At 42.3% G+C, this 576716-nt stretch overlaps 7 protein-coding genes and 1 long non-coding RNA gene across 11 annotated transcripts; 4 read left to right on the top strand and 4 right to left on the bottom strand.

Annotated features, from left to right (window-relative positions):
- Positions 1-218792: 218792 nt before the first annotated feature.
- Positions 218793-230739, bottom strand: LOC127049268 (uncharacterized). Of its 2 annotated transcripts, none has more exons than XM_050949876.1 (2): positions 229731-230739; positions 218793-219070 (listed from the first exon to the last, which is right to left on the bottom strand). In XM_050949876.1, exon 1 carries the CDS (start codon positions 230709-230711, stop codon positions 229869-229871), a length of 843 nt encoding a protein of 280 aa, XP_050805833.1. In that variant the 5' UTR covers positions 230712-230739; the 3' UTR covers positions 218793-219070; positions 229731-229868. The 2 variants fall into 2 exon arrangements, with proteins under 2 accessions (XP_050805833.1, XP_050805834.1); XM_050949877.1 differs by lacking the exon at positions 229731-230739 and adding an exon at positions 223614-224610 and having other exon boundaries at positions 219015-219070.
- Positions 230740-242068: 11329 nt separating this feature from the next.
- Positions 242069-251354, bottom strand: LOC127049358 (uncharacterized). The gene is made up of 3 exons (XR_007773958.1): positions 251241-251354; positions 244452-244555; positions 242069-242927 (listed from the first exon to the last, which is right to left on the bottom strand). It is a non-coding gene; the product is annotated as an uncharacterized LOC127049358 (long non-coding RNA).
- A 77-nt stretch (positions 251355-251431) lies between these two features.
- Positions 251432-291041, top strand: HSF2 (heat shock transcription factor 2). The gene is made up of 13 exons (XM_050949683.1): positions 251432-251635; positions 268025-268133; positions 268287-268414; positions 269290-269414; positions 275770-275845; positions 278900-278961; positions 279120-279204; positions 279849-280015; positions 281999-282268; positions 286728-286833; positions 289341-289394; positions 290043-290121; positions 290562-291041. Exons 1-13 carry the CDS (start codon positions 251525-251527, stop codon positions 290849-290851), a joined length of 1662 nt encoding a protein of 553 aa, XP_050805640.1. The 5' UTR covers positions 251432-251524; the 3' UTR covers positions 290852-291041.
- CCDC185 (coiled-coil domain containing 185) lies at positions 253207-564305 on the bottom strand. The gene is made up of 2 exons (XM_050949629.1): positions 559916-564305; positions 253207-253251 (listed from the first exon to the last, which is right to left on the bottom strand). The coding sequence occupies exon 1, from the start codon at positions 564303-564305 to the stop codon at positions 562368-562370; it is 1938 nt and encodes a 645-aa protein (XP_050805586.1). The 3' UTR covers positions 253207-253251; positions 559916-562367.
- On the bottom strand, positions 301681-320392 carry SERINC1 (serine incorporator 1). The gene is made up of 10 exons (XM_050949755.1): positions 320224-320392; positions 314689-314850; positions 313325-313518; positions 308728-308807; positions 308410-308547; positions 306408-306577; positions 306173-306263; positions 304388-304529; positions 304049-304276; positions 301681-303283 (listed from the first exon to the last, which is right to left on the bottom strand). Exons 1-10 carry the CDS (start codon positions 320260-320262, stop codon positions 303145-303147), a joined length of 1383 nt encoding a protein of 460 aa, XP_050805712.1. The 5' UTR covers positions 320263-320392; the 3' UTR covers positions 301681-303144.
- On the top strand, positions 320655-458439 carry PKIB (cAMP-dependent protein kinase inhibitor beta). Of its 3 annotated transcripts, XM_050949974.1 has the most exons (5): positions 320655-320879; positions 357314-357398; positions 448336-448400; positions 450857-451037; positions 457454-458439. In XM_050949974.1, the coding sequence occupies exons 4-5, from the start codon at positions 450884-450886 to the stop codon at positions 457537-457539; spliced, it is 240 nt and encodes a 79-aa protein (XP_050805931.1). In that variant the 5' UTR covers positions 320655-320879; positions 357314-357398; positions 448336-448400; positions 450857-450883; the 3' UTR covers positions 457540-458439. The 3 variants fall into 3 exon arrangements, with proteins under 3 accessions (XP_050805931.1, XP_050805932.1, XP_050805933.1); XM_050949975.1 differs by lacking the exons at positions 320655-320879; positions 357314-357398 and adding an exon at positions 370806-370972; XM_050949976.1 differs by lacking the exons at positions 320655-320879; positions 357314-357398 and adding an exon at positions 371406-371543.
- On the top strand, positions 484686-491133 carry FABP7 (fatty acid binding protein 7). The gene is made up of 4 exons (XM_050949965.1): positions 484686-484912; positions 485917-486089; positions 486722-486823; positions 490757-491133. Exons 1-4 carry the CDS (start codon positions 484840-484842, stop codon positions 490805-490807), a joined length of 399 nt encoding a protein of 132 aa, XP_050805922.1. The 5' UTR covers positions 484686-484839; the 3' UTR covers positions 490808-491133.
- On the top strand, positions 497651-518970 carry SMPDL3A (sphingomyelin phosphodiesterase acid like 3A). The gene is made up of 8 exons (XM_050949758.1): positions 497651-497762; positions 500914-501127; positions 504449-504593; positions 508298-508394; positions 510055-510233; positions 511619-511799; positions 515181-515305; positions 516250-518970. The coding sequence occupies exons 1-8, from the start codon at positions 497654-497656 to the stop codon at positions 516547-516549; spliced, it is 1350 nt and encodes a 449-aa protein (XP_050805715.1). The 5' UTR covers positions 497651-497653; the 3' UTR covers positions 516550-518970.
- Positions 564306-576716: the final 12411 nt, after the last annotated feature.

Genomic DNA, 576716 nt, shown 5'->3' with positions numbered 1-576716 from the left:
AACTATGGGCATCACTACCAGTCCCATCTATAATGACAATGCCGGGGTGATCAAAAGCAGAACTAAATACAGTCCATGGGGTGCGGTTCGTCTCCTATATTTTGATAGATAGGAACACCCTGTGTAAACTAATGATTCTGTCAGATCAGAGACCACGCGTTCTCCCTCTCTGAATAGGCAAGGAAGTTGTTTTTGAGGCTGAAGTTGTAGTCTTTAGTTGAGCCGCTTTTGGTAAATTCAACTATTAATTAAATTCTATTACATTTTTAAGGGAGATTTAAGTACAAGCAGATCTTATGGTTGCATGCACTTATATCCACTGTATATACAAATTAGGGGCCTGATCCAAAGCTCATCAAAGTTAGTAGGAATCTTTCCATTGACTTCAGTGGGGTTTAGATCAGACACTAGATGAAACTTCCAGCAAATTACTAATGGGGCCCTTGTGAAACTGAGCATCTGGAACTAATGCAATATTAGTGTATCCCCACACACCTCCGATCTACACTCCAACACATTTCCTCACAAATATTACTTCATTCCAATCGCCAACACACAAAGACATACCTTGAGTATTCATTTCCAGTACTAAGCAAATTGAGACATACCTGAACCTTTAAGAGTAGGCCATCCAGGGGAAACACAGCTACAGGAATATAGCTATTAAAAGTACATCAGTGGATTACTTAATACTTAATTCAATTTCTACTTGTTCTCATGCAAGCAAATTTATTAAGGTTAGCAATTAATCAAGCTGGTAGGGGACAACTTTAGGATTCTCCAAAGACTTTTGCATTATAATATTGTATCATTAGATTTAGAGCTTTTCTAGATGTTGACATCCGTTTGCTAAAATGAAAAGAACCTCTGCTATGCACTGTCAGTCACACTGCCTGCCAACTCTCCCAGGACTGGCTGTAAAACACTGGTGTTTGGAGCTCTCCCACAGGAAGACAGCCTCCTGATAAATCTATGAAACATCTCCCTGTCAGCATGGAGCTGTATATTTCTCAATATCTATAACCAAAAGAGAGTCCCAAAGAATGGCGTCCAGGCACCATTTACCAACTTTAAAAAATGAGTCAACTTTCAAACTAGGATTCAGGGTTCAAAGTAAAAAAAAAAAAGAACATAAGTCTAATAAGTGCATCTACCACCCCACACCCAACCCTCTTGCTCCCTTCCTGAATGCTTTGTCCTTAATCCTCTCCTCTCTCTCTGTCTGTGTGTGTTTTATCCCTTGGCAACCTCAGCTAACCACATGGCTTCAGCTGCTAGTTCTATACTGATGACTCACAGATCGACCTTTCCAGTCAGTCTTATATCTGTCTGCTTCTCTGACAGCACTTTCAACTACCCAGTCCTCCATCTTGAACTCAGCATTGCAAAACCTGAAATCTTCATCATCCCTCCCAAACTCACCTCTCCTTCCCTTCTCTGGGAATCACTGGCAACTAACATCCTCCCTGTCCCAGTCCAGCTGGCATTTTTGGTGTCATTTTGTCTCCTCTCTCTGCTTCTCCCCACAATGCCATCGTTAAATCTTGCTGCTTTGTCCTCTAAAATACCTTCAAAGTCCATCTATGCCTCTTCATTCACAGTGCTATAGCCCTGTCAAGGCCCAGAGCATCTCTTGCTTCAGCTACTTCAAACTCCCCTTCACTGGCCTCCCTGACTCTTGTCTCACCACCCTCCTCCATCCATATTGCCAAAAAGTCATCTCTGTTTTCTAATACTACTTCAACCTTACTGTATTCTTTTATTTACAATATTTGATATCTTCTCTTTCAATAACTATATAAGAAAATAACCTGCATAGCCAACAATTCTGTTCTGCTTAATAAAAGGTTAGTAACTAACTCTCATCCACCTAGCTTGTGACTCCAGCTTTGTCCAGCACATATCCAAATCCCTTCATTGTGTTCCTGTCACCTCAGAGGCAATATTCTTGGGTGAGAACCTGAGTCCCACTGAAATCAATAGCACAACTACCATTGACTTTAATGGGGTCTGGATTTCACCCCTTGTCTTTGCTATTAAGGTATTCCACTATTAAGTTTAAGCTTTCCTTCTGCTCTCATCTCTTACTATTCTCTTCTGACCCATCCTGTTCCACCAAGCTCACATAGCTAGCCAACCTCTACATTCCTTCTTTCATTCCTGTCTCCTTGACTTCTTCTGTAGCCCCCTTCTGCCTGGTACTCCTTTAATACTCTAGTCTACCATTTCACCTCACTTTTACCTCATTAAAACACATTTCTTCTGTGATGCCTATAAAAACCCTAGCCAAAGATTTGTTTAAAACAGCCTAAACATCCTCCAGACAGAAAACAGGTAACCAACAAGTTACACATTAAACATCATGCCTTCAGTCATTTTGTTTCTGCTGCAACGAATCCCCCGTCTCTCCACTGCCTGTATCCTTTATATGCTCTTGGGTGCAAGGACCTGGCCTTTATATTTGTCTGGAAAACACTCAGCACACTCTGGTTATCTACCTGTACATAATGTATCAGTGGGTGTAGTTCAGGCAGGAAACTGAGGCCTTGTAGGGGAAGAAGATACTGTGAAATGATGGGACAATTACTTTTAAAGCATTGGGTTTAAAATTTGGGAACTTTTATTGTAACAAAGTGCTCTGGGCAGAAAAGGGAGTCAGAAAGTGATGAGGATAACATGAATACATATTGCTGGAAAAGACACTAGGCTTTGAGGCAGACACAGGCTTCTGTCACCCCCTTACAAACTGCAGGGTGCCCATCGTGCGGTGGGCATCCCTTCAGCTGAGAAGAGCATGCAGGGTCTGAGATATAAAACTGTATTTTTTAGCAAAATGGATTGAATCAATGAATTAGAGAGTTGGATGTGCTGTGATAATTTCCAGATAAGGAGAGAGACTTTATTTCCAAAGTTAGGCCTGTCCGTTGAGCCTTCTAGAAGCTTCAAAAATTTAAAAAGTCACCTATGCATGATTGTGTGAATGTTATATCTGAAGATCACTCAGGAACTTCAAAATCAGCATGGAAAAGGTAAAACTCGTTTCCTGCTGTGCCAGAACTGAGGTGATTAATTTATAGAAAAAGGAATTAGAAATGAAAAAATTACTTGAGACCAATTTTGGAATTTCTTTCTAATATTTTGTGTTTTAGCTCTGGCCACTCAAACAAATAAGTCCAGATTATTGAATGTGGCTTACCTGTGTTGTATGTGTTTAGTTTTGCATGATTCAGGTGTGGTTGTCTTAACTCTCAAGCCAGTTAATATATATATCTATAGATATAGATATAGATATATATTCCCCCAGTTCTTTGCCCATTGACAGAAGTGTGTGAAATTGGTGAAAAAATAACATTTTTGACAAAAAAAAATTAAACATTTTCACTTTAAGGGGTTTGTTTGATGGTTGGTTTGTTTCAACCACCTCTACGGATCATTAAAGCAACAATGTGGCTGAATGGAAAAGTCATTTGTAATATAAGGCCTCTGGAGTAATATTCTTTTCAGGCTTCTAAAGGAAGACAGATTCTGCAGAGGAAACTTTAAAAATGAATCCTGGATGTCATATAATTTAGCCCTACATTTTGTTAAATGGAAAATAATATCTTCTTGATTATTCATTTAGACTAATTTCACTTACTTCTTTTTCAATAAGCTGTACTGTAAGTCACGAATCTAAGAGGACAATATCTGGTGTTGGCAATAGGTACATTTTAGAAATTTCCATAGGTCATTAATTCCTTCTTATCTTTGGAATTTGTCAACTGTAATTTCTACTGCCAGTGTAAATCAATCAAGAGTTGTTAGTATACACCAAATAGGGGTATACTCCAAAGGCAAATGTACAGTAATGGGAAAGATAAAAAAACATTAACATTTCACTGGTATTACAACAGTCCCTGATTGTTACCTAATGAGCTGGGCCACCGCCAGTAAAGCTGCAACAGTGATGTGCATCACTTTGATTGGCCTGTAATTCTTTCTCCTTGAGATGTCGCAAAGCTTTTTGAAGTAATTTTGACAAATGAAAAAGTGGGATGGTGGCCAACTTGGAAGCTGTACAGAAGTAAATCCTTGCTACCTTGCTTTAAGTCACCTGATAAATGTGAACCAAAGATAAAGGCTCATATTAGCCTAGATTTATAGCACATGTAACATTTTGTGTTAAACCAAAAAGTGGCCATGTGGCTTTCCCGTTTCATGTGGCATGTGAACAAAATATATGCCATTATTGCCTGACTATTGTTTTTATTATCACAGAACCTAGGAGTCCAAGTTATAAATCAGTACCCCATTGTGCTAGGAGCTGCACAAAATCAGAACAAAAAGACAATCACTGCCTGTAATGGTGAGACGGTCATCCCACCCCCTCTGGGTCAGAGGCAGGCCATACCACCTCACTATACAGTCGGGATCTCTGTCTAGTATCAGGGGGAATTAGCACACAAGTGTTAGCATCCCGAACAGTCTAATGGGACAGAACCCCAAATAGCCAACAGGGTCCAGCCCTTATGCTGGAACAGGGCCTTGTAGGAGTCCACATGCTCTAGTCCTTAGGCCAGGGCAGAGCAGCCAACAATCTATAGTCCCTGGGCCCTTTAAGCAGGGGCCAAAGCAGACACCACAGCCTATAAGCTCTGGGCCCTTTAAGCAGGGGCAGGCCAAACACAGTATCAATTAGCTCCAAGTCCTTTAATCAGGGGCAGGACAAACCCAATAGTCAATTAGCTCTGAGCCCTATAGTCAGGGGCAGAGCAAACCCAGCTCTGAGCCCTTCAGGCAGGGAAAGAGCGAAAACCCAAGGGTTGGGTGTCTTAGCTCTGGCAGATGGCTGACAAACGCAGGCCTCTTGACCTGTCCAGGAGAGGCTGCCACTCCAGGGGTGGGGTGGCAAGGAGGGCCTAGACCCACCCTACTCCACCAGGCCCCAACCCAGGGCCCTAACAGTGGAGTACCTGGATCAATGGGAAATCCTCTGTCTCTTATGGGTAGGTGGCCAGCGGCAGGTCCGCGGCAGACACAGGTTTTCCAGTGATCTTGGCGTCATTGGGCTCGTCAGCAGCCTGGAGCGAGCAGGATACATGTGCCTCCCTCGGTGACCCACCACCAACTGAGCTAGAGGTCCTGCCTTTTATACTTATGGTTCTGCTTACCCATTTCTGGTGGGAGGGGCAAGGCAGGTCTGGTTCTACCCACCTTGGCACAGAGGGTGGTTCCTCCCCCTCTGGGATGGAGGGAGGCCACACCACCTCAGTACACTGCCCCAAAGAGTTCACAGTCTAAGAGTATGCTTACACTACAGTTAAGCATCTGCAATAAGTTTAGTGGAAGGTCTGAGAGAGAAACTTTCAGAGCAATTCTTTCAGGCTGCCTTGAGCTTAAGGAAGATCACCACATTTGGAAGGTTTTATCTGAAACCAGGAGGACTAGAAATGTAGTATTAAAAAAACAAAAGTGAAGAGTTTAGAAAATCTGGATATGCCACACAGGCCTCAAAAAATATGAAATGGGCCATATCACTCTCTGGGTTAGGGACAGCAGACAGTCTGAGAAGAGTCTTTAAACTGCATGAATGATGTGTCTCCAGCTACCGAAACTATGTTATCTGAGGAACCCAGTTTCCTTCTTTAACAGGATTACTGACCTACTGGATAGGGGTAAGCAGTAGATGTGATACATCTTAATTTTAGTAAGGCTTTTGATAGAGTCCCACTTGAAATTCTCATAAGCAAACTAGGAAAATGTGGTCTAAATGAAATTACTCTAAGGAGGATGAATAACTGATTGAAACACTATACTCAAAAAGTAATTTGCTCAATGGTTGGCTGTTAAACTTGGAGGTCGTATCTAGTGAATTCCTGCAGTGGTCAAGTCTGTGTCTGGTACTATTCAATATTTTCATTAATGAGTTGGATAATGGAGTGGAGAGTATGCTTATAAAATTTGCAGATTACACCCAGCTGTGAGGGAGCTTTATGCGCTTTGGAGGACAAGATTAGAATTCAGAAAGATCTTGATAAATTGGAGAATTGGTCTGAAATCAACAAGATAAAATTAAATAAATATGCAAAGTACTTCATTTAGGAAGGAAAAAACCAAATACACAACTGGCTGGGTAGTAGCACTGCTCACAAGAATCTGGGGTTTCTAGTGGATCACAAATTGAATATGAGTCAACAATGTTGTGAAAAAGGCTAATATAATTTTGGGGTTTATTAACAGTTGTGTCACATGTAAGACATGGGAGATAACTGTCCCACTCTAGTCAGACCTGGTGGGACCTCAGCAGGAGTACTGTATCCAATTCTAGACACCACACTTAAGGACTTCTCAAACTGGAAGAGTCTAGAGGACAGCAGAAAAAATGATAAGAGGTTTAGAAAACCTGACCTATCAAGAAAGGTTAAAAAAACTGAGCATGTTTAGTCTTGAGAAAAGAAGACTGAAAGGGGCCTGATTACAGTCTTCAAATATGTTAAGGGCTGTTACAAAGAGGATGGTGATAAATTGTTCTCCATGTCCACTGAAGGTAAACCAAGAGATAATGGGCAGACTTTGCAGCAAGGGAGACTTAGGTTAGATATTAGGAAAAACTTTCTAACTATAAAGGTAATGATACTCTGGAATAGGATTCCAAGGGAGGTTATGGAATCTCCATCATATCATTGGAGGATTTTAAGAACAGGTTGGACGAACACCTGTCAGGGATGGTCAGGATTTACTTGAACCTGCCTCAGCACAGGGGGGCCTGGACTAGATGACCTCTCAAGGACGCCTCCAACTCTACAATTCTATGATTCTGTGATATGTATTCCTGGGCCAGGGAACTTTGCAAGTAGTCTAGTTGAGAGTCTGACAAAGAGCTAATAATGTACTGATCACTAACAATAAACAGTGTCTGCTTCTTCTTTACCCAAGAATCCACATTAATACATTATACTAATTAAACCTGGAATTGCCTCAGAGTGATTTTTCACTGCACCTCCCTATATTTCTCAGGTAACACTGGTCTACAATTTTTGAGAAGTCGTCTGCTTCAGAAATAAAATGTGATATTTATGATGTATTTTGATGTGCTGAATTCAAATATGGCAATTAAAACAACTGATTGGCTACTGTTTCTAAGATATTTAAGTTTTTACATTTTATGTCTATGTATATTGTGTAGATAGTAGAGTTTTAATCATAAATTGTAAACCTAGGTCTTTTCATGTGTTTATGGTTGCTTTACATGATAATATTTCACCTGTCCTGTTTATATAACACTTTAAAAATCAGCAAAAGGGTTATATAAATAAAATTTATTATGAAACAAAAGGCAAAAAACTATTATGTACATAGTTTAGTCCTATTCAGTGTCTACTCGGCTTCTTGGCTTCTCTCTTGTATTCATTAAATGGAGCATCTCTTGTCACTGTCCAGCAATAGTCTGCAAGCATTGATGGGCTCCATTTGCCCTGATAGCCTGCCAGGAGATTCCACTGCTGTAGTCTGGAGCCCAACAGCTCTGCCTTACTCTTGAGTAGTTCCAAATCCCTGACAAGGTCATTCAGTTCACCTTGTGTTATGAGGTGTGGTTCAGACGAGGAGGATGGGAGAAAATGTGGGTCCTGTAACATTGATGGTTGAGGACCAGAAGTTTCATCCTCTTCCTCTCCCTTGTCTGACTCAAGTGAGAATGATTCTGGTGCATCAAGAACCGGCAGTCCTTCTCCGTGGGGTACTGGGCGTATAGCTGATGGAATGTTTGGATAATGCACAATCCACTTTTTCTTCTTTGACACACCTTTCCCAATTGGAGGCACCATGCAGAAGTAACAATTGCTTGTATGATCTATTGGCTCTCTCCAAATCATTGGCACTGCAAAAGGCATAGATTTCCTTTTCCTGTTCAACCACTGGCCAAGATTTGTTGCACAAGTGTTGCAGCATATGTGTGGGGCCCACCTCTTATCCTGATCTCCAATTTTGCAGCCAAAATAAAAGGTGATAGGCTTTCTTAACCAGAGCGGTTATACTGCGCTTTTGTGATGCAAAAGTCACTTCACCACAAACATAGCAGAAGTTATCTGCACTGTTCACACAAGTATGAGGCATCTCTGCTCACTTTGGCTAAACAGAAATGTGTTCCTTTGCAAAATTAAACACTGACAAATAAGAGAGCACAACACTGTATGATTTCTAGAGCTGATATAGGGCAATTTGTTCAGCAGAGTGATGTAAGCTTCGTTATGATTGCATCATCCATGACTTCTAGGAATAACATGATGCAATTCATATCATGTATGGCGCAATACCAGCTTCAGATTGCATCATTCATTGTTTTGCCTAAAAAGCAAGTACTGTCCAAACCCAGTCATAGATTTATTCATAGATCCAGTCAGAGATGTATTTTAGTCATTTCTGGTTTAAATTGAGATCCCTTCCCTTTATAACTCACTTATCCTCCGCCATTCCCAAGTCAAGGGTCATATATACTGACCCAATAGCATATCTTGAAAACTAGAGCCAATCAATAATTTTAAGCATCATTTTCGTTCTCAGTGACCCAGAATGAGTACAGTTGGACTACATTTATTTCAGAAGCATTTTGGCTGTAGAGCAGTGTAATGAAAAAGTGTACTCATTGTTAGGGACAGAAAATTAATTTTTTTAAATGCACAGGAACAGCTGCAAGCAAGTTGGTTATATTCATAAGTGCAAGACAGACTATTGTCCAGAACTGTCTGTTACTGAGGGCAGGTCTACACTCCGGGGTTAAGTCAACCTAAGTTATGCAAGAGTCAACATAGCTTTGGTTGACTTATTATGGTGCCTACATCACGCTAGGTCAATGGGCGAAACTCTCCTGTTGACTTACTTTACAAGTCTCATTCTGGTGGAGTACTGGAGTCAACAGGAGAGCGATCTATGTTCGATTTAGCAGGTCTTCACTAGACTCGCTAAATCATCCCCTGGTGGATCGATCACCAGTGTTGATCCATGTTAATTGTAGACATAGCTCCAGTTAAAATTTACTCCTCTCAGGGGAAGATTTGGGCTCGTCTTCTGCAAGGTGCTGTTCATTGTCCACATGTGAGATGTTATGAGAGAGATATAACCCTTTGGCTAGGTGGTGTCAGCTGCAACAAGGTCTGAGTTCAGATAGCAAGGGGTCCCTTTTAACTAATTAACACCACTGGCTCAAGATTTCTGGCATCACTAAATATCTTCTCTGGGGGGCCATTAATAGGCAATACTTGCTCACATGCAGGCAGTGAGCCTGTGTATGTATTAAACAAGGATCATTTTATTAGGGAGAAAGGACCACAGAATCTACTTGTAAGAAACACAGCAAAAATATATTTAAAGATGATCAAAACTCAAAATTCCCTTTCATCCTGATTTGGAATGAAAAACCAAAATTTCCCTCGAAGCAAAATTTCTGACATTTTTCATTTAGTAAATATCAAAATGACCTTATTGAAATATTTCATTTCACTAAGTTCAAAGAGCTTTTTTTCAATAAGCCAAAGTGCTTTTTTCTCCTTGACCATTTTGACTTTATCAAAATGAAATTGATAATATTTTGTCAAAAAAATGATTAAGCAGATATTTGCTGTGAAACATTGAGTTTTATTTTTTTATCAGCATTTCCCAACAGAAAACTGTTCCATCAGAAAACAATTGACCAACTCCAGTCTATATGAATGTTACTCATGGGGGCATCATAATCATCATCTGAATGTTAAGTAAAATACTCCTCCATGATAACTTTGATAATAGTCCATTCGCTATGTTCCCCACCCACCACTGAGATCATCCTATAGACAAACATCCCTTTACCATGTTACTTCACCCTTCCCCATCTTGTAAGTCGCTTTCATGGTTTGGTGTCAGTAGTTATACAGAGTCCTGAGGTACACTTGGGCAGGTATGTTTCCAATCTGTTGGGAAGTGTTGCCCGGTCCTGTCCAGGGGCTCTACCACTTAACTTTGCTATAGTGATTTCAGCTTTATTTAAAGGCTGGGTAGGAGGGGCCTCAGCATAGTCCTCAGCAGCTTCAGCAAAGAGTCCCCTCTGCACTGCACCCCATCAAAGAGCTGGTTCTCATAGTCTCTGCCAAAAAGCTGCCTCCTCATTGCCTTCTACTGAAGATTCTTACCAACAGGACAGGATCCTCAGTGAACTGGAACCAGTAGCATACAGAACCCACAAGTAGAGTCCTTGCCACAGAGTAGAAGCTCTTTTTTCCTTTCTCCTCAGTTTAGTTCCACTACCTAACCAATTCTGCTTTTGGGAGCCACCATAACTATGCACAAAGTCTCACTATAGCAACTCTGAGTAAAGAGTTTATGCAAATGAAGCTATTTCTGTAGCAGTACTTCCTTCTGTTCATCATTAGATGAGGAGAGAGAGATACTTTCTCTGGAACTTCTGTCCATCTGGAGTTCTGGGTAAATAGTTTATGCCAACACTGTTCTTTCCCCTGTTCACCAAGAGATGGGAGTGGAGAGTTCCTTACTTTCAGGCTACAGAGCTTACACAGATATTTAGGGTGGAAACATAACACTTTATGAACACTCGCACATGCCCATATCTTGAGTCATTCACTGCTGGAGCTAGGCTTTGGTCTTGGTTTGCTTGACTAGTGTATGGTCTAGCTTTTGTTGACTGGTGACCTGTTTCTGAGAGGATAGCTGTGATTCAGATGATGAGGCTGTCCAGTGTGTACAACTTGCAATGTTTTGGAAGCAAGTTAAGATCATTATTACTATTTAATCAGATATCAGATCAGAACCACAGCAATAAAACTAAATTCCTTGTATTAAACCTAATAGAACATCTACCTGTCTAACTTTGTTATTAGATTTGCCCTTCTCTCCAAATTTCTCAAATATAATAAATCACAAATGTTTCTCTACAAGCTATATACAACTTCCAAAAAATTATTAAAAATGTAGTTTTTATAATATAAAATGACTCTTTATGGTACTTCTATGCACTTCATGCCCACTGACATTCTTAGCCTTTTTAATCTGTTTTAAATTAATGATGAATAAAATTTATATAAAACCAAATCTCTCTCTTTTGGTCTTTTTAAGAGTAAACAGTATGAAAAGCATGTGCATCAACTCATAGGGTTATATCTTTGAATGTATTAGAATTCAGTACATGTAGTCCAGTGAGCAAGTGCCAGAAGAGGGTACAGAGATGCTGCATTATTAGGAATATAAATTAGAAAGAAAAGATATTTGGTCACATCCAAAGTGTTGGTTACATCCAAAGTGTTGCAGATCATGTGTGTGCATGATCTGGAAATTGACAAAGCAGCAGCATTTGTTACTTGTTTACAATTTTTTAACAGAGAGCAATTTAAGAAGTTCTAGAAGAGATCTAAGGATTCCCCATTACAACAGAAAGTTGCTTGTGAAAACCGGTTTTGATGTCAGTGCCAAACTGCTACTGGAGGGTCAGTATAGATGGGAAACTCGGCTTGTCAATAAGGCTTTGTCTACAATACAAAATGCCACTACTGATTCAGCCCCATTTGTGACATCAACAATGGAAGCAATAGCTGAGTATTTTGACCACTGTTTTCCTAACACTATGAGTATACACATAATCCCTGGCCACTTGAGGCTTTAAAGAAGAACACAAATGCAATCACTGCTATCCTCCTGAGTTGTCAAGGAAAAATTTAAATGGGTTAAATATGTTCACTAGTAGCATGCAAAACAGCCATCTTAAGTTCTTAAATAACAAGTAAGTTTTTATGAGCACTGTCTCGAGACCTGCTCTCTACTCCTTGGAATAGATGAAGAATAAGAAATACTGAGAGGGTTTCTGCCATACAGGAATTAACAGCTGTCAAATCTGATTTCATCTGAGGAGGTAACATGAACAAATAAGAGGGAAAACTGACTAAATGTATTAGCTATTCTGAAAGTTTTCTAGAATATTGTAATGGCAAAAGTGTTTTAAAAAATAGAGCTGACATTTTATTTCAATGAAATAGCTGCAACATGAACTTAACTGTGAAATATGAAATGGATGAAGATAGCTATTGAAACTGCACAGCCCAATCATCAAAAGTACTTTTGGTGGAGTACTTATATTCATTGTACACGGAAACCTATATTTTGCAAATAAGTGGCTTTTTAATGTCACTGACTTCATTTGGCTAAGTCTCCAGACAGCCTGCCACCTGGCTGAGATAATGAGTATAAAACAAGCTAGGAAAATCTTTAAAAGTGCTCGGTCTCTTCACCCTTCTATCATCCCAACAAAGAATTAACCCACTATAGAACCTTCTTTGACTGCTCAGAAGTTGAGACATCTCTGTACACTAAGGCCTGATCTATACTACAGAGTTAGGTCAATGCAAGGCAACTTATGTCAACCTAAATATTTAACTATCTACACTAAAATTTTCACTCCCAACAATGTTACTGCCCCACTATAATGGCTGAAAACTCCATCTCCATGAGAGGCAAATAGTCAATGTCAAAGTAGTTAGGTTGATGCAGCATCAGCATAGACATTCTGTTGGTTATATCGGCTCTTACTGGCTTTCAGAAGCCATCCTGCAATGCCCCACACTGACAGTACATTCGATACAAGCACTTCTGGGAAGGATGTGCACAGCTGACACAAGGAACAAAGTGTAGATACGCTCAAGCGATGTAATTACTGCAGCAGCTTATGTTGGCATAAGTTAGCCAGACTTAATTTTGTAGTGTAGATATGCCCTAAGTTATTCAAATACTGTCTTTCACCTCCTGTATAGACAGCTCTTTCAAAGAGCAAGGTCACAGCTAGAATCGCATTCAGTTTCTATATATCTTCCAGTCAGAGCTTTATTCTCCAGTTCTCACAAGAATGCAGGTCTAGTATTTCTAGCTGAGAATACATCTGCTATTGTGGGACAATGGAAAACAGCTATGGTCCTCTTCAGTTCAAAGATGCCCACTACCCAAGGGTAATTTAACTACTCTAGTTGACTGCAGGGCTTTTAAAAGCAGCACTTTGCATGATTGTTTACTGAATATAATTCTAAAGTGTGTATACAGAAATATAATTAAATAGCAGCAATTACAGGTGCTAAAGGTGCTTCATTTCTTGTTGACATGAAAGTAACATCATGCTTGAAGACAGAGTTGGTTGGGAGTTTTTAGACCACTTCTGTTTTGGTTAGAAAATACCGATTTGTCAAAACTGAAGCTTTTTGTATAAATGTATTGGTGACAACTAAACTTTTGTAGGGACAGTTTCTCCAGTTCAGGATGGAATTTCTGGTCAAAAGCAGAGAGTCCCTCTAGAATGGCCAATAGCCTGGTGGTTAGGGCTCTCAGCTAGAAAGTGGGAGACCTGTTTCAAGTCTCTGCCCTGCCCAATTTGGAGTGTCCCAATCCCCAGGCTATCAAGTCAGTGTCTCTTTGGCCCAACAAATATCTAATTTACACAAAGTTGAACAGCTCCAACAGGGAAGATTGAGACAGACAGAAAAAACAACTCCTGTTTTTTAGAGCATTCACCCAAGAGGCCCAGGTCTAAGTCCTTGCTCCAAATCAGACAGATGAGGAACTTGAACTTGGGTCTCCCACCTCTCTAGCCAAGTACCCTATCCACTAGACAACTGTCTATTCTGCAGGACTAGCTTCTGTTTTTTCTAGACAAATTTTGAAAGTTCTCATCTTTGTTCTGATGAACAAAAATTTCAAAACCTCAATTTTTTTCTTGAAACAGAATTCTTCTTGTGCTGTCAGCCCTATTTGAAGGCATCTAAATGACAGCCTGGAACGTTAAATGAATTTGCTATTTTTTTTAAAAAAATGTGGCAGTAGGAAAAACTCTAAGACAATCCTATGGGAAATAATAATACAATAAAAAGACATTAACTACAACACAAGAGACTTGCATTGTCAAATTTGATATAATGATTCTGTGCTTTTCCAGAAACCAATTTCAACACGGCCTTCCCTCAGTGTTTTAGAAAATGCAAGAACACGTTGAGGCCATGTATTCACTCCAAGAGTATTCCCACATGTGGACTTTAAATGAGTGCTATGCAATCCAAATTGCTCCAGGACTGGCAAATACAACAGTCTGCTGAGCATTCCTATGGTTTGGGAATGGATCAGAACAACTCTTGCCTAATGTAGTTCTCACTAAGCATTAGACTTGTTTTGTATCAATATGATTCCTAGATATTTTGGCAGTTATTTTATCACACTTTGATATTTAACCATTTACAAAGCATTTGCCTTAGGCAAACCCTCATCTAGGGTAATATGCAGTTTCTGTGGAGAAAAAGACCTTGGGGTTTCAACACATGCCCTCACATCGTGAGGCAGGGATTGATCTAACTCTTGCCCAGCCCTCTTTTTGCAGTTTCATGATCCCAGAGAATAGTTTGTGTTTACACAAAGGTACCTCCAACTCTAGTCTAGTTGATCCATATCTTGTCAGTCACTTTTCCCAAACATGGGAGTGGTTAAGGTTAACTTGGCTTGCTGTTTTCAGCAGATGCCTTTAGAACAATGCCACATTACAAATAAAACCTGGACTTTGTACCTCATGTGCACAAAACTGGGAAACTTTTCACAAGAAAATACAACCTCCATTTTCCCCATGTGACTGTCAGTAGCGGGGACAGGATTATCTTTAGACCTCTTAATAATGAATGAAACCACACAATCCTTTTTGCTTTTCATGGAATCTAGGCAACATGCAAGAAAAATGGGAAGTTGCAAAGATATCATAGTAGAAACAACTGCTAACTTCTAAAAATAAAGACAAGTCTGCAGCATCCTTGGGTCATTTTCATTTCTAAGCTTTTCTACTGCTAAGTGACTCAAACACACCATGTGTTTTTTGCACTGTAAACTGGCAGCAGCTCCAACTGAAGTTTGAGAAGTCAAACATGCAAAGGAAGAGCTTTTTCTGCCAGAAAATTTAAAGTTAGAGGTATCAAACTAATTGCTTTATAGAAATCAAAGAAAGTCCAGTGAATCTAGACTAAAACAGTCCTAAAAGAGCCTGTTTAATAGGCATTCTGCCTTTGCTTAAACTCTAGGTTCTTTAGCGTGCTAGTGCTAATCTCCAGTCCTTTCTCCTAAGAAGATAGCAAAGAGCCTTTTTATAAAACAAACTGATTGACAGAAGGCTTAGAGGATCTTAATTCAGCACAAGCCTGGATACTTCTCCCTTTAATCGGGAGCCATTTCCCTAGCATCATTCCAACTGTGCTCCAGTATGGGAAACAGAAGGGAGGAGTATGGAAATTAATCCCTTGTATGCTGGCTGGTATGTGGTCATCCACACCCTATCATCAATATGTACACCTATTATTATTGCCTCCCTTGCCACTGGGATGGTGCAAGGTTTTGAGGGTATGGCTGGGGTCACATGAGGGAAGCCATTCTCTGTGGCACTGTATCCTGCAGACCCTCCAAATTTCTGCATGGAAATTTAGCTGGGAGTTAAAACAGCGCAGAGATATATTTGCTTCCAGCAAGTGCCCTCTAAGGCTGCTACTTATGGGAGGTTCAGATAGACACAACTAATGTCAGCGCATGTGGGAACTATGCTGTGAAGGGCAAAGGGGACCAGTAGAACAGTGTGGAGAGGCAACCATCTTTGCAGATGTTTTTTGCCTCCATAAATCTGAGTGACCCTTCCCATGGAATCTCCAGGATCTGCGATATATATAGGTTGCCCTCTATAAACTTTGTGGTACCCCATCTATTTGAGGGGACATTATAAAGGAACCTCCTGAAGAGGAACCTTATTGAATACTGCTGCTTCTCTGGCCCCCCAACATAGTTTTGTCCATATGGAAGGTTATAGGGGGAAACTCTACAGTGAAGAAAAGAGAGAATCTCTTCAGAGTGATACTGTTTTACTTGTTCTAATAAAGTTCCCTAGTCAGTGTTAGACAAAAGCAACTCTGTAATGCTTTACCATTGTCACAAGACAAAGGCAGCATGGGCCTTCATTCTTGAATGCATAGCAAGTGTGCCTATTTAAAAGGAGAAGTTCCAAAGTGCTCCAAAAGGTACTGTCCAAAAGTAGTGTGACGCAGCCTGTGCTGACTGGGTGACAAGGTGTTTCTTGTTATACCCACAGACAGCTCCTAATCAATCCTCCCAAAGGGAGAGAACCCCATCAGAGAATGTTTGGGAGTAGTGCTTTCTCCCTGCCTTTAGGAAAATGTAACTGGCACTCAGGGGCGGCTCCAGGCACCAGCACACCAAGCATGTGCCTGGGGCGGCAAGCTGCGGGGGGTCCGTGAGGGCAGCAGGCAGGCTGCCTTCGGCGGCATGCCTGCGGAGGGTCCGCTGGTTCTGCGGTTTCGGCGGACCTCCCACAGGCGTGCTGCCAAATCCGCAGAACTGGGGACCTCCTGCAGGCAAGCCGCCGAAGGCAGCCTGCCTGCCATGTTGGGGCAGCAAAATACCTAAATACCAAAATACACTGCTTTGAAACAGCAGCAGTGGCTGGGACACTGCCTCTGTGTCCTCTTGCGGAATTAATCAGTTGTGGTTTCTGAACTTGTGCCTGTGTTGTTATTCTGGGGACTCAGCCTACTTTTACTAACCTACCAATAAGTGGGCTGCAAGGTCACATAACAGTATAATTTATTTCAGTCATAGGTCCCTATTTTCTCCCCAAGTATCTCAGTTTATATCTTTCAAATTGTGATAGATATGAAGAGACAGTTTTTTGTAGAAAGGTCATTTCTGCTTTTGAAAAGGAACATATGGACATGGAATTTTGAATCAGACCTGTTGTCTAACAAATCTAGTATCCTCCATCTGGGTCTGGCCAGTGTTTCCTCTTTGAAATGCAAGCAAGCAAAACAAAACCAGAAAGCACCTAGCAAGTTGTGCAATATTGTTTATGATTCTTGCTGCAATCAGCTTATGCCCTGGGGCATGATATTTAACTATCCTTATTTTAGCATTTGTCGCTACAGCTGTTATTGTTAAGTAATATGATTATCCAGCCCTTTTTAAAATCCAGCCACAATATTTGACTGGAGGAGTTTCCTGTGGTGGTGAATTCCACGAGTGAATTCTACCCTCTGCAAAGAAGCAGCATTTCCTTTAATTTGTTCTAAATGTACCAGCCATCAATAGAACTGAGTGATTCCTTTTCATCTCCTGAGTCTGGGTTATACAATGTTGGTTTGGTTCCATGATACCTCAAAGTGCTGAGAAACAGATGAACTTTGCAGCAAGCCATTTCAGTGCTTGTTCTGCACTTTACTCTTTCAACTTGGGGGAAAAAAGCCAGAACACATGAGGGAAAAAAAATCAGAATACAATTATAAAATTCCAGGAAGTACATTTGGTAAATATTGCATAACTTTTGACAAAGCAGGCCATGCAGGAATGTAAACAATCAAGGCAGAGGGGATTTTTTTAATCAAGGAAAAGTTCATAAAGAGACTGATTTGATGGCTCTGAGTGAAAATAGAAACACAATCTGTACTTAGATCCAGATTAAATTGACTAACTGAATCTGCTGAACTGATATAAAGTTTGAAATACATGGTACTTTGAGCTGAGAGTTATACCTGCCTTTATGTTTTGAAAAGCCTTCATATAGGGAATAGAAGAAAAAGTTCTGTCTACTGAATGGCTGTTTTCTTAACTGTACTTTGTAGATGTGGAGCACACATCTAGCAGAAACCAACACCAGAATGCAATGGCCAACATATTGAAATCGTTTTGAAAGGTGCTGAGCATTTGCAGCACCCATGGACTTCAGTGCCATACGTGGGCCCTGTGCAGCTCGGAAAATCTATTCAGGTGCCTAAACATTTGCAAGCCTAACTTTAGACACTTAAGCTTTGAAAGTCATGACCCAAATGAATTTGCCTTATTTAAAGATTTACAGAACAAAACAAGAAAGCAATGTCTTTGGTACGGCAAATGTAATGGAACATTCTGAGGGGGTTGTAGAGAACCCAAGGAGGAAGATATTGTTGTCTACAGTTAGGTATATCCATAAGTATACATAGGAGTGCCACCAGCTTTTTTGGCGCCCTAGGCGACGGAAGGTTCCACCCCCGAAACGGCGCCCCCCACAGAGGCGGCAAAAGGTCCCGCCCCCGAAATACCGCCGACGACCAGGGTGGCCGAAGATCCAGCCGCTGTGGTCGCCGCCCCCCAAATGTTAGTGCCCTAGAGGACCGCCTAGGTCGCCTAATGGGTTGCGCTGGCCCTGTGTATACAGATATAGATGTCTACAGTTAGGCAAACCCATATATAGGCACCTGATAAATGGCCGGCTTTTCAGAGATGCTATACATCCAGAATAGTTTTTGTAGCTCCCATTGAGTGAACAGGACAGTCAGTAGCTATATATTTCTATGTTAGAACAGATGATATCATAAGCACTTAACAATACACACATGCCATAGAGTTTACAGAAATGTTCCAAAGCAGATAAGGTGTATAACCACATTGTAACAGTTTTAAAAGGGGGGAAAGTGACAAAAGAGAACACAAAAAATAATGGGAACCAGCTTTACTGGTAGGATCCTGGCGTATTAAAAATGTAATCTTTTTTCTTATATGGGATCAGGAATGCCATTGTGTCTGCCTATGTCTTGTTCATGGTTTAGTTACCAATAAGGAATCATATCAGTTGCATGTCAAATATTAGACAGATATAGCATAAGTAACTACCCCAAAGTCACAGTGGAATAAAGCACAGGAGCCCTGATTTTTGTCAGACAAGATAGATTTAAGATGTAAGCCATGTAAACCATAGAAATGTAGAGCTGGAAGGGACCTTAAGAGATTACCTAGTACATCTCCCTGCCTCAGGCGGATTAAGTATACCTAGAACATACCTGACAAGTGTTTGTCTAGTCTGTTCTCATAAACTCCTCCAGTGATGGGCAATCCATAACCTCCCTAGATAACCTATTCAAGTGCTTAACTATCCTTATAGTTACAATTTTCCTAATATCTAACCTAAATTTTCCTTGCTGCAAACTAAGCCGATTACTTCTTGTCCTACACTTGGTATTCATGGAGAACAATTCATCACCAACCTCTTTAGAGCAACCTTTTATAAATTTAAGAATTGTTTATCATGTCCTGTCTCAGACTTCTGTTCTCTAGACTAAACATTCTTTCAACCTTTCCTCATAAGTCATGTTTTCTAAAACTCTGATTTTTTGTTGCTCTCTATTATGTTCAGGGCTTGTAAACAGAGAAGTTAGATAAAAACAGAAAGTATTCTTTGTGGAAGGTTGCAATATAACACTACTTTATTTCTTAAAATCCAGAGCCCTAACACACAATAACTTAAAAAACAATGAGTGAGAAAACAGGCTGCTCCCTAAAGCAAGGAGGCACAACTCACCCTACCTTGTCCTAGGCAGTCTCTTTGCAGACTGACTGCGGAAAACAGATTTCACATTACCCTCCAGAGCAAGCAGGAAAACCTCTTACCCCGAAAGTGATAATTTGTCATTTTAACAGTTTTCAACATACCACACTCTACTCTAGAGTCGCTTCAATTTGTCTATATCTTTCTTAAAGTGAGGTGCCTAAAACAGTGAACAGCACTCCAGCTGAGGCCTCACCAGTGCAGAGTAGGGCAGGACAATTATCTCCCATCTTTAATATAACACCCCTGTTAATTTACCCCTGAAGGACATTTGTCTTTTTCACAATAGCATCACACTGGTGACATATTCAATTTGTGATCCATCTTAACCTCCACATCCTTTTCTTCGTACTGCTGCCTAGGCAATTATTCTTCATTTTGTATTTGTGCATTTAATTTTTCCTTCCTAAGCATAGTACTTTGCTCTTCTCTTTATTGAATTTCATTTTATTGCTTTCAGACCAATTTGCCAATTTATCATGATCATTTTGAATTCTAATCCTGTCCTCCAAAGTGCATGCAACATCTCCCAGCTTTTAATCATCTGCAAATTTTATAAGTGTACTGCACTAGTCTAATCTCTAGGTAAGAAAGGCATATATGATAGTCACAAGGTCTATATCTTAAAGTAATGGTCATAACCTTCTGATTATACAAAATTTGTCCTCACTTTTTCTGCTGCCTGTAACAGTAATAGACAGGGGTGTCTTTAGACTGTAAAACCAAACAATCATAGGGGCTATATTCTCTGGTTACTTCTTCCAACTAATCAACTTCACCTTGCTCTTATGGTCTTAAGATTCCTTAAGACATAGCTGGACTTCATCCATGCATCATTTTCACCCAAAACAAAGGGCAATGCAATATTCTATTTCTAAGATGTATCCTTTTCTTTCTTTTCAGACAGACAATATCCCAGTTAGGACCAGAGTACTTGTGGCACCTTAGAGACTAACAAATTTATTTAAGCATAAGCTTTCATGGGCTACAGCCCTGTAACCCATGAAAGCTTATGCTCATATAAATTTGTTAGTCTCTAAGGTGCCACAAGTACTCCTGTTCTTTTTGCAGATACAGACTAATACATTTGCTACTCTGAAACCAATTAGAAGTGTCATTATCTCTAATCTTAATTACTGAAGCCCCTTCTCTAGCCTTCCTAGCATCCATGTTATTTTCCTGTGGTCCATACAAAATGCATCTGCTAAAATGTCTATCATTCAGACATCACCCCCTCTTTTAGCTCTCCCACTTTTACTGCATCAAACTTCTTTGTTCTTTGCCCTGGTGCGAGAATGTGTGTTGAAGTGCGAAGATACAGTTTCAACAGGTCATCCATGTTTTTCAGCTCTGTACAGTGTGTTTGTGTAGCCACAACCACTGTGCTTTGATCCAATGTGGTTTGATCATGAATATAAATGCATGCTATAGCACAGTGTAATAGCAATATTACATTGCAGTGTGCAACATTTTTCATATTTTTAGTTGCAGTGGCTGTTTTAGTTCGTTTTAATGGCTGTTTCCTACAAAATGGCATCATATGGCCAAAGTGAGCTGTTTCCATTATTTAAGTAGATAATATTTTTGTATGAATTAGGTGTTCATTCAAGTGAAGAACTATTAATTCTGGCACAGTCAAATTATATATGAATATATATGAATAAATAATTAAAGCTATGCACTTTGAGCCGTATAATGCCCTTTTGTGGGGAAAAAGCACAGAAGGATTATACATATATTTTTCTATAAACCTGAGGCTCATTCATGTCAGGAACTATTAGTTCTGGCACAGTCAAGTCTCTCAAATATTTTTTTAAAAAATATTTTCCATTGTGGCCTCACTATTCAATGTTCACTAATTGTTGTCCTCAGCATTCTTGAACCCTGCACAAAAAATGTACTTCTCCAAGTGTTTTTACAAGCATGTCCAGTTCAGGGCAAGCAATCACATCTGTTCAGGGAAGTCATCATCGCAGCTCGCTGTGAAGACCAAGGAAAATATAAGCCTCTCCAAAATGTACAATAGGTGTTCAATAATAGCTCTAAGTTATCTTCTCATAACAATCATCATATTCAGTCATGTCCATCTCCATTAATTTAATAAAGATCTACAAGAACTCTCTACACTTAAAAGAAACTATATACTGAAGCACCTAGATCTCCTTGCAGGAAGGATGAGTTGTTGAAATGCAACACTTTGCATCACATCATTGCTTACTGTATCTCTCACGGATCTGGAATCTACTTTGTTATTTTCACCTTACAAGATTCCTCCTTTTTAAAACCGACATTACAAAGTATAAGTAAAGTAGTGAATATAGACTTCAGCCCACTGCTTCCTTCTGATGCACGTCAAACCTGTCATCTGCATACATCACTCCATCTCAACTCAGTTGTCAGCTTCAGAGACCTACAACAGAGATTTCCTATAAAGTGCACATGGAGATCCACAATCCGCCTGCATGTGATCTATGCTACTTCCTCCTTGGCATGTCCCAACTGTGTTTTTTAAGCTTTTTGGCCCTCATACGTCCATATACAGTGCTTTATGATTGGGCATAAGAAGAATAAAGATCCCGTGATTGGTATTGTCTTAGCATTACCCTATAATTTCCTTACAAGGTTAGCCTTGTAAAAATAAAGGCAAATGGGGACATTAAAATAAAGGAGAACAAATAAGAATCCCAGTAAAATTACAGAACAGGAATGTCATGTCTTGCTTTAAATGGACTAGTGGAAGATAAATATATTTAATGTATCATTAAAATACAGCTGGTGCTATATGGAAAGGTTTGAAAAACATTCTGTTGAGAAACAACACTGCCAATGAATGTCCTGTATCTTTCCCCATTCTTTAATATCATCCCCAGTTTTTGAGAAGTTGAGATGAGCCAACACTAGAACTTGGAATCTGAACTCTCTCAGCAGTGTGAGGCTGTCAGGTCTGATTCTGTATTTAAGCTGAATTATAGCTCTGGTTCCAAACTGGATTAAAAACTGGGAGTGTCCTATTTTCTCACAAGTGCTGGGATTTCCGTGCTGTCAAGGCAACACCAGAACCTAAAACCTAGACCTCATCAAATCCCAAATCCTATTTTAAATCTAATCCAGATCTGAACTCCACCTCTTTGGCCCATATCTACTTACAACAGGATATTTTATTTCTCATATGGTCATCTGCTCTAACTACATATGCACACCTGAAGTCACTCATAAGAGGTTTCTTTTTAGCACCTAGAACCTGTGGTCATGGAATGAAATGCATGGATATATAAAGAATGATGGATGAATCAAAATCTCTATTTAACAAATATTTAACAAATATCCCTAAATCTCTAACCTTACCGTAAAGAACATAGTATGCAACAGCAAATGAAAAGTGTATGTACAAATGTAAATAAATATATTTAATTGCAAATTGTACCCTAGGACATTCAGCTATTTTGTTCAACTAACTACACATGCATTCAGCATGTTGTTACACATCAGACACATGTAATTGATTGCAACAAACATGTAGCTAATGTATTGCTAGCACAGGTGAAAATAAAAACTGCAGTATACTTAGAGATGCAATTCTGTGCTGATTTACAGTTAGTGTGACTCTAGTGTAGTCAATGGGCATATACAGGGAGGAATCAGCATAGAATTCAAACCAGTGCACAAAGTTATTTACTCTTAAACTTCAGAGTTCCTATTTCTCAACCTTATGTCAATACTTTTATTCACAATGCCACTGTAAGGTAGGTAACATCATTATCCAACCATTCCGCAGCCTACCACAAAAGGACATGTTTTCAGCTGTCCATAACTAGGCATGAAAATGTGGAACACTGGACAGCTTGTGTGCATATTTGCACACACAAATATGCAAATGCATGTGTTATTAACACATTTTCCTATTTGTCTGCAAAAATGTGTTACTTCTATGCACACGTGTACAAATAGTGTCAGTGATCATATTTGAAAAATCTGACCTCAGAAGTTTAAATTTTCCCAGCCTAAATCTAATTGTCTACCTCCATGAAGTCCAAGGGAAAAATGAATCTGGGAACAGATAAAGAAATGGGAACTGAGAAAACAAAAGGCATGATATGTCATATTAATAAAATGAGACAAGCAGGATTTCAAAATATCTGGCTTTACTTTAAAAATATTTGTAAGTGAATGTAGTGCTCATAAAAGGTATACACCAACATCTCTGTGTTATGCGTGTGAACTCTAGTGATCACATGGGTAATGCTGACCACAAAATCTAGTGTCAGATTGATAATGTTGGAAACTGACATGATATCTTTATCCACAGAAGCAGCACAGCACAGGAAGAAGCAGTGCAAGCTTCCCCCACAATAGCCTGTCAATGTATCACCAGACTACTCTGAAGAAATCAATTATAGGGGTCAAAGGGTAGTCTTCAAGCCATTCAGTTCTTCTTTGTCCCATTGGGGCTGCCAACAAGACTACATTTCTAACCTTTGTTTTGAAGCAAAAAATCCTTTCTAAGAGTTGCACTGTAAATTAGAAAGGAAATATGAAATCCTTGGATTTTCAAAGGTGAGGGGAGAAAATTTTGTAGGTTTGGCAAAATTGTCCATTTAACTGCAATCACATTAACTTGCTGTTTACTGTATTTTATTTTGTTTGTGTTTGTTTTCTGCAATACACTGAACTTTCCTCCAGCATGTTCTTTCTGCTACCTACTCTTATGTGTTCCCTTGGCATTATTCAGTGAATGGTTACTATAACGGCTCAAGGAAGGCACAAGAGAAGAATTGCTAGATGGAATTGGTGCATAGAGGGAGAAGGTCTTGTTCAGCCATTTATACTCTTACTGCAACCTAGGACAGTTGGGGGTGTGGTTGTACCATAACTTTTGTTTCCTCTATTTCCACCAGCATATGTTTTCCCCTGATTTTTTCCCCTTTAGCCTTTAAAAATACGGTTTTGTTCTTTGTAAGCTTCCCAGCTGAGTTCCCCCTTTGTTCCTTCCCAAAGTCTCTGTTAGGAGAGGGAGCTCTAGTGATCACATGAGGAACACTGAAACCAAAAGCTAATGACACTGCAAAAGCTGGAGCTCAGCTTTGACACCCAGCTCCTCTTCCACTATTTTAATACACGCACAAGCTTCCTTTTGCTATCCAAAAACAAATCCATATTCACTAAGGATGAAACCGCCACAGATAAAAGAGTGGATTGTATCCCTTTGTAGAAAATTCTCTGAAAAAGCAAAATTCACCTAAAATTGCACTTCATATCTTCAGCTCCCTTCAAAATGAGACCAGCTGGAAGTAGGTCTTTACTTGACAAAAATAAAGATATAAAATATTTTATATTTGTCATTAGAGCTGGAACTCACTCTCTCGCACACTATAATAAACACTGTAAAATGTTCTGGATTTTCCTTTTTGGTCAATTGAGAAAAATCATCCCATCCCATATTTAAAATGCCATGAGGAACATTGTTTATTTCCCTCATTGCTTTCATTTAAGTTCATTGCTTAAGTGACAGAGTTAATAAATCTTCTTTTCATTTCACGTACTTGCCCTGTTGTTCAGTATCCAGGAAGTAGCACAAAGACTGATTTTGCCAAGTCACAGTGCTCTAACATCATGTGAGTGGAAGAGTTTCCTGGGGAGAAGGATAAGTAACACTGCATTATTAGATCTCCCAAACTTTAAGCTTAGCAACAGCTTTGTCCCCAAATAAACTTATTTGGCCTGAGCTTCCCTAATGAATAATGCAGGAGGGACTTGAAGTACCAGAACAATCTTCTAGCATTTATGGATGCTAAGTTACATGAGACAAAGAGCAAGATGCTAATTTCTGTAAACAGCTATTCTTTGGTAAACATTCTGGAATGCTTTCTTTTTTTCACCCATAAGCAAAAGAAATCTTCATTATGCCTGAAAAAAATAAATCAGCCTTATCCAAAACTTCTAATTAACTGAGTAGAAAGTTTGTGGCAAGTGCCTCCAAAACAAAGAGCCAGAAAATCTTTGAGATGCCTATGAGGATCTTAAATCTTGAATCTGAAATGATATGAACTTTTGTTTCCATGACAGTGCTCTACCAACATCCAAAATCCTTTTCATAGCATTCCTGTTATAGTTGTGCTAAGTTGTACAAGAGACAATATCAGTGAGGGGGACCGCAAATCTCAACATTAATGTGTGCTGAAGTGAATCAGAAATGCTCACATAAGGCCATCCTTCTTTAAATATGGCTGATATCTTATTTATGGAAAATGTTTCATGGGGGAACACATCCTGAAAACATAACTCTTTTCTTGTTGTTTTTTCAGTCAGCATGAAAACTGAAAGCAGCCCAACCAGCTTGACAATAGGAACCCAAAGAAAGTAAGAACGTGTGATTGAGGAAAAGACATTCACCCTTCTCTGAGAGAACCGAGGTCATTTCAAGTTTACCTTCAAAAGAGGACACATTATGTAAGTCACGTTTTATTGATGAAGGACCCTATTTAAGGAGAAATTTAATTCTGACTATTGAATACAGTGCAGTGAAGGGGCCTCCCTCTGTTTAGTATCCACTGTGTCTAATCCTGAATTACATGATTCACTTTGAGGAGCTCTCGTACTGAAGGCATGCCTATACCAGAATAGTATGCACCACTTGTATAGAATTGGCAGCCAAAATTAGAAAAGCAATGCCAACATTCCAAGTGTAGACAAAGCCTGAGACATCGAATGGCTCACACTGAATAACAAACACACATACCTGTGGGAACATTTTCACAGGTTAGATCTCTTACTCCCAGCTTTGGTTATACTACTACAATTGCAGGGAGTATGCGGACAAGATTCCTCTTATGCCCATATATATCATGTGGAAAAATGAGCAAAGAAGGATTAGTCTGAAGAGCCAGAGGTTAGGCTAACAATAATGTTCCCTCACACATTAGTCCACTATTCTGATGCAAAGTATAATTTTAATCTGAAAAGCTATACTAGAACAATTGTATTTTGAATGTATTCAGAACTACCTGAGCTGTCAGTAGAGGGCATGGGCAATAGAATATTCTGATGTGGGTCTCCCTTTGTCTCTCCTATTGAAGTTGTGCCATTTTAATTAAATAATTGACAAATTAAATATTAACTAGGCCAGAGAGAGTTAGATTGACTCTATAACCCAGTGGATGCCTCATCGAGCAAAGGGTGGACATGAACGGGTCATTTCTCACATCCTGGGCAAGTTCTCTAACCACTCGGCTAAAGATTATAAGGGAGGTCCTCCCCCTCCACTAGTCATTTTGTGTGCAGTTAGGCAGCCTTTCAGGATGCCTAATGGATCAGACCATACATGTGAGTGACATGGAGGAGTGTCTGTCTTCCCCTGGTTCATGAATTGCTGTGGGGTTTAGGAGGGAGATAAACATCTGGATGTGTAAAGGGAGGCAGAAGCTTGCATGCACAGAGGCAGACAGATAAGTGCCTAGAGTACTTTTATTGCAAAAACTTAGGTGCCTAAAGGGTTAGGTAACAGCTGAGCAAGAGTTGTGTATATTACAGTGATTCGTACAAATGGGATGTTGCCTAAAATGCCTACATATTTTTGTGAATCTCACCCTTATGTTCATAAGGGTTCAGATACTACAGTCATAGACGTGGCATAAGAACCTGTATAGACTATACTAGACAGGGCCATCCTTAGGATTTATGGGGCCCTATGCAGTATTATTAAACTGGTGCCCCTATGCTCCACTGAAGGCGGTCCCCAGCCAGCGCTGCTGACTCCAGTGTCTCGAGGAGGCACAGACACCACCCCTGCCCGCGGACCCTCAGTACCCACCCCCATTGCTGACACACACGAAGCTTTGTACACAGCAGACACAGTGGCTCAAGGCAGGCTTTGTGCTGTCACATGGGGGCAGCATCTTTCCAGAGCCCCTGGCCCTCCTGCAGCCCCTAGCCACTCCTGGCTCACCATGAGCATTTTGACAGGAAGTACCAAGCAGTAATAACAACAATAATATAAGTGTGTGTGCATGTGTGTGTGTATGTGTGTGTGAGAGAGAGAGCCAGTGCATGTGAGAGAGACAGAGAGAGCGCCAGTGTGTGTGACTGTGTATTGGGGAGTGTGAGACTGTGTGTGTGTGTGTGACAATCTGTATTGGGGGACTGTGACTTGTGAAAGGCAGAGTGTATGTGTGTATGTGTTAGGGAAGTGTGCTTCTGAGGGCTGGAGCAGCAGAGCTGGAGGCCAGAACCCTTAGCCAGCCGGCTGAAGAGCGAGTAAGGGTCGGGATGGGGAGATGCCTGCCAGCCCAGAGCAGGAGAGGGGCCAGAGAAGAGATAATTCCAGCCGTGGCTAGTGAGGGGAATGGTGCCCCAAATTTTCGGGTGTTCTACACAGCCACATATACTGCATATACCTAAGGACAGCCCTGGTACTAGACTATATTTAACAATAGATCAACTGTAGTACTTGCTGTGGTAGTGAATACTTCCCTATGCTATAACATATATATGAATTGCTGCTCCTTGGAAGTGGACTCAAGCAATGTGGAAAAATAATCCATTGACTGGGCCAAAAGACAAGATCAGTTTTCCTGTCTAGGCTTTGGTCTGTTTTCTGAGACTGACAACAATGTGTCTATTAGTGCCCACCTGCTGGTGGCTTCCAGTTTGTGATATGAACTGGATGGAGACCAATTTATTTCACATTTGCCAAAGGACTTGCATCAGATGTGTGTGCACCCACAACCTCCTATCTCAGAAAATACCTATAGTTTACGGTACATTGTAAAAGGAAACTCCAGTTGTTCTCTCCATACATAGAACCGAATCCTAGCCAATCTGACCACATTACAATCTTGTTCAAGAAGATATCAAAAAACACTCAAAGAAACAGTGGATTGGATAACTGGGGGAGCAACTGGGTAAGTAATGCATATCTGGGAGCATAACCATGGTTAAAATTAATTTCATACAGGTGTTGAAATATGGGTTGTACTGTACTTCACAGTTCTTAGAGATTTAAATATCTCTAAAACTGTACAGTCACAATCAGCCATTCTCCTAGCTGATGATCTGTGAGAAATAAACATTGCTGGACCATAAATGGATGTCCTTAAACCATTAAAGAAAAAAGACCATTGTCCTTTTTCCCCATTATTTCAGTTAAACCAAGCAGGATTACACATTTTCACATTATGTTTGAAAGTATTTGTCCACAGGTCAAGGATTCTTGTGGATGACAGAGAAGGGCCATTCACTGACCAAACACCAAGGGCCATCAGGAAGGCACAGAGCACCTATCTCCCCTCATGAGGGTTGTAGCGAGGCGGTGGGATACCCTACAGCCCCAGTGAGGGACCAGCTTCCCCTAGCACCAACATGGGCAGAGCCAGTGGGTCCTTCGCCCGCCCCCCAGAGGTCACGGCTCAGGACAGGAAGTAGAAAAGCCCTGCTGCAAAGCTCATTTGAAGGCCAACTGCCGGAGAGGCCAGATGTCTGTGGCCTAGCTCTGGGTTGGGGAACGCCGGCAGGCTGCAGCCTACCCGAGGACTGGTTGGGCCAGCCAAGCCTACCCCTTGCCAGCTACCCCGAGGAGGAGCTGCACCTACCCCTCGCCAGCTACCCTGAGGAGGAGCCGCGCCAACCCCTTGCCAGCTACCCCGAGGAGGAAAAAAGCATACCCCTCGCCAGCTACCCTGAGGAGCAGCCTAGCCTACCCTGCACTAGTTACCTGGAGGAACCGATGGTGCTGTAAACCACCGAGGACGCCAGCCAAACCCAGGTACCTTACAAGGGGGAGTCTGGAAGTAGCCCGGGGGCAGCCAACCCTGGCCCGGCTGCAGCCAGAACCAATGTCAGTGTGTTGTGGTCAGGATCCCCACTGACGCAGCAGCGAGTTTTCTGCCGCTGCTAGGGCCCCGGGCTGGGACACAGTGGATCAGGTGAGCCTGCATCCCCCCTGCCACCCCACTCACTGGTGGCAGTCTCCCCCTCACACCAAATGCTCAGAAGCCTGAGCTCCTGACTGTGTGTTTGCTGCCCCGCCTTGACCTAGGGCCGGGGCTCCTATTGAACTATTGGCTCAGCCCCTGCTTAAGGGCCTTGAGCTCCTGACTGTTTGTTTACCGGCCAGCCCTGACCCAGGGCTTCGGCCCAGAGCAAACTACTGCGAGGCGGTGGGATACCCCACAGCCCCACTGAGGGATGAGCCTCGGCCGAGCCCCTCCACGAGAGGACTGATCCAAATGGTGTCTTTCCATTGATTTCAGTGAGCTTTCAATCATGCCCTAGGTCAGCAGGAGGGAGGATGCAGTCCATCATCTGTTGCATCCAGCTGTGTGGTCACATAGGGGGAGTTAGCATCACACAATCCCCAATAGCTATGGAATCTGTACACCAAATAAATGAAGCACTATAATCCCTACAGGATTTCAGTCCAAATTCAGTTTTGGCATTCTCTGTCGTATTTTGGAAAAAATGCTGGGTCCATAACCGCATAATGACGGGGAAAAATTAAAAAAAACTAACATGTCTTTCAAAATCAGTTTATAATTTAATCTGGGACCATAAACACTAAAATGCCTGAACACAGTCATATGGTTATTGCATGGTGTCACTACAGGGCAGAGTAAGGTTTTTTGCCTACCTTATTTGTGCATTTCCATATAATACCATGTTTGGATTTCTTTTAAGTGTAACGTCCTGGTTACAATGCTGTGTCCTCTGAGAATTACACCTTGTAATGTATCTGATCCTAAATTATTGATATGTGCTCTCATTCTTAACTCCATGTCAATGTAGTTTGTGCATGGGAATATACTTCTAGTTCAAACCAGCTGCATTTCTGTAAGACAAATAAAGACTTTCAGGGAAGCAAGAATTTGGATAAGAGGTGATCCAAGGGAGTAGGTTTTGAAGAAACAATTATTTTGCAAAAAAAAATTAAAGTACAAGAATGCAGATTTGTAGCCATGTAGGTCCTAGGATATTAGAGAGACAAGCTGGGTAAGATAATATATTTTATTAGACTAACTTCTGCTGGTAAGAGGGACAAGCTTTTAAATTTGTGCCGAGTTTTTCCTTTCTGTCTCTCTCACCAACAGAGGAAATTAATAATTCCATCTTCAGAGCTGGATTTGACTAGTGTGCAGTAAATAAGTCCTGGTGCCACAGTTTGAACAATGAGAAATAAAAACAAAATATTAAATAGCTGCTCGTTTAGGGAGCACCATCTACCTACATGCTGAAAGAGGCAGGAAAAATAGTATGTGATCATGTAATTAAAAAAACAATATCACAGGTAAGGAGTGCAGGCTCAAGCTAATAACAAATGGCTTCCAAGACACAGGAGCACCTTTACATGTAAGCAAACATACAAGTGAGCAGTCATACTCAATCAACAATCTGAATAAAGAAATTGTGCCAGATTCTCCACTGACATAAATCATTGTAGATCTGTTTAGTTCAGGGGTAGGCAAACTATGGCACGGGTGCCGGAGGCGGCACATGAGCTGATTTTCAGTGGCACTCACACTGCCCAGGTCCTGGCCACCGGTCTGGGGGCGCTGCATTTTAATTTAATTTTAAATGAAGCTTCTTAACCATTTTAAAAACCTTATTTACTTTACATACAACAATAGTGTAGTTATATATTATAGATTTATAGAAAGACCTTCTAAAAACATTCAAATGTATTACTGGCACGAGGGTTGGCTTTAGGAAGGGTGGGGCCCAATTCGAACAGTTTCGACAGGGCCCCAGCAGGGATGACTTTAAAACAAAAAGCAAAAAAAAACACATGTAAAAAAACACGTGGGGCTTGTACTCACTGGGCAGTGCTCCAAGTCTTCGGCAGCACTTCGGCGGTGGGTCCTACGCTCGCTCCGGGTCTTCAGTGGCACTGAAGGGCCCGCCGCTGAAGTGCCGCCGAAGACCCGGAGCGCCGCTAGGTGAGTAAAAATTAAAAAGGCGCCTCTAGCCAGGGAAGGGATTCTCACTGGGTGCAGGGCCCTCTTAGGCGTGGGGCCCGATTCGGGGGAATTGGTGGAATAGGCCTAAAGCCATCCCTGACCCACGCAAAACCTTAAATCAGGGTGAATAAATGAAGACTCGGCACACCACTTCTGAAAGGTTGCCGGCCCCTGGTTTAGTTCAATCTAATCCACTGAAACAACATGTATAGTTGACCAATTGGAAAAGATTACACAAGTTTTATCTCAGCCATCGCCCAAATTCTATCAAATCATAAAACCAACTATATCCATTCAAGGGTAAACCACATGCAATGTACCTTTCAATCACGTTGCATTGTTCTGACTTATCCTTCTCAGAAATCTATGCTATGCTTTAGCCTCATTTAATTTTATAAAAGCGATATTACAGGTTGATTTCATGCTGGTTGTTTCCTTTTGATATTAGTCACAGTAAAAGGCATTTTTGTTTGTTTTCCTCTAGCTTTTATTTTAGAAATGCCATATTTTACTGTCTTTTCTGACTTTTTCTGGAAAATCACTGGCAACTATGGGACAAAATGTGGTAGCTACATTTCCTGAGGATTATGAATCTAAAGAGCTTGTCGAGGGGCTCAGCATCTAAGTCTGACCGTGTTGCCCACCGGTGAGAGTCTATGGCCATGTTGCCCACCAGCAGGAGTCTACGGTCATGTCATCTACCAGCAAGAGTCTACAGTGGGCAGTAGGGGAACCTGCATCCTCCCTGCTCCAGCAAGTTCTAACCCAGAGTCCTGTGATTTGCTGGTTGGATATGCGGCCTGTGGGGACAGGGGCCCCTGCTCCCTGGGTCATTTTCTACTATATCCTCAGCCCCCTACAAAGTCACAAGAAGGGTCAACCTATTCACTCATGGGGTGGGACCGTGGGGGGGGGGTTCTTACTGTCAGTGATCTGAAGACTTCTCTTTCACTCATGGGCCTCTGTTCCTAGTCTCCGTGGGGGCCTTCAGCAGCTCTGCAGTGAGGTCTGGTCCAGGCAGTGTCCCCTGCGGAGTCTCTGCAGGAGCTATCAGCATAGGTCTGCTTCTTTATGCTGTCTGCCTTGACTGAGCTGGGCCACTCCTGTTTGAGTTCTGCCTTCATTGTGAGCATGCCCAGAGTGACAATACCCACTTGTTGGTGAGACGAACCATCAAAGATGCTAAGCTTTGTAACCAGTGTAGAAGTGACTAGCCATAGACCATTGGTAGTGCCAACTGCCTGACTCAGCCAAACTAGTGTAAATGCCCAGTAGCCAGGTGGCACTTGTACTTCATATACAGTCACCCCTTAACCCCTAATCTAGTGATGTATTTCTTTTGTAACTGTAATGGTTATAAATATTAATAGTCCATGATTATAGGCACACAGTAATCCAAATAAATACTATTATTACTTAAAAATAATAACAATGATAGTAATAATTATTGTTATAGGTATCAGCTAAGGGACATAACTTGCATTTTATTTTTTTCTGCAAGTTGTGCATAAGATCTTTGGATCAAAATTTTCAAAAGTGGCCAATAAATTTGGATGCCTCACTTGAGAAACCTGGGGCCTGCTTTTTTGGTGAGGTTGAACACTTGTATCTCCCATTAACCTTGGATAGAGTTGTGGGTACTCAGCACTTTCTGACAATCAGGCCCATGTGTTTCAAATTTGGGTACCCAATCAACAAGGCACCTGAAATCAGAGGTCACCTATGATAACTTGAGCCTTAATTGACTCAGTCAAACAAGGACATTACTAGGGCTCTGCAAAAAAATCACACAAACCCTAAAACTATCCAGAATCAGTGTGCCTTCCATTTTCTATTAGCTTATACAAATCTCACCCCATGTTCTGGAAAGGGTCTCAAGCCTGACCCCTTCTCCTCACATGCCTCTCTTCAGGTAACTCCCAGCAACTCTCTCCTCCAATCACTGGGCACTCTTAAAATGTATCTGATCTCATTGAGGGCAGGGAGCATGGGGATTGGAGGACACAGAAAGGAAGTGGTGTTGCTTCCACTTCATAAATGATGTATGAGGCACAGGGAGATTAAGGGCCAGATCCCCAGTGGTATTTAGACTCACTCAGAAGGCTGGTGGCCATACTATACCACGGAAATGGGATATTAGGGGCTAGGGGACAACCAGAACTGTAGCAGGGATATACTGGAAGCCATAAAACTAATTGGTAATATCCTGAGCACAAGCTAAAAGATTTCTTAGTGCTTCCTGCGCTCAATTTTACATATCAAACGTCAGTTTCTGCTAAAGAAAGTTCAGATTTCCAAATGTGAAAACTTTACACAAGGTCTGTTTGCAAACTCAAAGTTTCCAAAAAGATGTTTTTGGACTTACAATTATGATCCAAGGTCACAGGATGTAATTGCTGGTCTTTGATGAGAAACACATGATCAGGAATTTTTTCTGACAAGAACAGATTTGTTTTTTCTCTCCATCACAGATGAGTCTGAAAACAACAGAAAGAAAGAACAAAAGAAAAAAAAAGAAATTCTTGTCATTTCTTGTCAAATGTCAAAAGCTGATAAGCAGCAAAAGTTCAGAAGTAATAAAATAAAGTTTTGTTTTGAAATAGCTAGAAATGAAAAGAGGTGAGTCGGTAATATTGTGCAAAGGACATCAAGGACGATTATTGGAAATAACAAAAGAGAATCAGTACTAAGTACTGTAAAGATAATGTCTTCTTAAGGTATTAACTATGGGGTTTCTCCCAGTACTCACTGATATCTATTTGTGAATTGGGGATGTCAGTAATTAGCTATTATCCAGTGTGCCATTAGAGGTCATGATCCTGCAAGCTCCTCACAGATAGAAACCTTTTAGATGTCGACAGAAATAACGTCGAGTACATGGACAAAATTGGACCCTAAATTTGGTCAGTTTCATACATTGTATATTACTGACCATAGTGCATTGACTTAATGAAGAGATGATGCCTGCCCCACCTGGACACTTGGTATATTTGGACCCAGCAATGAAAGAGACAGACACGAGAGGAGCTGATTTAAACACTACTCTCTGCTGTGGTCCCTTTATTGTAACAAACAGGAAGAAATGAAAGTGAGTCTGTACTCTAAGTAGAGTTCTCAACCACTGAAAACGGCAGGACACCATTTTCCTCCACCCTAATTTAAAATACTTTCCCAATATATGTACATTATCATGTACATGGCTAACATAAAATACCATTTAACCTAGCTAAAATTTGGGGGTGGACTAATGCACACTTTCAAATTGTCAGGGATTATCCTGCCCTGGAATAGCAACTCACTAGAAAAATAAGTTCAGGCACACAACAGGTTTTCACACTCTCATGGGTGATGGTGATGTGGCATTGTTCTGAACCACAGGAACAGTAAGTGGTAAGGAATCATCTGGATCTGGTTCCAAATTTCCTTCCAAAAAGTCGCCAAAATTAGGGAGCTGTAACTAGAGGAGGTTCAATCAGAGGACGAGAAAATCCTGTTGGAACATTCCCAGACTCTGGTACTTGTCAAGGCTGCAACTGGTCCATGTGTCATTTCCATAAAGAACTGTTGGATTGTTTAAGCATGAATGAAACTGGTCTGATGCATTTTACAAGTTCTCCAAGTACCCATTTCACTCCACAATCATAGTTGTGAGTCCACACTACATCTCCTACATGAAAACAACAATGACAAATCTCACAAAGTGACCAATTTGCAGATCTGGGATTTGGCTACTAGTAAACAAATTGATCACACAGAGCAGGGGTGGCCAACATGAGCCTCAGGAGTCAGAATTTACCAATGTACATTGCCAAAGAGCCAGAGTAATATGTAATTATTATATATATATATATATATAATCACATAATAATTATATACATTGATAATGTATATTTATTATACATTTCTAACATATAGTTAAAATAATAACAACTTAGTGGGACTTCTGGCAATCTTTGCTTTCAGCAATTCCCTTGAAGTTTGGTTTGTGTTCAGTTGTGCTTATACGTAGCAGTTCTCTTAAGTGGCTGTCTGTCAAAATGGATTGATGCTTGGATTTCACATGCTTGAGTGCTGAGAAAACAGACTCACAAAGATAGGTCGAGGCAAACATTGAGATTAATTTTAGGGCTGCACCTCTGATGTTGGGTTATTTATCCTTTGGTACAGATTTCCAGAAAGTTAGGATCCCCTCTGGCTTCTTAACAGATTTCAATGTCATCTTCCAAAAGTTCTATTATTTCCATCTGGGATGTTGCTTCTTCAGTGACTAAAGGGGGCTTCAGACAATTGGCTTCAGCACTAAAAGGGTCAATCAGAAATCTGATTTGAGGTCCTTTCTGCTGCAAATCTTGGAATTTTTCCTCAAAACTGTCCTTAAGATCTTTAATCATGCTTGCATACCAAGTTGTGCTCCGTTTTAGGGGTTCTGCTGCATCTTCTTTTGATGTGGCTGGAAGTTGTGACATTAAGGGAAAGTGTGTCAGCTCTCCCTCAAGCATTTGTCTGTGAAACAACTGCAGTTTGTTCATGAACGCAAATACGCCTTGCACTAGATCAGACAGCAACTGGAATTTTCCTTGTAAGTCCACATTAAGTTTATCCAAATGCCGCAGCATGTCTGCAAGAAATGCTAAATCTAGAACCCATCCAGGTTCTGTAAGCTTGGGGTGTATTCTGTGCTTCTCCCCCACAAACAATTTTACTGGTTCCAAGAGCTTGGAAAAAATGGGAAATAACATTACCTCTTGAGAGCCATCAAACTGCACAATGAAATGGCAAATCGGCAGGGAAGTCATCTTCATCCAGTTCTTCAATTAGATTTTGAAAAGGTCTGTGATTGAGTGCATTTGAAAAAATGAATTTCACAATATGCAAGACAGGTTTCATGACATGATCAAATTTGAGCTTTTTAGATACCAGTTGCTCCCGATGAATTATACAGTGAAACGTCCAAAATTCAGGAAAGCTCTCATCCGACTTACAAAGCCCTACTAAACCATTCGCAGATCTCCACATGGACAGAGTTTATCAGTTGCAATGGCAGTGAGCTTCTGTAAAGGCAAGTGGCTTTTAGCAACTATCAACATCAACGCCTCCTTCAGATCTCGTCCACAAGTTCTGTCCTTTAGTCAGGGCCGGCTCTAGCCATTTCGCCGCCCCAAGCATGGCGGCACACCGCGGGGGGCCCTCTGCTGCTTGCCAGTCCTGCAGTTCCAGTGGACCTCCCGCAGGTGTGCCTGCAGATGCTCCACCGAAGCCGCAGGACCAGTGGACCCTCCGCAGGGATGCCTGCGGGAGGTCCACCGGAGCCGTGGGACCAGCGGACCCTCCGTAGGCATGCCTGCGGGAGGTCCACCAGAGCCGCCTGCCTCCCTCCCGGCAACCGGCAGAGTGCCCCCCGCGGCATGCCGCCCCAAGCACACGCTTGGCGCGCTGGGGCCTGGAGCTGGCCCTGCCTTTAGTGATACAATATTGAAGAGTTCTTCCCTTACAACACAGTCATCAGACACAGTGTGGATAAATACCGATAATAAGGTTTATCCTGTGCATGGCATGACTCGTCCCATGTGATGCTCAAATACTCACACTGCTGAAGTTGTGAGTGCAGTTGCGATTCCATGTCACTGTTCAGGTCAAAGATTCTGAGTTCTGTTGTGTGGCATGAAAGCTGCAGGCCAGAAATTTTCTTCTGTAGATTCTCTTTCTCTGGTAACAGGATTGAAATCACATCAGTGAGGCACGTTTTTATAGGCTCTCCTTCAGAGTAGGGCTTTTTCGCACGGGCTATGTGCCAGGCCACATAATAGGAGGCTAATGTTACAGTCTGTGATCGGTTGGGAAATCTGGTGAAGACCTGGGATTGTACATCTGTTTGTTTTTTAAAAGTTTTCAGTTTTGAAGTGCAGAGTTCAGAATCTTGTGGTAATTCTTGATCCATATGTGCATGGCTGGAAGCAAAATGATGCTGCAAGTTTGAAGATTTGAACTGAGAGACACTCGTCTGGCAAAGAAGACCTTGGCCTTACCATTATGTTCAGTGAAAGAGTACTTATTCTCCCACTCCTGTTGGAAGCCTCGATTTTCATCTGTGTATTTTCTTTCCTGTTGGCACTTGCCTTCCATTGTTAGATGGTGTAAGAAAAATGTTGATTAAAAATTTCCACACCAGCTAGTCATTGTGTGCTTTATTCCAGGAGACACTGGTGCCAGCCATTGGGTGCTGGACTCCTGGCTCTGTCCCAGGCCCCATCCTCACTCCACCTCTTTCCCCAAGTCCCCATCCCGCCTCTTCCCACCCTGTCCCCTGAGCGAGCCATGTCCTTGCTCCTCCTCCACCCCCATGAACCTCCTGCACCTTGCAAAACAGCTGACTGCGGCGGGCAGAGGCACAGAGAGGGAGGAGGAGGCGGTGGCACTGGGGGAGGGAGGGCTGAGGCTGTGCACCACATGCTTGCTTCTCCCTCTGCCCCCCAAAGCCTCCTCAATGCCACGAAACAGCTGATCACAGCAGGTGGAAGACACTAGGGGAAGATGGGGAGCTGTACGCTAAGTCTTCACTCCCCCGCCCTTCCCCCATAGAGTCTCCTGAACGCCACAAAAGCACTGATTGCAATGGGCAAGAGGCATGTGAAAGGAGGAGACGGTGCTGATTGGGAGGCCCGCCAGTGGGCAGGAGGCACTGGGGGAGGAAGGGGGGGTGTCATAAACAGATAGCTAAGGGTTAATGTCTCTTTCACCTGAAGCACCTGACCAGAGGACCAATCAGGAAACCGGATTTTTTCAACTTTGGGTGGAGGGATTTGAGTGTCTAAGGTCTTTGTTTTCTGTCTGCCTGCCTTCTCTGAGCTTTGGAGAAGTAGTTCTATTTTCTAGTCTTCTGTTTCCAAGTGTAAGGACAAAGAGATCAGATAGTAAGTTATATGGTTTCTTTTCTTTGGTATTTGCATGAATATAAGTGCTGGAGTGCTTTGATTTGTATTCTTTTGGAATAAGGCTGTTTATTCAATATTCTTTTAAGCAATTGACCCTGTGTTGTATCATCTAAATACAGAGAGAACATTTGTACTTATTTTTCTTTCTTTTTATATAAAGCTTTCTTTTAAGACCTGTTGGAGTTTTTCTTTACTGCAGGGAAATTGAGTCTGTACTCACCAGGGAATTGGTGGGAGGAAGAAATCAGGGGAGATTTGTGTGTTGGATTGCTAGCCTGACTTTGCATTCCCTCTGGGGGAATAGGAAAGTACTTTTTGTTTTCAGGATTGGGAACAGAGAGGGGGAGTCTCTCTGTGTAGTTTCACAGAGCTTGTGTCTGTGTATCTCTCCAGGAGCACCTGGAGGGGGGAAGGGAAAAAGGATTATTTCCCTTTGTTGTGAGACTCAAGGGATTTGGGTCTTGGGGTCCCCAGGAAAGGTTTTTCAGGGGGACCAGAGTGCCCCAAAACACTCTAATTTTTTGGGTGGTGGCAGCAGGTACCAGGTCCAAGCTGGTAACTAAGCTTGGAGGTTTTCATGCTAACCCCCATATTTTGGACGCTAAGGTCCAAATCTGGGACTAAGGTTATTACATGGTGTGCAGCTGGTGGGACTAGAATCCAGAAGCCAGTAGGAATATTATATTTTTCTTTTCTCTGCTAAGGGCTTTTTAGCAGAGAGGAACAGTTTGGTTTTAAAAGGGAACCAGAGAGAAATTTTTTTTTCTGCTCTCTCTGGCAGTTTGTGGCTTGCATGTTAAGTAGAAGTCGTTAAGGACTATTAACAGTCTTTTGTCACACAATAGCACTCCCATTGAGAGTCGTACCAGCACTTATATGCATGCAAATAAAGTGGTTTTTCTGGTTTCCCTTCATTGAACATTAGCTAGAGAGAGAAAAGGAAAATTAGCTAAAGGCACTGTTGCTAGGCAGACTTCAGGAGGCAACAGAGAACCTGCAGTTCAGAAGATAAACACCGGAGGGCACCCCAACACCAGAAAACAGGAATCATGACTTCTAAGGCAAAAATTGCGGCCGAAGAACAAATCAAAGAAACTGAACACAGGCGACAGATGGAGATGAAAGAAAGAGAAGAACAAATCAAAGAGGCAGCACACAAAAGAAAACTAGAAGAAGAAGAGGTGGCCCACCGCCGAGAAATGGAAAAGCACCGCCGAGAAATGGAAAAGCACCAAAAAGAAATGGAAAAACAACAAAAAGAGAATGAAGAGAAGGAAAAACAGAGAAAACATGAACTGGAATTGGCAAAAGCTGGGCTGCATGTGCCAGCCAACCCTAACAACCCGGCGCCAAATATTGCTCCACAGCACAGGAAATTTCCCACCTACAAGGCAGGTGATGACACCGAGGCCTTCTTGGAAAATTTTGAAAGAGCCTGTCTTGGGTACAGCATTCCCGAAGACCAGTACATGGTAGAATTGAGGTCACAGCTCAGTGGACCTTTAGCAGAGGTGGCAGCTGAAATGCCTAAGCACCAAATGAATGACTATAAACTTTTTCAAACCAAGGCCAGATACAGGATGGGGATAACCCCAGATCATGCCCGTCGGCGTTTCAGAAACCAAAAGTGGAAACCAGAGGAGTCATTTCCCAAACACGCCTACTACATTGCAAAAAACTATGAGGCCTGGCTAACAGGAAACAACATTCAAACCTTGGAAGAACTGAACCTCCTCATACAAATGGAGCAGTTCTTGGATGGTGTTCCTGAAGACATCACACGGTACATACAAGATGGACACCCCAAGAATATCGTTGAGGCGGGGGAGATTGGAGCCAAATGGATGGAACTGGCAAAAAGCAAAAAAGCTACTGTCAAGGGGAACGATTACCCCAGGGGGCACACAGACCATAAACCCTACCACCGAGGACAGCCAAAGACCCCACATACCACCCAAGTAAAGCCACAGATACCCTACCCTTCAACCTCACCAGTCTCCAGTAACTCACCTCGGCCCAGTGACCCATCAGATGGAAGATGCTTTAAGTGTAATGAACTGGGACATATCAAGGCCAAGTGTCCCAAGAACACCATGCGAGTGCAATTCATTACACCACCATCACACCAAAGATCCCCAGGCCCGGATGCCTCTCAAATACCCTTGGAGCGAAGGGAAAATTTGAGAGTGGGCGGAAAGAAGGTTACTGCGTGGAGAGACACGGGGGCACAAGTGTCAGCTATCCACCAATCCTTCGTTGACCCCAAATTCATCAACCCAAAGGCCAAAGTTACAATTTACCCCTTCATGTCACAAGCTGTAGACTTGCCTACAGCTCAACTGCCTGTCCAGTACAAAGGCTGGTCAGGAATGTGGACTTTTGCAGTCTATGACAATTATCCTATCCCCATGCTACTGGGGGAAGACTTGGCCAACCAGGTGAGGCGGGCCAAGAGAGTGGGAATGGTTACACGTAGCCAAACCAGGCAAGCTTCCAGACCCATTCCTGTTCCTGAGCCGTCCACAAAGGCCCCGTCTGTGTTACCAGAGACCCAGACAGAGGTAGTGGACCCGGATTCCATGCCTACCACTGAACCAGCCACAGCATCTCCAGTCCCAGGCCCGGAACTGGAACAGCAACCAGCACCAACAAGTGCAACTACATCTTCAAACTCAACGCCAGAGGGCGCCAGCGAGCCAAAACTGGCAGAAGCCACAGACAGCCATACCCAAAAGGCTCGGCCAGAGCCTGAAATACCCTCAGGTGCACCAGCGGAGAGCGGTTCACCAGCAACGGAAACAACCCCATCACCTACATCGCTTCCAGAGGGACCAAGCCCAAGTCCACAGTCTGAGAAAGAACTGGTGACCCCAGCCTCAAGGGAACAGTTCCAGGCTGAGCAGGAAGCGGATGACAGCCTTCAGAAAGCTTGGGCAGCGGCACGGAGCACCCCACCGCCTCTCAGCTCTTCTAATCGATCCCGGTTTGTTATAGACCAAGGACTTTTGTACAAGGAAATTCTTTCTGGTGGACACCGGGAAGAATGGCAGCCGCAAAAAACAGTTGGTGGTTCCAACTAAGTACCGGGGGAAGCTCTTAAGCTTAGCCCATGATCATCCCAGTGGCCATGCTGGGGTGAACAGAACCAAGGACCGGTTGGGGAAGTCCTTCCACTGGGAGTGGATGGGCAAGGATGTTGCCAAGTATGTCCGGTCTTGTGAGGTATGCCAAAGAGTGGGAAAGCCTCAAGACCAGGTCAAGGCCCCTCTCCAGCCACTCCCCATAATTGAGGTCCCGTTTCAGCGAGTAGCTGTGGATATTCTGGGCCCTTTCCCAAAAAAGACGCCCAGAGGAAAGCAGTACGTACTGACTTTAGTGGACTTTGCTACCCGATGGCCAGAAGCAGTCACTCTAGGCAACACCAGGGCTAACACTGTGTGCCTGGCCCTAACAGACATCTTTGCCAGGGTAGGTTGGCCCTCTGACATCCTTACAGATTCAGGGTCTAATTTCCTGGCAGGGACCATGGAAAAACTGTGGGAAACTCATGGGGTGAATCACTTGGTTGCCACCCCGTACCACCATCAAACCAATGGCCTGGTGGAAAGGTTCAATGGAACTTTGGGGGCCATGATACGAAAATTCATCACCAAATTCTCCAATAATTGGGACCTAGTGTTGCAGCAGTTGCTGTTTGCCTACAGGGCTGTACCACATCCCAGTTTAGGGTTTTCACCATTTGAACTTGTGTATGGTCACGAGGTTAAGGGGCCATTACAGTTGGTAAAGCAGCAATGGGAGGGGTTTACGCCTTCTCCAGGAACTAACATTCTGGACTTTGTAAGCAACCTACAAAGCACCCTCCGACACTCTTTAGCCCTTGCTAGAGAGAATCTAAAGGATGCTCAGGAAGAGCAAAAGGCCTGGTATGACAGACATGCCAGAGATCGGTCCTTCAAGGTAGGAGACCAGGTTATGGTCTTGAAGGCGCAACAGGCCCATAAGATGGAAGCATCATGGGAAGGGCCCTTCACGGTCCAAGAGCGCCTGGGAGCTGTAAACTACCTCATAGCATTTCCCAATTCCTCACTAAAGCCTAAAGTGTACCATGTTAATTCTCTCAAGCCTTTCTATTCCAAAGACTTACAGGTTTGTCAGTTTACAGTCCAGGGAGATGATGCTGAGTGGCCTGACGGTGTCTACTACGAGGGGAAAAAAGACGGTGGCGTGGAAGAGGTGAACCTCTCAACCACCCTGGAACGTCTGCAGCGGCAACAAATCAAGGAGCTGTGCACTAGCTTCGCCCCATTGTTCTCAGCCACCCCAGGACGGACTGAACGGGCATACCACTCCATTGATACAGGTAATGCTCACCCAATCAGAACCCCACCCTACCGAGTGTCTCCTCATGCCCAAGCTGCTATAGAACGGGAGATCCAGAACATGCTACAGATGGGTATAATCCGCTCATCTACCAGTGCATGGGCATCTCCAGTGGTTCTGGTACCCAAACCAGATGGGGAAATACGCTTTTGCGTGGACTACCGTAAGCTCAATGCTGTAACTCGTCCGGACAACTATCCAATGCCACGTACCGATGAGCTATTGGAAAAGTTGGGACGTGCCCAGTTCATCTCTACAATAGACTTAACCAAGGGGTACTGGCAAGTACCGCTAAATGAACCTGCCAAGGAGAGGTCAGCATTCGTCACCCATGCGGGGGTGTATGAATTCAATGTCCTTCCTTTCGGCCTTCGAAATGCACCCGCCACCTTCCAGAGGCTGGTAGATGGTCTACTAGCTGGACTGGAAGAATTTGCAGTTGCCTACCTCGATGATGTGGCCATTTTTTCAGACTCCTGGCCCGAACACCTACTACACCTGGAAAAGGTCTTTCAGTGCATCAGGCAGGCAGGACTAACTGTTAAGGCCAAAAAGTGTCAAATAGGCCAAAACAGAGTGACTTACCTGGGGCACCAGGTGGGTCGAGGAACCATAAACCCCCTACAGGCCAAGGTGGATGCTATCCAAAAGTGGCCTGTCCCAAAGTCAAAGAAGCAGGTCCAATCCTTCTTAGGCTTGGCCGGATACTACAGCCAAATCGCTGCCCCACTGACCGACCTGACCAAAAAGACCCAGCCAAATGCAGTTAAGTGGACTGATGAGTGTCAAAAGGCCTTTACCCAACTTAAGGCAACGCTCATGTCTGACCCTGTGCTCAGGGCCCCGGATTTTGACAAGCCATTCCTAGTAACCACGGATGCATCTGAGCGTGGTATAGGAGCAGTGCTCATGCAGGAAGCAACAGATCACAACTTCCATCCTGTCGTGTTTCTCAGCAAGAAACTGTCTGAGAGGGAAAGTCACTGGTCAGTCAGTGAAAAGGAATGCTATGCCATTGTGTACGCCCTGGAAAAGCTACGCCCATATGTTTGGGGACGGCGGTTCCAACTACAAACTGACCATGCTGCACTAAAGTGGCTTCATACTGCCAAGGGGAACAACAAAAAACTTCTTCGTTGAAGTTTAGCTCTCCAAGATTTTAATTTTGAAATTCAACACATCACAGGAGCTTCTAATAAAGTTGCTGATGCACTCTCCCGTGAGAGTTTCCCAAAATTCAGTAGTTAAAAAGTGTTCTTAAAATGTAAAAGTCGGTTAGTTATATACTTAGGAGTATATGTAAAGGTGTATGTGTTGTATTAATCTGTTTATTTTCAAGTTCTAGAAGGAAATCGCCGCCAGTGAGCTTCCCCACTGTCTGCAATTTGGGGGGCGTGTCATAAACAGATAGCTAAGGGTTAATGTCTCTTTCACCTGAAGCACCTGACCAGAGGACCAATCAGGAAACCGGATTTTTTCAACTTTGGGTGGAGGGATTTGAGTGTCTAAGGTCTTTGTTTTCTGTCTGCCTGCCTTCTCTAAGCTGGGGCTTAAAGGGCTTCTGGTGGGTGCTGAGCACCCACCCTTTTCCTCCCAGAGTCAGTTCCTAGCAGGAGCCACATATTATCTTCTGAAGAGCCACATGTGGCTCCAAAGCCACAGGTTGGCCACTCTGACACAGGGCTGCCCAGAGGATTGAGGGGGCCTGGGGCAAAGCAATTTCAGGGGCCCATTCCATAAAAAAAGTTGCAATACTATAGAATACTATATTCTTGTGGGGGCCCTGTGGGGCCCAGGGCAAATTGCCCCATTTGCCCCTCCCTCTGGGCGGCCCTGCCCTAACACAGGGCATCACTTAATGTTTGCTTTGAGGGCTGCCTTCGCGCAGCAACAAAGCGTGCTATTGACTCTCCAAATCCCTGATGTTGCTGGTGGAACTAATACCATTCTGCTAACACTGATGCGATAGGAGAGAACTATTCCTGCATTTCAGCAGTAATTGTAGCTTATATGACATTTCTGGGCATTGCTGCGGACAATAGATCATGCATCAAACTATATGTCTTTGGACCCATCACTGTTAACAAGGTTGAAACTAGTCTGTCTGGAATGGACAGGTTAAAAATTGCTCCAAATGTTTAAGATATTCACGGTTTTCATTGAATTCACCTACATTGCCAACAAAAATTGCCCTTTCACTTCTCTTCTGTTGAACTTTGCATCCTCTTGGACATCTTCTTTTCCATAGGGAAACTCCCCCCAGCCCCTTTTTCCTCTGGTATTGCAGCTGTTTTCTGAAGATTGCACTTTTTTTTAACCATATACTGTCTGGCTTAATCATCCTCTGCTGGTTGTGTGCTTACACCACAAGCTGCAGAATCCCTCCTTTGGCTGTACTTGGGCTCCCTCTGCTGACTGTAGATGGTCAGTGCAGGCTACAAGCTGTGTTTCTAGCTTGCAGAAGGCCAAGATGGCTGCTTCTCCCTTGTTACTCCATCTGTAGTAGTTCAAACAGCAAATGTAACTACCTCCTCCTGTGTTTTATTTTAATTTGCCTACTCGCCCTCTCCAGCTGGCTGGCCCTCAGCAGCAAAAGCAGCAGTCTGCCACCTTGTGTTTCCATGTGAACTTTTCTTTATTATTAATTATTATTATTTTGATATTATTTGCTTACTATTTCTTCTTCTTGGTACGGCAATGGTAGCACTGGACATTTGTGAGATGGAAGATCCTCATTGCCGATGTAATATCCAGACTGAGCAATGAAGGCGATAGACAAAGGCGGAGCTGGTTTAAATAGTTATCTGCTGTGATGACTTTATTGTTCTAGCAACAAACAGAAACTAACAGAAATGAGGCTGTACTCTGAGTATAGAGTTCCCAATCATTTAGAGAGTCAGGACATCACACATAGGTTCCTGAATTTGCAAACAGCCTTCAGAGATGTCATAGGGTGCTACTGTAGAAGCTGCTGAGGTCTCCTTCTGCACAGGAGGTAGAGAGCAACTTGCAGAGGGTCCCTTAACCATACAGACTCTAGGGATATATCTAGACTGTAATGCAAGCCCAGGGTAATGCAAGCCCAGGACTCAGATGACCATGGGTTAGAGAACCAAAAGCTTGAGCATTTACACTGATTGTCAACCCTAGGTTCAGAGTTTTCTAACCTGTGCCCAAACCTGGGGCTCCAGCGTTCACACTGCAGTACTCAACCTGAGTCCATTCCAGACTTCCTAATGCCCTCCTGAAATGTGGCCACTCTAGCATTTTGTTCATGGTGCATTGAGGAACTTGACTGTCCACCCCACATGTTACGGGAAGCTTGAACAGCCCACCAACACATCTTGCTGAGCATCATTTTGGTCTGTACCCTCTCACCTACCAAAGCCAGCAGCATGGAGGAGGCACCATTTGAAGACATTCTCTTGGTTGCACTTTCACTCCTGTTTCAGGAAACAGGCAGAGCTTCCGTGAGATGTTGGTGGACATTTTGGTGGCATTTTCTGACCCACTAAAGCAGAGGTTCTCAAACTGGGGGTTGGGACCCCTCAGGGAGTCATGAGATTATTACATGGGAGGTCACGAGCTGTCTGCCTCCACCCCAAACCCTGCTTTGCCTCCTGCATTTATAATAGCGTTAAATATATAAACAAGTGTTTTTAATGTATAAGGGGGGTCACACTCAGAGGCTTGGTATGTGAAAGGGGTCACCAGTACAAAAATCTGAGAACCCCTGCACTAAAGGCACCAGAGAGACCAGCAGGAGGGCACAGACATGGAAGATTCAAACCAGCTAATACTGCTCATGCCACTCAATACTGCTGCTGAGGCCCACTTAGGTAGACCAGTACTTCTGGAACAGGGCCACAAGTCCAGACCACATTGTCATGCAGACCTGGGAGGATCAACAGTGGGTCCAGAACTTTTGCATGAAGAAAACATTTCTGGAGCTTTGTGAGCAATTTGCTCTGACTCTCCAGTTTAAAGACACATGCATGAGGGTGGCCATGCTGGTCCATAAGTGGGTTTCTATAACCAGCTGGAAGCTGGCTACCCCTGACTAATATAAATCAGTTGCCAACCAGTTTCATGTTGGAAAGTTGACTGTGGGTAAAGTGGTGGAGGAAGTGTCTGAGGCAATCAGGCATGTGGTTTACTCCAAGGTGGTAGACATAAAAGATATTCCTGAAGTAATGTCTGGCTTTAAGAGAATGGGGTTTCCAAACTGTGCCAGGGCCATTGATGGGTTTTATGTGCCCATAGTTTGCCTTCCTCAAAGAGCACAGGAGTAGATAAACCACACAGGGTATAACTCCATTCTTATGCACGCTCTCATGGACCAGAGAAGCCAATTTATGAACATCAGTGTGGGCTGCACTAGAAAAGTTCATGTTGCCAGGGTTTTCAGCTGATTGGGAGTCTACATTCATGGGTGGACTGGGGCACTATTTTCATGAAATGACTTTGCCATAAATGCACTTACTGTCCCCACAATTATTCTGGGGGACCCCATGTACTTTGTTTTGCCTTGTCTTATGAAATCATACCCTGATATCAGAGGATCTAGCAAAAAAGACTCTCAGCAGGTGTAGAATAGTTGTTGAATGTGTGTTGCCACATTGAAATCCCATTAGAGATGTTTACAGAACCTTTTGGGTTCCAGGGTCATCACTGTGGCTTGCTGTGCTCTTCATAATCCTTGTAAAACCAAAGATGAGCCATTATCCCCTGAATGGACCTATGATAGCAAGGGGCTGCTGAACTCAGCCGGAAAGTGCACCTACCATAGCTGGAGCTGGCTTGACCCACATTATGGACTTGCAAGAGCCAACAGAAGAGGGAGAATACTATCTTTGTGAATGTGCTTGGGGGGGAAGCGGGATTAATGCGCCTGTGAGGGAGGTTCAGTGCTTGTAAAAGGAGGCATTAATTGTCATGTGAGATACTTATGAATGACCTGACCACTTATCAAATGGGAAGTAAGGGGATAGATTCCTGGTATGGACTGACATAAGGAAGTGAATGATGTATGGATTGATGTAGCTAACTGTATTGAGATGTAGTGTTTGCATACAAATTCCCAATTGTCCCTGATCATGGCTTTACCTTTATTATTTGAAATACACATTATGTTATATGATGCAGTGCAGGCAGTGTGAAAGAACTGCCGAGACAACAGTAAGTTAAAAACCACACCTGCTGGGGTGGTTATTTTCCTAAAAATTGCAAAACAATTGGGCTTTGCTGGGGAGTTTAGAGATTGTGCTACCAAAGGTTTCTCCATCATTTCAGGCATTCCACTTTTGGCAGAATGCTGCATTAGTTTCCACATGACTTAACCTGTTGAGACTGCATGCAAAAACATAGAACTCTACAGCCATCCTCCTGGTTCCCTGCACCCTGGCATGCTCATGGACAAAATTTCAAATCCTACTCATATCAGAAACAAATGATTTGTCATCTATGGACCACATGGATAACATTTAACTGAAATGGACTAATTTGTAACTGGAACACATTTCCACGCTCTCTCCCCTCCGCCTCCCCCTCCTCTTGCTCCAGTTCACTGTTTTCAGGCAGCTCATTACACTGTTGAGTGGTTACAGAGTGGCGTACATATAGGGATGGCAATGTAAGGTTGTTATTTTAACCAACAGGAATGGCCCAACAAAACAACGAGCACCTGTCCAGTAAAAATTAACTTTTTAAATGCAGTTTTTACTATTTGTATTTCCTATTTGCCATTTTGAATTCCACATAGTGGGTGAGCAGGAGGATGCCAAGGTGCTGGCATACAATTCACTATTAGCAGATACACGCTGCTCCCCAGGGCTTATAATAACTTTTGTATTAGTTCATGAAATGGAAATCCCTCCTATTTCTATATTAATAAACATTCAAATAGAGCCAGAAACATACCAGGTGTATGTGGTTATTCCTAGTACTCGCACTAAAATCCACTATTTTGCTGGCCTTGTACCAGAGATTAACCAAAATTTGGCAGCGGACCACCAGGAACTGAGTCTGGGGGTGGAGGAGAGGGCTGCACCTACATTGCCAATGTCAGTGTCTGTTTCTGGCCTAGAACGCTATGCCTGCTTGTAATCAGCCAAATATGCCTCAAGCTTTTTGTGATCTAGGAGTGAAGTTCAGATGTTCCAAACATGAAGTTACTTTATTCTCATGGACACAGCAAACATCTCCCTGGGATGCTTCACACCCTGCCCCACAGCATTCTCTCTCTTTGAAGAGAAAGCTCCACACCCTCCTGCCCAGGCATGCCGTCTCTTTGGATGGTGGCTCCACTATGCTGAATCATGGGCCAGCTGCTGCACCTTTTAAATTTTGCATTCTGCTGTGCTGATGCCTTGGATTGCACAGGTACCCTGGAAAGCCAAGAACGTGAGAGATCTGGGCTGCCAAGGTTGTTATACTGAGATATCGCTACAGGCAACCAGCCTTCATTGCCCCCTTGTTACATTTTCCAAACAAGTGCCTTTGTGCTTTCTCCCACGCTGCCCTAGGTGAGAGAAGCTCCCTGTAAATATCTGCACAGACCTCATCATCCCCCTTCTTAAAACTCTCCTTTGGCAAAATGCCTACAATGGTTAGGCAACTGGGATAGTCAGACCACTGCCTATCAAGCTGATGGATATTGTCTCATTGTTTCCTTGTGTTCCCTTGTCTGTCTGTCTTTATCCACCTGTTGATTCTTGTCTTATACTTACATTCTAAGCTACTTGGGACAGGAACTATCTTTTCTTTCTGTATCTGTACAGCATCAGCACACTGGGGTCCTTGTCCATGACTGGGCCCTTGCATGCCACCACAGTAAAATAAAATAAATAGCAACAGACCAGCTCCCACCATCAAAAGGTGAGGGATTAGGGGAGAGTCAACCAAACTTTCCTGAATCCCAAAAGGGATCCATTTTGGTTTCATCTGAGGAATCGGTAAATGTTTGGCCCATGGTGATTTTAACCAGCACTAACACTAGCTCACCCATATTTAATTACACTTACATAATCATCCTAAATAAATGCAGAAAGAGGAGAGCACATGCCATAATGTACTTTGAAAGCTCTGAGGTGCTTGCAAGGAAAGGATGAAAGGCAAGAATATAAGATAGTGAAGTGGCTGAGAACAGCAGATGAAGACGCACATAAAATGCAATAGATAATTTTCTGAGAGTCCAAAAGAATCACTGGGGAGGCACTGGATATGATAATAGAACAGAGAGTTGTTTAAAGCAATACCAGATATGCTTCATACCCATTCTGCGTAACTAATTGCTATTTGCCATTCTCAGTGAAGGGATGATAGTGTATCATTCTTGGTTACCAGACCAAATGGAAAAGAATGAGAGAGAAGGGATGTGAGGAGGTAGAATGAATCTACAGTTAAGGCAGTATCTCAAGATGAAACTGCCTAGACACTCTGGGCCTCATTCTCATTAACACTAAGGCCCGTTACATCAATCTGGCAGAGCAATGGGTCCTTAGAATGGGTGTAATTTACATTGACAGTTAGGGTATGTCTATACTGCAATCAGAAGTGTGACTGCAGCATATGCAGAAAAACTCAAGCTAGCTTTGATCTAGCTAGTTCAAATAGCAATAGGAGTGAAGCTGGGGCAGCAGCACAGGCTAGATGTTGGACTATGGACCCAGAGTCCCAGGCGGGGCTGTACAGCTCAGGCTGTGGCAGATTCACTGTTATTGTTATTCAAGTTAGCTGGTGTCATAAATATAAAGGGAAGGATAACCACCTTTCTGTATACAGTACTATAAAATCCCTCCTGGCCAGAGGCACAAAATCCTTTCACCTGTAAAGGGCTTAGAAGCTCAGGTAACCTAGCTGGCACCTGACCAAAAGGACCAATAAGGGGACAAGATACTTTCAAATCTGGGGAAGGGGGGAAAAGGATTTGTTTTGTCTATTCTTTGTCTGTCTGTTCTGTGTGCTTGCTGGAGACAGATCAAGAAGGCAAGCAATCCAACTCAATTAGAATTAGTAAGTAATAATAAGGGAATGCGTTAGCTTACTTGTATTTTGGCTTGTGATTTTCCTTGTCTAGAGGAAGGTTTATCCCTGGATTTGTAACTTTAAGGTTTTGGCTAGATGGGAGATCCTCTATGTTCTTGAGTCTTTTGTTATTCTGTAAAGTACTTACCATCCTGATTTTACAGAGGTAATTCTTTTACCTTTTTTTTTTTTAATTAAAATTCTTCTTTTAAGACCCTGATTGATTTTTCATCATTTTAAGATCCAAGGGTTGGGTCTGTGTTCACCTGTACCAATCTGTGAGGACATTATTCTCAAGCCTCCCCAGGAAAGGGAGTGTAGGGACTTGAGGGATTATTCTCAAGCCTGACCAGGAAAAGGGGTGTAGGGTCTTGGCAGGATATTTGGGGGAAGTAGGACTCCAAGTGGCTATTCCTAAATGTTTGTTTAAATCACTTGCTGGTGGCAGCGTTACCTAATCCAGGGTACAAGGAAGGATCTCTGCCTTGGGGAGTTTTTATCCTAAGCTGGTAAAAATAATCTTAGGGGGTCTTTCATGCAGGTCCCCACGTCTGTACCCTAGAGTTCAGAGTGGGAACGGAACCCTGACAGCTAGATCAAAGCCAGCTCAGATATGTCTACATGTGCTGCAGTCACACCTCTGATTACAGTGTAGATATATACCCTGACCTTTACATTCACTTTAAGCCTCTTTCCATTGCCACAGTGATGTAAAGAAGCCTTTGTGTAAATGACTTTTTTTTTTTACTGCTTTATTGTAAAATAATGTAATTACAGGATGAATGAACATTTACATGTGAAAACTCACCTCAAATCTTCTTCAGAAGGAAGTATTAGGTGATATGGTCCTTTACTTGCTGGATTTACAACCTGCACAAATTATATCTCTTGTCTTATCCTGAATTCTTTGCCTTTATTTGTCTTGAAAGGAAATGGAGCCACTCATGTGAGTGGCTTTCCATGAATTGCAAGATGCAGCTGACAAAAATCCTTTTAAAACCCACTTTCCCCTGAATACACAGTCTAGTGGAGAAGATTCTAAAGAGCTATGCATACAAGAAGTAGAAAATAAATATAGTTTCATTGTATTTTACAAGGCACGTATCACTGGACAACTGCTCTGTACTTACATGACAAAGACCATATAATAAATACTCAGTAATTACATGGTCCATGGATTATGAGGTGGTAATTATATCTGAAGCTACCAACTGGTTCAAGAAGTGATTACTATGCAACTTGCAATGTTTAGATTATAAGGATTCCCTTTAAAAGCAGAAATATTTACTTAATTACCCTGTTCTTGTGTGATCAGCGGGCACCATATAATTACTGTTTATTTAGTATAATCCTACTGAAAGGATACTCTTGTTGAATCAGGTTTGCAGCCTTCTAACCAATTTAATCTTTTAATGTGTGTTCATTGGAAAGTGTGTGTGGTGGTCATATTATTAGTACCTTGAAAGGACCGAATGACCTTGGATCTCACTGCCTGCTGGATTAAATACAGGAGTGTTTCTTTGGCATAGTTTACCACCAGAACCACAGAATTTAAAAAACAAAACAAAACCTCTAAATGTGCACATACTTCCATAATATTTCTATCATAAGAAGGAACAACAGAGAACTAAAGATGGATCACGCTACCTATGAAGTGATACCTCTGTAAGACATTCAGATATTATGGTTATTGTTCTTTCTTTGTTCTTCTTATGGCAATTTTTATTACAATAATCGCTAGAATTTTTTGTTCAAGCATACAGGCTACATTGTGCCAAGCATTTTCAAACAATAAAGACAGTCCTTGTCCCAGATGAGTGTGGTACAAAATTAGGTCATTTATTATATTTTAGTACGTTTTTTATTTGTCAGATCTGTTTGCTATTGCAATGTAACAGAATTGTATTTGTAATGGGTTTACTCCTTGTGACAAGGATACAGAGTTCCTGAGTTAGCAGTGTCAAACTTCCTTCAAGTTAATTCCTTCATAAATTCTCCTGTTGCCTATGCTGAAGCAGATGGAGAGGGGAGGAGAGGACCCTGATTGATGGGTCAAAATAGCACCAAGCCCAGAGAACTTTACATAGCAGAATGAGGGAAATAGACAGAAGGACAGAGGTAAGCACTGGGCAAGCTAATTAAGGACTTTTCCCACACATAAAAGATGTACCCGGATAACTATATGGGTACAGTTAAAGCAATGTAGCCCCTAACATGGGTAGAATCATATTAGTCTATAAGTGCTTTGTAACAGTGTAGCTATTCCTGTATGGGAAGGAGAATTAGCTTTTCAGGTATAATGCACCTTTATACCAATAACTATATCCCCACTAGTGTTTGTATCAGTAGAACTATTTCAGTGAAATATAACATCTCTATCTGAAATAGTTATATGGGTACAAAAATGGTGGTTAGACGAGGTTTATGTTCCTTTATGGGAGGGCAAATTTCCAAAGTTGGGGAACCAGCTATTTATGATGATAATTCTGACTGGACCTTTCTCTTTTAGAAATTATTTTATTTTAGGATCCTTGACATTAAAAGCCTCTGAGAAGGCTCTCCCAGTGCAAGATTCAATTAGGGTGAAATTCACACAAGTGTAAGGAGGGCTGCACAAGGCCCTAATCACTGGCTGTAAGATGACAATGGTGTAAAAACACTATCCAAATAAGCATTAGTGTGTCGTCTCAGCAGAATGGACATGGGCTAAATGGGAACAGAGACTGAACTGCCCTTTCATCCATTTCTTACTTTCTTCTTAGAAGATGAACAAAAATTTAACTGATTTATACTAGGAATAGATGTCCAGTTCAGATAAAGTAAGAAATAGAGCTTAAAATATCATTCTGCCTCTAAGTTAATTACATTTTTAACTCTCTATTTATTGTTTGTATTGTTATTATTTATTTTTTCATTACAAACTGAAATCATTCAAAACAGAGCTCTAAGGCAGTGCTAATGAACATTTACATATATTGGGCAAAATCCTCAGCTGCTGTAAATCACTGTAACTCATTGTTTTCAACCTACACCAATGCAGACTGTAAATTTATTCCTACTATGTACCATTTGGACAACACACCTAAGTGACTTGGAGCCTAAATCCCATTGCCTTTCAATGGGATTTAGGCTCCTAAGTCATTTAGGTGCTTTTGAAAATTTTTCCCACTGACATTGTAGGAATGCATTTGAATACTCCAGCATTAGAGGAGTTTTGATTTTTCCTTTCTTTTTTGATTTATTTGCTTAATTTTCTTTTTTCATGCTCCTGAATTTTGTAGTACTGAACAGGCATAGTCCTGACAAGTATCCTTCTTCTGACCTCAAGTGGAAGTGTTGAAATACCATGATTGGTCTGGAAATATTGCAAGATCAGCCTCAATCTAAAACAGAAGTACTAAGAATCTCATTGGAAAGCTGCTTTTTCAAGATTCACAGCTCAGTTCTGAAGACTCAACAGATTTGAAGACTTCAGCTGAGCATTTAGACAGCTTGATGTTCATCTGAGCCAAAGTAAACCTCTAGATGACTAGATAGTGCAAGTGCAATTTCAATACACACTAAAGAATTTGATAAGAGTGAAGCTATTCAAAATTCAGGCTAAAACTGTGTGGTTATATCCCTCCTTTTAATATACATGCCATAATCTAAAACTAGGATGCCACAGGTTCTGAAACATTTATAGAATTACAATATTTTCCACCTATACATATACAATATTTTCCTTCATTTTTATTTTAAACTCTAACTTTTATATAGACAGTATGGATGTATTATCAAAAGCACACATCTAAGACATGGATCCTCAACTGGGGGAAAGCAGTATAGCGCAACTGAAAAGTCTAGAACCAATATAATGAGATCATAATCAGGCCCTGATTTACAATAGCATCATTCTTCCTGGGAGTTTTCCTTGTTTTGAAGAAGCCTTTTTCTTCTTCTCCAGGTCAAAGACACTCAAGAAGAGCCACTGCAAACCTTATTTATAAAAAAGAAACCAGCCAAGCACATGAACAACAGACATTTGCCCAACAAAAGAAACATAATTAATTACAGGTGGACTGGATTAAACCATAGTGTATCTGTGATGTTATCTGATCAAAATATAACCATATAGATCATTGTTGCAACCGCTGTTACATTTTTGCAACAAATCTCCTACAAAGATTGTCAAGTAAGGTGTCTATGGAAAGGTTATGATTTGCTGAATATGATTATATTTGTATGCACATATCATTTTTGTATTTGAAGTTATGCTTATTCGCTCTATATCTGGATTTCAAATGTTTGTTCCTGGGGTAATACTCACCAGGTAGTTAGCCAGCACATCTTGTAGGGACTATTCAAATTGAGTGGCCCATCAAAAGAACATTTAACTCACAATAGTAGATGCCCACGTAGCCCAAAGGGACGTTCCTGTGAACATGCTGTTTGAGGTATAGGTAATGGCTTTCTACTGCGTCTAAGTGGAATCATGCTTGGACATGTGACTTGTCCATTTGACTCCAAACACTATCTTGTCACCTGTGATTTTCCACTAGCTGTGCTGAGGACTTTGTTTGAAACAATGGGTTTCCTTCCACATGGCAAAAGCCATAAAAGGTCCTGGAAATACCTCCATTTTGCCTCTTTCCTGCTCAAACCTCTGGACTATGGACTTATACTAATGGGAGCATTCTAAGCAAGGGACTGAGGACCTTCCAATGATTTGGAAATAACCAGAGACTTGGCTTAAACCAGCAGTTTATTCTATCACTGCTACAAGCCTGAACTAAGAACTTTGCAATTACTGTATGTATTTGATTCATTTAACCAATTTTAACTCAGCTTTCTTTCTCTCTCTTTTTATGAATAAACCTTTAGATTTTCGATACTAAAGGATTGGCAAGAGAGTGATTTTGGGGTAAGATCTGAGTTGTATAGTGACCAGGGTATAGGGTGACCAGATGTCCCGATTTTTAAGGGACAGTCCTGATATTCAGGGCTTTGTCTTATATAGGGTCCTATTATCCCCGCCCCCACCCCAATCCTGATCTTTCACACTTGCTCTCTGGTCACCCTACCTGGGTGTGTGGCTGGTCATTTGGGATCAGAAGAACCTTTTATTTGAGGAAATTGGTTTTAAATAACCACTCATCTCTAAGTCTAGGGTTTTTGGTGGTGATAGAAGAACTGGAAAGCCTAAGGAAACTGCTGTTCTGACTTCTTGCTAGCCATTGTGGTGAAATAGACATTTACTTTTGTTGCTGGTTTGGTATATCTCATGGGAGAATAACCATGAGTTTTGGGGTGTATCTACCCTATTTCTCAGCAGTTTGTCCTGAATTTTGTTTTCTCAGTTGTGACCCACAAAGGCACAGTTACAGTAACACCATTGTTTTCAATGAAATTAAACCAGTGAAGAAACTGTCCCCGGGGGTGTCCTGGGGGTTACTCAGAGACAGAAACATGAAGGATCTTGCCCAAACATATAGGCATTGGGATTCCTTTCATTTTGATTTAGGACAGTTTTGTTTTTAAAATTAATTGTTTTATCCACAAGAACATAAAAATGGCCATACTGGGTCAGACCAAAGGTCCATCTAGCCCAGTATCTTGTCTTCCAACAGTGGCCAATGCCAGGTGCCCCAGAGGGAATAAACAGAACAGGTAATCATCGAGTGATCCATCCTGTCACCCATTCCCAGCTTCTGGCAAATAGAGGCTAAGGACACCATCCCTGACCATCCTGGCTAATAGGCTAGTTCTTTTTTTAACCCTGTTATAGTCTTGGCCTTCACAACATCCTCTGGCAGGGAGTTCTACAGGTTGACTGTGCATTGTGTGAAAAAATACAGTAACTCCTCACTTAAAGTCATCCCAGTTAACATTGTTTCATTGTTACGTTGCTGATCAATTAGAGAACATGCTCGTTTAAAGTTGCGCAATGCTCCCTTATAACATCATTTGGCAGCCACCTGCTTTGTCCATCACTTGCAGAAAAAGCAGTCCATTGCAGCTGGCTGGTGAAGGCTTGGAACCAGGGTCGACCAGCAGCCCCCCTATCAGCTCCCAGTTCCCCTAAGTTACCTGTGTGGCAGCCACCCAGCAGGCTATCAATTGCCAGCAGTTCAGCTGTCCCTCCCTCCACTGCCACGTGCTGCTCCCGCCTTCTGACTTGGAGCTGTTCTCCTGAGCCTTCTGCTTGCTGTGCGGGGGGCAAGAGGGAGGCTAATGTCAGGGATCCCCCACCTCCCTGCTCCTGCACCCTGCTTACCCCATTTCCAAAGAGTGGGAGGGGGGACGACACAACAGGGCTCAGGATGGAGGGAGCTTGCTGGCAGGAGCTGCTCTCTCAACTTGCTAGTCTACTTAAAAACGCAATGTACTTACAGTGGGGTCAGCGTACTTAAAGGGGCAATGTGCCTTTCTCTCACGCACACACATGGTGTGTCTCTCTGTCTCTCCTCCTTCTATTTGTGATGCCTTGTAGAGTGTGAGGCTACATTAACAATGTGTTAACCCTTGAGGGCTCAGCCAAGTGCTAGTCCATCATTTAGCAGTAAGGCATTTCCTGGGAAATATCCCACCCTCTGACTTCATCGCCTCAACCAAGCTTCACAATCATCATCTTTGTATACCAGTATTAAATTGTTTGTTTAAAACTTATAGTGTGTGTGTGTGTATATATCTATATCAGTCTTTTGTATTGTGAAAAAAAGATTCCCTGGAACCTAACCCCATTTACATTAATTCTTATGGGGAAATTGGATTCGCTTAACATAGTTTTGCTTAAAGTCACATTTTTCAGGAACATAACTACAACATTAAGCGAAGAGTTACTGTACTTCCTTTTGTTTGTTTTAAACCTGCTGCCTATTAATTTCATTCGGTGATCTCTAGTTCTTGTGTTATGAGAAGGAGTAAATAACACTTCCTTATTTACTTTCTCCACACCAGTCATGATTTTATAGACCTCTATCATATCCCCCATTAGTCACCTTTTTTCCAAGCTGAAAAGTCGCAGTGTTATTAATCTAGCCTCATATGACAGACCCTCCATGACCCTAATCATTTTTGTTGCTTATTTCTGAACCTTTTCCAATTCTAATATGTCTTTTTTGAGATGAGGCGGCCACATCTGCATGCAGTATTCAAGATGTGGGCATACCATAGATTTTTACAGAGGCAATATGATTTTGTCTTATTATCTATCCCTTTCTTAATTATTCCCAACATTCTGTTCACTTTTTTTGACTGCTGCTGTAATTGAGTGGATGTTTTCAGAGAACTATCCACAATGATTCCAAGTTCTCTTTCTTGAGTGGTAGCAGCTGATTTAGATCCCATCATTTTATATGTATAGTTGGGATTATGTGTTCCAATGTGCATTATTTGGCATTTATCAACACTGAATTTCATCTACCATTTTGTTGCCCATTTTGGGAGATCCTTTTGTAGCTCTTCGCAGTCTGCCTAGGACTGAACTATCTTGAGTAGTTTGTGTCATCTGCAAATTTTGCCACTTCACTGTTTACCCATTTTTCCCCATCATTTATGAATATGTTGAATAGGACTGGGTCCAATACAGATCCCTGGGGGACACCACTATTTACTTCTTTCCATTCTGAAGAATGACCATTTAGTCCTACTCTTTGTTTCCTATCCTTTAACCAGTTACCAATCCATTGGAGGACCTTACCTCTTATCTCATGACTGCTTAGTTTGCTTAATAGCCTTTGGTGAGGAACCATGTCAATCTGAATATCTAAATACACTACATCCACTGGGTCCCCTTTGTCCACATGCTTGTTGACCCCCTCAAAGAATTCTAGTAGATTGGTGAGGCATGATTTCCCTTTGCAAAAACTATGTTGTCTCTTCCCCAACAAATTATGTTCATCTATGTGTCTGACAATTTTGTTCTTTACTATAGTTTCAACCAGTTTGGGCGGCACTGAAGTCAGGCTTACCAGCCTTTAATTGCCATGGTCACTTAAAAATTGGCATCACATTAGCTATCCTCTAGTCATTTGGACTCATACCCCTCTCTAAAATTCAAGGTTGTTTCAAATATGAACATCCTGCTGGAGGCAGAAGGAGACAGAATAGTGTCTTTTACAACATGCTGCACAGGAGAGAAAATAGGCTTTCAATAATATTAAACAATCTTCCTCTGGAAGACACAAAGGCCCTGATCTCTATTTTAAATGTTCTTTGTTGCTAGAAATCCCTTTTGCAGTTTTAATATTCAGTGAACAGGAAATCTCAAACAGCTCTTTATCCATCTCATAAATCTGATCTGATAGCAGAGATCAGTCAGTAATGGACCCCAAGCAAGGTTTGTCAAAAGCCAGTGTCAATGGATCCTGCTAAATTGCACAACAAGAAACTCATTCACATGCAAACAAAAACGGCCAAGTAATATTAATAGCCTGGATTAATTCAACACAAACAACATGAAAATTCACTTTCCCTCCTTATGCAGCACAGAAAGGAGATGAGGTTGCCTAAGGTTCTGAGGCTATGGCTACACTACAGAGCTTGCAGCAGCAGAGCTGCACCAATGCAGCACTCTAAGCTGACAGGAGAGAGATCTCTCATCAATTTAATTACTCCAGCCCCTGTGACAGTAACTATGTTGGCAGGAGAAGAGCACTGTCCACACCGGTGCTTAGGTCAGTATCTCTCACATTGCTCAGTGGGGTGGCTTATTCACACCCCGAAGTGACAATTTATACCAACAGAAATTGTCATGTAGACATAGCTTGAGACGCCCTAGTTAAATATTTTAACAGCAGTAGCAACAGATAAGCATAATGGAAAGGATTAAGATTTCAATCTTAACTCTAAACTTCTGACTTTTAAGACACAGGAAGGAAGAGAAAATTCTGTTAGTTTTTCTACTATTTTACTTAGAATTGCCCTGATTAACTTGCAATTAACAAAAATTAGAGACATTTAAACAAGAAAGAAATGAGAATGCCGGATGTAATAAGAATAAAAATATTTAATAATCAGTATAATACAGTACAGTGAAACAGAATGCTTACGCATATAATCTGATCTTGGACTAGAAAGTAAGGATTTACTAATAGTCACAGCTTTCATTTTGTTAGGCCTCCTCTTTAAGATTGAAAGATTGTGTCATCTGAAGCCCTGGAGAATACCCAAAAGTTTTTTAAGTCTGAAGAAAAAGGAGGGAAGAGAGAATTCTGGCTGAGGGAACCATCACCTTCCCAAACTGCTTGCAATTTTATTTTTCATTTCACAGAGGCCCAGTGCATTTGTTAATTAACTCCCAACATTCCCATTCACTTCACTGGGCGTTCCAAGTGCATAAACAGGCCAAAACCTTTGTTTTGGGACAAATTCATCCCTGATGTAGTTCTGTGAAATTTGGACATTTGTATCTTTAGTATATGTTATTCATTAACATGTTGCATAGAGATCTGAGCGATCAGAAGAGTTGTTTTGTAAATATTATTCCAGTTACAAAATGAATTTTGATTTGATTTATGTTTGTTTTGAACATTCATGTATTAGATTTTTTTGCACAAATATTCATGAACAGTGAATATCTACCAAAAGCAAATTTTATATTATGTATAAAATGTGTATATTATGTATGGCTGTAGTAGTCAAAATTCACAATTTTCACTACATTGGACTCAATCCAACTCTGACTGAAATTAATAGAAAGACTCTTGTTGATTTCAACGGGAGTTGGATTGGATCCATTTTGTTGGTTAGACATATAAATCACATGGTATCGTTTCTGACTCCTGATTGCATGACATATGCAACTAACTAATACACAGCAAATCGCTTCCCTCCACGTGAATATACAATTCAGAATTCACGTTGTGTTGGTTAGTAACCAAACCTCAAAAGGAGACATGTGTCATGTGGCTTCAAAATCTGTGATTCAATCTTTGCATAAAAATGCATATGGCACAAACACTGCACTTTAAATCCAAAATGTCAGACCACACAATAAATACACTTACTATTAATAAAATCTGAGGAACTAACTATCACAATCCAAACAGGAATTAAGCCTCACAACACCCCTGTGGAGTACATACAGTATAATGTAGCTATATAAGATAATGCTTAATTTAAGTAGAAAATAAGCAGGTGTAATGATTTGGAGGAAGAATGAGGAAAAGAAGAGTAAAAACTAAGAGTAAAATACAGTCCCATTGATTTCAATGGGAGTTTTGCCATTGACTTCAGTGAAGCCAGGATTTCATCCTGACCATTAAACACAATTCCAGTTCTATTATTCTCGTGACAAAATTATTCAAAGTAACGACGCCAGTCTCTTACAAATCTTAGAAGTGAAAACTCTGATACTTAGCTGGTCCCAAAGTGTTCATGCCCCAATTCTTTTTCCTTCCAATCATATTTTGAAAACTTGGTCCTGATTTCTGATGTAACAAAATGCCATGTGGTTCAAATCTGACAGCAACCTCCAAAATGGAAACAGGGCCTTCCCAGGGAATCCTTATGGAATACATACTTAGCAGAAGCCTAAGGTAGCTTCTGAATGCTGTTGCTGCAATTCGATTGAGTGTGTGTTTACCACGCAATAGAAAGTAAAATAAATCAATACAAACTCAACTCTAAAAAAGACAGTTTGAGTGTCAATGTTTTGAACCATTTGCTGCCTCGTCAATTTTGGTCAGGAAAGTAGGCATATGGGGCATGTTATAAAACTGTCTGAGAACATAAGTATGCAGTGAAATGGTAAGCTGTGTGTCATAAGGAAATACATGATCCATTCAGTAGGAATATCTTGAGATCCCCCCACCCCCGCCATGTGTAGGGAAATTTTGGCAGCAGTTTTACAAGTGGCTTGATCCAGCTACTAAGATGTAGGTCATTCTGTCTGCTTAGATCTCCTCCACACCAAAGGAAAGGGAAAAGGAACATAAATCACAGGATCAAGCTGCAAAAGTTTTACAGATAAAATTTGTTTAAGTATAAAGTTATGAGAAAAAAAATCTATTGCACAAGGGGGCAGAGGGCTGCATGGTTCAGGAAATATATTTATAGAGTCCAAGGCCAGAAAGGACCATTGTGATTATATAGTCAAATACTTCTATATAAGTCCACTTTCTAACAACAGGTCACATTTATAGTGGTGTCTGATGGCACTCCGTTAGTTACAGATCTGCCATTGTTTTTATTAGAATATATGCATAAATTGCAAGGCAAGGATAGATCATTATTCACCATGTCAAAATAGAACTCCAAAGAAATCAGAAGCCATTCAGCCATCCTGAAAAAGGCTTCAGGTACAAAGGCGACTGGTAGAATTCTTCTGATTTATGAATATCCTGTTCTGCAGATGGGAACTTTCATCAGGAGGCGTATCAATATTAAAGACTTTCCGGAGTTGTAGGACAGATTATCAAAGACTTAGTTTGTTCATGCATGTTGGGGAACCGGGTGCCTACTGTAAATGAATCTAAAGCAGAACCCCAGATCTGAATAGGTCCACAGGTAGGGAAGTTTAATTCCAGATCTGAGCTTCAGAGCTGGCCAGTACTGCTTGTTAGGGGACTGGAGAGTCCCCCATACAGGCTGCATCTTGAGAAGCTCCTGTGTTCCTGGGGTGAGGCACCTTTACACTTTCTTGTTTTTAATGTTTATCTTTTTAGTATATGTTTTACATTTTCCAGCAGTAGGGGAGCCATGGCTGGAGCATGTCTGGACATGCTGTGTATGGGTACTTGCATAGCCTAGAGTATATACAAGTGTGTTAAGAGCTTCTCTGGTTGATGAATGGTGCAGTGGTGACAAACTCTAGATAGAGACACAGATTCATCCATAGGTGCTAGAACTAGGGGTGCTGCAACACCCCCCAGCTTGAAGTGGTTTCCATCATGTACAGGGTTTATGGTTTGGTTCAATGGCTCTCAGCACCCTCACTATACAAATTGTTCCAGCACCCCTGGATTCATCTGACAGCAGGACCGCTCAGCAGGGAGTGAGATTTTACTTAGCTGCTATATTTAGGATTGCCAACACTCCAGGATTGTTTTGGAGTCTCTAGGAATTAAAGATTAATCTTTAATTAAAGAATAGGTCATGTGATGAAACCTCCAGGAATACATCCAATCAAAATTGGCAACCCTAGCTATAATTGTAGCCTAGGATCATATATTTAGATCTCAATGTACTTTTCAATAAATTGTTAAAACCCCTGGTCTCTCTTGAACTTGACTGAATTGCTCTAGGGGAAGGGCAGTTCGTAACATGCTGTAATGGGCCAAATCAAATCCTGGATCTTTTCAGTCTTTAGGGAAATTAAATATCTAGATTTGCTTTTGAAATTTGTGGCATGGACTGATCTCCAACGAGCTATTTATTTGTGTAGTTACCAGATTTGTGTTCAAATTGGGAATTCACACACTTTTGCAGGAATAACCATTGTACTAGTCTTTGACATTTTGTTCTTGTACGCTTAGAGATACAAGTATAATACAATATTTAATTAGCTGTTACCCAATAACAGAAAAGTCACAAATCTATCCATCCTGAAATTTAATTTGCAGAGCAATCTTAAATCTCTTTATGTGTCTCTGACTTCTCTTCTTAGGTGAGCTGCCACCATCTTAAGCTACGTATCCGTAAATCCAAACACAGGATTAGACAGGGTCTCAACCCAGAACCACAGGCCTAACCAGCCCTCAAGTTTCAGGAAGGGGAAGAGGGGCTTTCCAACTCAAATACCCAAATTTGGATCTAAAATTCATGATTAAGGCCTCTCTCTCCAAAAGTATTGAGAAACATCCTAAACCTGATCAGCAATTAAGTACAATAGAAGTAAGAGGTGTCTTAGAAATACCTTAAATGAGAGTCAGACAGATAGATCATCCCTAGACTGTGGGGGAGATTTCTGACCTTAACCTGGATCCAAATTTTGCAGTTGAGAACCATGTCAGCTTCATCAGCTCTTGATCCTTCCTCCTAAACTTTTCCTGTTTATTTCTACCTGTTTATAATAACCCCAGCATCCTGTCTCTTAATGATAATTCCAGCCTTAGTGTAGTCCTTCTCTGCTTCCTTTCCTCACCTCTCACATTTAAACCCTCTCCAAATTCTGTCATTACGTTTTCTCTGACATCTTTAAAATGCATCTTCTTTTCTCCAACCCTACTATCCTCAGTACAGTACATTAGACCCACCTCCAGTAATCTTTCATGGTGATCATTGCTACTGTGTTTTACCCAATTTTCACCATAAAAAGCTTTCCACAAGTCCATCACTGCCTACATCTTGCTCTCCCAGCCTGCATTCCAACCTCTACCTCATGCTCTTCCCTCTACACTGCTTTCTTTCTTCTTTCTCGGCTTTGAAATTTTCATTCACACTACTCAATGTAGGTAAAATACCCGCCTTTGCTATTAAAATACACCTAGTTCCCTCCACCTTCTCCTTCCAGAAACTTCTGAGAACCCATTTACTCCATGAAGCACTCAAACTAGAATGACCACAGCCCTCTGTTTGTTTTGTGTTGTCTTGTACTGTTTTGTCTTCACTTGTAATAACTTTGTCCCGAATGTGTTATATTTTAAAGGTACACTTTTAGTACTGTTGTCCTATTGTATAGCACTATATTATTTTATAATACTACATAGAAAATCTCTCTCACACACTATGTTTAATGGAAATTATTACGGTTGCAAAGTCAAACACACAAAAGTTAGGAAATACCAGAATATAAATTGCCTGAGTAACCTTAATTTGGACTCCTTGTGCCTGATGCCCCTTTTCCATTCTGATACAGTCTGTAATCACATGATCACATAGTATTTTTTCACCAGTGCACAGGAGAAAGGTATAAAAAAGTATCCACATGAACTGGGGAAGAGACAGACATTATTGTGCCCTCAATATGAAAGCATGTATTTTGCCATGTGGTTTGGCACCATTAAGAAAGAAACACTGCTGGAATCTTGCTCAGTAATTAAGACTAAGATATGCAGCCAGTTCAGCAGCAGGGACCAGTTTAGTTCAAAGCCATTGGGTTAGAATTTGGATGAAAATGTTAACATGTATCCTTGGTTTGAAATAAGATGTTATTTAGTAGCTTAGAAGAACCAGACACTGACTCCTTTAAAGTTCATCATCTCTCTCTCATGTTTCAGAAATGCTATTATTACAATAACCACATTGGCTGGTAAAATATCAGCCTTTTGCCCATATCACCAGCTGTTTTATGTCTGTTTACCTGTTTACAGTAGGTTGTCATGACATCATTAAACACTGTACAGTAATTGCTGGGTTTGAAATCATTTTCTTTAGGACAATTGTTGTCTGTGTATTGTATCAAAAGTGTCAGTATTTTTTTTTAATCACTACATATTAAAAGCTCAGTTAGAAGTGGCAGCTTTCATGTGGAAATTAAGCCCCCTCTTCGAACACGTCTTGGAGAATTGATTCCAAGAATAAGTGAAGGGGGAAAAAAAGACGTCTGTTAGTTGCCTACAAGACACTGCTGTTTTGAAATTCCAAATCCTTTCATGTATCACAATGTTTTCAAAGAAAAACAGTCTCAGCTGAAGAAAAATTCGACTTTCCTATGTTCATCATTTGATCTATCTGGAAGAAAGTTACAAATATTCTTAAAGTAATAGGGAAGTTATTACTTGTTAAATAGGAACATTTCATGCCAGAGGTTTTTAAATTCTCCTCACAATATAGCTGAACTCCATTTTAACTCCATTTCTTGGGGGCAGGGGAGAATCAGACACTTACAAAACTCAGGTTGCCTCTACTTACCCTTGCCACAGGAAAACATGATAATGAATCATATTTTGGGGGAGGAATGAGTGATAACAAGGTGTGAGTAAAAATAAGGAGCCCAGTTTATATCTAAAGCTGCTACTTATGAACTAATTTAGTTCACAGGCATTGTTTCACTGCTTACATTGTCCTCCCCACATTTCATTTGTTTTATCCATCTGTTGTTCTAGCCACTGTAAGCTCTCTGGGGCAAGGATTGTCCTTTTATTATATGTGTGTATGATGCCAAGAAAAAGGCCTTGATCAGGGCCTCTAGGTGCAACTCCAATGTAACAAAATTATGGGTAGTAATAGCTTATACATATACTGCAGCCTCCATCTGAGGATCTCAAAGCACTTTACAAGCATTATTATCCACATTACATCACTGGGGAAACAGTCTCATAAGAACTGAATAAAAGAGGGTTATCTGAGGTTAGTTATACAAAAAGCTCAGAACAAAAACATCAGGGAGAGCACTATTTTCAATTTACGAGGGTTGTTTGAAAGGGAAGGAGAATTCTTTGAATTTATATATTCTATGGACATTCTCTTGTATACGTCCAACATATCAAGCATTAGATACACGCAGTGATATAGCTGCTGTGGCAAAGTACCTTCCTATCCTCAGCAGGCTCAGTCCTTTTTAGCCTTGGAGACACAGGCTTGAGCAAGGCAAATCCTTAACGGTAGTACAGGGTCCAGCTAGTCCTTTCCCCAGTCCATCATCTTGTGCTTGTTTTCCTTCCTGGGAGGGTTCAGGATCTTGCAACAACCAGCCTACTGGCAGCTTCCCTGCTTCTCTCACACTCCCCACTTCCATGCAAGGGAGGGTTTTAAAAGGTCACAAGCAGTTGGAGCCAGCTGAACCTAATTAGTTCCCTGGTAACCCCTGTTCCAGCTGTACCTTATTTCCTCCTGGTTCTCTCTCCTCAGTGGATTGGGGGAGGCCTTTTAACCCCCTGGGACTAATTACTAGCCCCCCCCCTTGTAGCTGTTTGTCCTGGGTTTACCACACTGCATGCTAGTTACAGTGACCTTTACTAAGTTGGATTGAAAGGTGTGATGTTAAGTCAAGTTACCTTCTAAAATTCATCAAGACAGAGCAATTTTTCTTAGCACATCCTAAACTAACCAAGTTAAACCCTAGATAGGTGCATAGGCTATAACAACTATACCTACTAAAACTGAGTTAAAGGAGTTAAATTGTGCCTACACTAGTTTCAAATGAGGTTTTCAATTGAGTTAAACTCATGCACTGGGTTAACTCAATTGAAAAAACAAAACAAAACCAAAACACCTTTTTTCCCCTGGTCTAGAAAAGGGCCACAAGGCCAGTGTGTGATTTAAATACATCTTTGACATTTAATTTGCTTAGCAATTAATAAGAAGTGCATAAATATAAAATAAAACTTACTGATGGCTTCATTCACAGGATCTGCAATATGCTAAATATACTTCACTGATGGTTCTATGCTTCCACTTAAAGCAGAGATAAATCTCTGCAAGAATCTTTTCAAAAATAGATTACCATCTTCAGAGTCCTTTCCAGCACACTGAAGGAATTACAAAAACTCTTCTCACTGCTTTCCTGGTATTTTGCATATCATACTAAAGAACCCTTCCAATAAGTAATCCCTTGTTTTAAGTCCCTATTTAAATATATTCCGAGGCTTCCAGTAAAGTTTTGCTTGACCTGTAGTTAAAGACCAATTGTGCTGGTTACACAAGGTATGTTTACACTGTAATAAAATACCCGCGGCATCGAGTGTCAGAGCCTGGGCCAGCTGATTCAGGGCTTGTGGCTCTCAGGCTTTGTGGCTAAAAATCGCAGTGTAGATGCTTGGGCTTGGGCTTGGGCTTGGCCACGGACACATGCTCTGAGATCTTCCCCCTTCATGGGATCTCAAAGCCCAGGCACCAGCCTGAGCCTGAACGTCTACACTGCAATGTTATAGCCTCACAGCTCAAGCCCTGCAAGCCTGAGTCAGCTGACCTGGACCAGACACAGCCACAGCCACACCACAGATCTTTTATTGCAGTGTAGATATACAATGAAAATTGTCAGAGGTATTTTCTCTTTTAGGCTCTAGCAATGGTGCTAAAACTAATGAGATATTAGGGAAGCTGTCATCTGAAAGGTACAAGGATTTTTGGTGTGTCAGCCAAAAATTTTGAAGTATTTTATGACATACATACAGGTCTGGTATTTCATTTCTTCATCTCTTTTACAAAAGAAAACCAAACCAAAGTTGACAGTCTTAACTCAGTATTAAAAGAATTTCTGAAAAGTAAATATTGCATTACCATTTTGGAAGTAGCCACCATCTTTCTGCCCCGCATCACAAGTGGGTTGCTTTTTGGAACCTGTATTTAATCCTCTTATCTTTAACAGTAACTCAACTTGCTTCAAGGGAAAAGGTTTCCCATGTTTAATAAACAGAAAACAATAATACAAAAGACATTTTTGAGCTTGCTCCCTCTGGGCCTCATAGAAGGAAAGCCACTAACACGCTTGAGTCTTTGGCATCACCTTTAGAAAAGCTGACTTTGAAAGTAAGAGAAATTCAGAAAGCATTCAGCAATTATTTAGAGACTATTAATGATGGTTTCAGAAGAATTTTAGGTAATATCAAATAATGCACCTTAAATGGTGGGAAGCCCCTACAGACAATGATTCAGCACTTTTTGTGCTAAAGTATCAAGAAAATAACACTGCTTGCTAAATTCTATGACTTAGTCAGCAGTGGTAGCAGAGCAAATTGACCCTTTATGAGTGTACCGAGAGATGCAGTAATGCCAGACCATATACAATTTGTGCAGCCATTCTTAAGATCCAACTTGGAGGTACTCATTATCCAGCAAGCACATAGGTTTTTGGTCTTAAAAGCCAAGTGGTGATTATAGAGCAAAAATTAGAACAACAAAGTTCCTGAATTTTTAGGGTAAGATCCAAGCCCACAGAACTGATTAGGGCCAAGTCATGAGAACATTTTATTTTTATTTTTAATGGCTCTTTAATAAAGCTTTTTGGCAACCACATCACTTCATTATAAGTCATAAAGGCTTGCAAGAAAAAAGTGAATTTCTTTCTTTTTCTTTTTTTTTCTTTTGAGCTCAATCTTGTTGGTTGATTGTGTGGTGACTAGTTTGAGTAAGTAAAATAAAAACAGATGGTAATGGACGGTCTTTAACACTTCTTAATTGCATTGCAGCTATGATACAAACTTCTGTGTGGCACACACTCATCTCAAAATTCCCTCTCTCCACTTATCTACAACACATAATTCAGACAGTAACATGCAACTGGAACACCAAATGAAATGTAACCAATAAGAGAGGGCAAACTGTTAGCCAGAGCTGATTGCCAGACAATATGCTAACACTCTGAAATGAAAAAATACATAATATAAGAATACTGGGCCAGATCCTCAGTTGGTGCAAAGTAGTGTAACCTTATTAACATCAACAAACCCTTGCTGATTTATGTCAGCTGAGGATTTAGCCCATTAGTTGAAAAATGTTTCCACACATTGAGAATTATTACAAATGGTCAATCAAATTCCCACACATTCCATTGTCAGCCATGGATCTACTAAGGGTGAGCAGCCCCTGAGCCGAGAAACTCCCTCTCCTCCTTGCATAGCTGCACAGGAGCTGCTCACAATAGCAATCATTGAACTCTATGTTGGGAGGGCAAGACCAGGGACACAACCTAGCTATCTTTGTATAAGCCTAGGAAACTGGGCCAACACACCAAGAGAGGCATTCTATACTAGTCTACCTGCACAGAGAGAAGTGCCATTAGAATTTGTGCTTTTCCGAGGCTTAATCTCTCCAATGCTCCTCCTCAAGTGATGCAATTCAGCAATGCTCCTTACTCAGGGCTGTAGAGTTAAAGCAATAACCTGGCTCTAACTGTCACTTATCAACACTAGTCTTCTCTGCTTCTGCCTCACTGGCTTTGCAGATTCCCACGCTTGGTCTTCAGCAGCAGGAACAAATTACCCATAGGCACACGCACACACACAAGCTTCCTGTATAGTTTCTTATATTTACATCTCATACTTCTAAACTTTGAATTGTGCAGCCAACTAAACTGAATTCCTAGAGCCTATTTTAAGAATGTTAACAAACTGTTTAATGCCAAAGATTTTTTTTTCCTTCCCACTGCTATCAGTTATTTCTATCATCCCTGGGCAGAAGGGAGATCAGCAAGAACAGCCCATGCAATAATCAAAATCCTTTTTAATTACTGAGTCAGCTATACTTTTCAAACTTCAGTCCAACTTGTCATCCTTCTAGTCCCTTACAAGAGCAGTTTCTTGAACACTGTGGCACTGAAATTTATCCTTTCCAATTTTTTCTTTGGTTTAATATTTTCTCTCTCTCTCTGTGACTGTAACTGATTAGAACCCAGTTACTTCAGGGACTGAAACGATTTTAAATTAATTAATTAAATTTACTATCTTCCAAGGAAAAAGCTGGACTTGGGTACAGAACTCTCTGCAGCCGCTTGACTCAAGTGATCTGAGGGTTTTTAGTAATACTTCCACAGATGGCTCTGAACAAGGAAATGAGGTGCTGAAGAGGTTTTAAATTTGCTTAGCCTGAATCAATGGTTCAGCATTGAGGATAAGATATGAATTGAAAACAAAGGACAAAACTTCACTTAATGATTGGTAGGGTGACCAGATGTCCTGATTTTATAGGGACAGTCCTGATTTTTGGGGTTTTTTCTTATATAGGCACCTATTATCCCCCCCACCCCATCCCGATTTTTTACTCTTGCTATGTGGTCACCCTAATGATTGGCCAGGCCCATAAGCTTCATCCCCTGGCCTGTAGGGTCTCTTGGGGAGTGCTGCAGAATGGTAATGTCCCACGCATATAATGAAGTCAAGTAGCGATTCCCATTGATAAGCTTGCTCAGCATATACAGCACAATGTACATTAAATGAACCAGTCAGAATGGCAAGTATGAAAAAAGTTCAAGAGTAAAACTGAAGAGGATGAAATAGGATCTGAGATGTTGTTTTGTTTTACAGCTTCATAGATGTCAAGGCCAGAAGGGATTACTGTGGTCATGTAGTTTGACCTCCAGCATAACACAGGCTTAGACCTTCCCCAAAAATAAAGTCCACACAACTTCACTCTCACAGAGGCAAGCCATTCATCAGGTTTTAAGCCAGACAGTCCTATTTTTTAAGGCTTGTCTCCTGTCTGGTACGAGTATAAAAACATACATGGTTTTGTCAGGCACTGAGGATGCCATTTTGAAAAGTGTGCCGCTCTGCCCCTGCTGGCGTGACCTCACATGCACCAAGGAAGATGTGGCATGTTCTTCAAAATGGCATCCTGCAGGCAGCAGTACCTCACATACAACGTCTGGTATTCTGGGGATGCATGAGTGCCCACCCTATTCTCTGCTGTGTGATGGAGAGAAGGGAACATGGGGTCCCCAGAAAGAAAATTTAAAGAGCAAAGGTGACCAAAAAATTTCTCTGTCTCCATCATAGCCAACCGGTCAGTTCCTGAGAAAGAGGCTTTCTATAATTGAATGTTTGCAAGTTTTATTAAGTTTATCTTTCTTTGTCTCCAGTACTAAGTTTTCCAATACCACAAACAATATCTAAGACTGGTTTTAGCAATGTGGTTTCTAAATATTTACTTTTATTTCATGCTTACTCTGCTCTCTGCTTTTTGACTTATAAATAGTGTTAGTAAACTATAGAAATTATCATTCTCTCTGACAGCCTCCAATGGGGAGCTCCACCCTCTCAGAGAGCCTCTCAAAGACACTTTACCCATATGAAAATCAGTCCATTATGGACTGAGTTGTGCTGACACCATTAAGTGGGGCAGACTAGAGAAGATTTAAGTCAGAAAGCTAAGAGAAAACACTGTCTCATTCCAAGATAAGCCAATGAGATTGTACCACAGAGTATAACCTTTCAGGTCCCTAAGAGCTTCAAGCTGTATCAGAAAGGATGAGCCGTAAGAAAACTGAGGAACCTAGAAGTGCAGGCTGACAAACACACACAAGTGCTGGTGTTGTAGGGCACTTGAAGCAAGTAGCTCCCAAGAGCACTAAAATGAAACGTCTACTTGTGGGTGTTAATATGTTGAGTTAGATCCTTAACTGCTGTAAATCATCACAGGGCCATTAACTTCTATGGAGCCACATTGAGCTAGGCTGAGGATCTGACCCACTGTGTTTGTTTCAGGCATCTGGTATCTTTTATGTTCACATGATCGTTAATATTTAAGATAGCCTTACTAAGCAAACTTCTTTCCATTGTTAAGAATGTTCTTTGTGCTGCTTTTTCCTGCCCACAGAATCATGTTACTTACCACCACACTGACATACACTTTTTCAAGTAGCAGAGGGGTAGCCGTGTTAGTCTGGATCTGTAAAAGCAGCAAAAAATCCTGTGGCACCTTATAGACTAACAGACGTTTTGGAGCATGAGCTTTCGTGGGTGAATACCCACTTCGTCAGATGCATCCGACAAAGTGGGTATTCACCCACGAAAGCTCATGCTCCAAAACGTCTGTTAGTCTATAAAGTGCCACAGGATTCTTTGCTGCTTTTACGCTTTTTCAAGTAAGCCTTTTGTAATACAACAATATCTCCAACCTTATTTCATCATCTCTGATTTTGCTCTTTAATTTTCTTCCTCCACACTCTCCACTCCTCACCTGTGATGGATATAAATTGCTATGATGCAACACTAATAAATAGTGTGTGTATACATATGGATATATACAGGGCCTGATGCACTGTTACCCTACATATCATGTAATTGCTCACACTAGTGCAAAGCAGAGGTCAAATAATACCAAAAGTAGAAGAGTGACATGTTTTACATCCACTGGTATAGAGCAATGGTGAAATGGACACATACTTTATGGATATTGTAAGCGAGACTCACCGGGGCTCGACCCTCCCGGATGAGGAGGGGAGCCACACCGGCCTCGACTTGTCATCTGCGGGCCTCGGTTCTCAGGACTGTCACCCACCGCGCGGGCAGTCGGTCCCTGTGGATAGGACTGGGCAGTGGCACAGTCAACGGGGGCCCGGCCCTTGGTTCGGGCGGGCACCAATACACAGTTAATTAGGAGCTCAGGCCGCCAGCTGCAAGGCTGAGCAACAATATACAGTTAGTTCAGGGCTCAGACCCTCTGCTGCGGGGCTGAGTAACAATACACAGTTATCCCAGCTCTGGCCTCTTGGTTCAGGGCGGGCTGGCAGGAGTGTGGGTTGCTCGAGCCCTTTGGGACAGGGCCGAGCAGTGGCACAGGCAAAGGGGGCCTGGCCCTTGGTTCAGGCAGGGCACCAGTTACACAGTTATAGCAGCTCTGGCCCTTTGGAGCAGGGCAGAGCAGTGGCAAAGTCAGAGGGGGCCCAGCCCTTGGCTCGGGCGGGGCACCAAACACAGTTATAACAGCTCTAGCCTCTTCGGCAGGGAAGAGGGTGAATCTGCCACCTGGGTACGAGTGGCAGGGGGAACGCAGGCCCACCCACTCCTCTGCGTTCCAGCCCGGGGCCCTGGTAGCGGTGATCACCGCTGCAGGCGGTCAGTGGGGATCCTGACTGCAACACACTGCCATCGGCAAGGTTAGCTCTACAGCCTGACTGGCGTCAGGCTCCCCCGGGCTACTTCCTGTATCCCCCTCCAAGCCTACCTGGTTCGTGGGATCAGCTTCAGGGACGTCCCACCACTTCGGCTCCTCACGGCCAGGGCTGGGCGGCAGGTCCGGTAGCTCTTCTGGGAAGTCCGGCCAGGCCTGTTCCGGGGAGTCCTCAGGGCCGCAACAGGGGCGGGGCGGGGCGGCTCCGGCAGCTCCTCGTCGTAGCGGGCGCGGGGCAGCTCCGGCAGCTCCTCGTTGTAGCGGGCGCGGGGCAGCTCCGGCAGCTCCTCGTCATAGTGGGGAGGTTCTGGCCAGTCCGGACACCGGCCTGCGGCCTCAGCCGCTTCCCAGTCAGGAGATCCCATGGACAGGTCTGCTCCTGATGGTGGCTGGGCTCCAACTGAGGGCTGAGGGCCGGCTTTTATTCTTCCAGGTAGCCGCTTGACCCTTTGGGGGGCAGGACTTTCGCTTAGAGTCCCTGCCCCTAGGGATGATTGACGGGGCTCGACCCTCCCGGATGAGGAGGGGAGCCACACCACCTCATTACAATATATAGCTAGCTAGATGCAAATGCAAACGCAAACGCAAAGATGACATGTTTGCCAGCCCTCAGTTGTACCAATAATGATATCATTCACAACTTATTTAATCAAAAGGACCCAGATGGAATTTGAATTTTTCTCCTTTTTGTCCATTCTTGCTAATTTGTTTCCATTTTTACTTTTTGCGTGCTATTAAAAAATATGAGAAATTACATTAAAAGAGGGGAAATTAAGTTAAACAAAAGGAAATTAAATTATATAAAACTGTTACAATGATGTTAAGTATTTGACTTAAACCAGCCTTTGGAAACAAACTTCTGACATTCACTGGAATAATCACAGGTATCAATGAGCCATTTTGATGTCCAGAGAAGTTTTAATCATTAAAGACCAGGAATACTCTCAGACCAGTCACTTCTGTGTCTCTGCTTCAAATTCAGTGCAGATAACTAGTGACTGAAACTCATTACCATCTGACATTTATTTGGCGGCCAACGAGAAATGAATTGGTAGTCTCAGGCTGTGTCCTCATAGATTAATGACCGCACCATCATAACTGGCATCAATTTACACCCTGGAGGAATGTAGGCCAGGAAATGATGGAGTATAAAAACAAAAGTTGAAAAGTCTGAGCAAAGACTCGTGTGTCAGACCACTTTGCTCAGGATCAATTTTCAGTAAGTTACAGGGCTAAAGAGCACTGGGGTAGATCCTCAGCTTGTGTACATTGTGATAGTCAATGGAATTATGACCAGTTATACCAGCAGAGGATCTGAGCAGCTAATTTTAGGAGGGGCTGTGGTATATTTCCCCAAAATATTTAAGTGGCATAATTTTAAATTATGTATATTTGGAAGGGCAAACTGCTTTTTTAAAAAAAATTGTAAATAAACATCCTGGATTGAGAAATGATGCTTGTCAGCATAAGAAAGCCAGCCTGGATTTCAGAAGATACTATAATTCATAGATTTTAAGCATAGAAGGGATCATTATGGTCATATAGTCTGGCCTGCATAATACAGCCTATAGAAATTCATAAAATTTCAACCAATAATTTCTGCGTGTAGCCCCTATAGCGTAGTTCAGGTGTTCTCAAACTTCTTTTCCCCCTGAGGCCACCCCAAACATGCTATAAAAACTCCAAGGCCCACCTTTGCCAGAACAACTGTTTTTCTGCATATCCAGTAGATTAAAAGCCAGGGCCAGCATTAGGGGGTAGTAAGCAGGGCAGTTGCCCAGGGCCTTAAGCCATAAGGAGCCCTGCGAACTTAAGTTGCTTGTCCTCTGGCTTCAGCCCCAGGTGGCAGGGCATGGGCTTCAGCCTTCTGCCCTGGGTCCCAGTGAGTCTAATATTGGCCCTGCTCTCTGGTTTATTTTGAGGACTCCATGAAACCTGCTCATGACCCCACAGGGGACCCAAGTCCCCCTGGTTAAGAACCACTGCTGTAGCTGAGCTAGAACATTCTTTTTTAGAAAGACACCCAATTTTGATTTAAATGTCTACACGCTAAAGAATGTTTTTATACACTTTGGTGGGGTTGTGACAGTTTTTGGAGTACCCAGGACTGTGGCAGATCTCCTCTGGGTTATGTCAGCCTCATCTTTGCCTTGCAGGTTAACAAGAGGTGCACCCCAGTTCCCGAGTGCCCTTGAAGCATTTCCCTGTGATATCCAGCCTCTGACATTAGCTACTCACAGAAATCTCAAATCCTCTTTCCCCAAAGGAGAAGTGTACCCCGGTTTTATCTTGAGCCACTGCTCCTGTGCACAGAGCTTGTAATAAAACAAGAGGTTTATTTAATAAAGAATACAAATTCTAGTGGAAGCAAGACAGAGTGATGGAAACAAATAGTTACAATACCAAACAAAATAATAAAATGTGAACTAGGGCCCACACTTATTAATAGTTATCTTTCTTATCTAACAAAGTAGGAGTTCCCTTCAAAGCTCAATCTGTTGCAGAGCCGACTGGCTTCACAAGAACCAAGATTCAAATTTTCAGGAAAAACATACCCCACTCTACAAGATGTTTCCTTAGTGAATAGATACAGAGTACCTCTCCTTACCCTGTGTAATACTGAAACAACCTTTTGTCTTTATTCATAGATAGGGCAATCCCCTGTCTGTTGTAATGTCCCTTTTTACCTCCGAGTGGTTTCAATTGTTTGCAGTTGTCTCTGATTGTTTTCCATTAAAAATCTTGGGATGGAGCAAGGCTAGACAATCGAGGCATGCATTACATCACTGGCTAACCAGGGTGGAATGACAACTCCCTCCTACTTGAAAAGGCCATCACCAAGGCATACTATACCAGGGTAACCAACTTTTACATACAAGAGCATAAAACATTCATAATAGTTACATAATTCCTTAACTATTACCTGTACTCGCATCTCACAAAGGATATGAGTACACAAGTCACAAGCTTTCTGTAGATACCTTACATGTTCTCTTTATGGATAAATACCCTGTAAGACACATGATTGGTGTAGTGAGTTTGTCAGGTCTGAGACAAGAGTTGTTTGCAAATAACAGGTAACCTTTTGCCAAGAGGTCTCTGTGTCACAGGGTGTCTAGACACAGTGATGTCAAAAAAGAATTGAGGCAGTGTCAAGAAACCCTCATACCACTGCCATACCAGATCTGTGCAGAAACGGAGATCTTAGATTTAAAGGGTTCCTGATTTGAAAACAAACAAAAGGAAGTATTTCTTCACACAATGCACAGTCAAGCTGCGGAACTCTTTGCAAGAGAATGTTGTGAGGGCCCAGACTATAACAGGGTTAAAAAAAGAACTAGATAAGTTCATGGAGGATAATTCCATCAATGGCTATTATCCAAGATGGGCAGGGAAGGTCTCCCTAGCCTCTTTTTACCAGAAGCTGGGAATAGGTGACAGGGGTAAGGATCACTTGATGATTACTTGTTCCATCCCTCTGAGGCACTTGGCATTGGCCACTGTCAGAAGATAGGATACTGGGCTAGATGGACATTTGGTCTTACCTAGTATGGCTGTTCTAATGATACCTTTCACTCACACTCAACTCATTTAGGGTGAGAAATAGAATGATATATATAAGACTGATGGTGAATAGAAAACAGACAAAAGGGAGAAAAAGATGAGATTTTTAAATCTAAAAGGAAAAAACTCAGGGATCCAGAGCAAAAGAGTGAATGACTGAGTGAGTGAGTGAGAGACAGAGAGAGAGAGAAAGTAGTAGAGAGGAAGATAAAACTTGGAGGCCATTGACTTGTCTTGCCTTTCAGTGCTTCCACACTCTAAGCTGACAGTGGTGGTTTGAGATACAATGTGCAACTCTGTAAAGTGGGAGTAAAGTTCTGATTACCCCTAGGAAGTTTATCAAGAAAGCTGTTTAGGTCAGCACATGGATACTTGGATTTTTGGTGTGCAAAGTGTTTTCCAAGGCATAAAATGACAAGGTAACCTTGCAAATGTCTGTTAGCCAAGGTTTAATTTTCCCTTTTCATTCTTGCGGACAAGGAGAGGCCAAACTTTCACGGTTGAGCACAGCAAAATCTGTTGATCTAGGACTTGAAAGAAAAATATACAACACTTCTGGCATTGTCCTTACTCCCTGCAACAAAGGATTGCAAAGTTTGTTCATAATTTAATGGAAGTCATTACATCTTATTATTTAATAAACTAGCTTTAAACCGATTGCATTGATTGCATTAGGGATTTTGATAATTAGATTGTTTAAAGCTCAGTATTACTAGCATCTAGCCAGCATGAACTTTTAAATGTTGTCTATTCTATGTGTGTGTGTGAGAGAGAGATTTTAGTGGTTGAGAGATACTATTATCAGAGAGGCGAAAGCATGTAAAATCATATGCTGGCATCTTTACTTTCTGTAACAGGATGTATATGGTAATAATCAGGGGAAGGGCTCCGTGAACCCTACCTTTGTGATTTCAATTAAAGAGAGGGGGAAAAACACAAAAAACAAAAAAGAAATCTGTTGATCTGTTGAATAATACAATTTTTCTCCAAATGATTTTTCCACATTTGTTGCCAAAGCAAACACATGGTACATGTTAGTCAGCCGGGTCTACATCAATTCATCAGCTGTATGAACTGCACTGATTCATGTGCCAAACCTGTTGCACTAAATCCCACTGTTTTTAAAACCTAACTCCAAACATCCTTTTGGTCTTGCGGAGAGTTTTAACTGAAGTTTAAATATACAGTATTTCTAAAATTACCTTTTTCTCCCTCCCCCTCCTCCATATCTATTTAAAGTCTTCCTCCTAAGCGGAGGCCAGAATCGCCAACCTGTCAAAGATAGTTTCTAATTTCATTCCAACCTTATAACATATGGTTTCAAATACGGTAACTCTCATTTGTATCCGAGAAAGAGAAAATGTGGCAAACTGCTTTGCTTTGCTTCTAATATGTAAACATTCAAAAGAGCAAATTTGTCTGTGGCATATTGTATTCATGGGATTTTATTACTTTTTAAGGTAAGACACCGACCTTAAAGTGAGCTACTAACACTCCACTATACTCTTATTTGTCATTCTCTAAATATACCCTCATTTCTGTTACGACTTCTGCGTCATATAGACCAAAAGGCATTTCCTATAATAAGTAACACTATCATTAAAACCACTGCTAGAAGGCATTCAGAACACAATTGATGAAATTCAGGAGAAGGTTTATGTAGGATGCAAGTCATGCATCTATTTTGAGCTAACCCTCTACACAGAGAAGAATTTCACTCTTTAAGCCGATAGGTGGTGGAAGCAAATAAATTGTACAATTCAATTCTTTTTTATTGCTGTTGGTGGTGAATCAAGCCTAGCCTGATGTCTTCATGTGTAATCAATTCTCAAACACACCGGTCAAAAATTCTTAGCGTGTGGATTGTTAGTGACAGGTCACTTTAGCTATTTTCTATTTCCTGTCTGTGGCATGTGAGTCATATGGCAATGTTTCTGTGTCCTGATTGGATAGATGAAACTTTCAAAGTAGAATAATAAAGAATAACAAACAATTATTATTCCCTATTCAGGCAAGAATAATAGTTTACTGCCTATCCTGAAGTCTTTTGGAAAGATCAGGGATGTTAACTCCCAATCAAATCATTCTAACAGTTTGTTTCATTCTGCTTAACTAAATTGCCCTTGTAGTTTCAAATGAAGAAGTTATCCTTCACATATCCTCCTAAAAACTATTTGCACAGATTTGTTCAACACAACAGGATATGAAGCTCAATAAATCTTCCCTTCGAAGACTTCACTTGTGCTCATATTAAAACCATAAAGTAAAGCAGCCTGGATGTTTTAGGGGATTGGTATTAGGATTATATAGATTGTTACCTATAGGTCACTTTCAAAAGCAGCTGAGATCAGTGGTGACCTGAGTCAGTACTTACATCTTACAGCAGTGAAAGCAGCTTACATTATATGTAACTCTATTTTTCACTGTAGCGTTTGTTATTGTGGGCATGAATTAGTGCTGGCAAAAGGTACTGTAAAGCCCAGGAGAATGAATAAATTAATACAAAAAACAATAAATCAGCTCTAGTCTACTCAACAGAGTAGGTATGAAGTGGGCAATAGCTGCACAAACTTCCCCAAACACGGCATAATGTGCATCAGACCTTGCCCGGAGGAATTACCATGAGAGATGAGAGACTAAACACATGTTTTTGTCTACTCATTACTGGCCTCACTTGTGACACAGGTGACAATTAATGCCCACTGTGGTGGCTCAGCAAGCACATATGAATTTACGGTACCATTATTTATTCTTTAGGAACCACCAGAAACAATTAAATCTTTTAATGTAAGTCACCATAAGCCATCCAATAGTAAAAATTGCTTACTATTCCCCTGGACTGGATTTCTGTAAGTACCCTTGAACTCTGAAAAGCCCAGTATCCTATTGTGAGACCCCCAAAATGACTTCCCCATAGTGAAGGATTTCTACAATGAATTCTGACAGTTTGCTATGAATGAAATAACATATTTAGAAGAAAGCAGTTGCCCTTCTTAATATATCCTCTTCCATATTTACATCACTATAGGACAGACTATATGGTAGGGGGGAAAGGTATCAGATCTTCTCTGTTTCTTTTTTAATTGGTACTGTTTTAAAAACCTGACTGTTCCCCGAATGACAAAGGTTCACAGTTCCAATTTAGTTGAGCTATATCCGTTCCACCTGCAGTATGAATTTTAGACTCTAGAACTGCTGTACAAGCAATTCTACTTTCTAGAAGTTTGGTTCCCATCACGTTGGGTGGTCTCCTCAACTTAAATGATTATCAGATGGCTTAGAGGCAGAAGAAAAAAATACCCTTCAAAATTTCTCATAGATCCTGCATATATTGTTTATACCTTTTGTGATTAATTATGACCACAAAAGAAATTCCTTGCTGGTAAATGACAGAGTGGATTATAAATAAATAAAAATATTCAGTGGAATGTTAGAAATTCAGAATCAGAGATAAACAGCATGTGGAGTGGAAAGATCCACTGGGGGTGAAACAGTAGAAGGGCATCAAATAGAATTTGTGCTGAGGATAATTAAATGTGAACACTATTCATTGAGTCTCCATCTTTGGATTTGGCACTCAAACAAGGTGAAATCTTTAAAAGCAAGGTGAAATCTTGGCTCCCCTGAACTCAACAGCACAACTCCCATTGACTTCAGTGAGCACAGGATTTCACGTAGAGTATACTGGAGAGCAGGGCCAGCTGTTTGTTGTTCACAGTAAGGTGACTGGAGCTATATCATATCATAGTCCACTCTCTCTAACTGACACTCAGTTCTGACCTACAGGATTTGTCCAACCTTTGGATTGTTTAAGAGCCAGTGTATTCATTTGAGATCCATGTGGTAATCTGTGATATTACAGAACATTCCAGTATCCAAAGCATGCAAGATGTGCTTACTACATAAAAAGTCAATTGTAGTGCTGTTGTAGCCATGTTGGTCCCAGGTGATGAGAGAGACAAGGTAGATGAGGTCATATCTGTTAGTGGATTAACTTTTGTTGGTGGAAGGGACAAGCTTTTGAGCTTCACAGAGCTCTTCTTTAGGTCTGCAGAAGGTAACCAGAGTGTCTGAGCTAAATACAAGGTGGAACAGATTGTTTAGCATAAAGGGACCACACATGGTGTAGGCAACCAGTTAAAATAAAGCTGTAATTAAGTGTTAGCAGACAGTAGGATGCATTACAGATTGTTGTAATGACCCATAGAACCAATGTCTCTGTTAAGTTATAATAATAAATAATATATATGGGATATATCTAGCTCATGGAGCTGGAAGGACCTCAAAAGGTCATTGAATCTAGCCCTCTGCCTTCACTAGCAGGACCAAATACTGATTTTGCCCCAGATCCCTAAGTAGTCCCCTCAAGAACTGAACTCACAACCCTAGGGTTAGCAGGCTAATGCTCAGAACACTGAACTATCATGGCTTTTAGTGGCCTACTTGATACTAAAAGCCAAGGACTGAGTTGGTCCATTATGAGATATTTCCTCACCTACCTTCTCCCTCTCATTGTCATTGACTTGTCTGTGAATGCAGAGCCATTGGCCATTATCTCTGAAAACTCATGGCGAACGGGGGAGGTCCCAGATGAATGGAAAAAGGCTAATGTAGTGCCCATCTTTAAAAAAGGGAAGGAGGAGGATCCAGGGAACTACAGGCCAGTCAGCCTCACCTCAGTCCCTGGAAAAATCATGGAGCAAGTCCTCAAGGAATCAATTCTGAAGCACTTAGAGGAGAGGAAAGTGATCAGGAACAGTCAGCATGGATTCACCAAGGGCAACTCATGCCTGATTAAAGTAATTGCCTGCTATGAGGAGATAACTGAGTCTGTGGATGAGGGGAAAGCAGCGGATGTGTTATTCCTTGACTTTAGCAAAGCTTTCATACGGTCTCCCACAGTATTCTTGCCAGCAAGTTAAAGACGTATGGGCTGGATGAATGGACTATAAGGTGGACAGAAAGCTGGCTAGATACTCAACGGGTAGTGATCAACGGCTCGATGTCTCGTTGGCAGCCGGTTTCAAGCAGAGTGCCCCAAGATACGGTCCTGGGGCTGATTTTGTTCAATATCTTCATTAATGATCTGGAGGATGGCATGGACTGCACTCTCAGCTAGTTTGCAGATGACACTAAACTGGGAGAAGTTGTAGATACGCTGGAGAGTAGGGATAGGATAGAGAGGGACCTAGACAAATTAGAGGATTGGGCAAAAAGAAACCTGATGAGGTTCAACAAGGACAAGTGCAGAGTCCTGCACTTAGGATGGAAGAATCCCATTCACTGTTACAGACTGGGAGTTCTGCAGAAAAGGACCTAGGGGTTACAGTGGACAAGAAGCTGGATATGAGTCAACAGTGTGCCCTTGTTGCCAAGAAGGCTAACAGTATTTTGGGCTGTATAAGTAGGGACATTTCCAGCAGATCGAGGGATGTGATCATTCCCCTCTATTTGACATTGGTGAGGCCTCATCTGGAGTACTGTGTTCAGTTTTGGGCCCCATACTACAAGAAGGATGTGGAAAAATTGGAAAGAGTCCAGCGGAGGGCAACAAAAATGCTAAGGGGGCTGAAGCACATGACTTATGAGGAGACGCTGAGGGAACTGGAATTGTTTAGTCTGCGGAAGAGAAGAATGAAGGGGGATTTGATAGCTGTTTTCAACTACCTGAAAGGGGGCTCCAAAGAGAATTGATCTAGACTGTTCTTAGAGGTACCAGATGACAGAACAAAGAGTAATGGTCTCGTGTTGCAGTGGGAGAGGTTTAGGTTGGATATTAGGAAAAACTTTTTCACTAGGAGGGTGGTGAAGCACTGGAATGAGTTACCTGAGGAGTGGTGGACTCTCCTTCCTTAGAGGTTTTTAAGGTCAGGGTTGACAAAGTCCTGGCTGGGATGATTTAGTTGGGAATTGGTCCTGCTTTGAGCAGGGGGTTAGACTAGATGACCTCCTAAGGTCGCTTCGAACCCTGATATTCTATGATTCTAAGAGTTAGGGCATCACTGAGTGCTTTTGAAAATCCCAGTTTGTATATGAAATTAGCCTTTTGAGAATCAACAGGGTACACAGGTACAACAGGAAAAAGCAATTCCTCAACAGGTATTCCTGTTTTATTCAATAGAATTCAAGGTAGGCCAAAAAAGAACACCTTTACCTTACCATCCCAACAAAGACACACAAACATTATTCTGTCAGATAAAATAGAATCCAAATCTAAACCACCTCTGCCTTACAAAAACACCCCCTTAACCTGTCTTTGATATGTGGGAAGCTACTAGATCAATGTAGAAAACATTCGATTTCTGATACCTGGAGGATGAAGGGTGGATTTAATAAGAACAAATCATGCCAAACCAGCTTGATTTCCTTCTTTGATAGGGCAACTGGTTTGGTGGATAGGGGGAATGCAGTGGACATAATTTACCTGCACTTCAGCAAGGCTTAGTTTTGACACAGTCCCGCATGAAGTTCTGATAGGTAAACGAGAAAAGTGGGCTTGGTGGAACTACTATTAAATGGATACATAATTGGCTAAACAACCACAAACAAAGAGTAACTATTAATTGAACAATGTCAGAGTGGAGGGAGGTCTCAAGTGGGGTTCCACAGGGATCTGTTCTGGGTCCAGTGTTGTTTAACATCTTTATTAATGACCTGGATGTAGGAATGGAGAGCATACTGATCAAATTTGCAGATGACACAAAGAAGCAGGGCTTGCCAATACTTTGGAGGATAAAGCTAAAATTCAAAGGTATCTTGATAAATTGGAGAACTGGGCTATAGACAACAAAATGAAATTTAACAAAGACAAATGTAAGGGAAGAAAAATCAAATAAACAACTACAGAATAGGGGATAACTGGCTTGGCAGCAGAACTGCTCAAAACAATCTGGGAGTTGTTGTGGATCACAACCTCAACACGAATCAGCAATGTGATGCTGTTGCTAAACAAGCAAATGCAATTTTAGATTGCATTAACAGAGGTATAGAATGCAAGTCATGGGAGGTGATAGTACCACTCTAATCGGCACTCTAATCAGCATCAGCTTGAGCACTGTATTCAATTTTGGTCACTAATGTATAGAAAGGAGGTGAAGAAAATGGAAAGAATCCAGAGGTGAGTGCCAAAGATGATCAAAGGGGTGGAATGACAACCATATGAGCAAAGGCAAAGGCTGAAGGAACTGGGAATGTTTAGTTTGGAAAAGAGGCAATGAAGTGGGGACATGATAGCGGTCTTCAAATACTTGAAAGGCTGCCATAGAAAAGATGGGAAAAGTTGTTCTCTTTTGCCCCAGAGGGCAGGACAAGAGGCAATGGGTTCAAATTACAGCACAGCAGATTTACATTAAACCTCAGGAAAAAACTTCCTGACTGTAAGAACAGTAGGACCATGGGACAGACTGCCTAGGGAGGTTGTGGGAGCTCCTTCACTGAAGGTTTTCAAAAGGAGGCTGGATAGCTATCTATCTTGCATGGTTTAGACACCAAAAATCCTGCATTTTGGCAAGGGGTTAAACTAGATGACCCTTGTGGTCCCTTCTAACCTATGGTTCTATGATTTTAAGTAAAACAGAATTTGGTTCTCTCTAGTGCTTTTATCCCGCAAAGTTTTCATCCTGGTCCCACAATCATGGCTAAAATTTACCTCAGTGCTGATAGCCAGCATAAGGCCTGTGCACCACTTACATCCAATGGACCCAACTTTCCATTGCCTAGAATTTTGTGTAATCATTTATAATTTTGCACAGCAGGTTTAAAACACTGCCATTCTGATTTGATAGAAGTTTACACTCACTTTGCACTAGCATAAATGGCTAGCTAAGGTCAAGGCTGGATTAACCCATCACTGGGCCCCTCTATTGGCCAGCTAAACTCCCAAGATATACGTGCATTTATAGTAACCCTGTCCTGATCAATACAACTGCACTAGTGATCTACTAACCCAAGCATATCCAGCTCCCTGCATGAGCTTCTGCCACACAGATATTGCTTACCTAACCCTCTCCTTTCCTGGTCAGGGAGTGACTGTCTCCTGCTGCATGGACACTGCCCTGTTAACGCATTTTGTCTGCTGACCGTCTCCGGACCAGCTACCCCATGCAGGTATTTACTGAAGCTCCCCATACATGTAGTAGGTGTAGAGACTGTCTCTGAGCAAGTTCTGTGTGCAGAGCTGAGGGGACATGGGCTTACGGAAGTGGGCTGAAGCCAGGCAGACCCCTAGGGGAGCCCAGGTATAGGAGTTAGCCCTGCAACATCAACAAGGAGGAGCAGCACTTACCAGCCCATTGCCCACTCAGTTTGACCCAGCCATGACAGAGGGGCAACAGGGCCAAATTTCAGTGAGTTGCATTGCAACCTGTTGCATGGGGTTGCAGCACCACTCGGTTTGGAACCACATCGCGTGCCTAGTTTTCCCATGCATTGATCTGGCCCCGCCTAAGGTGCAAGGCAATGGTGAATTAAGCTCTTTGGATTTGAGTGTGGGGTTTAAGTGAGGCACAGGGTGTTTGTTGTTCCTCCGTACAAGGGAGAATTTGGCCCTCGTATAAAAGACGGTTACTCACCTTTGTAACTGTTGTTCTTTGAGATGTGTTGCTCATATCCATTCCAGTTAGGTGTGCGCGCTGCGCGTGCACGTTCGTAGGAAGATTTTTACCCTAGCAACTCCGGTGGGTCGGCAGGTCGCCCCCTGGAATGGCGCCGCTATGCCGCCTGATATATACCCCTGCTGGCCCGTCCGCTCCTCAGTTCCTTCTTGCCGGCTACTCCAACAGTGGGGATGGAGGGCGGGTGTGGAATGGATATGAGCAACACATCTTGAAGAACAACAGTTACAAAGGTGAGTAACTGTCTTTTCTTCTTCGAGTGATTGCTCATATCCATTCCAGTTAGGTGATTCCCAAGCCTTACCTAGGCGGTGGAGTTGGAGAGAGATGTTGCAGAGTGCAACACAGCAGAGCCGAAGGCTGCATCATCCCTAGATTGCTGAACCAGGGCATAGTGGGAAGCGAAGGTATGGACAGAAGACCAGGTTGCTGCCCAGCAGATTTCCTGAATGGGCACGTAAGCAAGAAAAGCAGCCAATTAGGCTTGAGCCCTGGTGGAGTGCGCAGTCACGTGGCCCGGGGGGGCGTGTGCCAAGTCATAACAGGCGCGGATGCAGGACATTACCCACGAGGAAATCCTCTGTGAGGAGACGGGTAACCCCTTGACACGTTCAGCCACTGCAACAAAGAGTTGGGGGGGGGGGGGTTGCGGAATGACTTAGTTCGCTCTATGTAAAAGGCGAGCGCCCTACAGACGTCCAGTGAGTGTAGCTGCTGCTTCCTGAAAGTCGAATGGTGTTTTGGGAAGAAGACAGGTAGGAAGATCTCCTGGTTAACATGGAAAACCGATACCACCTTGGGGAGAAAGGCTGGTTGCGGTCTCAGCTGCACCTTGTCCCTGTGGAACACAGTATACGGGGATCTACCGTGAGGGCCCGAAGCTCCGAGACCCGTCTCACTGATGTGATGGCCACCAGGAAAGCGGTTTTCCATGAGAGGTAGAGAAGGGAGCAAGTCGCTAATGGTTCAAATGGAGGGGACATGAGCCAGGTCAGAACCAGGTTAAGGTCCCAGGTAGGGGCAGGGTGGCGAACCTGGGGGTAGAGACGCTCCAAGCCCTTAAGGAATCTAGTCACCATAGGGTGAGAGAACACCGAGCGGCCATCCCCCCCGGGTGAAAGGTGGAGATGGCCGCCAGGTGAACCCGGAGGGATGATATCGCTAGGCCCTGTTTCTTGAGGGACCAGATGTAGTCTAAGATATTAGCAATGGAGACCTCGGTGGGAAGGAAGTTCCGTTCCACGCACCAGCAGGTGAAACGCTTCCATTTGGCCGAATACGTCGCTCTAGTGGAAGGCTTCCTGCTGCCCAGGAGCACCTACCGCACTGGGGTAGAGCAACAGAGCTCAGACCGGGTCAGCCACTCAGGAGCCACGCCGTGAGGTGGAGCAATTGAAGGTCCGGGTGACGGAGCTTGCCGTGGTCCTGAGTGATCAGGTCCACATGAAGGGGCAGAGGGACAGGGTCGGCTATGGAAAGGTCCAGCAGCATGGAGTACCAGTCCGGGCGAAGAGACCATTCGTGGGAAAGGAAGGACCTGCTGAGATGATCCGCCAGTGTGTTCCGAACCCCCGGGAGAAAGGACGCGATGAAATGAATAGAATGGGCTATACAGAAGTCCCAGAGCCGTAAGGTCTCTTGACACAGGGGAGAGGATCTCGTGCCATCCTGCTTGTTTATATAATACATGGTCGTCGTGTTGTTGGTGAATACTGAGACACAACGGCCCTGCAGATGCTGACGGAATGCCTGACAAGCAAGGCGGACCGCTCTCAACTCCGGGACGTTGATGTGGAGGGCTAGCTCGTGAGGTGACCACAGGCCTTGGGTTTGCAGGAGCCCGAGGTGAGCCCCCCAACCCAGGGAGGAGGCATCTGTTGTCAGGGACACCGAGGGTTGGGGCAGATGGAACGGGAGCCCCGCACACACCACGGAAGGGTCCAGCCACCACTGGAGGGAGTCTAAGACGTCCTGGGGAATGGTGACAATCATGTTGATAGAATCTCTGGCCGGACGATATTGTGCATTGAGCCAGGACTGGAGGGGACTTAGGCGGAGTCTTGCGTAGTTCGTTACGAACGTGCAGACCGCCATGTGGCCCAGGAGGGTAAGGCAGGTGCGCACCGAGGGTAGGGGCACTGCTTGCAGTCTCCGTATGATGGCTGCCATAGTTTGGAACCTCGACAGAGGCAGAGAGGCTTTGGCAAGAGCAGAGTCCAGGGTGGCGCCGATAAACTCTATCCTCTGTGTGGGGATTAGCATCGATTTCTCCACATTGATCATTAGACCTAGGCTTAAGAAAAGGTTCTTGACAATGCGGATGTGACTGAGACCAGTTAGTTTAACTTCTGTGCCAGGGAAGATAATGGAGCAGATAATTAAAGAAATCATCTGCAAACACTTGGAAGGTGGTAAGGTGATAGGGAATAGCCAGCATGGATTTGTAAAGAACAAATCGTGTCAAACTAATCTGATAGCATTCTTTGATAGGATAACGAGCCTTGTGGATAAGGGAGAAGCGGTGGATGTGATATACCTAGACTTTAGTAAGGCATTTGATACGGTCTCGCATGATATACTTATAGATAAATTAGGAAAGTACAATTTAGATGGGGCTACTATAAGGTGGGTGCATAACTGGCTGGATAACCGTACTCAGAGAGTAGTTATTAATGGCTCCCAATCCTGCTGGAAAGGTATAACAAGCGGGGTTCCACAGGGGTCTGTTTTGGGACCGGCTCTGTTCAATATCTTCATCAACGATTTAGATGTTGGCATAGAAAGTACGCTTATTAAGTTTGCGGACGATACCAAACTGGGAGGGATTGCAACTGCTTTGGAGGACAGGGTCAAAATTCAAAACGATCTGGACAAATTGGAGAAATGGTCTGAGGTAAACAGGATGAAGTTCAATAAAGATAAATGCAAAGTGCTCCACTTAGGAAGGAACAATCAGTTTCACACATACAGAATGGGAGGAGACTGTCTAGGAAGGAGTATGGCAGAAAGAGATCTAGAGGTCATAGTGGACCACAAGCTTAATATGAGTCAACAGTGTGATACTGTTGCAAAAAAAGCAAATGTGATTCTGGGATGCATTAACAGATGTGTTGTAAACAAGACACGAGAAGTCATTCTTCCGCTTTACTCTGCACTGGTTAGGCCTCAACTGGAGTATTGTGTCCAGTTCTGGGCACCGCATTTCAAGAAAGATGTGGAGAAACTGGAGAGGGTCCAGAGAAGAGCAACAAGAATGATTAAAGGTCTTGAGAACATGACCTATGAAGGATGGCTGAAGGAATTGGGTTTGTTTAGTTTGGAAAAGAGAAGACTGAGAGGGGACATGATAGCAGTTTTCAGGTATCTAAAAGGGTGTCATCAGGAGGAGGGAGAAAACTTGTTCACCTTAGCCTCCAATGATAGAACAAGAAGCAATGGGCTTAAACTGCAGCAAGGGAGATTTAGGTTGGACATTAGGAAAAAGTTCCTAACTGTCAGGGTAGTTAAACACTGGAATAGATTGCCTAGGGAGGTTGTGGAATCTCCATCTCTGGAGATATTTAAGAGTAGGTTAGATAAATGTCTATTAGGGATGATCTAGACAGTATTTGGTCCTGCCATGAGGGCAGGGGACTGGACTCGATGACCTCTCGAGGTCCCTTCCAGTCCTAGAGTCTATGAGTCTATGAGGACTTGCGCCTCGGAAGTCCCCCGGATAAGCCAGTCGTCTAGGTATGGGAATACGTGTATATGACCGTGGCGAAGGTGGGCGACGACTACAGCCATACTCTTGGTGAACACGCTTGGGGCTGTAGATAGACCGAACGGGAGGACCACGAATTGGAAATGTTGCCGGTTGACCACAAACCGGAGGAACCTCATGTGGGGTGGGAAGATGGCTATATGGAAGTAGGCATCTTGTATGTCGAGGGTGGCGTACCAGTCTCCAGGATCCATGGATGGGATAATGGTCCCTAGGGATACCATACGGAACTTCAACTTTACTAGGTATCTGTTGAGTTCCCTCAGATTGAGAATAGGTCTGAGACCTCCCTTCGCCTTGGGGATTAGAAAGTAGCGGGAATAAAACCCCTTGCCCCACTCGAGCTCGGGAACCTCCTCTATGGCTCGTTTGGCGAGGAGCACTTGCACCTCCTGTAGGAGGAGTTGCTCATGAGAGGGGTCCCTGAAGAGGGACGAGGGAGGTTTGAAACAAATTGCAGGTGGTATCCAAGTTCCAACGTGCGTAAGACCCAGCAGTCCGATGTTAGCTGGGACCACGCAGGGAGGAAAAGGGAAAGGCGGTTGGAAAAAGGAGGGGATGGATCCATCAACGAAACTGGTACAACGCCCTTGGGTGCACCTTCAAAAGGAAGGTTTCGGCCCGGAAGAAGGCTTGGAGGGGTTCTGGTTCTGGCCTCCTTGGTTGCCGGATTGTCTGCGGCGACCATTCCTGCTTCACCATCTGGCGAAGCATTGCCTCTGCCGGGGTTGAGGGTAAGGCCGGTGTTGTTGCTGTGGCCGGAAGGGTCTGCCCTGGGTTACGGGAGTATGCATCCCTAAGGAGTGCATAATGACCCTATTGTCTTTTAGGCTTTGCAGCCTAGGGTCATTTTTGTTGGAAAACAGGCCTTGGCCTTCAAATGGGAGGTCTTGAATGGTATGCTGGAGTTCCGGGGGGAGGCCGGAGACCTGCAACCACGAGATACGGCGCATAGTAACGCCAGATGCCAGAGTACATCAGCTGAGTCCACGGCGTCTAGAGAAGCCTGCAGGGAAGTTCTCCTGACCTTTTTGCCCTCGTCGAGGATCGCAGAGAACTCCTGACGTGCTTCCTGAGGGAGCAGCTCCTTAAGTTTGTCCACTGCAGCCCAGATGTTATAGCTGTAGTGGCTAAGGAGGGCCTGCTGATTGGAGACGCGGAGCTGGAGGGCCCCCGCAGAGTAGACCTTTCGGCCGAGTAAGTCCATGCGTCTCGCCTCCTTGGATTTTGGGGCCGGGGCCTGCTGACCATGTCCCTCCCTCTCGTTCACAGATTGGATGACGAAGGAACAAGGGAGAGGGTGGACATACAAGTATTCGTACCCCTTTGAGAGGACCATGTATTTACATTCCACCCCTCGCACAGCGGGGGGAACAGAAGCCGGAGACTGCTTCTGTGGTGTTAACTTGAATGGTTTTAATAAACGGAAGGGCAACCCTAGTGGGGGCATCCGCTGACAATATATCCACCACTGGATCTTGTATCTCTGAGACCTCCTCGGCCTGCAGGTTCATGTTCTGTGCAACACGCCTGAGGAGGTCCTGGTGTGCCCTAAGGTCAAGCGGAGGCGGGCTGGTAGATGATGTTCCAGCCACAGCCTCATCCGGGGAGGATGAAGAGGAGAGACCTGGGAGGAGCGGGTCTGTGGAGGGCTCTGCCTGAAGAACTGCATCCGACTCCACAGGGGGTTTGGGGTCCTGAGGCTGGGACAACCCTTCCTCTGTGGGAGGGGGAGGAAGACGGGAAATCATGGCCTCAGGAACCCTGTGCTCTGAGATATTGGAACATGAGGGACCCGGCTGAAGGCCTTGGGCTTGATGGTACGCCCAAGGCGTCCAGAACCCCCACTGCTGCGGTCCATGCTCTTGAGGCTGGGGTTCGTGGAACAAGGTAGCAAGCACGTCCATTTCCACGGCATATAGGCTATCCACCTGAGAGGACACAGACGGCTGGCGGGACGGCCGGGGGGGGCCGAACGAGGCTGGTGTGGGTCCCTCGCCCCCGTTGGTGGAGACCTCCTCGGTGCCGGAGACTGGTACCGGGAATCATGATGGTGCCGAGATCGCGACCGGGACCTGCCACCAGCTCGGTGCCGGGTGGTTGACCGGGATCGGGAACGCCGATGGCGCGAGCGGCTGCGGGAGTCTCGGTGCCGGTAGTGATGTCTAGAACCAGAGCGGTGCCGAGAGTACCGGGAGGTGGATCTGCGCCGCGAGTATGACCAGTACCACCATGGTGAGCGGTGCCGGGACTGCAAGCAGTGCCTCGATCGAGATCTTCCACGGGACCTGGAGCGGTGCCGGGACCTAAGTGGCGATCGGTGCCGGCCCGCCGACTCCAGGGACGGATGTCTCATGGCTGCAGGCTTGCCTCTAGACTGAAGAACCCGCACCGGCGGTGCCAAGGGTTGAGGCAGAGCAGACTCGGTCATTGCAATAAGGTCCCTGGCCGAAGAGAATGTTTCTGGCGTAGAGGGACCATCAGCTCAACCACGGGTCTCACCGGGGAGCTCTCCAAGACTGGACTTGACGGACCTCTTGGGGCCGGAGTCGACGGTATCACTGGTGTCGGGGCCGTGGCAGGAGTCGGTGCCAGGCGGTCCGCACGAGCCTGCTTCGCAGGAGTAGAGGAAGCCGATGTTCTTCAGGCGGGACCCTGCGCCGGGGGAAGGCCGGTGCCGAGGCGTCTTCGTGGTGCCAGCGCGGTCTGGTGAACAAGGAGAAGCTAGGTACGTGGAGGACAGCTATGCTGTGCTCCACAGTTCCAACGACCGACACGGCAGTAAGAAGGAACTGAGGAGTGGACGGGCCGGCAGGGGTATATATCAGGCGCCATAGCGGCGGCACTCCAGGGGACGACCTGCCGACCCACCAGAGTTGCTAGGGTAAAAATCTTCCGACGAACGTGCACGTACGGCACGCACACCTAACTGGAATGGATATGAGCAATCACTCGAAGAAGAACTAAATCTTACTCACTTGCATGAGTAGAGAGAGACCCTTAGATTTTACTCTATCCTTTTACTCCAGTCAAGGTACTTTTTTCCTTCTTTAAATATATATTTCTTCAAGCCCAAAATGGTCCAGATGGATATCAGAAATTGCCTGTCAGTCAGTTGTAAGGAGGCAGAGATGTGGGCATGTCAGGAGGTCCAATCAGAAAGAGTCAGATCACTGTAATGCCATTGGGTTAAAGTAAGAGACAGGTGTTTACTAGTAATTTGTTTATGTAACATCCCTGGAACTTTCTGAACATTTTCAGTTGTTCAGTAGTATTAATAATGAAAGTCTGTGTCATATATTACTTTTCCGAACTTACTTTTGGTCTACAGGATAGCTTGACATGACGGTACATGTTGGGGCCTTGAAAAGACTCAAAATACTGTTCCCTTTTACCCAGGTTTCTTCTCATGATTAAACCAAAGAACCTGGAGACCATAGCCCTGGGATGGTAGTATTACCCTGTTGCTGGAAAATGTAGAACTGATTATTCATATAAAGAGCCAGGCCCAGGATTATGGACAATGTTCCTGACTTGTCTTTAAACAGGAAAGGGAAATATTAAGGCTATGTATGAATGGCTTCATTTTTTTCTAGAAACCAGGAAAAGCCCAAGAGGCTGTCCAGTGACCATTCTTATCCAGCAAAAATGGATTAGATGGCCTGGAGGAACAACTTGCCAAGGAGATTTTGTTTTAAAAAGAGATACCAGGCCAAAATCCAAGCTTCCAACAGAAAAGGAACCCGGGAGTCCAGCATTTTGTAATCTTGCTATATTAACTAGATATGGATTGGTTAAATTGTCCAGATTTAGTACCGGTGACCTTTCCAACTCATTTGCTCACTATTATCTTAAATCACTTGGCTTAGAACTGACAGAGAAGCCTACTAAGGAAAGGATCATCAAGGTACAAATACACAACGTCATATGGCATGCTGAAGGATTTATAACTCTTCTCATTTTGCCCTGCTCAAATACAAATCTGCTTGTTTAAAATGGACTGAGCTCTTATGTGCTGAGTTGTATGAAAAAGTACTCATTTGAATTAAGACCTGTTTGTGGGCTGCATTACAATTCCATTACTTTTCATAAAAGAAATCTGGCTGGTGAAATATATTGATCCTGAGGTGATGCTGTGTATATTGGTTTAATAAGCATGGATGTTAAGGATAGGTGTAAATGGATATGCACAAGTATGTCCTGAGCTGGGAAGATATCTATGAGCTTGAACAAAATCAGTGTCTTTGGTCAACCTAGATAAGTTTGGAATTATAAGTGAGAGAAACACAATACACTATTGAGAGGTTTTGCGGTTGAAGCAGTGGACTAGGTATCAGATTTGATTCTATTCCATACCCTGCCACAGAATCCCTTCCACACCTTGGACAGCGGCTTAACCTCTCTGTGTCTCAGTTTCCCTATCTATAAATTGTGAATATTACCTACTTCACTATCTCTCTGGGATGTTGTGAGGATAAATTGATTATTAGTGAGACTCTCAGACACTGCTGTGATCAGCTCCAGAGAAAAGTTGATAAAAAAAATAGCGTTCAGGGGTTCAGATTCTGCTCTCAGTTATACCTGTACAACTCTGAGGACAGATCTGGACCTAACTAGCAATTAATTAGCCATATTTTGTTTCAGAGGCCACTAAGTAAAAGTGCCCATTTCCTCTGAAGAGCACACAGATCTATGGTAACCATAAAGATCTTCATATCTAACCCAGATGAATTCTTACCAATCCTATGATGTGACAAGAATCCCTAAGTCAAAGGCTCCTGTGGAAAACTGGAGGTCCTTGGAGCAATTTCTCATGGTCTGTGAGAAGCTGGCAAGTCAGACAGGGCCAGATTTATCTCCCGCTGACTTCAATGGCAGTTGCTTAAAGCCATGGCTCTGGCTCTCTTCCGTGCTTCCGCCTATTCAATTTCATTAAAAAAACAAAAGCACAAGATGCACATAGTCTCTCCTAAGATAACTTTTCTAAGCAAACAATTGTGACAGCAATATTTATATAATCACAAATACAAAGGAAGGTGATGCACAAGACATTCTCTTAAACTGTAATCTACACTATGGAAAAGTTGGTAACTCCTGGTCTAGGTTGCGCTAATCTGATCAGCTAAATGAATACACAGACTGTCAGTGAAACACCTTTTTCATCCAATCCTGTTATCAATAAAAATGGATTGTGTGATCTAAGATCTAGCAAAAGAAATATGGGTGTCCTGCACACGTTTGTGTGTTTCACTGACTATTTAAAGATGAGAAATCTATTCACAACAAACCATCTATTCTTCACATTCTGCCCATTGTATGTTCAAATTGGTCACAACTTCCAGGAACTAATTTTTCTGGACAGGTTTTATGTACATCTCAGCCAATGGATGGTTGAACTATAAGCATTGTGGTGACTATTCAACATGCCCAACTCAAAATGTGCACTATTCAGACTGGACACATAGATCACCTGATTCTGTTTCTGTTCATTAATTAATATAATTCTTAGGATCAGATTTCTGATGTAAATACTTGTGATTATGAATTCAGAATTCACCTTCCCTGAATATCCTGCAATATTTGCTTAAAACTCATAATGTCAGTGAATACATGTTCTTCCTAGTACACTTGTTTCCTAGAATATTCACAGGCAGAAACACAAAATGGCTGTGAAGAAGCTGGAGCAAATTAATAAAAAAAATCCCGGTAATTTCATGTGAATGTTTTGCAGTATTCACCCAGCTGTATTGAATATGAGTATGGCAAACCCAAAATCATTCTGGAGGGAAGATTAAAATAAAATTAATAGTTATATTTTTATTGTCATTTTAAAAATTGAACTTAGTCTTTGTGAAAGGAGCCAGGCTGAAGGCATTGGAAACTGAAGTCCTTTGTTTAAACACAGTACAGACACAGCATATGCAGTGGCAGTGCAAGGTTCACCATCCTGCCTAATCTGTGTACCTTGAGAACCGTTCTTCATGGTGAGAGTTTCTTTATGAATTCAGTCTCCAGACTCTTTCAGTGTCTTCTGAGATTGCCAACAGAGGTGCCAGTCAGTGCCCATTGAGAGGGTTTGTGGTTGACGTTGTTGCGATGTAAACATTTGTCTTCCAGCAACTGGAATGAAGCCATGAATGCATTTCACACTAAGCCATCATCCAATGGTAACAACTTTTGATTAGTTTTGCAACAAAAAAACTTCAAAAACAGACTTCAAAGAGAGACTGCTGAACTCGAATTAATATGCAAAATAGACACAATTAACTCAGACCTTAACAGAGACTGGGAATGGCTGGGTCATTACACTAATTGAATCTATTTCCCTATGTTAAGTTCTCCTCACACCTTCTATGGGTCATCTTAATTATCACTTCAAAAGTTTTTTTCCCTTGCTGACGATAGCTTATCTCAATTGATTAGACTCTTCCTATTGGTATGCCTACTTCCATCTTTTCATGTTCTCTGTATGTATAAATATCTCCTGTCTGTGTGTTCCATTCTGTGCATCTGAAGAAGTGAGCTGTAGCTCACGAAAGCTCATGCTGAAATAAATTTGTTAGTCTCTAAGGTGCCACAAGTACTCTTAAACTTTTGATTAGTGTTTCTTGTGCTTCTAATGTCAAATAATAGAAGCATAGAATATCAGGGTTGGAAGGGACCTCGGAAGATCATCTAGTCCAACCCCCTGCTTAAAGCAGGACCAATCCCTGACAGATTTTTGCCCCAGATCCCTAAATGGCCTCCTCAAGGATTGAACGCACAACTCTGGGTTTAGCAGGCCAATGCCAATGCTCAAACTACTGAGCTATCCCTCCTCCTTTCTCTTTTTTGGCGGGGTGAAATTCTGAGCTGATCTTAAATGCCAAATTTTTGTGGCAAACTAAAAAATCTGACAAAGAAAAGCTATGGAAAGGCAGACTGTTTGCTTGCAGCTGCAGTAGGGGTGGCAATGCTACAAGAATGGAACAACTCGGGTTTGCAATTCAAGAGAAATTATTTATTTTTTGTTTCTTCCATTTGTATATTTCCAAAACAAATGTTGAGTGAAACCAATGCACTTTTATAAAAAATGAAAGACTATCACCAAAATCAACCAGGAAGTGTGGTCTGTGCCTTTTGTAAGGGCAGAAATATGTTTTACACACAGGAAAGGAATTTTTACTTTATTGAATAGGCAAATGTTCCCTTCCAGAATGAGGAATTCATTCCTTTTCCATTACAATGGAAAACACATACTTGTTTATCAAACAGACCAAGCTGACTAAACAATAACATTTTCTTCCAGACAGATATAAACTACTGCAAAGCACCTCATATCCATGTGCATTTTCCATGTACAGTAATAGCAAAGCTATGTAAGCATTTATTTCCACTGCATAAATCACCTTTTTATTGAAAACCATAACTTTTTAAAACTAGATCAATTGGTATTTCTTTAAATGGCATTACTAGACTTGGACTCATTTTCATATATGGGAATATCATACAGTGATACTCTTGTAAACATATGACATTTGAGATTTAAGCCTACAAAAACCAGGAAATGTGTGTAATTAGATTTCTAATGACAACAATAGCTCCACCCTCTTGTTCAGAAAATTTATTATGATAAGATCTTTCACATTACATAACATTGGGCAAAGTGACAAATTGTTTGTGTAAATTCTGTATTATACAGAATTTATTTGTCTAGGAATGTTCCCTAGAAGTTGTAATTTATCATCTGGTACGTATATGCATTACTGCCCTCTCCTGGATGTAATCAGAACTTCTTAACTGCTTGTAATAAATCCTAACACTGCTACAACTGTTTGTTGCCACCATATTTTACGTATTTCTATATGGGTGTATCCTGTAGTCAGCAGCTCTGCATTTATTAAATTATTCTAGTTTGAGAGATTCAGACCGTTAACACATTTTTACTTGGATGTGCCACAAAGTTCCATAAAGAGCTGCAACACAATCAACAACACAGCATTTCTACCAAGATCCAAATGCCTACAGAGTCAGTTAGAATTTGTATTAGCACTATTTTATGACCATCAACATTAGAACAGTGAAGGAAATTATCCTTGGCTGAAATTAGCAGGAGCCTGTGCTTTTAGAGAAGAAGGATAGGAGTTCTAGCCAGGTTGTCATGTGAAGTTCTGAGAGGTCAAACTGTGCAATGTAGTGATGAGTGTGGAGCCCTATGTGGCCATTAGTCTGTTGTAATCTCTTCTTCAGATGGATTCAAGTCACTTATTCCTGAATTATCAAAAATATTGGGCACCTGGTACAATTTTCAAAAGCACTTCAGTGCCTAACTCATATTGAAATCAATGGAGTTCGGGGCCTAGGCAGTCTGAAGATCCCACTGTTGCTTATATGCATCTTTAGACACTTAAATACCTTTTGACCCTTGGCCATCCCTAAAGAAAGAGGCAAGTAGGGCTAGGCCATAATTTAGTAAAGTACTTTAGCAGGTGCCTAATTTCCGTTGATTTTAAGGCCACAAAGGACCAGTATAATGATGTAGTCTAACCTCTTAGAGAACACAGGCCATTACACACTTGCCCAGTAATCTCTGCATCAAGCTTGTAAATTCTGTTTGAGATATCCAATCCTGATTTCAAGTGCTAGAGAACCTCCCACATCCCTGGGGAAATTATTCCAGTGATTAGCTATCATAGAAATGTGTGTCATATTTCTAGTCAGAATTTGTCAGCAACCACTGGGACTCATAAGCTTTTTTCTGCTAAATTAAAGAGATGTCTGTCATCAGAAATCTCTTCCCAGGTAGGTAGTTCTAGACTGTAATCAAGTCCCTTCTTAATTTTCTCTTGGAAAAACCAAATAGATTGAACTTCTTAAGTCTATCACTAAGTTTTCCAGACTTCAAATCATTCTTGGAAATCTTTGCTGAATACTTTCCTGTTTTCAGCATCCTTTTTGAAATGTGAACACCAGAACTTGACACAGTATACCAGTAATGGTCTAGTAATGCCATACACAGAGGTCATACTACATCCCTACTTCTATCTGATATTCCCTTGCTAATAAATCCAAGCATCATGTTCCACTTATTAGCTACAGCAACACCATGGGATCTCCTGTTACCTACAGTAACTGTTTAAGTCATTTTCAGTGTCACTGAATTCCAGGATACTGTCTTGTAAGATAACATCTTGTAAGTGTGACTTACATTCTTTGTTTCTAGATGTTCCTTGCATTTGGCGGTGTTAAAATGTATTTTGTTCAAATTAGCCCATTTTATCAAGTGATCAAGATCACTCTGTACATTTGACCTGTCCCCACCATTATTTCCCATTCCAGCAACTTTTGTGTCATTTGTAAAGTTTACCATGATTTTACTTTGATAAAGATATTGAATAGTATTGGGCTGAGAAGAGCTGACAGTAGGCCCCCATTAGGAAAACCCTGACAGAATGGTGATTCCCCATTTTTTGAGATCTAGCAGTTAAGTAAATTTTAATCCATTTATCATGAGCCTTGTTAATTTTGTATAAAAGCTAATTTTTTGTCAAAACGTCATCCAGCACTAAGTCATATCCCTTAACAGAAGTCTAAGTATATTAGTTCAACAGCTAGCTATATTTATCAACCAAACTTGTAATCTCATTACTTAAAATGTCAAAATATATATGCAAGACCCATTTTTTTGTAAAACCATGTAGATTGACTGATTATATTACTATCTTTTAATTCTTTACAGATTGTGTCCCTATCAGCATTTCAACTGTTTTGCCAAGGATCAATGTCATGCCAACTGGCCTATAGTTCTCCAGGTTATCCCATTTCCTTTTTTAAAAAATCATGTCACAATATTAGCTTTAAATACACGAGACGGGTCAACAGTAATGCTCAGGTACTTAAAGTTAGGAACATGCTTAAGCAACTTGCTGAAATGGGGCTTTAGTCCATGAGTCTTTCACCTGCTCATAGTTTTGGTCACAAATAGAAAGGTATCTATATGCAGTATGTTCAAAGGTGAGTCTGGTTTAAATTTACTTTGGGCTGAACTAAAAATCCCTCCATTTTCTGATCTGAATCAGCAAATTCATCTGGATTTTTCTTCTTATAGGGTGTGTAAACATTCTTTCAGTACAATTCTTACAGCACCCTATATTTAGGCGCAAAGAAAGATGGTCACATAAGAAGATAGTGATAAAATACTGGGTGGGAAAATTAATGTTTCAGAACACCACCTTGGGAAATGCTAATCAATTTCAGAGTTGTTCTATATTCTAAACTCTTGAAAGCTGAGAGCAGACAGAAATCAGCATGACATTTGAGTATGTAATTATTTGCTAAACAGCAGTGTTGAGAAGTGCTTATAGACACTGAGTCAAATTCTCCTTTCATTTCTACCAACGTCATTGTGGCCACTTTGGTTTATCTTACATATTCCATTAATATAGTCATCCAACTTATTTTCAAAAGGAGGCAAAGGGAATTAGACACCTAAATCTGACTGAAATTCAAGGTATTTGGGCACCTAACTTCAGTGGAGACCTTTGAAAATCCCAGCCCCGATGAATATAGCTTTTCTTATTCTAAAAACAATTCAGCCATAAAACAAAAATATTAAATTGAGTGGAAATTTTTACTGTATTCAACAGGCAAAAATGTTTTATTGAGCGGATTAATGTTAATTGACACAGTTCCATTTTTCTAATTTATTTTTGCTACAAATGAGGAAAATGATTTGATATGCTACAATACTTAGCCTGCAATTAAATAAAACGCAAGGCAATAAAAAGTGTAATAGACTATTTTTGACTGGTTCCTGAAAAAGCATTAAAAGATCACTTCATTATTCCAAGAAATATTTTACAGTAAAAAGAAATGACAAGCAAATTGCAATGAGGATAGGCTGGAAGTGTCAATTTGGGCATTTGCTGGGCACCATAAAACTTTGAAAGACATTTTTCATGATTTTAAACCCAGGGACCCCTAAACTATAAACAGCAGCTATCAGACTTTAACCTTTTCTGTCTGACCATAGCACTTATCTTTATTGTCATCAGATTTTATTAAATGACTTGTAATACCAAAGATCGGTAACTCAACTCTTCCTGCTTTCTGCTTTGTCTCCATACCCATAAAAGAGTGAATATTTTGGTCCCAATACAGTAAGTGAAACCAGACCATTATTTATTAACAACATCCAGCTGGGGAGCACTTTGATGGCAGAAAGCAAACCCTTTTAAATGTGTGAAGGGCCAGACTCTTTTCACATTAATTGAGACTGACTGCTCTTCTCCAAGGCTCCCCTACAGCATGGCAATAAAACGCATTTCTCATTTAGCAGCTTGACGTGCCAACATGTCTTTGAGCACACTTCAGCAAACTCTCAACACACAGCAGTTTTGATTGAAGTCACACAACTTGCACTGAAAACTGAACAGCAACCTTTTGTTGTTGGGGTTTAAGAAGTAAGAAGCTGGCACAAGTATTCATTGCTTGCCAGGTCTTTATCTGATAGATAAAGAGGATCGCCAAATATTGCCCATCTATGAGTTTTGTGAAGTGTCAGATAATAATCCTCATCCCAAGGACTATAGGCATACTAGACACATATTTGCAATCCATGATTTTTTCCCCTTTAATCTCATTTTTGAAATTGAAGTGACCTCAGGACAAATATCACATACCCTGACTTCAGTTTGCCTTCCAGCTCTGCAGATTTCCTTTTCCTCAGAAATACTCAGGAGAAAGATTTGCTGTTTGTCAGAGCAATTACTAAAATCTATTTTCTTGAATAGAGGAATCTGAATACTGCTCTTCCTCATTTCCACATTGCTTACTGAATCCTGAAAATTCATTCAGTCCTTTGGTGTCCTCTCCCATGTAAATATTTCAAGTCAGAGTTGATAGATTTTACAGGCTGTGTTATCTTTTCGTTAGAGAAATATTCTTTGGGTCCAATTCTGCATTACACTGCAGTTCCTTTATATGTCTACAGTGGTGTAAGGGGGCCAGAAGGCTAGTGGAACTGGCTCCTGGGCAATATACTGAAGACTAGTTTAAGACCTGGTCACAATGGACCCATGCCTAGGGCCCTAGTTCCTAGATTAATGCGTTAGGTCAGAATATCAGCTTTAATTTTTAAAAAAGTAGGTTTCTAGACCTCATAGTTGCAGAAATAAGGTTGAGAACATGACCTGAACAGTACTGATGTCTAACTGAGTCAGCAGAGAGCCTGAAAAATAGCTCTGAGAGGTGTGAACTGCCTCATGCATCTCCTTGGAATGTTAGTTTTAAGACCCACTACTCTGGGGTTTCCTGCCAACATCCCCCCTTTGTAGCAGGAGAGTCCAGCAGAACTGGGTCATCCTCCAGTTGTGTCTACTCTAATGTATGCCAAAACGGCAGGAGGGTATCTAGCCAGATTTATCTTTCATGGAAGCACCATTGTGGTTACATATGGTAACATCACACACTAAATGTGGGGCCCTATTTTCCTCAGAGGGTTCATTTGCTCCGGGAGACCAGAGGGTTATATTCTTTGGACCCTCTGTAACAAACCACATAGCTGGGTAACTGTGTTTTCCACTATCATTGATCATGGAAGCACCCAGGGAGTACCATGCAATATTCCCTGATAAATTTGATATTCTCCACTGGGTTGGGATTTCCCCATCTAATTCATAAACCATGTACCGACATTGCCAAATTCCTGTTGGAGTATTAGTGGCACATTTTTCTATGGGGAGATTCTCATAGTTGTCATTATCTTTATTACCACAGGTTGCATGTGTAACCGTCCATGTGTTTCCTCCTTTTGACACTTCACATCGAGGGATTTGAATAGAATTTGTAAATGTGACAATTGTGGTTAGGACTAGTAATTGTTCCAGGACCAGGGAATTTTCATCCTTTTCGATTTAACCTGTAATACACACACAAAATTTACATGTCCCCTTTTCCAATCCCCTGTTTATACCTTTTTATTTGCGTGCACTGAACCCACTCCCATCCTCCATTCTCTGTACCCAATAATAGCAGACTGGGCCCTAGCTGGTCAAGGACAAGATAGGGGCCCTTCCATTTAGGAGCTGGGAATGGATGGTGTTGACCTGGAATTTTGTACATCACTAGGTCTCCAACCATGGGTAAATTACGCTCCCTGGCCAGGTTATACCATGCTTTGACTTTGCTGCTCCTTGCTCATCTAGGGAGGCCACTTCCTGCTGCACCTGTTTTACATGGTCGATTAGAGTTAAAATCCATTCTTGTGTTAAGCCGTGTGTAGTGACTTCCCCAGGTACTGGGGTAAGTAGATTTTTCCACCATTCCATGAGAGCCTCGTATGGAGAAAATCCTGTGCCCTTTGATTCTTGGGCCCTTATTCTCATTAAGACAAAGGGCAGTAACTGTGACCAGTTTTTTCCTCCCATTTCCACTCCCTTTCTTAGCTCACTTTTAATGGTGCGATTCATGCGTTCCACCTGCCCCACAGCCTGAGGGTGATAAGCAATATGGAACAATTGTGTGATTTCAGTGAGGGCTGAGAGCTTCCCTAACAGATCTGACCGGAAAGCAGCTTCCTGGTCTGAGTCAATCACCTTTGGGACCCCCAGCGAGTGAATACCTTATTTACCAGTATTGCAGCAGTTACCCAGGCAGTTTGATACTTCTTGGGGAAAGCTTCCACCCACCCGCTGAAAGCATCCACTACCACCAACATGAACTGTTTTTTTCTGTGATCTGGTGGTAGTGGTCCTTTGTAATTAATTTGTATCCTTTCCCAAGGTCCTCTTGGGGCTTGTCTCATTAATTCTCCCCTTGGCACCTTGTGAGGTGGGTTGTGCCTGGCACAATTCAACAATGTTCCAGATGTGATTTTAAATCAGCTGCCATTCCTGGCCACCAGCACAACCTTTTTAAAGTTCCCAGTGCCTCCTCAAACCCAGGGTGTCCCCCTGCCAAGCTTTCATGCACCCAGCTTAAGAAAGCCGTCCGACTTCCCTGGGGGCTCAGCATTACTGGTCCCTCAGCTGTCAAGACACACCAAATCCCTTCCATTAGTTCCACCTTTGGCATATGTCTGTCCTCAAGTTTTATGATATCTGCCAGTCCTGGGTCAGATTCTTGCAACTTCCAAATTCGCCCTCCCCAATCTGTATCCACCCCACTTCTTGTTATCACTGCTACAGGCACACTCTCTTCTGGCTCCCAGGGCCATGGAGGTGCCTCTGTTGCAGCCCACTTGGCCTTTGCATTGACCAGATTATTCCCTTTGCTTAGGGGTCCTGTTTTCTTGTGTGCCTTTACCTTCACCACATTGATCCATGTAAAATAGTGACTGAGCTCCTCTACTCGCTTCCACCAGTTAGCATGCTTGATTGTGGAGCCATGTGTTGCCCTGAAATGATTATTTGCCCACCATCTCAGCATTAATGTGGCCCCACAAAATACATAATCTGAATCCACCACCCCCCAACATTCTGACTTAAATTTGGGATCCACTTCATTTAAAGCTGTTAGCAAGGCTGCCAGTTCTGCCTCATGAGCTGATCTTGCTTCCAGTGAGAAACCAATGGTGCTGACTGTCTAATTTCCTCTGATTCCCACAACAGCTAAACCTGCAGTTTTCTGTCCCCCCGATACCTACAACTTCCATCCAAAAGCCATACCAGTGTCCCCTCCTTTACCTGATTGGGGTTAGCTGCCCGAAACACCCGAAGTTGGGTTTTACCTGGGCTGGGCTGGGCTTCACATTGGTGTAGGGTGCCAGCCAGATGTAATCCAGCTACCCAGACTATGGGTTCCTTTAACACTTCTGCTTTAATGTTTTCTGCCTGTAGAGCCAGCAACCATTTGGCAATACGCTGCCCATTCACTTGTCCTTGTAAGATAGTTTGCATGTTTAACAGCCGCAGGAGGTCACCATGAGATCGGACTATTAGTTTCTGCATCCCTGTGAAGTATATGAATTTCCCTACCACCAAGTAGGTACACAACAGCACCTTTTCACACCATCCAGACTTTAGTTCCACAGCACTCAAAAGTCGAGAGGCAAAGGCCACAGGTCGGTCCTTTGCTCCATACTCCTGTGTTAATGCACAGCCAATGGTATTGTCAGATACCAAAGGGTACAAATAAAAGAGTTTCTCCCCATCTGAGGAGGCCAGCACCAGAGCACTGGCCAGGTTTTCCTTTAGCACTCTCACTGCCTCAGTACACTGTTCTGACCATTCCCAAGTTGAGGCTCAGGTTACGTCAAATAGAGGCTGGGCTATTTCTGCATAATTGGCCAAAAAATCCCTGCAAAATCCAGTTAGACCCAGAAAACTTTGCAAGCTTTTAACATCCGTAGGCAGTGGTAGGGACTGGATCAGTTGCAGCTGTCCCTTATAGATTTCCCTTCCCATTTGGGACACTTCCACTCCTAAGTAGGTTACTCTTGTCTATCCCATCTGAGCCTTTTTCCCATTGACCTTTAGCCCTGCTCTTGCCAAAGCTTGCAGGACCTGCTCGGTTAGTTCCCTGTCTCTCTCCTCTGTCTTTGACATTAGCAACAGGTCATCTACATATTGTATGCATCTTGCTGAATCCGCCCCCTCCAGAGCCTGTCTCATGTATCTATGAAAAATTGCAGGGGAGTCCCAATATCCCTGGGGTAGGATTGTCCAGCAGAATTGTCTGCCCTCCCGTGTGAATGAAGAGGTAGCTAGTGGCAGAGACCAAAACCCATTAGCTATGTCCAACATAGCGAAAATTTGGAATCGGGGTCCAATGCAGGCTAGCATTTCAGGGTATGCTGCCACTACTGAGGCTGGTGAATTGGCCAGAGCATTTAGTGCCCTGTAATCCACAGTGAGGCACCAGGTGCCGTTTGACTTTCTCACTGGCCACACAGCAGCATTACAAGGGGATGCAACCGCTCTAATCAGTCCCCTCTGTTCCAATTCCCCAGTAGTTGCCCCCACTTCTGCCAATGCTTCCCGAGGAATAGGATATTGTTTCTGTGGGGGAGGGTCCCCTCCCGCTAGCAGTACCTTCATGCTGCCCCTACCACAATCTAGGTTATCTGTGGCCCACACAGGGACGTGTTCCCACCCAGCCGGGGGTGGTGGGAGGGCATGTGCTGCTTTAAAATGGTCATAGAAGCTATCCCCATAGGAATAGTATAGCCCTGACCGTCCTGCATCTGCCCCAGTAAACACACCCAATTGGCTAAGTCCGGTACAAGTCCCAGCTTGTGTAAATCTCCTGCCCTCAACAGATTTAGCACCTCATTACAACCGCACATAATCTCCTCTTCCCTCCAGACTCCTTTGATCTGTCCCTGCCTCAGGATTAACTGTGTCTCCCCTCCCATTGCCCCTACAATTGTCACAGTTCCTTCTGAGGGCCTCCCCTGCCCCCATGTGATTAAGCTGATGGCTGCTCCAGTGTCTATCAAAAAATCCCTCATGAGACTCCCTTCGATCGCCCCCTGGAGCGTGGGGCAACCAGATGCATCCCGTCCTAAACTGAGAACATGGACAGGATGCCTCCCAGGGCACCCCTAAATCATAGCACCCACTTCTGCCCTCCCACTGGTTCACAGGGGGGGCAGGGGACGTGGCACCGAAGACATTCCTGTCTTCAAGCAAAATTGTGTGTCTGGCATTTCAGGCAGTCCCTGTCCCCTGGCCTCTGGGGCCACGTTCCTCCTGATCTGGTAAGATCCTGGGTAGTCAGTCTAGCCTGTAGTGTCTGGATCTGTTGCTCTATAGCTGCCCGCTCGTCCCTGACTACCCCCACAAAGCCACAACCTCGCCGTCTACCTCCTCCCCTCCGGGCTGACCCACCACCCCTTTCTACCTTGTACTGATCCCCTTCAGTAACAACATGGACTGGCTTTCCCCCCTGATGCATCTGCCTCCACACATCTGCCTGTTCCAGAAACTGGGGTGGCTGACTGGGAGCAAGTTCAGGATGCTGCGACCTTAAATGTCCCACGAACTGAGGATCGCTCAGCTCCACCCATTTTTCCAGCAATTCCACACCCCGACCATGCTCCACACCCCCACCAGGTCCTGGTGCCCCTGTCTAGGGTATCACCCATGGACCATCTAGGGGATCCACCCAGCACCGTGCCCATGCCTGTATGCGATTAAATGCATCTCGCCCTGTTTCCCCAGGGATTCGCTTCATCTTATTCATCCCCGCAGTACGAGAGTACCCCCCCAAACAACTGTTTTGCCACCTGTCCACGGATTAGAAATGGGTGTGCCACTCCTGCTACATCAATTCCCAAGGTGCCCCGTCCCAAAAGACTACAGCATATGATCACCTGGTCATCACGAGTTAGACCCTCCATCTCCCTGCCCACCTCCACTAGCCACAGCACAAACTGATCCCAGTCCTTTCCCAAACAGCCCAGTACTGCCTCCCAGTCCTTCAGGGACAAGGGGCGGATTTCTGCCTGTTCTACTACTTGTGGGGCATGATCCCCCCACTCTGTAACTGGGGACACTATTCCTGCTTCCTGTAGTTCCTCCCAGGTAGCCTCTCTCACAGGGGCTGTAACAGTGGACCGCCGGCTTACAAGGTCCACTGGCAGTGGTGGGTACAATGTTTTTTCAGGATAGGGTGATGGAGGTGTCTCCTTCAGCTCCATTAGTGAGGCGGATGGTCTGGGGTCCCCAAGTCCATTGCCCCCATGTTTACGTTGATAAAATTCCTCCTCTAAGTCTCCTACTCTCCCCAGCAGTTCATACCTCTCTCTCCGGATTTCCTCACAAGACTCCTCTGTCCGTGTAGCATCCCATGCCTTCAAATCTGCCACCTCTACTGCTAGCACAGATTTTTCTGTTAAAATCCGCTGCTGATCCACAATCCCCTCCAAATCCTTAATGTGTTGGAGGAGATCGGCTTTCCTTTTTACCCAGTATGCCATCCCAACACATAAACCTTGTAATACCATTCCCTTTTTCCTACATGCCTTTCCCTTGGGGTCTCCCAAAACCTCCCCCATCTCCTTCTCAATCTCATCCCAGGTGGATCCCTGCACCTGGTATGGGCCCTGGTTCTTCCTTATCCATTTGTTCAAAAAATCCATTACCTCAGCTTGCCAGAACCCACAACTACCATCAGGAGAGTTCGCCATACCCCCTCCAAGCAGCTGCGCGGACTCTTGGAGAGGGGGACTCACAGGCTGCCACTCACCTATCCAATGCGATGCATCCGAGTCACTGGCACCAAGATGTTAGAGAACTTATTCCTTCACTCTCACCCTTCCCTGGTCCTTCTCACATGAACAGAGAGCAACAATATCAGAAGTTCGACGGTGCAAACAATTCAATGTTTATTGGGGTGAACTTCCAGCAAGCTTAAATTCAAGTTCCTTTTCCTTATTTTCGAATCCCAACTTACTTCCTGTTTTCCTAATTTATATAGTAATATTTTCAGCTATACCTTAACCAATCATTCTACTAAAATTTACCTAACCAATCCTAACGTATTGTAACATGATTAGCTAACCAATTATATCCCACCACCTTAATTAGTTTACACCTAGCAAAATTATACAGCAGACAGAAACAATCACAGAACCAGACAGAGACCATGCAAATACACATACAAAACAATACAGAAGTGAGGATTTCACAACTACATCTATACAGACATAAGGGTTCTCCAGCTGTGTCTATTGATAAGTGAGTTCTTACCAGACAGAAAACTATCAAACTAAATTTCTAGGCTCTTTCCTTTCTCTGGAGGTGATAGATCGAATCACCTTCCTGACAGCCCCAGATTGCGTTATTTTAATATGACTAGTTTGGAATGTGAGGACGTGACCATACATTTCCCAGTTTATGGCTGCTAAAGAACCAGGCCTCAGACTGTCACAGTAAGAGAAGGCCACTATACAGACAGTGATTTTTTATTCTTTCTTTTATATCTCTATAACTAGCTAAGTGATAAGAATACACCTAAATTCTTGAAGTATAGGCCTTTGCAGACAGGCCTGAATATCTATATCCTAACAGAGGGTATCTAGCCAGACCCAGAATACGGGAAACACAGAAGTGGCTTCAGACATCTTTGCTTGTCTCTTCATCTTCCATTCCTGTGCCAACCAGAGCTCAGGAAGAGCATAGAATTGGACCTTGAATTCCCAGTTCTGCCATTAACTAATTGTGCTTCCTTGATAAAGCTACTGAACAACCTTTTTGTGCTTTGGTTTACCCAGTTGTTAAATAAGCCCCAATAATATCTATTTCAGAAGAAGTGGACTAATTAATGAATGAAATGAAATCTCTGCTATCAAAAAAAGGGAAGCTGCTATAGAAACCTAAAGGGTAATCCTTATGTGAGTGCAAAGTTGCCATCCCTTGTGTGCTGACACTAGGTCATATTCTGTCCTGATTTAAGGACTGATCTAGTTCTCAATGAAGGCAATGGGAAGGGAGTCTTTCTGTAGACCTCACTGGGAATTGGATTGGGCATTTATACCCCATGAAACCTGACTGCTATCAGTGGTGCTGCCTCAGGTGTAAACCAGGGCAGGATTTGACCTAATCTCTCTTCTCTTCAGTATCCAGCCTTCAACACTGATAGATATAAACCTATGTACCATTACAGGGACTGCTTCAAAAAGTTAATCAAAAATCCCTGTGCAGAACTGCAGGCTGTCTGGCAATGGAATATCCACTGCAACTTCAAATAGGTGTGAGATCTTTTTCTCCATTTTTTTTTTTTAATAAACAAAGCACATCTCAAAAACAGACACCCTCTTTGACTTAATAACTACTCACTGATTCAAGAATTGCTGGCTTCTGTTTTTGGAATTCAACAGACCTATTTGCCTGGCATTGTGGTGCGAATCAATGCCCTCATTTCAGCCAAATAGTGTGCAGTGCAGCCCAGCATCCAGTCCATTTTCAACCCCCTCACACTGTATGCACATATGTGGGAGCTTTATGAACCCCACCTCCCACCTCTGAAGGACCCCAGGGATATTAAGCTTCCACAGAAATGCAGAGCTTACATAAAAATAAATAAATAGAAATCAACTACAAATGTTCTGAATACCAAAACAAGAGAAAAATGTGCTTTCAAGATCTATTTTCCTTTTTAATGCTCTGAACATTTGTAGTTGATTTGTATTACTTTATTTAGTGTATACTTTTAATTTGTTTGTCTTACAGTTAACTATTTTTCCATTGTTGTCTCTTGCTGCTTTTTCTTTTGTCCAAATTCAGAGCAAACCATGAAGCTTGCTCCATTGTTTCCGATACAGCTTATTATTATAGCCTCTACAAGTCAGCTCTGTTAGGTGCTGAACTGCTTTAAGGACAGATGAAGATTTGGCAAAATAAATGAAATAATCTCTGACTCTGTTTAAAAAGATCTAATCCCCCGAGCACATTCCTATTACAGCTACACAAATGTACACATTTTTATGCTAGACTTCAATGCTATTGTGTGAAGTGTAACCTTGCAGTCAAATAATGAAATTGAGCACAAGATAGAGCACAATAGTATAATGTTTGTAAGGACACAAGTTTGGGATGACTGTACTCATTAGTGGCAAAGCTAACTTATCACAGAATATACTCTAGGTGAGAAGATCAATGATAAACAGAAAAAAACATGTTCTATGCTTTGTGTGAGTACAAAAATCTGCTGGTACAATGCCCCCGCTTATTCCATTGAGACCCCCTGTGGGCACAATAGTCCATCCACACAAATCTGATTGCAAACTATGGTCCTGATGCTTCAAAGTCCTTTGCTATCTTTTGATAAGAAAAATATCTTTAGCAGGACATCAGCAGCAAGGCAGGTCCTTCAAACAGACCACTTGGCCCCTCCACAGGGCTGGTGGCAAAGTCCATCAAAAAAAAAATCACAATAAAGCTAAACAAACCAAAAAATGTCCCCTCTCTGGGACTCCTTCCTCCCTAGCCATCCCTGTGGGAAACTGGTTCCAGACAGCCCAAACAGTCCTCTAGAGTCTGGAGGCATAGTACCGAGTGCGTGCATCCTGCCTGGTTCAAGAAGAAACCAGTAACATCTACTGTTCCCTCCACAGTCTCTCAAATGCTGTCTTCTTTCTCAGAACTTGTCCTGGCTGATTGACTGAAAGGGGAATGTTTTCCTGCCCACACTTCAAAGCTCCAGTTCTGGGCCATAAAGGGAGTAGCAGTCCAGGGGGTTTTCTGACTGCCAACTGTCATACCAGGACCATTTCTGTTTCCTCAGCAGTTGCCTCTGTCATTCCCTGGGTCTTGATCTGCAACAAAACTTCTGAAATGGAGTGGCTTCGGCCCTGAGAATTCTTACTCTGGCCTTAAAGGGCCAGAATACACAGTCACAGTATCATTATCTACATAGTTTTACTTCCATTTCTTTAGATTCCATATTTCTTTCATTTGTTTACTTTTTATCTATAAATACAAGTCAATTATTCAGATTACTGATTGGGTAATAAGTATTTTATTTGTTGTAATAGGCCTTTATGATACCTCACAACAAACTCGAGATCAAGTAAGCAAACCCCGCAAAAATATGGATAATCCAAAGAGAAGAAAATATAGGTGTCTGTAGGGTTCTATTATATAACCTGACTCTGAACTGCACTGTAAGAATTTCATTTAAAAAACAATGGAAATATAGGAAGAGATTGGCATCTGTACTCAATATGACCTTTTAGAAGTCTGCTGGGCTATGGTTTTTGGAAAGACTCCCAGAGTTACCTTTTCCTTGGAAAAAGTACAGAATTCTACCAATTTTTGCACAAAGGGGCACTAATGAGCTTGGATAGCTTCCTGGAGCAGTGAGAACCTTAGCTAAAGTACAGTTCTGTAGCATTCTATACTATACCCAAAGTTCTTAACAGTTACCCACAGAAAAGGATGAACCTGAAAGCAACACCATTTTGTCTGAAAAACTAGAGTCCTGCTCTATTTTATTTCTTAAATTTGGAATGTTCAATCAAATATCTTTTATATTATCATGAACTTCTATTCTTTTTATTTTCCCATTGACACCTGTAAGGTGTTTACATGGGAATGGTCACTCATATACATTCACAAAACTACCAAGTTACACCTTGGAAATTTTACAGTGGCAAACGATAGCACAGCTCCTCTTTGTCCTGACTTAATACTGTGGTCCAATAACATAGCTTACTACCATGTACTTAATACCATGGTCCAATAATATAGCTACAAGTTTGGCTTTAATGTAGACTTTACTTACAGGTAACACTCCCCTTGCAGTGATGGGCCCGTGGGCAGTTTTGCCTAATGATCAGGGCAGCACGCTGGCTTAATGGTTGGAACAGACATAGCCAGGTCTAGTGGCCAAATCAGAAGCTGAGTTATCAAATCCAGGGAGTGACCTGAGAGCCAGAAACTTGGATCCTAGGGTCAGAATATTAATACTAAGTCCAGAAAGCAAGCCGGGAATCAGTAGTTAGGGATCAGAGCCAGAATATCAGCCAGAGCAGGGGCAGGATCCAAGAGAAGAAATCAGGAGCAGGAAGCAAGTCAAAGAACCAGGGACAAGGAGCAGGAAGCAGGAGTGGAGGTCTGGAGCAGGGGCTAGGAGCAAGAAGGTTGCTGAGAGCAGGAACAGGAAGCAGGACCAGAAAAAAACAGCTGCAGGCATGGAATGCTATTGAGCAGCCAGAGAACCAGGGTTGCTGCAGGGGTTAAGCCTGTGCCTGCTAGAGTCTTCAGCCAATCAGGAGATCGGGTGCATTAGCTGAGGGCAGTAAGCAGAGTCTGGGTTCAGCTGTGGGTCCCTGCCACCCCTGGTCCATACAGTTTTCCAGACTGAATGTCTAATTGAAGCATGTTAAATGATACACTGCAATTCCTTGCTAGCTCAGCAGGTGATGTGTGACTACAGCATCTGAAGGCAATTCAATCTGTGGGAGTTTAGGAAGCTTTAATGTGAGAGTTTTTAATGGGTGCATTGCAATAAAGTGTTATCCTATTGCCATCTGATTTTATTTTGCTCTACTCGGCTATTTCATATTTCAGTTTAGCCTTCCAACTGACTTACTGTAGTTGAGTTTTTCTAGTTATTCTGTAACTTCCTTAGTGAGGACTAACTTCATTAGTCCTGTTATCTGTCTGTGCCATAGCTTACTTATCTGAAAGAAAAAGAAGCTATGCTAAGAAATCATTAGCTTCTCTTCATCCTCTTTAAATCCCGCCCCCCCAACTCTGTTGTTATAGAAGGTCCACAAACACAGTTCACTCCAAAGGTTGATGTAGAAGTTGAATGTAAAAGGCTGTGATGACATGCTGACAGATAGATAAAAGGACAGCTCCATGTGAAAAAGTCGGATCTACAGGCGCTAGTGAGTGGATATGAATTTCATGATAAAGATAGATTTTGCAGGGCTCAATTATTAAACAAAATTATAATGAATTAATGAAAAACTGTTGCTTACAGAGATAGTAGGAGTCAATACCTCATTGAGGTGAATGTCAAAACTCCTATTGACTTAGATGAGGCCAGGATTCACCACTGCATTTTGTTCCTAGCTATGCCACTCACCTGTTCTATAACCCATGGCAAATCACCTCACATCTCTTTGCCCCTCTTTCCATATGTGTAAGTGCAGATAGAGAATCTTATCTTCCTTGAAGAAATATGGAAGCAAAGCCATATGTAAGAGCCAAGTATTATTACTGTGCCATACTACACAGATACTATGGTGATGGGCACCAGCATAAGAAAATTTTATACACATTTAAAATGGAAAGGAGGAATTACTTTTTTTGCATGGGGTATAACCTATGTGTCTCTTTGCCTGATGATTTCATTGAAGTGAAGAACTTAGTAGGGTTGAAAAAAAGGATAATAGATAATAGATACCTATGGATAAAGGGAGCATCCACTGTTACATTAGGCAGAAAACAACAATAATAACAATTTTAGAAGGAATATAAACCCTCATGATTCAAAGCTTAAGCCAATTATTAACTGATTGGGAGCTAAGCAGAAACTTCCTTTCTGGGCAGGTTATTACATCATTGCATTCTTGCACCTTCCTCTGAGCAGCTGATACTATCCACTGCTAAAAAAGATTCTGAACTTGATGGACTGCTGTTGCTATGGCAATTTTTATGTTCTATAGATTAGGGGTTCTCAAACTTCATTGCACCATGACTCTCTTCTGACAATAAAAATTACTCACAACCCCAGGATGGGGGGACCACAGCTTGAGCCCATCCAAGCTTCACCGCCCCTGTTGGGGGTAGGGAGGGCATAAACCAAAGCCTAAGCCCAACCTCCTCAGGAAGGGAGAACCAAAGCTGAAGCCCAAAGGCTTCAGTCCCGGGGGGGCTGTGACCTGAGCCCCACAACCCAGGGCTGAAGCCCTTTGGATTTGGCCTTGGATGGTGGGGCTTGGGCTTCAGCTTCAGCCCCAGGCCCCAGCAAGTCTAACGCCAGCCATGGTAACCCCATTAAAATGGGGTTGCGACCCATTTTGGGGTCCTAACCCACAGTTTGAGAACTGCTGCTATAGATATTATGATCTAGTGGTCATAATTAAAACTAAACTGGGTTTTTCCATGAATTGGAATGTACGCATATGCCAAAAATATTTACAAGGTCAGTAAACTTTTATTCAATAATGAACAGTATGGTGGTAAAATTCTTTGGGTAAGGAAACAAAGCACGAAAAACAAAAGGGAAAGTATCCTGGGTGTGATAATTTGGGGAATCTGGCTATGTACACATTATGAATTCTGTTTGACACTGGGGGCTGCTTATGTGTATCTGTGTAAAACTGTAAACTCCATTTTGAATGTGGAGCTTGATACCCTCTCTGTTGTCCTTTGACCTTCCTATTGGACTGAAATTCTCAGATATGGTGACATATGGCTAACAACAGAGCATCATTAAACCTTGATGGTCCTCTATTCAGATAGAAGCACTCTTGGACAAAAGTTTGGCTGCAGTCCAAAAGAACCAGTCTTCTCAGATAGGCTGGTAACTAAGTAATGGATCACCTAAAGAGAGACTTTGTTCACATGAAGAGACTGAACTAAGGGTTCGCAACAGACACAAGATTATAAAAGTGAAGGAGAGTCTCTTTGAGAATACACCAAAAGCATAGGAAGATCTGGCAGGAGAGCAGAAGGTTACTAACTATAGAAGGCAAGAAGAAACTGGAGTCCTCATTCTATCCTAAACCCAGAGATCTTTCTAGAGTGGTGAGTAAACTCATAAGTGTGTTATCTGGACCTGTGTATTTCTCATTCTATCTAAGTAAAGAGTAGTCATGTTTAGAATTCTGTGGAGCATCTGTCTGTGTGCTTATTTGCTTTCAGTGTCATATGCCCCTCAAGGGTTAAACTAAACCCAAATGACCCACAAGGTGGGATTCTGGAAAAGGGTAAGTTTAAGCTAGGGAACATATTAGGAGTCAGCACTACTCCCAGGGACTGGGCAGCTGGACTGTGGGATCTCAGCTTTCAAGAGGGGTTGCTAGCGAGATAATTTTCACCTTGAGAGTGTGCCTAGAGACCCCAGCCAGGGGCAGTGCATGGATTCTTTTCAGACTCAGAAGGTTTAAAGAGCACACAGGGCCCAGTGAGGTGGGCCCCAACCACAACAGCTTGAGGAGTGTCCAACCAGGGGGAGCTCTACCGCGACTGTGTGTATGTGTGACAACAGGAATCTGCTGTATATTAATGACCATGACTGGTCCAAATCTCAAAGTATTCCAAACCATAGAATATTGTACTCCTAAGGGATGTTAAATACACTGGGGCAAGGAAAAGGAAATACATCCAAATATGTATCATCCAAGTATTTTCTAGATTATGGAGAAGACAATTAGAAAGAGAAACCAAAGAGATTATCTAACCAAAGCAGAAGCCATCCTGGCATCCTTATTAGAAGTAAGAAAATGACTGGAAATGAGAGAATGACTGGGAAGCTCAGTCTCAGAGATCACAAAGTACCTAAATTCACCATTATGGAGTATACGTTGACAGAACACAGCAGCACAATGGTGCTAGATTTGGGCACGTAAATTTTAACTTCAGGAGAGCTAGGATTTCACCCCAAAGAGGGAGAGGAATTAGTCAGCATGGTACAGCAGCGTATGACTAAGGGCTGGTCCACACTACAGGGGGGAAATCGATCTTAGATACGCAACTTCAGCAACGTGAATAACGTAGCTGAAGTCGAATATCTAAGATCGGATTACTCACCCGTCCACACTGCGCGGGATCGATGTTTGCGGCTCTCCCTGTCGATTCTGGAACTCCGTTGGGGTTGATGGAGTTCCGGAATCGATATAAGCGCGCTCGGGGATCGATATATCGCGTCTAGATTAGACGCGATATATCGATCCCTGAGCAATCGATTTTAACCCGCCGATACGGCGGGTAGTCTGGACGTGGCCTAAGAGTAAGGATGAAAATACTGCTATATTTGTGAAAAGGTAGGGATAAAACCAAAGAAACTTTATTAAGCTGGCAATCTCCCAAGGAAAGTGTGGGAAACCTTTTTGCTTGGGACATTTAAAACTAAACTGGATATTGTACTAGTAGATGTGCTAAAGGGAACACTTCATCCTTGGCAGGGTTATGTAGATGAATAAGACTTTTCCATTTCTAATTTTTACTGTGTTATGTTGTCTATATGGATGTCCAATAGAGACTAGATACCATCTACTACAATCACCTTTTTTTAAAACTGTGGAAAGATGGGTAAGGAAGAAAGACCAGATGTTTCTAATCACCCCAGGTTGTCTCGTGGGTGTAGTTAGAACATAATCCAACACCTGTGAATTCCACAAACAAATTATCTACATTTGTGTAAAAGTACCATCAAGAAACTAAGCAAATATGCAGAGGAGTAAGAGAAAGTTTAGTGGAAGGGAAAAGAAAACTGAAATCTGAGATTTTGTTTCTTTTCTGGTCCACAGACTCTAGGAAACTGGCATTCTGCAACAGTGATTTACATGTCCTAAAACCTTTCACCTTCCTGGCAATACCTATTAAGAGGTGCCACATAAATGCATTTACACCCTTAGATGTTTAGTGTTCCTTAAAGTTTCCCATTCTGTCTTCTCTCTTTCCTGGAGAGCTAGATTAGATTCACAAAAGCAAGATTTAAATCTGTCCTTTCTAGGGTGTCTAAATCATGAATGTAAAAAGTGAAATTGAAACCTTCTTTGATAATTAGATACATTCTTATTCTGTGTAGGTGAGGGTGGTATGGTCCAAATGCCATTGGTTCTTCCAAGAACATGTTGATGACTAATGATCAGGTCTAAAAAAAACACAGTAATCAAATATAAAGTGTCTAAGATCAGCACATCATTGTTCTTTCATTTCTTTAAACTCTACTGCCACTCATTTTTACTTCTGCATGAACAGGTTCCCATTAGAGTAGTGTGTGTCTCTCTGCACATAAAATTAAACAAGAACATTGATACCTCCTGTTTGATGGGGTTTTTTTTCAGTAGTTGTGGGAGGATTCACAGAAATTGAAGGTCAGAAGAGATCATTGTGATCATCAGGTCTGACCACCTGCATAAGACAGGCCACAGTATTTCACCCAGATAAATATATTTAATATATGCCACTAAACAATCGTTATCACCACAAACTGATGAGAGTTGAAAGGTTACATTTCCTAATCCCAGTCCTTAGGTGCCAGAAGTACCCCTCCCAGCTATCACCTTCCAGCTACCCCACTGACAACCTCTACAATAGTTATGCGTTGTCCAAGCAACTATCTACAGAATATTAAAACCTGAAAACATGAGACAGCACAAAATAAACTGAATTTATTATCTAAATAAATACCATGAGGACAGGGGTTACTTTGTCTTTATATTATTAATCAAACTAATTTTTTTGACTAAGTTGTGGCAGAATATTGTGCCTCAAAATACACAACAAACAATTCCAGGTTTAGAGCATGATCTAAAGCCCGCTGGTATCAATGGAAAAACAGATAAGGCCCATAGCAAAATTCCAGTTACAGTGCAGTGATATTGAACTGTGGGGGCACCTGAGAGGACTTCATCTTAAAATGGTTTCATGTAATTACCTTCATTTTTCAACACAGATAAGATAATGTGACAAATAAAAAGTAGGCTGTCCTGAAGAAAGACCACCTTTTTCAATCACTCTTCCTTGTTTTATACTTGTCCTTAACTGAGTTTCCTACTGCAGCAGAAAGAGCAAAGTGGAATTGAGAAGTGGGTAAGAAATCCAGATATGGATGATGTTTTGTTTTTGTTTTCACAGATTCTTACTTTATCTTTCCTCTGAAACACAAACTTTAAAGTATTTCAGGAATGCCCTGACTATATTTTGAACAGGGGGTGATAAGTCAGATGCACAAAGGAAAAAAACTAAGCACTTAAATATGCTTTTTGGCCTATGGCTCAAAGTGTTCTTTTCTGATTATCCTTACTGGTACTGGTTAAACAAAACAGGGGCTGACCACAGAAAGCTAACATGTTTACTTGTCTACCCTCCTGTTTAAAACATGTTGACTAATATGTTTTTAAACATTGTCTATTTTCTTAATATAGCAATGGCCTCAAAGAAAAAAACCTCTATAACTATGCTTGTCACTTGAGAAATAAAATATGATTTTCAAAGTGTAACAGGAGAATTGTAATTTAAATAAAGGCCATTGTCTTTCAACCCAGAGGTTCATTTTAGTTTTTCAGGTAAGGAGAAGTAGACATTTTCCTAAGGCTATGTCTACATAACTGCCAGGATCGACACTCTGAGATCGATTTAGCAGGTCTAGTGAAGATCCCTGTACTCTGCCCCTGTCAAGAAGAGTAAGGTAAGTTGACGGGAGAGTTTCTCCCGTCGACCTCACACGGTGTAGATCCTGTGGTGACTCGACCTAAGGTACGTCGACTCCAGCTATGTTATTTACATAAGTGTCACAATCATTCAGGATAGGATAAAGCTTCTCATGGTACTTTCCATTTAATAAAATGAAAAATGTAAGGAATTGCCTACATACAGCACATGATCATCACACCTTTTTAACAAAAGCCCAAAACATATACACAATTACAACAACTGAGTGTGACTACCGGTCTTGATGCTTGGAACAACCCTAAAACTGATCTTGCAAGTTGGTTTACATCTGTTAATATTTAGTTGTCCTTAGTTCAAATATTTTGACTTTTTTAATGATAAATTTGAAAATATCTTGTCAGTTTAGAAAGGGAATGTTTGTCTTGCTACAAGTTTTCCAGTTATATTGAGTTTGATGTCATTTGTAGCAACTCTGTTATGTTACGAGAAGTTGACTAATATGAGCAGTTATCCAATCCATGGTTTCTTTCCACGTGGCAAACTTTTAGACTAAAGCAGAACACCAACTGCATTCAAACGCATTGCTGTTATGTTAAAAACACAGCTATTTTAACGTAAGGCTCACTCTGTGCCCTCTTTGAAAAATAATTTCCCCCTCATCCATTTTGTAATGCATATCTTTTGCACATTAATAGCTCTAGCTAGCTGGTCATTAGTAAGCAGCTACTGCTAGAAAGTCCTTGTAAACATGGTGATTTATCTCTGGGCTACTGCTGCCAAGCCCTTGGTCATAATCGCTTTCAGGGGGCAGACAAGGAAAGATGTGCAAAGCGGCATTTATTTAATCTTTCCAAGGAGCACAGTGTGAACCAAACAAAAGAACCGGGTCATCCATAAAAGATGTCTACAAGAAGGGAGCAGGAGGGGGAGCCTGTTATCCTTGGAAAGGCAAAAGTGATAAAGGTCAACAAACACCTGCATAATAGTAAACAAAACCACAGCAATTGCTATTAAAAAAAAAATCAGCATTTACCAACTGTGAGTTAAGAAGTGAATCAATTTAACATTTAGCAAAACCATAACTGTAATAGAACTGCCACAATGTGCACAGCAAACACTTGAGTAATCCTTGTTCTTCTTCATCCCAGCTCCCCGTCTTGTTTGATACTCTCACTTTTGGCATTACCCATTTGAGTCAGTGAAAAGTGGCCACTGTCATGTGACAAGGTTATTAAATCTGTAATCCTGCCAAAGGTCAAGAGACTGGGAGAGGGGGAATAAAGTTCAGTTATTTCTTACCAGTGCTCATCTGTCTTGTACTTCTATTATAATACCTCAGGTGTGATAGTCAAATGTTTGGAGGAGGTGGCATGTTTTTGGTTTTGTTCTGTAAAGCACCAGGCACCTGATTGAAAACTCACGGAAGTAAACAGGAGCCTTTCCATTGACTGTGATATGCTTTGGATCAGGCCCTCAATCCACTTTTAGGAGTGTTTAAATAACACTAAGAATAGTCACCACACTAGTATCTGAGATACGGTAGTATTTTCCTACTTTCTAAACAGGAAATAACTATAGTACATCAGAAACCACACAGCAAATCTCTTGGTAAATAATGACTGTTCATGGCCTACACTGAGAAAGTTAGAAAGAGAAAGTTATTGAATCAATAACATAGATTGTACTATGGCTTGAATATTCCAGCACAACTTTTAATTATAAAATTTGTAGAAAACAAATTGTCACCTACATGCAAACTATGGCCTTTACATACTATCCTGAAGCCACTGCTAATTTTTTGTTCAAGTTTATTAATAGCACATGGCCTTTGGCCAATGCACAAAAAACAAATATATTACAATCAAATTTCAAACTAAATCTACAACTATAAAATATTAAGATTCTTAACCTTTATTTTTATGCAAGGACATAAGCCATTAAACCATACATGATCATCGTGCCACTTTCCATTTCCTTATTTTAGTGCTTGGCTGTCCATGCAAACAGGGCAACTGTTCAGATCATGGATACACTGTCAGTTCCTAAGCAGTATTATTCTATTTTCTGAAAAATCAGAGAAAACGGCATATGGGACAAAACTACAGAAAGCCATTTTGACTTCAAGTGGCAATACAAATTACAATCTAATAAATAAAGAGGAAGGTCTTCCACCTGTCTTGAGCCATGTGGATAAAGGCAACTATAATTCTCAATACCAGTATATCAACCTTCTAAGTAAACTGTCTGCATGGATTAAAAACGAAGAGCTGTAAAGCCCCTTTTTAGCAAATGATTGCACAAATGGTCTACTCTGCTAAACACAAGGTTTTTTAAACAACTGGGAACCAAGAAGACATACTGAAAAAAATTGCCATATCCAGTTGCTTATTAATATTTTCTATTTTCAACTTGATTAGGGATTTCACATTTTTAAACTTAAATCTAAGAATTCCAATTCTGAGAAACCTAGAGAAAGAGTTTGAATATGCTCTAAGCAAGCAAATTGACAAGTGAAAGTCCTGCTGAGCTCTTCCTCTAAACATAGCTTTGGCAAACACTGTGGGTGCATACTATAAATGCACAGCCAAAAATTAATACTACAGAGTTGCACTGTCAACAGACTAGAGTTCAAGCTTGTCTCATTGCTGAGAAGAGCAGCTGGTGCATTATGTGGGAGACCAGGAATCTTCCTAAGAAATTTGTTTTGAATCACATTCACTTCCAATCCCTTGGGAGCCTTCCATCCCCATATTTCTGCACCATACAGAATTTGAGCACATACCTGGGTCTCAAACACTCTAACAACGGGTGCAATTAAGTGGCTCCCATAAGTCCAGGTAAAACTTCACACAGCTTGCATTGATTTTTAAGATCTTCTCTTTTGGTATCTGAATATGCTTATTCCACAAACCATTTTGCAAGTACCTGATACCAGATAGGGGAAAGAGTTCAAAATATTGCTCATCGATTTTCCATTTATGCATCCTCTGGCTTTGGAAGAATTTATTGAGGCCTTCCCAGTGACAGTATGAACAAAACACATTTAATAAACACTTCATTCCCAATGGCGTTTGTGATAATAAAACAGCCACAGGATGATCTACAATTTTAAGGGAGAAAATATTGATCCCCTTTTACCTCTTAAACAATATCATTAATATAAACGTTAAAAAGGAAAGGGGCTAGTAAACTTTTTGTTCTTCAGCAAAAAAATTCTGTTTTCTGCTCAATCCTCTAGTTTCCCCAAAAGATATCTAGGATAAATTTTTCATACAACATCCAATAAGCATATTGTGAGGTAATTCACTGGGTCTTTCCTATGCCCTTTTTTATTAAGTGCAGTAATAATACTGGTAGCCCAATCTGAGGGAAAAATCTCTGTATTATTTATATTTGAGAAGAGTTTAGCCAAAACATGTGTCCACCAGTCAATGTTCTCCTTAAATACTTCCACATAGATAAAGTCCTTCCCTGGCACTTTACTACTGCATTGTTAAGTGATTCGACTTTTAATTTCCTTAGTGGATACTGCAGGCTATTCTGGAAGGAAACAGGGAATCGAGGCTACCTGATCTGAATGTACCAGAAGAATGATGCATGGCATATGGTTACAAACTACAGAAAAATATTTCTCCCAAGTGCTTTGGGATTAGAGCTTCAGTATTACTCAATCTTCTTGGAATCCATTGCAATTTCCAAAAATATACAGAATTTTTCATTTTGGCAACAAATTCAAATTCCTTCCACAATGCCGTCTGATCCAACTTTTTCCTTTCCAGCTATATTTTATAAAGCTTTCTACAACTGGAATCCTATGAGCTATCTTTCCTAATCTTCCTAGCCATAACCTGTGATTGGTTTTTTATGATGGAAGTAATCTATATCAAACCAAATTCTTTTATCTTTCAATGGGAAAAATAACCTTTTTTCGTAGTTAAATTTGGTAGTAATTTTTGTAAAATGTCATTAAATGCATTAAGGGATAGACTTCTATCACTAAGATCTAAAAACTGCTTTTTTTTCTCCCTACCAAATAACTTGAGGACAGAGTCTTTTTAATATAATCAATGGATTCCACTTAATTTTCCTCATATTTAAGTCTTCAACATTACAAATGTAATACTGTCCAACAGGGAACAACAAACGTAATGGGGTTCGGGAACGAAAACTAAGTTGGAGGTGTTAATGGTCACTATCAGATTTAAAGACCACTGAAAAATTAGGGAGGAAAAAAGGCCAACTTTAAATTGGGACTACAATATAGTCAGCCACGGTCCCCCCTCTAAGAGAAGTGTAGATGAAGTGGCCTGCCATATCCTCACTGCCCTTACTGTTTAGAACTCCCAGGGTAAGTCTATCACTTAATTTCCAAACTGCTGCATTTATAATTTATCTTTGCCCTTCCCTTAAGAAATTCTAAACAACCCATCATTAATGTACTATTTGATAGATTTAACATTTCCTCATCTTCCCCACCCAATCGACCATTAAACTAACCTAAAAAAAAACAAAAACATTTTCTGATGGATAATATCCAGTCAGCATCTCAATAAAAGATTCTAGCTCTGTCCATATGGTCATTATAATAGGAGAACCCCGAGGGCGGCAAATAAACATTCAATTCAAGGCAACTAAAACAATATTACCTGGGAGAGTAATACTATAAGCTTGAATATAGGGGCTGTCCAAAGCTAGTACCTTAACTGTGTCATTTAAATTTGATAGAGATAAAAAGGGCCAGAACACTAACTGGTCTTCCCTTCTTATCATATTCAACAGTTTCTTCAAAACAAAATTCATAGCCATAAAGATTCATCTTTGGTAAGCCAGGTTTCTTGTTTAAAAAAAAAAATCAAATTGTCCCAAATAATTCTTAAATTCTAAATTGTGGGGCTTACTTTCTAAGCCATTGCTATTTCATGATATAATTTTCATAAAAACTCTAACAGATTCAGAGAGCACCATCTAGTTAAGTCATTTCTATATCAATCAATAAATAAGCAGTACAAATTGCCCTATTAGATTTATGTTTATGGTTGGATCTCCCAGTCCTTTTCTCTTCAGTCCTTTGAATTCCTAACTCCTGTGTATTAGAATTTAGGGCCAACCTGGCTGTTTGTGCCTGTATTCCTGGAATCATCACATAACATTATTCTTTAATTTAAAAATAATATTTAATTCTCTGAGAGTCCAGGACAATCCTAGAGGCTGGCAACCTTAGGCAATATGAGGGTAAAGGATTAGAATAACTCTTCGGGGAGAGCCAGTTTCAGTGTTATTAACCAATCCTCCAACCTCAGAGCCCCTGCACTCACTGTGTGCAGCAGTGGGATCAAACCTACCAGAAAGGTATGTAAACAGAAAGGTCTGTAAATATTTTACCAATAAGCTTTCCCAACAATAGACATTGTCACAACCAGGACAACATCTGATATTACTGTTTTTATAGAAGAATAATTATAACAACTTTTCACTATTAATTGGGAGCTCTCCTTTTGCAGATTTGCATTTTGGGGAGCATGTTTTTCAATTTTGCTGCCTTACATCTCTCAAGCCCACCAATGGACAGATGAATGAATCGGTTCCCAGCATCCTGCAAAAATTAGCTCTATATTTATAACTCCAAATGTGCATCTGTCATAGTATAACCCCCACTCTGAACCTTAGCGTCCAAAAGATGGGGTACCAGCATGAATCCCCCTAAGCTTAATTACCAGCTTAGATCTTGTAGTGCTGCCACCAACCAGGACTTGCAGTGCCTGGTACACTCTGGTCCCCCCAAAACCTTCCCAGGGGACCCCAAGACCCAGACCCCCTGCATCTGACACAAGGAAAGTAAACCCTTTCCCCCACCGTTGCCTCTCCCAGGCTTTCCCTCCCTGGGTTACCCTGGAAGATCACTGTGATTCAAACTCCTTGAATCTTAAAACAGAGAGAGATGCACCTTCCTCCCTCCTCTTTTCCCCTTCCCAAGAGGTAATACAGATTCAAGCTCCGTGAATCTAAAACAGAGGAATTATACCTTCCCCCCCTCCCTTCTCTCTCCCTGTCTCCCACCAATTCCCTGGCGAGTACAGACAATTCCCTTGAGCCTCAACAAGGGGAAAAAATCAATCAGGTTTTTAAAAAGAAAAGCTTTTAATAAAAGAAAGAAAAAAGTAAAAGTTGTCTCTGTAATTTAGATGGTAAATGTTACAGGGTCTTTCAGCTTATAGGCACTAGACAGAAGCCTTCCCCCCAGCACAAATACAAATTAAAATCCTTCCAGCAAAATACACATTTGCAAATAAAGAAAACAATCAAAAAGACTAAACCGCCCTTCTACTTGTACTTACTATGTGAACAGAAAATTAGAGAGCCTGTAGGTATGTCTGGTTACTCTCAGAACCCAGAGAGAACAACAGACAAACAAACAACACAAAACAAAGACTTCCCTCCACCGAGATTTGAAAGTATCTTGTCTTCTGATTGGTCCTCTGGTCAGGTGGTCTAGGTTCACTGCTTGTAACCCTTTACAGGCAAAAGAGACATTAACCTTTAACTATCTGTTTATGACAGCATCTAATTTTACATGCACTCTTACTTGCATTCTTTTCACATGAAATGGGAATGAGACATGTAGCTGAGTGACTCCATCACAACAGGAGCTTGCTATGAGATAACAGATATGATTAAATAAGTCATTTACTATTAGCTCATGATGGAAGATAATTCTTTTCAGTGTTATGAAGTTTATATTACTACAGAACAGCCTCAAAAAGGACTTGATCCAAAGCCCATTAAAGAAAATATGAGCCTTCCTATTGACTTCAATGGACTCTGAATCAGGCCCCAAAGAAGCAGCTACTCCTTGAGTTAAAGGAAATGTGAAGTGAGCGGTGCCAGTGGTAAGCAGTATTGACCCAAATGATCTGGCCAAATTCCCATCTGATTAATTAGATTTGCCTACCTAAACTTCTCATACAGTTTCAATATTGCCTTTCCAAACTGAACTCTTTTCAAGTTTGCTGTACACTGTTCAACAGCTGCCAGATTCTTCCTCAAAGATAGCTGCACTTCAGTGATGAATTAAGTGACTCCTATATATATGTATTTTATAGGATAACACAAGATTTTAATCAGAGTTGACTTCAGTGAGAGCCGGGGTTGGCCAACCCTGAGTGTTTATTAAAAACCCACCTTTGTGATTATTTTCTGTCTTACATCGGTGTATTTTGAGATATCCTTTGAAGAACAAGCAGACTTTTAATTACATATATCATTAAGACTTGACTTGAAGTCCAATGGACTTTTTTTTCATTGACTTCACTGTGCTTTAGATTAACCCACAGAAAAAGAATTCCCAATATAAAAAAATCAAACTCCTCAACCAATATTAATCTATGATAACATCAGACTGATTTACTTTTTTCAGATATTCTGAGGCCTGCATAAATAACTTTTAACTTTTATATGACAACAAGAACTTTTCTCTCTTGATCAGATGATCCCCACTCGCCTCCCTCATTCTGTTTCTATAAAGGTCACCTTTGTTTCTCTGAAACCATTTGGCTAATCCTGCATCACTCCTCATCTAACAAGGAGATCAACAAAAGGAGGAGATAGAGACAGACAGAAACTCTTCAAAAAACTCAGAAGCAAGAAATACAAGAGACAAAGTTGACAGACTGTGTACATCAGAGCACATGGTGAAAAGGAAAGATGGATGGGTGAACCTTTAGCAACAGTTTAAACTCAGATCACTTACAGTTCAACAAGGTTCATCAGTTTGAAATTACTTGCAGGCATATTTTTTGTCATATGATGTCTGGGAGTTTTATGTGGTCCCAACATTATGCAGAAATTTCCTGTGGGCATCTGAGGCCCAGTCATCTAGGGAATTATGTGCAAACGTTACCTGAGATGATCAGTCTTAAATTGTGTAAATTTGAGAAGCTGTGAGAGTTTTGGATGGGGTTCCAGAGGTTTTTGTTACAAACCATTAGCACCAGGTTTGGTTTTAAAAGGCTCAGCCAGTTTACATCCTTAAAAATAACAATGAAATTGTTTGCTTTGAATGAGAAGGGGGTGACAAGCTCATGTTAATGGCAAATAGCTTTGAGAGTACCCCAGAGACAGGATATCAGAGCTATAACCCCCTTAAATTACTTAGATATAGTAAAATCCCTGCACTTTTTGGCTTAACTAAGCTATAGTTCCATTAGTTTGGGTTCCAGATTAAATTTAGCATATATACCAGTTATAGTTTTAAATGTTTTAGGAAACCTGAGATAATGAAACTGTGCTATATACCCGGTTAAAATTCCTTAATATTGTATATACATTTTCCCATTAAGTCTTAGAACCATATATCCATCAAAAATTTCCAAATATGCACTTAGTTTAGGTCATACATTTTTCATATACAAAAGTTCATGGCATAGGAGTACCGTGTGGACTTTTCTAAATTTTATATGTAAAGTACTTATATGGGCCCCACCATCACAACTGAGTACCTAGTAATCCTTGATGTATTTTTTTCTCACAACACCTCTGTGGGATAAGTATTTTACAGATGGGGATAATTCTACAGATAGGGAACTGAGGCATAGACAAACTAGATGACTTGCCCAGAATCACACAGGAAATCTGTGGCACAACAGGGAACTGAACCCAAGACCTAGAGTAGTGCCCACACCACTGGGCCAACCTTCCTCTCTCTTATCACAATATTCACTCAGGTCTGTGAAGCTTTCTGCTAAACCAAAATTTCGAGTGAATGTGGGCTAAACTTTGAATGAATGTGAGCAAACTGATGGTTTTCACTACCAACCCTGTACTGCTCATGCACCATTTCAACTCAGACTTTACTGGGTTTCACTGTGAGGTTTTGGGTTTGTCTGCCTCTGAAACTAGTCTAAGGGAAGAGCACTCACATGAAACAAAACTGGAAAAACTCCTGAGAACTGAAACCACTGAGATTCATGAACTTGTGCTTCCTGTATTGGGAACAAGAGTAATTCCACTTCTAGAGTCCAAGGTATTACTACATACAGTGTCAAATTATCTCACACATCTGGGCAAGTTTATTTTCTTTACATAATTATCGGTATTGCTATAGAATTCAAGAGCCTAGTGTTAGGCCAGGATCCGACTGTGCTAGGCACAGTACAAATACAGAACAAAAAGACAGTCACTACCCCCAAAGAATTTATAATCTAAGTAATTAGGTGCTTTTTGCTCTGCATGTGATATTTTTCTGAAAGAACACATTGAAACTTGGAAGTAGTTCAGAGACAGAACTTTCCTCTCTAGCATACTGAATTATTTGTACTATCTGTCTCAATGATCAACGGTTCTTCTTTTAGTCCTCAATACAGCTATAACATATACAGTAAATTGCCACAAACAGGATGGAAATTCTTTATATTAGAAGTGTTTTACAAAGATTCAGTGGCAAATATAATGATGAAACTTTTTCTTTCTGGTCTTTTGAAATCATTAATTTGTTGTTTTTTTTTTCGCTCCTGTTAAAATATTTCACTTTATGAAAATCCAAAGAATATGCCTTTTTCTTCTGTTGGCATTGCCAATGTTTGAACGTACACAGGAGGCTCATTATATAAGCACATACTGTTCTTAAAACAACTATCAGTCTTGTAGATTATGCACATTAAAGCACTTATTGGCTGGCATTCCCCTTTTCCAAACTTAATTAAACCAGCACCATGCTACTGTGGGAAGCTAAATATTATATACCTATATAACATAATGATACTAAATAAACCAACATTAATCACGGAGACTAACTGTACTACTGACTCCACAAAGGGACACACCTCTCCATATTTTTACAAAACAACTGAACAACCCTTTGCAAGTTCTCCGTTGAAGTCTAAGGAAGACTTTTCACATAGGAATTCAATTTTCATCAAGGTTTTTACTTTTAAAAAGTTCAGTCTAACCTAGCCTGTGAAATAAACCAAGCTGCTTGCAGCATCATGATGCCTGCACTATATTTAAACATTAGACATAACAATGTGGATCCAGAACCTACACTAGTGATAGCTATAAATAGCTGGATTCTCCACTGCACTCAAGTAGCGCTCAGACGTAGTAAATAGTTAGTTAGAGCTGATCACGGCTCCCTGATTCCCAGCTGTCCTGCCCTAATATAAGTTTCCGATCTCTAAGCTACCAATGCTAACTGTCTAGGTGATCTTCTTCTGCTATTCTTGCCCCCAAGTTATTGCTTTAAATTGGAGTAATAAAGCTCAGCTGGCCTGACGTTCTCTCTTTACTTTCAGTTTTTACTGCTCAGTGACCACTGCACAAAGCGGAGGAGGGATCTTCAATGGTCAAGTGCACTGATTCTCCTAAATTCTTCTCCTCCCTACCCCTCAAAGGGAGCTCTTGGAAAGGAGGAGGGGCAGACTTCTTTATTTGTTTTCAGAAATAATCTTGCTCATATTGACTAGATAATGGAGTTACCACATGCTCTGAGTGATTCAGGGTGGCACATCATTGCACTGCCCAAGAGCATAATATTATGGAACAAATCAGAAAGTCACAGTTTAGTTCTTGGTTTTCCCTCCCTGTCAGCTCAGCTGTGCTGCCTGCTGGGCAAATTGTGGGGGGCTCGGGGTGGAGGTTACCAGGGTGGAGTCAGAACTCTGCTCACTTCCAGCACATCTACAACCTGCTGACGTGCCCCAGAGGCTACTCTCCCCACTGCATTGGCATGTATAATAACAACCAGCCTCTACATAGCACTTTTCATCCATAGATCCCAAAGAGCTTTACAAAGGAAATCAGTATCACTATCCCCATTTTACTGGCACCGAAGCACAGAGCAATGAAGTGTTCTTACACAAGCTCATCTGATGGGCCAGTGGCCGAGCCAGGAACAGAATCCAGGTCTTCTGAGTCCCAGTTCAGTGCTCTATCCACTAGGCCATTCTGCCTCTGTGACAGTAGTCCCATGCGGGTTGAGCCATGCAGATAATTAAAAGGGCACTTCATTCTCCTTACTTGCCTGCATAGGTGGGTAGCACAGGTCACAATTTGTCCCACTATAACTATTGTGATTTTATACAGTATTAAGTTCACTATAGGATTGGGGGAGGGTTGTTACCCATTCACATAAAATGTAGGGGGGGGTTAAATTAAATTTGCATAAACACATTACAGTTGCTCTCTCCTCCTTTATTGCCACTAAAGCCAATTATAAAATCTTGACATGGTAAAGATATTTTAGTCCATCTACTCCTCCTCTCTCCTGAGGCAAGACTGTTCCCTGTTTTACCCTTCCTCATGTTTTCTCTAGTCTACTTTTCATGGTTCTCCCATCACTTCTTTTGGGAAATTATCCCATAGTTTAATAAATCTCACTGTCGAGTTTTTCACAATATTTAACCTAAAATTTTCTCTTTTTATTTAATCCCACTAGGCTTTTCTGCACTATAGAACAGAACCATCTGTAACTAAACTGTTTGTATTGTCCCAGTTATAAGCACAAATGTTTCACACATGATCCATGCTGAATTAAGAACCATTACAGGTCTGCCCAGCATCGACACTAGAAATGACCTGAACTATTTCAGTTACAATGCCTTCTAGGAACCCTACCATTCAGCTCCTGGCATAGCTTTAGAAGTAGTGCATTCCAGGACATCCCAAAAGGCCACTTGCACAATGAGGAATAGTAATGGACAGACTAGCTGGATTGTTTCAGTTAATGAAAGTTTATATGGGGGCTAAAATGTTTCAGGCTTAAATGGTTCAGACCAAAATGGTGTTTAGACCTGCTGAAGCACAGTCTAAGGCTCTGACTACACTAGTGAGCTTACAGTGGCACAGCTGTACCGCTGTAAGATCTCCCGTGTAGCTTCTCAATGCTGATGGGAGAGAGCGCTCCCATCAATGTAATTAAACCACTCGCAATGAGCGGCGGTAGATATGTCGGCAGGAGACACTCTCTGGTCACACCAATGCTTCTGTTGGTGTAACTTATGTTGCTCAGGGAGTGTTTTTTCTTATATCGACAACAGTGCTAGTGTAGACATGGCCTTTCCCATGTGGTTTTCAGTGTGGATGTGAAATGTCTGGAGCACTTTTGTATGTGGACATGCGACATGTACAATACTTGGAGGAGGGAACAAAGGGAGGGTACTTACCACAGTAAATTCTCTAGTGTACACAAGACTCTAATGATCCCTTTTTATTATACTAAATAATCCATCTCCCTGCTTGGTGTTTGCATATTTCAAATATTTATAGACTACTATCCCCTCCCTTAGTAGTCACTGAGTCAAATATAATTATTTAACTCTTAATCCTTCCTCCTGAGTCATTCCCTTCATTACACAAGCCCAGGGTTTCACAATGTGTGGGGCTTGTCTTTTTGAGGGGTGGGAAGGGTGAAGGCTTAGCTGGGTGGAGGAGTGTGGATAGGCTGCTCAATTCTTCTCCAGAATCTCAGATTTCATTTCTTTAAAAGTCAGTCTTTAGCTGTTATGGTTGCAAAAAAACCCTTGAAAACAGAACCAGAGTGTAAGCCATGAAGTAATGTCTGTCTGAGTTTGCAGAGAGTGTGAAGCAAGGCTGTAAGACGTGAACTGCCTCATTCATTGCATCTGCCATGAAGATATTTTAAATGTCAACACTGTTAACTATTTCATCTCACAAAGCATGTAAGAAAGACGAATATGATGAAGTGCTAAAAGTCTGCTCTGAGCGATCATTCACTTTGGATAACCCTTTAGCAACACCTAACAGGGCTGATAGCGGCATGGTCACTTCTATTTTCCTGAAGGGGGCTCAGCTTTCCAAAGTTTGAGAACTGCTGCCTGTCCCAGGTTGGCTGGAAATTTAAGGGCACTTGGGCTCAGCAACACCAGTGCCAGATTAGCTACCCTTCCCCCCACCCCACCCCCATGTCATCCTGATCAGTTGGGTGATTTCTTTAAGGTTATGTCTACACAGTAGCTGGGAGGTGCAATTTCCAGCTCAGCTAGACATATGTGTGTGAGCTCTGCTTGAACTAGCATGTTAAAAATTGCAGCATGGCTTCAGAGGCACAGGCAGCAACTCACACTAGCCGCCCAAGCACATAGCCGGGGGTTCAGGTGAGACTGTATTTGGGTGGCTAACCCAAGGTGCCAAGACTACACTGCAATTTTTAGCATGCTAAGCTGGGCAGAGCTAGCACGCGCCCATCTGCGTGAGCTGGGAATCTCACCTCCCAGCAGCTGTGCAGACATATCCTAAAAGGGGAGAGAGAACTCAGTTTGAGAGAGAGGACCCATAAGGAGCAAGTTGGGTTCCTGTGCCAGGCCCTGAAATAGGGTCTGGAAGGACTCCAGGGAAGAAACCTGGCAGCCAGCATTCCATCCCAGAACACAGAAGAGAGAAAGGTAGCCCAGAGGAGCGGACACTGCGCGAGGACTCCAAGGAAATAGCCTTAGAGTCAGTCCTCTATCCCAGAGCACAGAAGATTAAAAGTAGCCCAGAAAGGTTTGGGAACTAAACTCAAAGGGTGGACTGAGGAGTTCAAGAAGGGTGAAAGAACTTCTCGTTTGTCTGGACTTTTGTTGCCCCAAAAGCAGGCTGGGCTTTGAGCGTGACATAGCCAGAAGGCTGAGCTATGCTTGACCAGCAGTGGGTATTAAAGTTCAGCCATGCCCTGTGACACTGCCCTAACCATTTTTACTTTTTTTTCCTGAACTCCCTCCAATTATGTTTGTCTCTCTGGGAAGGATATGCCATAAGCTTATATAGCATTACCTGTGCTAACTTCATTTTGCAAACAAAGATTTTACTTTTCTCTACCATCAGAAAGTGAGGTTGTGTTGCTGTTTTTTAATAATAGTTTTTGCTCAATTAGAGGTTTGAGCATTAACATTTTTTCCCATTTTATGTTTCACTGCTGGAGTATAAGTGGGGGTTGATTAAGGCCGCTATAACTTCTCTAATATTTTACTCATAACTTCTGTGCATATAGTCTTGCCAAGATAAGCACTTGTAAAAGTCTTTTTAAGGTAGCTACATTATTGCACCTGAGGCCAAAATTGCTACTACTGGGATATTAAAATAATAGCCAAAGTTTGAGCCAAGAAAAGGTATAATTTGGTTCTGGTTTTAATATGCAATCCAACTACAAGCACTTTTTATTTCTAATCTTCCTGTTAAATGTATGCCTTGTGCTTACCTAGTTTCATACATTCATTTGTTGTGGAAACATCAAACACTCTCACGTTCACCCCAAAACAAATGACAGTTCTACTAAATACACAAGGAGTTTGTATGGCTGTGCTAACAATAATGACGATAACATGTACACATGCCAGCACCGAGAGCACTGTATAATACATCAGGAAAAATTGAACATTGTACCTCCAGGAGTTCCGTGGGCTGTCAAAAACTACTGAGATAATGAACCAGGGAGTCAAACTCTGTTAATGTACATCATTCCTACATGAAACTACAAAAACCTTGTGCCAACATCAGTAGTGAAACAATGGTTTTGCTTGTGCAAAAGAACGTGCATATGAAAACACCAGCGGTGCAAAGCCTGGCCAGACTAATTCACTACTCAATGAAAAAGGAGGTCTAAATAGCTGCCCAGTTTATAAAGAAACATGCCCCTCCAGCAGGTTATATAGTGGCTTTGTAGCAGTAGCTGCTCATTTTTTATGCCCAATTACAACTAAAATTTGATGTCCCAATGAATTTTTTAACTGGGGGGAGAGGTCTGCTTAGCACTTTTGAATATATTGTTATTACACTTAACTTTGCAGATTGAGTGTTTTACAACTTAATGGCTACATGCCAGAGTAGCAATTACTGTAAATGTGTTTGTTAAAAAGTACAGGGACAGTCCCATATGCTGCTCTGTAAAGAAGCTATTTGAACTCTTCCTGATCAAGGTTTAAAATGATTCACTCTATAGTTCAGCAACATTGCAACATGAAGACTGTGGCTGGAAAACTAAGATGGCCTTTCCTGGATTACCTAATACCTCTTATAATTTTCCCCCAAGCTATCCACATGCTCCCCAATCTACTGAGAACAATGGCGCAGATCATCAAAAGTGTTCATGTGCCTGATTCCCACTGATTTTAGTGGAAGTAAGGCACCTAAATATCTTTAATGACCTGAGCCTGTGTCCCCAGAATTATCTCATTCCTCAAAGCACCATGTTACCACTGGAAGAATATGCTTTGGGGAACAGTGTCTCTTACATACACACCTTTAGTCAATCAGTTTTTCCCCTGCATGCTGAAATCATGCTTGGAAACACTATTTTTGGCGCCAGTACATCAGAAAACGAAGAGCCACAAATCCAGAGACACATATGTCTTAACTCTCACTCCTTCAAAGAAGCTCAAGGTTTTACTCTGACAGCCTTGCCTCACACATTCTGAGCCAGTATTAGATCCTGTCTGTGAAGTACAGTAGGACACAGCCTTGGCTGGAACTAGTTTTGGCACTAGTATCCAAGTATGCTAGTAATTAGAGCTTCTCTACATAATGTTAGCTGCAAAATCATTAGTACTTGTTAACACTCAGCAACACAGTATGGTCTTTTTAACCATTCAGTCCACAAAAGAGCACGTGCACCCTGGCTTTCATTTAACAGTGTCACACATTATTCATGTTGGTAGTCATTACTCAGCCCTGGTCTACACTACAAACTTATGTCCATATAACCAGTAGCGTAGCTAGGGGGGAGTAGGGTGAGCGGCCGCTCCCACTGAGCACATTCCCCAGAAGTGGTGCCTTTTTAATTTTTACACTCAGGAGCACTTCCCAGCAGGGGCGGCATGTCCAGATCTTCAGCGGCAATTTGGCGGTGGGTTATTCGGTGGCAGGTTCTTCAGTCTTTGGCGGCAAGACTTGGGTTTTTCTTTTTTTTTCCCTTTGCTGCTTCGCGGCGAGTAGCACCTTTTTTTATGTGTTCACTCACTCTGCTGTTAGAACCTGGCTACTCCTCTGCATATAACTATGTTGCTAAGGGATATGGATCCCTGAGCGACATAGTTATACTGATCTAGTCCCCAGTGTAGACTTAGCTACCCCCTCTTGGGGAGGAGGAATACCTACACTGAGGGGGGCAACTCTGTTGTTTTCTACCTGACAAATGCACAATCAATTCTAAAAATTCAAAAGGGATCAGATTTTTTGTTTTCTTTAAAAGATAACTATACCTCATAGATTCATAGAGTTATAGACTTTAAGGTCAGAAGGGACCATTATAATAATCTAGTCTGACCTCCTGCGCAATGCAGACCACAGAATCTCACCAACCCACTCCTGTAACAAACCCCTAACCTATGTCTGAGTTATTGAAGTCCTCAAATCGTGGTTTAAAGACCTCGGGTGCCATACAGCATAGTTTATTAACTATGGCTCCAATAGGCCCATTGTCCAGATAAGTTAATAATACATTATTCCTCCACATACCATTTTGTAATTCAAAGTAAAGCTCAGTTTATTATTAGCATTGTTAAAATACACACATATTATTTTGTTGTTGTTCTTTGGTGACTGACATATTCAGCAGGCACATTTTCCATAACTGTAGAGTTAATAGTGGCTGCCATGGTAGACTTCCAGCTTACTTTGTTAAGTTTTCACACTACTGCTAAGTTTTTTCAGTTGTTTCTCCTTGTGTTTTGAAGATTATAGTTTCTCTTTTTGAGGTACCTCCACATTTTTAAGTTCATTTCTTCATTGTCTGTTGTTCTCTCTTTTGTTTTCTTAGCTGTGGTTTATTATATTTTTTTCCTTTTTCTAAAGATTCCCTCTGCACCTTCTGCAAACAGTCCTTCTGCATATTTAGAAACTTGATCAACTGGTATTTGAGTTTCAGATTTTATAAAATGTCGAGCTCTTTTTCGTGCTTTTTTCTTTCTAACAAAAGCCATTTCTTCAAGTTCCAATAACTTTGAAAAATAATATCAGTAAAGAGCAGGCTTTTCTGTTCCGCTATAGTGCATATTATTTATGTTTTGTATTGTGTAAGTACCAAGTGGCCCCCTGGTGTCCTATCATGTTACGCACTGTACAAAAATAATGAAAATATGATCCCTGCCTCAAAAAGTTTACAATCAAAGTTTATGACAAGTAATAAATAGCGGACAAAACAAAAAAACAGTGGGACCACCGGGTAATTATAGTTAGTATAAGTAAGGTCACAACACTTCAGCTCCCTAGACCAATGGTTTTCAATGTGTGGTCCACGGAATCCTGGGGGTCCGCAGACTATGTCTAAGGGGTCCGTGAAAGGTTGTAGTTACCATAGAATAGTGGTTTTGAAACTGTGATCTGTGGATCCCCGGGGGTCCACAGACCACGTCTAAGATTTTCAAAGAGCTCAGCACCTCCATCCAAAAATGTTTAAGGGTCTGCAAATGAAAAAAGGTTGAACATCACTGTCCTAGACATTGTCCAGTGCTGTGTAGGCATCACAACACAGAGCAGTTTTAAGGTTAGATTTGAAGGACGGTAAGGTAGAGGCTTGGGTGAAATTCTGGCTCTACTGAAGTGAATAAGAATTTTGCCCTTGACTTCAATGAGACCATTGTGTGAGGGGCTTTTCCCATGTTTAAGGAGCAGCATGAGAGAAAAGCACAAAGGTGTTGAAGGGGAAATTGAATTAATGAACAAGAAAGGCTGGCATAATTGGCATACAAATGGGGGAGTCATATAACTATCAATGTTAAGTAATAAAGGGCACAGCCCTGTAAGCAAGTGGGAACAGAGTGTCCTCAGCATCTCACAGAAAGTGCTCAAAGTCCTGGTGGATTGGGTGCAAATTATTTGTGTATTACAGCCCAATTCTGTCCCACTGAAATCAATGGCAATACTTCCAGCCATTTCAGTGGTGCAGGACTTGGGCCTGAGCTACACAGGTTTTTAACTACACATCCAAAGAATCAAAATAATGTATGACTATCAGTTAGGTTCCAAATTAAAGCTAGCCGAAATTTTTCATTCAAAACTTTTTTTCTATGATAAATTGCCCTTTAAAAAAAGCTTGGGGTGGGGGGGGTTGAAATTTTCATTTTTAATCAAAATTAAAAATTTGAAATTTTCAAAATTTTGGTTTTGTTTTCCCCTATATTTCCTTTTTGCCAATGAACATAATAGATAAAATATCTAGGATTACACACACACTTACTATTTTCTTCCTTTTTTCTTTCTTCCACTTTGTAACTTGTCAAACCTCCCTTAGCTTTTCCAAAGTTAAAGTGGCAAAAGGAAAGACAAAAAGCAGTGAAAAAGAGGGGGGGCTCCTGGATAGCAGTCATTCTACTGCATTAGGTGCCAAAAAGGAAGAAAAAATAAGGGAAAAGTCATAGTGAACAGTTCCAGTAATGTCATGTTTATCCCAACCAAGAGGATTTGGATTTTTTTTTAACAAAACACATTTTAGGAAAGCTAACTTTCCTATTAAATATTTTCAATAAATATTACTTTACTAATGTTGGCTCCATTTCACGTTGATACTTTGCACCCCCAGTGTTTACAGTGAAATGATTTGCTGCTGTGTCGAATGTCCTTCCTTTATAGCTGTGTTTTCTAGGACTTATGTATGTCCTGCAGCAATCTTTTCAACCATAAAAGCAGCAAAGAGTCCTGTGGCACCTTACAGACTAACAGACGTATTGGAGGATGAGCTTTCGTGGGTGAATACCCACTTCGTCAGATGCCTGTCAACCATGGCACTTCCGCTATTATTGCAAAGCCTACTCCAACACATTTGATTTGTAACTGTGCTATTGTCAGTGGGTTGGATACAGTCTGATTGTATCTTTGAGCCGGAGTTCTAGTTCTTTCTTAGTAGGTCTGATTTTTTTAAAACATCAGTTCCAAATACTGTTGATTGAACACCGAGTTATTCTACACAGTTTAAGTCTTGCCCTGTTTATCTGTCTTCATTCATCTTATTTATTTTATGTGAGCCGTATGCATCAGACTTTTGCAAAAGTACTCCTTGCATGTGGTGAGGGAATATAAAAATCAACTGCTGTTGTCCTTGTAATTGCAGAGTTTCACTGAATGCTGAGAAACACGGATTGCTGCTGTTAAGCTATGCATTTATCAGCTCATACCATGACTTCCTTCAGAAAAAACTCTTGGGAGCTCCAAAATTAGGTGAAAATGATCTCCAGGCTACAAAGTCTTGCTATAAAGTAGGCTGGAGCATGGTTTGGCCTCCCACACAGCAGGCAGGGGACTTGGTCCTTCTAACCCTTATTATCCTGAGATATTTGAGAAGTTCCATGGAGTGTTTGGAGCTGTGGGTATTTATGTGGAAGCCCAGAATTTCCATGTTATTTCTTAGGCTCCCTCAAGAGCTTAGAGAGTTTTGGTTGCAAGAATTGCTGGGTATTGTGCAAGGAACATCTCATGTGGACAGTTTGAGTCTCTTCCTATGGAAATGTTCAACATGAACTGTGGTAGTATAAAAGACTCCCTTCTCTCATCTCCAACACTTAAACTATCCTGTCCCCCAAGAAAGAGCACGCTACTCCTTAAAAAAGGGATGTGAGACAGTTACAAACACTGCCTGCAGACATTTTATTACATTTCAAAACCATTACTCGCTAGTTTAACTATTTCTACCCAGAGTATTAGTAGTCTTTTGCATATGGATTCATGCTAATGGGGCAGTCACATAACTGGACTAGGGCTTGAGCTACAAAGGCCTGAAAGCTAAGACTTCCTCAGTGCTTAAGGGTATTGTGACGAGGGGGGACCAGCAGACCTAGACTGGGAGAGCAAAGGTGGAGCAGCGGGTCTATAGAATTCCTTTTCTCTTTCTGCCCAATCCTGCAAAACGCCTCAGGCCCACATCCATGCCGGTGAGGCTCTCTAAGTTTAGAAAGGAGTGAAGGCAGCTGTACTTCCCAGCCTGTTGATCTCTGAGCCAGATGGACATCCTCATGGGATCTAATGCTGCAACCCCAAGGCTTCAGTGAGACTTTTGTCTGTGTAATGACTACTGAACCACAACTTTGAAACTATAATTTTCCTTTTGAAGCATCATGAACTATTTCCACAGCAATACCTGTAATACCCCAGAGTTTATTATAGCTGCAGATGGGGAAGCAGCAGTTCTGTAGAATAAAAGATAGTGTGTTCACATGACCATAGTCATTTGTAATAAGGAACAAAAAGGAAAAGAACATGTGAAAACCAGAGGAAAAAAAATTTTTTTTTTAAAAAGGAAAATATTAAAAGACCATCCATTTTTTCCTAAATATTTGTAATGAGACATCAGCAGTGCTCTTTACGTTAATGGGGTTTCTGCTATATTCATATTATTATTTCTGGGATGATGTATATTTCCCTTTTCATATGCGGAAACCTGAAAAAGAATCACAGCATTTCTGGAAGGGCTGAAACCATTGTTGTGTAGTTAATAGGAAAACCCATAACATTCGCTTCAGTGGAATATGCTATTTTATTTAACCACCCTGATGAATACTGTAGTTATAGGGTATGAGGAGCCATTATCTTAGAATAATATTGTAGAAAATAAGAGGCAATATTCCTTAGGAATGAGGAGGCCCAGTTCTCTTACACCATCCTGGTGTCTGGTTATCTGTGCCACAGTTTCCTCTGGTCTCTCAGATGAATTCACATACCTGTATGTTCTGAGTAACACCTCTGCTACAGGGGCCTGGTTTATTAAGATACAACACAATATAAAAATGTTCCTTTGACTCTCTCAGGCATGAGCAGTCCTCCCTAGGGCTGCAGGGTTTCTCCATTAGTGCATCATGTCTACCGCTTCAGGCTTAGTCCTTTCTGTTCTTTGGTGCAGGGTTGTCCATTTACCAACTCCAAGAAGCACAGATGACCGTGTAGGGACCTTGGTCTCTTCCTTTGTCTCAGGGATCAGTCCTGAGACCTTAACAAGTAGAGTGATTGTCTGCTCCAGCCTCAAGCATCTGCATCACTATTCCCTCAGAGCTATGTCCTATTCTGATCAGTTGTCCTTCTTCATGTCTCCTTCACTACTCCCTCCTAGATCTTCCTTAGGCCACTTCACATTAACCCTTCATAGGCTCCATTCCCAGGCTTCTTCCCTAATTGCTTTGGAAAGCCTAACCATTATCACCCCCCATGTCTTGTGTTAGCCCCAGCCTCTCTCCTACTGAGAGAAAGCTGCTTCTTTTGTAGCATGTAGCCAAAGATAGGACATAGAGGTGAGCTACAGGTATTGATTAATGTTATAGCAACAAAACCTACAGAGTTTATGGAAAATATATATTACAATGTGCCACTTAGAATATTTTGGGGATTTTTGCAGACACAGGGTGTTAGCAATGTGCTAACCACAAGTTGTTATGGCAATTGAGTGACATAAAAGTTAATGACTATAAGAGGAACTAACAAGTTAGCCTAAGAAAAAGAAAGCACCCTAAATTGAGGGTGGGGTGGACATACAGATAAGAGAAAGGGGCTGAAACTTTCGTGAATAGGTCTGATCCAGTGGGTTTCAGCCTGGGGAGATGCCAGGGTGACAACCACTAAGGATGATGAAGATAATGACTGACACTCCAGGTTCCCCAGCAGGAAATAAGATGGCACTCATAGGGATAAACACTTTGTACTATCGCTCTGTCTGTTGTATTTCAGTCTTTGTGGGATTGTTTATCTGCTCAGTGTTTTTGTTATTATAGGGACTTGAGATAAATTGCAATTATTTTCTCATCTGATCCTCGGATCTCTCATTCTAATGACATTGGTAATAACCCTCCTGATGCTGTAGCCGCTCAGGAGACCAAACGCTTATCGATCACTGCGGCCTAAAAGATCAATCATAATCAATATACCAATCCATTAATTAGGCTACAAGCAGGTCTCACTTTCAACCTGCAGGCACATGACACTCTCAATCACATGCTCCACCTGGATACTACAAACACCCCAAACATCAGCCTTAAAGGAACTACATCCCCATAGGTAACATGCCAGTTAAGAACCAGTTCCTTGTAACAGATGGATGTATAGATTTTAGGGCCAGAAGATATCAGTAAATGACCATAATGTTACCTCCTACATAACAAGGACCATACACCCCCACCCAGTGACTCCTGCATGCTACCGAATAACTTTTGGTTGAGCAAGAGCATATATTTTAGAAGCATTGGAGCTGCCTTTTGTAACTGCATCCTCCCCTTTCTGCACAGACTTTCTGCTGCTGGGACCCTGCACAGGAATCTGGATCATACATACATGTAGAAAACTCACTAGTCTAATTTTGAAGGAAAGAAATCCAGAATTTTTTAAAATGACAGTGAAATCATGGTTCTGTAGGAGACAAAGGCCCCAATTCTTTTCTTCAACTACACCTGCTTTACATTTGTGTCACTCTGACTGCAGTGGACTTATTCCTGTAACAGTGAGGAGAACTTGGTCTACTACTGAAATTATGATTGAGATCCTTCAGGATGAAAGAGGCTTTATAAATGTAGGGCAGTAGAATCTTGACTATCCAAACTGTGTGGCTATATACCACGAAGAATAGATGAATTGGGATGCAAAGCAAATTAATGCCACTGCATGATTCATTCAGCATGCCGCAGCAAATTTCAAATCTACCCTTTTCTGTTCTGAAGATGCACGTAGTTTAAACTGGCATTTTTCAATAAGAGAAAGAATGTCTTTTGATTTTGTCAAGAAAGAGAGTGGCAGTTAGCCAGGGAACTACCCATTCCTGAATAAGTCTCTTATTCATTTTAGCTGAGCAAACTGTTTTATACCAAAAGTCGTCTTCATTCTCTCTTTCCCTAAAGTTTAATTCTTTGATCTTATCCACATGTATAATCTACCTGGAACAAGGGCAGCAGATATCACATATGAAGTACCGAGCACAATTTTGGGAGCAGCATTAGAAGATGGATCATGAAGGACTAGCACTGGTAGAACACCAGAAAATTAGATTAAGATCAGAGGAAACAGCTCCCAATCTTGTATGATGAATATTAGATCTTTACAAAATATTTGATCATTACTATGTCACTCAGTAATAACTGCATTCAAGGTCAGTTCATTAAAAACAATATCAAAATGAATCTGAGTGACTACAGTCATATGGGCAGATTAAGAAAACTATATTTGTGCTGATTAGAACAAAGGGAATTAAGGCCCTGGTGCTGCAATGAGAGACAAATGCCTCCAATAGTATAGAGCTCATTGCAGGATCAAGGAGTGTCCTTACAGAGAGCAAGTCAAGTATAGAATAAGCTGTCAAAGATCGCAGCTCAGGCTGTGATTATGCATATATTCAAGAAAGGAGTTGAAGAGGTACTTAGAGGAAACAACAACAACAACAAAAAGACAGATTACAGACACTACACACTGGTAAGTAGGTGGCAAGACCGGAATGGGCTACAGGGCTCTTCTCCTACAATCTAGGGTATGTCTATACTGCACACTCCTTTCAGAAGTGTGTAGAGTACATACAATATGCACATCCCTTGCTCAGGTATAAATAGCAGACAGACAGTGAGGCACTGCTTAGGCCACGTCTACACTACAACATAAAATCGAAATTATTAAAACCGGTTTTATAAAACTGGTTTTATAAAATCGATTTTACGCGTCCACACTAGGGCACATTAATTCGGTGGTGTGCGTCCATGGTCCTAGGCTACCATCGATTTCCGGAGCGGTGCACTCTGGGTAGCTCAGTAAAAGAATGAGACCAATAACTTTGATTTCCGTCCACATTAACCCTAAATCGATATAGTAATATCGATTTTAGGGTACTCCTCTCGTTGGGGAGGAGTACAGAAATCGATTTTAAGAGCCCTTAAAATCGATTTAAAGTGCCTTGTAGTGTGGACGGTTACAGGGTTAAATCGATTTAATGCTGTTTAAATCGATTTAATGCTGTAGTGTGGACCAGGCCTTAGATGCATACAGTAAGCCTGTGGGTATGTTCCTGGCTAGGTACTCTCCACAGTTCTCTACCCGACTTAAGCAGTGCCTCTATGTCAACTCTGCTGTTCTTAGCAGTGTAGTGTCCCACTGAGCTACCTGCTGCTGGCGTCTTTCCCCACCACAGGAAAAACCGCCTGTAGCATGGAACTACTGGCCAGCAGCAGGGAGCTCCTTCCACTCCAAGTGGCAGGGAAAGACTCCAAATGTGGGGAAGGGTCCCCACTGCCTCCCCTCGGGCAGAGCCTTTCACTGACACACCTAGCTACACAGCACAGTGTGGGTGCAGCCTGCTTTTCACTGCTACATGTACCCTACACACTGCCACAAGAAGTGTGCCGTGTAGAAGTAGACATAGTGTGAAGAGGCAATTCACATCAAGACTTACAGATATTCATTGATTGTCAGTAGCAGCATTATGAAGAGCACATCTCTACAGAGAAAATAGTCACAGAGATAAAGAGATTGTGAAAGGCCTCTCTAGAACTTTTGTTTAGAAGAGGTGAGGGAAACACCCTGCCTTGACACAAACCCATAGGCTTTTCATTTCCTAAGTAGACCCTTGTGAGGTTCTAGTGGTGCTGATAACATTAACCATAGTCAGAAACTCCACAGGAGAAATCAGGCTAGGGTGGCGAGTGAGAGTATATCTACACTATAAGTGCTACAGTGGTACAGAGAATATGTATCTAAAATATAGTTAGCCTTCAATAATGAACATAAATACATGAGAAATAACAGAAACTGAAAAAGAAATGGTATTTATTTTAATGTAGCCGAGTGTACGGTCAGATTGTGTTACTCCAACGTGAATTAGAAATCTCTCAGGAAGAGATATATTCCTCAAATTTTAGCTAGGAAGTGTATTTCTGAGGGCACCTGGAGCTCCTCTGAAATCCCCCCATCATAAACAGATAGTTAAGGGTTAATGTCTCTTTTACCTGTAAAGGGTTAACAAGCTCAGTGAACCTGTCTGACACCTGACCAAAGGACCAATCGGGGGACAAGATACTTTCAAATCTTGGTGGAGGGAAGTCTTTGTTTGTGCTTGTTGGGTTGTTCTTTGTTCCCTCTTGGAGTTAAGAGGGGCCAGACATGCAACCAGGTTTCTCCGAACTTTCTGAAACAGTCTATCATGTTCCAGATAGTAAGTACTAGATAGAAGGCGGATTAGTCTTTATGTTTGTTTTCTTTATTTGCAAATGTGTATTTTGCTGGAAGGATATTTTTTCCTCTGTTGCTGTACTTGTATCTTAGGCTAGGGGGAGGGATTCCCTCTAGTCTATATAAGCTGAAGACCCTGTAAACATTTTCCATCTTGGTTTTACAGAGATAGTTTTTTACTTTTCCTTCCTTTAATTAAAAGCTTTCTTTTTAAGAACCTGATTGATTTTTTCCTTCTGTAAAACTCAAGGGGATTGGGTCTGAACTCACCAGGGAGTGGTGGGGGGAGAGAAGGGAGGGGAGAGGTTAATTCCTCTCTGTTTTAGGATCCAAGGAGTTTGGATTAGTGTATCTCTCAGGAAAAGTCTGGGAGGGGGAAAGGAGGGGGAATGGTTTATTTCTCTCTGTTTTAAAACCCAAGGGATTTGAGTCTTGGGTTCCCCAAGGAAGGTTTCTGGGGGACAGAAAGTGTACCAAAACACTATATTTTTGGTTGGTGGCAGCGTTATCAGATCTAAGCTAGGAATTAAGCTTAGAAGGGTACATGCAGGTCCCCACTTTTTGGACACTAAAGTTCAAAGTGGGAAAAATACCTTGGCACCCCTCCTCTCCTAAAGATCATTATTAGAATGCCTGGAAAAGATGACCAGTAAATCCTTATGTTTCACCACAGACAGCACTTTCTTATATTTTCTGAATTCTTGCAAACAATGTAAATAACTATATGGTGCATATAATCAAGTGCTAGGTTTCATTCACCAGTCTGTTTCACCATTTTAACACAAGTGTAACTCTGCTGACGTCAGTGGTGTCACACCCGTATAAAACTGGCATAACAAAGTGGTGAATCAGATCTATACTTTCTACCAATAAAAGAATGAGAAAGGAATTACTACCATCTGATATGATTGTAGGTTCTAGACTGCAAGGAAATCATTTTTTGTTTTGTTTTAACTTCACATCAGTTTTCCTAATCACTACAAGGGCTAACTGTATCCAACAGCCATCAGGCAATCCTTGTATTTGGAGGCCCTCAAGCGGGTTGGGTTTTTTGGTTTCCCAAATCAGAAGTGACAAGTGGGGTGGGAGGGGCTCATGGGGTCACATGCCCCTCCACCCCAGATTTTTGTCTTCTGTTTAGGACAGAAATTCTCAAACTGTGTGGGGCATTGCCTACTGCCAGAAGCCAGCAGATCAGAAGCTTGGTGGGAGCTGCTTGGCCCACTCAGGCCCCTGGCTCTCCATATTGGGGAGCGAGGTGCTGACTGGTTGCTCAGCATCACTACCTGCCCTGCTCCCTGAGCCAGGCCACCTCTGCACGTCTGGGCACTCTCCAAGCAGAGCAGGCGGCATAGCTCTGAGCTATGTCTGATGTGCTCTTGCCTCTCCCCTGAAGGAGCCCTGCACCAGTTGGCAACACCCCCTGGAGCTGGGCCTTTGCTATTTAGCCTGGCTGCCATGAGATGTTCCCTAAGGCGCTGGTTCACTGCTGCCCTGGAACTCCTGGCTCTGCTGCTGCTTCTCAGCCCAGAAGTTACACATGGGGAAGTCACATGACCCACCAGAGCCTTTACATTGTGCCACCCCCATTAAGAGTTATGCATCATCTCTGTCCCAAATTATAGTACCACTCAGCTGAATCACAGATTCCTACCCCACAAATATGGATTCATAGATTCAAAGAACTCATGGGCAGAAGGGGCCATTAGATCATCTAGTCCGACTTCCTGTATATCACAGGCCATTAATTTTAACCCAGTTACACCTGTGTGGAGCCCAGTAACATGTGTTTGACTAAAGTAAAACTTCCAGAAACGCACCCAGACTTCATTTGAAGACATCAAGAGATGAAGAATCCACCATTTCCTTGACAGTTTAACCGTTGGAACAATCACCTTTAAAAGAATCCTTCAAAGAACATCAATAGTCTATTTCTAAGGTAAAGTTGAGAAATTATATCTGCATCCCAGACAGTACTGTTACAACTGACATTAACAGGCATCTTTGTTGGCTGTCTCAGAGGTTAAGGTCCCTTCAGTTCAGGATTGAGGCACATTGACAGGGTAGCAGAGGGATGCTTGCAGTGCTGCAAGAAATATTAGATGAGCCAATATTATAATACAATTCACTCTCCCTGAAGCAACTTCTGGCTTCTGAGTGGTTAATTCTCTGCAGCTGCTCTGCCTTCACTGCACCAACTTGTAGTTTTGTGCTCCCAGAACTGAACAGCATGCTGCAGCTGCTGTCAGTCATTCACACAAATAACTAGTGCATAGAGGCATTAAGTCTCCAAGGCTGACAATCCAGCATCCTTCACCAACATTAAAATTCACTTGAAGAAAAAAGTCTGGTTTTTTACATTATTTGACTCATTTGTTCTTGAAAATTCATGTTCGCAACACCATTAAGGCTCTCTGTTCCCCTCTATCAATCTGAAAAATATTATTGTTCCCATTGTACAATGATCGTTGTGCTGTTTATCTTAATGGCCTCTGTTGGAATACTCTGAGCTGACTCCAGATGGTACAGAACTGCAGCTAAAGACAGAAAGATTATTTGATCATTGAAATGTGTCCGTTGGCTGACAGATCATTTTTTGTCTTGACTGAAAGATTTCCTATTAGAATACAAGACTTTATGAAGTTCTGTGCCTACATAATTGAGGGGATTGTTTACCCTTCATAAAACTTGAAGTATGGAAGCTGGATAGCTACTGGTGCCAAAGAATGCACATGAGAGAGAGAGGCATCTCTACTCTCTACTCACCTGTCCTTACTGCAAGCTCTGAAGCAAGGTAGTCACAAGATAATTATAAGATAAATGCAGTTAGGTCTATCCGATTAGGCTCAAATTTAATCTTCATCATGTAGACGTACCCCTCTCTCTGTGTTCTAATTTACTTACACATTTTTGAAAATCCTACCTCTTATGTTCTGCATATATAACGTTTTATTAGCAGTAGTGATGGTATCAATACTACTCTACTATATTTTTATTACTATGTAATTCTCTTTATTATAAACTAGGTAAGTCATCTGCAAAACTCCTTAAGATAGATTTTTCAGAGAAATCTAAGGGATTTATACAACCAATTCTCATCGAATTTCAGAGAAATTTAGACACCAGATTACCTTGGGATATGTCAATACTTAAATTGCTACAGCACTTCAGTGTAGACACTCACTGCAGCAATCAGAGGGATTCTCTCATCATTGTAGTTAATCCACCTCCCAAGAGGCAGTAGCAAGGTCAACAGAAGAATTCTTCTTCTATCGACCTAGTGCTGCCTATACTGGAGGTTAGGTCCGCATAGCTATGTCTCTCAGAGGTGTGGATTTATGTATGCCAATGTAAGTTTTCTGTGTAGAGGAGCCTTTAAGCTCCTTAAAAGAAAAAAAAAAGGAGCCTAAACCTACGTGTCTGCACTTGAAGTCTGTGCCAAATATTTGAGGAGAGGCATGTTGTTAATGTGGTGGATAAAGCCCACAAAGCTGGAAAAAGTCACTGTTTAACAAAGCTGCACAAACGTTGAACATAAGTGGAATCCTAGTAAAGAGATGAAAGGTATGCACCCTGACCCAGCCTGAAGAAATGAATCAGAAATTGAGAGATAAGTCTCTCTCCTTTAGTATGAGCTCTATTGTCAGTCAATTTGGACAGGGCATTTTCTAGTTCAAATTTCTGGCAGCAGATGGGAAAGGAAATGCCAAAGAGCCTTATCTTCACATGCACCCCAATGAGCACAGCATCCTTCACAGACTCTCCAAATTCCTCTTATGTAGCTTGGCACCTCTCCAGTCAAAACATCTTACTAAAGAGTGCAGTCAAGAATCTAAGCTTTACCAAGCACAGTCACCTTTCGTTTGCAAAAGGCAGTATGTACTTAGTTACATGTACTTAGTTCTTGATAGTCATATGAGATTTCTTTACCCATCAGGTCCTCTCAGCCATGCATGTGATACATACTAATACACCTTTTTAACTCTTGATTTTCCTCTTATTTTCTCTCATTCATTTTATTCCAGAAGGCTGGAGAATTTTGAAACTTATGAAAATGATATTGATAGCAGTTATGACAGATGTGTTGATTTGGACGCATGGAATATTCAAAGACTACTATATCAACGTTATGGTTTATATATCTATACGTATCTTTATGGGCTGGCTAGTGATTGTATTCCTGGCTCAGCAACATTTCCTGCAATTAATGCAAATCCCAAACGTTGAAACAAAGCAAATAACATGTTTGCAAAAAGCTTCACCCCCTCAGGAAATAGCATACATTGGTTAAATCTGGTTCAAGAGGCCCAGCAGACAAAAAACTGAAACCTATAAAAAGTTACTGCCCTGACATAGGGAGATGAGTCATTTTCACTCTATCCAAGAATGACATGAAACCATGACCAGGAGAAATAAGCCCTGTGGAGGACCAAATATATTTTGGACTCTGCCAGGGGCTCCATGTGGAAGATGGCTGAGTGACTGCCTGGTAAGCTAGGCTTATGTATAAGCTGTTTCTTGTTTTTAAGCGATGCTTTTGTTCTGAATAAAGAGTACTTTGCTTTATGAAAGCAGGCCAGTCGCTGGTTAACCCCATAATTGCTGAACTAAACTTTCTGAGATAAGCACATTGTATTGCAGGGATCTGCAGCAGAAGTCCCCAGTTCAGAGGCAATGAACTTCAGGATCCCATCTCAAGAAAGGTAACAATTAGAGGCCTAAGACCTAAGTGTGGTGCCCTCAAGGAGTCCATGACAGGGGCAGAGGTACAGTTAGCTCAGGAACTGTGGCTAAAAATTGCTGAGTAGGCTTTTTCACTCTAATCTTGGTTCTATTCCAGGCTCTGACAATTACTTGGTGTGTAAATTTGGGCAAGTCTCTTAACTTCTCTGTGACTCAAGTTTCCCCTCAAAATAGAGATAATGATACTTAAAACACCATTTGAAAGCATTTTGAAATCAATGGGGAAAAAGCACTACATAAACACTGTGTATTATTCATGATTAAGATCAACTGGACATTGTTGCAGAATCCTTGGAAAAAGGCGTTTCCAGCCTAATCGCTAATCTTCTCTGGATGCCATTTATTGCCTTTCTCATCTATTGAAAGTAGCAATAATTAATCTAGCCCTATGTGAAATCAATATAGTTTACAGAGCACTCCCAATATGTTTTGTGATGTCTGGTTTGGAGAAGCCTGTGGAACTGGCAAGATTTGAAGACAGCAGGGACCAACTGAGACCCTTGATATTAATCACAGAAAAAGGGCCCTAACTGGGAGGACCTGGAGTTGGAGTTTGGGAGAGGGGATAAAAGGAGGAGAAATAGATCTTAAAGCTTTGGATAAGTTTGGAATTTAAATAGCCAAACTTTGGGGAGTTTAGACTGCCTGTGCTTTCTAGGTTTCCAATTCAGGAGTCCGCCTTGTTTTACATAAAAGCTATAGTATTATGGGGGTTCCTATGATTACATGGTTTTGCTCAGTAAAAGATAAGTTCAGATAGAGATCCTGGCAAGAGAGAACCTTGTGAAAAGCAGTAGACAGGTAAATAAGTTTGTGCTAATACCTGTGATATGTTATACTTTATGCCGGAGATGAAAAAGAAACCACAGATAGGGTTTTGCTACCATCCACATTCCAGTCAGTGGCATGTGCAGTATCAATTCACAGCATGATCTAAAGATGAATGTTTTTAGGGTCACAGGGCGTGATGAACCCAAGAACACATGCAGGTGTTTTCATGAAAACTGACACTGTATAGTGAACAGATGAAAGAGCAAATACATATTATTGTAAATGCTAAAAGCCTTGTATTTTGAAGTTACTCAGCAAGTATTGAAAGATCCAGCATGGATTTCAAAGTTAGCACACATCAAAAAGCAAGCGGTGTTCATTACAGCCCTGTTTTATGCTGTTTTTCCCCCTATGCTATGTAAGCAGCAGGATTTTCTTCTCATTCATTAAAAATCATCACAAAGTGAGAAAATCCACCTCAGTTTGTGGATTCTTGACCTATTCTTCTATGATCATGTCCAGAACAGAAACAACTCATTTTAAGATCCCTCTGACCCAACAGATAGTGCTCACCATTCAAAAGTATGACGGCACAATAACGGTGACCATTAATTTAACATTTTCCTATGGCATACTCATTTAATATAAAAAGAACGAGGAGTACTTGTGGCACCTTAGAGACTAACAAATTTATTTGAGCATAAGCTTTCATGGGTTTTAGCCTACAAAATCTTATGCTCAAGTAAATTTGTTAGTCTCTAAGGTGCCACAAGTACTCGTTGTTCTTTCTGCTGATACAGACTAACACGGCTACCACTCTGAAACCTGTCATTTCATATAATTCACAGAGAAACAGGAAAGAAATATCCACACTTACATGTCATAGCATTCCAAAGGTAATACTTTCCAGAGTAGATTAATAGATTCCAAGGCCAGAAGGGACCATGCTGATCATCTAGTCTGATCTCCTGTATAACACAAGCCATAGAACTTCCTTCCAAATAATTCCTCTTGAACTAGAGAATATCTTTTTTTTAATCTGCGTCTCCTTTTCTGAATGTAAAAAAATAGTTTTGAGAGGTCTAGAACTGTGATGTTATGACTAAATTGTTCCTGTGATTTGATACTTATGATAGCATATGATAGCTTATGATACGATAGATGCTCAAAAACTAAATCACCCATCTGAGCTTTTGGCAAAAGAATATATTTACTCTTTAAAATGTTGCTGTCGTTTTTCCTACTTTTCTAGAAAAATAAATGGTCTCTGAGGGTTTGATAATTGATAATTTCTGCCAGTTCTGCCCCATTCAAATAGTCTAACAGACCTCCAAAAGCTACATATGCAAAACTTTCACATATATGCTACATAAATTGTATAATTGCACAACTATCTGCCCAATTTGCATTTGCTAATGCTTGTTTCTTGGTTTTCTATACATGTGTGTACCTGGAATAAATCTGGGTGATCAGTTTCAGACATCAGTTTGACTATTTGTCCTATTGGATAACCCACCTGCCCTCCATTCCATCCCTTATATTATTGCTAAGGCACTGAAGATATTTGATGTCTTATTTAAGACTTAGACAGCCCTACTTGTAAATAAGCACACAAGGAGGAGAAAATGAATTTTCAAATATTAAGAAATATCCACTGCACTTCATTTTCTTTAAGTGCTGTCAAAGTGCTAAACATGCATAGTTTAAGCACAATTCAGTCCTTTGTTACAAGGAAAACCATTTTACAATACGTCTTTGGAATTTATAGATTTTCCATACACACATACACAAAAAAATTAAGTTGTAAAACTTAAAATAATTAGGAATTGGATGCCTAAGAGAAAATCTTCTTTGAAAGCACACTCAGGACAGAGAGTCTGATTTTATTTCACTTTCTCTTGGATATTTGCTATTTGGAATTGTTTGATGCCAGAATTACAGACATGAAAACAGGAAACATCAGCTCTGCAAAAAGCAGCATAGGATTATTACTTCCAGTACCACCTTCATATGACTTAGGCATTCATACAGTGAAAGCTGATCCACCAATTAGATTCAGCACAGAAATAACTTTGTGTTTTATCTGAATTAAAGTGTATTGCCACCATCAAGCACATCTCCAGAAACTTACACAGCAAATGAGATGCATGAAGCTTTAAATATTGACAAAGAACAATATAGAAATGAATTGATTATTTACATTGCTCAGGATGGATAGTAAGTGTGTTTGTGATAAACTATGGTGGCATATAGGGTTTAGCAAATATACATACCAGATGAGGCTCCCCATAGGAACATGTGAAGAATAGCAGAAGTATGACAGGCAGCTAAGCTGGTGTTACTTGGATGGGAGGCGAGGGGTAGAAAGAGAGCAAAGGAGGAGAAAAATACTATGATCAATATTTTCCATCTGGTAACAACTTGGTTAATGTTTATAAAGCACTTTGAATGAGGAAAGCAATAAATAAATGCTAAGTGTTTATTAATTATTATTATTGTATACAGTAATACTTTGCATTTTCATAGCACCTTTCAGTCAAAGATCTCAAAGAGTTAAACATTAAGCAATTAATTAAGGTGAAAAGTAAGGTCAATGACAGGGAAACTGAGGCATGCAGTGGATATGTAACTTATCCAAAATCACGCAATGACTCAGTGACATGTGGAAATAAAGTTCAGGAGTTTCGATTCCTACCCCCCTGCTCTAACCACTGTAACTTAACTTCTTTACATACAACTTCTGCTACAACATATGGACATTTTGGCAGAAGTTGAGGGGGTTAATAGAGCAAAGTAGCACATTTTGCTAGGATTTTAAAAATGCATTTACCCTCCTTCCCCATCTTTTCTTAAGGAAAAGAAGATCCTAAAAATACCCCCGGTAGTTTTAGCTGGCTGACTGTATTCAAAGCAGTCCATTGACATGTTATAACATGAGCAGACAAACCAGATCTGGCAAAGTAACAACCAATACAAACCTTCATTCATCCTATGAACTCAACCTGATTTTTGTTGTTGTTGCTGGGTTTGAAGTCAATTTAATTTAATTACCCACTCTGTTGTCTCTCCTTTAATTATCTCCTGCTGCTCCACCCTTTAGGTCTCATCTACACTGGGGGTGGCATGTAGGGTATATGTAGCTACGGAGTGAAAAGCAGGCTGTTCCACACTGAGGTGTGCTGCTACATATAATAGAGAAAGGCTCTGGCAGGAGCTGGCAGCAGGGAAAGGGTCCAACACAGGGGGGCTGTCAGAGCCTTTCCTTGCTGCCAGAGCCCTTCCCTACCGCGAGAAAAGGCTCTAGAAGCAGAGTACTACATTGCTAAAACTAGCAGTGGAGACAGAAGAGGCACTGCACAGGTATGTAGAGAGCTGTGTAGGGTATGTACGTACAGGATTCAGGCTTGTCTTTACTCGCCTAAGCAGTGCCTCACCATCTACACTTCTATTTATACCTGTGCTGGGAGGCCACGTTGTGTGTCTGTATTCTACACAGTGCCATAAATGAAGAAATAGCCTTAGTTCCATGCCAGGGTGTACACTGCATTTTAGAAACCTTCAAGTCAAAGTTGTGCAGACCGAGGCTTCTGATGTATGACATGGCCACCACAAATGTTATAGTTCACCTAAGCAGCAACAGAGAAGGTACTCAGCAAAACAAGAGCTAGCAATTGCTGCTGACTCCTGTTGATTGGAAGCAGGTGACCATATAGTCACCCCCCACCCCAACGACTTGCAGACACTGGTAGGGAGGGAGCCAAAGATAAGCATCTGGAAGGAAAACCTCAAAATGTTCTGCATCTCAATTAAGGTTCAGATACTCACAGAGACTCCTTGATGATTAACTGAACCAAATCAGTCTCCAAACCTTCTGTAGTTTGTCCATCACCTTTTTCACCTGTTCCATGATTATTCTGTAAAAATTCTCTGTTAGAAAAACCCATCCCATTATGAGGGAACAAGCCTGCGCCACTTACTGTAGGGCTTGTCTACACTTACCAAGGATCAACACTGCTGCAATCAATACACCGGGGGTTGATTTAGCAGGTCTAGTGAAGACCCGCTAAATCGACCACAAATTGCTCTCCCATTGATGCTGGTACTCCACCAGAATGAGAAGAGTCAGGTAAGTCAATGGAAGAGTGTCTCCCATTGATGTAGTGTGGTGTACACACCGTAGTAAGTTGACATAAGCTACTTCGACTCCAGCTACATTATTCACATAGCTGGAGTTGCATAACTTTGGTCAATTTACCCTGGTAGTGTAGACAGAGCCTATGAAAGCATATTTAGCAGATTGAATCCAATGTCAGTTTTGCACTGGTGTCCCAAGGCTTTCCCTTCTCAAACCATTCAAAATAACTTATACGCATAAGTGACTGTCTTTTGTTCTTTGTATATTACAAGTGCAATAGAAGCTGCAATGAAAGCCTTAAGAAATCCATTACCAAAACACTCCAAATAATTGTGTTAGATAATAGCAGGTATTTTACTCAACATTTTCATGAAAGAGTTCATTATCTCTGTGACTACGGCTTGGTAGTTATTGGCTAGATGAGCATGGGGTCATTGTGATAGATAATGCTGTCTACTACAATGTCCACATTTAGGATTCTGTCTTAAAATATAGTTACATGTATGCTTCTGTAGCAATCAGCTACAACAGGGCGTGCATTAAGAGGGGTATATTGGGAGCATTCATGCCTTCTGCCACCTTTGAAGCGTGTCAGCAGCATACAAATTCACACCCTAATATGGCTTATTGCTATTAGGATATGACTCGTGTATGTAACACATGCTAAACCATCTTCTTAAAATATTTTGACCTCTACAGAAGAAAATGCTTGTGATTCTTCAGTGCACAACAGCACTGCTTTGCGCCTATTAGAATATTATCTGTTGTCATTTGCTTAACTAGGGATCATGTTGATAAAAGCTGAAAGAGAAGCTGCAGTAGATGGTTCAGCAGCAGTGACAGGCCTTTAGAGTAAGACACTAATTCTCCCACATGTTTAAAAGCATCCTGACAACGAATTCTGATTTTACCCTGGTGTAAACTCAGGTAAGGCTATGTCTACATTGGCAAGTGAAAGACAAAATTTTTGTCCTTCAGAGGTGTTAAAACACACACACACCCCAAAAGACAAAAGTTTTGTCCACAACAAGCACCAGTGTGAACAGCGCTTTGTTGGCAGGAGTGCTCTCTTGCCAACAACATTAACACCGCTCTTTGGGGGTGGAAGTTTTTTGTCGCCGTGAGAGCCGACAAACAGTGGCTACAATGTGCGCCTTTTAGCAGCATGGCTGTAGCGGCATAGCCATGTCACTAAAAGCTGCATAATGTAGATATAGGTGGTAGGGTGACCAGACAGCAAATGTTTAAAAAAAAAAAAAAAAGGACAAGGGTTGGGGGGTAATAAAAGCCTATATGAGAAAAAGACCCAAAAATCTAGACTGTCCCTATAAAATGGGGACATCTGATCACCCTAATAGGTGGTGTCCTTCTGTCTAAGGCTAACTCAAGTAAATAAATTTATTTCAGTCTGAAGACAGTGTGAGATCAGTATTAGATCCATTTAATAAAGCTGATCTTCCACTGGTGTAAATTGTCACAGCTCCACTGAAGCGATATGAGGCAAAGTAAATGTCATTTGAGGATCTGTGTCTAGCTGTGCATGTAAATGCAGTTGTATTTATTCAGATGAGCTATAAGAAAAAACATGACACACTCATACCCTTCATTTCCCCTCTGTTACTTATTAGGGTCTAGGTTGTGTAATGCCTGCACTGGTGAGCACTTAAATCACATGAGTCGCCCCTGTGACTTCCATGCTCGCCAGTGTAATTGTGTGTTGCGCAATCTAGCCAAAAGATGATCGAATGCTTATAAACAAATGTGTCTGCCTCATCCCTTCTCTCACATGAACTTTCAAATCATAATGATGGAGCTTTGCACAGTCAAGAATATTTACTGGGATTTGTCATCTCTTCAAACTTATGAACAAGGTGTTCTACTTCACAAAAATATTTAGTTAGCTGGATCATTGCCTCGACAGCAAACGGAGAAAAAGATGTCAGAAAGTAGGACAAGCAACATCATCATTTGGAAAACTGATCTGAACAGCTAAGAAGATGACATTTGAGAGGTCAGAGCCACAATATATTTTTCAGTTTCTTTTCTTTTGAACTCAAATCCTGAAGCACAAGTTTTATGGGACCAGCCTTATAAGAGTGGGTCAGGTCAGAACACATATTCATTTAAACCACCCTCCCACCTAAACTAAAGGATAAAAGAGCAGAGACATTTATTTAAACAACAGAATCCTGTAACATATTTCTATGCTACAAGTGCTAACTTGATGTTTATTTATATTGCAATAGCACCTAAAGGCCTCCTCAGCCAACATCAGCACCTCATTGCGTCATGCACTGTACAAACAGAGAGACAGTCCCTGCCTGAGCTTACAATCTAGATAGACAAGACAGACCATTTTACAGATGGGGAATTAAGGCACAGAGAGATTAAGCAATTTGCCTACAGTCACACAGATACTCTGTAGCAGATCCAGGTTGGACTAGATGACCTGCTGAGGTCCTTTCCAACCTTGACATTCTATGATTCTATGATTCCATGAAGTGAAGGAGGATCTCCACAGCCCCAGTCCAGTCCCTTAATTAGAAGACAATCTTTCCTCACAGGTCTTTGTAAAGAAAATAATGCTTTATTGTATAATAAATGGTTATGAGATAACAGCATCCATGCCAACCTTCTTCTCCTTTTCTGACTTATATAAAATATGAGTAATTCAGCAACAACAGCCTCAAATTTGTCCACAATGTGATAACACTGAGCTTCCAGAGAATCTCCTGTTTGTGAAACTGCGAGCAGTTATATAGTCTGGGCCAGTCCCCATGATACCACAATAAAGTATGCAGTAGAATGATCCACAGATAGACGAAAAGTAGAGGAGCAAATTTATTGGGTTGCGGCATTGGAGAATCCAGAAAAATCATACTGCAGGCAAGTTATAAGTCACTGCAGTTAGGAAAATTGTGTAATAGTATTCTCTCCACATTGAAATCAGGATAACAAGGTATTCCATGATTCTGCGCTTTTATTTTTTTTGACTGCACAGTTCAGAACTTTTAGTGACCTCTGGACAAAGATCAGCAACATCAGACTGAGATTTCTAGAGGAGTAGATTTTATACTAAAAACTCCCAGTTCTGAAAAACAAGTACAGAATGCACTTTTGCTTGCTTAGCTAAAAGTACATCTAATGTAGTCAGCCCAAACTATAATAACGACATCAGGATTCAAGCTGCAACCAGAGCAAAATGAGATCCAAACTTTATATGGCAATATTAAAGAATGTTACTGCCACCTACAGATCAAAATGAGTATTTACATAAGCATTAGTCAAGTTCTATGAAGAGAAATTCAAACTGCATGAGCTACAAAATGGGATTTCACAAAGAAGCAGTTGTAGCACATAGTTACAGGGTTTTCAGTTTATATCAATACATTTGTCTTTGAGATCAGAATAAATAAAGTCAGAATAAATTATAACTGATTTCTTCTGGACTTCAGATCTATCATTCTAGAATATTAATACTGTATTGTATGGTGCTTTTTATCCAGGTGGCTCATAAAATGTTTAAAAAACAGTAGATAGGTACAGAATAGTTTTGCACAGCACTGAAAAACAGCTCTATGTGGGTTGAGATACAAGTGAAACCTCAGGAGGAATTTTAGGTAGATAGAATGTAGTCATTCTAATTGGAATTTGGCCAGCACACTGAGGTTGGCATCTCTTGCTCATACAGAGAGCGTTATGGGGTTTTAATACCTGTGGCCTACGTCAGAGAGTCCAGGCAAGGGGAAAAACAGCATTTTATCTGAATTATACCATAGAAAGAGGGTGGGCAGGGCTCTTTTCCATCCTCACCTTCAAGAGCCCACCTGCAAACTCCATGGATTCCCCTAAGATGTATGCAAATCTAGGGGATCATTGGAAGCCCAGGGCCAGCCAGGAGGAAGCCCTGAGGTTAGAGCCCCCTGCAACTTCTTGCTGTCCCCCAACTCCTTGGCAGTAATGCTCCATCACAGTAAATGCCCATGAAACCACAGTACAAGGGGTTCTCACAACTTGCAGAGGCTCTGTAGCAAAGTTAACCCAGACTCAAACTATATTAACATTCTTAAGTATTCCAACAACCTTGAACTGTCACCATACACTCCTCACAAGGGGAACGGGACCCTGCAGAGCAGTCTCACTGGGGTCTCAAGAAGGGAGAGGGGAATGGTGCCACAAAGATGGCTGACAAACAAAAAGGAATGCCGAGAAACATCCATCTACAGAGGTCTCTTCTGTGTACAGTTCTATGGGGGGAATGATTGGATACAATGTGTCATCGGGACTTCAGTATCCACAAGATTGTTTTGGTACCTATGTCACAAGAAAGTGCACCCTAAGACTCTGCCATCAACTCAATCCAGAACACCACTTCCTGCAAGGCCTTGGGATTCATTGTTTAGTTTCTTAGATGTGATAAGATCACAGGCCAAGATATTATGACTACAGTATAGGGAATAATCTACATGTTCTCAAACAGCATAACAAAACCCTATTTGCTAAATCCTTTGTGAATGTCATAAACCCATTAATAGTATTACATTTAAAGCTTTAAAATCAAACAAACTATTTGAACTTGAAGATTTTTCTAAAATGTAATGTTTCTTGTTAGCAGGGATTGGTGTTTTTTTTTAATATGATTACAACTTGTTTTCAGACTTTGCATACGTTGAAAAAAATTTGAGTTATAAAGATTAGCCTGCATGAAAGTCTGCACTAGTCATTTTATGCACAAGAACACATCAAAGCGCTTCAAGGGGTTTAATAATGGAGCTATGACAGCCTGAAGAACAAACAGAATCTGAGTGGACAGATGCTCAGGACTTAGAGCTTAATCTAACAGTCTGTTACTTGCTGAAAGGAGCAAATATTAAAGTAATTACGCATTTAAAACCATTATTATTTATTCTTCAAAGAGACATGGCTCAAGTTAAGTTACTCATTTTAAATTATTTCTGGTAATTGCATTGCATCCCTAAATTATATGTCTGCATGCTCTTTGAGCTGGGCTTTCAAAAAAAATAAATTGTACTTTTGTTTAAAGACTACCCAGTGTTTTGAAAATACTTCCTCTCTAGCATATCATTTCACTTAAGTGTAACATAGGTTATTAAGCTTAAGTAAATACCACTAATTTTAGTTTCTGCATCTAGGTCAGTGATCAGTTCAATTAAGAATGATTTAAAATGCCCAGATTGTTCATTTACGATTGATCTTCATGTTCTGGAAAATGCTGTAAACATGTCAATGCATTTCTGTTAAAAATGTGGTAATAGACCAACTTGCAACAGCACTTAGCCAGAATGACTGAACTGAAGTCAAATTTACAAAGAACAAGCTGGTGAAATGCATATAATTGAAAATACTTTTTGGTCCATGTGCCCGTTTATAGTGTAAACAAGGAAAGGAATGAACAAATAATTGAAAACAGCAATGGAAAAGACCTAATAATTTATCTGGTATGTGCAGAATTTGTTCCTTGCAAAATATTTCCTAGTATTTTGTCCATCCTGTTTTAAAATAGTTCCAAAGTAGTGCACCCTTTCTCTTGGAAGACTGTTCTATAACTTACATGTACTGCTGCCAGAGGTGAGAACTCAGCAGCATGTACACTGTATGCCCCTGGTGGACTAGCTGTGTAATGCCTTTTCTCCAAAGGCTGGGTAACACAGCTGACTGTCAATCTGAGGTACAAGCTGCCTTTTCAGGACCACACTTGCTCTCACTGGACAGACTGGGCAATTCCAGGTGAGATGACTTGGTTTGCTACAGACGTGACACTGCTTGTCCCCATTCTTCTTAGGGTCCATCAGGGATGGTTTCCCTCCTGCTGAAGTACATCTTCTCCCCTGGCTTTGTGCCTCTGATTGGGCCTGGTCCATTCCTCTTCTCCTTCCTATTGGCCCCAGGACTACTGTCTAAGGGTATGTCTACACTACGGGATTATTCCGATTTTACATAAACCGGTTTTATAAAACAGATTGTATAAAGTCGAGTCCACGTGGCCACACTAAGCACATTAATTCGGCGGTGTGCGTCCATGGTCCGAGGCTAGCGTCGATTTCCGGAGTGTTGCACTGTGGGTAGCTATTCCGTAGCTATCCCATAGTTCCCGCAGTCTCCCCTGCCCCTTAGAATTCTCGGTTGAAAGCCCAGTGGCTGATGGGGCAAAAATCATTGTCACGAATGGTTCTGGGTAAATGTCGTCAGTCATTCCTTCCTCCGGGAAAGCAATGACAGACAATCATTTCGCTCCCTTTTTCCCTGGATTGCCCTGGCAGATGCCATAGCACGGCAACCATGGAGCCCATTCAGCTTTTTTTTTTTTTTATGGTCACCGTTTGTGTACTGGATGCCGTGGACAGAGGCAATACTCCAGCGCTACACAGCAGCATTCATTTGCTTTTGCATGATAGCAGAGACAGTTATCAGTCGTTCTGTACCATCTGCTGCTGGTGTAAATTGGCAATGAGATGACGGTTATCTGTCCTTCTGTGCTGTCTGCTGCTATCATGGGTGCCCCTGGCTGAGATTGGCCTGGGGCGCAAAGGCAAAACTGGGAATGACTGCCCGAGTCAATCCCTCCTTTATGGTTTCTAAAAATAGAGTCAGTCCTGCCTAGAATATGGGGCAAGTGTACTAGAGAACCAGTGTATCAGAGAGCACAGCTGCTCTGTGTCAGATCCCGCAGAAATGATGAGCTATGTGCCATTCACGAAGGGTGCCTCTGCAACTACCCCATCCATTGCTTCCCTGCTCCCCCAACCTTCCTGGGCTACCATAGCAGTGTCCCCCCGCATTTGTGTGATGAAGTAATAAAGAATGCAGGAATAAGAAACACTGACTTGTTAGTGAGATAAAATGAGGGGGAGGCAGCCTTCCAGTGCTATGACAGTCCAGGCAGGACATTAAGCGGTGCAGAAGAGGAGCCCAGCATGCCGCTGCTATGATGGTCCAGGCAGGACAAAATCTTTTCTTTACACAGGAAAGGGAGGGGGCTGATGGAGCTCAGCCCCCAGTTGCTATGATGAGGATGGTTACCAGCCGTTCTGTACCATCTACTGGGAATGACCGAGAATCATTCCTATTTTCACCCAGGCCCCCCGGGCCAGCCTCACCTGAAGCCAGCCAGGAGCACTCACGGATTGCTAATAAGGACGGTTACCAGTCTGCCACCGGGCAGGGGAGAGGAGTGGATACTGCTCTTCACTGCTGCAGCATCGTGTCTACCAGCAGCATTCAGTAGACATAGGGTGACATTGAAAGAAGTCAAGAAACTATTTCTTTCCCTTTTCTTTCATGTTGGGGGGGAGTAAATTGACGATCTATTCCCTGAACCACACTGGACAATGTGTTTGAACCTACAGGCATTGGGAGCTCAGCCAAGAATGCAAATACTTTTCAGAGACTGCTGGTGACTGTGGGATAGCTGGAGTCCTCAGTACCCCCTCCGTCCCTCCATGAGCATCCATTTGAGTCTCTGGCTTCCCGTTATGCTTGTCACGCAGCACTGTGTAGCCTGGAGATTTTTTTTTCAAACGCTTTGGCATTTCGTCTTCTGTAACGGAGCTTTGATAGAACAGATTTGTTTCCCCATATAGCGATCAGATGCAGTATCTCCCGTACGGTCCATGCTGGAGCTCTTTTTGGATTTGGAACTGCATTGCCACCCGTGCTGATCAGAACTCCACGCTGGACAAACAGGAAATGAAAATCAAAATTTCGCGGGGCTTTTCCTGTTTACCTGGCCACTGCATCTGAGTTCAGATTGCTATCCAGAGTGGTCACAGTGGGATACTGCCCGGAGGCCAATACCGTCGATTTGCGGCCACACTAACCCTAATCCAATATGGTAATACCAATTTTAGCGCTACTCCTCTCGTCGGGGAGGAGTACAGAAACCGATTTAAAGAGCCCTTTATATCGATATAAAGTGCCTCGTAGTGTGGACGGGTACAGCGTTAAATCGGTTTAACGCTGCTAAAATCGGTTTAAACGCGTAGTGTAGACCAGGTCTAAGTATTCATCAGCCAGTTTACTGGCTGTGTTCATATCTTGGGCTTTTGGTCTATTAATCAGGATTTTAAGTCATATGGGCATAAGGTATGAAACTGCTCGAGTTCCAGTAGCTCACAGGCATCTTCAAAAGCTGTCACATCCCAATAAGAACCCATTTACTTATAGAATACCCTAATTTAGACTGTAACTTCAGAATAATTCATGTCACTTTTTTTTCTGAATTCCCTGAAATTTTCTTCTGTATGTTTCAGATCCCAACTCAAGTTTGCAAAGAAAGGCAAGTTTAAAATTGCACATATCTTCTTTAGACCTCATCAGCCTGTGGACATCTAAGGGCTTCCCTGTCAGTGAGGGAGACAGCTACCACATCATATCTCCAATTTAATTTACACCTCCTCTCAGAAGTTTTTAGATGTATCTCAATGTCAACTCCATCCTTATATTGAGATAACAAGCTATAATATATGTTGCTTGAGGAGTTAGATGCACAGTGCCTGTTTCCATTTAATGAATTGGTATGATGCTGACTGCGTAGTTGTTCCATCTCTATATCATATTGTTCTTTTTCTCAATCAGCTCTGTCCCTTTCTCAGTCAGCTACCCGCTGTCTCTCCAACTCCAGTTTCTCTCTCACTCCAGACTCTGCTAGATCAGAAATCTTGGTTTGGATGGGGTCTGGTTAGCCCTCCAGCCATTGTGTACATTCCAGGCATACTCATCAGCGCTGCTGTCTTGAATCCTGTCCTTAGGATCTCCCAGTCCTCCTGTTCCATTCAAGCTTCTGTCTCCCATAATGCTTACAGGATTTGCTGATGAACTAGGTTCTCCTCTCAAGTCTGTGGTTTGTTCTGAATACCATCTCTTTTCCAATCATCCAAGTACTGCCAGCCAACCAACTGTATCTTGGTAAATTCTTTAGATTTCAGATTCCCTTCTCCACACAACTTGTCTATCTAATCTTTCCTGAGCTGTTTACAATTCATTTTTCCCTGTCTTTCCTTATTCTCGTCCTGAAAAGAGGCAAGAAAAACAAAGACTATTTTCTCTTGCTTTGTTTACCAACAATACTTGTTTTTCCTACTGTTGTCACTTACAGGAAATTCTTCATTGTCACAATTCACACAAGCTGCCACCAATATGTCACATTTATGATTATTCTGGGATGAAAGCATGTGGGGATATTGTGGTTAGAAAGATACCACTGCATACGCAGTGCTGGGTGTCCTAGCCTCTCCTTGGCAGTGGCTAAATATAGCTGAGATACGAATATTGTGCTTTTACTTAGTACCATTTCATCGCTGTGATTTTATAGTCAGCATATCCATTCGGAAAGGTTAAACTGCACTTCAGTTTTGTAATGAGGGAGAATTGTGTGAGGAGATAAATCTCATGTACCATGGGGATGCAGAGAGTTTGGGAGGTGTATTAATTTCCCCCACACATAACCAAGGAACTATACTAGCCAATTGTGCTGCTTCTATAGCCCTTCCCACTCCTTCCAGCACAGCGTGCAAAAGACCTGAATCTGATGCTTCGTCTTCACTGCTAAAAAAAAAGTGTGGGGTTTTATAGCAAGATAATTCATGTGTGATAGTTATCTTGTAAAATCCTAGAGACAAGGCAGCTGCAATTTGTACTATGAGATACCTAGGCAAGGTCACCATTATACTCCAATTCATGGTTGACCTCACCCAGTTTACCTTGCAGTAGAGTGCCTTGTCTACACCAGGATTTCCCAGCAGGATAGCTAACATGCCTTAATTACCCTGCAGTAAAAAAACCCACCACACTTTTTTTTGGCAGTGACGACAAAGCCTGAGTTTTTCAGGTACATGCATGACTAGTAGAATGGACTGGCTCAGGGTGCAGTGTGTGCAAAGATGCAGCCAAATTTGTTTCAAGCATGTATTAGCTCAATGTTAAATCGATGAGTGGGATCATCAAAGCAAGGCTTGGCTCCAATATTTAAGTTATTTATCCACTATTATTTATTAAAAACACAATGAATTGTGACAACATGGATAGCTCAGATTGTGACACCAAATTCCCACCCTTAAATCTATGGCAGAAGAAGCAGTGCAGTTTTGCTACACATAGGTGGGGATTGCATTTTGGGAACTGTGTAAAGGGCATGCATCCTTTGCTAGTACACCAAACCTCTCCATGCCAGCTCCCAGGCAGCATGGGATCCTAAAACAATCCAAATACAGAAACCCTCAGACCTAACAATACCAACTGAGCAGCAGGGTTCAGTTCTTACATATGAACTGAGAACTCTACAGAAAGAAAATGTAAGCAATAAATAAATTAGCCTGGACTCTCTAAAAATAACTGACAATTTTAAGATATATTTTAAAAGAGAAGAGATTTTTTAATAGTGAGAAATGAGAATTCCTTTTTAAATATTCTTCTTGCTCAAACTCACTTCATATTTACTTACTAATCATTTTTATTGAATGTAAACAGAACTGTTGACAGTGTAAGATACTTACGTACATTAAAGATAAGTAAATACAGCACAGCCAGGGGTTAGGCAAAAAATTGTTTATAAAAATGATTTCCCCCCCCCCCCAAAGATGTCTTGTGAATGAATCAAATTTTAACATAATCAATCAGTTTAAAAGTTAATTTTAGGATGGTGGCACTTTTGTAAGCATTTGTGTGACACTAGCAACAAAATGTAAATTTTTATCACAACTTGCATCATGTGATGACTTCAAAAGTGGAACTGAGTGATATTAGAAAGACAGCTTGGGAACAGCTGGTTCTGCTGTGATTTTGCTGCGATGAGTGTGTGTGAAGATTTGAAAGTTTTAACTTCTGTCTGAATGTACGAAGTGATGAAAATCATTCTCTGGTTGTATCTACACCTGATGGAGATAAGAATAGTGTGATTTTCTTAGTACAGTTTCATCCCTGGTATTTTGTAGCTGGTAGGGTATCCCTTAAAACAAGTTATACTCATCACTAATTTTCAGCTTTTGATTGAGGGAGCACTGGGAGAGGTGATAAACCTCAAGCACCAGAGAGGCACAGAGGGCAGGGGCAAGAGACTATGGGACATATTTATTCCCCCTCATACCTTACCACTAGCTGAACCTGACCATGTTACTTTTGTAGCCCTTCCCACTCCTTTTAGCCAGAGAACTGCAGAGCACAGAGGAAACTTGAACCTAGCTTGATTTCTCAAGTTATAGTGCAAGGCATCACTACAACTAGTTGAGCGGGCTGGCTCTGGACACTGTGTTGGGATACAGCCAACCTTGTTTGAGTGCAGATTAGCACTAACCACTAAGATAGAAATTTGCATTGAAGTTTTTCTGGTTTCTGTCATTCGTCCAGATTTTTGTTGCTTTGACTAACAGGCTGGCTGGCCCAGAAACAGCAAGTGTAACTCATGCTGCGAGAAGAGGGATTTTCTTTTCATTACTTGAGTTGTTATACCAGCAACTGTCCTACCAGCCCTCGGTTTTATTAAGGCAGCAAAAGGCCTTGAGCTCGTTCTAATATTCCAGTAGAAGTGTAACAAAAGGTTCCTGGGGCCTTGAGTGTTATCACACGCTGTGCTCATTGCCATGTCTAATGGAGTCCTGAGTTGAACAGAAGGCTTAGCCTAAAATCGGGGTTCTGTGTTTCCTCACACATCATAATGGGTGAATTTCATGGTTACAGAATAGCTGCATCTGACCCCTATCTAGTCTGTGAGTGCATCTCTTCACGTCTTGGGCCTTTGCCCTTATTCAGTGTGGAATCTTGTGATTCTTCTACTCTTAGACTATATCTACACATGGAGCTGGAGGTGAGGTTCCCAGCTCGCGTAGATATACTTGTGCTAGCTTGCATCAAGCTGGACTCCATGTGCATTCTAGCATTTTCTCTTAACAACCCTTATACATAAGTGATTAAGTAACTATGAGAAAGGCCTTCCGCTAGATACGCACGCTTTGCTACTCAGTCAGACCCGTAGGATGAAATATCCATTCAAATATATGGTACAGTAATACCTTGCCAGTAACAGTTCTAGATACACTATTAATAATGATTAAAGAACATCCCTATATTAGTCACAGTGAAAATATTGTTACTTCTGTCTCTCATAAGGTACATTTCTTTCATCCTCTATGGAGACCCACACGCACCCGCCCCCTGAGAAGGTGGGGACCCAGGCTTCACTGATGCTTTTTCCAAAGTTCATACCAATGGGACTGTGTTCATAGCCAGCTGAGCTTGGAACTAGAAATACAAACAGGTGCGTGGCTAATATCACCTCCCTTTTCACCCCTCTGGACATGTTCCACCTCTGCAAATGCAACTTCAGTGCTGAGTCTAGTGTTGGAATCCCTTGTTAAACTCACTCTGATTTAGTTCCCAAGTTTAATGACCATGTGGCCCTATTTACCAATGTCCTAAATCTAGTGCAGTAATTTACAGTCATGCAAAGTGGGTACACTTATATTGTACTAATCACAAACGACACAAGGAGTAGAGAATTGAGACACTGGGTCCCTGGAAAGCACTAGACTGTATTACTTAATTAAATATTCAAATAATATAATTATGTAATCAATTAATTTATTACAGAACTGACTACAAATGTTGTCTTTGGTGAGAGATCTAGGGTGCTATTGAACAGGGGCAAGTGACTAGTCCTTTGGGACTGGAAGTAATCTGAATACTGTTTTGATCTTTGGTGTAAGTGATCATCTAACACAAAGTCAAGCTTGCCTGGGAGGCAAGTTAGACCTAAGTACCCCAGGGGACGGTCTGTGACTCTGTTTTAAGGTAGTCATAGTGCTTGAGGAGTTCACACTTGCTACTTGACTGGTGAAATCTAAGTATAGAACATACAAACTGTTTGGGTTTAATAAAGTCAGCTTTTCTTCACAGTTTTCTGAAAAAAATGAAGGTTTTTCCCCAGAAAAATCTACTGCAGAGGAGATCCATTTTAAAATAACTAGTTTAAGGCTAACTTCAGCAAGATCTCCCATCTCTAAACCATTGTGTAACATGTGGTCTTCAGTAACAGGGTATTACATTATAAAAACAAAGCTTGATGTGATGACTTCATGGGTGGAAGAAAGCGACATCACACTGGCACCCCACTCTCATGAGTTTAGTTTTGCAGGAGTGGGGTGGGATTCTTCCTGGGTGAAAAACTTGCTCTGAAGTCATTTTCTGTCATTTTTCCAATCTTATCCCATTTGTCCAACTAACCTGTAGGGTTCAAAGCAGCAAATGAAATGAGGCTGAAGTGAGAGCTATTTCCCATTTGTAACTTGACTTGTAGTTATACTGGAAATTTCCCTAAACCTCTTGTGTTACTGATGAGGCAGAAAGTCTGATATGGGCCTTATAGCATTACCACGCAGTGTAAAAATGGGCTCTTTGAGAGCAGGACTCTTAGTACATTGCAGTGCCTCCTAACTCCATATCATGAGCAAATAACATTAGCACATTACTACTTTTTGTGCCAATGTCATTAACAAAAATATTGACTACAAAAGATTGGTCCCCAGGACCGATTCTTGAGGAATTGCACTCCCTCTAGGCTGCCAATTCATCTTTCAGCACAACTTGTTTCCTTCCCCCGGTGATGGGGTGTGCCAACCCCACACTGTGGAGGTGAGGGTTAAAGAGCTGCTTGGATCCCAAGAGCCCACAACCCCTCTCCTCTGCAGAGTATGTTCCCAGGGGAGAGAGTATTGAAAAGGAAGCGACTCAGCTTGGTCTGGGCTGACCAAGGAGAAGAGCAGTTGAGTGCAGCAGCCTCCCACTGGGAAGCCACCAGAAGACTGAGCCTCATAACCAAGCTGCTGGAAGCCTGTTGACAGTGGAAGAGACTCCAGAGATGGATCAGAGGGGAACAGGGCCGTCCCTAGCTATTCTGGGGCCTACGCAGCTCCTGTCATAAACAGATAGCTAAGGGTTAATGTCTCTTACACCTGGAAAGGAGTAACCTGAAACACCTGACCAGAGGACCAATCAGGAAACAAGACTTTTTCAAATGTGGGTGGAGGGAAGTTTGTGTCTGAGTCCTGTGTTCTTTGTCTTGTATCTGTCCCTCTCGGCTATGGGAAGGATTTTTCCATTTCCTGCTTTTAAATCTTCTGTTTCCAAGTTGTGAGTACAGAGATCATAAAACAATAGGGGTTATTGTTTTTTTTTCTTTTGTATTTACATGTGTATAGTTGCTGGAATGTTTTGAATTGTATTCTTTTTAAATAAGGCTGTTTATTCATATTTCTTTTAAGCAATTGACCCTGTATTTGTCACCTTAATACAGAGAGACCATTTTTATGCATTTTTCTTTCTTTTTACATAAAGCTTTCTTTTAAGACCTGTTGGAGTTTTTCTTTAGTGGGGAACTCCAGGGAATTGAGTCTGTGCTCACCAGGGAATTGGTGGGAAGAAGTCAGGGGGAAATCTGTGTGTGTTAGATTTACTAGCCTGACTTTGCATTCCCTCTGGGTGAAGAGGGAAGCACTTCTGTTTCCAGGACTGGAAATAGGGAGGGAACACCTGGAGGGGGGAAGGGAAATGGTTTATTCCCCTTTGTTGTGAGACTCAAGGGATTTGGGTCTTGGGGTCCCCAGGGAAGGTTTTTGGGGGGACCAAAGTGCCCCAAAACACTCTAATTTTTTGGGTGGTGGCAGCTTTACCAGGTCCAAGCTGGTAACTAAGCTTGGAGGTTTTCATGCTAAGCCTCATATTTTGGACACTAAGGTCCAAATCTGGGAATAGGTTATGACAGCTCCCCCGCGGGGAGGGAGGATGTGGGGACCTAGGCCTCTGTGAGGAGTAGTTGGGAGGCTGGCCCAAGGCCTCTGCAGGGGGGATATCAGGGGCGCAGACCCCCGGCCTCCACAGGGGGGCAGGGCTGGCTTGGAAGGCGGGGGGGGAGGGAGAGTACCCTTAGCACTCACCAGTGGCGCAGCTGGGGCTGGGTCGCTGTACTTCTGGCACCAGTGAGTGCAGTCCCCACTCAGGGGAGTGGGGGCAAGGCTGGGCAGGGAAGGGGTGGGGCAGGGGCGGAGCAGGGGCAGGGGCCCTGGGGAAGAGCCAGAGCAGGGGCTGGAGCAGCATGCAGCTGTGCAGGGCACCAGGAAATTCGGTGCCCCAAATTTCCTGGTGCCTTACACAGCTGCATACTTTGCGCCTGGGTAAGGACGGCCCTGGAGGGGAACACAGAAGGGACCCCCAAGTCCAACCTGTGACAACATTGGAAGTATTGGAACAAGGGTAGGAAGTGCCCCATGGAGCATGCTTAGGGATACGCAAGGGCCATTGCAAGGGCCATTGTTTTGAAGGGCCCTGGACTGGAACATGGTGGAGTAGGGTAGGCCTGGGTTCCTCTACACTCCTCCACTCTTGCAGGTGGCAAACACTACCCCAAACTATAATTGCAAGGTAAATTGACCACTGGACTCTCACAGTTAGGAGTTACACTCATTAGGCAGTACTGCTGGCCCAAAGCATACAGCCAGCCCCCAACATCCCCTGTTAGCCAATTCTTTATCCACATTACAATGCCTGTACTGATCCCCATCTTCCTTAATTTCTCAGGGAGGAGTTTGTGGACTTCCTGTCCCTGTAGCCTCCAGTTACTCCCTGGGCAAGGCGAGTTAGAAGGCTGGCAAGCCCCAGAGAAGTGGGTAGTGCTAGATCAGTGGTTCTCAAAGCCGGTCAGCCGCTTGTTCAGGGAAAGCCCCTGGAGGGTCGGGTCAGTTTGTTTACCTGCCGCGTCCACAGGTTTGGCTGATCGCGGCTCCCACTGGCCGCGGTTCACCGCTCCACGTCAATGAGGGCTGCTGAAAGCAGCGTGGGCCGAGGGATATGCTGGCCACCGCTTTCCGCCTCCCCCATTGGCCTGGAGCGGCGAACCGCAGCCAGTGGGAACCACGATTGTCCGAACCTGAGGACATGGCAGGTAAACAAACTGGCCCAGCCCGCCAGGGGCTTTCCCTGAACGAGCAGCGGACTGGCTTTGAGAACCACTGTGCTAGATTGTAGGAGAGGGCTCAGGGAAAGGTAGTAAGGTCTAAAAGGGAGCAGAATTGATGGCTGGCTAGAGGGTCCCTGAGCTGGAGCCCAGAGTAGAGGGCTGCCCTGGGTAGCCACTGAGGAAGTGGCACAGAGCCAGTGAATGGGAAGGCTGCCTAGGACTGGTGAGAGAAGATTATGGTACCCCGGAAGGGGTAAAAAATACATACAGTGACCTGGCTGGAGGGCCAAGACACAAAGAGGAGGCAACGGTTAATGGAGTGAGGCAGGCTGCAGACCCAGATAGACTGGTAGAGAGACAGCATAAAACCACAGGAAGGGGTGTTGACCTTGTGAGCTATTCCCCAGAATGACCAGGAGGTGGCGCCATTCTAGAGGGTGCTCTACTCACCATGTCACAGGCCCTCTAGAAGACTGATGAAGAAAGTTGGTAAATGGAAAGGCAATAGTATCAGAGGGGTAGCCGTGTTAGTCTGGATCTGTAAAAGCAGCAAAGAATCCTGTGGCATCTTATAGACTAACAGATGTTTTGGAGCATGAGCTTCCGTGGGTGAATACCCACTTCCTCAGAAAGGCAATACTATACCTTTTGTCCCACTCCTCCTGATACAATCTATCTTTGAGAGTGTCACCTCAATGCTGAACCTAAAGTTTCAGCCTTACCTGATGAAAGTCAGGGTTCAAATTTCAGGAACTGGGCTTTCTCATAAAATTACCTCTTAACATAGGGGCGCTTAGCAACAAGAGGAGACATTCCCAGCCCTCAGAGTCATTGTAGTTGAAACAGAGCAGAAAGCAGGGATCCATCTGTGACTGGGAAGAATAGGGGTAATTAGGGAGGATGCAGAATATTAACACACAGGTTCATACCCAGGTTCAGATTACAAGTGTCAGGAAATAGGTTTCTGAACAAACATGTTGACTTATATTTAAATAAACAACAGTGACAAGGCATACTCCCAACATCGAGTCAATTTTTTTTTTTGTAAATGTCATTTACAGAGAGCATAGAATTTTGGGGCCCTCTTTTAAAACACAACTCCTCTATTGTTGGTAAAGTCATGGTGTCATTTCTCTGGCAGGGTGTGGGCTGGAGGTATCGGAGTGATGCAGCCAGCGCTGCCTCCTGTTTTGCTCACCCTGTTAGATTCCATCCCCCAGGGACTCACCTCCGCACACATTCAATTGTTAGGCTCCTCAGCTGAACAAAGCAGGGATCAGAGTCCAGGATCCTTGTCAAATTCCTGCTTAAAACTAGGCTTATTAGGTATAAAGTAGGATTTTTCCAGTTGTAGGTCACCTTTACAGAATGTAATAGCCAGGCTTCCTTACATATATCCTGGGGTAGATCCTCAGAGGTTGCATGGCCTACAGCCAGCACTGCCTCCTCTCTAATCCCCCATGCAGATTCCATTCTGCAGATTATGTCCTCCATGCTCAGTTTAACAGCTTTGATCCATAGGCGATCAAACCAAGGTTCATATTCCACAGTCTCAGAAACTGGGTTTCCTCTTAAAATTGTTACATAATATTCAGGTAAACACCAACAAGACAAGATGTTCTGAATAAGCACTACTTTGTGTATTTATTTAGATTTTTTTTAACTCTCTCTAAGAGCAGAATGTCAAGGTCCACTTTTAAAATATAATTTCTCTATTATTCTAAAAATGACTTAGTGAAGGTTCCTGGAGAGATTCAGGGCTGGAGGTATATGAGCAGTGTGCAGCCAACACTGCCTCCTGTCCCACCCCTCCTCTTACCCTCAAGGATTGAATGTGTCACCTTTCTGCTACAGTCCTCAGATGAACAAACCAATTGTAAATTTCAGAAGTTCGGTGTTTTAAACAAACCCCTGCTGTAAATTTGGCTAATTAGACTGGAGCCAGCACATTCCTGACCCTGAAGATGTTCAGATAAGGGGGAAAAAAAAGAGAGAGAGACAAAGGATAGTTGAGGTCAATCAGTATCTGATGAAGAAATGGTTAAGTAGGAAAGCAGTACCATGTCTTATCACACCACTCCTGATATTATCTAGCAATCATCTTTGAAAGTGTCTCCTCCATTATGATGTTACAACTAGGATCCAGAGCTGTTCTAACTGGTGTTCAGATCCCAAATGGCTTTCCTCAAAAAATTACCATATAAAAGCTGCAGTAAATTGCAAGGAGAAGGAACATTCCCAGCCGAGTATCGGTTCAATTTAAATGAACCTCACATAAAACACACAAATCGAATGTTGGGGCCCACTCACTGACTGGTGAAGAACTTGGGTAATTAGGACTGAAGCACAATATTCCAACCCTAGAGAAGTTCACCACAATAAAAACTCACAGGCAGACTACCTAAAATATTGTAGGACTTGATTCCCTAAAATTATAACATAGATTCCCTGAGATAGTAAATGGTTTACAGCTAGCACTGCCTCCTGTCTAATGCCAAACAGTTTTGAAGGCCTGTGGTTAGCACCTTCCTGCACAGTACACCGCAATCATCCACAGCTGAGCAAACTAGAATTCTAATGCCAAATTTCATGAAATTAGTTTCCACACAGTGGGAGGGTCCCAGAACCTGGGCTCCAGCCCAAGCCCAAATGTCTACCCTGCAATTAAATAGCCCTGCAAGCCAGAGTCAGTATAGGCCGGCCACAGGTTTTGAATTAACTCTGTCTTCTCTGACCAACGATAGCAGCTGTGGGTGGGGTACAGTGGAGGGAGAAGGAAGAGGCATAAGGACGGCCATACTGAGTCAGACCAAAGGTCCATCTAGCCCAGTATCTTGTCCTCTGACAGTGGCCAATGGCAGGTGCTCCAAAGGGAATGAACAGACAGGTTATCATCAAGTGATCCCTGCCCTGTCACCCAATCCCAGCTTCTGGCAAACAGAGGCCAGGGACACCATTCCTGCCCATCCTGGCTAATAGCCATTGATGGACCTATCTTCCATTAATCTATCTAGCTCCCTTTTCAACCTCATTACAGTACTGGCCTTCACAACACCCTCTGGCAAGGAGTTCCAGAGGTTAGCAGTGTGTTGCATAAAAAAAATACTTTCTGTTTGTTTTAAACCTGCTACCTATTAATTTAATTTGGTGGCCCCTTGTTCTTGTATTATGAGAAGGGGTAAATAACACTTCCTTATTTACTTTCTCTATACCACTCATGATTTTATAGACCTCTACCATATCCCCCCTTAATTGCCTCTTTTCCAAGATGAAAAGTCCCAGTCTTATTAATCTCTCCTCATACAGAAGCTGTTCTAAACCCCTAATTATTTTGCTGTCCTTTTCTGAACCTTTTCCAATTCCAATATATCTTTTTTTGAGAAGGGGTGACCACACCTGCATGCAGTATTCAAGATGTGGGTGTACCACGGATTTATATAGAGGCAATATGATATTTTCTGTCTTATTAGCTATCCCTTTCTTGATGATTCCCAACATTGTGTTTGATTTTTTGACTGCCACTGCACATTGAGTGGATGATTTCAGAGAACTATCCACAATTACTCCAAGATCTCTTTCTTGAGTGGTAACAGCTAATTTAGACCCCATCATTGTATATGTATAGTTAGGATTATGTTTTCCAATGTGCATTACTTTGCATTTATCAACATTCAATATCTGCCATTTTGTTGCTTAGTCACCCTGTTTTGTGAGATCCTTTCGTAGCTCTTCGCAATCTGCCTGGGACTCAACTGTCTTGAGTAGTTTTGTATCATCTGCAAATTTTGCCACCTCACTCTTTACCCCTTTTTCCAGATCATTTATGAATATGTTAAATAGGACTGCGCCCAGTGCAGATCCCTGGGGGACACCACTATTTACCTCTCTCCATTCTGAAAACTGACCATTTATTCCCATCTTTTAACCAGTTACCAATCCATGAGAGAACCTTACCTCTTATCCCATGACTGCTTATTTTGCTAAAGATCCTTTGGTGAGGATCTTAAGCAAAATAGGTGAGGTCAAAGGCTTTCTGAAAATCTAAATACACTATATCCACTGGATCAACAAGTCGCATGCTTGTTGACTCCCTTGAAGAATTCTAGTAGATTAGTGAGACAAGATTTCCCTTTACAAAAACCATGTTGACTATTTCCCGACAAATTATGTTCATCTATGTGCCTGACAATTTTGTTCTTTACAATAGTTTCAGCCAATTTGCCTAGTACTGGAGTGAAGGTTACCGACCTGTCGTTGCCAGGGTCACTTCTGGGGCCCTTTTTAAAAATTGGCATCATATTAGCTATCCTCTAGTCATTTGGTACAGAAGCTGATTTAAATGATAGGTTACAGATGACAGTTAGTAGTCCTGCACATTTGAGTTCCTTCAGAACTCTTGGGTGAATACCATCAGGTCCTGGAGACTTATTACTGTTTAGTTTATCAATTTGTTCCAAAACCTCTTCTAATGACACCTCAATTTGGGAAAGTTCCTCAGGTCTGTCACCCAAAAAGAATGGCTCAGGTTTGGGAATCTTCCTCACACCCTCCAACAGTGAAGGCCAATGAAAATAATTCATTTAGTTTCTCTGCAATGGCTGTATCGTCTTTGAGTGCTTCTTTAGCATCGCTATCGTCCAATGTCCCCACTGGTTGTTTAGCAGGCTTTCTGCTTCTGATGTATTTAAAAAATGTTTTGCTATTATTTTTGGAGTCTTTGGCTAGCTGTTCTTCAAATTCTTTTTTGGTCTTTCTAATTATATTGTTACACTTCATTTACCATGCTCTTTTATATTTTCCTCATTAGGATTTATCTTCCACTTTTTAAAGGATGCCTTTTTGCCTCTCACTGCTTCTTTTACTTTGTTGTTTAACCACAGTGGCATTGGGCTACTATTACACCTACTACAAGACAGGCCCAACAAAGAAAATAATAGAACACCACCAGCTGTCACCTTCAGCCCCCAACTAAAACCTCTTCAGCGTATCATCAGAGAGCTACAACCTATCCTGAAAGATGATCCCTCACTCTCACAGATCTTGGGAGACAGACCTGTCCTCACTAACAAACAGACAGCAAATACTGAAGCAAATACTCACCAGCAATCACACATCACAGAACAAAAAAACACTAACCCAGGAACCTATCCTTGCAACAAAGCCCGATGGAAACTCTGTCCACATATCTATTCAAGTGACATCATCATAGGATCTAATCACATCAGCCACACCATCACGGGCTCATTCACCTGCACATCTACCAATGTGATATATGCCATCATGTGCCAGCAATGCCACTCTGCCATGTACACTGATCAAACCAGACAGTCTCTACACAGAAGAATAAATGGACACAAATCTGACATCAGGAATCATAAGATTTAAAAACCAGTAGGAGAACACTTCAGCCTCTCTGGTCACTCAGTAACAGACCTAAAGGTGGCAATTTTGCAACAGAAAAGCTTAAAAAAAACAGACTCCAATGAGAAACTGCTGAACTTGAATTAATATGCAAACTAGATACCATCAATTTAGGCTTGAATAGAGACTGGGAATGGCTGAGCCATTACACACATTGATTCTGATTTCCCCATATTAAGTATCCTTACACCTTCTTGTCAAACTGTCTGAAATGGGCTATCTTGATTATCACTACAAAAGTTCTTTCCCTTAATTAATTAGCCTCTTAGAGTTGGTAGGGCAATTCCCACCTTTTCATGTTGTGTGTGTGTGTGTGTGTGTCCCTATTATATGTTCCATTCTATGCATCTGATGAAGTGGGCTATAGCCCACAAAAGCTTATGCTCACATGAATTTTGTTAATCTCTAAGGTGCCACAAGTACTCCTGCTCTTTTTGTGGATACAGACTAACACAGCTGCTACTCTGAAACCTAATATAGTTAGGGTACCATTTGCACCATTTAGCAAGGCTTCATAAACATCTTTGGAGTCCAAAGCATCTTTCCTCAACCCCCACCATTCACTGTTGGGCAATAGATACTTTCATAACAGCAATGATAAAATACATAGAGCTGATCAGAAAAAAAATCCAGTAAAACATTTTTTCCATCTAAAATTTGCTGATTTGGCAGCAAGAAGAGCTCAAGTTATCCAGATGAACCACTCCATAAACTATGCTGAAGTATCCCAGTATAATAAGTCTGCATTACTGAAGCATTTGGCTGGATAAAAACTTCACTCTGATTCCTTTTCTTTTATCCAGATCTCTGTCTCTTGGCTTGATCATATCCTGTCTTGAAATGTAATAGGAAACTGCAAAGTATATTCTTGTAATCCTAAATTCTCTCTCTTGCATTAAAGGTCTCAATCAATAAAATGTTTCTGACATAAAGAATACCTAATTAAACTGGATGGGAAGTCAGAACTGTAGGGGGCCCGAATACCATAATTATTCCCAATAAACCCTATTTAGGAACTCATACACAAGGTAAACATATACAAAAAACAAACAAACAAACAAAAACCCACAATGGGAGGGAGGGAGTGCCTCCTTCACCCAAAGTGAGATGCAAACACCATAGTGTAAGCAGGTGGCATTCTCACCCTACTATGAACAAAAAAATATGTACCGTAGATCTATATTAAAAACTTACTTCTTCTTGTGGTTTGCCTTTATTGTTCACTTAAAAGGCTTAAGCTGATGTTTTTAAGTTGTTTTATCCCAAGCTTGATATCACAGACTTCACAACCAGGTTCCCAAGGATGGACTGTGAGAATAGAGAGTAAAGACCGTCTCTAGGTATACCAACACCTGCCACAAACATCTTACCAAAAATAAATAAAACAAACAAACAAACAAACAAACAAAATCAGAAATTACTCTCCAAGGCCCACTCCAAAACCCCAACCAGGATCAATAACCTAACAAACAGATCACTTTATTACTCTATAATGAATTCAACCCCAATGGCTGTATCTCCCTTGTTGTTGTGGAAAGCTACCTCATGGCCTATGCCACTGCTCAAATAGAAAAATACATCAGGATTTCCTATGCACTACAATAAAACATTTTATGTAATATGTTTGTACATTGTTTATGAAAAGAAACTTTTATATTAGTTTATATACAAGCCAATATATAAAACTTGTATGACACACCCACGTATCAATTTTGTTCCACGTGGATGGAGTGAGGCTATGTAGCCAAGACCTAATGAGAGATAAATAAGGAGAGAATTCTACCAATCCCTGATAATAATTATCACCAAGAACCCCATACAAGTATTCAACTTGAGAGTACAAATAAAATTAGGTATAGCCATGGAAGGGACACTTCTCAAAATACAGCTTTCCCATTATTGAGCAATGCAGGAACATTTATTAGCTCCAGTTCATCATGGCTACCTTAACTTAATTTCAATATCACAACTGTACTCATATTAATGTATTAGGGATGGTCTGTTAGATGGCAGCCTTCTCTGTTCCTTTTTTGGGGAGGGATTAATTCTTTACGCATGAATTCTTTAAACTTAACTTGTATGCTTTGTTTCAAGAGTTAGAAGTTATCACAGTCAGAAATGCTAATAGTTATAAGAGGTTGTTGATTTGTATACAAGATGGAGGGAAGTCTGGGTTTCATAGAAGGACTATACTGGGTAATGAAGTACATTTGTAAAATATTGTTCTACATAACCCTTTACAATTTTTATTAGTCTTTTTTTGCAGATTTAGCCTCCCAATATATCAAACACATTCTCTCTAATCCAGTGATTTTCAAAATTTGTTGTTTATGAAGTCTCTCCTCGAACATTTTAAGAACAAAGCTGTGAGGGAGTGACAGCTAGAGGGGAAGTAGTCGAGGAAAAGTACTCTCTCTCTCTCTCTCATGAATGAAAGTTGAAGAAACATTGATCTAATGGCATCGCTTTAATGGAAAGGCCACTTAACAGTATGAAAAATATATATGTATTCCAGCAGTGGTGAAAAAATATTATTGCTTACAATAGTGTTACTGCTGTCATTTTTGACCATTAATGTTGAACCAAGTAGAATTTTAATAGCAATGCCCCATGGGTAAGGCTTTAAATTAGATGAATAATTTACAAGGGCTGTGACTCCCCCTTTCTCTAGGGCAGAGGGGGCTTCCCTGAAACTAAAGTAGAAAAATATTAGCCAAGACATTAAAAAAGTTAATATAAGAAAAATGATGTCATTAAAGAGTTTTTAAAGCTATAATTTAATTCCCATAAATGTATTACTGGAAAATAATTATCTCTTTCCTTTTTATAATGTTTTTTATCCCAAAGATCCCCAAATTCTGAAGGATTTACAAAGTTATGTGCTGTTCCCATTGAACTCCCATTAATTTGAATAGGAATAGGATAGATAGATAATATAGGCAGATTCAAACATTTTAAAAAAAAACTGCCCTGAAGTATTTTTTTCTTTGCATGCAGTTGTGGAATTTCTCCCTCAAAATTACTATGGCTCAGTGTTACAAGTTGGAAAATTTCTGTCCTAGGGCAGTGAGAGCATTGCTATAGCTGAAAACGCCACAACTTTAAATCTTATATCCTATGACTCTGGAAGCTTAGTCTGTGCTATTGGAAAGGGGACATTCCCAGCTTTCTTGCTGTAGCACAGGAAGGTCCCAAAATAACGGACTTAAAAGTTGTAACATTTTTAGATATTAGAAAAAAAGCTTTTTAAAGTTATTGTAGTAGGCATTATGGTTCCCTCCCAAGCCATCTACATTTGGATTAATCGTCATAGATTCATAGACTCTAGGACTGGAAGGGACCTTGAGAGGTCATCGAGTCCAGTCCCCTGCCCTCACGGCAGGACCAAACACTGTCCAGACCATCCCTGATAGACATTTATCTAACCTACTCTTAAATATCTCCAGAGATGGAGATTCCACAACCTCCCTAGGCAATTTATTCCAGTGTTTAACTACCCTGACAGTTAGGAACCTTTTCCTAATGTCCAACCTAAATCTCCCTTGCTGCAATTTAAGCCCATTGCTTCTTGTTCTGTCATTAGAGGCTAAGGTGAACAAGTTTCCCCCCCTCCTCCTGATGACACCCTTTTAGATACCTGAAAACTGCTATCATGTCCCCTCTCAGTCTTCTCTTTTCCAAACTAAATAAACCCAAATTCTTTCAGGCTTCCTTCATAGGTCAAGTTCTCAAGACCTTTAATCATTCTTGTTGCTCTTCTCTGGACCCTCTCCAATTTCTCCACATCTTTCTTGAAATGCGGTGCCCAGAACTGGACACAATACTCCAGTTGAGGCCTAACCAGCGCAGAGTAAAGCGGAAGAATGACTTCTCGTGTCTTGTTTACAACACACCTGTTAATGCATCCCAGAATCATGTTTGCTTTTTTTGCAACAGTATCACACTGTTGACTCATATTTAGCTTGTGGTCCACTATGACCCCTAGATCTCTTTCTGCCATACTCCTTCCTAGACAGTTTCTTCCCATTCTGTATGTGTGAAACTGATTGTTCCTTCCTAAGTGAAGCATTTTGCATTTGTCTTTATTGAACTTCATCCGGTTTACCTCAGACCATTTCTCCAATTTGTCCAGATCATTTTAAATTTTGACCCTGTCCTCCAAAGCAGTTGCAATCCCTCCCAGTTTGGTATTGTCTGCAAACTTAATAAGCGTACTTTCTATGCCAGCATCTAAGTCGTTGATGAAGATATTGAATAGAGCTGGTCCCAAAACAGACCCCTGCGGAACCCCACTTGTTATACCTTTCCAGCAGGATTGGGAGCCATTAATAAAGTGTCATGAAGACACTATTTACAAGTGGAAGGGTATGAAAAAAAATTGTCCTAAGAGAATTAGTAAAAATTCTCTAAAAAACATTCCTACAATCAGGTATTAACAACCTGTGTTCCAGAGACAATGTTGTGGTGGGGTGTATGATATTTAGACCTTAATGTTACAGTATCACAATCCAGTTTTGTCTTTGCCAGGTCTGAACCATGCAGGTTCAGCATCTACACAGGGGAATGGGCGGAGACTAGGAAGGCCAGGGGGAAGAATAAGAGGGTTGGAAGTGCTTCTAGATGGATCGGGGTGGGACTGGGTGAACACATCCCTCTTCCCACCCTGTTGAGAATCCCAAGGGGGAAAAAGAAATGATATGCTGGCTATATAAGCCCCAAATACCACACACAGCCCTGGTCTACACTACGAGTTTAGGTCAAATTTAGCAGCGTTACATCGATTTAACCCTGCTCCCGTTCACACAACCAAGCCATTTTTATCGACTTAAAGGGCTCTTAAAATTGATTTCTGTACTCCTCCCCCGACGAGGGGATTAGCGCTGAAATTGACTGTGCTGGGTTGAATTTGGTGTAGTGCGGTCGCAATTCGATGGTATTGGCCTCCAGGAGCTGTCCAGAGTGTGACCGCTCTGGATAGTGTTCTCAACTCCGATGCACTGGCCAGGTAGACAGGAAAAGGCCCACAAACTTTTGAATCTCATTTACTGTTTGGCCAGCGTGGCAATCTGCAGGTGCATACAGATCTCATCAGCAGAGGTCACTATGATGGAAGTCCCAGAATCGCAAAAGAGCCCCAGCACGGACCGAACGGGAGGAACGGGATCTGATCTCTGTATGGGGAGATGAATCTGTGCTATCAGAATTCCATTCCAAAAGACAAAATGCCTAAACATTTGAAAAAAATCTCCAAGGGCATGAAGGACAGAGGCTATAACAGGGACCTGCAGCAGTGCCGCATGAAACTTAAGGAGCTGAGGCAAGCCTACCAAAAAAAACAAACAGGCAAATGGCTGCTCTGGATTAGAGTCCCAGATATGCTGCTTCTACGATGAGCTGCATGCCATTCTAGGAGGTGCCCCTACAACTACCCTACCCCTGTGCTTGGACTCCGTCAATGGAGTAGCACGCAACAGGGATGTGGGCTTTGGGGATGAGGAAGATGAGGAGGACGAGGTTGAAGATAGCTCACAGCAAGCAAGTGGAGAAACCATTTTCCCTGACAGCCAGAAACTGTTTCTCAACCTGGACCTGGAGTCAGTACCCCCCAAACCTACCCAAGGCTGCCTCCTGGACCTGCCAGGCGGAGAAGGTACCTCTGGTGAGTGTACCTTTGTATATATTATACATGGTTTAAAAGCAAGCGTGTTTAATGGTTAATTTGCCCTGGCATTCATGGCCAGTACAGCTACTGGAAAAGTCTGTTAACATGTCTGGGGTTGGAGCGAAAATCCTCCAGGGATATCTCCATAAAGCTGTCCTGGATGTACTCCCAAAGCCTTTGCTGGTGAGGGCAGCCTTATTCTGTCCTCCATGGAAGGACACTTTACCATGCCAGGCTAGTAGCATGTAGTCTGGAATCTTTGCATAACACAGCATATGGTCTCAGTGTTTGCTGGCATTCAAACAACATCTGTTCTTCATCTCTCTGTGTTATCCTCAGGAAAGTGATATCATTAATAGTCACGTGGTTGAAATAGGGTGATTTTAGTAAAGGGACATTCAGAGGTGGCCATTCTTGCTGGGCTGTTTGCCTGTGGATGAACAGAAATGTTCCCTACTATTAGCCATGTGATGGGCGGAGGGGTGAAGCGATCATTCCAGAGAATTGGGGAGGGGAGGTAGTTGGGTTTGTGCTGCACGTTAACTCAAAACCCACAGCCCCTCCTTTTAAATTGCCAACCCATTTTAAATAAAGAGTCTACCCATTGTTCTCTAAAATGTGTCTTTTTAACTACCACTCTCCCTTTTCTTTCCCTCCACCAGCTGCAAATGTTTCAATGCTCACATTATCTTCTCCTTCCCAGAGGCTAGTGAAGATTAGAAGGCGAAAAAAATGCACTTGCAATGAAATGTTCTCTGAGCTCATGCAGTCCTCTCACACTGAAAGACCCCAGCAGAATGCATGGAGACAGATAATGTCAGAGTCCAGGAAAGCACAATATGAACACGAGGACAGGTGGCAGGCTGCAGATAAGTAGGGGGCTGAAGATGATAGGTGCTGTTAGTTTGGTAACAGAAGGCAAGAGGCAATGCTGAGGCTACTGAAGGAACATACTGATATGCTCCGACATATTGTTGAGGTTCAGGAAAGGCAGCATGAGCACAGACCGCCGCTACAGCCCCTGTGTAACCAACTGCCCTCATCCCCAAGTTCCATAGCCTCCTCACCCAGAGGTAGGCTGGGTCCCCATGGATAACTATAGGCATTTCAACATCCCCAATGGTTATTTGCTAGTCTGGGAAGAAAGTCCCTTGCTGCAGCTTTTGAAACAGACCAGAGTTCCTGAAGATGCGAGCGTCATGTACCTTTCCAGGCCATCCCATGTTGATGTTGGTGAAACGTCCCCTTGTGATCCATCAGTGCTTGCAGCACCATTGAAAAGTACCCCTTTCGGTTTATGTACTCACTGCCTTGGTGCTCTGGTGCCGTCTATCTCCCCACCACAATTAGGGAATTCCATTGCAGCAAAGCCATCCACTATGACCTGCACATTTCCCAGAGTCACTACCCTTGATAGCAGCAGCAGCTCTTTGATTGTGTTGGCTACTTGGATTACAGCAGCCCCCACAGTAGTTTTGCCCACTTCAAATTGATGCCCAACTGACCGGTAGCTGGTGTTGCAAGCTTCCACAGGTCTATCACCACTCACTTGTGAGCTGTGAGGGCTACCCTCATCTTGGTATTCTTGCACTTCAGGGTAGGGGAAAGCCTCTGGGAATTGTCCCAGACATGCAACACTATGCAGTCCCACCAGTCCGCTTGTTTTTCGGACCCAGAATTGGCATTCCATGGCATGAACCTGCCCCATTAACACCATGATGTGCACATTGCCGGGGCCCATACTTTGTGAGAAGTCTGTGTCCATGTCCCCATCACTATCACCTTGCTGCTGTCGCCTCCTCGCCTGGTTTTGCTTTTGCAGGTTCTGGTTCTGCATATACTTCAGGATAACGTGCGTGGTGTTTACAGTGTTCATAATTGCGGCGGTGATCTGAGCGGGCTCCATGCTTGCTGTGCTATAGCGCCTGCACTGAAAAAAGGCGTGAAATGATTGTCTGCCATTGCTCTGACTGGGGGAGGGGCAACTTGGCTTATAGGGAATTAAAATCAACAAAGGAGGTGGGTTTGCATCAAGGAGAAGCACAACTGTCACACAGAATGGCCCCCTCAATGATTGAGCTCAAAACCCTCAGTGATTATTTTGCAGTGATAATCCTCTTTTATCAAGATTTTTATTCTGATAAAGCTAGTTCAGTTCTCATAATCTTTATCTTATGGTTCAGATTTGCTGAAGGTTATGAACTACACACAGTCAAAGCATTCCACAGCAAAGGAAAAATATCACCACAGTTATTTCATAATAGTCTCTTTTCCTGCTATGCCAGGTTATTAGAAAATAAACTGTTAAGGCGAATGTAGTAACATCAGCCAGTACATTCTGTTCACTTACCCTTTAATCCTTCTCTTGTAAAGCTAGTGTAATAATTGATACTAATTGTTTTCATAAGACAATAATGCTGTATATTTTGGACAGAGCAGTTCAGTCAACAGGAAAGAAATGTAACATACTGCTACTATTCTTTGGAATTGATCATTTTAAGGCAAAAAAGTCTTTCCATTCACTGAGATTTTTGCAAGACTAGATATATTTTACTGCACTAATGGATAACAACCATCTCCAATGCTCTATTAGGGAGTTACAGTTTTATGCAAGAAGCTTTCCTTTGTAAAATACATATGCAAACATAAAGGGACACTGTCAGATTTGGTTAAAAGCCCTGACTCAGACTTGCCTGTCTTTCAGAGCCCATTCCCCAGTGATACTGACTTCCCCTACTGCCTTCCAAGCCTTCTCCTTGTATCCCTTCCCCTACAGCCCAGTTGCTTGACTCTTTTCCAGAGCTCTCTCCCAGGAGAGGATCTCAAGCCCTATTTCTCCCCTGGTCCACCTCCTCCTCTTGCACCTGGAAGCCTACCAATATAATAGCCATCCAGCCCTCTCCAGCTGGGTCTCATCCCAAAATTGGTCCTAACCTATCATCTAGGTGCAACTGGATGCACTTATTGAGCTCTCCAGCTCCTTTTAGCCCCCTCAGTGCTGATGTGGGGCTTACATCCCATCACAGAACACAGAAGCCCACATGCACCATTCTCAGGGTAGGACTGTGGCATTATACTGGCATAATTAAGAGGAGAATCCTGTTCATGATTTAACCCACCAATGTCCCCAGTTTAGCAAAACACTTAAGCACATCTTTAACTTTGAGCAATGTACTTATGTGCTGTACTGAATCAGAGCCAATGTCCCTTTAAAATAGAAGCTGTTCTTTCCATTGAGCTTTGAGTATTTCCTTTAGTTACTCAATTTGTATAAAATTTTCTAGAGAATAGGGGACATGCTTCTCAGTTATACATAGGCCTTTTTCACATCCATTTTAAGGCCTCTTTGCATTGCCAGAACCATTTGGTAACTTTATATTGGTGGTGCCTGTTTCTCAATTATTTGTCCGTACATCAAACCAAAAGCACAAAGCATTATCTTACAGGACAGTTTTATTTTATTTTGATAACCACTTCCCTATTGATTCACGACTACAGTTTCTGCACTGTGGCAGCACTCCAAGGATATTCCAGCATTTCACTGAAAAAAAAAAAGAATCCACTTTTAACATCAGATAGAACCTCTAGAGCATTCACAAGCATTCCATATACATGGAACAGCAATGGTGTGGAAATGCTGTGCACTGTTAAAAATCTTCCTTAACGAGTTACTTCCTTAACTCTTAGTCTTTTAAAACTAAAAGAACTGTTTAAATAATGATTATCTGGTTAAGCAAGGAGCAGCAAGAAGATGAGCACTTTATTTGTTTTCACCTTGGAAAGCCCAACTTCTAGATGGGAAGAGATTTCAAGAGAAGAGTAAAAAACTATATATATGTAACTCTTCTGCCCCTCTGAGTTGGCAGCAACAAGGGCCGGGTTCAGTATCCAGGGGTTCCGTTTCAATAACACAATGCCAAACCAGCTCGAGCCCCCACTCAGTAACCTGGGAAAATCTAGGCGCCTCAAAGAGGCAATACTTCCCCTCTCACAAGCAGAGTCTCGGTGTAGCAGAAAAGGTTTAATTACATGAGATAAACAACAAGCATTAAATTGGGAAAACACCTCAACTAGAGTTTGTAGACCAAATCGTGAGCAGAGACCCACCCCAGGAAATTAGGCTGTGTCCTTTTCCCTGGGCTCTTGAGTCCAGCAACCCCCAAATCACCCACAGTCCCAAAAGTCCCACAATCCAAAAGTCTCTGTCCTGGGTCAGTACAGCCCCAAAGGTCGAAAGTCTATCTGCAGAGGTCCCTCCCTCCAGCCTGGGTAGAAAGGGGCATCTTATGTGGTCCAGGGCCAACTGCCCTGCCTCTCCGTGGGGTTCTGCTTCCACCTTCCCCACGAACTGCTCCACTTTACCAGCCACTCCACTCTGCTCCTCCAGCCGTCCTCACAAACTGCTCCGCTCCGTTTCGCCCCGCCAGCCGCTCTGTTCCACCAGCTGTCCCATGAGCTGCTCCAGCTGTCCCTGCAAACTGCTCGGCTCCGCTCGCTCCATAGGCCGCTCCACCCACCTCACAGCTACTCCGCTCTGCCAGCTGCTCTGCTCCACCAGCTGTCCCGTGATCCACTCCAGCCATCCACTCCACTCTGCCAGCTGCTCTGTTTTGCCGTATAGCTTCAGGCTACCTCACTAGTTAGCACACTACTCAGTGCTCTCAGCTCAGTAATTCCAGCTCTTTAGTGATTTCAACTCTTAGTGATTTCAGCTCATAGTAGAGGAGCCCCAGTACTAGTTCACCATTAGCCCAAAGTGAGTTCAGCTCAGTAACCTGTATCTAGAGTCTTAAGGGAATAAAAAAATCAACTCTGACATTCCACAGTGGAGAGAGGAGTAGGTAGAACTAGTGCTTCTGGCTCCACAAGGAGCCTACACCACCAGACACAAATATCTGTCCCCAACCACTCTCAATTCACTGGGTTTTGGAATCTATGTCCCTTGTCTAGCAAATACCACCAAACTGAGGTTGAGTCAATTCTGTCACAAAGCAGTCCCACAGCTCCCCATTCACACAATCACGGTGACAAACTCCACTCCTCCCACCCCAACAGCAAAGAAACTGGGGATCCCAGAGCTGTCAAAACAACCATCCCAGGCTGCTGTTGGGGTAGGTGTGCCTATGCAAATACACTCTCTGAAATTCTTTCCACCAGATGTCAGGGTAGAGCTCATCCTGACTCTGCTTACATATATATATATATATATATATATATATATAAAAATAACACTATCAGGATGGCTCAGAAAATCCTGCAAAGAAACTAATTTACTCCTGGTAAATGCTCTGCCTAAAGCATTCCTCTTCCCCAGACTTGGTCCTCCCAGGGCACATGCAGAGAACAAAAATGTGCAGACTTTCACAACAACTGGATGTGTTTCATAAGGGATACTCTCACGTGTTAAGTACAGTGAAGTACTTTCTTAAAGAGACATTTTCCTGGAGTATATATAAAAGAAAAATCATGCATACACAAAGCAATGTGCTATTAACATTTAACCATTGACACTATTGTACCTGTTATTATTCTGGATATTTGTGTTTAAGATCCTTCTCCCTGCAAGCCCAGCTTCTCCCTTTTAATTCTATGTATGTGACAGTGCTGTGTAGAGCAATTAAAATGAATGTGATGTCACAAAGACAAAAGTCAGAAATAACTTCTCCCAAGTGATGCAGGAGAAAGTCTATTGCTTGAGACACTTAAATCTGGACTGGATGGTTGTAGAAAACAATTCTACAATGGCAGAAAGATTGGTTAGAGGATTAACGACTCTTTTTCTGCCTGTAACTATGATACTAGAGATGGACCTACACCATGGAGTTTTGATCCAGGATCAGATCTGAATCTAAACTTGATAAAAATGTTCAGTGTGATTAGGATTCACTGTTCAGGTTTGGCCCATTACATGACAGAAATTAGGCCCAAGCTCTGAGGTGGGCATCCAAATATGGATCAAATCCAAACATCCTCAAAGCCTGAAGATTTTTAGTTACAGTCTGGGCCTTTCTGATGTGCCTGCAAATATTTGTGTAAATTAAATAAAGCAGAGAATGTTATCACAGTATTGATAGAGACTCAATGAGCTCAAATTGTAAAACATGGGCAAACTAAGGCAGGCAGGCAGAAAGGACTGCAACTGTACTCAGAGTATGTCCCTGTCAGGTCTCAAACTGAGCTGGATCTGTGTCTAGCAGAAGACCATGAAAAACTCAGGAAGAAGTATTGGAGAAATTATAGATAGCACTAATCCTTCTGGCTCTGAACTAGAGCAATATCTGAGAATGAGTTTAGAGGCACTGTGCTGTTGCCATTGCTGTCTAGCAGATGAGATATATAATTGAAGTCTTTATTGGCTGTGGTCGTTAAAATGTCCCATAACATTTTTATCAGGGTAGAACTGTCAGCTCTGTTGCCCTGGTGGAATTCCAATTTGGGTAATTATCATATATTCTGCCAACCTAAAACTGCTCCTGTAGTTTCATTTGGTGATAGTATTCTTCATTCCTGTCCTGAGATGCTGTGTAATGCTGCTGTGCACAATTAAGTATTTCCTCAGTAGCTTCTTCAATGTAGCAGTGCAGAGATTACCACCAATACACAGTATACTAACCTTAACACTGCATGAGGATCTGCTGCCCCAAAGTCTTGTGCCTACACAAAGCCGATGCCACGCAGGCACAGAACTCCATAACAGTGAATCTGACGTATGACTGGAGTCCTAATCTGCAAAGTATCTTGTGAGCCTTCGGGATGATAAGTATTAAATGTAAGATCATTTTAATGAGGAAACTTGGTGCCCAGATGCTGACAAGGCTTTGGGTAGCCAAAATAAGCTAAATCTCTGCCAACACTAGAATTTTTTTAAAAGAAGATCTCCCCCACCATTATACTACCATCAGTGCAGCTCCACCAAGGGCTGCAATGGTGGGATTTTTAGTATAGAAACAGTGCTGGAATTTTTACCACTATGTGGTCTAGTCATTCTCAGTACAGGTCTAGATGACACAGGTGGCATTGGCAGCCAGCCAGTGCTAATTATCCCACTGTTGCAGTCACTGGTAGTAATAGAACTGCACCACCAGTAATATAGCAGTGGGAGATTTTAAGAAAAATGCTAGTGTAGGCGAGTCCTTGCGGCCTGATCCGAAGCCCCGTTAAAAGACTCCCACTGACTTCAGTGGGCTTTAGATCAGGCCCTTAGAGATTAAATTAAATTAATTTTTTATTTTGCTGCTCTGTTGCGTAACAGTTATGTTTGTAGTTGTTCTAATGATGTGATGATGGGTGTCATTTGCCCTTTTCATGTAACAAAGAAGCAAATGACCTCCCTTCTGGACTAAAACACTGAAGCAAGCAAAACCAAAAACCTATCCAGTTGCTTCTCTGCAAACAAACAAATCCCTGTCAGTCACAGGAGCTGGGTGGAATAAATCTCATTTACCATCAAAACATCCTGTTTTCACTGATTTGGGGGAAAGTTTGACATGTCAGACCTCATCCTCACCTGGTGTAAACTGGCTGATGTACACCAGTTGTGAAAATAAAGCTGACCAGGTCCTCATCTAGTCTGTCTGCCACCCGCCCCCTCCCCACACACAGCAATTTTACAGAAGAAAGAAGAGAGATTTGCTAATTAAAAGGTAAACTGTTTGAGCAAAATGGTTGAAATTTGTAAATTGTTTTAGGTGTGCCATTTTACCACTTTTTTCTCTTAAAAAAATTGTTTGTGTAGAAAGCAGACAGTACTACAACTAGTTACATTCTCAGAAAGGCAGTTTTCACCACTAAAATTTCAAAAAGTGAAAATGGATAGTCTGTACAGCTCCACAGTCTTCAAATATATAAGCATGTCTAAAGTTTCACAAAATAGATATAAGCCATGCAAGCCTGCTTCTCCATGCACACTAGTTTTACACCTGCACTATCTCATTGATTTCTGCTGAGTTGCTCATTTACAGCAGTGCAAGTGAATGGAGAATCAAACCATCAATTTTTATCAAGGAAAATATGCTTCAATAAGTGAAAATGTTGGCTATTAAAATGATTTTAAGTGTGTCACCTTCATATCAGAGCAATGCAGCTATAACAGAACAAATCTGAAATTGAGAGATTACCTTTTCTTTTTAAACAACTCAGTTATTCTATTTTCACTTTTTCTAGTGAGCTGAAATTGACTTTGTCTCTTTAGTCAATTTATCTTAGAATCAAGGAGCAAGTTAATTATCATCATTTAAAAATTAACATTTGAAGCCTTTTGATGTAATACCACATTCATTTCTCATTAACTGTACATATGTCTTGCTGAGTTATCAAATACAGTAACTCTTGATATCTGTCAGCATAAAACTGTAACAAAAGCACAGACACTTCAAGACACAGATTAGACAATCGTTATTCAAGAAGGAACAGACAAGGCAGTAGGGGACAAGACGGAGAGTGAGAAATCTCAACACAACAGTTACTATTGCATTTAGCGCTTCTTGAAACAAGGCTACTACTACATAGTGGCTTAGTGCCCTGACATGCTCAGCCGTTAGTTTCATTTTTGTAAGTTAAAATTGCATAGAAGTAGAACTAGATGATGGGTCTTCTCAGGGCCCTTTAAGTCAGGTTTTAGTTTGGTATAAACTAGTTTTGGTTTTTTGTGGACATATACTACCCTCTATCCTAGAGCTTGATCATCAAATCAATGAGAGTTTTTCCACTGACTTCAGTGAGCTGAAAAGGCCTCAAAGAAACAACCCCTCCGATATCAACTGAACAGTGCAAACTTCCTATAGTGAAGTTTTTACATAGAACAGCTTAATTATGAGTGGAACAGCTTAATTTTCTGACTGGAATTGCAGTAAGCATTTTGCAATGTACTAGAACAGTTTGGGATTTTAATTCTCCTTCACCATTAAAATGATGTTTTGTTATTTTTTAATTCACCAAGGGACCCTTCTTTGACCCCTTACTCTGAAGGGAATTCTTCTTGAATAAGGACTTCAAGACTGGGCCCTGGAATCAGCTTTTTCCACATCATGCCCTTCATATGGTACTCAGGTTAAGTGGTAGCTCTCTTGAAATAAAACCGATAGGGTGATAGAAATTATGATGTGTTATTTCTATGTGCTCTTTATTCATTGAAAATCTTTGGCAGATCTGATGTAATGCAGAAGATGATGGAAGGTGTATGTGTATGCATATAACTAGACCATATATCAGGAAATTAGATAAAATATATAAGTACTGTGGGGTTGTTCTTTGGGGTAGCAAGTGTTCCATTTATAAAGACTCATCACACGTAGCAACTTGATTCAATAAATGGCAAAACTGGTTTTCCTGTAGCTGTGGTGACCTTTTTTAATTGTTCAGCTAAATCCATTTAACTATAATGCCATGAAAAGTCTCTTCAAGCTTCTGAAGATATACTTCTTAACGCTGTTCTAATCATCAAAACTACATAAACAGAAAAGCAGAAAGACTGAATGGTTTCTACAGATTTGAGAGGTATATAGTGCAACCTAATCTATCTTAGAAGATCTGGGGATGTCCAAAACAGTAGTGACACAGAGGATAATCAGATAAGTTACTTTTTACCAGTAACTTTTTTAGACTCTTCCTGTTGGTATGCATACTTCCACCTTTTCATGTTCTCTGTATGTATAAATATCTCCTGTCTGTGTGTTCCATTCTATGCATCCGAAGAAGTAAGCTGTAGCCCACAAAAGTTCATGCTGAAATAAATTTGTTAGTCTCTAAGGTGCCACAAGTACGCCTGTTCTTTTTACCAGTAAGTGATTTTTTGTTGGGGAACTAAACCAAAATTCAGATAAGTTGTTTAAGCAATATAAGTAAATAACATATTGTTGACACCACTGGATCTTTGTCCACTTTGTTTCTCCAGGATTGCAAGCCTCCAGAGTCATATATGGTAGGTCCTTAAGTGAATACATGCAGACTGAGGGCTAGTCTACACTGGCACTGCTAAAGCGCTGCCACAACAGCGCTTTAACGTGGCTTTTGTGGTTGCAGCAGAGCGCTGGAAGAGAGCTCTCCCAGCACTCTAAAAACCCACCCCCACAAAAGGCATAGCTCCCAGCACTGGTGCACTGTCTACACTGGTACTTTACAGCACTGAAATTTGCAGTGCTCAGGAGGGTGCTTTTTCACACCCGAGAGAGAAAGTTACAGCGCTGTAAATTGTCAGTGTAAACAAGTCCTGAGTCATAGCCCCCGAGTGGAAAAGTTGGCTTGTCTTTTTCCTTCATAGCTTATGATTAGAAGCTATGAATATGGTCATATGAAGTCAATGAAAAAGTGCAAAAAGCCAGTTTACCTCAGAAGCTGACATGCTGTTTAAGGCAGGTGATGTTCTGGAGTTGCTGAGTTGACTTCAATTGAGCGCTGATTATTTACACTAGCTGAGGATTTGACCCTAAATTTCTTGAGTACAGGAGTACCAGAAAAGGAAGTAGATGCTGAAGAAACAGAGGGTACTGTAACATAAGAAATTGAAGGTCCTTTACCTTGCCTGACACAGAACTGGCATAAAAAAAAGTAGTATATGCAGGCTGTGCTCCAGGAGATGGCTCGCAGAGTAAGGGCAGCCTACGGCTGTCAATCAAGATGTTCGCTGTTGTGAGCTTTGTGGGTCTGCATATGTGCAGAAGGGACTCCTGGCCTGAGTTGTTAAGGACTCAGAAGCTTGCTTATGGTTATGATTGATGTGAAAGGTAATTGTTTACCCAACAACAGTTCTTGATTGGTTAATCAGGTTACCTAACAAAAGCTTGGGCTGCATACTGATTGATTACACATTGTACATGTGTGTATATTACCAGTTCTTTGGAGCTCTCTGCTGGTCAGGTTAGGATACCGTGACTTTGCTTGAAGTAGAACTTCTTGCATCTTTAATTAAGAATTTGTTGAATACTTACCTGATTTCCAAGTAATCAGTACCCAGATGGATCAGGATGTAGCAGGCAGAACCCAAGAAGATTACCACCAAGAGGAAAGATAGGGAGGTTGCTAGATGGATAGCCCTCAACAGTATATATACCCAGCATGAGCCAGGAATTATATACCTGTCCAGCACATGAATATCTTCTATCAGCCACTAAAGTCACAGTGCATCTGCTTACACCAGTGCTGAATTTGACCTAAAAGGGAGAACTGCACTAGTCTGAATGTGTGTGTGTGTCAGAAAAATCATGAAGGGTTCAATTCATTATTCTATTATTCTAGACTGATGCCAGTGTAACTATTGAAACTAATGGAGTTACACGGCTGAAAGACAAGAGTAACATGGTCAGTCAAGTCTAAAGTATGTGTGATGATGTATCCGATAAGGCTTTATGGAAATATGCTTATGAATATATATGACATAACTGGAATATGTTCTATGCTACATATGCCATGTAACATATCTATGTAAAGGTTATGATCTACTGAATCTATTAATCTTATTTGTATGCATGTATCATTTTTGTACTTAAAGTTATGAATATTGGCCGTGTACTGGATTGATTTCTAAATAAGCTTAGTAGAGCATTTGGTCAGTTCCTGGAGAAAGGAAATCTCAAAATTAAGTGCCCAATCAGGAAGCACTTAAGGAAAAATGGATCTTGGAAGGCTCCAATCCATATAAAAATTCTTCCTGGAGACATACAAGATACCATGTGGACAATGGTTTCTGCCTGTAAAAACTGAGTCATGCATGGACATGTGACTTGCCCAGGTGACTCCAGAACTCCATCGTGGAGCTGGACTTTGCATAGGAGAGAGGAAGGGGTCTCCACCCACAAGAAAAAGTCTATTTAAGCCCTTGGGCGACCCCTTCATTTGGTCTTCAGTTGGCTAAAGAAAAAGCCTCTCCATCCTTAAAGATACCTAAAATAAACTGGAACAAAGGACAGTGACTGCAAGAGGTGTGAGTGACTGCTGGACCCAGATTAAAAGGAGATTAGTCTGTAAAAGGAAGCATTCTGGAACTGGTGAGGATTTTATCTGTATTCAGTTTCTTACTGTACTAGACATAGATTTGTGTGTTTTATTTTATTTAGTAATTCACTTTGTTCTGTCTGTTACTACTTGGAACCACTTAAATCCTACTTTCTGTATTTAATAAAATAACTTTTTACTGATTAATTAACCCAGAGTATGTATTAATACCTGGGGATGGGGCAAACAGCTGTGAATACCTCTCTATCAGTGTTATAGAGGGCGAACAATTCATGAATTTATTCTGTATAAGCTTTATACAGGGTAAAACAGATTTATTTGGGTTTGGACCCCATTGAGAGTTGAGCATCCGAGTGTTAAAGATAAGAACACTTCTGTAAGCTGCTTTTAGTTAAGACTGCAGCTTTGGGGCAGGTAATTCAGATCCTGGGTCTGTGTTGTAGCAGACAGGCATGTCTGGCTCAGCAAGAAAGGGTGCTGGGGTCTCAAGCTGTCAGGGAAAGCAGGAGCAGAGGTAGTCTTGGCACATCAGGTGGCAGCTCCCAAGGGGAGTTCTATGATCTAACCCGTCACAGTATGTTTTTCAGTTCAATTTCCCTGGCAAGCATTCACTTAGTACAATAAAAGACCCCATTATTTGGTATAATCTCAACAGGAACAATATTTGCTTCCACGTCATTAACTTTCAAGTCCCATTGAAAAATTGTGAACAAACTTACCATTGCCAATGTCTGGAAAGAATTAAACAGCCATACATCTGTTTCATAGTTTTGTAGCCAGTTAGACTTAAAATAAAAAGCATATAGTTAACCACAAAAATTAGCTTTGTCCTCATAAAATCTTTCCAAAAACATTGAGGGGGAAATTATGTCACTGAAAATATTCTGCATTCAGATGTTTTTGTTCATCATCATGGTCAGTCATCATAATAGCACGTTAGATTTATATAGTGTTTTTCATCTTGAATGAACATAAAAACACTTTCCAAACAGGAATCTGTTCACCACTGAAATGCAGCCAGTCTGATATGGGAGGAAAGAGCAAGCCAAACAACTGGGACATGGAAAGGCTACACAATTGTGAGGTGCAGAGGAATTTTGTCACAATTTTGCAAACCTATACACCTGCAAAGAGTGGCAAGGGGACTTTAATTATCCCCAGAAAACTGTTTTAAGGTTTCTGCTGAAAGAGACCCACACAATGGAATTCAGTTTGTGAAAGACACAGTGTTGGGATTTGAAGTGGTGGGTCCAAGGACACTAGATATTTGAAATCTGATGCTTTCATCCACTTTTGTGCTTCCTTGGACCAGAGTCCCGTTGGCCCTCAGTTCAAGGGAGAGCTACCATTCTCTCTCTTGCTCTAACACCAGCCAGGGATCATCACCATGCAGTACTGTTCTGGCCACTCCCCTAACACTGCCAAGTCCTCAGAGCACACCCTATGCCTGGTGACTGGATAGGATGGTGTTAGATTCTCCTATCCAAAGCTGGCCTGATCTGCAGGCTTATGGCTTTTTTCCTCTCTTCCAGCACAAAGAAGCTGGAGCCATAGCTCTGGCTGCTGGTCTGCAACCTATTCACACTTAGAGAAATATATGGGCTTCATTTGGATCTCAATTCCACCAGCTTTAGACTAATGCCTTCAGTGGAGTTGCGCCTGCTTCTCCTTTTCTATTGATATAAAGCAGGAGTATTACACACAAGAGGGCTGGATACTCAAAACCCAATCACATCAGTGATTTGTGGTCAATTTACTGAGCAAATGAAGGCTGTAAACTCCTCTGCATGTTACCACATTACATTCTGTTAAAACATTCACAGCTGAAGCCAACGGATCAGCTGCTTTCATGATCAGTAACTTTCTGCATAGACACAAGTTCTATGCAAAACCCCCACAACAACATATTATGAAAACCTAAGATTGTGAGGATGGGGGGTTGTCCTTTTGGATTTTCTGCCCTAATTAAGATGAATTTACCTAGATTACTCTTTATATTCAGTATATGTTGCTAGCCAGTGTGATTGAAAACCTAGAGAAAGAGAAATAGCTGAGTACTAAAGGCCACTGCACTCCTTGAATGACATCCTGGCCCCTTGAAGTCAGACATTTTGATATTGACTTCACTGGACCCAGATCTCACCCCGACTCCTGTTTCTGAGGACCCCAGTCACAATGGTCAAGTCCAGAAATAACTCCCCTGAAGTCAATGGAGTTATACCACCAGAGGTGGCTCAGTGTTTTTTGCCACCCCAAGCACAGCAGTCAGGCAGCGTTTGGCGGTGTTTCTCCGGGAGGTCCGCTGGTCACACGGATTCAGCGGCGGTTCTGCAGGTAATCTGCTGGTACTGCATGTGCATCATACCCGCCGCCGAAACCATGCGGGACCAGTGGACCTCCTGCAGAAACACTGCCGAAGGCTGCCTGACTGCCGCGCTGGTGCCTGGAGCTGCCCCTGTATACCACAGCAAAACCAGCATGATAGGAGAATCAGCCATCATGTGTTCTCAACAATGAGCCAGGGCTTTTCAAAACCAGACAATGAAATCAAGTCACACACCCACGGCCAGCTCTAGGCACCAGCCCTCCAAGCATGTGCTTGGGGCGGCATAACCCACCTTGCTTTTTTTGTTTGTTTTTGTTTTGTTTGGAGTGGCAAAAAGCCACTCGCCCTGTCAGCGCACGAGCTGGGATCCACGCCCCCAGCCCAGCGGCACCCTGCACAGCCCACTCGGGCAGGGAAATGCCGCGCCGCCCTGGGGAGACTCACAGCTGCAGCGGCAGCAGAACCTCTCCTCCCTCCCTGCATCCCAGGCCCTGCTTCCCTCCCTTCCCAGCTCCTCACACACTCCAGGAGCCCCTCTTGCCGCCACCGTAGCCCACGCTCAGCTGCAGGGCTCGGGCTGCGGTGGCGAGAGGGGTTCCCAGAGTGCCAGGGCTGGGCCAGAGTGTGGTGAAGCTGAAGAGCAGCAGGCCCAGGTGCTTGTCCGCCAGAATGTTGGGGGTGAGGGCAGTGAGCATGAACTGTTCCACCTCGGCCACCAGCAGTGCCGCGAAGCCCAGGAAGGGGCCCGTATTCTCCGTGCCGTGCCGCCCCACAGCTGCACCGGCACCCAGAAGTACTCCCGCTCCGTGCTGCCCATCAGCTCCACCCGCATGGGGACGAAGTCATGGTGGGGCCAGGGCTCAGCCACCGTGTGCTGGTAGCGGATCCCATGTTTGAGGGTGGGGAGCCTAGTGCTGGGGCTGCAGGGGGGGGTAGGTGAGGGGGGAGAGAGAGAGCCCAGTGCTGGGGGGGGCAGCCAAAAAAATTTTGCTTGGGGCAGCAAAAAACCTAGAGCTGGCCCTCACCCACCTGCTGTGCAGGGAGGTACAAACTGCCCCTCAGTGAGCCAGTACATAGTACTGTGACCCAGAGGGGATGCACCCCCAGGACAGGGGTTTCTGCTCCATAAGGACAGCTTTAATTAGCCACTGATGCTCCACAAGAGTCCCTGCAGCAGGGACTGACTGCTTTTCATAGGCCTCCTCTTCAGCCAGTCCTTTATACTTCTGAGACTGTATTATCTAACTTTGGACCCACCAGTAGAAAGGAACTTGTGCTACAACATCCCCTACTCTAGGCAGATATTCCACTGCTCAAAGACCTGGGTTGAGTCAGAGAACGCTAACATAAACCAGGACGGACCAAGCTTGATGTCTGAACCTTAACAAATGAGAAAACTGCAGCATAATACAGAAGTTCTCCATTGTATTATCTTTGTTTCTCCAGAGGGATATAAAAAAGTTTACATCTGAGCTTCAAGATACCCCCAAAAAGAAAACAGCATGCATGAGTTACCAGCCAGCTTCTTTATTATTCCATCATTAACCTATAATCCTGTTTTCTGCTTCCTCTGTATCTGAGTGTCATACATACTAACTCAAGGTAAACTCTGTACAACACTAGTGCCCTCTGCAGTATATATGAAAGACAATTTTCCCCAAACAAAAATCACTGAAGAAGTTTAGATGTGGATCTAATTTTTGAAGGTGGTCACTATTTCTATAAGGGGTGGAACCACACAACAGGCCTGAACTTTGCAGTTCTCACTTCTAAAACCAGGATATTACAATTCCCTCCCCTGTATTTGAAGACTAATTAAAACAGTTTTGTTGACAATTACATATTTCATCTTTGGCTCTTATTTGCATGTGACTGCCAGGGACCTTGGAAGAGGAGAGCCTCTTGTTTCTATTCAATTGAACAGAGAATGTTGTTACAACTCTTATTTGTAGTGTCTAGAGACACCAAACCAAAATCATGGCCCCATGTGGCTTGGCATAGCAAGAGACAGTCCCTGCCCGGAAGAGCATACAGACAAGACAGATAGGGGAGAGGGAGAAGAAAAGAGGCACAGAAGGGTGAGGTAACTTGTTCAAGATCACATGGCAGCTCAGTGGCAAAGCTGAGAACAAAACCAGTGATTCTAGTGCCTTAGCTATTGGATCTCATTGCCTTTCCCATCATGCCTCGTATGTTATGTTGTTAATTTATGCAAGATAGAAGAAAGATTAGCAAACTGTTCTAATTAGTACAAGGGCATCTTTTCTTGGTTAGTAAAAAACAAAGTCACTGATGTCCAGGAATGTTTGGACAACTCACTGTTTTGTTCCAACTGCCATCACAAGCTTTAATTGATGGCTATTCTGTGTGACGTGCTGGCTGCTTATTTGTTATTTTTGAGTTTCCTGTTCATTGTGCTACCTAAAATACATGTATTTCTTACGTTGCTATTCAACCTTTAAGTTTTCTATTAAGGTGACACATGAAAACTTCTACTTTAGACACACAGATCCACGGGCATGTCTATTTTTAGGAAGTTTACAAAAAAATTCTTTCTGAACCAGTTAATATTAGTAGAAGCCATAACATAATCAAGGCTCTCATGGACAGAATAATTTTTACTGCTGTTTTAGTTAATACTGAACAACAACTAATACAAATGGCAAGAGCCCCTTGAGCATTGCCTATGATACAGCTCTAACCTCAACCAGTGTTAAAACCCACAGGTTTGTTTTTAGTAAATTTACCCTGTGTAGATAGGGCCACAGACACTTAGTATCTTCTTGTGATCTTAGTTACAATGCTGTAAACGTGTAGTAACTCCACTGTGGCATGAAGATCTCAGTCTAGCTTCTGATCTACATACACAGACACCTATGGTAAATACACAAATAGTAAAGTCATCAAATGACCACATATATACTCTAGATCAACCAAAAGCAATGGGCTTGATGAAGGAATTACTGAGTGAAAGGCCAAGACTATAACAGGATTCAAAAAAGAACTAGATAAATTCATAGGTCCATCAATGGCTATTAGCCAGGATGGACATGGAATGGATCACTTGATGATGATTACCTGTTCCATTCATTCCCTCTGGGGCACCTGGCACTGGCCACTGTCAGAAGACAGGATACTGTGCTAGATCACTGTTTCTCAAACTGGAGTTGCCACTTCTGTAAGGAAAGCCCCTGGCCGGCCGGGCCGGTTTATTTACCGACCCCGTCTGCAGGTCCAGCTGATCGCAGCTCCCACTGGTCGCGGTTTGCCGCTGCAGGCCAATGTGAGCTGCTGGAAGCAGTGGCCAGTAAGTCCCTCAGCCCGTGCCACTTCCAGCAGCCCCCGTTGGCCTGGAGCAGCGAACCGCGGCCAGCCATGATCGTCCAGACCTGCGGACAGGGCAGGTAAACAAACTGGCCTGGCCCAACAGGGGCTTTCCCTACACAAGTGGCAACCCCAGTTTGAGAAACCTTGCACTACATGATCTGCCTGCAATGTCATCCTAAAACCAATTTAATATTTCAAAGCCAATATCATCTTTGCATACCACCACCTCTACCAGACAGACCTTGAAAGAGATTAGCTGCAAGATTTATCCCGCTTCAGAGGACATCATTACCTGGTCATTGTGGACTATTTTTCCAGGTTTATAGAAATAATGTACTTGAAAGACATAACATGTCGCAGTGTTATTGAGAAACTGAAGTATGCCTTTGCTCACTTCAGCATACCAGAACAACTAATGGCAAAGGACCACAACTCATTGCAGCAGAATTTAACTTAATCCAAACAAAATATGATAACCACATTACCCACAAGCAAATGGAGAGGCTGAGAGCTGTACAGTCAGCCAAGAAAATCCTACAGTAGCAAGATCCATCTCTTGCTCTTCAGATCACAGATCAACACAAATAGTGGCTACTGGATATAACCCAACACACCTCCTGATGGGAAGACAACTCAGAAATACTGTTCAAACTTTGGAAAAGAACTTATCTCCAAAGGGGCCAGACATGGAGAGTAGTCAAATCTGACATCCCTTTCTTCTCAAAAAAAAAAAAAAAAAAAGCGCTTATGAACACTCTTACAATTGATGTCACTCAGAGAACTGCCAGATGTAGAACCTGGTGACTGTGTTCATGTCATGTTGGATAGAGAAATAGGACTGACAACTCCAGATGTTTTGAAGAAAAAGAATTTAGCAGCCAGGTCCATGTCATGAAGACCAACAGTGGAGAATTCAACAGAAACAGTGTACATCTACAGTTTGTTCCTCAGAAAGAACAATCAGAGCAAATGCTACAGATGCGGAACAGGATGACAACAATTCAAGGATTCCAAACCAATCACAACCAGTCATTGTAATTAATGGACAGCCAGATGACCAAGTTGTTATGCATTCAGGTCATGTAATTAGAAAACTAATATGATTCAGAGACACCTAGCAGACTGGTACTTACTGAACTTCAAAGAGTGTGATCATGTAAATATTATAAATGGTAGGAATGTGGAACTTAAAGGGGGAGAGGTAATCGGATGCTATACTGTATTATACTGTTCATTTAACAATGGTATTTTACACACGGTGCCATGTAGGCTGAATCGCAGCCATACCTGGCAGAGCACTAAAGGATCTTATGCTGAACATATCTGGTGTGTACAAGCAAGCTCTGTGACCAGTTCATATCTGGTACAGAAGAACAAATGCAGAGAAGGATCAAATATTTAGCCTAGCATTCACAATGTGCCCTTCCTGAACCCACAAAATGCAGATGCAAATAACTGTGGGTGCAAGTTTATGCCCAGTTTCCATCGTCCATCTATGATGGAATCAAATTTGAGTGAAATTTTGGTCTCCTATTATATTTGGAAATTCCTCCAATACTAAATGGAAGACACGTAGTGTTTGATTCTGCATCTTTACTAAACAGTGGTTTCAAATATGAACAAGTATTTTTGCAGTAAGATAAATTTGAATAAGTTTTTTCCTAAGATTAGTGATATTAACCAGACTGATTTTATAAAAAGCCATTGGCACTCAGTGAACAATGTCAGAACTCAAATACATTTAGCATCACACTCATCAAGTCTCTGATGTACCCAAATTGGAATCTGGGTAGTACACACCCATTTCAAAACTGAAATTCGCCCCAGACATTTTGGCTAATGTTACCAAATCTTGTTAAACTGCCTCAAAATATTTAGTGACCACAGAGATCAGGAAGAATATTTTTTCACCTTTGGTAGATCAGTGATCTGATGTAGCCCAACAAATCCCATGCTTGTCTGCCTCATCCCACTATAAAACTTTTAGAAATGGGAATCTTTAGGAAGGAGTCTTCATCTTATGTGTGTATCTATTGCCCTATCTAATTATTTATTGCCACACTCACCATTACAGCATCTGGGAGTTTTAAAAAGATAAATACTCACATTTTTCATTTTGAGAGCGAGATTTTTGCTGAGTGAAAAAGTGCAACTATTATTTAAGCAATGGTGTATGTCATATACTGTAGTGCTATTCTAATATGTCTAAGATATTTTACTATACAAATCCAAGGCTAGGATTTTCAAAGCAGCTCGAGGGAGTTGGGTACCCAACTCACACTGAATTTTAGTGAGATTTGGGTGTCCAACTCACTTAGTTTCTTTTGTAAACCTCCACAGAAATACAACGTTTAACTACAGTAGAACCTCAGAGTTATAAGCACCTCGGGAATGGAGGTTATTCGAAACTCGGAACAAAAAACATTATGGTTGTTCTTTCAAAAGTTTACAACTGAACGTTGATGTTAAGATAAGAAGTTTTTTTCCCAAATGTTTCCTAAGATTAGCGATATTAACCAGATTGATTTTATTAAAAGCTGTTAGCACTCATTGGACAATGTCAGTATTCAAATACAGCTTTGAAACTTTACTATGTAGAAGAAAGATGCTGCTTTTAATCATCTTAATTTAAATGAAACAAGCATAGAAAGAGTTACCTTACTAAATCTTTTTTTTTTAAATGTTCCCTTTTTTTAGTAGTTTAAACACTCTACTGTATTTGCCTCTCTCTCTCTTTTTTTTTTTGGTCTCTGCTGCTACCTGATTACATAAATCCACTTCCAAATGAGGTATGTAGTTGACTGGTTAGTTCATAACTCTGATGTTCTACTGTAGTCTTATTGCTATTTTAAAGGAGAATAAATATTTTTTTTTAAAAAATCAAATAAACTTCTATATTTGCGGGGTTTATTGCCACTCATATACAGTTACAAAGTTCCATAAATGTAGTGGGGGGGGGAAGGGGAGAGAAGGGGGGAAAGAGAGAAGTAATTTCATAAACTAACTTAATTTATAATGATTTGCATTTCATTCTGAAAGATCACAAAGTGCCATAAAAATAATATGTACCAAAATCACTTTGCCCATCACTGAAATGCATATATATCTCTCTCTCTCTCTCTCTCTCTCTCTCTCTCTCTCTCTCTCCCTCCCTCTCTCTCTCTCTCTCTCTCAGGTAAGCCACTAACAGCACAAACAATACACAGCCATGTAAAATCTTACCAAAAAGGAAATAAAGAAAAATATCCAATTCAACTTAAATTGCCAGTGGAGTAGGCAGAACACGTAACTATGAGTACTGAGGAACACCTATGAATTTGGTTCAAAATGGGTTTGTGGGGTTTTTTTTGTTTGTTTGTTATTGAAGCTGATTTTTATAAATTAATGATCCTGGAAGTTCAAACGTCTGGTTTGAAGGCCAAAATGATAAAAGTTTGAGGCTGAAGAAAACTATTTTTCCCACAATTGACTGTCATGAATTGCTAAGCAAGATTTTGGTCTGATGGGTTTACACCCATTCACAGACGTTAGCTGGAACTAGACATGGTTGTCCAGAACTCAGGTCAGATGCAACTATAGAACATTGATGATATCAGGCAAACAAGTTTCACTATGTAAGAGAGGGCTACAACTATGCAACCAAAATATAAAATAATAATAATGAAATAGCATGTGAGGACTCCCTTACTTTTGCAAAAAATGCTATGAGATCTTTAAAGACCAGAAGTAATCAGAATCCCAGGTTTCTCTCTCATCTAAAATTTATTCTGGTACTAAAACCTGAATCAAGAAAAAGTATCTCAGTCTCAAAAGCATACTAATGATTTGTCACCCCACCAAATAAAGTATCTCTTGTTTCTTGAGATGACAGGTTGCACCCAAGTGGAAGGAAGGGCGGCTTAGGGTTTTTTGGCTCTTATCTTGTACATACAAAAACATGATGCTGGGATAGGATGTGATCTGACAACGTGAGGTAACATTAAAAAAAAAAAAGAAAAAAAAAAGACCACAATGTTTCTTTCAGCTTCAATAATTCCTGTCATTTCAGAAAACCACCACCACATAGCAAAATGATCTGTGAATAATTAGCAAGTTAATTACCCATAAGCCATGAGTAATCTGTGTGACCTAAATGGTTAGCTCACCAGACCAGGATCCATGTTGTCTGCACATGTCTTCCAAATTAATCAATCAATCCACAGAAGCACTGCACATCCTCAATTCCCATTGAAGCACAGTATCTCACAGGTTTGAGCAGTAAGGGACAGACGTTTTATGGACTACAGATTGCATACCCTAAGACAGTTTGCATTAGGGACACTGGGCAGGGAATCAGTCACAGAGGTGCAGGGAAGGAGAAAAGTTAAGTAACTAACCCTTACCAGACAGCAATAAAATACTTCTAGGAGGGAAAGCTCAGTGGTTTGAGCATTGGCCCCCTAAAACCAGGATTGTGAGCTCAATCCTTGAGGGGTCCATTTAGGGAACTGGGGTAAAAATCTGCCTAGGGATTGGTCCTACCTTGAGCAGGAAGTTAGACTAGATGATCTCCTGAGGTCCCTTCCAATCCTGATATTCTATTTATAATGATAGTTACTTGTATTACTTTCTATTCTGCTAAAAGAGAACAAAGTGACTTTAAGTGGTTAAATCCATTTTTTTATCTGGTCCCTACAACAGAACATTTGCAGTTTTCCCCTGAAGTAGAGATCTTCAGCTGAATTCAGTGGATGCAATCCTGGGAATTTTGTCATTGTCTCTAGTAGGACTAGGATTTCACCCACGGTCACTGCGTGTATGCACATCCTGTATATTACCACAGATGAGACTTGAATGGCAACAGATGTGATCCATACAGAATATCTCTACCAGGTGATAGAACAGCCCACCCTCTGGACCTTACCTCAGGTGGAAGTCTCTATCCTGCAAGACAGAAACATGCTAGTCAGAAACAATGGCCCAGAGAGGAGCCGAGTTAAGATTTTTCCATATCTGAGAGCCAATACTGATGAACCGTGTGCAGCAGGACCCATTGGTGCCCAAAATGAAGGAGGGTTGGGCAAGGAGGGGAACCGTTCCTGGAATATATCAAAAGCCCTATATGGCATAATATTTTAAAAGCAGAGTGGATGAATTAAACAACAGTTACTAGTAATTGTATAACAAGTAGAAAACACTGTTTCAAACCTGATATGAAATAATGCCATTTCACCAACTCTGTACTAACATCTATACATGGAATTATTTTAATACAATAAATTCTGGTTTGTTTTGCTGACCAGAATAACCTCTTAAGAGACAACATCTTGTTTCCAGAAGGGCTTCAGGGAAATAGCAGCTAAGCATAAATGCTTTGCATAGATAACAGTACAGAAACAGGCACATCACATACAACATGGTTTACATATGTGAAATATTTTTTGCACAACTCTAATATGTTATAAAAATAAGCTTTCTGCATTTTTATATGATAGATTAATGGCTTGGAAAGAGGGAGCTTCAGCTAGTGGGTAGCTTACATCCAACATGTGCCACAATCCTTATATTCAACATTTCCTTAAGCATAGAGTTTTAGCCCTAATTCTGAACATACTGGCTTCTGTTCATTTAAATCAAAACTTCTTAAGTGTTATGTGAACATAGATTTTGGGGTGGTTCACTCAATGGAAATTATAGTTGTGAGGCCTTTTTGTATACAAACCATTAACATAAGGTGTGTTGAATAAACCTGACTCGCTGTATTCAAAAACTACAAGTAGAATGTTTTTGTTATCATTTGAAGCATTTCTTTTAACTATGATTTTGGACACCAGAATAACACTAGCACCATCTAGAGGCAAATATTAAAACCAGACTTCTATTTTACCTACTGAAGAAATAAATTTGTAAGTGGTCATACATTATATCTTTTTTTATTTTAACAATTATAATCAGGCTCCACTTTAGCATGTCGGGTTTGGAGGATCCTTCTGATATATAAGTGCACCAACAGCTTCAAACAGTTTTTTTTTAAATTGCAATACAGTTTCTTTTGCATAAAGAACAGAAATTATACGGATAGAAAATCAATTGTAAGAAAACAAAAAGTTATTCATTTCAGATATATAACTACAGTGGGCAAATGGAGACTTTCCCTCAACAAGGAAAGCTGAGACACAGAGCAAAGATAGCAACATCAACACCTTTTCAATATCTTTTAAGCAAGTGTATTGATTTCATATTTAAAATAGCTCTTTCAGGCTTTTCTAGGAAATTGTTTTACTGAAGTCAGGTTCAATCAGACAAGTTAGCTTTGTAGACTCAAGTTCATCATCACAATATTCCATTTAAGTAAGATTAAATACCATATTAACTATGAAGACTCCCTCAATTAAAATAAATGTTTGCCTTTTATTATTGCATTACTATATCATATTAATAATTAGTCTATCTAAAAGTGTTAGTAATTTAAATACTTTGCTATTAAAAATGAAATTTGATCTGTAGTAAGCGTTATGCTCTTTATTGGATGCGTGACTTCTAAGATGTGCATCTGTTACCTGGGGTTTTTCAACCCAAAGCTCTTGGTAACTTTTACTCTGTGCGAGGTGGTGTCAGGAAATAAATCAGGGAAGACAGAGCCATCCAACTGATAGATGGATGGCACAAACAGGACAACACAAGAGTGCTTTCACTTAAAGCTAAACTTTACTTAATCTCAAGCACTTACACATGTCCGCAACAGGTTAATAAAATGCCCCCAATCCTTGATAATTACCAAAGCTGAGTGTGGCTTTCGTGTGACACAGTGGCAGACTTCTGATGGCCAAATCTTCCATCTGCCAGTGGGGACCGCAAGATGTATACAGAGGGAGAGTCCAAAAAAAGTCCCCAAACGAGTCCAACTACCTCAAGCTTTTTCCCCTTATTTATACATTAGTAATAGAATGACATGTCCCTTAAAGAAAACTTGTAAAGCAAGCCGTTCCAATGGGCAAGCAAGAGGCTCCTTCTGATTACTGACTAACCAAGTGTGGGTTCTTCCAGAGTTTGCAGCCTTGAGACCCCAATACACATTCCTGAGGCACATCCTGCTCTTTTAAAATGCATGTATCAGCAACTTCAACACAATTCTTATCAGGCAGGATGCGGGCTCAAGCTGCCCTTTCTGTGGCACCCCAAAACTCCCACTTTGGTCACGCTGAGACTGCTGAATGGCCAATTTACAGCTTGCTGACTAGGCTGCCCTTAACAATAAGCCATAGTGGTTTCAGGCACTTTACTGGTTTGCCAAAGTCTCCTCATACATGTCCAATATTATGTCACTGAAAATTACAACATTATCCACACTCACCTCAACCAGTCAAGATGTTTCTCTCCAGAGTTCTGCTCAAGATTCCATCACCCAAAAGAACAGTGGAGCTCAGCTGTCATTCTAAGGAAAAATTGACAAAAAATTGACCTAATTCCATCCCTAAAACCTCTAGCTGAAATTTTCTTCTCAAGCCTCCTTTACACTCTCTCTCTGTCATTGGAGCCCATATGCCTATTGACAGGTGAATACCCATTCACACAATTAATTTGAGCTGACACTACAAGAAAATTTTGGGGGAACTATCAAGTCTCCCTAGCCATCCCGAAAATGGGCAACTGGCTGGATGTCACAACACAGATCCATATGCTAACAACCATGCTGTAGCCAACCACTTATTAGCATAAGAACAAGGGGTCAAATACTTACTGTAACACATGCCATGCTAATGCAGCAACAAACAAAAAAAATACTTATGGCATCCCTCTTCAAGCCAGTACATCTCAGCAGAATATCCTTTCTTCAGCCTACGGGTTTTAATACAAACAGCTGCTGGTGGTTCTCACCCATTCAGGTAATGAGAGAGTCCTTTTGAATTATGCTGCTGACCTACTCAGTTGGCATTCAATAATAGCAGATTAAAAAAAAATTCTACCACCCCACTCCTATGTTCTTCAGGAGTTTGCTTCCAAGTGTAGGGAGGGAACTACTTCTTCTGAGCCAGTGTCACTGCATCCTTGCACTGCTGTTTAACTAGATAGCAACATCCATCAGGTAGTTGACTCCCTAACCAGCAGTTCCCCATTTATTATGTGATTATTTTTGGCTTCGGAATTTGCTGTAGAACCCACAGCAGAATTGTGTTCCAGAATCTAAACTTCCATTTTAAAAAATATTTATTTCTAGACTTCATGGTTGCAAAGAACACCCTGGAAACAAAACAACTGTAAAGGATGCAGTGTTATCTTTCTGAGTCTGCAGACAATCTGAAGCACTACATTCTGAGAGAAAACTGCTCCAGTCACCTCAACAGGTTAAGTCAGAAGCCTAAGCAAGACAAGGTAAATGCCAACACTTTTATCTATATTACTGCTGATTATTTTATCGAGAAACATCTACTTAATTAGTTATGTCTCCGCTTGTCATAAAAACCCCACCTGTCCCAACACAGCTGACAAAACCTCTACCTTCATCCTCTGACAACTTCTACAGTGAAATTATGCATTGTCATGACAAATATCTGTGGAATACTGAAAAGCGAAAATGTAGTGCCAGCACTGTAAGATAAATATGAAATTAAAGACCTATGGTTAGTGTAAGTCTGGCTAAGGAAATATGTGTTGTAAAGAAAAGCCTTGAAGATAGTGACTTATAATGCCACAAATAATGAAGTAGGGAGAATGTCTGCTTCAAAGAATAAGTAAGGAAATAAGGGAGGGTTTCTAAAATGAAGGCATCTGACCAATAGGGGTGACTGCACACGGTTTTAAATAAGACAAAGAGATTCTGTATTAATACCTGCCCCTTCCTACCCCATATACCAGTGTTATCTCAAAAATTAGGGCCTATGTGAACCTAGATGCAAAAGAAAAACTGTTGGTCAGCAAAAAGGGGGAGAGATAAGGAAAAAAGGCTTTTGGGACAAAGAAGGCTGTAAATCTTATCTGGATCAAGACTGGAAATAAGGGTGAATTGTGTCAAATTGGTTTTTAGCTGAAGTTAGTAATTGGCAATGACATCACCTGTTTGTGAAAGTCTATACAAAGTAAATGTCGTTAAAAGATTCATTGCTAATACATGCCTGACCATGGTGGAGCTAACCAATATAGAGCTAAGCTCCTTGAGTTTAGCCTGTTTGTAAGTATCTTAATCCAATGTTTATAAATATTTTGTTACTATTTGGATGAATTAAATTGCTTATTATTTAGGCTTTTTAGGTATGTTTAGAGCAATTGAATAAATACCATTTGGCTTTTGGAGTCAATAAAGAAGTTATTGTTAAATTAGTGTCATGATAATGCCCTGCATAAATAATTAGTCCAACAAGCACAGAATAAATTTAACACAAAAATAAACAATTCAGGACCCTCTGGAATGATTGCATTATTCTTTTTATATTATGTCACTTAATTAAAATGAATCTAACATTCTAAATCAAGGTACTGCTTCAGAATTTCCAGTCTGCTGCACAGTCCAGAAACCCTGCAGCAGACATTATGTCCAAGTTACCACAAAGTAAACAGAACCCTAACTGCATGCACACCTATTCTAAAACATCTGATCCCAGGATAAGAAAGCATATTTAATCACAAACCCCGGCACTATCCTATGCAATATCCTAGCCCATCTAGCAAACATTTTCCTAACTAATTTTACCTAACCTAATACCCATTTACATTCACTCTGCATGGAAAAAAAAAAAAAAAACCTGTCTCAAAACAGACTATACCTCCCTCACAGCCCTGTATCTTTTAGCTACATCTGGCCCCTACCAGTCACAGCATGTCTCTGACCAGCTCCCAGGCTACGGGGCAGCTCCTCAATGAAGGGACGAGACAAGGGAGCCCAGCCCCACACACCTTTGCTAGAGAACAACAGTATTCTCTTGTGGGATGAAGAGGAGAGGTCCTGACCAATCTCTCCAGTGGGAGGGAAAGCGGCACTAGGTGTCCTCACTACTTCCCAGGCCACCATCTCCTCCTAATGCTGCCTCCTCCATCCCTTCTACTCCCAGGCCTGCTTCAGAAGGAGACAGGGCAGCTTGACAAGGACATGAGCGATGGGAATCCCATGCATATGTGCGTGCCTCTTGGAATGCAACACATACATAAAGTGGGATCCCACCCATGAGGAACTTGGGAATGTAGCACATACTGTGACATCTGCCACTTGGCAGGTAAACTTGGTCCCCTCCTTAGGAAAATTCTGGCTGTACCCCTACTACCTGCTGTCTGGTCTTCCCTCCCCAGCTGACTTCCAGGCTGCTGCTCCTACTCACATGCAGCCTCTGACTTCTTTCCTTAAACCAGTCCCCCTTCCATTTAGAGCAGTCTCTAGTCTGATAATTGCACTTTCCTAACTTGCAAGGATGTGGTGGGGTATAAATATTAAAGACTGGGAGGTGCTCAGCTACTATAGTAATAGGAGCCATATAAGCATCCTAAGATAGATAGAAAGTTCCTCCAAAAAGACTGTTAAGGAAACTAAGTAGTCCTGACAGAAAGAAGAGCTCTGTGAAAGCTCAAAAGTTTGTCTCTCTCACTGACAGAAGCTGGTTCAAAGATAAGTTTGGTATACAGAGATTTTAGCCTCCTTAGTACTGTGACAAACACACTATTAAAATTAATTTAGCCTTTTATTAAAGAAACAGAAAAAGAAAGAAAAACAGCTAAAGCTTTTGAAGTGTAAAGTATTAAGGCTTTTATTTTAACAACATTCTTTGTTCTCTTAAGCTGTAGAGAGAGTTTATTTTTTTAAAAACTCAATTGATTTTTTTTAGCTAGTATTAGAGATGGCAGTAACTGCCCTTTTTTCAGAAAAGAAAATAAGTTAGGTGAGCTGGGCAGGAGCTGTTGTTAAAGCGTGATCCCATTTCCTAGAAGACAAAACAAGACAAACACATGCAAGAAGGGAAAGAAAAGAACAGCAAAAATAGAAAAAGCAATTCCTGTTTCTGGTGTTAATTCTGTGTTTCCTGCAAGCGAGGCGTATGGTTATACTAGTTACTCAAAGACCTGACCAACATGTACAAGCATCAAGCTGTTTTGGGCATTGTTTTCAGCTGCCTTTCTCATCACAGGCTTACAGAAGTGTTGCAAAATATACAGTCATGACCAGGTAAACCAGACTCTTATTAAACACAAGAAATAAGGTAGGGAAGGAAAAGGACACATGGGGGTGGGAGCAGCAGGGAATAACTAAGTCTGACATCCCAGGTGGTGCTTTGTATTTAGCCAGAGCTGGTAGAAGTGGCAATGTGTATGGATCCCTCTCTTTGGTTTGGTCTGGTCAGGACACCTCTCAGGATGAAGGCCCAATGGTGTCACAGTGGATTCTAGGGTACTAGGGAACAGTGGGGGGTGGCAGCCATGATGGTGAAGGTCCCTGCAGCAATTGCGGAGAAACAGCTTCTGCTTCCAATAAAAACTTATTGAGTTCTAAATTAGTTTCATAGTGCCATAGATTATGAAGACAGAAGGGACCTCTGTGATTAAATAGTCTGACATCCTGCATAACACAGGCCATAGAACTTCTCTGAATTAATTCCAGTTTGAACTAGAGCATATCTTTTAGTAAAACATCCAATCTTGATTTAAGCATTGCCAGGGATGTTCCAATGGTTAATTACCCTCATGGCTAAAAATCTGCACCTTATTTCCAGTTTGAATTAGTCTAGCTTCAGCTTTCAGAAGTAACATTAAACACTCAGGAAAAAATATTTTACTTTTATAGAGGGCTTGCTGTGACTTCACAATTAAGGTTGTGCTGAGCTTTATAAATTGGTCCATGTTATACCCTCACCTAGAGCACTAGATTTAGTTCTGGTGACCCCATCTAAAGAGCTATTTAAAAAATAAGAAGAGTCCTGATTTGGGCAGCAGAATGACAGTGGTCTGGAGAAATGTCTCTAAAAATAGAGGTTGAGAAAATTGGGACTGCTTAATTCAGAAAAGAGGTAAATGAGAGGGGACATAAGATTTACCCAAAATAATGAATGATACAGAGAAAGTATGTTTGTTGGCACATGATTTACTTTCTCTTATGATATATGAATAAGTACATGCATTGAAATTGAAATGCAACATATTTAAAACTGATAGGTCTGTTATGCATTGTACAAAGTAAAGGCTATGGAACTCACTGCCAGAATATATCACTGGGTTCAAGAACTTTGCAGGATTCAAAAAGAGATTGGGCATGTATGTGGATAATGAAACATCCAGATTTACACTATATGGGATAAAAATATATAATGAGCATATACTGGATCTTCAAGCTTCTGGGTATAAGACAACCAACAATACATATTATAATTGGTAGTTGGTTAAGAAAACATTACTATAGATGTCCAAAAATCACAATTCTGCAATCAAAAAAAGCCTTAGTCATTTTACAATCCATCCTGGTTAAAAAAGGAAAAGAAAGCAACAATTATATATATGGAAAAAAGGGAAAGTTAATAGCAATGACTATACATTAGCAGTTAAGAAATGAAGACTATTAATAAGGAAAGCTAAAGGTATCAATGCAAAAATTATGGCCAGTAGAGTTAAGAACAACAACAAAGAATTCTTTAAATATGTCAGGAACAACAAAAAAGTCGTAGAAATAGTATAGGTTTGTTACTAAATAAGGACGGTAAAATTGTCAGGAAAGACATGCGTTCAATAATATTTCTGTTCTGTAGTTGGGAAGAAACTAGATGATATAGTCATAGCTTACAGTGATAATGAAAAACTTTCTATTTCAATAATTAACTAGAAAAGATGTTAAACAAGTGCTAACACTGACCATTTTCATATTTTTAAGACTGGATAACTTGCACCTAGAATTTTAATAGAATTGGCTGGAGACCTCTCTGAGCCATTGATGTGTTTATGTAACAAATCCTGGAATATGGGGAAGTCGCAGAAGACTGGAAAACAGCTAATGTGTCAATATTTAAAAGAGCAAACAGGATGAAATGAGTAACGACAGATCATTTAGCATGACAACAACCTTCAATAAAATCATGGAAAAGCTGAAATAGGATGAAAACCATAAATAATTTAAAAAATGGCATCATAATTAACACTCATCTTGTCAGACAGACTTGATATTACTTTGTGGTGCGATTTCAATGTTGGCTAACAGAAGTAATAGTGTGGACATAATGGACATTGACTGCTGTAAGGCATTTGCCCTAGAACCACACAGCAGCCTCATTAAAAGATTAGCACCATACAAAATTCCTCCTGTCCTTAAAATCAAAGAACTTACAATGTTCTGGGGCTGGGAAGAAGCTTTCCTGTGGGTTGGTTCTCCCCTAATTGTCTGTTGCAGGATTACCACCATCTGCCTACAGGCCATTTGCTGCTAGACGCAGACCACTGTTCTGCCTAGAACAGGACCAACACACACCTTGGCTCCCAGCTCCCTTGTGCAGCCAGAGGGAGACCATGAGACCAGATCATGTGACTCTCTTCACCCACTTGTCCGCCATCTTTACTGAGGGAAATGTGAATGGTGATGTATGTTGAAAAACACTTCTGCCCTCATCAAAGATGGCTACCCCACCTCATTTTGTAGTGTAGTGGCAGCAGAGTTTTTATAAGGGATCAAGAGGCGTCTGAGCCAAAATGGCACTCTAGCTGCTGCTCTGCAGTGTGTCTATGGTGCTGGAGGCTGGCTTGGAGCACCATCATTTTTCTGAGTGGGGTGAGAGCCTTGATTTGTTTTGGGGCATGCTGAAAAGCCCAACTTTCCTTCTGAGCTTTTGATCAGAAGGTTGATTTAGAGTAGGTTGGAGATATCCAAATACAGATGTGAATGGGTAAAGGGATATGGATGGGGTCTTTTATCTGGGGTTTTCCTCAATTTTTTTACATTAGAAATTCAGTCTTGTTTGCTGTGGAAGACTTTATCTTAATAGAAAAATTAGTAAAAGGATAACATCATGAGTCCTTTCGCTAGCTCAAGACAGTTCAGTACAGCAGTTCTTAGCCTAATGTAACTTTTGGTTGCTGGTTTAACTCTCAATAAAACGGAGAGGATGAGGTGAAGAAAGAGGTTATTCTATATAAGCTTGCAGGTGGCCAAAAGCTGATACTTTCAAATCCCAAAAGTAGGTCTGGTGCTGAGATATGCTAACTGTTTCATTGTGGGGAAGAAAAAGAGTAGAAATTTATCAACAATCATTTATTATACAGCAGAACCTGGTTTATCTGATCTAACTGGGACCAGGGCCAGATTAGATAATCAAAAAATCAGATAAGCTAGAGAATGGGAAAGTGTGAGGCTATAGTGCCATCTAGCAGCTGCCAGAAAGATCACCCACTTCTGGACCTGTGTGTGCTGGTTATTTCATTAATATGGACAGCTGGATAATGAAAAGTCAGATAAACAGGGTTCTATTCTAGCTCTATACAATTCTGCCACATTTACATAACAGCATTTGTGTGTTGTGAAAGCAGAGTCAAAAGTGACTGTGATTTTTTTTAAAGGCTGTTTTTTTGTGAATTGCTGATGAAAACCACTCTGACCAAAGAGTTTTTCATGGATCACTGCCATTTAAGACTTTAAGAGATATTTAATTTGAAAAGACTGCTCTGAGAATGAAAACACTTTTTATGTAAATGTAAGCAGGGTCTGAATGAATTCTTCCCTGACAGCTAGCTGGAAGGGGGAGAGACTCTGGGTGTATTTATGTATATACAGTTTGCTCCTGCTCTGCTTAGATATCCAGCACGGAGAGTAATGTTTTGTTCAAAGTAATCAACTTTGGCTGGTGTTGGGATACAAATCACTTTAGTACTGAATGCAGGGGTAGTGAAATGATGTTACCAATGCTATAATTATTGCAGGAATACAGGGAAGCAGGACTGTGCTTAACCTGTCCCAAATGAGGGGATCACCCTCAGCTGAAAGAACCTTGTTAAGCCAGGGGCTGGAATGCCAGAGCCCTGTGAAAGTAAGAGGGGTGGCAAATGAGTAGCTGGTGAGCAGCTATCATAAACCTACTCCCAGATTTGGACCTTAGCGTCCAAAATATGGGGGTTAGCATGAAAACCTCCAAGCTTAGTTACCAGCTTGGACCTGGTAAAGCTACCACCACCCAAAAAATTAGAGTGTTTTGGGGCACTATGGTCCCCCCAAAAACCTTCCCTGGGGACCCCAAGACCCAAATCCCTTGAGTCTTACAACAAAGGGAAATAAACCTTTTCCCTTCCCACCTCCAGATGTTCCTGGAGAGATACACAGAAGCAAACTCTGTGAATCTAAACAGAGGGAGTCCACCCTCTCTATTTCCAGTCCTGGAAACACAAGCACTTCCCTCTTCACCCAGAGGGAATGCAAAGTCAGGCTAGTAAATCTAACACACACAGATTTCCCCCTGACTTCTTCCTCCCACCAATTCCCTGGTGAGCACAGACTCAATTCCCTGGAGTCCCCCACTAAAGAAAAACTCCAACAGGTCTTAAAAAGAAAGAAAAAATACATAAAAATGGTCTCTCTGTATTAAGGTGACAAATACAGGGTCATTTGCTTAAAAGAATATTGAATAAACAGCCTTATTCAAAAAGAATACAATTCAAAGCACTCCAGCAACTATAGACATGTAAATACAAAAGAAAAAAACAATAACCCCTATTGTTTTTATGATCTCTGTACTCACAACTTGGAAACAGAAGATTAGAAAGCAGGAAATAGAAATCCCCTCATAGCCGAGAGAGAGTCAGGCAGAAGACCCAGAACAAAGGACTCACACACAAAAAACCCTCCACCCAGAGTTGAAAAAATCCTGTTTCCTGATTGGTCCTCTGGTCAGGTGTTTCAGATACTTCTTTCCAGGTGAAAGAGACGTTAACCCTTAGCTATCTGTTTATGACACGCCCCCCAAATTGCAGACAGTGGGGAAGCTCACTGGCGGCGATTTCCTCCTAGAACTTTAAAATAAACAGATTAATACAACACATGCACCTTTACATATACCACTAAGTATATAACTAACAGACTTGTACATTTTAAGAACACTTTTTAACTACTGGATTCTGGGAAACTCTCACGGGAGAGTGCATCAGCTACTTTGTTAGAAGCTCCTGAGATGTGCTGAATTTCAAAATCAAAATCTTGGAGAGCTAAACTCCAACGAAGAAATTTCTTGTTGTTCCCCTTGGCAGTATGAAGCCACTTTAGTGCAGCATGGTCAGTTTGTAGCTGGAACCGCCGTCCCCAAACATATGGGCGTAGCTTTTCCAGGGCGTACACAATGGCATAGCATTCCTTTTCACTGACTGACCAGTGACTTTCCCTCTCAGACAGTTTCTTGCTGAGAAACACGACAGGATGGAAGTTGTGATCTGTTGCTTCCTGCATGAGAACGGCTCCTATACCACGCTCAGATGCATCCGTGGTTACTAGGAATGGCTTGTCAAAATCCGGGGCCCTGAGTACAGGGTCAGACATGAGCGTCGCCTTAAGCTGGGTAAAGGCCTTTTGACACTCATCAGTCCAGTTAACTGCATTTGGCTGGGTCTTTTTGGTCAGGTCGGTCAGTGGGGCAGCGATTTGGCTGTAGTGTGGTACAAATCGCCTGTAGTACCCGGCCAAGCCTAAGAAGGATTGGACCTGTTTCTTTGACCTTGGGACAGGCCACTTTTGGATAGCATCCACCTTGGCCTGTAGGGGGTTTATGGTTCCTCGACCCACCTGGTGCCCCAGATAAGTCACTCTGTTTTGGCCTATTTGACACTTTTTGGCCTTAACAGTTAGTCCGGCCTGCCTGATGCGCTCAAAGACCTTTTTCAGGTGTAGTAGGTGTTCGGGCCAGGAGTCTGAAAAAATGGCCACATCATCGAGGTAGGCAACTGCATATTCTCCCAGTCCTGCTAGTAGACCATCTACCAGCCTCTGGAAGGTGGCGGGTGCATTTCGAAGGCCGAAAGGAAGGACATTAAATTCATACACCCCCACATGGGTGACGAATGCTGACCTCTCCTTGGCAGGTTCATCTAGCGGTACTTGCCAGTACCCCTTGGTTAAGTCTATTGTAGAGATGAACTGGGCATGTCTCAACTTCTCCAATAGCTCATCGGTGCGTGGCATTGGATAGTTGTCTGGAAGAGTTACCGCATTTAGCTTACGGTAGTCCACGCAAAAGCGTATTTCCCCATCTGGTTTGGGTACCAGAACCACTGGAGATGCCCATGCACTGGTAGATGAGCGGATTATACTCATCTGTAGCATGTTCTGGATCTCCCGTTCTATAGCAGCTTGGGCATGAGGAGACACCCGGTAGGGTGGGGTTCTAATGGGGTGAGCATTACCTGTGTCAATGGAGTGGTATGCCCGTTCAGTCCGTCCTGGGGTGGCTGAGAACAATGGGGCGAAGCTAGTGCACAGCTCCTTGATTTGTCGCCGCTGCAGACGTTCCAGGGTGGTTGAGAGGTTCACCTCTTCCACGCCACCGTCTTTTTTCCCGTTGTAGTTGTAATAACCTTAGTCCCAGATTTGGACCTTAGCGTCCAAAATATGGGGGTTAGCATGAAAACCTCCAAGCTTAGTTACCAGCTTGGACCTGGTACCTGCTGCCACCACCCAAAAAATTAGAGTGTTTTGGGGCACTCTGGTCCCTCTGAAAAACCTTCCCTGGGGACCCCAAGACCCAAATCCCTTGAGTCTCACAACAAAGGGAAATAATCCTTTTTCCCTTCCCCCCCTCCAGGTGCTCCTGGAGAGATACACAGACACAAGCTCTGTGAATCCAAACAGAGTGAATCTCCCTCTCTGTTCCCAATCCTGGAAACAAAAAGTACTTTCCTCTTCACCCAGAGGGAATGCAAAATCAGGCTAGCCACTTCAACACACACAGATCTCCCTCCCACCAATTCCCTGGTGAGTACAGACTCAATTTCCCTGAAGTAAAGAAAAACTCCAACAGGTCTTAAAAGAAAGCTTTATATAAAAAGAAAGAAAAATAAGTACAAATGTTCTCTCTGTATTAAGATGATACACACAGGGTCAATTTGCTTAAAAGAATATTGAATAAACAGCCTTATTCAAAAAGAATACAAATCAAAGCACTCCAGCACTTATATTCATGCAAATACCAAAGAAAAGAAACCATAGAACTTACTATCTGATCTCTTTGTCCTTACACTTAGAAACAGAAGACTAGAAAGTAGAACTACTTCTCCAAAGCTCAGAGCAAGCAGGCAGCCAGAAAACAAAGACCTTAGACACTCAATTCCCTCCACCCAAAGTTGAAAAAATCCGGTTTCCTGATTGGTCCTCTGGTCAGGTGCTTCAGGTGAAAGAGACATTAACCCTTAGCTATCTGTTTATGACACGCCCCCCAAATTGCAGACAGTGGGGAAGCTCACTGGCGGCGATTTCCTTCTAGAACTTGAAAATAAACAGATTAATACAACACATACACCTTTACATATACTCCTAAGTATATAACTAACAGACTTCTACATTTTAAGAACACTTTTTAACTACTGAATTCTGGGAAACTCTCACGGGAGAGTGCATCAGCTACTTTGTTAGAAGCTCCTGTGATGTGTTGAATTTCAAAATCAAAATCTTGGAGAGCTAAACTCCAACGAAGAAGTTTCTTGTTGTTCCCCTTGGCAGTATGAAGCCACTTTAGTGCAGCATGGTCAGTTTGTAGTTGGAACCGCCGTCCCCAAACATATGGGCGTAGCTTTTCCAGGGCGTACACAATGGCATAGCATTCCTTTTCACTGACTGACCAGTGACTTTCCCTCTCAGACAGTTTCTTGCTGAGAAACACGACAGGATGGAAGTTGTGATCTGTTGCTTCCTGCATGAGCACTGCTCCTATACCACGCTCAGATGCATCTGTGGTTACTAGGAATGGCTTGTCAAAATCTGGGGCCCTGAGCACAGGGTCAGACATGAGCGTTGCCTTAAGTTGGGTAAAGGCCTTTTGACACTCATCAGTCCACTTAACTGCATTTGGCTGGGTCTTTTTGGTCAGGTCGGTCAGTGGGGCAGCGATTTGGCTGTAGTGGGGTACAAATCGCCTGTAGTATCCGGCCAAGCCTAAGAAGGATTGGACCTGCTTCTTGGACCGTGGGACAGGCCACTTTTGGATAGCATCCACCTTGGCCTGTAGGGGGTTTATGGTTCCTCGACCCACCTGGTGCCCCAGGTAAGTCACTCTGTTTTGGCCTATTTGACACTTTTTGGCCTTAACAGTTAGTCCTGCCTGCCTGATGCGCTCAAAGACCTTTTCCAGGTGTAGTAGGTGTTCGGGCCAGGAGTCTGAAAAAATGGCCACATCATCGAGGTAGGCAACTGCAAATTCTCCCAGTCCAGCTAGTAGACCATCTACCAGCCTCTGGAAGGTGGCGGGTGCATTTCGAAGGCCGAAAGGAAGGACATTGAATTCATACACCCCCGCATGGGTGACGAATGCTGACCTCTCCTTGGCAGGTTCATCTAGCGGTACTTGCCAGTACCCCTTGGTTAAGTCTATTGTAGAGATGAACTGGGCACGTCCCAACTTTTCCAATAGCTCATCGGTACGTGGCATTGGATAGTTGTCCGGACGAGTTACAGCATTTAGCTTACGGTAGTCCACGCAAAAGCGTATTTCCCCATCTGGTTTGGGTACCAGAACCACTGGAGATGCCCATGCACTGGTAGATGAGCGGATTATACCCATCTGTAGCATGTTCTGGATCTCCCGTTCTATAGCAGCTTGGGCATGAGGAGACACTCGGTAGGGTGGGGTTCTGATTGGGTGAGCATTACCTGTATCAATGGAGTGGTATGCCCGTTCAGTCCGTCCTGGGGTGGCTGAGAACAATGGGGCGAAGCTGGTGCACAGCTCCTTGATTTGCTGCCGCTGCAGACGTTCCAGAGTGGTTGAGAGGTTCACCTCTTCCACGCCACCGTCTTTTTTCCCGTCGTAGTAGACACCGTCAGGCCACTCAGCATCCTCTCCCTGGACTGTAAACTGACAAACCTGTAAATCTCTGGAATAGAAAGGCTTGAGAGAATTAACATGGTACACTTTAGGCTTTAGTGAGGAATTGGGAAATGCTATGAGGTAGTTTACAGCTCCCAGGTGCTCTTGGACCGTGAATGGCCCTTCCCATGATGCTTCCATCTTATGGGCCTGTTGCGCCTTCAAGACCATAACCTGGTCTCCTACCTTGAAGGACCGATCTCTGGCATGTCTGTCATACCAGGCCTTTTGCTCTTCTTGAGCATCCTTTAGGTTCTCTCTAGCAAGGGCTAAAGAGTGTCGGAGGGTGCTTTGTAGGTTGCTTACAAAGTCCAGAATGTTAGTTCCTGGAGAAGGCGTAAACCCCTCCCATTGCTGCTTCACCAACTGTAATGGCCCCTTAACCTCGTGACCATACACAAGTTCAAATGGTGAAAACCCTAAACTGGGATGTGGTACAGCCCTGTAGGCAAACAGCAACTGCTGCAACACTAGGTCCCAATTATTGGAGAATTCGTTGATGAATTTTCGTATCATGGCCCCCAAAGTTCCATTGAACCTTTCCACCAGGCCATTGGTTTGATGGTGGTACGGGGTGGCAACCAAGTGATTCACCCCATGAGTTTCCCACAGTTTTTCCATGGTCCCGGCCAGGAAATTAGACCCTGAATCTGTAAGGATGTCGCAGGGCCAACCTACCCTGGCAAAGATGTCTGTTAGGGCCAGGCACACAGTGTTAGCCCTGGTGTTGCCTAGAGCGACTGCTTCTGGCCATCGGGTAGCAAAGTCCACTAAAGTCAGTACGTACTGCTTTCCTCTGGGCGTCTTTTTTGGGAAAGGGCCCAGAATATCCACAGCTACTCACTGAAATGGGACCTCAATTATGGGGAGTGGCTGGAGAGGGGCCTTGACCTGGTCTTGAGGCTTTCCCACTCTTTGGCATACCTCACAAGACCGGACATACTTGGCAACGTCCTTGCCCATCCCCTCCCAGTGGAAGGACTTCCCCAACCGGTCCTTGGTTCTGTTCACCCCAGCATGGCCACTGGGATGATCATGGGCTAAGCTTAAGAGCTTCTCCCGGTACTTAGTTGGAACCACCAACTGTTTTTGCGGCTGCCATTCTTCCCGGTGTCCACCAGAAAGAATTTCCTTGTATAAAAGTCCTTGGTCTATAACAAACCGGGATCGATTAGAAGAGCTGAGAGGCGGTGGGGTGCTCCGTGCCGCCGCCCAAGCTTTCTGAAGGCTGTCATCTGCTTCCTGCTCAGTCTGGAACTGTTCCCTTGAGGCTGGGGTCACCAGTGCTGGTGAACCGCTCTCCGCTGGTGCACCTGAGGGTATTTCAGGCTCTGGCTGAGCCTTTTGGGTATGGCTGTCTGTGGCTTCTGCCAGTTTTGGCTCGCTGGCGCCCTCTGGCGTTGAGTTTGAAGATGTAGTTGCACTTGTTGGTGCTGGTTGCTGTTCCAGTTCCGGGCCTGGGACTGGAGATGCTGTGGCTGTTTCAGTGGTAGGCATGGAATCCGGGTCCACTACCTCTGTCTGGGTCTCTGGTAACACAGACGGGGCCTCTGTGGACGGTTCAGGAACAGGAATGGGTCTGGAAGCTTGCCTGGTTTGGCTACGTGTAACCATTCCCACTCTCTTGGCCCGCCTCACCTGGTTGGCCAAGTCTTCCCCCAGTAGCATGGGGATAGGATAATTGTCATAGACTGCAAAAGTCCACATTCCTGACCAGCCTTTGTACTGGACAGGCAGTTGAGCTGTAGGCAAGTCTACAGCTTGTGACATGAAGGGGTAAATTGTCACTTTGGCCTTTGGGTTGATGAATTTGGGGTCAACGAAGGATTGGTGGATAGCTGACACTTGTGCCCCCGTGTCTCTCCACGCAGTAACCTTCTTTCCGCCCACTCTCAAATTTTCCCTTCGCTCCAAGGGTATTTGAGAGGCATCCGGGCCTGGGGATCTTTGGTGTGATGGTGGTGTAATGAATTGCACTCGCATGGTGTTCTTGGGACAGTTGGCCTTGATATGTCCCAGTTCATTACACTTAAAGCATCTTCCATCTGATGGGTCACTGGGCCGAGGTGAGTTACTGGAGACTGGTGAGGTTGAAGGGTAGGGTATCTGTGGCTTTACTTGGGTGGTATGTGGGGTCTTTGGCTGTCCTCGGTTGTAGGGTTTATGGTCTGTGTGCCCCCTGGGGTAATCGTTCCCCTTGACAGTAGCTTTCTTGCTTTCTGCCAGTTCCATCCATTTGGCTCCAATCTCCCCCGCCTCAGCGATATTCTTGGGGTTTCCATCTTGTATGTACCGTGTGATGTCTTCAGGAACACCATCCAAGAACTGCTCCATTTGTATGAGGAGGTTCAGTTCTTCCAAGGTTTGAATGTTGTTTCCTGTTAGCCAGGCCTCATAGTTTTTTGCAATGTAGTAGGCGTGTTTGGGAAATGACTCCTCTGGTTTCCACTTTTGGTTTCTGAAACGCCGACGGGCATGATCTGGGGTTATCCCCATCCTGTATCTGGCCTTGGTTAGAAAAAGTTTATAGTCATTCATTTGGTGCTTAGGCATTTCAGCTGCCACCTCTGCTAAAGGTCCACTGAGCTGTGACCTCAATTCTACCATGTACTGGTCTTCGGGAATGCTGTACCCAAGACAGGCTCTTTCAAAATTTTCCAAGAAGGCCTCGGTGTCATCACCTGCCTTGTAGGTGGGAAATTTCCTGTGCTGTGGAGCAATATTTGGCGCCGGGTTGTTAGGGTTGGCTGGCACATGCAGCCCAGCTTTTGCCAACTCCAGTTCATGTTTTCTCTGTTTTTCCTTCTCTTCATTCTCTTTTTGTTGTTTTTCCATTTCTTTTTGTTGTTTTTTCCATTTCTTTTTGGTGTTTTTCCATTTCTTTTTGGTGTTTTTCCATTTCTCGGTGGTGGGCCAACTCTTCTTCTGCTTGTTTCCTTCGGTAGGCTATCTCTTCTTCTTCTAGTTTTCTTTTGTGTGCTGCCTCTTGGGCTGCCTGTTCTCTTTGGAAGGCTGCCTCTTTGATCTGTTCTTCTCTTTCTTTCATTTCCATCTCTTTTTGTTTTATTTCCAGTTGTCGCCTGTGTTCAGCTTCTTTGATTTGCTCTTCGGCGTCAATTTTTGCCTTAGAAGTCATGGTTCCTGTTTTCTTGTGTTGGGGTGCCCTCCGGTGTTTATCTTCTGAACTGCAGGTTCTCTGTTGCCTCCTGAAGTCTGCCTAGCAACAGTGCCTTTAGCTAATTTTTCTTTTCTCTCTCTAGCTAATGTTCAATGAAGGGAAACCAGAAAAACCACTTTATTTGCATGCCTATAAGTGCTGGTACTTGACTCCTAATGGGAGTGCTATTGTGTGACAAAAGACTGTTAATAGTCCTTAACGACTTCTGCTTAATATGCAAGCCACAAACTGCCAGAGAGAGCAGAAAAAAAAAAAATTTCTCTCTGGTTCCCTTTTAAAACCAAACTGTTTCTCTCTGCTAAAAAGCCCTTAGCAGAGAAAAGAAAAATATAATATTTCTACTGGCTTCTGGATTCTAATCCCACCGCTGCCACCATGTAATAACCTTAGTCCCAGATTTGGACCTTAGCGTCCAAAATATGGGGGTTAGCATGAAAACCTCCAAGCTTAGTTACCAGCTTGGACCTGGTACCTGCTGCCACCACCCAAAAAATTAGAGTGTTTTGGGGCACTCTGGTCCCTCTGAAAAACCTTCCCTGGGGACCCCAAGACCCAAATCCCTTGAGTCTCACAACAAAGGGAAATAATCCTTTTTCCCTTCCCCCCCTCCAGGTGCTCCTGGAGAGATACACAGACACAAGCTCTGTGAATCCAAACAGAGTGAATCTCCCTCTCTGTTCCCAATCCTGGAAACAAAAAGTACTTTCCTCTTCACCCAGAGGGAATGCAAAATCAGGCTAGCCACTTCAACACACACAGATCTCCCTCCCACCAATTCCCTGGTGAGTACAGACTCAATTTCCCTGAAGTAAAGAAAAACTCCAACAGGTCTTAAAAGAAAGCTTTATATAAAAAGAAAGAAAAATAAGTACAAATGTTCTCTCTGTATTAAGATGATACACACAGGGTCAATTTGCTTAAAAGAATATTGAATAAACAGCCTTATTCAAAAAGAATACAAATCAAAGCACTCCAGCACTTATATTCATGCAAATACCAAAGAAAAGAAACCATAGAACTTACTATCTGATCTCTTTGTCCTTACACTTAGAAACAGAAGACTAGAAAGTAGAACTACTTCTCCAAAGCTCAGAGCAAGCAGGCAGCCAGAAAACAAAGACCTTAGACACTCAATTCCCTCCACCCAAAGTTGAAAAAATCCGGTTTCCTGATTGGTCCTCTGGTCAGGTGCTTCAGGTGAAAGAGACATTAACCCTTAGCTATCTGTTTATGACAGTAGTAGACACCGTCAGGCAACTCAGCATCATCTCCCTGGACTGTAAACTGATAAACCTGTAAGTCTCTGGAATAGAAAGGCTTGAGAGAATTAACATGGTATACTCTGGGCTTTAGTGAGGAATTGGGAAATGCTATGAGGTAGTTCACAGTTCCCAGGCGCTCTTAGACCGTGAATGGCCCTTCCCATGATGCTTCCATCTTATGGGCCTGTTGCGCCTTCAAGACCATAACCTAGTCTCCTACCTTGAAGGAACGTTCTCTGGTATGTTTGTCATACCAGGCCTTTTGCTCTTCCTGAGCATCCTTTAGGTTTTCTCTAGCAAGGGCTAAAGAGTGTCGGAGGGTGCTTTGTAGGTTGCTTACAAAGTCCAGAATGTTAGTTCCCGGAGAAGGCGTAAACCCCTCCCATTGCTGCTTCACCAACTGTAATGGCCCCTTAACCTCGTGACCATACACAAGTTCAAACGGTGAAAACCCTAAACTGGGATGTGGTACAGCCCTGTAGGCAAACAGCAACTGCAGCAACACTAGGTCTCAATTATTGGAGTATTCGTTGATGAATTTACATATCATGGCCCCCAAAGTTCCATTAAACCTTTCCACCAGGCCATTGGTTTGATGGTGGTACGGGGTGGCAACCAAGTGGTTCACCCCATGCGTTTCCCACAGTTCTTTCATGGTCCCTGCCAGGAAATTAGACCCTGAATCTGTAAGGATGTCAGAGGGCCAACCTACCCTGGCAAAGATGTCTGTTAGGGCCAGGCACACAGTGTTAGCCCTGGTGTTGCCTAGAGCTACTGCTTCTGGCCATCGGGTAGCAAAGTCCACTAAAGTCAGTACGTACTGCTTTCCTCTGGGCGTCTTTTTTGGGAAAGGGCCCAGAATATCCACAGCTACTCGCTGAAATGGGACCTCAATTATGGGGAGTGGCTGGAGAGGGGCCTTGACCTGGTCTTGGGGCTTTCCCACTCTTTGGCATACCTCACAAGACCGGACATACTTGGCAACATCCTTGCCCATCCCCTCCCAGTGGAAGGACTTCCCCAACCGGTCCTTGGTTCTGTTCACCCCAGCATGGCCACTGGGATGATCATGGGCTAAGCTTAAGAGCTTCCCCCGGTACTTAGTTGGAACCACCAACTGTGTTTGCGGCTGCCATTCTTCCCGGTGTCCACCAGAAAGAATTTCCTTGTATAAAAGTCCTTGGTCTATAACAAACCGGGATCGATTAGAAGAGCTGAGAGGCGGTGGGGTGCTCCGTGCCGCCGCCCAAGCTTTCTGAAGGCTGTCATCTGCTTCCTGCTCAGTCTGGAACTATTCCCTTGAGGCTGGGGTCACCAGTTCTTCCTCAGACTGTGGACTTGGGCTTGGTCCCTCTGGAAGTGATGTAGGTGATGGGGTTGTTTCCGTTGCTGGTGAACCGCTCTCCGCTGGTGCACCTGAGGGTATTTCAGGCTCTGGCTGAGCCTTTTGGGTATGGTTGTCTTTTGCTTCTGCCAGTTCTGGCTCGCTGGCGCCCTCTGGCGTTGAGTTTGAAGATGTGGTTGCACTTGCTGGTGCTGGTTGCTGTTCCAGTTCCGGGCCTGGGACTGGAGGCGCTGTGGCTGTTTCAGTGGTTGGCATGGAATCTGGATCCACTACCTCTGTCTGGGTCTCTGGTAACACAGACGGGGCCTCTGTGGACGGTTCAGGAACAGGAATGGGTCTGGAAGCTTGCCTGGTTTGGCTACGTGTAACCATTCCCACTCTCTTGGCCCGCCTCACCTGGTTGGCCAAGTCTTCCCCCAGTAGCATGGGGATAGGATAATTGTCAGAGACTGCAAAAGTCCACATTCCTGACCAGCCTTTGTACTGGACAGGCAGTTGAGCTGTAGGCAAGTCTACAGCTTGTGACATGAAGGGGTAAATTGTCACTTGGGCCTTTGGGTTGATGAATTTGGGGTCTACGAAGGATTGGTGGATAGCTGACACTTGTGCCCCCGTGTCTCTCCACGCTGTAACCTTCTTTCCGCCCACTCTCAAATTTTCCCTTCGCTCCAAGGGTATTTGAGAGGCATCTGGGCCTGGGGATCTTTGGTGTGATGGTGGTGTAATGAATTGCACTCAGATGGCGTTCTTTGGACAGTTGGCCTTGATATGTCACAGTTCATTACACTTAAAGCATCTTCCATCTGATGGGTCACTGGGCCGAGGTGAGTTACTGGAGACTGGTGAGGTGGAAGAATAGGGCGTCTGTGGCTTTACTTGGGTTGTATGTGGGGTCTTTGGCTGTCCTCGGTTGTAGGGTTTATGGTCGGTGTGCCCCCTGGGGTATTCGTTCCCCTTGACCGTAGCTTTCTTGCTTTCTGCCACTTCCATCCATCTGGCTCCAATCTCCCCAGCCTCAGCAAGATTTTTGGGTTTTCCATCTTGTATGTACCGTGTTATGTCCTCAGGAACACCATCCAAGAACTGCTCCATTTGTATGAGGAGGTGCAGTTCTTCCAAGGTTTTAACATTGTGTCCTGATATCCAGGCCTCATAATTTTTCCCAACGTAGTAGGCGTGTTTGGGAAATGACACATCTGGTTTCCACTTTTGGGTTCTGAAACGCCGACGGGCATGATCCGGGGTTATCCCCATTCTGTATCTGGCCTTGGTTTGAAAAAGTTTATAGTCGTTCATGTTCTCCTTAGGCATTTCAGCTGCCACCTCTGCTAAAGGTCCACTGAGCTGTGGCCTCAATTCTACCATGTACTGGTCTTCAGGGATGCTGTACCCAAGACAGGCTCTTTCAAAATTTTCCAAGAAGGCCTCGGTGTCATCACCTGCCTTGTAGGTGGGAAATTTCCTGTGATGTGGAACCATAATTGGCGAAGGGTTGTTAGGATTGGCTGGCGCATGCAGCCCAGCTTGCGCTAAGTCCAGTTCATGTTTTCTCTGTTTTTCCTTCTCTTCATTTTCTTTTTGTTGTTTTTCCATTTCTTTTTGTGGTTTTTCCATGTCTCGGCAGTGGGCCACCTCTTCTTCTTCTAGTTTTCTGTGGTGGGCTGCATTTTTGGCTGCTTGTTCTCTTATGGGCTGCCTGTTTGATCTGTTCTTCTCTTTCTTTCATTTCCATTTCTTTTTGTTTTATTTCTAGTTCCTGTTTGTTTTTTTCCATCTGTCGCCTGTGCTCGGCGTCTTTGATTTGTTCTTCGGCCCCCATTTTTGTCTTGTTAGGCATGGTTCCTGTTTTCTTGTGTTGGGGTGCCCTCCGGTGTTTATTGTCTGAACTTCAGGCTCTGTTGCCTCCTGGGGTCTGCCTAGCAACAGTGCCTTTTTCCATTTCTTCCTCTAGCTAATTTTTTCAATGTAAAGTAAACCAGAAAAACCACTTTATTTGCATGAGTATAGTGCTGGTGTCTGCCTCCTAATGGGAGTGCTATTGTGTGACAAAAGACCCTTAATAGTCTCTTAATGGTTTCTTGCTTAATATGCAAGCCACAACTGCCAGAGAGAGCAGAAAAAAAAATTCTCCCTGGTTCCCTTTTAAACCCAAACTGTTTCTCTCTGCTAAAAAGCCCCTAGCAGAGAAAAGAAAAACATAATATTCCTACTGGCTTCTGGATTGTATCTTTCATCCCAACGCTGCACACCATATCATAAACCTAGTCCCAGATTTGGACCTTAGTGTCCAAAATATGGGGGTTAGCATGAAAACCTCCAAGCTTAGTTACCAGCTTGGACCTGGTAAAGCTGCCACTACCCAAAAAATTAGAGTGTTTTGGGGCACTCTGGTCCCCCCAAAAACCTTCCCTGGGGACCCCAAGACCCAAATCCCTTGAGTCTCACAACAAAGGGAAATAAACCTTTTCCCTTCCCCCCTCCAGATGTTCCTGGAGAGATACACAGAAGCAAACTCCGTGAATCTAAACAGAGGGAGTCCACCCTCTCTATTTCCAGTCCTGGAAACACAAGCACTTCCCTCTTCACCCAGAGGGAATGCAAAGTCAGGCTAGTAAATCTAATACACACAGATTTCCCCCTGACTTCTTCCTCCCACCAATTCCCTGGTGAGCACAGACTCAATTCCCTGGAGTCCCCCACTAAAGAAAAACTCCAACAGGTCTTAAAAAGAAAGCTTTATATAAAAAGAAAGAAAAAATACATAAAAATGGTCTCTCTGTATTAAGGTGACAAATACAGGGTCATTTGCTTAAAAGAATATTGAATAAACAGCCTTATTCAAAAAGAATACAATTCAAAGCACTCCAGCAACTATAGACATGTAAATACAAAAGAAAAAAACAATAACCCCTATTGTTTTTATGATCTCTGTACTCACAACTTGGAAACAGAAGATTAGAAAGCAGGAAATAGAAATCCCCTCATAGCCGAGAGAGAGTCAGGCAGAAGACCCAGAACAAAGGACTCACACACAAAAAACCCTCCACCCAGAGTTGAAAAAATCCTGTTTCCTGATTGGTCCTCTGGTCAGGTGTTTCAGATACTTCTTTCCAGGTGAAAGAGACGTTAACCCTTAGCTATCTGTTTATGACACGCCCCCCAAATTGCAGACAGTGGGGAAGCTCACTGGCGGCGATTTCCTCCTAGAACTTTAAAATAAACAGATTAATACAACACATGCACCTTTACATATACCACTAAGTATATAACTAACAGACTTGTACATTTTAAGAACACTTTTTAACTACTGGATTCTGGGAAACTCTCACGGGAGAGTGCATCAGCTACTTTGTTAGAAGCTCCTGAGATGTGCTGAATTTCAAAATCAAAATCTTGGAGAGCTAAACTCCAACGAAGAAATTTCTTGTTGTTCCCCTTGGCAGTATGAAGCCACTTTAGTGCAGCATGGTCAGTTTGTAGCTGGAACCGCCGTCCCCAAACATATGGGCGTAGCTTTTCCAGGGCGTACACAATGGCATAGCATTCCTTTTCACTGACTGACCAGTGACTTTCCCTCTCAGACAGTTTCTTGCTGAGAAACACGACAGGATGGAAGTTGTGATCTGTTGCTTCCTGCATGAGAACGGCTCCTATACCACGCTCAGATGCATCCGTGGTTACTAGGAATGGCTTGTCAAAATCCGGGGCCCTGAGTACAGGGTCAGACATGAGCGTCGCCTTAAGCTGGGTAAAGGCCTTTTGACACTCATCAGTCCAGTTAACTGCATTTGGCTGGGTCTTTTTGGTCAGGTCGGTCAGTGGGGCAGCGATTTGGCTGTAGTGTGGTACAAATCGCCTGTAGTACCCGGCCAAGCCTAAGAAGGATTGGACCTGTTTCTTTGACCTTGGGACAGGCCACTTTTGGATAGCATCCACCTTGGCCTGTAGGGGGTTTATGGTTCCTCGACCCACCTGGTGCCCCAGATAAGTCACTCTGTTTTGGCCTATTTGACACTTTTTGGCCTTAACAGTTAGTCCGGCCTGCCTGATGCGCTCAAAGACCTTTTTCAGGTGTAGTAGGTGTTCGGGCCAGGAGTCTGAAAAAATGGCCACATCATCGAGGTAGGCAACTGCATATTCTCCCAGTCCTGCTAGTAGACCATCTACCAGCCTCTGGAAGGTGGCGGGTGCATTTCGAAGGCCGAAAGGAAGGACATTAAATTCATACACCCCCACATGGGTGACGAATGCTGACCTCTCCTTGGCAGGTTCATCTAGCGGTACTTGCCAGTACCCCTTGGTTAAGTCTATTGTAGAGATGAACTGGGCATGTCTCAACTTCTCCAATAGCTCATCGGTGCGTGGCATTGGATAGTTGTCTGGAAGAGTTACCGCATTTAGCTTACGGTAGTCCACGCAAAAGCGTATTTCCCCATCTGGTTTGGGTACCAGAACCACTGGAGATGCCCATGCACTGGTAGATGAGCGGATTATACTCATCTGTAGCATGTTCTGGATCTCCCGTTCTATAGCAGCTTGGGCATGAGGAGACACCCGGTAGGGTGGGGTTCTAATGGGGTGAGCATTACCTGTGTCAATGGAGTGGTATGCCCGTTCAGTCCGTCCTGGGGTGGCTGAGAACAATGGGGCGAAGCTAGTGCACAGCTCCTTGATTTGTCGCCGCTGCAGACGTTCCAGGGTGGTTGAGAGGTTCACCTCTTCCACGCCACCGTCTTTTTTCCCGTTGTAGTAGACACCGTCAGGCAACTCAGCATCATCTCCCTGGACTGTAAACTGATAAACCTGTAAGTCTCTGGAATAGAAAGGCTTGAGAGAATTAACATGGTATACTCTGGGCTTTAGTGAGGAATTGGGAAATGCTATGAGGTAGTTCACAGTTCCCAGGCGCTCTTAGACCGTGAATGGCCCTTCCCATGATGCTTCCATCTTATGGGCCTGTTGCGCCTTCAAGACCATAACCTAGTCTCCTACCTTGAAGGAACGTTCTCTGGTATGTTTGTCATACCAGGCCTTTTGCTCTTCCTGAGCATCCTTTAGGTTTTCTCTAGCAAGGGCTAAAGAGTGTCGGAGGGTGCTTTGTAGGTTGCTTACAAAGTCCAGAATGTTAGTTCCCGGAGAAGGCGTAAACCCCTCCCATTGCTGCTTCACCAACTGTAATGGCCCCTTAACCTCGTGACCATACACAAGTTCAAACGGTGAAAACCCTAAACTGGGATGTGGTACAGCCCTGTAGGCAAACAGCAACTGCAGCAACACTAGGTCTCAATTATTGGAGTATTCGTTGATGAATTTACATATCATGGCCCCCAAAGTTCCATTAAACCTTTCCACCAGGCCATTGGTTTGATGGTGGTACGGGGTGGCAACCAAGTGGTTCACCCCATGCGTTTCCCACAGTTCTTTCATGGTCCCTGCCAGGAAATTAGACCCTGAATCTGTAAGGATGTCAGAGGGCCAACCTACCCTGGCAAAGATGTCTGTTAGGGCCAGGCACACAGTGTTAGCCCTGGTGTTGCCTAGAGCTACTGCTTCTGGCCATCGGGTAGCAAAGTCCACTAAAGTCAGTACGTACTGCTTTCCTCTGGGCGTCTTTTTTGGGAAAGGGCCCAGAATATCCACAGCTACTCGCTGAAATGGGACCTCAATTATGGGGAGTGGCTGGAGAGGGGCCTTGACCTGGTCTTGGGGCTTTCCCACTCTTTGGCATACCTCACAAGACCGGACATACTTGGCAACATCCTTGCCCATCCCCTCCCAGTGGAAGGACTTCCCCAACCGGTCCTTGGTTCTGTTCACCCCAGCATGGCCACTGGGATGATCATGGGCTAAGCTTAAGAGCTTCCCCCGGTACTTAGTTGGAACCACCAACTGTGTTTGCGGCTGCCATTCTTCCCGGTGTCCACCAGAAAGAATTTCCTTGTATAAAAGTCCTTGGTCTATAACAAACCGGGATCGATTAGAAGAGCTGAGAGGCGGTGGGGTGCTCCGTGCCGCCGCCCAAGCTTTCTGAAGGCTGTCATCTGCTTCCTGCTCAGTCTGGAACTATTCCCTTGAGGCTGGGGTCACCAGTTCTTCCTCAGACTGTGGACTTGGGCTTGGTCCCTCTGGAAGTGATGTAGGTGATGGGGTTGTTTCCGTTGCTGGTGAACCGCTCTCCGCTGGTGCACCTGAGGGTATTTCAGGCTCTGGCTGAGCCTTTTGGGTATGGTTGTCTTTTGCTTCTGCCAGTTCTGGCTCGCTGGCGCCCTCTGGCGTTGAGTTTGAAGATGTGGTTGCACTTGCTGGTGCTGGTTGCTGTTCCAGTTCCGGGCCTGGGACTGGAGGCGCTGTGGCTGTTTCAGTGGTTGGCATGGAATCTGGATCCACTACCTCTGTCTGGGTCTCTGGTAACACAGACGGGGCCTCTGTGGACGGTTCAGGAACAGGAATGGGTCTGGAAGCTTGCCTGGTTTGGCTACGTGTAACCATTCCCACTCTCTTGGCCCGCCTCACCTGGTTGGCCAAGTCTTCCCCCAGTAGCATGGGGATAGGATAATTGTCAGAGACTGCAAAAGTCCACATTCCTGACCAGCCTTTGTACTGGACAGGCAGTTGAGCTGTAGGCAAGTCTACAGCTTGTGACATGAAGGGGTAAATTGTCACTTGGGCCTTTGGGTTGATGAATTTGGGGTCTACGAAGGATTGGTGGATAGCTGACACTTGTGCCCCCGTGTCTCTCCACGCTGTAACCTTCTTTCCGCCCACTCTCAAATTTTCCCTTCGCTCCAAGGGTATTTGAGAGGCATCTGGGCCTGGGGATCTTTGGTGTGATGGTGGTGTAATGAATTGCACTCAGATGGCGTTCTTTGGACAGTTGGCCTTGATATGTCACAGTTCATTACACTTAAAGCATCTTCCATCTGATGGGTCACTGGGCCGAGGTGAGTTACTGGAGACTGGTGAGGTGGAAGAATAGGGCGTCTGTGGCTTTACTTGGGTTGTATGTGGGGTCTTTGGCTGTCCTCGGTTGTAGGGTTTATGGTCGGTGTGCCCCCTGGGGTATTCGTTCCCCTTGACCGTAGCTTTCTTGCTTTCTGCCACTTCCATCCATCTGGCTCCAATCTCCCCAGCCTCAGCAAGATTTTTGGGTTTTCCATCTTGTATGTACCGTGTTATGTCCTCAGGAACACCATCCAAGAACTGCTCCATTTGTATGAGGAGGTGCAGTTCTTCCAAGGTTTTAACATTGTGTCCTGATATCCAGGCCTCATAATTTTTCCCAACGTAGTAGGCGTGTTTGGGAAATGACACATCTGGTTTCCACTTTTGGGTTCTGAAACGCCGACGGGCATGATCCGGGGTTATCCCCATTCTGTATCTGGCCTTGGTTTGAAAAAGTTTATAGTCGTTCATGTTCTCCTTAGGCATTTCAGCTGCCACCTCTGCTAAAGGTCCACTGAGCTGTGGCCTCAATTCTACCATGTACTGGTCTTCAGGGATGCTGTACCCAAGACAGGCTCTTTCAAAATTTTCCAAGAAGGCCTCGGTGTCATCACCTGCCTTGTAGGTGGGAAATTTCCTGTGATGTGGAACCATAATTGGCGAAGGGTTGTTAGGATTGGCTGGCGCATGCAGCCCAGCTTGCGCTAAGTCCAGTTCATGTTTTCTCTGTTTTTCCTTCTCTTCATTTTCTTTTTGTTGTTTTTCCATTTCTTTTTGTGGTTTTTCCATGTCTCGGCAGTGGGCCACCTCTTCTTCTTCTAGTTTTCTGTGGTGGGCTGCATTTTTGGCTGCTTGTTCTCTTATGGGCTGCCTGTTTGATCTGTTCTTCTCTTTCTTTCATTTCCATTTCTTTTTGTTTTATTTCTAGTTCCTGTTTGTTTTTTTCCATCTGTCGCCTGTGCTCGGCGTCTTTGATTTGTTCTTCGGCCCCCATTTTTGTCTTGTTAGGCATGGTTCCTGTTTTCTTGTGTTGGGGTGCCCTCCGGTGTTTATTGTCTGAACTTCAGGCTCTGTTGCCTCCTGGGGTCTGCCTAGCAACAGTGCCTTTTTCCATTTCTTCCTCTAGCTAATTTTTTCAATGTAAAGTAAACCAGAAAAACCACTTTATTTGCATGAGTATAGTGCTGGTGTCTGCCTCCTAATGGGAGTGCTATTGTGTGACAAAAGACCCTTAATAGTCTCTTAATGGTTTCTTGCTTAATATGCAAGCCACAACTGCCAGAGAGAGCAGAAAAAAAAATTCTCCCTGGTTCCCTTTTAAACCCAAACTGTTTCTCTCTGCTAAAAAGCCCCTAGCAGAGAAAAGAAAAACATAATATTCCTACTGGCTTCTGGATTGTATCTTTCATCCCAACGCTGCACACCATATCATAAACCTAGTCCCAGATTTGGACCTTAGTGTCCAAAATATGGGGGTTAGCATGAAAACCTCCAAGCTTAGTTACCAGCTTGGACCTGGTAAAGCTGCCACTACCCAAAAAATTAGAGTGTTTTGGGGCACTCTGGTCCCCCCAAAAACCTTCCCTGGGGACCCCAAGACCCAAATCCCTTGAGTCTCACAACAAAGGGAAATAAACCTTTTCCCTTCCCCCCTCCAGATGTTCCTGGAGAGATACACAGAAGCAAACTCCGTGAATCTAAACAGAGGGAGTCCACCCTCTCTATTTCCAGTCCTGGAAACACAAGCACTTCCCTCTTCACCCAGAGGGAATGCAAAGTCAGGCTAGTAAATCTAATACACACAGATTTCCCCCTGACTTCTTCCTCCCACCAATTCCCTGGTGAGCACAGACTCAATTCCCTGGAGTCCCCCACTAAAGAAAAACTCCAACAGGTCTTAAAAAGAAAGCTTTATATAAAAAGAAAGAAAAAATACATAAAAATGGTCTCTCTGTATTAAGGTGACAAATACAGGGTCATTTGCTTAAAAGAATATTGAATAAACAGCCTTATTCAAAAAGAATACAATTCAAAGCTCTCCAGCAACTATAGACATGTAAATACAAAAGAAAAAAACAATAACCCCTATTGTTTTTATGATCTCTGTACTCACAACTTGGAAACAGAAGATTAGAAAGCAGGAAATAGAAATCCCCTCATAGCCGAGAGAGAGTCAGGCAGAAGACCCAGAACAAAGGACTCACACACAAAAAACCCTCCACCCAGAGTTGAAAAAATCCTGTTTCCTGATTGGTCCTCTGGTCAGGTGTTTCAGATACTTCTTTCCAGGTGAAAGAGACGTTAACCCTTAGCTATCTGTTTATGACAGCAGCCGGCAAGGCTTCTGACAGAGAGGCACAGCAATTGCGTAGCTGGAAAAGAGAGGCAGCGAGTGAATGTCCCCGTAGTGGAACAAGTAAGGTGTTCCTTAACCTTCCCCTCCACCTAGGGTGGGAGTTGAATTCTGCAAATGCACCTCTGAACCCTGGGTCTGCACTGACCAAGAACCACAACCATGAGTGGGGTGCAGAGAAGTATCAAACACCTGAAAGGGACTTTTGGGTTGCTGAACTTAAGAACCTGAGGGGAAAAGGACACAGCCCAACTTACATAGAGTGGTCTTTTGCTCATGGTTTATGTTTATGAACCCTGTTAGAGGTGTTTTCTCAAATTAATACTGAGTTACTTCTCTCCATTTATTAAATTTCTTTTCTACACTCAGATTCTGTGCCTGTGAGTGGGGAAGTATTGCCCCTCAGAGACACCCAGGGGTGGTGTGTAATTTTCCCAGATTACTGGGTGGGGGCTGATGCCGGTTGTGTGTTTTATGGATGGGAAGGAACCCCTAGATATTGAACCCGGCAGCCCTGGTTGCCGTCGGCTGCACCTGGCAGAAGGGTTACATAAAGAACAGATGCATTTGACTTTCTGAAAATTGAATTTTATTTCCTGGAACTCTAATAAAATTGAAAGAATAGCTCAGAAAAAGAATTGAATAAAAAAGAAAAAATAAACTCTAACTTTAAAAGGTTATTTGGGATTTTTCCACCACCAAAGGAAATTAGAAGTTTTGCATATTCATTAAACAGACTGCATATTCAGAAACTGATGGTGTCACCTAAGCCAACCTCCAACAGTATGGAGCCAGTGAAAAGATGACAGCGACCAATTTTGAATCTAAACAAGCCTGAGAGTGTTGTTTTCTCCTAATTTAATGGAAATAGGAAGGAAAGGGAGAAGCAAAAAAAAATTTTGAAATGAGCACCCCTTCTCTCTCTCTCTCTCTCACAGCTCCTTCTCCCCACTACTAGGTTTAAACAGAAAACATTCATACTCATCAACTTATTCTGTCCATCTCTACAAACTACCACAGACAGCAACAAACAAAAAAGAAGACTCAAGAGAAAACCAACCTAAACAGAACCTCCCCAACACTTAAGCATTGATTGGTGAGAGAAAATTAACAGACACTGGTAAGAGAATTAGATTAAAAAAAACCCACTTGTAATAATTTGAGATATGGAACTATTATTGTAGGTTAAAACACGAACTGTTTCTCTTGTTAATCACCACATAGTTAGATCATGTGTTTCTGCAGAGGAGATAGGGGCTAAACATTGGTAAACAAAGAAACAGTGGGATTTAATTGGATTCAAGAGTCTTAATGTTAGTGACTGGCCTATCACAAGACAGCCCTTTAAATGGCTTCTTTCTTCTAAGTAACAGATCAAAATGTTTTCTTCATTTTCATAGGATCTAGTTAAGATTGTTTACGTTGTCCAATTCTGAACTGGATACTAATAATAACTAGATGGGTTTCACCTGCCCTTAAAATATTTGCCCAAAAACATCTTAAATATTGAAAAAAATAATAAGCTGGGCTCACAATAAATTTGGCAAACAATATACTTTGGTCTTAACTTGCCCAACAAAGAATACTTCCAGAGACAGTCTACTCAAAATTGTAATCTCTACTGAAGCTCTCCACAGAGGGACATACAACAGAGATTGTAACAGAAGTAACCAGTTAAGCAATGTATTCTGTCATTTGTATTGTTTTGTTTAATGTTTTCTTTTCCTTTCTTTAATGAGATAGCTATAGTTGTTAATTCTGCTTGATTTTAATCAGGGCATCCCCCGAGGTGTGTAAGAGAACCCCTGTGACTAAAACAGTGGGAGTCACATTCCTGAGTTGGCAGTACAAGAAACAATTAGAACGAGCTGGCCTACCATTTCTTGGTTCTCTAAGTATTTTTTGTAATTTAAAATAAAATTACTCGACATCCAGCAATTTAAATTTCAAACATGGGAGACCAGAATTGCATTCAGTATTCCACGAGGTCTCACTAGTGCCTTGTACAATGGTAATAACACTTCCCTATCTCTACTGAAAATCCCTTGCCTGATGCATCCAGGGATTGAATTAGCCGTTTTCACAGCTGCATCTGCTGCATCACATTGGCAGCTCAGTCATCAACCAATACACCCAGGTCTTACTCCTCCTCTGTCACTTCCAATAAGTCCCCATGACCTTTCACTTTGCTCTAGGGCTGCCAATTAAGGATCCATTCACAGCATGAGTAACATGTTAATTTTTTTAATGCATTAATCACACTCCAGAGGCAGTGTGGGAATTGGAGCCCCGAGCCCCACACTCCCAGAGGGGCTGGAGCCCAGAGTCCTGTGTCCCAAGTTGGATGGAAGGCTGGAGCCCTGAGGGGGCCTGAAGTCTGGAGCACCAGAGGTGGCAGAGGAGCTGAAGGATTGAGTCCTGCAGAGGGCTGGCCCCACACCCCCAGAGGGGCTGGAGCCCAGAGTCCTGTGTCCCAAGTTGGATGGAAGGCTGGAACCCTGAGGGGGCCTGAAGTCTAGAGCACCAGAGGTGGCAGAGGAGCTGAAGGACTGAGTCCTGCAGAGGGCTGAAGGCTGCAGCCCCATGCCCCAATGGGGGCTGAAGGTTGGAGCCCCATAAGGCTGAAAGCAGGGGATCACATTTTTTTCTAGTGGGTGGGTCATGATTTTTTTTTAAGTCCAAATGGAATTGCCATCATAAAAAGTTTGAGAAACACTGCTCTAAAGTTTTACATTGTTTTAATTTTTAGTTCAGTTATGTAAAAAAAAATTCAACATTTGTAAGTTGCACTTTCACGATATAGAGATTGCAATACAGTACTTATATGAGGTGAATTGAAATACTTTCTTCTGGGTTTTTTACAGTGCAAATATTTGAAATAAAAATATAAAGTGAGCATTGTACATTTGGTATTCTGTGTTGTAATTGTAATCAATCCATTTGAAAATGTAGAAAACATTAAAAAAAATTAAATATATGGTATATTATTATTAAACAGTGATTAAAATGGCAATTAATCATGAATCATTTTTTTTAAATTGCTTGACAGCCCTAATATAATTTTAACAATTTAGGTTTGCTGCTGGCAAAATGAAACTTGATTTTTCTATAAGTTGCCTTTTTTAATTTAATTGTGTAAAATCTCACTGAATTATTTGTGTGAAGAAGTGATTATACCTATAGAAAGTTCTCAGCAGTAGAGCCTGTGTAAATTGCTCCAATTTTGATTTATGTTCTCAATAGTGTGTCTGTTGGTGCAGCTACAGGAAAGGCTGGGGCAGCATGTCCACTGTAAAACACAGAATGGGACTAGATTTCTCTTTTGGAGTGTGCCTAGGAACAGACACCAGTCTGAATTTCACAATTCAGATTAGAAGAGATATAGCATATAGGTTTTATTTGCTGGATTTTGGACAGTATAATTTTCTATTTCCTACTTTTCCCATATGTTTAGTTCATGGCAACCCTGAACTAACTATTTAAAAGTTAAAATTTCAATAAAGACACTGATTTGGATGAGAGATGTTCTCTATTAAATAAAAAGATTGGGAAGTTAATCCTCCTTTTTAAAAAACCAAAAAAAACAAACACCCCCCCCCCCATAAAAATAAGCGCACTTTCCACAACAGTTATGTCAAGATGATTTTTCTCAATAGAATTTTATGTGGTCTTTGTTTATAGGGTAATTTTAATAGTTATTCACAAGTCTCCATCAGGGGAATCCCTGATGTCAACGTAAGTAGCAAGCAGAGTTTTGTTGTCAAAACAGCTACCTGCTGTAGATTCGGCAAAGAAATAAGAGGTTTTATGGAAGATCTCAATGAAGAGTTAAAATGTCAAGTTTATTTTTGGGGTGAATTTAAAATAGTATTTAGTTTCCAGGATATTTTCCCACTTCTTTATGAACATTAAAGTTTCTCCTGAACTATTTGAGCCCTGATTTCAATTTTACATTTTTATACCATATCACTGTTAAGATAAAGCTTTCATAATGGGAATTAAAAACTACAGTTTTGCACAATGAACTAAAATCTATTCCAAACCACGTACAAGCAGAAAAAGCTTCCTGTATTGGACATGGCAAAATCCTGTTCCCAAAGCGCTCTACACTGGACAATAGATTTTAGTCTTTTAGGCCAATGCAGTGACCATCTGGTACAATCATTTCCAAGAAGCTAATGGATAGAAACTTTGTATAATCAGCACAAAAACTAAAGTGATTACATTAGTAAAGTTTGCTTGTTTCACTGTGTTGGGGGCAAGTTGACAGTTTGGCTGCAAGTCTGTGATGTAGTGTTCTAAAAACAAAAATAATTCAGATGAATTTGAGAATAGACTACTTCAAAGTTACAATTAATGAACTCAATGCATTTTAAAGTATCATTGATTTCTCACATGCCAACTTCAACCTAGTTCTTACCACATAATGAAAGTCAGTAATATATGACATCTGTTTTTCCCTTAACAAAACCTTAATGACAATAACCCCAGCACCTCAAGAGGGCACTAATTATAATAAATCTTTCTTGCAGCCATATTCTTCAGATTGGAGCTAGATTAGCCTGGAGAACCAGACTGAAACTGAACATGGAGGGTAATTGAAATAAGAGGATAATCGTTGGTATCCAGAGAATGAAGGCCCATCTAGCAGGCTTCTACATATAACCATGGAAAAAGCAATGTACCATTTCCAAAATTCACAATCAAAATGTGCAATTTTAGAGGAGAACAAAAACATAGCCACAAAGGGGCATTAAGTATTTTATTGATTATTTGAAAGTGGGAAGCCAGATTCCACTATGCTTATGTGTATGTTGTAAAATTGATAGTAGATTGTAAGGATACCAATGAAAATGTAAATATGCCAAAATGTGCTGTTTCTCTTCTAAGTGATACTTAACTCTGAAGGACTTAAAGCCATTCATTATACCATCAAATGGAGTCAGAGTTAGAAATTAATTACAGCATGATATATTGATGGAAACAAAGCTAAAATTATCCTGTCAGCAACAATAGGGCAGCTAAATATGGTCAGTGGAGGTTACCCCATGATAGAGCTGATGGTAACTATTCTAAAAACATTTATATTGCTAGACTGAGGGAACAAGATGGAAGATGGCAGGGGGAAAAAGAGGGGATAGGAATTTTTAGGGAAAAATGGCAGGAAAGAACTAAAGATATAATTTGTTTGGCACTCCCCTTCTATGAAATTTTAGACATATTCCCTGTATTCTCTTTAAACAAAGAAATCTTGTTAATCTGTTTGGTGTTTGCAATCAGTCTATTATACACCATGACATTCCCTACTCAGAACACTGAAAATGTATTTACATGCTGCACTGAGATTTTCCAGAATCACCATGCCGGTCCATTGCATTAACCAATGATGTGCACGTAACCCCAGCTTTAAAATATATAATAAAAAAAACTGCAACTACTTTATTGAACTAAACTGAAGGATAAATGCAGTAGGTATCCCCAAGTGATGAGGCTAATGAACATACACTAAATAATGAACTTGTTTTCTAAAGTCATGTATGAAATGTTATGCAAATCAGCTATTCTAGCAAGTTGAGTCATAGATGACCTAATTTATTTGCAGAGCAATTTTAGTGTCAAATTTAATGAATTCAACAGATTTAATACAATAGATAATGCAAGCTGTCTGCCTTATATGCTGGTTGTTTTCTTAAGGTCAGCTCATTAGCAGAGCTAATTAGCCTGGCTCAGCCAATTAGTTTCCAGATATTACCATAATTTCTATTTCTCTTTATTTCCGCCCTCTTACGTCATCCTGTTTTTCCATCGCAAAGCTCCTTCCCCAATGCCATTTTGGGTACAGCTCATTCCTCTGACATCATATTTAGCCTTAGCTCCTCCCATTGAGGTCTTAGGAGACATGTTGAGTCATTCCCTATTAGTTGACAGAATTTTCCATACCCTAACCCAGTGTCTTTCATAGAGGATTATTGAGTCCACCATTTTGGATTTCTAACTCTAACCTATAACTAATTACTATTTATCTAAAGCCTTAATCTTAAAACTAACTGCTGTTTTATGCAAGTCAAAGTGTCCTGATACTATCACTACCTTAATTATATCAGTTGGGAGAAGTGAAATTTTTACAATATTTAAGCCCCCTTTTCAGTTTCGCTTCAAGGCGTTGCAAAGTCTTTCCAAGCATCTAAAAGCAAAATCCTTCATTACAATCCCTTCCTTGCTAGGTTGTAAACTTGTTTACAAATCAAGTATTTCATAATTTGGTGAGTCCAAGGAGTGTGGGGTCTTGTCCAGTGCTGGATCAAGGCTTTTCCCTTCAGGACACTGTGCCCACATTTCTTCATACTGGCACAATTCCTCACTACTCTTGATTCTCACTTTGGTCACACCTGCCTGTGTGCCATAGCAATTTCTTTTAAGACTGAGGGACTGCATATGCTTTAGCTGCCTGAATTTTGTTTGATTCAGCACACCAAAATAATAAGCATAATTGCTATCATAATTTGAAATGCCAAGATTATTATTATAGGATATAAAATTACTACCTGTGGGAGACCTTCTCAAAAATACTTCCCACCGGTTGTGTTTAGTATTGCTTTTGCTTTTCGTAATTGTTTTTGCAATCAGAACGATTTATTAATTGCTTGACTAATCTTATATTTAATCCTAAAACTATCAGGTCAATTCTCCTATATATCTGGTATTGATCTTTAATTTCCTCATTCTCAATTTCAAGTAGTGAACTTTGAAATCGCAACCAAATACTGAGGTAATGTTACACAAGCATTTGTTTTCACAGGGGTTCTGAGTTACATTGTATATATGACTTACTTGAAACAATGTACACCAGCTTCTGATACATACACGTTTTCTTCCAATGTATGCAACTGATCCATTGAACAGAAAAGGATCTAGCTGATGACATTTTCCTCTTTCTTTATTTAAACATACATCATGAGGTTGGATTGCATTATTACAAACACATCCAATTCCACGTTCCGTCATATAAGCCTCAAATTCCCCAGTTTTCCATGTCTTATTTTGTCTTATCGCTCAGAATTTGTGTTCTATTGACTGCGTTACATTGGTGTTAACATTTAACCCAAGTGCTATGATAGGAGATAGCCATTCAGTTCGGGCATTAGATATCATAATTATATATGTAGTAACTTAGTTTAATTGAGGATTGTATGTGAAGTTTACCATCTTCCACCATGAACACTACCTTTGTTCATCCTTGGTGGCATGTTTCCACGTTATACTTTTTATTTCTAAGGGTAAAATTCCACTCATTCCATCTCATATAATATCTTCTACCACATCATTGGTCCAAGTCTGTGCTTGTATACATGCTAATGCCAGAGATACATTACTTTGTAAAAGGGCTGTTCTTAGAATTTATGGGGCCCTATGCAGTATTTATAAACTGGCGCCCCTATGCCTGACGGCAGCCTGGGCTCGTATGTGTATTTTAGATAAGGGTGGTCTTCTGAAGGATTTATTTAAAAAACTATATGTCTGAAGATCCAAGCAGTTAAGGCTAAAGATGAATACTCAGATTGTGCATCTAAAACTCTAAGCAAGGATTTTTCAGAGATGTGATTTTATAATCTTCAGCAACACACTAAAGAAATATTTTAAACTAAGGTCCTGTAGACTAACATGTAAATATTACAGTAATGCACAACTGTTTTTGTCAGTAAATCCAGAAACTGACAGTATATATACCTAGGGGTTGGCAAATGCCTGTTAACTGGCTTCATCATCACTTGGATGGCTCTTTAACAGTTTCAATGTTGTACTAATAGGTCTGGCAGGCTTTTGCGCTTTTAAGTACTAGATCCCCTCTGGAGGAAGCTTCACCAGGCTGCAGCAGCCAGACCGTGGTGGGAGCATGCAGGAAGGGTCAGACCCAGAAGGCCCTCAAACTTTAGGGTGCCCTACACAGCCGTGTATGCTGCATATGGCTAAGGACGGCCCTGCTTTGTAACACCTCCACTGTGTTTAAGATGGCTAAATGATCTGCTTTTTTGCAACTTTTCCTAGCCAGGGAGTAAAGCGTCTATAAGGTGATGGCTAATATTTATATCATTTAAAGATGTTATCAAAGGTTTAGACACAGCTCCCAAATGCTGTCCCACTGCCTTTAACTTATTAGTCAATACATCTTCACCTATACTATTTTAATATTCCAAGCTCTGTACCTGTTCCTCCTAAGAGTGTATCCATCAAACTTCTTTTCTTTCTATTAGCAGGAGCTTTCAATAAAAGTTGGATTTCCATTCTTCAAATAAAAGTCCAATATATTTACTATATTGTGGTTTTTGATGCAAAATATCCATGGTAACTAAGTCTACCATTATTTTCTTTAGGGAGTAAGTGGGTCTATTATCTTAACATTTTTGTTTACTACGGTTTAGGTTTAGATATCCATAAAATAGTAAAAGTATAATCTATTTGAGGACCAGTGATTCTCCATGTTCCATCTCCTCGCTTTCTTTTTATATTCATATTGCCTTCAAACCAATAGTGAAATAAGAGTTGGCCTCTACTTTCTTCCATACACTCACTATTGTTTATTATGTGTGTATACCAAGGTACTTGTAAATTTAATTGACTCCTATATATAATTTTGGAACGTAATTTATATTGAATATCTTTTTTTTACTAATTCCTCCTCAAGGATGAATTACCTGAAATTTAGCTTTTTTATTAACAAAATTATGATACCATTATACAGTTACTGTTCCACTATTTTTTGCACTCCATTTAGGAATGTACCATGCTATAATAGCACATGAAGAGTTCTGATCTGGATGTATTGTAAGATTATTTGAGCATGCGATTATTGTAGATCCATCTATCACTGCACATTGCCAGTGCCCAGTTCTTACTATTTCCCCCCATATTTTACCCACATTATCAGTAGTGTCCCAATTGCATATAGAGGGTTTTGGTGCAGTATGGTAATCAGGATGGGTCATTATATGCTCTCGACCTTGAGGGGCATATGTAATAGAACATTTATGAACAGCGTACTATATAACAAGTGTTTTACCTTTCTGATTATGTGCATCAGACTCTATAATTCCCATGGGCCCCATTATAATTATTACTCTAGGCTTATTATTTTTTTGAATTGTAAAACCACACTCTTGAATACTATTGATAGTAGCCATTTTACTGGCTTTGATCCATTGTATGGTTGTTTCGTATCCAGATTTACTTTTGTTCTTTTTGAATTTATCAAAAGATTAGGTGAGCGTGCATGTAATAGCATTCTTTCTCAAATCTGAACCTTAGCGTTCAGGAATGAGATACTAGCATGAATTTCCCTAAGCTTAATTACTAGCTTAGATGTGATAGGCTGCCACCACCCAAAAATATAGTGTTTTGGGGCACTCTGACCTCCCCAACCTTCCCTGGGGACCCCAAGAACCCAGATCCCTTGGGTTCTTAAAACAAGGAGAAATAAACCATTCCCCCACCTTCCCCCTCTCAGAACTTCCCTCCTGGGCTATCCTGAGATACTGATCTAACCTCTTAAATCGCCATACAGAGAAGCATCTCACTTCCCTTCCACAAAGAGGCAAACAGATTCAAGGAAAACAGAGAGAGATTTTATCTCTCCCCTTCCAGTCTCCCCACCCATCCTGGTGAGTTATCCCAATCTCCTGGGATAAAACAAGGGAAACAGAGAAAAAACAATCAATCAGGTTCTCTAAAAAGAAATCTTTTAATAAAAGAGAGGAAAAAGTAAAGAATTATCTCTGTAACTTCAAGATGTACAGGGTCCTATAGCTTACAGACACCAGAAAGAGACCTTCCCCCCAGTACCAATACAAATCAAAATATTCCCAGCAACTACACATATAAAAGTTAACCAGCCAGATCCACAATTGCAAATAGAGTAAAACAATTTAAAAAAAACCCTAAACCGCCTGTTTTTTACTTACTACTTGAAAAGAGACTTAGAGAGCCTGTAGTAATGTCTGGTCTCTCTCAGACCCTCTGAGAGAAGAACAAAGAACTCACACTCAAACTTCCCTCCACCCGAAGTTAAAAGTATCTTGTCTTCTGATTGGTCTTCTGGTCAGGTGTCCAGTTTTCTGCTTGTAACCCTTTACAAGTATAAGAGACATTAACCCTTAACACTCTGTTTATGACAGTGCAACTACTGTATCTTTAATCCTTCTATTAGTGCACACTGCCACAGTCCAACGCTTACTACTCTACCACGTATTGTGCATGTCCCTTCCTGAGATTTCCATGTACACTCTGAGGGCTGTGGCGATCTTCCACCAGATCTTTGGTGCATCAAATTTCCTTCTCCTTGATCATCAAATAGAATATCCTATTTATGGGCATCATCAGTGATAAGCATTCTATCCATATGATTTTGTGCAATGAATTCTATAATTCGGACAGGTCCCATTACTACTTTTATTGTCCTCTGTTTATTCTCTACCTTTGAGATTGTAAAAACACATTCCTCAATATTATCGGCAAAAGCATAATTATGGGGGTAAGATTTGGCCCATCGGATCACTGGTATTTTGTCCAAATTCACACCAACACAGCAGAATCCAATAGCTAGAAACACCTAGAAGATCCAAGATGACTAGAACAGCATCCTCTATCATCTGATCTGTCTGAAAGAAATAACAAAAAGACTCTTTCCTTTTCAAATAGTAAATTGACATTTTATTTTTAAAACTATCAAATCACCAATATACATTTTTCTCTTTTCCTATTTTAAATAAGTATATCATTCACTATCTTATCTATCCTATTAATTTTACAAACTATTTTAATTTTATTCTATCCTTTCCTATAATTCCTATTCTATTGAGCCTTAGAATTACAATCCTTATCCTATTCATTTATTGCCTTTTAGTCTATCTTATTTACCTATAAAACTAATCTTGAACTTATTTTTTCTGGCTGTCCCTTATATTTCTTATCCTAAACTAATCACGCCAACAACTTTTCTTATACTAACTTCTTATTTCAAGAGAGAGAAAAATGTTAACCATAATTTCCAATTGCTCCATAGAATCATCCATTTATATCAACTAGACGGTGCAGTTGCCTAATTACATCCACTCCAAGACTCCCATAGCCATCTCTGCCTCTATCCATTAATCCGAATCTCAAATTCTGGATAACCCGTTGTCCAATCCCAATTGTGATGAGCTGGCTCACTGGTACTTGGATCTGTTCCCCAAATTCTGACTGTATCAGATAAATATCTCTAGTCTGCAGGGCTATGAGATTGGCTCCCTCAATATTTGTATTCTGCAAAGAAAATGAGGATGCAGTATCTAAATGGCAAAGTATGCCTATCTGAATACCTGGTACATTTATCATATTCGGAATTAGAGTGGCCTCCCATTGTCCAGAAATAACAGACAGGTAACTAATTCTGGAATTTCCTCATCATCTGATTCTGTGTCTGAACTGAAATCACTGTCTCTATCACTAGAAACATGTCCACCATTATTTTTTTCCTATTAGTACATATTTTATAGGTGAATGTGGTGTTTTCAGAAGCACTGGGGATAGCCCCACTAAATATTCCCAATGTTGAAAAGCCCAAACTATTGCTAATACTACTTTTTTTACGAGGAGTAAATGTTCTACTCCATTAAGAATCTTCGAAGCATATGCTACTGGAGAAGACCTGTACCATGATCTCGGCTTAAGACGCATGTATTCCACTGCTAGTCATAACTAATTGAAGTACAAAAGGTTGTCCCACCTTTGGATATGCTAAAGCTGAGGCTAGTACTACTGCCTTCTTCAGCTGAGAGAATGCTTCCTGCTGTTCTAATTCCCATTTATTACCCTTCTTTAGTAACTTATACAGTGGGGTAGCTTTTTTTGCATAATTCTCTATAAAATCTCTGCTGAAATTAATCATGCCTAAGAATGATCTTAAGGTTGATATATCTGTAGGGGCTGGTAACTTTTGCAATCATTCTACCCTTTGTTTCTCTGATGATTGTCCTTCCTGTCCTAATGTCACTCCCAGGTAATTAACTCAGTGCTGGCATATTTGAGCTTTCTCTGGACTAACCTTAAACCCAGTTTCCTTTATTTTTTGTAAAACTTGATCTAATATTTCTAGATTTTCTTCCTTAGTTTTTGTACTAATGAGGATATCATCCACTTACATGATGACGTTATCCTTACTGGACATCTTATTCACATGCATGTGACAAACAGCTGGTGAGTTATGAAAACCCTGGGGAGTTCGGGTGAAACAGAACTGTTGTCCCTGCAATGTAAAAGCAAAGTTACACCAGAAGTCTGGATGTAAAGGTATGACAAAGAAGACATTTGCTAGATCCAAGAAAGTAAACCACCATGCTCTTCCCATTATGTAACCAATTATTTCAGGATATTTTGCTACCACTGGAGTGGTCATTGGTGTTACTTTATTAAGAGGTCTAAGATTGATGATTAACTTCCAGGTTTTACCCTCTGTTTTTAAAACTCACCAAATGGCTGGATTATTTATACTTTGTTGTTCTACTATAACTCCCTGCTCCAAAAGTCCTTGAATAATCTTCATTAAACTGGGTTCTGCTTCCTTAGGATATTTATATTGTCTTTGTGGTGCAGGATCAGGTCCAGTAATTAATACCTCTGCTTCAATTTTTCCACATTCTGCCTTATCGGTAGTCCAGACCTCTTTGTGTTTTTGTGCAATTTTCAAAACTTCTGCGGGCCAATCAGCCATTTTATTTCCTCGACAGCCTTAATAGTGGCTAACCTATATCCTGATTCAATAACAATTAGTTGATCTAAAGTTTTGATCCTATCAGAAGGTATTTCCCATAATACCTTATTTACAAACTCTACTATTATTCTGAGCCTTTTTAATATATCAACATCTATTATTCCATCACCCATTAAGATTTATTAATCCAAACTGTTCCTTTACTTGTTTTGTTCCTAATCGAAAATAAAATGGAGCACTAAATGGAGCAACTTTGCTTCATTAAATCCCTGTAATTTCCTTGTTATTACAAGGGGTCCAAATAAATTTTTATTCTTGGTATTTACTAAAGAAAATGTGCCACCTCTGTCTATTAACATATTCTGTCTGAACACTCTCGGATTAAATTCCACACATACAGTACATCTCCCCACATTATCCATTTGTAAATGTGCCACTAAATCAGCATAATCTTTTGCTGCTATCAGGGAGATGAAGAGCACTTGGCCTCCCTATACCTAATACTTGAGACTTGGTGGGGTCATATGCACAGTCCTTTGATGATTAGCTAATCTCTGAAGTAATTCTTCTGTAGATAACCCATTAATTTGCTCATTAGGTTCACACTGTAATAATTTTCTCCAAAGCCAATTTCTTCCTGGATCACTTGTCCTTTGTTCATAAGGAACTATTCTTCTATTTTTATTTTCTCATCTATTTACTTCCCCTTTATTTTGCTGGTTTCCCTTGGATCATTATTGGAGAAGGTTATCACCGATACTCTTTCAGATTTTCCTCTTTGGGGTGGCATTATTTCCCTTTGTATTTGATTCAATCTTTTTGCTTTTTCTTTTGTATGGTGTAAAGGAGTTTGAGCAGGATCATCAGAAATCAGTACCATTCTAATTGTTGGATCAAATCCCAGTATTAATGCCCTTTTAAATTGAAGGGGAATCATATAACACTGGAAATCCTAATAGGATGACTCCAGAGGGCCTATATAATAATCTCTTCCTAGCTATATATAGTTCTGGCCTTTCCCTTGATCATGGTTTCTCCCTGTGGAACCACAGAACTGGATCTTCACTACGGAAGAAAAAATTTAAAATTTCCCTTTGTATTACACCTGTTTCTCTTTTTCCTCCACTCTGTATATCATAAGGAAGTCCAGAAAATTCATCTGGACTCATACATTCCTTTATTAAAGCTGAGAGATCACTTCTTGTTAACCCAAGCATCCCTGATGTCTTGGCTAAGCAACCTGCCACTGTATTCCCATTTAAGGGTCCCATAGATGTTCTCAAAGACCTATCCTGTTCAGGGGTATTTGGTCTTTCTTCTAATCTTTCTTCTCGACTTCCCCGGTTTCCTTTCACAGTGGTTTTAGTTACTGTGGCAGTAATAATTGGAGCAAAGGGAGGTGGCTTCCGCAATTCTTCCAGGTCCTCATTTAATGGTTCGTAGAGTTCCACAAAGCTCTCTTTAGAGTAATCTTCAGAACCAGGAGGACCTAAGTTCTCTTCATCCAATTCTACCTCTTCATTATTTCCAGCTTTTATGACAGCTATTATTCCTTTGCTTGCTCTTAATTCCTCCTTTAATGCACAGTTCTGTCTTTTACAAACTGCATGATTTCTTTCTTTCTTTTCTTCTCTGTCTGAGAGTACCATTCTCATTGCAGCCAACCAATTCAGGGATGCCAATTTGTTAGCTCTCAAATTGGTGTGGGACACTAAAACTAGCTCCAGGATTCAAACAACGCCTCGAGCCCACCCTTTTGGGGCACCAATTTGGTACCCCAGAATATGAACCTCAAGCATTCCAATAATGGTTTGCCTACGACTATGCAATTTGCTTTATCCAAAGGGGTGATACGGTAGTGGTCCACCCTAGAAGAATTTCCAGGGTGTTATCAGGGGGCTTGTCTCCATCCCACAGAGGGCTCCCCAGAGCAAGCTAATCGTGCTAGCCCTTCGAAAGACCTAGATACAGCCTTCTGCTCAAGGATGGACACACAAGCAGTAATTATTCAAAAACAAAATAATATTTATTTAAAAGAAATCTGCTACTCCCATGAACAAACTACTCAACCATCTCTACCACATCTGCTTTGTTATAGCTTTCATGAAGTTGGATTACACTATGCTTATGCTATAAGGATACATTTGTCATTCCAAGTAGTGACAATGAAAAGATATCCCATAAAACTGACGATAAACATGACATCTCTTTTCATAAGGAAGCTAATGGCTGAAAATGTGATCTACTGAAGAATTGTACGGACTGCTGAAATTGCCTGCTATTTAAAGAGGGCAACTGCATGATATAGCTTGAAATCAATGTCCATTTCTTTAGCATAAAATGTGTGCAGTGGAAAGGAAATGATTTTTAAAATAATAGATCTTAAACACTCTTTTCCATGGTATTACCTTGTATACCAGATGTGTTTCAATCTTAGTTAAAATAGCTTCAAGATGACTTTGTTAGTGTTTGTTTTAGGAAGACTGTAAAATTTTACTTTCTTTTTTCTGTAAAAGCAGCAAAGAATCCTGTGGCACCTTATAGACTAACAGAGGTTTTGGAGCATGAGCTTTCGTGGGTGAATACCCACTTCCTCAGATGCAAGAGGAAGATGCATCTGAGGAAGTGGGTATTCACCCACGAAAGCTCATGCTCCAAAACCTCTGTTAGTCTATAAGGTGCCACAGGATTCTTTGCTGCTTTTACAGATTCAGACTAACACGGCTACCCTCTGATACTTTCTTTTTTCTGACACCTGTTGACTAAACAAACCATCAATAGTAACATTGCCATTCACTGATTTTGTTGGATCTGGGTATTGTGGAACTAAAATGTTACATGAAAATACACAGACAAATATGTGGGTGAGTTAAATACAGAATGGCTTCTTAGACACTAACTTCATTGCAAATATCAGTTTTAAGTTCTCCTCTGTATTTTTTAAAGGTTTGTTTAATGTGGAGAAGGAAATGGGTTCTAGCAGAGCATTTCATTATTCTTTAGACCAGTTGTTTAAGAAGGCACAAAGGATTTAGAAAACTTGCTGATCTTTAAAGGTGATCTGAAGAAAACAGTGTGTGGTTGTTGCTACGGTTACCAACCCTCCAGGATTGGCTTGGCATCTTCAGGAATTAATTAATCTTTAATTAATGATTATGTCATGCGAAGAAATCTCTAGGAATATGTCCAACCAAAACTGGCAACCCTAGTTGTTGCTTCTTTATGATGAAGTCAGAATAAAAGCTGTTCAGCCTCTCCTTGAGATTCATTTCCAGGTTGACTTTAATAGCTCCATAATTAAAGGTCTGAAGTTTACAAGCTACTATTTGGCTAGGAAATAGATCTCCTTGAGAGATGCATTACTTTGTTCTGGAGAAAACTGGCTTCAATATAATCAAGGTATGCATGTTTTAAAACTGAATACTGATTACACTTAGAGGAGAGGTTTTTTGTTTTTTTGCTTTTGCTAAGCTCATTATGGGTGTGCATGAAGAACAATGTACTAGGCATGCCTATGTTTTCAGCAAATTGGCTGTTTCCTCCCATGTCTTGAAAGTAGGCTGGAAAACTTTTTCTTGAAACCTAAGACTCTGTAAAAGGGGGCTTCTTTCCTCTCCCCTTGAAAGTGAACTGTAGCATTTGAGAGACATGGTTGGTGAGGTAATATCTTTTATTGGACCAACTTCTGTTGATGAGAGAGAGAAGTTTTTGGGCTTATGACGACCTGCTCTTCAGATCTGAAAAGCTACCACTACAGCATGAAAGCACTTAATTCAAATTGCTGTTTCAGAATTTGTTCAACATGGCGCCCTATTAATTCTGACATACACAGCTCCTGTATACTTCCAATTGACCAACAGACATTCATGTTATCTCACCCAGTTACAGGTATAATAGAATTATTCTTTATGAAATAGAAAGCTGAGGCTATTTGTTTTGTGACATTAGTTAGCTTGATTTAAGGTATTTCAAGCACTGCATATTTCATCTGAAAACTTGTTTAAGTGAATGTGTTTTTTTAATTAAAAAACACTCTTACAAAAGTTACTTAGCATAGATAGGTTTCAGCGTAACAGCTGTGTTAGTCTATATCCGCAAAAAGAACAGGACTACTTTAATAAATTTGTTAGTCTCTAAAGTGCCACAAGTACTCCTGTTCTTTTAGCATAGATAACATTTCTTCATCAAAGCAGATGGTTCCAGATAAAAAAATAATCTTTTGTAGTCTTATACTAAGAGAAGAGAGGCAAGTGTCTTCTTTGTTTTTATAAGGAATAAACATTCCTTCTCTCTCCTTATGCTGTGTGATGACAATTCCTATTGAAGTAGTTACTACAGAATTAAGAGTCAACGAAGTAAATGTGTTTTGTTCCTACTGCACCAGAAAAAAATAAAGCCCGGTTTGGGTCTTGATTGCTCTCTAAACTGTTTATACAAACAAAGTGGTGTGAAAACCCAAGATATGAAAATAAAGAAAACATTCAGTGTTATAACCCCCATCAGTGCTCTGAATTATTCAGTCCCATTGTCCTCAAAACCAGAAGTCTGAAACTTGGGAGTTTTTGTGGGTATACAATACCAAGTATTTGACAACAGTAAAAAAAGTATAAGTCTAACTTGGCATATACCGTCTATGACGTACAATTTCTTAGACAGTTGCTTGAATGTATTTTTGTGAAGGAGGGTGGGAAAGATACTTTAAATTCCACCAAACTAAGTTGCACACACGAAAAAATGCATGAGGATATCAAATTTATATTTTAAGTAGTTAATTTTGATGATTATACAGTCTGTTATGCTAGTTATGCAAGAATGGCATATCTGTGTCCACAGGTGCAGAAGGAAGTTCACATAAATACTTTACTTTGTCATTTATTGGACAAACTTCTGTTTGTCAGAGAGATAGCCATTGGGCCAATAAATGACATTACCTCATCCACTTAAGTCTCTTTATCAGTCCCCATCTACCCTTCTAACTGCAAAAATGTGACTGTACCTTTTTGCAACAAACACCAACCATTGCTGATTTATCCAAAAGGAAAACTAAGGCATCGAGACAGTCTATCAGCAGTGACGCCACAGCACCAATGTGATGTGTCTTAGTGAAAAGAATGTATGGACATCTGAGCCCCTAGTGCCAGTGATTTTAGGGTAAAAGAAGGGGGATTAAAATATGCTGTCTGCACCTGAAGGTATAAGTGAAATAGTGTAGCCAAGATTAAGAACCAGTCCAGCAGCAATGCTGACTGCAAGGTATAGGGAAAGGGTGGGCAATAACTTTTGCGGGGGGGGGGGGCACTACACAAATTTTGGTAAGTCATTGCGGGCCGCACATTTCTATTATATTAATGGAGATTGTGCAGGTTTCTGGGAGGCAGTCTGAGTGCAGTAGGGAGCTCCAGGATGATGTTGGAATGCAGGAGATGGTGAGGAGTCTGGGCTCTGGGATGGAGTTTGGTGCAGGAGGGAGCTCTAGGCTAGGTCACAGAAGGCGGTGCAGGGTTTGGGAGGGAGTTTGGGTGCAGGAGGGGGTTCTGACTTGGGACAGGGGGTTGGGGTGTCAAGGGTGGGTGCAAGGTGCAGGCTCTAGCTAAGAGGTGCTTACAACGCCGCTCCTGGAACCAGCTTCTGCTGGCACACCTCTGCGCACACCTTGGGGCGAAAGGGGCAGCGGGTCTCCGTGAGCTGCCTCTGCTCACAAGCACCGCCCCTGCAGCTCCCATTGGCCATTTTCCAGTCAAGGAGCTGTGAGGATGGTGCTGGGGGTGGAGGCAGCACACAGAGCTGCTTCCCCCACGGGGGTGTACAGGACATGCCAGCAGCAGCAGCCGCCCACTTCCAGGAGTGGCATGGGTCCATGGCATGCAGGCAGCCTTTCTGAGCACCCTGCTGTGCTGCTGGAATCATGGCAGGCTGGTATAAGGGCACAGTTATGGCCGCATCATCTCTGGCAAGCAGTCTCTCCACTGTTCATTTGTTGCCCCTTCACGTAGGTAGTTTCTTGATCGGGACAGAGGAGAGCAGGTTCCTTCCCTAACGCTGCCAGCCCCGCCCCCTGTTGGTGCTCCTCGCCCCCGCGCCTTTGTCCCGCTAGGCCAGGCCCCGCCCACTCTTGTTCCAGGCTGCTCCCCGCGCCTTTTGTCTCTCACGTGCACAGCACTCACGTTCCCCGGCCGGGCAGAGAGTCACTTCCCGATTGGCTGGGGCGACTTTTATTTACATAGAATTTGAGGCTGAGCTTCCGCCCTCCCGCTGAGGGGCGCAAAGATTCCCTGCGACGTTCCGCGTTCCCTCCAATAGGAACGCTGGGCTGGCACTGTTGTTGCACGTGAGAGCGGTGCACGTGGGCCCGTTATGTAAAGGGCGTGTGGCAGCTTAGGGGAACGCCACACATGTGCGCAGGCGTGTGAGCTCAGTGTTCTGTGGGAGGTAGATGCGCATGCGCGCACGCGGCCCCTCGACTGCTCTCCTGCCTAGCTCCGTCCTGGTCCTCCTACAACGACAATGAAGCAGCAGCAGCCGGCGGCCGCGAGCGCGGGGGTCCCGGCCTTCCTGAGCAAACTGTGGGCGCTGCTGGGGGAGGCGCCCAGCAACCAGCTCATCACTTGGAGCCAGGTAGGTTCTCCCCCCCCCCCAGCGCACGGGAAGGTGAGGCCGGACTGAGCGGAGGAGACGGGCCCGCACACGAGAGGAGCCGCTCGGGGCGGCCGCGCCGCCCTCCCCATTGCCTGAGGCAAGAGGGGCCCGATGCCCTCCCCAGGGCCTTGTCCCCACCTCCCCCCGGCCTACTGCGTCCTGCGCGGAGGGGGGCAGAGCCGCCGCCGCCCCCAGGAGTAGCTGGACTGGGAGCCCGCGCCCCCAGCACAGAGGGGCCCGCAGCGCCTGGCCCGCTCGCGGGGGAGGGACAAACCCGGCACCTCTCTCAAGCCAGGGCCCTTCCTTTCCTGTCGGTGACCCAGAAACTCCTCGTGCGTCTCCGCTCCCCTCCCCCCGGCCCCGAGCTGCGATTTCTGGGTTCTGGGCACCGACCTGGCTTTGTTCAGGGAGCAGATTTACACCGCGTGTGCGTTGGAGAGTCCCGCTCCGCAGCGGGTTCAGCCTCCTGACCCCACCCCACAGGCTAAAGTTTTGGTGGGGGGGGGTGCCGGCCTGTAGACGAGCGGGCTGCTTACCTCTGATCAGCAGATTTCCGCTTTCAGGGGTGGCCTACAAAATGGGGAGGGGCTCTGACCTTTATGAGCCGATTGTGTGGCCTTGTTCCGGGGTGGATAGGTGGTGGTGGGGCACAACTGGAGTCTGAAGGTGATTTGGTTTCTTAAAATGTTTCAGTGAGAGATTTTCAGCTGAAACTTCGAGAGTTTCCAGTTTTCTGCCTTTTCTTTCTCTGTGTCCCTACTCCACAGCAATTTTAATTTTATTGTAGGATGATGCTTATTCACATCTTTGCTATCAGTTGTGAGGGTAGGTGCACAGGAGGAGAGGTAGCCTAAGCAAACTTACGGAATATCTACTCTTATAAAGCGTTTTCCTCCTTAACTTGATAAGGATGTAGGCATTGTCCTATCTCTTCCACATGTAAAACATAATAGTCAACTCTAATAACTTGGAAAATGGTCTTTGGTGTGTGATCAATAAAAATAGAGTTTCGGTCTTCCATAGAAGTGCATATGAGTGTTGATGCTTGTTGGTAATGACAGGAGGGAATTAGAAGAATGTGTAATTAAAAAAAAAATCACATGAGGGTGGTGCTCCCCTTTAGTTAAAGCAGGGGTTCTCAAACTGTGGGTTGGGACCACATTTTAATGGAGTCACCAGGGCTGGTGTTAGACTTGCTGGAGACCAGGGCTGAAGCCGGAGCCTGAGCCCTACTGCCCTGGCTTTGGCCTGGGGTGGCCAGGCTCAGGCTTTGGCTTTGGTTCTGCCATCTGGAGCGGCCAGGCTCAAGCTTTGGTCCCCACCTCTTGAGATCATGTAGTAATTTTTTTGTTGTCAGAAGGGGATCACAGTGCAATTAAGTTTGAGAACCCCTGAGTTAAAGCAGCAAAGGATCCTGTGGCACCTTATAGACTAACAGACGTTTTGGAGCATGAGCTTTCATGGGTGAATACCCACTTCCTCAGATGCATCACCCACGAAAGCTCATGCTCCAAAACGTCTGTTAGTCTGTAAGATGCCACAGGATCCTTTGCTGCTTTTACAGATCCAGACTAACACGGCTACCCCTCTGATACCTGAGTTAAAGGAGTTTTAAGGGACTAGTAAGCACTTTTATTCTCAAGTTTTTTTAAATTTGCCAGTTCTACCACTAAGACTCATTGGACCAGCCCTTTAACCATTACCATATGGATTTTTTTAGGAGATGGTTTGTTTTCAGTAGGAACAATTTGGGACAGGTGAACTTACAGCATGAACGAACTAATTATGGCAGAGAAAGCAAGAAATATTGTTTAAAAATACTTGCTGCTGGTTAGCAACCGCTCAAGGAGAAGATCTTGGAGTCAACATGGATAGTTCTCTAAAGACACCGGCTCAATGTGCAGCAGCAGTCAAAAAAGCTAACAGTGCTAGGAACCACTAGGAGAGGAATAGCTAGGACAGAAAATATCATAACGCCACTAAATAAATTCGTGGTACTCCCACCCCTTGAATATTGTGAGTACTGGTCACCTAACCTCAAAAAAAGTGTATTAGAATTGGAAAAGGTACAGAGAAATGCAACAAAAATAAATTGGGATATGGAACAACTTCCTTGTGAGGAGAAATTAAAATGACTGGGACTGTTCAGCTTAGAAAAGAGATGAGTAAGGTGGGATATGATAGAGGTCTATAAAATCGTGAGTGGCATTGAGAAAATTATGGGGAATTGTTAATTACCTCTTCACATAATACAAGAACCAGGGGCCACCCAGTAAAATTAATAGGCAGCAAGATTAAAACTAATAAATGCTGCTTCACACAACATACAGTCAACCTGTGGAACTCATTGCCAGGGGATGTTGTGAAGGCTAAAGGTATAACTGGGTTCAAAAAAGAATTAGATAAGTTTATGGAGGATAGGTCTATCCGTGTTTGATCATGATGGCCCCACAGGGGACACAACCCAATGCTCTGTGTGGCCCTAAATCTCTGACATTCAGAAGTTGGGACTGAATGACAGGATGGCTCACCTGATGAACAGAACAGGGCAATTTATTCCCTCTGTAGCATCTGGCACTGGCCATGGTTAGAAGACAGGATACTACCGGGCTTGACCAATAATGGCTGTACTTGGTCAGACCAATGCTTATTTTCTTAGGCTTGTCATAGGGTTACATTAGAGTATTTATCCTGTGCTAGAGGAATGGGGTGGCAACTATATTGTACTTCACTAAATTTCTTTCCACTGTGGATCATAAAGTTAAGTAATATTTTGTATTTACATATCATTTTCAATCTATAGAGTTTAAAGCACTTTACAAAGATAGGTAAATGTGCCAATTTTAAAGAGGGGATAACAGTCACAGAGGTTAAGATGCCATTCTTACAAATGAGTTTGTTCTGTTGTCTCATTTAAGTCAGTTGAAACACTGTGGAAGATTAGAGCCTCGTTGACTTGTCCATGGTCATATTTACTAGTTTATGATGCAACTAAGGGCAAGTTCTCTGTATTTAAAATATAAATGTTTCTGTTCTGTAATTTTTCTGTTAACAGATGTTAAGCCAACTGTTAAGCAAATGTTTTAACTTAGGTCACATCTGCACTGCAGACTTAAGTCTTAAGTTCTATCCGCATACAGCCACCATGAGTATGTGGCTTGTGTGCATGTGTACTTTGCTCCTTGTGTTGACAGTGCACATACTCACGAGAGTGCTTGTATCGATGCAGAGTGCACTGCACCGTGAGTAGGTATACCATTGTGCATCAGGCCACCATCCAGCGTGCATCTTTTGGGAAGCTTTGGCAATGCATGATGGGGCCAAAATGAGTTGTGCAGGGATGACTGGGAGCATGGGGCTAACTTCCCAGGTTTCAGTTCTCTCCATCGCATAATGTTGTGTGTCCCACAGTGTTTGTACCTTTTTTCAAAATCCCACAAACCTGTGTGTCCCTTCTCCCTGTTCATCATCTCTGACAGAATCATGGAGCCTGCACAGCTCTGCACTGTTATCATGAGCGTTGCAAGCACAGGGCACACAATCCTGGAGTCTTTGCAGAGCCACAAGAAGAACCAAATTGGTGAGGAACATGATGATTCCCTTGAAGGATAGATTGCTGTGGGACATAGCGAAAACCAGTTCAAGGTTGGTGGCATTTGCTTAGCAGCTGCGAGTGGTGGAGCACTGTTTCTCGCCCTGAGAAACAAGCACTGACTGGTGGGATTGTGTGGTAATGCAGGTTTGGGATGACTGTCAGTGGCTGCAGAACTTTTGGTTTCTCAGGGCCACGTTCCTGAATATGTATGCCAAGCTTACCCCAGTGCTCCAGCAGTGGGACACGAAAATGAGAGCTGCTTTGACAGTGGAGAAGCAAATGGCTATCATACTTAGACACTTGAAATGCCAGATTGCCACCAGTCAGTCAAAGGTCAGTTTAGTGTCAAGAAATCCACCGTGGGGGCTATTGTGATGTAAGTCTGCAGGGTAGTTAATCACCTCCTGCTAAGCAGGACTGTAACTGGCAATGTGCAGGACATAGTAAATGGATTTATAGCAGTGGGGTTCCTGGATGGCAGTGGAGTTATAGATGGGATGCATATCCCTATTTTGACACCAAACCACCTTGCCACAGAGTATTTCAACAGAAAGGGCTGCTTTTCTATGGTTATGCAACCACTGATGAATTGCAGGGGACCTCTTCGCCAATATCAGTGTGGACTGCTCAGGGAAGGTACCTGACACTTACATCTTCAAGAACACAGGACTGTTACAAAAAGCTACAAGTATAGACTTCCTTTCCTGAGTAGCAGATTACTGTTGGAATGTTTAAATGTCAATAATGATCCTGGGAGACCCAGCTTACCCTTTATCCCAGGGGTAGGCAACCTATGGCACGCATGTCAAAGGCAGCACACGAGCTGATTTTTTCAGTGGCACTCACCTTGCCTGGGTCCTGGCCACTGGTCTGGGGGGCTCTGTGTTTTATTTTAATTTTTAAACTAAACTTCTTAAACATTTATAAACCTTATTTACTTTACACACAACAATAATTTAGTTATATATTATAGATGTATAGAAAGACCTTCTGAAAATGTTAAAATGTGTTACTGGCACACAAAACCTTATATTACAGTCAGTAATTGAAGACTCGGCACACCACATTGCCGACTCCTGCTTTACCTCCTTGAATCATTCCCTGATGCTATCAACTTCATGAGCCAACTTTCAGCTCAGTGGATGTAGAATGACAGTTGAATGTGCTTTTAGTCACTTGAAAGGTTGCTGGTATTGCTTACTTACAAGATTGGACCTCAGTGAGAAAAATATCCAAATGATTATTGCTGCCTCCTATGTTCTGTGTAATGTATGTGACGCAAGGGGCAGAGGGGAGAGTTTCTGCTAAGGTGGAGCAGCTATCTGCTGAATATGAACATCCAGATACAAGGGCTATTAGAAGAGCTCAGTGTGGAGCTATATGGCTCAGGGAGGCTTTGAAAAAAACATTTTAAGAGTGAGCAGGAGTATTATGGGGTGTTGTATGCTCTACCTGACCTGCTCTTTTGTGGCCTGAGAGGAGTCCTGTGGTGGTTACTGTAAAGGAATATAAGAGTGCACCTGTTAAGGTTTTGTGACATTGTTCAGTAACAGGTAATTGGTTACTTTTAGAACTGCTGAGCACTCCACAGCTTGTTTTGAACTAATAAATTCTATTGTTTGGAAATAAGTCATCTTTTATTCTGTAATGATCAATGCAAAAAAAACCCTGTTCAATTTGAAAATACACTGTGTTAAAACTTAATAAATTAAGAACAGAAATTATGAAGGGGAAAGAATTTTTATGTCTGTTTCATGACATACATGAACCATGGCTTTCACAAGTATGTGTAGGTTAAACGGCTTTTGTCTGTAACATTCCCCAGGGTGGAGTAGGTAGGGGTACGGCAACCACATGGAATGATGCAGGGTGGGGCGGGAAACAGAGAGAGGTTCTCATATTGAGTTCTCAGTGGGCTGCAGAGCAAGGCAAGCACAGGATTGTTGAATCTGCAGGCCTACCAGACTCGGCAGCATCTGTGCTGATTGCCTGAAAAGCCCCATTACGTCCCTCTCCTTTTCCTGCTTGGACTCTTGGGCCTTTCTCCTCTCTACGCTTTCCTTCTCCAGGCTGTCTGTGGTGTTCATCCTTCAGACCCTGTGCTCAGGGTCCTATGCAGCAGTGGCTTGCAGGATCTCTTGGAACATGTTATCCCAAGTAGTCTTCTTTCTCCTCCTTGTCTGGCTCAGGTGTTCTGTGGGTGTGGAGGGGCAGACCCTGAAGGCCACAATGGCAGCAGCTAAAGATAAAACACACACAGGTACCATTGTTCACGCATTCACTACAGAAAGCAAGACATCAGAATCTTAAGTTACTCCCCTTGCTGTCCACAAGCAATCCCAAGCAGCAGTGAGAATGTATTTTTTAAAATAGTAGCGGAGCATCAGTCACCGCCCCAGCTGTGGTGAGTATGGTCCACTAGGGGAAGGGAAATGAGGGAATTGCTCAGTTACATGATTCTAGTAGTATAGGGCAATGGCACTTAATAATGCCACCATTTTCCACAGGCATTGGTGGCTTCAGCTGATATGACACTCCTTTGGGTCACAAAGGCTGAAGCTGCTCAGGCCTGTATGCTGCTAGCCTGTGTACTGCAGTGGCCCACTGAAGTTATTGCTGAGTGGCATGGGAAAGTGTCCTACCACAAAGAAAAGAATAAGGCAGCCCTCCCTAGAAACTTTCAACAGAGGATTGCAGAATACCTCCATGGAAAGCTTTGAGATCTCTCAAGTTTCTAGGGACATCACTGTGTACATAAGAACAGCCATATTGGGTCAGACCAAAGGTCCATCTAGTCAGGTATCCTGTCTTCCAACAGTGGCTAATGCCAGATGCTTCAGAAGGAATTTACAGAATAGGTAGTCATAAAATGATCCATCCCATCGCCCATTCCTAGCTTCTGGCAAACAGAAGCTAGGGACACCATTCCTTCCCATCCTGGCTAATAGCCATTGATGAATAGCCTCCATTAATTTGTGTAATTATTTTTTGAACCCTGGTAGTGTCTTGGCCTTCACAACATGCTTTGGCAAAGAGTTCCACAGGTTGACTGTGCATTGTGTGAAGAAATATTAAATTTTGTTTTAAACCTGCTGCCTATTTAATTCATTTGGCAACCCTTAGTTCTTGTGTTTTGAGGAGTAAATAGCACTTCCTTATTTACTTTCTCCACCCCAGTCATGATTTTATAGACCTCTGTCATATTCCTCTCCCCCTTAGTCATCTCTTTTCCAAACTGAAAATTCCCAGTCTTATTAGTCTCTTCTCCTATGGCAGCCATTCCATACCCCTAATATAGTTTTTGTTGCCCTTTTCTGAGCCTTTTCCAATTCCAAACCTTTTTTTTTTAAAGATGAGGCGACCATATGGATTTATATATAGGCAATATATTTTCTGTCTGTCTATCCCTTTCTTAATGATTCCCAATATTGTGAGCTTTTTTTTTTGACTGCCGCTGTGCATTGTGGATGTTTTCAGAGAACTCGCCTCAATGACTCCACGATCTTTCTTGAGTGGTAACAACTAATTTAGACCCCCATCATTTTATGTGTATAGTTGGGATTGTTTTCCAATGTGCATTACTTTGCATTTATCAACATTTGAATTTTATCTGCCATTTTGTTGCCCAGTCACCCAGTGTTGTGAGATCCCTTTTGTAGCTCTTCACAATCTGCTTTGGATTTATCTTGAGTAGTTTTATACCATCTGCAAATTTTGCTACCTGACTGTTTACCCCCTTTTTTTTCCAAATCATTTATGAACATGTTAAGTAGTACAGACCCCTGGGGTACACCACTATTTACCTCTCTCTGTTCTGAAAACTGAGCATTTATTCCTACCCTTTGTTTCCTCTTTTAACCTGGTACTGATCCATGAGAGGACCTTCTTTCTTGTCCCATAACAGCTTACTTTGCCTAAGAGCCTTTGGTGAGGAACCTTGTCAAAGGCCTTTTTGACAATCTAAGTACACTATATCCACTGCATTTCCCCTTGTCCACATGCTTGTTAACCCCCTCAAAGAATTCTGGTAGATTGGTGAGGCATTAATTTGTTGGACTAGTCAAGGGAAATATGTTCATCTATGTGACTGACAATTCTGTTCTTTACTTTAGTTTCAACCAGTTTGCCCAGTACTGAAGTCAAGTTTAATGGCCTGTAATTGCTGGGATCACCTCTGGAGCCCTTTTAAAAATTGGCCTCACATTAGCTATCCTCCAGTCATCTGGTACAGAAGCCAATTTGAATGATTACAAACCACCGTTAGTAGTTGTGCAATTTCACATATGAGTTCCTACAGAACTCTTTGGAACAGATGGTATACACCCAAAACCTCCAGAAATGACACCTCAATCTAGGACAAGTCCTCAGATTTGTCACCTAAAAAGAATGGCTCAGGTTTGGGAATCTCCCTCACATCCTCAGCCATGAAGACTGATGCAAAGAATTCATTTAGTTTCCCCGCAATGGCCTTACTATCCTTGAGTGTTCTTTAGCATCTCGATCATCCAGTGGCCCCACTGGTTGTTTAGTAGGCTTCCTGCTTCTGAAGTACTTACAAGAAATAATAGCAATTTTTTTTGGTCTCTGGCTAGCTATTTTTCAAATTTTTTTGGCCTTCCTAATGATATTTTTACGCTACATAAACTGCTTAGCATCTCCCCTGCCTGCCAAGAGGGGAATGAAAAGTAGATAGCATCTCTAGCTCTCATAGCCTTAATAAATTAATGGAAAGTCAAAAGATTGTCTCCTGCTACTTTGGGGGAGTGCCATGCCTGAAATTGAAAATGTATCTACAGATTTACCTGAGGTTCCTTGCCCTGCATCGGGCTTGCTGGCTGGACTATGGTGGAGTCAAAAACCAGTCCTGGCTTGCTGCACAACTGGGTCCCTCAGTCACCTGTCTCCCATATACCATCACCACCACCTCCATGCTGTTCACAGATGGGGCTTGTGACTTGGGCTTCTCGGGGGTATACTCAGTTCTGCTGGGGTTGGTATTGGTGGGGGGTGGGGGGAGGGGAGGATTGCACTGAGTATGGCAGGTTTGCAAAAGTGGCAGGTTTGCATCTTGGCACTGGTTCATTTGTTGCCCTCCCTGGCTGTCTGCTCTGCCTGCTGTATGAAAAGCAAGGAGCAGTGGCACTGCTGCTTGTTCTTATAGTCCTTCTGCATCCCCTGAGCAATCTGCTTGTACATGTTGACATTTCTAAGGCTGGATTAGAGCTGGGCCTGCACAGCCTTTTCTCTCCACAGGCCCAGGAGAGCCAATATTTCCTGTCTTCTCCAGGCAGGAGTGCATCTGGAGCATGCAGCTGTCGTGTTCAGCTGGGCAGTTGCACTTAACCATGGAGAGCTGCTAGGTGTGCTTGCCAAGCTGGGCAGTCAGGAGAAGGAATTTCAAAAATTTGCAAGGCTAACAATGGTGACCAGAGAGGTCAGTTGTGGGACAGCTGCTGGAGGACAGGTTGGTGGTAGTGCAGACTCTGTGTTACTTATTTCAACTTTAAGTACATCAATCGTGTCTGTACACCGATCAGGGAGGTGGTGTTACTATATCCACATAGTGAGGAATTTACAGTGATGGGAGACCAATTTGAACATAGACATATGCACAACTAGGTTGATGTAAGCTGCCTTGCGTCGACCTAACTATGTAGTGTAGACCAGGCCTCAAACTTTCCAGTGCTTTCTGAAAGGGAAGCTGATCCAGCTACTCTGAAGTATTAGTGTCCTCTCCCACTGAGATACAAGTCCTATTCATAACAGAACGCTGTAGACACTTATACTGTGTCAGAAACATCTTTAAACAATGTTGATTTTTAGTATATAGTTTGCTGTGGTATTATATTGATTGAATCACTGATAGTCTCCACTAGAACTTCCAGTAGGAGAAACAAGTTGGAGATCCCATCTGGTGTGAACTGATTTTTTTATTTTTGTTTTGTTAATTTTGCTTTTTGTTTAATATTAGTTTCTCTTGTCTGAGGATGGAAACTCTAAATGCTTTAACTGACCATTCAGTGTTGTCTAGTTTTAATGTAACTTAAGGACCTCTATTAGCAGAAATACTGCTGTGACACCTTACATTCATAATGGATGTTTTATCTAGGAGGTTTCCAAATGCGTTACAACACCTCCCTAAAACATTACATACCATACTTCCATCTCTTAAATGGATACACAATAGCTTGTCTAAGATAACACTGAATTAGTTATTTTTTTTTTACTGGAAGTTAAGAATAACTTGCTCGTTAAGAGGCGTCTGGAATTACTGGCTGCTGAGGAAAAAGCTCGACAGATGCAACAGGAGACAGCTAGACTCCAGCTCCAAGTCAAAAAAGCAAGGGAAGAACAGCAGAAACTGTATCTTCTTGAAAATCCAGATTATAACTATGTTGATATGTGGTATTACTCTGGGCTGTTTTCTGTGTTTGACCAGTTTTGCTATGGCCGGAGAGAGGGGGAGTCTAACCTGGTGGGTAATGCAAGAAAGCAGTGTGTCTGTGAGTGGAGTTTCTGAATGTCTGTCTGATGTCTCAAAAGTGAATCTGGAGTTAGATCGAGAGCAAAAAGCTCTCACTGGGGAGGAAAATGTTTCTCAGAAGCAGATTCAAGTAAATGGTCAGGTTAAAACCCTAACTGAGGAAGGAAAGGATAGATTTGTGATGGGTAATGGATTGGTGGTTAGTACAGCTTGTAAAAGTGAACCTGGAAAGGGTAACTGTATGATTTGCTGGAAGTAGCTCAGTGTAGTGAAAAGAGCAACAGTTTATCTGTTAGGAGTGGCAATGTGCCTGGTGAGAAAAGTTTGGATGGGCCCAGGTGGCCTTGAGAGCCAATGGGTTTATCTAGTCAGCAGTTTGGGAAGACAAGGATAGTGGAAGATGAGTGTCTCTATCCCTTACCTGTTTCCTGTGTGGAGAAATGTGACAGTGAAGGGAATGTGCCTGTGTCTGTTGGGGGTATTAACTTGCCTATGGAGGAAGCTACTTCACAGACAACTGCTTGGAGATAGAACAGCCCAGTGTGCTGGGACAAGGGAAATGAAATCTCAAGCTATGTGTCTGGTGAAGGAGAATGTGTCTCTGTCTCATCTGTGTCTGTGGAGCAGACAGAAGGTGCCTTTCAGCCTGTGATGGTTGAGGGTGATTCAGTTGTCTCGGAGTTGGTTATAAATACAGCTTAAAGCCCAGGAAGGGAATGGTCCTAAGTTTGTGTCTGCTGGGGAGAATGGCACTGTGACTAGGTTGCATCCAGTTAGTGTTTTAGCAAAATCCCAGAGATCAGACAATTCTGGTGCTTGTAGTTAGCCAGTTGCTAATAGGTGGTTGGAAAAGGGTGTAGCAACTCTGTCTGATCAGGGTGATACCCTAGCCAGGGCACAAAGAGAGCAGAAAGGTAATTTGATTGTTACCCGCTGACAGTTTAACAACTTGTAACAAGGAGGAAAAGATTCCTAAACTTGTGTGTGTGTTGAGCCTGACAACTTACAGGTTGCCAGTGACTATGGGTATGTCTACATCTACAATTTTGCAGCGCTGGTTGTTACAGCTGTATTAGTACAGCTGTATAGGGCCAGCGCTGCAGAGTGGCCACACTTACAGCAACCAGCGCTGCAAGTGGTGTTAGATGTGGCCACACTGCAGCGCTGTTGGGCGGCTTCAAGGGGGGTTCGGGGAACGCGAGAGCAAACCGGGAAAGGAGACCAGCTTCGCCGTGGTTTGCTCTCGCGTTCCCCGAACCACCCTGCAAACCGCAGGGAAGGAGACCTGCTTGCTCGGGGGTTCGGGGAACGAGAGAGCAAACCAGGAAAGGAGACCAGCTTCGCCGCGGTTTGCTCTCGCGTTCCCCGAACCACCCAGCAAACCGCAGGGAAGGAGACCTGCTTGCTCGGGGGTTCGGGGAACGCGAGAGCAAACCGGGGAAGGAGACCAGCTTCGCCGCGGTTTGCTCTCGCGTTCCCGGAACCACCCAGCAAACCTCAGGGAAGGAGACCTGCTTTCTCGGGGTTCGGGGAACGTGAGAGCAAACCGGGGAAGGAGACCAGCTTGATTACCAGAGGCTTCCTCAGGTATGCTGGGATACCTGCTTATTCCACGGAGGTCAAGAAAAGCGCTGGTAAGTGTCTATACTTGATTACCAGCGCTGGATCACCAGCGCTGGATCCTCTACACCCGAGACAAAACGGGTGTACGGCCAGCGCTGCAAACAGGGAGTTGCAGGGCAGGTAATGCCCTGCAGATGTGTACACCTCCTAAGTTGCAGCGCTGTAACCCCCTCACCAGCGCTGCAACTTTGTGATGTAGACAAGCCCTATGAGGGAAGTTGCAGAGGGAAGGAGAGTACCTCTAACCTTTTATCTAGTGAGTCTATGAGTTTGCCCGAAAGGGAATTTGTGTAGAAATCTGCCTGATGGGCCAGAGGTGATCATAACTGTAAGTAAGCCCCAGAAAGAGGCTGTTGTAGCTCAAGGAAGTGTTCATTTAGAGCAAGCCCTAAGTGAAAAGGGTAAGAGCAGAGTTTCTGTGAGAGGTGAATAGCTGCTTACAGAAGCTGCTAAGGCCTTGTCTACACCACAAAGTTGCAGCGCTGGTGAGGGGGTTACAGCGCTGCAACTTAGGAGGTGTACACATCTGCAGGGCATTACCTGCCCTGCAACTCCCTGTTTGCAGCGCTGGCCGTACACCCGGTCGAACCTCGGGTGTAGAGGATCCAGCGCTGGTGATCCAGCGCTGGTCATCAGGTGTAGACACTCACCAGCGTTTTTCTTGACCTCCGTGGAATAAGCAGGTATCCCAGCATACCTGGGTAAGCAAGCGGGTCTGGTAAGCAAGCGGGTCTCCTTCCCCGCGGCGTGCTCTCGCGTTCCCCGAACCCCCACCGCAAGCGGGTCTCCTTCCCCGCGGCGTGCTCCGGCATTCCCCGAACCCCCCCGCAAGCAGGTCTCCTTCCCCGCGGTTTGCAGGGGGGTTCGGGGAACGCGAGAGCAAACCGCGGGGAAGGAGACCCGCTTGCGGGGGGGTTCGGGGAACGCGAGAGCAAGCCGCGGGGAAGCAGGTCTCCTTCCCCGCGGTGTGCTCTCGCGTTCCCCGAAACCCCCCGCAAGCGGGTCTCCTTCCCCGCGGTTTGCTCTCGCGTTCCCCGAACCCCCCTGCAAGCCACCCAACAGCGCTGCAGTGTGGCCACATCTAACACCACTTGCAGCGCTGGCTGCTGTAAGTGTGGCCACTCTGCAGCGCTGGCCCTATACAGCTGTACTAATACAGCTGTAACAACCAGCGCTGCAAAATTGTAGATGTAGACATACCCTCAGGAAAGAAATCCTCATGGTAATCTGTGCTAGCAGTTTGGTACAACTAAAGGGTGTGAAAGTGATTTAATCAAGGAAGTTTCAGTTCCTAACAGCCAGAAATTTTCTATTGTAAATGGATCTACTGACTTTCCTTTTGAAAAATCCAGTGTGGGTAGCTTTGAGACGGTCTCAAATGGAGTAAAAGTTGTTTAGGAATTTAAACAGCCCTATGACCAAGTGCCTGGGTTTGGCCAGCTTGTTGGGAAGACAATGGTGTTGGGACAAGACTGTCTCCATGCTAATTTTGTAAGTGAGCAGTCTGTGCTTCAGGGTCTGAGGAGAGATTTGGTTACTGGTATTTCAAAGCACAGCGGTTTTATAGCCAAATGCTTGAGGATGCAGGGGAGAGCAAGCAGACTTTCACCCTCCGAATGTTTGGATTTGTGTAGTATCTCTGTAAGACAGAGTCCAACCTTGGAATGGGTAGCAGCTGAAAATCTAAAAGCTAGCGCCTGTGTTGATGCAAATTACCTGACTGGCAGGGAGAAGAAAAACTTGCTAATAGCTGTTAGCAAAGAGAGCCCACCCCATCAGCCAGTGAATTCTATTAAGAGAAATCGGGGTGTGATCCTGCAAAAGGAGGAGGAAAAAGAAAACTGAATTTTGCAAAGGGAAGCTGCAGGTTAACCCTAAAATGTCAAAACTCCAATGGTATTGAGCCAAAGGTATGGCATGACATGACAAACACGATTATAGATGGACACTTGCAATGAGTTTGTTATTGCTTATGGTAATTTTTGTAACTAGTGTATTGCTATTACCAAAAACTGTAAAAATGTACAATGTGCCTAATCTTTTGGAAAATCCCTTGAACATGTTAAGAGAAATACATGAAAACACACTTTATGTTAAAAGGCCTTGTTATACTGATGTTTCACTGCTAGTGCCTGTAAACAGTCTTGGAACTTTTCACAGAAGAAAAGACATTCCAGACCTGATGTGCTGTATGAAAAGGGAAACTGAGGCACACTACCATATTGCTTTCATGGCTAAATGCCAAGATTCCTACACTGTGAACAACATTAATATCTCTGTTGATTTGATGTTAATTGGGTTCCAAACATTTGCCAGAGCTTGTGTAGATAAAATAGCTAGTTTCTTTAGCTCTTGGCAAGATCATATGAGACATACAGGAATCCTGCTGCAAGAGCAGATCCAATCCACTATTGTTCTAACCAAGTTTTACCTTAAGTTTGTAAAGAGATTCAGTCATGTTATTGAACATGAGTTTGGTAAAACATTTCTGTTATACACTAATATGGCTTCTAACCCAGAACAAGCTGTAATAAGACAGAACCCAGGATGGGGAGCTTTTGGGATGCAGTCAGTGATGTTGGTGTCATCCCTTCCCGCATCAATTTTGCATTGGGAGTGTGATGTTATGAGTATAATATAATATCTCACTGAAAGGTGACAGGGCCAGAGAGTTATTTCACTCACCTCACCGACTGACCTGACCCGACCCATGGGTGAACCTTAAGAACTGGTTAGGAAGATAAGTAAATGAATAGAGCTTTGAAATGCAAGTCTGCAGTGTTAGAGGTAGAAGGGTAGATGTTTGCTCAGGTCTTGGGATGCCAGCAAACAAGTCTTGTCTATTGCTATAGTTTTAATTCAAAGATCAAAAAAGGAATATTAGCATTTAAGATGATACTTGAGTTAAATAGTATTATGGTCTATGTGTCTCTTTGAACATTGTGGTAACCTGTATCTGAACTGTTTAATGGATAAATTGCTCTGTGCTAATTGCCAGGATGTTTGGGAGAAGGAGTTAAGCCTATTGTTTTCTCAGGCCAAAGGCTGCTGGAAATGTATAAGAAGCCTGGGACATGATCCTCCTTCATCTCAGATCTGCTTTGGGTTTCAAGAGGAGGAAACCTTAAGCCATAAGGATTGAGATCCCCAGTCATTGACTGGAGCCACTCTGAATATGGAAATTGGACTATAATCTATGGACTATTTCTAAAAGGACTTTTGGCAACTACGAGCTCAACTCTGCTATGCATCTGAACCTCAAGAATTGAATTCAAGTCTGTCTGTATATTGATCTTTTAACCCAACTCCTTTTTTTCTTTTTGAATAAATTTTAGCTTAGTCAATAAGAATTGGTTGTAGCGTGTATTGTGGGTAAGATCTAAGTTATAATTGAACCTGGGTATGTGGCTGATCCTTTGGGATTGGAAGAACCTTTTCTTTTATATGATGAAGTAAGATTTTCAGGAATCATCATCATATCTGACAGATGTGTCTGGATGGAGGCCTGAGGCTGGGCATTTTAAGGGAACTGCGTGGTTTAAACTTCTAAGTAACCAGTGAGGTACTATAGAAGCTGTTTTGTGCTGGCTTGGTAAATCTAAGTATTGGAATAACCACCAGCGTTTGGGATTTGTCTGCCCTGTTTTGTTTGCAGCTCATCCTGATTGAGTGACCTCAGCAGGCTCCCACGGGCAGCACCGTCACAGGGCAGTTTAAGCAGAAACTAATGATCAGATCTAGAATTTGATCAGAGAGACATTGGGATATTAGTAGTCAGACCTTTGATTTAATGTCACTTTTTACAGCACTGATAATTGTAAATTTCAACAGATACCTGTTCCCCTTATTGTAACAATGAAAGAACAATGTTGTCGCACTTGTGTTAACCTCTGGATCTGACTATTTTCATTGATATAATGTAGGGATATTTATCTGTAGAGAATAAAATCTGGCATACTGTTTCAGGCTTTGATTTTTACATTTTTATTTTGAGGTACAGTTGGTTCAATGGGACTTGAAAAATTTTTCCAGAAACCTACTAGCTGGATACTAAAGACGGCCTTTTCTACGTAGGAGAAATTTACCTGTCTAAGCACTAATTGTTCGCATCATTTCAAGTGTGCTTTTCATCCTCCTAAGAAGCACTTTAAATGATTGTCAGGGGAGCAACTATTGGCAGAAGTCACCCCAGAATTTGTAGAGGCAGATCTGAATTGTGGTTCAGTCAGCTGATTCTAAGATTGAGTGCCACCATTGACACAGTTCCTGTTTAGTCAGTGAAATCTTTAACAACTCTCTCGGGTAGTGAACCTCCTTAGTTACACCAGCTAAGAGTCTTTTCTCTGTCCCTTTCAGCCAGGCCCCCTCCTCCGCCAGTGTCTCTTCTTATGGTCTGTTCCTCAGGTCCACTGCCAGTGATGACAGTGTGGGACAGGTCACGGCTTCCATTAATTTTTCTGTTTTGCCTGTGACCTGTCCGTGCCTTTTATTAAAAATATCTGTGACAAAATCTTGGCCTTACTCATGATACAGCAGTTTGCATAGTAAAGTTCGTAGTGTCATGCGGGGAAAAGGATATCCTGTCATAGGATGTTGCGTATCTATTGTGCCCCTTTATAAAAACAGATTTTTAAAAATTAAATACAAAATGTGGTCTTCATTTTAGAATGGCCAGAGTTTCCTGGTGTTGGATGAACAAAGATTTGCAAAAGAGATTCTTCCCAAGTACTTCAAGCACAACAACATGGCGAGTTTTGTGAGACAGCTAAATATGTGTAAGTTTATTAGCATAGCTATCTTCCTTAAACTATTTAAGAATATCATAGTTTTTTTCACCCAACCCTTAAAAATGGGGTGGGGGGGATTGCGGCAGTAAAGTTCTCAATTCTGTAGTATTTTGGTTTCTTCATGGTTAAACTGTTTTCCAGATGGCTTCCGTAAAGTAGTCCATGTTGACTCTGGCATAGTCAAATTGGAACGGGATGGTCCTGTGGAGTTCCAGCACCCATACTTCAAGCAGGGCCGTGATGACTTGCTGGAGCATATTAAAAGGAAGGTGAGTGAAAGGTCATACAAAACACATGAACATTGACTGCTTTTAGCTAGTCTTGTGAACATATGGGGTAGGCGTGTGTGTCAGTCACAACTGGCTACTGTTGACACAGAGGCCTGCAGTCACAAAGGAATTTTGGATTTTACTTTTAAAGAGAAAATGAAATGAATTGCACTTCAAGTAATCCCCTTTCTTGTGTGGTTTTTTAAATTTATATATCATGTACGTCTCATTCATTGTTTGTGTTTTGTGTTAATTTTTCCTTTATTCATTATAGTAAATCAGCAGCCCACCGAAGGGGTGAGAAAACGACAAAACAAACTTATTCTTAAATATTTATAATCTAGCTCTGCTTTTTTTTTTGTTACAACTACAAATCGTATTATTTTGATCTTGCTTTCACTAATATAAATATATAGCACAGTTTACTTAACTTTTTAAAAAAACATGCAGCTCTTCCCCCTGGGGAGAGGATAAGATGTTATGTATGTCACTTAATATGATACAGAAGGTGCTCAGATGCCACAGTGATGATGGCTATGTAAGAACCTCTAGAATAGAATAGAACTGTGTTTATAAATGGCTGACTTCTGTATTTAAAAAAAAAAAAAAGTCAAGTATGATGAAGGGGAGAATGCTGTAGATATATACTAGTTTTACTATTTGAATTTTCAACATGCCCAGTGATGTAGAAATTATTAAAATATATATATGATATTCCAGGATAAATAAGATAATTATTCTCTTATATTCAGAGATTATTCAGGTTATAAAGCTTGTTTTATAAATACTGATTTCTTCTGAGTAGTAGTAGGAGAGAAATAACATTTAGCATTCAGAATTTCATATTGCATCAGTGGGTTATTTTACTTTTAAAGGTTTCCTCTTCAAGACCTGAAGAAAATAAAATCCGTCAGGAAGACCTGTCTAAAATCATAAGCAGTGCTCAGAAGGTGCAAATTAAACACGAGACCATCGAATCCAGGCTGTCTGCCTTAAAAAGGTAAATATTACTTTGAGAGAACTGTTAACTTGCATTAGTATTCACAAATTGCATTGAGGGCAATGAACTTGATCTGTTTGAAGCTGCAAATCTAGTAAGAAATACATTAGTGTTTAAAGTCCTATTCTTTGCATATGTCATTGGGGCTTGATTGTGAGACTGCTGCAGCATAAAAATTGTTCGTTTTTTTGCAAAAATCAGATTTAATTTTAAATATTTATCATGTTTGGGAAGGAGAGTTTTTAAATGGAAATAAAATGTACACAACTTATTTTGGTAAAAATTCTATCAGCCATGTGAGTTGGTGATTGAGCAGTTGTCTGGGAGTGGCAATTAAACAACTTGATGATTAGTTTTAAAATACTTAGGATGCATAATCAGATTTTCCCTTCAAAATAACCTTTGAAGATTAGTGTTATGAAGTTGTTGGGTTTTTTTATATTGTAGGTAGTGAGTCTGATGCTCCAGTTTGGGAGACAGAACTAAGTGTTTGTGTACAGTCCTACCAGTTGTTTGAACATGATTTATTTAATCTTATTTTAATTTCACTCCCCCACTGTTAAATTTCCAGAAAGATGTGCTCTATTGCTGATTTTTTAAAAAAAAAATTTGACTTAGAACACCCTTCTAAAGTTTTTCTGAGACTTCTAGTGTGCTAGAATTTGGATACTATGGTTTAAACAGTTCAGAAGTTTCAGCTACCTGTTTACTATTGCTAAAGCTTTGCACTCTAAATAGACTAGTCATTGTTGCTTCTGTTAATTTCTACAGAGATTAAAATAGATTAGAATTTACTAAACCCCTAGCAACCATGAGTGAGAATACTACAGTTCTTAAAAATACCTGATATTTACACTCTAACAATTTATTGGCAAAAGTGATTGGATAGCTGTTTGGAATTAAGAAACTAAGACTGGCTATACTGATTCAGACGAATGGTCCATCTAACCCAGTATCCTGTCTTCGGACAGTGGCCAGTGCCAGATATTGCAGAGGGAATTAACAGGGCAATTATCCGAGTGATCCTACCCCTGTCATCTAGAGTCCCAGCTTCTAGCAGTCTGAGACTTGGGGACATCCAGAGTAGGGGATTGCATCCCTGACCATCTTTCCTGATAGCCATTAGTGGACCTGTCCTCCATGAACTTACCTAATTCTTTTTTGAACCCAGTTATGCTTTTGGCCTTCACAGCATCCCCTGGCAACAGATTCCACAGGTTGGTTTGTGTGTTGTGTGAGGTTCTTCCTTATGTTTTATTTCAACCTGCCACCTATTAATGTCAGTGAGTGACACTTCTCTGGAGTGGCTCATCAATGAGAGTGACTATCTCAGTGACAGACTGTCAGAAAACAAGGGCAGACATTCCAAACGGGTGGTATGTTCTATAATTAGATTTCACCAATCTACAAATGTGCATTCCTGGATCACTATATCTGTCTTACCATGGAGTTACAGACAGTCCCCTTGGGCTGTCCAGCCTTGCCACCCAGACAAACTGGACTTAGTGATAATAGTTACATAAACCAAAAATCACACCTCATCAGTTTACTCCCAATTACAAAGGATCAGTCACTTACCCCAAATCAGTTGGTATTTCAGATCTTACACCAAAAACAATGCTGGCAGCCAATTCTATAGTAAACTAATTATAGGTATATTAGCGCTTAAAAAAAAATAAATGAGAAGTTAAAGCAGGTAAGATAGAGTAACAGGTGAGTTAAAGTTCATAAAGCCAAAAAGATAGCAGAGATGTTTCAGTTTCCCAAAAGTCTTTTCAGGGCTGCCCAGAAAAATTCTGGGGATCTGTCATCTTCCATTATTCTACCGTTAGAATCCAAACAATCCAGAGATAAAGGATCATTTCTCGAAATCCATTTTATAGCTGCTTCTTACAGATAACAATCTGATAAGGACTTTTTATTCATTCTGTGGCCATTTAGTTTGAAATTAGCATTTCCTGTTACTATCCTTAAGTTCTTCATTAACATTTCACATGATCTCTGAGTAATTTAGTTAGTTATACAAATATTTGCATGTATGTAATAGCAAACAATAGGATATTTCACTAGTTCTCATTAATTGAACACCTGAATACATTCTTATATTAACACACACTTATATCTAGGGTTATCTAATTACTGGGGTATACATAATGTAAACATAATTACAGAGGTATAGTAATGTAATACTATAGCTGTTACATAGAGGATATGTATTGTAAAAACACTAACATTAGCATCTCTTTTGATCTTAGTTATTTAATAGTTAAAAAAAATCATGATTAATTGCAGTTTTAATCACACCGTTAAACAGTAGAATACCAATTGAGATGTATTAAATGTTTTTCTACATTTTCAGATATATTGATTTCAATTACAACACAGAATACAAAATGTACAGTGCTCATTTATATTTTTATTACAAATACTTGTACTGTAAAGATAAGAGTACTTTTCAGTTTATCTCATACAAGTACAGTAGTATAATCTCTTTATTGTGAAAGTGCAATTTACATACGTAGCTTTTTATTACATAACTGCATTAAAAAACAGTGTTAAACTTGAGAGCCTACAAGTCCACTCAGTCCTACTTCTTGTTCAGCCAGTCACTAAGCCCACGTCCAGACTAACCCGTGGCATCGGCGGGTTAAAATCGATTTTTCGGGGATCGATATATCGCGTCTAGTCTGGACGCGATGTATCGATCCCCGAGCGCGCTTACATCGATTCCGGAACTCCATCAACCCGAACGGAGTTCCGGAATCGACACGGAGAGCCGCGGACATCGATGCCGTGCCGTCCAGACGGGTGAGTACCTCGATTTTAGAAATTCGACTTCAGCTACGTTATTCACGTAGCTGAAGTTGCGTATCTAAAATCGATTTTAATACCCTAGTCTGGACGTGGCCTAAGAGAAACAAGTTTGTTTACATTTACCAGAGATAATGGTGTCCTCTTCTTATTTACGTCACCTGAAAGTGATAACAGGCATTCACATTCCACTTCTGTAGCTGACATTGCAAGATATTTATATGCCAGATAGGTTAAACATTTGTATGCCTCTTCATGCTTTGGCCACCATTCCAGAGAACATGCTTCTATGCTGACAACGCTTGTTCAAAAAATAATACATTAATTAAATCTATGACTGAGCTCTTTGGGAGAGAATTGTATGTTTCCTGTTTTACCCTCATTCTGCCATACATTTCATGTTATGGCAGTCTCAGATGATGATCCAGCACATGTTGTTCATCTTAAGAACACTTTCACTGCAGATTTGACAAAATGCAAAGGAGGTACTGTCAGAGGAAAAACAGAGTTCTCACTCTTGTTGGGTGCAGCAAAGTCAGATACTTGATTCTCAAGCAATTGCATAGAGGGAGAGAGTGCACTGGGACGCAGGGTTTCCTCCTCCTAGGCAGGTCTCTCTACAGGTAAACAATTACAGCAAGCTTTTATACCTTCTTCTTATATACAATAATGAACAGCAGCTACATTTTATTTATACATAGGTCATCCTGATATCTTTTTCACATCTGTTTAGATTCTAGTCTAAACTCCATACTTATCTACACAAGGTTGTAACAACTTCTCACACAGTTCTTTCCCATTCGCCTCACACAATCCTCACTTCTACAAATCTCGCATTATTAGGCTAACCACTGGCCTGACTCTTGCTCACAGAAAACTGTATTGAAATCCCTTTCAAATCCCTGTCAGTTCTTGCTCTACTTTCCAATGTGAGATTTCTAAAGATAGCTACAGCACTCGACCCAAGGCTTAAGAATCTGAAGTGCCTTCCAAAATCTGAGAGGGACAAAGTGTGGAGCATGCTGTCAAAAGTCTTAAAAGTGCAGCACTCTGATGTGGAAACTACAGAACCCACACCACCAACAAGGAAAGTCAATCTTCTGCTGCTGGCGTCCGAGTCAGATGATGAAAATGAACATGTGTCAGTCTGCACTGCTTTGGATTGTTGTCTAGCAGAACCCGTTATCAGCATGGACGCATGTTCTTTGGAATAATGTTGAAGCATAAAGATTCATATGTCCCTTCATCTGGCACGTAAATAACTTGCTACACCCCCATTCTCACTTTCAGATGACATTATAAACAAGAAGGGAGCAGCATTATTTCCTGCAAATATAAACAAACTTGTCTGAGTGATTCGCTGTACGAGAAGTAGGACTGAGGGGAACCTTCTAGACTCTAAAGTTCTACATTTTTATTTTTTGAATGCAGTTATTTTTTGTACATAATTTTAATTTGTAAGTTTCTTTCATGATTGCACTACAGTACTTGTATTAGGTGAATTTGAAAAATACTATCTTTTACAATGCAAATATTTACAAAGTGTACAGTGCTAACTTTTTTTATTGTGTGTAACTGAAAATATCAAAAAAATTAAATAAATGGCTTTCTATTGTTTAACAGTGCGATTGTTTTAGCTGGGAGGTGCAGGGACATGTGGAGCTGGATAGGGAGCCCCTGGCTGCCCACCAATGCCTCCTCCCCCATCACCAGTGGAAGTTCCAGGCCAGCACCCGCGGGACTCTCAGACCATCTCTCTTCCCACTCCCTCCCCCCAAGCACCCATGGTCCCCAGCCCAAGTTTTAGTTAGGGATACTGTATATAGTAAAAGTCATGGACCGTAATTGTAAAATTCCAGTCAGCAAACTGGCAATTTGAGAGACAGCTGCGTATTCGTATGGGTTCTTATTCCCTTTGACTGCTGTCTGTGCCCCCAGAAACTCAGACTTCATACTTTTAAAAAATCTTTTGAAGATATAATTAATTTGGAGAGATTACACCAGAGGTTGGCAACTTTTCGGAAGTGGTGTGCTGATTCTTCATTTATTCACTCTAATTTAAGGTTTCGCGTGCCAGTCACACATCTTAACGTTTTGAGAAGGTCTCTTTCTATAAGTCTATAATATATAACTAAACTATTGTTGTATGTAAAGTAAATAAGGCTTTTAAAATGTGTAAGAAGCTTCATTTAATATTAATTTAAAATGCAGAGCCACCGGACCAGTGGCTAGGATTCGGGCAGCGTGAGGGCCACTAAAAATGAGCTTGCGTGCCACAGGTTGCCTACCGCTGGATTACATTGTAGAATAACAGCTGACGGGAATGAAGGCACTCAGATAATTTGACAAGGGAAAATAACTTTTTGGTTCACTGGTAGTTCCAAAGAAATAAAGGGTTGAACAGAATTTGAAAATTCCCAGAAAAACTTTGGCAAATTGAAAAACTCAGCAAATTTTATTTGGAGTTGAACAAAACGTTGTTTGTCCTGAAATGAACCATTTTGTTTCCAGGCTGTTTTTAGCATAAAATCAAAGGAATAGAAGGGCTGGAATGGCAGGAGGGAGGTGGTATTGCCTCTTATAACCTAAGATAGGGAAACATGGGTTCATTTCCCCTTCAGCCTGATATGGTACAGCAATTTGAAATTGGGTCTCAGGTATTGCAGGAGAGTGCTCTTATCACTAGGCTATTGCATATTCTGGTGTGAATCTGTCTGTCCTGTTGAAGCTATTTCACAGTGTATAAATAATTCATTATTGGAACAGGGACATGTACTTGGCCTCCCGTCAATGTGAGGGCCCTGACCTCCAGGCTATAGAATACTCACTCTGTGTCTGGCCTGGGGACTGTTTAGGTATCTTATACAAAGTGGGAACAGCTTTGATAAGAGTTGCGACATGCCCACTCCATGTTGTCCAGTATCCTAGGGGTTAGGGCACTCTCCTCTGGTCTCCCACACTGCAGTTCAAATCCCTGCTCCACATCAGGCAAAAAGGGGAACTGAACTGGAGGGATCTCCAGTAGCCCAGATAAGTGCCCTAACTGCTGGGCTGAAATTTACATGAGTTATCACTGCCTGCTTTGCTGCTAGCTGAAATTATTTGGGTAATTTTGCATCAGATTTGTGAATTGTTTTGGGTTGACAGAAATAGCATTTTTCTGGCAAATTATTTTTTTCAAATTTTGCCCATCTCCAATCAGACCATTCCCATGGGCTGCTTTGGGTTCTGTGTAGGGTGACCAGATGTACCGATTTTATAGGGACAGTCCCAATTTTTGGGTCTTTTTCCTATATAGGCTCCTGTTACCCCCCCCCCCCATCCCTTGTCCTGATTTTTCACACTTGCTGTCTAGTCATCCTAATTCTGTGCTATGTAACTTTCTTCCGAGGCTACTGCCAATGGTACTTCTTAGGAAGGATGTATAGCTTTGTGAAATATCTTCATGAGCCTGTGTTACATTAAAACAAGTTTCACAAAAAATAAGGGCTTCTTCAGTTTTGAGTTTAGCTTTCTAAATCACTTTTTTTTTTTCTTGAAACAGGGAAAATGAATCTCTTTGGAGGGAAGTGGCAGAATTGAGAGCAAAACACTTGCAGCAGCAACAGGTTATTAGAAAGGTAAGACTTCATTTGTGGATTATACAGCTGCCTCTGTCTATTTTCTGTGCCACAGGCTGACTTACGTTGTCCTTACTCTGACTACCTCAGTACTATGCTATGTGAAATCTAGTTTTCTTCAAAATAGCAAGATCTTTAATCTTTGTAAAATGAGCATTAACTCAGCATGTGGCAGTCTATAAAGACACGGAAGGATTACAGGGATGCCATCACGTTTGCCTCTTTTTACTTTCCTAGGAACACCCTCTCCAGGGCATCTCTAAATTGGCTTCCCTCCCTCCCTCCCCAGTTTTGGAGGTAGCCTCCATTGGTAGGATTCCCAGCAGAATTCAGTGTGAATAACTTGCTGCACTAGCAGCATTTCAAGTAATTATGTTCTAAAATATATTTTAGGAACAAAGTAACGTTTTTGGTCACTTAGCTGATGGCAGCATGACATGGTTCATTGATGCTGAAAAGAAAATACAATTAAAAGGTTAATTTGAATTAAGCCATACAGTATGTAGTTAAAGATTTAAAAACATAGTTGTCAACTCAAAAAACTACAATGGTGGACAGGATTCCAGGGTCTCAGGAAATAGGGTTTTTGCTTTTGTAGAGGAAGTTCAGTAGATTTGATGGTAGGTAGGATGAAGCAAATACTTATTGAACTTTTATTTTAAAATATTAAATTATGAAATCCTATGTTATCGAAGTAATTTGTTTGACTATTTTTACAGCATATCAGTTGCCTAACTGTAGTCTGTAACCTATCCTTTTAATCAGCTTCTGTACCAGGTGACTGTAGGATAGCTAATGTGATGCCAATTTTTAAAAAGGGCTCCAGAGGTGATCCTGGCAATTACAGGCCTGTAAACCTGACTTCAGTACTGGGCAAACTGGTCGAAACTATAATAAAGAATAGTATTGTCAGACATATAGATGAACATAATATGTTGACTCTTCCTCAACAAGATTTTAGTAAAGGGAAATCATGCCTCACCAATTTATTAGAATTCTTTTAGGGGGTCAACAAGCATGTGGACCAAGGGGATCCAGTGGATATAGTGTACTTAGATTTTCAGAGAACATTTGACAAGGTCCCTCACCAAAGGCTCTTAGGCAAACTAAGCTTCCATAGCATAAGAGGGACAGTGCTCTCATGGATTGGTAACTGGTTAAAAGATAGGAAACAAAAGGTAGGTATAGATGGTCAGTTTTCAGAATGGAGAGGGCTAAATAGTGGTGTCCCCCAAGGGTCTGTTCTGGGACCACTCCTGTTCAACATATTCATAAGTGATCTGGAAAAGGGGGTAAACAGTGAGGTGGCAAAATTTGCAGATGATACAAAATTACTCAAGATAGTTAAGGCCCAGGCAGTCTGCGAAGAGCTGCAGAAGGATCTCCCAAAATTGGGTGACTGGGCAACAAAATGGCAGATGAAATTTCATGTTGATAAATACAAAGTGATGCACATTAGAAAGCATAATCACAACTAAACATATAAAATGATGGAGTCTAAATTAGTTTTTCCCACTCAAAAGATCTTGAAGTTATAGTGGGTAGTTTTCTGAAAACAACATCCACTCAGTGTGCAGTGGCAGTCAGAAGGAACAGAATGCTGCGAATAATTAAGAAAGGGATAGATAATAGTATGCCCACATCTTGACTACTGTTCAGATGTGGTTGCACCATCTCAAAGATATATTGGAACTGGAAAAGGTTCAAAAAAGGGCAACAAAAGTGAGTAGGGGTATGAAATGACTTCTGTATGAGGAGAGATTAATAAGACTGGGACTTTTTAGCTTGGAAAAGAGACCTCTAAGGGGAAATATGTTTGTTTATAAAATCATGACTGGTGTAGGAAAAAATAGATAAGGAAGTGTGGTTTATTACTTCTTATATAATGCAAGAACTAGAGGTCACCAAATGAAATTTAGTAAGCATTAGGTTTAAAACAAATAAAAGGAAGTATTTCTTCACACAGTGCACAGTCAACCTGTGGAACTCCTTGCCAGAGGATGTTGTAAAGGCCAAGACCATAACGGGGTTTAAAAAAAAAAGAACAAGATAAGTTCCTGGAGGATAGATCTATCAACGTCTATTAGCCAGGATGGGCAGGAATGGTGTCCCTAGCTTCTGTTTGCTGGAAGCTGGGAATGAGCGATGGGATGGATCACTTGATTCCTGTTCTGTTCATTCCCACTGGAGCACCTGGCACTGGCCACTGTTGGAAGACAGGTTACTGGGCTAAATGGACCTTTGGCCTGACCCAGTAGGGCCATTCTTATGTTCTTATAGTTTTTGCTTCTTTTTCTTAAGAACATATTTTGTAAATAGCAAATTTTAAAAGTAGCTTCTTAAAGAGCAGAAAATAGAGCAAATTTGGGCTGTTTTTTTGTACTGCATGTTTCTGTGGGAGTAGTAAAATATTGGAGCATTTTGAGAGAACTCACTTTTTTTACTCTTTCACATGTGGCATCTGGATCTCTTGATTTTTGGACTTGATAGTGAATTGTGTTCATTTTTGTTACAGAATACTCTTCTCTTCTGAAGATGTTTTTGCTGGGAATTTCTTCGACAACCACCAGTTCACAAATTTCATGTGAAATTACCATGTAAAATAACTTGAAATACAGAGATCACATCTCTGCCATGTTGTACCTATAGAGCATTTATTGGGGGCGGAGTCAGTAAGATACTCACTTTCCTAATGTTGGTGGGGATCTCTTTCATCCAACACTTATTCCTGTGAAATTGTTTGTGGAAGATTTAGATTAAATCATAGGAAAAACTAACTGTAAGAACAGTAGGACAATGGAACAGACTGCCTAGGGCGGTTGTGGAGGCTCCTTCACGGGAGGTTTTCAAAAGGAGGGTGGATAGCCATCTGTCTTGTGGTTTAGGCACAAATCCTGCATCTTGGCAGGGGGTTAGGCTAGGTGACCTTTGCAGTCCCTCCTAAGTCTATGATTTTAAGTATGGTAAACTTTGTGGCTTGTACTGCTGTGGGCTACCATTGTTTTTTGACAAAACCTGGCATGGTAGTGTTTACTTATTTTCCTTTTCTTGTAGATTGTACAGTTCATTGTTACTCTGGTGCAGAATAACCAGCTAGTGAGTCTAAAACGCAAACGGTAAGTACAGTATTGGGGTGGGGGTGGGGAATGTTGTAAATGTTAACCAGTTAATACAGGTTTCTTTTGCTGGGCGGTTTCTCTTTTTAGAAACATTATTCATGCTTTAGTAGTGTTCATGCAACTGACTTTCTCTCTCCCACCCCCCTTTGATTTAGGCCACTACTTCTGAATACCAATGGACCTCCAAAGTCCACTATGTTTCAGCAGATTGTCAAAGAACCAGCTGACAAAAACCGTCATGTAAGTTCATTTTGAAGTGGACATTATTTGCTCATGTGCCAACTGGAGGGATGGAAAAAGGTGAACAGAAGTATTAACAGGAGTGACTTACAGTGGCTGTAGCTGTGCTTCATTTATCAGCTGAAAGTGAGGCAAAAGAGGGGGAGAAGAGTGTCTTTGAAGTGAATAGCAGCTGCATGCCAATGAGCTACTTTAATGGCAGATTAGGATTGGTAGTTAAACAGTTTCCATTGTAGTGTGTGTAGGTTTCCAGCTCTTGTTGTGATGTTCTTATTGATTTACAGTGCTGATATAGTTTTTTTATCACTCTCCAACATTTTTGGCTTGTTTTGTTTTACACTGTCTGATCTTTGGTTGGATTATAACTGTTATATTCATCTTTAATTACTTAGCAAAATTTACAGCTATATACCTAATTGTTTAAATGTTCTGTTACAAAATTATTTATGCCAAATAATTAAAATATGAACCAAAAGTGTGTGGAAAGTGTCGTGTGTCTTAAGAGTTTTCCTAGGAGATCTAGAACTATTTTTAATTAGGTATTCAGTTAGGGCTCTTAATTGAAGTACTGTTTTTGGGTCTGATTTTAATTTGGAAATTTTGTTTCTATTTCTTTATAGTAGTTGTGCTTTTATAATTCTCAGGTACCACACAGCAGAACTGAGGGACTAGAGCAGAGGGAGCAGATTTCAGATGACATAATTATTTATGATGTCACTGATGATATTGGTGAGGAAGAAAATACTATGGATGAAGAAAGTGCTCCCATTACTCCAGAAACAAATGAGGATGTTACATCAGACTCTTCCAAGTAAGGAATATTTGTATGAGTGCAGAAGGCACTCAGCACTTCAGTATAGACAGAGAGATCCTAACCTTAAAATCTAATTCAGATCTACACAATACAGTTGAAATATATCTTGTATAATTCCATTTCAGTAAAGGAAGCAGGCTTAATCAAAGTGCAGGTATGCGATGTTGAATCATATGTTGGTTACTGAAAGTTACTATACATATACAAATCCTTTGCACTCCATGCCTCTGCACTGGCTTCACAGGACAATTTGGCAGTTGTAGCTTAGTGTGGCTAGGATGAGAATTCAGGTAAAATAAAACATTTTAAAAATGAAGGATCACTGGGGCATATACTACTTTTCTAGAAGTGCCATCTGCACACTATTCTCATTCCTTGTCTTTACTTCCTTAGCACAAGATTGGAACCCCCGTAGTTTAATGGGTTTTTTTTTTTGTGCTGTTGAGGGTAGCTGTCCTGCTATCTCTGCCAAGTGTAAATGTTGCCCTCTGAACATTCTAGGCATTTTTTTGCTGGCTGTAAGCCACCACCATTGATTCTTTTAGAGACTGGAAGTCCTCCAGGCTTCTCAGGTCTATAGTTCAAGAGGAGTCTTGTGTACATTTTCCCTATTTTACTCCTTAATTCTGTGCTACATACTTTACCTGTTCACACTTATCTTTATAGTACACTCTCAGGTACAAGCAGGTGCTCATCCCAGCCCTTCTGGCTCAAGGATTGTCTCCCAATGTTACCCTTGGTTTACACTGCATAATCGTGTATATTTTATGCTTTATGGATTTGAAATCCAGATTTTTGTTGCCTGAGACTTAAATCACTGATTTGGTTTTGGCAAATGGATGCTTACTCCTCCCCTCACACCCCCGCCTCCCCTCCAGAAAAATGAGATTAAGTGGGAGTACACATCAGGAATTTACGGGTTTAAACTGCAACAATTTTTTTTCTATTTAAAAAGAGCATTAGAAATCCAATAAGTTTAGAGTGAAGATTAATCTTTAAAAAAAAAACAAACAAACACAAAACCCATTTAAAAGGGTGGCATTTCCTTCATATTTTAAAGACTTGTGAAAGTTTTTGTGTTCTCCCTGGCATCATGGAGGGAAAAAATTCTTCACTGTCTGTCACCTGCCGCATAATAATGAATTGTTGGTACTAAAAGGACATTTATGAGAATTGTGGGGCAGGGTTTTTTCATTTCTGGGATCCTTTGCATAGGGCCAGGGGAGCATCAGAATGCAGTAAAAGGGGAGAAGAGTACAACTTCTCAAGATCCTATTAGCTCTTGCATCTGTGAGACTTAAATGCTTAAACTGCCCAATGAGCCTAATTAATCTCATCAGCCATGACAAGATTAATTTCTCTTCACCAGCTCCTTCAGTTCCCATTTTTAGTACCTGCCTTCTCTCATAACCACCTACTGGCATTCCTCTCAGTGTTTTTGTTTTTCTCCTGGTCCTGTAAAACTTAATCCTCCAGAATCAGAAAATAGTAGCATACAGGCATGGCGCAAAATAAAACTGGCTTTGTCTAGCCTGATACCTTCAGCCTTTCTAGTTCCAGTCCATAAGAATTAAGATTCCATAATTTTGAAGTATTTAATCCCTGGAAAATGCCCTATAACTGTCCCCAACAACCTAACCTGCTTTGCTGAGAAAGTTGTATTAAAATGTAAGAACAGGGAAACTTTAAAAGCAAGTATTTTTGATTAAAGATGGTTAGCGTCTTAATCTTCATTTTTTCCAATTTCTTGAGATTCTTTTTACTGTATTTTAAACATGTTTTGTGTTACTGCCATCAAAATTTGAGGAGATGGTGAGAAGTTAAAATGGGGCTCAGAATGAAAATCTAGACTCCCTTATCTAAAGAGCTAGCCACTATTACATATTCAAAGTGCCCTGCAGCTATTTAATCCTTATAGCAGGACTTTTGAAAGAGATGGTAGCTGACTCTTTTATTGTCTGTCTGTTTTATGTATTACAGCTGTAGTCATTCTCCTGATATTGTAATTGTAGAAGATGATAATGAGGATGACAACATCCCTGTAATTCAAGGGGATAAAAATACAGAACCAATCACTATCCCAACCAGTGATCCCCTCAGTCCTGTCAGTGACAGTACAAGCCCTCTCATGTCTAGTGCTGTTCAACTGAACAACCAGTCAACTCTAACTGCAGAAGACCCTGTCTCAATGATGGATTCCATACTCAGTGAGAATGGAGTAATTTCACAGAACATCAACCTTCTTGGAAAGTGAGTAGCTTTGGTGCTTTTAAAACCATTGGCTAAGTTTAAAGTTGATACCTTCATATCACTGCCTCTAACTGTTTTCGCTGACAGACTCTTAGAGGCCCTGCAATGGATTCTTCAAAGATTGTTTGTGCTCTTTTGCTTTATGGTATATAAATAGTGTTCCACATTTTCAGCTTTTATGCAAAACAAAAAAAACACTCCAGGAATTTTTTGGTGTTTGGAAAATAAACATTAAAACAGATGACATAGTTTTTTAAAAAACAAAAAAAACCCCAAAATCTGGGGAAAAGGAAAAGCAAAAAAAACCCTTTAGTATAATGTGCATTATTATTACAGTGTAACTGAAACTCTTCTTATGTACAGAGATGCTTTTCGCTTTTCTCAGAGCTAGTAGTTTTTCCAGAAACCTTGGTTTATGTATTCTCGCATACTTTGAAGAAAATTATCCTCACTCACGTGGAGCCTCTTCCTGTCTTGGAGGTAGTCCAACTTTGCAAATGAGCACTCTGCACCAGTACACCTCTACCCCGATATAATGCGACCTGATATAACGTGAGTTTGCATACAATGCGGTAAAGCTCTGACACGCTGCTCTGAGCAGTGTGTTAAGGGTGCTGGGCCAGGCTGAGGCCAAGGGGTTGGATAAGGGGCAGAGGGTCTCGAGGGCGGTCAGGGGCTCTTCTCTACTCCCCCTCCCCCCCGGTCTGGGGGGCAGGAGCTGTGGGAGGGCACTTTTGGGGGCCCTGCAGTCACAGAGTGGCCCGGGGGATTAGCGGGGGGCTGGAAGCAGCCTGCTCTGCTCTGCTTCCCCGGCCCCAGCCGTGTCGCTCGGGGGAGGGGGCTTTGGGGAAGGGATTTCCCCCACACACTCACCAGCAGCAGCGGAAGCAGAGCAGCCGGGTCCCAGCCCGCTCCACTCTGCCAGCTCCCAGCCACAGCAGTCCGCTTCCTGCCACATGTGAGTCAAGGACCTTTCCCCAGCACCCTGTCCCCCGCTCCCCCAGTGATGCAGGCTGGGGCCACATCTCTCCGCTTCCCACTGCAGGTGAGTGCGGGGGTGGGGGGGGAAATCCTTTCCCCAACCTCCCTGCACTCACCAACAGTGGGAAGCGGAGTGCTGCAGCTGGGAGGTGGCGGAGTAGAGCGGACGGGGGCCAGGCTGCTCCACTTCCCACCACTGTCAGTGAGTGCCTGTCTGGGGGAGGAGGGGGTATGTATGGGGGAGGGAGCAGTCGGGATGGGGCAGGGTCCTGGGGGTGATTAGGGACGGGGGTCTCTGGAGGGAGCGGTTAAGGAATTGGGAGGGGGCGCGAAGCATGTTTTGATATAATGCGGTCTCACCTATAACGTGGTGAGTGGTGTGTGTTTGGTTTTTTTTTCGGTTTTGGTTTTGTGTTTTTTTTTTTTTTTTTTTTTTTTTGGGTCTCTTGAGGACCGAGTTACATTGGGGTAGAGGTGTATATCCAGGGGTCACAGTCAAAGCTGAAGTTGGGAAGTGTCTTGACTGTTCCAAAAAGCCAGTACATCCACTTTCACATTGTCAAGGTTAGGCACATTTATGTGAGTAGTAAAGTCCCCTTTCAGATTTGAAATGTCATCTTTAGTGGCAAATGGCTTGAACACTCTGGCATAACAGTTGTAGTCTATTGCAAAATTAAGCTTGAGGAAGGGGTGCAGCACCTGTATGACATTCCAAAAAGAATCCTTGGTACCAAACACTTCAGGGTTCAAATTATGGGCCATGGTTCTCTCATTTCTCGCTGAGCACTGTGAAGGTTTTGAATTTTTTTTTTATTTTTCTTGTGTTCCAGGAACAGCTGGGTTTTCTCACCATATGTTTCTCCTGCAGCTTTTGTGCTCAATTCAGCTGAGATTTTGATTGTCAGGATCTAATAAACATCAGCTTTTTTTCAATGTGTCTGCTTTAGAACCAACAAACTCAGAATGATCTAGAGACACATTAGCACAGTCCACATGTTGTTGTTTACATGACAAGCAGCGAAGTACAAGCTCGTCCACCGATGTGGTGCAGCAGGGATAGGTAATCGGCAGTCAGCTCTGCATTCATTTCACACTATGTAAAGCAGTCTTCAGCTTGTTGGTGTTTTTGAAAATGGCCCCAAATCCAGTGATCTAAGATTTCACATCTTTCACTTCTTCGGTAGCAGTAGCACCTGACAGCACAACGGTAGTCAGATGAGCAGGACAGATAATATGTAGCAGCTCTGGTTTCCGACTGAGTTTAATCTCTCATGCAGACTTAACCATGTCGGAAGCAGAATCTGTGTTCGTTGTGGCCACATTTTCTGAAGTTTGAAATGTACCAACAAATGTCAGTGAAATAAAAAACGATAGGCCAAAGCATCAGAAGACTTGTCAAAAGCCGATCTAGACACCACATTTCCATCAATTCATTCCATGTGTTTATACACTAAAGCATTGTCATTTTTCTTTTAGATACTTACGAGTGAGGTTGTCTGCATTAGGAAGGGTTTTTGCTGCTATGAACAGTATTGCCACATAGTCACCAGCAGGCCCCTCTGCAATTAACAGAGGTTGTCCAGTGAAACAGCATGCACAAATCATTGACACAGTTGTGCTGTCTCCTCTCTTGGAAGCCCTGGTGAAAGCTCCTGATATTGACTGTTTATCCTGAAGCTCACGTTCTTTAAGCTTCTTGTGGTGTTTGCTTTCAACATGCTCCTTTATTCTGTCAGCATGAGCCCTGACCTCAGTGCTGTAGTCCTTGCAACACAATTCATCCTCTTCCCTTCCATCTTTGCTCTTCTTGAAAAAGCACTGAATTTTGTTGATATTGAGATGTATATTTGTGTTTTTACCGCATGTTTACCTTTTTTTACCTTATCTTTATCTGTGGAGGATAGCTTGTTTAAACTGAGTGCCGCACTAAAGAGATGCAAAGAAATAGGGAGGCAACATCTTAGTACAACATTAACATTGTTTTTTCTGACCTTCACTCTATGTACTGTGTTTTACACTGCAGAACTGCTTCAGTCTCAGAGCTGCAGGACACAACAATTGTATAAAGCATTAGTGTTTAACAAAAATAAGTACGGGAAGGAGGGAGGAATTGAATGGATTGATACATGCGTTAGTCAGTAAAACCTGAACTCCTTTACATTAAAAAAAAAAAAGGTAACTTGGTGAAAATTGGTTTAAAAACTGAAAATGCGGAATACTATATATAAAAAAAAAAAGTCCTGAAAGCTATTTTTAAATATTATCCTACATGGTTTTTATCCTAGAAATACCAGAAAACCTGCTCTTCCCTGTTTTTGCTGGAGGTCTGCTCCTGGGAAGTCTTGAAGATATTTACTGTTACCTCTTGCACCTTAATTTGAACGGTGGAGGTGTTCGTTAAAATTAAAGACTTCCTTTATCCAAAACGTTACTTTTGTTAAATAGGTGGCATTTAAAACTTATAAAAAAAACAAGTCTAAGATTCCCTTTTTTTCAAATGCTGTATTTGTACTTTCTTTTCTTTTGTGATAACAATATTTCACTAGTTCTCTGTGTCTTATCTAGGCTAGAAGTTTATGACCAGTCTGAATCTTAAATGTGAAACATCTTTGTAATGTGTGTTTTGCTCTTCCTGGCCCTCTTTATGTAATATTAAAAAAATCAAACAAGGGCACAAAATCAGTACCTCCCTCCTTGCAGGTCACCTTAAGGACGGATTTTTTTTCTCTCCCTTTGGATATGAACTTTTTTTTGTTCTTTAAAGCCTCTGACAGACGTTTATCATTGCACTCTAAAGCGGTGAGGTGTTTTTTTTGCTTGTTTGTTTGTTTTTAAATGGTTTTAAGTTAAAACAAAAGCTAAAGGCTACTACGTTGTTTGTCTTTAGGGTATATATTGTATAGCAGAGGAAATAACTTATTTACAATGTTAGTTGCAATCAGCACTTGCTGGTGGAATATTTTTTTAATTGTCTTATGAATCACTTGTGAATTCTTCCTTTTCATCCCCACATGCAACCATCTGATTCCTTTTGTACTGTTACCTTGTAATATAAAAGGATCTACTTACAGCTTTTAAAATAATTCTAATTAACTGAATTCTGCTCTCCTTTATTGTGGAGACAGCAGCTTTGTGAATGGGTCACAGCTTATTGCTTTCCTGTGCAGTCACAAAGTAAAAATTGATTTGTGAATGTCAGATATATAAACTGACAATCCTGTCAGACATTCTTAACTGTTTGACACCAGGCAGAGATATATCATGTTGCGCTTGCCAGTGCAGTGTTAAACAAGCAGTGATGATGGAACTGTTGCATATATCTCTTCCAACAGATAAATTATAAAGTTTCTGTATCTTTATAACAGACTTTCATGGGGCACTGTGCACCTCACTTCATTTTTTTTTTTCCCACCTTGTCAGTAGAAGCATTGCTGCTATTTCAGAACACACAATCCTCTTTTTCTTTTCTGTCTTCCAGAGTTGAGCTATTGGATTATCTTGACAGTATTGATTGCAGTTTAGAAGACTTCCAAGCCATGCTGTCAGGACGACAGTTCAGCATAGACCCAGATCTTCTGGTTGATGTATGTATTTTTAGTAACTTCCTGGGTTTTTTTATTTTGTAATGAGCAAGATAAATGAGGATGCAAACACACACTTCTCAAGAGGATATCTTAAAGCTTTAAGATTTTTAAAATTTTAATTCAGAAAAGTTCACGCACCTTTTATAAAGCCTGCACAATTATAAAATTTAAAATCAGAAGACTCAAACATTTCTAGAGTTATAATTTAGACTTATTGCTCCTCCTGTATATTGCATACTAAAAATGTTAACACAGTCTTTTTAACAAGGAAACAGATATGCAAAAGGTTCTGTCTCCAAAATAGCAGAATTAATATTACTGTAGAAATATCTTGTATTTCTTGATGCTTATTACTTTAGCTGTGCCACGTGGGCAAATGTGGCAGTTAATTTTCATTCCTTTTTTTAAAAAAATATAAATAAAAAATTGGGTGGGGCGGCATAAAGAGTAGTGCATGCTTCAGTACTGGTGTAATGCTTCCAAATGCCCCTGAAGTACTCGTTCTTTTAACTGCTACACCAATTTATGTATATTTAGTAGAAGAACTGGTGCTGTTGACTAGAACTGAATATGTACTTCCATGAAGTTAGCCAAAATTGGATAAGGGAACCAAAGAGATTTTTCTAGCACAGTGGCTTTCAAAGTTTGGGTCATGAGCCAGTACTGGGTTGTGACATGCAAGGCACTGGGTCACCTTGCTCAGCACCTAGGGACTCTGGCAGTTGGCCAGTAAAAACTAGTAGTTCCCACCTGTTCTGACACGAGGCTGCACTCCAGAAGCAGCCAGCAGCAGGTCCGGCTCATAGGCGGGGCCACAGGGGGTGGTGCTTGCGCACCTCTATCTAGGAACCAGACCTGCTGGCTACTTCTGGGGCAGAGCGCCATCCGCAGTGCCAGGACAGGTGGGAGGCCTGCATCAGCATGGTGGCTGCACTGCTGACCAGGAGCCACTGGAGATAAGCCAACAGCTCAATCCCCAGCCCCTGAGCACCCCCTAACCTGGAGCCCTTTCCTGCACCCAAACCCCTCATCCCTGGCTCCACCCCCAGAGCTGGCAGCCCAGAACCCTGGCCCCCTCCTGTACCCCAACCCCTTAACCCCAGCCCTCACCTTCTCATCCCCAGCTCCATTGGGTTATAGGCATCAACAATTTTCTTCAGCTGGGTTGCCAGAAAAAAAGCTCGAAAAGCACTGTTCTAGCACCTGCTTCGTAAACAGGGAAGCAGGGAATCTGAGTCTTTATCAGACATCCAAGGCTCAAGGGCCAAGTATATTCGGGGCCACAGTTTTGAACTGTGTGTGTATTCTAATGGTTTCAAATTGTGTCTGAAAATGACACGCTTGGAGAGGAGGAAACAGAAGGGAATAAGAGGACTGGAGATCCAGTTTTTGTGGTTGGTGGCCATATATATTAAAAAGTGTGCTGTTCAGGGAAAAACTTTATGCATGCCCCGGCAGATGCTGTACAATTGTGAATTCTATGTTAGTGTTCACAGGTTTAATTTCCAAATTGAAAGTTTCAAAGTTAAGCAAGGGGCGGGAGAGGAGTGGAAATTTTTTGCCACGTTCATAATTCAAATGCATGAAATGACTGCAGTTTCAGTCCACGGGTCCTTCGTTTTCTTACCTATTATTCCTGTCTATCATTCCTCTCACTTAACTGGTCACCTATGTGGCAGTTCACTTTTCTGAATCTGGTGTTTCTGAAACTGCAGAACTAACATACAGCACGGTTCTGAGCTTGTCATAAACAGATAGCTAAGGGTTAATGTCTCTTTCACCTGGAAAGGGTTAACAAACACCTGACCAGAGGACCAATCAGGAAACAAGACTTTTTCAAATCTGGGTGGAGGGAAGTCTGGGTGTGGGTCCTTTGTTCTTGGGCTGTTCTCTCTCTGAGCTCTGAGGGGGACCACAAGAATCTCCAGGCTCTCTAATCTTCTGTTTCCAATTTGTAAGTACAACGGTAGAAAGACAATATAGGCTTTTACATTGTTTTTCTGTATTTGCAAATGTGTAGTCTGCTGGAAATAGTTTAAATTGTATTTTTTCTGGATAAGGCTGTTTATCCATTTTCTATAAGCTAAAAGACCCTGTAACTGTTTACCATCTAAATTGCAGAGATAAACCTTTTACTCCACCCAGATTTGAAAAAGTCCTGTTTCCTGATTGGTCCTCTGGTCAGGTGGTGGTTGTTAACCCTTTCCAGGTGAAAGAGACATTAACCCTTAGCTATCTGTTTGACAGAGCTAGACGTGTTACAGACATAACACCCACACTACGGCAACCAGTGCCCTGCAGTCTCAAAACGTAGCAGGTCTACTCCACAATTAGGCTTTTCCTTAGCAAACGTTTTGCACAAAATGGCAAATTTTTAAAAGGGGGCCCAATCCTGCTCAGATCCTATAATATAAGCCATTAGTAAAATATTTACATCCATATATTTAGTGTCCTATACTTAGTATATACCAATGTTTGGAATTTTAAAACTGTTTTGTCTTGTTCAGCTTTTTACAAGCTCCGTGCAGATGAATCCCACGGATCATATCAGTAATACAAAAGTAAGTTCCAAAGCCCACAGTAGTGAGAGATACAAATACATTTAGTTGGAGGTTGGTGAACAACTTGTCCTTTAGCTGTGCCTATTACTGAAGTGACAAAGCAGTTTCATATTTTGTTGTGAATAAAACCTCTAATTTGGATGCAAAAACTGCAGTTGAACTTATCCCTATTCTGCTTTGTAGCTGGAAGGGAAAAACAGCACAAAATTGTGTGTCTGGGGGGGTGGGGGTGTGTGGTTTTTTTATACCACGCTTATCACTACGGTATCTAGGGGAAGCATCAAACATTTTTACAGATGAGGAAAGTAAAACTAGTGCCGATAGCCAAACCAAGAAGAGAAGCTAATAGACCTCAAATTGGAGGAGCAACTGTAGAACAGTAATCCTTCCTAAATGTTAATCTGTCTCAGTTCCTACTTGGAACCACCACTGTTCCATTTCATGTTATTTTCTAGCATCCATTAAGCCACATGAATAGTTGCCATACGGTTGTAACATCATCTTTTTACAGGCTAGTGCAGGTTATTTTAATAGTCAGACTTCGTCAAGATTTGTCAGTTACCACCTTTTTTGTTACTTATGTAGACTGGGTTTTTTAAAGCCTATTTCAAATTAAGTTTTGACTTCAATTTCTTCTTTCATTTGGAGACAAAAGGAATAGAAACTACAAAGAGTAACGGACCTCAGCCTGCTTCACAAGACGCACAAAGTTCTAAGCCCAAATCAGGTTTGTACAGCAAATGGCATGGCTTTCTTTGCAGGAAGAGCTTCATAGTTGATCAGCTGAAAAGATGAAAGAGGGAAAAATTGTGAAGTACTTGTTAAAACAAGATCCTGCTTAGTCAGGTCTTATCTGCTTGATTGCTTCATGCTGATAACATGACAAGACCCAAAATAGTTAACTGTGAAGAATTTGCATTGCACCAGGTGCAGAGACAAAACTGATGAAATGTTGGTGTTTCCGACAAAGCTGAACAAACTGTTTAGTTTGCTTCTGCAATACTTCAATATTATGCCCAGTTTTTTTTTAAAATAACTTCGTTTTTTGTTCAAAAATATTTTTATAATGTGGTTTGCTTTCTAAAAATATACTAAAATTTTTGGAATTAGGATTGTGCATGTAAACTAATAGTGAGTTTCTGAAGTATTATTTTTCTTCCCTTGTAGATAAACAGCTCATTCAATATACTGCCTTTCCACTCCTTGCATTCCTTGATGGAAGTCCAGGTGCAACTGTTGAGGGTGGAAATTCAACATCTGAAACCATGTCCTCCCCAGACAAACCCTTAGAAGTGGATGAGCTTCTGGAAAGCAGCCTGGACCCTGAACCAACTCAAAGCAAGTTAGTGCGGCTGGAGCCACTGACTGAGGCAGAAGCAAGTGAAGCCACACTGTTTTATTTATGTGAACTTGCTCCTGCACCCATGGACACAGATATGCCATTCTTGGATAACTAACATAGCAGGAACTTTGTATATATTCATCAAAACGAACTATTTATTTAGGATATCGTTTGGTATCGTTCTGGGTTTTTTGATAAATACTTCGGTTAGTATAACCAACTATTGTGGAATCTCTCTCCTTTCCTCCCCACAAACAGCTCTTTGAATATGTGTAAGTAGTTGTGTACTTATACAAGACATCATAGACATAGTTGCATATACTAAGTTACCAAAATTTTTAATTGCTGTCAAATATTTGGTATTTACAGAGAATACAAAATATCCCAGGTAATCAAAATTCATGTCCACTTTGTTTTACACTCAAACTTTTTGGTTCTATGTATGATTGAGTACAATAACTCTGTATTGTGTGGAACTCTAAATGTTTTCTGTATTTTAGTTTTTCTATTTTTACAACCTTTTTGTTTAAACTTTTTTTGGGGGGGGGCGGGGTGGGGGTGCAGCATCAAGACCTGAGTTGAGCTGCATTTTTTTTTTTTTTTTTTTTTTTTTTTTCTGGTTGAATTGGGAACAAAGTGCCTGTTACCTGCTTGACTGTTTTGGTTCTGCCTTAGTTCTTCAGTAAGTGTGATCATACATGACAGGAGAGAAATGGACGTTTTTATTTATTAAGACAGGAGCCACTTGCATGCATGAGTTCTAACCTGAACCATCCACTTTGATAAAATAAATGTTATCTAGGTGTGACTTTTGTTAGGGGTCATCTTTTACATTGTCTACACTTTGAGTCAATGCTTAGAACATGTTTTCAGATGAACTACTTTAATTCATGCTAGTGTATGCCACAAAAGACAGTCTGAGTTTTCAGTTTCAGAACAATTTTTTTTTTTTAAACCAGTAATAACGTGGGATAAATTAAGAGGTCAGGTCAGACTCTACATGAGCTATGTATTAAGTGAAAGATGTACACTTTACTACATTAACATGCTGAGATATCAAAACAACCTATTTTTTTTACTACCATTAAGCATGAAATATGCTGTTTTTATATACAGATAATGCTGTGTTCACTGTTAGGTAGGGATCTTGTAGCATGTCAGTTAAACACTTGTTTTCAAGCTACTTGAATCAGGCAGAAAAAAAATCATTCTCACCAGTTTGTCTATTTTATAGACTCATAGACTTTAGGGTCAGAAGGGGCCAGTGTGATCATTTACTTGACCTCCTGCACAAAGCAGGCCACAGAACCCTACCCATCCACTTCTATAACCAAACCCCTAACCTATGTCCGAGTTATTGAAGTCTTCAAATTGTGGTTTGAAGTCCTCACGCTGCAGAGAATCCACCAGCAGGTGACCCATGCCCCACACTGCAGAGGAAGGCGAAAAAAATCCAGGGCCTCTGCCACTCTGCCCCCGAGGAAAATTCCTTCCTGACCCCAAACATGGCAATCAGCTAAACCTTGAGCATGTGGGCAAGAATCACCAGCCAGCACTCACTGCAGAGAATTCTTTCCTAACTCAGGCCTGGTCTACACTACGTGTTTATACCGATTTTAGCAGCGTTAAACCAATTTAACGCCACACCCGTCCACACTACGATGCCTTTTAAATTGATATAAAGGGCTCTTTAAATCTGTTTCTGTACTCCTCTTCAATGAGAGGAGTAGCGCTAAAATTGGTGGTATTATATCGGATTAGGGTTAGTGTGGCCGCAAATCAATGGTATTGGCCTCTGGGCCATATCCCACGGTGCACCACTGACTGCTCTGGACAGCTATCTGAACTCGGAGGCACTGGCCAGGTAGACAGGAAAAGCCCCGCGAACTTTTGAATTTCATTTCCTGTTTGGCCAGCGTGGAGCTCTGATCAGCACAGGTGACCGCGCAGAGCTCACCAGCACAGGTAACAATGCAGTCTCCTGAGAATAGAAAAAGAGCTCCAGCATGGATCACATGGGAGGTACTGGATCTGATCACTATATGGGGAGAGGATTCAGTGCTAACAGAACTCAGTTCCAAAAGACAAAATGAAAACACTTTTGAAAAAATTTCCAAGACCATGAAGGAGAGAGGCCACACCAGGGACTCAGTGCAGTGCAGAGTGAAACTGAAGGAACTCAGACAAGCATACCAGAAAACCAAAGAGGCAAACGGAAGGTCTGGGGCAGGGCTGAAAACATGCCGCTTCTACGCTGAGCTGCATACAATTTTAGGGGGCTGTGCCACCACTACCCCCCGTCCTTGGATTCCGTGGTGGGGGTTGTAATCTCAGTCATGCCTGAGGATTATGTGGACAGGGAAGGTGAGGAGGAAGAGGACGACGAGCTTGAAGAGAGCACACAGCACTCTGTTAGCCCCAACAGCCAGGAGCTTTTTCTGACCCAGACGGAATTACCATCCCAGCCCTCCCAAGCCACTAGCCCAGACAGTGAAGCCATGAAAGCGAACTCTGGTGAGTGTACCTTTGTAAATATAAAACATGGTTTAAAAGCAAGCTTTTTTTAATGATTGATTTTCCCTGAGGGCTTGGGATGCATTCGCGGGCAGTAAAGTTACTGGAAAAATTTAACATGTCTGGGGTTGGAGCGGAAATCCTCCAGGGACATCTCCATGAAGCGCTCTTGGAGGTACTCCAAAAGCCTTTGCAGGTTTCTGGGCAAGGCAGCCTTGTTCCGTCCACCATGGTAGGACACTTTACCACACCATGCATGTAGCAAGTAATCGGGTATTATTGCATGACAAAGCATAGCTGCGTATGGTCCTGGTGATTGCAGGCATTCAAGAAACATCCGTTCTTTATCTTGCTCTGTTATCCTCAGCAAAGTGATATTGTTCATGGTAACCTGGTTGAAATTCAGGAATTTAATTAAGGGGACAGAGATGGCCTTTTTCCTACAGGGGTGTGTGTTTGTTGCTTACAAGAAATCCTTCCTTGCATGTAGCCAAGCAGGGGGAGGGGAGGAAGGATAGCGCTGAGCTTTCTTGCGTTTGGCTAGCAGGAATCTTCCCAGCTACCAGCCACGTGGTATGGGGGGAAGGGGGGTGATTAGCAGTGATCTTCCATGATACCAGCCATGTGATGGGGGGAGGGGGTAAAGCGATCATCCTAGAGAATTGGAGGGGGCGTGGGGGGGGCTTCTGTGAATGGAAGTGAAGGCTGCTGGAGCCAAAAGACAATAGCTTACCATGGCCGCATGCAAGCTCAATTCTGATGCCCAGATCTGCGTCGGTGAGATCTGTAACGCCAGAGCCCAGGCACTCAAAGTTAAGATGCAAAATGCGACCTTGTACTGATCACATGTGCTATGTAAGGTGAATAGTGTTGTTCACTGTGAAAGGAGTATAACCATTGTTCTGTAAAATGTATCTTTTTAAATACTTCTCTCCCTTTTTTCCCCTCTCTCATGCAGCTGCACATTGTTCAAGCCTCCCTACTCCATCCCAAAGGCTAGCTCAGATAAGGCGGAGGAAGAAAAGGACACGAGATGAAATGTTCTCTGAAATCATGGAAGTAACACGCAATGAAAGAGCTCATCTGAATCAGTGGAAGGACGTGGTATCAAATTACAGGAAAGATGCCGTGAACGTGAGGAGAGACGTTCGAGATGAGATGGCAGCAGGAAGATCAGCAGCGGAATGAAACGCTGGGGCTGCTGCATGATCAAACTGACATCCTCCGATGTCAGGTGGAGCTTCAGGAAGAGCAGCGAGGTCTGAGTGCCGCTGCAGCCCCTGTCACCACCCTCAGTACTCACCATGTTCCATATCTTCCTCACCCAGATGTGGAAGAACGCATGGGGGAAGGCTTTGTGCACCCACCCACTCCACCCCCGTGGACAGCCCAACCAAAAGGCTGTCATTACATTGAAATGATTTTAGTGGCCTTTTCCTTCCCTCCTATCTTCCTCCCAAACCGCACCCTTGCCAGTTCTCATCGAAGGGGGAGGGTGGGTTGCTTACAGGGAATGAGTCAATCAAGGGGGTGGGGTTAATCAAAGGGAAACAAACACAGCAGTCACACCATACCCTGGCCTGTGATGAAACTGGTTTTCAAAGCTTCTCTGATGCGCCCTGCTTCCTGGTGTGCTCTTCTAATAGCTTTGGTGTCTGGCTGCGCGTAATTAGCGGCCAGGTGATTTGCCTCAGCCTCCCACCCCGCCATAAAGGTCTCCCCCTTACTCTTACAGAGATTGTGGAGCACACAGCAAGCAGCAATAACAAAGGGGACATTGGTTTGGCTGTCGTCTGAGTGAGTTAGTAATGTGCACCCTCGTGCATTTAAACAGCCAAATGCGCATTCTACCACCATTCTATACTTGCTCAGCCTGTAGTTGAACAGCTCCTGACCACTGTCCAGGCTGCCTGTGTATGGCTTCATGAGCCATGGCATCAAAGGGTCTGCTGGGTCCCCCAGGATCACTACAGGCATTTCAACATCCCCAACAGTTATTTTCTGGTCTGGGAAGTAAATTCCTTGCTGCAGCATTTTAAACAGAGCAGTGCTTCTGAGGATGTGAGCGTCATGAACCCTTCCTGGGTATCCCATGTGGATGTTGGTGAAACGTCCCTTGTGATCCACCATTGCTTGCAGCACCATTGAAAAGTACCCCTTGCGGTTTACATACTGGGTGGCCTGGTGCGCTGGTGCCAAGGTAGGGATATGGGTTCCATCTATTGCCCCCCCCCCCCCCACAGTTAGGGAATCCCATTGCAGCAAAGCCATCCACTATGGCCTGCATGTTTCCTAGAGTCACAACCTTTTGTAGCAGCCGTGTAGTGATTGCTTTGGCTACTTGCATTACAGCAGCTCCCACAGTAGATTTTCCCACTCCAAATTGATTCCCGACTGACCGGTAGCTGTCTGGCGTTGCAAGCTTCCAGAGGGCTATTGCCACTCCCTTCTCCACTGTTAGGGCTGCTCTCATCTTGGTATTATGGCGTTTCAGGGCAGGGGAAAGCAAGTCACAAAGTTCCATGAAAGTGCTCTTACACGTGAAAGTTTCGCAGCCACTGCGAATCATCCCACACCCGCAAAACTATGCAGTCCCACCAGTCTGTGCTTGTTTCTCGGGCCCAAAATCAGCATTCAATGGGTAGAACCTGCCCCATTACCAGCAGGAGCTCCAAAGCACAGGGGCCCACGGTTAAGGAGAATTCAGTTTCCATGTCCTCATCACTCTCGTCACTGCTGCCTTCTCCTCGCCTGGCTTTGCAGTTCATGGATCACCATAGACTGCACGAGAATGCATGAGGTGTCTACAATGTTCATGATCACGGTGTTGATCTGAGCAGGGTCCATGCTTGCAGTGCTATGGCTTCTGCACAGTTCACCCAGGAAAAAAGGCACGGAACGGTTGTCTGCTACTTTCACTTAGGGAGGGGTGAGGCTGTACCCAGAACCACCCGTGACAATGATTTTTGCCCATCAGGCACTGGGCTCTCTAACCAGAATTCCAAGGGGCGGGGGAGACTGCAGGAACTATGAGATAGCTACAGGATAGCTAGCCCCAGTGCAACGCTCCAGAAATTGACGCTAGCCTCGGACCATGGATGCACACCGCCGAATTAATGTACCTAGTGTGGCCGTGCACAATCGACTTTATAATGTTTTATAAAACTGGTTTATGTTAAATTGAATTGATCCCGTAGTGTAGATGTACCCTCAGATCCCATCCCATCACAGACCACTGGGCATACTTATCTGCTGATAATCAAAGATCAATTGCCAAAATTAAGCTATCCCATCATACCATCCCTTCCATAAACCTATCAAGCTTAGTCTTAAAGCCAGATATGTCTTTTGCCCCCACTACTCCCCTTGGAAGGCTGTTCCAGAACTTCGCTCCTCTAATGGTTAGAAACCTTCGTCTAATTTCAAGTCTAAACTTCCTAGTGTCCAGTTTATACCCATTTGTTCTTGTGTCTACATTGGTACTAAGCTTAAATAATTCCCCTCCCTCCCTAATATTAATCCCTTTGATATATTTATAAAGAGCAAGCATATCCCCCCTCAGCCTTCTTTTGGCTAGACTAAACAAGCCAAGCTCTTTGAGTCTCCTTTCATAAGGCAGGTTTTCCATTCCTCGGATCATCCTAGTAGCCCATCTCTGAACCTGTTCCAGTTTGAATTCATCCTTAAACATGGGAGACCAGAACTGCACACACTACTCCAGCTGAGGTCTCACCAGTGCCTTATATAATGGTACTAACACCTCCTTATCTTTGCTGGAACTACCTCACCTGATGCATCCCAAAACTACATTAGCTTTTTTTAACGGCCATATCACATTGGCAGCTCAGTCATCCTGTGATCACCCAATACTCCAAGATCCCTCTCCTCCTCTGTTGCTTCCAACTGATGTGTCCCCAATGTATATCTAAAATTCTTATTAATCCTTAAGTGCATGACCTTGCACTTTTCACTATTAAATTTCATCCTATTACTATTACTCCAGTTCACAAGGTCATCCAGATCTTCCTGTATGATATCCAGGTCCTTCTCTGTGTTAGCAATACCCCCCAGCTTTGTGTCATCCGCAAACTTTATTAGCACATTCCCACTTTTTGTGCCAAGGTCAGTAATAAAAAGGTTAAATAAGATTGATCCCAAAACTGATCCTTGAGGAACTCCACTAGTAACCTCCTTCCAGCCTGACTGTTCACCTTTCAGTACGATCTGTTGGAGTCTCCCCTTTAACCAGTTCCTTATCCACCTTTCAGTTTTCAAATTGGAAAAGATGGGGATCAATATAACTAATAATTCCCCATGTGGAACTGTGTCAAATGCCTTACTGAAATCAAGATAAATTAGATCTACTGCATTTCCTTTGTCTAAATAATCTGTCACCTTCTCAAAGAAGGAGATCACGTTGGTTTGGCATGATCTACCTTTAGTAAAACCATGTTGTAACTTGTCCCAATTACCATTGACCTCAATGTCCTTAACTACTTTCTCCTTCAAAATTTTTTCCAAGACCCTACATACTACAGATGTCAAACTAACAGGCCTATAGTTACTCTGATCACTTTTTTCCCCTTTCTTAAAGATAGGAACTATGTTAGCAATTCTCCAGTCGTACGGTACAACCCCTGAGTTTACTGATTCATTAAAAATTCTTGCTAATGGGCTTGCAATTTCATGCACCAGTTCCTTTAATATTCTTGGATGAAGATTATCTGAGCCCTCTGATTTTGTCCCATTAAGCTGTTCAAGTTTGGCTCCTACCTCAGATGTGGTAATATCCACCTCCATATCCTCATTCCTATTTGTCATCCTTCCATTATCCCTAAGCTCCTCATTAGCCTTATTAAAGACTGAGGCAAAGTACTTATTTAGATATTGGGCCATGCCTAAGTTATCCTTAACCTCCATTCCCTCCTCAGTGTTTAGCGGTCCCACTTCTTCTTTCTCTGTTTTCTTCTTATTTATATGGCTATAGAACCTTTTACTATTGGTTTTAATTCCCTTTGCAAGGTCTAACTCTACATGGCTTTTAGCCTCTCTCACTTTAGCTCTACATGTTCTGACCTTACTAAGGTAGCTTTCCTTGCTAATCCCACCCTTCTTCCACTCCTTGTAGGCTTTCTGCTTTTTCTTAATCACCTCTCTGAGATGCGTGCTCTTCCAGCTTGGTCTACAACTCCTGCCTATGGTTTTTTTTCCCCCCTTTCTTGGGATGCAGGCTTCTGATAGTTTCTGCAGCTGCGACGTAAAGTATTTCCAGGCCTTCTCCGCATTTAGATCCACAAGTTCTTCAGTCCAATCCACTTCCCTAACTAACTTCCTTAATTCTTTAAAGTTAGCCCTTGAAGTCAAAAACCCTAGTCCCAGATTTATTTTTGTTTATCCTTCCAATACTTCTAGAGAAGTATTGGCTCATCATCTCTACCACCAGTAAACAAATGTACTGTAGACCTAGGGTACATCTGCTCAAGGATAAAATAGCATGGCTGGAGTTGGCTCAGGTCAGTGGACTTGAACTTGTAAGGCTAAAAAATGTCCGTGTAGACATTTGGGCTTGGGCTGGATCCTAGGCTCTAAGACCTTCCACTGTGAGCCTGAGTCAGCTGCAATTGGCCAGACATGGGGCAGGGTTCCCTGTGCAGATGTAACCATAGTGGCTGTGTATATTTTCATTAATGGAATTTGTAAAATATCTAGAAAGCTACTAATTATATACTCATTCAAAAGACACTATCCTATTCAAACAAGTACCTTTTGGCAAGCATGGCAGTAACTGCTTTTAATACCTTAAGACCTAATAGCAAATGAAAGTTGATACAGCACTTAATTTCCTCAGCTAGTCAAAAAATAAGTCAACTAAAATGGAAGCAGCTCAGTGAGGTGTGTATTTATACTATCAAAAGGCCACTGGCTGTGAAGGTCTGGCTGGTATAAGTATGTAGTCATGTACCACAGGAGAACTCACCTAGTAAACAATTTTGATGTTGTGGCATGAAAAGATGTGCTATTTAAACATTCTTAATGGGTTAGCTGATTTGCTAGTTTATTAAGTTAATGTCACTAAATACTGCTTAGACCTGTGCTTCTCAAACTGGGGGTTGGGACCCCTCAGAGGGTCACAAGTTATCAACCTGCACCCCAAACCCATGTCAACCGGTATTTGCCTGAGTAGAGAACAGAGAATTGAGTGTCTTGCTGTAGCAAGAGACCCACATTTGAGCTAACAATGGGTGTTTGTAATACTATGAGAATCTATATGAATCCAGTACGCACATGAAAGTTTTCAGCCTCCACTGAAATACAGCCACCTCTGGGTTTGAAGGAAGTAGCTCTTCAACAGCACACAACATTCCACTTTGCATCCAGCATTTATAATTGTGTTAAATAAAGTGTTTTATAAGGCTGGTTGCACTCAGACTTGCTATGTGAAAGGGAGCACCAGTACAAAAAAGTTTGAGAACCACTGGCTTAGAGTATCTAATGAAAAGCAGACCCAGAAGAAACAATTGAATGGAAAGATAAATGGTCTAACCTCCCTCAATCTAAGATTTGGAGGAGGGGAATGTGTAATTAAAACAAATGTGGTAGGACCACACCTGCAGTATTAATTGCAACCTAGAGCCTAGGCCTAGCATGTTGAAGAGCTGCATGTGCTTAGTAGTTTTCAGTGATCATTGTTCAAGCTGTTCACTGCTCCTGCATAAGGTCACCTAACTGGAGGGGTGTTTATGCCATCCCTTCTATTTAAAGAACGGAGCTCAGACCATAAGAAGGGGTTAAAACTAAGTTTGGGCACCTGTCCTCTAGGGATGATGTACAAGGTATTTTATTCAGATGTGAAGGTACAGATAGCTGGCTGAAATGCATCTGAGGTGTTCTTTTCATGTCCTTATTACTCAATGTGGAACTCAAAAGCTTGAGCTAACTAATTAAGCTAGGTAGAAGTACAGAACCTGCAAGCAGTAAAGGAAAGAATGAAGCCATTCCCAATTAAAGTGAGTGCTTCCCCTGTGTTGCTACTGCTAACTGTACATGGTCAGAACCGCTCCATACTCAGAACCGTCCATCACTGTAAATGGACAGAGACTTCAGGCAGTGGACCACTTCACGTACCTGGGCAGTACCCTTTCCCGAGCAGTGTCAATCGATGAAGTAAACTGCCGAATTGCTAAAAACAGCTCTGCATTTGGCCGATTGCACTCCAATGTCTGGGAACGTCGAGGGATCAGCCTACCAACGAAGCTGAAGGTCTACCGAGCAGCGGTGCTTCCAACTCTGCTGTACGCCTGCAAAACATGGACTGTCTATCGGAGTCATGCACGAAGGCTCAATCACTTCCACATTTCTTGTCTGCGAAAGTTTCTAAAAATCAGATGGCAGGACAAAGTGCTCAATACTGAAGTCCTTACCAGAGCCAGTCTGCTGTCAGTTCACACTGCTGATGGGAGCCCAGACCAGATGGGCCAGACATGTCGTGAGAATGTCAGACGAGCGCATTCTGTAGAAGAGTTGTTTAGGAGAACTCACCCAGGGAAAGCGCTCCCATGGAGGACAAAAGAAGCGGTTCAAGGACACACTGAAGACCTCTCAAGTCCCTCGAGATCAACACCGCCACATGGGAAATCCTCGCACTGAACCGTCCAGCATGGCGCAGCGTCATTCACACAGGCAGTAATATCTGAGGCGAGGCGCACTGCTGAGGCTGAAAAAGCGTGAGTTACCCAAGTCCAGGGCTGCCCGCACATCGACAGTGCCATCACGTCTGCCCGACGTGTGACAAGACGTTCCACGCCCGAATCGGACTGATCAGTCATCTTCGGATGCACAGAGCCCGGTCATGGAACAAATGAGTTTTTGAGGTCTTCATCGACAATGATGGACGAACATCCATCCACTGCTAACTGTACTAGAAGGAACTAAATGAGCACAATAAGTGTAGTCTAATAACACATTTGCTTCTGTCTTCAGTGACTTAGGATTGAGGGACAGGCTTTAACAATGCTCTATTTATACTTCCTTTAATCAGCAGCCCAGTCTGTTGCCACTATTGAACATTAATTGTAGCTTGAAGCACTTCATTATAAACCAAGTGTCAGATGGTGTCATCTGCCTATAGCCTTATCTGGGATAGGAAGTTAACCACTCATGCAAATGTTGAGTGCAGGCAATTTACACTCTAGCAGTTTATCCCCATGGGCGCAAGTCACACTACACTGGGGGCAGAAAGGGGTAGAACCCCTTCCTGAATCCTGCTGTGGAAAAAGCTTTTCATCCATGCTATAGAATGCCAGCTGTTAACACACACACATTACATGAACTTTCTAAACACCAGTTTGCAGCACTTGTTTTACTCTTGTAGTTTAGTCTTCAGTATGAACTGCATCCCCTGACTAATTTGTAGCCATCAGAAAATAAAAACACCTTTATCTGAATTTGTTTATTGATAGGTAATATGTTCAAAATGACTGTACACAGTATTGGCTTCAGCTGCCTCTAAATTTCACTGGCTCTGATTAACACAGCAGTCTTACTTAGCCTACGCCAATGTGTTTGAGCAATTTAAAATAAAACTTAAATGAGAAGAATTAGCTACATAAGACTGCAGTAGAAACACCATACCATAGTTTATATGATGACTGATGAAGTACAGCTCTGGGTTCACTCCCACTGAGATTGTCAGTCCCAACCTAACCACCAGCAGAGCATGCCCACATACATACACCACAGCTTATTTAATTACAAAGCAGCAAGCGCAATAGCATTTAAAATTTTCAAGAACTGCACAAAATTACACTTTTTTAAATCAGACCAACTAGTTAACTTGATGCCCACATCTGTTTTCTAAGCACGTCCATTGCTGGCAATGGACACACCAGCAGAAACAGGTACCATAAGATATTAAAACAAATCAGGTTCTAATACCCTGAACTTAAAGATTAAATAATTTTGTAGAAGCCAGCTATAGAATGCAAGTCTCTAACGACTGTAACTTCAGCACTCCTTTTTCTCTGAACTTCTGAGAATAAGCATTTGCTGTCACACCCAGGCAGTGACTCCTCATCCTTTGCAACCAGGCTTGCTGCTTTCCTTGCAACCTCTCAGCTTGATTAGAGCCAGAGTATAACTTAGCTATATATAAAGTATTTCAAAATTACTAAGACACAGGTTTACAATATAAATCTTTGACTCCTGGGGCCAAATCTTCCTAGCATGTTTATTTCTTGTGTCCTTTTGTCAGGAAATAGGGCATGTCCAATACACTAACTCCAAAGAGAACGTTCAGAGAAGTGTAGGTTCAAATTCCTTCAGTTTTGCACTCAAGCTAAATACATTAACATATTTATTATGTGGTGAAAACAAGACAGAGCCAAAAGGCTGCAAGATATAAGAAAGAAGTGTAACATGCACCATTTGAATTGGCCTAAATGCTCAATATTTACTGAAGGCTGACTCTGAAAACAAGGCAACATGAATTGTCAATAGTAGCCCTAACTTGCTTAAAATTTCTCCTATAAAACCTGTTTTTAACTTCATCTAATTAAAGTTCCAACCCAGTTGTTCTTGCACCCTTTGTTACTCACAGCATTGGGGGAGGGAGAGGAATACAACAAACTGACTGATTTTATATCCACCTCACCCACACCACTAAACCTAAAGTACTCTTATGAAAAACAATATAGTAATTAATCATTGAGCTTAGCTAGAAAATTCATTTAGTGAACTGGCAAGAGGACATGATCTAAAGGTAATCATGCAGAACAAGGCACGGTCTACTACATGGGCAGCACGCACGCACATATTTACAACTACATTTTAGTCTGGAATACTGTTAGTTTCAACAAGTGGTGAAATGAACTGAAGCCTTCAGAGGAGAAGCACAGCTCAGTCAAAGTCACGGTTTGTAAGAACCAGTGGAGCCACCAGAGTCCACACATACAGCACAATGCCAATCCAGCTGGAAGATATCTTCACCCAGACAGATGGCCATTTACTAATCATTGTCTCATAGGAAGAATCAGGACTGAAAAAGAGGAAAAAAAAAAAGATAGTTACAGGGAGAGTCACTTACCTGTGATTTTTGTTCTCTGAAGGTAGACTGGTGTAATAGATTACCACTGTGCCTCAGGCTCATGATAGGTTGGGTTTGATTTAGCTCAAAGTTTTAAACCCCTAGAATACCTTCCCTGTTCTTCAGGAAGCACAAGCAAGCCTGCATGACAATTCCATTACCAATAACTGCTTTTCCCCTGTTCATTTCAAACACAACTGATTCATTAGTGGTTATTGATTATTACTGATTTAAAGAATGAGGGGGATTGTAAGATTTAGTTCAACAATCAGACATAATAGAATCAAGGTTATTACGTTCAATGTCTGTTTGGGAACCTGTTTGTGCACACCAGAGATAAAGTTTTGCTATGCCCACAGTGTATCTACTTTTATTAGCTCAATTAGTAAAGACAAAAAAGATAGCAAAAATATAATTAAGGTGATATCTTAACCATTCCTCACACACAAGCTCATATATTTTCACCCTTCCTTGGGGATCTGGTGGTAAGAGGCAAGGGTCCAGCCCTCTAGCCTGGCATACCAAACAAGTCTGATGGTCCAGGTCTCCCTCTTACATGGTGGTCTCATCTACTATGGGCTTGAGAATTCTTGTCACACCGGTACGCGTACTAAAGGATGCATCTCTCTTTTGAGACATCTGAAAATATAACTTGAATTCGCAAAACCGTAGTATCTTGCACATTCATTACTAGTACAATATCTCAAGTGTGTGTACCTGTACCAGTTGGTGAGGGTCATCATGATATACAGTGAGGCCAGGAAAAGCATGAAGTGAAAGAAGGAATAACTGTAAGTAACTCCATCCCTTTCATTATCTACAGCACGGTGGCTATCTCCATCATCCAAAGAGCCATCACCTCTGGGTACCCCATCTTCTATCAGTGTTGATTCATCATTAGTTAGCGTCAGTTTGTTAACCTGGGTGTTACTGGATGTCCGGATGCTGTGTTTGAGGGGAATGAATACAGTACGTTATCAAAATAAAAATCAAATTGTAGTAATCTGGTCTTTAGCAGTAGCACAAGTCACTTAAATCCCAATTAATTCATCTCACCTTGAATACAGAACACACAGCAAAAACAGAATAAGTCCTACAATTCCTTGTGCATCCCACCACTGGACGACCTGACCTTGGCTTGGAATGGTGGTGGTGTTGTAACCAATTATGCGCAGCAAGCTTGGATTGCACTTCCTTTCTGAGTTGGGAAGATTACATTAGAAATTAAACAAAAGCAGGACAGAGTAAATGGTTATGCAATATATTTTTATTTCCACACTGAACACACAGTAATACAAGGAATTTTCACGTCCAACGTAAATGCAAAAGTTTTGCAAGTTCAGAACTTTGTGAAACAAAAAAATGACTTAAAGATCATGGATAAGAGAAAAAAAGTAAAGCAAGCTAGTGATAATTATGTCACGTCAATACAAGACAGGTGTTAGGAGACAAGGAAATACTCTGAAGTTAACATTTCTTCATTTAAAAGATGTATGAAGTCCTGTTACATTCCTTTACTGAACTGTGGCAAAAATACACTGCATTTTCTTCAGAATTCCTAAAATTGTACACCACCAGCAGCCAAACAGGTCACTTAGGGGTTGTTTACACAGAGCACCAATATTCATGTATGCTAAGGAGGTGTGATTTCTGAAGTGCAAGAACATTAATAGATCTGTGTAGACCCTGCTGGCATGTATTAAAAGTTCTCTAGTGCACTTTAACATGTTTACACTATGTCACACTATGTTAAAACGCACTAGGGAACTTTTAATACATGCCAGCAGGGTCTACACAGATCTATCTGTGCGCTTTAGAAATCACACTTTTGTGGTGCACATTCCTGATCTGTTTAGACTAGCCCTTAAGACTACACAAGAAGTACTACTGTATTACCTCAAATTCACATAGCTTCAATCTTCAAAATGAGTGTAAGAATGCTACAAAATGTTTTTAAAAGCTCAACTTTATTTACCAAGTTACCAAATTGCAGTGAGCACAGATAAGACACAGAAGAGAGAAACCTGAGTGAATATGTGCTTTCCTGTAATTATTGCAGTTATAGCCCATGGCTAGTGTCTCCCAATAGCACCAAAATAGGTGAAGCACAAAGTAATACCTATAGTTAAGGATGCATAAGCCTTACATTCTAAAAAGTCATGGTTTTTTTTGTTTTGTTTTTTACCCTGAAGGCTAATATTTGGCAGATTTTCAAATTTGTTTTCTGCAGTGAAATTTTTGAATGTTTGAGCAAAGAGTTCAGTTGTTTCAAACTGAAAAAAGCATAAACCCCTGCATTAATCCATTAATATTAAAAAAAAAAAAAAAAAAGACACTTCTTTTAAACAGCTGTAGCACCCAAGTAGGAACTTAAAAATTTACCAGGGAGAGAGGCCATCTAGTGTTCTCGTAAAATTTTGCAATTTATGTAAGTTCTAGAGGTTTGGGTTTGTTTTTAAAAGAATTTTCCTATGTACACAAATGATGTTGTCATGTGATCTCTTAACAGTTAACCAAAGATCCGTTTTTTTGAGAGAAAGAATAGGAACATCTGTAGTGAGTCCTGCATCTTTCCACACAATAAAGCATAGATACATATGAAAGAAGAAAAACTGAAGAAAGACTCCTTCAGAGCTAAGGTATAGAAAGTTGTGCATGGACTGAGACAAGGGTCCTGCCTCTGACTGTACATATTGCACAATACTGTGTTTTAATGCTATCTAGGAAAGAGCTGAACATGATAGAATTTTTGTTTCTTGTTTTTCTTTTAAGAACACTAGAAAATCTCATACATATTCTCCCTTACTTCCCCCCCCAAACAATTAAGTCTGCCAAGCTTACCTGGTTCATTGGTCATAGCTGACCAGGTTAGATACATTGTATAAACTGTGATCACTGAGGACTGCAACAAACCAGATCGTGGCTGAGATTCCTACATGCAAGAAACACGGAGAAAACTAAATAGGGCAACTGATAAAATGTCCACGGTTAAAATGTTAGCTAGAGAGATGCTTCTGGGTAAAAAAAAAACAAAAAAAAAAAAAAAAAACCACATTCACTGAATAACATAGCATACCTGGATCTTAGGCAGAATTGACATTACAGAGGCACCAATACACAGCAACATATTAACACTGATGAATGCCTTATTTTCGGAGCAGTCTTCTGGATGAGTGTAATAAACATAAAACAAGACAACAGCAACCAGAGACAGCAGGTAATTTAGAGCCGTAGCTGACAGCAGAGCTGTGAAGGGAGATAAACAAGATAGTTAAATTTGCTTTAAAAAAGCATATGTTATTAGCTTTAAAGAATATTTTATGATTGTACTGCTATATTAAGAATCCACAAAATTGTATCGGATAATGGTTATGGACACATTTAAAACACTGAAACTTCAAAAATGTTTTAAACATTTAAATTAGATACATTTTTTAGGGTAGGGATAATTGTTTACATTGTTTGAACAGCACCTAGCATAATGAGGCCCCGATTCTGCCTGATGCCTCAAGGCACTATCATAAAGACAAATACCACTAGCAATGGGAATCTTGAGGCTTTAGTTATGCTCCAACACTTCAACTGGGTATTTGTACAAGCTTCTTTATCAAGGAGTTGGTTAAAGCAAAACAGGCAAACCTGTAGCAATGTATCTAAATTTAATTTAATTAACAGTACTGTCCCCAAATAAAATCAATAAAATCTGGACCTGTGGAGAGGCATTTTTAAGCAGCTTATTTCTCAATACACTTATTCAACACACCTTTTGTAGAATTATGTAGCCTTACAAGAATTTGTTAAATCACATTTTCAAAAAGCAGACATGCCAGGCAAAGAGAAAACTAGCCAACTAGGCCATTTTTGCCTCCTGAAATAAACTTAATCGTAAGTTTTATGATCAACTATTACAATTCACTACTCCAGTGCAGTTATTTTAACTGTCTTCTCTATTTTGCCCCACTTACCATACATACCCAAAGAGGTAAAAAGGAAAGGTCTTAACGAAAAAATTAGGCATCCCTATGCTGAATACAGGACACCTGGTAAAATTACTCATATTGAAGTGAGATCAACGGCAATCAATCAAAACTATGCAATACAAACATTCAAATTAACATCAAGTTGACTGAGCCCCTGTTAAAAAGAAATACTACGTAGTTGGATTTTTATTCTATTTACCTTATCTTTAAGGCCTTAGGGTTCACACAGGGACGGATAACCCCCACCCCAAAACACATGGGGAGAGGTGACACACTCACACTCCTGGACACCTCACTGGGGCAGAAAAGGGGACTGACCGACCCAACCCTCCCTGCCCATCCTCCATAATTGTCTTGGCCCATGGGACAGACCCATCTCTCCTGGGACCTGGCACCGCATCTTCCTGAGGCAACAAGTGGCGGGGGGGGGGGGGGAGAAGGTGAAGGATGACGGCAGGGGGAGCAACAGTACCATGCAGGTTCACATGCCCTCCTCCAGATTTCTGCTAGAGTTCATATCAGAATGTGGCCAGCAGGAGCCTTTCGACACTGTGCCTGAGGGAAGGGATGCTGCTTCCAGCCACAGAGGAGTGGGGGAGGGATGACCTGGCCTGTGTTTGCAGAGCTCATCTCTTCCCACTGCTCCCCTGTGGCTGGAAGCAGCTTGTCCCTTCCAGCCTGCATAAAAATGGGACATTTCATCACCCTAATAATAATGTTTATTATCAATAGGGAGCAGCTACAGCCTGCTTTATTTTTATAGTCACTAAACAGATCATTGAAGTATTAAAAGTCAAGGCTTATGAGTTAAAAAAGCACTATAAAGTTTCATAGTTAACATAAGCCTCTGCACCAATGTAGATTTCTTTTAGATTACATATGATTACTGAGAAGTTTTTTGGTACCAGATAAAAACCCAGATATAGCATAAACAATAGGGCTGGAATATATGGAATGAATGAGAGAAAAAGCTGTTTATGAAAGCAGAATCTCTTCTGTACATTACATTCATGGCAAAATGGCATATAGTACACTGGTACATCTCACCTCCAGTAGGTTTTCAAAACACACACCGAAATGGGATAAAAGTTCTGTTACCTGCATACCAACATCTTGAATTTCCTTCCTCCATTTTTTCAACCCAAGATTCATTCCAAGAGTGAGCAAAGTCAATAAGCAGGACCAGCTGAATAAGAATGAAGCAGAAGGCCCCAGCCATGCCGACATAAAACCACACTGTAAAGAAAAATCAGATGAAATCAATTCAGAGCAATGGAAGTTTTACCGCTCAATCTTAGGGGTTGGGGAAAAAACTATAGTGAGAAAGAGGGTTTGCAGCTACATTTAAAGTAGTTTATTTTAAAGTAAGTTATAACTGCATCAAATTCAATAAGATGTAATTCAATGTCATCTTACCAGTAGTAAAGGGTCCCTCTGGGATGAAAAAAGCTCCAACATTAATTGCTACTGCTATAGCAAATTTGAAGAACCAGAATCTAAAGAAGAAATCAAAAACAAAAAGACATCAAGGGATTTAGGGTAAAAAATTTTAATCTGGGTTTGTGCTCACATAACTGATGTATTTTATAAGCATTCAAAAAAGCACAATGTAGATGAAAGTTAATGATATGAAATCACAGGATTTAAAGTTTGCTTATTTTAGCTTTCATTTCAAATACATAATTTGCTTCCTTGTTTGTGCACATCTGAGAACTACATTCATTAACTGCTCTTGCAAAACACAGGCGATACTGCTCACTAAATTAAAATATCTTTTGTAATGAGGCAAAGAGAAGCATCAGGAAGGGAAGAGTTTAGACTAGGCAGTTTTTGTTCTTAGTCCTGAGTGTATATACAAAGCTTCTGAGTGATGTCAGTTCAAACTCCTGTTCTCACGCCCCACCCATAGTACCATGCAGTTGAATCTAGGATGGATAAACATTACAATGTTTTTAATTTAAAAAAAAAAAAATCCAATTTTATTCCTTTTTTTAAGGTTTTCTTTTTATTTACACATTGCTAGTTTTGGCGGGGGTGCGGGGACGAGGGGTTAACACTGTCTTGCCATTTTATAACCTTAAATTGCTCAAGTGGATGTTTTGTACTTGTTTCCTAGAGTCCTAATCTAGATAGTTCTATTCTACCCCATAGGCTCCATGTTGGCGGCCCACTCCTCCCACCCCCACCAGCTCCCATTGACAGTCTCCCTCTCTAGGCTCCTCATCCCAATTCCCCCCACCCGGTTCAGATTCCTTCACCCAATCTCCCTGACCAACCAGTCTCAAGTGTCCCCTCACTCCACCTCGTGAAAGCTGTCTTCACTCAAAATGGCCCTTAGTTCCCTTCCCCTCTTCGCTCCCAGGACAGAAAGTCTCCCGGCTCTCAGTTTCTGTGCCAAGTACTGCAGTGGCCCACAACCAGCAATAGCAACTGTAGGGAGAATTCTTCTTATCCCTTGCAAACATGGAGGGGAGGGGAGCATGCTCAGTGCAGACGGAATCTGAAGTCTCTCTTGAGTGTACACAAGCAGATTTTAGAAAGGCTTGTAATTTAGCTATATTTTGGTATTTCTCCTCCACAGGTACAGCAAAAGGTACATCTAACCACACAGAAAACTGTCCTCCAAATTTCAAGCCCCTACTCCAAAAGTAAGGAGGGACTAGATCTTCCCAAGAAAATGGCTGTAACACATTGTTTGCCTGTGTGTGTGGATATTTCCCTAATCTTGTTCTCAGAACTGGCTGACCACTTTTGCTAAATTTTCTTTAAAAATTCAGCCTCAGGTAGAAACCCAGCATGGAAAATTTCAGTCTGAATAGTCAAAGCTGGGCAAAATGTTATAAAATCCTGTCTCCAGTTTGTTATGATAGGAAGTGTTCGGCAACCTTAACTATAGGTGGTACTACCAGTTCCATCTAGAAAAAATTAATATAGCTCAAAAGACACAAAGCAAAATAATAGGGTCCTGGTCCATGCCTAGGGTTCTTAAGTAGTATGGTAACAAATAATAATACAGAGGCATATGTCCAGTAACACATACAAAGCAACAAGCAATGACATCAGAGGTAAAAGTCTAGTTGAGTGGTTCTTCACCTTTCCATGCTGAGATTCTCTGACACAACAGCTTGAGAGAACATGATCCAGTTCTATAGAGGAATAAATTTTAATGTGGGGGGATTTTTTTAAACATTATCAAACTGAGTGGGGGAGAAGCACATAGAAGGAGAGGGGCTCTATTTGAGTTTTAAAAGCAGGCAAAGCTTATTTTAAAACCTGGATGGTTCAGTGCACTAATCACACAAGCTATAATGCATTAGCTCCAGTTTCTGAATCCATGTGAGGAGTTTGATTTCCTCATCATCAGCTTGGAAGAATAACCTTGATAAAGGAAGAATAGGTCCAAGCTTTGCATAAATAACATGCTTAATTCCAGATCCTTTTCAGATTACCTAAAAGCTTAGAGTACCTATATGTAACTACCTGGTTTAACTTTTGGGAAGAATCCAAAATTGCTAAGCATTACAAGAATTACTGCTGGTTTACACACAGGCTGCTGGAGTTCCGTAGGCTTTTGATTTGATTACTCTGATAAAAACAGTAACTGCAGAGATAGTACTCATTTCGCAGTTATGAATTTACACCAGGGCTCGGCAACCTTTCAGAAGTGGTGTGCCGAGTCTTCATTTATTCACTCTAATTTAAGGTTTTGCGTGCCAGTAATACACTTCAACGTTTTTAGAAGGTCTCTTTCTATAAATCTATAATATATAACTAAACTATTGTTGTACGTAAAGTAAGTAAGTTTTTAAAAATGTTTAAGAAGCTTCATTTAAAGTTAAATTAAAATGCAGAGCCCCTCAGACTGGTGGCCAGGCCCAGGCAGTGTGAGTGCCACTGAAAATCAGTTTGCATGCTGCCTTCGGCATGCGTGCCATAGGTTGCCTACCCCTGATTTACACAAATAAAGTAACTGTCCCACTAGATATTGTTTGACGGCTACAACTTGTACACAAGTGTGGAAAAACTGACAGATACATATGGGTAAATTCAAGGTCTCTGTTCTGCAGTACAGTCTTGCTGTCATTGATTTAAAGAGCACTGTTGAAGATACTTGCATAATTGCAAAATTAAAGACATGATTTACATGCAACTACCTTTAATGGGTACCACTGAAGACACCACTGCTTCTGGCAGAGATGTTTAAAACTACATTACTACATAATTTTTCAGTAACAACAAAACAGTTAAACCCTCTAGATACGTTTGCCTTGTGCCCACAATCTTGCTAGACTAATTCTGGCAGGTAGGTAGGACTGAAACAGGACAGCAACTGATCTGACAGTTCAGCCTCAGGAGCAGACATGAGCCTCCAGGACAAAGATATCTGCCACAACAGGTTATATGAGAAGTGGTCTCTTAGATTAAAAGGTTTCACACCATACAGAATTTGTATATATTTTTAATAAGAAAAGTGCCTTTAAAAAACTGCAGTTAAAAGGTGTCCTTTTCAATTTCATCCATGCCGGAAGATGATATATGTGCAAGAAAGATGACAGCTCAAGGGATGCAACAGGTGTTGGTACTCCTATACCACAGTGTGAGTTTGCCATAATTAGTATGCAAAATCAAAGATACTAAATCATCTCCAGGCATGGTGGAGACTTCCTCCTCTTGCTTATATAAAAGGGATGCTGTAAAAGCCATTTATTTTATAGAGTTTTGACAGTATGGTCCAAGAATGATGGGAAATAGAAAGGAGCTTTTTGTACATGGCTGGCTTAGTTGAATTATTGTTCATGTCTCATTGCTGTTCATATTTGCTTTTTAATGCAGAGGGTATTACTCTGACCATTGCATTTACAATATAAAACCTAGAAACTGTACAGGTGTCTTTTTATTATTTAAATCTAAAGAAACCAAAAAAAACCCCCACAAGTAAATAAAGCATAGTTGGCTGTCGTGGTCGGTCTAAAATTGTTTTTCCCCCTGCGGCATGGGAATGCAATTCTGTACAGCTTTATTAATTTCAGGAGATTTATACAATGAAGTCCAAATTGTCAAAAGTGAGCTCAGTAGAATCCAAGCAGCTAATCCCTGGAGCTTGCCTAGTCTTTCCTATTTTAGTCAATCACTCTTTTCTTATTATGTGGTTGTTTGTGAGTAACAGCAGGTGAATCTTCATCTTCTGCGATATAAACATCTTGAAAACACTGTTCAGCAGCTATCACTGTAGAAACTGTCTTATGTGTTTTGAGCCATGTTCTAATGACAGCAGTTTGGATTCCACTGTTTTAACAACTATACTGTGCACAAGTGGAGCCATGGAAAGACCACCAATAGAATCAGCCAGCTTCTTGAAGAACTAGTATTTTACAATTATGTTTGGTAAGGTTATCCTAGATATGAATATAATAAAATATGGGGAAAAAAAACCATCTAGAAGTTCAGAAAGTACAAAATAATTTCTCTCTACCAAAAAAAGAAAGAAGGGGAAGAATAACAGACTTGTTATTGAATGGGGTGGAAACGACTTTAATTTTAAGACGACTTTGAACAGAATCATAGAATATCAGGGTTGGAAGGGACCTCAAGAGGTCATCTAGTCCAACCCCTTGCTCAAAGCAGGACCAACCCCCAGACAGATTTTTGCCCCAGATCCCTAAATGGCCCCCTCAAGGATTAAACTCACAACCCTGGGTTTAGCAGGCCATGCTCAAACCACTGAGCTATCCCTCCCCTACAAATCTTCCATAACTAGAATTCAAATTCCAAAAGTAAGCTTTTACAACTGAAGGGTTGTGTTCACGTTCATCTTCCTCCTCCCTCACTAATTTAATATGATTTTCCTTAAAATATTTGATTTCTGAGCCTGCATTATAGTTCCATCTGAAAAGAATTCTTTTTTCATATCACAGTCAATCTCACTGGAGTGTTTACCTACTAGTTATTATTTTCACAAATAGCTATATCATACATACACACCAAACAGTTACAGTTGTTGTTCTTATCTTACCCATTGTGCACTGCTGCTCTTGGATCACTGCTGCTCTTTACTTTGATCATCAACAAGGAGAACAGAAGGAAGAACATAGCCATACCAAAGCACACACGATACACTGCTTTGTATCCGACTAAGACATCACAATTCACATGACCATGCACACCAGGAATAGTTGTTCCAATCCCTCCATCACAAAATCCAGGAATCTATGATTAACACAAAATGTTTCAATGATCTTTTAAACGCTTCTGATGAAGAAATACATTTTTCCATTTTATTAAAAAATATACATCACTTAATTCTGTAAAATTATTTACACCACAATACCTCACTGCATAGCTGCATGAATTATGCAAACAGGTAGTCCACTAAATAGATTAGGTTTGCTTTAAAAACAATTAATTTAATGTGTGGGTTAGAATTATAAAACAAAACTTACTAAAAATCACACACACACCCCCAAGAGAATTCAAACAACACAACTGAGCCATCATCAATTTTTTGGGACTCACAAAGGAACTTAAGTTCCATTTGCTGGTCTGAAACACCACTAATAACAGCCCCAGAGTCGCGTACATTTCTGATGACAACAACTATTACGATGGTAATGAAACAAAACAAAAGGCAGAAATTCTTAGGTCTGTTTGGACACAGCCTTGGCCAGGAATGGAGTCACAGCCTGCGGCTGGGCTGGGGCCAGGGACAGGTGCAGGGCCAGGAGCGGGGCTGAATGGTGCTCCCTCCCCAATTCCCCGTGGGGGTTGGCCCAGGCCCCATATGCCCCCAAATGTTCCTTCACAAGCACCCAGGAGCCAGGGGAGGGGTGTCCCAGTTTGGGGACCTCTGATGTAATTACAGCAGTCTGTTCAATACGTGACTAGCAAGCCATATTAGAAAAGTCACAATTCTTTTAATCAGTTGAATTAATTGAAGTACAAATTACTTATTCCCATTAGCAAAAAATGCGTCACCGAAGAAAAATGATGTCACCTTATATAGTCTCAGATTTAAAAGCTAAAATTTAGCAAGTAGAACACAATGAATCCAGAAAATGTATTATTCTGCATACAAATGTGTAGTGTTGGAGCAGCACTTGGACCTAAGTAGTAATTCAAGAGACTCAACTTTACTTCTGAAGGCTGCTGCTTATATGACAACTGCTTACCAATTAACACTGCACTTCTTCCAAGATTCAGCTGCTTATACTTAATAGAACTTGTAAGGCTATCTGATGACATCAAGTAATATTACAAGCACATTTACTAGCAGCAATGCAAGTACTTCACAGCATGAAGCATGACATCATGAAAGTATGTGACTGTTAACTATTTTACAACATCTGTTCTACCAAAACATGAAATCAGAAAAGTAATGACCTTCTTCAGCTGTTCCTCCATTCCTGGTATTAGCATGACACAGGCAACACTCACTCCAAGGAGCAAGATGAAAGCATAAATCAGCCTAGTTATGGTGGAGTTGTTTCCACTGGGGCAGCATCCGCATAGCAGACATGGGGCACTGCCACATAAACATGGTATCTGGAAGAAAGATACATTATAGAACAGTTTACTTTAAACAATTATGAGCTGTTTATTACGTTATTCAAAGATTTATGCAGGATGTGTGGATTTTTAGTGATAAGGAGATGGAAAAATCTAGCCTATCAATGCAAGATAATCCCCTATAGCATGTTACATTGTTTTGTCTAGCCTAGTGAATGTTTCAAGGGATTAGGTTTCTACACTAAAACCTACCACTGTAAATGTTAAAGTCTGCATCAATGCACAAATGCAGATTACTTCTGTTTTCCAAAGATATTAGCTAACTTCTTTGGGAGAAAGTTCACAGGTTTAGGGTTATTTTGGTGCAGAGGGGGCTCTAAATGTTGCACCATGGTCAGTTCTTATTTAGCTAAGGAAATCTCTGCCTGTGAAATCTGTTTAACATTTTGCTGTTCTAGGGTTTTTTTATTTATACACTCAGATATTTTGAGGAAGGACTGTCAGTTTCTATATGCCTGTACATTAAAGTTTAAGGGCTATTCATGCCAGTTACTGAGATTTCTCAGCACCTCTGTAATAGAAATAAAATGGTCCAATCCTTCTCTTAAAAATATATTGCTTATTGACGGAGTTTGGCAGCTATTCAAATCAAGACACATCAGGTAACTCCCAATTACTTGATTAACTTGCACAATATAAAAAGGATTCAAAAATCCAAGAGTAAAACAAAAATGAAATACACCCATAATTAGTTCATATCTAGCAAATGTTTTTCAGTTGTACAGTATTCCTTTCTACCTTTGATGATAACTTGAGAAAAAGTGTTATAAGTGAGGACAAAATAATTCACTCATTGCTTTAGCACATCTGGATGCAGTTTGCTCTTAAACAAGAAAATATGCATTATTTCATGGTAAACCCATAACATTTTGCCTCTTAGCACCATTCTTCCACCCACAGATTGAATTAAATGCGGTTGGGATTGCACAAGTGAATGTCAATCAGATAACAATTGAAAGGAATATCTAGGAATATGGATCACCCCAAGATATTTTCTTTTTAAATGTAGTTTTCTTCATAATTTAGTTAAAATGGAATAATGTTGTTTTAGTCTATGGTAGGTAGTGCAGGCGGTGGATTAATATCTAAACTTTGGTGGTCATGTAGTTTTCAGTGGAAATGTTAGGTTACTGATATCAGAATCACTCAATGCTAGCTCAGTGTTTCCTGCGGTCTTGTAGTCACCCCCAATCTTTTTTACCCTCTTCATCTGTATTTGCTGTTCTTCAAGGTTGGAGCAGCCAAGAGCTATCACAGTACTCTACTACAGAAACACCTTTCAAAGAGTATAAATAAAGCCACAGGAGAGTTACAGCATTCAGAGAGCACAATCCTAGTCCATTTCCCCTCCACTTGCTCACATAAAAGGCTGCAATAACCTTTTGCTTCTGCTATTGATTTTTCCACTAAAATCTACAGCTCAGAATGTGTTTGGGCACATGGCAGACAACAGACTGGTAACTGTGATAGGGTATGACAAACACTGACTTAAGCTATATAGCCACCACTTGATGCTCTAACAGAGCTGCTATTCTTTCATCTCCACGTTTCACACCCGTACGAAGGACACTATATAGGCGTCACATCAAGCAGCTCGAAGCATTCCACATGCATTGCCTCCGCAACATCATGAAGATCCGCTGGCAAGACAAAGTGCCCAATCTTGAGGTTCTCGAGACAGCCCAGATGACAAGCATCAAAATGATGATCATGAAGTCACAGCTACGTTGGACCGGTCATGTCATCCACATGGATGCCAACACAATCCCCCGCCAGCTTCTCTATGGTGAGCTCTCCCAGGGCATCCAGCATATAGGTCGTCCACAAAAACATTACAAGGACACCATCAAAGCCAATCTGCAGTATAGCAGTATCAAACCCAGGGACCTTGAGGACGCCGACAGCGACAGAACACAGTGGCGTGCAACAGCCAGAAATACCTGCATCGCCTTTGACGAAGACCGCTGACAGTGTCTACAAGAGGCATGTGAACGACGTCACAGAGCACCAGCAGCGCACAACCCACTGACTGCGAACTTCCCATGCACCCTCTGCAGCAAAATGTGCACCTCTAGAATTGGCTTGTATAGCCATCAGAAGGCACACCATGAGACCAACAACAGATGATTTGCTCAGATTTGTCATCATCGGATGGATGGACTACCAAGGATGCTCTAACATAGATCTTAACCTTTCCCTACATGAGGCTCCCAAAACAACTTGTTCCTCAAACAACACCCATAACCCAGATTATTTTTTCCATATCTGAGTCATTTGCACCTAATCCCTTTTCCAAGATTTTTGGCTGTTGATGGGCCAAATGGTGCACTTGGCAGAAAAGGAATTGCTTCACCAGCTGCTGCTAGGGACTCGCTGCAGGGACAATCTGCGCAAGGATCACTGCTTTGATGAAGCCCTGGGTCATAAGCAGGGATTCTAGAAATGTATTTGCCATGGAAAAAAGTGGAATTTTTGTTTGTAAGAGAATCTTTAGTTTTCATATTTTGTGAAAAAATAAAAACACATTAACAATTAACTAAATTTTACTGAAAGTACCAGTGTCACTTATTCAATGTAAAAGTGGCAAAGAGTTCTCTGGCACCTTATGGACTAATAGACGTATTGGAGCATGAGTTTTTGTGGGTGAATACTGACTGCTCGAACCCCAGCCACTGCCAGCTCTATGTCACTATGTTTCAGTTAATAGAGAGAGACAGATAATGGACACTTGGATAAACCAAGTTCTACTATATACCAAGAAAACATTATGCTCAACCAATACCTACACATATTGTGGCATGGAAAACTAAAGTTCATTTTAATCACAGAAAAACACTGATTTTAATGGGGGGTTTTAATTGGAGAATTTGGGGCTTTTTATCACAGAAAACTAGAATCCTTTGTCATAAGACACTCACTCAGGTAGGCTTGCCCCTAACTAAAGGATGCAAAAGTGTAAAGCAGTAGCATAAAGAAAGAACAATCTTCTCCTTGTCCCTGGGTCCTAATGCCTGACTATCACACAGGCAGATGCTTTCGTTTTTTTTAAATCATGACTTTTGGCCACAACCTCACTCTGAAAAATCAGGTCCTGACATTGTTCATGCTCGCATTCATGGCAGTTACATATGCACATCACAGATTTCTAGGCACATTTCTCATACATATTACAGTAGAACCTCAGAGTTATGAACACCTTGAGAATGGATGTTTTCATAACTCTGAAATGTTCATAACTTTGAACAAAATGTTTTGGTTGTTCAAGATGTTTACAACTGAATATTAACTTAATACAGCTTTACTACGCAGAAGAAAAATGCAGCTTTACCTTTTTTAGTTGTTTACATTTAACATAATACTGTACTTGCTTTTTTGGGGGGGGAGGAAGCAGGGAGTGTATCTGCTGCTGCCTGACTGCATATTTCTGGTTCCAAATGAGGTGCGTGGTTGACTGGTCAATTCACAACCCTGTGTTTGTAACTCTTAGGTTCTACTGTATTTATTGTAGCATCATAGTACCTGTGAAAACCAGTCATGAACCAGGACTGCACTGTGCTAGGTACTGTATAAACAGAAAAAAAGACTGTCTCTACCTCAAAGAACTTACTATCTATGTATAAGACAAGAGACTCCGGATGGATACAAACAAACTAACGGGGCAATACAAGGAAACAGCGAGATAATACTGGTCAGCATAATAGGCAGTGGTCTCAGCATACCAGCAGCCTAAGCATTGTCAAGTTTTTTGCAAGCAGCACAGTAAAGGAGAGTTTTAAGAAACGATTTGAAGAGGGATAATGAATTAGTTTTGCAGCCATTTACAGGGAGCTCGTCCCAAGTGTGGAAGGGAGCATGGGAGAAAATATGAAGGTGCTTGTTTGAAAATTTAACAAGCAGGCAATGGAGGCTGGCATCATTGGTCAATCAGTGGTGGGAGCCCAGCTTTTGAAACTGAATAAGAGAACACAGGGAGGGTAGGGATAGGCTGTGAAGGGCTTGGAAAGTGAAGACATGCAAATTACATGTTTATAATAGAGATCATATTACAATTGCTTCTTAAGGGCTACAAAGAACCTCATTACAGTTACTGTATTTCCTTCACTAGCTTTATTTCTACACTTAGCACATATATTTACTTTTTTCAGAAAACAGAACGAAATGGAATTCTGTACATCAATTTTTTTGTTTTTAAACCAATAGTATCTCACTCAAAAACAAGGTGTAAAGTTTTTTTAAATGCACCTAGGTTACTCAGGACACTAAGTCCCACTGATTTTTAAAAATATGTACCCGAGATCTCCAAAACTGCTCTTGTTCCCTATTCTACCTATTTGCACAGCAACTAAACTGCAGTAGTACACAGAATGACTTCCAGATAATTAGTAAACCAGTGATATCTTAAGGAAAAAAAACCTTTCCCATGCAAAGGAGTTGTAATAGTTAATGTATTTTTCCACAGAGTTTTTAAGTCTTAAGTAGAGTTGTTTTTAAATAGCATATTTTTGAGTAATCAGGATTAATTTCCAGCACTTAACAATGCTCAGCATGATAGTGACATCATTGTAGACTGGTTTCAGAGTAGCGCAAAAAGACCAGGAGTATTGTGGCACCTTAGAGACTAACAAATTTATTTCAGCATGAGCTTTCGTGAGCTACAGCTCACTTCTTTGGATGCATAGAATGGAACACACAGACAGGAGATAACATTGTAGCCTGTGCTGCAATAACTGAAGTGTCTTGGTGAGAGAGATGCTACAAAGGATGCAGCTGCTGCTAAGCGAGCCATGAGGAAAGAACTAGACATGTCTAATTTCAACAAGATGGAGGTAGCATTTTTGCAGGATACCCACGCTAAGGGTGAAGAACACTGTGAAACTCAATACTGGTATCAGTTACATTTTCACTATTTTTGCGGATCTGAAGAAAAGCCAGCACGTTTTCCTGGGCAGTAAATGTTCCCATCTCCTGACAAGCGGCATCAACGGCCAGGCCAGTTAGGCTGAGCCCCAAGCCGACGAGACCAGCATGTGGCCGCCTGACACGCCGAGTTGAGCCGAGGGGAAGTGAGGGAGACGATCCGGAGTAACGAGGACTGAAGGGGAGTGTAACGGCGGGGCAGGGAGCGCGGCTCTCCAGCGACACGCGGCTCCGCTAGGGCGGCAGCGCCGCTTTGGGGAATTAAATCCCGCCTGCGCAAAGCCCCGGCAAGGGCTCCGTGGGGACAATGGGGCGGGAGCTCTGGGGCCAGGCGCAGCTGGCGGAGGCAGACCTGGAGGCCCCCGCAGGGACCGGGGATTACCACGCCCCGCGCCGCGGCCCGGACACCGCGCTCTACCCGCCCCACGTTACCCAGCTCGCCATGGAGCACAGGCCCAGGACGCTCCCCATCTCCCAGGCGGGCGGCGGACTCCGACGCGTTAAAGATGGAGGCGGCTCCCGAGTCCAGCAGCTTCTTCCTCAGTCAGCTCGCTGTTTACCCTCCAGACGGGAAATTCCGGCCTCTGACGTTTGCGCATTCGTCACTTCCGGAAGGCGTGCACCCTCACCCTAAAAACAAGCGGCGCCGCGGAGTGAGAAATCTCACTGCGCAGGCGTTAAGGAGGCATCGCGTGCGGAGCCGGGAGAGGCGGCGCCGCAATAGGGCCAGGCTTCAGAGTAGAACTAACCCCAGCGAGGGGCGGAGTTTTGTGCAGGGGCGGGGCTTCACAGCAAGGTATGGCGAGGGGCGGGGCTTGGGAAGAGGAGGAGGAGCTCTGGGAAGAGGTTGGGGCTCTTGGACGAGGGCGGGCTGGGATATGGAGGGAACTTGCGGGTGGAGGCCTCCGACAACCTGAACAGCAGCTGAGAGTTCCTGCCCTTAGCACAGCTCTGTGCAGCCTAGCCCCTCACTCTGTCTCCTGTGTGTGTCCAGCAGCCCTGCTCCAGCTGGTTCTTCCCTACCTTCAGGTACCAGAGGTGTCGTCATCTATTCTCTCTGCTGCCACTAATCTAGCAACTACTACCAGGTGAGAAATTAATTGATAATAATGGAAAAGAAAATTGTCCAAAGTGAGAAGTCTTTTTTCAGACAACATGAGACGTTCTTGTTACGGGAAAATGAAAGCAGGTTCCAGTCTTGCAGTGAGCACCCCATGTGCCCAGAAGTCCACCCCCGTTGAACGCACTGTAGGATCAAGGCCCAGCTGTGTGTATGCTTTGTTTGTTCACTTGTAATCAGAGTTAAATACTTGGTTACCATAAATTTGATGTTACATGCACCTGCATATGACCAACCATTGTCTTTGTCAAATTTCTTTGATTATTGATAAGTAGGACGGATTTGACATAATTGGTAAAAAGGGTCTGAAGGAATTATCTTTTAGTTTTTAATAGAGTATCTAGAAACGCAGAGTACTGAACTGTGTAGGCAATAAACATTGGTAAAAGCAGCGAAGAGTCTTGTGGCACCTTATAGGCTAACAGACGTTTTGGAGCATGAGCTTTCGTGGGTGAATACCCACTTCGTCCGATGCATCTCACCCACGAAAGCTCATGCTCCAAAACGTCTGTTAGTCTATAAGATGCCACAAGACTCTTCGCTGCTTTTACAGACCCAGACTAACATGGCTACTCCTCTGATACACAATAAACATTGTGTGACTTGGTTTTCTCCCAAAATAAAAAAAATTACTGAACAGTTGTATGTTTCTCTAGACAAAACTAACAAATAAGAAGTATTGGGTGAGGTTCTATGGCCTGTGTTGTGCAGGAGGTTGTTATGGTCCTTTCTGGGATTAAAAATTTAAGAATATTATTTAATATTGCACCTGTAATTGCTTGGCCCCTCAATTTTCTGGATGGTATTGTCATCTTCCCTTCTTGTTTCTTCTGCCCTCTTTTATGAGGATCTGCCAATTAAGTTCCAGCTCATTTCACTAATGCAGCAGCCAAGGCTAATCAGCCAGCCAGCCAACTGCAGGCCTCTGGCTCCAGAAGAATGGTATCCCTTAGGGCACTTACCGCATATAGGTGGTATCTCAGCGTCTCTACAGCCCAGTGTATACAGGCATTCCTTCTCGAGGAGAGTACCAGGTTTCCTGGTCTAAGTTTTCTACTTATTAAGGATAGCATGCTCTTATACATGAAAGGTTTGGGATAGCACTGCACCCATGGCACCGTGCGAGGCATTTGTAGGATGAATTCTTGAGAGAAATCAGGGCTGTGCAATACTACTTCTTTTTCAATGTTTAGCCAGATAATTGGCTGTAGCGATTGTTTGCCATTTGGTCTGTTCCTGCACAACTACAAAGGTTTTTTGACGGCCTGAGAGTCCAACAGCGGAACATACTTGATGAACCCATGTAATAGGGGTGCTGTCTCTGGGCCACCTCCACCCCTAGCTTGGTGGAATTTTATCCCAGATGTTACAAGCCACTTGTAGAACGGCATTCGGTGAAATGTCTTGTGGCATCTTTGCGACATGTCCAAAAAGCATGAGGCACTGCCTGTGGACAATGGCCCCAATAGTCTGTATACCTAAGCAACCATAAACATCTGCATTACAGATGAAGTCATTCCACTTTATGCCCAATATATGAAGTGGACATTTTGTCTCCAGCTTTGTCCAGTCTGAGTGGTGTAGTGTCCATGTTTCACAACCATACAACTGTATGGGAAGGATACATCTCAAATAAATCCTGAACTTGGTTGTCATACTAAGATGTTGATCTTTACCTGTTGCAAATGGACCATGGCAGATGCTGCAGTGCCAATCCGATGAAGATCCTCCATGTGAGACTTGGAGGAGCAGGTAAGTATCGAACTCAGATAGCAAAAGCTGGAAACTGATTTGATGGTTTAATTGTTCAAAGAGACTGGTGTCACAGATAGACCTGGTCCTAGATTTTGCAGTTTTGTCTTTGACCACGAAACATGGAAACCAATCTTAGGTGACTCCTGCTCCATATGCTGGAGTGCCTCATGAAACCTGTTGGAACTCTGTACTAAAAGAGGAACATCATCAGCATGGGCAGGGTCTGTGAGTGAGAGATCACCGATCTCAATGCTTATGGATCTGACAGAATGCTGCATTATGAAATCCATTGCCCGACAAAAAAGAGTGCAAGGGTCAAAACACAACCCTGCACAACACCGGATACTGAATTAAAAGGCACTGACATCCCGTTCCCCAGACGAACATGGGCAGTGGTTCCATTATGCAGCTCTCTAATCAAGTTCAGCAGAGTGGTAGGGAATCTTATGCCCTTTAAGGCCTTCCATAACACAACACATTCATTCACTCTAGTCCAATAGTGGCTTTTTTTTAATAAACCTGTTTAATTTTCCAAAATGTTTGATCACGCTATCATATATCTTATTGAGGGGTTGATTTTTTTTTTTTTAAACAAAGGTTGTTAAGAGAGGTAAGGTAAAGTCAGCACAAATCTGCTATAGTTCCCTGCTGGTCTAGAAAGGCCCAGATCTGCTTTTTTAGTTCCTGATATAGGGGTGTTTGCAAGGCCCTCAACCAGGGGTTGTACTTTATTGTTCCCTATTAGGTACCTCAAATATTTCATCTTCCATTTTCCCATCTTGCACTTCTTTGGGTTTGCTATTAAATTGGACTCTTGTAGGCTTGAAGGATGGCTGCTAGGTTCTGGAGGTTGGTGGGCCAGTCTTGACTGTTGACCACTACATCGTCTAGGTAGGCCACAGCATAGTGATGGTGGGGCCATATCATCCGGGCCATCAGCTTTTGAAAGGTGGCTATGTGGCCCTGTGCAATCCAAAGGACATGGTAACAGGCCTACCAAAGTAGAAAAGGCATTTTTTCCTCAGGCGTAAGGTGAATTTGCCAGTAGCTCTTAATTAGATCTACTGTTATGATAAAGCAGACTTGACCAAGGCAATACATCAGATCATTGACTTGGGGAATCTGGTATGCATCAAATTCAGAAATGGCATTTATCTGATGGAAATCTGCAAATATATATGACAGACCCATCCAGTTTTGGTACCAAAACCACTGGACTATACCAGGTGCTATAGGACTCCTCAATTACTTCCAATCTTAACATTTCTTGTACTTCCTGAATGAACATGGGTTTTATATCTTCTCAGATTTGATATGACTTCCAAATGGGCTTGGCCCCTGGCCCTCTGTGGATGTGGCAAGTCACCAAGAATGTTTCTTTGTAAGCTCTCAGGAGGTTGTTTGTGTGTCTTCTCTGCCCTTTAGACTGCTCCACCCCAACTGATACAGCCTCTATGCCAATTTCAGCCATTTTAGGGAACTGAGGCACAAGATCCTTTTCTCTCTCCTCTGACTGGGTGAAGAGGCTTTCCTGAACCTTTCAGGGTTTAAAACAGATTTACATTATAAGTCTGCTTTTGTTTTTGCTGGCCCAGGCAGTAAGTTTCATAATGTACTGGTCCCACCTCACAGAGCACTTTATACTGGCCCTGCCATTTGGCCCAGAATTTACTCTCCAAGCTAGCAAGGAGTAGGAGCACTTGGTCTCCCAGTTGGAATCCCCTGCCGTTAGCCCCTTTATTATAATATATCATCTAGGTCTGTTTGTCCTGAGAGAGGTTAGTTCGGGAAGAGTGGCACAAGTATTCTAACCTTATTTGAATGACATTGGAGCACATGGGAAGTTCACCCACCCACTCTACCAAAAACTCCCTAACCAAATCTAACACTCCTTGAGGCTGCCTCCCATAAAGGAGCTCAAAAGGGGAGGAGGCTATGGTACCTTCTTCTGCACTGCAAACAAAAAGGTAAGGTAGCAGCTGGTCCCAGTGTTTGACCTCTGGTTCCACAAACAGTTTTAACACCTTCTTGAGGGTCCTTTCGAACCGCTCCACGTGACCCTGGTAGACTGAGGTATGGAGCAGTTGTACTTTCAGTAGTACTCACATTTGTTGGAGCATGTGAAACATGAAATTCATCCCTTGATCAGGGACAACTTCTGATGGAAGGCCAGCCCAGGAAAACACTTGAAGTAGCTCTCACAGTAGGGTGAAGGTAAAAGAGTTTCATAAGGGAGTTGACTCTGCATATTACACAAATTCCCATATAAACTTGTGACCTCACACGCTCTTCTCCATAAGGCCTATTATATCAATCCCTACCTGCTCAAAAGGGGTTGCAATGAAGTGAGGGAATGAGAGGGCCTGGCCCCAATGTTTTGAGGCTACTTTTTGGCAATCGGCATGATAAGTGAAAATCAGCTACTTCTTTATATATCTGTGACCAAAAGAATTGGGCCAACAATCTTTGAGGTTTTCACCTTAGGTAAATGTCTGGACGTGGCAAGAGCATGGGCTAGCTGTAGGAGTTCCCAACAAGCAGGCCTGGGAACTAGGAGTTGATAATCTGGGTTCTTTAGTTTGAGGATGTCTTTCTTCTTGGTTAAAAAAAATAAAATCTAATCCCCTAATTCAAAGTGGGGAAACTGGTGAGTGTACAGATATGACCACCTTGTTGACTGGTGAATTGGTTGAAACATTCCCAGAGCATCTGGCTGCCATGTTGAGCTGCTACAACATCAAAGCAGTCGCTCCAGATGCTGTAGTCTAGGATGGGAAGGGGCTCTGCAGTGTTCTTGGGTGGGGAATAATCTACCAATTGTTGGGATGTTCCCTCCCTAGGGTCTACCCTTTCAGAAGATTTTTCTCCTGGCTCCATGGAGTTGCCTCCAGCACGCATAGGCTTGTCCTCCCTTCCAAGATTTCTTTGGCTGTTTTTGTGAGCCCTGGTACCCTCATGAGACTTCTAAAAGATCAGACTGAGTGATGGGGAGGGATTCTTTTCTTGCATCTGAACAGGGTCTGGGTATAGAGGGAGGTGATTCTCGTGCCAGGAGCATCCAAAGATGTTTCCAGTTGCATCCCAGGGTCACTGGCCAGGGTAAGTGATTGCTACTTCTCCTCTGAGGTGCCCTATCTGATCTGCTACCTGCAAAATGACAGAAGCCATTGGGTATATACAAGTTTCTCCATAAATGCAGGAAATCTGAATGGCTCTCTCTCAGGGCTGTGAGTGGGTCCTGCTGAAGAAGAGTTTACCCACACCCCAAGTCTGTCAATCCCTCTACTGTGTTTGGCCCTATTTTTAGATAGGACCACAAAGGGTCTCAGGGGTAGTTCTGTTGGTTGCTTTGGGTTCTCCACTATTTGGTCAAAGGCATTGTAAATAGTATGCCCAGGTTGCCCACAGCAATAATATACCACTGGCCTTTCACCAAAGGATGGTGGTGATCCCTTGAAAATCTGGGACTTTAGGGCCCCTGTTCTTTGTCTGTGGTCCTCTAATGACAGTAATGTTTCAGTTGCTCACGGAGGACCATTACAGCAACCCTTGCTGGGTTGGCAGGTTGTCTCTCGCCAACATTCTAAGTGGGGCCAGCCTACAAGGAGACTGGCCATCCCACTATTAAGTAATTCAGCTTCCAAGAACCTCTCAGTTGTCTCAGCTGCCTCCTCAGTGGATGTGGAACAAAATCATCAAACCCAGGTTTGTACCATCATAGGGGAAATGTGCAGGTTTTTTTCTAGGACAATATTGTCCATGACCTCCACTCCACCACTGTCTTAGCCTCTAGGTTTAACCATTGAGTAGCCAGGTCCCAGAGCTGCTGAGCTACCGCCCAGGGGCACACTGCCTTAAGGAATGGCTCTGATTTAAATTTCTTTCATTAAGCCTTTAGAAAAGCCAAGGTGGTCCATGATGGTGGCCTTTAACATTGTATAGGCTTGTGCCTGATTCACACTCAGGGCCTGATCAACTGCTTGGGCCTCTCCAGTGAGGTATGAGGCTAGTAGCACCACTCCAGGACCTCCTCTCCCAGCCCGCTGTGGTGGTGACACGCTCACACGTGGTCAGATAAGCTTCTGGGTCAATACTGCTACCCGCCTTGGTCAAGGTAAGACTGGGTGAAGCTCCAGAGCAGGCCTCCATTCCGTAGTTGTTCCCAGATCCCAGCAGTTGCTGTGAGAGCAAGTAGGCCATTTCTACTTGGAACAGTCCTGGTCATGCTTGGCCAGCTGGGCTTCTTGCAGGTGCTGCTGCATGTCCAGGAGTGCCACCTGGAACTGGTGGTTCCTTTCATTGTCCACTTGCAGCTGATTCACCATTAGTCAGAGTATCTCCTCTCTAGCTTTTCTTGATGGAAGAGTTCAGGCCATGTACCTGTCCAGGCACCATCTGTGAAAAACTGGGATCTGTTTTATAGTGCCCTCCTCCTCTTGCTGAACCAGTTCACTCCCTGGGGTGATTCTGCCTGATGCACTTTCTTAGAGCCCAGAGAAGCAGTTTCCAACAGGGTTAGTTTTTATTTCAAGCCTTCTTAAAAGAAATCAAAACCTCACAAATTCCTCCCTCAAAGTCTGTGTAGGCTCAGTAGTCCCTTTGCCAAGTGTGTCCCTCACCCCAGTAAGTTCAGCAACCCAAAACATCCTAACTCTTACCTCAGAGCCTCAGTAATAAAAGAACTTCACACCATCCCCCTGATGTCCATTTAGTTTCTGGAACAATTCCTCACCACAGTTGCTCCAGCAGCAATCCATTGGGCTCACAGCCTCCAGACTCCTCAACTTTCCAGAGGACATTACTATCTCCCACCTTCACTTCCTGCTGCCCTCTTTTGTGAGCATCAGCCAATTAATTTCCAGCTCTTTTCTCAGGTGCAGCAGATGGGTCTAATCAGCCAGCTGCAGGCCTCTGACCCCAGATGAATGGTATCCTTGATACTTTCACAGTTGGTCAGGATGGATCAATACATGGAAACCCGAAAGGAAGAGGCTAGTGACTCTCCAGTTGCTTTCTTTCTGCACCTTCTCATTAGGGCATATGGCCCTTAAATGTTAAAAAAGCCATCATTTCCTTATAATTTACGTAAGCAGTTGATATATGTATTAATTGGTTCCTGCCCTCAGCAGCTGAGTTCTCAAACTTAATTAATTTGTTTTTTTAAGAGGCAAGAGGCTTAGTGGCTGAGGTAATTATACAACATTTCTCTTTACATCCATATAAAAACAGTGTCTGTGTCTTACTAAGCAGCAGGGTAAAGTTTCTGAGATGGAAAAAATTACTCTCCCTATCTCCAAACCTGATGAATAAGGAGTAAAGCTTTTACAGTGATATTTTATATTGTATATATAAAAAATAGCTTCTGAAATATATCAGAGGATGCTGTCCCCTAGAGGTCCGTGTAAACTAACAAATGGAAACATATGAAAGAGCCTGCACTATGATGACCGCATTTAAATTGCAATTACCAATTTGAAGATAGGATTTTTCACTTTAAGCAATCTATAAGTACATATTCTCTAGGATAAATTTGTGTGTACAATACTCCTGTATATTTCACTTACTTATATTTAAACCACATTTAAGTGGACCTTCCTTGTCTGCAATTCATTTCCTTTTGCTTGATCCTGTATTGAAGACTCATCCCAACATTTGTAATATTTCAATAATTTCCATGAGAACAGATTGATATGCAGGATTAAGCCTTCATAGTGGGAGGAGGAATGGATTATAAGAGACTAAAGCTCTTGTTTCAGGTAGAGCACACAAGAAATCACGATGCAAATTTATAGAGTTAAAATGAGTTCAAATGCAGTGTTTTTGAAGTCTGACCTAAAATTACATTAGTGTTGAAAGAAATGTCTGTTAGAAGAAATGGGGGAGGAAGGTAATGTAACTAAAGAAACTTCTCTCTGATTAAACTTCTTTTGTTTTACAAATGCTCTTTTGAACATTTTCTAGGATTTATTGAAAGTACAGTAGAAGCTCAGAGTTACGAACTGACTGGTCAACCACACCCCTCATTTGGAACCTGAAGTACACAGTCAGGCAGCAGCAGAGACAGGATCAAAAAACCAACCAAAAAAAAAAACCATACAGGACAGTACTGTGTTAAACTTCAGTTTACAACAAAAATTAACAAGGTAAAGAAACTGTTTCTGTGCTTGTTTCATTTAAATTAAGATTGTTTTCTTTTTCTACATAATAAAGTTTCAAGCTGTGCTAAGTCAATGTTCAATTATAAACTTTTGAAAGAAACATAACGTTTTATTCAGAATTACAGACATTTCAGAGAAACATATGAACAGCCTCCATTCCCAAGGTGTTCATAACTGAGGTTCTCCTGTATACGCAATTCTATGATGAAATATTAAGGCTGAATGTTTAATGGTCATGATTTTCATGACAAACTATGACATCATCATGGTGCCCCATTTACTTGAATGTGATTCAATGCTGCTGGCACAAGACTTTGCTGTTAAAAGCAATGTTAATTCATACTATCATTTTTAACCAAGCCAAACCACTGGTGTTAATAATATTTTGCATTTCTGCAGCAATCGTAAGGATGGTCTAGTGAATAGGGACATCATCTGTGACAGTTCCCATTTTGCTTTGCTACTGGTTTAACAAGCTGAACCTTTGTGTTTATATTATTCATCCCTGGTGTAAATCCACTGATGCCAGTGAAATTATACCAGGTATGAATTTGACCTGTTATTTAATGTCAACAGGAGAGATTTTCAAGGGCATAACTCCAATTTGTGCTTTGAGAATCCAATAAATAATCAGTAGCATACCTACAATTGATGGAAACTGGTGTTATATTGGGCTTCCATCCATCACAAAACATGCCATTTTTCAGCAAGATAGATGTTGCCAGCAAGAGATTCTGAAAGGAAATTCTAATTAAACATCATTTGAAATATATTTCACAGTTTAATAGCATGATGTTCTTCTCAACTGGCAAAATATCAGACTGTTCTGCCATGCTAAATCAGTACTGTGTAGCTTTCTCTTAGGCTTGGAACCATTGTTTTCATCTTGATCCTGTAGATATTCAGTTGTTTCCCAAGTTCTCCCCTTCTCCTTCATGTTAAGTGAAGGCAGAATCTGGCCCTTCATATGTGCGCTATAAATGACTTCCGAGTTCTCACTTTTGTGGGGTTTGAGAGACACAGACTACCCCATGTGCAGGACCCTACCAAATTCAGGGTCCATTTTGGTCAATTTCATGTCCTAGTGAGCAGGTTTGCAGGAATGTAGGCAATGAGCTAGATGTACATTTTTAAGTAGAAAATTTGTCGAAACAGAAAATCTTAAGTCAATACTGCAGAATATTTTTAGAGTGAATTTCAAATTTGTACTCATATTTGCTCTGGAAACCCGATTTGATGAGTTACTTCCATCCAATCAGGTAACTGAAATGCATCACAAATATTGATTATTCAACAGTGCTTGCAGAGTACACTTTGCAAGCAATCCATATGCTGATTAACGTTTGCATGACACATTTAGTTTCTAACAGAGTGAGCAAATTTGTGTAAATCAAAACGGAAAATACTAAATTGGTCATTTCAAATTGTTAGCTCAGCACTGATGTTAAAGAGGGGTGTGTGTGTGTGTATGTGTACAAGGCACACACACAGTTTGCATTAGTGCAAATTGACATAACCTTATTGAAATCAGTGGAGCTACATATGCCAGTTTACACCAGCTGAGAATCTGGCATTTGGTATGCAGTAGGCAGCATGTACTGTGAGATCAGTTGTACCTTTTATAGTAATTAGCTCTTTATTTGAAAAAAATTATACAGTTAAATTAAGACCTAGGTTATATGCAAGCAGCAGGACCAGATGGTGCTTGAGTTAATCTGTTTTCTGGATAGTAGATTACTGAGCCAGTTGATTATTAAAACTGGGTTCTTACAATAGACCTTGAAAAATGCATACATGAACACAAAACTGTTACAGAGAGTCCAAGCATTTATAAAGAAGAGGACAGCATCTTGGGTCAGATCTTCAGCTGGTGTAAATCAGCATAACTATCAGAGTCAGTGGCGCTAAGCCAATTTACACCAACTGAGGTCTGGCCCCTGTTTATATTTTCATTTCATTTTTCAGAGGTCCTGAAGAAAATATTTTGCCATCAACTGCTGTAGCTGTTTTGAATGAAGTGGCATGGCACCAAAGGTTAGGGACCATTCTACTGTAATGGTTGAAGAAGAAGTTCTCGGTGGGTTTATTAGATTAATGTCTGTTAAATGTATAATTACATTCTTGGCATTAACGCTATAAAATATATTTTACTTTGTTTTTAAATGCTAAAAGGGAATTTCTTTAAGTTACTTAAATAACTTTTGTTATTTAACAATACCATCCAATATTCTCTTGTATAGCATGCTTCATGGGAGGATACCAAAGCTTTTCACAGGGTTCCAATTGGTACATTACAGCAAAACTAGTAGTAGGGGGCAATGTGGAGTTGCATTGCCTGTATCTTCAGGAAGGCAAAATGCCTGCAGGAGCAGATAGGAACATCCCTTCTGTACCACTACTGCAGTTTGGCTCTGTGAGGGCCTGCTCTGCACAGCTCTAGCAAGGCTAGCAGTAGCAGTGGCATGAATCTGGAGCAATCCTTGAGTACAAGGACTGCTGTTGTACCAGGGAAGAGGGAGTGACTCCTTGCATCCTCTCCCCATTGCAGATCAGGGCTGGGAACAATTGAGCCTTAGGGAACATCTACACTGGCAAAGTTACAGCGCTGGCAGTTACAGTGCCGCTCAGAGAGCGCAGAAGGAAAACTGACAGCTGCCTTTGCAATAGCGTGTTCACACTTGCAGCGCTATTTGGAGCGGTGTGCTCTGGGCAACTATCCCACAGAGCACCTCTTTTTCTTTTGCTGCTAAGTCTTGTGGGAACATGGAGGGGTTTGTGGGGCATCCTTTGTCCAGTCCCAATGCCCCATGATGCATTGCTTCGCATGCCAGCAATCCCTGTGCTTCAGTTCACATTTGGCACCATCTTTCAATGGTCTGTGTACTATGCTCCTCTTTCGGGCTGCAGGAATGGATCCCAAACTGCTGACCAGTATGCTGCTCGCTCTGACCAACACGTCACGAGTGATAGTAGAGTTATTCCTTAAATTGCAAAGGCAAGAGGAGTGTGACCTTGATCTCACCACGCGAAGTAGCTATGACACAAGATTGCTTGTGGCATTCACAGAGGTGCTGACTATAGTGGATTGTTGCTTTTGGGCTCGGGAAACAAGCACTGAGTGGCGGGATGACATTGTGATGCATGTCTGGGATGACGAGAAGTGGCTGCAGAACTTTCACATGAGGTAAGCCACATTCATGGGACTGTGTGATGAACTTGCCCCAGCCCTGTGGTGCAAGGACACAAGAATGAAAGGTGTCCTGCCATTGGAGAAGCGCATGGCGATTGCACTATGGAAGCTGGCTACTCCAGACTGCTACCGATCAGTTGCTAACCAGTTCAGAGTGGGAAAGTCCACCATTAGAGTTGTGTTGATGGAAGTGTGCAGGGCCATTAATAGCATCCTGCTCCAGTAGACATGACTCTGGGCAACGTGTGTGACATTGTGGATGGCTTTGCACAAATGGGCTTCCCTAACCGTAGAGGGGCGATAGATGGCACGTATATTCCAATTCTGGCACCAGACCACCTAGCCACTGAGTACATTAATTGCAAGGGGTATTTCTCAATGGTTCTCCAGGTGCTTGTGGATCACTGTGGGCGTTTCACAGACATTAACGCAGGCTGGTCCGGAAAGGTGCATGACGCACGCATTTTTCAGAACACTGGACTGTTCAGGAAGCTGCAAGCAGGGACTTTCTTCCCAGACCAGAAGATCACCATAGGGGAAGTCAAAATGCCCATTGTGATCCTGGGAGACCCCATCTACCCCTTAATGTCATGGCTTATGAAGCTATATATGGGGCAACTTGACAGCAACAAGGAGTGGTTCAACAACAGGCTGAGCAAGTGCAGAATGACTGTTTAGTGTGCATTTGGCCATTTAAAAGCACGCTGGCAATGGCTGTATGGGAAGGTGGACATGGCTGATGACAGTATTCCTATGCTTATAGCTGCGTGCTGTACACTCATAATATTTGTGAAGGGAAAGGTGAAAGCTTCTCCGAGGGCTGGACTGCAGAGGCTCAGCACCTGGAGGCTGAGTTTGAACAGCCAGAAACCAGGGCTATTAGAGGGGCACAGCGCAGGGCCATGAGGATCAGGGATGCCTTAAGGCGACAATTTGAAGCTGAAAGCCACTAATATTTGTTGCTATGCTCGGGATTGCAATGCTTGTAATGCTAGGAGGTAATTGGTGTGCATGATGCAAGTGGCCTTAACATGATAGTATGTTGCTTTGCAGTGCTCTTTTTGCTTTCACATGATAGAATAAAGATAGCTTTCAAACAAACAATTCTTTTATTAAAAGGCAACAATCAGAGGAGAGAGTCAGATGAAAAAATTCATCAACAGGGAGGGAGATAGGGGAAGAGAAGGTCTAAAGAGGAGGAGGGGTCCCAGGAGGGCTACAGATTTGTGTATGTCCAGGGATCATACCTAACTTTCTCCTTTGGAGTACTATGCAGTGGGTGCTGTACTTCAACAGTGCCAAACTGCAGAGGGATGGGTGTTGAGTGCAGTGGGAGTCCACAGTGCTGGACTGTGAGGAGGGAGAAGTAGAGAGTGGAGCCAGGAGGTTGATAACAGCATGTTGGTGGTGTGGGGGGCACATGGGAAAGAGTTTTGCAACAGCAGCTGGAGGGGAGGGAGGTGTGGAGCTGCTTGGTTTGAAGAGCTAGTATCACCTGGAGTGTGTCCACTTGGTGCTCCATAATGTTTACAAGCCGCTCCGTGGCTTCTTTCTGGTGTGCCGCATTCTTCTTTCAGTCTCTCTTCTTAGTGTCCCACCAGTCCTTCAATTCCTGTTTCTCAGCAGTAGAGTGCATCATAACCTCACAGAGAAAGTCCTTAGTTCTTCATGGCCACTTTTAATTCTGCACAGCCATTCTGCCACTGATAACAAAGAGGGAGGCAGGGCTCCCAGCGTCATCTCTGTGAAGTTTAAATGCAACACAGACAACAATGATTCAGTGCTTTAAAGCACAGCCAGTACTCACACACCTGTCACTAACTGGCTGACCCCAGGCAAGCACACATGAGCCACAAGACCCCCAAAATGGTGAGTAGCTGCAGAGGTAGGGTAAATTCACTCTTCCCACACCCTGCTGTACACTGGGCATGTGGCTTCTGGGGAGAGCTAGCACTGTAGTGGGGGCCTGATAATCATTCCTGTCCCCACACTTTCCACAAGATGTGATCATTATGGAATATCTTGCTGCGGAAGGTGAGCAGGGAATCAAAAGAGGGTCTCCAAGCCTGTGACTTCCACCCTGGCCCCTATGTGGCTCGACTGTGTGCAGCAATGGTCGCCTCTCACCCCACCCCCGTGATGGCACAGTGGCGTGGGAAAGTTACCGTTAATGGGGCAAGAAACAAAGCAGCTCTGCTGAGGAACCTGTGGCAGCGAATTGCTGAGTATCTCCGCAAGAGTTTCCTGGAGATCTCTGAGGGAGATTCCCGTGAAATGAGAGAGTCTATCAACAGCCTGTTCCATCGCTCAGAATAGGCATGCGGTGGGAGACAGGCCTGCTTTCTTCAACCCTCCTGCCACCAACAAATAGCTTCTGCAATTCCCCAAATCAGATCCATTTACCAGGGGCCTCCTTTCCTGTTTGTGCTTCGCCAAGATCTGACAGCTGTGATTGGCTAGGAGTAGAAAAGAGCTCTTGACTGCATGCAGCTCTTGCCTCCAAGTTGTCCTCTCGTTCTGGTCCCCCTCCCCCTGTTTGTCCAAGATTTCCTCCTCCTGGCTCAGTCCACTCTCTACTGGGACACGAGCCAATAAAGTATCCACAGGGTCCTTCACAGTGGAGGTGGGGTCGCCACCGAGTATCCTGTCCAGCTCTTTGTAGAACCGGCAGCTCATGGGCACAGCACTGGAGCGGGAGTTTGCCCCCCACACCTTGTGGTAGGTGTTCCGCTGCTCCTTTACTTTTACCCTACACTGCATTGTGTTCCGCTCATGGCCCCTTTCTATCATGCATCATGAAATCTGTCTGTAGGTATCATAATTCCTATGGCTGGAGTGCAGCTGGAACTGCACAGCCTCCTCTCCCCAAATGCCAGTGAGGTCCAGCAGCTCGGAATTGTTCCAAGAGGGGGATCGCCTGGTGCATGGATCAGGCTGGCCACCTGGAAGGATGCAGTGAGACCACTGAACGCCTCAGCGAGCAAACAGGAAGGGGACTTTCAAATTTGGAAAGGAATGTACAGGGTGGGAATGACAGTTGGTCACCTGAGGGCAGAGCAGTAGAGTTCAAACAGATGACCAGAAAGGTAAGAAAAGGAATTGTAGGACACCTCCCGGAGGCCAGTCGCAGCGCTATAATTGCCCTGGTGTCTACACTGGCACCACAGCACTGTAGCCCCAGCGCAGAAAGCTCTACACCTCTCATCAGGGTGGTTTTTTTAATAGCGCTACAACTGCGCACTTTCTCTACTAAGTTGCTTAGCAGTGTGTACACCTCATGAGTTACAGTGCAGAAAGCTGCTTTACTGTGCAGAAACTTGCCAGTGTGGACGGGGCCTGAGTTAAACCTCAACTAGAGAAACCAAAACATTGAATCCCCACTAAACTTGGCTAAAGTTTGGCTACAACTCCAATCTTTGTACTGTACCAAACACTACTGTGAAAGAGGAAAATATTATTCCAGTTTTTGTAGAAAAAAGGGGAAAACTTAAGCAAAACAAAACATTTTCCCCCAAAATCACAAACTGTGGAGCCAGGTATAGAACATGAGTCCTGCCTCAGACAAAATTACTAAGAGAAATGTTTTAAAACTGTGTACTAAATGGAAAAAATGATGTCAGACTATTAAGCTGTCAGCATTTTCTCAGTTTGGGCAAAACATAATGGTTCATTGTCCTCTCTTATAGTGGAACAAATTGTTCTTGTGAAATCTAATAGTAACAGAGTCCACAGGCAAACTGATCAATATATTCAAGGTAGACACTCAGTGTTTATTGCCAGAATCCATTGTCTCCTTAAGGAAGCATTGTTCTTTAAGTATGTTGGAGACATTAGGTCCAACATATTCAAACATGGGTGCTTAAAATTAGGCACATAAAAAAAAAGTAGCCTGATTTTCAGCGGAGCTGATAGACTAGTTGTTTCAATTGACTTCAGTGGAATTTGTTGGTGCTTTGGATCTCCAGAAATTAGATGATCTGGTTATGCACCTGATTTTAGGTACCCATATTTTAAAACATGACCTAGTTTACACCCTATGAAACTTGACTGGATAGTGGAGTTGTGTAAGACAGAATTTGACCCTAAAAGTGAACTATCTGGTAAGATTTGATACTAAGGAAGAGAGGAAAAAAAGCATACACAAGCATGAAGTCTTCCACATTCCTTTTCATATCAGTGGCTTAACAAGCTGGTTTGAATAACAGTGTTTTTGCAGTGTTAAATCATTCCTGGTATTCTGCACTGGAGCAATGGTAGTGACATGATAGCATTATAATGATGGAATAGCCACAGGGTAGAAAAAGCTTCCAAGAACATATTTCTAAGAGGGCTTTAGAATATCTCTATCTTTAATTTTATTATACATAAAAAGGAAAAACGGAGCAGAGCAAATCTATTTTTGTGTGATTAACCATTCTACACACTGAAGTTTATTATAATGAAAGAAATCAGAACCTCAAATTATCCTTTATTTAACAGGGATATTTTGAAAAGACTGTCACAAATTATCTTACTTTGTTTTAGTCAGTGTTTCTCAAATTGGGGTCGCCGCTTGTGTAGGGAAAGACCCTGGCGGGCTGGGCCACGGTTCACTGCAGCAGGCCAATGGGAGTTGCTGGAAGTGGCACGGGCCGAGGGACTTACTGGCCGCCGCTTCCAGCAGCCCCCATTGACCTGCAGCTGTGAACCATGGCCAGTGGGAGTTGCAATCAGCCAAACCTGCGGACGGGGCAGGTAAACAAACCGGCCCGGCCTGCCAGGGCCTTTTCTCAGCGGTGACCCCGGTTTGAGAAACACTGATTTTAGTGCTGCAGAAGCACCGGCTCAGGACATTTTTCAGGATCAGGAGAAAGACCCACCTGGCTAGTGTTGGTGGAAGCCATAACTGATGATCAAGTTTCAATCTCCCTGCTGTGCTCTAAGCTTATTGCCATGTTTAGGTAGCTTGCCAGGATAGTTCAAAACAGTAGTAGCCTAATGAAGTACTAAAATGCGACATATTCTTTTAACTGCGTGGGGATGACCAAGCTGATTTGGGTCAAGTTCTAACCTCAGTTACACCCAGGGAACAGAGTTATCCAGGAAGATACAAGTACAAGCAAATATTAGAGTAATTTTAAAACATTTGTATATATTTAAATGCAAATTAGCTTCTGTTCTTTTGTTTGCTGGCAATGTGATCCTCAGCTGAACTGCTCTCACCTACAGGAAGTTTATCTTGCTGAATTCAGAGTATTCCTTCAACAGATTGTGGGTCCATCAAGTGTTCTGGACAACCTACATAATACATCCCCATGAAGATAGAAGTTAACTTTCTTCAGTTTCAAGGAAGTAATTGTTTGAAAGTAATCCTTTTTTCTCTGCCCTATTAGTTATTGTAAGCTTTATTTTTGGATTGCATTCTTCATCTACTTCTGTTTCTGTAACTTTGCCAAATGATGGGATTTCTCCTTGCAGCATTAATTGTGAACAGGGACATCATTATCATCAGATATTTGACCAATGTCCCTGTTCACACTTATATATAAGTGCCGATATTTGAAAGCAACTGACTGGGTTATGTAAATAGAAATTGCAGACAGTAACTGCCCCAGGATGCACCTAATTCAGTATCCTGTGGGCAGTAATAATCTGAAACAAGAGATTCCCAACAGTATATTTAGACAGTTGTCCAATATTCTACAGAGAGAAATTTCTTTATAGTCATAGCTGGAGATCAGTTTGTGATGTAAAGCATGAGGCTGGATCATCTTTATAATGTCATGCGGTAACAGCAGTTGCTATCATTTCATATTAATGTAACTGGATTTGAATCTTTGCTGCTTGCCTCTGTCCTACACAAGTGAGTTACAAGGACTGATTAATGATTTATGTAAGGATTGATTATTTAAATATCAACTGAGTAAAATAATATCTTATTTGTTTTAAATTTGTTTTCTTAGCTTTGCTGAGTGCCTTTCTAGCCTGTTGTTGTGAGATAAGGTGAAAAGGAGCATCTGCTTGGCAGTTTTTCTGTATACCATTTATTTTTTATATGTGAATGCGATGGAGTGTCTACCCCACACAGGTGTAAAAGGGATTCATCATTCCCCTATCCCGAAGTGGAGGTGAGTCCTCCAAGCAGCCTAGAGAGGCTGGTGGGGGAGAAGCCTATCAGGGAGCAGCTGTAAAGAGCAGCCAGTCAGGGCCCAGTGGGCTCATATCAAAGGAGCTGCAAGGCCAGAGTCAGTTAGTGGTGGCTGGGTGCTCAGGGAGAGAGAATTGTAAATACCTTGGACGTAGCAGCTGTTAGCAGGGGAGCAGGTGGGAGTCCTGGCTGGCTGTTGGGACTAAGCGTCTGAGTGCCCTGAGGCAAGGGCAGAGGAGGTACTGGGGCCATGGGGAAGTGGCCCAGGGAGTCATAACAACACTGAAGGATGTTAGAAGCACAGCAGGAGGCTGCTATTTACAGGGGTCTTGGGTTGAGACATGGAGTAGTGGATGGGTCTGGGTCCCCACTTGCCACTGAGGATGTGGCTGGACTAATAGACAGTGATTCTCAACCTTGGAAGAGGGAAACACAGATGGCAACCTAGCCAGAGGGCTGAGTCTTGAAGAGGATGTGGTGGTTTCCGAGGTCAAGAGGGGGCCGTGGGCTGGATCAAGAGCCAAACCAACAGGTGTGCAAACGGTGGATGGGGATATCAATCTCAGGCAAATCCCCAGAGTGGCCTGGGGGAGGCACCAGCCCAGTGGTGAGGGATGCACCCTGTGACAAAGTACTCTTTCACTTCCAAATGAAATAAACAAGTTGAAGGAGATAGCTCTAGTATTTCTCTCAGTGGAAGGCTCTATTTCATCCTAGTAAGCCTTTGGCTCCGGTGACCCCTTGTGGCAATGATTTCTCCAGTCAATTATGACTATGTAAGAAATATTTCTTTAAAGAAAACATATTGCCTGTTCTCCTGCTCTTGAGTCTGAGCAGTAGTCCCAGGTGGGTTGGAATTCCTCTCGCTCTCAAAGAGTTCATAGACTCCAGGGCCAGAAGTGACCATTTGGATCATCTAGTCTGACCTCCTGTATAACACAGGCCATAGAACTTCCCCAAAATAATTCCTAGAGTATATCTTTTAGAAAAACATCCAGTCTTGATTTCAGTAGTTGCCAGTGATGGAGAATCTGGCTCTTTGAAGCATGAGCATGACAACTGAATTCTGAGACCAAATGCCAGGATCACTGTGCTCCCTCCAAGGGAATCCCGCTTTAGCTCCTTTCCAACCATGGTCAGCTAAGGAACTTCCCCATCTACACTTAGACCACAGGTTGCCCACCACTGCCATATCAGGGTAATCCGCTGGTGGGCCACCAGGCAGTTTGTTTACATTTGCATGGCCATCTGCAGCTCCCAGTGGCTGTGGTTTGCCAGAGAGCTATGCCTCTTCTGGTATCACCCCTTCAACGCTATGCCAAATCGAGGCACTTTCCGTAATTATCTTGACTCATGGGCCTAGCAGTCAGACCTGGTTCATGCCATCTGCCAGATGGGCCTAGCTCTCTATGCTCTAGCAGTGTGGCCTAGTGGAGAGCATGCTGGAGTGGGACACAGGTGACCTGGGTTCTGTTCCTGATTCTGCTACTGGTCTGCTGGATGAGCAGGGTAAGTCACTTTGCTGCTCTATGCCTCAGTTTTCCCATTTGTAAAATGGGGATAATGATACTGACCTCCTTTCTAAAGCCCTTTGAGATCAAGTGATTTGCTCCAGCAGGCTTCTCTGTGAGTCTGTCTCCCAGTCCTGGTCTTAGATTTTTTGGGCCAGCTGATTGATCATGAGCTGCCCAGGTGATCTATATCCAGTTTGCCATTCTAAAGGAAGCACTCAGTCCTGTTTTCACTGCCTCCAATAAGAGGAGGGTGGGATTTCTTACCAAGTCTCTAACCAAAAAGGGGCTTGGGGTAAATAGATAATCTTCTATTTTCTGCCCATGCCATATACAATTAAGGTTTGGAAGAAAGGTTTGGCCCCTTCCAAAATGGTAATTAGCCGTCTCAGTGAAGGCTTCATACAGACCCCTAATAAATTTGTAGCACCCCTACTCAACACTTGAGAGTGCCAGGAGGAGTGTTCTTTCCTTCTGTTTTCCCAGCCAATCCAGAGCCAGATGACTAATACAAAGGTGATGGCTCTTCCCTACTTTCTCTCTCCCAGCCTCCAATCAGCTGCTACAGGGACTGGGTGTGTCTATATCAGGCTTTCCCAAATGATGGGGACGTGAACCATGATGGGGGCTGGAGACCATCTGTCTGAATTGGGGCTGAATTTTGAAAATAAGAAAATGCAAATGACTATATACAGTGCTTAAAGGGGGGTGGAAGTGGGGGTGTATCATCATCTGGGAGCGGCAGCTCTGGTAAAACCATGCTTGAGGTGACCCAGCTTGTTTAGGGAGGAGAGGGGGTTTGGGTCTATGACTCCTTGTCACTCCCACCCCGCCACACTCAGCTGCTAAGCACTGTCTGTAATAATTTTCTGTTTGATTTCCTAGCTGCAGCCAAGGTTTGTCTCTCACACCCAACTGGGGAGAGAGCAGGGTTTGCCTTAAGTGGTATTGGGAACCACCCTGCTGCTGCTGGCAACTGCTGTGGCACTAGGACAGAAGACAGGGAAACTTTCTCCTAGAGCAGAACTGAGAATGGAGGAGAAAGAGGCTGTAGCACTCAGCTATCTGACAGCCTTGTTAATAGCGTGGTGAGGAAGACAGAATGGAGGACTGGGGTTTGAGAAAACAGACTTGGAAGGGAACAGGCTGGGAGGACAGAAGGTCAAGGAGGGAAAAGGCAGGTCACTCCAGTTTCAGTCAGAGTCATTCTCGTTGCACAGAAACAAGCTCAGCCATGAAACAAGTCAAGGTAAAGGCTATTCTAACTGCATATACTAATATTTCATTAATAGTTTTATTTTGTCCCTTGCACACTTGAAGTTTAAGGACTGAGCTCATTTACTTTGGAAAAAAAATGAGGCTTGATGGTAAAGAGTTTGAGAACCACTGTTCTGCACTACTTTACTTCTCTCACACACACACCCATCAGCTAAAACTACTATACAATTCCCCTTTGTTATAACCTTCATTTTTTAATCTCTCTCCACCCTTCCTCTGTTAGAGCTTTTTACACTTTAGCAGAATTACATTTTAATTGATTCTTGTTAATTTCCCTTGTGCCCAGAGGCATTTGAAATACATCAGTGGAAATTAGACACTTTTCAATCTCTGCAGCTTTTAGAAACTTAGCAGTAGCAGAGGCTCTGGAGCTGTGCATTTGCAGAGTGAGGCAGATGTGTCTGCATTGGATTGCATTAAAATCATGTTTGGAAAGTTTTATGTTTGCAAACAAAAGGGATTGAGCCACGGGGGCTTTTTTGGGGTGGGGAGTTATGAAAAGCTAGATTCTGCAGAAAGTGATGACATGGGCCCAAGAATGTTTCCTTGTCACCCTGGGCAAATGCTTGTGTGGATTTTTGAAAGCCTGACTTTGGATAGAAAAAGGATGGTGATGGAATGAAGGTGGGAAAAATTTAGAGCATTTAGAAAAAAAAATGAAGAATGTAATTGAAACGTTCAAATATAAGAATGGACATGCCATGGGGTGCATTCACGGATGGTGGCATCCCCTGCTGGTTGTCCTGGGAATTAGCTCTGCCAGACATTGAGCTCCCCCTCTGGCAGCGTCTTCCCCCATGTAGTATCTCCCTGCAACCCTCTCACTCCAGGGACTGCAGTCTCCTCCCCATCTGGGGAACTCTAAGTCCTTCCAGATACACTGGCTAGCCTCTCCAGCACTCTCTGCTACTCTCAAGAGACTGACAGGGGAACCCAGGCCTGTCCTCTACACTGGATTCCAGCCTAGGGATCTATAACAAGCAGCTAAGGCTCTCTAGGTCCCAGTCCTTGCTGCTGTTTCCCTTGGCTTCTTCCTACATAACTAACTTCCCTTCTCCCTGAATTCACCAGCCTTGCAACTCCCTCCACTCAGGAAATGACTGCAGCTTGACTTCCTGCACAGTCTCTTTGCTGCTCACTGATCCTGAGCTTTACTCTGGCCAGCTGAGCCTACTTCTAATCAGTGGCATAGAATCATAGCATGCTCATGTGCTCCTCCTCCAGGTGCATCCAGTGGAGTTCTTACTGAAGGCCTGGCCCCCATAATCCCTTTCAGCCCTATGTAAGGCAGATGCCCTATAGTTATAAAGCGGTGGGTACTTGGCGAGGCAAGAATTCAGTACAGTGGGCTGCTGAAGTGAAAAATGAAGAGAAAAGAAAGGTAAAATTAAGTTTATATACACAGCTTGTATTGATATTGTTGAACCATATTATTCATAGACTAGAAAACTAGCCAGTTGCACCTGAATATAGGTCCTGAAGTACTTAACAGCACTCTCCTAAAGACACAGACCTTTCAGTCCCCTCCAAAATGTGTTCTTTGAAACAAAATATTACAGCAATTATCAGCAGGTTTTATAACTTATTTACAAATGTAATATGCATCTTTGTATTTTTATTTGTATTGAGTTAGTTGGGGACAACTATATTTGCCTGCCTGATAGAGTATTATGACAGTCAGTTAATAGAAGCTACATTTTCAGATGACTGTGGATGACCAACACTAGAGAAGTGAACATTTTGATTCTTATTGTTACTATAATGGAAAAACAGATAAATTATGCCTGTCTTTAAAAATGCTTGTGCTGTGGCTCAACCTTAAGGGACTAGGAACTGCCTTAAAGATTACCCTGGAGGTCTAGTTGTGTCATATCTAACTGTTCCAGACCTACTGGAAAAGTTTCTAAAGCTGCACACAGAAAAGCAAAAAGGTCACTGCTTGAAACACCTATACTGTAAGTGATCTAAAGAACTCCTCCTAGGGAGTGTACTATAGATACTTTGTATTACTTAGCTGGCACATTACTGGCCCTCTATTTAGTAGTAGCACCTCCCTTATGAGTTGTGTTTGATGTGGAATTGAAATAGGTGAAAGAACCATATATAACGAACGTGGGGGAAAACAAAGTGCAAATAGGAATATATGTCTGATCTGCCTACCCTAGCTTCACCTAATTTATATTGTGTGTAGTACCAAGTACTATTTTCCCATTTTGCCTTCATGAAGATTTTGCACTTTGACTTCCATGGCAGCAAATGAAATCTATTACTGCTTTCAGCATGAACTTTTCTTCTGTTACATGTATTAGGCCTGGTCTACACTACGCGTTTAAACCGATTTTAGCAGCGTTAAACCAATTTAACGCCGCACCCGTCCACACTACGAGGCCCTTTATATCGATATAAAGGGCTCTTTACATCGGTTTCTGTACTCGTCCCCGATGAGAGGAGTAGCGCTAAAATCGATATTACCATATCGGATTAGGGTTAGTGTGGCCGCAAATCGACAGTATTGACCTCTGGGCGGTATCCCACAGTGCACCACTGTGACCGCTCTGGACAGCAGTCTGAACTCGGATGCACTGGCCAGGTATACAGGAAAAGTCCTGTGAACTTTAGAATTTCATTTCCTGTTTGGCCAGCGTGGAGCTGTGATCAGCACAGGTGACCACACAGAGCTCATCAGCACAGGTGGCAATGCAGTCTCCTGAGAATCGAAAAAGAGCTCTAGCATGGACCGCACGGGAGGTACTGGATCTGATCGCTATATGGGGAGAGGATTCAGTGCTAACAGAACTCCGTTCCAAAAGACAAAATGAAAAAATATTTGAAAAAATTTCCAAGGCTATGATGGCCAAAGGCCACACCAGGGACTCAGCACAGTGCAGAGTGAAAATTAAGGAGCTCAGACAAGCCTACCAGAAAACCAAAGAAGCAAACGGAAGGTCCGGGTCAGGGCTGAAAACATGCCGCTTCTACGCTGACCTGCATGCAATTTTAGGGGGCTGCGCCACCACTACCCCACCCCTGTCCATGATCCGAGGTGGGGGTTGTAATTTCAACCATGGCTGAGGATTCTGCGGAGGGGGAAGATGAGGAGGAAGAGGAAGAGGAGGACGACCTTGCAGCGAGCACACAGCACTCTGTTAGCCCCAACAGCCAGGAGCTTTCTGTGACTCACACAGAATTACCCTCCCAGCCCTCCCAAGCCACTAGCCCAGACAGTGAAGCCATGGAAGCGACCTCTGGTGAGTGTACCTTTGTAAATATAAAACATGGTTTAAAAGCAAGTGTTTTTTAATGATTGATTTGCCGTGAGGGCTTGGGATGCATTGACTGGCAGTAAAGTTACTGGAAAAGTTTGTTAACATGTCTGGGGATGGAGCGGAAATCCTCCAGGGACATCTCCATGAAGCGCTCCTGGAGGTACTCCAAAAGCCTTTGCAGAAGGTTTCTGGGCAAGTCAGCCTTGTTCCGTCCACCATGGTAGGACACTTTACCACGCCGTGCATGTAGCAAGTAATCGGGTATCATTGCATGACAAAGCATAGCTGCATATGGTCCTGGTGATTGCTGGCATTCAAGAAACATCTGTTCTTATATCTCTCAGGAGAGTGATATTGTTCATGGTAACCTGGTTGAAATTAAGTAATTTAATTAAGGGGACAGAGATGGCCATTTTCCTACTGGGCTGTTGCTTAAAAGAAATCCTTCCTTGCACGTAGCCAAGCGGGGGGAGGGGAGGAAGGATAGCGCTAAGCTTTTTTGTGTTTGGCTAGCAGAAATCGTCCCAGCTACCAGCCACGTGGTGGGGAGTGGGGTAAAGCATTCATCCTAGAGAATTGGATGGGGGCATTGGCTTCTGCTGCTGCATGTTAACAGGAAAGAAGCATCAGAGGGCACTGTGTATATGAAGGCTGGAGAAGCCGAAAGACAATGGCTTACCATGGCCGCATGCAAGCTGAATTCTGATGCCCAGACCTGCGTCTGTGAGATCTGTAACACCAGAGCCACAGGCACTCAATATTAAGATGCAAAATGCGACCTTGTAGTGAAATCACATGTGCTATGTAAGGTGAATAGTGTTGTTTACTGTGAAAGAGTTTAACCATTGTTCTGTAAAATGTATCTTTTTAAATACTTCTCTCCCTTTTTTCCCTCCCTCATGCAGCTGCACATTTTTCACGCCTCCCTACTCCATCCCGAAGGCTATCTCAGATAAGGCGGAGGAAAAAGAAGACACGAGATGAAATGTTCTCGGAAATCATGGAAGTGACCCGCAATGAAAGAGCTCATCTGAATGAGTGGAAGGATGTGGTAGCAAAGTACAGGAAAGATGCCAGTGAACGTGGGGACCGGAGGGACGAACGTGAGGATAGGAGAGATGCTCGAGATGAGAGATGGCGGCAGGAAGATCAGATGTGTAGACAGGAAGATCAGCGGTGGCGGGATGCAACGCTGGAGCTGCTGCGTGATCAAACTGATATCCTACTCCGTCTGGTGGATCTTCAGGAAGAGCAGCGGGGTCACAGAGTGCCGCTGCAGCCCCTGTGTAACCACCCTCACCACTCACCATGTTCTATAGCTTCCTCACTCAGACATGTAAGAACGCATGGGGGAAGGCTTCGTGCACCCGCCCACTCCACCCCAGTGGACAGTCCAACCAAAAGGCTGTCATTATACTGAAATGTATTTAATGGCATTTTCCTTCCCTCCTATCCTCCTCCCAAACCACACCCGGGATAGCTTGTCAGTTCTCTGCCTCTTTTTATAATTACTTTTTAATAATGAATACATGATTTTTAAACGATAGAGACTTTATTTCCTTAAGCAAGCTGTAATCGAAGGGGGAGAGTGGGTTGCTTACAGGGAAGGAGTCAATAAAGGGGGGGCCGTTCATGAAGGGGAAACAAACACAGCAGTCACACCATTCCCTGGCCCGTGATGAAACTCATTTTCAAAGCTTCTCTGATGCGCACTGCTTCCTGGTGTGCTCTTCTAATCGCCCTGGTGTCTGGCTTCGCGTAATCAGTGGCCAGATGATTTGCCTCAGCCTCTCACCCCGCCATAAAGGTCTCCCCCTTACTCTCACAGAGATTGTGGAGCACACAGCAAGCAGCAATAACAAAGGGGACATTGGTTTGGCTGAGGTCTGAGCGAGTCAGTAATGTGCACCAGCGCGCCTTTAAATGGCCAAATGCACATTCTACCACCATCCTGCACTTGCTCAGCCTGTAGGTGAACAGCTCCTGACCACTGTCCAGGCTGCCTGTGTATGGCTTCATGAGCCATGGCATGAAGGGGTAGGCTGGGTCACCCAGGATAACTATAGGCATTTCAACATCCCCAGCTGTTATTGTCTGGTCTGGGAAGTAATTCCCTTGCTGCAGCAGTTTAAACAGAGCAATGCTTCTGAAGACGCGAGCGTCATGAACCCTTCCTGGCCATCCCACGTGAATGTTGATGAAATGTCCCTTATGATCCACCAGTGCTTGCAGCACCACTGAAAAGTACCCCTTGCGGTTTATGTACTGGGTGCCCTGGTGCTCCGGTGCCAAGATAGGGATATGGGTTCCATCTATCGCCCCCCCACAGTTAGGGAATCCCATTGCAGCAAAGCCATCCACTATGATCTGCACGTTTCCCAGAGTCACAACCTTTCGTAGCAGCAGCTTAATGATTGCTTTGGCTACTTGCATCACAACAGCCCCCACAGTAGATTTTCCCACTCCAAATTGATTCCCGACTGACTGGTAGCTGTCTGACGTTGCAAGCTTCCAGAGGTCTATTGCCACTCGCTTCTCCACTGTGAGGGCTGCTGTCATCTTGGTATTATGGCATTTCAGGGCAGGGGAAAGCAAGTCACAAAGTTCATGAAAGTGCCCTTACGCATGGGAAAGTTTCGCAGCCACTAGGAATTGTCCCACACCTGCAAAACTATGCAGTCCCACCAGTCTGTACTTGTTTCCCGGACCCAAAATTGGCATTCAATGGCTAGAACCTGCCCCATTACCAGCAGGATCTCCAAAGTGCAGGGGCCCGCGGTTTGAGATAATTCAGTTTCCATGTCCTCATCACTCTCGTCGCCGCGCTGCTGTAGCCGCCGCCTCCTCCTCGCCTGGCTTTGCAGGTCCCGGTTCAGCATAGACTGCACGAGAATGCGTGAGATGTTTACAACGTCCACTATTGCGGTATTGATCTGAGCAGGGTCCGTGCTTGCTGTGCTTTGGCGTTTGCACAGTTCACCCAGGAAAAAGGGCGCGAAATGGTTGTCTGCTACTTTCACGAAGGGAGGGGTGAGGCTGTACCCAGAACCACACGCGACAATGATTTTTGCCCCATCAGGCACTGGGCTCTCAACCCAGAATTCCACGGGGCGGGGGAGACTGCAGGAACTATGGGATAGCTACGGGATAGCTACCCACAGTGCAACGCTCCAGAAATCGACACTAGCCTCGGACTATGGATGCACACCGTCCAATTAATGTGCTTAGTGTGGCCGCGTGCACTCAACTTATCTGTTTTATAAAACCAGTTTATGTAAAATCGGAATAATCCTGTAGTGTAGACGTACCCTCTGTTATGGATTGAATCAAAGAATATCATGCATATTTATTCAAGTCATGCAACTAAGATGTACTGTAATTCAAATAGCTAAGATCAAAGTCCTATTTCTTGGATATGTGAAAGTTTGTGTGATTAACACTTCAAGTAGCAAAATAATTACAATTGGTGAGAGTATTTAAAACGTCTTTCTTTATACATTTAAACAGGAACCTTTTAAAAATCATGTAACGAGATATCTTGTCATCAACATCTTTCCTAAACACATCTTATGATTAGGAAGCTGTCTGGCCTCTTCTGTAGGTACTGGACTGTGCTGCAATATGCACAGAAAGTAAAGTTGTTCTGGAAATATTTTTTTTCCCCATGCAAAGTTTCAAAACTGAATTTTTTTTGTGTTAAATTTTTCAGGTTTTCATCTAAAAACTGAAAACTGCAAAACTGAAGATTTTTCAAATAGTTTACATTTTCAATTTTTCAACAAAATCTTGAAAATTTTAACAAACATGGACTGTTTTGCAAAAACAAAAAAAAACCTCATGAAAACAGCATTTTCCATTAAAAATGCTTTAGTGGCAAATTTTCAGTCAGGTCTAGGAACCAGTATCCAGTTTAGATTTCTTAATGAGCTCTTTGACCCATAGAACAAATGTCCCTCCCTTTCCACTGAATAACCAGTAAAATGCACTTTGTGCAATCCAGGGCATTATTTTTCCGATAACATTATTGCATGCTATGAAAGTCAATAGTAGAGATGGTCAAAAAATGGCAAAATTATTCATGAATAATTTGTCAAAATCCCAACATTGGGTAAATAATATACAAATAATAATTTGATCAGCCCTAATGAACAGTCCAATAGTTGTATGATCATCCTTCGTTACAACTCATGGGTTATTTGTTTCTCTTTTAAATTACATTTACAAATATGAAAGCACAGGACCATCTGTATCCCATGCCAGGGTCTACCAGTCAATAAAGAGATGAAACTTGCATTGTAATAGACCAAAGGCTCTGTCTGTGCTGAGGATTATCAGTAAGTCTAGCATCAGTTCAGTTTCATCAGTGACAGCAACAGTACAGGTTCTAGTGTATAGACCAGGTGTAGATCTTTCTAATGTTGTTTTCACACAGAATCTCCCATCCAAGTGTTGACCATGGCTACTGCTGTTTCTCTTGTGAGAGCTGACAAAAGCACAGCAAAGGATGGGATGTTTGAAGGCTCTACTTCTGAATATTTCATTTCTGCCTATAATATTCTTTTTAATTTGACTCCATAGGACTCAATAAAACAGCATTTGTAGTAAAACTAGCAAGGAATTCATCACGTGACAGCTGGTAATCAGTAAATCATGTGCTAGCTGTAGCTATCTTGTGTTTCAAGTCACATTTCTACATTTCAGTGTCAAGACTGCTAGCATGCTTGTGGTTTTGCACTTGTAGCTTTCCAGCTCTGCGGTGCTGATTTAAAAATTGCTATTCTTCTCTAATAATGCTTGTGAGAATCACATTCAGTGTCTGTAAAACTAAGGAAATTGAATAAAGGAACCACCAGAGAATGCTGCTGGCTAATCATCACTTGTTTGCAATAGCCCACATCTATGGCTTTTCAATGGAGATTCACAAACTAAAGGGAGTAACAGTATAACACAATACCTAGCACTCAACATATTCAGAGTTCAGTACAAATATTAAGGGCTAGATTGTGTAATCCTGGCTCATATTGGCAAGGCTTTACTCACTTGAGTAATCCCATTAAAGTCTATGAGATTGCTCGTGTGAGGAAGTGTTGCACTAGTCCTAAGTAAGCAAATAAAATTTCCCATGAGAAGCCATATGACCGCTTGGTTACCAGCTCATCACTTTGGTAAACCAATCACACTCTTGACATCTACAACCACTGGGGACAGAAAGAAAGCCAAAATAGGGAAAGAACAAGTTAAAGAATATTTAAATAACTTAGATTTATTTAAATCAGCAGGGCAGGGTCTGATGAAAATTGGATAAATTGGAGAATTGGTCTGAAATAAACAAAATGATATTCAATCAAAATGAGCAAAATATTAAACTTACTAAGAAAAATTGAACAGAATCACAGCTACAAAATGGGGAATAACTGGCTAGGTGGTGATACTACTGAAGAGGATCTGGGGTTTATTGTGAGTCACAAATTGAATGTGAGTCAGCAATGTGATGCAGATGCAAAAAAGGCTAATATCATTCTGTACTTAGTGAGGATGAGACACACTTTACCAATGTCCCTATCTTCCTTCTCAGAAACAGCTGAATCATTTTTGGCTGAATGAAACACTCAACCTGAGGCAGACCTGACATGGAAAATTTCAAAGGTTGGCAAAGTTATAACTGAAAACAGGGTCTTATAATGGGTCGCATTGGACAGTCTTGATAACAGGTGGTGCTAGCAGCTATAATACATAGCACTTTCTTAAAAAGGAAAATAATTTTTGTACACAATTCACTGTATCCCTCTCCTGAATCCTTTTTATGCTGCCTTCCTTATGTGGTAAGCTCTATGCAGCAAAGACTCTATCTTCATAGCTGTGCAATGCCTAGCAGAGTAGAATCCTCATGAGGGCCACTTTGCACTATCACACTATGAATAAATAGTTAAGAGTGATGCATCCTAGCTTAAAACAAAACCAAGAACATTTTGCTCCCCCCTACCCCAAAAAAAATCATCTTGCTAAAATACTGGGTGGCTGAAAAACATGATTTTAACCATTAAAATATCGGTTCATGCCTGGACACTGAAATTCAGTTGCTTGCCCTAAACTCTCACTTTCCTCAGGAGCAGGAGAGAATTATAGAAGAACTGGGGAAGGGAGGAGGAGATTTCCTAGCATCAGTGTGTAGCAATCACTCTCTAGTGTGCATTCAGATACTGCTTCTTTGAATTTGGGATAATTATATTGGTATGAAATCCTCCGACCAATTTGGATGATATTTTTTCTGTTTGAAACAGAATGGTTGGCACGAACAATGGAAGCCTGTCTGCTGTATAATGAGCTAGGCAATAATACTGAGCCAAATTCTGTTCTCAGTTATCTGAGGATATGATAAAAGCATCTCTCTATGTATGCATATAAATATAAATTAAATCACACTATCTCTTTGAAGAAGGTAAATAGTGAAATATCATAATCCTATTTTACAGATTTTAAATAAAGAGAAGTGAAAGAACAATAATTAAAAATTGATTTATTATTGCTTATTTTATGGTTCAATATATCTTTCTCTTCTCTAGCATCCTCCATGCAAGGATATCAAGGTGCTTTACAAACCTTTATTCATGAAGCCTCCCTGCATCCTTGTGAACTAAGCATGTATTATCCATATTTTACACATTTGAAAAAAGAGGTACAAACTGGCTAAGGTGTTTTGTTAGCAATAGGCTGTGGTCACAGCACATCAGCAGACTATGTCAAGTTTTTGTTGGCCTTATGGGAAAGCACAGTTTTAAGAAGGGATCTGAAGTAAGATGAGTTAGTTTTGCAGATGTTTACAGAGAGGTTCTCCATAGTGTGAGGGGCAGCCTGGGTGACAGCGTAAAGCTGCCACAGAATTCCTATGTGATGCTAAGCAAGTCATTTAAACTACTCATAGGTGGTCACTAATTGTTTGTTCTTCATTTTCCGGGTGCCCAGCTTGAAGCCCTGGGATCTGATCTGCAGACATGTGAAGTGCTCACAGCTGCAATTGATATCAGTGGGGACTGTGCTTTGAATATGTTAAATGTTATACAAAGCTATGTACTCTGACAAATCAGGACCTGGGCATCTCAGACTAGGCACCTAAAATTAGCGAGCAAATTTGATCTTAATCTCTCTGTCTCTGCTCCCCATCTCTAAAATGGGGATAATGCTACCCGTTCACCTGACATAGGTGTTGTGAAAATAAATCAATGTTTGTGAAGCATTTGGATACTTTAGTGATAAGCATCATAGAAAATTCCATGAGGAAATTAATTAATTCTCTCTTCAAAGCATGGTTTGAATAGTGCACAAAAAATAAGACCTGGGCCCACACTGAATAAGGAAGAGAAAATAAAATGTTGAGTAGGTGCTCATTAATTGAGCACTATCCATGCTGTGCACCGAATGAAACAGGTGTCCCATGAAAAAAATAGTATGCGATCATGTAATTCACTGCATCATGCATTTGAATCCAGGGGCCAAATTAAAGTTTCACAGGTAATCTTAAATCTGGCATTTCCTATCTTTTGAGTACTTGAGCTGACTTTGTTAATCTTCTTTTAACATCATTTTTGTGTGTAATAAATAGTAACTGTCCTCAGCATAGCTTCCCTTCAATAGCTGCTGCACTCATTGCAGAGAGGGAAGTTTGTGTAGGACAAATAAGAAGTGTGGGAAATACTTGTAATAAAATACAGAACTAATTGAAATTTAAGAGCTTTTACATTATGTTATAAACACAAAAATGGGGACATGTTTCATGGAATATTTTGTTAAGATATGTGATTCTTTTTTTCCCATACAAAAATAGCCCACACAACAAAAATAATAATTTCCCCACAGTTCTAGAACAGGCTGTTTATACTTTTCATGTATCTGGGTTGTGTCTTTCCTCTGCTTGAAGTCAGATCTTCCCTTGTGCTTTCAAAACTCAACACTGCAGCACAATTGCCTTCAGATTCTTCTATGCTACATGAATTGTAGGTTACCATATGTCAGGAGACTTGGTTGTAGGCAGTCAGACCTAGAGGCCAGAGTCCAAATGGTGGAGCCAAGAGTCAAGATAGGGCCAGAAGCAGGGCCAAAGGTCAGAACTGGAGGTAGAGACCAAATTCCAGAGTCAAGAGTCAATATGGAATCAGAGTCAGAGTTTAGGGTCAGAACCAGATTACCATGAGTCAGGGAAGGCTGGAGCTGGGCTGGTTCTGAGGCAGGAACAAGGCTGGGTGCAGGGCAGGATCTGGACTGGATCAGCAGAGGAACAGAGCAGGGCTTGGTGAGAGATGAGCACAGAGAGGTAGAGAGTCTATGGCCAGCAGGCTGCTGCCTAGCTTAAGAACTCAGTCAATCAGGCAGGTTGGTCCGTCAGGCAGCCTAGCTGGCTCGTTAGGGTATGAGGAGTACTTGGTAGCTGCAGGGCCGTACCCCTGATACCATAGAACTAAACATGTATCCTGATACAGCCACAAAGGCTAGGCATTAATCAGAAAACTTGGTGTTGCTCAGAAGTCTCCAGCATAGTGCCATCACCTGTCTCTCCAAACAGCATTGCTACCCACTTAATTAAAGGTGGATAAGGACAAAAACTTTGAAGGAGGGGTGAAGAAAAATGGCGGTAATACAAATAGTGCATACCTGAAACCAAAGAAGACTGCAGATGAAATAGAAAAGATGATCAAAACACTGAGACCAGGTAAAGCCTGTGGGGCTGATAACATCTTCCCCAAATTCCTGAAGAACTAGTAAACACAGAACTATCTTTCTATCTAGAGTCATTGAGGAGAATAAAATATCTAAGAGCAGAGCAAAAGTGCAGAGCAAAAGTAATACCCTTGCCAAAATCTGAGAGAGACCATTGACTTGCAGCAAATTACTACCCCATCTCTTTGTTAAGCTGCATGTAAAAAATACTTTAAAGGCATATCCTTTAAAGAATTTCCCCCCACCACTGATGGTAGACTGAGTGTAGACCAAGTAGGCTTCAGTCCAAACCAGCACCTGTGATCTCGTGGTGTCCCCATCTACAAAATAATGGCTTCTGGACTGAATTGCTTCCCAGAGGCCACTGGTTTCAAGTTTCACTTAGACAAAAGACCAGCTTCTGGAGGTCCCAAAACAATTGTCAATCTCAGGACTCAGTTCTAGCACCAACAATTTTCAACTTTTTCACAAATGACCTTCTCTACACCACTGCCAGGTGTTTTAATCTATGCAGATGTCATCTGTCTGGTAGTGCAGGCCCAGGTTTTCGGTCACCTAGAAGAAATCCTGGATGCAGAAAAGAAATGATCAGTAAAGTAGCTGGTTCAACCTGGGACACTAGTGCACAGACACTGAGAAGCTCTGGGTGTTCCTTGTTCTATTCTGTGGCAGGGTATTGCTCCCCGGTGTGACTCAGTTCCTTTCACACAGGACCCTTCTGACATCAAGTGACAAGTTGCCTTGCAAAATCTCCTTAGGGTACAAGATCAGTCACATCTATTCCTTTTTAAAGGTATGTCTAATCCACTGATCTACTGGCTTGGCTCCAGGCACCCCATTTGGACAATTCCTTTAAAGAACCTTATTATTGCCTCTGAGGTGGCATGCTAGGTGGCAAGGACAAGCTTCAAACATAGACACTGCTGATCTTGTGACAGATCCAATAGTTCAGCCTCCTGGTTTTGACCTTCTGCACCATCTGTGGGAAGAGCTCTATCACTTCAGATGTAGAGTGATCAGATGTGCTGCAAATGGCTGTATGTGGAGCCTTTGTGACTCTCCCCTTTGCCACTGTGGCCAGTGAGAAGATGTAGATCACATACTTGCAAGGGTTGCCTGGTTCCCTCATGGACTTTCCTAGTGCTCTTTCCTCAGCTGTTGAATGGTTAAATAAATAAAATATAAATATACCTCTCTCCTAGAACTGGAAGGGACCCTGAAAGGTCATTGAGTCCAGCCCCCTGCCTTCACTAGCAGGACCAAGCACTGATTTTGCCCCAGATCCCCAAGTGGCCCCCTTAAGGATTAAACTCACAATGCTGGGTTTAGTAACCTAATGCTCAAATCACTGAGCTATCCCTCCCCCCTACTGGTTAAACATTTAGACTGACATGTTTGACTTCAAAACCTATTTAAATGCAATCACAATTTTTAAAAAAAAAACAGTACTAGCAACGTGGATAGAAAAATACTGTTCTATAACTAAAGGAAGGAGTTTAAAGCATGTTTTTTGTTTACAAACACAACAAAAAATGTTATAACATGGATGCTTCTAACACTGGTAAAGAGAACTGTGAAGTAACCTGCTTCTTCCAGTAGTGCAGAACTATCAGCACTTATCCAGCCCTGATCATGGATGGTTACTCATAGTAGTAAAGATGGGCACATGCTTAAATGTTTGCAGGATTGGGGCCTCAAGGAGCTGCCTATATTTCCATGGAAGTTGAGTGCACTCAACATGACTCTCTGGAGATGCACCTCTTGGGTTTGTTCTCTGAACCAGTAAGTGAGGCTGCAGTACAGAAAGTTACCCCCCCCCTTTTTTTTTTTTTTTGGAGGGCCAGCATGCCATCTCTGGGACTCCCCCATGCCTCCATCATCATACTGAGGAACAGGAACCTGATAGCATTGTTACTTTTGCAATGTCACTTCTAATCAAGAGTTTATACACTCATAGATCTGCAAAGCAAGTCTTTCCTCTTCCACTTTATGTATGGAATTACTGAATGGCTTCCTGGTGTAACTAAACTTATAATTTCATACTTGTTATCTTTAGAACACCTTTTGGTTATAACTCTGTGTTTGCTACTGTATTTTTAACTCTAATTAGGTCAATTTCTCAGTTCTGCTTTTTCAGCTGGATGGTATTCCTTCACATCGATCAAATGTTTGTCTGTTGCTCTGTGAAATAGTCAGCTGAGCATTAATCATCACTTACCATAACATTGTGTCTCTGGCTGATGTAAAACATACCCCAGGACATGCACATCTGGTGTTCAAATACACTTATTTAATTGATTCTGTCAATGAACTTTCATCAAGTAGGCCAGACAAGGAATTTGTGAATACATTTAGATACATTTGTTACAAATGCTTCCATAAAACATTTTGGTTACAAAAATCAAGCAAAAATGAGGTGTTTTTATCATTCTAATGTGTTCTTGCAGAGCTGTGCATGTTGCCAGTTAACCCCAGTTGGTTTTATATTTACCAGAGTTCAGTAGGAAATAAGTGCAAAGGCCCAGATCCTCGAAGGTATTTAGGCACCTAGTTCCCATTGAATTCAATGTGAGTTAGATGCTTGGGTACATTTGAGGATCTGGACCAGTATACTTATGGTATCACCAATTAGAAGCCTCGTTTTACTGTAAGACTGAGCTAAGGTGGTGATAATAATTCTTAAATATATGTTCTGAATATTGCTATTCACCATAGCAACCATTCTAAAAGCATATCTTTATCACTAACTATATTTCTGTCACCAACTCGTGGTCTGATTTCCTACACATCACTGGGACCATTTTGTCTATGGATGGATGTGTTATAGGCATAACAGGTGGACCAAATAATGGGTAGAACCGCAAACTTCTTTCCTGTAGACAAGGCCTACAACTTTAAATTGAATTTGTAACCATTTAGTGATGTGGTTGGTTATAAGCATCATTTATGTCCACACACCACACTGTTAAACCTTGGTTGGTAAGGGTGACAACCAACAATGTTTTGTTCTTTCCTAGTCTCATATATGGTAGTTTTTCCTGTAACTGGTTCTGTGTGATGGCCACTATCTTGACTGATCCCAATGACTGAACTGAGGAATTCTAAAGCTAAAAGCATGAGTGGCTGTCACATAAGCTAAAGAGCCAGGTTCTCAAGCTAAGAACTGTAACAGACTCACATCCTCTGTGGATTTGTTACCCGGAGTTATCTGAACCCAAAGCTATGGTAATTATTCTGTTTTCCAGGCAACGTCAAGAAATAAATCAGTGGGGGACGGAGCACCTCCATCTGATGAATGATTGGTACACATGAGCAATTCTGCCCCCAAATCTTTGTTTTTCTTAAGTACAAAGCACACCTCAAAATGCAGTAGTCTAGAACACCCCAGAATATAGTTCCCCAAAATCTGAGGTGGCATTGAGTGGCAGCAGCGGATTTCCAGTTGCTAGTATTTCCCCTAGCTACTGGGGAGTTTTATGCCAGTGACTCTTTGCTCATAGAAAATCTAAACTTCTCCAAAGTATACTATCTAACTAAACTCTTTTTATAGGTTTTCTCTGGATCAAGCACATAACTCATAATGAACTCTAATAGGCTAAAAATCTCCCCAGCAACAGCAAATAATAACTCATTATTCTACTTATCAGCAAAGCAACTTCAGCAAGAAACTTATAATTACAAACACATACCAAGGTCAGTTATTCACACTTCCTCCCCTTTCTGATGAATCTGTCCTTGTTGGTAACATTGCAATTGTGCAGATGTTTTTGTTTTGTCTGCCTAAACCAAGGCCAGATTTTTCCTAACTCTGGTTTTCTTGTTTCCATCTTATGGGCTGAGTAGTAAGTCCAATTCTCTCCTAACAAATTGAGCACAGAGAAAGACCTGTAATTCACACAATGAACAGTGGATTACATCAGGACATTTCTTCTTCAATATGGACAGATTACCTAAGCATGTGCATATAACCATGTTGACCAGTCCTCCTTCCTATCACCTCTCCATCTGATGGGACTGGCAACATTGCATTTTCCATGTGCTGCCTGTTTAATAGTCTGGATTGGAATGTCTGCTCACCCTTTCTTGACATGTTATTTTTGTTTCTAATACAGGCAAGTCTCATCTTACGTGGGAGTTCCGTTCCGCGGTTAGCGTCTAAAGCGAAAACCGCGTATAGTCAAAATTACATTGAGTTGAATGGCGGGAGGAATTGCCCGCACTACAAGTACAGTATTAAAATTGTTATTTTTCTCTTTTTGTTTTTTTTTTTGTTTTTGCTGACCACATAAAGCTGAAATTGCGCATGTTAAATGCGCGTAATATGCGACAGACCTGTAAGCATTTGTTATAAGGCTGCTCACTTGATAGAAGACTCTTTTTTTTAATCTTGATTTTTTTATTACAGTTATTTACATTCCTTGGAAGAGTTGAAGATCAAACACAGAACAAGATGAGAGAAATTATGGAAATTAGCTTCTTAAGGAGACTTGGTAAGAATGTTCATAGAATTGAGGAAGGAAAACGTCAAGTAATAAAAACTAAAGCCATGCAACTTGCAATATAAACATCAAAAGAGAGCTGGTTTGGAAATGATAATGGGGCATGCTTAGAATAGATATAGACCAGGCTAGGGCTGGTGTGATTCAAATAGTACCAAGAGGTTGTGTAATTTACATTGTACCAGTGTTTCTCTGTAGCTTTACATCCAGGCTATTTCAGTATTTTGATGCTTTCATGAACGTGTGGGAGTGTGAAGATGAGGATGGGAGGGGAAACGAGAGGAAAATGGCTACAGGGCACCTCTCACATGCCACCTGTCAGTGACTGAAAAAGCAACACCACAGTCCAGTCTCCAGCTCTGATATAAATGTGAATTTCATCCACAGATACTCCAGGTAGACACTTTTGAATCAGGGCAATGTAATCCCTTCCTATCTCTTTGGGAATATTTTATACATATAGTAGGCAGTTCTGCTTTGGGTCACAGCAAGTTGTGATGCCTGATTCTAAATCATACAAGACAGAATCCTTGGTCCTCAAGATGTGCATCTGTGTGGGTGTACCTCATGCAATGTAGGCCTGACTTTTGTGTCTCACCAGTGTTGATCTTTAATGGAGTTGCTCTTGATTTACACCCAGGTGAGACCAGAATGAGGCTCTGTGTGTTTCTGGGAGGGCTGTTATAGTATAAGAATCTGGCCACTCTGATGTTTCTGATTAATTGGTAGGAGATTTTTTTTTAATTTCTGTTCCTAGATTTTACTGTTCAGCATCATTAAACTATAGAAACTTCAAAGCCACAGTGCTGTGATGATGATATCAGTATTTTATGAAAAAGTCAAGTGTTTGTAAAAAAAATTCCAGTATTGGAGAGCTTGAAGAATCTGCTTGCCTATGGAGAACAGGAAGCCCTCCCAGGCAAGTGCCACAAACTTCTGATATCTAAGCCGTCTAAACGATCATCAAGATACAGATTACTCGCCTTATGATTGTAAAGGTAATATTTAAATATGAACCAGATTTAAACGAGGCAGTACTATTTTCCAGGACCTCCGGACAGATAGCTCCAGCTCCTCTGTTGCTGCTCATAGCTTTGTCAAGCTGTAGCAGTGAAAACCACCCAGAACTTTACTTGTCACAGCTGCTTACAGGGTTCTGAATACCAACAGTGATATTGTCATGCATAAGACACTTTGCTGCTCCTTGGAAAAGCTATGAGTAGCAACCGAGTCAGATCCTGGACCAGCTTACTGGGGAAGAAGACTCCAAAATGGAGGTTGGGAACAGTAGAGAAATAGAAATATCACCCACTCATCTCAGCTGCTAGAAGTGTCTGGGGTGAATGGAAAGAAAGAGAATTCTCCTTTTCCCTTTTGGTAACCAGGGGTATGGGGATAGTTGGAGAGGGTGGAGCTTCAAATGTATCAGAAACTTACTACATGAGGGATGATCTGGAAGACAGACTAAGCCTGGAGCAGAGTTGAGGGGAACCACTAGTAGCATCCTCTTCTTTCCAAAAAATTGGCCCTGGGGTAGGATGTTTTGACTTCTCACACAGATCACGAGTCCTCTACACTGATGTCTGGCTAGTAGGCTTATTCTTCTGCCTAGTATCTGGCTGGTTAAATTCTAATCCCTGTGTATGAAAGGATATGAGTGATATATTATTACACAAGAGAAATATGTAAAAAGTGACAGAGTCCTGTGGCATCTTATAGACTAACACAGTGGTCCCCGCGGGCACCATGGTGCCCGCTGGGGCATTTATGTGCTCCTGCCTAGTGCCCAGCAGGGGAGAGAAGCCACAGGCCCGTGCCTGATGGGGACAGAGAACTCAGGCTGCGGGCGCAGTGTTCTCTGTTCCCAACAGGCGCAGGGCCTGCCTAGTGCCCAGCAGGGGAGAGAGACTGCGGCCCCGTGCCTGCTAGGGACAGAGAACTCTACAGCTGCAGGCTGCGGGTGCCGGTGTTCTCGGTCCCTGGCAGGCGCGGGGCCCGCCTAGTGCCCAGCAGGGGAGAGAAGCCGGGGCCCCTCACCTGCTGGGGATAGAGTACTCCAGGACTGCAGACTGCAGGAGCCGGTGTTCTCTATCCTCGCAGCTTCTCTCTGGCTTCTCTCTGCACTGTCCAGAACTGCCGCCAAAAAAACCCACAAAAAAGCAGCTCTCACTCTGCCGTCCCAAGAATGGACAGAATGCCGCCCTGTAGCATGTGCTGCCCCAGGCACGAGCTTGCTCACTGGTGCCTGGAGCCGGCCCTGTATGTGAGTATTCTTCCGCTGCACTGATACTGCTGTTTTCTTGTGCTTCGCAATTTATTATTTTTTTTAACATTTTGCCCCAAAATGAGTGATTCAAATGAAAGACAACGTACGTATTATTTCAACACAGAGTGGGAAGAATCCTACTGTTTTATTGAAAATAAAGGGAAATGTGTTTGCTTATTGTGCAGCGGTGCTGTTGCAGTGCCGAAAAAACATGAATGTCGAATGCCCTTTCCAAACTAATCATGGCTCTTTTGACATTAGCCATCCACTTAAATCTGAGTTGAGAAGGTTTGATTTGAGTTGATTAATTTTCTTCTATCTGCCCAGCAATATGTTTTCGCTAGAAAAGTGGTTGAGTCTAAAGATGCTACTATTGCTTCCTTTAAAATTGCTCATCTCCTTGCAAAGAAGAAAAAACCCTTTCAAGATGGTGAATTGTTGAAGGAAGCATTTTTGACTGGTGCTGATTGCCTGTTTCAAGGATTTCCTAACAAGGGTGAGATTTTGTCGGCAATACAGGACTTGCAGTTATCAGACAACACAGTTATGAGGAGAATACATGCAATTTCAAGTGACATGCAAATTCAGCTAAAGGGTGACTTGGAAATATGTGACTGGTTTTCACTGCAATTCGATGAGTCCACAGATCTATCGGATACAGCGCAGTTGGCAGTTATGGTGAGGATGGTATTTAGTGACTTCACCATAAAAGAAGAGTTACTAAAAGTATTGCCTATGAAAAGGGCGAACAAAGGATGAGGACATCTATAATTTATTCGAATCATATGCAACATCAATTAGTATGCCGCTACACAAGCTATCTGTGATCACCTCTGATGGGGCACCAGCAATGATGGGCAGCGCCAATGGATTCATTGCACTCTGTAAGAAGAATGAATCCTTTCCAAACTTTATGTCTTATCATTGCATTATTCACCAAGAAGCTTTATACATCAAAGTTCTTTCTTTTCAACACGTCATGAATGTCATTTTTAAAATAATTAACTCTATTGGAGTGAAACCTTTGCAACACCGACTTTTTAAGGCCCTGTTGGAAGATGTTGATGATAAACAATCTGATATTATCTTGCACACAGAAGTATGATGGCTGAGCAAAGGTAAAGTTCTTGCATGTTATTTAAGCCTAATTGAAGAGATCAAAGAATTTCTGAAGTCCACAAATCAGAACTTTGAGCAACTAGAAGGCTCCAGCTGGTTAATGGACTTGGCTTTTCTTGCCGACATCACTGACAAATAGAACATTTTAAATCTTGAGCTCCAGGGAAAAGACAAACATGTGACTCAAATAATAGGTTCTGTAAAATCATTCAAAGCAAAACTGATCCTGTGGATGTCACATATGAAGACGAAGTCTCTTGTACATTTCCCAAGTATGAAGAAAATGGTATGTGACTGATTTTAACACATCATATGTGACAGTGATTTTAACCCATCACCATTTGTTATCCACATTCAAACACTTCTGGAACAATTTGAAAAGAGATTTCAGCAGTTGATCATCATTGAGCCTGTAGTTGCCTTTCTTGTGAATCCTTTTACTTGCCAAATAGAGGTAACAGAAATGGCTACATCAATTGCGAGTTTCATTCAGGTAAGAACAGAAGACGTGGAACTGGAGATTTTGGACCTTCAAAATGATATTGTTCTAAAATCCTGTGCAACAGATGAAAACTTTTGGAATCTGGTTGACCGAAAAAAATTTCCTGCCTTAAAAAATGTAGCATACAAAATAAAATCTTATTTCGGTTCCAATTATCTATGCAAAGTTCTGTTTTCAGCAATGAACATCATAAAATCAAAATGCAGATCTCGGCTTACAGATGCCCATCTTGACAATTGCTTATGAATGGGAATATCATCCTACTCTCCCAACTATGAAAAATTGGCTGAAGAAATGCAGTGCCAAAAATCACACTGACTTTATTAGAAAAACCATGTGAATTAATATTACCTATTTTCCATTAAGTGCTGATGAGCATGTATGATTAACTTGTGTTTAACTTTTTTTTCATATTTGTTTGTTTGTTTATTGAAATCCAGATACAAGTAATAATACAAAAAATATTTTTAATTAACCATAACTGGCTATCTATGTTAAAGTAAAAATAATACATGTATTTGGACCAGCAGTTCAACAATGTTTTACTTTTTTAAAATAAATAAGATGAAAACTGTTTGATATTTATTTTGTAAAAACTTCTCCTTAATTTTTCTTACAGGTAGATAGAAGGAGCAAATTCACATGGTAAGGTGAAAGAGTAATTGCTGAATAATTTAATTAATACTTTTTACATGTAAAATTGCCTTTTTTATCTTATGGATTCATATATTGTGTAATATTAAATATGATGTTTTTCATATTATTTAATGTACAAATACAAAATAAGCCTTGAAAAATTGTTGGTGGCTGCCATACTCTTCTGAAAACATGAATGTTCTACTGGCCACAAAAAGGTTGGGGACCACTGGACTAACAGAAGTACTGGAGCATAAACTTTCGTGGGTGAATACCCACTTCATCAGCCATGAAAACTTATGTTCCAATACTTCTGTTAGTTTATAAGGTGCTACAGGACTCTTTGTCTCTTTTTACAGATCCAGACTAACACAGCTACCCCTTTGATAGGAGAAATATGGTATTTAAAGAAAGATTTTATGGGCAGAAGGAAGGAGAATATATAAAGGAGGAGATAGAGAACACAGCGTAGGGAAAAAAAGAGAGTTAAGTGGGGTGGGAGGGAGGAAAAGAGGAGACATATTAAAGGCAGCACAGGAAATGAAATGCTATGAGCCTGATGTTCACAAATGCTGAGTATCCACTCTCCAAATGAAGTCAATGTGAGTGATAGGTGCTCAGCAACTGTGGAAATCAGGCCCCAGAAGGAAAGGAAAGAAAGTACAAGAAGGCAAGAGATATGTAGTAAGTTGCATTTAAAAATATACACAATAGAAGATGGACTGAAAACATGTTATAGTTAAGTATGGTACATACTAAGCAGCATATAGCTGTTTATTCCTTTAAATTGGAGGGGACTCGACAATACAGTTCTTGTTCACCATAAATAGCAGGCTTAGCACTCAGTTTTGTAACTTTTCAAACCCTGCAGTATCACTTCTCTTAAGAACCTCTAAATTAGCATTTAACAAGATTAATGTAAAAACCGTAAAAAGTCCCATGGAATTCCCAGGAAGGTTACCCAGGTTTTAATTGAATTAGGAGAATCGTTTGTTTGTTTGTTTGTTTGTTTGTTTGTTTGTTTTTTCAGGTAACTTCAGTGCATATTGAAATAAATATATGTTGCTATTCCACAGTCTAAGTGTAGCCATGATTTGTATATGATGCCCAGGATTTTGAAAATAAGTCTATAATGCAGAGTTGTTAAATCATAGAAATTAGAAATAGAACAGACCTATTCCATATTCCTGCCCATCTCCATTCTATGCAAAGTTGCTTCCTATTGTACATTTTGTAGAACTCAGCTATGCTCCTAAATGCCATTACCTTGACTTTATTCTCACAAGTCACCACGGTTTTCAGATGATCTGCCACTGATCAAACAGGAAAGCAGACTGCTAGAACATTGGTTGCAGAAGTCCCGTTCTGAGGCTAATGAATTGGGACAGAGTTTTAAAAATTCTTCTATCATGGCTGTGCTGCAAGCAAAGAAAGATATCTTCGGCACGCCAGTGTCCAGATCTGGTTAATGCAGGTTGTTTTCATCTGGGACAGTGTAGAGTATTTCTCAATAGGGAATTGGCAAATTATTTTGCAAATAAGATTGCTCAGCTTTAGACCAAACCATCTGTCTCCTTGGTAGTATAGTATGTGTGGAAGGGAAAATGCAGAATCAGAATGTCAGTTGGTGTTTCTCACTGAAATTCTGGGACATGTGAGTTAGGTCCATGAACCTTTTTGCTAATGAAGGCCAGTTGAACTGCTGGTGCCCCCGTAAGAGCTGTTAACATATGGCTGTAGTAGGGCAAAATTCCAGCTTCTCTGTGAGCACAGATCTGTAGAGAGAGTTGACTAACCCTTACTGGGCCACCAAGCCTTTGCCCTCAGTTTGAAAGATGAGCCTGATTTTTAAAGGTCAGCTGGAGCTATGCATGCACAACAATGGGAACTCTGGTTGTTCAGCCTCTCTGACAATCAAGCCCAGTGTAAATAGATGCAGAGTGTATTGAATTCCACAATTGTTTCCCAATTCAGCCAAAAGATAAAGGGCTTTGTTGTAATTCATTGTTACTAAACTGAAAGTGGCAAAAGTGGGATACTTCAGTGAAACAGATATCACACTATGTTTGTGTTTCATTGTGTGTTAACCCCCGTTCAACAGAGGAATCTTAGCCATCTCACACTGAATCACATTGTCACAGGCATATACAGACTTGGGTAGGAGGATCATGGACCTTTGTCAGTAAGAACAATAATTTATAGTTTGTATCGGATGAGAAGTTCCCTGGGAGGCAGAGAATCCCAACAACACTTTTATTATTTACAATGTTTTCTTTGGTGGATTGGGTGTGGTTTTTCATGATATCACTTGCTGAAATATTGAGCAGTCTTTATTTAAACCTGTGTTTTTTTCCATAAAAAATGTCCAACAATATGTAGAGTGTAATATAAGTAAAGACATATTTGGTACTGGTATTGCTCAAATACCTTAGGATTTTTTCCTAATCCTCTAGGTGTCTAAAAATATACAAACATTACAAAGTCAGCACATCAAAAGTTTCCAGGCAAGCCTTTTGAACCTTTTGAGATCTAAAACCTGTTTGTGAAGTGACATACATTCTACTACTGAGAGAAATTTATTGAAAATAAATCAAAGGAATAACAGTTTGTAATAAAGAAACATGTTTGTGGTTCTAAATGTAATGCTCCATGCTTCTCTCAAGGCTTGCTTGTGGCAGAAAACACATCTTGTCCATTTTGTTTCAATAGCTCTATGCTGCAGTGGAGCACAAGTGTGACTGACTTGCTCCTTGAAGGAAAATCATAGTCATTTCCCTCAGTTCAGCGATAGGAACAGCCACACACTATTAGAAGATCTTCTCACTCTACCAACTGTAAATTACAGTCTTTACCCATTGGGGTCTGTGAGTGGGATCTCTGAAAGTACTTAGATGCCTATGTTTCTGTTTTGGCTCCTTTGCAATCCATAAACCTTCCACTAGACCCTGTAGGCTCCTGATGTCACTCAGCATGTACGTTTTCAGGGTAAAAGTTCCCAAGATGTCTGTGTTTCTACATCTGAGCATGTGCACTGTTGGCCCTCTCTATCTCCCACCTAAGACCCAGAGTGATCCACAAACCAGGGGAACAGGCATTCAGCAACCTAACTTGTATACAGGGTCCGATTTGATAGGGGCCCTTTGAGCATGCCTACCGGACCAGGTCCTATTCAAAATTAAGAAATGCTGCTGTTATACTCACCTTATAACTTTTAGCCCAGTGGTTAGAGCACTTATCTGGGATATGGGAGACCCAGGTTCAATGCCACCCTCTCTACCAGATGGGGGGAAGAGGATTTGAACAAGGGTCTCTCACCAGGGTGCTCACACCACTGAGCTATGGGATATTCTGATGTAGGGGTCCCTCCATTCCTCCTGTTGAAGCTGTTTCACTGTGGATAAATAATGAAAGAGTGGTTGGAGCAGGGAGACTGGACTGGGATCTCCAACCTTCCCAGTGGGTACGCTGGCCACTGGATTTCAGAATCATTCATACTCTATCTGTGTCTCTGTCTCTGGCCCAATGAGTATTTAAGAACTGTCATTGGCCCAGCAGTCCAACACTCAGGGAGGCTCTAGGTTTCCTGTCCTCACCTTACCATTCCTCATGTGCCCCCGTAAGATTTAGATACAATGTAACCTGTTACACTTAAATCTCACTAATTTCTAGCTCCTGAATGGGGAAAGTGAGTGCGTGAGTATAAATTTTTATCTGAATATTATTTTCATGGAAGAACAATTACAGGTATTTTTAAACTTCTCTGAATAAATTTCCCATATAATCTTCACACTTAATATGATTATCCTATTTGTATGCCAGTATCATTTCTGTATCTGAAGTTAGGAATATTGACTATGTATCAATTACAAGTGAGTTTACACCTGGGGGATGCCCACCGGACAGAATGCAATCAGTCTGGATGGCCATTGGGGAGAACAATAGGTCTTTTAAGATGCTAATCTCCCATCTTCCTGAGTTTCCTGGGATGCTACAAACAACCTTTGACTCATGGCTGCTTTGACACTGCAGAGTCATGTGATCATGTCACCTGGTACTGGACTCTATGATAAAATATCAGTGTTTTTCCACTGTGGGGTGGGACCACACTGGAAAACAAAGGGTTCCCACCATATGTAAAACCTATTTAAGGCCAAGGAGTGACTTAATCAGTGTTCGTTCTCCACTGAATCCGCACCAAGGATAACTGCTGGAAACATCGAAGAAACAAAGACAAAGGATAGTTGGGGGAGAGAAGGACTGAACCTAGGCTGGGAAGGTGTCTGGCCTGTGAAAGGAATACCTGGAGTTTTGAGCTGCAGGCAAGAGCAGCCTGCCTTCAAAAACCTCTGCAAATTGTCTAAAACAACAGTTAAGGTAAGAAATTACTACTTGTAACTAGTTTCTTCAGTGTGTTAAGCTTAGCTTGTGTGTTTTGTTTTATTTGCTCAGTAATGTGCTTTGATCTGTTTGCTAACCATTATAATCACCTCAAATCTATCTTTTGTTGTTAATGAACTTGTTTTTGTTTTCTCTGAAACCAGTCTGGAATTCATAACTGGGGAACAAAAAGCTGTGCACGTCTTCTTCCACACTGAGAGAGGGAGCAAATTTCACGAGCTTACGCTGTACAGTTCTCTGTGCAATGCAAGACAATGCAATTTGGGGCTTACACTTCAGAGGATGTGTGCACTTGAGTGCTGGACAATTCCCTGAGTCCTTCCATGCAGAGCTGATTTCAGTGTCTGTGTCTTTCTGCAGCTGGGCATGTCCCTACCTGTGTGTGCTGGAGGAGGCTTGAGGGCCTGGATCAGCAGGACAGTAAGGGAGCCCAGGCTGGTGGAAGAGGTGGGCTCAGTGGTACTCCAGTACATCAGGTGGCACCCCAGGTGTGTGAGGGGGAAACCTGTCAGTCTGCATAAGTAAAGAAAACCAGCACAATGCAGTCAGTCACACAAGGCTTTCTAAGGAACCAAATGGCATGCCCAAATTATAAAATCAAAAGATAAAGGGAAGAATCATTAAAACTAATTGATATAATAGGCCATCTCCAGAAAAGAAAAGGTTTTGTTGAGAACAGAAACATGACTTCTAAGCAAAACACATGTATTTTAATATGTAAGAGGAATAAAATAACTCCAAGCCAATCAATATATGATCATACAGAGATTTCTTTACAAATAACAGGACTGAAGATAGGTGCTTTTGAAAATGTTACCCAAGTGAGTACATGGCCCATTTTTAGAAGTGATTTATGCGCTTGGGTCCAGATTTTTAAAAGTGGGTAGTCACTGATGCACTCAAAATGGCAAAGTGATTTAGATGGCTAAATTATATTTTCAAACATAACATAGGCACTCAGGAGCCTAAGTCTCAGTGAAAATCAATTGCATTTGTGCTTCTAGATATGTTTAGTCATACAAGTTATTGGGCTCAATACAAGGTAACTGGGTGAAATGCAATGGCCTGTGAAACACAGAAGATTAGATTAAGTGATCTAATGGACCATTTTGGCCTTAAAAATCTATGAATCTGAGAAAGTACAAAGTCTGTATCAGATGGGAGAGTGCCACCAACTGATTCACCATTAGGTGCTGCAGACAGGGTAATAAAAGTGCTCCTTTCTTGGAGCTGATCAGCAAACTGGTCCAAGCTCCAGGTTAGCCTGGACTGGATGTAAAAAAACATGCTGCAAAGCCATATTTGAGTTACTGTGTCTTCCCTGATACTGTACTCTCCCATGTGTGTCATTGGGACTTCTGAGGGCATATCCCAAGTTTTTTTGTGCTGCAGTAAGATGAGTTGCTCAATCATTTCCCCCCAGTTAATTGTGGGAGAATTTGTCCTTCTGGGCACAAAGGGGAACTGTGGAATATCACTGGAGGAATAGCAGCGCTGGAATGATTTAGCCTGTGTCCTCAGTGCTAAACGGGTGGACTGCCAGCCCAAATGAAAGCTGCACTCGGGTTTTAGCCTACAGCCTCAAATAAGACGGCTAGCCCAGGTTGAAAGTGTTATTAAAAGTGGGGACTTGACTACACTTGAGAGTTACAGCACTGGTGGTGGCTTTACAGCGCTGTAACTCACTCCCCGTCCACACTGGCAAGGCACATACAGCGCTGTATCTCCCTGGCTACAGCGCTGCATGTACTCCACCTCGGTGAGAGGAATAAAGAGAACAGCGCTGGAGTGCCAGTGTAAACAGTGATTAATCTTACTACGCTGTAACTGACCTCCGGAACCTTCCCATAATGCTTTTAAGTAAAGAAAACACTCTTTGTTTTGTTGTGATGCCTCTCTTTGTTTCGTTGTGAACTCGGGGCTCCCAGAGCTGCTTATCTAAAAAACAAACACAGCTCCTGTTTGCTGTGAATGAGGCAGGCAGGGGAATTCCTTTGGAACTCCACAGCTAGTGTTTGCAAGAGGAGAGAAACAGCATGGCTGGCGGGCAGGGGTGGGGTGTCTGTTTCGGAGCAGCTGCTTATCTGGTCTGTGAGGGAAAAAAACAAGGCTATTTGCATTTAGTGAATGAGAGAGAGGTGGGGGACGGGATCGGAACTTGCAAGGCAGGGAGCTGACACAGGCAGCTCCAAAAATCCACTCTCTCTCTCTCTCCCCTATGCTCCCTGTCACACTACACCCCACCCCCCTCTTTTGTAAAGCACGTTGCAGCCACTTGAACTGGGATAGCTGCCCATAATGCACCACTCCCAACACCACTGCAGATGTGGCCACACTGCAGCGCTGGTAGCTGTCAGTGTGGCCACACTGCAGCTCTTTCCCTACACAGCTGTACGAAGACAGTGTACGAAGACAGCTTTAACTGTCAGCGCTGTATGCTGTTACCCTTACCCTTAGGGAGGTGGTGTAGCCGTACCCTTAGGGAGGTGGTGGAATCTCCATCCTTAGAGGTTTTTAAGACCCGGCTTGACAAAGGGCATGGCTACACTTGCAGATGTAGAGCGCTGAGAGTTAAAGCAGCTCTTGGAGACCGCAGTAGGGAAAGAGCTGCAGTGTGTCCACGCTGTCAGATTCAAGCACACTGACATGGCCACATTAGCAGCTCTTACAATGGCCACAGAGAGCAGTGCATTGTGGTAGCTATCCCAGCATGCAAGTGGCTGCAACATGCTTTTCAAATGGGGGAGAGGGAGTGGAGTGTGACAGGGACTGTGTGTTTAAAATACCAGGTCACTTCAGAAAAGGGTAAAAGGTAAATTCTGAGTAGTGTTGAATCCTGCTGGTTTTTGGCCTCAAACCCCAAACTTTAGCAAAACAGAGAAAACACACACACGCTCTGACATGTTCTGGAGAGTGAACATTGCAAGAATGCAGATCAAGCACATCAGTCTTGCTGGATCAATGACTACAAAATTCATGGCGTGAATAGAGAACAAGTTAATTGCTCCTACTGTACCTGGGTCTAAACAGACAGAGGAATACATCAGAAAAAACTGTATCCAATACAATGAATTTCTCAAAACTGTGTAGGGGGACTGTGATACACATCTTCCATTAATATGTTTAAAATTAATGGAAGTTGAGTCTAAATCTCCTAGACTGTTTTGAAAATCTAAGTCAAGTTGATCAGCTAAACTCACGTCATCCACATCTGCTTAGACAAGTTCTGTTGGCATGAAATTTGGTTGTGTGGAGAAGGATCAAGATGTGAGGATCTCCATTATTAAGATTTCACTGAAACATGATGAATTAGATATAGGTTTATTTGATGTTAAAGGATGGCTGCAATTGCTGTCTATCTGGAGAGAGGGGAGATTTGGAGTTTAAGTGGAAACATAACCTACACTTTGCTGGAAGCAGGTGGTTCCATATTTGGACTTTTCAAGTTCTTGTGCATCAGCATGTACTAGAGACTAGATTTTCATAGTGCATGTAGTAGACTGTGCAGGTTTGTGGCCAAAGGAAAAAAAGGCTAGATCTGGCAACATGTAGGTGCCAGTTATTTGTGTTTTGCTTTGCTCATGCAGCAGAATGTGCTGAAGTTTCTGATCATGTAGGATCCAGGAGATGTGCTATTGGTTTTGATTGGCCAATATCCTCCAGATTGTACAAAGACTGTGGAATGTAGTGAACTGAAATTGAAAAGGAGAGGGATCCAATTAACGGGTGTATTTTCCCAGTGCTCGCGGGTGGAGATGCACCAGGGTCAACATTTTTCAACTAATGCAATGTGCAGCAGCACTTGTGTTCTTTAATAAGGTACTGGTACACTTTGGGCTGTGAGAGGGGGTAAAAATTGATCCAGGTTTTTATGGCGCTTTTTTTTTGTCTACATCAGAGTCAGAGTGTGTGTGTGTGTGTGTGTGTGTGTGTGTGTTAGGAATGGCTAAACTTATTCTCTGTTCATGCCATGGAATTTGGAGTGCGAGGGCCAAAAATTGGACGGCTCAGGCACGATCCCTGGGTCAAATCCATTTGGGGATTGTGTGTGGCACTCATGCTCCAGGCTGCCTGCGGGTCCAGCTCTTTACCTTTTCCTGGTCTATTTAATCTCTACCTTCTGTAGTTTCCCATTGTCACCTAGAGGCACAGGAATTCAAACATTCCAGCAACAGCTCCTTTCATCCAGCCCTGCCCCTGGGATTTAATAACATACTGGGGGTGGGGCGGAGAGGGCAGATTGAATGAAAGTGTCAGAGCAGACAAGAAAGCCCCGGACCGCGGGCTGCTGCCACCTCTTGATACATGCTGTATGGGTACGGCTGCGTTCTGACTTCGCCGCTGTCTCAAGGGTTAAGGGGAGGGTGTATGATTCACTCGCCCGGGCACTAACTGGAGCGCTTTAGTGAGATCTCCGGAGAAGCCAGAGAGAGAGGGTGCATCTCCGTAACTCCCTCCCTCCGCCTCGATGCTCATTTCTCCAGCTGGCACGGGAGTGTGAGCTGCTCCTCCCTGATTGTTAGCTGCGCCGTGCCCTCCTTGGACTGAGAAGGCTGAGGCTGTCAGTCAGGAAGGGGGCAAAGCAGGGAAACTCCGATCGCCTCTGGAAGCTCATTTGTGTGCCTCTGCTCCACCGAGTGACTGGTGAGTACAGGGGCTTCTGCTTGGGACAAGCCAAAGTTCCCCAGGTTTTAAGGTCTACTGCGTGTTGGATTCAGATTTGCATTTAGCGCGCGCTCTTAAAACCCACCACCGCAGTCTGTTATCACCTGGTGCAGTGTACCTGAGCTTTCCCATCAGCTGAGCTGTTGGGAGTCGTGGATTTTTTTTAAAAACTTTGATTATTCATAGTCCTGCCCGCAGAATGCTGAAATCCACCTCCCTCCCACCCCCGCCCTCCCTCTTGCCTGCCTCCCTAGCCGGTGATTTCAACGCAAATCCATATTTTGGGGCGCTCTGTTTCACAACGGGGGTTGCCCTGGCGGCCCCCAGCTCGGGAGTGTCTCTCTTCTGCCCAGTGTGGCACTTTGGGTTCGTTCCGGGGCAGGTTTGTTAAGTGCCAGCTGAAGAAAAGTCTCCCTGGGGGGAAGTGCTGAAGTCCGGCGCAGCTGTGGCTCCCCACATGGGATTGAAACGGGGAGCAATTAGAGAAGGCGCTGAGCTCTTCCCGAGCCGGGGGGAAGATGCTTCCTTCCCTAGTCTGGAAGGTAGGCAGGTAAGTGCTGGGAAGGGACCGGTGGGGTACTGTTGCCTGCTGGTGTGGTCCCAGATCGTGTTGCGCTACCGGATAATTTACATGGGAGGAGAGGACCTGATTCCCCTCCTCTCCCCCCATCGCTGATTAGATCTTTCTGCTGATCCTGGAACGATGAAGAAAGGCTGAGAAGGAGCTCAGAGCGGTGCACTCTTTTGTTCACAGCCAGCCAAGTGCTTTCTGTTTGATTCTTTTCATTCGACATCTGCAAAAATCCCACAAACTCCGCTGCCAGGATTATTCTGTGGCCTAAATGGTATTTGCGGGAATTATTCTCTTGGCTCTAAAACGTGCCCACGGACAGCTCCCTCGTCCCGCTGAAATAACAGTAGGATTTTCACAAGTCTACATCAGGCTGACTCTGGGAGCTGAGACCGTTTTTCAAATAGAACTTGCCACAGGCCTTAGAGCAGAAAAAGGGCACAACAGGTTTTTAGTCCTAACTGTTTCTTTATTAAAATAAATATATAAAAAATCAATATCCTAAGCAGATACATTCTGTGACAAAGTGCTTTAAGGAAGTGTGTTATATAGCCCTAGTTACCATTGAAACAAAATCTCTAAAAGCTGTAGTGAATGGGTGCAGCTCTTAGGTCGATAGCATGCCAGGAAGTCAATAAATGTGCATGGAAATTGAGAGCACAGGAAACAATGGTTTGAAAGAAAGTGTTACAGTTTACTGCAGGTAGGGGAATACTACTTGCCTCCTCACGTAGAGTTAAAAACATATATTTTATTCACCTAATGGCTCAGACTCTCTATCCTTTCACTAAAAAGTGAATTTTCCAGTCAACTGATTATTGCCTAAATCCATCATGGTTCACAGATCATTGAATCAAAAGATTGCAACAGTTATTACCATCCTTTTAGGCGCTAGCACACATGTAGGCTGGGTTCATATAATTAAAAATTCTTTTGAAAGGTGGCATGAAAAAAGTTACCCTTCAAGCAGTGGGGAAGGGTGACTCAGTTGGTTCTAAAATAGGTCTGATGGTCCAATGTTTAGAGGGCTGGCTTGGGACTGTGAATACCTGGGTTCAAGGCACCCTAGACTTTCTGGGTGACTTTGGGCAAGTCACTTAAGAGTCTTTGTGTGCTTCAGTGCGTTATCAGTAAAGTAGGACTAGCAGCCTTTTCCTATCTGAGGAAGGGTGCTGTGAGGCTATATTCATTAACGGTTTTGAGGTTCTTGGATATTAGATTAATAAGGGTCATGAGTACCTTAGATTCTTTCTCAATTAGATATAATACATTTCCCCATGCAAAAATGGTCAGAAGTGCTCCAAAGCTATTATGTTCTAATCCTTAACCAAATTTAGTTCTGAAGTTAGTCAGTTTTCAGTTATATAAATATGGGAAAGTAAACAAGAAATATTATTCTGCTTTATTAGAATATAATACAATAACATTAATTAAAATCAGCAAAAAGTCCTGTGGCACCTTATAGACTAACAGACGTTTTGGAGCATGAGCTTTCGTGGGTGAATACCCACTTCGTCGGAGCATCCATGCAAAATCCATTGATTCTTTTGGTCACCTAACATGCAACTGGCATGAAAATGAGCTACAATACACTCTACTGTATATCCACTATCTAGAGACACATTCAGTTCCCATAGATTTATTTTAAAATATAATAATAAAAATAAGAGACCTTGGTCATTCTAAGGAGGTTTTAACTCTTACGATGGTCAGAAATTTTTCAACAAAGTTTTTTTTTGTCAGAAATGCTGATTTGTGGAAACTGCAACTTTTTGTGAAAACAAAAGGTTTCTCAGCTCTACAACTGAAATTCTGGTAAAAAGCAGAGAAAGAGAGAGAAGCTCCTACTCATCTGGGAGACACACATTTGAGTCCTATTCCAAATGAGCCCGAGTGTGGACTTAAACCTGGATCTCCTACATCCTGGATGTGTTACCTAGTCACTGGGCTATGAAGTATCTGTCTCTTTTGTGTGAGTGGCTGTTCTTGTGAAAAATTTCAAAAGGTCTAGATTTCATTTCAATGCAGAATGAAAGATTTTGAAACCTTAAAGTTTTCATGAAATAGAATTTTTATTTTCCAGCCATCCCTCCTAACTCAATTTTCAGTCTGTAGACAATGCTAATTGTTCCAACAATTTGAGCAGAAAATAAATTCCGTTTTGGGTTTAGCAGTGTCAGTGTAGGCACTAGGAATATGAAGATCTGTGTATTGATTTGTTTATGTCTTCAAAGCCTTTTGCTGCTAACAAAAAAATCTTGATGAAGTGTTTGAGCAGATCAGAAATCCCAAAAGCAGAGAGAAAATAAGGATTATTTCTTGTTTACTTCTGTTAATTGCAGATACCTTGAGGTGCAAGCTGATCCAGTTTTTTAATTTGAATTGCTAATGTCCCTTTTGAAATGGTGAAATAATTCACTACAGTATCTGTCTATATTCTGTTGATTATGAAATGCTGCATCGTAACTGATGAAAGCTCCTTTAAAAAAACCATAAAACCTAAATTAAAACACTCCTAGAAAGATGCAAGTAACTTCCAAAAACCAATCCTTTAGTGCACCATAAGAATGAAAGTTTTAATCTTATGCTTTCTATTCCATGTAGGTTGGAATATGCATACCAATCCAGTTTAATTAAGTTTAATCATGTCACAGCCGTTACAAGTTCATGCAGGTTATGCTGTTTCACTCTGATATGCTATAAAAACAGAAATCTTTAAGAAATCCAGACAAAGAAAGATATTGATGTGAACCATAGAATCCAAAGATAGAAAAGACCTGTTAGGTCATCTAGTTATCTGCCTGTCAGTACAAAAATGTCCCCTAATGTCCATTTATTGATAGACTAGTATAATTATCTATTTCAAACAAGATTTGAACCCCACATTTGGTTAATAAATCATTCATGTGCATGTCTGATTTTCATAAATTTTTGTGCTCAGAGATCAGTTAGAAAAAAGCAAAGCTATGTGTATTCTTGTAAACTCTGCACACAAGAGATACTTCCCATAGTAGATGGTGGAGATATTCAAAATATTATGATGCCTGCTTTCTGTGCTCCTTGGGCATGGCTTGCCCTCAGTGGGACCCGAATACACCCAGGGACTCTGCAGGTCTCTCTGGGTTTGGCTTCTCCTTGATGGGACTCAAGGGCCCTGTTTGGCTCCTCTTGGCTGAGTCTCCTTGGGTATGAATCCTTGATGAGGGTGGATGGAGAAGGCAAAAAAATGACAGTAACCTTCCAACTCTCTCACCTATGGCACAATGAGCTGTCACAGAGTAGATTGTGAAGATCTTCCTAACTGGAACCTTTTTCCAGCTGCCCCACCCCCCCTTTTTAACGTGATTGGAGGAACAGTGAAATAGTTAACAATGGTAATTTTTAAAGTATTAGTATGGGGCAATGGAGTTAGCACTCATTGAAATGAATAGGGCAGGTCACACCTCTTAGACTTATTGTTTCAGTTTTTGCAAACGTAGGCAGAGGTCATGACATCAGTGAGATTCAGGTCATGTTTCTGAGACTCTCTCAGCTAGACATTTTCTTTTTTTAAAAAAAGTAAGCTTAGATTCTGGAGAACAAGAAGGTGGCATGAAATAAATGCAGATATGCCCAATAGGTACTAGCCCATTCTGGGCCCTATATATACTATTCAAAAGTAAATTGTTGTGCTCAATGATTTTCATCCTACAGAGTATTTGTGGACTGATTGCTTCTACCGTTTGGTGTTCAATACTGACGTTTTGTGAATGGTTGTCTAAATCATATGGTGGTATTCTTTTCCCTGGATTATTAAATGGGAGACCAACACCAAGCACACAAAAATAAACAGACAAACAAAACCCTTCCAGCATAAATATTTGGATAAATGAACATTTGTGCTAAAATTATGAAAATACAAATTCAAGTAGTTTCACAGAGTATGTGGTGGTTAGCAATGAGTATTTGGACAACTAATCAAATGACCCTCCAAGGATCATAGCAAACCAAATATGACAATTTATTTGTGAAAATTTTCACAAATCAATTTGCTTACTAAACACAGCTGGTCAAATAATGTTTGGTACAGTCTAACTTTAAACAGATGAAGAAACCTCTCTTGAAGATTACTCAACAAGCTAATAGCTTTCTTTAAAATCTTTCCTGTTTAAGTTTTCCTTTTGTTAATTTCATCCCATCACTCCTAGTTATGCTACTTTTTTTATTATGCTCAATCTTCCCTTCGAGTTCACTGTCATCAAAGATTTGTAGAGTTTGGTTATGCCTCCTGTCCCCAGTAGTCATTTTAGCACTCCAGTTTGCCAGAATTATCGTAACAATGAGATTCCAAGAAATGAACACCATGTTCCAGGTGCAGTTGTAACACAGGCTCACAGAGGAGGCCTATTACTTACTTGATTTGATACTTCTGTGGATGGGTGGCCAAAGTTGGACTAACTGTTTTGTTATCTCTTATTTACTGTGGTCAGAAAGTCAACATTCATCAACAGTTACTGCTCAGTGTTATTTATGAGAACATAACATTTCCCTGTATTTTGAATAGGAAATAACTGTGGTATCTCATTTGCCACTGTGTAATAACTGCAGATAAATGTTGACTTTTAAAAGGTAATCCCTTTTATTTAGTCTCTGCTATCATCATTTATTTTATCATTACTGTCTTCCATACTTCCCCCTCCGAGTCAATATTTGTGTTTGGAGTATTTTTTGTCAGATGTATCAGCTTGGGTTTTTGAAAGCTGAATCTCATTTTGCAGCACTGGAAGTATCATCATTTGAAGTATGGATAACCCATAATTCTGAATAAGCATGCTTTAAATAACATTAAGATTTCTGTCATGATAATTGTAGTCGATAACATAATACTTGGTTAGTCATTTTGCTGTGAGTATAATATATAAATTAAATGTTTCCCCGTCATACTGTTTAAATATAAATATACAGTACTATAGTAAAATGCAACAATAAATTCACACTACTCCTGGCTCTTTTGGGTAATGTTGATCACTAATTTGGCTTCAGAACCACAGAGGTCTGAGTATCACTGGGATAGTAAATTCATTTGCTAATTTCTTTAATATAGTAGAATATATGTCACCTGAACTTGCCTTCTCTCTCTCTCTCTCTCTCTCTCTCTGTGTATGGTCTATTGTAAATTATTTTTCATGTATAATAGAGGCCATTTTTAAAAAATATGGATCTGCACCAAAAATGCATTAAGCTTTTCTTAACATGTATTAAAAATGATTTAAATATTAACATCTGTGTTTGTTCACTAAATACTCAAAGTACCAGCTGTGCTTGTACAATAATTAAACTTGACCTTGTTCTCCTCTGACACTAGTGTTACAAGTGGGTTGTGGCTGTGGTGGAACACTTGGATGTGAATGAGTTTGAGACAGAGATATAAATATTTGCTGTGACATAATGAAAGTTCAGAAAAGGAAACCACTTATATGCTTGCTAGAAAGGTTTAATTTGTAATATATTTGTATATGCGTATATTCGTATACGTTACAGAGAATACTTCATGATGTGGTACTGAATGAACTTGCAATGACCATATTGCTTAAAAGGGATAAAGCCATGACTGAGTTATTCAGCTGATACTAAATCAGTGCCAATGAAATCTTCATATCACACCATCATGAAATTTACCCCTCTGCATAGAGCCAATGCACCATTTAAGTGCAGCTTGTGCTCTCTTTGCTATCAGTATTCAGTCCACTGGTAGGGAAATAGGGCCTGTGGATATTTAGGACTTCTTCACTAAATCATATCTGCTCAGACAGAATTGCAGCCTTTAGCAGATGTGAAATATTTCATCCTCATTAATAAGTGTGTTTTAATATTGCTTTAGGAACTAGGAAAGATTAACATTAAAATGAGCCTATAATTATAGTCTTTGTCCTTTGCAACAATCTAGCTTTGGTTCTTTGGCAATATGTACTGTGCTGTGCACATATTATAAGCAATTAGTAATACAGTTAACAAGGCTGAATTGTACAGTCCATGCTCAGCTAAAACCCCTACTGAGGTCAATGGGAGTTTCCATTGAATAGGAATTGTGGGATTAGAGCCGTAACTATTTGGAGAACTTAAGAGGTATGTTGCTGTGGAAAGGATTCCTGTGTCCAGTGACTGCTCATAGTAGTTTAGAGCTGAGCAGGAAAGGCAGCAGGAGAAAGGGGGAAGAATATATATATAGAAATTGGGCTTTTGATCAGGCATGTAGCTCTGAAAATAGTGTTTGGAACTCAGCTGGGTTTTCCTCAGCGGTGCACAGTAAAGGCTGGATATTGCCTGGCAGTACCTTAGGGATGTATTTATGTTCCCTAGGACTTAACCAGTTGTGAAATAGCTTTGTACTGAGCTGGCAGATGATATGATCAGATTTTAAACAATCTTATAGTAGTTCATTTTCATCCAGGATATAGCTGGTATGTTGAAGGCTTCTCTGCTTTGTCTACACTTAAGTCAATGTAAGTTACACTAGTGGTTCTCAAAGCCGGTCTGCCGCTTGTTCAGGGAAAGCCCCTAGTGGGCCGGGCTGGTTTGTTTACCTGCCACGTCTGCAGGTGCGGCTGATCGTGGCTCCCACTGGCCGCGGTTCACTGCTGCAGGCCAATGGGGCTGCGGGAAGCAGCGCGGGCCAAGGGATGTGCGGGCTGCGGGGTCTACACTGCGCTATGCAGCAGGAGATGTTTTCCCACCAACATAGCTTTTCCACCTCTCATTGAGCGGGATTACTGAAGTCCACAGAGTGCTCACATCAATTTATCGTGTCTTCACCTGATCTGCTAAATCGACCCTGCTAAATCGATTGCAGCAGTACCGATTTAGCGTGCAGTGAAGACAAGCCCTAAGCTAAATGATTTTGAGGCTGCCTTATAAAACTTCTGTGCCATTCTGGCTGGAGGAACAGCTCAGGGGTTGAGGAATAAAATACACATTGATTATTGCTGTAAATAGTGCTGAATTTCTAATACCATTTCTTCCAGCAACTAATATATAACATACAGTGAAAGTCCTATTTGGTGGAAGAAATGCAACAAAAAATAAGATGAGTATCTCCCAACACTGTTGTTGTTCGGCTTTTAAATCGCTTCTTGTTTTGAGGGTTTACAGAAATTAATTTTTGTTACTTGTATTTATTTAGTTTTATTCCTAGTGCCAACTATAATGTTAGTTCTCATTCTGAAAGCTGCTTTTGTCTGTGCAATTATTTTTGGGACCAATTATAAGAATTAGATATCAGCATGTTCACTCCCACGAATCATGTAGGCTGATAAAGCCTCTCACATTTTCTTTCAGTTAAATATAGTACAAAATGACACCTGTAAAATTAGAGGCTAAATTGAAGTGCCGGTATATTTAAAAACGTAGCGTGTAATATTAGAAAGCAGTTCAGTACAGTTTCTAGAGTGAATAGGAGCAAGGACCACCTATATTCTATTCCTGGTTCATTGTTTGGCCTTATCCAGTCATATTGTCTCATATATCCAGATTACTCCCATGTAGGGGGATGGAGGACATTGGTCCTTCTTGCGAGTTACTGTAAATAAATGTACTATACTTGTGCCTGCAAATCTGTGGATAGGTGTTTTTAAATAAATTCAGATAAAATAATATTTTGTTGCACCACATATAGTTTTTGGATCTGTTAAATAAAAGAACCAAAATAATTGGAACCAAAAGAAATTATGTCATCTGTAATTTGCAGGAACTACTCAGAGTAAGCCTGCCCACATTTTAGCCTGCCTGCTCTTCTCTCACCATTTACAAAAGCTGAGTTGACACCTAAGATTAGCTATTTATTGAATCTCCAGGAGCCCTGGTTAGACCTTGGAACATAACTCCATTCCTGAAGCAGAGTCTCGGGCTGGTGACTAGAGTCCACAATCCTGGAACTTTGGCTCTTCCATTACCAATTTTTTCTCTGTAAAACATGACGGATTTTTCTCCAGAGAAGATCCAGTTTGCTGGAGTATAAATTCAGTGCTAGTCCTCTGCAAAATTGTTGTCCTACCACTTGATTACAATTGTCAGATGTGGCTGAAATATAAAAAAATGAGGGGAGGGATTCTTTCTCTCTAGAGTAAATGAAGATAGATGATAGAACTTTTAATAATATTTGATATTTAACATTTTATATTGCCATAGCACCTAGGTATCTCAACCAGGTGGGTCCCCATTGTGCTAGAGAGACACTGTACAAAGAGTTAGTAAATGACATCCCCTGCTCTATAGAGTTTACTGTGATGTTTTCCAGGGGTATCCAGAGTTGTGATGCACCTCATTACCATCTGCCCTTAGCATGAGGGAGCCTTGTATGTACCCTTAGTTTGGGTCAGCTTCCCAACTTTACTGGCCACAGGCAACACAAACACTTCTCTCTAGGCCTCGTATGGCCTGCTGCCACGCTGCAGATTAGTGATTGGTACACCCCATCTCTTGAGCCTGGATCTCCCCTGATTCACTGGACACTCACAGTATTCACCTATCTGCTGCTTGCAAAGAAGCAGTACACTCCAGCTTACCAGCTCCACCTCAGATCACCGCTCTGCTTAACTTAACTCACACTGCACTTAGGTCTGTTTACAATGAAATAAGAATACATTTATTTAACAAAGTGCAAAGACTCGAGTAATGGAAGAAGTGCTAGAAACAAATGGTTACATATATAATAACATCATAACATGCATTCTGGAACCTAAACTTAATTAACAAGATTTTATCATGTCTTAGAGTATTGCCCACCCAAATCCTTGCAGTGCTTAACAGCCAGGTTGGCTGTGACCCTCCTTTCATGACACCTGCACACTGTCAGCTTGCCTCCTAGGTGAAGGATTTTGTGTATTTCCTTGCACTCTAGGATATGCCAGAACAATAATTTGTAATTTATTCATGAACAGGACACCCTCCTGCTGTGTGTTTCAACTTGTAAATTTTCTCTATTGTAGATTTCAGTCTTTCATTCAGCCCCTGACTTAGTATGAAAATAGGCCTCCATTGAGAGGCATACAATACGCAAATGACCAGACAGGCAGATAGTTATCTGCTACCTCCTGCCTGAAAGGAACATTTCTGAGGTGTGTCACCTCCTGGTGATCTGCCTTAACTCTAAGACCTGGTCTACACTATGAGTTTAGGTCAAATTTAGCAGCATTAAACTGAATTAACCCTGCACCCGTCCACACAACTAAGCCATTTTTGTCGACATAAAGGGCTCTTAAAATCGATTTCTGTACTCCTCCCCGATGAGGGCAGTAGTGCTGAAATTGACATTGCTGGTTCGAATTAGGGCTAGTGTGGACGCAATTCAATGGTATTGGCCTCTGGGAGCTATTCCATAGTGCACCACTGTGACCACTATGGACAGCAGTCTGAACTCGGATGCACTGGCCAGGTAGACAGGAAAAGCCATGTGAACTTTTGAATTTCATTTCCTGTTTGCCGAGCATGGAAAGCTGATCAGCACAGGTAACCATGCAGAGCTCATCAGCACAGCTGACCATGCAGTCCAAGAATCAAAAAAGAGAACCAGCATGGACCCTATGGGAGGTACTGGATCTGATCTCTGTATGGAGAGATGAATCTGTGCTATTAGAACTCCATTCCAAAAGATGGAATGTCCAAACATTTGAAAAAATCTCCAAGGCCATGATGGACAGAGGCCACAACAGGGACTCAACACAGTGCCACATGAAACTTAAGGAGCTTAGACAAGCGTAACAGAAAGCCAAAGAATCAAATGGACGCTCCAAGACAGAGCTGCAGACATGCCACTTCTACACTGAGCTGCAGGCAATTCTGGGGGGGCCGCCACCACTACCACACCCCTGTCCGTGGACTCCGATGATGGGGTACTCTCAGTTGCCATGCCTGAGGATTTTGCGGACGGGGAAAATGAGGAGGAGGAGGACAAGGTTGAGGAGACCACAGAGCACACCATTCTCCCCAACAGCCAGGATCTTTTCCTCACCCTGACTGAAATACCCTCCCAATCATCTCAAGGTGGTATCTCGGACCATGAAGCCGTAGAAGGGACCACTGGTGAGTGTACCTTTGTAAATATAAAACAAGGTTTTAAAACAAGCATTTTTAATGATTAATTTGCCCTGAGGACTTGGGATGCATTCGTGGCCACTACAGCTACTGGAAAAGTCTGTTAATGTGTCTGGGGATTGAGCAGAAATCCTCCAGGGACATCTCCATGAAGCTGTCCTGGAGGTACTCTAAAAGCCTTTGCAGAAGGTTTCTGGGGAGAGCAACCTTATTCCGTCCTCCATGGTAGGACACTTTACCACACCCTGCTAGTAGAAAGTAATCTGGTATCATTGCATGACAAAGCCTGGCAGCGTATGGTCCTGGTGATTGCTGGCATTCAAGCAACATCTGTTCTTTATCTCTCTGTGTTATCCTCAGGAGAGTGATATCATTCATGGTAGCCTGGTTGAAATACATGAATTTAAGTAAGGGGACATTCATAGGTGGCCATTCCTACTGGGCTGTTTGCCTGTGGCTGAAAAGAAATCCTCCCCGCTGTTAGCCAAGTGGTGTGTGTGTGGGGGGGGGGCCATTGGTACTGAGCTGTTCCCATTTGGCTATCAGGGATCTTTCCTGATACCAGCCATGCAGTGCGGGGAGGGTTAAAGCAGTCATCCCAGAGGAAAAGATGGGGGGGGGGGGAGGATTAGTTTGGTTTCTGCTGCTGCATGTTAACATGAAAACCACAGCCCTAAATGGACAACTCAATGGGCTTTGCTTGGTATGGTAAAGGAGAGTGCTGGTGTTATGAAGGTTGCAGAAACTGAAAGACTATGGCTTACCGTGGCCACCTGGAAGCCGAATTCTGTTGCCTGGCGTGTTTGGCGTCTAAACACCAAAGTCGCAGGCACTCAATATAAGATGCAAAAAATGACCTTGTACCAAAATCACATGTGCTGTTAAATGTGAATAGTGTTGTTCACTGTAAAATATATCTCTTTAAATACTTCTCTCTCTTTTTTTTCCTCCTGCAGCTGCAAATGTTTTAAGCCTCCCTCCTCCATCCCAAAGGCTATCTCAGATAAGGTGGCGAAAAAAATGCACGCGGAATGAAATTTTCTCTGAGCTCATGCAGACCACCTGCACAGAAAGAGCTCAGCAGAAAGGGTTGGAGGGACACAATAGTACAGGACAGGAAAACGGCCAGTGAACGTGAGGAGAGGTGGTGGCAGGAAAATCAGAAGATGCATGAAGCAACGCTGGGGCTACTGTGGGAACAAACGAACATGATACGGCGTCTGGTGGAAGTTCAGGGGATGTCAGCTGGAGAGACTGCTGCTGCAGCCCCTGTTTAACCACCCTCCCTCCTCTCCACATTCCATAGCCGCCTCCTCACTCAGATGCCCAAGAACGCGGGAGTGTGGGGAGGAGGCTCCAGGCACCCAACCACTCCAGCCCAGTGGATAGAAGGCTGTCATTCAACAAGTATTAAAGTTGCCTCTTCCTTCCCTCATCCCCTACCCCACCCGGGCTACCTTGTGAGTTTATCCCTATTTTTATAATCAATTAATAAAGAATACATGGCTTTTTAAACGATAGTGACTTTATTTCCAGTCTGTGATTGAAGGAGGGAGGGCGGGTTGCTTACAGGGAATTTTAGAGTCGACAAGGTGGAGGTGGGTTTTCATCAAGGAGAAACAAATAGAACTGTCACATGGTACCCTGGCCAGTCATGAAACTGGTTTTCAAAGCTTCTCTGATGTGCAGGGCTTCCTGATGTGCTCTTCTAATTGCGCTGGTGTCTGGCTGCACGCAATTGGCCACCAGACTATCTGCCTCAACCTCTCACCCTGCCATAAACGTCTCCCCTTTACTCTCACAGACATTGTGGAGCACACAGCAAGCAGCAATAACAATGGGAATACTGGTTTCGCTGAGGTCTCAGTGAGTCAGTAAACAGCGCCAACAACCCTTCAAACATCCAAATGCACACTCTACCACCATTCTGTACTTGCTCAGCTTACAATTGAACAGCTCCTTACTACAGTCCAGGGTGCCTGTGTACGTCTTCATAAACCAGGGTATTAAGGGGTAGGCAGGGTCCTCAAGGATAACTATAGGCATTTCAACATCCCCAACAGTTATTTTCTGATCTGGGAAGTAAATCCCTTCCTGCAGCTGTTTAAACAGACCAGAGTTCCTGAAGACACGAGCGTCATGTACCTTTCCTGGCCATCCCATGTTGATGTTGTGAAATGTCCTTTGTGATCCACCAGTGCTTGCAGCACCATTGAAAAGTACCCCTTTCAGTTTATGTACTGGCTGCCTTGGTGGTCCGGTGCCAAGATAGGGATATGCGTTCCGTCCATCGCCCCACCACATTTAGGGAATCCCATTGCAGCAAAGCCATCTACTGTGACCTGCACATTTCCCAGAGTCACTACCTTTGATAGCAGCAGCCCAGAGATTGCGTTAGCTACTTGCATGACAGCAACCCCCACAGTAGGTTTGCCTACTCCAAATTTATTCCCGACTGTCTGGCGTTGCAAGCTTCCAGAGGGCTATCGCCACTTGCTTGTGAACTGTGAGGGCTGCCCTCATCTTGGTATTCTTGCAGTTCAGGGCAGGGGAAAGCAAGTCACAAAGTTTCATGAAAGTGCCCTTACGCATGTGAAAGTTTCGGAGTCACTGGGAATCATCCCAGACCTGCAACACTATGCGGTCCCACCAGTCTGTGCTTGTTTCCTGGGCCCAGAATCGGCATTCCATGGCATGAACCTGCCCCATTAACACCATGATGTCCACATTGCTGGGGCCTGCACTTTGAGATAAGTCTGTGTCCATATCCTCATTACTCTTGTCAGCAGCATGCAGTAGACATATGGTGACAGTGAAAAAAGGTTGAACGGGCTCCATGCTTGCCGTCCTATGGCATCTGCTCAGGCAATCCAGGGAAAAGGGCACGAAATGATTGTCGTCTGTTGCTTTCACGGAGGGAAGGTTGACTGACGACATTTACCCATAACCACCTGTTACAAATTTTTGGCCCCATCAGGCATTGGGAGCTCAACCTAGAATTCCAGTGGGCAGTGGGGACTGCAGGAACTGTGGGATAGCTACCACAGTGCACAGCTCTGAAAGGCGACGCTTGCCATGGTACTATGAACACACACCACCAAATTAATGTGTTTAGTGAGGACTTGTACCCAACTTTATACAATCTGTTCCCAAAAATTGACTTCTGTAAAATCGGAGTAATTTCGTAGTGTAGACATACCCTAAGGCTTTAAGAAGATAGTTTTTTAGCATACATAAATAACTCCTTAAATATTATTTTGCAATGATTATGATAACCAGTAGGCTACTAGTTCTCTGTAGAGACCTTAAGTGCCAACTTCTGGTGAAGGATTATGCATATTTCTGACCCAGGGATCCCTGTAAAACCCCAAGTACCCCTTGTTCCCTCTGCCATTTGGCATGAAGTGGTCTCTGGGTCACATTCACTAATATAAATTATATTAAATATGGGCTTGTTTGTGTGATATCAAGTGTGCTTTTACTGTACCTGCTATGTCCAGGCTGTCACAATTGTATTCTGAAAACTATAGCCTTGATTAGATTAAGAGTGTTCCTGAAGGCAAGATGCAGTGTTAGGAAAATGTAAAGTTTTCTTAAAAATATTTTTTGCTGAAGTGTTAGCACAATCAAATATTTACATTTGATGTTCAGAATAGAAAAGCTAATCCTTTCACTTCCCCCATCATCAGGAACATAGGCTATAATAGAATATTGTCTAGGTTTTAAAGAAGGGACTTCTGCACAAGATTAGTGGTTTTTAAACCTCTGACAAGTGATTTTTTCTTCTCTGGGAAGAGCAAATTTTAAAAATTCAGTAAGAGCAGCTTTCATATTCTTTACTCTTAACACAGTCTTTAAATGACTTCTCAGGAGAGCTCAAGTATAGTGAAAGCTCATGTTAATGAAGTTTCCAGAGCAAGTATAGTTCTTCACTAATATTATTAGGACTTCAGGCTGCCTCCATGAAGAGTGATTACTTCTATTATAGATGTGGTCACACTTATGTAAACATCAGGCAAAAGCTCTTCTCTGTATCGTGAAATAGCTGGAGTGCCCAGGGGCTCCTAGGTAGGTAATGGAACATGTGTTCTCCGAGTGGTATAAGAAAGCTTTTGCATTAGTAAGTAGGTGCTGCTTCAATCCACCCACTCTTTTCCCTCCCATCATTAGCTTGAAACTTCTCAAGGCAAGTCTACACTACAAAATTAAGTCAGCCTAAGTTATGTTGACATGCAGCCATCACAGTAATTAATTTGCTTTTGCATATCCATACTACAGCCCTGGCAGTGCATGTCCTTACTAGAAGTGCTTGCACTGTTTAACCTGGGACAGGTTCTGAAAGGCAGCAACAATCAATGTAAGCAATGCAGTGTCTACACCGACACTGAGTCAACCTAACTACATCGATTCAAGTGCTACGCCTCTTGTGGAGGTGGAGTGGGTGAGTTACATAGGTGGGAGCAACATTTTAGTGTAGCTGTTTACAGAGTTAGGTCGATGTAAGCTGCCTTACATCAACCTAGCTCTGTACTGTAGACTAGGCCTCACTCATGGCTGTTTGCCTTGAAGGGGGTTAGAAGTTTAAAAGAATTTGAAGGTGAGGCTTTGTTCTGTGTACATTACAGGAATTTCTTTATCTGAGACTCATCATTTGTGTGCTGGAAAAGTCAGAATTCTGAAAGAAAGTGAGTTTAATAAAAAAACAAACAACAATACACATCTCTCAGTTACTGTGGGAATGTTCTTGTATTGATGTAGGCTGCAGGCTATTCATCTGAATGGTGAAGAATATTAACATTGGATCAGGACAAAATAAAACATTTCATTGAATATGCTGTGTGTGATGGAGTGACTATCCCACACTTACCCAGATGGGCCAATTAACCCAATAGGCAGCAGATTATGGAGGCTCACCTGGGCAGGAATAGGCGGGGCCTTTAAAGCTCAGGAGCTGAAAGGAGAAGGTGGATGCAAGAAAAAAGCAGACATTTCCAGGAGAAAGAGATGAGAGAGTGGAGACTGCAGATGACAGTCACTCCCTGGGAAAAGAGAGGAGGCTTTTGGGAACTGGTAGACCCAGGAAGACAAGGGGAACCAGCAGTAGAAAGAAACCCAGGGATAGAGCAGTGAGACCAAAGAAAGAAGGCCCAGATTGTTGAGCTGAGGGTCCCTGGGCTGGAATCTGGAGAAGAGGGTGGGCCCAGGTTCCCCTACCAGCCAGTGGTCGAGTGGCACAGAGGCAGTGAGAGGGAAGAGTGCCTATGAATATTGAGGAGCTAAACCTCCTGCAGGAGGGGGAACACTGACAGCTATGTGGCTGGGGGGCTGAGCCATGAAGAGTAGCTCAGTGGAGGGGGGATAGCTCAGTGGTTTGAGTATTGGCCTGCTAAATCCAGAGATGTGAGTTCAATCCTTGAGGGGGCCACTTAGGGATCTGGGGCAAAAATTGGTCCACCTAGTGAAGGCAAGGGGCTGGACTCAATGATCTTTCAAGGTCCCTTCCAGTTCTAGGAGATTGGTATATCTCCAATTATATTGAAGAAGAAGAAAAAAAAAGTATGCTGTGGTTCCTGAGGCTGTGGGAGGAGCTGCAGGCAGACAGAGTGATGATGTGCCAACCATGGACAGGGGGGTGTCAGCCTCAAGCTAATCTCCAGAGAACCAGGAAGAGGCACCAGGCAGGTGGTTAATGGTGCATCCTGTGACACTATGTCTCTAAGAAAGAACTTAATTAGAATTAGTAGTTAACTTTTCTGTTCTGATACATTTTAATCCTTACATAAAGGACAGTTTACACATTGTTCTATATAATTCATGTCTATTAGTGACTTGATTCCCCCCCGCCCCGATTTGCCGAGATCTATAAAGCTCTTATAACTTAAATGGAGGATGTGAGTGATCAGCATCTCTGAGGATTAGCCCACGTGTATATAAAATCTGTCCCCATCCATCGTATAAAGTAGTGATCTAAGTGAGTCCATCTCAAAAAAGATATATTAGAATTAGAAAAAGGCAACAAAAATGATTTGGTGTATGGGATGGCTGCCATATGAGGAGAAATTAATAAGACTGGAACTTTTCAGCTTGGAAAAGAGACAACTAATGGGGGATATGATAGAGGTCTATAAAATCATGACTGGTGTGGAGAAAATAATTAAGGAAGTGTTATTTGTTCCTTCTCATAACACAAGAACTAAGGGTCTCCAAATGAAATTAATAGGCAGCAGGTTTAAAACAAACGAAGTATTTTTTCTCACAACTCACAATCAACCTGTGGAACTCCTTGCCAGAGGATGTTGTGAAGGCCAAGACTATAACAGAGTTAAAAAAAAAACTAGATACATTCATGGAGGATAAATCCATCAGTGGTGGGTAGCAATGATGTCCCTAGCCTCTGTTTGCAAGAAACGGAATGGGCAACAGGGGATGGATCACTTGATGATTACCTGTTCCGTTCTTTCTCTCTGGGGCACCTGGCATTGGCCACTGTCAGAAGACAGGATACTGGGCTAGATGGACCTTTGGTCTGACCCAGTATGGCCATTCTTATGTTCTTAGAAACTGAATGGTAAACTTTTAACAATGGCAGTTGGGTCAGGAAAGTCTGCTCTCTTCTACAATCTCCCTATATTTATTAAAGAAATTATCTAAGTGAGAGAAGGTAAGTAAAGTAATGAGGTGAGTCAACATTGCTAGATTAGATCCTGGTGAGTGTAATATATGAATTCTGTGCTTCTTATCTGAATAATGGCATTTGAATGCTTCCTCGCTCAGCTGAATCATCTGTGTCTCAGTACAGGGTAGCAGGTGTTACGTGATCCTTTTACTGTCTGAAGCAATTGTCTTGCTTTCTTGTTCTTTAGACACTGATTTACTTGCTACATAAAGCATATACTTCTGTGATTGGAGTTCTATCTTATAGTGTGTGTGTGTGTGTGTGTGTGTGTGTGAGAGACAGAGAGAAATTCAGAGTTTTGTTTAAAGCCCTGAAAAGCTGAGAATTCTGTTCTTGTCTCACCTCGATGAGACTGGGTATTGCAGCTCTCTTGAGATAAAATTTTGATCTGATTTGTGCCTAGGAGGCCTGATCCAAAGCCCAGTTATGTCGATAGGAAGACTCTCATTGACTTAAACGGGTGTTGGATCAGGTCCATGAAAAACGCGAACAGGTAGAACAGCAAAGAAATGCATCTCCCGAAGGGCACCTGTAACCAGGCCTCTTGCCTCTTTGATGTTTCAGCTCTCCTCAGGCTCACACTGTCAGCTCCCTCACAATTTCCTGACCTTTGATCAAATGGCCAAACAGTAACTTTGCTCCTGCTCTGTTAAGGTCAGAAGTCAAGTGGGGTGCCTCTGTGGGATGCCTATCAGCAGTTGTCCTCAATGGAAGAGCATATGCAGCCAGTTCCAATTACCTTAAACAAAAGCAAAACATATTTGTCCTAGGGTAGACTACAAAGAGAAAACTATCAAATCATAATTGCAAGTAAACACATCAGGTCATATATGATAACAAAAATAGGACAGAGCCTTTGTTACAAAGTAGAGAGTGACTACTTCACAATGCTTCACAGTAAAAAGTTCCTCACCTGAAGGCTATTGGGCCTTCTCCCAGCTTGTTACCTCTGAGTTTCAGCTTCCCTCTGAAAGTCTGTGTGTCATATCACTCCCCTCACTGAGACATAGCCCAGCAAGTAACTCTGTGTCTTGCCATCCTCCCTCCTTTTTTCTTTCCTTTAATCTTCTAAAGGATTAAGTACTATTCAATCTACATACCTTTTATATTTGAGGGTCTCTAGAGTCAATGAAAGTCCTACACAGTAATGCTATAAGATAGGCCTGTATTTTTTCTCATTATTTCTGCCCCTGTTGGTGTTTTGCTTGCATTCTGACTTACATTTCCTAAAAAAGGTTTCCCCATTTCCAACAAAGGTGTATAATTGAACAGGAGGTGTCTGTACAGTGGTTCACATAATGTTCTATTAGTCTCTTTTTGAAAGAATGCTCCATTAACATGCCAATGGAATATATAAAACAATATTAATTTCCTTAAGTTTATCTAGTAAGTACTGGACAAGTCACAGTGGACAACCTAGAGCACAGTTCTTAGTGAACAGAGAAAAATACTAACTATTTGGCTGCCATTTTGAAAATACACTCAAGTATAGAATGGCAGAATAAATAGTGGATATCATTTTCCTTGTGATTTTCTGGCCAGAACTAGAACGGTACAAAAGGACATGATGTGGTCCACATCAGTAAAGCTGTTTTCCTCATTTTCCCCATCTATAAAATGGTGTTGGTCATGCTTACCTTCCTCAATCACAAAAGAGTAATGAAGATTAATGAGTTAGACTATAAAGCTCTTTGAAGACTTAAAAACACTAGTAAAGTACTAAGTATTATTATTAAATAAAAACTAAGGACCATCCACTAGATTCAACCTATGCACAAATCTCCCTTCAACATTAATGGAAGTTATATTCTGATACCATAGCATTTAGGGACTATAAAAATATATAAATCTTAGTATATAAAGTCTTACGTACATTTAAAAAAAAATTAAAGAGCATCCATTGGGCATTGCAAATCAAGGCCCCTATCCTGCAAACTGTTCCACGTTGTTGGACTCCTGTGCACTTAGGCATGATTGGGGCCTAAGTGCTTGATCCTTCTGTGCTGTGAGTGCCCACAAATGCCATTGACTTAACTAGGAATGGTGATTCTTCAACTCTTTACCAGAGGCACTCTGTGCCTCACAGAATGGGGCCCTAAGGAAACACTCAGAGAGAACATCAGCTGGGATTTATTCCCCACCCCCCTTGGAATTGAATTGGATTCTCTTACATATGAAAAGACAAACTTAGTGGATGATGAGTCTGTCCAATTTCTATATTTGTTGATTTATCATGTATGGAACCAGGACTCTTCAGCATTTCTTTCAGTGGTAAGTACCAAAAAATATTGCAATGAAGAATTAATGTTTGTAACTGAGTATTATAAAAACTCTCACAATTATAAAACAATGTAGAGCAGTGGTTCTCAAAGCTGATCCACCACTTGTTCAGGGAAAGCCCCTGGTGGGCCTGGTCGGTTTGTTTACCTGCCGCATCTGCAGGCTTGGCTGACTGTGGCTACCACTGGCCACGGATCGTAGCTCCCACTGGCCGCAGTTCAATGTTCCAGGCCAATGGGGGCTGCGGGAAGTGGCGTGGGCTGAGGGATACACTGGTCGCCCTTCCTGCAGCCCCATTGGCCTGGAACAGCGAACCACGGTCAGTGGGAGCCGTGATCAGCTGAACCTGCAGACGTGACAGGTAAACAAACCGGCCTGTCCCGCCAGGGGCTTTCCCTGAACAAATGGCGGACCAGCTTTGAGAACCACTGATGTAGAATATTCACAAGAAAACGGAGTCAGTCACCTGATTTGATTTGCATAAAACAGCACATGCTTCTAAATATGAAAAGCTAACATAATTATGGAACTTTTGTTATATATTCTGAGTGAACTCCTAATGTATTTAATTCAGCATTTACTATATTGATGAACTAATTGGTCAACAGGCCAGTCTTTGCAAAAACAACCAAATTACATTTCACAAAAAAAGAAGAAATCATTTTGGAGTCTGTCTGTCTTTCAAAATGTTGGTAACTGGTGAACCAAAGCTTTTAAAGCTGTTAAAAAAAATTGCACAGTTTGTTCAGACATTTATTTTGAAAGTTCACATGAGCTGACATCCTCCTTTTAATGCTGTTCTGTTATATAAATTGGTAGTTGTCATCTTAGTGAATTTAAACTAGCCCATACCTTAAGCTGTGATAAAATGTAGAAGTTACTCAAATTTCATACCTCAGAATTCAATATTTTTATCACTAGAGGGATCTGTGAAAAAAAAAGGTGAGGCTTACACAAAAAATTCTTAAGGAGACCATTTAAAAATGCTGGATGCTGATTAACTCATTGGGAGATTTAATTGTAAATTCTTCAAAAACACATTCTGAACTGTAAGAGCTGAAGTAGGCCCTTTGGACATGGTTAGTTCTATGCCCTGACCTAATTTTTATATGTCTCCCTTGAGACTTCGATGTCCAAAACTTTGTGATCTTATATTTATTGTTCCAGAAGAGTCAATGAACATTTAAAAAAACATATCAATTTAGATTTTGGTTTTGAAAAACCAAAATGTGGTCTGATTTTTTTTTTAATCTAAGTTCCTTTTTACCTAAATCAACAATAGTTAGGAAAGACTGTTTAAAAAGTTCCACTTCTAGCCCCTGTCTAATTCAACTATGTGGATTTCTCCTGGCCCTGGTGGGAATTAAGAAATCTATTTTTTTGTAGCTCCCAACTCTCCAACACTCAAAGACATAACCGTGAAGAAAAGCATTACCATGAGGATGTAGTTTATATTAATGCTTTTCTCTAGTGTGAATGAAATTTTCTATAATCTCTTTCCTCATTCAATATTTCTGATGTCAATAATTTATATAATACCTGTGCACCTGATGATTTGATGTATAAATAATAGCCAGTTGTTTAACTGTGTGTATAAAAAGTCAGAGAGTTTGGCAATTTAGTGAGGTGAGACATAAATGACATTTGAAACTAAACTCTTCACAAAAAGGAGATGTTGGTCAGATGCTGCATAAGGTAACAGTGGCAATTGGTAGAGTTTAAATAACTCTTTGATATGAGCAAATATTGATATGCTCATTACATCTCAAAGTGTAACTTGGAGAACTTGTCAGTGTTAAATATAGAAGGATGTTTATTGGAGGTCTGTGCTGTTAGAAGAGAGAGACTGAACATGGAGGAAAAGGTACTGCAACCTATTGTACTAGCATGGCATTGGAAAAGAGGACAGACTTTGCTAAGATGTAAGACTTTGAATCCTACTTGAGCAATAGATTGTCACCAGAATATATGGCCTGGCTAGTTAGGCTGTGACTCAGTATCCATGCTTGTAATAACCTTAGTCCCAGATTTGGACCTTAGCGTCCAAAATATGGGGGTTAGCATGAAAACCTCCAAGCTTAGTTACTATCTTGGACCTGGTACCTGCTGCCACCACCCAAAAAATTAGAGTGTTTTGGGGCACTCTGGTCCCTCTGAAAAACCTTCCCTGGGGACCCCAAGACCCAAATCCCTTGAGTCTCACAACAAAGGGAAATAATCCTTTTTCCCTTCCCCCCTCCAGGTGCTCCTGGAGAGATACACAGACACCAGCTCTGTGAATCCAAACAGAGTGAATATCCCTCTCTGTTCCCAATCCTGGAAACAAAAAGTACTTTCCTATTCCCCCAGAGGGAATGCAACATCAGGCTAGCAATCCAACCCACAGATCTCCCTTTGATTTCTTCCTCCCATCAATTCCCTGGTGAGTACAGACTCAATTTCCCTGAAGTAAAGAAAAACTCCAACAGGTCTTAAAAGAAAGCTTTATATAAAAAGAAAGAAAAATAAGTACAAATGTTCTCTCTGTATTTAGATGATACAACACAGGGTCAATTGCTTAAAAGAATATTGAATAAACAGCCTTATTCAAAAAGAATACAAATCAAAGCACTCCAGCACTTATATTCATGCAAATACCAAAGAAAAGAAACCATATAACTTACTATCTGATCTCTTTGTCCTTACACTTAGAAACAGAAGACTAGAAAGTAGAACTACTTCTCCAAAGCTCAGAGCAAGCAGGCAGCCAGAAAACAAAGACCTTAGACACTCAAATCCCTCCACCCAAAGTTGAAAAAATCCGGTTTCCTGATTGGTCCTCTGGTCAGGTGCTTCAGGTGAAAGAGACATTAACCCTTAGCTATCTGTTTATGACACGCCCCCCAAATTGCAGACAGTGGGGAAGCTCACTGGCGGCGATTTCCTTCTAGAACTTGAAAATAAACAGATTAATACAACACATACACCTTTACATATACTCCTAAGTATATAACTAACAGACTTCTACATTTTAAGAACACTTTTTAACTACTGAATTCTGGGAAACTCTCACGGGAGAGTGCATCAGCTACTTTGTTAGAAGCTCCTGTGATGTGTTGAATTTCAAAATCAAAATTTTGGAGAGCTAAACTCCAACGAAGAAGTTTCTTGTTGTTCCCCTTGGCAGTATGAAGCCACTTTAGTGCAGCATGGTCAGTTTGTAGTTGGAACCGCCGTCCCCAAACATATGGGCGTAGCTTTTCCAGGGCGTACACAATGGCATAGCATTCCTTTTCACTGACTGACCAGTGACTTTCCCTCTCAGACAGTTTCTTGCTGAGAAACACGACAGGATGGAAGTTGTGATCTGTTGCTTCCTGCATGAGCACTGCTCCTATACCACGCTCAGATGCATCTGTGGTTACTAGGAATGGCTTGTCAAAATCCGGGGCCCTGAGCACAGGGTCAGACATGAGCGTTGCCTTAAGTTGGGTAAAGGCCTTTTGACACTCATCAGTCCACTTAACTGCATTTGGCTGGGTCTTTTTGGTCAGGTCGGTTAGTGGGGCAGCGATTTGGCTGTAGTGGGGTACAAATCGCCTGTAGTATCCGGCCAAGCCTAAGAAGGATTGGACCTGCTTCTTTGACTTTGGGACAGGCCACTTTTGGATAGCATCCACCTTGGCCTGTAGGGGGTTTATGGTTCCTCGACCCACCTGGTGCCCCAGGTAAGTCACTCTGTTTTGGCCTATTTGACACTTTTTGGCCTTAACAGTTAGTCCTGCCTGCCTGATGCGCTCAAAGACCTTTTCCAGGTGTAGTAGGTGTTCGGGCCAGGAGTCTGAAAAAATGGCCACATCATCGAGGTAGGCAACTGCAAATTCTCCCAGTCCAGCTAGTAGACCATCTACCAGCCTCTGGAAGGTGGCGGGTGCATTTCGAAGGCCGAAAGGAAGGACATTGAATTCATACACCCCCGCATGGGTGACGAATGCTGACCTCTCCTTGGCAGGTTCATCTAGCGGTACTTGCCAGTACCCCTTGGTTAAGTCTATTGTAGAGATGAACTGGGCACGTCCCAACTTTTCCAATAGCTCATCGGTACGTGGCATTGGATAGTTGTCCGGACGAGTTACCGCATTTAGCTTACGGTAGTCCACGCAAAAGCGTATTTTCCCATCTGGTTTGGGTACCAGAACCACTGGAGATGCCCATGCACTGGAAGATGGGCGGATTATACCCATCTGTAGCATGTTCTGGATCTCTCGTTCTATAGCAGCTTGGGCATGAGGAGACACTCGGTAGGGTGGGGTTCTGATTGGGTGAGCATTACCTGTATCAATGGAGTGGTATGCCCGTTATTCTCCTTCACCTTTGTATTTCCATGATTTTTATTATCCATGTCAAATAAACATTGCTGCATTTCAGTCCATTGGCAGTGATAACCATTGCCTTAGTGAAGGCAAAAACTGCTAGATGTTTCTTTGAAAAACTCCAGACCCTGATCTCAGATAGTGTGGGATCACTTGGTCAAAAATACAAGCACTTTCTCAAAATGGTGTGAAAAGAAGTGCTAACCTCAGTCAGTATGGGTATAGAGGAAGCCTATGACATTGAATAGAAATTCTTTGGTACAGTTTCAGTGAGAGAATAGCAGGTTTGTGTGGGACAGAGGGGCTAAAAAAGGTGGTCAATTGTATCTTATAACTTGCTACAGTTGAGAGACATGAATGCTAATGAGTGTATCCCTGGTTAAGAATTAAGCTAAGGAATACTGTAACATGACCAGGTCTAATGTCTATGCACTGGTTGCTAAGACTCACACGTATGTAGAATACGAGCTTCCAAAAAGGTGCATAAGTTTTCCTGGAGTAGAGGTGGGTGAAATTTTTCTGCTGGTGAAAAGTGCAGAGTCAGGGAAACTCAGGTTTTCCATGAATTCCTGTTGGTTTTGCCAAATTGTTCGTGTTGCACAAAAAACAAAAACAAAATCCAAAAAAGTCAAAACATTTTGTTTTGACATTTTTGAAGCAAAAACATTTCAATTTTTTGACTTGAAATAGCTTTTCATTTTGACATTTCCTCAGTTTTATTAAAAAACTGAAAGTTTAAAAAATGCTTGAAATTGAAATGCCTCTGTGGCATTATTGACATGAATTGCGACTGTATAGATCATTGTTGCAAGGTCATATAGTGTACAAAGGTTGTCATGTGAGGTGTCTATGAAGAGGTTATGATTTGCTAGTCATAATTATGCTAGCTGCATGTGTGTATCATTTTTATATTTGAAGTTATGAATATGGGCTATGTACTTGTATCTCAAATGTATTTGATTCCAAGTAGCCTCAGTGAAGCATTTGGTCAGCTTCTTGAGAAAGGACTATTCTCAGGAAGTGTCTAATCAAGAAACACTTAACTGACAATGAATTTTGGGAGACGCCAATCCACATCTGAGCTTTTCTGGGAACATTCAAACTAACATGTAAACAATGGCAATCGGCCTGCAAACTGAGTCATGCATGCAGACTTGCCCATGGGACTCCACGCTCCATCTTGCTGCTGTGATTTTTCACAGTAAGAACAATGAGGGGTCCTTCCATGGGCAGAGACTATAAAAGGCCCTGAAAACCCCTCCATCTTGTCTTCAGTCCTGCTTCTGACCCCTGTAGGAACCTTGCTACAAACTGAAGCTCTGAACAAAGGACTGAATGACACATTCCCGCTGTGAATGTACTCCAGAGACTTGATTTGTGCCAGCAGTTTATCCCATCACTGCTTCAAGGCTGAACCAAGAACTTTGCCATTACTGAATGTAATTGATTCCATTTAACCAATTTTAGCTCTCATTTATATTTCTTTCTGTTTATGAATAAACTTTTAGATTTTCGATTCTAAAGGATTGGCAGCAGCATGGTTTGTGGGTAAGATCGAACTTGTATGTTGACCTGGGTCTTGGGCTTGGTCTTTTGGGATTGGGAGAACCTTTTTTCTTTTACTGGGGGATTGGTTTTCATAACCATTATCCCCAAAGCAAGTGGCACTGGTGGTGATACTGGGGAACTGGAGTGTCTAAGGGAACTGCTTGTATGGATTATGGTTAACCAGTGGGATAAAACCAAAGTCTTCTCTGTCTGGCTGGTTTGGTGTATCTTAAAGGTGGAGAAACCCCAGCCTTGGGCTGTAAATGCCCTGCTTTAAGCTATTTGTCCTGAACTGGGACTCTTAGTTGTGTCCCGACAGAGGCAGCATCATTACAGCCTCATTCTGGATTGAACAAACATTTTGTTTGACTCAAAACAATATTTTGAAATTTTCAGCAAACAGAAGAATCAAAAAAATAGTTTGTTTTGGGTTGACCTGAAACATTTTTTTGTATTTTTCATAACTGCCAGCAAACTGAAAAATCAGTTATTCACATGGCTGTTGCTTTGAATGAGCAGCATTCCGGTGATTGCACTCCCTGCTTTATGTATGTGAGGAACACATCTTTGTATATTCTCTTCTGCAAGTCAGTGCTCATGGAAAAGCACAGGAGCCTCAGCTCAGCCAAGATAAACTTGAGCACTATAACTGCTTGCAAATGGAAGCTGCAGATGAAATGTTATAGGGTTATGTACTGATTTTTTTAATTATGTGTCAGCAGAAGATTGTCATTCAGCAGGAAAACTCATTTCCAATAACTGCTTTAGATCTGTAGTTCCACACAGAAGTGCTACACTGTATTGTTAGTTTATAATGTTTGCCACAAAAATATGACAACTAAAATGATACTCGTCTAGAAAAAACAAAGTTTAACTGCGGTGAGCATTTAGTATGCAGTCATTGGGAATCGAATTTAAATATTTACACTGCTAACAAAGTATCTGAACAAAATACCACTATATCTGTTGCCACAGTTTTCTGGAGGAAACCGATCCCCTTTCTACAAATCAGAAAAACAAGAGACAGAGGGAGGAGGTAAAAATGACTAAAATTGTTTTTCAGATTGTGCTGCAATTGCTAACTAAATTAGATGTTATTTTTTCTAAAAAAACTGACTGTGCTTTTCAGGCTGTGGCATTTTCATTTGAACAGTGTTTTTTCCCTTGTAGATTACAGTATATTAAGAAAGCAATCGGTAAGTGGGCAGAGTACATCTTAATGGAGCACATCATTGACTTGACGGGTGAACAAGTTGTTCAGCGAACAAGGTTTGCAGAAGCCAAAAGAGGCTTGAACACTTGTTTTGTGCCATCAACCCATGGGGTTGTGGGCAATGCTTTTGACAGCAGGGTTCATTATACAAGGTGGAGAACTGAAGCAAAAACTCAGGTTAACATGGACTTAGCTTTGATCGTAAATAATAATGGACACATTGAAGAGCTGATGTAACAGGAGGCCACTGTAGTAAAGACCAGGTTAGTCCTATCTGAGGACTGTCAGCATGTCCATTTGCCAGAGTAAAATCTGGCCCAGAGCATTATGGAGAGCTTTATTTATAGTAAATTTTAAATCATCATGGTAAATAGTGTAGCATTGGGGGTTCTCAACCAATGTGTAGTGTGGACCACATCTTCTTACAGAGATTGCCCCATGGACCATCCTCACTGCGATGCTGCTGCCAAGTTCCTCTCTCATTCATGATCATGCAACTTCCAGGTGGCAACTACCACAGCTGCTTACATGGGAAAGAATTTATGTATCTTAATGATCCTGAATAAATAAATTTTTGGCGCCTTATGAAAACAGTTAATCACTAAATTGTTCTTAATTTTCCTACTTCCATCTGTTCTGTTCTTCACACTCTCCACTCCCTTTTGCCTCACTGTCCTCTTCCTCTGCTATTACTTCTTCTCTTCCTTCCTGCTACTGAGTTCCCTCACTCTGTTCTCTGTACATTCCTCTCCTGACAGTGACTAGCAGTTTCAGTCATGCTGGTGGCTCTAGTCCATTAGGCTGGTTCCAGTTTGTTCTCTTCCTCCTACATATCAGACACACCTCGGAGAAGCGGCTGGAAACAAGGGGCAGAGGCCTGTGCCATATTACTAGGTAACTTTTCACAGACCACCAGCAAGGGTGCTTTAGACCACAGCTAGGGAACGGTTGATGCAAAATGTACACAATATGCAAAGTACAGGAGAGTTGTCTTACCATTAAAGAACCAGGAATTGGGACTTGGAGCTTAATCCTGCTAGGTGCTGAGCACTGTAGTTGGATCCAGCTAAACAATAAAGCACATGCTTAAAGTAAAACATGTGAAGTAATGTGCTTACAGTTAAGCATGTCATAAGTCTTCTGCTGGATTGGGCTAGAGAGCTCAGCACCTTGTGGGATCTAGCCCACAGTTTCTGTTCTTGGCTCCACTTCTAACTTGCTATGTGACCTTGATCTCTCTGCCTCAGTTCATCAGTCTGTGGAATAGTTATAATTATTCATACAAGCGAGGGTTATTGCTAGTAAAGTGCTTCGGGAATCTCAGATGCAAGGTTCTCCAGAAGTATAAAATATTCCTTACTTATTGAGTAGCAGTCATAAAAAGACTGAGAGAAGGGGTGGTTTGTGCTCATGCCCTAGTCTTTGAAAAAGATTTCAATACTGTGTTTCTTTTTAAAACTATCCATTGTAATATGCTTGTGCTTGATAACTGATGTCAAACTTTGTTGCTATTAGGAAATGAAACGGATAATATCACTTTGAAAAGGCCTAATGGGGAATGTCTATTTTTTAATGTGTGCAACAGTTAAGGTCTTTTTCATAACCAAAATGTGAAGAATAGATCTAATAATCCCTTGCAGATATTTCCAGTCTAACTATGAGAACTTTGGGTACCAAAATGAATGTACCTTGGGATAATTGTTCATAATTGTAATCACATATTTCAAGAGCTGTGGGAACTGCTCCAATGCAGCCTGTTGGGAACTATCAGAATGCCATGTTTGTCTGCAAGGCAGAGGACAAATACAGTCAAAGATTTCAAGAACTTCTTCAAACTGTTATTAGTAATTCAAAAGTGGTAAAAGTCTTCTCTGTTCATGGGTATATTCAATTAGAATACATTACTCACAGCCAGGATGCTGAATCTCCAAGGATTTTAATGCTAGAGCAGAGATGCCGCAGCTTGGATTTAGTGTGTAGAGCCTCTATCATGTCTCTCTGAGGGAGATTTTAGAGGAGAATCTATTGGTGAGCAGAAGATAAAATGAAGGATATGTTAGGGCAAGGGAAGGTGCCATCTATCATTTACACATATCTGGCTTCTCAGTTTTTCCTCTCTCTGTGTTGACATTTATTTCTACCATTCTCTTCATCCTGGTACATGGATGTCTAATTATTATGTAAGTTCAACAAATAATCTCAGGAGATTCCAGGATATTAAACAAAAACTGTATTTGGCACAAATGCAAACAAATGGAGAAGGAAACTGTAAATTGAACATTAGAAACTCACAAAAAATGTGACTTAGTTATTGTCATTTTTCCCGCCCTATTCCCCTCCACCAGCTTTTCATGTTAATGGATCCTAGGTCTCATGGATTTGTTTCTTGTCCCAGCCCTAAGCCAACAATAGCTATTGAGATGTATAGGAATCTGCATATAACTTAATAGTAAAGACTAATTCAATTAAAAGAAATTTCTAACATGGCAGCAGGCTACTTGTTAATTCTCAGAGTCAGTTATCCCTCTTGTTTTCATTACCCCTCGGATGGAAAGGCTGAGAGGAATTTATCAAATTGGCTTTTTGAGATGCTTTTTACATTTTGGGGGGCTGGATTCTGTGAAATGCTGCCCAACCAACCTTCACTTCACTGATCTTGAATGGGCTCTGACAAACCTTGTCTTGTTCATCTTTACTGTAGTATGTGAGCTCTGCGTCAACATAAATGATATTTGTCTCCTGTTTGGAGTATCTGGTTTTTATTTGTATGGAACATCTAACAGTTCTCCAAACACTAATCTCTAATTATCCAATTCACCTTTCACTTGCACAGCCCCCCTCCCCACCATCAACATACTCTCCTTTATAGCTGTGATGGACTAGCTTGTGTTCAATTCTCTGTATGAATATTTCTTTCTCATAATGTACTTTCAGACTTAATATTCCTGTTAGTTCCCTAAGAGACCATTTTGTTCCAGGGCAATTCAGTAACTAAGGCTGTAATCAATTCAGTGTAATTGTTTTAGAGCTTGATCATGCTAACTTTGGTCACATTGAGTAGTATCTTACGCTGTGCATTGTCGTAATTATTTGAATTGAATTACTTGCAGAGTGAAGTAGTAATCATAGTCAGTAAGGATGGCAAAATCAGGCCTTTAATGCTAAAAGCCTGAAAGGGAGCTGTGTGAGCTCAGTCACCCAAGGGTAGCCTCAGCAGACATTGTACATGGGCTCGCAATTCCCTTTCTTGTCCCAGGGGACAGGGGGAGGCAGAAATGAGGTATAATAATTTTACTGTTGGCACATACCAGCAGCAAATTATAGCAAACCTTTGTGGGCATAGTGGTGCTAACTGGCTGGCATATTGAGGGCTGAGGGGTGGATTTGAGGCCCCATGCATCCCCTGTCCACTGCTCTGGAAGTAGAGTAGTTACTCCTATGCACTGGGCCCAAGGCTCAGGTTGTTGGGTGAGGAAGATCTTTCTTCCCCTTACTCCCCTGTGGGGGTGAATAGGCCAGTTTTTACTTGGACTATATTTAGTCAGAAATTCTTACAGCTTTTCTGTAAGAATAAATGATGTTGGGGTTCCCTCTTCCACTTGATTCCCCAAGAACTCAGTTCAACTCCAGTCTTGTCACTCAAGTTCCTTTATCTGCAGGGCCGTCCATAGTCATAGGCAGAACAGGCAGCCGCCTAGGGTACCACTAGGTCTGGGGGCACCACTCTGCCGGGAGCCCGGACAGACGGGAAGCAGTGGAGCATGTAAGAGCAGGGCTGCTGGATCCTAGAGAGAGCTGAATGCAGCACAGTCTGGGGTGAGGGGTGGGCGGGATTCGCTGCTGGGGTCTCTGGGAAGGGGTAGGGGAAGGAACTCACCTGCAGGGTGACCAGATGTCCCGATTTTATAGGGACCGTCCTGATTTTTGGGTCTTTTTCTTATATAGACTCCTATCCCCCCGCACCCCATCCCAATTTTTCACACTTGCTGTCTGGTCACCCTAGGTGGGAGTAATTGGTACCTATATAAGACAAAGCCCCAAATATCGGGACTGGCTCTATAAAATCAGGACATCTGGATCTGGTCACCCTAGCTGGGGAGTGTGTCTCTCCCCCGGGCTGCCAGCGATCCATCTCATCCTGGGGGAGCTGCGCAGGGCAGGATGAGCTGTTGTGGCTCCATGAGTGCCCCGTCCCTGAGATCAGATGCTGTGCTAATTTCACCATGGTCCATTGGGCTGGCAGTGGTGCCCATTGGCGTGTGATCGGAGCTGAGGGTTTGCTGCTGCTGTTGCCACTCTGCACCCTAAGAGATGGATTTTGAGGTCCTGCAGTTTTCCACCTATCTCCTCCTCTACTGCAGCTGTTGGACAGCAGGCTGGGGGGTGAGCCAAGCATGGAAGCAGTACTGTGTTGCCATTTAGATTGTCATTTAACAAATTTGTTCGCAAAAAATGCTTGCTAACAATCCTGAATTCAATTTCAATATTTTTTTTGAAAAACAGAAAAAACAGAAAATTAAGTTGTTGACAATTATTTGTGACAAGCTTGGTATGGGGAAGGGAATGGGCCAGTTTTCATCAGAGAAACAAAAAATGTTGACTGACTTTCCTATAGTCCTGTTACTGCTAAATAGAGCCCTCCAACAACTGTAATATGCTCATCTCCTTACGAGTGTATAGAGCAGGGGTCAGCAACCTACAGCACACGTGCCAAAGGTGGCATGTGAGCTGATTTTTGATGGCATGCGGCGGTGGGCTGAGTGGCTCAGCCTGCCGCTGCTCTGGGTTCTGGCTGATGCCCCTTTGCCACCCGGGGTCCTGGCTGCCGGCCCCACTCAGCACCTGCTGCTGATATGGGGACCCCCAAGGAACCCCAGGCTGGCAGTGGGCTGAGCAGGCCAGTGGCTGAGACCCCGGATGAGCCACTCAACCCGCTGTCAGCCTGGGGTTCCATTCACTCAGCTGGTAGCAGGCTGAGCAGAACTAAATTCAACAAAACAGGAAAACAAGAGCAACTAATGACAAAGTGCAAGAACCTAGAGCAGTGGTCCCCAACCTTTTTCGTCTGGTGGTCACCAGACGAAGGACCGTGGCAAAGAACGAGCATCTGCTGAAATGCCGCCGAAATTCGGCGGCATTTCAGCGGCGATGCCTCTGGATGATGCTGCTTATCGGTGGCAAGCAGTGTCATCCAGAGGCGCCGCCGCTGAAATCGCTGAATTTTGGCAGCATTTCAGCCGATGCTCGTCCACCAGTCAGTACGCAGGTGCACTGAGAGGCCCTGGTGGGCGCCATGGCACCCTCGGGCACCACGTTGGGGACCCCTGACCTAGAGAGCCTCCTGAAGCACGGCGATCGTTTTGATTTAAATGGACTTGAACTGTATGAAGAATTGAGTACACTGTCATCAATGTTGCCACATGCAAAATCGATGATGGACATTGTACAGTTTACTCATACCAGCACACTTGTTGACATATATCCTAATGTGTACATTGCCACTCGTATTCTACTGACAATTCCTGTAACAGTAGCATCAGGAGAATGGAATTTCTCAAAACTAAAGCTCTTAAAAACTATCTCCGCTCTACGAGGAGTCAGGAACACTTGACTGGTCTTGCTGTTCTTGCAATCAAACAAGACATCACTTTGTCCTTGTCATACGATGACATTATTACTGATTTTGCAGCCCAAAAAGCCAGAACAATTGCTTTTAATTAAAAACAAATCCTTGTTTCAATACCTCTTCATAGAAATTTCCAATAAAATGTTGACAAACTAAAAAAATTATATTATTTGCATCATTCTGTCAAATCAGAATTTTTTCTACAGTGCTACTTCTTTAGTGCTAGTACATCAGCATTACAGTGTGCTTATTTAAGTTAAACTGGTTTTAATAACATGCATGTGGCAAGTTTTCCAATACTGTAAGCTTATGTTTGCGTTGCTAAGAGCAAGACAGGCACAGGGGCACCAGTTTAATAATCCCACCTAGGGCACCATAAAGCCTAAGGACGGCCCTGTTTATCTGGCATGCAGCAAAGCTGTGCTGAGTTGATCAGATTCAAGCATAGGCTATAGGGCATACCCAAAATTGCACAGCAAACCTCTTCCTTTATATACATTTACACATTACATTGGATTTACTATACAGTGCCTCAGACGTTTTGGGGTTGGCTTGGTCATCGTACAGCACAACCTGTCCATGCACGATTTACTCCTTACCACATCTTATGTTTCAGGTTGATCTTATCTGTTGTTATCTTATCCATTGTAAATGGTTCCCTGGGAGTTCCCCTTTATCTTAGTTAGCACAGACATTCTGTATCCTGCCTGCAGATCCATTTACCTCCCCTAATCCTGTCTCCCAAGAAATGAGGCCTCACCCATGTCCAATTACTCATGTCAAGTCAGGCCTAAAAATAAATGTCATTCTCAAAATGCAAATGGAAGAAGAATATGTACAGTGGGGGGAAATGGAATTCTTTTGCCATTCATCTGGCCAGGGATCTGTGAAGTTGGGACAGGTTTTCTTATGGATCCCCAGTGTGGTTTTCCATGATTCTGTTTTTTTTCTCTTTTATGCCTCTCCAGTGGTGCCACATAAGAGGGAAGAGAATGCAGCCCAGCAGCTGCTGCCAAATTGGTACAGGTTTCTAATTTATCTGTTTGCTTTCAAGCTTTTTTATGCAGAAGAACACAGAGGCCAAAGATATCATTTTCAGTCTCAAGAAGCAAAATAGGCCTTCTTCACAAACAGTAGCAGTGATACATGCACATGCTAACCAGTAGATTTCAAACCATCTACTGTTCCCAGCATAGTTCCCAGCCTGCCAAGAAACAAATATAAGACACTGGGCTTTCAACTGTGCATTGTGACAACCTCAAAATGCAGAATAGCAAAGAAAGATTCTGGAAAGGAAGCAGAATTTGTCCTTTAAAGAGCGAGTGAGTGATGTGCCCTGAATTCAGTTGTGCCAATGGAAAACCATAATTCTTGAAAAAGTTTATTATCCAAGCAACATATCTTTGTGCATACATAAGTTATTCTGCGCAAAGCAAATATAACACCTTTGCACCTCTGGTGTTCTATTATTACACTTGATTTATTGTTCTGAATTTCCATTTCTCTTGATCTATTTCAGTTCACTTTTAATAAGCAATCCAAAATCACAGTCTGATAAATACAGCTCTTCCAGATCTGCAGGTTCCACATCTTCTCCTGGTGTATGAAATCTCAGGAAGGCTCTATCACTATTTTCTACTTCTTTGCTTTCTTTTGTAGTTGTGTTTATAATATCAGTGATAGCTTCCTGTATTGGTAAATGGCATCAAGAAGATTTTCATTGGACTGTTTCCCCTGTCTTTATCGTCCTTGACAATTTTTGTCATCTGTGTGTTCGAAAAATGCGCCACCAAATTGCCTCCTTTTTACATTCAAAGAGGCATTTCTTATGAACCTCAGATGTCTTGAAACACAAGTACCTGATTTGCATCTGCCAATGCAGATGAACACACAATTTTGTAGGAACAAATATTTGCCTTTAAATGTTTATAGACATAAAATCAGAGAATGACTTGTGACCAGATGAAACTCTGATGCTGAGTGAATCCTTGTGGTAAAAGAGGCTCAGGGCCTAAATGTTAAGCCCAACAATCTGGTCTCTTGGAGTCCTGGTGATGAAGCCTTTATGTTTTAGTAGGCAGAACTCATGCCTAGTCCTCATATATTTTTCCACATATCTGAGAATTTTTGATAATGCCAGAATGAACAAGAAATGATGATGAGTGGGGAAATTGTCAGTGCACTAGACAAGAAGTCAGTTGTACAAATCTCATTTACTTCAATGGGAACTTGCCCAGTATGTTCCCACTCAGGGTGCTGAATGGTTTATCTGGCTTACATCAGATGCTAAAAGGAACCCCCCCTTCATATTCTGGAAAAGTACAGACCATCCCACATGCTGCCTCATCTTCCTGACCTCTGTGCAACGTTCTTGGTGTTGTCTTGTGTGGCACTCATCTGTGTGAGATTTTTAGGCACTTCTTAGGAGAGCAGAAAAGGCAGAGTAGCCATTGTAAAGGAAAAGCGACTTTTCATACAGCTTTTAGTGTTTTTTTGCAGGAACAGCTTCTTGGTTCAAGAAAGACTTGCACTCATATTGGCCCAATCCTCAAGTCTGGCTGAGCTATGCTTGGCACAGGATTCAAGGGCCAATGGTGGGCAAAGGTGCTATGTGCCATCTTTACACTTTCTGAACCTGTGCTTGGCTGGAGGCCAGTTTCATTGATTCCAAGGCCAGAAGGAACCACTGTGATCATCTAGTTCAGGGGTCCCAATGCGGAGGGTTATTTTCGGAAGGTGATTAGCCAATAGCTCTCTATCTTTCCATTAAAATGTCCCTTTTCCCCATCCCAGACTGGTTTGACTTCGGCTGGCCACATAGGATCTTATTGTCTTGTTATGTGGATGGCTCCAGTAGGAGCTAGGCATGTGGTGGAAGTAGGGCACACAGCTTCTGGGGCTACCTCTCTTAGGAGACCAGTATTCTTCCTTCACAGTCTGCCCCGCCCTGAGAGAACAGAATCCAAACTTGAACATCCCCCGCCACCCCCACATACACACCTAGGACAAGGTGTGTTACTCCTGATACAATAAGACATCTACAAAGCAAAGGCATGAAGCTGTAGTCAACAGTTGTTGATGCATATTGGAGTTTTTTTCTGGTACACGGAGCTAGCTCAGCTTGCTTTGAATTAACACAGCAGGGACATCAGTTTGTTTTTCATCTAGTATTTAAGTCCCAGGATGGGTTTGTCATAGACATCCATACATTGTTAGTGATGAGCATCGGACAGCCACAACCTAGCACCTTTTGCATTGGGAGCAGCAGTGATTTATTATTTATCGACTCTGGGGGGATTGGAAATGCTTAGTGTGGTAGATCATGAATGCAAAGATTGTGTCTGTGCAGGTGTAGGGATTTGCAGAGTGTTCATTTCTGGCAGAAGTCCTGGCAAAGGAGACTACAAGAACACCTGAAGCAAAGGCAAGGGAATCACTAATATGCTTCTCACTGCTGAAATATTGTTTAGTCTGAGCTAGGATGTACTGGATTGTGAGGGCAAGCTGAGTCACTCTCAAAGGGTATAAATGAGGGTACTATAAGAGTCTAAGAGGAGTTGTGCATTGAATTAATACTAATAATAAACAATCAGATGTCAAATAATCAGCTCAACTGGAATTTTTAATCAGAGATTATTAGTCAAAGATTTATACAGCACTGTACAGAATACAGAGAGTATACATTCCTGCCTTCTTGAAATGGTGAAGAGAGAGGAACTTGTTCACCTCCTCTGAACCTGGGGAAAAGAGAGGCTGGGAGTGAACAAGCTGCCAACTCCCCCAAACTTTCCTTTTACAGGGTGTGAGACAAAGAAATTCCTTTGGGGGGAAGGAAAATTTACTTTCTCACAGTTGATCCCACCATGTATTCTGTTTTCAATATCTTAATTTACCTCATTATGTATGGAATTTATTTCTATATCTCAGTTTACATGATTGACAAGATAAAAGGATTTCTAATCCTATTATTATTATTATTATTATTATTTTATTATTATTTACTATTATTAACAGCTGTGGTGACAAACAGTTCCTAACAAGTTAAAAACATCTTTCCATGTGTCATTATTTTATAAATCACAGAAAACATCTGTAATAACAAGTAGCTCTTATCAATCACAGAACATAATTAGATCATAAGCACCCCTTATCAATGACCCCACTCTTGTTTATTATAACACACTTCTGTAGTAATAGACATCCAGAATTAGTTGCCAAAAGTTCCTTCTTGGGCATGTGGACTAGATTAAGGGAGTTAAAAAGATTATATACTAGCTCAATTTAAAACAAAGCACAGTAGTCTGATAAATACAGAGCATTAGATTTTATAGATACACAGTCACCTTGATTTATACACACAAAGGATTTTGGTTAACAGATAAAAGAACTGTAGGGGTTTTGATCTTTTTCACTCTCATGTTAGTAGATATTAAGAGTTTGATCCAAAGGCCATTGAAATCAGTGGAAAGACGACTCCTGATTTTCTGTGAGTTTTGGTCCTGAGAAACTCAAAACAGGATAGTCGAAGCATGACCTCCCTACCCTAGCAAAGAACTATACATCTGACAATCGGAAGAAATAAAAGGCATTGGCCAAAACGTTCAAGTCTGGATACTTAAAATTAGGCACGTAGTTAAGTATTCTGATTTTTAAAGATGCTGATCATTCAAATCTCTCAGTCCCCTCCATGATTAACTAAACAGGAACTTAAGGCCAAGATTTTTAAGGAGCTCTTATTTGAGACTCCTTCATTCAGCCTGATTGTTTCAGAAGCTGGGTGATCAATACTTTCCAAAAACCGTGCCCCTTTAATCAGTCTCCAGCTGAGCACCTAAAAATGGAGATGCCCCAAATTACTATCAGAGGGGTAGCCGTGTTAGTCTGGATCTGTAAAAGCAGCAAAGAATCCTGTGGCACCTTATAGACTAACATACGTTTTGGAGCATGAGCTTTCATGAGTGAATCATGCATCCGACGAAGTGGGTATTCGCCCACGAAAGCTCATGCTCCAAAACGTCTGTTAGTCTATAAGGTGCCACAGGATTCGTTGCTGCTTTTTCCCAAATTACTAGTCATTTCTGAAAATCTTTGCTCAGGTGGCTAATTCTAGGCTTCCAAGTTTTTTAAATGTGTTCTATAAATTACATGAGTATGAGGTGCCAGTAGTAGGGATTTAAAAGAGAAAAATTGATTTCTTCTCTCCGTTTGTTTGGCAAAATCTTCTCATACGTGGGACAATTTCTATATATAAAAGCACAAGGCAATTCCTAGCATGCCTCACTGAAAAGAAGAGACTATCTTGCCTGTAAAATTATTGGGTAAGGAAAGAACTGCATCTGTCAGGGACCTGCAAGTTTTATTTAACTGGTCTATGCATAAGCCTGACCTACCAATCAGAACTTGACATTAACTCAATGAAAGCATTACTCTATATAGGAAATATAATGTCTCTGTTTATTGCACTGAAGATAATGCACATGATAAAAGTTGTAGTGGTCTTTTTTTTTTTTTTTTTTTTTTGCATGACATGGGTTCAGAAATAAAATGAATCTTTATCTGGTTTCATGTACAGCACATATCTTTCTAAAGTTCTGGAAATGGCAAAAGCATGCAAATTGGTAAGTTCCACCCACTTGGCAGATAAGAGCCTCACAGTGGGTTAACAATACAGAAAAGTGGGCTTTCCAATATCCTTCATATTTAGAATAGTCCATAGGAGGGAGGATTAAAGGGTGATGCTTCATCTGAAAGGTCAGACATGCCTGATTGTAGGCAGAATTCTTCACTGCTAGGAGTCCATTGCCACTAATCTCTTTCTCTTAAGGCCCTATCCAGCGCCTACTGAAGTCAATGGAAGGGCTCCCATTGATTTTAGTGGGAGCTGAATCAGGTCCTTACTGCATGTTGAAGCAACTTTCTTTCTGTAATAATTTACACTTATACAGCGTCTTTTATCTTCAAAACATCACAAACTAAATGTGCATAATACACTGAGGGGGAAGGCAGCCACCAAGGGCACATCACATGGAAGAGCTGTGCGAGTGGGGTAGAAAGATAAAATTTTCACCAAGGAGACCAACATAAACATCTTATGAAATTGGTCCTGGGATCTGTAATGGCTACACATAAGAGCTTTTAGGGACATCATCTAACAGAAACCTACAGAGTAAATTTATGCAGTATTCAGTTCTCCTTCTGAAGTAAGTAGCCACTGACCCTCCTGGGCCACAGAGAGGTTGGGCTCTGGATAGCTGGAATTTAAAGGAAGACTGGAGAAAGAAAATGCAATTCATAGGTCCAAATTTAGACTCATCTGGAGTAGAGCTTTACTCAGCCAGTAGTCCCATTGATTTCAATGGCATTTTTATGGAGTACAGTGCTACTTGACATGAGTAACGGCATCACAGTCTGGCCCATAGTACAGATGCAAGCTGACCTGTAGTTTGTGTTTGCTGACTATAACAAAGAGCTCATTTGTGAGGTGCCTTATGTGTAAGGCATCTCCTCAGTCTCTTGCCCAGGCTACCTGCGTTTGTGAGCAGCAGGACAGCCTCTTCCATGGGGCTGCTATTCTGCATCCTGTGCAGGTGGATGGGAACTGGTTAGGCATGGGCAGGGAATGAGCAGAGATTACTTCACCCCACCTTAATGCAACTTGGAACTTGGAATCAGATTGTGACTCTGAGGCACGATTTGGATCGTGGTCTGTGCCCAGGCTGCACACCTACATGGTGTTCTTTTTGACAAGAGTAGCCATAATTTGGAATTTCCTTATATGTGTTTGTAAGGTTGCATACTCACTACCCATAGCAATCCCCTGTGACAAGGTGCTATGCTGCAAGGGGTCCTCATCTTCAGTGCCTCGCGCTGGAACTTCCGTGGCTCAGCCCTTTGACCAAGTCACAAAGTTCAGTCCCCTTCTGGGGTAGTAATGTCCAGCTCAAAGGGACACATACAAAACTCTCTTATCCTTCCCAAAATCAATCCTCTGCACACTCGTCACCCCATGTCCAGGCTCTCCAGAGTTCCTCCTCACTCTATTACAGAGCCTGCTCCCTGGTCCTCCCAAGCCACTGACACTCAGGGGCTTCTTCTCTGGAACCTCTCTCCTCCCATGCCTGCTTTAGGAGTCTCCTTCTCTCTGGCTGCCCTCTTCAGTGACAGTTTCAGGGTACAAGTTCCTTCCTGCAAACCCCTCTATTGTTCCTTTCCCCTGTAGTCTGAGCCTTCTTCTGTAATCCAGCATTCCTAGCCTTGCCCTTCAGGGTTTAACTCTGTTTTCAAAGCTCTCATCCAGTCCTACTCTTTTCTCTGGGCCCACTGTCCGGGGTGTTCTCTTCCCCTGAAGTCCAGCTTTTCTGCAGAGCCCTCTCCTAGTCTGGCTAGGATACTAGGACTTTTCAATCCTCCTGGGCTTCGTCCTCATTAACCCTCTATTCCCAGAGCATGACTGCAGACTCTCTCCCTACTACCCCTTTTCTTCATCTTTTTTTTTTTTTTGGCCACAGCAAACTCATCATATGAGGCTCTGACTGCCACTTTCTCCATTCATTTTTAGCCAGATGGTGGTGGTGTTTGTTTTTTTATATGTATCCTTTTGCTCTAGTATCTTTAAGGAAGTGCAGTCAGGCTTCTTTTTTTGTGGTTTTTTTTTTTTTTTTTTTTTTTTTTGCACTTTTGCTTTTTTCAGATGTTCTCACTAGCCCCTGTAGGGAAAAGTCTTTGATTCCAAGCTGACTCAATTTTTCATAAATTTGCCATAATTTGTCTTTCCATAGAATATTGCCCACAATGCCATAGAATATGATCAACAGCTTTTTTGGTTTTGCACACATTGCACAGCCGATCTTTGTGTCTTTTTAATAAGTTTAACTTCTCATTTAAGGAAAAATGAGCTGTTACCACTCTAAAAATGACTCTGTCACTTTTTCTGTCATGACTGTGGAGTACTGTATTATCTTTGATTTTTTGAGCATACCTCATAAAACCTTCATCTTTTCATTTCCTTAGTCCATACGTCTTGCCATTCCTTTGCAAGCTGCTCCATGCCCACACTTTTAAATTCTTGTTTACTTAAAGGTATCTTTAATATCCACTTCTTCCTTTTTTAGAGTTTGTTTTACTGCTTTATCAGCCATCTCAGTTCTAGGCAGGGCCGGTGCAACCATTTAGGCGACCTAGACGGTCGCCTAGGGCACTGGGATTTGGGAGGTGTCACCGTGGCGGCCAGATCTTCAACCGCCCTGGTCGCCGCCGGTATTTAGGCGGAGGGAGCTGGGGCAGGGAAGCGTGGGGAGGGCCACCTGCAGCAAGTAAGAGGAGGAGCAAGCAGGGGAACTCCTTGCCCAGCTCACCCCTGCCCCGTCTCCTCCCCGAGCATGCCGTGGCTGCTTCACTTCTCTCACCTCCCAGGCTTGTGGTGCCTAAGCTGATTGGCTCCGCAAGCCTGGTAGGTGGGAGAAGTGAAGCAGCCATGACGTGCTCGGGGAGGAGGTGGGGCAGGGGTGAGCTGCTTCACTTCTCTCGCCTCCCAGGCTTGTGGAGCCAATCAGCTTAGGTGCCGCAAACCTGGGAGGTGGGAGAAGTGAAGCAGCCACGATGTGCTCGGGGTGCTCATGCTCGTGCGCAGAGCAGGGGTGAGCTGGGGTGGGGGGTGCCTCAGGGTGGGGGGTGGGGAGCTGCCGCAAGAGGAGTGCCTCAGGGCAGAGGGGGGCACCTCAGGGCAGAGGTGCGGGGGCGGAGCGCAAGGTGGAAGTTTTGCCTAGAGCGCGAAACATCCTTGCACCGGCCCTAGTTCTAGGTATTCTGATATGCACCGGTATCAATGCTATTGTTACACAGATACCTGCTGGCATTATTTCCATAGATAGGAACAATTATTAGCCCCTTTTCTGCTACAGACTTCCTCTTTTTATAGTTACCAACCTGTTCCTGCCTAGCTGGGCTTCATGCTTAATTCAGCATGGCCACAGCCTGGTATTTTAATTGACCTCTCAGGCCCATATTATCCCATTCAAGGCCTGTGGGGGGTACACACTCCATGCCAATGTTATGTCGGTAACTTTTTGTTTCATTTTAGGGTTTGTCTATACTGCATGCTAAATTGGCACTGCTGCGATCGATGCAACGGCATCAATTTAGCTGGTGTGATAAAGACATGATGAGAAGCGTAAGGTAAGTTGGCAGGTTAGATTGATGTAAGCTACTTCGCTTGCGGTGTGTGTGTGTGATTTTTTCCCCTCACCTTCAGCAATGTAACTGACATTGACTTAAGCGGCAGTGTATACCAGGCCTGAGGAGTGTCTGGGAGGCAGACAAAGGTCTAAAAAGTATATTCATATTTGTTTGGGCAATCCTCTGTAAAACAAATCCAACTCCTTGGTTCTGAAGGCTAAGCAAAAGATTATTTCTATATTTTGACAGGCCTCGCCAACAGCCACATCAAAATCACTGAAAGTTTCATTTTACTTGGATTAAACCAAAACTATTTCAATGGATACCAGAAAAGTCCCGATTTGGGGGGGGAAAAACCATATACAAGTGAGTTCTATACAGAGTCAAGCTCTTAGAAAAGTACTCACCACCTCAGTGGCCAGGTTATGCCCTTACTCATGTCAAGTTGCACTTTACTCCATAAAATACCATTGAAAACAATGGGACTACTGGCTGAGTAAAGCACTACTCCAGATGAGTCTGAATTTGGACCTATGAACTGCATTTTCTGTTTCCAGCCTTCCTTTAATTTCCAGCAATCCAGAGCCGAACCTCTCTGTGGCCCAAGAGGGTCAGTGGCCTCCTTCTGTGCAACACCACTAACGTGTTCACAAACCCCTGTAGAACAAGAAACACAGGTGAGGTGAGGTTAAGCTGTCCACATACTCTCCTCATTTTAACTGTGAGGTCTTTGCTGAGCAAGGAGAACTTATCATAATTATATGGACTGGTCTTCTAATAGGAAAAGCAAAGAGCATGTCTACTGTGTCACTTTCTCTTCTCCAATTTACCATACTATAAGATGCATCTGATGAAGTGGGTATTCACCCACGAAAGCTCATGCTCCAAAACGTCTGTTAGTCTATAAGGTGCCACAGGATTCTTTACTGCTCATACTATAAGAAACATCCACTACCCAATAAATTATGCAGGATCCTTCACTGATCTCCACAATTTGTTTGGGTAGGTGTGTTAGAGTTTTAACAGATTATAGTTCCTGTTACATTTCCAAGGTGTCACCAGTCTTCATTAGGTCTTCTGCCAGATGAATGAATAATGTAGATCCCCTCTAGGAATGCATTACTCTGTTTGTCTTAATTGATTTTTGCAATCACGTGAGTTTGAGTTACCCCACTTTGCAGTAGCAGTGGATTGAGTTTGTCCCACTCTTCCTTCATGCTTTGCAGAATTCTTTTTGTTTCTGTGTGCTGTTTTCAACTAGAAAAAACAAAGCAGCTTCTGCATCATCTGTGACAGTTCAAAGATAAATCTGCCAGTGAATCCAGGCTTTATCACTGGCTTTGTCCTTCTCTATGAGACAGAAAAATCTATCAAGTGTATCTGAGCATTAACACTAAGATAGAACCCAGGAAATGAAATCCTTACCTGCCATTTGAATCCAGAAGAGAAGCCCAGGGGCAGCTTTTTGTTCTGTTCTGTTAATTCTCTTAGGCAGTGTCATAAACAGATAGTTAAGGTTTAATGTCTCTTTTACCTGTAAAGAGTTAAGAAGCTCAGTAAACCTGGCTGACACCTGACCAGAGGACCAATAGGGGGACAAGATACTTTCAAATCTTGGTGGAGGGAAGTCTTTGTTTGTGCTCTTTGTTTTGGGGATTGTTCGCTCTTGGGACTAAGAGGGACCAGACGTCAATCCAGGCTCTCCAAATCTTTCTGAATCAGTCTCTCATGTTTCAAAATTGTAAGTAATAGCCAGGCAAGGCATGTTAGTCTTATTTTTGTTTTCTCAACTTGTAAATGTTCTTTTTTTTGCTGAAAGGATTTTACCTCTGTTTGCTGTAACTTTGAACTTAAGGCTAGAGGGGGTTCTTCTGGGCTATATGAATCTGATTACCCTGTAAAGTATTTTCCATCCTGATTTTACAGAGATGATTTTTACCTTTCTTTCTTTAATTAAAAGCTTTCTTTTTAAGAACCTGATTGATTTTTCCTTGTTTTAAGATCCAAGGGGATTGGATCTGGACTCACCAGGGATTGGTGGGGGGAAAGGAGGGGGATGTTTAATTTCTCCTTGTTTAAGAGCCAAGGGATTTGGATCTGTGTTCACTAGGGAATTGGTGAAGTCCCTCAAGGCAACCCAGGGATGGGAAAGTTTTGGGGGAACAGAAAGTGCCCCAGACACTGAAATTCTGGATGGTGGCAATGTACCAGATCTAAGCTAGTAATTACGCTTAGAAGTGTCCATGCAGGTCCTCACATCTGTACCCTAAAGTTCAGAGTGGGGAAGGAACCTTGACAGGCAGAAAGGCCTAACTCTGTCCTCATGCTGGTTTTACACCTGTGTAACCGAATAGACTTCAATGGAATTACTATAGTTTCAGAAGCTCTTTTCCAGTTTTGTTGTGAGAGTAAATCTTTAGCTATCTATTTATTACAGTGATTGTCTCTTCGCCAGTTGCTGCTGGATAACATAAGGTTGCAGTTTAGTGCTTCCATAAAGCGTGTTCATAGAAATGCAAACTGAACATATGTAATTGTCCACACTTTTGTATTTGACAGCCATGTATATTTGGATAGTAACAATGGACAATGACCTAAAAGTAAAGTGTTGTGCAGCTTACAATGCATTACAAGTCTGCTGTGTTAACCAAGGTTCTGTGAAGGTGGAATTACAAAAGCAGCTGTATAAAGTGAAGAGTTCATAGTCTTATTGTCAGCAAAATTTATAATGACCTATTATGGAAGGTAAACAGATGCATTCATCGCATTTCTGACCTTCACTGTTTTTACATTGACCCCAAGTATAAGAACTAACATGAAAAGCAAATGGATCTTCATTCTGACATTGCTGATATAATGTGAACTTCTATTCATTGGTTTGGTTTGCCTTCCCTTCTCAGTGTTTGCTTTAGAATATCTTCCAGACTACATTGGGCTGTGTAATTAGTCATTCACCAGTAAACTCTTTCAGGCAGGGACTATCTTTATTTTTGCGCATTTCACAACACTGAGTATATTGTTGTCCCATAATAAATCATTGAGGAAGGACTTGTTTATTTTTATTACGCTTTTAGCTGTCCGTAAAGAGCTGGAGGCCATACTATCCTTCATCCCTCATGGTCAGCTCCCCAGATTTACACCTCCCTCCCAGCCTTTACTCCAACTCCTAAAACTTGCAAGAAATATACAAAGATCGCAATAACAAATGTTATGAAAGGCTGGGTTCTAATATCCATTGAAGGTAATGGGGCCTCTCATGGAGTGAAGTGCTATTCACTGAGTAAAAGTATCAGAATCAGGCCTTTGGAGACTTTAAAATTCCATTTCCTATTCAAGGAATTAATTTCCAATAATCTCCTAATAATTTGTTACTTTGACTTCTGAGTATACTAGGAATATTGTGTTGTATCATTCTATCTAGAGTCTTATGTGCTACCAAACCAATGTACCATTTACTACAGAACTGTATCTATACACAGAACATTTGTAAACAATACAATTGAATGAAGCTAATGTTCATAGTCTTAAAAAAATAACACTTTTAAATGCTAACTTAACTCTTCCTTATGCAAACAGGACCCAATCCCATGCTATTAAAGTTAATTGGACCTTTATGCCTAAGAGCAGGCCTGTAGAGTGCATGTATACATTTACTGTAATTCTAGAGGGAAATTGTGATAACACTCTGACATATTTGCATGTTGCACAAATAGCACAGATGTTTTTACTCCCATTCAGTGAAACCTTGGACATCTGTATCCATAGTAATCCCTTGGGTGCTTTGGTGCAAAATTTAATTTTGGGGCATTCAGAATGAACTCAGCACTCTAAATGTAATGATTTCTGGTAGACTTTCTGTCCTTAGAGCATAACTGTTCACACACAATCAGCTCTCCTTTCTGTAGTTTCAAAACAGCACATGTTCTATAGTTAATATTCAACAAAGTTCAGTAGTCTAAAGGATATAGTTCAGCAATCTGCATCCTTACTGGATGAAACTTTACAGTTTCAAGCCCAGTTCTTCCAAGCAAGCCATTACTCAGCTTTGAAAGCTCTTGGGCATACCTACAAGGTATGCAAAGTGCACATATGCCAGAATACTGTCTCATTCCCTTCCTACTTTTATAGTATATCATTTTGCCTAAACGAAACAAGTATTCCATGGCCTGCACTTTAACCTGACTTCCAGCAATGGCAGTGTTTCTGCACAAAGTGATTGTATATTACAATATTATCTTAACATTTTATGTGCAATATACAGTACAAAAGTAGCACAACAGCGTCCCCATTTTAATTTCATTCTTGTGTAGGTGCTGGATACTCAGTCACGGCACCTTCTGAATGGCAGAAATCTTGATATCTGCTCTTCTTTGCATGTAGTATTAAAAGGTTTGGACTACTGTACTGCTGTAGTATCTAGTCCCAGTGTTTCTTTGTCCATGTCTTGTTTCCAGTAACTGTTTATCATGCTAGAAAAATTGCCAGACAAATCTCCTATTAGCACTGAGGCTTGGCTCTTTGTACCCAGGAGACCCTGAATGACTGTATGGAATGACCTGGTGCAGGTTCAGTCATTTTCCTGGTGTGTAACTCTGACACTTTTTCAGGGTGCCCAGGATTGTGAGTCACTTTGTTACCTCCCTGCCTCTAGCAGGAGACAGATTTGCTTGTGCTTAACTGAATGTCAGCTTCCTGTTTGGGTGGCCAACAGACTGGTGCTATCTTCCTCGGGTTCTGCCAGCCCTCCCTTTTCCTAGCAGGTAACAATAGATGCACCCTTGCCCCTGATCCCTCTGAAAGCATCCTCCTGTAGTATCCAGCCCCTGTCACTGAACACTCCCAGAAATTACCAGGTTTGCTGTCCCCAAGGGAACAGAATACAAACAGTTTAATTGGTACAGCTCAGGATAGGGTCTTCTTTAACATTACGTGATGGAGATGTATTATAATGAAACAGTCAAGTTTATTATCAAAGACTAAGCTTTAAGAGAGGGCAAATAAGGATAATGGAAACAGAAATGATTACATATATAACAAAAAGTATAACACTTCAGAGTCTAAACTTTACTTGAACAGACTAAAATCCTTATCTAAAGCAGTTTCTCACCTAAAGCAAACTCCCAGTGCTGCTAACCAATGTGGCTAGGATCCAACTTTCATGAATGCAAAAAGTGCTGTTCTTTTTGCTACCTCAATGAAGGATAAAATTGTGTCTTTGTGCCTTCTACTTATACCTCCAACATTCATTGTCTTTGCAGCCCAGAGACAGGACAACCCCCTGCAGTTTAGTCTGTGGGGTCTTTCCATCCCCCTGTTTATTCCTTATGTAGATCTGGTTTACACTGCATAACTCACATTTGACACCTTATCTCCTATCTGGAAAGAAACATGCTTGTCAGCTCTGCCTTACTACAGACTTATTAGGAACATATTTCCTCCATGTGTGTGTGTATATCAAAACTCTTTACATGGTAATACTTCATACATCTCACAATGATTATGAGGATCAGTATGACATAAGCATTTATTATGTATCTTACATCATATTAGTTATGGATAAATACAATGAAAATGGTGTGTTAGGTGTAGTGAGTTTATCAGGCCTGTTAGGAGATGCTGACACAGTGTAATAAATCCTTTGCCAGTTGTCAGAGAGGTGTTCTTAGGGTCACAGCAATCACCTCCAATAATTAAGGAACACTAACATGGTAAATGGCCTATTTCATCTGAGAAACAAAACAGCAAAAGATGGAATGGATAACGATGAAGATGGAACCAGACTGAAGGGAAATGATTAAAAAAAAGATTAAGTATATAAACAGCATTATTTGGAAGAAAAGGGATGATAATTTGGGAAAGAATAAAACAGAAGATACCCAGCCCAGCACATCAGGAAAAATTTTGGTGGGTAGCTGAGGTCCATATGTAGGTCAGAGTGGGAGATTGTTTTCATTCACCTTTGTTGCCAGTCCTTGCTAGGAACAAAAGGGAGATAAGGCTTTTGGCAAAGATACAGGAAAGTAACAAGGACAACCGGAAATGAACTGGGCCATGAAAACTGAAAAAATCAATCAGCAAACTTCTAGGATTTTCCAATCACGGTATCAGATTGGATGCCTGTAGTGCAGCAGAGGACTGCATCTCAGGACAAGGCACATCTTGGAGGCAAGACTTCTTTTCAGAGCAAATGCAAACCTCATTTCTTTAAATTAAACTTTCCCTCAGTAAGTTCTACCCACACAAATAAACACTAACTTAAACAAGCTGATACTCCTGCAAGCTGGGAAAGAAAGAAAGATGTTGAGCTCCTCCCAAGCACTGAAAAAATAGGAACAAGACCCCTGGGATGGAAGCCATATTTAGATTTGATCCCTAAAAAGTCTAAGGGCACATTCCAGCAGACAGAATGAAGCTGTGCTCCCACAGCAGTTATAGTACAGAAAAAAAAATGATACATCAACAAGCCAGCTTTTCACTGCAGCCATCACTCTTTTCCTCTACACCCAAATACTTTTCATATTTTTAATTGTTAAGAAGAAAATATGGGTAGTGGGGAAAGGATCTGAAATCAGAAATGATTTGTGAAGAACATGATTTGATTTTAAAATTCCCATTTTCACAATAAGGAAACATTCTTTATAATACATAAAACAACTATTTTATACTGGATCCACTGCAATATATACACAAATATGAAGTATGCTGTGTGTGTGTGTGTTCCTTTAAAGAGATGTTTTCAAGCCAGATTGGTGTCAAGCATGTAGTGCTAGGTGATTTAGGGGTTGCCATGGTGACTACTTTTTTTAGATAGGATGACAGGGTATACTTGCATTTAACAAAAATCCTGTGCACAGTATAATAAGCTGTGCACAAACAGGCTTCTATATAACCTCTTTCCTCTACTCTTTCAGGCTCAGTTACTATGCCTGTGCATTCTGAAATGTCCTACAATTGAGGTTATGGGCTGGTGTTTGGGGTGTTTTTCTCCCCATTTTCCTTTAATGATGGATCCACCCCAAACTCTAATCTCAAGGGAACAGATTTTGGTTTTAGTTACTCCAGATTCACACCAGTGTAACTCCATTCACATTAGTTTACACTGGTGTACCACAGATCAGAGTCTGGCTCAAGATGCATAACATGAAGGTATCCGTTTATAAACAAAGGTGAGACTCTCTTTAAAAATGTTTTTTATTGTGAAGACAGCTATAAAACATAATATGGACATTGTCAAGTTAAAAATTATAGTTGAAAGAACTCTGTATCCCTCTTACTGGTAGAATCTGATTATTAAAATTAAAATAATTTTAAATCTAATTTACTTTTCCCACAGCTACTTTCCTCCTTTTCTCATTTAGTATATTTTTAAGGCCCTGATGCTTCAAATGATTATGTACATGCTTCACTTTACTAACATGACTATTCCTACTCACAGCAGTAATGTTAAGTGTGCATGTAAGCATATGCAGGATCAGTGTCAGATGTTTCAGGTGAGCAGGACCATTATGATATAGTTGGACCTACTGCCAGTCAAGGCCATAATTCACCCAGTCATTCCTGTACCTAGGCCAATAGTTCACAGTTGCACTAAAAAGTTGCTTTTTAAAAGTCAGCCAGTCTATATTTAAGACTCCATGAGATGAATTTACCACATCACTTGGTAATCTGGTCCAGCAGTTAAGTACACTCCCTGCAACAGGGGAGCCAGAGGGATGGGAAAAAGGGAAGCCAGGAAGGAAACAGAGCCATGGGGCTTTGAACAAAATGACAACAAGGAATGACTTTTTGAATAAGGGTGGGTCTGAAAGATGCTGGGGAATTTGTCTGTTCTGTATGGTAAAACTTGGAGCTCACTTAGAAAAAAATATCACGAAGATCCCCAGAATGTGCACAGAACTATCTGCTAGCTGGGGACCCACCAGTTTGCTTGAAATATAATTCATGGCATTTAAAAAGCTGTTCATTGCAACTGTGATTTGGACAATTAAACTGGCCACTGTATTTTAACTTGTGTTCTAGTCATTTTCACTTTTCTTGGTCAAGATGATAATTTGGATTTGCAAGAATGCACTTACTTGTGTATGAACTTGCAACAACAGGCTGCAAGGAGCAGGGGAATGTGTATTAGTTTAACAAAAGTTCCATTGGGATTTAATAAATTGGTGGAAACATTCCTTTGTCTTAGATTTGGCAAATGCCTGCATTTGCAGGACCCTACTCCCCAGATATCAAGAACCCTCAGCTCCCATTCAATGGGAGTCAAAAGTGTGCATCAGCTCGCAGATTTAGGGCTGTAAAGCTTAAAATTTGGGCCAATTATGACCTGGTAATATGTCTTTAAGTTTTGACTAGCTATTAAAATGGCATACTAGATAAAATAATGTAACCATGTCAAGGTTCCCTCCCTACTCTGAACTTTAGGGTACAGATGTGGGGACCTGCATGAAAGACCCCCCCTACACTTATTTACCAGCTTAGGTTAACAGTAAGCTGCCATCACCAAGTGTGTTCAAATCTTAGGGGAGAGCCACTTGGAACTCTTCCTTTCCCCAAATATTTCCCAAGTCCCTAGCCCCCCCACTTCCCTGAGCAGATTTGAGACTAATTCCTTCCCCCTCCTCAAGTCCTTACACCCCTTTTCCTGGGTAGGCTTGAGAGTATACCCTCACCAATTAGTCCTGGTGAACACAGATCCAAAACTCTTGGATCTTAAAACAATGAAAAATCAATCAGGTTCTTGGAAGAATTTTAATTAAAGAAAATGGCGAAAGGAATACCTCTGAGAAATTAGAATGCAAAATAATCTCACAGACAAAGATTCAAAACACAGAGGGTTTCTTGCTGGGCAAAACTTTAAAGTTACACAAAGAACCCAATTTTATCCTCCATTTTGCAAAAGAAATCACAAATAGAAAATAAAAGTAATCTAATACATTCCTTCTCTAAATACTCACTACCCTATTAGAAGTGGGATGGCTCCTTTCTCTGTGTCCAGCAAAACGCACACACAAGACTTTTCCCCCCTTATTGGTCCTTCTGATCAGGTGTCAGCTAGGTTATGAGAGCTTCTTAACCCTTTACAGGTCAAAGAGGAATTAACCCTTAACTGTATGTTTATGACAAACCATTAAAAGGTATTGGCCCCAAATGATCAGAACACTTAAGTATGTGCTTAACTTTAAGTATATGACTATTCCTATTAAAGTCAAATTAAAGATAAGCATGTTGTCAAGTGCTCTGCTTAACTGGAACCAGCCAGTTTAGTGCTCTTATAGTGAAGTAATTCTTCCCAGGGAGCAGCTTTACTAAAACTGGGAATGAAATTTGAGTTGCACTGCAGTGTAGTTAATCAGTTCAGCCTTTTGAGTCTACATCATTGTAAACTGAATTGCCTTCAATCTAACAAGCAAGTTCCACTTTATTAAGAGATTGGAAGACAGTCAATATCCAAAGGAAATGGTGGATGTAACTATTATCTGTCTCCTGAAATTCTTACAGAACAGATGAGCTTCAAGTGAATATAATGGAGCTTCGTGAATAAACATTGTGTACCTCATTTACTGAAGAGTTTTTCTACAGTCCCTCAGTAACTCACTTGTCCCTGCAGACTAGCAGACTCACCCCTGCAGCACCTCCTGCTGGTGACTCCTGGGAATTAGCTCAGTTCCAGCTCTGGAGCACCCTCTGCAGCCTGGTGATCCACTTGTCCTCTGGCCCCCTGTGTCCCTCCCTGGAACCGGTGCCCTTTTACATGGGTTGCTGGCCCCTGGCAGTAACCTCTTTCTCTCAGGGTCTCCCCTCGCTCTATCCCCACCTTGCCTCAGTATATGGCTACTGCTGGTCATTTTCTAGCCCCATGCCCTGGGGCAGACTGGAGTATCAGCCTACTCATCACTGGCAAGGTTGGGTTTGGACCTGCTGCCTTGGCCTATCCCTGGGCTGCCCCCGCAACCCACAGTACCTCTTGGCCTAATGCTAGGCCACAGCCTGGGGCTTTTCAGGCAGGAGTTCCCCAGCTACTCTGCTTTCCCCAGCCCTGCTCCACTCTAGGTACCTTGTCTAGCTCCCTACAGCCAGACCTTCCTCACTCTACAGCTAAAGAGAGAGTCTGTTTTGGCTTTTGGCTCACAGCTTTTTATAAGGGCCAGCTGGGCCTGATTAGAGCATGGCCACAGCTGAGCCTACTTTCCTCAATCAGTCCAGGCTAAAGGATACTTTCTCCAGCCACAGCCCCTTCCCAGGGCTGTTTTTAACCTCTTCAGGGCAGGAGCAGGTGTCCACCCTCCTACAGTCCCATTGACTCTTAATTAGATTTAAGAATCTGAGAGCTCACTGAGCTGTGAGGAACATTTCCAAATGCAAAATGGAAACTATTTAAACAGTAACCAATCTGTCAATAGAAGTGGGTAGCAAAAGCAAATAAAGAGAAGAAAAGAGACAGCTTTGTATGGTAAAACTTGGAGCTCAACAACCACAATGGAGAGGGTTTGACAAATGAGAAAATGGTAAACAAGAGCATCTGTCCTCTTAGAGATGATATTGATGAGTAAAGAAATAGCAAGCACACTGACTGCTTTGCATTTGGCTTTACAAGGACATAGGATTGGAAATACCAACCTAACCCACAACAGGCAGGAGAACTCAAACACGGAGCATCTAATCAGGCATAGGTGCTGGAACTAGGGGTGCTGCTGCACTCCTTGGCTTGAAGTGGTTTCCATTATATACAAGGTTTACAGTTTGGTTTAATGGCTCTCAGCACCCCCACTATAAAAAAAACTGTTCCAGCACCCATGTAATCGGGCATTTCCACAAGCCCCACCTCACCTGTGAAAACAGTGACAAATCTTTTTTTGTGACTGATTATATTACTGTGTTCACTCTGTTTCCTTTCCTGATTGTTCCTGAGTCTCAGGATATCTGTGTGCAAGGAAAGGCCCTCTCTCCTTCCAGTCCTGCTGAGTTTCTCAGAGGAGTAGAAACATGTAATAAAAATCACCACTTGGGCACCAAAATTGAATGCAGAATCAGTTTCACTCAGGACAAGAGAGCTCGTGTTTATGTAGTCATCTGCTTTTGGGTTGCCATGTGTTCTGTGGTACATAAATCAGACCCTGATGGGTAGCTAGTGCCATCCCTGGTTTGCCAAAAACTCGACATTCCTTCAATACTGGGCCTACTGGCTCTAACAGTTGATGAGTTCTCAGTCACTTGCACACATGTTTTATAGACATTATTTTTTAAAATGATCAATCTTTACTAAGGGTATGTCTACTCTGCAGCAAAAGGTGTGTTCTTTGCTTGTGTTAGTTAACGTGGGTTAAAATAGCATGGAAGACACAACAATTCCGCTTTTAACTTCCCTGGAGGCTTTAACTCACACTCTGCTAACCAGAGTTAAGAACACACCTTTATATTTTGCAGTGTAGGTATACCCTGATGCTGGTAGAAAAGGAAGTAGTGTAAATGCTCTGCACCATGAAATATCACACATCACATTTTAACCTTCCTATTTATCTGTTCTTGTCACATTGCCTCCTTGCCCTCAACGCTTCACCAATGAAACCAGCTTTGTCCTATTTGTCTGTTTCTCCCACAACTGTCTGCACTTCCTTCTATGCCACCACTGCACATGGAATGCCCTCCCTGAGCAGGTCTGCAAAGCTACTAGCTTTTCCTTGTCCAAACCTTCTCCAGAGACCCACCTCTTCCTGGATGCATAGGTTAAAACATGAGCTAAGTCATCTCTTTCTAGCAGTGCTGGAACAATTTGTGTAGTGGGGGTACTGAGAGCCACTGAACCAAACCGCAAACCCTGTATATGATGGAAACCACTTCAAGCCTGGGGGTACTGCAGCACCCCCAGCATCCCTAGTTCCGGCACCAATATCTGCTTCTATCTATATTATGTATTAATCATATGAATGAACTGCATATCTGTCTGGACAGAGGAGCTGGAGAGTGGGGCAGGGTGCAAAAGACTGAAGGGATGCTGGAATTGAAACAGGGAATTGGTAAGGGAGTGAGAAAAGGGCTGAGTTGAATGCACAAATGCATGTCCCAGAGTTTGTGTGTGTTGCTCCTTTTTAGCAGCAGTAAAGTGCACTCCATGCTTTCCCTGAGTCATCCTACCCAATGCTGGCCGGATGGTTTCCCAGAGTGGGATCATCATCATTCCACTCTCCTCAAGCCCATGCCCTCCTCTTCCCACTTGCACAATTATTTTTCCTCCTAAAGAATACCTTCCCTGAGTACAGTGGGCCAAATTCATCCCAGGCACATTTCAATTGACTTCATGTGATCTGCACCAAGCCTGAATTTGGCTCGCTGTATAAAGAGCAAGAGAAGGGGAAAAATACACACAGTAGAGTTCAGAAGGGTCTCAGATCTGACGGACTGGCCAGCAGAGTATTTATTTATGTGCCAGTTTGCAAGTGAGCTTTTGATCATAGCTAGGCATTTGTTGGGAAAGTGCTGTTCAGGCTTTCCCACACAGCCTGATGATGCACACAGTGAGTTGCAGTACCACTGCAATTCTTCACCAAGCCAAGATTGCTGTGATGAGCTGTTTAGTGGTTTTGTGATACCCACAAATTTCCATTATGATGAAAACTCAAATTTCCATTATGATGAAAACTCAAATTTCCATTATGATGAAAACAGGAATTGAACGCAGCTTTCCAGAAAATGTTTTGTATCCATTCATTGTTCCACAGTCTCCCTTAGTTATGCTATTCTGTTGTCCACAACATGTGTGTTAACCTAGGAACTCTCAAAACCATAGCCACCAATGAAAATATAGAGGCAATTAGCAGGAACATAGAATAGCAGGTGCATTTGGCTGAACTGAACTGATGCAGTGTGCTGGCTTTGACTGAGATCAACCACATTCAGGCTGAAGGAAGGCACATCCTTATCAGCACAAGAAATGTCATATTTAAAGGGCACATGCACAGAAAGAATATCAGAATAAAGACATGCTTCAAAGCTTTGATTATTAATTCTTTGTTCAGATTGGCCAGATCCTGAGCTGGTGTAAATCAGTATAGCTTCATTGACTGCAATGGAGCTATACCAATTTACACAAAGTGAGAATTGTCCCAGAGTTGGAAAACCCAATACTTCCTCTCATTTGATTACTTCAAAATGTGTGCTACTTCCAATAATAAAACTGGTCTTGTATTACACGATATCATTTAAAAGCCCCATTCATTCATAAGAGTTTCTTCAGATGTTTTTAATGAGTCTAGCCTTTCTGCATTCTACCTTCTAACTAGACACGAAAAATAAACGAAGCAGATCACAAAAACTACAGCAAAGGATTGTTACATCTTTGAAATCTTCTGGATTATGCTTATAAAGCAAAACCAGTACAATTTATCTTTTTAATGGCAGGCTCAAGACCATAACAACTAATGATTCAGAATGCTGAAGCTGCAGGGAAACTGCATCATTTCATTCTCTTAAAATGTTTCCTTTTATCATACCGTTTACTGACACAATCCTTTTTGGGGGTGAAGGTTGGGAAATAGTACAATAGATTTGGCAATTGTTTTTTATCTAGTAGTCACACCTTAATAAACTTGTATGTAATGCCCAATGCAAAATGCAGATCCTAATGTCTTTATTTTAGCAAGAAAGTTGTCTTTAAAATTAGCACACTTACACACAGTCACATCTCTGAAACAGCCAACTGCACTATTGCAATATAAATGAGTCTAACTAAGCTGTATCTCAGATTATCATATATGGGAAAGGGCTGCGGAAAAAAAGTGTTCAGCTAAGGCACAATATAGAGAGGTGGAAATGACCTGGGGTTTGAATCAGCAAAAATAACATCTGAATTCTTAAGGTGAAATTCTAACCCTATTGACGTCACTGGGAATTTTACCAGCACCAATAAAAAGGGTGGATATGACATACCTGCCTATAACTGCCCTATTCAAGTTCTGCCTCAGGACTGAAAGGATCATCATACAGTGGGGCAATGCACACCAGCGATTTGATTTCTAAAACGCACTCACATGGTGCATATTAATTGGTCCATGTAGACTCTGCAGGTACACACTAAATGTTCCCAAGTGCAACAGGGAATATTTGGTGCACATCAGCAGGGGTCTACAAGGACCTATTAATGTGCAACACAGCATGCCTTAGAAATCACATCCCCAGTGCTCATTACTCCACCATATAGACAAACCCTCTATATGCACACGAGTAAGAATTAAGAACTGCTTTTGTGTTTATCGAGGAAAACACAGGGCACAAAGGAAGTCAACACTTTTTATTGCTCTGTTTTAAATGGAGTCACCAAAATGTAGCAAGAAAATTAGAGGAAAAAATGTTTGTACTTGGTTTCTATGATCTTCTGAAAGTTTTCAAGAACAAGTTGTCACATTCAGTGAAAATCCACCCAAACCTCCATCACGCACAGTAACTAATGAAGAGCGAAAGTGGAAAAGCAGAAATACCAAAAGAAGGGCTGTATTCAACTCCAATTTCCAGCTGAGCTGGAAGAACAGCATCAGTCACCACTCTTGGGTTCTTATAAAATATTAAATCAATATTTAAATCAATGAAGGTTCAGCAAACACTACAAGTGTTTACCTAAATCAGAACTGAATACCAAAAGCTGATTGTCTTTCCTGAGCCATTTGAGCAGATCTGTGAGTTCTGTAATAACACACCAAAACCCCTCTGAACGTTCCCCTAAAGAATGCAGATATGGGCCCTTCGGAACATGTTTCTGAGGGGGAAAAATCTTTTTTCCAGCATATGTCCTTCAACACTCAGCTCACTTTGTGTGGGATCCAATTTATATCAAAGCAGAAGTATCAATTTACAGAAAGATTAGCTGGTGATGCATGTTTCTCTGAGGATATCTCTCCTCCATCCTCCCTCCCTATCTTTATTTAATAAATGCAATGGGGAAAAATCCATTTGTGTAGAGTTGTGCATAAGAAATAAGACAGATGAATTTCATTGCCTGGTGTCAGGTTCTAATAAGATTATGCAGGCAGAGCTAAAAAAAGAAAATGTTCACAGCTTATAGAGAAGTTGGAATAGGTCATAGTCACAGCAGACAGACAGAGAACTTTGATCATTCAGGAGTTACTGAGCTAACATGCATTAATGCAGATACCTGTAGCTGGTTAAACTTCACGACAGTCATAAAATCCTAATTGTAGTTTTCAAGGGTCCTGCTTAGAATTTAACATAAAGTCTTATTGCTAACTCTATACTGCAGATATGACAAAAAGTCTGATTAAGTCTACTCTATATAGATTCCTATACTGGCTTTGTCACCACAGTATCTGAGCGCTTTTCAGTAATGCATTAAATTACATGACTAACATCTGTCATTTATGTTTTATTGTTTCTCTCATCCTCTTTCTAAGGGGAGAATTATGTGTGTTAGGTAGAGTTTTTGTTTTGGTATTTTTTCTGTACATGCGTGTGTGTGTGTGTGTGTATACCCTGCTGTGCGTTTATATTAGAAAGTAAAGAAAAAGACGTGCACCTTGTACTTGGGGCAGGAAGCTGTGAAGTCTGTGATGGTCATTACTTCTTTGGATGGCAGGATTTCATTCCACAGTCTTGGACTAGCCCCCAAGAATGCTGTCTCCTGCACATGCTAAAAAGTTTCATTGTGCCTGAAAGGCAGTTTTGTTGACCATGGTCTTCATCCCATATTTTAGTTGATCTTTTAGAAATGCTGGGCCCAGGACATTGAGTACCTTGAAGATAGGGACCAAGACCTTAAACTTGACTTGATATTCTATGGAAAGTCAGTGTAGAGAACAGAGACAATCTTGGTTTGGTCCCGGTAGCCAGCGTTCCTGAAAAGATGTGCTGCAGCATTCTGTACATAGTGGAGTTTTCCTAAGGGTTGATGACTCCATGCACAGATATAATGCATTCCTCTAGTCCAGCTGAGAGATGATGAAGATGTGCATAATGGAGGCCAAGTCATAGTCCACCAGGATGGGATGGAGTCGGCTAGCCACCTGGCGATGATATAAAGTGTTATTCATGGGTACTGCTATGTGAGAGTACAGGGTCAGTGAGGAATCCAGGAGCATTCCTAAACTACAGAATCAATTGACCAATTGTAGGTGTGTACCATAAGCCAAAGGAGACTGGAGAGTGTGCAGCCATGGTGCAAAGTAGCTCAAACCACCAGAAGAATCTCTGTCTTGCTCAGATGCACCTTCAACCACCTATTCTTCATGCATGAGCTGTTTCCATCCAAGCAATGAACTATCTTGGTAGTGTTGGGCTTGCATGGTGAAAGATAGGCAGAACCGTGTGTTGTCTGCATATTGCCAGCACTTAAGTCCATGTGGTCTGATCAGTCCAACTAGCATCTGAATGTAGATGCTGAATAGGAATGGAGAGAGAATTGATCCTTCTGGGACTCTATAGGTGATGGGTCTTGCAGTAGAGATGCAATTTCCCATTGCTACTTTCTTTGGTTATACCTTTAGGGATAGGAATCTTGTATGGCAAAAACTTTAGGTCTGACTTCAGCAAAGCACTTGATCACGTAACCATAAACATGTGCTTAAATCCCATTAAATCAGTAAGGTTTAGAGATGGACTTAACAACATGCTTAAATGCTTTGCTGAAATGAATTCTGAATGTTGTATCTTCTGGGAAAATCTTGTAAGCCCCTGTACACGAGTGCGGCTGGGGCTCGACCCTCTCCGGGGGGATGAGGAGAGCCACGCTGGACCACTACGCACTGGTGGGTCTGGAAAACTAGCCCAGCAGTCCTCGCAGCAATCACCTGCCCTGCGGGGCAAGGGGTTCAGGCCCTTGGGCAGGGCTGAGCAACAATAACAGTTAAAGGCCCGGCCATAGGTCAGAGCGGGGCAGCAAACACTGAGTCAGGAAGCTCAGGCCCTTGGGCAGGGCTGAGCAACAATAACAGTTTAAGGCCCTGCCCTAGGTCAGGGTGGGGCAGCAAACACTGGCTTCGGCCTCGTCAGGCCAGGGAGAGGGGGAGTCTGCAACCCCAGACTGGGGTGGCAGGGGGGACACAGGCCCCCCCACTCCGCTGCATCCCAGCCCGGGGCCCTAGCAGCGGCTAATGATCTGCTGCTCAGTCAGTGGGGATCCTGGCTGCAACACATTGACATGGGTTCCGGTACGGCTGCAGCCAGACTGGGGTCGGCTGCCCCCGGGCTACTTCCGAGCTCCCCCTTGGGACCTACCTGGGTCCTAATGTCGGCCTCTGCAGAGTCCACAAGCATGGGCTCGTCGCGGCCGGGGCTGGGTCATAGGTCCGGCAACTCCTCCGGATAGTCGGGCCAGGGTAGCTCCGGCAGCTCCTCCGGGTAGCAGGCGTGGGGAAGCTCCGGCAGCTCCTCCGGGTAGCGGGCGTGGGGGAGCTCAGGCCAGTCTGGGCGGCTGGCCTGGTCCGCAGGCAGTTCCCAGTCTCGAGCTCCCTGCGGGACGTCTGCTCTCTCCGGCTGCTGGGGCCTCACTGAGCTCTGAGGGCCGGCCTTTATAGTTCCGGGTCGGCGTCTGACCCTTTGAGGGGCAGGCTCAGAGCTACTTAGCCCCACCCACTTTGGCCTCCAGCTGGGCTCTCCTTCCTCTGGGCTGAAGGGGAGCCACACTGCCTCACTACAGCCCCCCAAACTATGTTCTACAAGTCTCTGGCAGTTCATAGACTGAAACTCTTTGACCCTCAAGACTTAGTTGATTGGGGTGTTGGAGGGTAAATCATTCAGGAAAAGCACCTTTGTCTGATTAAGTGATTGAAAGAAAACATTGAAGAACCACTGTGTAGGCAATCTAAGTAAAAACACTTGCTGGGACCTTCTTTGCTTGCTCCTTGGGCCATGTATGGGAGAACACCTCTGGTCTTGTATGCCAGAGCAAACACTGATGTATCCCAGCATATAGCAAACAGCATGTGAATATCCAATAGAAAATCATGAGTAAAAAAAATCAAGAAATTTTAAGAAATTAAGAAAAGAAACCAGAGAGATCAATATATTTGGCTGCCAAGTATCATTACCCTGTATGACAGAGACAGGATTAATCTAATTTTCAATGAGATGGGAGAAGACCCATTTGCTTTTTTGTTCTATTCTTTTTTTTCCTCCCCTTTAAGCCTCAATGGTCCATGTGAATGGAAAAAAAAACCAACATAAAAGTTCTATACCTGATTGTGTTCCAGCTAAAAATAGCATAAAGAGCCTGGCTTTTTATAAATGACTCAAATCACGTTCAACTAGTGCTTTTTCTTTCTCCCCTTTCATCTTTCAAATGGCCCTATTTGTACTGCTTGGCTCTGCACCCTGCCTAGCACTCTGGATATTTTGTTCTCAGTCCCCATTTAGAATACTTACTCAGGTATTTTGATACTAGGTTACATTTACCAAAGGATCATTTACCAAAAGGGAAAAGGCTCTTTGAAAGTCATCTGCATTAATTAGAACTAATCTGTATTAAAATAATTTCATACTACATTAATTTGAACATGTGTAGATTGTGTGGGGGTAGTCCTCTACAAGCCAGTGGGATGACTGCTTGTCTGAGTTGGTGGCCATACTGTTTAGATTTAAGGTTTGCTAGAGCTGGCTTTTGTTTGGACAATAATTTCTCTCTCTCTCTTAAGAAGCATAAGGAGCCTTTAAAATAATGTCCTATATATTTGTTACTAAGGATTTTAATTGAAGACTGACTATAGAAGCTCTATGATAGGAAGGCTAGGATAGGATCTGTAATGGCCTGGAGTGTGGGCAGCAGAGAGTAATCAAAATGATTCATACTTTCTTAAAATGATGGTATGGTGAAAGGATAATTAAATTAATCCAAATTAATCCTAGGTGTAACTCCACTGCTTTGGATTTATAACTGAGGTGAATTTGGCCCATTAGGTCTGTTGCCCTTGGAAAAGAGAAGACTGTGATAATATGATACAAATAAAGGAGGCTTAGGAAGAAGAGATTTAGGAGGTAAAGGATGTCATCTACAAATGGAAAGAGAAGAGCAAATAGGGCATTACAGTTATCCTTTATTACAGAAAGGGTAAAATCTAAATAGAATAAGGTATGTGGAAGAGTCCTTTAATAGGTACAGTGTCTAGCAGTGCTACACCTGCAATAACAACACTGGAATGGGACAAAAGTGGAGGATTGAGGAGGATGAAAATTTAGATGGAGAAGAGGGATAGCCCATACATGTTTTATATCCAGAGACCTACTATTTTTTGGTAGCTTTGTTGCATACTTTTTTATATTTAGATTGAACCAAAATTGCTTTGGACAAATTGCAGTTAAATATTAAACAAGTGTATTTTTGATCCTCCCTCTACCAAAAAAAACCTTTCTTCTGAAAAGCAGGAAATTGCATCAGGTATTTCCAGAGGGACCCGTGCTTCTTTTTATTGTGTTTCATCAGTAGAGTTTCCAGGCTGCTCTCTTGTAAATGACAGCATTTATAAGACTGGAGCCAGGAAGCATCAGAGCTGTGTTCTTCCCTCATCTCAACCCATTGTATATACACACATAGTTTTACTTGGCTGTGGGCTTGCTTAGGGACTGGAACTACTATCTCTTATCCCCACTGCCTGTCATTACAAACTGCTGCAACCTCTGCATCCTTGCGTAACTTGGGGACGCATCAAGATGACCACCCAAAATGCTGAGCTTAGGTTGACATTTCTTTAATTGTAAATGATTCCATATTGCAAATGAATCATCAATCCCTCCTGCAGATACCCAGAGTCTCTCTCTCTTTCTCTCTCTCTCTTCAACGCTAAGCCAGACAATTTGGTCCATACCTGCAACTGGAAAGGCTTCACGACCTGAGAGTCCAACATTGGAACAGACTTGATGAACCCATGTAATAGCGGCTCTGCGTTTGGGCTGCCTCCACCCCTCAGTTGGTGGAATTTTATCCCAGATGTTACAAGCCACCCGGAGAACGGCTTTCACTGAAATGTCTTGTGGCATCCTTGTGACATGTCCGAAAAGCATAAGGCGCCACCTGCGGACAATGGCCCCAGTAGTCTGTAGGCCCGAGTAACCATAAACATCTGCATCACAGATGAAGTCATTCCACTATATGCCCAATATACAATGTTGACATTTTGTGTGGAATGCCTCCAGCTTTGTACAGTCTGAGCAGCGCAGTGTCCATGTTTCTCAGTCATACAACAGTATGGGAAGGATACAGCTCAAATAAATCCTGAACTTGATTGTCATACTAAGATGATGTTGATTCCATATCCCTTGTAAACTGCCCATGGCGATGCAAATCCAATGGTGAGCCTCCATGTGAGAACTGGCGTCTCCCAAGGACCAATATCTGTGCATCCCTTCAACAGAAAATAATGGTGCATCAAAATCTGTTCCAGTCCCATATGTGGAATGGAAAAAGCTGGAATTAAAGCTGCCCATGGGATTCAGCACTGAGGCTCCAATTCAGCAAAGCATGTGCTTCAGTTCCATTGAAGTCACTGATCCTGCAAACACTTAGGTATGTGCTAAACTTTTACTCATTGATGCCACATGCGTGAAGCTAAGCACTGCATAATTGTAGGATCAGAGCCTAAAGTTGTACTCATGGGGACATCTTTCAAAAGTTTCAAAAGGTTTGAAAGCGTTTGCACATATTCCCCTATCTGTAGCTAAAACTCTCCAAAAATATGATTTAAAGATCTGTGAGTCAAGGATAGCTGAAACTGTTTAATTCAAATTGTGAGGTTTAACATACACACATTTCTGATTAGGCTATTTGGAATAATAAAATCTCAAATCAAATTTCATGGTTTGTATGAGACCGATTTTTCTATGGTTAATTTCGTTAAAATAATTGAAGCAGGAGATTCTGGAGATTAAATGACTATGATTTAGAAGGTGTGTAATGAGTGCAATTGTATTTGGTAGAGTACACATGCTGTATGCAGGAAAACAAATGGAACATTTATAAATTAAGATTCATTTGCTAGTTAGCAACAGCTGGGTTTGAGATGTATAAAATGTGTTAAAATGTAACCAAAGTGTAAATGTGATTTATAGAAGAGGCCTGAAGAAAAAAAGTTGGAAAGCTGATTTCAGATCAAAAAGCAAAACAAACCAAAAGAGAATTTAAACAGAAGTTCCTGAAGTGTAGCCTATGGAGATTGCAACAAGAATGTGGCCTGAACCAGCCTTATATGTTCCTGGTTAGTTGTCATCTACATGAATGTTAAGATCTGAGTCAGTGCCTCTAATGTCACAGCAGTAAGAAACTTCATCAGCTTACACAGGGACTCTCCAGTGTACTGAAGTGATTGGCACAGCAACACTAGTCCCATTTTGCCTTTATTACAGGGCTCCCATTCCAAATGGACATGTTATATCAGGACTGGTTTCCTCATAGGAGACCCCCTACACTTCAGGTCAGATGTACCAGCACAATTACTCCCTGTTGGTTCATGTTTCAATGAGTTCCTGCTCGGAACCAACTGCACCAAAATGAAGCAGCAGAATTGTCCTCCTTAAGCTCAGTTCTATATGCAAACGCAAGGTCTTCATGAGCTTTATGGGTGGTCTATGTTTTATTAACCATTGACTTAGCATTCTACAACATGAATGAAATGCCAGGATCACTGTCCAATGCCCTATCTTCCTAAAGCAGCAAAATGAATTGTCTTTTTTAGGTTTTCTGTAGACATTAATGGGACAAGCAGAGAAATGGGGCAGTGAAGCCTATATCATTGTTGGAGCAGAAGGGGTGGGGCATGTAAGAGACAAGAACAGATAATTAGAGATGCAGAGAATTTTGTAGGGCATTCAAAGTAAGGACAAAAAGCTTGAACTTGATGCCATGGAGAAGAGGGAGACAGGGGAGGGATTCAGATGGGGGGTGAAGATATTAGTGATGCACAACAAACGATCATAACTTGATAAAGACACACTCACTGATACTTTGAATTTGTGAACCATTAATGTAACAAGTGCCAGCACTTTACCCATAAAGCTGATTCTTATGAAATCTGGCCAAACAAGAAAATCTAGAAGTGTTTTAGATTTAAAAAACTAATTTATACAAGGGGGTGTAAGCAGATTGCTGCCCTAAAAAATAAAGTCATCCATATGCTTATGTTCTTGGACTGTAAAGACCTGAAATGGTTTAGCTTGCCAGGCCTTTACATGTTCTCCTTTAGAACTGGGTGAGTAATTGATAATGAACAGTATATTTGAGAAGTTACACCTCAAACTGTCTGAGAACAGCTTGTGACTTTCTGAATCAAATTCTCTTCCCTTCTCAAATGTGTTCATTTTATTCTCCAAATAACTGCGGTGAATAATTCTTGGTCTGCAGGTGTAGGGGTTTTTGTTTCAGTATGCCCACCCTATGCTGGAGTCAGAATGAGAAGATGAGAACTTTGAATCAAAGGTACTGCTTACCCTCTAGCAGAGTTGGCACTCCAGTATAATAGATCCAGTTACACCTGTGTCCATCTAATGTGCTTAACAAGACACAAAATATTACACCTGAGGGAAAAGATTCTCTCCTCCCTATCTCTCTTCAGGCAAAGGGGTGTTAAAAGGACATGATTATAAAGATGACTGAGAATGAGAATTGTCACAACAGTAAGTAGAATTGGGCCCAGAATAAGAGAAAGGATGAACTGGTCCAAAGCCCTCTGGCATTTACTTCAGTGGGGCTTTGGATCAGCTTCTACATGAGAGAATACTTCACCACTATGCAAAAAATTCTGTTCTCATTTGAGCCAATGTGAATCCAAAGTGTGTCCATTAACTTCAGTGGATTTACTTTGGATTTACAACAGAATATCCAAGAGCTGAATTTGGCTCTATATTTTTAACAGATATCCATGAGCAAAAACAATATATTAAATATTTCTAATTCTTTAACTATATAATCAGTGTTGCCAACTAAACTGCAGTAAAATCTTCATTGATCAAAATATAATTACAATCCTATAATTAGATTTTTTGAAAAATATTAACCCACTCCTATATTACTTATGTAATTTATTGAATTGGTGCAGGGAGAATTCTTCTTCTAACATATAAAAAATCCCAAAAACCTGCTGATGAGGATCATAAATCTGATAGGTTTTACTGTCAAATTTTATCTGGCCATGAACTTGGGCTTGATCTACTTAATTTGAGGGATTAAAACCACAAAAGGGTTTGTGCTTTTTTGTTTGTTTTAAAATAAAAATTAGTCTGAGGGCTTGATGGGTCAGTAATGAGCAATATGGAGGCTTTCACACCTACTTAGGTTGGCAATTAACAAGAATCATTATCCTCTGACTATTTGGTAGCCAACATAAAATGAGTTGATGTTCTCAGTCCATTTCATAATGGAGAGCATCCACTTCATAAAACATACTATCGCAGTTGGGAGTCTTGCAGGAAGCCTCAAGATGAAGAGGGGGCAAGGACTGGGTAGCTGTGGAGAATGAAATATCTTCTAATCCTTGGAGGCAATCTCCACAGAACAGATCTGAGGCACAATAATGCAGAAACTTGGATTGCTACTTCCTGTTCTGTTGACCAATAGAAGACTTCACTTTTAGGGCTATAACTCCAGCATCTCTCACAAGAACTATATTCATTTTAAGGGAGTAGAAAACGACATGACAACATGTGCATCATCACCATCATCAAACATGCATAGTCTTTTAAGGGACCATTGCACTAGCGAATGTGATCACAGTTGATGGTGTTGCACCAGCTCTGGCTCAATCCTGTGAATCCATAAATTTCTGGGGTGGCCTTGTGAGTGGCACCAGGTAGGGTCAGAAAGTTCACCTCTTCAAGTGTCAATGGAAAGTTTGAGAAAATGATATTCCGGGTGTCCTTGTCCATCTTGGAGATACAGCCAAAGAGCATGCCATGCCACTTTTGAATATAATGAGCCATTGAAGGAAGGCCAGATCTCTGTGAAATTATGACATTTTGCACGAAGTCAAATCACTTTATGCATAGGATTTGGCACTGATAGCATATATGGAATGCCTCTTGCTGCTCCAAGTCTGCCTGCACTAGGGTCCAGGTTTCTGACCCATATAGCAATACAGGTAGTACACATGTTTGACAGATCCCAAACTTTGTCTCAGTGAAAAGATGTTTTTGCATCCCTAAGCGAGACATGGACTTTATGCAGGAGGCAGCGAGACCTATTCATCAAAGAATGTCCAGTTTGCTGAGACTATTTGAACCCTACTTACAGCCTAGGTAGATGAATTCATCAACACTCGCATGGTACTCAACCCCGCCTGCACTGGTGTACCTGATGGCCCAATTATTAGATTCTTGACCTTGGGCTTCTGCTATGAGACATTCAACCCTGTAATATGAGCAGCATCATAGAGACCTTGGAAGGCGGGGCTGAAATTTTCTTTCTTCTCCAAGAGCAAGGCAGCATCATCAGTGTAATCTTGGTCGGTGAACACTTCTTGGCCAATCTTGAATCTCACCTGTTGAGCAGTGAGTCTTAATTTCCAGTTGATAGCTCAATAGAATAGTGCCGGAGCAAGAATATATCCCTGCTGCACACCTGAAGTTGTACAGAAATGCAATGAAAGCCAGGAACCAACACTTTTGCACCAGTACCAATATAAAGATCATGCCACCAGGTTTAGCAGAACATCTGGGACGCCAGCTCCTTTCAGTGAGAGCCAAAATGCTGGCCCATTGACTGAATCAAAAGCTGCTTTGATGTCAATATATTCCATGTGAAGTGGGTAGTTAAATTTTCAGTGCAGCTCAGCCAGATGCTGGAAGGTAAAGACAGCATCCATTGTTGACTATCCAACAGTGAAACCTAATAGCTGTAGATGATGATGTCTGTTAAGGAGTGGCTGCATCCCACCAAGCAGAATCTGAGCAAAGACCTTTCCAGGGAGCAATAACAATCAGATTGGCCTGCAGCTGCCACACTCAAAGCAGGATCCTTTACTCTTGTACAGGACTCTATGATGCCATCTTCCATTCTGCTGATACTTTTCTTAAAGCCCACACTTTTAAGAACAGTTGGTGCAAGCTGATGCTCACTGGTTCCAAAGTGACCTTTTTTTTGAGAAGCTCAAGTGAAATACCATCAGGTCCAGCAGCACATCCTCAGGTGATGGAGGATCAGGGTTCATCCCTGGGTTTTCAGCTGTGCAGTTTGCCGAGACATGTAGCTCTGGACAGTTGTCAGCAGGCACGTGGTTCAGCATGCTTTCATAATGTGTTTTCCATCTGATCAGGACCTCATCCGTCAACGAGCAGAGAGAGCTGTCTGATTTTGTGATGGGGATGTTAGACATTTGTTTATGGTGGCCAGCCAGGCATGTGATGACTCTGCAGGCAGGATTCAGACTGTGGTATGTGCGGCATGTGCCATGCTTATGAAATAATTTCTGTCCCTTTGAAAACTATAGCAAATGACAGCTGGGGTTTAAATAAGAAGAACAGTTAATAAAATGGTGGGATCACATTATTTCTTGAAATTATTGACTCTATCTGTGATTCCAGTACAGAGTCCTCAGGCTTACATGACTGTATGTGGGCATGCTGGGCTAGTTACTGACATGTTGTAAGCATGATGATCAAGCATTGAAATAGCTATTTTGCTGCTACTTAGGATGTGATTCACGTGACTTGGGCAAGTGCATATTTTCCCCCAGTTTGTGGATTGCAAGCAGAGATAAGCAGCCCTCTGCAGCCCAGACTTTGGTGCCTATCTCCATGATGGGGTGGGTCTTCGCACACACCCTTCTGATCGGCATCTCCCATTGACTAGCTTAGATGGCTCCCCGTCTAGTGTATTGGTTTTGTGGAGCACAGTCTAAGGTGCTAGTTCTTCCCTTTTAATTGTATAGGGAGTCTAGTTGCCTAACTCAGACTCTGTAGATCTCAGTGTCGTTTCTGTTATTTTTTTAGGTACCTAAAAGTTAGGAATTCAGTGACATTCATTGTTGCAGCACCCAAGTCCCTTTGCGGATCTGGGACCTAAGTGATATGACTAACATTGAGGGAGAAAACTGCATACAGTGGAGCATCTTGTTTGGTAGGGTTTTTTTCTCCAGCAATGGAGTAAGCTAATTTGAGAATGGCAGCATTTGCTGCATATAATAAGAAATCTAAGTATGGTATAACTAATTGCTGAATTATGTATCTGTGTATTGCTTTTCTGGCAGCACCCACAAGATCTTAGGCACTTTCCAGATAGAAAAGAAGGCTCAATCCCTACCCAAAGGAGTTCATAAAGTAACAATAGACAAATAAACAGATTGAAGCACACTCTATATATACATACACACACAAGTAAACTATCAGAGCTAAATAAATGCAATACATATAAGGCCAAATGCAGTGGTACTCTCTGGCTGCTTTGTCCTGCTCTGGGAATGCAAAACAGCCACATGCCTAGTTTAGCTGACTGGTTATAGCATTCAGAGTATCTGGATAAATCTGGCCTATTAAATAGGACAGGTAAATGATTCCCAAACTACTCCTCAAGCTTGGCATTGCCAGTCAGCAAGTTTTCCAATAGGAATCAGGGCAGAGGTGGATCATGAATGGAGTAAGGATACGGGGCCTTTGGGATACACTCAAGAAGTGTATTCTGTGCTGTGATGAATGTAGGAATTTTTGGGAATATCTTTAGGAGCCATATGTGTGCCTTAGTTTACCCATCCCTTTGTATTGCTATACACTGAGTATAAAAGGATTGACTTCTCCTAAGGGAGAGGGGCATGAGGCATGGCAAGGTATCATATATTTTATCTGGGTTGATACCAGATACTTTAACAAGAACTGGCTGGAATCAGTGTATATGAAAGAAGGGCTCAGAGGAGACAATGAAAGAACCAAGGACCGGGACATAAATGGTTTCTAACTGGGAAGCCAAAGCAGGCTGAACATGTGAACACAGCGTAGCTGGAGCCAGGAGAACAAAGGAATGAGGTTTCCGGTGGCTGTTGAGAACTGGGCTCACAGACAGAGAGACACAGACAGGGAGCCAAGATGTGGCCATTTCTTCTACTAATACTGGACTCCCAGTTGAGCCTGGCTTTTCCATACTAATCTAAGAATTTTTGTATGCTATGCTCCTGTTGGCTAATAATGCTACCTTGTTTGGAAAAGGCTGCCTGGTGTTGCTGCAGATGCTTGCTGGGTTGCATTGCTCCCTCAGAGGCTAAAACCTCTCTCAGCAGTCTGATCTCAGTGGGAGTCCCTGGTGAGAGCCACAGAGTGAGAAAGAAGGGTGCTGGGGCCCAAAGGCACAATCTTGGATGTAGATAGCTTGGGAACTCACCCTTGTATTTTGGGTGGACCCTTGGGTTCTTGCATGCTAATGGGGTTACTCCTGGGAGGTGGTTGAAAGGCTGGGAGCATTACACAGCCCCTATAAATCCATGATACATGCATAGGTAGCACATTATATATTTATGCCACTTATTCAACAGGGAACAGAAACACTGTAAGACTGGATGGCCACAGCACTGGAGACAGCATTTGGCTTGTTTTGCCACTGGGCTTAATTTCTTATTCTAAAGCAGGGTCTGGACGTGATTGATTTCTTTCAGCCATGTGCAAATGCAATAGGCTTTATCTGTTTTTTGTTTTTCTCTCTAGCTGCATTACCTCACATGTGACTAAGGCTCTTATGTGTCACAGCTTGTACTCTTCCAAAGTCATTTGGAATGTGATGGCTTTCTTGGCTAGTATTGACTCTCTTCAGCAAATGTCACTGTATTTAGCCTAAATTTTACTTACTGACAATCATTTATGAAATAATTTTCAGCATCATGCCTACCTCCATTTTTTCTTTTTCAGGGGAAAAGTTGGACAGTTACTAATGTTATTTCATTTTATAAAGTAACTTCAAAGTGTATTAGTGCTATACAAGCCAAATATCAAACCCACAACCCACATTGAACCGATTCTATCTATATGGATTTTTTATACCATGCTTATCACTGTAGTATCTGTGCGCCTTCCAGTAGTGCATTAAGCAACATGACCACACATGTCATGTATTTGTTCTATCATCCTCTCCCCAGGTGGGAGTGGTGTGTGCAGCGGAGTGTTTTGTTTTGGAATTTTTTTACACACACACACACACACACACACACACACACACACACACACACACACACACACACACACACGTCTTTCTGTTAGAGACGGCCAGGTCAGAGGAATGTGCCTTGCACTTACAGCAGAATATGGTGAGGTTTGTGATGGTCCTTACTTCCCAGGGGAGTTTGTTCCACAGTCTTGGACCGGCCTGCAAGAAGCTGTCTTACGCACAGACAAGCTTTACCCTTATGTTAGAGAGGTCCATTGTGCCAGAGGTGTGAAAGTTGTTGACCACAGTCTTCATCCCAGAGCTTTAGTTATTCTTTTAGATACCCTGGGCCCAGCAGCTCCTTGAACATAAGGACTAAGAGCTTGAACTTGATTCAGAATTCTATGGGAAGCCAGTTTAGAGAGCAGAAGGCAGGCCTGATGTGTTCACAGTAGCCAGTGTTGCTGAGATATGCTGCAGAGTTCTGTACTAGCTGGAGTTTCCTAAGCACTGAAGTCCTCAGGTATTTTGCATTGCTGTAATCCAGCTGAGGGGACTGGACAACTACCAACTGTGATAGGTTCAGTCACAGAGATCCCCTTGGGACTGTCACCCGATGTGCTGAAATTATCTCTGAGCTTTTTTCCACTGCCAGCTTGGGACTCCAGAACCCTGCCTTGTTGAGCCAGACATGCTAGCCTGGTGCAACACAGACCCAGGGTCTAGACCACACCCCCAAAGCTTCAGACTTTAATTAAAAACAGCTGGGCAGGTTACCTGTTTCCAGCACCCAGACACCCAGCTCCCAATGGGATTCAAACCCCATATAAATCCATTTTATTCTGTATAAAACTTATACAGGGTAAATTTGTAAATTGTTCACCCTCTATATCACTGATAGAGAGATACCCACAGCTATTTGCTCTCCCAAGTATGAATCACTTACTCTGGGTTTATCAATAAACAAAAGTGATTTTATTAAGTATGAAAAGTAGGATTTAAGTGGTTTCAAGTAATAACAGACAGATCAAAGTAAGTCACAAGTAAAATAAAACAAAACACACAAGTCTAAGCCTAATACATTAAGAAACTGATTACAGGTAATATCTCACCCTCAAAGATGTTCCAGTAAGCTTCTTTCACAGGCTAGACTTCTTCCTAGTCTGGGCCCAATCCTTTCCCTGGTACAGTTTTTGATAAATCCAGTAGACATTTCAGGTGGTAAGCAGAGGTTTTCTCATGACTGGCCGCCCCTTTTGTCCTGCTACACCCCCTTTTATAGCTTTGACACAAGGCGGGAATCTTTTGTCTGTGCTTGTCCCCACCCCCACCTCATCAATGGAAAAGTGCAAGGATTAAGATGGATTCCAATAGCATGTAACATGGTCACATGTCACTGTAAGACCCCTAGTCTCCATTCTTCCTGGGTTGGCCCACACATACACAGGAAGGTATGCAGGTAAATAAACCGTTTACAACCAATTGTCCTAGTTAATGGAAGCCATCAAGATTCTGAACCACCATTAATGGCCCACACTTTGCATAATTACAATAAGACCTCAGAGTTATACTTCATATTTCTAGCTTCAGAAACAAGAATGATACATTCATACAGATTGTAAGAGTAATTTATAACCTTTGTTATGATACCCTACAAGAGGCCTTTTGCATAAAGAGTATTCCAGTTACATCATATTCATACTCATAAGCATATTTCTATAAAACATATGGAGTGCTACACCAGCAATACCAAAATACTAAGGGAATCATATGGAAATGCGTTCCGTCAGCTTGGAGCAGATCCAAAAGAAGCTCTATAGCTGGAAATTCTACAGTGCACAAATGCCATAACAAGTGTCAGGTCCAGAACGTAAGACCCAAGAAGAACACAAACATGTCAAGCTTCAGAGAACAGAGGGAGCCAAAAGGAATGAAAAATTTTTTGAGTACAAATAACAAAGCTTAAGTGTTATCCCCAAGCTCATAAGTAACTAGTATAACCACATGAGACCAAGAATATGTCAAGAGTTGTGAAAAAACTCATACATGCTGCTTCATTGTAAATGGATTGAAAAGGATGATGCAGGGATGTAATTCAGTCTCCCTGTGTGGAATGGCACTTGTGCATTCTCTTCCTGAGTCATGAAGTAGAGTGCAGAGGCCCATGTGGTCAGCGCTCAGGATGTGGGGAAAACCACTTTGCTATGTCTTTGCTTTCACTGTCGTCATTCCTTAAGAAACTAAACGGATGTGGGGAAATCCAAGTTGAGGATTTTATTTTCCTTTCTGCTTTAACGTTTCTGTGGTTTGAGTCACTTTTGCATGTTAGTTATTGGGAAGGGTGTTGTTCAGTGGTTAGCATAGGGAAGTGGAACTCAAGACACCTGGATTTGGTTATTGACTCCATGTGTGACATTGTGCCAGTCGCTTACACTCATCTGTGCTTCCCTTTATCCATCTGTAAAATAGTTACAATGCTCTCCTTCCCAGTGTGTTGTGAGTTTTATTCACATTTGAAAATCACACTGAGTTCCTCTGATGAAAGGTTTCAGAGTAGCAGCCATGTTAGTCTGTATCTGCAAAAAGAACAGGAGTACTTGTGGCACCTTAGAGACTAACAAATTTATTTCAACATAAGCTTTCATGGGCTACAGCTCACTTCTTCGGATGCATAGAATGGAACACACAGACAGAAGATATTTATACATTGAACTTTGCGACTTTGTCCTCACCCACAACTATTTCACATTTGGGGACAATATATACCTTCAAGTCAGTGGCACTGCTATGGGTACCCGCATGGCCCCACAGTGTGCCAACATCTTTATGGCTGACTTAGAACAACGCTTCCTTAGCTCTCGTCCCCTAACACCCCTACTTTACTTGTGCTACATTGATGACATCTTCATCATCTGAATCCATGAAAAAGAAGCCCTTGAAGAATTCCACCATGATTTTAAGAGTTTCCATCCCACCATCAACCTCAGCCTAGACCAGTCCACACAAGCAGTCCATTTCCTAGACACTACTGTGCTAATAAGCGATGGTCACATAAACACCACCCTATATCAGAAACCCACTGACCACTACACTTACCTACATGCCTCCAGCTTCCATCCAGGACAACCACACGATCCATTGTCTACAGCCAAGCTCTAAGATACAACCGCATTTGCTCCAATCCCTCAGACAGAGAGAAACACCTACAAGATCTCTATCAAGCATTCTTAAAACTACAATACCCACCTGCTGAAGTGAAAAAACAGATTGACAGAGCCAGACAAGTACCCAGAAGCCACCTACTACAGGACAGGCCCATCAAAGAAAATAACAGAATGCCACCAGCCATCACCTTCAGCCCCCAACTAAAACCTCTCTGGTGCATCATCAAAGATCTACAATCTATCCTGAAAGATGATCCCTCACTCTTACAGATCTTGGGAGACAGACCAGTCCTCGCTTACAGACAGCTCCCAACCTGAAACAAATACTCACCAGCAATCGCACACCATACAACATAAACACTAACCCAGGAACCTATCCTTGCAACAAAGCCTGATGCCAGCTCTGTCCACATATCTATTCAAGTGACACCATCATAGGACCTAACCACATCAGCCACGCCATCAGGGGCTCGTTCACCTGCACATCTACCAACGTGATATTTGCCATCCTATGCCAGCAATGCCACTCTGCCATGTACATTGGCCAAACCGGACAGTCTCTACACAAAAGAATAAATGGACACAAATCTGATATCAGGAATCATAACATTGAAAAACCAGTGGGATAACACTTCAACTTCTCTAGCACTCAGTGACAGACTTGAAGGTGGCAATTTTGCAACAAAAAAACTTCAGAAACAGACTCCAAAGAGAGACTGCTGAACTTGAATTAATATGCAAATTAGATACAATTAACTTAGGTTTAAACAGAGACTGGGAATGGTTGGGTCATTACACTAATTGAATCTATTTTCCCATGTTAAGTTCTCCTCACACCTTCTATGGGTCATCTCGATTATCACTTCAAAGGTTTTTTTCCTCCTACTGCTGATAGCTCATCTCAATTGATTGGCCTCTTAGTTGGTATGGGTACTTCCACCTTTTCATGTTCTCTGTATGTATAAATATCTTCTGTCTGTGTGTTCCATTCTGTGCATCCAAAGAAGTGAGCTGTAGCCCACGAAAGCTTAAGCTGAAATAAATTTGTTAGTCTTAAGGAGCCACAAGTACTCCTGTTCTTTCTGATGAAAGGTGCTATCCATGTACCTATCTATCTAGGTTCCTGTTTGATACCCATCACTATACATAGTTGAATATTTCCCCAAAATGAACTAATGAGAGCTCATTTGTTGGACCCTGGCTCAATCTCTCCCTCCCCCAGAGGAAGATGCTGGAAAGTAATTTCCCTCTTCTTTTAATGTAAGTATGTGAGCTTCTCTTCATCCTCTTCTCTTCTTTTTCTTTGGTGTTGCTCTGGGTGTTATTGGGAGAAGATTAGGATAAATAAATAAGTTTTACATTTATTTGTAAGGGCCTTGAGGTCTGTGATCATTCTCCCCTCCTCTGGAATTCCAGAGTCTTTGGACAGTTGCTTAGACCGATCTCTCCCCTGCTCTTGTGAGTTTCACCCTTGAAGTTGACAGTGTCATTGTTCCTGTGGAATGTCACTGCCGAGGGAGGTCTTGGTCCCTTATTGAGAGCACACATTGGCCCATTGCCATAGAAGGTCTTAAAGAAGAGGCCCAATATGTTGGTTTTCTATGGGGAGGGAGGTCTGTAGAGAGAACAGAGCAGTGGGTTGATGAGGTCTTTAAAGCTGGTGTTGCCTAGGAGCCAGGCTGCTGTGTTTTGGACCAATCAGAGTATTTTTGAGGTCAGGATATTCATTTCCAAGTACAGAGAGGTGCATGGACCCAGCCTGGAAGTCACAATGGCTAGGATTGTCTTGGCCATCATCTGCAGCCGCTTTACTGGTCTCAGGTGACAGCGTTTTGGCAGCCTTAATTAATTTGGTGTCCAGAAACAGTGAAGAATTGAGACAAACTCCCAGGATACAGTCTAACTGGAATATTTGATAGCAGACTTCTTGTATGGTGGGAGATACAAAGGTGGTGGCAAGCTCTTCAAAATGTTTCCCTCTTCCCACCAGCAATACTATTAGCATATATTATGAGGGAGTCCTAAGTAAAGAAGAAATTCTTAAGAGTAGTTAGTAATGCCATCAGAGTGTATCACAACATAAGAGGTTATGAAAACATGTGAATTGCATAGCTAAGAAGGTGTCATTTTCCTCTCATTTGCACTGCAGGTAGTATATCATTTAATAGGGGCCTAGGCTGCTGTCACATGAAAACCCTCTTGTAGCCAGAGATCTTTGGAAAAAAATGCTATAAGAGCACAAAGTCTTATTGTTATTTACAAATGGAAAGCTTTTCATGAATAAATTATGACTTAAATGATGTTGACCATGCTTAGAGAGTCCATCAAGATACAGAATTAATCTTAATATGGCTCTGGCCCATTAACTCTTAGTTATTATATATCACCTTTTCCAGATGTTCTTGAGTGTAGTTCTCTGATACTGCAAGGCTTCTTTAAAAATGGACTTCCAAAAGATGACAGTGTTAAGGAATATAACTCTCTCTTTGACGGTGGGCAGAAAGTGTATTTTCCTAAGAATCAGGTATGAAGATTTAGAAAAGACAGACATGTTTAAGAATACCAAACGGAGATGGTTTTTTAATTTCTGTTTCTTGTGTGAACTGGCAGCAATGCCAATGTCAGGCACTATGACATCTCATGAGGATTAGTCAGTCCTCCCAAGCAGAATAACCACAGTAATGTATCTGCAAGTAAGCCTTGCGTTCAGGGAAAAGACTGGGGAAAAAAAAGCCTTCAAAAATATGTGATTTGTCTGTTTCCTGATAGAGTGAGAGAGAGAGACATTGCTGACAGTGAATATGAGTTGGGGCACCTATTACTCCCATTCACCATTAAACACTTTATTCTTGATCCTGAGAATGACTGTGATGTTGACTTACAAGAAAGTAATTCAGTCTCTTCCTTTGGCATTTGCTTTTAATAAACCCTGTCAGCTTCTGTGAATCATTTCTCTCAGGAGACTGGAATGGTGGGTATGCCACTGACAGAAAGTCCTGCAGCTAAGGAACAATAAGCCAGTGATCTCACTTTTAAAAAAATATATTGGTTGTTTGCCCATCAATATTTTGTCCAAGTATCCAAAATATGCCTGTTTAAACTTCTGATAGCTACAGTCATGAACTTTTACCTGGATTATGGGCAAATCACACTGTAATTGACTATTTTTTTCCCCCTCCCATAGACTGAAACTGAGACATTACGGTACACCAGACCTTTTCAGATACTGGGCTACAATAGATAGTGACAGAGTAGTTTCCAGCTCTACCTACACAGGCTAGGACAATAGAGGGGTACAAGGGTACCATAGGAAGGGAAGGAGGTGGGCCACAGAAATCATTATAGTAAAAGAGAGTTAGGAAAATAAATCTCTGACAATATTAAAATATTTTTTACACAATACAATGCCTTATTATTCTGAATTGGTCTTTCATACATGCCTGTTGGTCTTCAGGTGGAATTATGGTGTTGGTTTTGGCCTATAAAATTTAGAATCTGCCTACCTGAGGGAGAACCTCTCTCTTCATGCCATATAACCACAGCTGTAATTAGAGAAGGAATCTGAGCTAGAGCACCCTGGGGTTAAAAGAAAAGGAGTTACAGGTAGGATGTTTTGGGTGGCCCTCAACTTTTGGGCTCACTCCTCCCTTTTATCTGAAATATCCAAAATCTACTGACCTTTCAGCAATGCTGGAAAGGGAGGAGGAAATGAGTAGAGATGTTTGTGAGTAGCATGGGATATTTTTGATTAATTTTTGGCTGGCTACACTGCAATAGTGGCCACAAAACCAGGATGCTGAACTGGTGGACATTGCGGGGCTGTGTTTTCAGTTTTTCTCAGAAGTGCCTAGAGCAGTGGCCAGATACATTTTTATTAATGTATAAATCTAAATCTAAGAAAAATAAAATAGATGCAAACTGTATGTCAAAATACTTTCCAAAGTTACACAATACAATTACAGTCAGATAAACTGTATCTGACTGTAGAAAAAAGGGTTTTCAGATGAAATTTGAAATGAGGTAGATGAAAGGAGATTGTACCATACAGGAAGCTTGTTTCAGATGGTAGGAGCTGTAGCTGGGGAGGTTCCTATACACAAATTATATTGGGGGGCAGAGGTGCCAGTTCCTGAAAGAAAAGAATAGAGAGATCATGTGCATGACATAGGTTGGAAGACCTCCATTGTGGCCTTTAAAAACAGAGGCCAGTTTTGAACTATGTCTTTAAATAAATAGAGAGACAAAGTGGGTGAGATAATTTATTGAATCAATTTCTCTTGGTGAGAGAGACAAGCTTTTGAGCTATGCAGCTTGAAAGCTTTTCTCTCTCACCAACAAAATTTAGTCCAATAAAAGATATTACCTCACGTAGCTTGCCCCCCATATATCCTGGGGACAACATGGCTACAACAACACCTCTTATCTTTAAAAAACAGCAGTCAAAGAGGAACAATACTGGACTGGCTAGATCCACCACAATACCTAACTGACTAGCTCAAAAGAGGAAGGAACTGCTGTGGTACTCGGGGCTGAGCACCAGGAATAAGTAACTATGTTTAAAAGTTTAATGGCTAAGGAAGACACTGATTACAGTCTTGCTCTTTTCTGTTTTGAAATCTGATTTCCAGCCTCTTTCCTCGCTGTCATGAGAAGACTGAGCACATGAGCAATAACTTCAGAACTCCTCTAGGAAGTAAGTAAAAACAGACAAATATTTATGATGAATAATGTATATATAATCTCTCCTTTCAGCATTTCTTGTCAGGGTAGCATATTAGATAGATAATTATATCAGTTTATATTTATTTTAATCATATCTGGGCAAGACTGGTGAGGATCTGAACCTGTGCCCATTTGCATTCAAGGCAGGAAGGTTCTACTAGTCCACCAAACCAGCACTTATAGTGGCTGCCTTTGTTTAAATAGAGTGGTTCATTTACACATTCATGTCATGTGAAACAGTTTGCTCATGCCTGTCACTATTGGCCATTAATTTTTAAAGTATATTTAGCTCTTGACAAATGCAAAGATGAATTTAGAATATTTATGCTTGAAATTGAAGCTGAACAACTGCAAGGAGTTTACAAGAAGGTAGGAAGAATCATCTTTGTCGCTGAAGCACAGGACTAGGAGTCAGGTGAAATGGGTTCTATATCTAGCTCTGCCACAGCCTTCTTGTGTGACCTTGAGCAAATCATGTTTAATCTCTACCTGCCTCAGTTGGAGATACTAACTCTGACCTACCACAATGGGATGTTCTGAGGATGACAGTATTAGTGACTGTAAAATGCTTTATGCTTCTCAAGTGAAAAGTGCTAAGGAAATGAAACATATTATAAGTAGCAGTCTAGACAGGAGAAGCAGAGTGGTAACATGATTTATATTTTCCTTTAAAAAAAAATCTCTTCTAAATAGGGATGATTGCCATGAAGAATGTCAGGATAAGAACCTCAAAATTCCTAGTCTTCCATTCAGACCACGCCTCCTCTCACCTCCCCATTTTAAGTATTGACCATATTTATGAAAAAGACAGTCAAACTCCCCAAAAGGAAGTAAATATTACTTTAAATGGAGCAATTAGTATTTGATTGATAGACTTTACTCTTATTGTTACCACAAATTATTTATATCATGGACAAATTGTTTTATTGCTGTTAATTTCAGTTACTATTTGTAATTGTTACAAACTATTCATACACATTACACTTTGAAACTCTATTCCCCTCACCCCACCCTGTCCCGCCCCTTTGGGGGCAGACCCTCCCACTTCAGCTGATATGCCAGGGCCAGATCCTGCAAACACTTTTGCATGCAAATAACTTTTCTCAGTCCCCTAAGGCCAGATCCAAAGCCCACTGCAGTCAATGGGAGCCTTTCCACTGACTTCAGTGGGCTTTGAAGCAGGCTTCTAGTGCATAGGGAACAGGGGCGGCTCTAGATATTTTGCCGCCCCAAGCACAGCAGGCAGGCTGCCTTCAGCGGCTTGCCTGTGGGAGGTTCCTGGTCCCGCGGATTCAGCAGCACGCCTGCGGGAGGTTCGCCGAAGCCGCAGGACCAGCGAACCCTCCTCAGGCATGCCGCCTAAGGCAGCCTGCCTGCCGCCCTCGTGGCGACTGGCAGAGCGCCCCCCGTGGCTTGCCGCCCCAAACACACACTTGGCGTGCTGGTGCCTGGAGCCGCCCCAATAGGGAAATACTGGTTCTACCTCTTCACACAAGGATATTATTTGTAAGAGACAACATGTCTTATTTAAACCTACTAAAAGTATTTCTATGGGAACAGGGCAAAGTAAAAGCACCTGCACTTGCAGGATAAAGGACTTTTGTGGAATTGTGAGGTTTTATGTTTAGTTCTTTGTCAGAACTAAAGCACAGAGTCCTTTCTTTACACCTTGCTCCAATTGTGGAAGGATTTTGTTTCAGCCTAAATAAGGATAATAATAATAATGATTAATTATTAATTAATACAACCCACTGACCGATCCTCAGAGGCAACGCAGCAAGGCAGAGTTTCAATTCCCTTCCAAGTGACTGTCTGGTAAAACCACCTACAAAGACAAAAAAAGAAAAGGGATCAGGACACCCCTTCCCCCCCCAATACAAGTGGCTCATAGAAAGGCTGCCTCTATTTATAGGTACCTTGTTGGAACTGGGAGCTATCCATTATGCTAGTCAGGGCTGCCCGGGGCGGGGGGAGGGGGCCAAGAAGGGCAATTTGCCCCAGGCCACGGCGTCCTTCACTTGCTCCGAGGGCCCCAGGAAACTCGTGGGGCCCGGGCCCCCGGAGTTTCTTCCATCCTGGTCTTCGGCAGCAATTCGGTGGCGGGTGGTCCTTCTGCCCTGGGACCCACTGCCCCTACCGCTGAAGACCCCAGGCCCCCTGAATCCTCTGGGCAGCCCTGATGCTAGTCTGTGTTTGTGATGCTAAAGTACAAATGGAAACAGATGGAAATGAACAGAGCATAGATAAAGTTATGGCAGTGGAGTATTGAGGTATGTAACATTTATTAAGAAAGCACTAGTTGGTCACTTTTCACAAGCTGTTGGTATTTGATTGTTCAGAAGCTGACTACCTTCCATTGTTGAATAACAGGATTATTGCATGTTTCAAGACAGATTACACTTTTGTGTGTGTGTATTCTGTCTGCAGATGTTGCTATGAAGAAAGAAGTTAGAAATGACTGATGTGGAACCTGTGGTCACAGATTTTGCAGCATCGGGAAGGGCAGGCCGTCGAAATGCCTTACCAGATATTCTGGGTTCTCCTGCTGGGGTTGGGGCAGGGACTTCAGACCTGCCACACAAACTAGCTGAACTTTCTGTGTCAAAAGGTAATGCCTACAAATTGGTGAGAACTAAGGGTTTCATGCAGTTATCCTCTGTTTTCTCCCAAGACTTTTACCACTTCTTTCACTTATGATGTCAAGTGCAACGGTAGTATTTCTTCTCCAGCTAAAACTAAATTTGCATCTGTTTTCCAAAGCAGCCATTAGTTGTGCCTATTAATTGTGAAGGGTTAATTTTATACCAGACTTCAGCTAAACTTGCCATATCCACCTTTATGCCTGTTGTTCACTAACTGGGGAGCTGGAATTATAAGATGAATTCCAAATCCATGCAGCAGCAACAACAAAATATGACCATCCACACCACAACACTGTTGTGCCACCGATCATCTTGTTAGTCAGTTACTTGCCTTATGCGCCAGATTCTCTTCTGCACTGGGGTCTCAGCACAGAAGGGCAAGAGGTGTCAAGAAGCCACTTACAGCACCCCAATTCCAAAACCACTGCAGCTTTGGCCCCAACTCAAGCATAAATCAGAGCTATCTAGGGATGTACCTATTACCCCAGGGGACCATATGCCAGCTGTGAATTTGTGGAGACAAGCTGTGTTCTGCCTTGTCCTCCTCTGCCAGAGTGGAGAAGGGCTGGTGAGGAGACAGCTACACCAGCTTTACCCCAGCTGAGAATTTGCTCAATCGAAGGGGATTCTCAGCTAGTTTCTGGCCCTTTGGTGCTCTCAAAGAGGCAAGCTGTTCCTATTATTTATCTTCCATGGTCGTCTTATCTGCAGTTTCATATATCTATGAGGATCTATAACTGATATTTCCAACCCACTGTGGATCATGGGGGACTTGTGAGAGGGTAATGAACAGGCAGACCGTTTCTCAGCAGATCCCATAGGAAGATAGAGCACTTGAGTAGAGGAGTAAAAAGGTATCAACTTGCCACCTGCTGGCTTGAAATGAGAAGAGTGGAAAAAGAATCAGAAATTTAGGGTGTATGTGTTTGGAGAGCAGAAGCACAAAGTTAAAGGGCAGAGCATTATAAAGTAGAGGGGGAAAGAGATGGGCACAGAAAGAATAATCATAGAAATGTAGGGCTGGAAGAGACCTTGAGAAGTAATCGAGTCTAGCACCCAGTGCTGAAGCAGGACCAAATAAACCTAGACCATCCCTGACAGGTATTTGTCCAACTTCTTTTTCTAATGTCTATCCTAAATCTCCCTTGCTGAAGATTAAGCCCATAATTTTATGTCCTAGTTTGAGTGGACATGGAAAACAAATGATCACTGTCCTCTTTAGAATATAAGAACATAAGAATGGCCATACTGGGTCAGACCAAAGTTTCATCTAGCCCAGTATCCTGTCTTCCGACAGTGGCCAATGCCAGGTGCCCAAGAGGGAATTAACAGAACAGGTAATCATCAAATGATCCATCGCCCATTCCCAGCTTCTGGCAAACAGAGGTTAGGGACACCATCACTGCCCATCCTGGCTAATAGCCATTAATAGACTTATCCTCCATGAGTTTATTTAGTTCTTTTTTGAACTTTGTTAGTCTTGGCCTTCACAACATCCTCTGACAAGGAGTTCTTTATAACAACTCTTAACATATTTGAGGTCTGTTATTAGGTCCTCCCTTTAATCTTATTTTCTCATGACTAAACATGCACAATATTTTTAACCTCTTCTCATAGGTCAGAGTTTCTGAACCTTTAATCATTTCTGTTTCTCTATTCTGGACTCTCTCCAATTTGTTCACATCCTCCCTAAAGTGCGGTGCCCAGAACTGGACATAATATTCCAGCTGAGGCCTCACCAGTGCCAAGTAGGATGGGATAATTACCTCCCATGTCTTATATTTGACACACCTGTTAATACACCCCAGAATGATATTAGCCTTTTTTGCAGCTGCATCACATTGTTGACACATATTCAATTTGTGATCCACTAGAACCGCCAGATTCTTTTCAGCAGTACTACCACCTAGCCAATTATTCCCTATGTTGTAGTCGTGCATTTGATTTTTCCTTCCTAGATGTAGTACTTTGCAGTCATCTTTATTGAATTTCATCTTGTTTGTTTCAGACCAATTCTCCAATTTGTCAAGGTCATTTGAATTCTAATCCTGTCTTCCAAAGTGCTTGCAATCCTTCTCAGTTTGGTGTCATCTGCAAATTTTATAAGTATATTTTCTTGTATATTATCCAAGGCGTTTATAAAAATATTGAATAGAACTGGACCCAAGGCTGACCCATGGGGCCCCACTAGTTATGCCCTCCCAGTTTGATGACAAACTATTGGTAACTACTCTTAGAGTATGGTCATTCAACCAGTTGTGCACCTACCTTGTAGTAATTTCATCTGTACCCCATTTCCCTAATTTGCTTATAAAACTATCATGTGGGAATGTGTCAAAATCCTTTCTAAAATCAAGATATATCATGACTACTTCTCCCCTATCCACTAGGCCAGTAGCTCAGTCCAAGAAGGCAATTAGGTTGTTTTGGCATGATTTATTCTTGACAAATGTGTGCCAGCTTCCTTATAACCCTATTATCCTCTAGATCCTGACAAACTGATTATGTAATAATTTGTTCCAATATCTTTCCAGGTACTGTAGTTAGGCTCACCAGTCTGTACTTGCCTGGGTCCCCTTTGTTCCCCTTTCGAAAGATAGATGCTATGTTTGCTCTTCTTCAGTCCTCTGGGAACTCACCCGTCTTCCATGAGTTTTCAAAGATAATTGATGATGGTTCCAAGATTGCTTTAGCTAGAAGGGAAAGATAGTAGGGCAGGTCCAAAGTTATTGCCTTAGGTTTAGGGGAGGGCAGTGGAGGCCCGAGTGCTGGCAGCCCTGAGAATCTGACAGCAGTGAAGGCAGGTAATGGAGACTGAATCAGGCCCTAAGATCAATGGACAAACTCTCCTTCAGTGAGAGCTGGATCAGACCTCTAGAGAAACTGAGATCTTAATATCTCCCTGAAAGCATTTGCATTATGAAAGAGGCTGGCCTTAGTTCTTATAGCACTATGGATATGTTTACATTGCAATTAGACATCCGGGGCTGGCCTGTGCCAGCTGATTTGGGGTTGTGGGACTTGGGCTGTTCAGTTGCAGTGTAGATGTTCAGGCTCAAACTGCAGCCAAAGTTCTGGGACCCTCCCACCGCACAGGATCCTAGAGCCCAGACCCCAGCACAAGGCCCAGCATCTACACTGCAATTAAAAAGTCCTTCAGCCTGAGCCTGAGTCAGCTAAAGGGCCAGCCATGAGCCAAAAATCATGGGGGCCTGGGCCAGCCATGAGTTTTTAATTGCAATGTAGACATACCCTAAGAGTGCACTTCACCAAATTCTTGATACATATTATAATGAGAATTATTTATGTTGGTCAACGAATAAGATTTCATTTGACAAGAACTGTAATAAATCTTTCTACTCTAAGCTCAGCATGGTTCCCTTTATGCTCAGACTGGGGAAAAGAGCACTGCAATAGTGTAATGAGGGTAAATGCAGGTAAATGGAGATTACGAACTTCGCATTTGGGGAATATAGAGTTTAGTTTAGGTTCATTTACTCACTTCTCTTTTTTTTTTTTTACACTACACCACTGGGAAGCTGCCATTTCCATTACTGAATGGGATATAGCTGAGAACAATGTGGATTTGGGCTATTATTCACTGCTGGAGCTGTGGAGGTAGAAACACTGCATTAGCCAAGCCCAATGAAATATTCATTGGCTTAAAAAAAAATCTTATTAAGCTTTATATAGTTCAGCACACTCACCCATAAGAGAGAGACACATAACTAACTTGAATAAAATAGAGTTAACAAAACAACTGGAGATCAAGAAAGATTCCTCCCATTTGTTTCATTTTAGCCTCTGGAAAGCTTAGTTGTTTGGAAAAAAAAAAAGTGCTTCTTACAGCACAGAGCCTCTCCCCTTAGTCTTTTACCACATGAAAATGAACATGAAAGAATGACTATCTTGTTAAAAGAAATGCCAAGACATTACACAAAATGATGTAAGTATTTAGGCCTCCAGACCGAATAATCATCCACTCCTGGTGCCCATCCAATCTATTATTAAGAACAAATAAAACAGAGATACAGTAGCTCCAGCAAAATGTGCTGCTTCTTTCACATGAATACAGGGATGTAATCTGCAGAGATTGGAAGAACAATGAATTATCAGTTGCTCTTAACACTGTTGTAGACCAGTGCTGTTTCTGAAAAGGGCTGCTTTTGAATCCTCCATTTCTGATATCAGTAATTTGCAATGGTGAAAATGAGGTAATAGGAAGTTTGCACAGGATGGGGGTCAATTTGGCTCTAACTTTAGGGATGACTCAGGGGTGCTGTCTGAGCAGAGAGTTCTCAGAGGGTTTCCCGGACACTAGCTACAGAATGGTTCTGTATCATTCTGGTAAATGCTTCATAAACCCATTTCAAGAATTCTCAATGTATGCAACAGATTGTAGCCCATATACACTGTTGGAAAGTAAATTTAGGACAAGACAATGGCCAGAAAGTTTGGAGAGTCAAGTACCCAAAAGTTTGGATCCTCATCTACAACTGAGCTGGAGATTTCACAATGAAAGGATTTTCTTACAAGATTTCTGGCAATTCCTCCCTCCACTTGAGCCAGAAATACTTCAAGAACAGCCTCTTTTCCAGCTGAGAGGAGACGTGCAGAGGGGAATGATTTTATTTTTTAAAGCAAGCCATACTTTTCCATATCTGAAAGGAAATTCAGTTTGGGTTTAAATGTGGGTGGTGATCTTGGAGACTTTATCCAAATAGGTTTGTCCTTCCTTAATGCTTGTTGGCCATAAGTTTTACATTGTCTCCAGGAGGCCATAAACCACTATCATACTGGTGAAAAGCCAAGATGCACTTCCACACGGAGCAAAGGATGGGAGCTGCATACACTGGTCTATAGTGTAGCCCTGTGTGCTATAAAGATCACATCAAGTTAATGCTTAGATTCCTCCCCTTTGTGGGAGTTACTTATTCTGAGCCTACCTAGAAATTGGCTTCCTGTGGAGGAACCAGCTAGTGGTAAGCTCAATAAAGTTCTTACTTACTGGCAGATGACCTCAATATGGCTTCTTTCTCAGCCAATCAGCGCTAGCTGTGCAAGGACTAAGAGCCGGGGATTAATTAGCTGGCACCACAATCACTCTAGAACAGTGGTTCTCAAACTTTTGTACTGGTGACCTCTTTCACAAAGCACCCTTTCACATAACAAGCCCCCCCTTATAAATTAAAGCCATGTTTATATATTTAACACTATTATAAAAGCTGGATGCAAGGCGGGGTTGAGGTGGAGGCTGACAGCTCACGGCCCCCCCCATGTAATAACCTTATGACCCCCTGAGGTGTTCTGACCTGCAGTTTGAGAACCCCTGCTCTAGAATTAGAGCTAGCTCATTGCAGCTGTATGCAAGCATGAGCAGCTCAGTCAGGGTGCTAAACAACTCATGAAGGGGATGATGCTTAGTTGCATATTTTCACTCTGGCGGATAAAAGGTACACAGTTCTTCTTGCTAATGGTAGTTTTATGGCAAGTTCTCAGGGCTGCTTGCTGAAAATTTACCCCTTAAGTTCTGACAGTCAAACCTCAAAGGACTAGGAGAGCTCCACGGCCAAGAAATGTATGTTTAAATCAGAGCTACCTGATCTGAACAGATCCCTAAAAGACATAGTCTGGCCTAGATTTGGGTGTGCAAATCCCATTGACATCAGTGGTTCTGCCACATGTGGCTTGAGGGCAGTATAGTTTTAGAAACGGTTGCTGAGCAGTAAAGAAAACAAAACAGAGGGCAGTTTACATTTACTTGTATATTTAATCAGTTGTAAAGAATTAACAGTATAATACATCAGAAATTATATAGTGGAATTCTATTTTAATTATCTTTTCAGGCTACCGTGGTTTTGTTGTATTCAAACAATCACTCTAACCCAGTCCATAAAAGAACTTTCTAAATCAGAAAGGCAAAGGCAAAGGCAAATTGAAGTCTATGAAGTATTTCAGTGCTAAGAAAAGTCAGTTATACCATAACGGGCACCCCCGTACATTGTAACATTCTCCATGTGCAACCAAGCAACACACAGAGATATGAAATTCTTTCTTATCTTTGGAAATGACAAGAGAAAAATCAAAGAAATTATCTCCAATTTGAATCTTACAACCAAATACCCATTGATCAGTATAAGCACAGGGCAAGCAACTCAGCATCAACAGGGAATTGCTGTTGGAAAATGAGATGCAAGTCCTATCTGTCTAAGTTATCTATTCTAGCTGTTGAGTGGTTTTGCTAATACATCTGTCACTGTGGTAGTTAAGAGCCAGTTGATACTAGCAGTGATCAATAAATATTTATCTTTGATTTAATAGCCAATTTCTTGCATGAGAATGCATGTGCTGGGTGTTTTATCATGTATTTATGTCTCTTTAGATGAAGAAGCAGAAGGTGGAGAAATATCATCCGAAGCCATGCTGGAAAACCCAGAGATAGAAGGAAAATCTAATCCTAATCTCTAGAGATTGCTGGATTTACAATGTCCGTCGACAGATTTTACAAATGTTCTGCTTTTCAGAGGTTCCAAGCCCTAGCAGAAACTGTAGTGATCTGGGCAGGACTATTCAAGACAATTGTATCTGGATGACATTAACTTGCAGCTACTACTTAGGGTGTTCATGCTGTTTTCTACTGTAGTCTATCAAAAAACAAGTAATCTACAAATCACAGCCAGGAAAAAAGCTAAAGAATGTATGTTTGGGGTTTTTTTAATTGTTGTCAGTTGCACCATATTGATACTAATCCAACCAAACCCTTTTTGATCATTTCAATGATTATGGTTAACCGTTGTACACAACACAATAACCATGCTAAATATAACTCTGATTAATTTTCCAAATTATTTTTTTCAGTGAAACCAAGTCTTGTTTCCCATCCAAGATGAGATTATGTCAAGTGTATTGGGTTGCAGATAGGGAGGGGATTTTTCTGACCTTTAAAGATAGAAGAAACACATATATCCATGATGTACAAACTTTTATAACTTTCTGAGATTTTTGTTCTCTTTGGGAAGAGAAATGGGGTGAAAAATCCTGAAACAAAACACGTTTTTCTCCTTTTCTTTTCCAAAATGTTCTATATACATCTTAAAAAACAAAAAAAAACTTTTTGAATATCTCTTCAGTTTATTCAGCCCTATCTCCAGGCAGATAATCTCTGGGTTCTTCTATTCCCAACAGTCATACTCCTTCTGTCTTTTCTGTGCGCAGCCTCAATACTATATTTGTTCAGATGTATTTAAAATAAAATAGCAACATTTGTAAGTGATTTAAATTTTTTACTCTCGCCCTGGATATTAAATAGATCCCATCTCTTTTGTGTTCTTGAATCTTTGATGTCTCTCCTGTATGGCAAGGAATGAATCAGAATAGTATGAATAGTACACAATGAATGAATAGTACACAATGTTTTTGTTTCATTTGTGTTTTTTTTGTTTGTCCGTTTATGACAGAGCTATTCCATTCATTCTGGGTTTACTAAAACATATTTAAACAAAGACTCTCTGCCTGCACTAAAAGATCATTCATGTTTTGTTACAAAGATTGTATCCCTGAAAATATTTTGTATGTATTCCTTTATTATTCAGGATATAGAGTCACATAAATGCATGCATTTGTGTTGGAATCAGAATCAATGGTCATTTGAAATTCTTACAAAGGTATAGAGTGCAGCTAATTCTGATAATCAGGCACTTTTATTTGCACAGCGTGTTTCTGTTGGAGTATGGCTTACAGGTGGAGGCATGATGCACACTCTAGCCTAGAGACAAGATGCAGGGCTGCATCACAATCAGTAGGCCAGTCTATAAGATGGCAAAGTGATCTTTTATCTGCCTAATTCAGAGGAGGGATTTGAATCCACATCTCCTACCTCCCAGGTGAATGCCTTGATCACCAAGCTACAGAATCATTCTCTATCTCTCTCTTTTTGGTTCAATGTATATTTAGGTATTTCTACAAAGTGGAACAACTTCAACAGGAGAAACTGAGAGCAGCTCACCTTAGAATAGCCTATAGCCTAGTGCAGAGGTGGCCAGCCTGTGGCTCTGGAGCCAAATGCGGCTCTTCAGAAGTTAATATGCTGCTCCTTGTATAGACACCAACTCCGGGGCTGGAGCTACAGGTGCCAACTTTCCAATGTGCTAGGGGGTGCTCACTGCTCAACCCCTGGCTCTGCCACAGGCCCTGCCCCCACTCCTTCCCGCCCCCTCCCTGAGCCTGCCGTGCCCTCGCTCCTTCCCCTCCCCGAGCCTCCTGCACACCACAAAACAGCTGATCAGCAGAGCTGCTGGTGGGTGGGAGGACCTGATGGGAGGTTGCTAACATATTACTGTGGCTCTTTAGCAATGTACACTGGTAAATTATGGCTCCTTCTCAGGCTTAGGTTGGCCACCCCTGGCCTAGTGGTTAGGGGAATTTCAAGTTCAAATCGCTAGTTCAGAACAGGGACTCAAACGTAGATTTCCCTACATCCCATGCAAATCCCCTAGCTATTGGGCTATAGTTTATAAAGTGGGGACACATGCTGTTTGCTAGACCCGAAAATCTCTTCCCTTGCCAAAACGGGCATATGGAATTGGTGACTAGATTCTAGCCAACAAAAACTGAATTTTTAGCAAACAAATGATTTCCCTCAAAACTTTGCCCAGCGCTAGTAGTGACTGCTGTGCCTGTGCAGCCCCTTTGCAGACATCACTTGCCATTGAACTATGTCAGTGCAGATTCAGTTGCTATTTCCATATCCCAACTACTATATTCCCTTCACATCAGCTCATTCCTAGCTGGCACAGAGAACATTTCCCTGGTGCACAGAGTGTGCAGAGGCACCCCTGCACAAATACTGTGCCTTCACATCCCTTTCCTCCCAGTCCGTGTGGGCCTTTCAGCAAAGGAGGAGTTTCCCTCGAACTGAGCAGGAGCTGAGCTCCGCCACTTCCCACCGATCCCTGTCCAAGAGGAACTAAGTCCTACAGCTTTTCACAAGTTATAACAGCACCATTCCACTAAAACAAGATCAAAGCGCTGCCAAAGGTTGAAAGAGCAAAGGAAATAGCATCAGAAAAGCAAAACAGAAGGATCAAACAAGAGGAATTCAAAGTTGTATTGCACTTGCAATACTTGCTCTTATTTTGTTCTGTGTTCCAGTCCCCATTTTAGGCCTTTATGACAGCCTGCTCTAGCAAGGTATTTAATCATGTGCCTAACTTTGAAAACCTGAGTAGTCCCATGGAAATTAAGCAGTAAAGTACCATTACATGGGTCTTCTCACAGGTTTAAAGTGAAGCAGGTGCTTTAGCCTATATTAATTCTCCTTCTTTTTCTTCACAGTTGGAGCACTGGCTATTTTGAAAACTGCACCTTACAGTACATTGACCAGGGGTTCTCAAACTGGGGGTCGGGACCCCACAGGGGGTCGTGAAGTTATTACATGGGGGGTTGCGAGCTGTCAGCTTCCACCCCAATCCCTGCTTTGCATCCAGCATTATTAATGGTATTAAATATATAAAAAAGTGTTTTGAATTTATAAGGGGGGTCACACTCAGAGGCTTGCTGTGTGAAAGGGATCACCAGTACAAAAGTTTGAGAATCACTGACATTGACAGTGAAAGCCGGGTTACATACATGGATGCTAAACAAATGCTTTCATTAACCGAAGGTGTTTTGTGGGAGTTTTCTATTAGAATGCTAATGAAATGAATCAATGGGACGTAAGGTCCAATATGGCACACACATACGCATGTGCTTAACTTTATATGACAGTAGTCCCATAATTGCTCACATGTGTAAAGTTAAGCATGTGTTTAACTGTTTGTAGGATCATGGCTTTCGTGCTCAGAAACTCACAGGAGGCACTCAGCACCTTGCAGGGTTGGGCCCTAATTGCTCTGGGATGCGTAAAAAGATGCTGTGATGTTCCCAAGAGGGACACAAAAGCCTGGGTACCAACCTCAGGGCAGACTGTTAAAAAACTAGGGCCCAAACCCCAAATTGGTCATGAGTTCTAAACTGCGATTTCACCAAGCAATTGCACTAAGTGTAAACTCCTCAGAGGCCTTAAACGGAATCATAGACAGTCCCCTTGGGTACTCCAGTCTGTCTTGTCACCCACGTGAGCATATCTCTGTGATAGATGGGCCTTAAAACTAAAATTCACAGTAATATTCAAGTTATTCCTAGTCCCAAAGGACCAGTCACTTATCCCAGGACAACTGTGCTGTACCTTGCACATCAAGGACAAGGTTTGTAGCCAATTCTGTAATACATTTTATGAAAATTTATTAAATAGGAAAAGAAAACTAGAGAGTTATTTACAAGGGTAAAGCAAATGAATATAGACATATGAATGAGTTCTAGGTTTTAAATGGTAAAAGAGGTTTCTATAATCAGCAAGCTCTGTTTGTTCTTTAGGGTTAACCCCAGCTAAACAGCTGGGGCTTTCTTGGATAGGCCTAGGAAATGCCTTGCCCCCCACAGAATTCCAGCACCAGAGAGATCCTTAGTTCCTTTAGTTTGGCGTTTTTACTCACACACCTGGTATGGGCTCTCAACTGCACACTCTGGTGGTGGGAAGAGTCCACTTGCATGACTCACATTCATTGGGAGGAGATCAGAACAATAAGAGTCTTTAGTCCATTTGCTGACTGTTCCTCAAACCAGAAGTAGAGAGTTTCCAGTTGTAAGATCCAACAACAGCCTGTCTGCTATTGATGGGATTCCTCTTTCGGGAGGGGGTGTAACAATTTAGCAGCTCTTCACACGAATTAATGTCTCGCTCCTGTACAGTGATGCCTACAGTCACAGAGAGGTTCACACTACATCCACTCAAATATTTCATTCAATATGGAATACACATATTACAACTAAAGTTAATGCACGCAGTAACCACAAATATTCAACAGAGTCCAAAGACTAAAAACTTCCTGTCAGTCTAATACTTATTTTATCACTATTAAACCACAAGTGACCCAGGCAGATTTCAGCTATGTATCTGTCGGTCTTCAGCTGAGACATGGGGACCTTGGCATGAGCTGGAGCCTGGTCTGCCAGGGTACAGATGCCATTGAGAAAATGTAGTACAGAAATAAACAAGGGAAGGAGTAAATCTAAAATAGAAAACTGGTTACCTTCATCTAAGGAGAAGAAAAAAAGAAACTAACAAAACAGGATTTTTTAAACATGACTAAATTCAACAGGGTCAACATATTTAATCTATCTGGAAAGTATTTGGTGCCAGCTTTATATACAAGGAGCAACATTGCTAATGGTCAGCAATGACAGGTTTCAGAGTAGCAGCCGTGTTAGTCTGTATCCGTAAAAAGAACAGGAGTACTTGTGGCACCTTAGAGACTAACAAATTTCTCATTTATACAGTAACCACTTTAAGGCCCTGATTTAGCCAGGTTTCTAAGCAGATGCCTAACTTTAAGCATGAGACTAATCCCATTGAAGTCAATGGGACTACTCACGTACTTAAAATTAAGTACACGCTTAAACTCCTGGTAGTCTGATACCTGTTGCAAAGCACTGAACCCAATTTCCACTCCAGCCAGTTTGGTCCAAGTGCTGTATATTATTGTAAGCTTCCTTATTGCCAGTGTAAATGATGCATGGTATTCTGTGGATTTATGGAGGAAAGAGAGCAATTCTGCTACAAAGCAGGAAAAATGTATCTATTATGATGTGGCTTTTAGAGTTTAATGGAGCAATTATTCATTTTCAACTACTCACTATGAAAAAAGCATTAGTTCATTATGCTGTAGCTATATTTAATATGTTTTGGGTATTTTGAGTGCTTACAGAATCAGCCATGAACACTCACATATCTCATTGGAAAGCTAATGTTCCTTGGCTATGACCTATGGCTTTGCTGCCAGAAGACACATATGATATATAGCAAACATATTGGGCCGGATCTTCTCCTGGTATGAATAGATGTATTTCCACTTACTTCCTGCAAGGCAATAAATGGGCAAATATACTTTTGGGGAGATTTATTATAATTTTCTCAAATTAGAAAGAGCAACTTAATGAGTAGAATTCTTCAATTTCTAAAAAGCAACTTATCTGCACTTAATATATCTATTCCTCAGCTGGACTTATGCCATAAGTTTTGTATTGGTATAGTATTGTATCCACTATGCTTAGAAAAAAGGTGATTGATGGAATGGGCAAAGTACACAAGGTTTGTATGGCAGTCCATTTCAAATGAGACTCCAGAATAGCTCACTAAAGACCACATTCAGCTCCAAGGGAGTGAAGTCAAAGGAAGTCTTGCCCATTGACTACAATAAAAGTTGGCTCGGGTGTAATTGCAGCTGCTGTTTAGGGATCATAACACAGATATAGTAGTAGCAGTGGCTTAAACCTTATATGTGTTCTGAACAGATCAAAATGGGTCCTAACAGTGCACAATACAAAGAAGGGTGATTTGGCTAACAAGTTCGGAACCTTGCTTAAGTCTGTGTTTACTGTGCTCCTCAATAAATCTTGAAATGTACCTCAAGAGAAATCAATATCATCCTATTATCTTCCCTGAATGGATGCTATTGAAATAAACGGCAGATGAGGTACTGTATACCCTGTACCATCTGTGTTACTACTTTATGTCAGTAGCATTTACACTGACAGGTCATTTAAAAAATGTTTGAATGCTCTTGTGTAAACATCACACAGCTGGAATTAGTATTACTACAGCAATTTTCACATTGTCAACATATTCATGGTTATGTTCTAATGTCAGAGTTACATAACAAGGTATTATATATCCTTTGTTATCATTCCCATATAGTGACAGTGTCTTGATATGTGCAATGTAATTGTACCTGTGTTTAGTCCTAGCGTAATAGAGAGACAAAGGTTTGGTCCAATAAAAGATATTACCTCACCTACCTTGTCTGTCTAAATGTCTGTGCACAGGCACACAGAGATGTGAACCCAGAATATAAGCTGATGCAGCGTAATATAAAGGTTTTATGTAGCATAGTAGTGTAGACTAGCCCTGAGAGTGTGCGTGTGTGTGTGAATAGTATGGTGCAGTGCATCGAGGAAACCTCTGAAAGACATGACCAGAAATGTGTAATTGAGACTTTAAAGGTCCTAAATACCCAGCCATTGTTGTGTCTTCCACCAGTTAAGTACAAAAATAGACAATATTGCCAAGATATTGAAGCACAACTTAAATGCTGTGGTGAGCATATGTGTGAATTAATGAACAGATCTCTACCAACAGGTAAACTACAGTGTAATCAAAAAATGAATCCAGCAGAAAACAGGCCGGTGACATTAAAGGAAGTGATGCTTGTGGTCAAACAGTTACAAAATACTTTGTCTTGTTATTTCATCAGAATTGCTAAGAGTGGCAGCCTGGATTTAGTTCTCTATCTTCATAGAGTTGGCTTAAAAGTTTGAGAAACTGGTCACATTCCAGAAGACTGGAAATCTTTTTTCAAAATAGGAGCGTGAACAGCTTGCTCAATTCTAGGGCAGGGGTCAGCAATCTATGGCACATGTGACAAAGACAGCAAACAAGTCGATTTTTAATAGCATGCTGCTGCCTGCCATAGTCCCGGCAGGCAGCAGCATGCCATTAAAAATCCTGCCGGGCCCGGCCTGGTTGGATAAGGGGTGGGGGAAGTCTGGTGACAGGGAGCAGGGTGGGTTGGATGGGGGTGGGATCCTGGGGGAGTGGTTAGGGGTAGGGGTCTCTGGAGGCAGCAGTCCGGGAGAAGGGGGGGGTTGGATGGGGCATGGGAGTCCTGGAATCTGTCAGGGGGTAGGGGGTGGATATGGGTCAGGGCAGTCAGGGGACAGGGAATTAGGAGGGTCCGGGGGGGGCAGTTAGGGTGGGAGGTCTCTCTAGGGGATGGTCAGGGGACAAGGAGCTGCAGGGGTTGGATGAGGTGGGAGTTCTAGGGGGTCTGTCAGGAAGCAGGGGTCTGTAGAGGGGTTGGGGCAGGCAGGGAGCAGGGGGGCGTTGTATGGGTTGGGAGTTCTGGGCTTCCTATCAGGGGGTGGGGAGCGGTTGGATAGGCGTGGGAGTCCCGGGGGCCTGTCTGGGGGTGGGGGTGTGGATAAGGTTGGGGACAGTTAGGGGTAGAGTCCTAGGGGGGCAGTCAGAGGACAAGAAGTAGGGAGGCTTAGGTAGGGTGTGAGGTCCTGGGGGGCAGTTAGGAGCAGGGGTCCCAGGAGGGGGTAGTCAGGGGACAAGGAGCAGGGGGTTGGTGGTTCTGGGGGGGCAGTCAGGTGGCGGGAAGTAGGAGGGAGTGGATGGGGGCAGGGCTAGGGCATAGCAGGGGCGGGGCTAGGGCAGGGCTCTTGGGGTGCACACCCTAACGAAATGTGCTGCGCATGCCTATGGGCAGAAGCTTGGTCCTGCTGGCTTTCCTGCCTCTTCCTATAATGTGATGGTTTCCTGCCCCTCCTCTGCCTCTCCATCCCTTCCTCCCTGCCGGCCAATCAGCTGATGGCCCTTGCGAGGAGGAGGTCAGGAAGGAGCAGAGTCAGCATGCTCGCTGATCCCGGCGGAGGAAGACAAGAAGCAGGGGCAGGGCCTAGGGGAAAGGGGGGTGGAATAGGGGCATATCCCCCCCAGCCCCTGCCCTGATCCCCCCCACACACACCCAGCCCTCTGCCCTGAGCCCCCCTCACACACACCAGCGCTCTTCCCTGAGCCCCACAGCCCCGCACACACCCCAGGTCCATGCCCTGAGCCCTGTACCCCTCTCATAGACACCCAGCCCTCTGCTTGACTCTTTCACACACCCCATGACCCCACCCCTGACTCTGGCACCCCCACACATACCCAGCATCCCCACACCCCATGCACCCCCCACATACTGACTCTTGCACCTCCCACATTCCCCCCGAGCATCAAACGGGAGCTCTTGCACACACACACCCTGCACATTCCCACCTGCACCCCTCGCACCAAATGGGATCTGCCCAGGTAAGTGCCCCACACCCAAACCTCCTGCCCCAACCCTGAGCCCCTCCCTCATTCTAGCTCCTGGCTTGACCCTTCACCCCAATCCCCAGCCTGCTCCTTCACCCCCAGCCCTGTGCTCAGTACACTCCACCCTCAGCTCAGTGCAGAGAGAGGAAGAGAATGGGCCCAAATCAGGGAGAAGGTAGGTACCCACTGTATGTGGGCAGGGCCGGGACCCCAGACCGACAGCGGGCTGCGTGGGTCCGGCACCCAGGATGCCGACAGGCAGGAGCCGCCGGATGGGAGCGGCAGTGGGCTGAGCCGCTCAGCCCACTGCCAGCCCAGGTGAACAGAACCCCAGACCAGCAGCAGGCAGAGCGGGCTGGCAGCGTAAGATCAAAATTTTAATTTAATTTTAAGTGAAGCTTCTTAAACATTTTGAAAACCTTGTTTATTTTACAATACAACAATAGTTTAGTTATATAATATATAGACTTATAGAGAGACTTTCTAAAAAACATTAAAATGTATTACTGGCACGCGAAACCTTAAATTAAAGCAAATAAATGAAGACTCGGCACATCGCTTCCGAAAGGTAGTTGACCCCTGGACTATCTGATGACAAAATTGACTGAAGTGTATGAGTAGGAAGTGTAAAATTTAAATATTCATCCTTAGAGGATCTCAAGTATATGGATTATTGCCTTTCTTGGAAGCTGCTGACCAACTACAGCTACTGCTGGAAGAACTGTGAAAGACTGCAGATTCCCTGGGACTTAAGATCAATGATGATAAAATCAAAGCTGTGCATGTCTTCTATAAAACAGAAACAAATGGCATGCTGACGCTGCACGTGGAAAGCAGTGGCACTGAGGGGTGAATAGTTTTATCTATCTGAGTAGTCAGTTGATAGAAGGAGGTTCTAAATATGAAGAAGTCACGTCAGATTGGTTTTGTGTCAATGGCATTTCAGGATCTTGAAAGGCCTTTGTTTGGACAGTTATATGTCTGTGTGACAACTAAGATACAAGTTTTCAGTGTGGTCACGATGACAAGCCTGTTATATGGAGCTGAAACATGGCCATTAAAAACAGTTTAAGTGAGGAAACTAAACATTTTTCAGTGTCAAAAGTTATGGTGTATTCTGAACATCTATTGGTTTGAAGTTTGTCACAAAGAGATATTTAGATGATCTTGGCAAATTCCAGTCTTGCATCTGTTGAGAACAAGACAACTGCAATGGTAGGATTCATGGCCAACATGCAGGAGAAGGTCCTCTTTTACAGAAGCTTTAAAGAACTGAGGTGGCAGGTAGTAGCACACAAGGCCAACCATGAATGAGATTGGAAGATGCAATTTTGAGAAACCTAAATCCTCCCATACTGATTCTTTCTGAAGAAAGAACACTTTCAAGGGACCATTCAAGATGGTAGTAGATTCTAAGTGCTATCACAGCTACATTGTAGCCTTGTGAATCTAATGCTGGTGCTGCTGTTGCTGGTCTCTGTGTACAGCCATGAATATCCATATATGTATCCTCATGGATCTGCTTTTGCAATGCCATAATGAACAACTACCATAAACCAGAGCAAACAAGCAAACAAGCAAACAAAAACACAATAGAGCCCTTCTCCATATTAATATCTTTCTTCCACAGTTCATTACTGTCCGATTGACAGATGTGGTTATGCTCTTTCTGAAATGAAAGTATCACATTTGCATTGTAATCAGGAATGTTCTAACAATGAAGATGTATTTGATTTGCAGAACCAGTGCCCAACGCACCAGGAGAATACATGACAGCAAACACTAGGTGGCATTCCAAGCACATTTCAAGCAGAAGGATGGCTACACTGCAATCATCTGCGATACAAATGTTTTTCAAATCCAGACGAGGGAATCTTATTCCTGTCTCTGAGATGTCTTATCAAGTGACTATCTGTTTGAACGTATGCAGTGTTGTAAACATTTTGGTACCAGGATATTAAAGAGACAAGGTGGGTGAGGTAATGTTTATTACACAAAGCTCTTCTTCAGACATGAAGAGCTCTGTGTAGACTTGAAAGCTTGTTTCTCTCATGAACAGAAATTGGTCCAATAAAAGATATTACCTCACACACATTGTCTCTCTAATTTGTTTGAAACTCCTTTTGTATGAGTTTAAAACCAAGAAAGAAAGAACTCATAGTGTAGCAGAGTAGAAATGAGAGAGAGCAGCTAGATTCTCTTCTTTTATTTTGGTTAGGAATTTAAGGTAAAAAATGCAATACAGCTGTCTGCAGAGGGCACTATAACACATCTTACATGTGCCAGTAGTACATATGAAGGAGACCTCAATTATTGACTTCACAGATGAAATAATATTAATTATTTTACCTAAAACAGGATTTAAAATCTCTCAATTTCACAGTTAAGGAATTTAATTTAATCTCTAAATTTACTACAATTTCTGGTCCAAGACAATTTAATTTTCTATTATTTTTTCATAAAATAATGATTACGTTTGCAACAAAAAACAATGACTGATCAGTCAGATTTGAAATGTGACCTTAACAGAGAATTTCACCCTCTTCCTTTTTTCTCTGTAACTAACCAACAGTAATACAACCTCAAGTCATCACCCAGACATGATCATCATGTCTCAAACACAGCCCACGATAGAGATTTTAAAATTGAATGGAAGAAAGTTACTAACTTTTTTTCATCACAAGTACAGCTGGTTGGAGGAATTTCGATAGCACATAATTACATCAGAATATGTGATTCTATTGAAATCAAAATGCTCTGCAAAATGGTGTCAATTTTACTGGAATTTTGTTTATTATAAAAACCACTGGAAAAAGTTTTGGTAATGTTGAAATATTCCAATTCTTTGTTTCAAAATTACGTTATTTCCAAATTTTTAAAATGTTGTTTTTTATTATATATCATAATACAAAATTTTAAAAAGTCAAAAGTGAAACTAAATGTTTTGATTTTTGTCAAAACAAAATGTTTCTTTCAATGCAAAATGAAAATACTATGGAATTTTCCTTCATGGAGGATTCCAAATTTTCAGTTTTTGCTCTGATCTAGAATGAAGACAGATTTTGAAATCTCAAAATATTTTGTGAAACAGAACTTCCATCCTCTATGTACCTCTAATCACAACACTTTCCTTTTACACAGATATCACCATATTCACCATCCTCTAGCAGTGCTTCTCATCCAGTCTTCCCTTCTTCCCATATCCCTCTCCCCACCTCCAGCAAACCTGGGGAGGTTCACCAGTGATACCCAATTCACTGATGAGTCAGAGTTGGATTCCTTTCCGATGAACTGTGGAAAGATCAGTGTTACAGGGTGCCTGGCCCCTTCAGAGATAATAGGTCCAGCTCACTTGTGACTGATTAGTTGCTTCCCAATGGGACCTGATAAAGGCCACTGGCTTCTATAAAGAGCCAGGTGGTAGACAGAGGAACAGGAAGCAGTAGCAGGGCACTAGTGAGAGTTCCCTGGGAGATCTGCATGAACAGCACCAGTGAACAGTAGCTGGGAGCAGCTGAAGAAAAGAGCTGGCAGAAAGACAAGTGAAAAGTATTGATGGGACAGTACTGGCCAGAGCTGAGGAACCCTGCCAAGCAGAAGGTTTGTGCAGAGGCCACTAGGTTCAGGGGAAGAAGTGGCTCAGCCAAGGGCTAGCTGACCCTAAAATTAAGATGGTAATTCTGGACAAGCTCAGAGGACTTATAGACAAAGGGGTCTGGGGAGTGGAATCCTACAGGGAGCCCTCTTGTAATAGCCCTGAGGGGAGGGTTGTAGTTGGGACAGCAATTAGAAGAATGGCCAGTGGTGTGGAGAGCCTGGAACAGGGGGGCAGGAATTACAGAATGGGCTTGCTCACACTAAGGTAGACGGTTTGGAGAATGGGCCTGGAGAATGGGCCCTGGAATAATGGCAGAAGAACTAGGGAACAAACCAGCTGTAGACTCTTGGGTAGGTGACTGGGAGATGATGTCCAAGGAGTGAGGATGAAGAACTGCTGCCTTTTTACTTGTTTTACTTTGGGTTAGGTGTTTATTTTACTTGGAGGCATCTTCTAAGGTTTGGAATTGTACTAATAAATTATGTCGAGCAACAAGTCTCGACTAGGACTTGAAGAAGGACATTCTCTTCCTGGGCAGGGGAAGTGAACAGCCATCTGCTCTGTAGTGGAGAAGATGGGCAACTTGGTCTTCTCTAGGGGCAGCAAGGAGACGCTGAGGCAGGATGCACCTCTGTGCTCAAGGGCACCCAGGTGAGGGGGTTGAGTCCTGTAACCATCATCGGATGGGAAAGTGTCTTCATAGCAGAGCTTCATGCTCTGATTGTTGGACAACTGTACCCTTGCTGCTCCCACCCATCTCACACACCCAGCTACTACCCACAAACACTAAGCCACCTTTTGATTACCCCCGGTACCTTCTCTCCACTCCATTTTTAACCACCCAACAATCTCCCAGACAACATATTTCCCTTCAGACTTTATGCTCCTTCCATCCAATATCCCATGTCCTTCTGCTCACTCACATTGTTGTCTGATTTTTCCATGCCCTCCCCATCCCCTGCTTCCCTCCATCATCCACACTCTCCCTGTTACCCTGACTGCTCTCTGCCCACCACCAACCTCTTACTATCTTCCTCACCTTTCCCATGTCCTCTTGGGAAACAGCTCCTATTGCCCCTACCTCTATATCCCATCCCTAACAGTATCTCCCTACTTTAAAGAAAACAAGGCAATTCCCTCACAAAAAAAATCTTTATTGAGTGATGACTATTCTTATAGATTTGTTATCAACAAAACCACTAGAAATCAAGGGAAGAACCACTTAAGACAATACTCACATTCTGCCTAACCCAAAATTTCCCCTATGTCCCCAATTATTTATATATTTTTATTCCACATTTAGTGACCACATGCCAAAAGTTTGCTTTCGGTACCACCCAGCATCACCTAGGAACTCTGTGGCAGAGGCAGGGAAAGAACACAGTTCTCCCATATAGCATTCAATGACTATAACCACAAGATCACCTCTGTTCTTCACAGACTGAATGAGGTAGGATTTTTACCCACAGAACTCATTCACTACACAACCCTGATACAGTCCTTAAGCACCCTCCCTTCTTGCACTCAATGAGGCAGGAGCCCTGTGGAAAAACCAGTATGTGATCATGTAATTAAAGGTTGTACATAATGCATATGCACAGGGGGACAGAATTAAGGTTGTACAGACAACCTTAATCCTAGCATTTCCTAATTGTTGAGTGCTTGCCTTTGCAACTTTATTATTCCTTTAATGTCAGGCCATTTTTGTGTAACTTCCAGAGCTTGTTTTTCTTTTACCAAATTCTATTATATGGAACTGTAACTGCCTACACCCACATCCTCAGCAAGGTTTGAACCTTAGATAGTCAGCACTGAAGATAGACTAGCTCTACTATGTGGGTTAAAGGACTACCTAAGACCATAAGAACATAAGAACAGCTGTATCAGGGCAGACCAAAGGTCTATCTAGCCCAGTATCCTATCTACCGACAGGGGCCAATGCCAGGTGCCCCAGAGGGAGTGAACCTAACAGGCAATGATCAAGTGATCTCTCTCCTGTCATCCATCTCCATCCTCTGACAACAGAGGCTAGGGACACCATTCCTTACCCATCCTAGCTAATAGCCATTTATGGACTTAGCCACCATGAATTTATCCAGTTCCCTTTTAAACATTGTTATAGTCCCAGCCTTCACAACCTCCTCAGATAAGGAGTTCCACAAGTTGACTGTGCGCTGTGTGAAGAAGAACTTTCTTTTATTTGTTTTAAACCTGCTATCTATTAATTGCATTTGGTGACCCCTAGTTCTTGTATTATGGGAATAAGTAAATAACTTTTCCTTATCCACTTTCTCCACATCACTCATGATTTTATATACCTCTATCATATCCCTCCTTAGTCTCCTCTTTTCCAAGCTGAAGAGGCCTAGCCTCTTTAATCTTTCCTCGTATGGGACCCTCTCCAAACCCCTAATCATTTTAGTTGCCCTTTTCTGAACCTTTTCTAGTGCTAGAATATCTTTTTTGAGGTGAGGAGACCACATCTGTACACAGTATTCCAGATGTGGGCGTATCATGGATTTATATAAGGGCAATAATATATTCTTAGTCTTATTCTCTATCCCCTTTTTAATGATTCTTAACATCCTGTTTGCTTTTTTGACCGCCTCTGCGCACTGCGTGGACATCTTCAGAGAACTATCCACGATGATGCCAAGATCTTTTTCCTGACTCATTGTAACTAAATTAGCCCCCATCATACTGTATGTATAGTTGGGGTTATTTTTTCCAATGTGCATTACTTTACATGTATCCACATTAAATTTCATTTGCCATTTTGTTGCCCAATCACTTAGTTTTGTGAGATCTTTTTGAAGTTCTTCACAATCTGCTTTGGTCTTAACTATCCTGAGTAGTTTAGTATCAGCTGCAAACTTTGCCATCTCACTGTTTACCCCTTTCTCCAGATCATTTATGAATAAATTGAATAGAATTGGTCCTAGGACTGACCCTTGGGGAACACCACTAGTTACCCCTCTCCATTCTGAGAATTTACCATTAATTCCTACCCTTTGTTCCCTGTCTTTTAACCAGATCTCAAACTATGAAAGGACCTTCCTTTTTATCCCATGACAGCTTAATTTACGTAAGAGCCTTTGGTGAGAGACCTTGTCAAAGGCTTTCTGGAAATCTAAGTACACTATGTCCACTGGATCCCCCTTGTCCACATGTTTGTTGATCCCTTCAAAGAACTCTAATAGATTAGTAAGACATGATTTCCCTTTACAGAAACCATGTTGACTATTGTTCAACAGTTTATGTTTTTCTATGTGTCTGACAATTTTATTCTTAACTATTGTTTCGACTAATTTGCCCTGTACCGACGTTAAACTTACCGGTCTGTAATTGATGGGATCACCTCTAGAGCCGTTTTTAAATATTGGTGTTACATTAGCTAACTTCCAGTCATTGGGTACCGAAGCTGATTTAAAGGACAGGTTACAAACCTTAATTAATCATTCCGCAACTTAACATTTGAGTTCGTTCAGAACTCTTGGGTGAATGTCATCTGGTCCCAGTGACTTGTTAATGTTGAGTTTATCAATTAATTCCAAAACCTCCTCTAGTGACACTTCAATCTGTGACAGTTCCTCAGATTTGTCACCTACAAAAGCTGGCTCAGGTTTGGGAATCTCCCTAACGTCCTCAGCCATGAAGACTGAAGCAAAGAATCCATTTAGTTTCTCTGCAATGACTTTATCGTCTTTAAGCTCTCCTTTTGTATCTCGATCATCAAGGGGCCCCACTGGTTGTGTAGCAGGCTTCCTGCTTCTGATGTACTTAATAAACATTTTGTTATTACCTTTGGAGTTTTTGGCTAGCCGTTCTTCAAACTCCTCTTTGGCTTTTCTTATTACACTCTTGCACTTAAGCTGGCAGTGTTTGTGCTCCTTTCTATTTGCCTCACTACAGTAGTTGGCAGCATTAATAGGCTGCTAACCTCTGTGGACCAGCCAGTAAAGAGGGTTACATAACACACTGAAACAGTATTACATGCATGAGCACCTGCATGTTACAGACAACCTTCTCAAGCATATTGATTTGCCAAATCCTTTTTGAGAGGAAGCATGGCTGAATCAAATAACAAAAACGTTGAAGGTGACTTGCAAAGGCTTTTTAAATCACGGAGCGTATACCTTTTTGGCATAATGAACATCTGCTTTATTCCATTATTAATTATTAGTTCTTTGTTGCACTCACTTGACCTTTCTTGTTTCACATGACTTTTGGACCACTGCAGTGAAATGAAAGTCTCCCATTGGCTTCAATGAGCTTTGGATCAGGCCAATAGTCAGGCTTGGGTGCAAGGAAGCCTATGAAAGGAATCAGAGTCTAGGAGTTAAAATTAGGCATGGGGGAGGTTTGCAGGAGTAGGCGCCTGTGCTGCAAAGCTTCAGAGCTCTGCCATAACAGATTGCCTGCTCTGGTAGAGCTTAGAAACTCTGCAGACCAAGCAAATATCAGCTGTAGACCTCTTAAGATGTTGTACTGATGAAGGGGTAATTGGCTTCAAGGTGTGAAGATGTTACTAGAATCCTAATTTTACAAATGCAACATTAATTAAACAGCTCACTTGGTGTCAGGAGAATTTGGCCTGTTTTTACCATAGCAAGCACATCACTAGGAAACCCATTTAAACATTTATATAGAGATTCCATGGTCAGAAGGTAGCATTATCATCTAGTCTGACCTCCGATATAACATAGGCCATAGAACTTCCCTGAATTAATTCCTGCTTTAAGTTCAATGGCTCTGGTTGAACTAGATTGATTCAAAATTCCCAATGGTTAAATTGTTCCAAGGGTTAATTACATACCTTGTTAAAAATGTGCACCTTATTTCTAATCTGAATTTGTGTAGCTTCATCTTCCACCCATTGGATCACGTTACTCCTTTTTCTAACAGATTGACAAATCCTCTGTTGTTAATTTTTTTCCCCCCATGTTGATGCTTATAGACTGTGATCAAGTTATCCCTTAATATTCTCTTTGATAAGCTAAATAGATTGAGCTCCTTGAGTCTCTCACTACAAGGCAGGTTTTCCAATCCTTTAATTATTCTTGTGGCTTTTCTCTGAACCCTCTCCAATTTTTCAACGTCTTTCTTGAAGTGTAGGTGCCAGAATTGACACAGTAACTCCAACAGTGGTTGCACCAGTACCAAATACAGAGGCAATACACCCTCCCTCCCTATTCTTACTTAAGATTCCGCTTATGTGTCTGAGGATCACATTAGTCTTTTGGTCATGGTATTGCACTGGGAGCTCATGTTCAGATGATTTTTCACTCTGACCCCCAAGTTTTGAGTCACTTCTTTCCACATCAGAGTACCCCTTCCGGTAAGGTAGGCTCGCTGGCCTACATCCATTGTTCTTAGACATAAGACTTTACATTTGGCCACACTGCAATGTATATAATTAGCTTGTGCCCAGCTTTCCAAGTGATCCAGGTCACTCTGTATCAGTGACCTGTTCTCTTCATTATTTACTACTCCTAGTCTTTGTCATCTGCAAACTTTATCAGTGATGACTTTATGCTTTCTTCCAGGCTATTGACAAAAATGCTAAATAGAATAGGGCCAAGAACCAAACCAGGTGTGATCCAACTAGAAACTCACCAATTTGATGTTTCCCCATTTACAATTACATTTTGAGCCTTATCCATTAACCACTTTTTAATCAATATAATGTGTGCCATGTTGATTTTTATATTGTTCTAGTTTCTTAATCAAAATTTTGTGTGGTCCCAAGTCAAATGCCTGACAGAAGTGTAGGTACACCACTACCTTGATATAACGCGATCCGATATAACACGAATTCAGATGTAACGCGGTAAAGCAGTGCTCCGGGTGGGGGGGAGGCTGTGCACTCCAGTGGATCAAAGCAAGTTCAATATAATGTGTTTTCACCTATAAGATTTTTTGGCTCCCGAGGACAGCGTTATATCGAGGTAGAGGTGTATATCATATCAATACTATTACCAACCAAACTTGTAATCTCATCAAAAAAAGATACCGAGTTATTTTGACAGGGTTTATTTTCCATAAGTCCATGTTGATTGGCATTAACTATATCACTCTCTTTTAATTTTCTATTAAGCAAGTCCCGTATCAGCTATTCCATTACATTGCCTGGGATCGACGTCATGCTGACAAGAGTATAATTATCTGTGTCATCCCATTTACCATTTTAAATATTGGCACAACATGGGTTTTCTTCCAGTCCTCTGGAACTTTATCAGTGTTCCAAGACTTCTTAAAAAAAATATCAACATTAATGGTCCAGTGAGCTCTGTAGCCTGCTTTTAAAAAACTCCTGGATGCAAGTTATCTGGACCTGCTGATTTAAAAATGTCTAACTTTAGTAGCTGCTGATTAACATCTTACTTAGCTACTGTTGGCATGGAAAATATTTAATAATCATTTGGCTTTATTTCAAAATACAGAACAGATATAGTTATTGAACACTTCTACTTTTTCTGCATTATTGACAATTCTAACATTTCCATCTAGTAGTGGCCCAATACAATTGTTATGTTCTTTTTGTTCCTGATATACTTAAAAGAATGCCTTCTTATTGTCCTTAGCTCTGCTGGCCACGTATTTCCCCTAGTGTCCTTCTGTTCCCTTATCAATTTTCTATAATTCCTAGCTTCCAATTTATATCCATAGTTATCCATTTTTCCTTTTCTCCTTTTGATACATTTAAAAAAAATATTACTGCTTTCAATTTAAACACAGGAAAAGAAGAGCAAAACAAAACATTAAAATACTTGGAATTCAAAAGTTAAATGATCATTAATTCTGGAACAGTTCCTCTTGGAACAGGAAGACGATGAAGGTGACACATGATGGGAGGGTCTGACAGGAAACTTAAATACCATATCCTACAGGCTTCTTAGATTCAGCCAACGTAATGGTGGTGGTGGTGATGGTGTCATCTGGTTCTCTTGCCTCATTTGTTCTGATCAGAACATCTTTCACGATCAGGCAAAAAGAAGGCCCAGTGCTATGATGGTAAAATATCTGGATCTCAGAAAGGTGGTGTAGAGAGCCAGGAAGGTGATGCTGCTTAATTGTTGGATGAGATGAGGACCTCCAGGCCATTAAGATCCTGAAGAAGTTAAACATCCCATTATGCTTCCCTCTTTAAAATCTGGAAGAGGCATGGTCAACCCTTACTGTCTCATTAGTTTGACTGAGCAAAACAAATGTCTGGAAGTTCACATATGGCCATCTCTTTCCTTCTCAAGGAATTCCTAGTGCCATTTAACTTGTAACCTCATAGGATGCTTAGAGGTCATACCATCATCATTAACCAATTTGGTTCAGCAAGAGTTAGAAAGACTCAGTGCAGAAGATTATAGTGCAAAAGATAAGGACCAGCCTGTCCTACTGCTAACTAATCTCTCCTGGCATCACTACAAGAGAATGTCTATGGTGGGTAAGAGATAGCTCCTCTCCTCTCCTGCAAGGTTCTTGAGCTATGACTCTGCTCTGTCAGGCTTCTGCAAAGCAAGTACCTTTCCGCCCACCTTACTCCCATTCCATCTGCATTTTCTTCAGCATCTTTGGCCTCTGTCTGGTCCTCTTTCTACCACGCTCCTTGGCTGGCATTTATGCAGCACAAAAATGGATTTATGCAGCAGTTTTATAAACGGGAGCATTATATGATCACTTGTGCAGCTGCATAATTGCACAGCACATGTGGCCTTGTCCATAAGTCATTTTTGTCTGTGTTTAAATTTGGATTTCAAAAGAGCAGCACATCGGTAAGCTAGATCTAGTTATTTTCTATGACTCATCAGCAGCAACGAAATAATTTATCTTTATTAATGGAATCAGCCAATCATTTAGGCAACTGGAAGGTACTTGAGATAATTTCAGTCGAGGACACTTTTCCTGCCTGGATTTTCATAAGATTCTCTGTCTGCAACAAAGGTCAAAAGCAGAACATGAGATCAAATAAGATTCAGCACTCAGGTAACATAATTCTGTCCTCCTGTTGTGTGAGTGTATGCTCCAAACTTTCTGTTAAAATCAGTTCATGTGCATTCTTTACTCACAATAAAACTATACTGAGATTCACAACAGAGATTCAAACCAGGTTCGAAAGTATTGAAAATGGGCTCAGCCATTGAACAAAGGGACAATAAAAGATATGAACTATATCATGTATTCAGCCATGTAGAATGTTTTCACACATCTTAATTCAAAAGAAAACCCATTATGTGTTTCAACATACAAATCAGAGGATTAAGCAATTCAATTATGGCTGCGTCATTTTCAAAAGGACTAAAATTAAAATTTTCAGATGTGACTAAGTTACATAGGTTCCTAAATCCTATTCACTCTCCATGGGAACTAGGTACTTAAGGACCTTTGAGGCTCTGAGCCGAAGTCTGTTTTGAAAATGTTCTATGAAGGCAGACTCCTGTGCACATATAGCACAAGTTGCAGGACGCTTTGTGGATACACAGACATCCTCACAGCCCAAAGCCTGGCTCCATGAATCCACAGCTCCTGTCTTAATCCATCCCTTGTTTCTGCATCTTTGGTGACTGAGGTACCAATGAGGCGCTGATCTTAAGTGGGATCTTTATGACTTACATTAATATTACATTAATAATAATCTAAAAATACATTTTCTTCTTTTCAAGTAAGAGTTTGAAAAAAAATCCAGTCATAAAATGTGTGCTAGAAATGTTGCAGAGTGAGAGTCTGGCAGCATGCCCAAGACAAAAGGGAATAGAAAATATGTGTCATGCTTCTGAATGCATCAAATTTTAACCTGAATTGAAAGCATATTTCTTTGTCCCAGGATGTCTTATTTAGTCTCACCTTAGGCAGGCTTTGCTATGCTCTAAACAACACATCAATAGCAGAATTTAAACAGGAAAAATGGAGTAAGTTTTTTGTATAATGGATGTGTTTAGATAATGCAGCCATCACTGTCTTATCAAAGTGTCTTACAACATGTAAAGATACCCAAATAATTAAAAAAATACCACCCACCCAGGATGGTCTGACCCCAACTAGTGAAATGATTCTGTTTTATAGGGGTTATTGTCCTGTTGAGAAGGAAGGGAAAGTAACCAGGTACAATAACTCCTCACTTCAAGTCGTCCTGGTTAATGTTGTTTCGTTGTTCTGTTGCTGATCAATTAGGGAACATGCTCATTTAAAGTTGTGTAATGCTCCATTCTAGTCGTTTGGCAGCCGCCTGCTTTGTCCACTGCTTGCAGGAAGAGCAGCCCATTGCAGCTAGCTGGTGGGGGCTTGGAACCAGAGTGGACCGGCAGCTCCGTTATCAGTTCCCCCATCAGCTCCCCACTCCCAGGGTGAAAGTAACATAAAGGAGTTACCAGTACTCCAGAGTCCTTAGGAGGGGGCAGGGCCTCAACCGGAAAAGGCATGGCCTCTTTCGGAAGAGGCGGGGCCTTTAAATCCCCAGACTCTTTAAATCACCCCCAGAGCTACCAGCTGCACAGGCGGCTGGGAGCCCCAGAGCTAGGGGTGATTTAAAGGGCTTGGGGCTCCAGCTGCCCTACCACAACACAGCCCTGTCATAACTTTCCTACTCAGGTCTGAACCTTAGAGTTCAGAACATGAGAAGCTAGCATGAAACCGCCAAACTTAATTACCAGCTTGGATCTGATATCGCTGCCACCAATCAGGAATTTTAGGGCCTGATACCCTCTGGTCCCCTCAAACCTTCCCAGGGGACCCCAAGACCCAGATTCCTTGAGTCTCACAACAAAGGGGAATAAACCATTTCCCTTCCCCCTCTTTACCTCCTCCCAGATTTCTCCACCCTGGGGACCCTAGGATACTCCCTGCTTCAAGTCCTTGAAACACAAGTACCGAGAGATCTAATATCTCTCCCCCCTCACCCAGAGGGTATGCAAAGTCAGGCTTAGTAAATCTAACACAAAGAGATTTTCCCCCTCCCTTCGTTTCTTAGCCTTAACCAGTGAAAAACACTCAAACAGGTCTTAAAAAGAAAGCTTTATATGAAAAGAAAGAAAAAGGACATAAAATGGTTTCTGTATCAAGGTGACAATATACAGGGTCAATTGCTTAAAGGAAAAAATGAATAAACAGCCTTATCCAAAAAAAATACAATTTAACACATTCCAGCAACTACACACATGTAAATACAAAAAACCAATACAAACCTATTGTCTTACTATCCTTGTACTTACAACTTGGAAACAGAAGATTAGAAAGCCTGGAGATAGAAAGATCACTCTCAGAGCCAAGAAAGAGAACAGACCAAGACAAAGAACAAAAAACTCACACCCAAAACTTCCCTCCACCCAGATTTGAAAAAGTCTTGTTTCCTGATTGGTCCTCTGGTCAGGTGTTTGGTTCCCTTTGTTAACCCTTTAGAGATAAAAGAACATTAATCCTTAGCTATCTGTTTATGACAAGCCCCAGGCACTTTAAATCATCATCGTAGTCTGGGGGGCTCCCACCTGCCACTCCAGGCTCTGGTGCAGCTTTAAAGGGCCCTGGGCTTACTGCAGTAGCAGCAGCTAGGAGCCCCATGCCCTTTAAATCACCACTGGAGCCCCGGTGCCGCTACCCCAGGAGTCTAGCAGCCGGACTCCGGTGGTGATTTAAATGGCCCCAGAGGCAGCAGCAGTGGGAGCCCTTTAAATCCTTCAAAAACCACCAACTGGGCAGGATTTTTGCAGTTCCTTCTCAATTGCATGAAATTAGTTTCTAGATTGCTGGGAGGAGGTGGGAGGACCCAAACACCTATGAAACATTTAAAGATTTTCACTCAAAACCCATCCCTATAGCTATTGAGAGCAAACACCTTCCACTTTCTAAAGTTCTGAAACTTCTTATATTTCATATTGCTTTGTGCTGCCTGCCAACCGGTCCCCCTACCCCGCGCCCTCAGCCGCTCCCCGCCTGCTGGTCCCCTCTGCCCTGTGCCTCCAGCAGCGCCCCGCCAGCCGGTCCCCCTTCCCAACGCCCCCAGCAGTGCCCTGCCAGCGGCCGAAGCCCTGGCCCTTTAAATAGCTGCCAGGGCCCTGCTGCCGCCTCCTTGAGGATCCGGCAGCAGGGCTTGAGGACGATTTAAAGGGCCAGGGCTCCGGCCGCTGGCAGGGCACTGCTGGAGGCGCGGGGCAGGGGGACTGGCTGGTGGGGCGCTGCTGGAGGCGCGGGGCAGAGGGGACCAGCAGACGGGGCGTTGTTGGAGGCACGGGGTAAGGGGACCAGTTGGCAGGGCAGCACAGGGCAATTTGAAATATAGGAAATTTCAAAACTCTAGAAAGTGAAAGGTGTTTGCTCTCAATAGCTATAGGGATGGGTTTTGAGTGAAACTCTTTATATGTTTCATAGGTATTTGGGTCCTCCCCCCCCCCCCAGGGACTAGTTTCATGAAGTTGAGAAGGAACTGCAAAAACCCTGCCCAGTAAGTGGTTTTTGAAGGATTTAAAGGGGCCCCAAGCCTTTTAAATGGCTGCTGGGGGAAGCCGATCTGCCCCGGTAGAGTGCACTGGCTCTTGCCGGTAGGCCGTACTGGGGTGCATGGGCTTACTTTCACCTCTTACCACTCCCGTAAGTTCCCTGTGCTGCAGCCGCCCAGCAGGCTAGCAATTGCAGGCTAGCAGTTGCTGGCAGTTCAGCTGTCCCTCCCCTCACTGCCATTTGCTGCTCCTGCCCTCTGCCTTGGAGATGCTCCCAGAGAGACTCCTGCTTGCTGTGCAGGAAGGGAAGTTTGTGTGTGGGGGGCTAATGTCAGGGTGTCCTCCTCCTCTAGGGTGACCAGATGTCCTGATTTTATAGGGATAGTCCCGATTTTTGGGTCTTTTTCTTACATAGGCTCCTATTACCCCCTTCACCCCTGTCCCGATTTTTCACATTTGCTGTCTGGTCACCCTACCCTCCTCCCTGCTCCTGCACCCCGCTTACCCCATCTCCATATAGAGCAGGAAGGGGACACAGACGGAGAAAGACAGAGAGAGCCTGGGACAGCAGCTGCTCTCTCAACTTCCTGATCCACTCAAAAAGACAATGCACTTAAGCATCGGTCAGCTTACTTAAAGGGGCAGTGTGCATCTCTCTCTCTCTCTCTCTCTCCCACACACAAGGTGTGTGTCTGTCTCTGTCTGCTATGCTATCTCCCCTCCCTTGTGTTCGTGCTGTCTTGTGTGAGAGGCTACATTAACAACGTGTTAACCCTCGAAGGCTCAGCCAAGTGCTAGTTCGTCATTTAGTAGTAAGGCATTCCCTGGGAAATATCCCACTCCCTTCCACCCTCTAACTTCACCACCTCAACCAAGCTTCACAATCATCATAGCTGTGAACAGTATTAAATTGTTTGTTTAAAATGCATACTGTGTGTATATATCTATATAATATATAGTTTTTGTTTGATGAAAAAAATTTCCCTGGAACCTAACCCCACCCCCCGCCAATTTACATTAATTCTTATGGGGAAATTGGATTTGCTTAACATTGTTTCACTTAAAGTCACATTTTTCGGGAACGTAACTACAACGTTAAGCGAGGAGTTACTGTAGGTCATTGCCTTCAAGTCAGCTCCAGCTAGAATTCCCCTGCAATCTTTGGTTTAAACCAGAGGTGGGCAAACTACGGCCACATCTGGCTGCAGCCAGAGGCTAGCCCCCGACCCTTCCCCTGCTACCCCCCTCCCCCGCAGCCTCAGCTCACTGTACCGCCAGAGCAATGCTCTGGATGGTGGGATTGCAAGCTCTTGCCAGGCAGCACAGCTGCAGAGCCTGGCCTGACCCGGTACTCTGTGCTGTGCGGTGGTGTGGCTGATTCCAGCGGGTGGCACGGCTGCCTGTCCAGGTGCTCTGGGCAGTGTGGCCATAGCGCCGTCTGCCACCAGTGCTCCAGGCAGTGCGGTAAGGAGGCAGGGAGCAGGAGGATTGGATAGAGGGCAGGGGAGTTTGGGGTGGTGGTCAGGGGGCGGGGGTGTGGATAGGGATTGAGGCGATCAGGGAGAGAGGAACTGGGGGGTTGAATGAGGGCAGGAGTCCCGGGGGGCCATCAGGGAGGAGAGAAGGAGTTGGATGGGGTGGCAGGGGCAGTCAAGGGCAGGGGCTCCAGGGGTGGTCAGGGGACAGGGAAGGGTGGATGGGGCAAGGGTCCCAGGGGGGCTGTCAGGGCGAGAGAAGCGGGGGGGGGGGGTCGGATAGCGGGTGGGGGCCGGCCCACACCTGGCTGTTTGGGGAGGCACAGCCTCCCCTAACCGGCCCTCCATACAATTTTGGAAACCTGATGTGGCCCTTAGGCCAAAAAGTTTGCCTGCCCCCAGTTTAGACTCTAGAGACAGATGCTGCAGAAGGGTGAGTAAGCCTGATCTCGGACAGTGACTGTTCCAATCTAAATGTATTCAGCAACCTGAATATTAAGCAACTGGCCAAATAGATCAAGTTCCCAGCAAGGTAATTAAGCAGGAACCGAAGGCAGTGGACCTCTTTCTCAACCTTCCTGACCATGTGAATCTGGCAGTCATATTGAGCTGCCCAATACTGCACCCCTACCCCACTGTCTCAACACCTGAAATGTTGTTGCAAGAGCTGACATGTGACTAGGGGATTGAAGTCTGTCTCCCCACTCTGAGGACCTGATTCTCAGTTACTCTGGTCCTGCATGTGGGGCACGAATGGAATGGGTGGGAAGGCAAAGGTGGCTTAAATCCACCTTTGCACTCTGTATATTGGGACTCTGTAGTGAAGACATACCCTAAGGGTGACAGGCCTGATCAATGACTGACAGAGACTTACCAAATTAGGTATTCTAGCCCCAAGGACTATGCAGTATTTCAAGTGCCTGAATGTAACACCAGTGCCAATCATTTACAAAGAATCTATTTACAGAGAATTCAAACTTATCTCCCCATTTGTTCCCAATCTGTTTATAACTCAATAAAGGTACAAGCTCTTAACCCTGGACAAAGCAAAGGGTCCCCAAGCTTTGCTTCCTTGAATTATAGAATTGCTCTTTCTTTCAGTCTCTGAGTTTTCCTAACAAGTTTAAAGGTGTTAGCCCAGGGGACTCTGGAATCCCTCCAAGTTTTAAGTCTGTCTGACCGGTTGACATCATCTTGGCCGACAGAACCAGGCTGCTTTATGAGAAACGTGCAGGAGATTAGGTCACCACCTACTTTCTTGAACAAATAAAAAAGTGATAAACTGAAATAATTTTAAGATCAGTTTTTAAAAATAGTTTCCAAACGCTGTCAGTTTAGCAGAGGAGATGTTTTCAGGCAGTGACAAGGAAGGGGAGTGATTGCTATGTAATTCGGATAGCACTGGCACAATTTCATGTGGGGGATGCACTAGCTAATGCGAAAATGGGCTTGAAAATATAAGCTCTGATCTTAATACAAAAATTGCCAGATAAAGTGAAATGCAGCCCGAACCCCCTTTTTCGTCCTGCTGTGGGTATTCAGTCAAGCATCTTATTTCGATTTCAGTATCTGGTTTTCCTTTTCAAATGGTCTCCTCTCTTAACTGGGATGTCTACTGGGGCATCTTGGTTAAGCAGGTTTGGCACACATAATTCTGGCGGTACATGAGTGTGGTCCCTCCCTTTTGTGGAGCCTCTTTGCTGAATCCCTGCCTGTTACACTTCCCTTTATGCCTTGTCATTTGGATGTGTAAGACAAAAACCCGAGTTTTCTTTGCAAGAGGATAAAACTTCAGTTTCCTTAGTGTCTTTTTAAATTGTTTGGAGTGCAACGGAAGAGAAGCTGAATCTCTTATTGTGCATCTTTTGAGGCTGAAATTGCTCTTGCCAAGTTTTCAAGTAGGACTTGAATGACGCCCTCTCTCTCTCTCTCTCTCTCCCACTCCGCTCCTCCAGCAGCAGCAGGGCTCTCCCCCGTCCCCCTCCTAGGCAGGAGAGGGCTTCGGGGTAAAAGTGGGCGGCACAAGACTGGCTCTGCTGACCCAGTGACCTGATCCAATCACAGGGAGGACTGAAACCCTTCAGCCCCCTCCTCGCCTTTACTTCAAAGGAAGAGGGAGAGGGCGGGGGGAGGAGGCGAGGGTTGCAATTTAGGTCCTTTCTTCTTTGCCCGCCTCTTCTCCGAGTCCCATAAGAAGGGGGCTGAGCTGCAGTTGATGTGCAGGAGATTCTCTTAGGTGTAAAATCCCAACACGACTGGACACAGCCTCCCACCTGCCAGCTTCATTCCAACTGTCTAACCCTTCCTGCGGCCACAATGGTTGAAGCATTCTGTGCTACCTGGAAGTTGATTGACAGCCAGAATTTTGATGAATACATGAAGGCGCTGGGTAGGTAAAAGGAGCTACTGCTAATCACCCATCGGGCTGCTGAAATTGTTCCTGAACTTTTGATGATGTTTTCCAGCCAGGGGCGGCGCCAGGCCCCAGCACGCCAAGTGGGTGCTTGGGGCGGCATGCCGCGGGGGGCGCTCTGCCGTCGCCGGGAGGGCTGCAGGCGGCTCCGGTGGACCTCCAGCTGGCGTGCCTGCGGAGGGTCCGCTGGTCCCGCGGCTCAGGTGACCGGCAGAGCGCCCCCCGCAGCGTGCCGCAGTGCTTGGGGCGGCGAAATGGCTAGAGGCGCCCCTATTTCCAGCACAGATAGGCTGGAGAGTGATCGTGGGATTGGGGATTTTGCATTGCATTAAAGCATCTGAGTGATTTCTGAGTAGAACCAAAAAAGGAATCATTGTCTAGCTGAGCTGAATGTTGCTGCAGAGAATGTGAGCGTGGAAGTGCCGTGGCTTTGCCTGCTCTGTTATTTCCATCAGTGTTTCATTCTTTATCAAAGTTAATGTGATATAGTTATCATTTGCACGGTGGGTTGTAAGGGGGGGAGAGGGCGGGGAAACAGAGTGGTAATGCATTGAGCTTGTTTTAAAAACTTTATTTTAGGAAAAGACAATGAGATCAACTGAATCAACAAAAGTTGCTTGCAAATGAACAGGTCCCTCTCATTATACTGGAATGATAAAGATTGCCATCTAAATAAGCAAAAAGTAACGGTCACTAATTCAGTGACAAGAGGCTGATGTACTACACTGTTGACCTAAGGGGTCATTGTTGCACTATATTGTGTTTCTTAAGTGGGTACCTGAGGACTCAGAGGTATATACAGCGGGCTAGAGTGTAGGAAAGTGGATAGATGAGGTATGGATGACTGGGCAGAGAAGTGTGAAGTGTAGTGTGATAGTGAAAGGAGCAGAACAGGATAGTAGGTTTCACCTCATTGTTTGGCAAACGGGGTGTAAAAGAAATCAGGGTCTGATGGATTTTTTTTTCATTTGGTGGGTTAGGAGTGGGCTTTGCTACACGGCAGGTAGGGAACGTCACTAAGCCCACAGTGATAATCAGCAATGAAGGGGACAAAGTAGTGATCAGGACCCAGAGCACTTTCAAGAACACTGAAATCAGCTTCAAGCTTGGAGAAGAGTTTGAGGAAACTACCCCAGATGACAGAAACTGCAAAGTAAGTGAACACCCTCTCAGAGTGCAGCATTTGAAAAGTCTTATCCTTGGGAGGGGGAGGGACTAGGGAGAATGATTCAACTTCTTTGCTACAGTTGGTTTAGTTTTGTAGCACAGAAAGGGAGTATAAGGAAAGACAAGACCGCATCTTACTCATTTAGAGACACAAAGTCATGTCTGGATGTTATGACATATGTTTTGGCCTTCCAGTATGAAGGAATTCTGCTAGATGCCTCATCCATATTTTTGTACTAGTCGCTTTAATCCAAAAATCAGTTTAGGAGACATCATTCTCAACTGAAATGAGGAAGTACATCCTCCTTGAACTTTGGGGGCTTAAAAAAGTTGCTACACCAGAGCAAATGTGAAATTATCATTTGAATGTCACTGGGACACACAAAGCAGGATTTATTTAATCCTTTTTGTACATGAATCAAATGGACTTTTCATTTTAAACAAGGAGGGTTCATGGGTTTGGATTTAAAATGCCTAAAACTAGTTTATTATGCCAGGTTTGAGTAAGTTTGTTGAAGAGAAACTAGTAGAGGCTATTGAATACATTCCCTAGAAATCTGAATAGTATCTGCTACTGTTTTAAATTAATCCTTCTCTTTGTATATTTTGATATCACAGTCAGTTGTGACCCTGGATGGAGACAAACTAGTTCATGTACAGAAATGGGATGGCAAAGAGACAAATTTTGTTAGAGAAATTAAGGATGGCAAAATGGTAATGGTAAGTAAAATGATCACTGAGCTCACATGTATCAGATTAACTATTTGTTTAGATCTATTGGGAACATGTTATTTTTATAATCTGGAGCTAGTTATCCGTAAAGCTGGTTGAGAATTTTTAAAAGTTAACATTTTATATATATATATATAATATATATATAATATATATATATTACTGCTTTGAATCTGTTTATAGACAATGGAAAATTTTCAGCATTTTTCAACCAGCTCTAGTTAATGGTCTTCAGAGAGTATCAATGACATTTTAAACTCCTGAGGGGAGAGGAGTTAAATACAGCATTGTACTAATCCCAAAAGAAACAAAATACACTTCTGGAACTGCAAAAATATGAACTATTTGATTAAATGTGCATTAATCCATTTTAGACAGGTGGTACTTTAGATCACTAAAATAAAATTGTCTTATACTTCCATGTGCAACTAGTTACTTAGAATAAGTATTTCTCTGGGGTAATATTTCTTGAGGATTTTTGCATTTAATAATGAATGGAGTATTCCTGCTTAGATTATTTTTCAAAACGATGACCAGGAGAAGAGGTTAATGTAAGGAGTAATCTTTTAGGCTTTTAACCCACCTACCTCCAGTGATGCTTTGGGAACAGGATTATAATGTTGTGGCAGTCAGGGCCGTCCTTACCCATACACAAACTATGCAGCTGCATAGGGCACAGGAAATTTGGGGCACCAAATTGCCCCAAATTTCTTGGTGCCCTACGCAGCTGCGTGCTGCTCCAATGGCCAGCCCGATCCAGCCAGGAAAGCTGCCCCCATCCCACCCCATGCCCACTCCAACTCTTCCCCATAGCCCCCATCCCTGCTCCACCCCTAGCCGCGCCCCTATTCCACCCCTTCCTCTGAGCTACGGGATAGGAGACCCCTGTAGGAGACTGCAGCAGGGGTCTGGTGTGCCCTGCAGTCACCGGGCGGCAGGAAGGCTACAGACGGCCCTGGTGGCAGTGATACTAAAGCTATGGCTGAAAAGTGCACACATTCTAAACCCTTATAACACTAGGAGGAAGGGCGTTTAGAAATGTAGCCTCCGGGCTGAAATTTCTCATGTTTGTTCTTGCCACGAAAAAGAAGTGTGCTCAGCTACTTTACTTTCTGTTACCTGGCCATTGGAGAATCAGTCTTTAACTCTTGTTTTTGTTCAGATACTCTCTCTCTCTTTTCGTGTGTGGAGAATTCCAAATAGTTTAAACTTAAAAGTGCAGACACAATATGTAGTTGGTCAATGAGAAATGTGTGTTCTTTTGTTTGTTTGTTATAAAGCAAGTAACGATGGTATTTGCCCACTGCAGCAAACTATCTTATAAGAAATCTGAACAGGAATTTGGGACGCAAAATTGCAGATATGCAAACAGCTATCCCTTCGGCCAGTGGGAGTGGGCAGCAAGAAGGGCCACGTTTAATATCTAAGGCATTCCTTTTCAACAATATAACCAAACCAGCTCAAGGCCCCACCCAGTAACTTGGGAAAATTTCACTGTACCCGATTGGCACCTCCAAGAGGCAATATATTGGGAGTTCCATACATTAGAATTACCAGCCATATTCAGTGGTTACATATACAATCAGTTGACATGGTACATTTATTTGAACACTTGATTCCCTTTACATATACCCCCTACGTATAATAAGTATTCCATATGAAGATTTGAAACATACACATACTGCATTGCACATTCTGATATGGGATCAGTAGGGATTTTGCCTGTTTGTTTTTGTTTTAATTAAATTGTTAATATAGGTTCAATGTTATGGCTGAGCGTTTAAATGCACAAAAGTTAGGAAATTCTGTTTTGGTTCCCAGACAGCCTTTATTTTGGTCCCCTTTCTGATCTCGTGTATCATGAGTTACTCTCTACTGAAAACAACAATAAGAAAGGTATGGCTGCTGTGGGAACCACAACTCTGAATTTTTTTCACTCAATATTAAGGGTGTACGATCATGTGTTGTTTACTTTTATATGATTTACATCCACTAGAACAGTGGCTCTCAAACCTTTTTTTACTGGCGACCATTTTCACAAATATCAGAGGGGTAGCCATGTTAGTCTGGATCTGTGAAAGCAGCAAAGAATCCTGTGGCACCTTATAGACTAACAGACGTTTTGGAGCATGAGCTTTCGTGGGTGAATACCCACTTCATCAGATGCATGCAGTGGAAATTTCCAAGGGCAGGTATATATATGCAAGCAAGCTAGAAAAAACAAGGTTAGTTCAATCAGGGAGGATGAGGCCCTGTTCTAGCAGCTGAGGTGTGAAAACCAAGGGAGGAGAAACTGGTTTTGTAGTTGGCAAGCCGTTCACAGTCTTTGTTTAATCCTGAGCTGATGTTGTCAAATTTGCAGATGAACTGAAGCTCAGCAGTTTCTCTTTGAAGTCTGGTCCTGAAGTTTTTTTGCTGCACCACCATCAACCTCAGTCTGGACCAATCTACACGGGAGGTCCACTTCTTAGACACCATGGTGCAAATAAGTGATGGTCACATTAACACCACCCTATACCGAAAACCTACCGACCGCTATGCCTACCTTCATGCCTCCAGCTTCCATCCTGGGCACATCATACCATCCATTGTCTACAGCCAAGCACTGAGGTACAACCGCATCTGCTCGAACCCCTCAGACAGAGACCAACACCTACAAAATCTCCACCAAGCATTCTCAAAACTACAATACCCGCACGAGGAAATAAGGAAACAGATCAACAGAGCCAGACGTGTACCCAGAAGCCTCCTACTGCAAGACAAACCCAAGAAAGAAACCAACAGCACTTCACTGGCCATCACTTACAGTCCCCAGCTAAAACCCCTCCAACGCATCATCAGGGATCTACAACCCATCCTGGACAATGATCCCACACTTTCACAGGCCTTGGGTGGCAGGCCAGTCCTCGCCCACAGACAACCTGCCAACCTGAAACATATTCTCACCAGCAACTGCACACCGCACCATAGTAACTCTAGCTCAGGAACCAATCCATGCAACAAACCTCGATGCCAACTCTGCCCACATATCTATACCAGTGACACCATCACAGGACCTAACCAGATCAGCCACACCATCACCGGTTCATCCACCTGCACGTCCACCAATGTAATATACGCCATCATATGCCAGCAATGCCCCTCTGCTGTGTACATCAGCCAAACTGGACAGTCTTTACGGAAAAGGATAAATGGACACAAATCAGATATTAGGAATGGCAATATTCAAAAACCTGTAGGAGAACACTTCAACCTCCCTGGCCACACTATAGCAGACCTTAAGGTAGCCATCCTGCAGCAAAAAAACTTCAGGACCAGACTTCAAAGAGAAACTGCTGAGCTTCAGTTCATCTGCAAATTTGACACCATCAGCTCAGGATTAAACAAAGACTGTGAATGACTTGCCAACTACAAAACCAGTTTCTCCTCCCTTGGTTTTCACACCTCAGCTGCTAAAACAGGGCCTCATCCTCCCTGATTGAACTAACCTCGTTATCTCTAGCTTGCTTGCATATATATACCTGCCCTTGGAAATTTCCACTACATGCATCTGACAAAGTGGGTATTCACCCACGAAAGCTCATGCTGCAAAACGTCTGTTAGTCTATAAGGTGCCACAGGATTCTTTGCCACTTTCACAAAGCAAGCCTCTGACTGCAACCCCACCCCCCTATAATTTAAAAACACTTTTTTGTATATTTAACACTATTATAAACGCTGGAGGCAAAGCAGGGTTTGCAGTGGAGGTTGACAGCTTGCGACCCCCCTCATGTAATAACCTCGCAACCCCTGGAGGGGTCCCATCCCCCAGTTTGAGAACCCTTGCACTAGAACCACCTCTTTAGATTGAGCAATATGTAGAAAATGGTTATGAAACATGGTATGGTGTTTTAACTTCTCTATTTCTTTTCCAACTTGCAGACTCTCACCTTTGGTGATGTGGTTGCTGTTCGCCACTATGAGAAAGCATAGGACCTACCTGTCCCCTGTCCAGGTGTTACTCCTGCTGGATGCATTTAACTGCTATCCAAAACTGAACGTAGCTAAGTGACATGAACATTACTGGCATGAAAGGTCAATGAAGAGCTTGTGGGTTGTTGGTTTTTTATTTTTACTTTATACCATCAAATTGGCAAACTCTTGGTCTGTAAAATGCAACAGGTAGAACTTTGCTTTAAATCTCTGAAACACTTGTCTTTGTTTTTTACAGTAAATGGAACATATTTGACATGTTATGGAATGCAGTTCAAACTTAAAATTAAAATGTTTTTAAACCCATGCTGGTTTTGCATTTAATGGACTAGTGTTTCAGTGCTTTGGGGGAGGTGCTATGAAAAACATTTCCTAAATGGGGTTAATACTGCAAGGAGGGGTGATGGCAAGATGCTACAGTAGGCTAGGCTATATGGGGTGACTTTGGTCAAACAGGAAACCAGGTGTGACTTCATTCCAATTTAGTGGCTTCTCTTTGCTTGAGAAACTCAGGAGCAGCATCTTTGTAGTACTGTAGTGGGGGCAGAGAGGTGAGAGGAAACATGGGTACTATCTCCCTAGCTCAAACCACTGACAGTTCCCTTCCTCTCTGATAATAATAATCTTTACTTACAGCCTGATCCAAAACTCACTGACGTCAAGGAGAACACTTCCACTGACTTCAGTGGGCTTTGAATCAATCCTTTACTATTTTGTGTTTGTGTTTTAATGTGGCTAATGGAGGAAGTGGGTGAGAGTTCTATGATCTTCAATGCAGAGGGAAACAAATCAGACCCAAAAGGCATAAATGCTCCATAGGTTGGGGGTGGGAGGGCAGTAGGAATGTAGCAGGCCCTGATCAACCTCAGGGTTATAGCTTGCCTTTCCTAGGAATCCTCAGATGCCACAGGGTTAGGAAGCCTTGCTCCTTGAGGGGTGCTCCATGATGTGAACCTCCTCCTGGAGTCCCTTCTTGTACGTTTTATCACATGATAGTGCATTATGGACCTTAATTTGTGTGGAGGGGCAGTAATCTCTTCTAAGAGCAGTATTGCATTTTACAGAAATCAAAATTGTATTAATTAAACATCTTAAAAGCAGAATTGGTGTGAACTGGCTCTACACCCCAGTTTTCTGAGCCAAATAAAACCAAAAAGAGTTACATGGCATCATATATGTAGCTAGGAGGAAAAGATGTAAAGAGAATCCCCCTTCTATTAGGGCGTTGCATCCAGGGGCCATATCTGCTTTTGGCTGATTAAGACCTTTTTTTAACAGTCACACAGTTGTGACATTTAACCAGTGGGCCACACTGAGGGTGCTGCAAAGGTGTATGGCCAGAGAGGTGCTTCAGGAGAGGAATTGCACCTGAGCTCCCAGACCAGATGCTGGACCATGGTATTCCTTAGATCTGCTAGCTGGTGTGGTGGAAGTAGTTCTGGTTTCTCCCCACCATAGGTGGCTCTCTTTCATATGGACACTGAGGGAGGACTAGTGCTTGGTCTCAGAGACTGCAGCTATGGCTGGTCCTTCTGTGCAGGGAGCACAAGAGCACCTCATTTGATAAGGGTCTAGACACAAGTTGGCCCTAAAAAAGACATGAATACAAGGTCTTGTTTTCTAATATCTTAACTTTTACAGGGAGGTGCTCTCTGAAGGGATTGTTAACACAGTATTACTATTAACATTGTAAATCTAGGTGCAGAGGAGAAAGCCCCCTTAATTCTGAACCATCATGAATCACTTTAAAAACTAGGGGCCTGACCTACAGAGGTGCAGAGCTCCTACATCTGCGATGGACTTCAGTTAGAGTTTTGAATGTCCCTTAGGAACGTCAGCCTCAGCATTCTTTTCATAAGCATAATGCACTAGCACCATGTTCTAACAAAGTAATCTTTTAGGCCAACAGGAATGAAAAAGTAGTATTCATTTTTGTGGCTTGTGGAACTGGATTCTGATTTGCTTCCGCCTCTATTGTCCATGTGTGCAGCTATAAAGAGCCTCTCTTCTGCACTACAGAGTTTGCATTGGTTGATTTAAACCTCAGTTTCAGTGTAAAAATGCAGATTATGTCTGTCATCAATTAGTATGGTTCACATCACAGCTGTCTTCTTATGTATGCAAACCACATGATCTCCTTTCCCACCCATCCCTTTCCCAGAGAATTGGGAGCAGATGCTTTTGCTTCATCTCCATGGAAAGAAGTCATGATTCTCTACTAGTGGCATTAATATCCATGACAACTGATTTATAGTGTCACAAAGTAAAAGAATAAAGTCTTTATTACTGGTGCAGAAAGGAATGAGGTGATGGATAGAAAAGGCTCTGGAGCACACATAAGGCCTGAATGGTAAATATTTAACGAGGGAACTCGCCATCCCTTCTGTTGGTTACTCTCCTTATATGCATTACAAACACCTTTAAACAAAGGCAACTCCCCCTCCTCCCTTCACTTCATGCCTTGTATGCATATGTTTTACATGTAACAGCTACCCAATACAACTTTACTGATGGAGGCGTTCGCCATCTCAAAGGCAAACAAATACTATGAATGGCAAAGGAAACTAGGCCTAGGAGAAGTGACATTTGTGAAATGCTTGTGGGGTTATCGGGAGTGGGGAAGGGAAAGGAGAAAAGTCAGACTTGAGGGACTTGCAACTGTGGATGGATGTAAATATTTCATGATATAGTTAGGGAAACCATAGTAATGCAAATCACTGAAAAATACACAGAAAGAAAAATACGTTCATTGGATGGAGAGTAACTGAACATTTAGAGAACCGAGACAGAGAGGGCCTAGAGGTGGAAAGCATAAGTCTCCTGATTTTCTGTTATTACAATATCACTGGGTTAGCTAATCTTGGAACTTCACATTCTCCCTTGTGGAAAACAATTTTCACCTCTCTATAAATGGCATCACAGCCCTCCTGTAGTATGAACAGATAGGCATTTGTATTCACTTACTCCTTATCTTATGTCATGAATACACATCTCAACTCTCACATCTTATTAGGTTTTAGCTTAATTTTAGTATTTCTATAATTACTGGTGTTTTATTCATTCTGGAATGTAAGATGCTTAAGACTATCCTTTCCAAGGCATATTAAGATTTAGAATTAAAACTGCTATACTACATTACCAAAAGATTAGTCATTTGGCCATCTGCTTTGGGAAATGGAGCAATGCAAAACTGGGTCCCAATTCTGCAGACATTTAGGCCCTGATCCTGCAAGTTCATACATGCAAGCTCATACATCATTATGAGTTGTATTAACAGGAGTCAGGTATCAGAGGGGTAGCCATGATAGTCTGGATCTGTAAAAAGTGACAAAGAGTCCTGTGGCACTTTATAGACTAACAGACATATTGGAGCATAAGCTTTTGTGGGTGAATACGCATGCGTCTGACGAAGTGGGTATTCACCCACAAAAGCTTATGCTCCAACACGTTTGTTAGGGTACATCTACACTACCCGCTGGATTGGCGGGTAGCGATCGATCTATTGGGGATTGATTTATCGCGTGTAGTGTAGACATGATAAATCAGTCCCCGATCGCTCTCCTGTCAACTGCTGAACTCCAGTTTGGTGAGAGGCAGAAGCAAAGTTGACGGGGGAGCCGCAGGGGACCGTGAGGACGCGAACTAAGTAATTTTAATTTGATCTAAGATACGTTTACTTCAGCTGCGCTATTCTTGTAGCTGAAGTTGAGTATCTTAGATCGACCCCCCCCCCCCGCCAGTGTAGACCAGGCTTAGTCTATAGGGTGCCACAGGACTCTTTGTCGCTATCAACAGGAGTGTTGTAAGTACGACACAGGAGGTAACTACCCTGCTCTACTCAGCACTGGTGAGGCCTCAGCTGGAGAACTGTGTCCAGTTCAGAGTGCCACACTTTCAAAAGGATGTGGGCAAACTGGAGAGTCCAGATGATAGCAACAAAATTGAGAAAAGGTTTAGAAAATCTGACCTTTGAGGAAAAGTGCAAAAAACTGTGCATGTTTAGTCTTGAGGAAGCTGCGGGGGAACCTGATAAGTCTTCAAATATGTTGAGGGCTTTAAAAAGAGGACTGTGATCATTTGTTCTCCATGACCACTGAAGGTAGGAAAAGAAGTAACGGACTTAATCTATAGTGAGAGATTTAGGTTAGATATTAGAAAAAGCTTTCTAATTATCGTAGTTAAACTCTGGAATAGACCTCCAAGGAAGGTTGCAAAATCACTATTGTAACCCAGGGTTCCTTCAACCCAAAAGGAGGTGGTGTCAGGAAATAAATCAGGGGAGACACAGCCGTCTGACCAGTATATGGCTGGCACAAACAGGACAACACAAAAGTGCTTTCACTTAAAGCTAAACTTTACTTAGTCTCAAGCACTTACACACATCCGCAACAGGTTAGTAAAACACTCCCAACCCTCGATAATTACCAAAGCTGAGTGTGGCTCTCAAGTGGCACAGCAGCAGCCCGTCTGCAGTGGGGAACACAGGATGCATCCAGAGGGAGAGTCCCTGAAGAGCCCCTTCTGAGAAGTCCCACTACCTCAAACTTTTCCCCCTTATTTATACATTAGTAATACAATGACATATCTCTTAAAGAAAACTTGCTAAGCAAGCAGTTTTTAAAGGTCAAGCAAGAGGTTTCCTTATGATCATCAATTAACAAGATATGTTTTTTTTTCAGTGTCCATGCCTTGGGATCCTGACAGACACATTCCTCAGGGTGCATTATAGACAAGCTTCCTGTTTTCTAAAATACATATATCAGCAATTTCAACATTCTTAGCAGGAAGGACGCAGGGTCAGGCTGCCCTGTTTGTGGCACCCTAAACCCCCTCCCCTCCTGCCTGAGTTATGCTAAGGCTGCTGCATACTCATCCATTGGCCTGCTGACTTGACTACTTTTAGCAATAAGCCAAATTGCTTTCAGGCACTTTACTGGTTTGCCAAAATCTCCCCGTACAGCCATCACTGGAGGCTATTTAAGAACAGGTTGGACAAACACCTGTCATGAATGGTTTAGGTTTATTTGGTCCTGCCTCAGCACAGGAGGCTGGACTTGATTACTCAGGCTCCCTTCTAGCCCTGCATTTGTGATTCTATGAGGTGTAGAGTGACACCTGTGCAGGATTTGAGGCCCTCTATGCACACATGGAACTTTGCTCATGGGAGCAGTCCCATGGAGCAAATAGAGCAAAGTTACACACATGCCTAAGTGTTTGCAGAATTGAGCCCTTTGTTTGTAGCTGGAACCTAGACTGTAAGGCCCAAATTCTGTCTATTACACTGCTAATAATATTACTTGCTGTTGCATAGCACTTTTCATCCGCAGATCTCAAGCCACTTTACAAAGGAACGTATCATTAGCCCTATTTCACAGATGGAGAAACTGAGGCACTGAGTCAAAATGACTTGCCTAAGGCCTCCAGGTGAGAGGCAGACTCAGGAACAAGAACACAACTCTCCTGACTTGCAATGCAGTGTGACCATGTGCCTCTTTCTAAGGCACCTGTAATCTTATTCTGTACCTCACATATATTTAGTCCATTCTGCACTGTACCTCCAGCAGGTTTCCCTACATGTCAGAGGTTTCTGGATGTATCCCAGTGCAGAATACGCCCTAATAACAGAAGCCTGTGATAATGAGCTCTGTTAATAATTGTCCTAGACAGGTCCATCTCATGGTATGCTTTAATGTACACTAGCTAATGGAGAGCACTGCACTCCTACACTGACCTCTGTGCAGAGGGCTGGATGATCTCATTGGGCTCTTCCATCTGTAAAGGTGTGATTGTCTCTAACACAGGGACTTTGGCTCTCCTGCCAATTGTCCTAGGGGAGATAAAACACCCTAGTTACAACAGGTGACTTTCCTTATTGGCAGTCTTGGCTTTGAGTGAAAGGGGCTCCATTGCTCTTTGGACAACAATTCCTTCCTCTAAGGCAGGGATGGGCAACTTTTGGCCCATGGCCCACCAGAGTAAGCACCCTGGTGGGCCAGGATGGTTTGTTTACTTGATGTATCTGCAGGTTCGGCCGATCGCGGCTCCCACTGGCTGTGGTTCGCTGCTCCAGGCCAATGAGGGCAGCAGGAAGCAGTGGCCAGCACATTCCTTGGCTGCGCTGCTTCCCACAGCCCCTATGGGCATGGTGCGGTGAACAGCGGCCAGTGGGAGTTGCAATTGGCCGAACCTGCAGACGCAGCAAGTAAACAAACCGGACTGGCCTGCCAGGGTGCTTATGCTGGTGGGCTGCGTGCCAAAAGTTGCCAATCCCTGCTAAGAGTATGTCTACATGTCACACCAAGCCCAGGTCTGTGGGACCTCTGCTTGTGGATTTGGGGTTTCCAAGTCCATCCTTGAGCATCCATGAGCTGCACTGTAAACATGGGTTTACAACTCCTGGACCTGGTTCTCATAGCCATGCTAATGCATCCATACTGCTGTATGCAGAGCTTCTGACTCAGGTCTGTGTCCACACTGCAGAACTGAAGGCCTTAGACCTTGTCACCACAGGATTCAAGCTCTGTCCCCACCCAGCAGGGTCCTAGGACCCAGGCCCTGAGGGCTTGCTGACTTGCACTGATTTGTGAGCGGAGGCAAGGGGGCTTGGGCTCCGACCTGCATCAGAGGCTGGGTGCAATGTAGAGTGTAGACGCCCTCAGGGGCTACCCGCTACGGTGGCGCAGGAGCAGCCTCCACGTCCGATCTCCGGGTCTAGAGCACTCAGGGCAGCAGCGTTGAGCCCAAGGCGGGGCTGCTCTGCAGGACAGGAAGTGCCACGTGACTTATCCCAGCGCACCTTCCTCCCGCTCCCGAGGCCGATCACATGAGAGCAGCCTGTCCCGGGCCATGGAGCTGGCGGGCGGGTGGTGCGCGCTCAGCCTCTGGCTGCTGCTGTGCCGCTTGCCGGCCCCGGGTGCCGCAGCCCCAGCGCGGTCAGCAGGGTCCGTAGCCGTGGGTGAGTCTGGCTGGGCGCTCCGGGGAGCTAGCGCTGAGCCTCGGCCGCCCGGCTTGTCTCTTCCCCCCCCCGCCCCCAAACAAGTAGGGCACGGGGCCGCCCCTGCTGGGAAGGAGGCGGACGGGCAGGGCTGGGGCCCCGGCTCGGTGGGGTTGTCTCCTCCAGCCAGACCCTCCCGACTGGGAGCGACTCCGACACAAAGGAGCTGCCAGTCAATAGCTCCAGCCAGCCGGGCTAGTTCCTGCCCCGCTCCCCCCCCCCCTTCATCCCCCAGGCTGCTGATTAATTGCAAAGCCCACGCTGAGAATGAGAGGCGGACAGAGCTCTCCTCATGGGCCCCTGGTGTGGGGGGCTTCCTCTCCCTCCCGCTTCGGTGGCTCACTGGAAACACCTCACTATAGCCTGGGAAAGCTGTACATCCAGCCCATGTGGCTTGTCCCAGCTGCTCTAAACTGGCTCTGTGGCACTGCCACAGTCCCTCACCTGCGTTCATGTGTCCTCAGCCTCTCTCCTCCCTTTGTACCTGGCTGGAAATGTCCAGAAACTTCCCTGCCGGGGAGGTGTACACACCTCTTCCTTTTTATACACTCTCCCCCCCCCACCCCCGTTTGCTTTATTTTAACCAAATGTACAATGTCCTGCTATTTACTTCTCTTCCCAAAGCTGAGGCATTTGTGTGACTCCCAGCACTCTCCCAGATAAATCAGTCAGTGCCTGACCTGAGCAGAGCATGCTACAAATAGGCTTGACAGAGTTCTATTTTTATTTTATTTTTTTATAATATAGAGGGAGAAGATCAGTGTTTGTTTTGAAGCATTTTACCCCAATTGTTATTGATCTAAATTTTCACACTTTGGGGAAATTGAGGGTGTGTGTCTGACAATGGAGGATCACACAATTGTTTAACAATAGTAGATATTAAGATTCAAAAATTTAAAGCTTTATAACCATCCAAACACAAATTGTGACCATCACATGTCAAAATATACAAAGTAAATACCCTTAAATCAAACTCTAATATCTTCTCAAGTAGCAGTTTTCTTTTCCTGTCTGTAAATTTTTGACTGATATTGATGAACATAAGAACAGCCATGCTGGGTCAGACCAATGGTCCATCTACCCAATAATCTGTCTTCTGACAGTGTCCAACGAGAGGTGCTTCAGAGGCAGTGAATAGAACAGGAAATCATCAAGTGATCCATCCCTAGTCACCCATTCCAACTTCATGACCTTCACAACATCCTCTGGCAAAGAGTTCCACAGGTTGACTGTGTTGTGTGAAGAAATACTTCCTTAAGTTTGTTTTAAACCTGCTGCCTATTAACTTCATTTGGTGACCCCTAGTTCTTGTGTTATGAGGAGAAATTGCACTTCCATATTTACTTTCTCCACACCAGTCATGATTTTACAGATCGCTAGCATATCCCCCCTTAGTCATCTCTTTTCTAAGCTGAAAAGTTCCAGTTTTATTAATCTCTCCTCATATGGAAGCTGTTCCATACCCCTAAACATTTTGTTGCCCTATTCTGTACCTTTTCTAATTCCAATATATCTTTTTTTGAGATGGTACAACTAGATTTGTTTTTTGGTTTTGGGATTTTTTTTTTGTTGGCTTGTGTGTGTACAATGAAATTAATATTTACTGACATTTACCAATAAAAAAATCTGATTTTTCCAAAGCTGAGTATAGGTTATGTTGTCTGCATGAGGGTGTGGTTCAGACAATGGCGTACAGGCTAGGCCCTGCATTACTTAATAATGCAATATGTCTGAAATTTATTTATGTATTTACTCCATTATAATAAACATTAACTTATGTTTTGTCTTTGGTCAACAAAGCAAACTCCACATTTTCTATGTGTGATTTTATCTTCTTCCAATTATATACATGTTTTAAAAGAACTATTTCTCCATACTCAGCGTCCGTGACTCACATGCATCTCAAATGCAAACTTCTGTAAGTTTCCAGAAGACAAATCTTGCAACCATTAGCAGAAATTGCAATATTACAATTTTCAGATGTTCACATCTTCTTTTTAAGTTCCTGAAATAAGTTTCTGGTTAAAGCACACTATGATGAGTCTGACTGGGGTTCTGTTCCCTGCTCTACCATTGGCTGGCTGTGTGACCTTGGGCAAATAACTTTGCCTCTATGCCGCAATTTCCCTTTTGTATAATAGAGATAATAATTTTCTCTTTTATAAAGTGCATTGAAATCTACAGTTTGAGAGGACTAAGTCAGTATTCCTACAACATGTAACTTTGTAATTCATCTGTTAGTTTAATATACACCTAAAGTGCATTGGGTGCTTGCCTTTGCTTAGTGCTCAGGAACAGCAGTTGAAAACTTACCAGACACCTGGTAGCTAGAGACAGATACAAAATACAAGACTGGTAGAGGCTCCATGCCCTGGTAAGAAGTCTAGGCTGCCTGTTATCACAGCTGCTGGGGAGAAGGTTGGGGTTTCTGGACCCTGCCTGGAGGCGTCAACTTTCCTATCAGCTTTTGGATAGTATATGTCTGGAAAAAATCAAAACTTCCCCCTCCTCTAGCTGCTGGAAGGGAGAAGTGTTTTCTTTATTTCCCCACGCCCAGCAATAAAGGAGGGTCTCCATCACTCCACCCATGTCATCCTCCAATTTGGGGTCATTTACTACTGCCTATGTTCACAGCTTTCCCAAGCAGTAGCAAAAGAATGAAATTGATGTGATTCTTGTCAGTTTCAAACCACTCACACAAGCTAATGGACAGCAGCAGTGGACTGATCATGGTTTTGTTAAGTTTACTCTACTCCTGCTTAGCAAAACTTTGAGGCACAACAGAAGCACCGGAGCAGTCTGCAGATTTAGGATTACAACACTGCATCTTGTACATTCAGTTCGCATTTGCAGGTTGTCTTTGTAATCATGAAGGTAAAAAACTTAGTTTTTAAAATGAAAGCTTAAATTCTGCAGAACGTGATGGCATAGGCCCCACATTCACCAGGGCTAGTTTCCCAGTTTCAGTTGATAAATAGATTTGCCAAGCATGGGCAAAAGAGGGTGATATTGACTCATATATTAATCTTAAGGCAAACTGTAAAGAGAAACTCAGCACCTTGGCAAGAAATACAGTAGTCCATTTTCATTACTGCTTGTTTTCTAAAAACAGGGAAGTTCTGGCATGTATCCGACTTGCATCTAGACCCTACTTACCACATCACTGGTGATCACACCAAAGTTTGTTCTTCTTCCAAAGGGGCTAATGCCTCCAACCCTGGGCCTTTTGGAGATTTTTTCTGTGATTCTCCATATCAACTTATTTTATCAGCCTTTAAGTACATGAATGAGTCTGAACAACAAGTTTCCTTCATGATATGGACAGGGTAAGTAATCGAGTCAGTCAATAACCACCCTGCTAGTGAAACACTTTGAATAGTTGGAAGACCATAGTGCACTAGTTTTAAATACTCCAATATTTGTTTCTGTATGCAGCAATAAATTTGAGTTAGATGCTGCTTCTGTCTGCTCCGCTTGCATTATCTGAATTACTAACAAGTAGGGCTATCAATCTCAGTTAACTCAAGCGATTAATGCAAAACAAATTAACTAGATGATTAAAATATTCATGATTAATCGCAGTTTTAATCGCACAGTTAATAATAGAATACCAATTTAAATTTCATTATAAACATTTTTGGTTGTTTTTCTACATTTTCAAATATTGATTTCAATTACAACACAGAATATAAAGTGTACAGTGCTCACTTTATTACAAATATTTGCACTAAAAAGATAAACAAAAGAGGTAGTATTTTTCTATTCACCTTGTACAAGGACTGTAGTTCCTCTTTATCGTGAAAGTGCGATTTACAAATGTAGAACTTTTTTTTACATAGCTGTACTCAAAAACAAAACAATGTAAAACTTTAGAGCCTACAAGTCTGCTCAGTCCTACTTCTTGTTCAGCCAATCACTAAGACGGACAAATTTGTTTACATTTACGGGAGATAATGCTGCCCACATCTTATTTACAATGTCACCTGAAAGTGAGAAAATGCGTTCACATGGTACTGTTGTAGCTGGTGTTGCAAGGTATTTATGTGCCAGATATGCTAAACATTCATAAGCCCCTTTGTGCTTTGGCTTTCCAAAGGACATGCTTCCAAAGGACATGCTTCCATGCAGAATTTATATTGGTATCTAGTATTGTTTAACAGTGTGATTAAAACTGTGATTAATGGCGTCTATTTTTTTAAATCAGGTAATTGCAATTATTTTTTTTAATCATTTGACATCCCAAGACAGACTGAATGTTTAAGACCTCTGTAACAGATTAATAATTTATTAATATTGTATGTTGACCTGGTTATTGGGATGTTTATATATTGGGATGTTTATATACAAGTATAAATATATTTGTATAGTTTAATATTGACTGTTGGCGAAAACAAGGGAGCAGGATAGAAAAAGAAATAAAGAACAGATTTTTAACAAGGATGATTAACCACTGGAACAAACTACGAAGGAAAGTGGTGGATTCTTGATCTCTTGGAGACTGGATGCCTTTCTGTGCTTTAGCCAAACAAGTTATTGGGCTTAATACACTTAATACAGTGATAAATGGGTGAAATGTAATGGCCTGTGTTATACAGGCGGTCAGGCTAGATGATTTAATAGTCCCATCTGACTTTAAACTCTAATAATCTATGAAAAAGAATGACTCAAAAGAAGCCACTTCTCTCCAAACACTTGAGGATGTTAAGAGACAATAATGCCAGGACAGGAAGAGACCCAGGAGCATAGGTGATCAAAAGAACTGTGGCAGGTTTAAAAAGAAACACTCTCTCAAGCATGAATGGAGTAGTTTGTGGGAACCAGGCTCACACAAAGGCACCCCCTGGGGAGTCTGAAGAAGTTAGGCCTGCCAGGTTAGCATCATGATGGTAAACCTTTAGGTCAGACACACATGTATAGACTATTTTAAAATATTTTTTCTCTAAATGCATTGTTCCCATGGTTAAAATAAACAACACTTTGGTTTGAGAAGACTGTCTGATCATCCATTGGATACCTCTAGTCACAGACTACTGAAGGGGAGACCTGCAGGTACCTGAACCCAGTCAGACCTTCTGGGTAAGCGTGGCTGGTGCAGAGTCTGTTGTAGGCCAGGGCTCAGTGTAAGAGTGGGATGATTGTGGAGTTCCACCCCGGTATAGGTAAAGGCCTGAGAAGATGCACACAGAGACCTGAAAAGAGAGAGAAGTGCAGCTGCTCTGTATCCATGGTAACCTATGTGATTTTCATCTGCTACATTTTCTCTATATCTGCAATCTTCTCTGTCCTTTATTTTGTGGTGTGGCTGGTTAAAAGAGATGGCCGCTTTATAATGCTGCCCCCTCGTCCGTAACAACTGAAGGACCAGGCAACCTGTGGTTTGACTCTTTGGTTGAACCCCCACCTGGTTGTGCACAGTAATGAAATACTCGGAGGCTAGTTATTTTAACTGCATATTGGGTTCATACTTATGCCTTGACTTATGTGGTGAACAGGACTGGGTCAGGCCTGGCTACTACTCAGATGGGAGACTTTCAAGAAAAAATCAGGTTTTAAGGAAAATTCAGGAGGAACCTTTCTCCTCTTTGAGTCAATACTGAACTGATAACTCAGTATTGTGCTGGTGGTGGTGCTCTCCTTTTGACGAGAATTAGAATAAACCTGCCCACTTTATCATCAACAAAGGCTGCTCCTGTAGTTGAGGCACTGGCCTGGGATGGAGGAGAGCAGGGTTGAAGTCCTGCATTGATCCCAGGCAAGACATTTACTCTGTGCCTCAGTTCCCCATCTGTAAAATGGGGGTAATGATACTTCCCATTAGCACAGGGATGCTGTAAAGATAAATGCTTGTGAAGCATTTGAACACTGTGGTGATGGGGGCCATGTCAGTAGCTAGACAGGACTATCGTGGTATATTCCATAAGAACTGTAGGTGATTAATTTGGCATCCTAGCCAAAATCCCACATTCTACCTACCTACAATTCCTTCTTCAGTGTAAATTAGTGGATGATTTACTTTTAGTGATGGGTATTTATTTTAGTGATGAGTAGTGATACCTGTGTTTGCTGCTTTGTCTTTGTGTTTCAAGGTCTTTTGAGCTAAAAGATGCTATATAAATACAGGAGTAGGATGCTGACAAGTGTATATATGAACAGACCAGACTAAATTAACCCATTGCACTTTATTTTCAACAGAATGAGAAGGAAATAAATAAATAAATAAATAAATAAAACCTTAAATGGCTCATGGGGGGAAGGGACGGGGAAGCAATGAAATCCAGATTGCAAATCAATTTTGAGTGGGTTGGTTTGATAATGAAAAGGATTAATATTGGTAAGTATTTATCATGGGATTCTCTGGTAAACATAAAAAGAACAGGAGTACTTGTGGCACCTTAGAGACTAACATTTATGTGAGCATAAGCTTTCGTGGGCTACAGCTCACTTCTGTTAAACATGGAACCTATTTATAAAAGGAACGGACTTAGCAGGGACCCTCTCAGACAATGCACTAGCTTTTTATTTGAGTTCTGTAGCAGTGTTCCAAGCCAGAATTTAGGTGCATTGGCGGAGTTGTTCAAAACAACAAATGAGTAGTTTTTTACAGTGTTTTAGCTACTTTGACACTTATGAAGTCCTCTTCTTTTTAGGGATAGTCCACCTCATGTTCCAGTGGAGGAACTCTCCACAAAGATGGTCATTAATGTTATTGGCAATATGACTTCCACCATTCAAAGTTTCTTTCCAGATCTCCAGGTGTTTCCTGCGTTGGGTAATCATGACTACTGGCCACAGGTAAAATGAAGTTTTAGGAATATGAGCAGATGAGCTTCTTTATCAGAATGGCTGTGTATAATTAAAAGTGCTGGAACACTGCAATAAAAATGAATTTGTATATATATGTGTTATATTGGAGTCCGTATCCTATGATTCTCCCATTTACACCTAGATCTTCAGAGTGTAAATATTTCCATACTACAGTGATGTGAAGTACAACTTCCTCTGTGTGTAAAGTTACCTGAACTAATGTTGATGTCAAATCAAATCTTTCTATTGATCTATGGTATTGCAAACTGACTTAGATAAATTGGATGCTTACAAATCATGAAACCACTACCTCATATACACAATTTATATACATTTCATTTTTTATGCTGGGTAAATCATGCGTGTGTATGTGTGTAATACTTGAGCTCGGTACTACGGACGGCATCCTTAATGAGATCTGTCAGTGTGCCAGTAATATTCAAGGCCTGCTTAAAGCTCATTGGGAGTGTGTCCATTGACTTCACTGGACATTGGATCAGGACCATGTACATTTTTTGTAATTAATTTCCTCTGTTTTCTAATGGTGACATAAAACAAAAACAAATGATAACATAAAATCCCACCGTTCCATCACTGATATAAAAAATTGCATTAGTAGTGTATTGTTTGGGACTGCTACAGAGATTTCCACTGACAAGTTATTGGTCCCATAGTTCATTCCAGTCTGGCGCAATGCCTTTCTGACTTCCACATTGTGTTAGCAATGTTGTTCTCGGTATTGATTAAAACATAGTGAACATTAGAAGATGAACATATCCACTAAACATATTTCTAAGTTAAGATAGCAGTTCAAAGGAGTAAGGGCTGAATTCTCCCACCAGATCTCAGGGGAGAAGGTAGATCGTACATAAGCAGATCAGTTGCGGTAATTTGTTTTTAGATTTTAGCTAGAACTCTCTTAAGATCCTCCCATACTCTAAACAGTCCTTTCCCCGGCCCCAAGCAGCATTCTGGTATGTCCATTAGCCCTTACGGGGGGACGTGTGTGTGTGTGTTTTAATATAATGTATAGTCACACTATTTCTCCCCTTTGCTTAAATGAAATTTAGTTCAGGTTTTTGTTGTTGTTGTTGTTTTAAAAGGAGTTTCAGCGTTTAGGAGAATAACTGACATGCAGCAACCTCCTGGGATCTAGAGGAAGATAGCTGCATACAATTTTTCTCATTCACATTGGCTGATGTAAATTCTCAGTGCAGACATTAGCATGTAGCTATTGAGCACCCTGTATGGTGAATGTTAGTCGTGTTTGTAAAGCATATGCAATGTAACACATTGAAATATAGTAAACTAGGACAGAAAAATATTATGCTCCAAAAACTTGTTTGCTGTTTAAAGGGAAACTGCATCTATTTCCCTCAGCTGCGCACTCTAAAATATGTGAGTATTTATTATATAGCATTTTGTTTTGAAATATCAGACTTCATTGATGTGCGGAATTGCCATGTTTTTTCCCTATAGTTTGAATATCATGTGGGAGTGTACAAGGGAAACACTGTACAAAATGTGAGGGTGTTGCAAGTTTGGATGGGCTGTATTTTATAGGCACTTGCTTACTACGTGCCACAAACTGACATTGATGTGTCACAGCACATATGGCTGCTGTTGCAGTCCAAAAGCAAGTGTGAAATATGTATGCCCCAATATTCTGAACACTAACTGATTGAGTAAAGCTACTTAATGATCTTTGGTCCTTTTCTTGTTGCAACGTGTGTGGAAAATATCAGCGGATTAATATGTAATTGAATTGTCTTTCAGCCTTTGTTGTCATATTGGTCCTCCCTCTTGCACAAGCCTACCTGGTAGCTCCAGTTAGAACAGGCTCCCCGATTTAGTGTCTAATCCAAATGTACACAGAACATGACCCTGTGTTTGGGAGCCAGATCTAAGCCTCCTTGAACCCACAATTCAGCCTCATATCTGGAGCTTGATTTAAGCATATCTATTGGATAAAAACTAACCATATATTTGACCAGTGCAGTTCTGGAAATTCCTTTTACAGAAACAGAAACATATGTGATGCATGCAGCAAAAAGATATAAACTGATTTTTGATAGCTGTGTGTGCATGCAAAGACTGAAAGCTGCTTTATCCATAGACCTTGAAATAAGAGTGTCAACCTCAAGTGCCTACAAAGTTTTAATTTTTACATTTTATTTGAACAAATCTGAAAACCACCATAATACTATTCCCCCGCCCCACACACAATATTTTGTGAATCAGAAAGGTGTCATTTTCATCTTGCATCAAAAAGAAAAACACATTTAGAAACTTAGAAATTTTTGTGCAACCGAGTTGTTAAACCCTAATCCCATTACTTTAAATGTTTCTAGCACTCATTTACTAGTGGTGTTAAATGCCATAGAAAAGAGACTTCACATTCAGTTCTGACTGAAATTCAAGTATTTGGATCTGATTACTTGAACCTGGACCTCTTGACAGCCCCGGTGAATGCCATAACCACTAGGCTATTCTGAGATTGGGGGTGGGGAAGGAGGGATTGTTTTTTACTTTTATGTGAAAATTTTTTATCAACATCTTTAACTAAGATTCTTGCACTTTCACCTGAGCCAAGCAATGTTCAAGTGCCTCAGGAAAACCTGATTAGAGAACTCTCACATCAGACTTAGACAGAAGATGAAAAGTTTTTTCCCCTAAAAAAACTGTTTAAATGTTGAGCTTGGGAGCAGAAGAGGGCTGGGGGAATAGCATTATGATGGTTTTCAGATTTGTTTAAATAAAATGTAAAAATTAAACTTTGTAGGCACTTGAGGTAAAATCTCTTGTCTCAAGGTCTGTGGACAAAGCGTCTTTCAGGCTTCGCGTGTAAGTAGGGCCATAAAAATCTTTTTATTGCATGCACCACATATCTTTCTGTTACTGTGAAAGGAATTTCCAGAGCTGCACTGGTCATCAGTGATATCTTGTATTCAGAACAGTACCTTAAGCTCCCACTCCTTACCAGGGCTGGCTCTGGCTTTTTTCCTGCCCCAAGCAAAAAAAAAATCAGGGCGGCCAGAACGGCAAAGCAAAAAAAAAAAACCAAAAGAACCACCTGTGGCACGGCCATAGCGACAAAGCAGGAAAAAAAAAACACTTGTGGCATGGCTGGAGCGTGGGTGCAGGGGGTTTCCCTGCGCTGTAGATGTGCCCCGGCTAGCGGGGGGAGGGGGAAGTGGTAGGGAGTGGGGGGGGGAGAGAAAAGGGAGGCGGCCAGGGCTTCAGCGGGGCACTCGCCACGCGGCCCCTCCAGCCGCTCTGCCTGCCGGGAGGGCTCAGCACCGCTCCAGTCAGTGGAGAGGGAAGGACGGGGCTGCCCTGCCGGGCTTGTTACAGACCTGGCACGGCTGGGGCAGATGGCATGCGCAGCCCGCTCCCAGCAGGGTGCTCCCCTCCTCCACGCCGCCGCCCCCTACAGTCGGCTGGATCTGCGAAACAAAGAAGAAAAAAGGGCGGCCATGCCACCCTAGGATTCGGTGGAATCTGCCGCCCCAAGCATGAGCTTGCTTGGCTGGTGCCTAGAACCGGTCCTGCTCCTTACCGCTCTACAGAAGTAACTGGCTGAGATTCTATGGCCTATGTTTTCCAGGAGATCAGAACAGATGGTCCCTTCTGGCTTTAAAAATCCATGAATTTGTGTATCAGACTGTGATGAAAGTTCTGTTTTTTGACAGGATCAGCTGCCTGTATCTGCCAATGAAGTTTACAGCGCAGTAGCAAATTTCTGGAAACCTTGGCTAACTGATGAGGCAATCAGTACCTTCAAGAAAGGTAAAATATAGTAGCTATATTTTGTAAAACTAATGCTGAAAGATCTGACGGTTCTATCGATTTACCCTCTCTATTTCACTAAACTGCAAGAACTGAATCAGTGCGATAGAGCGTCTGGCCCAGTTTCTCCAGAGGTAAGAGTTATTGATTTTGCTATATAGCAATTCCTGTCTACAGTTAATCTTGTAGGGAGACTTTTTATTCTTGTTCTTGTGTAATAATAATTCCCTGCTTTGGATAGCATTTACAATGTTGTAAGCTTTGTACAAACATAAAAGAGACTTACTCCCTGCATGGAAGAGTTCACAATCTAAAATAAGAGCATAACTATCGAGGAAGGGTATGTGAAGCCATAGTTACACTTGTACTTAAAGAAAAATTGAAGAATAATTGTTTACTTGTTTTGAGAATACTTGCAATTCAAAGAGCAAGTTTCAAAGATCTAGTAACACCTTTATGCAAAGCGAGGAGCGAGCAAATAATCACTGGGACTATACAATTAATTATAATGTTCCATATCTAATTCAGTTAATCAGATATAGGCTGATACAATAATGATTTTTTTTTTAAAGCAACAGGCTGACAAACTCAATTCAATTTCCAACCCCCACAAACACTGCGGGTTTGGAAGTTTAATTTGAACTGGAATATTTGGGGGTTGGCATTCTGAATAGGAGAGACTGGGTAAGAAGGACTTGAGAGCAAGAAGGGAAGAGAGAGAGACTAAAGGAATAATGCACAGAGGGGCAGATCCTCAACTGGTGTTAATTGAAGTCAGTGGAGCTATAGTAACTGGGGATCCGCTCCACAACATCTACAGTGGAACCTCAGAGTTAGGAGAAACATCTCGGGAATGGAGGTTGTTCATAACTCTGATATGTTCACAACTCCGAACAAAACGTTATGGTTGTTCTATCAAAAGTTTGCAACTGAACATTGACTTACTACAGCTTTGAAACTTTGCTATGCAGAAGAAGAATGCTGCTTTCCCTTTATTTTTTTAGTAGCTTATGTTTAACACAGTAGTGTACTGTATTTGGTTTGGTTTTGGTTTTTTGGTCTGTGCTGCTGCCTGATTGCATATTTCCAAGGTGAGGTATGTCGTTCACTGGTCAGTTCATAACTCTGGTATTCATAACTCTGAGGTTTACTGTATGCTATAGAGGGTTGGCCAGAGTTGTGGGTTAATTTTTTCACGCTACTACATAACATAGGCTTCCTTTCATGAGCCTGAATGGATGGCAAAAAAATTGTTTTTTCCTTTAATTGGATCTCTGTTTTGGAAGTCAGATGCCCTTAACTACAGGAAACTCACACAATGCTAATGTTGACAACCCACGAAATGGCTAAGATATCCTTGTTGCATTTAGCACCGCTTATGCAATTACCCAATTAATACACACATGCAAATTGACAAATAAAGGGCAGAAAGTAGAAGTGATCCTAAAAGATGCTCTGTGTCATTTTCCTTACCTCTGAGTGATATTGAATACAGTGAAATCAACTAGATTACTTGAGAAATAAGGGCTGCACAATACGAGTAAGCATTTCAGAATCTGGTTGATAGAAATCTTACTATTCTGTCAGTGTAGTCCTTTCACTCTAAACTTGTGTTTCGAAAGCATTCTTCCTCTAAATTATGTTGATCTTGTTTCCACAGGTGGCTTTTATACACAACTCTTTCAATCCAGTGTTAGCCCTCAACCACTCAGGATAATCAGTTTGAACACAAATCTATATTATAGTCCCAACCACGTGACTCTGAATATAACTGACCCAGCCAACCAGTTAGCGTGGTTGGAGAGCACACTAGAAATCTCTCTTCAAAAGAAGGAGAAGGTAGGCATTACACACAGAATACAATGAATCAGCTCAATGTCAGTAGTAGTATCCATCATATCTATTTGTGTAAACTGAAAGAAAGCTGGCAAAAAGAAAAGAGAAAGAAGTGAATCAAGTTTCAGGGCTATTTTAGAATTTGCAATTCTTGGGGCTTTAGGGCAGAGGCTTTAAGAAATGTATATTTGCTACCTGCTATATGCAGTAATGAGCAATAGGAAAGAAAAAAAAGGAGACCTGACTCTAGTCTTACTTAAACAGGTTTAATATCATAACTCTGACCTCACTCTTGGTCAGTGTTGGTGCAAGTGAGATCAGAATCATGTCTTCATTATAAGGACTATTACAGTACTTTCGTAGCCCAGGAAATCCAAAATGGAATTATCCACAAAACTACAATACTTGATGCAGAGGGCATTTCTGCCATTTAAATGGGAAATTGGTTCAAAAATTGCATCTGTAACATAGTACCAGAGAACGTGGGTATGTTTGTACAGGTACTTGCAGTACAAATATTACATTCTTTCCCTTTAGCAGACAATACACATGAAAAGCATATTTCACAAACTGTATCTTGCAGCACAAAACATTGTTCAGGTTGCTGAGCATGCAGAAGTAAAGAAATGAAAGTTAAAATTGTGTACAAAGTTTTGTCTCCTGTGTGGATACATATTGCTAAAATATTTAATCAAACAGTCATATGCCATTTCTCAAACCCTACAATAAAATAGCAAACAATTTTGGAACCTAAAACAGTTCAAGAAAAAGGCACAATTTTTTTTTTTAAATAATGGAACAAGTGTATTTTTTTTAACTCTCCTTGTCTCCTAAATTACCAAAATCTTTTTTACACAGCCTTTCCCCAAATATTCACACTAGTCCAAAGAACAATGCTAAAAATGTCGCCCTGGCAAATATTTTTCAAAAAAAATATGAATGTTCAAAAAGAAAGGAATAGAAAGGAAATGTTAGCAGCTTTAGTTTTAGGAGTTGCCACTTCCCTAGTATTGTAATAAATGTATTCACTTATTAGGGTGACCAGATAGAAAATGTGAAAAATCAGGATGGGGGCAGGGGGTAATAGGATCCTATATAAGAGAAAATCCCAAAAACTAGGACTGTCCCTATAAAATCGGGACATCTGGTCACTCTATCACTTATGCTCATTTTTGATGTAAGGTTACTAAAGTTCATAATTACTTTACATTCTGTTACTAACTACTCATGCTTGCTTATAGAAAAACTAACTTACAATGTTCAGAGTGACAAAGTCTTTCAAAGACTGCATTATTATGAGACTCGGTGTTAATCAGTTCTAGGCTGAAGCTGAAAATGTTTGCTTCATATGAGGATACTAATTGTGTTGTATCTATCTGATCTTTTAGGTATATGTGATAGGACATGTGCCAATAGGATATCTGCCTTTTGCAAGGAACACTACTGCCATAAGAGGATATTACAATGAGAAATTAGTAAAGATTTTTCGCAAGTATAGTGATGTTATTGCTGGACAGTTTTTTGGACACACTCACAGAGATAGCATCATGATCCTTCTGGATGAGAAAGGTAATAGTGTTTGTGGAATACAAGTGTCTTTGCTGCATCCCTTCCTGATTGTCTCCAAGTAAAAGAATATTTTGATGTATATGGGGGCCAGTCAAACTCTGGTGTGAATTATTCTTAAAAAGAAATGGGGATGAAAGTGCTATTTATTTATGTTGTATCAAGGTTGTTGAACATTTACTAGAACTCTGTATAAATGCTGTTCTCCTCAAACTCCTGTAATGAGAACTGCACGGAAGAACTACACATTGTATTGTAAGACAGACTGTCCACATTTTCCTTTTCTGCTGATATTAGAAGAGGCTTTTTAAGCGTCACGCTTCTAATGAAAACCAGTAATTCCTAGACAAGCATCTCTAGTCTTTCCTCTCCTCTCTTTCAGTGACATGGTCAAGTTACACTGGCTGGTTCCTATTGTGTGTTATGTATGTCAAAGGGAATGTTCTCAGGCCAAGGAAACGTGTTCTGCTTTTTGTGTTTCCTGCATCATTACTGAACCTCTCTGCTGGGTTCCCTGCTGCTTCAAAGTTAATTAAGATAAGTGGCGGGATGGAGAAAAGAAATCTCTGCTTGTGCTATCTCCTTGATCAGGTGATTTCCCTTTGGGATAAGCACCCAGCTTTGAAGGTTTTGCTTTGTGCTCTGAAATCACTTATTTTTAAGAGAGAGTGTCTACAAAAGATGTTGTTTCTAATAGAAATTGCTCTTTAAATATTTGTGTCTATAGCATAGAACGGTGACTCCAGTGCCTGAGTTTGCTACAGTATCTATAAACTTACCATAGTTGACTCCACATTTATAATAAGTTTTATATGAACTTCTAAGACAATCATAAAACCCTTTGATGAATCAGCTCTGCACTCTGAGTCGCTGTCATCTTAACATAGACCAATTTCACATCGACACCCCAATAAGAAGGAATTGCACCAAGTGAAGAACCACCTTTAGAGAGTTTGTTCTTAACACGTCTATTAAGGCAGGGCTGGCTGCACATTTAATTAACTGACTACACATCCAAACCAGCGTGGGAGACAGACCAGCCTTGCTGTTTTGTTGCTGCAGGTTGTGTTGTGCAAGTCACTCTGCTTCCAAATCTGTTTTATTGTCTTGTTCCTCTGACAAAAATAGGCACTTGCATGTCGAATCTTGCTCACTAAAACTTTGCTCTTTTCAGAATGTGTTGTCATTTCAGGCATTTGTTTATTGACAAGCTTCGCTGAATTCAAGCTTAATTGGAATTTGCAGCCAAAATCCATGTATTGAGATACAGTCCATTTTATTTCCTTCAGAAGAGTCTGCTGGCTTTCCAGCACTGTTCTGCAGCTTTCAGAGCTCCTACTCACTTGTGGCCTTCAGCCTTGTGACTTCTGCACTGTTATGTTGGCTGCATAAAGGAATATCTAACTTTCTTCATAGAGATGCTCTAAATACACATACCTGTGTATTCTAGCTACTGAAAGTCCTCAAATATCCTCCCTTTGACTTGCTGTAAAGAGCAAGGTAGACATAACAAGTGCCAGCAGGGATGTCTCTCATAGTCTGGTTAGGTGAGCTTCAGGGCAAAGTGTTGTAGGCTCCTGACATTTCTGATAATGCAAAAAACATAAAGGAAGCTGCATGTAAGACGTAAGTTGAAGATAGTTCTGATCTGTTTCCTTTAGTGAGGCTTGTCACAGTTCAGGGCACCTGTACCTGAATTTCCCCTCCGTGGTCCAACAAGGGAACCCACTCTTAAGCTTCTGGCTCCCCAACTGTCAGTCTCTTGGGTGGAGACATATCCTAAGTTCCCTCTAAGCTTTGTGACCATGCAGCAGCCTATTAAGCTCCATGCAGGCGCTCAGGACTGGTGGGGAGAGGCAACTCTCTCCACCGACCCCAAGCCAGCCCCAGCCTGGACCTGCCACAGCCGGGGGAGAGGTACCCCTCCCCCGGCTCCAGCCCAACTCGTGGAGAGATACCTATCCCATGGCCCCAACTCTGGAGCTGCTGTTGCAGGGAGAGGTGCCTTTCCCCCCATTCCCTCCCCAGCCCAGGTGCTGCTCAGGGAGAGAGAGCTAGAGGGAGTCCTTTATCCCCGCTGTAACCCTGAGGCAGCCTGCACCCCAAACTCCTTATCCCTGGTCCCACTCCAGAGCCCACCCCCCGAGCCAGAGCCCACTGCTCCCACCCTGAGCCCCTCATCCTCTGCCCCACCCCAGAGCCCATGCCCCCAGCTGGAGTCCTCACCCCCCTGCATCCCAAGCCTCTGTCTGAGCCCTGAGTCTCCTCCCACACTCTGAACCCTTTGGCCCCACCCCCACCACATGAATTTTGTTATGTGCACCACTATGGAGGTGAAGTTTCACACATCACCTCCATATTGGTGCACACAACAAAATTCATTCTGCACATGCTTGTGAAAAATTAGAGGGAATGCTAGACGTGTGTCTCTCCTTCCTGACTAGGGTATTTCCAGGCTGCACAGTGCCCTGCCTACACTGAGTTCCCCAGCAAATCAGACTGCCTGAGCAGGCCTGCTTTGCCTTCTCTTCAGAGGATATAGGCAGCATCATTGGCCACAGTTAAGTTACACCCAGCTCTTTCTAAGCAACATTTTTGTGCTTAAGGTAAAAGCATTACAGAGAAAATATATTAAAACAATAAAAGGAAGGATTGGCGCCTCCCTTGGACGGTTTAAACTCAAGCTGTTTATCTAAAAGTCCTTTTGCTGACTATTGGTTCTCTAGAGTATCCCGTCTGAATCAGTATATGCAAATCTCTCCTGGTGGTAGTAGCTCTCTGGAGGTATTTAACCTGAATAAATTTGCCTAATCACTCCCCCATTGTTCTCAGTTCCTGGAGGACTGTTATTCCCATCCTCCATGGAATTGCATACAATCCCTGGCCCACAATGATACATAAACTTAATTCAGTAAGGACCTGAAGAATAGCTCTGTGAATCTCAAAAGCGCGTCCATTTCACCAACAGAAGTTGGTCCAATAAAAGAAAAATGACCTCACCTACTTTGTGTCTCTTCAATGAGGTTGTGCAGGAAATTGCCATATCTGTCACCAGGCTAACAGGAGAAATGCACTGGATACGTAGGGCACAGCTACATTCTGGATTGTTGGGCCAATATAGCTAGTCTAGTGCAAACCTCCAGTGTAGATGTGCTGCACTGACGTAAAGTAGAGTTCATGTGGGTGAGACGAACCTAGATTTGCACCAGCGCAGCATCTCTGTGCTGGGCGGTTGCACTGATATAGCTACCCCTGTGCAAAAACCCCTAAAGTACCTAAGCCAAGCACCCTGGGTCTTGTCTTCTTTGTTCTCAAATGTAAATAATGCATTTCTAAAGGCATTTACCCTAAAGGGAATGATTATTTCCCAATTTTTTTTTTCAGAAAACCCAATAAATTCCTTGTTTGTGGCACCTGCCGTGACTCCAGTGAAAAGTGTGTTGCAGAGAGAGTCCAACAATCCTGGAGTCAGACTGTATCAATACGATCCTCTTCAGTATAGCTTGTTGGTATGTGAAGATTAAAAGCATTGTGTTAGTGTTAAGTATTAAAATAGCTACAGCTCAAGCCTTTTTCATACTGGGTGTCCTGCTGCCAGATTGGTGCTGGATTCTGTCTCCTCAGTGGTAGAGAGAGAGGGGTGGGAGGAGGAAGGGATCTTCTTAATCTTCAAATAGGAACTATGCAGCCTTTCCTGAACCTGAAAGATCCACCTCCCATTTTCTTTCTGCTGCCTAAACCCTAGAACACAGAATAAAAGTCAGAAAAAAAGCTTTTGTTACATGGAAAAGGCAGGTAAAATCCTGGCGCGTATGGCTAGGTCTCTCTTTCGACATCTGCAAGCTTTAGTGATAGAGAGAATAACTTTGGTGCGCTTTGTCTGGCACTGTATAAAACACTGGAAGAGAAATTCCAGAAGGTTCAGGGGTGAAATCCTTTACCTTACTGGAGTCAATGGCAAAGCTTATGTGCTTAGCTGCTGCCCATTTCTCACATGACCCTCATTCCTGCAGGTCTTCATTTCCCTACATTCTTCCCATGGCCTCCACTGGCCACCTATCCATATGCCACCAAATGGTGCCTGGGGAAAAGTGAGTTCAGCCCTTACTATGCTTTTCTCCCTGTATGTAGCCTAAATCTGGTTTTATCATTGATTTGGCCAGCCACCAGAGATGAGCATGAGGGACTTTGGTTTTCCCTCTTTGAGAGAAAGCACCTCTAATTAATGTAGCTACCTCATTTGTGTCTCTCTCTTTCTTCCCCCTACCATTACTTCAATGCAAGTGCCAGTTTATGGTGTGAGCCCAGCTCTTGGGGTGGGGCATGACCTTTTATTCAGTTATAAATAATAAACAATGACAGCTTCCTAATCAATATATCATTCTAGAAACTTAATGGAGCAAGCAAGAAAGCAATACAAATGTGCCCTCTTTCCCTTTCTTTAAACCTGTAGGATCTTTGGCAGTTTTATTTGAACCTCACAGATGCCAACATGAAAAATGAATCAAACTGGAAACTAGAATACATCCTGACCAAAGCATATGGTATTGAAGACTTGAAGCCAGAAAATTTATATGAAATGGCAAAGCAATTCACTGTGCCACACAGCAAACTGTTTCAACAATATTACAATAATTACATTGTGAGTTATGACAAAAGCATTGTCTGTGAAGGGGACTGCAAGACCAGTCAGATTTGTGCAATGCAGTATTTGGATTACTCATTCTATACAGATTGTATCCAACGGGGGTAGTGTGGAGATGAAGTACAACGTGATCAGTGCTGATGTTGCTATGTAGCCTGTGTTTTAAGGAATCTGTTTCCCTGTTCTGCTGAAATGGGAGCCTGCGGCAATCCTCTGTGAATTGCAGGGGGACATTAGATCTCCTAAATCTTTTATTCTTGGTAAATATATTGGCCATAATTTTCCAATTGCTTTGTCTAAAGTTAAACACCTTAATAACGATGGCTTGATTTTTCAGTGATCCTGAGCACCGGTGACAGCCATTACAGTGAATGTGCACTGCAGTTGCTCAGTACCTGTGAAAACAAACCATTTTTATTCAGGTGTCTAAATACGGGTTTAGGTGTCTTAACTTTTGGCACCTTGGTTTGAGTACTTGGGCAATATATACACTGTTTAGAATATAATCTGTAACGCTGCAAAAAGCAATGTTTGTATAAGTGTAAATCAAGTTATCACACAATCAGTACACACACCTTTGTGATCTGTAAATATTTACTGAAAGTTGAAGGACACAGGACTATCCAGCACTAAGTGTATGTCTACATTTGGAGCAGGGGGTGTGGTTCCCAGCTCAAGGAGATATACTCCTGCTATCTCTAATTGAGCTAGTGTGCTAAAAATAGTGTAGTCGCAGCAGCATGAGTGGCGGAATAGGCTAGCCTCCCTGAGTGCATGCCTAGGATGGTACATATTTGGGTCAGCTAGCTTGTCCTGTCACCAGCGCTGCCATGGCTACGTGCTGTTTGTAGCACGCTAGCTCAATCAGCAGTAATGTGAGTATGTCTCCTCGAGCTGGGAATCGTACCCCCAGCACCAAGTCTAGATAGTACTCTAAGGCTCAGATCCTCAAAGGTGCTTAGGCAACTAACACCCATGGGAGGCACCTAAATGCCTTTGAGGATCTGGACATTGCTTTTTCCGTATAAAGCTGTGTATGTTAGTGGTAATGTCAGTTTTATACATATTTATATTAACAAATTTTTTGACAACAAAGAGACACTAATCAATGTTTAAATCAATGGAAGTCACTAATAAGATATGAACATACATTCATCTACGTAATATAGGCAAATGCGCACCTATCACAAGACTACTGAAACTTTTTCATTGGGTGAGCTATATCGTAATACAGAGTTTCTCATAGACAACCTTTCCTCTGGTTTGTGATTGCACAGACCACCTATTCCCTGAGTCAGCTGCAGCTGTTGTTTGCATGAAAAAGTAATATTATCCAAGTATTTTAAATGTCTTTTAATGCAATTCAGCATATGGAAATGAAAAGTCATTTTCTGCTCTCCATGGAGCCCAGGGCCAGTTTGAGAACTGTGGTTAACACATATATTATTCATGGGTAGCCAAAGCTATAGCAGTGGTTGCAAAACTTTTGCCATTATTAACCCCTTGTTTTTCATGAGGTCTTAATTTACAGATAGATTTTGCTATTGGAGAACATCTTATGTTTTGTCTCAACCCAAAAGTGAAATTTGTTCTGAAAAGTCTGAGGGGAAAATCCCTTCAGCTGTTGGTTGTGAAGAAGAAATTAAAAAAAGAATAATAAAAAATATTGATAAGCTTGTCATGGAAGGATCCTCCAATGAAGAATGCTTGCTTTTGCTAAGTTTGCATTCTGAAACAAATCTTTCAGTGTTATTAACATTTGAGCAGGTCATTGAATATGCACAATAGGAAATCTCATTAAATTTTGAATGGTACCTGTACATGCTCAAAACTAGCAATACGGACTTTGAAAAAAAGGTAAGAGAACTTAATCTGGCTTTCTTCAATTATTCTCTGTAAACAAGGCCTCCATACTATGACAGTGTTCTTTCCTTTCTTCTTATGAATGTTTAGAATGTGCTTGATCATTAGATCACACATTCTATTAATCTTTCCCATACACTGGCCTTTGCACACCAGAATGCAGCATGACTGACTTCTTGAAAGCATTGCTGGGATTTCTGTATCTATCACACTGTTATTTGTCCAAACTGTATGTCTTTGCATTAAGATATATATTTACACTTCAAAGTCATGCAGTGGCATTAATACAAAAAGAAGATATGTTTTTAAAATAAAATAAGAAAATACAAGAACGAAGGTCCTTTTATGAAAGCAAACTCACCCACATTATACATTTGTAGTATTTTCCCATTGCTGTTAGGAAAAATCTGTCCAAAATAACATTTTTCTGATAATTTGATCACTCTTCAACATAATTGCTGCATTAACATTTCATTCATATTTTGACGGTGTGTAAAATATAGAAATACAGGTATTAATGCCATGTAAACGTCATCTTTTATGCCAAATAATTTCTACTGTAATATTTCTCTTAAATTATATTTCCTGAAATTTTCCATGTTTTGTCAGACTAGATGTGGCTCCCCCCCGCCCCGCTTTAAAGTTGAATAAATCATTTAGAATGAATACCAGCAAATGGTCTGATTACATTCTAATGGAAGCAGGAGTGAAAGTAACTTAAAGGACTTACCGGTACGCCAGAGCTCTGAGCGGGTTATGGCCTCAACCGGAAGAGGCGTGGCCTTTCAAGATTTAAAGGCCCTGGGGCTCCGGCTGTGGCTGGGAGCCCCAGGGCCTTTAAGTCACCCCAGAGCTACCAGCTGCAGAGGCAGCTTGGAGCCCCGGGGCTCAGGGGCGAATTAAAGGGTCTGGGGCTTCGGCCACCACAGAGCTCTGGGCCCTTTAAATCACTGCGGGAGCACTTCCGCCTCTACCCTGGGGCGGCAGGACTCGGGCTAGGGCTAGGGTAGCAGCGACAGGGCTCTGGAGGCAATTTAAAGGGGCTGGAGCTCCGCAGTGGTTGGAGCCCCGGGCCCTTTAATTCTCCTGAGCCCAGCTGCCTGCAGTGGCCGGAGCCTTGAGCCCTTTAAATCACTGCTGGAAAAGCTGCTCCAGTCCGGCATGGCGTACCGGCTCTTGCCGGCATGACGTATCAGACCATACTGGCTTATTTTCACCTCTGAATGGAAGTAAGAGAACCTTCCACTCCTTACCATCCAATTGGTCTGCTACCGGTAAACTCAGAGGTATCAGGATATATAAATAAATAAAATAAAGAGAGCTACTTGTCGACTTGTGCACTGTGTGAGTGGGTTTGAGAATCTTGATATTTAGATGTATGAGGTTCGACGGGGACAGGTGAGCAAAGCCCACAGGTAAGTGGGGAACAAGACCTGGGAGATGGGTTGGAAACAGGAGGGAGCACGGGCTATAATGGCAGAGAGGAAGAAGGGTCAGGGCAAAGCTGGGAGGCAAAATCAAACCAGTATCTTAGATGCCTTTATACAAATGCAAGAAGTATGGGTAATAAGCAGGAAGAACTGGAAGTGCTAATAAATAAAAACAACTATGACATTATTGGCATTACTGAAACTTGGTGGGATAATACACACGACTGGAATGTTGGTGTGGATGGGTATAGTTTGCTCAGGAAGGATAGACGGGAAAAAGGGAGGAGGTGTTGCCTTATATATTAAAAATGTACACACTTGGACTGAGGTGGAGATGGACATAGGAGACGGAAGGGTGGAGAGTCTCTGGGTTAGGCTAAAAGGGGTAAAAAACACAGGTGATGTCGTGCTGGGAGTCTACTACAGGCCACCTAATCAGGCAGAAGAGGTGGATGAGGCTTTTTTCAAACAACTAACAAAATCATCCAAAGCCCAAGATTTGGTGGTGATGGGGGACTTCAACTATCCAGATATATGTTGGGACAATAACACTGCGGGGCACAGACTATCCAATAAGTTCCTGGACTGCATTGCAGACAACTTTTTATTTCAGAAAGTTGAAAAAGCTACTAGGGGGGAAGCTGTTCTAGACTTGATTTTAACAAATAGGGAGGAACTTGTTGAGAATTTGAAAGTAGAAGGAAGCTTGGGAGAAAGTGATCATGAAATCATAGAGTTTGCAATTCTAAGGAAGAGTAGAAGGGAGTACAGCAGAATAGAGACAATGGATTTCAGGAAGGCGGATTTTGGTAAGCTCAGAGAGCTGATAGGCAAGGTCCCATGGGAATTAAGACTGAGGGGAAAAACAACTGAGGAAAGTTGGCAGTTTTTCAAAGGGACGCTATTAAGGGCCCAAAAGCAAGTTATTCTGATGGTTAGGAAAGAGAGAAAATGTGGCAAAAGACCACCTTGGCTTACCCTTGAGATCTTGCGTGACCTACAAAATAAAAAGGCGTCATATAAAAAATGGAAACTAGGTCAGATCACGAAGGATGAATATAGGCAAATAACACAGGAATGCAGAGGCAAGATTAGAAAAGCAAAGGCACAAAATGAACTCAAACTAGCTATGGGAATAAAAGGAAACAAGAAGACTTTTTATCAATACATTAGAAGCAAGAGGAAGACTAAGGACAGGGTAGGCCCACTGCTCAATGAGGAGGGGGTAACAGTAACGGGAGACTTGGAAATGGCAGAGATGCTTAATGACTTCTTTGTTTCCGTCTTCACTGAGAAGTCTGAAGGAATGTCTAGTATAGTGAATGCTTACGGGAAGAGGGTAGATTTAGAAGAGAAAATAAGGAAAGAGCAAGTAAAAAATCACTTAGAAAAGTTAGATGCCTGCAAGTCACCAGGGCCTGATGAAATGCATCCTAGAATACTCAAGGAGTTAATAGAAGAGGTATCTGAGCCTCTAGCTATTATCTTTGGGAAATCATGGGAGACGGGGGAGATTCCAGAAGACTGGAAGGGGGCAAATATAGTGCCCATCTATAAAAAGGGAAATAAAAACAACCCAGGAAACTACAGACCAGTTAGTTTAACTTCTGTGCCAGGGAAGATAATGGAGCAGGTAATCAAAGAAATCATCTGCAAACACTTGGAAGGTGGTAAGGTGATAGGGAATAGCCAGCATGGATTTGTAAAGAACAAATCGTGTCAAACTAATCTGATAACATTCTTTGATAGGATAACGAGCCTTGTGGATAAGGGAGAAGCGGTGGATGTGATATATCTAGACTTCAGTAAGGCATTTGATACAGTCTCGCATGATATTCTTATAGATAAGCTAGGAAAGTACAATTTAGATGGGGCTACTATAAGGTGGGTGCATAACTGGCTGGATAACCGTACTCAGAGAGTAGTTGTTAATGGCTCCCAATCCTGCTGGAAAGGTATAACAAGTGGGGTTCCGCAGGGTTCTGTTTTGGGACCGGTTCTGTTCAATATCTTCATCAACGATTTAGATGTTGGCATAGAAAGTACACTTATTAAGTTTACGGACGATACCAAACTGGGAGGGATTGCAACTGCTTTGGAGGACAGGGTCAAAATTGAAAATGATCTGGACAAGTTGGAGAAATGGTCTGAGGTAAACAGGATGAAGTTCAATAAAGATAAATGCAAAGTGCTCCACTTAGGAAGGAACAATCAGTTTCACACATACAAAATGGGAAGAGACTGTCTAGGAAGGAGTATGGCAGAAAGAGATCTAGGGGTCATAGTGGACCACAAGCTTAATATGAGTCAACAGTGTGATACTGTTGCAAAAAAAGCAAACGTGATTCTGGGATGCATTAACAGGTGTGTTGTAAACAAGACACGAGAAGTCATTCTTCCGCTTTACTCTGCGCTGGTTAGGCCTCAACTGGAGTATTGTGTCCAGTTCTGGGCACCGCATTTCAAGAAAGATGTGGAGAAATTGGAGAGGGTCCAGAGAAGAGCAACGAGAATGATTAAAGGTCTTGAGAACATGACCTATGAAGGAAGGCTGAAGGAATTGGGTTTGTTTAGTTTGGAAAAGAGAAGACTGAGAGGGGACATGATAGCAGTTTTCAGGTATCTAAAAGGGTGTCATCAGGAGGAGGGAGAAAACTTGTTCACCTTAGCCTCCAGTGATAGAACAAGAAGCAATGGGCTTAAACTGCAGCAAGGGAGATTTAGGTTGGACATTAGGAAAAAGTTCCTAACTGTCAGGGTAGTTAAACACTGGAATAGATTGCCTAGGGAAGTTGTGGAATCTCCATCTCTGGAGATATTTAAGAGTAGGTTAGATAAATGTCTATCAGGGATGGTCTAGACAGTATTTGGTCCTGCCATGAGGGCAGGGGACTGGACTCGATGACCTCTCGAGGTCCCTTCCAGTCCTAGAGTCTATGAGTCTATGAGATGTAAATTGAGGTTGATGTGGATGTGAATGCTAGCTTAATTGTTAGTTTCCTGAATTTCTAGCAGTTTTGTTGTTTGGAAATGCACTTGAGCAACCTGAACTCTCCACTGATAAAATACGTTGTGCAAATGTGAGCCAAGAGGAAACGTAGGCAGATGGTGCAATGACAATAGCAGTTGAGATGTTAACTATGTTTTTTTTTTTTAAACCTTCCGTAGCCAATTCTGCTTAATCCAGCCCCTTAGGGATGTGCACCACTGTTCTTTTCTCCCACTTTTTTGTGGCTTCTGAATCTAAATGTTAAGCAGGACTCACAGGACCAACCCCACCTAAACCATATACAATGAACTAGTAAATCAAAGACACCACTGATCATTCTTTTATGCCAGTTCCTGAAAGGAACTAAAACAGATACAAATTCACAGGCTCAAAGCTTTACAGGAAAATTGATATTAAAATCTGGACATTTCTATCAATTTAATCTGACTAGAAAAAAGGGCCTACGTTCAATAATTTCTTCAGATTATTGATACTGAAACATTTAAGTGTCAATACAGGTTACGTAGTGGCCGTTTTCTTTTTGCATGAGCAAATAAAGTCCTATAAAATGAAGTCTGATCCTTCAGGCATTTTTTAAAAAAGGTGTAAAAGCTGACTTCCCCTAGAATTTAGTTCAGGTTTAGGTTGGTGTTATGGGACTCAAGGCAATTATTGAATTCCCTCTTTGGTTCTACGAATGTTCTGGAAATCAGATACCTGTAGCTATTTTAATTAATCATAACATCAGTGAGGAGAATGGCCATAACTTAGAAGATAATGTTTGTACTTCACGGTCCAGGAGACATAGACAAGGCTTTCATCTCAGGGCCAAAAGACCAAAAACATCAAGACATTTGATCACAGCCTTTGATAGGCCGAGAGACTACTTACACTTGATCTTACTTCTGAGGAGCCGAGAAGTGAATACTACATTCTGGCCTTAATAAATTTATACACCTCTATAAGATTATTGTTTGTAAGACAAGATTCTTGCTTCATAGTTTGTATAATTACTTATTCCCGCCTCCATTTAGAGATTAATGTTGAGGAATATTTGTAAAGCCATATTTAACAGAAAAAGACAAATTACACCACATAGTGGATTTGAAAAGTGCTTCAAGTTTATCTAGAGCCAAATTTTAGAAGGTAAGCAAGAATAGTTTTTTTTTTCCTTTGAGTGATTGTCCACATGCACATTCCACTAATAGTGCACATACACCCCATGTACTCAAGTTAGGAGTCTTTTGGACAGCAGTCGCTGCAGTGCACGTACACTGTGCAGCTCCTCATGCACCTCAGCAAGGATATAAAAGGGCAGAGTGTGCAAACTGCTATCATTTCCTCTCAGTTGCCTTCTGGCAACCGGATGGAGGGCTTGCTGTATACGCCAGCTCTATTTTTGTAGCTACAGTTATAGTTTTAATTGTTAGTAGTTATTGCCCACTGGCAAATTTTAAGCAAACACAAACAGCTGATTTGGACTTTATGAAAATGACCTCGTCAAGGTCCCTGGAGTTTAAGTACTGCTTCTCTTGCAAAAGATATGGGGCTGCCAATGTTGGGGACCTCAGGTACAATTACTGCCGTGGGAATTGCACATTTCTAGAAAACATGCAATATGTAAATAGTTTACACTGTGAACTCAATTATTTTGGTCTAATGCCTGAAATGAACAAAAAAAGAATAAAACTTGTGTTTTGGGTCACACACAATGTTTGTTCAACCTAAACCAAAATTTTTTTGACTTTCATTTTGGCTCATTTGGGGGTATTTTTCACCTTTTTTGTTTTTTAAAAATGACCTATATTTCCAAACAAAATACCATTTCAAAGTGCAAAGTAAAAATAAAATGCTTTGAAATGGTTGAAATGAGATGTTTAAAAATGAAAAGTTGAAATGTTTTGTTTTGAAATGGCTAAAATGAGCAGTTTCAACTTTTTTAAATTCTTTTCCAATATTTTTGGTCAAAACTATTTGGTGAAATTGAGCTGAATTCCTGGTTTCATTTGAACTGAAAAATGCATTCATTTTTCAGTGAATTTGCTATTCACCAATTTTGTTTTTGCCCAGCTTAGTTAGATGTGGCCTTAGTTCTGGCCTTCTACTTGTGAAGAAAAAGCTATTCAGATTTTCACTAAGGTGCTTTGCGGCTGTCATGGAAAGGGCAAGGCTGTATCTTCCCAATATTTGTCAAGATGGATCTCTGACAGTCATAGAATCATAGAAATGTCAGGCTGAAAGGGACAACAGAAGTCATCTAGTCCATCTGCCAGTGGTGAGGCAGGACCAAGTAGATCACCGTTGACAGGTGTTTGTCCAACCTGTACTTAAAAACCTTCAGTGATGGGGATTGCACAACCTCCCATGGAAGCCTATTCCAGATCTTAACTACCCTTATAGATAGAAAGATTTTCATAACATTTAACCTAAATTTCCCTTGCTGCAGATTAAGCCCATTACTTCTTGTCCTACCATCAGTGGACATGGAGAACAACTGGTCACCATCCTTTTTATAACAGCCCTCAACAGAGTTGAAGACTGTTATCAGGTCCCCCTTCAGTCTTTTCTAAAGATTAAACATGCCCAGTTTTTTTTAACATTTCCTCATAAGTCAGATCTTCTGTACCTTTTATCATTTTTGTTGCTCTCCTCTGAATTCTCCCTTCAGTTTGCCCACATCCTTTCCAAAGTGTGGCACGCAAAACAGGACACAATACTCCAGCTGAGGCCTCACCAGTGCCAAGTAAGGCAGGGCAGTTACCTCCCACCTCTTATATATGACATACCTGTTAATACTCCCCAGAATATTAGTCTTTTTTGCAGTGGCATCACATTATTGACTCCTATTCAATGTGTGATCGACTAGAACCTCCAGATCCTTTTCGTCAGTACTACCATCTAGCCAGTTATTCCCCATTTTGTAGTTGTCCACTTGATTTTTCCTTCCATGGTGAAGTACTTTGCACTTGTCTTAACTGAATTTCATCTTGTTGAATTCAGACCAATTCTCCAAATTGTCACATTCACAAATTCTAATCCTGTTCCAAAGTGCTTGTAGCCTCTCCCAGCTAAGTGTCATCTGCAAATAGTATAAGCATACTCCCCACTCCATTATCTAAGTCATTAATGAAAATATTGAATAGTACCAGATGCAGGACTGACCCCTGCAGGACCCCACTAGACACGCTCTCCCAGTTTGACAGTGAACCATTGATAACTATTCTTTGAGTACAGTATTTCAGCCAGTTGTGCAACCACCTTATAGTAATTTGGTCTAGCCCACATTTCCCTAGCTTGCTTACGAGAATGTCATGTGTGACTGTGTCAAAAGCCTTACTAATGTAAGGGCTTGCTATGAGGCAGCAAATAAGGACCTGCCTACCATCCTTAAGACTCACTCTGCTAGTGTTCAGGCAGCTTCAGCAACCTCACTGAAGAATAACTTCATCTTGTATACACAAAGCAGCTATTTGGGGATTGATTCATACATTCATTAAGCATTATGCAGTTACCAAAGCCTCCAGGTCTGATGCTGCATTTGGAAAGGTGTACTCCAGTCTCTCTTCTCCTAGGCCTGGTCTACACTGGGAGGGGGGGTGGAGGGGAGTTGATCTAAGTTACGCAACTTCAGCTACCATAAATAACGTAGCTGAAGTCAACGTACTTAGATTGACTTACCATGGTGTCTTCACTGTGGTGAGTCAACTGCTGCTGCTCCCCCGTTGATTCTGCCTGCGCCTGTCGTGGCGGTGGAGTAAAGGAGTCAACAGGAGAGCGCTCGGGTCAATTTATCGCATCTAGACTAGATGTGATAAACTGACCCCCGCTGGATCGATTGCTGCCCACCAATCCGGGGGGTAGTATAGACATACTCCTAGACTCTGAGATCCTATCTCCAGTGCACAGGGTTCACTGCTTGAGAGTCACCATCAGTGGAATGTCCATATGGACAATCACTCAAAGGGGAATGATAAGTTACTTACCTATACAGTAACTGGAGTTCTTTGAGATGTGTTGTCCATATGCAGATTCCATAACCTGATCTCCATCTCTTCACTTTAGAGTTCCTTATATTTAGACTTTGTGGAAACTAATGGCAGTTGGTGCTCTCCACCCTTTTATACCCCTGTTAAGGAGCACAAAGACTCATGCACACCATACAAACACTGCTGGCCAAAAGACTCTGAACTTAAGCACATGGGGTTCATGCATACCAATAGTGGAATGGGCACATGGACAACAAATATCTAAGAACACCAGTTACTGTACAAAATAAATAACTTCTCATTTTTTCAAATAGGCCAGGTTCCTACCGTGGGTCAACACTTAGCTAAGGTCGTCTTGTGTTCCACCTCCCCACCAAATAACATTCTAATTAGTGATTACATAGCATCCCCCTCAGTGACTACTTGATTTGCAGGATTGGGGGTTGCATAGTTGAATAACACCCAGGACCCCCTTTTCAAAGGCCTACTACTCAATGTGGCCTAATTTCCAGCTTGCCTTATGCACACAAATATTTGAAAGAAGACACCATTCTGTATGTGCAAAAAGGCTCAAAGACTGTCTGTCTGTTTCTTCTGTAACGTAAATCATTTTTACACTGATGCAATTCAGTGGAGTTACTCCTGATTTATACGTGTGTAAATATAAATAAAATATTTTGTGACTTTAAGTGACTGAAATAGTTATTTAACTCTATGGTACCTTAATCTGCTGAAGTGAGATTATATCAGTGCTTCAGGAAACTGTTATGATAATGGAAGTGCATGTCTTATTCTGTATGGAAACAGCTCTGGAGGAACTGCAATGAGTTGCTGCAGAGACAATTCTGATATCTGAATTCAGCAGTATTAATGCCAAAAAATACACAAAAGTGTCAATCACAAAAATCTGATCCACTGAAATTAAGGAAGAAGAACTGGGAAACTACAAAAGAGAAACACTATCTCCAGTGTTTCCCCTTCCCTGTCAGAGAGGCCTGGGATTTACAATAGCAATCAGAATTAACCTTCCTTTCTTGATTTCATCACTTCACTGTATTTATATGCTACAAAAGGGACTTTCCTAATGTGTTACAAGACTTATGTGAAATATAATGGCCTTTATACTATTATGTTTTGTATATTAGTAGGTGAACCTGTAGGAAAATGGGCTTGTGGTTAAGGCATATCTGATTTGTGTCCATTTATCCTTTTCCGTAGAGACTGTCCAGTTTGGCCGACGTACATAGCAGAGGAGCATTGCTGGCATATGATGGCGTATATTACATGGTGGACGTGCAGATGAATGAACGGGTGATGGTGTAGCTGATCTGGTTAGGTCCTGTGATGGTGTCGCTGATGTAGATATGTGGGCAGAAACCAACAGGACTCCACTGGCCATCACCTACAGTCACCAGCTAAAACCCCTCCAACGCATCATCAGAGATCTACAACCCATCCTGGACAATGATCCCACACTTTCACAGGCCTTGGGTGGCAGGCCAGTCCTCACCCACAGACAACCTGCCAACCTGAAACATATTCTCACCAGTAACTGCACACCGCACCATAGTAACTCTAGCTCAGGAACCAATCCATGCAACAAACCTCGATGCCAACTCTGCCCATATATCTACACCAGCGACACCATCACGGGACCTAACCAGATCAGCCACACCATCACCGGTTCATTCACCTGCACATCCACCAATGTAATATACGCCATCATATGCCCGCAATGCCCCTCTGCTATGTACATCGGCCAAACTGGACAGTCTCTACGGAAAAGGATAAATGGACACAAATCAGATATTAGGAATGCCAATATACAAAAACCTGTAGGAGAACACTTCAACCTCCCTGGCCACACTATAGCAGACCTTAAGGTGGCCATCCTGCAGCAAAAAAACTTCAGGACCAGACTTCAAAGAGAAACTGCTGAGCTTCAGTTCATCTGCAAATTTGACACCATCAGCTCAGGATTGAACAAAGACTGTGAACGGCTTGCCAACTACAAAACCAGTTTCTCCTCCCTTGGTTTTCACAACTTAACTACTGGAACAGGGCCTCATCCTCCCTGATTGAACTAACCTCATTATCTCTAGCTTGCTTGCATATATATATACCTGCCCCTGGAAATTTCCACTACATGCATCTGATGAAGTGGGTATTTATCCACGAAAGCTCATGCTGCAAAACGTCTGTTAGTCTATAAGGTGCCACAGGATTCTTTGCTGCTTTTACAGATCCAGACTAACACAGCTACCCCTCTGATACTTGTTCTGTGAAAAAGCTCAAAGCTGACTGGCCAAAGCCTGGATCACCAGAGGGCGAACATGTGGGGGTAACCCCAAAGTAGGGACCCCGAGGACTGGGGGCATGGAATCCTCTTGCAATGTCTAAGAGAGATCTCAAGGATCTGAAACATTATCATTACTTGGGAATGGGACATACCGTGGCTGACTGTCCAGGGCTCAAGCACCCAGGGACTGGCAGTGAACCACAGCTGGGGAACCTACTAGTTGTCTGGCCAGAATGGGGCTGGGATGCCATCACACCAATGCAACACACTAATCAAGGCAGTACAGCCCCAGAGGGGATGTACAATGTTTATGCCACTGAGTTCACACAGTCATTTGGCCATATCTCATGCTGCACTTTTGTGACTACAGAACCACCTGATACCCAGTAGGAGTGGAAGGTGGAAGTTAATGGGGAGTTGTTCAAGGAGTGGAAGGACACAGATTCTGCCCATACACTGGTCAAACTTCATGTGGTGAGGCTGCATCAAATGCTGAGAGACTGTAAAAGAGTGGTGACATATCCAAATGTGAAACCAGTGGTTATACCAGCACCAACACAGCCTACTAGGGACCATATCTAGATGCAGACCCCAGCAGAAGACTCCAAACAGCAGAAAATCTATCCAGGGAGGGGGAGGGATTGGTTGCAAGCATTCAGTTGCAGGGGATGGAAGGGCTGGAGCAGGGGAGCAGTGCCTCAGCGGTTGGCAGTGTTCACCAGAGAAGAAGCATGACCAGCCTGACTAGGAAAAGTTCTGATTCACTGAATCTTTGTGCAGGATGCACCAGTGGGCTTTAACTTCTTATAGATTCTCAGTTGCAATTTAAAGCAGCTCTCCCTGGCATAATCCCTCAAGGGGCATGGTGATGGCAATGCAAATGTTACCTGCCTCCTGCTATTGGAGTGAATCCTCCCTTGATCCCACAGTAGTGGATTTTGTATATAATGATATGCACATGGCAAATCTGACTACTGTGCATAAAAAATCGCTGTCTATGGCCCCAAATTGCTTTCCTATTAGAAATCAATGGAAAAAGTTAAATTATCTGATTTTTAAAAAATACTTATTTTCTGTTACCAAAACTTGAAACTTTGATTACCAATCCTTTTTTTAATTTATAAGCAAACTGGTTTCTTAAGTCCCACCCTGTATCATCACATGAAACTGATGCCATGTTATCAACCAGATAGTAGTCTCCACTGACAGAGAGTGAGAGAGCGAGCAGTTTCATTCACAGAATGGAGCTGCAAAAACACTTATAGGAGTTTTTAGAATTTGCCTTTAAAATGATTTTTAATAGCTATATTTCCTCCGAGTTGCAATATTAATGTAGCTGTCTACAGTATTACAACTAATCACTTGGGTTTTTTCCTCTATCACATTTTCAATCTTGGGTGGTACAATAGTGAACAACAAAATTGACATCTGCATCATAGCTCCTGTAACTTATTTGGCTAGATTTCAGAACAATCTCTTGCACAACAGAAGCAAAACTACCTGGAGAGAATCCAAATACTGTATAATTTGGCATCCAGATGACCTACAGAAATATAAGCAAATTAATTAATTGTTATCACTGGGCAGTTTATTGTCCTATATAATCAACCAATGTGGTGACAGTTCTTGTGGGCCACATCCTCAGCAGGTGTAAATTGGCATAGCTGTTTTGAAGTTAATGATGCTATATGAAATTATCCTGGAAATCAGTGGAGGGATCCTTGGAGGACAGCGTATAGCTGTCCACCTCAGTTCCTGTGCTGAGAAAATTCTCTAATACCTGGATCTGGGACTTCTAGAGACCCTTTTTTTCACTCTGGCCCCTTTACACAGTGTAAAAAGGCCAGAGTGAGGGTGCAAAATTCACTCTTCCACCTCTGGCCCATTCTTACCTATTTTTATTAAACAATTCTGAATTAACTTCTCCCTTATTGTATGTTTTATACTCATAAAAACGTCCATCTATTGATGGAGAATCCGTTTTACCCTAACATCATTTGGAAAATTCAGAAATTGCAAAGAGTGTTTAACCTATTCTCACAAAAAGAGGGTATTTTATAAAAAAAACAGAAAAAAAAAACAAAAAAACATGAATCCAGCTGAAACTCTCCAATATGCTTTACCTATTACTAACAAGATATATTTCAAGGTGTTTGTTTATTCTTAAAAAAGACCTCTGTTTGTTTTAAGAAATTAATTGAAAGTATATATTCAAGGCTTGATATTCAGGACAGACCAGAATTGTGCACAGAACAATTGTTAGTGTTTCATGGAGTATTTTTCTATAGCATTCTTTTGTATCTTTTTTTTCCTGCTAAGCTAGCAAATTGCTGCCAGGAGGCATCAAGAAACCATAGCAACTATCTAGTGACAGGCCTAAGTAGTTTTTTGTTCAGCAGAGAATCCATTAATCACTTATATTTCCTCCCTGTGAATCTGGGATCTTTCAGCTTTCAGCTGAAAATTGTTGCTTAATATTTGTGTGTGTCAAATACTCTCCCCAGTACAGTCACTATGGAAAGTTTGCAGTGTTACTCAGAGAATACATTTTGGTATAAAACTTTTGGAATTTGTGGGTTCCTACTGTTAGAACACAGGAGTTTTTCTCTTAAACTGCAGATTAAAGGTTACCCTGACTTGAAGACCATGTTTAATGTGTTCTTTAAGGCACATATCTGGACAGAGTTCCACCAGGCTGTGTGCATAGGTGCTGGAGACTATTTGGTTGCTAAACAGGGCTCTCTGCTCATTCCAGCAGCATCTTACATCTTCTGATTTAGGCAGCTATTTAGTGGTACTACTTGTCGTCTTTTAAATTCAGCTGAGCCTAGTACACTTGAGTTTTCATTCTTGGGCCTAATATTTCTTAGGCCCAAATCAGACTTTCCCTTTTTACCCAGTGCTGCAACATTTAAGATACTACTTTTTGCCTTTTGCATTGGAGCAATTCTAATAAAAAATATTCAATGGAATACAGTGTGCAGGATGCATCAAAGAGTTAGGCTCTGATCCAGCAAAGCATTTGAGTAGTCCCACTGGCTTTAGGCAACACTTATTCCTGTGTGAGGTTCCACTGATTACAATAGGACTTCATCCACTCAGGATCTATCTTATTGAGGGTACCCAGCTACCTGTAAGGCACAGACAAGAAGTTTAAATTCACTTTTAAAACTGTAAAATATAAGGAATTCACATATTATGACGAAATAGTGTTCTTTTGAATTTGGAACTCTAAGTGCCCTGATTTTATGTATGTTCTGGAGATGTATAAGCAGCATATACCAGATATGAACTAGCTGTTTAGGCCAGATCCTACAATGGAATACTTAACAGTTATACTGTTCAGCCACTAGGTGGCGCTGTTTGTAAAATACCTCATTTAGGCTAATCTTGGTGGTACCCAGCAGAGCATTAAATACTCCTGGGGAATTCTGAACCACTGCACGTGTGCAGAATTCATGTCCCCTGCATATTTCTTTGCTTCCCCGCAGAAAAATGGCTTCTGATGGCAAAACAAAGGGAGGCCATAAAACCAGTCATGTACCTTTCCCCAGCAGAGTGGGCTTGTGGTTTGGGCTCCCAGAGCAGCTGGCAGAGAGGTAAATCACTGCGGGAGCCAGGTGGGGAGACACCCCTGCCAGTGGCTCCTGCTCTGCGCCAGGATCAACTGCTATTCCCGGCTGGGCTAAGGGCAGGCAAGAATGGAATTTCCTCTTCCCCTGCAAGAAATGTCCACCAGAAACCTCCCCCCTCTCTGCTTCCTGCCCCCAGTACTCCTCAGCCGTGAGGGCAGGGGTAACAGTACGGGGAGCGGCCAGAGCCAGCGCTACCATTTAGGCAGCCTAGGCAATCGCCTAGAGTGCCAGAATAATTGGTGGGCACCGTTTTGCCAGAGGGGATGGCAGGCTGCTCTGGTGGAGCTGCCACAGTTGTGCCTGCGGAGGGTTGGCTGCTCGCGCGGCTCTGGTGGACCGCCTGCAGGCACCACTGCGGCAGCTCCACTGGAGCCACGGAGCACCGGACTCTCCACAGGCACCACTGCTGCAGCTCCAGCGGAGCTGCGGGACCAGCGCGTGGGGCGGCAAAATTGCCGTCCACCTAGGGCACTCAAACCCCTAGCACCGGTCTTGGGAGCGGCTTCCCCCATCTGCCCAACCTCCATGCATCCAGACTCCCCATACCCAGACCTCTCCACTGAGCCTCACCCCTGCACCCAGACCCCTTCCACTGAGCCCCCCGCATCCAAACCTCTACCCTGCTGAGCCTCCCCCCCGCAATTGGAGTTGCACCCCTGCATCCAGACCACCCACTGCCAAGTCCCCTTCACTTGAACCCCCACCCCGACAAGTCTCACCCCTCTTGCACCTGGCTCAGCCCAACAAGTCTTCCACACCTGCACCCCCACCCTACTGAGCCTCAATCAGCTGTACCTGGACCCCAACCCCACCAAGCCTCAACTCCCCAGCACTCACACCCTACCACCAAACCCCATCCCCCCCACCTCCAGCTCCCCCCTGTTGAGTCCCAACCACCTTCTCCTGGACCACCCTGCAGAGAACCATTCCTCCTGCACCCAGATGCTCCATCAAGCTGCCCTCACCCAGATTTTGCCACACAGAATCCTCTCACCCCACACCTGGATCCCCTCACATAAGCTCCTTCACACATGGATCCTGCCAGCCTGAGCCTGCCTGCCCCACACCTGGATTGGGCGCCACGGCTGGGTGTGCATGCGAGACTTTGTCCCTCTTGCTTGCTATCTTAGTGCACCTGGCATGGAGGGGCATCTTGGGGGTCTTTCTGGGGTAGGTTTGGCCATTGTGCTATGTCACCACTGAGTCCGTGTTCTGGAAGGCAGCAGCGTGATCTCCCTCCTTCATGCAGCCAGTGGCATGTACTCCCAGCTTCCAAGCTGGAGACTCCACATTTATTTATTGAGAAATAAAATATGCAGAATTTTAAAATATTGTGCACAGAATTTTTATTTTTTTGGAGCAGCGTTTCCTCAGGAGTAGTAAAGGATCTTGTGGTGAACACATCTGGTATGTATCTCTCTGAGAAGTAAGTTCTGTAGTCAGTCTCCATCTGATACAGAAGCCTGACCTGCTAGTAACAGCCCTGTAAACTACTGTGTACAAGTAGTACATGACAGAGTTCACGAAGGCAGACCTCTCTTCCTGCACCAAGCCACACAGGTCCCTGGGGCTCTCATCAGGCATATGTTCACTTAAGCAGAGTCAATTGCAAGGACTGGACCTTAGATGGCAATGTTTATGTACAATAGTCATATTTATCATGTTCATATTATTATATACAAATTCAGCAACAGTGGGATCAAATGGAAATGTGCTAATGTAAGTAAGCCTAGCTTCTACATGGAGGGCAGTTTGCTCTCAACTCTGTCAACATTGTGGAGTATCAAGTTTGGACTGCAAAGTCATATTAAAACATGTCACTGATTCTGAGTGCTTCAAGAGAGATGTTTTCCCACAGAGAACTGCATCTCTGCCTTAATTTTGTCTTCACGTGATTACATGAGGTCATGCATTGCAGCTGCTTTTCCTTGTGAGTCCAAAATAAAATAAATATTTTGAGCTGCACAATGCAACTTTTTGCCTGCAAATGCTTAATTCCCCTTCTGAGGCCCTCATGCATTCAAAGTCTCTTAATTACATTTTTCTTTCCCTTCTGAAGGTAGCCTGGGCATGAGAAGGTCTTGTCCTTTTACTCCAAGCTCAGAGTGAGTTGTACCGGTATCTCGGGAGTACCACAACTTTCATTTCTGTTTCAGTCAGAAGACTGTTCTTGAATTGCTACAGATGAAACATCCTGTTGTGAATGTGCCTGTGAAATCCCTGCTGTTTTGTATGTTCAGCTGATAAACTGCTTTCAAACTGCTTGGGGAAAAAAACAACTCTCCACATAATAAGCCACAGTGCTTGGCTCTGTCCATTTTTTGTCTGTGTTCCGCTTGGAGAATGATCCCCAGCTGTTTCTAGTCAGGTGCACAAACCATGCTTCTATTTATATAAGAATGTGTACTTTATGCTTAAGATCTCCTTGGTAACTCAGCTGGGTGTGTAATTATATTTTGTTCAGAGTTAAACAATATAAAAACTCGCACCTGTTTACAGTGTAGTCTTAAAGCACACATTTCCACCAAACAATTTAACATCTGCAAGAAACAATTAAATAATAAATTTACCCATGGAAACTGACTGCAGGTCATATCAGCTGGTGTAAACTGGTGTAGCTGTGGTGAAGTCAAGCTGAGAATATGATGCTATGTATCTTAAGCTATTTCTAAAGATGAAATATTGCACAGGCTGCATATTACATTGGGTGGGAGGGGCTCAGACATTTTTTATGAAAGTGTGTGCAGGAGGGAGGGGGAAGACTGAGCAGAATCCCATATGTGCCAAATAAAATTACTATAAGTAGCTTTTATTTTTGTCCTTTTCATTGTAATATTAAAACCAACCCTTTGATTGTGCAGTTAATTTTGATCCTATTCTATTCTGTTCTGATTCTGATACTTGTTTTGTGCCCACCACTGTAGTATTTGACCTTCAGACAAAACCTCTTAAAATGCTTTTATAATTTTTATGTTAAATTGTTTTCACGTATATACTTAGCGACGCTTCATCACCCATTACCTTGAAGAATTATAGGCTAAATCAGCCAACTGAAGTAAATGGGGGGGAGAATATCATGAACTTGAAGCAAACTGTCAATGAACTCCACAGCTGGTCCAGAGTTATATGGGGCACCATGTAAAATGTCATGAGAACCACACTCATTTTATAACCCTGGAAAATGCAGGGCCCCTGCATGCTGAGGACCAGGTCTATCAAATTCTATCAAGTCTATCAAATTTACTGTACCAGGTCTATCAAATTTACTGTAAATCTGATACTGTCATTTATCTATTTTTTTATTTTTACTCACTTAATTCTCAATTCCTTTAAAATGATGAGTTATTAGCTTTGTGAAGAAGGCATCCTGTTCCTTTTAAACATAGTGGAATATCCCTTAAGGTTTTTTTCTACCCCTGGCAGAAATCAGTCCCTTGAACAATACAACCTTTTGTTCGCTAGAAGCATAGTAACAAATGGATTATGTGTAACAGCCATCCATAGTGCTTTTGTTTAATCTCCATTCATTCTCTACACGTTTAGCATTGCTTCTAATGAGGCTGCCTGAACTATGGTAACCTCATGGCACTTTGTAAGCAAGAGAAATTAGATGCATCAGTCCCTTCTAGGGATATGTTATGAGGTAATCAGCTTTCATTATAGGATTTATTTTCTAGGTAGTGGTTCTCAGTGAGAAGACGCTGCAGGCACCGGGAGCACTTATCTATTCCATAAGGCCAAGTTCAGGATTTCTGTGAATGTGACGCTGCTTTCCCACAGCCCAGTTCCAGTTGGTTGCAAGTCTTGAAATACAACTTTTCTTGTGCATGACCTCCCCTTTGCTCCCCTTCCAAATCAGTCTCATACTGGAATGATTGACTATAAAATACTCAAGAAAGAACTGTTTCATTCACACATCACCCCAGCATGCAAGCTGGATCCACACAGACAAAATGAACGAAAAACCACATCAGAATTAAAGCCCCTTCTTCATTTTCCCCTTTCTAAAGTATGGAGATTTCCTCTCAGGAGCTAGACATTTCTTTTCCTATGGGTATGTATACGCTCTCCATTGCTCCATTCCATAGTAATAGAAAACACTGCGTAACCTTGCAGTGTATGCAGAATACTTGCATAGAAGTTGTTGCAGAACACTTAACACAGATATGCAAAAACATGCAGCAAGTTGAAAATGTAGACATGCCCTTAGATTGTAAGCTATGTGGGGCAGGATCTGTCTTTTAGTTCTGTTTGTACAGTGTCAAGCACAATGTGGTCCTGGTTTATGACTCAGGTTCCTATGTGCTACAATAATACAAATAATAACAATTATTAACAATAATTATTAATATTTTTTTTCCCTTGGGAAGAATAAAATGAGAATTTAAATAATGGTTCCAGCGTGAGTGTCCGAAAAGGCTGTAGTTCTACTTGTTCATTTTTTCAATGAACCAGGCTGTAAATACCTATTCCTGGAAGTGAGATACCTAATGGTGTAGAAGACCACCAAGGAAGTGTCAGGGATGGGATAGCTTCCCCCTGAAATGTAGAATGACAATGTGCTTTATTTTTAAGAAGCCAAAGCATGCAGGGCCATCACGATGTATGCAGCAGGCGCTGACAGGGTGCTCTTGAGATATAGAAGGTAGGAATTGTGAACACAGATCAATTCTGAATGCCTTTCAGGGGTCTGATGCCTACCGGGGGACTTTTGGAATGTTTTTTATTAGTCTTTATGGTGTGGAGGGGGCGGGAGTGTCACAATCGTGTTTGTCTGAGGCACAGAGATTGGCTGCTCTGTTGTATTTTATTGGCTACTTATATTTGGACTGTGTCTTAATTAGCATGAAGGCATCCAGACCAAATGGATGGCTATTTATTATTTCTATTTTAATTAGAAATAAATGAATTAATTTCCACCTGAACAATGTTGTTGAGTTTAAGCTTCAGTCTGGAGATGTTCTGGGACTTTGAGAGATACCCTGAACTGATTAAATTGCATTTTGCCAAAGATCTATCATTTAAGAGAAGACAACACAATATGATATTAAGTTATATTCAAAAGATTCTGATGCTTTAGAACCTTATCTTCCAGCAAAAGGGGGCAAGATGTCTTGAGGGACAGACAATGCATTTGTTTAGGCCCCCTTTGGATTAAAGTCTGACAACCTCTTCTGAAAGTGGAGATTTGGTTTTATAGTGTCAATGTCTTGCCCCTCCAGAAAGGAGGTGCAGAGATTCCTTTGATTTTCCATTTACAACTGAACTGTCAAGGGACTGCAACTCTAGCTATTGTGAGTAGTGAATGCCTAGATTCAAATGGGCCACCAATGGAGTCAGCTTTTGAGATGCTAGAAAGGGAGAGGGAATGGGATGAAAAGGTGAAGTTATTTAACAAACATAACAAACTTCAACAGAATGGGCAGCAAATTGTATTGACTAGCTTCTGGTGTGAGACAGCTGCATATATTTAATAAGCCTTTTCTCTCTGGAATGTCTAGCAAGGTCATACAAGGAGAGTGCAAAAACTGTAGCATTCCTTTTCATAGTAACCCATTTATGAACTATGGTAATGAGAATGTAAATAATCTTAAAAAGCTACAACTGAAAAGCCCATTATGAGAAATCACCAGGTCACTGGAGAAATGGCATCCAAAGAAAGGATTTTTGCACTTTAACATCATATCTATCATTGCATAGGTGTGTGATGGGGTATTCAAATCCCACGCTGGAGAAGATTGGGTTAAGAAGCTGCTCTGGGCCCAGGTGGCCCTGTCGCACCACACCTGCAAACCCTACACAAGCTGGAGAGAGAGCTTAAAAAAGGAAGCAGAGTAGCTCAGTGGTAGGTAGGCAGAGGAGGTGAGCTGACTTGCACTTTGAATACCTGGGAAGGAGCACAACAGGAGCTATTGCTCTCTGAAGCTTGGAGATACCTGACCAAACCTGCAGAGGAGGGATTGGTGACTTTAAAAGGTCAGAAACTTTAATTTTGTGTTCAGTTCTTTACCCTGTGGGAAGAGGTGGCATGGGTAGGAGGTGATCTGTGGAGGCAGCTGCATAGCACCACAAGGTGCAGGTCTTAGCTGCCTACCACTGGGACCTGGATGGGAGCCTGGTGGAGAGGGTGGGCCCAAGCTCCCCTACCAGCCCCTAAAGATGGGATAATGACAGCAGTCTATCTGTTGGTGAAGTACCTATTTGGGGAAGATCCTGCAGGTGCAAAAGACCAAGGGGAAGCTCTTCCTGACTTCTGAAGACTTCCACAGTATTGGGCTCCTTATGTATACCCCAAAAGAGGTGAACTTGAATGTGTGACCTGATTGGACATCTGAGTTGCTAAAAGGACAGACCCCCTCCCCCACCTAGCAGAGCTCTAGTGAGAAAGGGGAGTGCTCAGATGGAAAACAAGGTGTCACACCCTAGCCTGACTGTTAAGCAGCATTGCTGGTGAGTGTCCCCCTTCACAACATGTTTTGAAAAAATGACATGTTTTAAAAAAATGTCATGAAGAAAGAGTAATAAACCACTTTTTTAACCCACAGACTGTAAGGACACTATAAGGAGATCATGGTTAGGTGTCTTTTCATTTCTGTGTTTAGTATTGTACCTCTAAAGGAAAATGTCTTTCAGAGTCTTAGAAAGAAAAAAGTGAGATTTGAAAAATCTGGAAATTGTATATATGCAGATATTTAAATTACCAGGTGTATAGAGTTGTCAATCAACATACTGTTCAACATTTCTGAGAATTCAGCAGTCTTCAGCAATCAGACAGTCTGGGTCAGAGCCTCAGCTGATGGAACTACACTCTTCTACACCAGCAGAGATTTAATCTTGTGTGTTTTAATATATCACAATTTTCCTCTTACCCTTTGTGCTCTAGGATAAGAGTCTTCCGCATTCTCACTATCATGGCCTGGGATTTGATTCCCAGTCAGGGGAAGCTGCTTTTCAACAAAAGTCTCCATTCTGTTCCTCAATTGGAAGAACTACTGTATTTTGATAAGTTCAGGGAGGATAGGTATTAGCCATGGCTATTCGCCAGGATAGGTAGGGATGGTGTCCCTAGCCTTTGTTTGCCAGAAGGTGGAAATGGATAACAGGGGATGGATCACTTGATGATTACATGTTCTGTTCATTCCCTCTGAGGCCCCTGGCATTGACCACAGTCATAAGACAGGACATTGGGCTAGATGGACCTTTGGTCTGACCCAGTATGGCAATTCTTATATTCTTATGTGCTGTCTTCCCTGATCTCCTGCATTTTTTAAAAAAATGCTAGTCCTTCAAATGTTAAACTGAAGAGTCCTAAACTACTTTTACTACACAATCCATACAATCTCCAAATTAGTATAAAAGCTGGAAACAATCTCTTCACTGAGCACAAGATTCCCTTTGGTTTCATGCTTCACTGATGCTTTGTTAGCCTGTGAATGCTTTCCCTTTAGCTGTCTTTGTGAGGACAGCTTGGGCTCAGATGTGATTTAGTTGTAAGCTGATTGCTGTTCTGTGTGTGGACAGAACATGGCCAGTTTGGCTGCAGCCAGTCACTGTGGGTTTTGCACCTTACATCACTATCAGACGATGGGTAAGCCAGACAGCACCAAACAGTCTCCTTGTTGTTTTCCTTCTTTTAATGGAAAAGAAGAGAGCCTGGGAAAAGTGCATAGATCCCCAGACCTTGCTTGAGAACAGATGAATATTGTCTGCATGGTAATGAAGAGAACAAAAAGAATGGGTAGTTCAACCTCACAAAAGCAGAATGTAGACTAAAGAGGAAGAAACAAAAATGGGTAGGGAATATTGGTGAGGAAATAACCTATGTCACAGTTCCCAAATACTATTTTTCAGCAGAACCTGTTGAGATTGTCTATGATGGCAAGCAGCCAAAACTTTGCTTTGCTTGTTTTTCATAGCAGCAACATTAGCAATTCATTTGTGAAAAGGCTTATATGTACAGTGATTTTAAAAACAGGATTATATTTTTAAACTAGTGCACTAACTCTCCATTAATATACTAATAATAACAATTTCCCACAAGGGAATAAGATGAATAAGTGTCTGCTTCACTTTCATCATTGCAGGCTTCTGATGTAGCTTTGAAAGAAAGCTACGCTCAGTTTCTCCTGCATAGACTTGAAATTCACAATAACAGTAACTCTCTTGTTGTGATTATAGCACTTTTGTTGTTGTTTGTTTTTAAGTGTGGAAAATGTATTGAAGGGAAGCTAAATCAAAGGGGAGAGTTTTGCATTTAGTTCTGAAAGTGATGAGCTCTGTAGCCATTCTTATATCTTGTGAGAGTAAGTTCCATAATCTAGATCCAGTGCCTTTGAAAGTTCTGTTTCCCATACTCATGATGAGCCTTTCCCTGCTGCCTGACGGTTTCATTGTTCTAGTGCAATATAGTTGTCATGGGAAGCCACCGTCATGAAAGAAGAAGCAATTTCTCATTTAGCTATGACCAGTCCTATGAAAAGCTTTGAATTTCAGGACAAAGACCTCAAACTGGAATATGTATGTACTACAATATGAAGCCAGTGCAGAGAGCAGAGCATTGGGGTGAGATGCTCAAGGTGACCTGTGTTGCTCAACAGCAGGGCGGCTGTGTTTTGTATCAGTTAAAACTTTCTCAGAATGTGTGATTCCTTTCCTAGAAGCCTCTCTCTTCCATACTCTCTCTCTTTTCTCAGCTTACCTACTCTGGCAGCATGCTATACTCCTCCTTAGTCTGCTTGATACCTGTCTGCTAGGATTATTTCTCTAAAATATCCCATCTGTTCAGTTTCACTCTGCTAGTAGCCATGGTAGGGGTGCTAAAGTACACAACACATTGGTATTCATTGGAATTTTAAGCACCATGTTATGCAGACTTCCCCTCAGAAATATTAGACAACATGCTCTTTAAAATGTGGATGGCTGCCTGGAGCCCCATCTGCACTAGAGCTCCCATTATCAGTGGAGTTTCACCACTGGTAGCAATGGTGGGAAAATGTTGGGGAAAAAAGCCTTTCTGGCTCCCTTGTTCATCCACACAATCGTACATTTGTTCAGCATTGCCGAGCAATGTAAATTTCCACTGTGTTCATTTAGTGCTATTGCCATTTAAAGACATAGTTGAGTCATGCCTGTACTTCCACAGAATTTAAAGAGATGAGGTGAGTGAGGTAATATCTTACATTGGATCAACTACTGCTGGTGAGAGAGACAAGCTTTTGAGCTTACGCAGAGCCCTTCTTCAGGTCTGGAAACGCACCTTGTATTTAATTGTAACGCTCTGAGTACAACAGACTGATTAGCATAAGTAGTTAACACATTTCAAGAGACCATTCAAGGTGAAGAGGCTCGTTAACATCCCTCTAGTCAAAAAGGGAAAAGGAAGAGGAGGAGGCAAAATGGGAAGGGGGGCTAGTGAGTTACAGATTGTTGTAATAAGCCATAACTCCAGTCTTTTTACTCTTAGTCCATGATTCTTAGTGTCTAGCAAAGTTACGAATTTAAGCTCCTACCTCATATTTTGAAGGTGTTGTGCAGAGTTCCTTTGAGGACGAGGACTAAGAGGTCAGATGTGGAGTGATTGTTTTGTGACAAGTGTTCACCCTCAGGTGTTATGGTATTTTTGTTGTTTATCATTTTCCTGTGTGAGTTCTTTCAGGAGTGTAGTGATTGTCTGGTTTGGCCCATATAGTTGTTTTAGTGGCATTTAGTACATTGAATGAGGTACAACACAGGTTGTGATAAGCATGTGTAGAATCCAGGAAGCCTTAAAGGGGTGTTGTGGTGGGTATTGATCATTGTAGCAGTGGAGATATATCTCCAGCTTTTCCATCCAAGTCCTGGTCTGCACGTGGAAATTAGATCAGTATAACAATGTCACTCAGGGGTATGAAAAATCCCTATTCCTAAGTAATGGTGAAGACAGTGCAAGGTCAATGGCAGCATTTTCCCTTTGACCTAGCTACTACCTCTTGGAGAGGAGATGGAGTATCTATGCCAACAGGAGAACCCCTACTGTTGGTGTAGGTAGTGTCGTCAATGAAGCACTATAGCGGCATAGCTGTACCATTGCAGTTCTGCCATGCAGTGTTTTAAGTGTAGACAAGCCCTGACATTTCCCAGATCTGAAGAAGAGCTCTGTAAGCTCAAAACCTTGTGTCCCTCACCAACAGGAGTTGACCCAGTAAAAGGTATTATCTCACTCGCCTTGTATGTCTAATATCCTGGGACCAACATGGCTACAACAACACTGAATATAGAATTTAAAGGCATTTCAGAACAAAACCTTATACATTTTTAGTGAATATAAGTACTTGTCAAACATATGGAGTTCCACTGCATGTATAATTTACCTGACAGCATTTTTCTCTCCTTACTGTTCAGTTGAAAATAACCCGAATCATCCACTTAATCAAACAAGATATCCCTCACCAGTAGATGTTGAATGATGTGGAGGATTTTGCAAGAGAGTCACCACAGGAATATATCTGTCAGAACATCAGCCCACTAAGTCTGGTACCATAATTCCAACAGTGGCCAATACCTTATAACTTAGCTTCCTCTTTCTCCAGTAAAGCACCTACCTACTTATACAATTTGCAGGTGAGAATGGAGAGATCCGTTTTCTGTCTAATGTATGAAATCTGTTTAGCTTTACTTTAGCATGCATAATTACAATGTTACTATTGGTTACAACTTTATCTGGCCGTTTAAAAAAATCCAGCTACAGTTAAGAGAGCCCACATTCATATGTGATTCTGCAAAGAAGGACCTGAGTGTCCCCCAATGTGTACTGCACCTCTACCAGGCAGAAATTGTCTCAGCATTTTAACTGCATTGTGGACTTAATAGTAATTAATTATGGTAATGAGTGCACAGTGTTCAGTTTTGTCAACAAAGATCAATTGTTGTCTCCTAAAAGGAGCCAAGTCTAGTTTCTCTGGGAATTAAGCAGGTACAGTAAAGTTGCAGTAGCTTTTTAGAAGTACTATGAGGTTTGTAAGCTATTATACAAATGTTTCAGTTCTTTCATAGCTTCAGTTCAACCTGCAGCAGTCTTAAAGGCAGATGAGAGCAAGATTTGATGAATATATTTATACGTTAGTAAATGACTTCCACTGAATTGGCTATCCCTGAAAGTACAGTATAATATAAAAAGACTACCATCTGGTGCGCTCACTCTCTCTCCTCTGTGTTTTTGTCTCTCAGAGGCCTTCTATCTCTTTGGTTAGTTTTTGACAGAATTATATTTTTCTATACTTGGCAGGTATACAATTAAATCCAAAGCAGAGGTTCTGCTGTTGTTTCAAACATCTTACATAAGCTTCATCGAGAGCTCTTTAACAGTGTAATTTCATATGAAAATGTAAATCAGAATCAGTGTTGTCAGCGTATAAGCAATGAATCCGAAATAATAATTTTACTACCAAGCTTACATTTTGGGAAAAGCTTTGCTGAGATTATGGATCAATGTGTAACTCTTTAGTGCCCTCCCCTGTTCCAGTCTGGAAATGATTTTCACTTGTCAAGAAGTTAAACTCTTTTGTTGTTAAGGAAATAAAATGATCATTTTGCTCCCAAAAAGGAAATATTATTGTAGACACTTAAAAAAAAAAAAAGAAAGTAGCTTCCCTACTACCCAAACATCAACTCATTAGTTCTTCAGTCCAAACATCAACTTCGTAATTCTTCTGGAAGTGGAGAAAATCTGGAAAGAAAATCTTCTAGCACTGAGATCTCAAGGGATATCAATTTCTTATTTTGAAGTGTTGGTATTGGTAGTTCTTATAAGTGAAACATTTGAGAGATACAAATGAAAAAGCAGAACAAACAATTAAAATTCACAACTCTCCAGGTATGTCTGAAAGAATTCCGTCTGATTTTTTAATTTTATAGCAGCAGGTATGTATGACACTTTACATGCAGCTAAAAGGGCAGACCCATGCACTGATAAGAATAATAGAATAATAAAATGAGGGTTGGAAGGGACCTCAGGAGGTCATCTAGTCCAGTCCCCTGCTCAAGGCAGGACCAATTCCCAACTAAATCATCCCAGCCAGGGCTTTGTCAAGCCTGACCTTAAAATCCTCTAAGGAAGGAGATTCCACCAACTACCTAGGTAACCCATTCCAGTGTTTCACCACCCTCCTAGTGAAAGTTTTTCCTAATATCCAACCTAAACCTCCCCCACTGCAACTTGAGACCATTACTCTTTGTTCTGCCAATCTGGTACCACTGAGAACAGTCTAGATCCATCCTCTTTGGAGCCCCCTTTCAGGTAGTTGAAAGCAGCTATCAAATCCCCCCTCATTCTTCTTTTCTGCAGACTAAACAATCCCAGTTCCCTCAGCTTCTCCTCATAAGTCATGTGCCCCAGCCCCCTAATCATTTTTGTTGCCCTCCGATGGACTCTTTCCAATTTTTCCACATCTTTCTTATATTGTGGGGTCCAAAACTGGACACAGTACTCCAGATGAGGCCACACCAATGTTGAATAGAGGGGAATGATCACATCCCTCAATCTGCTGGCAATGCCCCTATTTATACAGCCCAAAAAGCCGTTAGCCTTCTTGGCAACAAGGGCACACTGACTCATCCAGCTTCTCATCCACTGTAACCCCTAAGTCCTTTTCTGCAGAACTGCTTCCTAGCCATTTGGTCCCTAGTCTGTAACAGTGCATGGGATTCTCCCATCCTAAGTGCAGGACTCTGCACTTGCCCTTGTTGAACCTTATCAGGTTTCTTTTGGCCCAATCCTCTAACTTGTACAGGTTAAAGTCCCTCTGTATCCTATCCCTACCCTCCAGCATATCTACCGCTCCTCCCAGTTTAGTGTCATCTGCAAACTTGCTGAGAGTGCGGTCCACACCATCCTCCAGATCATTAATGAAGATATTGAACAATACTGGCCCCAGGACCAACCCTTGGGGCACTCCACTTGAAACTGGCTGCCAACTAGACATGGAGTCATTGATCACTACCTGTTGAGCCCAGCTCTCTATCCACTTTATAGTCCCTTCATCCAGCCTATACTACTTTAACTTGCTGGCAGGGCTGGCTCTAACTTTTTTGCCGCCCCAAGCAAACAAGAAGAGCGCCGCCTGAAGCCCCACCCCCTGAGCGTCATGCCACCCGAAGCCCCGTCCCCTCAGAATGCTGTGCCGTGCCAAGCCCCCATCCCTGCCCCCCCAAGTGCCGTGCCAAGCCTTCCCCCATATGAGCACCGTGCTAAGCCCCCGCCTCCCCGGACGCTGTGCAGCTCTAAGCCCCCACCACCGCTCCAAGCCCCGTGCTGCTCTAAGCCCCTGCCCCCCCCGGGTGCTGTGCCAAGCCCCCGCCCCTGACCCCCAGGCACTGTTCCAAGCCCTCCTTCCTCCGAGCACCATGCCAAGCCCTTGCCCCCCTGGGTGCTGTGCTGTTCTAAGCCCCCGCTCCCCCAGGCGTTCCCCAAAGTCCCGCCCCCGAGCGCCCGGCGCTGCCCAAGCACCACCCCACCTGAAGCCCCACCCCCCCAGTGCAAAACAAAACAAAAAACCCCTCCAGCACTTCCCTGAGAAACAAACAAAAAAGTGACGCCCTGCCCCAGGGTGCCACCCCAAGCACATGCTTGGTCAGCTGGTGCCTGGAGTCAGCCCTGCTTGCTGGCAAGAATACTGTGAGAGACTGTATCAAAAGCTTTGCTAAAGTCAAGGAATAACACATCCACTGCTTTTCTCTCATCCACAGAGCCAGTTATCTCCTCACAGAAGGCGATTAAGATAGTCAGGTATGACTTGCCCTTGGTAAATCCTCCTGATCACTTTCCTCTCCTCTAACTGCTTCAGAATTGATTTCTTGAGGACCTGCTCCATGATTTTTCCAGGGACTGAGGTGAGGCTGGCCTGTAGTTCCCCAGATTCTCCTACTTCCCTTTTTTTAAAAATGAGAACTACATTAGCCTTTTTCCAGTCATCCGGGACCTCCCTCGATCACCATGAATTTTCAAAGATAATGGGCAATGGCTCTGCAATCACATCCACCAACTCCATTAGCACCCTCAGATGCAGTGCATCCGGCCTCATGGACTTGTGCTCGTCCAGTTTTTCTAAATAGTCCTGAACAAGTTCTTTCTCCACAGGGGGCTGGTCACCTCCTCCCCATACTGTGCTGTCCAGTGCAGCAGTCTGGGAACTGACCTAGTTCATGAAGACAGAGGCAAAAAAAGCATTCGGTACATTAGCTTTTTCCACATCCTCTGTCACTAGGTTGCCTCCTTTATTCAGTAAGGGGCCCACACTTTCCTTGACTTTCTTCTTGTTGCTGATATACCTGTAGAAACCCTTCTTGTTACTCTTAACATCTCTTGCTAACTGCAATTCCAAGTGTGATTTTTTGCCTTCCTGATTTCACTTCTCCATGCCTGAGCAATACTTTTATACTCCTTCCTGGTCATTTGTCCAAGCTTCCACTTCTTGTAAGCTTCTTTTTGCGTTTAAGATCAGCAAGGATTTCACTGTTAAGCCAAGCTGGTCTCCTGCCATATTTACTATTCTTTCTACACATCAGGGTGTTTTTTTCTGCAACCTCAGTAAGGACTCCTTTCCCCCTCATGTTATTCTCCCAGGGGATCCTGCCCATCAGTTCCCTGAGGGAGTCAAAGTCTGCTTTTCTGAAGTCCAGGATCCGTATTCTGCTGCTCTCCTTTCTTCCTTGTGTTAGGATCCTGAACTCGACCATCTTATGGTCACTGCCTCCCAGCTTCGCATCCACTTTTGCTTCCCTACTAATTCTTCCCGGTTTGTGAGCAACAGGTCAAGAAGAGCTCTGCCCCAGTTGGTTCTTCCAGCACTTGCACCAGGAAATTGTCCCCAACACTTTCCAAAAACTTCCTGGGTTGTCTGTGCACCGCTGTATTGCTCTCCCAGCAGATATCAGGGTGATTGAAGTCCCCCATGAGAACCAAGGCCTGCAATTTAGTAACTTCTGCTAGTTGCCAGAAGAAAGCCTCGTGCACCTCATCCCCCTGCTCTGGTGGTCTATAGCAGACTCTTACCATGACATCACCCTTGGTTACTCACACTTCTAAACTTAATCCAGAGACTCTCAGGTTTTTCTGTAGTTTCATACCGGAGCTCTGAGCAGTCATACTCCTCTCTTACATACAATGCAACTCCCCCACCTTTTCTGCCCTGCCTGTCCTTCCTGAACAGTTTATATCCATCCATGACAGAACTCCAGTCATGTGAGTTATCCCACCAAGTCTGTTATTCCAATCATATCATAGTTCCTTGACTGTGCCAGGACTTTCAGTTCTTTCTGCTTGTTTCCCTTGCTTCTTGCATTTGTGTACAAGCACTTAAGATAACTCACTGATTGTCCCACTCTCTCAGTCTGAGACAGGAGTCCTCCCCTCTTGCACTGTCCTGCTCATGCGTCCTCCCGCTGTCCCATTTCCCCACTTATCTCAGGGCTTTGGTCTCCTTCCCCCGGTGAACCTAGTTTAAAGCCCTCCTCACTAGGTTAGCCAGCGTGCTTGCGAAGATGCTCTTCCTTCTCTTTGTTAGGTGGAGCCCATCTCTGCCTCGCACTCCTTCTTCTTGTAACACCATCCCATGGTTGAAGAATCCAAAGCCTTTTCTCTGACATCTCCTGGGTAGACATTCATTGACTTCCACAATTGGACAGTCTCTACCCGGGCCTTTTTCCTGCACAGGGAGGATGGACGAGAACACCACTTGTGCCTCAAACTCCTTTCTCCTTCCCAGAGCCATGTAGTCTGCATTGATCCACTCGAGGTCATTATTGGCAGTATCATTGGTGCGCACATGGAGAAGCAGGAAGGGGTAGTGATCCGAGGGCTTGAGGAATCTCAGCAGTCTCTCCATCACATGATGAATCCTAGCTCCTAGCAAGCAGAAGACGTCTTGGTTTTCTCAGTCGGGGCAGCAGATAGATGACTCAGTTCCCCTGAGGAGGGAGTCCCCGACCACCATCACCCCCCTTCCTCTCTTGGAAGCAGTGGTCGTGGAACTCCCATCCCTAGGACAGTGCATCTCATGCCTTCCAATCGGTGGAGTCTCCTTCTGCTCCCTTCCCTCAGATGTATCATCTAGTCCACTCTCTGCATTAGTACCTGTGGAGAGAACATGAAAATGGTTGCTCACGTGTATCTCCATTGCTGGTACACGGATGCTCCTCTTTCTTCTTCTGGAGGACACAAGTTGCCAAATTTCTTCACCATTCCTCTGTCCTCTCTGTGCAGCCTGCTCCGATTCTTCAGAACGTTGTGCCCGTAGAAGCATATCCTGATGTCTGTCCAGGAAATCTTCATTTTCTCTTATGCAATGCAGGGTTGATACTTGTTTCTCCAGACCTCAAATCTTCTCTTCCAGATAAGCTTACTGTCTAAACCAGGGGTGGGCAAACTGTGGCCTGGGAGCTGCATCCAGCTCTCCAGATGTTTTAATCTGGCCCTCGAGCTCTCACCAGGAAGCAGGGTCTGGGGCTTGTCCTGCTCCAGTGGGGAGCGGGATTGGGGATTTGCCCCACTCCACTTGGCTCCTGGAAGCAGCAGCATGCCCTACCTCTGGCTTCTACACAAAGGGGCAGCCAGGGGGCTCCGCATGTTGTCTCTGCCCCAAATGCTGCCCTGCAGCTCCCATTGCCCAGGAACCACTGCCAATGGGAGCTCCAGGGGCAGCGTCTGGGGATGGGACAGCATGCAGAGCAACCTGCGCCTCCACGTAGGAGCTGGAGGGGGGACATGCTGCTGCTGCTGCTGCTGCTGCTGCTGCTGCTGCTGCTGCTGCTGCTTCTAGGAGTTGCTTGAGGTAAGTGCCGCCCATAACCTGCACCCCTGACCCCCTCCCATGCCCCAACCCCCTACCCCAGCCCTGATCCCCCTCCCATCCTCCAAACCCCTCCATCCCAACCTGGAGCAACCTCTCACACCCCCAATGCTGCATCCCCAGCCTCACCCCAGAGCCCGCACCCCCGGACAGAGCCCTCACCTCTTGCCCCCCCATCTCAACCCCCTGCCCCAGCCCGGAGCCCCCTCCCGCACCCTGAACTCCTCATTGCTGGAGCCCTCGTGCCCCCCCCCCCCACATCTCAACTCCCTGCCCCAGCCCGGACCCTGCACCCCCAGCCAGAGCCCTCACCCCCTCCCGCACACCAACCCTCAATTTTGTGAGCATTCATGGCATTTCCATACCCAGATATGGCCCTCAGGCCAAAAAGTTTGCCCACCCCTGATCTAAATAGACAAAGGAGGAATGCAACTACTTTTTTTTTGGGGGGGGGAGGGGATGTCAGGATGGTGGAAGAATGCACAAAAATATTCACTAGATTTATTAGAGCAGTGGTTCCCAAAGTGAGGTGCCTGGACAGCTGGAGGTCTATTGGGGGTTATGTGGGGTTCTGTCCCTTGAGCCAGGGCCAGAACACACCAGAATGATGTTCAAGCATTTTGCCACATGAAGGATTCCATTTTGAGAACAAAATTGCATCCTTCATGCAGTGTGATCTCATATCCACCATGTGTGAGAGATCACACTGGCGGGGGCATTCCCATGCTGGCAGTGGTGTTTCCATAGTACTGGAAATGAAAGGGGCTCAGAACAATTAGACAGATTTCAAAGGGCTCCTCCATAGAAAAAAGTTTGGGAACCACTGTGTTTGAAGATTCCTGGAGACTTACCTCATTATTGTATCAGGGTGAAATTCACTCACTGTGGAGGGTGAGTTCAAGATCTCCACAGCACTTAAGCCCTGAACAAGGGCTGCATCAGGATTCCATGTCTGGAACAGCTATGAAAAAATGAGCACTGCTGCATGCTGCCAGTCCCACATAAGCTGATACAGGCTTCAATGAGAGTCAGGGTTGGGGAAGGGTTCAGGGAGCCATATTTTCCTGGAGCTTTGGTGGGGAGAGGGAGTCTGCATCCCTGCTGGCACTGCATTAAGGACTGGGTATCACCTCCCCATAATCTCTGTACTGTACCCCCAGAAAGCCTCAATACTCAAGATTTATGCAGGTGGGTAGAGTGGATTTCACCTCTAGAGAACAATGTCAGCTTTAAATAAAACAGATTCCTTCTAGTAAAGAGCAATTCACTATGCGTATAACTGTGGCCCTATCAAATTCATGGTCCATTTTGATCAATTTCACAGTTGTAGGATTTTTAAAATAATAAATTCCATGATTTCAGATATTTAAATCTTAAATTTCAAAGTGTTGTAAGTGGAGGGATCCTGACCCAAAAGGGGTTAGTGAGGGGGGTCCTAAGGTTATTGTAGGGGGGTCACGGTATTGCCATGCTTACTTCTGTTCTGCTGCTGGCAGCGGTGCTGCCTTCAGAACTGGGCAGCCAGAGCATGACGACTGCGAGCCAGGAGCCCAGCTTTGAAAGCAGCGCCACTGCCAGCAGCAGCGCAGAAGGAAGGATGGCACAGTGTGGTATTGCCATCCTTCATTCTGCACTGCTGCTTGCAGAGGTAGGCCCCTCTCTGGCCACCACTCTCTAGCCACCCAGCTCTGAAGCCAGCAGTGCAGAGTAAGGGCAGCAATACCACAACCCCCTACAATAACACCCCCCACCCCGCACGCACACACACACAGTCCCTTTTTGGGTTAGGACTCCCAGTTTGAGAAATGCTGGTCTCCCCTGTGAAATCTGTATAGTATCCGGTAAAAGTACACACAACTCCAGATTTGAAGGGAGAGAACAGATTTCACTGTTCATGACCCATTTTTCAAGGCCGTGAATTTGGTTGGGCCCTAGTTATAGCATTTCACGAATACTATTCTTTTCTCCCTCTCCCCCATCCTCCCCTTAAGCATGGAATTCACTAATGAATGAAGCTTGCAGCCTCCAGCCTTTTCTTTCTCCCTTTTAGATAACATCTAACTGGCCTATACCTTTGGTGCATTGTATCTGAATCACAATAGCGACCTCAGAGATATGAGCCTAACTTGTAAGTTTTTTTTCTTGTTTCATTTGGTCCATAATTTTTTGGGATAATTCTGGCATTCTTATCCTCTTTTATATGGAGAAATATAAGTCTTATTTCTCACTCTCTTTCATTGTGTTATGCAATGTGTGCTAATAAGATGCTGTCCATCTGTCTTCCTTTTGTATGTGAGATCTTGTATTCTACAAGACATTTATGTAGGTTAGCTTGCCTTCATATGATGTAAAGATAAGTAAATGGAAGTAAGACAATGATTAGAATATACAGGTCATAGATGTCTTCATCCCCCAAATAATCTGATTTTTTAAAAAAAGGAAGCAATCCTAAAAGCAGAGATTATCCAAAGCAATTGTGAACATTGTTCCAAAATCTTAATTGTATTTTATAAAACTATTTTAAAAAACAACACAAATGTAATACAATCCATTAGAGCCCAATTAAAAAAAACCCCACCATAGCTTGTTTATTGGCCTTGTTTGGGAGTTAAGGTTTTCAGACTGTAACTGGAAAATACTCAGCTTCCAAATATTTGGGGGTGATCATGCCAATGCAGGGCTTGACGGAGATTTCCTAGTCTAGTGAGAGCCACCCAGCCAATGAATGGGTGAATTTAGACTATGGTCCTGACTCTGCAATGATCTTTGTGCTAATCTGTGCAGATCTCATTTTAGGATTGAGGTCTTAGTCACCAGCCTAGTGTGTGTACACAATATTTCAAAACTTTAAACATTACTCTGAACTAGTGGTCTCCAGTGGCCATAAATAGTAGCAATTCTAGCAGTATGTTAAGGGCTGTTATGAAGTGGATGGTGATCAGTTGTTCTCCATGTGCACTGCAGGTAAAACAAGAAGCAATGGGCTTAATCTGCAGGAAGGGAGATTTATCTTAGATATTAGGAAAAGTTTCCAAACTATAAGGTTAATTAAGCACTGGAATTGGTTACGGAGGGAAGTTGTAAAATCCCCGTCATTGGAGGTTTTTAAAAACAGGTTAAACAAAGACCTGTCACGGATGATCTGGGTATACTTGGTCTGCATCAGTGAAGTGGGATGGATTAGATGACCTCTCAGGGTCCTTTCCAGCCCTACATTTTCTATGATTAGCCAGAAGAAACAGCAATTCTTAAAGGAATTCTGTGAGGAAATTGTTTAGATAACATTTTAAACCCATTTGAAAATTGTGATTTAAAAATGTCCTCTCTTTAGAGATTTGAACTTTGTTTATTATAGAAAAGAGGAAGTTGAACTTCAGGTCACTTCTCCATCCATCCATCCACAGTATAATGAAGGGCAATAAAAGAAGATGATGAGGTAGGAAAAGTAGCTCACAAGCTTCCATGACATTACTACCAGCATTTTACTATGTTCTTACACGGTGAAATTCGCCCTGTTCAGAGGACCTAGACAAGATCTATGCACCACTTAAAAATAGGCAAATAAGGCATTGGTCAGGAGCAGTGCAAGACTTTTTGTGCTGGTCTTCTGCAAAAACATAAATTTCACCCCAAATCAGTAACATAATATGGCCAATCAATGATTATATTTGCAGCACTGAATTTTTTGTTTGTTTGACAGAAACATCATAGGGCCGGATTTTAAACCAATTGAAGTAAATGGGTATTCTGCTACTATCAATTCCAGTTGGCAGAAGACTCCATCCCATCCTGGCAGATGATGACCTAGCCTTTTTTGTACTTGTTTTCATCACCTTTTGTCTAACTTGGGCATGAAGCCATCAGCCTTTAGGAAATTTCAGCCACTACAAAATGCTGCAGCATAGGTGACCATGAGGCCATCAGACCTGTCCTCCGCTCGCTACATTGGCTTCCCATAGAACAGGGATCGGCAACCTTTGGCACGCGGCTCACCAGGGTAAGAACCCTGGCAGGCCAGGCCGATTTATTTACCTGCCACATCAGCAAATTCAGCCGATTGCAGCTTCCTCTGGCCGCGTTTCACCGCTCCAGGCCAATGGGGACTGCCGGAAGTGGCGCCGGCAGAAGGATGTGCTGGCCACTGCTTCCCGCAATCTCCATTGGTCTGGAGCAGCGAACTGTGGCCAGTGGCAGCTGCGATCAGCTCAAACTGCGGACGCGGCAAGTAAACAAACCATCCCAGCCTTCCAGGGTGCTTACCCTGGCGAGCCATGTGCCAGAGGTTGCCGATCCCTGCCATAGAATATTAAGTCAAGTTTAAACTCTTGATGCTTATCTTCAAGGCACTCAATGGCCTGGCCAGGATATCTGAAAGATCACCTAAAGTTCCAGCATGAAGACTGTGACTAATAACTTTGTTCGGCTGGCACAGTTGTGCTTTCCATAATAAGGGTAAAACTCATCTGTGTAGTAGACAGTGCAATGAACGCCTGTAAGAACTACAGACCATCACAAACCTCCCCACCTTCTGTTCTTAGTGCAAGGCAAACTTCTCCTACCTGCCTTCTGTAACCTAAACACATAACAACGGGTACATAACAACATAACAGAAACTTAACAAAACAAAACACTCTACCGCAAACACAATCCTCCCCTACACCCCTCGCCTCACCCCTGGGAAGGAGATGAGAGAACAAACCACATGTGACAGATATTAGTCATGTTACTTAATGCTCTGCTGGAAGGTGCTTGGATGCTATTGTGAAGAATGGTAAAAATCTATATAGAATAGGATAACATAGAATACACTTGATTGAAAGCAGGATCAGGACCATAGACCTTACATTTACATAATTATATATTTTTTTAAAGACCAATTCAAAACTTCTTCTATTCATATAGTAGATTGAATATGCACTTTATACGCAAGCAATGAGGCCTTCAAAGACCTAGGAATTTTGCTAAGGATCCACTGATTAGGCTAAGGGGAAAAAATCTAATCACTTGTTCATGGGTAGAAAATACTTCATTTGGTTGTCCAATAACAAGTAAGACTGTCCCAGTATTCAGGCGGTGTTCTTGTTCTCAAGTAAATTAGCATACTGAAATATTGTTACCACTGCCATTGTCTAAAGGCTCTTCTCGATGTTCTATTCTGAAATAGCAGCAAAGATCCAGACTAACATGGCTACCCCTCTGATACTATTCTGAAATACTGTGCCAGTTCTCATTAGTACTTTCTTGTTTTTAGTTTCTCTGGCTCTCATTTGATTTCACATATTTAGTTTTGTCTTCATTTCATATGAATGGTAACGCCACTGTCATAATCAGTCTGAGACTAAGTCAGCACTGACACTATATAAAAATATATTTCAAATAAGTGAAAATTCTATCATCTAAATAACATTGTAGACAACTTCCATCTGGTGTTTGGAATCTAGATCTGATCCTACAGAATCATTTTTGCTTAATATCTGTGGCTCACTGACTAGCCTCAAATATACTTTTACCCTTTCTTCTCTTCAATTCAGTAGTCAATAATCTTGATTTTATATATCTATATCTATATATAATATATGAGAGAGAGATTAATCGTAAACTCACCTGATCAACTCAAAAAATTAATTGTGATTAATCACAGTTTTAATTTCATTGTTAAACAATAGACTACCAGTTGAAATTTATTAAATATTTTTGGATGTTTTTCTACATTTTCAAATATATTGATTTCAATTACAACACAGAATACAAAGTGTACAGTGCTTACTTTATATTTTATTACCAATATTTGCACTGTAAAATGATAAAAAGAAATACTATTTTTCAATTCACCTCATACAAGTACTGTAGTACAATCTCTTTATCATGAAAGTTCAACTTACAAATGTAGATTATTTTTGTTACTTAACTGCACTCAAAAACAGAACAATGCAAAACTTTACAGCCTACAAGTCCACTCAGTCTTACTTCTCATTCAGCCAATCGCTAAGACAAACTAGTTTGTTTACATTTATGGGAGATAATACTGCCCTTCTTATTTACAATGTCACCAGAAAATAAGAACAGGCATTTGAATGGGATTTTTGTAGCGGCATTGCAAGATATTTATGTGCCAGATATGGTAAACATTGGTATGCCCCTTCATGCTTCAGCCACCATTCCAGAGAACATGCTTCCATGCTAATGATGCTTGTTAAAAATCAATTGAATTTGTGATTGAACTCCTTGGGGAAGAATTGTATGTCTCCTGCTCCGTTTTACCCACATTCTGCCATATATTTCATGTTATAGTAGTCTTGGATGATGACTCAGCACATCTTCATTTTAAGAACACATTTGCTGCAGATTTGACATAACGCAAAGAAGGTATCAATGTGAGATTGCTAAAGACAGCTACAGCACTTGACCCGAGGTTTAAGAATCTGAAGTGCTTCCAAAATCTGAGAAGGATGAGGTGTGGAGCATGCTCTCGTAAGACTTAGACGAGCAACACTGCAATGCAGAAACTACAGAACCCAAACCACCAAAAAAGAAAATCAACCCTTTTTCTGGTAGCATCTGACTCAGATGATGAAAATGAACATGTCAGTCCACACTGCTTTGGATTGTTATCAAGCAAAACGAGTCATCAGCATGGATGCATATTCCCTGGAATGGTGGTTGATGCATGAAGGGACATAGAATATGAGGGTTGAAAGGGACCTTAGGAGGCCATCTAGTCTAACCCAAACATATAACAATTCAAAGCAGGACCAATCCCCAGGCACATTTTTACCCTAGTTCCCTAAATGGCCCCCCTCAAGGATTAAACTCATAACTTTGGGTTTAGCAGTCCAATGTTCAAACCACTGAGCTATCTCTCCCCCCCAGGAGTCAAAGTGCTGTTAGGACCCTGAGTAGGGTGACCAGATGTCCTGATTTTATAGAGACACACTTCCAATTTTGGGATCTTTTTCTTATCCCTCACTCCCTGTCCCGATGTTTCATATTTGCTGTCCGGTCACCCTAACCCTGAGAAAGGGCCCACACTACCAGGTACACATACCTACCCCCAGCTTCTCTCCATACGAATCTTTAGCTCATCTGGCATGTAAATATCTTGCAACGCCAGCTACAACAGTGCCATGGGAACACCAGTTCTCACTTTCAGATGACATTGTAAAGAAGCAGGCAGCATTATCTGCTGCAAATGTAAAAAAAAAAAACTTGTTTGTCTGAGGGATTGACTGAACAAGCAATAGAAAGTCCACGGAGTCCTAGGTTCTAAAGTTTTACATTGTTTTATTTTTGAATGAAATAATTTTTGGTACATAATTCTACATTTGCAAGTTCAACTTTCATGATAAAGCAATTGTACTACAGTACTTGTATTAGGTGAATTAAAAATACTATTTCTTTTTTTACAGTGTAAATATTTGTAATAAAAATATAAAGTGAGCACTGTACACTTTGTATTTTGTTATAATTGAAATAAATATATTTGAAAATGTAAAAAACCTCCAATATTTAAATAAATTGTATTCTATTATGTTTAACAGTACAATCGTGCTTAACGTTTTTAATCACTTGACACCACTAGTATATATACTAAGAGGAGAGCCTGGGATCACTAAGACCTAATTGGCTGATGAAGTCTAGCTGGGGGAGGAGCTGGGCTGGGTTTATAAAGCCAGTGACAGGAAGGGGGCTGCAGGGAAGTAGTTTGCAATCATTCCTTGGGAGAAAGGATGTGTGTTTGAGGTTACATGGACCAGTAGTCTGTAGTTACTTCCTGGGAGGAGGGAGTTTGAGCTGGTACACCTGGTGGGGAAGGGATGACTAGAAGTTGTGGGAAAGAGCAACAGGGTCTGAGGGAACCAACAGTTGTCCCTGAACTAGAGTAGTAGGTGGGCCCAGATTCAATATTGGCCACTGGGAAAGTGGTACCATCAGGGTAGTGCCACAGAAGAATACTGGTGACTGTTTGTGTGGAAGGATTTTGGGTAATCCGAGGAAGGTCATGGCTCAGCCCTCCAGTTGGGTCACTAAGAGGAGTCAGCAAATCCTGGAGTGAGAGATTAGCTGCAGAGGGTGAAAGAGACAGTGTGACAGAGTGCAGCTGCAGGAGGGGCATTAGCCTCACACAGAACCAGAACCACCAGGAGACAGTGCCATCAAGCACTGAGTAGAGCCCCATCACAGGACCCTTCAGGAGGGTTGGTATTTTGTACAATAAAATCCACAAAATTCTGAATGGAGGTGGTTCTGTCTTGTTTTTCATAATTCTTCAAGTATTATCAAGGCATTTCCTTTTTTCTCTCTAGTATGATATGTATTTTTATGTCTAGCATGCTGTGAATGTTAAAATGTTTTGCATTTTAAAAATCAAACATACTATAAGAAAAATATTAATCCAAACAGGTAAATGCAGTAGGACAGAGGTTATACAGTAAGAAAAATCACAACATTTAATGATTTGATTTACTGGCCCAGAAATTTTATAAAAATATGTTTTATAAAAAATATAAACTAACTACAGACCAGTTAGTTTAATTTCTGTGCCAGGGAAGATAATGGAGCAAGTAATTAAGGAAATCATCTGCAAACACTTGGAAGGTGGTAAGGTGATAGGGTAGGGGTCGGCAACCTTTCGGAAGTGGTGTGCCGAGTCTTCATTTATTCACTCTAATTTAAGGTTTTGTGCCAGGTAATACATTTTAACATTTTTATAAGGTCTCTTTCTATAATATATAACTAAACTATTGTTGTATGTAAAGTAAGGTTTTTAAAATGTTTAAGAAGCTTTTTTAAAATTAAATTAAAATGCAGAGGCCCCCCTCCCCCTGACTGGTGGCCAGGACCTGGGCAGTCTGAGTGCCGCTGAAAATCAGCTTGCGTGCCGCCTTCGGCATGCACGCCATAGGTTGCCTACCCCTGTGATAGGAATAGCCATAAAGGATTTGTAGAGAACAAATCATGTTAAACCAATCTGATAGCTTTCTTTGATAGGATAACAAGTCTTGTGGATAAGGGGAGAAGCGGTGGATGTGGTATACCTAGAGTTTAGTAAGGCATTTGATACAGTTTCACATGATATTCTTATCAATAAACTAGTCAAAGACAACTTAGATGGGGCTACTATAAGGTGGGTGCATAACTGGCTGGATAACCGTGCTCAGAGTAGTTATTAATAGTTCCCAATCCTGCTGGAAAGGTATAATAAGTGGGGTTCCGCAGGGGTCTGTTTTGGGACCGAATCTGTTCAGTATCTTCAACTACTTAGATACTGGCCATAGTAAGTACGCTTATTAAGTTTGCAGATGATACCAAACTGGGAGGGATTGCAACTGCCTTGGAGGATAGGGTCATAATTCAAAATGATCTGGACAAATTGGAGAAATGGTCTGAGGTAAACAAAATTAAGTTTAACAAAGACAAATGCAAAGTGCTCCACTTAGGAAGGAACAATCAGTTTCACACATACAGAATGGGAAGAGACTGTCTAGGAAGGAGTACGGCAGAAAAGGATCTAGGGGTTATAGAGGACCACAAGCTAAATATGAGTCAACAGTGTGACGCTGTTACAAAAAAAACAAACGTGATTCTGGGATGCATTAACAAGTGTGTTGTGAGCAAGACATGAGAAGTCATTCTTCCGCGCTACTCTGCACTGGTTAGGCCTCAACTAGAATATTGTGTCCAGTTCTGGGCACTACATTTCAAGAAAGATGTGGAGAAATTGGAGAGGGTCCAGAGAAGAGCAACAAAAATGATTAAAGGTCTAGAGAACATGACCTATGAAGGAAGGCTGAAAGAATTGGATTTGTTTAGTTTGGAAAGAGAAGACTGAGAGAGGACATGATAGCTGTTTTCAGGTATCTAAAAGGGATGTCATAAGGAAGAGGGAGAAAACTTATTTATCTTAGCCTCTAAGGATAGAACAAGAAGCAATGGGCTTAAACTGCAGCAAGGGAGGTTTAGGTTGGACATTAGGAAAAAGTTCCTAACAGTCAGGGTGGTTAAACACTGGAATAAACTGCCTAGGGAGGTTGCGGAATCTCCATCTCTGGAGATATTTAAGAGTAGGTTAGATAAATGTCTATTAGGGATGGTCTAGACAGTATTTGGTCCTGCCGTCAGGGCAGGGGACTGGACTCAATGACCTCTCGAGGTCCCTTCCAGCCCTACAATCTATGAATCTCTGAATATATTCATTTCTGATAGTATACTAATACTAATGGAAGTTTTATTCTTAGGTGCAGCAAAGAATCCTGTGGCACCTTATAGACTAACAGACGTTTTGGAGCATGAGCTTTCGTGGGTGAATACCCACTTCGTCAGATGCATGCAATATAAACTAACTACATCTGACGAAAGCTCATGCTCCAAAATGTCTGTTAGTCTATAAGGTGCCACAGGATTCTTTGCTGCTTTTACAGATCCAGACTAACATGGCTACCCCTCTGATACTATTCTTAGGTGGTCCACTACATCTTGTTTTACAATTTGAAGATTAAGTAGTATTCAACTTGATGCAAATATTGCTTCACATCACAAAACTCTACATCTACATCTGTTTTAGAAGTACTCAGAATATTTTGATATAAAAATTAAATAATCCACTGGTTTCTACAAGAGTAAAATATGTTATTCAGTCTTAATTAATATATTTTACATTAGTAATTCCATTTAAAACTGTTTCCGATATAGTTCCTTTTATGTTTTCTTTGCATAAAGCTACTAATTGTACAATGTAGGAACAACAAAATTATTCCACATATTATAATATAAACAGAATATTTCCAAAATGATTACTGTTTTGGATTATTTAGCTATTACTAGAATTAAATTCAGTATATGAATTATTTGGAGTATATATGTAAGATTGACTGATTAAATGTTTGAGAACTAAAGCTGACCACTGGTAATTTTACCAATGGGAATAACTCATAGTGTTTGCGAAGTGGAAGGCCTTCTGTATCATTACCAGTCCTTTACCATATGGCTTTCTACTGATTGAAGTAGTATTCATATGGCAGAATTATAACAAATGTTTTTAAAAAGCTTTACCCAAATTTGTTCAATGCTTTAAAAGCTCAGCTAAGAGGAAATACTATACAACATAATACACAAACTTTACATTTTAATTGAAAGCTTAGATTTTCAAATACACACAGCATTCCCGAGCCTCCTATTGACATCGTTTAAAATAGCTTCTTGGAATACTCTAGTGCCAGAAACTGCATCTCAAATGTGTTTGTCAGTTTTTTAAAACCAACATAATGTGCATAACTACAGGAAATGGACAAGAGATGCATTTTAGATTGCATTAAGATCTCAGTAAATTCAACTAAATGTCCAAAATGGAACTTTAGCTATGCTTCAAAAGCAATACAATTAATTAGAAATAAAACCATATTCTGATCTCAGCAAGTAAAAACTAGAAGCTGAATGTTTGTTTGGACACGGTGGGAAAGCATTCAAGCCCACTTCAATGGGGCTAGGATTTAACCCCTTCCATTTTTAATATAATTCAGTGTTCTGAAACCTTATGTGATATGAAGCATTTTTACCAAGTGAATCAAGTTGAATCCTATTCAAGATGAAAGCACTTGAATTTGATGCCTTTGGGCATCCTTTTGCTGAGGTATGACACATTTGGGACAGTGGAAGTATGGCAGTCCCTTAACTAGATTGTAAATGAGTAACTTTAAAATCTGCTATAGGAGGGGTGAAATCCTAACCCCACAAAAGTCAATGGGAATTTTGCTACTGACTTCAGTTGCATCTGGATTTCACCCCACATACTCTATTGGTAAATATTTTTCTTTATATATTGATCAGTAGCATTCTTTCTAGTGTCAAATCAGTACTGGTGAAAGATTGGGGTAGGGGAGGAAGGTTTAAGTCTCTAACATTAGCCATGCATCTAGTCTATCAAATGCAGATATGATAGAATAATAGCGTTTTTTTAAAAGCCACACTCAAATGTGTTCAGTGCTTGAAAAGTTCAGATTTTAAACAGTCGAGGAAATAACCAGACACCAGAAATAGAAATAAAGAATGTCTGGATACATGCATGTTCAGTATGAAAGCAACCAAATCTTTATACAATCAGGGTCAGATCCTCTATCTGTCAATATGTGGAACTCCCTATTGAAAATGAATATCTTTTATATATTTAAAAAAAAAGCATGTGGCTCACAGTGAGAACTAAGCGAGAACTCGACTGTATCCAAGCACTATCAGTCTCAAAATACCTGCATCCACAGATTGTTTAGATCTGGCATGATTCATGTTTCACATACTTATGTAATGGTTTCTCACCAAATATATGCTATGATCAGGGTATTTACTAAGTGCTTGAAGGCAGAAAAAAACAAGTTACTTAATATTTGCAGATGTTGCATTATTCAGTTCTTGGAATCTTGGAACCTAGATCTTTTGTTATTATGGGTTTATGTAGCATTAATACTGTAAGGTGCTTTACAAATGCAGACTAAGACAAGATATCTGCCCATGTTTTCACAGTGTGCCTGCAATTAGATAGCATTTGTGCTTTTTAAGGAACCTTTTCTGGATTCCATCAAGATCTACCTTCTATATTAATCAGTTAAATAGTATAGATTCCAGGTGACCCATTTTCAGTTTATAAACAGAATATAATTGCAAAATGGTGCACTTTAAATAAATACTGAAATCCTTTAGGCCATAATCCTATTGAAATGATCAGTGCATTTGAGACACACCCAGGTTAAGGGTGAAACCATTTTAGTGTAATACAATGCAGAATTCTAGACAAGCCACAAAATGAATGTATTGCAAGCCATCATTTTAGCACAAGAATGATTGCAATTTTTCTTTTTAAGTCTTACTAGATCTCTTTATGAAGACTTGCATTGTGATTGACTTCTAAAGCCATCTAGTCAAATGAATGGCTGTTAATCAGTTCTCTCACTTTTTCTCTCAGGTCATAAGATGCTCTGGCTATTTTTCTAGAGTCTTCAACAGCAGTTTCCTTGTCCCTTAAAATTCTATTGCTTTTTTCATCTTTCCTTTTGATGGCTTCCTGAATTTCCTGTAGGTGACATTTTTCATCATCTTCAACTTTTTGTTTTCGAAAGTAGTGGTTCATTTCTTTTAAATAGTTACTTTCCTTGCTACGCTGTGCTTTGTCTTGGACATTTTTAGACATAATTTCTCGGGCTTGCTGGATCTTCATCTCCGCTATCTGCAGCAACATATTTTTACGCTTTCGTTTTTCTTCCTCAGTCTCTTTTGCTCTAAACTTGGCCAATAGGCCTTGTTCTTCACCCCTTAGAGATTTTTCTTTTAATTCTTTGTTCCTTTCTTCCATCAGCTGATCAAGGATTTCTTGAGATCTTTGAAGCTTTTGTTCTATAGAAAGCCTCTTATAAAGCTCATCGGCTTTGACTTGGTGATCTATTTGCGCTTTCAGGGGCCTGTGTCTGTTTTTTTCATATTGGTTCACATCTTGACTCCTTTTCTTCCCCTCCATTTCTTTCAACAGTCTTTTTTCAAAGGCCTGCGCCATTTTTTGCTTTAATAGATTATAGTTGTACTGCTTAGCATTCTTCTCAGCTAGTCTTTTCTCTCTCAGTTGCTTTTCTTGACAGCGTTTCCTGTACTCAGCCTGGACTTTAGTTCTTTCACGTTTTTCCTTCCGTCTCATTTCTTGCTCCTCGGCTACTTTTTCCCACTTCTTGTGCTGTAACATCATTTCTTTCTCTCTGGCCTTCAAAAGCTCTTGCTCTTCTAGCCTGAGCCTGGCTTTCCTGTGCTCTTTGTCTCTTTGCCACTTCTCCAGGCTTTCAGCAAGATGGTGCTGCCTTTCTTTTTCCAGTTTTGATTTGATCTTCTTCTCCCTCCGTCTCATCTTATCCCAAGCATCAGAGGTCTGCAGCTGCTTCTCTTTCAGATCCTGCTCCTCCCGATGCCTGGCCAGCATCAGAGCTGCAATCTTTCGGTCCCTTTCAGGGATTAAGTCCTCATATCTCTTATCAGTTAGATCCTGGACGCTGACCTGAGACTCTCTCCTTCTTGACCTCGGGGGATGGTGGACGCGGTGTTTGTGGTAATTGTTTTCAGCCTGTGTATCCTCTTCATCCTCATCTTCATACTGTCTGGCAAAGGAGTGCATCAAGTCACTCAGGCTTGGGCTGCTCTCACACGCCTCCTGCCAGCCCCCGCTCTGGAGCTCTTTCTTCCCGGGCTTGCTGGGGGCGGCCTCCAGCTGGCAGGAGGAAAAGGAGGCGCAGGCGGAGAGGGGCTTGCTGGCCTCCGAGATGAAGCCTGGGCCATACTCCCGGGTCCTCTGCACAGGGCTGGCCCACTGGTCCTCCCTGAGCGCCTCGTCCAGCCGGCTGCCCCGGCCCGAGGGGCTGCTGTGGTGCTGCCCCGGGCAGTCCCCCCGGAAGAGGCTGGTGCAGGAGGGGTTCAGGGAGGTCGCATACCCTTCCCGCGCCGGGGGCACATGCCGCTGCCAGGAGGAGGAGCGGCGTGACTGCTGGGGGACCCGGCTCCTCTGCCCCTTCCTCAGCCCCGCTTTCTGGTACGTCGGGGCCGGGCTGCAGCCCCCTTCCCAGCCAGCCGCCTCCAGCTCCGAGCCGTACGGGTCCAGGTAGTGCGGCGGCGAGAAGCGGCCCGAGCGCGGCCGCGCCATCTCCGAGCCGGGCGCGGGGCAGGCGGGCTCAGCGCGGGGGAAGCTGCGGGGCGCGGGCGGCTTCTTAGCGCCACTGTAGGACGCTCGGTCACTCAGGGAGACGCCCGCGGGGAAGCGCCCGCCGCTCTCGGCCCCGAGACACCGCCCCGGCCCTCGCCGCCGCCGCGGCTGCTGCATGGCCCGGCTCCTGCCCGGCTGCGCATCAGCACAGTGACCGCCGCGCCGCGTCACAATGGCCAGCAGCTTTTAGCCCCGCGCCCGCCTCAACCCGCCACGCGCAGCCACCTCACCTGCCCCAACACTGCCCCAGCCCACCACACACAGCCCCCCTCCACCCAGCTCAGCCCACCACACACACCCTGCACCTGCCCCAGCACTGCCCCAGCCCCACACACAGCCCCCCTCCACCCAGCTCAGCCCACCACACACACCCTGCACCTGCCCCAACACTGCCCCAGCCCCACCACACACAGCCCCGCCTCCACCCAGCTCAGCCCACCACACACACCCTGCACCTGCCCCAGCACTGCCCCAGCCCCACACACAGCCCCCCTCCACCCAGCTCAGCCCACCACACGCACCCTGCACCTGCCCCAACACTGCCCCAGCCCACCGCACACAGCCCTGCCTCCAGCCACCACACACAGCCCCGCCTCCACCCAGCTCAGCCCACCACACACACCCTGCACCTGCCCCAACACTGCCCCAGCCCACCACACACAGCCCTGCCTCCACCCAGCTCAGCCCACCACACACACCCTGCACCTGCCCCAACACTGCCCCAGCCCACCACACACAGCCCCCCTCCCCCCAGCTCAGCCCACCACACACACCCTGCACCTGCCCCACACACAGCCCCAGCCCACAGCACACAGCCCAGCATCCACCCAGCTCAGCCCACCACACACACCCTGCGCCTGCCCCAACACTGCCCCAGCCCCACACACACACAGCCCCGCCTCCACCCAGCTCAGCCCACCACACACACCCTGCACCTGCCCCACACACAGCCCCAGCCCACCGCACACAGCCCCGCCTCCACCCAGGTCAGCCCACCACACGCACCCTGCACCTGTCCCAACACTGCCCCAGCCCACCACACACAGCCCTGCCTCCAGCCACCACACACAGCCCCGCCTCCACCCAGCTCAGCCCACCACACACGCCCTGCACCTGCCCCAACACTGCCCCAGCCCACCACACACAGCCCCGCCTCCACCCAGCTCAGCCCACCACACACACCCTGCACCTGCCCCACACACAGCCCCAGCCCACAGCACACAGCCCCGCCTCCACCCAGGTCAGCCCACCACACGCACCCTGCACCTGTCCCAACACTGCCCCAGCCCACCACACACAGCCCCGCCTCCACCCAGCTCAGCCCACCACACACGCCCTGCACCTGCCCCAACACTGCCCCAGCCCACCACACACAGCCCCGCCTCCACCCAGCTCAGCCCACCACACACACCCTGCACCTGCCCCAACACTGCCCCAGCCCACCACACACAGCCCTGCCTCCAGCCACCACACACAGCCCCGCCTCCACCCAGCTCAGCCCACCACACACACCCTGCACCTGCCCCAACACTGCCCCAGCCCCACCTCCACCCAGCTCAGCCCACCACACACACCCTGCACCTGTCCCAACACTGCCCCAGCCCCACACACAAAGCCCCGCCTCCACCCAGCTCAGCCCACCACACACACCCTGCACCTGTCCCAACACTGCCCCAGCCCCACACACACAGCCCCGCCTCCACCCAGCTCAGCCCACCACACACACCCTGCACCTGTCCTAACACTGCTCCAGCCCCACACACAAAGCCCCGCCTCCACCCAGCTCAGCCCACCACACACACCCTGCACCTGCCCCAACACTGCCCTAGCCCGCCACACACAGCCCCGCCTCCACCCAGCTCAGCCCACTACACACACCCTGCACCTGTCCCAACACTGCCCCAGCCCACCACACACAGCCCCCCACACACCCTGCACCTGCCCCACACACAGCCCCGCCTCCACCCAGCTCAGCCCACCACACACACCCTGCACCTGCCCCAACACTGCCCCAGCCCACCACACACAGCCCCGCCTCCACCCACCACACACAGCTCCCTCGACAGCGCCCACCTCAACCCACCACACGCACCCTGCACCTGTCCCAACATTGCCCCAGCCCACCACACACAGCCACCCCCTCCACCCAGCTCAGCCCACCACACACACCCTGCACCTATCCCAACACTGCCCCAGCCCACCACACACAGCCCCGCCTCCACCCAACTCAGCCCACCACACACACCCTGCACCTGTCCCAACACTGCCCCAGCCCACCACACACAGCCCTGCCTCCACCCACCACACACAGCCCCGCCTCCACCCAGCTCAGCCCACCACACACACCCTGCACCTGTCCCAACACTGCCCCAGCCCACCGCACACAGCCCCGCCTCCACCCAGCTCAGCCCACCACACACACCCTGCACCTGCCCCAACACTGCCCCAGCCCACCACACACAGCCCCGCCTCCACCCAGCTCAGCCCACCACACACACCCTGCACCTGTCCCAACACTGCCCCAGCCCACCACACACAGCCTCCCCCAGCACCTGTCTTAACCCACCATGCACAGCCACCTTGCACCTGCCACCGCACAGCTCATAGCACCTGCACCAGCCCACCACACTCAGTCCCCCAGCACCTGCCCCAGCCTAGCACACAGAGCTGCAGCCAGCACCTGCCCCAGCACCCACCACACAGTCACCCTCGCACCTGCCCCACCCCACACAGGTCCAAGCACCTGCCTCAAACCACCGCACAGACTCACTACCATCTGCTCCAACCCCACTAGCAGCTGCTCCAGGCCCACCACACACAACCCCCGCACAAGCACCTGCCAACCCATCACACAGCCCCAGCACTTGCAAAATCATCAAACACAATTATCCACCCACAGTAGCACCTGCCCAACCTTGCTGATGGTGATGGACCCGAAGGCATATGGGCTGCTGCCTGACACATTTTCTCCAACTATGTCCAGAGATGTCACGTATGCATCAATTACTGAAGCAATGCAGGAACATGTCTCCCTTAGCTCATTGATGAAAGCAGAATGATACTGGTTACATCAGTGACACCAGGGAAGTGTAGAGTCAGTAGCATAGTTCATGGCTACTCAGAGGAAGTTGTCAAAGCACTGATAGCTTGAACAAACATTAAGTGATGCACTGCATGACTAATTTGCCTCTGGATTATGCAATGACCAGTATCAGTGATTACATTAAAAAACAACTGAGTTGGAGTCTCTGAAATTTAGTATGAACTGAGATGTTCACCTTTTGCACTGATGAGACAGAAGATCATGGAATGAAAGAAATTTCCATGTGCCATTGTGCATAAACTACAAATGCTGAGAAGGATTGCAGGGCACGCCAGGTCATCAGCTGAAAATTGCCAGAATAAAGGATACATCACTGTGACCTGTTGCATAGTTCAGTGACCATCACCACAGAATAACCATCCATGCAGGAAAGCACCTATTAAGACTGAACGTAGGAAAGGACTGAAGTCAGGAATTCAGGAATGTGAAGACAGAGCTCTAGTGACACTGACCAAGACCTAGTACTGCACATGTAATCAGGAGTCAGAGATGGAATCTGGGTGATACTCTTGATCAAGAGTTCCTATCAGAATGGGACTTAATACTGGAGGTGCCATCTCACTGATTTCTGTATCTACCTATTGCCAGACATTGTCACAAGTTCTTCTGAAAGAAATCGCTGTAGTTTTGAAGACTTGTATGTCTTGGGACTAACTTTTCTAAGGTATTCTCCAAGTGAAAGTTCAATACAATGAGCAATAAGATGTTTTACTTTCAGATACATACAAAGGTATCAACCATTATTTGGCAGATTTTGGCTTAAGCTAAGGTGAACAGAGATCAAGGTGATCAAAAAAGCACCTTGATACTTTCAGAAAATACTGGACAGACATGTCAAATATTTGAAAAAGAACTTGGGACAGGTAAGTAATGTATCCGTGAAGCTCACTATTAAGTCTGACAGGCAGTCAAAATATTGCAAGCCCAGAATTGTGCCTTATGCTCTGAAGCCTCTGGTGCAAGCTGATTTGGACCATTTAATGAACACCAGAGTCTTGTCACCAATTTCACACAGTGAATTGGTTACATTCATCAAACAATCAAGAAGGATGGCCCAGTCCAAATTTGTGGAGCTATCAAAGCTACACGGAATCCATTTGATATTTAGACCAGTATCCATTATCTTGTATTGAAGATTTGTTTGCTTCTCTCAGTGGTGGATAATGTTTCAATAAATTGGATTTGCTCGATTCACACCTACAAATGGAGATTGATCCAGCATCTTGCAACTATCTCAAAATCATTGGCAAAAAGGCTTATTTTGGTACAACAGGAGGCTTTTAGGTAGCACATTTGTACGTGCTGTGTTCCAGAAAGCAATGGATGAGATTTGAAGAGACTGAATGGAGTTTGCAGCTATTTAGATCACATCCTTATTACATAAAAGTATCAAGAGGATCATCTTTGAAATTTGGATGCTGTCATGTAACATTTGGAAGACCATGGACTGAGTACATTGATGCAAATGTGAGGTTTTTCAAATATTCAGTTGAATACTTTAGACATGTAACTGATGCTATGAGCTTAAGGAAATTATTAGAGAAAGAGAAGGCAGTTCTTGAAGTGCCCCCTCCAGAGGATGTCACAGTTACATTCATTCTTAGGACTTGACGCCTTTACATGAACTGTTACAAGCAAAGAAAAAAAATGGAAGTGGACTAAAGGATGTAAGTGTGGATAGAAGGACTCAAAAGAAGCTGACATCAGCTGAAGTTCTTACGCACTTTGATGACTTGCTACCATTGCAATTGGCTTGTGATGCTTCACTGTACAGAGTGGGTGCAGTTCTTTTCCACATTTCCCCTTATGGCATTAAGATACCCCTTGCCTTCGCCTCATGAACACTCACTGCCCCTGAGAAGAACTATGTGCACATTGAGTGAGAAGCTCTCACCATTATCTTCAGAATTGGGAAGTTCATACCTATCCTTAAGGTAGACATTTTACTTTGCTGATAGATCATCACCCTTTACTTTCAATTTTTGGGCTGAAACGTGGAATTCCATTATTAGCTGCTGCTCGTATGCAATTATGAGGATCGCTACTTTGAGATCATTCCTATACTGTTCAATTTGTTAAAGAGACTCTGCGCGGCAGTGTTAATGGGCAGTCACCCCCAAAATTTGAACACATTGTTTTATATCAGTTTGATAGCAATATATAACCTAGCTCAGACATCTACAAAGAATCCACTAAGGATGATGTGCTTTCTGTGTGAGGGGAATGGTATTACAGGATACAGTGTTGAATCATAAGAAATTCCCAGTTGACACAATTCATGTCATGCAATCATGATACACAGATAATTCATGTTGACATCTTATGGGAAATGCATGAAATTATTCTGAAATCACTTCACCTCAATCTCAGGTTTTAGAAGCTCTTCACAACGGTCCTTTTGGCATTGCAAGGATGAAGGCCGTAGCCTGGAGTTAGGTCCTCTCAATATCTTTGTTGAAGTACTGCACTACTTGTTGGCAAACGCAGAATGATTCTGGCCCAGCTCATCTACACCTTTAGTTGTAGCCTCAGTGTCCTTGGACATGCATTCACATGGACTTTGCTGGATCTTTAGGAGATTATGTTTTTGTTCATAGTCAACACCCATTCAAAATGTCCAGCTGTTTAAATGATTTCTGCTGCAGAGACAATTGGACATCTTTTTACCTTGTTTAGCCAATTTGGTTTACCATTACAGTTGGAGAGTGACATTGTACCTCATTTCTGTTCTAAAGAATTTCAGAAGTTCCTAGTTTCAAATGGAATTCAGCACCAGTGCTCTGCTCCTTACTCTCCTGCTATGAACAGACTAACAGAACTCTTTGTGAAAACACTTGAGTCAGTTACCTTAAGACTTAGCAAGTCTATTTTGAGCCATCGGCAGAAACAGGGCCATTTCTTGCTTGCCTACAGAAACACACCACATGCTACTCTCCTGGAGTGACCTGCAATTCGTTTCTTGAAGCAATCTTTGCATACATGTTGGGACTTGCACCATCCTGATATGACACATGAACCAACTGCAATCTTGGCAAGTACCAGAGTCCAGGGATGTTACAGTAGGACTTTCTATTCCTCCAATTGAAGCTCCTTCCATTACAACTCATAATTTTGATGTGGTAGGAGAAATTTTGCTACCAGATCCAGTTGATTCCTTACCACCAACTGTTCTGTTCAGGACACTGCCACACCACTATCCCAAGAGAGTGAGAACTATTTGTGTGCCTGTACTTCTAGGTTTTTAGTTAGTGAGTTGCTGTTCCAGAGCAGACAAATCCTTGCAATTTAAAAGTCTCTGGTAGTCCACTTGCAACTTTTAGTTAGGTTATACAGTCTTAGTGTTTAGCCATGTAACCAATAAATTATATGTATTTGGAATGTTTTTATAAGTAGGTTTGGAGGAATGTGTTGCCCTGTCCTTTTAAATGTTTTAGCACTTTCCCCTCCCGACTGCAAAGCCTCACTTTCGTGTTAGTTTCAGTTTTGCAGCTAGAACAATAAAGTGAATAGAAACAGGTGTGTGCTGTATCTCCTTCTCTGCTGAGTCCAAACATAACATGCAGAATTCTTCCTTTGGCCACATGTCAGCTCTCTGACTGTATACTGTCAGTGCAGGCTACAACTGACTGTTTTGTGCTTGTATGATGCCAACATGGCTGCTTCTCCATCAGAGATCACTGCTTTGTCTGCAGCACCTCCAAAATTGCAGCTGCCTCCTCCTTTTGTTTTGATGTTTTGTTGCTTACTCCCCCTCTCTTGCTGGCTGGCCCATGCTACTCCTGCAGCAAAAGCAGCACCCTAGCACCTTGTTTCTAGGTGAATCTCTTTTCTTTTGTTCTTGTTCAGGCAGTGAGAATACTGGACACTCATGGGATAGATTTTCATTTCCATTGTTATAGTTGGACCCAGCAGAGAAGGAAATAAGGGGAGCTGATTTAAACACAACTATGTCTATCTGCTGCGGTGACTCTTATTCTGGCAATAAACTGGAACAAATGAAAGTCAGGCTCTGCAGAGTTCTTTGAAAGGGGCAGAACATCCACAAAGATGAGGACTATATGTTTGAATTTACTTGTTTTCTTGGTTCATTTGAGAGTCTGTGTAGTGAGAAGAGCATTGGGATGCTAAGCTCTTAGTGACCAGTTAGGGTGACCAGACAGCAAGTGTGAAAAATCAGGATGGGGGTCAGGGGTGATAGGAGCCTATATAAGAAAGAGCCAAAAATCTGGACTGTCCCTATAAAATTGGGACATCTGGTCACCCTATGGCCAGTGTTTTTAAAGGAGGCAGGAGGCAGTGTTTTGAATTAGCTGAAGGCTTTTTTAACTTCAAATTCTTATTCCAAAGTACAGTGAGAAGCAGATTAGACATCATGAAGCTGTGGATGACTGACCAGGTTATCAGTCTACAGTTAAGGGGCACAACTTTTGTTACAAACCCCAATTGGAAAAGGCCACACTTTTATATATATTTCTATCAGTGAGCCATTTTAAAATATATTTAAATAATATTAGAATATTTGGTTTTGCTCTGTATTGACGGTCACTGCACTGTAGGTATTGCATGGTGTTTTAACATTCTCAAACTTTATTGACTTTATTTCCTATTTTCTTTACTCAAAGAAACCTGGGTATAATCAGAAATCTGTGCTGATTTGTAATTGTGCATTAACTTTAGACTCACCTTTTAGGCCATTTGGACACTACATGCCTACATCAAAATTTTGACTGGGTTTACTTATATAATGTCCTGTTTAAAGTATGACTTGAAAACTGCTGCTTTCTGGGTTACACTGGTATGTCTCTTATTCGTGCAATTTGTTATGTGTAGAAAACTCAAGTGAACAGTATCACATATTCATCACCCTGCCTTGTGTGTGTACAACACTCTCGTCTGGTAGCAGATAGAATGTTTCATAATAAACTGATTTCTAGTCACTCTTGAAAGTGACAGATAATTTGTTCTTTGGGTTATTATTTAGCATCTGTTAGACATAATGTACTTGAGAGCATAGAGCATATACAGCATAATGTAAATGAAAGCAGAAAGCCTTCTAAAAAATGTCCCAGTTCATAAAATGAATTATGAAAATGCAACCTATGCAAATAAATTACTGAAAGGAGCAATTGCATTGTATAGATTTCAGTAAAAGTCACACACAAATAGGTGAAGGAAAAATAAACTACTTCTGTTAGGCATAGATATTAGAAAGTTTTTTTTGTTTTTTTTTCAAAATTTCACAAAGCCTTTATAAATACAGTATACTCCCTTATACAAATAGCATGAGGAACAATCAGCTTAGGCACCGCAAGCCTGGGAGGTGGGAGAAGTGAAGCAGCGATGGCATGCTCTGGGAGGAGGCGGAGCAGGGGTGAGCTGGGGCGGCCCCCCCACTTGCTACAGGCAGCCCTCCTCACGTCCCCCTCCCCCAGCTTCCTCCGCCTAAATGCCGGCGGTGACCAGGGTGGCCAAAGATCCGGCCGCCACAGTTGCTGCCGAAGAAAATGCTGCCCCTCAAATCCTAGTGTCCTAGGCGAAGGCCTAGGTCGCCTAATAGGTTGCACTGGCCCTGTCCAAATCCCTTCCTCGTTCCCCAGCATGAGATATATGCTCTAGAGGGCATGTATCTTGTGCTGGTGGACAAGGAAGGGATTCAGATAATGTAGAGGGTTGGATAGGGTTTTCAGGTAAATGGGATTATACTATAGAATCATAGAACTGGAAAGGACCTCGAGAGTTCATCTAGTCCAGTCCCCTGCTCTCATGTCAGGACTAAGTATTAGCTAGACCATCCCTGACAGGTGTTTGTTTAACCTGTTCTTAAAAATCTCCAGTGATGGAGATTCCACAACCTCCCTAGGCAATTTATTCCAGTGCTGAAGTACCCTGACAGTTAGGAATTTTTTCCTAATGTCCAGCCTAAACAGACCTTGCTATAATTTAAGCCCATTGCTTCTTGTCCTATCCTTAGAGGTTAAGGAAATCAATTTTTCTCTATCCTTCTTGTAACAATCTTTTATTTGCTTGCAAACTGTTATCATGTCCCCTCTGTCTTCTCCAGAATAGGCAAACCACATTCTTTTAATCTTCCCTCATAGGTCATTTTCTAGACCTTTAATCATTTTTGGTGTTCTTCTCTGGACTTTCTCCAATTTGTCCACATCTTTCCTGAAATGTGGCACCCAGAACAGGACACAATATTCAGCTGAGGCCTAATCAGTGTGGAGTAAAGTGGAAGAATTACTTCTCATGTCTTGCATACAACACTCCTGCTAATACATCCTAGAATGATGTTTGCATTGTTGCAACAGTGTTATACTGTTGACTCATTTAGTTTGATTGTAGATCAAAGTAATGGTTAGATGTATAAGAGTATATTGGGTGTTTAAACTTCATGAAAACTGACATGTTATATGCATTGTTTTTACTTATCTGTTCCTGTTATAATGTAATAAACATTTACATTGTGTATACCGTTGTAACTAAATAACCCGTTAAAGAAATTTTGTGAAATGATAATGAAGGACTCTTATTAGCATTTTCTGTTATCAAAGCAATTGGCCATTATATATGATAGTCAAAAGACAAGCCCACGTGGATAGCTTGTCAACTTATTCTGTCAAAAGAAGCTATAAATATGGATTCAAAGAAAGATTTTATGTCTCTTAACTGTTTGGACTCTTACAGAGAAATGCACCAGATGCAAAGTGGAGATCCTCAGAGACTGTCTGGTTACCTTAAAAAAACTTTTGGGAAACTGTTTTTGGTATAAGTGACTGGTCTCTTGGGACTGAAAGAAACCTGATACGGTATTATTTTTTGATTTAAGTGGCCTTTTATCACAAAGTTCAGTTTGTCTGAGTGGCAAGATAGTCTGGCGAGTCTAAGGGGACTGTCTGTGACTCTATGGGAAGACTGGTACAGTGATCCAGGAGTTCACACTTGTTACTGGCTTGGTGAAATTTAACAGTCCACCTTGAGGTAGGCACTCACAGTTGTGATCCATTCCAGACAGCATGACAGGTCCCATACACTGGGACCCTAAAGGACATGTATAGGAGCATGATCAGCTATAACAATAATAATATAACAATGCCACCATCAGAGACAGAATGATCAAGTCTTATGACACTAAGAAATAGTCCAATTTTGGATATGTTGAATGAGCTGCAGAAAAAAACCCTATAATCTCTGGTTGTAGGATTACCCAGCCTCCACACATCTTGTACACCTAAGTCAGCCATGTATGTATGAAGTATTATTTTTATATGGAGATGGAGAAGATTTATCAATGACTGTGTCTAGAGCTTTGTAAAGTCTCAATCTATAGTAGGATGATGGCCCATTTCATTTATACTCAATGTTATGAAAAAATATGGGAACATCCTGGTTTGGCCCATAAAGATTGGCAAATGATTACAGAATTATCAGTTTCTGCCTTGAGACCAGTAAATCTGTCCTCACTGTCAGACCACAGAATATTAACTTTAAACTTATTAGTATAGTAATGCCCCTCACTTTAGAATTAAAGCAACTAGAAATAGTGAGGCCAACCCAATCTCTATTCAGTTTAGAAGTTTCAAGTTTTGCCTGCCATGCTCCAGAAGAGGAGGGCTCCTGTCTCAGACTGAGAAAGTGGGACAATCAGCGAGTTATCTTAAGTGCCTATACACAAATGCAAGAAGCATGGGAAACAAGCAGGGAGAACTGGAAATCCTGGCACAGTCAAGGAACTATGATGTGATTGGAATAACAGAGACTTGGTGGGATAACTCACATGACTGGAGTACTGTCATGGATGAATATAAACTGTTCAGGAAGGACAGGCATGGCAGAAAAGGTGGGGGAGTTGCATTGTATATAAGAGAGCAGTATGACTGCTCAGAGTTCCAGTGTGAAACTGCAGAAAAACCTGAGTCTCTGGATTAAGTTTAGAAGTGTGAGCAACAAGGGTGATGTCATGGTGGGAGTCTGCTATAGACCACCAAACCAGGGGGATGAGGAGGATGAGGCTTTCTTCCAGCAACTAGCAGAAGTTACTAGATTGCAGGCCCTGGTTCTCATGGAAGACTTCAATCACCCTGATATCTGCTGGGAGAGCAATACAGCGGTGCACAGACAACCCAGGAAATTTTTGGAAAGTGTTGGGGACAATTTCCTGGTCCAAGTGCTGGAGGAACCAAGCAGGGGCAGAGCTCTTCTTGACCTGCTGCTCACAAACAGAGAAGAGTTAGTAGGGGAAGCAAAAGTGGATGGGAACCTGGGAGGCAATGACCATGAGATAGTCGAGTTCAGGATCCTGACACAAGGAAGAAAGGAGAGCAGCAGAATATGGACCCTGGACATCAGAAAAGCAGACTTTGACTCCCCCAGGGAACTGATGGGCGGGATCCCCTGGGAAAATAACATGAAGGGGAAAGGAGTCCAGGAGAGCTGGCTGTATTTTAAAGAATCCTTATTGAGGTTGCAGGAAAATACCATCCTGATATGTAGAAAGAATAGTAAATATGGCAGGAGACTAGCTTGGCTTAACAGTGAAATCCTTGCTGATCTTAAATGCAAAAAAGAAGCTTACAAGAAGTGGAAGACTGGACAAATGACCAGGGAGGAGTATAAAAATATTGCTCAGGCGTGCAGGAGTGAAATCAGGAAAGCCAAATCACACTTGGAGTTGCAGCTAGCAAGAGATGTTAAGAGTAACAAGAAAGGTTTCTTCAGTATATTAGCAAGAAGAAAGTTAAGGAAAGTGTGGGCCCCTTACTGAATGAGGGAGGCAACCTAGTGACAGAGGATGTGGAAAAAGCTAATGTACTCAATGATTTTTTTGCCTCTATCTTCACAAACAAGGTCAGTTCCCAGACTGCTGCACAGCATGGGGAGAAGGCGACCAGCCCTCTGGAGAAAGAAGTGGTTCGAGACTATTTAGAAAAACTGGATGAGCACAAGTCCATGGGGCCGGATGCACTGTATCCGAGGGTGCTAAAGGAGTTGGCAGATGTGATTGCAGAGCCATTGGCCATTATCTTTGAAAACTCATGGTGAACGGGGGAGGTTCCAGATGACTGGAACAAGGCTAATGTAGTTCCCCATCTTTTAAAAAAAGGGAAGAAGGAGGATCCAGGGAACTACAGGCCAGTCAGCCTCACTTCAGTCCCTGGAAAAATCATGGAGCAGGTCCTCAGGAAATCAATTCTCAAGCACTTAGAGGAGCGGAAAGTGATCAGGAACAGTCAGCATGGATTCACCAAGGGCAAGTCATGCCTGACTAACCTAGTTGCCTTCTATGAGGAGATAACTAGCTCTGTGGATGAGGGGAAAGCAGTGGATGTGTTATTCCTTATCAAAAGCTTCGCTAAAGTCATGGTCTCCCACAGTATTCTTGCCAGCAAGTTAAAGAAGTATGGGCTGGATGATTGGACTATAAG

The sequence above is a fragment of the Gopherus flavomarginatus genome, chromosome 4, assembly GCF_025201925.1.
Source record: "Gopherus flavomarginatus isolate rGopFla2 chromosome 4, rGopFla2.mat.asm, whole genome shotgun sequence".
NCBI classification, from domain to species: Eukaryota; Metazoa; Chordata; order Testudines; family Testudinidae; genus Gopherus; species Gopherus flavomarginatus.
This window is presented reverse-complemented; position numbering and strand designations above follow the sequence as displayed.

Excerpts from the sequence above, each read along its gene's own strand:
- LOC127049268 (XM_050949876.1), bottom strand. The coding sequence starts at position 230,711 with ATGGAAAAACCACAAAAAGAAATGGAAAAACAACAAAAAGAAAATGAA.
- HSF2 (XM_050949683.1), top strand. The coding sequence starts at position 251,525 with ATGAAGCAGCAGCAGCCGGCGGCCGCGAGCGCGGGGGTCCCGGCCTTC. Across the intron at positions 268,415-269,289 it reads TGGAGCATATTAAAAGGAAG|GTTTCCTCTTCAAGACCTGA; the intron begins GTGAGTGAAAGG and ends TTACTTTTAAAG. Across the intron at positions 279,205-279,848 it reads CAGCTGACAAAAACCGTCAT|GTACCACACAGCAGAACTGA; the intron begins GTAAGTTCATTT and ends TATAATTCTCAG.
- SERINC1 (XM_050949755.1), bottom strand. The coding sequence starts at position 320,262 with ATGGGGAGCGTCCTGGGCCTGTGCTCCATGGCGAGCTGG. Across the intron at positions 306,264-306,407 it reads CAATTCTGCCTAAGATCCAG|GAATCTCAGCCACGATCTGG; the intron begins GTATGCTATGTT and ends TCTTGCATGTAG. Across the intron at positions 303,284-304,048 it reads ACCCTCACCAACTGGTACAG|TCCTGATTCTTCCTATGAGA; the intron begins GTACACACACTT and ends CCTCTTTTTCAG.
- PKIB (XM_050949974.1), top strand. The coding sequence starts at position 450,884 with ATGACTGATGTGGAACCTGTGGTCACAGATTTTGCAGCATCGGGAAGG. Across the intron at positions 451,038-457,453 it reads TGAACTTTCTGTGTCAAAAG|ATGAAGAAGCAGAAGGTGGA; the intron begins GTAATGCCTACA and ends ATGTCTCTTTAG.
- FABP7 (XM_050949965.1), top strand. The coding sequence starts at position 484,840 with ATGGTTGAAGCATTCTGTGCTACCTGGAAGTTGATTGACAGCCAGAAT. Across the intron at positions 484,913-485,916 it reads TGAATACATGAAGGCGCTGG|GAGTGGGCTTTGCTACACGG; the intron begins GTAGGTAAAAGG and ends TTGGTGGGTTAG. Across the intron at positions 486,824-490,756 it reads AGGATGGCAAAATGGTAATG|ACTCTCACCTTTGGTGATGT; the intron begins GTAAGTAAAATG and ends TCCAACTTGCAG.
- SMPDL3A (XM_050949758.1), top strand. The coding sequence starts at position 497,654 with ATGGAGCTGGCGGGCGGGTGGTGCGCGCTCAGCCTCTGGCTGCTGCTG. Across the intron at positions 497,763-500,913 it reads AGCAGGGTCCGTAGCCGTGG|GGAAGTTCTGGCATGTATCC; the intron begins GTGAGTCTGGCT and ends TTCTAAAAACAG. Across the intron at positions 515,306-516,249 it reads CTCTTCAGTATAGCTTGTTG|GATCTTTGGCAGTTTTATTT; the intron begins GTATGTGAAGAT and ends TTAAACCTGTAG.
- CCDC185 (XM_050949629.1), bottom strand. The coding sequence starts at position 564,305 with ATGCAGCAGCCGCGGCGGCGGCGAGGGCCGGGGCGGTGTCTCGGGGCC.